Source organism: Carcharodon carcharias, chromosome 2 (genome assembly GCF_017639515.1).
Source record: "Carcharodon carcharias isolate sCarCar2 chromosome 2, sCarCar2.pri, whole genome shotgun sequence".
Classification (NCBI taxonomy): domain Eukaryota; kingdom Metazoa; phylum Chordata; class Chondrichthyes; order Lamniformes; family Lamnidae; genus Carcharodon; species Carcharodon carcharias.
In genome coordinates this window covers 50,672,205-51,247,609 of record NC_054468.1, presented here as the reverse complement: position 1 = coordinate 51,247,609, position 575,405 = coordinate 50,672,205, and the positions used below count along the sequence as shown (strand labels likewise).

At 45.9% G+C, this 575,405-nt stretch overlaps 4 protein-coding genes and 2 long non-coding RNA genes across 16 annotated transcripts; 4 read left to right on the top strand and 2 right to left on the bottom strand.

The window, feature by feature from the left end:
- Positions 1-28,163: 28,163 nt before the first annotated feature.
- On the top strand, positions 28,164-71,955 carry si:ch211-247n2.1 (calcium-activated potassium channel subunit beta-2). Its single transcript, XM_041181880.1, has 5 exons — positions 28,164-28,235; positions 55,831-55,941; positions 67,187-67,354; positions 68,733-68,928; positions 71,476-71,955. Exons 1-5 carry the CDS (start codon positions 28,183-28,185, stop codon positions 71,761-71,763), a joined length of 816 nt encoding a protein of 271 aa, XP_041037814.1. The 5' UTR covers positions 28,164-28,182; the 3' UTR covers positions 71,764-71,955.
- A 32,787-nt stretch (positions 71,956-104,742) lies between these two features.
- Positions 104,743-158,214, bottom strand: zmat3 (zinc finger, matrin-type 3). Of its 7 annotated transcripts, none has more exons than XM_041173846.1 (7): positions 157,993-158,109; positions 154,557-154,635; positions 149,879-150,228; positions 136,199-136,318; positions 127,176-127,345; positions 116,742-116,842; positions 104,743-107,863 (listed from the first exon to the last, which is right to left on the bottom strand). In XM_041173846.1, exons 3-7 carry the CDS (start codon positions 150,188-150,190, stop codon positions 107,655-107,657), a joined length of 912 nt encoding a protein of 303 aa, XP_041029780.1. In that variant the 5' UTR covers positions 150,191-150,228; positions 154,557-154,635; positions 157,993-158,109; the 3' UTR covers positions 104,743-107,654. The 7 variants fall into 7 exon arrangements, 4 of the variants coding, with proteins under 4 accessions (XP_041029780.1, XP_041029781.1, XP_041029773.1 ...); XM_041173847.1 differs by having other exon boundaries at positions 149,879-150,222; XR_005941328.1 differs by lacking the exon at positions 154,557-154,635 and adding an exon at positions 114,591-114,733 and having other exon boundaries at positions 107,767-107,863; positions 157,993-158,214.
- Positions 158,215-175,912: 17,698 nt separating this feature from the next.
- On the top strand, positions 175,913-380,200 carry LOC121292449 (mitofusin-1-like). 4 transcript variants are annotated; one of them, XM_041214405.1, is made up of 18 exons: positions 175,913-175,993; positions 179,150-179,271; positions 180,252-180,387; positions 181,342-181,504; positions 189,360-189,484; positions 189,743-189,851; positions 190,787-190,894; positions 191,130-191,283; positions 194,976-195,043; positions 211,946-212,067; positions 216,924-217,050; positions 219,272-219,376; positions 219,491-219,593; positions 224,934-225,163; positions 362,931-363,086; positions 364,358-364,554; positions 369,205-369,339; positions 377,151-380,200. In XM_041214405.1, exons 2-18 carry the CDS (start codon positions 179,157-179,159, stop codon positions 377,218-377,220), a joined length of 2,223 nt encoding a protein of 740 aa, XP_041070339.1. In that variant the 5' UTR covers positions 175,913-175,993; positions 179,150-179,156; the 3' UTR covers positions 377,221-380,200. The 4 variants fall into 4 exon arrangements, with proteins under 4 accessions (XP_041070339.1, XP_041070349.1, XP_041070358.1 ...); XM_041214415.1 differs by having other exon boundaries at positions 175,940-176,048; XM_041214424.1 differs by having other exon boundaries at positions 175,990-176,107.
- A 1,546-nt stretch (positions 380,201-381,746) lies between these two features.
- On the bottom strand, positions 381,747-460,975 carry LOC121290298 (guanine nucleotide-binding protein subunit beta-4). 2 transcript variants are annotated; one of them, XM_041210601.1, is made up of 10 exons: positions 460,898-460,975; positions 416,739-416,840; positions 406,944-406,982; positions 406,737-406,843; positions 401,943-402,006; positions 401,675-401,837; positions 399,855-399,921; positions 388,155-388,356; positions 387,026-387,242; positions 381,747-384,897 (listed from the first exon to the last, which is right to left on the bottom strand). In XM_041210601.1, the coding sequence occupies exons 2-10, from the start codon at positions 416,793-416,795 to the stop codon at positions 384,791-384,793; spliced, it is 1,023 nt and encodes a 340-aa protein (XP_041066535.1). In that variant the 5' UTR covers positions 416,796-416,840; positions 460,898-460,975; the 3' UTR covers positions 381,747-384,790. The 2 variants fall into 2 exon arrangements, with proteins under 2 accessions (XP_041066535.1, XP_041066525.1); XM_041210591.1 differs by lacking the exon at positions 460,898-460,975 and adding an exon at positions 460,456-460,718.
- LOC121290307 lies at positions 436,328-457,084 on the top strand. The gene is made up of 2 exons (XR_005945763.1): positions 436,328-436,477; positions 455,649-457,084. It is a non-coding gene; the product is annotated as an uncharacterized LOC121290307 (long non-coding RNA).
- Positions 460,976-460,989: 14 nt separating the features above from the next.
- LOC121290305 lies at positions 460,990-462,647 on the top strand. Its single transcript, XR_005945762.1, has 2 exons — positions 460,990-461,080; positions 461,318-462,647. It is a non-coding gene; the product is annotated as an uncharacterized LOC121290305 (long non-coding RNA).
- Positions 462,648-575,405: the final 112,758 nt, after the last annotated feature.

The window sequence follows — 575,405 nt, the reverse complement described above, 5'->3', positions numbered from 1 at the left end:
TGCACTTTAAATGTGGCGCCCTAGCGTGAAGAAGCAGCGAGGCGACGGGTTAATGAAAGTCTGCCCGCTATCGAAACAACATATTTCCCAAGAATGCACGATTAATGAGGCGAGGTTGGGATGATACAGCGTGAAAAGCCACCATTGCACCAGCGGGTAAAACGTTCTGCTGCACTTTGTGCAAATTTGGGACGATTCCACCCTCTGTCTTAAATCTACCTTTAACATAATGTCACTGGCTGCAAAATGTTTTCCTCTTGACCTCGCCCCTTATATTTAATTGCCAGATGTAATCCAGAGGCAATTCAATTCTGGCTGAACTTGCCCTCTATCACAGGCATTTCACTTTCCAAGTTGGCTTGGTTTACTGTTGCAGTGTTGCCAAACCTCAAATTTCTAAACATATATGTTGCGTTAAGAGTCACAAATCATCTAACATTTCTATTACAGCAAGCAATAAGCTCCAAAAATCTGCAGGTGGTTAATAGATACAGTACATATTTCATCAGGACAATATTGTTCTTTAGGCAGATCATTTCTGCAGGCTATAAATCCTAGGCATCTAAGTCCTGGCAATTTCCCACAGGGCAACAGGATGCCTCAGAAATGACTAAGAAGGTCATGTTGAAAAAAGAGCAAGCTGACACCTGGGTATTCATTTTGATGGGTTTCTCTTGACTGTGTGGGTGTAGAAAAGGTGACAAGCCAAAGGGAAGCCAAAATATCCATTAATAATGAGGTCAGTGAATTATGAAATTGTTAAAATGTAATACATATGGTGGAGAAGTAGAGCTCGGTATCAACAGTGTAAATGTAGATGCTGATCCGTAGTCTGTGGATGATATTGCTAAAGAGCAGCATGTGGATGAGGAAGAGAAAGGCATCAAGGACAATATGGTTGACCATGGCAAAAGCTACAGAAAGGCCGAGAAGACAGAATTGTGATAACACATCACAGCATTGTCACAGAGGATATAATTTATGGCTTTGGATAGAGGCCCGGAACCCCTTCCCCCAGAACCCCTTCCCCTACTCCTTCCCACCCAGAATCCATTCCCCCTGGAACAGCTTCCCCCCCTCCTCCGCCCCCCCCAGAACCCCTTCACCCATCCGGAACCCCCACCTCCAGAAATCCTCCCCCCCACCCCCACCACCCCGGAGCCCCTCCCCCCTCCAAACCCCTTCCCCCACCAGATCCCTCCCATGCCCCAAACACCTCTTCCCCTCCGGATTCCTTCACCCTTCTGGATCCCTTCCCCCACCAGAACCCCTCCTCCTCCAGAACCCACCCCCCTGGAACCTTCCCTTTGGAGCCCCTTCAACCCCCCCTTAGTCCTTCTACCCCACCACCCCACCCCCTGGACACCCCCCTCCCCCTCCGCTTAGACCCTACCCCTTCCTGACTCCCTCAGATACCCATACTCCTTCCACCACCCTAAGTCATTCCCCCTCTCAACTCCTTCCTCCAGCATCACTTCTTACTCCAGCCTTACTCCTTCCTCCTTTTAGACCCCCTCAGACACCCTCACTTCTTCCTCCAGCTTTACCCCTTCCCCTTTCCCGACTCCTCCTTCTACCCTTATTTGTTCCTCCACTCTTACTCCCACCCCTCTCCGCATTCCTTCCTCCCTGCCCGTTCTTCCCCACACTCCTTCCGCCCCCCCCCAACCCCGGACTCCCTCCCCTCTCCGCACTCCTTCCTCCCCCTCTGAACTCCTTCCCTTTCCTTACACCCACTTAGCTCCCCAGTTGCTATATTCTCCCCATTACCCCCTCCTCCCTGTACTCTCTCTCCCCCTCCCAATTTCACCACTCGACACCTTCATTCTGCTGCCACACTTAATGCCATAGCTTCATTGTACAATGCTAAAGATATGTTCATCACTGGCAGCCTTATAGGGGCTGCCTGTGCCTTTTTAAACTGGCCGCCAGGTTGTCATGGGACCCAGCGGCCAACAAGGCCCCACCCCCACTCGGCCCTTCCCGACCATTGGGGAGCCCGTTTCACGCTGGATGGGCTTTAATTGGCCCACCAGCATGGAATCGCATTCGTGGGCCAATCGCAGGCGGTCGCCCGTTTCCTGGCCAATTGCGCCCACACACCCACCTAAAAATCCTGCTCATGGTTTTAAAGAGACAGTTGGTAGTGGAGAAAAGAAACTGGGGATTACATTTGCTCCCAAGTATAGCCCTGGAGTGGTGTAGTGCTGTTTTGAGGAGATAATTGCCCATTGGTGCATAATGTATCTCACCCAGATCTGTTGATGGATGGCTAAATAAGTTGGGTACCAGGTATGCTCAAGTCTGCGCCCCTCAGAATGAGGGACTGAGGATATGGATCATATCAAGATGAAGGGGGGGCAAATGACAAGGGCATCAAAGGCAGTCATGAGGGAGTGGTTAAATAGATGGATGGAATATTATACAAAGGAAGTGGAGAAGTGAAACATGGGATATGGGAAATATAAGTGGTTAATGATGGCTTTGTCAGTCGTATGAGACAATAAAGGTAGAGAAACCACCAGAGATGGTAAGATTGCGGGGTGGCTGCCAGTATAGACTGAAATATATGAAGCTGCACAGGTTAAATGGAAGGAGAGATTTAAGGAAAATGAGGGCAGGGATTTCAGAAGAAAGAGGGCTAGGGGAGTTAAGGTGAAGACTGAAGCCATGAGGAATTCAGTACAAAGGCTGAGTGAGTAACTTGGAATGAAGAATGATGCTACAGGAATAAGAGGAGCATATCGAATTGTCTGTAAGGCTTCTCTTTTTATCCCGAGCAGAATGAAGAAATGTATGGTCAGAGGGCAAATCCCTGCTCAGTGGTATGGAAGCAGGTGATTGAGACTCAGGAGATGGCTGGGTGAATGATATCAGCAGCTTCGATTTGTCTGCACTTCAAGTAAGTCAAATTGTAAAACCCCATCACCAATTGTAAAAGACTAACTGCGTTCTGCAGTAAATGATGAAGCAACTAAACAATTTACTTTTAATTCAAAAAGTCAAAAACAAAATTCTATCTTAATAATACCATTCTGTCCCTTAAGACACATAGCAGGGAAATTAAATTTTGGCTGGGTCACAAATCATGGTAGGGGATTGGCTGCCTGTTATTCATCCTGCCCAATATTCTTTACCATTGACTTTATTCCTTTCAAAAGCACACACACACACACACACATAGGTTCATTTTTTCCTTCATCATCAAGAGATTTGTGACAATGAATAGAATGAATTAGCTGCTGTACATCATGGGATATGATGCCGAGGAACAATTCCAGTAAAGTATAACCACAAGTTAGTCATATCTTTGTAGACCAGTTTAAATGTACACATTGTATAGTGTGAAATGTAACCAGAAAAAGAGATTGAAGTGGAGTAACATTAAAATTGCATATCATAATCCACACAAGTTTTTTCCTATTACAAGTTTCATATTTGAGTCCCACTTAATGTACATGGTATTCCTTAAGAAATGTGTGCAAAGAAGTTATAAAATGTATATAACAATCAATTGCATCTCTTTGAAATGACTCCGTCTGCTTCATGTACACTGCTGAGAATTTTAACACCCAGGTGGAAAACCAGTCCAGTGAACAGCCACCCTATCTAGGAGAGGCTGCGAAAGGCCCCAGCTGATTTTAACCAGTAGGCCTCATTAACAGAGAATTCCTGCTGGATGTTATTTGTTGTTTTAATTTATAATATCAAAAGATTATATTGTCATTAAGGTGCACTAAGTATTTATTCATCTTTGCTTAAAGTTGCGCATTCACTATTTGAATAGTGTGAATAAATATGTGACTTTACATAAGTAGAACAAGTTCTAATAAAGCTGGCACCACATGAGTTGAATATCATTGCAGTATATAAATTACCAAAACACATTCCCAGGTTATAACGGCTGACTGAAATGATTGGTAATTACCTTCTGAAAGAGATGCAGGAGAGTGAGCACTGGTACATCTTGTTCTAGATGGGCACAGCATGTATAATAAAGCTGCAATAAAATTGAAGATTATGAGCTGCCTTTTCTTAGAAGTGTTGTAAATATTGCTGGTGAACCTTTCATCCCACAATCTGAATGATTAATGCACAAAAACTACATTGGATCAAGAATAAATCATGGATTAACCAGTGTGCTGCCAATTTAAAGATAAAAGACTGATTTTAAAAAGTTATCACTATTCCAAAAGTGTTGACTGTATCAGTCTTCATGTTCCGAATATATGAATGTATGATATAAAGCATTAAATATTATATAAATCAAACTTAAGACTTTATAAGTGCCTGTGCCACAGATTTGTGGCACCAAAATATATCATAGATGTTGAATACCTTATTTTAAAATAGTACTACGGTGCCCCATTTTATGAATGGCATTCTTTCCCCGTTACATATCTCTATGTATAGCAAATTTTAAAATCTGTGCAAGTTAAAAAGAAAAAGACGTTACAGGATATTCGCACCTTTCGAGTTGGTTTTAAAGTGTGCCTTTTATTAAACTGATCATTTCCTCAAGCGACGTTTTTTTACAATAAAACACCAAAGTACAGCAAACATGAATTTTAAAAAGAACAGTTTTTCATTTTCATTTATGTACTAGAGTATAAACATGAAAATGTCAGGCTTGGGACAAGTGGCAAGTAACATTCGTGCCACACAAGTGCCAGGCAGTGACTATCTCCAACAAGAGAGAATCTAACCATCGCCCCTTGTTGTTCAATGGCATTACCATCACTGAATCCCCCACTATCAACATCCTGTGGTTACCATTGATCAGAAACTGAACTGGACTAGCCATATAAATATTGTGACAAGAGCAGGTCATAGGCTGGGAATCCTGCGGTGAGTAACTCACCTCCTGACTCCCCAAAGCCTGTCCACCATCTACAAGGCACAAGTCAGGAGTGTGATGGAATACTCCCCACTTGCCTGGGTGTATGCAGCTCCCACAACACTCAAGAAGCTTGACACCGCCCAGGACAAAGCAGCCCACTTGATTGGCACCACTTCCACAAACATTCACTCCCTCCGCCACCAACGCAGCAGTGTGTACCATCTACAAGATGCACTGCAGGAATTCACCAAGGCTTCTTCAACAGCAGCTTCCAAACCCACGACCATGACCATCTGGAAGGACAAGACCAGCAGATAGATGGGAACACCACCACCTGGAAGTTCCCCTCCAAGTCACTCACCATCCTGACTTGGAAATATATTGCCATTCCTTCAATGTCGCTGGGTCAAAATCCTGGAACTCCCTCCCTAAGAGCACTGTGGGTGTACCTATACCACATGGACTGCAGCAGTTCAAGGAGGCAGCTCACCACCACCTTGTCAAGGACAACTGGGGATGGGCAATAAATGCTGGCCCAGCCAGCGCAATGCACATCCCATGAATGAATTTTAAAAATTGTTCTTTCTTATTTAGCTTCTACTTGTTTCAGTAAGTGTGATGCCCATTTAATATAGTTCGATATTGTTTTAGATTATTTGTTTGTTATGCAGAGATTATTGGGCACAAAATGGATGATAGGTTTTGCCTTGTTACAAGTTTGACCTTTGAATCTCATTTGATGTACATATTATTGTGAATTGTATGCAAGTGAAGTCTTGCAATTTAATTGCGCTTAATCATGGCCTGAATTTCATGCTCCCCCACCAGCGGTAGGCGTGGGGATCATGAAATAGGACAGATGTGCATCCCAGTTGCCTCCCACCTGCCCCAACCTCTCAAGTTTTTACGCTGGGGCAAGCGAATCCTCGAACCTGCCAGCCATCCTTGCCCCAATTGAGGCCCTTAACTGGCCACTTAAAGGCCATTTCCCACCCTGCCTCAATTTTTTAAGCTGGTAGGAGGATTTCCCGGGTGTGGGGGAAGCCCAGAAGTGACCGGATTTAGGCCTTGGGCGGGAAGTGAGGGACAGCTCTATCCGAAGCCCCCTTTTAACTTTGGGCACTCCCTCCTTAAGGTCTGGTAGCTGCTGGGCCTCCCTCCCACTGCCCCCTTCCCCCCACCTCTGCCCCAACACCTCAATCACTCAATCAACCAATATCCACCTCTCCAGGGCTTCCATATCTTCCCCGCCCTGAGATGCCGAAAACTAACCTTTCCATCCTGTCCTGGGATTTAGGCTCTGTTGTCTTCAAGAAGTTCCTCTTCTGTCCACTGCAGCTTCTGTCGCTGCAGGGACTAGACAGCTCCTGAATAAGGGGCGGAAGTCCCGCCTGCAGCCAACCGATGCTCATTCGAGTGTGAAATGGCTTTAGGAAAGGCAACCAGAGTCGGTGGGGATGTGCTCCCCGCCAACCCTTCGGATGTGCTCCCTTGCCGACTCTTTGGATGGTGGAACAGGAAACTCCACCTTCCGAAATATCCTGGCCCGTATCTGAAAAATTCTTCATGTGCAACGAATTACTTTTAAGTGCAAGACTTGTGCAGTCAAACAACTCAGCCAGATCCCATCAATAGTAATGAGAAAAATAATCGATTGGTTTTTGGTGTTTATGGTTGACAGAAGAATGTTGGCTATGACAGCAGAGCTCACTCTTATTTTAACAGCGCAAAGGATCCTTAATGTCCTTCTGAACAGAACAGGAAGTGGGCCTTATCATGACACATCTCTTTGGAGTAACAGGATCTCTGACAATTACAGGACTGTCAATTTAAATTACTAACATTCTGGAATAGTATTGAAACCCATAACTTCCGGAGTCAGGAAAACTACCAACTAAATCAAGCTGTTAGGATTCTGATAATTGTTTACTGATCTCGTTTGATCTTGTGTTTTAGCTAAAAATAAACAAAGTAAACCTTAATTTTAAAAATAAAACTCTTAAAACATTGGGTTCAATGTAGCTACTTTTGTGTTTGACTTCTATTTAAATATAGGCCCAAACCTTCTGCTCAGAGTTGGAACACCTATTTCCAAGTCTGATCAGACAATAAAAAACACACACTTACCCTCCTCCAATTTTTCTGGGAGATCTTCCAACGAAGGATCCTTCCAAACTGATTCTGTGTAGGAAACCTCAAGTGACATTAGCAAAAGGAATCCACATAGCAGATTTACCATAGAAGCCACGTTAAATGGGCACCACACTGACTGGAACATGTAGAAGCTAAATAAGAAAGAACAATTAGCTCTCAACATTTTCATGTTTATACTCTTGTACATAAAGAAAAATGAAAAACTTCTTTTTAAAATTCATGTTTGCTGTACTTTGGTGTTTTATTGTAAATTACACTGCTTGAGGAAATGATCAGTTTAATAAAAGGCACATTTTTTATGGCATTAGCTGCCATATTCTACTAAGAGTTTAAATGTCCCAAAACATCTTTAAAAAGCTACAGAGAGAAGGTAAGTGAGTAAGAAACTAGGGTGGATAAGGTGCTGGGTGGATAAGGTAAGTGGTTAAGGGGGTAGGGTGCGTAAGGGGATAGGGTGTGTGAGGGGGAACAGTAGGTAAGGGCATAAAGTGGGTAAGGGGGTAGGGTGGGTAATTATAGTTTGAGGAATCCAGTGGTCTGCTCAATGAGGATGAGGATCTAGTTGAGCCACAGTTGTTATTATAGAGTAGTTCTGCTATCGAGCATGAGTTCATAGGAGGAGTCTAGAACCAAGTGTGCAGGGGACATGTCTTCTCCCCAGCTAACCAGCCTCTCACTTGCTATACAGAGCAAATAAGATTAGAGAGATGAATGTGTGGCTCAAAGACTGTTGAGAGAAGTGGGTTCCAGTTTGTGGGGCACTGGCACCAGTACTGGGGAAAGCAGGGGCTGTACCGTTGGAACAGTCTACACCTGAATAATGCTGGGATATGTGTTCTTGAAAATTGCATAACTAGGGAAGTAGAGAGGGCTTTAAACTAAACAAGGTGGGTTGAGGGATCAAGCTTGGGTACATGTAACAAATCAAGGGGTAGATTCAAAACAGGAGGCCATAATAGTAATACAGGAAATGAGGGTCATAGGATAGCAGGAAGGGACAAAGAAATAAAACCTAAAAATACATTAATAGTCAATACTAGATATTATAAAGATATTACAAAAGCCAAAACCAGAGGCTCTATATCTGAATGCACGGAGCATTCATAACAAAGTGAATGAATTGATAGTGCACATTGAAGTAAATAAATATGATCTGATAGCTATTATGGAGATGTGGCTGCAGGATGACAAGGATCAGGTCCTGAATATTGAGGGGTATATGATATTCAAGAAGAATAGGAAGTTAGGTAAAGGTGGAGGGGTAGCAATGTTGATCAAGGATGACATTTGTGCAATTGTTAGAGATGACCTTGGTTCAGGAGATCAAGTTGTAGAATCGGTTTGGGTGGAGTTGAGGAATGGTAGGTGAAAGAAGTCACGAGTGGGAGTGGTCTACGGGCCCCCTAACAGTAACCACAGTGTAGGACGAAGCATACAAGAAGAAATATTGGGTGCTTGTGATACAGGGACAGCAATAATCATGGGTGATTTTAATTGACGCATAAACTGGAAAAATCAGACTGGCAGTAATAGCCTGGATGAAGAGTTCATAGAATGCTTTTGAGATAGTTTTTTAGAACAGCACATTCTGGGATCAACCAGTGAGCAGGTTATATTAGACTTGGTATTGTGTAACATGATAGGATTAATTAATGACCTCAGAGTAAAGGCACCTCTAGGTAGCAACAGCCACAATATGATTGAATTTTACATCCAGTATAAAAGGGAGAAGAGTGGGTCTAAGACTTGTATTTTAAACTTAAATAAGGGCAGCCATGTGGGCATGAAAACTGGGCTAGCTGAAGTTAACTGGGATACTAGGCTATGGGATAGATCAATAGAGAAGCAGTGGTAGACATTCAAGGGGATATTTCAGAATACTTAGAATAAGTATATTCCTACTATAAGGAAAAATTCTAAGGAGAGGATCTGCCATCCATGGTTAACCAAAGAAGTTAAGGAAAGCATAAAACTTAAGGAAAAAGCAAATAACTGCGCAAAGATGAGTGGCAGGTCAGGTGATTGGTCAGAATTAAAAGAACGGCAGTGAATTTCTAAATGTTTAATTAAGAGAAAGAAATTAGAGTATGAGAGGAAGCTAGAGAGCAACGTAAAAACAGACAGCAAGAGTTTCTACAGATATTTAAAAAGAAAAAAAGTTGAGTGTTGGTCCTCTAGAGAGTGAGAATGGGGAGTTAACAGTAGATAATAAGAATAAGTGGGGATGTTCACTGATGATTGCACAATGCTCAGCATCATTCATGACTCCTCATATATTGAAGCAGTCCATGTCCAAATGCAGCAGGACCTCGACAATATCCAGGTTTGGTTTGGCAAGTGGCAAGTAACATTTGTGCCACATAAGTGTCAGGGAATGACCATCTCCAACAAGAGGGAATCTAGCCATCGCCCCCCTGAATCGCCTCCCAATGCATTTACATTCTTCCTTAAATAAGGAGACCAAAATATTGCACACAATATTCAAGATGTGATCTCACCAATGCCCTGTATAACTGAAGCATAACATCCTTTTTGTTCAATTCCTCGCATAATAAAGGATAGCATTCCATTAGCCTTTTTAATTACTTGCTGTACTTGCAGACTAACTTTTTGTGACTCATGTAGTAGAACACCTAGATCACTCTGCACCTCAGAATTCTACAGCTGTTCTCCATTTAAGTAATGCTCTGCTTTTTTTACTCTTCCTGCCAAAGTGAACAGCTTTATATTTTCCTACAGTATACTCCATCTGTCAGATTTTTGCCTACTCATTCAACCCATCTATATCTGTCTGCAACCTCCTTATCTTTTCTTCACAACATACTTTCCTACCTATCTTTGTGTCATTTGCTCTAATGGATGCTTAATGGAGAGGCATAATCTTGTTACTGACACCCAACAGCCCCTCACACATCTGGACATAGTGACCTGCAACTCTATATCATGTACCCAAAGCTGCAAGGTGTGTTTACATTTTCCTTACAGGGGGTTGTATACCAGGATAATGGTTTCCTTGTTTACTCAGGAGCTTGCATTTGTCGGAAGCCTGCCAAGTTTCGGTCCTGGATGACTTTTTCATTACGGAGAAACATGATCCAGTCAGCACTGACACATCAGTTAATGACACCTTCTTCCCTCATAGACCCTGCTGGGGACTTGGGAGATGTGTACAAATAGCGCTATCAGACCATGCTAGTCCTTAACATTGTCTAGCTCATACAGGCCTGTCCTTTCCATATAGCCCAAGTCAATGAGTGCAATGTCATGCAATAAATTCTATGTCGAGTTGTGTGCTGTGCCTTTACAAAAGGATAATGTAAAGCACTACTAAGCAACCATCCAGGAGCAATGTAAGATCATCACAGGTAATGAGTCAGCTTCATCAAAATGATCACACACCTCTGACATCACACACTTATGCTCTTGCAGGCATTTGAGATTTTCCCAGGTGATCCTTACTTCCCAAGTTCAGTGTCATGCATGGGGAGACTGGGGACTAAGCATGGAAGGACATTCAGCCTTAAACACGGGGACAAATTAAATTGAATACAAAAGTAGATGTGCAGGGCACTAGCGAGACCACATTTGGAGTACTGTGTACGGTATTGGTCACCTTATTTAAGGAGGGATGTAAATGCATTGGAAGCAGTTCAGAGAAGCTTTATCAGACTAACACCTGGAATAGGAGGAAAGTTTGGACAGACTGGGCTTGTATCTGCTGGAGTTTAGAAGAGTAAGAGATAACTTGATTGAAACATATAAGATCCTGAGGAGTGTTGACAGGGTGGACGTGGAGAGGATGTTTCCTCTTGTGGAAAAAATCTAGCACTAGGGGTCACCGTTTAAAAATAAGGGGTCGCTCATTTAAAACAGAGATGAGGTAAAATATTTCCGCTCAGAACGTCGTGAGTCTTTGGAACTCTCTTCCTGAAAAGGTGGTGGAAGCAGAGACTTTGAATATTTTTAAGGCAGAGGTGGGTAGATTCTTGGTAAGCAAGGGGTGGTAGGTTATCAGGGATAGTTGGGGTGCAGATTTCAGGTTATTATCAAAACAGCCATGATCTTATTAAATGGCAGAGCGGGCTCAAAGGCTGAAGGGCCTACTCCTACTCCTTGTTTGTATGACAATCACAAGCTGCAAGGAAGCATGGAAGCCTGAGCTGTTTGACATTTGTAAAGAACATATTTTTATTTTTGGACTGTGGCTTTAAGATTGGACTGTGGTTTTAAAAACTACCATGACTGCAGTTTAAAAGAGATGTTCACTGGAGCAGGAAGAAGAAAATCTACAATGTTGCTATTATGAAACAGTGTGTGCCAGGTTGGACAAAATGGTGCTGGAAAGGAGACCTGGTTTAAGAGGGAACTGCTCAGTGACGGCGTTTTGAATGGTTCCTGGCCAAGTGACCAGGTTCTGTGTGAGGATAGTGCAGTAGATCCATTCCTAGCCTGAAAAGAGGAAATACCTGAAACCTCTCTCTCTCCTGTGTTTTATAAAACTCCAGTAATCCTGCCATAGTAGCTAGCTGGCTATTTCTCACATCACTGTGTACTGTTTTCTTTGAGAACCCCTTGTTAGGAGGAAAAAGGGAAAAATTGCCAATAGAGACATTAAAATCAAATTTCAACCAAAGAACGACAGACTGCAAGTGCTGGGAGACCACCTCATGCCAGCCACAGGAACCTGCAAGGAATTTGGAAGAAAGCAATCAAAGTCAATCCATCTAATCCTGAACTCCGGATTGGTGCTATTGAACTGTTTATCTCACCCTTAGAAATCCATGTTATGTGTGTGTGTGTTGATGTATAGGGGTTTAGAAGGGGTAGAATTTAAATTATGAAGTTAAAAATTAGCAGTGCATATTTCTTTCTTTTGCCACTGGTTGCAGCCAATTTGTTGAATAAACGGTTATTTACTCGTTAAGTTTAAAAACCTGGTGCTCATATTCTTCTAAACTAACTTAAACAGTTAAGTAGATTTGGGCAATTTGGTGGTCTGATTTAACTTTTCACATTTGTCTCTGCTCGCGGAGCAGTGGGGCTTGATATTACAGCGCACGATCCCCGGTGAGTCATGACACACTTGATACTACTTTTTCCAAATACTCACTCTCACAAAGTAAACACATTGCAAGCTATGCATTGGGAAACAAAGGTATCTTTAGGTGTGACAACTAATTTTGCCATCTACAAAAATCAGAGATCAGTGCAACAACTGCAGGGTAATAAAGCTGAAGAGTAATTCTCCCACGCCCAAATTATGTCTGCCTGGGATTTAAGGGTGACAGGTGTATTGGCAAGCCATCATGGTCTCATATAGGAACATAGGAGAAGGCCATTCAGCCCATCAAGCCTGCTCTGCCATTCAATACGATCATGGCTGATCGAACTTCCATGCACTTCCATGCCTTTTATCCACACTACCCGATGAACTTTTATGTTATTGTTAATCAGAAATCTGTCAATCTCTACCTTAAACATATTCAATGACTGAGCTTCCACAGCCCTCTGGGGTAGAGAATTCCAAAGATTCACAACCTTCTGAGTAAATAAATTTCTCCTTATCTGAGTCCTAAGTGGCTTCCCTCTTATTTTGAAATTCCCCTGATTCTAGACTCCCCAACCAAGGGAAACGTCTTACCTGCATATACGCTGTATATTCCTTTAAGTATTTTGTAGATTTCAATGCGATCACCTCTCATTCTTCGAAACTCTACAGAATACAGGCCCACTTTGCCCAATCTCTCTTCATAAGACAGTCCCGCCATCCCTGGAACAAGTCTGGTGAACCTTCGTTGCACTCCCTATATGGCAATAAAACCTTTCTGAGGTAAGGGGGCCAAAACTGCACACAGTACTCCAGGTGCGGTCTAACCAAGCTTCTGTACAATTGAAGCAAGACTTCACTACTCCTGTACTCAAATCCTCTTGCAATAAAGGCTAACATTCCATTAGCCTTCCTAATTGCTAGCTGCACTTGCATGTTAGCTTTCAGTGATTTATGGACAAGGACACCCCGGTCCCTTTGTACATCTACACTTTCTAATCTCTTCCCATTTAGGAAATACTCTGCACATCTGTTCCTCCTAGCAAAATGGATAACCTCACATTTTTCTACATTATATTCCATCTGCCATGTTCTTGCCCACTCACTAAGTCTTTCCAAATCCTCCTGTCGCCACTTTATATCTTCCTCAAAACATACATTGCTGCCTAGCTTTGTATCATCCACGAACTTGGAAATATTACATTTGATCCCCACATCCAAATCATTAATATAAATTGTGAACAGCTGGGGCCCAAGTACTGATCTGGTGGTACCCCACTAGTCACAGCCTGCCAACGTGAGAATGATCCATTTATCCCCACTGTCTGTTAGCCAATCCTTAATCCATGCCAGTATATTGCCTCCACTCCCATGTGCTTTTATTTTGCTAATCAACCTCCTGTGGGGGACTTCATCAAAAGCCTTCTGAAAATCCAAGTATACTACATCCATTGGCTCTTTGTTGGTAACATCCTCAAAAAACTCCAACAAGTTCTTCAAACATGATTTCCCATTTGCAAATCCATGCCGACTATGCCCATTCGGATCATAATTTTTCAAGTATCCATTTATCATATTCTTCATAATAGATTCTAGCATTTTCTCTAGTACTGATGTTAGGCTAACAGGTTTATAGTTCCCTGTTTTCTCTCTCCCTCCCTTCTTAAATAGTGGGGTGACATTTGCTACCTTCCAATCTTCAGGAACTATTCCAGAATCTATAGAATTTTGGAAGATGATCAGCAATGCAGCCACTATCTCTATAGCAAACTCTTTCAACACTCCAGGATGCAAAATATCAGGTTCCAGGGACTTATCGGCTTTCAGTCCCGTTAATTCCTCCAAGGCAACCTTCTTACTTATACTAATTTCCCTCAACTCTTCATTCTCCCTAGTCCCTTGGGTCTCTAAATCTGGGAGATTTCCTGTATCTTCCTCAGTGAAAACAGACACAAAGTAATCATTTAGCACCTCTGACATTTCTCTATTCCCCATTATGGATTCTCCTGACTCTGCCTGTAATGGAGCCAGATTTGCCTTAGCCAAGCGCTTCCTTTTTACATACATGTAGAAATTTTTACAGTCCATTTTTATGTTTTTGCTAGATTGAATTCATATTCTATTCTCCCTTTCTTTACCAATTTCTTGGCCTTCCTTTGCTGTATTCTAAAAACCTCCCAATCCTCAGGTTTACTATTTCTGGCAACTTTATAAGCCTTTCTTTTTAATCTTATACAATCCTTAACTTCCTTTATCAGCCACGGTTGACAGACATTTTTTGGGTTTTTGCACCTTGAAAGAATGAATAGACGCTGTAAGCTATGCAATAGTTCTTTGAAGACTATCCATTGCCTATGTACAGTCATACCTTTTAATGTATTTTCTGAATCTACCTCAGTCAATTTGTTCCTCATGCCTTCATAATTTCCTTTATTCAACTTTAATACTCTTGCTTCAGAGTGAACTAACTCACTTTCAACCATAATGTAAAATTCTATCATATTGCAGTCATTCATCCTTAAAGGTTCCTTTACAACAAAATTATTAATTAGTCCTTTTTGATTGTATAATACTAGATCTAAAATACTTGGCTCCTCAACATTCTGCTCTAGAAAACCATCCCTAACACACTTAGAAATTCGTCTTCTACAGCATTAGTGCTCAATTGGTTTACCCAGTCTATATGAAGTTTGAAGTCACCTATAACTACTGTATTGCCCATGCTACATACTTCCCTCATCTCCTGATTAATACCATTTCCCACATTACCACTACTGTTTGGTGGCCTATATTTAACTCCAGCCAATGTCTGCTGCCTTTGCTGCTTCATAGCTCCACCAAAACAGATTCCACATATTGTTCTTCTGACATCCCTTACTAATGCACTGATCCCATCCCTTATTAGCAGCGCAACGCCACCTTCTTTCCCTTCTTGTCCTTCCTAAACATCGAATATCCTTGAATAAAAACAGAAACAGAAATACCTGGAAAAACTCAGCAGGTCTGGCAGCATTGGCAGAGGAGAGCACAGCTGATGTTTCGAGTCCTCATGACCCTTCAACAGATCAGTTTCTGTTTCTGTTTTTGTTTTGGATTTCCAGCATCCACAGTTTTTTGCTGAATATCCTTGTATATTCAGTTCCTAGTCTTGGTCACCATGCAGCCATATTTTCGTAATGGTAATTATATCAATTATCCATTTACTTCTACTTGTGCCTTTATCTATCTTATTGTGAATGCTGCACACATTCAGGTAGATTGCCCTTTTTGACATCATTCCGTGTTCAAAGCATACTCAATGCTCTGCTTTGTTTCTCGTGGCTTCTAGTCTCACTATTACTTCTTGTTACCAACTTTACTTCCTTCCAATTTGGGCCACCCCTCAGTTTCCCATCCCGACAAGCTATTTCAAACCCATCCCAACAGCACTGGCAAATATCCCTGTGAGTATATCAGTCCCAGTCCTATTAATATTTAACCCATCCAGCTTGTACAGGTCCCAGCTGCCCCAGATCTGGCCCCGATGCCTAGAAATCGGATGCCCTCCCTCCTATACCAGTTCTCCAGCCGCATATTTAATCAATCTATCCTCCTATTCCTATGCTCACTAGCACGTGGCACTGGGAATAATCCTGAGATTACTGCTCTTGAGATCCTGCTTTTTAATTTCCTCCCTAACTCCCTGAAATCTGCTTTCAGGAGCTCATCCCTCATCCCTCCTCCTACCTATGTCGTTGGTACCAATGTGGACCACAACTTCTGGCTGATCCCTCTCCCCCCGAAGGATGTCCTGCAGCCGCTCAGTGACATCCTTGCCCCTGGCACTGGGGAAGCAATATACCATCCTGGTGTCACAGTTACTGCTGCAGAAATACCAGTTTAGTCCGCTGACTATGGAATCCCCTATCAGTATTGCTCTTCCATCTTACTTTCTACCCATCTACCCATCCCGCCCCCAACTCCATACAGCTGAGCCACATGTGGTGCCACAGGCTTGGCTCTGGCTGCACTCCCCTGAGGAACCATCGCCCTCATCAGCATCCAAAGAAAAACAATTAGCAAGCAGGACAGACTCAGGGTACTCCTGCACTACCTGCCTGGTTCTCTTGGACTGCCTGGTGGTCACCCATTCCTTCTCTGGCTGTACGATTCTGACATGCAGTGTGGCCACCTCCCTAAACATGATATCCACGTAATCCTCTACCTTGTGGATGCACAACAGTGATTCCAGCAGCCGCTCAGGTTCCGAAACCCAGAGCTTAAGCTTATGCAGCTGATGACTTCCTACAGATGTATTTGTCTGGGACACATGGTGTGTTCACAACTTCACACATATTATGTACGTATGCTGATGTCACAGATGTGGAAGCACAGGCTACTCATTGTGCTGAGAATCAATGCAACTGAAGTTCCAGATGGGAGTTCTTTGATGATGGCAGTGGGGGGTACATGGTTGATCCCTGAGTGCACATGGAACGTTGCATCACTTGAATATCCATTGAATCCAAAAGATTTGGAGAAGGAATGAAGCAGAATATATTTACAAAGTGCAAAGCATATACAATGAGTGAACACCTGTGCCACCAGTGTGCATTTAATACTTTTTAATTTTTCTAACCCTTATATCTAGGTGCAGCCTGCTGACTGCTTTGCTCTGTTGTCTACGGTGAGTTTGGCAGGTGTTCTCTGGAGGCCCAAAGCCTTAGGGGCCCCAGCCTGCTAAGGTCTCTTGCTTGGTGGCAGTGTGCCTCCTCAGTCTGACCTGCTGGGTCACTGACAGAGGGGAGTTGGAGCAGCAGGGTATCTTTGGAGTGTCCTGGGTGGATGTCCCCCAGGAGTCTGGCTGGCGCTCCTCCTCCCTCTGGGTACCCGATGGCCCTTCCCTGACTCATTGGTGAGAAGGGGCACATGGAGGAAGGTCAAGGTGCCCCATCCCTCTCTTGCCTGGCCACTGCTGGAACGCATCCATGGCTAGAGTGATGGAGTGAGCGTCCAAGTTCAAATCTGGCAGAAACTGTGTTCTGCTGGACCTGGGGCTCCAGAGCCACCACAGTTCCCATAGTGACTTTGATGCATTCGCATGCCGGAGGCATGACATCAGAGAGAACGTAGACGGGCTCCTCCATCGTTCGACCCATTCTGCTGACAGCCTCTGACAATGCTGCCTGTTGTTCCTCTGCAGCTCTATGCATCTCCAACATTTGTCCTAGGGCTAATTGCAGAGTCTCATCATCAGACTCTGACTCAGCAGGGGCCTGGTCTCCAGCAATGCGTGAGTTTGCAATGAGTAGAAGTTTGACTTAAAAACAAAAAACTGCCGATGCGGGAAATCCAAAACAAAATCAGAAATACCTGGAAAAACTCAGCAGGTCTGGCAGCATCGGCAGAGAAGAGCACAGTTGACGTTTCGAGTCCTCATGACTCTTCAACAGAACTAAGTAAAAATGGGAGAGAGGTGAAATATAAGCTGGTTTGAGGTGGTGGGGGGGGTGGGTGGTGTTTGTAGGGACAAGCAAGCAGTGATAGGTGGAGATAACCAAAAGATGTCACAGACAAAAGAACAAAGGGGTGTTGAAGGTGGTGCTATTATCTAAAAGAATGTGCTAATTAAGAATGGAGAGCAGGACAAGCAAGGTAGAGATAGCTCTAGTGGGGGTGGGGTGAAATAAGACTAAAAGGGCATAAAAGGTATAGATTTTAAAATAATGGAAATAGGTGGGAAAAGAAAAATCTATATAAATTATTGGAAAAAACAAAAGGAGGGGGTAGAAACGGAAAGGGGGTGGGGGTGGAGGAGGGAATTCAAGATCTAAAGTTGTTGCACTCAATATTCAGTCCGGAAGGCTGTAAAGTGCCTAGTCGGAAGGTGAGGTGCTGTTCCTCCAGTATGCGTTGAGCTTCACTGGAACAGTGCAGCAAGCCAAGGACAGATATGTGGGTAAGAGAGCAGGGTGGAGTGTTAAAATGGCAAGCGACAGGGAGGTCTGGGTTATGCTTGCGGACAGACCGAAGGTGTTCTGACCACCCCCCCAGCACCCCCCTTCCACCCCCCACCTTAAACCAGCTTATATTTCGCCCCTCTCTTATTTTTACTTAGTTCTGTTGAAGGGTCATGAGGACTTGAAACGTCAACTGTGCTATTCTCCGCCGATGCTGCCAGACTTGCTGAGATTTTCCAGATATTTCTGTTTTTGTTTTAGAAGTTTGACTTACTCTGGTGGAGCGCAACAGGCCATTCATCCATTTCCTACACTGCAGGGTCATCCTTATTTGGACCCCATGGGTGCTCACCTCCCTGGTGATCTCCTCCCAGGCTGCGTGGTCGGACAGGAGCGCTCCTCCTCCCATCCCTCAGAAAGAGGACTTCCCACCTTTCCTTGATGGTTTGGAGGAGAATCTCCAGGGAGGCATCACTGGACCGTGAGGCAGAAGGCTGCTGTCTTCTCCTGGGCATTTTTTTAATAGAATCTGGAGGTCCTGGCCCGAAGTGAGTGAATGGCTGTCTGGGTGCCATTTAAATATGGCATCTGGATGTTGGAGCTTATGAGTTGACAGTCAGGCTGGCAACTTCCTGCCCGCCCCACCACAAAGGTTTGACGTGCTCCTCGCAGATGCATAATTAATGAGCTGAACATGGCAAGATCTTGCATCTTCAGTCGCCCCACTTTCCAGCGGGGGTCACTCCAATTTCCACTCCAGCCACCAGACTTAGACTCCAGATCGGAAGATTTTGCCCCACATTGCAACATTGATATAAAGTAGTTTTAGTTCACACCGAAACTACGGTTGTGGAGCTAAATTTTCTGAGGCCTCTGCTGACAGCAGATCCTTGCACACGTCAACTGGCAGAAAGTTACAGGCAGCATGCTTGCGATTAAACCTACAAATTTCCTGTTGCATGTGAAGCCCTGTTAGCAGCATGGAGTCTCAGAATATTTCTCCCAATGGTTAAATACAGCCTCAATCCAAATTCAAGACCCAATATCAAACCTGTAGTCCCAGGGAAATGTGGTTACTGTTGATCTTTGACCCCACAGTTTTAATGTTGACATGAGTACACTGTAAATGTGTATATACCCAGCTCAAAGCTAAAATCTTGAAGCTAAGTGCAAGAACTATAAATTCCTTTGACCTTTGATTGTTCTTAATTTACCCATGCATGCAAGTATAATTCTTTTGAACTTGTGGCCCATCCAAAATGTAGAGCTAAGGTACATTAAGCTTGGAGTGCATCCCTTATACATGATTTAGTTCTCCATGTTAATATGAGTTTTGTTTTACAATTCGGTCCTGGGAGAATAGGTCTACATTCTACACAACAGAGCTGGAGCTGAATTGTTTACAATAGAACTTGGCACATGGTTGTTTTGATGGGGGTCCTGTTTTCTGTCCAGATATTAATCTCTTGCTTGAAGGCATTTTTGAACAAATAGCCTACTGCTGATCCAGCAGTAATTAGATTAAATGTCAATGTAACATGTATATGGCCAATACGTTTGTGATATCACCATGAAGGCAATTTTACAGTATTCAGAGGGTTAGGAATTGGAAGCATAACAATTGGTAAAATTTCAAGTGTTATGGCTGGAACAGGATTCCGGTTGAATCAGGCATGTTCGATCTGGAATCAGTTCAAGTAATCAAACATCACATTATAAAAAATAAATTTACTGGGGGCATAATATGGTTCTCAGTAATATACCCAATATGCACATCATTTAAAATGGTCAAAGCTATAACGTAAATCATCATTTTGTCATCATATTGCAAGTTCTAATAAAATGTTAGCGGGGGCAAACTTAATCCCATTGCCTAGAGGAAACCAGGCAGGAGAGCAGATAAAAGGGATTGGGTGGAATAGCCTCTGCATTCTGTTCAGCTGGAATTTTTACATGCCTGATTTATCAGCAGTATGAGGTGCACACCTGGGTCAGGGGGAGATTCATATATTCATTCCATCAGGGACCCAGTGCAATCTTAAGCATCAAGTCAGCAAGAAACCTACAGCGACCACCCCAGTGGCAAGGCAAATGACCAAAAAGACCATCCCAGGAATGCTTCCCCGGGCACCAGAAGGAATGTATAGGCCTCCCCTCGCCCTGTCCACATTGCCATCTGACCACCCTAGAATGCCTGTCTGCGCACTTTGCATTTATTTCCTGTTGACTTCTTAGTTGTTTTGTTATGGCTGTTAAAATTGTCTGGGCTTCCCACTGCGACTGCTGATCACTCGCCGGAACGTTCCCTCCAAGGAGTTAAAGCTGCCCCCCAGCGTCACAAATGCAATTACTTAACTTCAAAGGAGTTCCTTCTGCACATTTAGTGTATTGTTTTTGCTGAGAGTCAGAAGAACCTGCTTAGAATTTCAATTTGAATATTTGCATTTAAACAGGGTTTATACTCAGGTGACTTGTTTAGGATGACAAACTGCCTTTTAAATACAACCACTACTGTTACCAATTGGGAATATAAGAACAGTAATGGCGAACAGAGAATTCTATTATTGGCTTCTTCTGCCAGTCATGAGATGCGGAGGAGTGGCCTTGGAGATACCCTCTGATTACTCTTCCTGCAGGGGAATGCCTGACCTCTGCCCAACAACTCTCTAGTTAGCTTGGCTGAGATTAAGAGCTCACTATATGTAGGAAATCACAGATGTAAAATCATATACAGTACTGCCATTTAGTGCCCCATAATATTTGATCAGACAGGTTCTGCTGGTTGCAGTGCAAGACAGTAGGTTCTGTACTCTCTGGTTATACATCAGTGTTCATCATTAAACTAAATGAGCCTTGTGTTTATTTCCAGCAGATGTGCAGCCTGTTTGGATAACTTCACTGCCTAGCAGTGAAAAACGTAGAAAAAGTATCTTTGAGCAAATGCCCGACTGTGTTCTTTCATTTCATTTGATTTAAATTCACTCCCCAAAAATGTTGTAGCTAAAGAAGCTCAGTCTCCATGAAAAAATGTTTGGTCAATCATATCATTGTTGAAGAGGAAAGACCAGATGACACAGATTTTCTTTTTCCACTTCGCATGGGATAGCTTGTATTGATGTCATAACATTGAACCTTTGGAAATCAGTGAGAAAAGGTTTGCCAAGGTTTTCCTTCTTATTACTACTGTCAAAATACTTCCACCAGAATGTTGCAATGGCTTATATAGCCATACAGTTAAATAGCTTGCGTAAATGGCATTTTCATAAATCAAAGTTTGTTAGCATATGTGAAAATATCAAATGAGAATTTTGCATGCAAATGGTTCTTCGTTAATGTCCTGGCTGGTGTAAGATTTGACCAAGAGGCTTTTTGAACTTCTGCCTATTGCTTGCTGACTCAGCCATTTTACATAACTGCTGATGTTCAGTGAATAGGAACGATGTTTTTGTAGTATGATTCTACTCCATCAATGTTCAAATGGTATGTGATCAACGCAGAACAATAATGCAAGTCTATACCAGTTTCACTGGGAGGCTGCCATGGCACCTTTATGCAAGATTCCTCCACGCCTCCCCACTTAATCCATTCATCCGGGAAGGTCAGGCAATAGCTGCTAGGAGACAATGCATATCCCCTACTTACATATCTAATAACTTCCTCACCCCCAACCTCTGCAACCTTGCCTTGATTCAACACCACAAGTGCAATTATAGCCAATGGACAGCCATGAACATCATTGGCATTTTGAAGCAAAGATTCAAGTGCCTGACAGCTCTGGGGGCTCCATATAATATATAAGTCCAGACAAAATGGGCTGCATCTATGCAATTTGCTTCCTTCTGCACAACCTAGCAAGGCACAGCGACAAGAAGATGTATTGTCAGACCAGGAAGAATTGAATTAAGGTGAAGGAGAACCACATAAAGAAGGGGTCACAGAACGAATTGCACCTAGAGAGGTCAAGGAGCAGTTGATAGGTCAGTGCTTTCAGTGATCTGCTGAATCCCTTACTTGTTAAACAATAAAAAGCCCTCTGCATTAACAATTAGTGTTCTCTGTCACACTGTCTTAATTCTGCATTTAGGACTCCAGAGGTGAGATGAGAATGACTGCCCTTGACATCAAGGCAGCATTTGCCCAAGTGTGGCATTGAGAGCCCAAGCAAAACTGGAGTCAGTAGGAATCGGGGGTAAAAATCTCTGCTAATTGGAGTCATGCCTAGCACAAAGGAAGATGGTTGCAGTTGTTTGTGGTCAATCATCTCAGTTCCAGGGTATCACTACAGGAGTTCCTCAGGGTAGTGTCCTAGGCACAACCATCTTCAGCTGCTTCATCAATGACCTTCCTTCCATCATGAGGTCAGAAATGGGGATGTTCACTGATGATTGCACAATGTTCAGCACCAGTCACGGCTCCTCAGACACTGAAGAGTCCATGTCCAAATGTAGCAAGACCTGGACAATTGGCAGCTTGGGTTGACAAGTGGCAAGTAACAACATTCAAGCCACACAAGTGCCAGCCAATGACCGTCTCCAACAAGAAAGAATCTAACCATCGCCCCTTGACATTCAATGGCATTACCGTCAATGAATCCCCCACTATCAACATCCTGGGAATAACCATTAATCAGAAACTGAACTGGACTAGCCATATAAATACTATGGCTACAAGAGCAGGTCAGAGACTAGGAATCCTGTGATGAGTAACTTACCTCCTGACTCCACAGAGCCTGTCTACCATCTACAAGGCACAAGTCAGGAGTGTGATGGCATACTCTTCACTTGCCTGGATGAGTGCAGCTCCAACAACACCCAAGAAGCTTGGCACCATCCAGGACAAAGCAACCTGTTTGATTGGTACCCCATCCACAAACATTCACTCCCCCCACCACCGACACAAGGTGACAACAATGTGTACCATCTACAACATGCACTACAGAAACTCAACAGGCCTCTTTAGACAGCACCTTCCAAACCCATGACCACTACCATCTAGAAGGACGAGGGCAGCAGATAGATGGGAACACCCCCATCTGCAATTTCCCCTCTAAGCCACTCACTGTTGTTTGTGTTCACAAACACTGCCTGGCTTGCTAGCAATTCTAGCATTCATTTTTCTTGAATGAATGTTTATTAACTCTATTATGAGGTGAACCTCTGAGGCTGTATTACTCCTGAGCTGCCAGGGCAGTCTGGCCCAGCTGACTTTCTGGCACCAGGGTTGGTATGGGCTGAGGGGATATAAAGGGAACAGATATTTTGACTTCCCGAGATCAACTCACATTGTTCCCATAGCACCAGTGCCAGTCTTTTAAGATTGCAACTAATTATGTCCATTGATCCACAGGAGCACTCTGTAGAAGATGAGTGAGCACTTGAAAGCTTGGATCCATAAATCTGTCCAAGGTGGACATCCATCTCTCCAAGGGGGAGCTCAGAACATGCATGACAGCCATTTGAGTTTCTACTAAAGCTGCAAAGGCTGAAACATTGGCTCCTGTTGTGAGGATCTGGCTGCAGCATCTCTAAAGGTGGCTACGCTCTCCAAAATGTACAGCAGAATGCTAATGTCCTGGGAGCTGACATTGCAGAGCCTGGAAGTGTACTCCTCCACACTTTCAATTATGCTGGTGAAGTTCTTTGTCAGGCCTCCCATACCTGATGTAACTGCAAGTAATTGCCTCCATGTTTCTGGGCCCCTGAAATCTGCATCTTTGTCCTTAACAGAGTTAAGAGAGAACCTCACCTCTATTGAGATATCACCACAGCTATCCATGCCACCAATACCCACTGCTGCAGGGTGCTTTCTCATGTGTAGACATTTCAATCTCTCTAATCCATCCTCTCACCTAGTCAAGGGCCAATCTCTGTGCTGGTGCTTAGGAGTGGTGCAGCATTTGACAGTGCCTTCTCAGAAGGATTTTCAGCATCTCAGACCCCTTCATCTTTGGGCTGTGGTTTCTGACAGGGATCTAGAATAAAGAGAAAAGGAACAAGGTGATTGCTCTGAGAGAGTAGCCAATAGCAGATGGTGGCATCACAATGCAGCTTGATGCAGTCAAACTGTCTTATAGTGAGTTTTTCTGTGGTTCATGAAAGGATGGAAGCAATGGTCATTGAGCAACATAACGAAGATGACTAAGACTGGGGAGGGCCAGTAACCTCAGGAACCTGTCTGAGCTGGAGCAGCAAGCAGTGGAAATCAGCAGCCCCTCCAGAAGTGTTAGAAGATTTGCGGGTTGGGGGCTTATCTGAACAGGATCTGAGGTTACTTGGCCCTCCCCAAACTTAGTCATCTCCCTAATGTTGTTCAAAAGTTATTAATGTCTTCTATAAAGGAGAATACAATGTTCAGGGTATCTGCTTGTTGTGCACATGCTATGTAGATTGAAAAGACAGTTGGGGAGATCAAAATGAAAATGATTAACAAAAGTAAGGATTTTAGCATGAAAAAGACACATAGATATGGACTGGTACATTCCTGGGAGGCAAATGTCAAAATAAAATGCTAAGACTAAATGATCAGTAAAGGGTAAATGACAAAAGATTGTCACATTGAATTTTCACTAGCCAGAGATGCTTTGCTCAAATAAATAACATGAAGCGTTTAACTTTAGCCTGGTGGCTGTCATCAAGATTAATGCCAAGAATGATTTTCTAGTTCTTTCTAATCACATGGGAAAAGCACAAACTTGCACCAAATTTCGCAGCAAATGAAGTGTGCCTTTCTCATCTGTGTTACAGGGATTTAGTTAGAACTGGTGACCAACACTTAAAGAAGCCAAATCTTCCTTAGAATGTTTTGCATAAAACAATATGTATTATAACATGAAAAAATTCTCAAAGCAAAAGTAAAACACAGCTATAAGTTATTACTGTCATTGAAAAAAAAATGCAAGGTGGACTTTAAAGAAGACTGAATATTGAATCACCACCCTTTTGGAGGGTAAAAACATGTATAAACACCCTATTCCTGTGCAATCAATGATACTCAAGGTTCTGTCCAGGCATTTTCCCTACTTTAAATTACTATTAAAATCTGGCAAGCAATGTTTCTGCATTGGCAATGAGCAGCCAGCAACTGGAGAGAAAAGAAGGATGCAAATCCTGCATTTCTATATGTAACATGTTGGCCTTTGTATTACCATTATGAAATGAAGGAGCATGTGCAGGGTCATCATTTCCTTAACTTTAGGAAAATATTGTAGTGTGAAAAAATTATTTTAGTCCTATATAAAACTTTAACATAATAAATTAAATGTAGCTTTAATGGTCATCTATTCAGGCAGGAAATGTCCTGTTCAGATGCTCAGGTAACATACCATGGTATTTCATGTATATTGCTATTTAATGTTGTACAATTTTCAAAATTAGCATTTGATGCAAGGTCAATGAGCTAAAAAGACAGGGAGGGAGCAGGGGCCAGTTTTGTGAGCGGGAAGCATAGGAGAACAGGCATCCTACAGGTTCTGCCAAATTGATCGACAGGTCCTGATTACTACTTTTGAAATTCTTTTCCTGGCTGCAGCCAGCTAGATTGGTAGGCTGGCTGTCAACCAAGTAGGTCTGCAGCCACAGGCTGTATCTGGGGAGATTAGTTGAGGGACAGAAGACTGGGCAAGAGGGGAGAACATTATGGAGGTTTTGAGGACACGGGGAGGGAGGTGGAGTTCATTAGCTAGGAAGAGATTGTAGGCATGGATAACATTGGATCACTGGCAGGGGATGGAGTTCAATTGCTGAGGTGATTAACCAGTTTGTTTGATGGTCTGAGTGGAGCACTCCTGCACCTCTTGATCCACAAGCAGTGCTGTGAAGACACTTACCTATTCCACTCAGCTGTCATCGATTCCCTTTAGCTGCCACATTTCCTAGGGCCTGGAAAACCAGGATAGCCAGTTTTAAAGCTGGAATAGAGTAAAAAATCTGAGGCACACAATCTCACTAAAATATTTAAATGAGTGATTCGCTTCCTGCAAGTGGGTTGGTGGGCTGCCCATTCCATCACCAACGGTCAATCCTGCCTCTGTTAAAACTTGAAGTAGGCAGATTCAAGTCAGATTGGGTTGGGGTTTGATTTTTGACTTTTGTCTCCTTAATGTCAGAATTGCCATCATAAAGGCAGGAGTCTCATGAATATATGTTAATCAGGGTCAGATGGTACAATTATGATCTCAGATGCCATCGTTATCAATGCCCACCTGATCCAGTCAGTTCCTGCTCCCACCCATCAACCTGGCAATGGGAGGCAGCTATTTTCAGCTTCTATAAAGGAATTCTCAGCTACAGTCAGGGTAAAATAGTTGCAGGTTTTGCAAACCTTCTTACTGTAGTTGTTGCTGAGTTTTGACTTTTAAGGGTTTCCACAGTTAATGGCCTTGGCACTCTGGGCGGAGCAAAACTTTTGGCCACACCACAAGAATGCTGTTTCTTCTCACTCCCACTGCTTCTGTCCCCCACTTTTGAGGTACCGTTGCAGATCCTTCTGACTTAGTCAGCCTACCCTATTTCTCACCTCCAGTTCAACAAATTGCATGTCGGGGAGCATGTTTTGAGCAGGCAGCTTGCCAATCATGTTACTATGAATAAATACACAAAAGCAAAATTGTTCAGGTCCCCTTGCTGAGTCTTTCAGGCTGGTGCCATGCAGCTCTGTCCACTGCCAGCCCAATTTATGCCCCATCCTAAGTAAAAAAGAATATTTCTAAAGCTGGCACCACATGTAGTGATTAGAGTATACCTTCCCCTTTGTTTTCTTAAAGGAATGCTCATTTTAAATTTTTGACCAATTAACACCATATTTCTTTCAAGCCATGGGTTATGATTGTTAGCATCAAAAAAATTGTTTTTCAGTAAAATTGTACAACTATCGCTACTTGATTAAACATATGAAGAAAATATCCTGAGGACTTCTTAATGGCACAGGTTTATCACCTGGCACACAACTAATTTTGTTTATTTGTGGTATGTCACAATTACCTTCCCTGGACACTTACATTGCGGTAACATTTATATTTTATGGAAACGGAGACACCTACTGGAGTTAACTAGGACACATTGGTTTCAAATAAACAGTTACAATGTAATGTAGCCCGACAAAATGCCAAGCGCACATTCATTATATTGATTCAATTGATGCGGTAGTAATTACTGAGTTCACAAGACTAATGTCTTATCGATATTGTATTCCACAACTAATATTATTTACGAAGTAGTGACCTCAGATGGATTCTATCTGAAAATCATTATGCAAATGCATTGCCGTCTCAAGCAGTGAGCCAAGATTTCAGTATTTGGACAGGTGGATTAACGTTAATGGGCTAGTAACCCAGAGACCTGCACTAATAATTCAGTGAACGTGAGCTCAAATCCCAGCATGGAAATTTGAAAATCAAATTCCATTTAAAAATTTACAAGTGAAAAGCTTGTATCAGTAAAAAAAAAAATGATCATGTTAAACTGCTGGATTGCTGCAAAATCCCAACTTCCCTTTAGGGAAGGAAACCTGCTGTCCTTACCCCCAGACATGGCTCCAGTCCCACACCAATGTGGTTGACTCTTAACTAGCCTTTAAAATGGCCTAGCAAGCCACTCATATCTATCAAATCACTATAAAGAATAAGATGAGGGAGAGGACCATCACTGTCTTCTGAGGGCCTTCTTCACCAGCCTTGTAGTGATGCCTACATCCCAAGAATGTATTAAAAGACATTTATACTGATCCTGCTAGGCTACCAATCATACACAATGTCCTGCCATGGCACTGTTCTGTCCGTATGTGTTGTGAAGCAGAGCAGTCACACACCGAAGCAGCATTGTAAATTAATCATCTAAGATAATACTTCATTCAAGCAAAAAGGAAGGCCTGTATGCAATTTAATTTATGATAACTGGAAACTCAGCAATAAATTAACAAACTATTCTTTTATCCTTTGTAAATTTGAGGGATATTAATGTAAACGTTTTTTTGCTGTGGTGGAGGGGGTGGTGGTGGAGAAGCATGGTCACTCAATGTAGCCATAATATAACGGGTGTTGAAAATAGTTTGATGATAACTACACCGAAGCAGATCGTTAACAGCTGCACTAAGAAAACTTCCTGCTTTTGTTTCAGCTTGGAATGATGCCCGAATGCCCACCCTTCCTTTCTTTGGTATCAAGATTTTTAGAGCAGCAAAGTCAAAACCAGAGGCAAACCCCTAACATGCTGAGAGATGAAACAAATTTCTTTCTCATGGAGCCGCAAAAAAAGCTAGGGTAAGTTTCAACTTTATTTTAATTCCAGGAATAACCTTCTCCTGAGGTACGTTTGTGGGTTTCTAATCTTTTTGTGGATAACTGAAATAAACTTCTAAGTTCTGATAGATTTAGAGCCAGGTTCCAACCGTCTGAACTGACAGGAAGTCACATAAACCTGTGTTTTGGTTGATTATCCTGTTGGAGGATGTGGAGAAACACAAGTGAAAAGCCTCAAGAGATGAAAATATGCTCCGCTGAGAAAAGTCAAGTACTAAGTTAAAGTTGTATCTCATTTACTTTCAATGATGCTTACCATTTAATGTAAAAAATGTAGCTGTCTATTGAATGTTCATTATTTCACTGTTCAGTAGAATTACTTGGAAAATATTGGGTTAGAATTTGTAAATTGAGCTTTACTAACACCTGACAAATAAATCATTCATTTAACAACTTTTACAACATATTCTCAAATGCTGTAACAAACAGAATTGTAGGTATTTTCAAAGCATTCCTCTTGTTTCATAATACAAGATGGTTTTGAATGTAAAACATGCCTGAGGAACCAGCACAGAATTAAAATAAAATATTTTTCTCCCTGCATTCAATGCCACAAAACATGAGGCTGAATTTTCTGGCTGGCAGTGGGGGTGGGGTGGGTGGGTTGGAGTGGGAGCGGGTGCAGGCAGGTGCAGACCCAATCGCCACCCGCAATCTGGTCCGTGCCGCCATTTTTTGTGGGCGGGCCAATTAAAGTCCGCCCAGCGTACTTCACGACTCATGTGCATAGTGGGCGTGCTCAGCCCTCCAGGTCCAATGGCGACCCGGCAGCCTGTATGAAGGAAAGGCTGCTCACAATGGCTGGGCGAAGGGCTCTGCAGAGGGACAATAGAGGTGACCCAAGTCCCATCGGGGCAGGCCAGGTCAAAGGGTAGGCCATCAGGGCAGGCCAGGCTAGAGGATAGGGCGGGGGGCCCGTGTGCCCCTCATTTTTCTGATGACTGCCTTGCCACGCTCCTCGAGGAGGTGGCAGCATAGCAAGAGGTGCTGGTTCCCCAGGACAGGAGGAGCAGGCCCCCCTCACATGGCGAAACATGCCTGGGAGGAGATGGCAGAGCTGGTGAGCTCCCGCGACTTGGTGCTGCACACCTGGATCCAGTGCGCAAGCGCTTCAATGACTTATTGCGCTCTGGAAGGGTGAGGACAATGTTGGCATTGGTCACTTTACCCAGCAGGTCAGCTTTCCCCCATGCTGCCCCCACCCCAACCAAGTCTGAGCGTAGTGACTGCATTGAATCATTGGCGGCATGTGTCCTTTGCTGGGTGGGCCAGCAGGTATTGCCCATGCCAAGGTCAGCCTGAGAGGGCGGTGATGAGATGGGTTCTGCCCCCGCAACATGTGGTACACTGAGACTCACATGACTGTTTTGGGGGCAACCTGGAGGAGCTGCACCAGGCACTGTGCCTGAGTCAGGGTGATGACATGCTGGGAGGGGAGCTTCAAGGTGGCATGGCACTGAACCACCCGCTGCCCTTTGCGCTCCATGTGCTTGCGCCTCCTTGCTATGGAACAATATACAGGGTGGTGCCTAATGAGATGTAGGCAGCATATGGCCAAGATGGGGTTTGGGGTGGGGGGGGAGGCCTAGCACCTTTGTGTGAGTGTTTGGCAGCAGTGGGGTGAGGAAGCACTGGAGCCCTGCATTGTACCACTCTGGTTGGGGTGGGCCTTGTGCAAAGAGAATCCATGTACAATTTGCACACATCAAGCCTCTTCTCCCATTTTCAGGAGAAGAATGCTCATAATGCTGAAGAGCGTGTGAGGAATAGTGGCAGCCAGGTGCAGTTAGCCATTCTCAGCCAGTTTGAGCAGGAGACCCTGGATTTGGAGAGGGGCCATGTGCCCAGGTCCACTGGTGTCAGTGAGGCTGGGATGCCACGGTCAGGTATGTTTGCCCAGCAGTGAGGTCAGCATTGTTCTCCCAACAGCCATGGCAGTGCTGAATGTTCAGTGATTGAAGTTTGCAACATGGCTTGACCATTGCTTATGGAAGGATGAGCGCATAATGATCCGGGGGACAGGGATGCACATTGACATTGTCTCCACGTTAACTGATCCAATGCCCTTGTTCTTCCTTTCAGCATCAGCAGAGCAGGAGGAAGACCAGCAGATGCCCCCTCTCACACCTGAGGGCCCTAAAGTCTCACCAGCATCACACCATCTCTGCCAGGCAGGCACCAGCGTAGATACGAGCACCTTGGTGGGAATTAGAATATCACCTAGTGTCCCAGGGCACAGCGGTGAGGGCACGTCACAGTCGCTGGAGCAGCTGGCAGAGACAGAGTTCCCATGGTGCCAGCAGTCGGAGGACTGCAGGGGACCAGGCACATGCTCAGTCGGTGCCTGATGATGTGCCTCTGGAGTCGTCCTAGATGCAGCAGGGGCAGGAAATGCAGCCGGGTGTGCGGGAGCATCTATGGGAGATACATGAGGCTATGCTTGGCCTGGTCTCCGTAGTGGAGGAGTCTACGCAGACGATTGCTGAAGCAATGAGCCACATGTCCGAGCGCCATGCGTCCTCCATGGAGGGAGTGGCGACTCTCGTGGAGAGGGTCCTCCAGGAGACCCATCAGGGCTTCCTGGGGATGCGCACTGACCAGCAAGCCCTCACATCGGCATTGACCTCAGCTGGTCAGTGTCAGTGTGGGAGATGGTCTGGGCATCAAGTTTCCCAGCTCGGTGCCCATCCATCCACGGTGAACTGGGAGGTCCAAAGCAACCTCACAACGGTGCTGCAGCTGCCTGTCGTCTCTGCATGCTCCTCTCAGGGCGCTCCAGATGATGACGGCAGCTCCTCCACCCCTCTGCCAGTGACCGTAGCATCTGATAAGCCTCCGACGACTGGGGAGATGCCAGCTGTGGAACTGGCCACTCTCTCCCAGGCGGGGCCAGCACAGGCTCCACGGGCCAGAGGATGACCGCCAAGGTCATCGAGGCCAATAGGACAGCAGAGTCAGTAGGCTGTCTCAGGTGCCAGGGCCAGTGAGGGGGCAGCACCAAGACATAGCACACAGAAATGTAAACATAAAGCATCTTAGGCACACCACGGCTTATCACTGGTGCTTTTGTGTTGGCCCGGGATGAGCTCTTTATGATTTACTTTGAATTGAAACACCATTGTCATTTTTTTGGCTTAAGTTTCTTTGCTTATATTAAATTCAGACATGTGACCATGGCTGAGGGTGCCTCTTTTCTCCTGCATGTGTATGGTTTACAAAAATGTTATGAGTGCTTTGTGGGACATTCAGCTTTATTAACAAGGCCCTTAGTTACTGTTCCTAACCTGGCAGATTTGGCACTTAGGTATTGAGTATAGAGCTTATTGCCCAGGCTTGTCTTGGTGGTCCATCTGTGGTGTGCTAGCTGAAGGTTCATTAGATTAAAGCCTCCCGGGTGTCCCTGCCTCCCTGGAGTATGCCCAGGTCTGTGTCTACCCCCTCAGCATTTCCTTGTGCGTGCTAATCCTCGAACTCTCTGCCGGACTCATCGTGTTCAGCCACAGCCACTGCTTCGACATCTTCATCGTCCACTGAGCCCCCCTTTCCAGCGCAAGGTTGTGCAGAGCGCAGCATGCAACCACTATCATCGAGACATGATCTGGGGGCTACTGGAGTGCACCCCCTGAGCAGTCCAGGCATCGGAAGCGCATCTTGAGAAGACCGATGGCTCTTTCCACCACAGCCCTTGTGGAGGCGTGGCTCCTATTGTACTGCTGCTCAGCTTGGGTTCTTGGATGGCAGAGAGATGTCGTAAGCCACCTTCTGAGGGGATAGCCCTTGTCACCCAACAGCCATCCATCCAGCCGGGCTGGAGCATTGAAGAGAGACTGGGAGTGTCTGAGGATGTAGGTGTTGTGGGAGCTGCCTGGGTACCTTGTACAGCCTTGTAGAATCTGCATCCTGTGATCACACACTATCTGCACGTTCATGGAGTGGAAGCCCTTTCTGTTGACGAAGGCACCGGGCTCACCTGCTGGCGCCTTGATGGCCACATGTGTACAGTTTATTGCACCTTGGACACGGGGGAAGCCAGAAATGGCCGCGAAGCCTCTGGCTCGCTGTGCCTGACTTGCCAGGTCCCAACGGAAATGCATGAAGGTCAATGCACACCTGAACAGAACGTCATTAACCTGCTTGACACAAGTGTGGACAGCTGATTGGGAGACAATGCAAAGATCACCCACCAAGCCCTAGAAGGAGCCAGAGGCATAGAAGTTGAGGGTAGCTGTGACCTTTAGAGCCACTGGCATGGGGCACCTCCCCACAGATTTCATGGAGATCTCAGACCCAATCATCTGACAGATATAGTTGACTGTCTCCCTTGAGAGATGGAGTTTCCTTCGGCACTGCACCTCAGACATATTGAGATAGCTGCTTCACCGCAAGTATACCCTGGCAGCAGGATAGTGGCATCTTCTGCAACCCCTTCTGCCTTAGACTACCTATTGGTCTACACCCATTGTGCCTGCACCTGTCCTCCCAAAGGTGGCTCCTCTAGGGGCTGAATGTGCACTCCTGGCCTCCTTCCCCTTCTAGCCCTCCATTCCTCCTCAGAGGAGGTGCCTCCAGTGGACAGTTCAGCTTCCATTCCCAGGCTAAGGGAAGGCTTCCTGAAACCTGCAGGCCCAGAAAAGATTCCTCACTGCAGAGTACTGACCTGAAGGCTAAGAGTCCAGACAAAGTAGCTGGAATGCGTTTTGAAGTATTGCAGATTACACAGGCAAGTTTCAATAACTTTGAAAAATCAATACCTGAGAGAGCACACTCGCGACCCCATGAGCCCTCTTATCCCACCCGTGGAGGACATGAGGTTTATAAAAATGTGTCCTACCCGCCTGCCCACTGCGCCCTTGCGGCGACCCGAAATTACATGTGCGCCGAAAAATTGGCATTGATTGGTGAGTCAAGGGCCTTAAGTGGCCTATTAATTAATAGCGGGTGCGCAGCGGATATCATCATGCACCCACCTAACGAAATATTGCAATGGCGCATGGTGATGTTGGGAAGCTCACCCGACGTCACCACATCATTTTACCCGCGGATGTGCGGGGCCCTCTCCTGCACGCCAGCGGAAAAATTCTGCCCATGATTACATAGGATATACAGCACAGCATCAGGCTATTCAGTCCCACCTATCCATTATGGCACTTATGCTCCACTTGAAACTCCTCCCATCTTTCCTCATCTAAATCTATCATCGTAACAATTTATTCCCTTCTACCTCCGATGCTTGTCTAGCTTTCCCTTTAATGCATTTATGTTATTCGCTTCAACCACTCCCTGTCGTAGCAAGTTCCACATTCTCACCTTTCTTTGGTAAATAAGTTTCTTCTGAATTCCCTACTGGATTTGTTTGTAACTATCTTATGTTGACAGCCTCTCATTATACACTTCCCCACAAGAGGAAACATTCTCTCAACATTCACTTTATCAAAACATTTTATAACTTTAAAGACCTCTTCAAAGACCAGTCTTTTTTAACAAGAGAAAAGAGACCTACTTTGTGAATCCTGTCCTGATATGTATACCCAGGCATTTCTGGTATCAGCCTTGTAAACCTTCTTTGTACCCTCTTAAGGGCCTCTATACCCTTTTTTGCAATATGGTGACCAGAGCTGTACACTGTACTCTAAGCATGGTCTAACCAAAGTTTGATACAGGTTTAGCATAGTGTAATGACTTGACATAGTGGATAGGTTTCAACAAAAAAATAGATACATTTTATTACAGAGAGCTTTCCAGGTGCTACATGCTTGAATCAAGTCCTCGACAAGAAACCCTGCCCCCTGGATTACCCACGCTTAGGGCTCATTGGTTGGAGCCTCCAAGAACAAACACATGACCCCTGATAGAGGCTATACCTTCAGTTACTAAATTTCCTCCCCTTCAGTTCTTTTTACAGTTTCTATTTACAGAGAACACTTGAATATTTGACAACGTGTACATATATACAACTCAGGTGATTAAGGATTAAGTCTCTGAGGTGTTTTCTTTATTCAGTTAGAGCGCGTAGCTCAACCGCTTGAGGTTCTTCCACAGCATCAGCATGATCAGGAACTGCAGCACCAGATACATCATCAGAAAGTGGCAGTTCAGGGTTTGGCAACTCTACAGAGACATGGGGCATGTCTATTCTAGGTCAATTAGTCACCTCACAGATTAATGGTTCAATGCTAATCACAGGCAGAACAGCTGGCTGTTGGAATGTCTCTCTCCTCTGAAGGTGGTCCACATGTTTCAAACAATTTGATCTTCTACTTCCACCTGGAAGGACAAGGGACCAGTTTTGAAACAATTGTTCCAGGAACCCAACAAGATCCATTTTCAAAATTCCACCCGAAAACTGTGTCTCCTACAGTGAATTTGCGAGTTTTGCTATGAATATCATGATTCAACTTTTGTTTACCCTGATTCTTCTCTACTTTCCCCTCTACATTTGGAAACACCAGACTTAACCTTGTATTTAAGTGGTGTTTCATCAATACTTCAGACGGCGTTGAACCTGTTGTTGAATGAGGTATTGTACAATAACTGAGAAGAAAATGGGAAAGTCGAATTTCTAAAGTACCTTCTGATAACCTCTTCATTCAAGAATTGAAAATTTGCACAGCTCTTTCAGCTAAACCAATTGATGAGGGATAACATGGCGCTGTTGTAATATGTCTGATTCCATTTAAACTCATGAATCTCTGAAACTCTCTACTGGTAAAGACTGTATTGTAATCAGAAACAATGACTTCCGATAGGCCATGTATACTAAAACAATGAGGCAACTTTTCGAAAATTGCGCTCAATGTCGGTGACCTGACTTCATTCACATCCATCCATTTAGAATGTACATCTATGATCAAGAAAAACATGATACCTAAGAATGGTCCTACCGGGAGCTGAAACAGGCAACTTCTGTTGCGCTTGACCACGTCTTCAATGTCACTGTCAATGCCTGTCCACCAAACATAGCTTGAGGCAAGCATTTTCATCTTTGATAAGCCTGGATGCGCACTGTGAAACTGTCAAGAGTGGTTCTCTTCTTTGTGAAAGGACGACAACTCTTGATCCTCACAACAAGATTCCATCCTGACAACCTAACTCTATTTTTTGGGCATGGAATGGTCTTATCTCTTCAGATACTGGTGAATTTGACCACCCTTGCAATACAAGTTCTCGGACTTTTGACAAAATTGGATCTCTCTTCATCCAACTTTTAATTTGCTTCACATACACAGGCGAAGAATCCAAGAAATTCAGCACAAGCACAACTTCTTGTGGCATTGGACCATGTACAATGCTATCTGGTAACGGGAGATGACTGAGTGCATCCGTATTTGCAATATGCAAGCCAGGACAGTGCATAGGGGTGTACTCATACTCAGAGGGTATCAAAGCCCAATGTTGAATTCTTGCTGATACTATTGGCAGGATGGCCTTATCTTCACTGAATAAACCATTAATGGTTTATGGTCTGACACAATGGTGAAATGTCATCCATGCAGATACTTGTGTAATTTCTTCCCTCCGAATATCCGATAAACCTTCCTTCTCTAGTTGGGAATAACCCTTCTCAGCTGTTGAGAGGGTTCTTGAGACATAGCCAACTGGCATTTCTGATCTGATTCTTGTCTTTTCTTTTCCTGTTTGCCACAGAGTTTTGTCTGGTCGTTCATTTTGATTTCACAGTCGGACAAATTTATCTCTGGTGAAATCTTAACTTGGTTCAGTTCAGTAGTTGAGCTACCCATGGCTTCATTATCCACTCGCCTCTTGGAACATTCTATGACTTTTCCTTCTTATGCCTCTTTTGTTTCATTCAGCTGATTATTCAGCTCTTCAGTCTCTTTCTTGTATCTGTTGGTTTCTTCCTGGAACATTGAACATTGTTGAGTTATCTCTGCCAACTGTTTCTTCAGTTTATTCAGAGTGGCACAAAATCATTTTGTTTCTCTTCATGATTTTTTAGAGGAACCAACTCTGACCTGAGGGATCCTTGCAACATGTGAAGGTCCTTCAATTCTCCTAACTCATCCCGAAATATTGTCCTATTTCCTTAGCAGTTCAGGAACTCCTCCTGTTCTCAAATGCAATATTTCAGACCAGCTGAGCTTGATTTTTTGTAACCAGTCTCGGCCCAGAAGACTAGGTCCTTCACCTGTCACTATGATCAATGGAAGCTGGGCTGTCTGTTGCCTATAGCACACAGGTACTGTGGTGATGCCCTTTACCTTTATTTAAATAAGAACAAGCAGTTGAGGGGACATGAACTCAGGATTATCATTAGGTAATTAAAGCGAAAAGTTGGAGGAAATGTTTTCACATAGAGGGTTATTAGAGCATGGAAGCCATAATGGCAGACACTTAAAATCTAAATAAAGCATTGTATGAGGATTTGAAAGTGATGAATTTTGAGGATATGGAGAAAAGACAGGAGGGGATTGTGTTAGAGATAATGGGGTTGAAATTGGCCTACTTCTGTGCAGTAATGCGAATGGAATTTCCAAGGCTCCAAGGAATTTCCTAATCTATTTTAAGAACTTCAGCAAAGAATAACACAGTTTAATTCTGCTTTAAAAAAGAATTCTTACAACATGGAGATGCGTTTCATGAAAATAGAGCTCAAACATACCTTAGACAGAAACAATTTTTTAACATGTAATAGAAAGGAAACTGCAATTGGCTGAAACAGAATGATGTTGTCTTTGTTTTTGGGAGCAAACAATTCGTAAGGCTTTCTAGAGGCAGCCATTAATTTTGTGGAAGGCAGCAGCTCTTATTTTTGCTGCTGTTGCTGGATCAGAAAAGAACCGTGTTAGTTTATTTGGCCAGTGCTACATAGACATCATGTACTGCTCATATTAGTCAGTAAGAATAGATTCTGTTGTAGCAAATGTCAGGTCAAGGAGCTCCAACAAGGTTTTTGTCATTTAACAATTCATTAGAGATTAAGAAGATTCTGAGAAAAAAACTACAAAGACTTTGAAATGTTAAATAATTTTGGACCTCCTGAATGCTAAATTCTCAGAGAAGCTGATTCCTTCCAAGAGTGAACCATCACAGGACTCATGCTCATCATGCGCCAGCATAGATATTTACACTTCAATTGGGCCAATTAGAGAAATAGCTGGGATTTCACTTGGTGATGTACACTTCACAAGTGAGCAAGAGCAAGTGGTGATGCCAGGTACAGTTATGGAGAGTTCACTGTGGAGGGTACATCCTTCTCGAGCTCTGCTTGACCAGACACAGGTGCCACACTCCAGGAATAGAAGAAAGGATAATCATTTTGTATGTTCAAGGTGCAGCAGAGAATTTGTGATATATTAGCAGGCCTTCCATGCACTTTGTCCATGATTGGAGGAACCTAGCTCAAGAATGGATGGGTTAATGAAGCAGAGCAATGTGAGGATGTCCTAGTTAATGTAGGGCTGTGAATTGCCATGTACGCAGTTGTGACATCCTGCACCCGTGGGAAGTCAGCCAACTCTGGAAACCTGAACGTCCCCTCATACTGGCTTCATCATAAACGACAGTTCTGGCAACCAAATCATCAGGCACCTATCTTATGCAATTATTTGCAGCTGACTGGAACATACTGAATATATCTCTGATAGTGTTCTGGAAGGATCCAAAGATAAAAAGAGGGTGGTGGTCAGTGTCACATTATTGGGAATGGTGGTCACCAGTTCCAGCTGGGAGCAGATCTTCCTCTATGAGGCTGCAGATATCTGCCATTATCTAATGTGACCACCATAGCCTGCAGAACCACAGTTCTTCCAAGAGGTAAAGGGAGCTGAGCCTTTGCCTGTAAATCTTGTTAAGTAGATAGTAACTCTTGTCAGCTCAACTCCTTTGTTGCTGTCCACTGCTGACCACCTGCAGGTTTCTCCTCAGAAGGCTGTTGCTGCTGTTGATAGCCACCTAGTTCCTTGTCCGAGGTCCAAGCTAAGGAAGCCTCTTTGCAACCCGTCCATGATTTTAAATCTCAATATCTTCAAAACACAGGAATTAACTTCTTAATACAAGTACTTTTTCAACAAACTGCTTCCCTGCGGTAGGCAAAAAAAACCAGCAGTGAACAATATGAGTGTTTATTGGTGTTGTTGTGCCTGACTTTTATAGAGCCCCATGAATTTCCATCCTCTTCTTGCCTTGGTTTGAGTGGTGAGTTTCAGGAAACTCATCCATGCACCATTAAATTTAAGTGTTGCTTAAAATATCATGCACTGATTTAAATAGTTAAATTGCTAACCTGCCTCTCTAGAAGGGGGTACACATGCACAGTTGACTTCACCTGCCAGATGTTGGCACACTGAAGCCTTCTTTTGGACATGCTGCCATTTTCAACAAATTTAACCTTCTAACTGCACAAAAATCCATGTGCTCTTCAAGGTTGAAATTCCTACTATTAGGCTTCATCTTCATTGAGTCAGAGGGATTCGAAAGCAAGAGGATCACAAGTAGGTGAGCTACATAGTTTTGTTGGGCCTTGTTCAGCTATTTAACTTACATCTAATTTTTGGTCTCAGGAGCAAGTGAGTGTTCTGTCTGTCCTCTTATACCAATGAGATGTTTATGGGGAAGTTCCTGGGCAACGCAAGAATTCCACTTTGGCTGCCTAATAAGACCTGATCTGAACTCTAACTAGCCAAAGATTGGCATGCATTCCACTGTGGTCTAGGGAAAGCCCCCAAAAGTCAGAGACAAAGATAATTGATACTGGGTGGCATCAATTCTGAATCTCAATTTTCACAATGTCAGTTGCATCAATTAGTCACTGAAAGAAATGATTTGGAGGCACTGGATGGTGTGGATTTGGAAAGCAAGAGCTCATTGTTAAGTTTTCGATTGCTGTTTTGAAGCCAGCTTCTTATTCACCAGAGGAATAAGAAGTTGTTCTTATAAAGATCAAAGATTGTTAAGTGCGCCTTAAATGAACATAAGTGCAGGGGCTGAATTTTGCCATCGGCGAGCAGGGGGCGGGGCCCACTCGCCGATGCGTAAAATGATGCGGGATGACATTGGGGGGAACCCCTGACATCATCCTGCCCCATTTAAATTTTCAGGAAGGCGGGGGCACAGCAAAATCAACTGCAGGCCCGCCGACCTGTCAATGGCCAATTGAGGCCATTGACACGATCATTGAAACAATTAAAGGACCAAAGGTAGGCAGGCCAGGAGCCCCGGTGGGAATTAGAAAAAACATGAAACTTCATCCACTGGCGGGATGAGGTTTCATGTCGGGATTTTAAAAGTTCAATAAAGTTTTAGTGTAATTTATGGACATGTCCCATCTCATGTGACATTGTCACATGAGGGGGACATGTTAAGGATTTTTTTTTCTATTTTTAACGATTTTAAAACTGTCAGTGATCTCCCTGAGGCAGCACTTAGCCTCAGGGAGATGTGTGCTCTTTCGTGCGCATGCGTGAAAGAGCGTACTCTAGCTTTTGGGGAATCCCCCCCCCCCACCACCTCCTGTCCGCACAGGAAATGCATAGCGCTTCCCAGCTTACGTCACGCTGGGTAGGCCTTAATTGGCCCGCCCACGTAAAATGGCGGCAGGGCCCACTTCTCCGGCAGGGATCGGCTCCCCGCCCTCTGGAGATTGGGTCGGGCCTGCCCGCCCGCCAAGCAGGCAGAAAGTTCTGCCCTAGGAGTTTTCTCTGTGGTTCTCCCAATTACTCTGGCAGAAAACCTTTTTCTGGCAGACAGAGTTGGGCCAGATTTTCACCAAGTCATGGAGACTCCATGGACCTTCAAAAATGGCGGGTGGGACCCAGATTCAGAAGTCCTGCCCCCATTTCTGACAGATCCCATGTTCTCCAGTAGGGGAAAGGGGGCAGAACACATGACGGAAACCCAAACTCAGCAGTGCTCAGTGTTGAATTCAAACAGACCCCATTTTTGCTGCAGCAAGGGCCTTAACCTGCAGTGTGGGAGTCATAAATTTTTAGAGTGGATATAAATGCTCATGATGGGCAGATAAAGTCTGTAGAACTGTCAAGCTGTGGAGTTATTGGAATCCTAAGCCCTTTAAATATTAAAAAATAGGCTGCCTGTGTTAGTGAGGATTGAAAAAATTTGTTCTAGCAGTTACAATAGATACTTGTTGACATTTCTCAAAGGGCTACCATTATGTCATTATTAATGCTTGGCTGCTTTCCACATGCTACAATTATGTCAGTGGGTGGGGGCACTGGTCCTAAGTACACAGTTTGGTTGACAGCTCAAAGAGGTTATTATGGGATAAGTTGTCTTTGATGTGGGGTTATGAATACAAGCCTGCTTGTTTTTATAAGGAATTAAGTATTTGAGGGTATTTATATTTTTGAATTGTCTTTCATAAATGGGAATTTTTTTTAAATAAAGGCTGTAATAGATATTTAGGCCTTTATTTTATTTCTCAACATGGCTCCTGAGGTCTGTCATGGTGGATACTGGTGAGTTAGCATGGGGACGTAAGGGCAAAGTGTGGTGGGTGGAGACATGGGTTGGCATTAGGGCATGAAGGTGGTATGGGGAGTGAGTGGGGAGATGATGAGGTGTGAGGGGCAAGGACTACACGCCCTAAAATTTAAAGAAACAACCTGGATGGAATCCTATAGAACCAAGGTGGGCCTTTTAAACAGACTGCCTCGGCATTTGGCAGCCTGTGTGGCCACCTCTGACCTGCACACACCACCCCCGCACACACTGTACAAAAATTGGGTTTGACAGGGCACTTCCTCCCAAGGCCGGTGTGGCAAGCCAGGAAATTCCAACTTTTGCTACCTGCCATGGGAGTGAAAATCCGGCCCATAAATGGTTTCCAAAGTTATTGTGGCTCATCGGGAGAATTCTAAAGGAAATTCCCAGCCAGAATTTAACACTCCTGCCATTTTGCAGTAAGGTCCAGAATTAACTGATCTATATTTTGATTGCTTAATACTTTAAAAACATAGATTTAGATCTTTGCTTTAAGGGGCCCTTCTCTGTTTTAAGTAGGAATGCATCACTTGTATCCTAATTTGCCATGTAATCAGGAAGGCAGCCTGTCAATCATATTAAGGTGAGATTTGGGGGTTAAAATGGCTCTGGCCTCATGGCGAAAATGTCATGGGGGTTTGCTGCTTACCCTGCATGTCTGATTCACGTCTCGAGTTAAAACTGAGGTGAAGAACCTGTGAGCCATCCACCAAGCAGAAGTGACACACAGAATGCACCTTGACGTAGGAAAATGCCAAGATGTATGGATCCCCTTTCTGTATGCCTAACCACCATCCACTCCAAACTTCCAGAATTGAAATGATCCCTGCTCCATCTAACCATGTCTTCCTGAACCCACTCCAACTTCGTGCCTGAGACCCCTCTTCCCCAATCTATGAAAGCTTTCTCACATTGCTAATAAATAACCACACCCAAATCTGACTAACTATTAACTTTTATAGGACTTACAATGAATGAATATATCTATAAATTTTCTCTAATCCACAGTTGCATGTACCTCCATTGTATTATACCATGGTTTGAGAAAGCAGGTCATTCTTGCACGGCTCAAAAAAACGTAAATTAAAACATTTTGCCAACTGTTTAATGGCTCAATTTCCATCTTTATTAGTGGGGGAGAAGCAATCAGATGCAAAAGAATTCAGTTCACATATAGGCATATCCTTATGCAAAGTTCAAATGTTAAGTTCTAGCTCTAATATTAATGACAAACAGCACACTGAACTGATGCAGCTTCTCTCAGAGGGTAGGCCAACATTATTGCTAGGACATAAATACTCGCCCATCATGTTTCAGTCTATATTATTTCACAGAAGCACAGTAACCCTTGGGGCAGGTTTAGATGTTTGCTGTAGATGCAAAAGAGATATCAGTATTAGAGTTTATTTCCATCATTAAGAGTGTATCTACTCAGAAGCAGATCTAAATAAAACCTGTTTTTAAATTATCATCATGATTGATTACCAGAAATATTTTTCATTATGTTTTAATGCCTCTATTGTCAGTAAATAAGTTTGCAATTTAGAAAGAGTGCTTTATCTCCCCAGGGGCAAATACTATTTGTCTTAAACATTAAATACATGTATGTATGCAACACGCACATTTCATACAGAATATATGTTCCTGCAAGTCTTCTACCTGTCTGTTGATAATGTAAGTACATTTCTTTTTGATTAATTTTCAATAACTGTGCTGGATAGTTTTCACAATCACTCATTTATAAAATCTAATGATGTGGTAGCGTATTTTAGAAAATATAATTTCTTAAGAAACTATACAAACAAAAAAGTATTTTTAAATTTTAATTGTGCTTTTTCAAGGTAGCCTTGTTGAATGAAAAACTGCAGTGTTTTCTCGTCTTCTACTCAAACCACATAGGCTTTCAAGAAAATCTGCAAAAAAAAATCCTTAACTGATGAAAAATGTAGCACTAAAGGCAAAAGTAATGTCTTAGGAATATATTTCAGGAACTTAAAAACAAAATAGACAGAGGTAAACCAACCCAAATGGAACCAGGCTAATGGAAACAACAATTATAGATACCTAGAGGAACATGTTTTCCAGTTTCCAAAAGATGCAGATCTCCAGCAGCAACAGTTTCCTCCAGGCAGCATCAGAGAAGAAAAAGAGACTCACATTTATATAGCACCTTCCATGACCTAAGCATATCCCAAAGCACTTTACAGACAATGATGTACCTTTGAAGTTTAGACACTGTAGTAATGGAGGAAACACTGCAGCTAATTTCCACACAGCAAACTCCCAAAGTGATAACTATCTAATATTCTCTTTTAGTGATGTTGATTAAGGAATAAATATTGACCAACACTGGAGATAACTCCCCTGCTCTTCAAAATACTGCCACAGGATCTTTTATGTCCACCTGAGATAGAAAACAGGGCCTCAAGTCACATATGCCTATATGTGAACTGAAAGACAGCATATTGATATCAATAATTCTTTTAACTGCATTGGACTTTTAAATTAAAATTTCAACCTTAGCATCACTGCATTTAAGATTAGGGCAATAGAGTCTTCTTTGACCAACAGCACAGGGGAAAAAAACGTGTGTGTGATGAATATGTTTTAACTACAGAAATTACAAAACTGAAGGAAGTCATTCAGCCAGTTGCAGATAAGTCAGTTCTTTGCTGAAGCAATCCAAAACTAATTCCACTTCTCTGCTCCATCCCCAAAGTCCAGCATTTTCCTTTGATTTATATTTTTAAAATCTTTACCAAGGAAAATCTGCCCAAAGCATAGAGAAAGAGGAGTTAGTTGAGACTTGAATGGGCTAAAAATTGATTAAGAGGAAGTATTAGATAGGCTGGCTGTACTTAAAAAAAAATGATAGATAACTAGGAGCGGATGAGATGCCTCTGAGGATATAGAGGGAAGAAAAGTGGAAATTGTGGAGGCACTGGCCATAATCTTCCAATCCTCCTTAGATACAGGGTAGAGGCAGAGAATTGGGAAATTGCAAATGTTACACCTTCTCCCACTTTTGGCTTCTTCCAATTTACCCAGTGTCGCCACAATGTTGGTTATCAGCCTTCTCCACCCCCTCCTTTCAGTCACCCATTTCTCTTCCAATCCCACTGTGTTTAAGTCTCTTGTCACCACATCCTCCCATCTGGTCTTAGGCTTTCATCCTCTCTTTGTGGCAGACCCATCTCCATTGCTCACCTCACCATATTTCCTTTCTCTCTCTCTCCACAACAGATGACCATACCATTTCACTGTCTTCTTGGCTACTTTTTTCGATGCTCACACAAACTTCACTGACCCCCTGAGGTACTGGTTCCTGATTTTGTCCTTTCTTGTTAGTCCACACATCCACCTCAGCATCCACATCTCATTGGTCTCCAGTGATTGTTCCTCTCTTTGTGATGTTGCCCAACTTTCTGCATTATATAACAAGGCCGGTCTCACAACTATCTTGGAGGTTCTTCCTTTCAATTTCAGTGATAATTTTCTATCACGTAACACGCCCCTGCATTTCTTCCAATTACTCCAAGAACTAGTCTGTTGCTTAATTTCCATTTCTACATTTCCATCTTCTGCCACCATTGACCGCAGAGACTTGAAACTATTCAATTTCTCCACGTCTTCACCTGACCTCCAAACAATGCTGTGCATGGATCTGACCTTCCTCACCCTTAACCTCCAGGGATTCCCAAGTCCCAGGAAACACAGCAGGGATTAATTATTTACAACCTGTTAAAATGGAGGGATGCCACCATTTAAAAGATTTCAGTGATTGACTGGCCTCTTGCACAGATTTGTCACCCACACAACCAACCAACCCCCTTTTAAATTGGGTGGGTGTGTTGGAGGGGGTGGGCGGATTTGTGATTGGGTTTGAAATGTCAAAACTTTTTACCTCCCACCTGACCCAAACCCACCCATTCTTGGTGTTTAAAATTACTCCCAATATCATACAATTTATTTTCCATTGTGCATCTAATCTTGTAGGTTTTGTTTCTAATTTAATGGATTCTCACTGGCTCTGCTTGTAAATTTATCTTGCATTTAAATTGAATGGTAACTTTAACTTTTGCTTTGAAATCGAATATGACTGTGCTTTTCTGGCATGGTTTTATGCAAATAGAATTTAGAATACAAGATGTACAAAATGCATTTATGATTATATTCCCATCTATGCTTTAGATTATAGGCTATGGAAAACATTTTGGTCTGATGGGCTTACGATATGGCTCGTGCAGGAAGCCTTTGCACCAGATGTTTTATAAATCAAATTAATTAATTACATCATCAGCTATTAATGGCGGCAACAGCTTTCAAGTTTATTATTGGGTTGTACCAAGATATATCATTAATTGTAGTCAACATCAGCTGTCCCTTCATTCAAGAATGATGCCTACTCAGGGTCGTGGGTTTTAATGCTGCCGCACTTCAAGGAGAACGTCAGTATGTCTCTGAAGAGTTTTCTTTGTCTTCTCCTGGAATGTTGGTCATTTGAGAGTTCAGAAAACAGGACCTGACAGGGAAGATGGTTTTAAGCCATCTGGACACAGTGTCCAGCCTATCATAGTTGATTTGTAAGACCTCTCCCTGAATTCTAGTGGAGCCATCATCAAGAAGGATTGTTCAACAGTCCTCCCCATTGAATCTGGAGGATGCACTCTCCTTGAAGTGCGGCAGCATTAAAATTAATGACTGGGAGGAACTTGCTACCAATTTTTCAGAACGGCAACAACTTGTCCATCAAGCTGCAGCAGGCTTTGAGTCACAACATCTTAATGATGAGGCAGAGCGGTGGCAGGGAAGGAAAGAAAAGGAAGCAAATTCTGCACTTGGACACCACTACCTCATGGAACATCCTGTTCCATATGCCCAAAGATACGTGGGTCAAGAATTGACCTGCTCAGTCATACTTGAGACCTATGGCAGAAACCCATGACCCTGAGTAGACATCATTCTTGAATGAAGGGACAGCTGATGGAATTTCTGTAGCACTCTATATCGCTGATACATACTTCATGGGCTCACACAGAAGGATGGTGATGACATTGCTCTGTAACTAAGATTTTCAGAGGTCTTTGTTGTCAAACACCTACTTCCATAGTTTGTAGAAGGCTGAACTGACGCAGCTGATCTGATGTTGGATCTCCTTGTCGATGGTGGCCTTTTAAGATAGGTGACTGCCAAAATGTGGGAAGTGCTCACCATATTCCAGAGTCTTTCCTTCAACATATATGGGAATGGATATTTTTGGCTGACCAGGTGTGGGTTAATATTGAGTTTTGTTTTGATAATATTTAAGGACATGCCCAGTTTCTTGTGTGCAGAATTGAAGAGATCGAGAGTAGCTTACAAATCTGGTGCAGAGTGGGCAACGACACTACAGTCATCTGTAAACTGTAGATCATGTAAGTCTAAGGTGGTCAGTGTAGTTTTGGCATGGAGGCAACTGACACCAGAGAGTAGTTGACCTATGATGAGCTGAACAGCCACTGTCAGGCAGTTTTAAATTGTATGGGGGCTATATTACACAGCTTTGCTTGACCCCAGTCTGGATTTTGAAGGTGTTTTTTACAGATCTCCCACTCAAGACAGTTGCAGTCATGTCATCATTAATCAATTGCAGGATTGTGATGAATATTCCAAATCTTTGATGCATTATCCACAGAGCCTCATGATTTATTGAGTCAAATGATTTGGTCAGATCAATGATTGAAGAGTTCTTGGTGTTGTTCTTGACATTTTTCTTGGATTTAACTGACATAAAAGACCATGTTGGAGGTTCCTCTGGAAGGTCTAAAGCCACACTCTGTCTCTGGGAGGATTTCCTCAGCTACAGGAAGTAAGTGATTCAGGAGAATTTTGTCAGGATTTTCCCTGCTATGGACATGAGGGAACTACCTCAATTGTTTCCTCAGCACGATTTATCTCCCTTCTTGAAGATAGTTATAATCGTCTCATTCCTGAAGTCAGGCAAGGAGGGGGTGGGGGGTGGAATTATTTCTCCTCCCACATCCATAGGATGAGTGCATGGAATTATGTGAACAAAGGTCCGCCAGCTTTGAGGACCTCAGCTGGAATGCTATCAGGGCTGCAGGCTGTGTTGTTTCTCATTCATTTGATTGCTTAATCCAGCTCTCCCATCAATCATGGTTCACCCATGGGTTCTACCAGAGGTTGGTGTGGGATTGTAGTATTACAACACAGAGCTATGGAGAGAGAGAGAGAGAGAACACACTATATCTCACTTTCTTTTCTGAGCTGCACTCAGGATAGGGCAAAAGAGGCAGCAGCTGCTGCATCTGCATGAAATAGAGCATGTCAGATAGGGTAATGTCAGATTGTAGCTACCTAATTTTATTGGTCACTTGTTAATGAAGTAGCACCAGGCCATAGTAAGGCATTTTTTAGGTTTTCTCTTTGCATTCTCTCTGCAGATGTGTGTCACTTTCTTTTGTCCTGGTAATTGTATAAAACAGCAGTTTCTACACTCTCACTTCCAAATACGTGACTTAAATTAGAGCCTTTCTCCATTAACCAGCTAAATGTCAAACCTGAATGACACATCACATTTCACAATCAAACGATCAGCACAGAGCCATGCACATTAGTTCAGTCACTACCATTTGTATGATGTGATATATCAACAGCTGCTGTTGTTGCCATTACTATTGCAGTGCTAGGTCACATAGAATCTGAAGGTATTATTTTATTCCGTTTGCCATAACTGAGACCTAACTAAATGTTAGACATTTATTTTGTGTCACCAACATTGATATAAATTTATGATTAATAATTACAGGTTATTCACCAGATACAGGAACAGGCATATAAATACACAAATGAAACAGTGTAAAAGCAAGTCAAATTTTAACAAACTTAACTGTAAGAAAGTTGTAATCTATTTAAATACATTCATACTTGTTAGTTCTATTTTTAGTTTTCCTTTTCTTATTAATGTTGGCCCACTAAACAGAAGACACAATCTAAACAAATTATTGGTTGTTTGATATGAATTCAACTTAGAGGTAATTTTTGAACAGGCCTGTGTCATATTAAGAAAACAAATACATTCATTTTTCCACCTTACTAAGTGCAAACATTATTTTTGTTTGCAAATGTTATCAATTGCTATGGGTATTAGTAATATATGCAAGTATAGATTACAGCTGATTCAATAAACATTCAGCCCTCTCCTACCTGCGTAGGCAGCTCTCAGTTAGACAGAACAATGAGGCACCCCACATACACCTGCCGTTGAGCAGACCTAGGTAAAGACACAACTAGGGTTAAAAGAACTTGTGCCACACAATGTCACCAAGTGAACACAGTGGTAACAAACTCTGGACACTCAACCAACAGCCTAGAATTTACTCAAAATGAGTTACAATGCTGTTGCCCCTTTAGAAAAATAGTGCACCTGCTAGACCTCTTGCCCCTTGGTGTAGTCATTGTTATTAAGTAGCTGAACTACCTGAAAAAGACAATTTAGCCTGTACTCCTCAGCAAACTGGATAATAACCAGGTAAGAAAGGACTAATGCTCTATTTCATTTTCTAATTACTCAGCCCCACAAAATACCCAATCTCTGCTCTCCCATTTGAAGAGAAATCATTAAATTTTCATTGGCCATTTTCATCTCACTACCACCCTGTTTGCACTTGTAAATGGGTCAGCAGTGGAATGAAAATTAGGGAGGAAAGTTTGCTGACATCCCACTGAAAGTTCATCTATTGCCACTTTTGGACAGACTTCAGCTTAATTGACCAGCATTTCTGACAAGGCTAGGCAAAGTTGTAATTTTATTATTTAAATAGAATTTTACTGATATCATTAAGAAACCCAGTACCATTTTCATGTCAATCAGTGCTGTCATCGCTATGTGCTCAGTCTGTCCACAAGCCATGGGTACTGAAGGTTGGGAGGAAGTTATTTCTGCATTGTTTAAAATTATCTATAACTGCAGTCAGAGAAAACTGAAAACAGGTCTGGTACTTATTCTTTTTTTCTTCAGTTTCTTGAGAGTTTTGACTTGTTATATCTTCCATAAATGAATCTTCTTTGCAGCTATGGGTATGTATGAAATTTCCCTCCACTTATATCTATTTATCAGCTTAAACACCAATGCTTTCAATCATCCCCTTCTGCTACATACCCAGGATGAGTGCTTGTCTTGTTGAATTTCCCATCCTCCCAAAGGCCGAACTGCCTGTAAGCAGCATTAGAGGCTGCAGGAACTTGCTTGTTCTTTATATTGGGCCCTGAGCATCAAAATTCATATGGAATGAAGTTATTGGACAGGTGGAATGGATACCCCATCCAGCAGCCACTTGACCAGCATTCCACACCAAAATCAATCCCAGTGTCTCATGTTAGTTTATGAAGCAACCCAATATCTGACAATAGCCACGAACAGTGTGCTCTGAAAACCTTTGACTTGAGTCTGATACAAGGGGAGGTGCAGTAACTGTAGCCTATGCAAGACTTTTACTATTCTATAGTTGTAACATTACAAATAAAATGTGGGAAAAAATTTATGAAATAAGTATGTGTCTGTGATCTTAATCATTATGATTCAGAAAAATTCTACAATTTAGTCATCTATTTTCATGGATATTACAGCCCAGATCTTCCAGTCTCCAAATCATTGGAGGCCATACGTACCCAGTTGCCTGTGAAGTTTGAACTTCCGATGGGCAGATCCCCCGCTCCACAGGACCTACAAAAAAGTCTCCAACTCTGAGTTAGAGTCAGAGACTTTGGACGGCTCTGATTTACTTACCTGAGTAGTTATCCGGGATTTGTTAGACATAAAAATCCTAATCTAACTCCTGGGTAAATTATATAACTTAGCCCCCCCAAATTTCCCCTAGACCCCCTGACCCAACCTGACTAGCCCCCACCATCTGACTCCCCCACCAACACCCCCTTGATCTCCCTGACCCCCCCACAACTAGCCCAACCACTTGACTCTCCCAGCTTCCCCCGATGCCCTGACTCCATCCAACCTTCCCCCACCCTCCATCTACCCTCCTGACCCCCGGCTCCCCCTGACACAACCTGACCAGCCCCCACAATCCGACTGACCACGGTGACCCCCTAACCTGACTAGCCCCCACCACTCAACTCCCCCTGACCCCGCCCATCTGCCCTCTATCTACTCCCCCTCAACCCCGTCCTCACCATCCTACCCAGCTGTCACCCAACCTTCTTACCCACTTAGATCACTGTTACAGAGTTGAAATCCAGGCAACTTTTCTTGGTGGAAACATTAAACTTTATTTACAAGACAGCAACAGCAACGAGTGCATCTAATTCCAAAAGAAAAGAAGAATTCACTCCTAGTGGTTCCCCACGCTGCAAACTGATTGGTTTACACAGATCATGTGATATTATAACAAGATTATTCTTAAAGCTACAGTCCTAAGTTTATCAAAACTATAATTATTACATTCCTCCCCCTTTAACTTTTCTGTACCATTTGTATTTACAAGGATATTTATCTCATGACATTACAATATTTACACAGGTCATGAAATTATAAACTCAGTCTCAGTTGGTTTCCTGATTCGTGTGGAACATTGAAGCTCCGCGACTTCCGAATCTTTGGCAGGAACCACAGTGTCTGGAACCGTAATAACATCAGATACCTCAATAGGCACAGGTATTTCAGTATTTTCCACTCCGACAGAGACATTGGGCATGTCTATCCTTGGTTGAACAACTTCAACAGGAACCACAGGTTCAACAATGGTTACAGGTGGAACATCATTTTGTTTGGGCATCTCCCTTCTTCTTAAATGATCCACATGCTTATAGGTGATCCAGCCCTCCACTTCTACATGGTATGACAATGGTCCAGTCACAGAGCCTACTTTACCAGGTAACCACTTCGGTCCTCCACCGAAATACCTTACCTACCTTCTCCAACAGTAAATTTTCGCTCACGACTAAGCAAATCATGAGTCGCTTTTTGGTTCCCTTGACTTATCTCCATCTTCCCCTCCAAATTGGGAAGTATCAGGCTTAGCCTTGTCCGAAGACAGCGCCTCATCAGTAACTCTGCAAGTGTTGCACCTTTAGTAGTGTGGGGGATTGTTCTGTAATGAAATAGGAAATGAACAAGTTTAGTTTACAACTATTCACCTGTTAACTTTTTCATTCCTGGCTTAAAAGTTTGTACTGCTCTTTCCGCCAGTCCATTAAATGATAGATGGTATGGTGCAGTCTTCACATGGCTGATACCATTTAAGCCAACAAGTCTTTGAGATTCAGCACTAGCAAATGCAGCACCATTATCTGAGATTACTTCTGGCAATCCATGGCTAGAAAAGCTTTGGCGTAACTTTTCTATAGCAGCACCCGACGTCGGCAACTTTACCTCATATATGTCTAACGGCTTGAAATGAGCATCTATAATCGGTAGAAACATGGTTCCAAGAAAAGGACCAATGTCATCTATGTGCAATCTCACCCAGGGCCTACCAGGCCACTCCCATGGGTATAATGGGGCTCCACCGGCAACTTATGGTGTTGTTGGCATTGTATACAGCGTTTAACCATCTTTTCAATATTGCCATCCATTCCCAGCCACCAAAGATAACTTTGCGCGATCATCTTCATTCTTGAGATTCCCAGATGGGCACTGTGTAACTTCACTAAGAGCGGTTCCCTTCCTTGTGAAGGAACTACTATTTGCGCACCCCATAACAGGATTCCATCTTGACTGCTCATTTTGTGTCTTCAGTTGAAAAATGGCTTCAATTCATCAGGGACTGGTTCCTGGGATCATCCAAGTAACACTCCCTGTCTGTCACTCGAGACAGGACTGCATCCCAATTCATACAGTTTCTTATCTGCCTGGCACAGACTGGTGAGGAATCCAAGAAATTCATTGCTAATACGAGCTCTTGGGGGATTGGGACATGGTCATTGTTCTCTTGCAAAGGAAGGCGACTTTGGGCATCGGCATTTGCTGAATGAATCCCTGGTCTATGCACAGAAGTATATTCATATGCCACTAAAATTAGGGCCCATCTTTGAACTAGTGCAGAAGCTATGGGAGGGATAGCCTTTTCTTCGCCAAGCAAACCCAAGAGTGGTTTATGGTCAGATACTCTCATGAAGTATCACCCATGCATGTATTGGTGGAATATTTTTTAACACCAAAAATAATCAACAGACCTTCTTTTTCAATTTGAGAATATCCTTTTCTGGCCGTGGTAAATGTCCTGGATACATAGCCTTTCGGCCTCCTTGCACCATCGTCCATCTTGTGAGATAGTACCGCTCGCACTCCATAAGGGGACGCATCGCAGGTTAGCACCAATTCCTTTGTCGGGTCATAGTGTACCAACAAATTTGAAGAGCACAAGAGCTGTTTGACTTTCATGATGGCTTCTTCCTGGGGTGACTTCCAAGCAGCGAATGTAAAGGGGTTGGGACCATTGATAAGTTTGGTAGAAACTAGCCATAATAATTTACCATCCCTAAAAATGATTTACGTTCAGAGACGTTATTAAATGCAGGTGCCTCTCTGGTTGCTTTAACCTTCTCTTCAACAGGGTGCAACCCTTGGCCATCTACCCGGTGGCCCAAATAAATTACTTCATTAGCCTGAAAGGTACATTTTTCCTTCTTTAGGTGCTCTCCTGCTTCTAAAAATCGTTTCAGGACTCCAGATTAGTTAAATGTTCCATTTCCGTGAATCCAGTTATTAATACATTATATAGGTAGACCACAACTTGAGGTAGTCCTTGTAGCAAGCTCTCCATTGTCCACTGGAAAATGGACAAGGCTAAAGAAACACTGAAGAGTAGGCATGTGTATTGATATAACCCTTTGTGGGTGCTTATGGTCACAAATTCTCTGGAGGCATCATCCAGCACCAGATGCTGATATGCGTGACTCAAGCTTTGTATACATTGTCCCTCATGCTAGTTTGGCATAGAGGTCTTCAATCTTGGGAACAGGGTACCTGTCCAGTTTGGCTGCTTTGTTGACCATTAACTTCTAGTCCCCACAGATCCTGACAGTCTGATCCAGTTTTAGGATAGGGACTATAAGTGCTGCCCACTCTCAGAACTGAACCACTTTTACTCAGCCTCTCTAGCCGGTTCAACCTAGTCTCAACCTTCTCTCTCACAACATATGGCACCGGTCTTGCTTCCAAGAAGCAAGGAGTTGCTTCTGAGTCCATGTAAATCTTGGCCTGTAGGCCTTTGATTTTTCCCAGTTCTTCCTGGAAGACACTGTCATTTTTTTAGCAGCTCTGGTAGTCGTCCTACTCGCAACTGGAAGATTTCGGATCAGTTTAATTTAATCTCTTTCAACCAATCACAATCTAGAAGGCTTGGTCCTTCACCTTCTGCCACCATCACTGGTAGTTGTGCTGTTTGCTGTCTATAATAAAGATACACTGGTAATACCCTTTACCTGGATTCCTTCACCTGTATATGTTTTCAACTTGGCAGAAGTTGGTTCCAAATTTAATTGTTGAGCACCCTTATTTAAATATCTGAAAGTGTGCTCCCCTACTACAGTGGAAGAAGCACCAGTGTATATTTCCATTGTTAAGGGTTTTCCATTCACCTGTAAAGTGACAGTAATTGGCTCTGTCTTCCCAACTTTCATGCTGAATAAGGAATAAATGTAAGAATTGGTTGTTTTTGGTTCTTCCACATTTTATACTTCATTTGACTTTGTTTGTTGCCTGGAAGCCTGTTTTAATCTCACTTTGCAATGTTTCAATATGTGTTCCCTTTTGTGACAAAGATAGCACTCTACCTCTTTAAATCAGCAATCATTAGGAGTATGATTATTTCCAAGTCAATAACAATTAGTTTTTGAATTTGCTATGCTGTTTCCTCCAAATTTTCGGTTAGCGGGGGCTGTTTCCTGCTTCGTGGCAGAGTCCCAGCTTTTCGCACTCCTTTCGGCTGGCTGTTCCTGCCCAACTAGGAAAACAAAGCCATTTTGTGCACCTTGAATTGCTTGTGAATCCCTTACAGCGCTTTCCATCAAGCACTATTTCTGACGCTTTCTTAAAATCAAGACCAACTTCAGCCCGCAATCTTCACTGAATAGCATCATTTTGCGTGCCACAGGCCAAACGGTCCCTGAGCATATCATTCAGGGTTTCATCAAAATCAGAATATTCCATTAGTTGTTTTAATTTCAACACATAGGTAGCAATGGTTTTCCCTCAGGTTTCTATTCCATGAATTGAACCTTTGCATTACGACTGAGGGTTTGGGTTGAAAATGTCCCTTAATGGTCCACTAATTCACTGAAGGTCTTCAAATCAGGGCACTGGGGGCCATCAAGCTTCGAATCAAACTGTAGGTCTTGCTCCCACAAATACTTAGGAGAATTGCTCTCCTCTTTTCTTCCCCATTGATTTTGTTGGCTTGAAAGTAGAACACAAGACATTCTATATATCGAGACCAGTTCTCTGTGGCTGGCTCAATGGGACTGATTCTGCCAAACGGGTTGCATCTCATATGAGTATATCTTCCTTTTTTAAAAATTATCTTAGATACTCACAATTGCTGGGCAAGGGACAGCACCATATCTGATTTATCCTCATCGCCAGTTTGTTACAGAGTTGATTTTCCAGGCAACTTTTCTTGGTGAAAACATTGAGCTTTATTTACAAAACAGCAACAGTAGCTACATATGTGAATCTAACTCTATAACTAAAGAAGAATTCTCTCCTAGAGGTTTCCCATGCTGCAAACCTATGGGTTTACACAAATCATGTGATCTTACAACACAGGGTTATTCTTAAAGCTACAGTCCTACATTTATCAAAACTATAATTACAACACTCACCCTGTCTACCTCTTGCACACCTACACAGTCACCCATACACTAACTCACTGAGAAGTTTTGGGACATTTTAACTCCTACCAGAATACAGTAGCTAGTGCAGTAAAAAGGGAGCGTGGTTTCTGCATGGATTCTCTCTGCTGCATCCTCTAAGGTTCCCTGCATTGAGTTCTGCATGATCCTCTATTGGAAGATTTGTCTGAAAAATAAGGGGAAGACAAGTGGGTAGCTTTTTGTCTGATCAGGATCTAAAACAGGGGTTCCAACCCTGATCGGAAGATATAAATCTATTTTTTTTATCTGATCGCAGTGCCCCAGTGTAATGATTTTTTCTAAAATATGCACCCTAATGTGGGCCGGTTAGCTCAAATGGCTAGTGTCTGGTTCAGAATAACACCAACAATGTGGGTTGTACTCCCATTCTGACCCATCCCTGCCTGTGAGAGTGGAAGACAATGGAAAACCACCACTGACAAAAGCTACCAAGAAAACAGCTCAGGATGAAGTATCAGCAGACAATTAACAAAAGTGCTTTCAGGCAGAACGCATATGAATAAACTGCTTAATATCATGTTCATTGGATTGACCCTCATGTTACAAACATCAAATGCAACTAACCCCAGTGACATTGCTTGCTATCAAAAAGGAGGCACTGGGACAATGTACTGCACCATGATGTCATTTGTTAATTAGGTTGTCACGCTCATGTCCCTTGCTGAAAAATGTAAGGAAGGAGGTTCCTGAACTATTACAGAATTACATTCATACCGTCACAGTTCTGGTTTTAATCTAGAAACTTCCGAGAAACCTAGTGATTTCCTGTCTCCAATTCTTTGTTTTCCCACTGGTCCCCATCTGGTAAGCCAGAGCTCTTAATCAACAGAGAAGCTTAAGCACAAAGTTTACTTTCCACATGAGCTATGATTTGTTGCATAGAAGCACCTGTGTGCCTCATCACGTTGCTATGGCTTCCTCAGTCAGGACCAACCAGAGAACTTGTGCAGGATGGGGCTTTAAGTCATATTGAAACTGCAGTTTTATTAAAGTAATCTAGTTCCTAAGGAACATATTGCATCAAATAATCAAAAACAAACCAACCTCGCTTGAAAAATAGAACCCATTAAGGAAAAAGATTATGAGAATTTGCCAACGAGCACTGCTATTACATGACTTGAGTCCCTCAACTGCAGGGAGACTGTAAAACTCTTGAGTTTTTTAACTAGTCTGTTCTAATGGATTTGAGGAATTTTCCCTTTAATAGGTCCCTTCGACGCAATGTGATTTCTTCCTCTTCTGTGAGATGTACCAGTGGTGTTTCAGCGCCTACGATGTTTTTGTGGTCCAGGCCACAACACAGAGAGCAACAAGGGAGGTAAGATCTAATTACTGTCTTTCCTCCTTTCTGGAACAAAAGTAGTAAATATGTTTGTGACCCAGCAGGCATTTAGGGGAATGGGAGCTCAACAAATATAAAACTTTTCAAACATTTATCTCTATCGTGAAGTTTTACCAGTTTAGTGATATTTTTACACTAAATGTGAATTTTCACTTCCAGCGGATTCCGCAAATTATATCTTTCTACCTGAAAGCTTCTGTCACCCACCTTCGATCAGTTCAAGAGGTTTACAAATATATGTCTATACTGTTTAAAGCTGCAGGGACTGATAGTTATAAACTTTGAGCAGAATTTTTGATCCGAGGTTGATGAGTACGCAAACCTGAATTTAAGTGCGGCGTGCCGGCTCCCATGGATTTTTTTTTTTGCAAAGGCGTCAGGAACTATGTGCCAGCAAGGCACCCAAACGCTGCGCCTCCATACTTAACTATGGAACTGAGGCCATCAATAGCCACTTAAAAGACCGGAAAGCGATTTTTGATTGCAGGCACTAGGATCATGTGCTTGGGTAGGGGACTGCAGCCCAGCAAGAGTCATGGAGACAGGTCCATTTTACATCCATTCAAAGGGAAATGGCTCAGAGAGCTGTTCAGCAGTGAGTGTGCAAAGGTAGCAGAGAGGAAGCTGTAGACACTGGAGCACTTGGAGTTGGAGGAGTGACCCTACAGTAACCTGGTGGCGGGGTCCAGGCAGCTGTGACATTGCTTCTAGAGGCAAGGAAGGCCAAAATGTGGAGATGTGGCTGAGCTGCGTAGATTTAGGACGAGCAGCAATGAGGAGTAATTGCTCACACATCAAGAGCTGTGAATGGCACTGAAGCACGCCGAGTTGATGGACGAGGGAGGGAAGAAATGGGATACACTCCAATCGGATATTTCAACAACAAATTATTTTTCTGAATTGAACAAAGGATCAATGTGACTGAAGGAAAACCTATCGAGGCAGATGGTAGCAGAGTTGGGTGTGCTGGTGGAGGGCCATATTGGCACATCTTGCCAGTAGCTGTCAGTGACCATGACACAGAACTTCTGGATCTTTCTCAAGGGCAGTAGCTGACCTCACTGGTATCCCTCAGTCTGCTGTCAATTACAGCTTACAGGAGATGATGGATGCTCTATTGCAGGAGGTATCAAGTTACACTGAGTTCACCACCAGTGGGACTACACAGGCATCATTGGACTCCCTCAGGAGTTGTTGACTACATCCATGAGGCCATCAAGGCACTGACTGGCAAAGCAGCCAGGGCATTCATTGATAGGAAGGGATTCCATTCTCAAGTTTCAACTAATGTGCAACCACCAAAATAATTTTCTCCAGATCTATACACTGTATTTGGCAATTACCATGACTCCTTCACCCTTGGGCAATGGCAGGTGCAGCAGCTGCTCATGTCACTTGAGACACTACATGGATAGCTGCTTGGGATAAGGGCAATCCATTGAAGAGATCACTGCTCACAACCATATGCAACCCTTTGATGGAGGCACAGAAGTGCTACAACTGCTGCTATCTCAGTACAAGGGCCACAACTGAGTAGGCCATTGAACTGCTCAAGATGCAGTCCTAGTACCTTGACCAGTCAGGGAGCACCCTCCAGTGTAGAGATCCAGTTCAGGCCTCAAGACATCAATTAGGATGGAAAGGACGTTCAAGCACTTTTCTCCTGATAGGTCCTCATCCTGAAAGATGAGTGGCTCGTGGCCTCATCTTTCTGTGGTAGAGGGTGTGAATCCACCATGCAGATGAATCCTGGAGGCAATACTGGTCCCCATATTGACTGAAAGACCAGTCTTGAACTAACACACTCATATTCATCTATTCCACACTCTCAATTTGTCTGCCTTTAATCCATCAATTGTGAGATTACACAAGCCTGGCTAAAATCATGATTCTCTTCATTGAAGTACATTGGTTAACTTAAACATATCAAAAGCATAAGAAGTGTCACCCTAATGAACCAAACCCTAGGATTACCAGCATGGAGAGATCTGATCTCAGCTGCTCCTACAGGGTGCTACCCATGAGACTGAGGACAAGGGAGTAGATGAGACTGAGATGCCTGTGGCACTTGGCCTTGATGTTGGGTTGGAAGACTCATTAGGTTGCCCCACCTGCAACAATGAAGCGGCAGGTGTTGCTTCAGGGCCTTCCTGCATTGTTGCCTCAGAGGGACCAAGGGGGACATCAGATGATGTAGGTTCCTTTGAGGGGTGTGTCTCTCACCTGCCTCAGCCCTTTCATGGTCATCTTTAACATCAGAGCAGACAGACAACCAGCTGGGGCACACCTGGCATTCATGCCATATATCATTGCACCATCAGTGCCACTGACTAGTCAAGGTGACATAAAGTGGCATTCAGTGTCTGGCAGTCATTGTGTTGTTCCTGCATCCACTCAATTCAATATTGCATATAGCTCTCCAGGAGGTTGACCACTCTTTCTATGGCTGAACTCATGTGCTCATAATCCTGAGACATTGTCATGGATAGACTCCTCTCTTCTCTGCCCATGACTCCGTACAGCCTTGGGGAAACTCCTACATTTGGGCACACATCTTCTCCTACTGCTCTAGGAAGAAATGCCTTGTGTATGACAGCCATGGCTTGACATTCCTGTTCATCTGAGCACAGCTGTGTCTGTCCTCCATCCTCCAAGGGAAAACTGCCTACAGTTGCCACTGCCTCACTCACCACTTCCAAGATGTGTCCCTCACCATGTGCCACCAGTTCCATGATCGCTTAAAGTCCTAATAAAATGTGTGTGGCTGGCCTGGTGGAGAGTGTACTTGACGGTGCATGCTTGCTTGTATCTTCCTCCTCTGTAGATGACACCTATGCTGTTGCTCTGGCATGTGTTGCCTCCCCCTCCACATCTGCCCTGTGGGTGACATGAGAACGTGGCTATGTGACATTGCCCCTGTCATTATGTGCTTCTGCAGAACTGAAGCAGACCCCTAGAGCTACTGCTTTGACATGAAGAAACCAGGGAGGAAGAATTTGTCACCTGAAAATGTTCAGATCTTTTCCCCTGTCTTGGATGGACACCCCTCTTGCCATCGCCCATTCCCATGTATGAACATATGAATTAGAAGTAGGAATAGGCCATTCAACCTTTTGAGCCTGCTCTGCCATTTGATAAGATCATGGGTGATCTGATTGTGGCTTCAAATCTACTTTCTGTCCACCCGTTATACACTTTGACTCCCTTGTCAATGAAGAGTCTATCTAACTCAATCTTAAAAATATTCAATGACCCAACCTTCACTGCTCTCTGGGGAAGAGAATTCCGCAGACTAACGACCCTCTGAGAGAAAATATTTCTCCTCATCTGTCTTAAATGAGAATCTCTTTATTTTTAATGTGTTCCTTTGTTTTATTTCCTCCCACAAGAGGAAATATCCTTTCAGCATCCGTCCTGTCAACTCACCACAGGATCTTGTATGTTTCAATAAGATAACCTCTCATTCTTCTAAACTCCAATGAATACAGGCCCAACCGTTCCTCATAAGACAACCCCTTCATCTCTAAAATCAGTCGCGTGAACATACCCTGCACTTTTTCCAGTGCAATTATATCCTTTCTTAAATAAGGAGACCATAACTGTGCACAGTACCCAGATGTAGTCTCACCAATACTGTGTACAGTTGTAGCAAAACTCCATTACTTTTATATCCCATTCCCCTTCAATAAATGACAACATTCCATTTGTCTTCCTAATCACTTGTACCTGCATACTAACTTTTGTGATTCATGTACCAGGATGTCCAGATCCTCTATGCAATCTCTCTCCATTTAAATAATATGCTGCTTTTCAATTTTTCCTGCCAAAGTAGACAAGTTCACATTTTCCCACGTTATATTCCATCTGTCAATTTTTTGCCCACTCACTTAACCTATCCATATCCCTTTGCCCACTCACTTAACCTATCTATGTCCCTTTGTAGCCTCCTTATGTCTTCTTCACAACTTACTCTCCAAACTATCTTTGTGTTATCAACATATTTAGCAAAAATACATCTGGTCCCTTTCTCCAAGTCATTGATATAAATTGTAAACAGTTGAAGCCCCAGCACTGATCCCTGTGGCACTCGATTTGTTACATCATGCCAAACTGAAAACAGCTCATTTGTATCCATAATGTTTCCTGTTAACTGACCAGTCCTCTATCCATTCTAATTTGTTACCCCTAAACCATGAGCTCTTATTTTGTGTAGCAACCTTTGATGTGGCACCTTGTCAAATGTCTTGTTTAACCCAAGTACGCCGCACTATGAGTTCCCCTTTATCCACATTGCTTGTTACTACTTCAAAGGATTCTAATAAATTAGTCAGACATGACTTCCTTTTCACAGTGCAACATTGACTCTGCCTGTTTGTATTAAGATGTTCTAAGTGCCCTGCTATAACCTCCTTAATAATATATTCCAGTATTTTTCCTATGACAGATGTCAGGCTAACTGGCCTGTCATTTCCTGCTTTCCACTTCCCTCCTTTCTTACATAGAGGTGTTATATTTTCTATTTTCCAATCTGATGGGATCTTTCCAGAATCTAGAGAATTTTGGAACATTAAAACCAACACATCTATTATCTCAGCAACCACTTCTTTTAAGGCCCTAGGATGAAGTCCATCAGGACCAGGGGACTTGTCAGCCTTTAGCTCTAATAATTTTCTCAGTACCTTTTCCCAGCTGATTGTAATTTTAAGTTCCTTTCTCCCTTTTACCTTTTGATTTACAATTATTTCTGGGATATTGTTTGTGTCTTCTACAGTGAAGACTGACACAAAGGGCCGAATTTTACATCCCAAAAACAGGACTGTTCTGGTTCCCCAGGAGCGTGATATCTGAAGTGGTTACGTCGGGTCAAGAACCCAATATCATCCCGCCAGTCAACAATGATACAGGTGGATTCCGAAATTGGGATTCTGCACAGTCATTTTGAAATGACTAATTATTGATAGTTAAAGCTTATTAACAGTCAAATCAAGTGCAATAATATATCCCCAATGCCATAATACATTGCCTGCATGTGAAACACATTAGTTGGGAACCTCATTTTTTTGTTGTTGGAAAGGGGTGAATATACAGGCTGGAGGTGGACCTATGCCTGTCATTAGCTGGAGGCTGTTTCATAGGCAAATCTTTGAAGTGCATGAATCCCTGGATGGTATTAGGGGTATTGCTCATCACAGCGTTTGTAAACTGTTTGACATTGTAATCTAACATTGCTTCAGCATTGCTGCTGAGTACAAATAGGCATAGTTTATTCTCTTGGAGATATCTCCTCCAGTGAAGAGGAGGAGGAGAAGGAAGAGGGCAGCTGAACAGGGAAGTGGATGAAGGAGGCCAGCCTGCTGAGGAGAAATGGGCTGCTGAGGGCAGGCACAGAGATGCAGGTGGAGGCCATACCCTGCCAATCAAGTGTACAGTGTCAGAATGACATACCTGCAAATGACTGAGACACAGTGCCTGTGGAGACTTCACCTTTCATGAGCCATGAATGACATCTTTGTGTGACATGCTAGCCCCAGGCATCACATTCACCTATGGCATTGAAAGTCACAGTGGCACTAAATTTTTTCACGTGAGGATCATTTCAGGCTGCCTGTGGAAACCTGAGCATAATGCAGCCTGCAGCGCAGTACTCACTTCCCTTCTGTATGCTGACACAGCCCTGGCAGCAACTGCCCCTTTCTCCCCTGCCCTGGCTGGCCACTAATTGGCCTGTCTTTTGAAATGTGTCTGGCATTGATATGACACGGGTTTGGGGCCCTGACATCAGGTCCATTTCCAGGTCAACAAATGTTCAGGCCTTTATGTCAGGAATTCTCAAATTATGAAGTAGGTAAATTTAATTTGATAAATTACACTATAACCTCTCAAATTCGGGACTCAAATCTGGAAACACCAGTTGTCCGGAATTTCCTTGGCGCGCACATGTAATTCCAGGACTGGTCACATGTGGCGCTCCACCGGTATGGCCCTAGTGGTTGTTAATGGTAAATCTCCCGAGTTTCCCCAGACAACCCTTTAATGGTCTTTGTCAAGTGCAAGTGCCTCTAACGTATAACAAGCAGGAGAAGTGGGGATAAAGAGGATGCTATCAAAGATGTATGTTTCAAGGGAGTTCTTAAGGGACATGTAAAAAGATTAGTTTTTATTAATGAATTGATTGGTTACGTGTGTTCTGATTGGAATAAAAGAAACTCTAAATTTACATTGGGACCTGATTGTTTCAATAATTTGGAAAGACAAAAACTGTTAGCCAGAAATTCTGGTCGTAAAAGTAATAATTTGGGTGAGCCGGTGGGCGGAAAATCATTAGACATCGCACTTGTTGTTTAACTGGTTCTCTGTGGATATTTCCGACTTAATATGGTTCCATTGGGCAGCCAAATTCAAGTGAGCGTCTGAGTGAAAAGAGATGTACACAGGATTAAGTTTGCCTTGAGCTTAAAGGAGTCCTCAAATTTCACTCTCAGCCATTCCTCCGATGCTCTGATTCTCAAAGGGACTCAATGGCTTGACATCTAGGTGCTTCCTCCTGTTTTAGTTTGGCAGTTTCAAGAGTGCATACATTGATTCCCAAATACCAAATACTGCAGACTGTTATTTATGTGAGTAAATGTGCATACATAAATATGTTTGGAGGATTTGTTGTTTGAATTGTCATTAAGATGCCAGTGTGACAAGAGGTTCATTTGTCAATGTGACAAGGGTTGTCAGCTTGAAAATATGCCCTTCTGTAATATTGCTACACATTGTAAGCATTCAAAGAACCTTATTATTGTATGTGTTTATTTTCATACCTGTCTGAACAGCAGATGAAACTTTGGTGTACAACCTGACCTGAAAGATGGCATCCCTGTCAATGCAGCCTTTAGCACCTTTAATGCTAAACAGAATTGTTAACCTGGGTTATGTGCTCAAAATCATATTATAGTTTGAATTACAAACTTCTAATTCAGAGACAGAAGTATTACCACTGAACCAAACTCCCATTGATGCTCTGTTTTGATAAATAGCTGTAGGAGAAAAATAAAATTCCTGACGGTTGTGTGAATTCCCACAAAACCTGCTATGAGAGATGGAAATTTCAGCAATTACAATTTGCCAATTACATAGATGTTTTAAGTGAGAACAACAATAGAATTAATTTGTCAAGATCTCTCCCACAATAGTTTCCACTAGTCATAACTAGTATTATGTACCAACTGCACCAGTACCAACATTTTCTTATTGGTAGTAACATGAAAAGATGGCACTTTCGGTTTTGTAAAATCTCTTGTTCTGCAAGAGTTTTCCTTAATGATCTTTCTCACGCACTGGTGCTGCAACCTTGGCAGAAGCTTAGTGAAACAGGGTTTCTGTGACAGGAGAAAAGCTAAGGAAATTTACCCCCCTATTTTATAAAAGACAGAAACCAATTAGTCTTATTTCAGTCTTTATCTTGAAAAAATAAATCCCCAGCTGCACAATTTAGTCCATTGAGGGAAATGGATCTACAAAGGAAATCAGAGAGGGTGGTCATCCATTACGTTGCAAGCGCTGGACACGCATGAGATTTTTTTTAATTGGTTTTAAATGGGGATAATGTGCTTAACTTCCTCTGGTGTATTAGTGACCATGACACAACAGACATTCCCCCGGGCAAGAACTTTCATTTAATAGGAAATAATGCATCCAATAAGAATATGCTGGAATCATTGTCAATTTCTAACATAAATGTGGAAGTTTACTTACCTGATTTCTGCAAGCAACTATTTTTCCACTCTACATATACAATAAACAAATGAAAATGGCATCCACTGTAGATGTATTGCAGAAATTGCATCACTTGTGAAATAAATTAATAACAACTTAAGGTGTTGCCAGGCTTATAAGCCAGAACACCCATCAAAGCAACGTTTCAAAAGTAACTAAAGGACATGAAGACTGTAGAAGTAAAGCAATGACTTGCAGTGCTTCATTTAGCAAAATATTGTTTTTTCTAATTAAAAAATAGAGCTGCAGTGTGGCACATCATGAGCCAAATGAGTAAACATCCAAGGGAGCAGAAAAAGGTGTGACCACAAAGTTTAATACTCAGCATTGTATTCAGGAGTTGTTAGTTTAGTTCCCTGGCTTTTTGTAATAGAGGTAAAAAGTTATACAATACATCATATTAAAAATGTAATGTTATATTTGTGTACTTTATTCTGTCCGTTAGTTAATGATGCATAAATATAAATTTTGCTCATGGTAAAATGTTTTACTCATTGTGAATGGTCTAACTGATTCCTGATTAGTCTGCATCTTCCCTTCCCTAAAATAATTAACTGAAATAGCTAAACAAATTATTTTCTGCCTGAATAAACTTGGGACAAAGTATGTACATGGTAGATAAAATGTAATGTAGGCAAATGTAACATGCTGCTTATATGACACACACTCCATGAATGGTGGTGATAAATGTGAAGGATGAAACTAAAAGAAACCTTGGGGTCTTGGACTCAGTGCTAACCACATCCAAGTAATGCGGACCAGCAATTAACATTGCTAATAGGATATTGAATTGTACATCCAAGATGGTAGAATATAAATTAGAGAAGGTACAGTTGAAACTATACAGTTCTCTGGTCAGACCTCACCTTGAACATTGTGTCTATCTGGTCAGCGTGAAACGTTGGGGACATTCAAACGCTGGAGTCAGTGCATAGAAGTTCCATATGGTCAATTCCCAGTATCAGGAATCTGACCTATAGGGAGAGGTTGGATAGACAATTTGGTCTTTTCAGCTTGGAAAGGAGATGTCTGAGAGGTTTTGTTTTCATATGGCTGGGGAAGTGTTTGATGTTGAGGTTAACAATCCATTCAATAGTTTCAGCTGATGTGGTATAAATGGTTGCACGAGAAATAATCTCTGAGGGCAGGTGTTTAGTATATGACCAACGGTCTGACTTGGATGTCCACTATCTCATTTTGAGCTGTTCCTCATGTTCCAATTGTGGAGCAAGAGGCCACATCTTCCCTGGCCTGTCCCCACGCGGTTGAGGATTGTCCAGATTTTCTGTGGAAGGTTCAAACCTGAGACTTCTCTACTCAGGTCAGTAAACAGCTTGCAGTTGGTGATCTTTGCAATCAGCCAGAAAGTGTGCCATCGAGAGGTGGGCAACCATCAGTTTGTGGAATGTGAAGTGTGTTCCAATAGGGACTATGGGATTTTGGATGGGTGCATCGTTTTTTTTTTTAAAGTCCTTTAAAATCTGTGTGAGCTGTCAGCCAGTGGTGTTCTTTTGAGGAGGTGTTTTCCTTGCGGACACCAGGAGTTTGTGTGTTAACACAGGAAGCCACTCGAGATGTGTTGATCTCAATGTTCCATCAATAATCCTCATGATCTCCTGGAGGTGGATATCTTCTGCATTTGTGTGGTGGCTCCTAAGCCAGGTTAAGCTGCAGTGCTCTGCTGTTGGGTAGACCAGGTTGAGTGAAGCAGTGCGAAATGTGTTGACTTTGTTGCCCTAGGTGGTACCTGCCAGTTTTCGTATGAGATTCACTCCCAAGTCGAGAGTGAACTTGGCTGCAGTGTTCTGGAGGTGTTGCCAGTAGGTCAATGTATGGTCAAGAACAATGCTAGGGTATTTTGGAGTGATCGTCTACAGAACTGGACATGAGGTTTGTCCCTGGCCTTTGAATTGCTCAGGTGGAAGGCTGAAGCAACAATCTTGGGAGTGTTTGGTCAAAGTCTCCATTTTCTGAAGTAGACTTCCAGGAACATAGATCTTCAGTGAGTGTCTTCTCAATGTCCTGAAGTTCTTTTGCCTGGAAAGTGAGGGCCAAGCTAGCAGCATATACGGAGAGCTGTGACTTTTTGGGAGGGAGATCACTGGTATATATGTTAAGTGCTGAGAAGGGAACTGAGAGCTGATCTTATATAAGTGTATTAGATTGATAAAGTTATAGAAAAAGGTAACCCAGAACATTACTTTAAATGAACCCTATGGGAGTAGGAAAAGGGATCACAAGTTTAAACCAGTAAAAGGTCATTTTTGGACCGATATTTGGTCACTCTATGTTTGAAGAATTTCCTATGTGTGGAATAAGTTTCCAGTTAGAGCAGTGGAGGCAAATCAACTGATGTTATTGGTGGGAAGTGTTAGCATCTAGCTGTATGGATGAATTTGAATGAACCTAATGGGCTTTTCATCTAATTATCTTGTGAATGAATTAGGGTTTTGGCAGAACAGGGAGAGGTAGGAGTAGAATATAGGTTGATGTTACAGCAATGAGGAAGATGGCTGTGGTAGCAAACAGATGCAGGGAGGGAAGTTCAGCTTGGGGTCAGGCAGCTGAGCCCTAATACAACAGCTTTGCACACCAATGGGCTAAGCTTGAGTTGGCAGATAAGAAGGCAGACGAAATCAAACTAAAGATATGTATGTGCTAGTGTCATCTGGAGACAATGGTTGAAAAATATTCTTGAATATTAATCTGAAAGTATTATTTTCCGATTTACCATCAACTTTCCACTTTATCTGTTTATATTGACAGTGATGTAACTAGTTGCAGGCATACAGAATCAGAGTTGCAGAATTCTTACTGCACAGAAGGAGGCCATTCGGCCCATCGTGTCTGTGCCGGCTCTCGGTAGGAGCAATTTACCGATCATCTATTTATATAATAAATCTACAATTTACCATCCAATCTACCAGATAATGCTCAACATGTATCTACAATATGTATAAGCTTTCCAGGCATGAAACATTATATAAGGAGGCCACAAAATAAGGAAAGAACTATTTGGCATATTTCAGACAACAATTGGTGGGGTGGGGGTGAGGAGGGGTCATCAGCCACCCTTCCTTCCTTTGTCCCTTCAGAACTGGCACCACCCACCAACTGTACCTTGTGTTCTTTTCCCCCTGACAGCAGTCTGAGATGAGTCTTCCTGGCACATCTGAACTATTTAAATTAGGTAACCTTCCCTTCATGCTGCATATTTTGGTGAATCCTGGCACTTGTGCCAGGATTGATGTGGGCCCCTGTTTATTTGATCTCCTCCTGTGTTTCTCTAATTTTGTTACTGTTTAATCTTTTTCAGTTGTGAGCCAATATTCTGGACTTGCCATTTTACACCTGTGACTCAACAGCTAATAATACAAGTGTACAGAAATCTGCAATAGCCCCAAACTTTTAATCAAAGAATAAATGAGCATTACTAACATGTTTGTTTGCATTTCAGAAGCTATAAAAAAATAACAGCGTGTGATGCTCTGGACAAATGGAAAGCAGCTTCTCCCCTGACAGCAGGAGAGAACAGGGCCATATATCTGGGTCTGGGAATGGTGGGGTGTTCAATAGTGATTGCCTTCCTTTTGGGAACAAAACTGGTCCAATCCCACAATGAGAGGTACTGGAGAAAAACTTATTTTTTGATAGATCTGTTTATTGATTTATAGTCTTAGAACTAATAAAATAGTTCTCCAATTTTTGAATCAAATTAGCTAAATTATTATGTATGCTTTAACTACATTTAGGTAACTAAATTACAATGTTGAATTGAGTCTAAATAGGTTGAATTTCCTCCAAATTTATAGCATGGTTTACATTACAAATGCTTAAGTGAAGATGAAACAGACAGTATACTTTGTCGCTATGCAGGGATAGGCATAAAATACTCAGGAAAAACAGTCCTGTATATGATATGTCCCATTTCTGAAGTACTATAAAGTGAGAATCTTGCTTGGTAAAATGACATATTAAATTCCATGGTATTTCCACTCAATTCTGGGCTATGTTCTCCCAGAAAAAAGGATGGAGAATATCAGTATCTCTAAACATCCTATTAATGTAGGTCCTTGGTTTACCACAAGGTGACAAAAATGAAGGACTTGATATTTCTCTCACACCCCTGCCAGCTACACTTGTGAAAGTTTCTGGTATGAACCTGCTCAGGAAATTTAGGTGTGAACTTCAGCTAAGTCTGAGTTTCAGACTTGAGACTTAAAGTTCAGTGTCTAATTCTTATCATTTACAAAATATGCAATGACAGTTCTTTCAAAAAAACCATTGAAAATTCCAACTATGACTATTTAGTTCCTTATGAATCAATACAATGGACTAATAATCGAGAGACCTAGAGTAATGCTCTGGGGAACTCTGATTTGAATCCTGCTATGGCTGATGGTGGAATTTGAATTCAATGAAAATCTGGAATTAAAAGTCTAATGATGACAATGAAACCATTGCTGATTGTTGTAAAAGCCCATCTGGTTCACTAATGTTCTTAAGGGAAGGAAATCTGCCTTCCTTTGCTGGTCTGGCCTACATGTGACTCCATCCACACAATATGCTTAACTCTTAACTGCCCTCTGAAATGGCTGAGCAAGCCACTCAGTTTACAACCTACACCACATGGACTGCAGCGGTTCAAGAAGGCAGCTCACTACCACCCTCTCAAGGGCAACTCGGGATGGGCAATAAATGTTGGCCCAGCCAGTGAAGCCCACATCCTGTGAATGAATAAAAAATAAATACATCCTAAGAATCATCAAGTAAACGTTTATTTTTACACGTTTACAATTTAGATATCTATTAGGAATTAATGGTGTTGGATATCAGTTACAAAACTGAAATTCATATTGTGGAAGTGATGGAATGAATTTAGGTTTATTTACAAAATGTATTATCAGAACAATAATGCAGCTTTTAAATCTGTTCACTCACAATCAAGTAACTAAAGAAACAAAGACAATACTCTAAAATACAGCTTTCATTGTGTTACTTAGTGTTTGGACTGCGGAATCAAAATGCACTATCCTTGAAGCCAGAGTTACAAACTGCAAAAACTGCGTGCACAGCTGTCTGTCAGATTGTCAGAAGCCTTCACTGTATCCTTGCGTACAGATATATGTTAATTTATCCTCTTCAGGGTTGAGGGTTCTGCTACACCACTCGGAAGAAAGTGTACGCATCAATCCTGAGGTAGGAAACAGTGCTACAGGGTCTCATTGTCTTGATAGTTATAATGAGCCAACCAAATGTATTGGGGAGGTGGATGGTGGTATTGCAGGGAAAAGGTCATGGCAATATGTGAAGATCAAATCAGGGCAAAATGCTGTGTTATGATGTATGTACATAGCTTATTTGCTGGATGTTAAGATGCATTTTTCTCCTTTTATTAATATGCTTAAAAGGGTTAAATAATATGAAATTGTTGAACTTCATGCCTCCTGCAAATATTAGAAAGTTCCTGACCACTAATCTTAACGCTTGGAAAATCATGTAGGATATTCATCTGAATTTCAAAGATACAGACTTTCAATGTGCAAGGCACATCATCAGAAACAAAGTTTAGAAAGTCACCCCAATATTGTATATGAGGGAGAAAAAAAAGTAAAAATATAGCTTAATGTTTGGATCCAGGCATGTTTTCCATAATTTAAGTTCACGAAACGTAGCATAGAACCAACTAAGGATACAACAATATTCTAACACACTATTGGTAATCTAAGGTTATGTTTTGCCAACAGAATATATGTAAGGCATTTTGTGCCTGCTGTCTGCTCTATTTCCTAAAGCCTTATTTATAAGTGTAAATTGGAATCCTCTGTCTGTTACAAGACCCTGATGCAATTTTTATGGATCAACAGGCAGGCCATTCATTAAGCACAACCAGTCCTTTAATGTCTGGCATATAAAATCTTTACCAGTAGTCTTTAAAGGAGCCACTGCAGCCAGTTTAAGAACAGACAAAATATTTTTCTATCTTTCTTGATGGACCAGGAAGAAATCAGGCAGGGTGTATAATGGGCAGCCAATCTTTTGGCTAGCAGTTTTCTGCTGTCATCCAAAATGACAATTGTTGCATGCTCATATAGGTCTAATATAGTCTTACTGATTCTGATGTGTTTCCCCACAACCTGTATAAAATGCATCTTCTCTCCAACGTCTGATGTTGATCTTTTTGCCAGCAAGAATTCGTGTTTCTTTTAGGTTCAGTGCTCTGCTAGAGAAGGCATTTGAATAATTTCTGAAATTGCTTGGATCAATCTTTAATAGTAACATTATTATTATGCCACAGGCATTCAAGAGCATTATTCAGAGATAGAAAATTCAAATCTTAAAAATGAATGGCAGCAAAATTGCTTTGGTAAAAATTGTACAAGGGATACAAACAAAGCATGCTTGGCAAAATGGCTATTTTGGTGTCCAAAGGTTTAACTGGAATTGTCAGATGTGATAAATTTTTAGACCGCCCATTTGTCAGCTATAAATTGGGAGGCCAGCAGTTGAAAATTGAGGAAGAACACCTCAATTACCTTTTGGATGCTGAAGACTTGTCTGATGCAATTTTCAGGTGGACATGTGCACAGGCAAACAGTATATTTCTGGTGAGATGCTGTTTGTGTCTATTTAGAGTGCCATGTATTATTGGACAACATTTGTAATTCAAAAGTACAATTGTGCAGAGCCTGTATCTGGCATTGAGAGTGTTAATCTATGGTGGCCACTCCATAAAAGAACTCCAAAATGGTTTTTTTTTTGTGTGGACCAAGTAGTCTGGTTCCATAAATATTGCAGTCCTTTGTACTGTTGGACTGCTTTCCTGCTTTATTTTTTTCATTAATTAAACATAAGCATCAGTTGTAACTATTACAAGCTCATGTTACACAATCCAACATGAGTACTTAGTCAAATCAGTCAATACAATTCCATCTATATGATTCTTTATTATTGAGTTCACAATTCACTACAAGAACTCAGTGCCAAATTTTAGTCTGACTACAGCAAATAGCGGTTTTCCATAAATATTTATATACCAATTCTACCTTTTTGACGTCTACATTGCATGCATTCTCAAACAAAACTGTAATAAATTACAAGACACACAATGCAGACTTCAGATAACATGGAGTCAAGAAGATACACATGTTCATTAGCCTCTCCCAGGATTCTGTTATCATGGTTATATGGTCCACCCAAGCACAATGACTATTAATCTAGGCACAGTGACCAAATCAACATGTGTTGGAAGCTTAAGACATGGCTGAATGATTTTTCAATTTTTTCAGTTTCTCATCCTTTTACAAAGCATCCCTGTTGAGCAGAATTGAAAGCTGTTTTAACCTATTGTGTGATGATCCCACAAATATGGAGGCACATTGAAATATATGGATAGTGTGAACCTGTATTCCCACACCTTGCCACTCTGTTCTTGCACACTTTTCCCCAACTCCCTGCCCCCCCCCCCCCCCACACACACAATTGGTTAGCTGCAGCAGAGCATTCATTTTGCATCCATAGCTCACCGACTACATTCAGCTGAGGTCCAAAACTGAAATGGTTCAGGCCTTCCAACATCAGGTTTGGGCAAGTACAAGGCAACTTTACCAACTTTACATTCATTTCAGAATTTCTTCAATTATGTATGGTGTTCTAAACTATCTTAACTTTGCTGCTCTGAATCATCATGTTGAGTGCTCTAAACTTACAGGATAAAAATGAATCATCTTTATTTTTCTTTTTCAGTGTTTCTGTGCTGCAAAGTGTAATAAGAATCATTCAGAAACTGAAATGCTAATAGCTTCTCTAACAGAAAACAGCACACAATACCAGTCTATCTCTTTTCCTTGTTATTATGACCCAGAAGGACGACAAAAGAATGTTCTCTTGACAAGGTTTGATTTGTCTAAAGCTTTGTTACATTCATTTTTATGGCCTATTTGTACATTTGTTGGTGGAATTGTAATTGTTATCATGGTGAAGCTGACACAGTCCCTGTCTCTGCTCAAGGAACGGTTGCGGGTAAAGAAATAACAAGAATGGAAAAGAAAATCCAGTTTTCACCAATGTTCCTTATGAATTGACATCTTATGTCAAAACGCTACTAGAAAATGATTACTTACCTCTGTTACACATTTTCATATAAAGTTTTAGAACGTCTGTCAACTAAATATGTAACATGCACTCTTGAGTATCTCCGTAATTAAACAATGACTTAGCAATGTGTTACTAATAATTTGCACATGGATTACTATAATTATAAATTCTGATTAGCCAAAATAAGAGGTGTTAATGCATGATAAACAGTCACTTTCTTAGAATGAGTTAGCAGATGAAAGCAGTGCCTGCAAACACTTACATAATTATTGGCGTTAACATTTATCCCACCTGTTTACTCATGATTTTCATGGTGTTTTCTGCAACTTTCATGTGGGAATAGAAGATTTTTTAAATATATTTTGAAATAATGTACCGTCAACCCATTTTTTTTCCAAGGCTGTGATGGGAAGTATATTTTTATTTGAATAACTCCTTAATATAAATCAGCTGGAGTGACGTGAAAATGGAGTGAGACTACAGGTGGGAGGGAGCAACAAGATGCAAACCACTTGGATGTATAATGGCAACCTAGTTTAAACAGCAGAGGTGTCATGTTTTAAAAAAAGAATTCTACTTCTGTCGAGGGTAAAATTATAAGGTAGAAATTTTACCTTTTTAAAAAGAAAAATGGGGTGCCAATCAAGCTAACTGCTTTGTTCTGGACGGCATTGTGGGTCTGAGTGCTATTGCTGCTGCACTCATCTAATCAAGTGGGCAGTATTCCACCACACTCCTGACATACGAGTGGAAAAGCTATGGGGAGTCATGTGGTGAGCCACTCAACTCAGAATACCCAGCACAGATCTACTGTAATGGCCAAGTATTTATGTGCCTGGTGCAGCTGGGTTTCTGGTCAATTGTGACCACCCCCCCTGCTGTCGTGCCGCCCCCGCCCCCGCACCCCCCCCCCCCCCGCCCCCAAGGATGTTAATGATGGGGCATTCTGCTATGGTAATGCTATTGAATGTCACAGGAGGTGATTGGACACTCTCTTGTTAGAGATAGTCATTATCTGACACTTGTGTGATGCAAATGCCACTTGTCACTTATCCATTTATCAGGCAAAGCCTAGGTGTTATCCAGGTCTTGCTGTATACAAACACGGACAGCTCCATTATTTGAGGAATTGTGAATGGAACTGAAAACTGTGCAGAGTTATCAACAAGCATCCCCACTTCTGACCTTATGTTGGAGGGAAGATGAAGCAGCTGAAGACTGTTGGGCCTAAGACGCTGCCCTGAGGAACTCCTGCAACAATGTTCTGGAGTGGAGGTGATTGGCCTCCAACAGCCACAACCATGCCAAAAGCAATGCAAATTAATTTATATTCCCGTAAATTTAAGGTCATCAAATAAATGAAAGGAGAGGTTAGGAGAATTATTTTATTTTTATACAAAGGGTTGCTAGGATATAGAATATTCTACTGGAAAGCAGAATCACAAATTTAAAAAAAGACTTGGATTTATTTATATCATGCTTTTCACGATCACCATATATCTGAAAGTGCTTTACAGTTAATGAAGTACTTTTGAAGTGTAGTCTCTGTTGTAGGAAACTTTTAAAAACTGACAGAGGTTTAATATCCGGAAAAGACAAAATGTAAAAAGGGCAGGAAAATGGGCCTAAGTGAATAGCTCTCGCAGATATATGATGGGCTGTAAAATTCTATGGGCCAGGATTTGCTGGAGATGAGGAATTCACTGTGTGCCCAGTTAGACATTTTCCTGCAACCTTTTGCTCAAAGTGCAAGCTGATAATGTTGTGCCAAGGGTAACAGGGTATCTGGGATCAATAAAGGGAGAAAAATAGATTTGACTGAGGGAAAACTGTCAGGAAAAATAAGAAAAACTTTTTAAATTTAAAATCTGACATTTTTAATATCTCCAACAACTATTCATTACTTGAAGGAATGAGACTCTATACTTATAATTGTTCACTTTCTAGGCTAAATAGATTAATTGGACGTTATTAGCAATTGTAATACAGTTAAAAGGGTACAAAACTCTATTTTGAAAGCAAAAAAAACTGTAGATGCTGGAAATCGGAAATAAAAACAAAAAATGCTGGAAATACTCAGTTCAGACAGCATCTGTGCATAGTAAAACAGTTAACATTGCACCTCGAGATAACCATTCGTCAGAATTATTTACTAGACTTAACCGTGTGGTGAGTTTAATAGTCAATTAATGTGCAAGTATGGTATGATTTTCATGAAAATCACAGAACAGTTAAACAGGAAATGCTATTTTCAGGAAGCTAATAGCAAAAGGTGCAAATTGCCCATCAATTTGTGGGAATTTGCAATTCACATGATATCATTTGCTCACCATGAGTAAGAAGCCAGTTTGCATGTTAACAATAGTGTGTATCATTCACATGCTGTTATTTTTCAGTAAGTTCCAGCCCTTTGATTCAGTGCTCCTACATCTAAAAATTTCTAAATAACATTTTGTGTCAATTAGCTTCTGAAGACTTGTAATTGGTGATTATTTTGCAAAGCATTGGAACTCTATCATTATCCTCAGATGAGAACGCAGCTATTTTACATTTGTTTTATTCTGTTATTGGCAAAACAATTGCTAATGTTTGCATTTGTTTTTAGTTTTATTAAGTTTTCTCTAGATATACATGCGCTTTCATTTTGAGCACAATAAGAAAGGTTAACTTGTGTGTCAAAGGTCAGGTGACACTGACACCAAAGCAGCTGTCCATTTATTTTAGTTATGCAAAATCTGACATCAAGTTAATGCCACACAAAACCTTGCCCTCCAAATTATGTTCAAGATTGCTATTTGTCAGTTTAACATCTTCAGGATTGGAGATGGGTTTTAAGGAGTGAGTGTAGTCTTTCTGTTGCTAATAACTTTTCAGCCTCCATTAACCTATTAGGCCTTTGGGTCTTACATCAACATTCCTGGTTTGCAGCATACTTGAATTTAAAGAAAACCTATAGCTGAATACCCTGAGAAAGGGAAGTACTTTCATTGTAAAGCACTACTTATAAAAAGAGCAGTATAAGGTTTCTTCCTTGGGATGGATTCTATTTGGTCAGATCCTAATTCAGTTTTATATAGGGCAATGTTGGATTTCCTGATCAGAAAGTACTTGTCTGGAAGAAGTATTTAACTGGCCCACCCAGTTACTTATTGAATGACCAGCGTTTTCTTGCCCTTGAATGCTAATTTTGACCCTTGGATGCAATTTTAGTTTGGGAGGTATAAGTGACCAGGGATTGTGCTATTCCATTGTTCTATTCAAATGTACTTTGAGAGAATGTTTAAGGAGCAGTGCATATGTTAATTTTCCTGTATTCCCAGCAACTAAGGGCAATAGTTTGTCCTGTAACGTATGCTGCTTCTGCAGCTTGAGATCTGGGAAATGAGCTCTGACTAGTCTAAAGAAAACCCATGGGAGTGAAAATTGGGAGAGATGTATGGGTGACTAATCCTGTATCATCCATTTAACACTATTGCCCAAAGTCTAATTAACCCGCATGGAGGCCTGACCCACTATCAGCTGCAAGTGAAATGGATAAAAATGGGGGATAATTGGATCAGAGTACATGGATATAATTTGGTCCAAACATTTCAGTCATTTATTTTTATTGAAGAGATCATTTTATTTAGTTATTTATAGCTTAATAGCAAAGCTTACAGTGATTTGGGAATCAGAAAAGTATTTTATTACTTATAAGTTGTCTATGGATGAGAGAATCTACTGTAATAAAAGATGAGAGACTGAGAAATATTGATGTTCAGAAGGATCTTGTACACAAATCACAAAGTTAATTTGCAGGTACAGCAAATAATTAGGAAAGCAAATGGTATGTTAGCTTTCATTACAAAGGGATTGGAGCATAAGAGTAAAGAAGTCTTACTGCAATTGTATAGAGCCTTGGTGAGACAACCCCTGGAGTACTGTGTACAGATTTGGTCTCTTTAAGGAAGGATATACTAGCCTTAGAGGGAGTGCAGCAAAGGTTCATTTCCTATCTTGACACCGTTCTCTCTCCCCTTCTCCAGTCTCTTCCCACCTACATCAGTGATTCCTCTGATGCCCTACATCATATCAACAATGTCCAGTTCCCTGGCCCTAACCACCTCCTCTTCACTATGGATGTCCAACCCCTCTACACCTCCATCCCTCACCAGGATGGTCTTAGGGTTCTCCCCTTGTTCCTTGAACAGAGGCCTGAACAATCCCCATCCATGACCATTCTCCTCCGCCTGGCTGAACTTGTTCTCTCACTGAACGATTTCTCCTTTATAACAGCAAAAAACTGCGGATGCTGGAAATCCAAAACAAAAACAAAAATACCTGGAAAAACTCAGAAGGTCTGACTGCAACTTGTCTCACTTCCTCCAAATAAATGGTGCGGCTATGGGTACCCACATGGGCCCCAGTTATGCCTCTCTCTTTATGGGGTATGTGGAACATTCCTTGTTCCAGTCCTACTCAGGCCCCTCCCACAATTCTTTTCTCAGTACATTGATGTTTCGGTGACGATTCATGCTCTCGTCTGGACCTGGAAAAATTTCAGTTTTGCTTCCAATTTCCACCCCTCCATCACCTTCACATGATCCATCTCTGACAATTCCCTTCCCTTCCTTGACCTCTCTGTCTTAATTTCCAGTGATATTCACTACAAGCCCACCGACTCCCATAGCTACCTCAACTACAGCTCCTCATTCCCTGCCTCCTGTAAAGACTCCATCCCATGCTCTCAGTTCCTTCGTCTCCGTCACATATGTTCCGATGATGCCACTTTCCAAAACGGCGCTTCTAACATGTATTCCTTCTTCCTTAACCGAGGTTTCCCATCCACTGTGTTTGACTTGGCCCTCAACCGTGTCTGGCCCATCTCCCCACCTCTGCCCTCACACCTTCCTCTCCCTCCCAGAACCATGATAGGGTCCCCCTTGTCCTCACTTTTCACCCCACCAGCCTCCACATTCAAAGGATCACTTTCCGCTATTTCCACCAACTCCAGCATGCTGCCACCAGTAAACACATCTTCCCTTCACCACCCACCCCCCCCGCCCCACCCCCATTGGCATTCCGTAGGGACCGTTCCCTCCGGAACACCCTGGTACACTCCTCCATCACCCCAAACACCTCAATTCCCTCCCACAGCACTTTCCCATGCAACCACAGAAGGTGCAACACCTGTCCCTTCACCTCCTCCCTCCTCACCGTCCAAGGGCTCAAACACTCCTTTCAAGTGAAGCACCTCCTTCAATTTGGTCTACTGCATCCGCTGCTGCCAATGTGGTCACTTCTACATTGGAGAGACCAAATGCAGACTGGGTGACCACTTTGCAGAACACCTTTGGTCTGTCCACAAGCACAACCCAGACCTTCCTGTTGTTTGCCATTTCAACACCCCATCCTGCTCTCATGCTCGCATGTCCATTCTTGGCCTGCTGCAATGTTCCAGTGAAGCCCAACACAAACTGGAGGAACAGCACCTCATCTTCCGATTAGGCACTTTACAGCCTTCTGGAATTAACATTGAGTTCAACAACTTCAGACCATGAACTCTCTCCTCCATCCTCACCCCCTTTATATCCCCTTTTTTCAATATTCATTCTCATTTCTTAATTTTTATTTTTTCATTTTTATTTTTTATCCACTTATTTTTATTTCTATTTTTATTTAACTTGTATTCATTGTTTTATCCTATTTTCAAGCTTTTTTCCCACTGCCATGCTCTGCCCCCACCCCACCCCCACTAAGGCCATCTGTCACTTGTTCATGTTGTTCTTTCCAGAGTGCTTACCCTTGTCCTGCTATTATCACATTCTGCTCTCTGATCTTAATGCCATCTCTAGCACTTCCTTTAGCCAGTATCACCACCATTAATGCCCTTTTGTCCTTTTGTCCATGACATCTATGGCAATCTCTCCTTTGCTTCCACCTATCACTGGCCTTCTATCCAGCTTCACCCACTCCACCCCCATTAAACAGTATAAATTTCATTTCATTTTACTTCTCTTTAGCTCTGAAGAAGAGTCATACGGACTCGAAACATTAACTTTTTTTTCTGCACAGGTGCTGTTAGATCTGCTGAGTTTTTCCAGCATTTTCTGTTTTTGTTAAAGGTTCACTAGTCTGATTCCTGGGATGAAGGATTGTCCTATGAGGAGTGACTGAGGAGACTAGGTGGATATTCCCTAGAGTTTAGAAAAATGAAAGATGGCCTCATTAAAACATAAAATTCTTAAGGGGTTTAACAGGGCAGATATTGAGAGGACATTTCCCCTGGCTGGGGAGTCTAGAACTAGCGGTCACAGTCTCAGAATAAGGATCAGCCACTTAGGAGTGAGATGAGGATAAATTACTTCATTCAAGGGTTGTGAAACTTTGGAATTCTCAGCTGGACAGAGCTGTGGATGCTCAGTCATCGAGTATATTCAAGTCAGAGAACAACAGATGTTGGATTCAAATGGAATCAAGAAATATGGGAATAGTGCAGGAATAGTGAATGGAACAAAGTGAATAGAACAGCCATAATTTTATTGAATGGCGGTGCAGGCTCAAAGGGCTGAGTGACTTATTCCTGCTCTTACTTCTTATGTTCATGTAAAAATACATTTTATGCTATTTCCCTGACTACCTTGAAAGCTGAGAATAGATAAGGAAATGCTATGCAAGATAAACCAATTGAAGGCAGGTGGCTGGTATTTAGCAGTTCTGGGTAAGAGGAGTTGTCACTCTAGTGAAGGTAAACTTGAGGTGTGGCTTAACTTGGCATTGAATGTGAAAATTAGATCATTAGTAAATTCTTGAGGGTAGATTTGAACCGCAGAAAGCTGGTGGAATTGGACAGTAATTTCATGTGGGAGTTTGAATCGGAAACTCAATAGATTTTAACTGCCAGAATTCAACAAAATGTTGGAGGTAAGTTTGGTAAATTTTGGTGCAAAGTAGCAGCTGACAGGTAAAAGCTACCAGAAACAAGGTATGTTAGAAAAGGTCTTACATAGATCCTGTGTCTGGAAAACCCAAAGCAGTAAATTCCTGAAGAGCACTCCTGCTATACCAGGCCCCACTGAGGAGAGTTGCACCATTTTAGCTGCATCCCCACTGCAAGATTTCTGGATTCGGGCCCACAGATAATAAATTGACAGTTGGCTATTAGTATGTAATTTTAAGATCGTTTATTAAGAAACAACAGTTTAGGTATGATACATTAACTAATTAGACAGGAAAAAAGTATATGACCGTAGCAGTTTGTGATAACAGCATTCCATGCTCTAATCGAAGTGTTGGGAAACGCTTCCCTTGATCTCTCCATCTTCCCCCCCCTCCACCCCTCCTCTGGTCTATCTTCTATCTGAAGAAGGCAGCAACCCAACGAGCACTGCCACTCCAGCAGCCCCTCACCATATGACACCAATCTATATACCTTTTTTTGACAGTGGGTAAGCTACCAGCCCCCCATTCATCTATCTAACTCTTCTGACCAATGGATACAGGACAGGTACTCAATACGTCAGGGTGGTTACCATCCCCCCCCTTGAGTGTCACACTGCTCAAAGTCAGCTTTTTAGTTTACATCTTGCAAGGGCCATATCTTGGTCTTTTCTAAACTCTTGGGGGATAATGGGGTGCACAGAATGCCATGTAACAACTCTGGAATTTGAAAAAAGCAGCCTGAACTAAGTAACCTTGCTGCTTCCGAAGACTGTTCAGAGGTCAAAGTGTTTTGAAAGAGAGGCAATCAATGCTGCTTAGAAAATCCTGTAAAGTGTAGAAAATACCCGCTAATTAAAGATCCCAATTTCTTATACCACAATCAGGCAGAATTAACATTATCCTGCTGTTACCTGTAGACAGTGAAAGAGGGGCCAGGTACAAGCCTGACAGTCTAGGTTCTCAGGTTGGGGAAGGAAGGAGGAATCTATGTCTAGTAGAATTGATTTGACTGTCATTTCTGCAAACATTGAATTTGGTGTTTTGTGATTGGTTCTTATTTCATAATTATACAATTTTGGAAGAACTTTGGGGAAACATACCAAAGTACATATGAATATATCAATTAGGAGCAGGAGCTGAGCCTGCTCTGTTATTCAATAAGATCATGGCTGATCTGATTTCAATCTGACCTCCACATTCCCATCTACCCCCGATAACCTTTCACCCCCTTGCTTTTCAAGAATCCATCTACCTCTGCCTTAAAAATATTCATGAACTCTGCATCCACCACCTTAGGAAGAGAACTCAAAAGACCCTCTAAGAGAAAAAACTTCTCATCTCTGCTCTAAATGGGCGACTCCTTATTTTTAAACAGTAATCCCTTGTATTAGATTCTCCAACAAGAGGAAACATCCTCTCCACATCGACCCTGTGAAGACCCTTCGGGATCTTAATGTTTCAATCAAGTCACCCCGTACTCTTCTAAACTCCAGCAGATACAAGCCTAGGCTGTCCAACCTTTCTTCTCCAACCTTTCCTCAGAAGACAACCTGCCCATTCCAGGTATTAGTTTAGTAAACCTTCTCTGAACCACTTCCAACTCATTTACATCCTTCCTTAAGTAAGGAGACCGATGCTGTACGCAGCACTCCAGATGTCTCACCAATGCTCTGTATTTTTTTATATATTTATGGGATGTGGGCATCGCTGGCTAGGCCAGCATTTATTGGGCATCCTTAATTGCCCTTGAGGATGTGTTGGTGAGCTGCCTCCTTGAATTGCTGCAGTCCCTGTGGTATAGGTAGACCCACAGTGCTGTTAGCGAGGGATTTTGATCCAGTGATAGTGAAGAAAAGGCACTATGTTTCCAAGTCAGGATAGTGAGTGGTTTGGAGGGGAACTTTAGGTGGTGGTGTTCCCATGTAACTGCTGTGCTTGTCTTTCTAGATGGTAGCAGTCACAGGTTTGGAAGGTGCTGCGTAAGGAGCCTTGGTGAGTTTCTGCAGTGCCTCTTGTAGATGATACACACTGCTACTATTGTTCGTCGGTGGTGGAGAGAGAGTGTGTTTTTGGAAGGGGTGCCAATCAAGCGAATTGACATCAAGCTGATGTCAAGCTTCTTGAATGTTGCTGGAGCTACACTTATCCAGGCAAATGGAGAGTATTTCATCACAATCCTGACTTGTGTCTTGTGAATGGTGGACAGGCTTTGGGAAGTCGGGAGGTGAGTTACCTCGCCACAGGATTCCTAGCTTCTGACCTGCTCTTGTGACTACAGTATTTATAAGACTAGTCCAGTTCAGTTTCTGGTTATTGGTAACTCCTTGGATGCTTATAGTGGGGGATTCAGTGGTGGTAATGTGAAGGGGTGATGGTTAGACTCTCTTGTTGGAGATGGTCATTGCCTGGCATTTGTGTGGTGCGAATGTTACTTGCCACTTGTCAGCCTAAGCCTGGATATTGTCCAATTCTTGCTACATTTGGACATGGATTGCTTCAGTATCTGAGGAGTCGCAAGTAGTGCGAACACCCACACTTCTGACCTTAATGGAAGAAAGGTCATTGATGAAGCAGCTGAAGATGTTTGGGGCTAGGACACTACCCTGAGGAATTCCTGTAGTAATGTCCTGGAACTGAGATGATTGACCTCCAACAACCACAACCATCTTCCTTTGAGCTAAGTATAACTCCAAACAGTGGAGAGTTTTCCCCCTGATTCCCATTGACTCCAGTTTTGTTAAAGCTCCTTGATGCCACATTTGGTCAAATGCTGCCTTGATGTCAAGGGTAATCGCTTTCACCTCACCCCTGGAGTTCAGCTCTTTTGTCCATGTTTGAACCAAGGCTGTAATGAGGTCAGAAGCTGCATGACCCTGGCAGAACCCAAATGAGCATCTGTAAACAGGTTATTGCTAAGCAAGTGCCACTTGATAACACTGTTGATGACCCCTTCCATCACTTTACTGATGATCACGAGTAGATTGATGGGGCAGTAATTGGCCAGGTTGGATTTGTCCTGCTTTTTGTGTACAGGATGTACCTGGGCAATTTTCCACATTGCCGGGTAGATGCCAGTGTTGTAGCTGTATTGTAGCTTGGCTAGGGGCACAGCAAGTTCTGGAGCACAAGTCTAAAGTACTATTGCTGGAATTTTCAGGGCCCACAGCCTTTGCAGTATTCAATGCCTTTAGCTGTCTCTTGATATCACTTGGTGTGAATCAACTTGGCTGAAGATTGGCACCTGTTATGCTGGGGTCCACTGGAGGAGACCAAGATGGATCATCCACTTGGCACTTCTGGCTGAAGATTGTTGTGAATGCTTCAGCCTTATCTTTTGCACTGCTGTGCTGGGCTCTTCCATCATTGAGGATAGGAATATTTGTGGAACCTCCTGTTCCAGTGAATTGTTTAATTGTCCACCACCATTCACGACTGGATGTGGCAGACCTGTTTGAAAGCTATCCCATTGAGCACATTTCCCACATCAGTCTTTGAGGCATGTATTCATCTCACCCAGCATCCAAATTATGCACCCAGAATCCAAGTGATGACAAATTGTCTCTTCCTCCAGGGTTGCATTGTCAATGCTGTGCACTGATCAAATGCAATTGCCTCTGCATTAAAAGGTGTTGGCCCCTCGAGCCTGCTCTGTCATTCAATAAAGTCATGGCTGTTCTACTTCATCCACACCTGCCTGCACTATTCCCATATCTCTTGATTCCTTTGATATCCAAAGATCTGTTGCTCTCTAAATTGAACATACTCAGTGACTGAATACCCACCATTCTCTCTGGTGGAGAATTCCAAAGGCTCATAACTCTTTAAAAAAAGAAATTGATGAGGACTTAGATGACGAGAAATTTCTTCAAAGTAGGAAAGCTGCACAGCTCATAACAGGTTGGGGGAGAAAGAAATGAATTATTTTTTATGGCTCTTAACATCATTAATAGCACATGCTATTATTAAAGGTAATGGTGTTTTCATGGTTTGATAATTGATAGTTAGATTAATAGTACACTACATATCACAAACACATTTCTAAATGGTACAGTTGAACATAAGAGTTCAGAAGGCATTGATTCATTGAAATTGGCTGGAGACAAAGAGCTAGAAATTCATCTACATAGTGGAGACCTAGTGCTGCTTCCTGAGGTGCAGTGCAATCCTTCCATGTTTCCGAAGACCTTGAATCGATGCTATCCTGCATCACTGAATTGGCTGCTGTAACACCAGGATCCCAAAATAAAGCAACACATGCAGGCAGCCTCTTAAATGTTTAATCTACAAACAACAAGCACAATGTTGCTGAATGGGTCCTTTGTATTTATCATTGTCCTGGCACCCAAATTGAAAGTAAGGTAACCTTTTAGAAATTTTTCTATTACAAAGTTTCTGGAAGTGTTTTAGTGAGTTCCTGGATTTGCCAGTTGTGTGTTGGTGGGGTGTGGGGTGCAGACTGTAAACAGTATGGGAGCAGCAATTGCTGTGCCTCTGGGTCTGCACGATGACCGGGAGATATAGCAGAAGCTGCAGAGAGAGGCTTCAAGCACTATGACATGCCCTTTGCCAAGTTGGAGCCAGATTTCTCCATGCTCATTGACAGAGACAGGAGGTTGTCTGACAGGCCAGCCAATGCACCCAGCATCGCTCTCCTGTATTTTGCTCCATTGAGGTCCTTATCCAAGTGCTCTGCAGCAAAACTCATCTGCAACTTTGCCCTCCAGTGATCTGACAAATGCACCATTCTTTAACCCTGGTCTGGCTGCAGGCCACTGGAACACCAATGACTCACCACATGCTGATCCCAATTCAACACAGCAGTGCCAATAGCTGAGCTGGTGGCTGCATATGTCAGATCAAATGATGGAGTTTCTTCATTATTGTTATGCTGTTGGGCGGGCTGGGCAATTCTTGGGTGCCTGAAAGCTGGAAATTAGGAGGGGAAGGGTAGTGTGAGGGAAGGATGGGGTGGAAAATAAGAGGTCCATTGTCACATCAGCAACTTGTTCATCGAGCCAGATAGTAGGATGAGGATGTGCTGCGAGTTGAGAAAGGGCATAAAGCAGAAACATGCCATTAATCTCATTGTTATCTGGCCCTGCCACAGCTCTATTCATGAGACAGACAGAATGTTAGTGACTATATAGCACTGTTTGGTTGATGCCCCTATGTGTCCAGAGATCAGTGGATCAAAAATAGGCCTGTTTAGTCACATGAAAACTCATGGCAGAAACTTGTGTCCCTGAGTAGATGTAATCCTCAAATCGAGAGACAACAGACAACGATGGGTGATGTGCCTCCCCTAGGTGCATAGATGGAGGTATGTGGAGTCAGCAAGAGATGAGTGGGAGCGTGGAAGCATTGTGTAAGGTCAGAATGTTACGCTTGAGTCCTGAATGTAAAGGAATGCTGCTGATGAGTGGTGGTAGTGTTGTAGTGCATTGAGCAATGAAAGAGACTGGTATGATGGAAAGATGCATTCACTGACTTGACCATCTGTGAGATTTCTTGTGACACTTATCCAGACTCCAGAACTTGACCTCCTTGGCTACCTTCTCCCACTCGCTTCTGAGGGTAGTTCTTGAGGGCCTCTCGGCTCACCACAGAAACATGGCACCTTTCCTCCTGTCCACCTTCACCAATGATGTCTTCAGTGCCTCACCGTCACTCTGAAACCTTCTCTGTGCCCAGGTGTTCAGATTTCTGTATTGTAAATTACAGCAATATTATTCAGTGCAGCTTGCCTTTAAAAGGGATAGTCTGCTTTTAAGAAGAGCAAGCTGGCTAGGCCACATGGTCTGCAAACAATGCTGCCTGTGCCCTGTGCTGAGTATAGAAACTACAGGCAGCGTGGGTTTGGAAACAGCCCAGGCCTCACTCGGTAACACATTACAATCATGCAGATGAGGTCGATGCACCGTATTTGTGTGTTGCCCACCTTGACTTGATTTTGAGATCTCCACACCCAAAAAAAGAGCTTTCCAATTTCTATTTCAAATCTAATGTATGATATATCTGAGACTTACTGGCAAAAGTCTCAAATATTAACCAATTTCTTGAATGTGGCATCAAAACCATCAGATGCAATCACATGAACAATTGCTGCCTATATTTATGTGGAAGTAATTTGATCTGGAAAGCACCCTAATGATGCACATTGTTTATAAATCATGTATGATGTTCATTTTATTCTTTTTCTACCGTTATCATTGAGTTGTGTGAATGCAGCATTAAACTTTACTGCCACTCCACTGTTTGACAATCGTTGGTTTTGACAAAAAGCAGCTAATCTGAGGGTAATTGCATATTTTCAGAATCCTAGATTAATTGTCCATGTGATGGGATTTGTATTACTTAATACTGTTTGAAAAGATGTTGCCTCTCCAAATAAGTAAGCACCTCGTTCCTGTACTCCATCAAATATGTCAGGTTGATTCATGTGTTTGCAGTGAGAAAGACCAAAGAAAATTTTGGGCAGGCAATCTCACTATTTTTCTTTTTTTTAAAGCTTTTGCCCTGATCATTTTTATATTGACTATTTTGTCACAAGCAAAGAACAAAAATAGGATTCCTGAACACTAGCATGATGTAGCTCTCCAAATATTTTCTTTTTTAAAAAAAAATTACGAACTTAGTCGCCAGCTTCCCTGGCATTTTACTAGGTTTGTAAGCAGAGGGGCGAATGATTTAAATGATGTGACAGGCTCATTTTATCATTGATCACGAAGGCTTTAATGATTTATTTCTTTGTTTTAAACTGAAACCTCTGTGCAAAAAACAAACCTGGAGTGGATTATACTTCTGTGAGTATTGCATTTTTGCAGGATGATATTCTAGTCATCGAAAAGAAAACTCTGGACTTCCACCTTAAGGATCAAGTGCTTCTGGCTGCTATGTGGGCTGATTTTGTTTGAAAACTCTTAACACTGTTGTCCTGGGTTAATTTGAACTGCACATCTCTAAAGTTACCTGTTTCAGACTGCAAAAGCCACATCAACACAACAAAGGCTGACAGTATGATCCTTACACTCAGTCACACACCAGATAGCTTAATCAAATGGGAAAATGTCACAACATTTCAAAAATAGATTAGTCTGCCTGAAGGTATTGGTGGAATATCTGGGGAATCACAATATTTTTCCATTCAGTTAGACTTTTTGGATCTCTGCTGCTGTCATAACCCTCTTTGTTTCTGGGTACATAGTCAAATTCATAAAGTAGAAAGAAACAGTTAGTTTTGGTATGTCATAATGTAGCATTTTCCAGTGAATATATAATCCAAATTTAATCGCAATAGAAAAAAGACAACTTTTCAAGAACTGCTGGTAAGCCTACAGAATGTGTAGAAATTAACTGGAAGTTAATACTGCAGTAGTGAACAGCATTTGTAGTTCTTTATGTAGTTTATTGAATGCTCTAATTATTCAGAGTCTGAAGTTCTGACTATATTAAGGGGATTTGGAATGTAATTTTTCTTATGGCAGGATTTTATCTTGGCCTCTTAACTGAGTTATTACATTTTACAAAACCCACAGTTTAACAGCCATAAAAACAAAACTATTGGCATGTGTTTAGCCTATAAATGAGGCAAGCTACTTTTCACCCCGCTGACTGAAGTCAAGTGTGCAATAAATGAGGCCAAATCTAGAATACTAAATCCAATTTTCATTTACATTCTTTTACTAGCTGAAATGGTTACTTTTTTTTGTTAAACATTTGCTCCTATTCCTTCTATCAATTTGTTTTACTTCCTACCTCCTTTCCTGAAGGTATTGATTCATTGTTAGGGTATGGTCCGAAGGATGCCAGCTATTATCCAGTATTTTGCAGAAGAGGGCATACTTCCTACATGACCTTTGACAGTGATTGTCAGTAGAACCTAAATAGGCATCGCAGTTAAGCCTGATGCTCTGCTTATTTGAAATATGTACATGTGTACTTCAACCACAGATCACTGGATACTAATCAGGAGCCTTTGCTATTACTTTACAGGACACTAAACAGGAAGTACAATAGAAAGATTAAAATACCTAATGAAAAGTGTGTTCAGAGTTAAAATTTGGAAAGACTTTTGAAATGGGAGGAGAGGGATAACATTAATCGGAAGCATGTATGAGCAGATCAGTTAAAGCTGAAGCAGAAGAATTAGAACTAATGCCCTGTACGTTACTGAAATAAAAAGTGTTTTTTTAAAAAGATTCAAGATCATGCACGAAGCGATGCTTGTTCATATGTGAAAGCTAGCCTGTGCAGGTGTCAAAGAACACAAATAGACCCAGGATGCTTACACAGTAGCCAATGTATTGTAGATAAGGGTCAAGAAATACCTCAGTTCTAAGAGATTATTGGGCACCTGTAGCAGGATTACCTTAAAATAAAAATGTCAGATGAAACATACTCTGACTTGTATAAGCTAATGCTGCTGGTTGCAAATAGCCTGGCCACAGAGTTTCCTTATTTATGCGGGTATGGGTATTATGTTAGGGAGAAGGAGCATCACACTGCTATACTGTAATACTCCAGACTTTTGGAATCCTGCCATTGTAACATTGCATATTTCTGTCACATTGCCACAGAAAACAAAATAAGATTGCTTGCTGGAGCAAATTAGACACTAGTCACTTGCTTTACACACCTGTGAACAATTGCATACTTTATGCTGCTGATAATCTCTGAAATAGTACAGGAATGTAAAAGCTAAGGGTGTTTGAGACTTTGACAGCCACCATCAAAGCTGTGCCTGAATCTGAATTTGGTTGGATAATACAACATAATCCTGTCACCATCTACCTTGTAAATCTCAGCCTCCATAGACATTCCTCCTCGGACAATCAGACACGTGATCTTCTTGTCTGTAGCTTCTGATGTGGGGATCACAGTAAGCAGGTGCAGACCAGTGGGGATCACAGTAAGTGGGTGTTGACCAGTTCTGATGCAGCCTAACCCATCTGGGAATACCTCCATTAGCTTTTTTTCAAAAAGCTTCGTAAAGGAAAGTCCATTCTGGTGCTTTTGGAAAACAAAGCCAATAGCATAAAAATTGCCACAAAGGCTCATGAAAACCCAAGTATTAACAGAAAAATAATAGCAAGAAAAATAGTGCAAAATTGTTCTGAAAATTGTTTACTTAATCTTATTATTGGACTTCTTAATAAAATGTATTTATTCGGATGACTCCATAACAACTATAAAACCTATCTTCTATTAATAGGTAGAATTGCAGATTGAACGCTCACCATTACATAAGAAAGAAAAAAACTTGCATTTATGCAGTATCTTTTATGATGTCCCAAAGTGTTTTACAGCTAATGAAGTGAAATGTAGTCACTGTTGTAATGTAGGAAATGTGAGTTAATTTACATACAGCATGGTCCCACAAACAGCAATGCGTTAATAACTAAATAACCTGTTTTATTGATGTTAGTTGAAGGATAAATATTGACCAGGACACTAGGGTTCACTGCTCTGCTCCTCTTTAAACAGTGTCATGGAATCTTTTACATCTACTTGAGAGGGAAGATGGATCTTCATTTAAGTTATCATCCAAAAGACAGTGCTTCCTCAGTGCTGCACTGAAGTGTCAACCTATATTATGTACTCAAGTCTCTGGAATTCCATTTAAACCCACAACCTTTTGACTCAGAGGTATAAGTGCTACCACTGAGCCATGGTTGATACTTGCAATTTATTTAAATATCAAAATGAAGATCCCGTTGCACCACTAAACCTGACACCAGAAATGTGCTGAATGCACAAAATGAGCAAGAATCAGTCAAATATCAGGTATTAACATTTGAAAAATCAACTTTAATGTCTCCACTAAACTGCTGCTCTGAGCTTTCTCATCGCTTCCACCACAACTTCTTACAAGGCATTCCTGTATTTTAATAACAAATCACTCGAGCAACCACACCCCCACAAAAAAGAAAAACAACAAAAAAACTAGCATTTAACCAAAACTGCTTTTATCCCTCAGAAAAATTCAACCTGCAAAGAAATCTTTAGAGTATAAAATCTACATTCACGCTATTACATTGCATTTGTTGCCATAGAAAATGTATTACAGAAGTAAAAATGGTGTTTGACTCTTTATAGTGCCAAGGAAAGAGATACCATATAATTTTGTGCATGTTTATTCATTCCGAAACAATAAGTTTTCTGTAAGATTGCTTTCTACAATGGTGCAAAAGCTGCACTCCATCAAGTGCTTCCTTCTAGTTTGTAGACTGTGATCTATGTGATTCTTTAGCTGAATATGTTAATTTTATTGTTACATAATCAAAACATATTTTCTAGTCAAAATTTTCACAAACTTATTTTGTTGACTTGTTTCAAAAATTGTCAGGGGCATTTTAACTGCATAGGCGGTTATCAAAACAAACAATTTGTAAAACCCATTTTGGCAGCAGTAACTCCAAAGGAGAACACATCTCTATTCAGGAAGACAGAGACCCATACTAGTTTGTCATTCATGTGAGACAATGTTGTCATCATGGAGTTACTTGGCAAGAATGTTCTTTGTCTGCTGCTGCTCATGGTAACTCTCCTGGAACGTAACCAAGAGCTCCCAGTGCACAGCTGTCTAGAAACTTCCTGACTGTGTGAAGGACACAAACTATCCCATTGTTAAATTTAACGGCAATACTTTCATATTGGATTGCAACTCTAGTTGCAGTATCATTTGAAAACCCCATATACAAACCCAAGGAAAGGGAAGGATATAAAAGCTTGTTTTAGATAAAATATTTTTCTGCGGTGCACTGGAAATGATTTGCTTCTAAATCAGGAGTAATAACATCACTAACTGGCCTGACACCCTTTTAAGAAACATTGGAATTCTCCAAAAATCAAAATTAAAACCATTTGCATTAATAGTCAAGAAATTGCAGAGAGGAAATGGATACTGAGTTGTACCAGAAGAGAAATGAAAGTTGGCGGAATAGATAAGCTTTGAGGAAGCTTCTAAAGTTGGAGAGAAATAGAAAGGCAAAACACTTTGGACCGGGAGTTCCAAGGATAATGCTGAAATAGCTGAAGGTTTGGCCACTGGTGATGGGGTAGGGAGAAGATGCATGAGAGCTGAAGTTGAGGTCTTAAAGGTGCATGGAAGATGGAGCTTGAGAAATTTTGAAAGGTAGGGTAGGGAAAAGCCATGGAAAGACCCATATTAAAATTAATTTGAAGTATTGGGACTCAAGGGAGGCAATGGAAATAATAAGGACAATATAATGGACAGACAAAATTCAATACAGGAGAGCTTAAAAATCATCTATGACTTTGAGCCCTCTTTGGTAATCTGTGACTCCCGGACCAAAATATTACAACATACTAGCTTCTGAAGGGGTTTGACAGGATGGAAACAGTTTTTTTTCCACTTCCTGGCTTGGGAATCTAGAATACGGGGCACAGTCTCAGGATAAGGGACAATTAGGCAGCAGAGATTTTCACAAATTGTATAAGAGAACTTTGTGGGTTGGGGAGGGTATAGATTAAGTAGAACCTGGATCTGACAATTTATGGATAAGTATTGGAAGTATTAGGGATAAAGTGAGGGCAGAGCCAATATTATGGAGATGGAAGTAAGTAATTTTGGTGATGTATAGGAAGTGCGATTTGAAATTTAATTTGGGGTCAAATGATGAAATTGTTTAAGAACGGAACAGAAGAAATAGGAGCAAGAGTAGACCATAAGGCCCCTGGAACCTGTTTCTCCATTCAATGCAAATATGGCTGATCTGCTTCAAAGTCACTTTCCTGCCTGCGGTCCATACCATATTCCCTGAGAGACCAAAACTATATCAATCTCAGCCTTGAATATATTCAATAGTGGAGCACCTACAACTCTCTGGGGTAGAGAATTTCAAAGATTCACAACCATCTGGGTGAAGTAACTTCTCAATCTCAGTCCTAAATAATTGCCCCTAATCCTGAGACTGTGCCCTGTGTTCTAGATTCCCCAGCCAGGAAGGGGAAAATCAAACTTTCTGTTTCTACCCTGTCAAACCCCTTCAGAATCTAGTATGTTGTAATATTTTGGTCTGGGAGTCACAGATTAGCCAAAAAAGAGCTCTAAGTCATAGATGATTTTAAAGCAGTTTATTAATAAGCAACAGTTTAGAAAAGATACATACCTAATTAGGCAGAAAAGACATATGACCTGCAACAGGTGAGAACAGTTTCCAGGTCCCAGATCATGTAAAATGATGGGGGAAGCAGGGGGTTGCAGATCTCCATGGCTATTGGCAGCAGAGACTTCATTACAGTTTATTGGTATTGGATCAGACAAAAGGATGGGTAAAGCTGATCTCCACGGCTGGAAGTGGCATGGCACTCTCCTGTTTTCTTCAGCCTTCTTGAGCTAGCCAAAGTGTTAGGCTGAAGCCAACATGGATCACTTTGAAAAGCTGTCCTCTGTCAAAAGTGTTCTTGAACTAACCAAGTTGTTAGGCTGGAGCTAGCATTGGTCCACCTCAAGGAGCTCTCTTCCATGCAAAATGATTTTTCCCTCTTGAGAGTCTGTTTATATAACTTATTTCTGGGAGACTTATGTCAATCATTTATTCAATTGTCCATTGGCAAGGGACAGATATTCAAGATAATCCTTCCTACTTCCATCGGAAGCCCATGAAGTCATCTTGTGGCTCATTGCTTGCTAGGATGCTCTGTTTAACCTTCAGACAGTTGGTTTACATATGGGTAATGAGGTTACTACATCCCCCCCACCCAGACAGCCTACTTGCCTGTAGACCAGTTGAGGCCTTTTAAGTGATTATAAAAATAGAAGATGCTAGAAACATTCAGCATCTGTGGAGAGAAACAGAGTCCACATTCTGATGAAGGGCCATCAACCTGAAGCATTAATTTTTTCTCTCCACAGATGCTGTCTGGCGTGCTGAGTGTTTACCAGCATTGCTGTTTTTATTTCAGATTTGCAGAATCTAGAGTATTTTGCTTTTGTGTGAGGCCCTTAAGTGGTCAATTAAGGTCACCTTCCAGTGGCGCTGCTGGTCCTGAAGAATTTCCAGCCCTCCAATTGACCAGCAACTCTTGGGGCAGGGCCTTGGACCTTAAAGGGGCAGAAGCCTTGACATTTTTTTTATTAATTCGTAGGATGTGGACGTCACTGGCTAGGCCAGCATTTATTGCCCTTGAGAATGTAGTGAGTTGCCTTCTTAAACCACTGCTAACTTTATGTTCCTAGTACAAGTACACCCAAGCCTCTCTGAACATTAATATTTAAAGTTTCAAAATTTTTAGAATCTGATTTAGCTTGTTTGATACAACAATACAAATTTTAACAGTAAACTTTAACACAGTTAATATCAGAATGAGTAAAGAATCTAATTTAATTTCAGGGCTCTAATAATGGTTACAACACTTGAGCTTTCTTTTCACAATTTCCAACATCATTGAACCCTAGGATTAAATTGAAGTGCTATAATTATTAGTTGGTGGTACTCTCAGAGAAGAGAAGATATGATAGCTGTGTTCAAAATCATGAGGGGCCATAACAGAGTAGATGGGGAGAAATTGTTCCCATAGGTGGAAGGGTCGAGAACCACGGGACCTTGACTGGCAAAAGAATCAAAGGTGACATGAGAAACATTTTTACCCAGTGACTGGTTAAGGTCTGAAATGCCCTGCCTGCAAGTGTGGTGGAGGCAGATTCAATCGGAGCTTTCAAAAAGGAATTAGATAATTATCTGAAGACAAAAGATTTTCAGGGCTTTGGGAAAAGGGTGGGGTATGGGACTAGCTGAGTTGCTGTGACATAGAGCTGGCACGGATATGATGGACCAAATGGCTTCCTGTGTTGTAACCATTCTATGATTCTGAATTCTGTGTAAGCAGTAACAAAGTAAAAAGTAAATCAGACAATATAGATTTAGGACTGTTTTCATTTGATGATATTAAAACAAGACTGTGCCAGCGTAAGATTTTAAAGATGGGTTGTAATTCATACACAATGGGAAACATACAACTGGGGGGGAGGGGGGGGGCGGGGTGGAGTTTTGGTTAGTTTTAAAAGATATTGTTGTCCAATAGTGCCCCCTTTTGTGAATCTGACAAATTGCAACAGTTCTAACAAAGAGATAAAAACAAAAAAATGCGGATGCTGGAAATTCAAAACAAAAACAGAATTACCTGAAAAAACTCAGCAGGTCTGGCAGCATCGGCGGAGAAGAAAAGAGTTGACGTTTCGAGTCCTCATGACCCTTCAGCAGAACTGAATGAATCTAAGGAGAGGGGTGAAATATACGCTGGTTTAAGGTTGGGGGGGGTGGGGGGAGAAGTGAGGGGGGGTGTGTGGTGTGGTTGTAGGGACAAGCAAGCAGTGATAGGAGCAGATAATCAAAAAATGTCACAGACAAAAGAACATAGGTGTTGAAGTTGGTCATATCTAAACGAATGTGCTAATTAAGAATGGATGGTAGGGCACTCAAGGTACAGCTCTAGTGGGGGTGGGGTGGAAAGGCTAGCAAGGCATAAAAGATTTAAAAATAATGGAAATAGGTGGGAAAAGAAAAATCTATATAAATTATTGGAAAAAACATAAGGAAGGGGGAAGAAACAGAAAGGGGGTGGGGATGGAGGAGGGAGGTCAAGATCTAAAGTTGTTGAATTCAATATTCAGTCCAGAATGCTGTAAAGTGGCTAGTCTCCTCTCACCCATTCTAATCTGTGTCTCTCTGAACTTACTGCACTCTGTTCTCTCAGGTCCAACCCCAACATTGTCATCAAACCCGCTGACAAGGGTGGTGCTGTTGCTGTCTGGCGCACTGACCTCCACCTCGCGCAGGCTGAGCACCAACACACAGACACTTCCACCTACCTCTCCCTGGACCATGACCCCACCACTGAACATTAAGCCATTGTTTCCAGGACTGTCACTGACCTCATCTCTTCTGGAGATCTTCCTCCCACAGCTTCCAACCTGATAGTCGCCCAACCTCGGAGGGCCCGCTTCTACCTCCTACCCAAAATCCACAAACAGAACTGTCCTGGTAGACCGATCGTGTCAGCTTGCTCCTGCCCCACGGAACTCATTTCTCGTTTTCTTGACTCCCTTCTCTCTCCCCTTGTCCAGTCCCTTCCCACCTACATCCGTGATTCCTCTGACACCTTACGTCACATCAACAATTTCCAGTTCCCTGGCCCCAACCGCTTCCTCTTCACCATGGACGTCCAATCCCTCTACACCTCCATCCCCCACCAGGATGGTCTGAGGGCCCTTAGCTTCCTCCTCGAACAGAGGCCCAAACAATCCCCATCCACCACTACTCTCCTCCATCTGGCTGAACTTGTTCTCACACTGAACAAATTCTCTTTCAACTCCTCTCACTTCCTCTAAATTAAAGGTGTGGCTATGGGTACCCGCATGGGCCCCAGCTATGCCTGTCTCTTTATGGGGTATGTGGAACGTTCCTTGTTCCAGTTCTACTCCGGCCCCCTTCCACAACTCTTTCTCCAGTACATCAATGATTACTTCAGTGCTGCTTCATGCTCTCGTTGGGACTTGGAAAAATTTATTAATTTTGCTCCCAATCTCCACCCCTCCATCATTTTCATGTGGTCCATCTCTGACACTTCCCTTCCCTTCCTTGACCTCTCTGTCTCAATCTCTGGTGATAGACTGTCCACCAATATCCATTACAAGCCTACCGACTCCCACAGCTACCTCGACTACAGCTCCTCACACCCCGCTTCCTGTAAGGACTCCATCCCATTCTCTCAGTTCCTTCAACTCGGTCGCATCTGTTCTAATGATGCTAACTTCAAAAACAGTTCCTCTGACATTTCCTCCTTCTTCCTTAACCGATGTTTTCCACCCACGGTCATTGACAGGGCCCTCAATCGTGTCCGGCCTATCTCCTGAGCATCCGCCCTCACGCCTTCTCCTCCCTCCCAGAAACATGATAGGGTCCCCCTTGTCCTCACTTATCACCCCACCAGCCTCTGCATTGAAAGGATCATCCTCCGCCATTTCCGCCAACTCCAGCATGATGCCACCACCAAACACACCTTCCCTTCACCCCCCCCCGGCAGCATTCCGTAGGGATCGTTCCCTCCGGAACTCCCTGGTCCACTCCTCCATCACCCCCTACTCGTCAACCCCCACCTATGGCACCTCCCCATGCCCACGCAAAAGATGCAACACCTGCCCCTTCACTTCCTCTCTCCTCACCGTCCAAGGGCCCAAACACTCCTTTCAAGTGAAGCAGCATTTCACTTGCATTTCCCCCAACTTAGTCTACTGTATTCGTTTCTCCCAATGCGGTCTCCTCTACGTTGGAGAGACCAAACGTAAACTGGGCGACCACTTTGCAGAACTCCTGCGGTCTGTCCGCAAGAATGACCCAAACCTCCCTGTCGCTTGCCATTTTAACACTCCACCCTGCTCTCTTGCCCACATATCTGTCCTTGGCTTGCTGCATTGTTCCAGTGAAGCCCAACGCAAACTGGAGGAACAGCACCTCATCTTCGACTAGGCACTTTACAGCCTTCCGAACTGAATATTGAATTCAACAATTTTAGATCTTGACCTCCCTCCTCCATCCCCACCCCTTTTCTGTTTCTTCCCCTTTCCTTTTGTTTTTTCCAATAATTTATATAGATTTTTCTTTTCCCACCTATTTCCATTATTTTTAAATCTTTTGTGCCCCCCCCACCAGAGTTACACCTTGAGTGCCCTACCATCCATTCTTAATTAGTACATTCATTTAGATATTATCACCAGTTTCAACACCTCTGTGTTCTTTTGTTCTTTTGTCTGTGACATCTTTTGATTATCTGCACCTATCACTGCTTGCTTGCCCCTACAAGCACACCACCCCACCTCCGCTTCTCTCCCCCCACCCAACACCCCCCCCCACCTTAAACCAGCTTATATTTCACCCCTCTCCTTAAATTCACTCAGTTCTGCTGAAGGGTCATAAGGACTCGAAACGTCAACTCTTTTCTTCTCCGCCGATGCTGCCAGACCTGCTGAGTTTTTCCAGGTAATTCTGTTTTAGTTCTAACAAAGTTGGATTCACTTTGCTGCTCAGCCTTCACACTTGCACAGAAGGGAAATTCATCAGTGATAGAAAAGTGCTGCAGTTTTATTATCCAGGATGAATTTTATATACCTATATATCCTATTTCCTATGTTCCCTAAGTTCAACTGCTCTGGCACCATATTTTACAGGGACAGCTCACTGCATTCAAGTAATTCCATTAATTTCATTGCAAATTGGTATTTTCAAAGCCAAGAGCATGAGTTTGGAAAAGTTATTATCGCCTGACCACACAGTAGCTGCAAACAATATCAGCTCTGCCTGCAGCATATCCTGTTCATTTAATTTTGCATTAGATTAGTGACTTGTAAAAACAGAGCTCTCCTAATGTTTCCTACTTCTTTAATAATATTAGAAATTAAACATTTAAAAATTTAGTTGCTCAGGAACATTACAATATACAAAATTATTGGTGACTGGGATTATTGTAGCACAAAAATGAAAATTATATCAAAACATCTTCATAAATCAATAGATGGCAGTGACAAGACAGTACTGATTCCAACAGATGAAATTCACATTTGTGTACCACTTTACAAACGTACCATAAATGAACAACAAAAACTGTTCATTTAGTATCTAAAATTTTTAGTTAACTTTAAAATAAATATTTTTCTTCCCAAATTGTAGAAACTCCGATTTTGATTTTGAATCTGGTAACAGGTGAGTAGGGGTTGAGCAGCATAAGGCCCTAGTGATTTAACACCTAAGCGTCATCTGCTGTTTTCTACACTCAGCAGAGGGCTGAGAGCACATCATTCAGCCAGCTACTTATTCTTAAAGACCGTCGGCCCCTCTTAAAGGAAAGCTGCATTGAATAATATTGTTGGAATTTAAAAATTGGGAAATGGAACACCAGGGTGCAGAAAGAGTTTCAGGGTGATGGGTGTGGGCACTGGAGGATTAGTTGTGAAGGTGAATAGGAGCAGAGATGCCATGGCTCCATGAGAAGCCAGATGCCCTCTAGGACCAAAGTCAACTCCCAATTCTGAGCCCAAAGACCTGACAGTAGTGCCACAAGAAGTCTGACCTCACGCAGGATGTTACGGTCAGTGAATACGTCTTCACATGACATCTCCTACCAATCGTATCGCCAACTTGTCATGCTGCTCAATGCACCACAACCACATCACTCATCCAGCAGCTCAGGACTCGGGTTTAACATCCAGATACTCTATCCCACCCCTCAAACACCTAGCAATGCCGCCAAACTCAAACTCACCTCTCAAAGTCTCCACATAATTACAAATATTCAGCTATGACCTGCACATCACCCAAATGCAAAGCTATGCAATCATTGACATTCTTCCATCCCTCTTGCAGAACAAGATGGTATACAGTAGAAGGAAGCAGACCGCAATTGGTGGGCTACAAGGATGCTGCAAGTCAGCCCTACAAAGGAGATGGTTCTGGGCAATATGGGGGATCCAGCATCGCCGAGGACATCGAGAATGATAGTATCCTCTTCCCTTATGTTGCTCTTCAACTCCCAGTACACCAATCTGACATGATGAGCAAGCTGCTAATGATGAAATCATGGACCTCTTACTCCCCACCCTAGCACTGAGCACCACCACTGCCCTAGACTTCCGCCCCCTCCACTTCCCTGAAACCAATGTCCTCCTTCTAATTTCCTATTTACAGACACCCTAGAACTGTTGAAGATGCTCTTAAGAGTCATACGGACTCAAAACATTAACTGTTTCTCTCTCCACTGATGCTGCTAGACCTGCTGCTAGGCATTCTAAAGGGGGAGGGCAAACAGACAGAGATCGTGGTACATATTGGCACCAACAGCATAGATGCAAAGAGGGATGAGGACCTGCAAGCAGAAGTTAGGGAGCTAGGAAGCAAATTAAAAAACAGGACCTCAAAGGTAGTAATCTCTGGATTACTTCTGGTGCCACGCACTAGTGAGTATAGAAATAGGCTAATCCATATGAATGCGTGGCTGGAAAGCTGCAGGAGGGAGGGCTTTAGATTTCTGGGACATTGGGGCCATTTCTGGGGGTGATGGGACCTGCACAAGGCAGATTGGTTGCACCTGAACCAGAATGGGACCAACATCCTTGCGGGGAGGTTTACTAGTGCTGTTGAGAAGGGTTTAAACTAACTTAGCAGGGGGGTGGGATCCTGAGAGGAGGTTCAGCAGGGGGAGATGCAAAGCCAAAGTTAGAAGAGAGAGCAAGTGTGCCTGGAAAGCACAGAAATCATAGGCCAGTTAAGGCACAAGGGAGTTTGGCAAGGTTGGATGGTATTTATTTAATGCAAGGAGTCTGATAAGGCAGATAAGTTGAGGGCACAAGTTAACACGTGGAAGTATGATGCCATTCCTGTCACAGAAACATGGTTGAGAAATGGGCAGGATTGGCAGCTCAATATTCCAGGATATAGGGTCTTCAGGCGAGGCAGAGAAGGAGGTAAAAGAAGAGGGGGATATCAGAATATTGATCAAGGAATCAGTTACAGTAGTAAGGAGGGATGACATCTTAGAAGGCTCCTCAAATGAAGCCATATGGATAGAACTGAAAAACAAAAAAGGAGCAATCACATTGCTGGGAGTGTACTATAGGCTCCCAAGCAGTCAGAGAGAAATAGAAGAGCAGATATGTAGGCAAATTTCAGAGAAGTGTAAAAATAATAGGGTAGTAATAACAGGGGATTTCAACTTCCCTAACATTAACTGGGTTAGTCATAGTGTGAAAGGTTTACAGGGAGCGGAATTATTAAAATGCATTCAGGGGAGCTTTTTAAACCAGTATGTAGAAGGTCCTACAAGAGAGGGGGCGGTCCTGGACTTAATTTTAGGGAATGAAGCCAGGCAAGTGGTAGAGGTATCAGTGGGGGAGCATTTTGCAGATTGTGATCATAACTCCGTTAGATTCAAGGTTGTTATGGAAAAGGACAAGGATGAGCCAGAAATCAGAGTTTTAAATTGGGGGAAGGCCAATTTTAATAAGATCAGATATGATTTGGCCAGAGTGGACTGGGAGCAGCTACTTTTAGGTAAATCTGCGTCAGAGCAGAGGGACTCATTCAAGAAGGAAATAGGGAGAGTACAGGGCCAACATATTCCAGTAAAGATAAAGGGTGGGACCAACAAATCCAGAGAACCCTGGATGTCAAGGGATATACAGGATTGGATAAAGAGAGAAAGGGAGGCTTATAGCAGATACTGAGGGCTCAAAACAGCGGAAGCCCTAGAGGAGTATAGAATGTGTAGGGGGGAACTTAAAAAGGTAATTAGGAGAGCAAAAAGGGGGCATAAAAAAACATTGGCAGGTAAAATAAAGGAAAATCCAAAGTTATTTTACAAGTACATTAAGAGTAAGAGGATAACTAGGGAAAGAGTAGGGTCCATTAAGGACCATAGTGGTAATTTGCTTATTGAGCCAGAAGATGTAGGTAGTGTTCTAAATGAATACTTTGTGTCGGTGTTCACAAGTGAGAGGGACGAAGTGGGTATGGAAATCGGGCAGAAGGACTGTGATTTAATTAAAGAAATTAGCATAGAAAGGGAGGAGTTTCTATGTGGTCTGGCAGGCTTAAAAGTAGATAAATCCCCAGGCCCGGATGAAATGTATCCCAGGCTGTTGAGTGAGGCAAGGGAGGATATAGCAGGGGCGCTGGCAATAATTTTCAATACCTCTCTGGCCACAGGAGAGGTGCCAGAGGACTGGAGGATAGCTAAAGTGGTACCGTTATTTAAGAAGGGAGGAAGGAATAAACCAGAGAACTACAGGCCAGTCAGTCTAACCTCAGTGGTGGGGAAACTATTGGAAGCAATTCTGAGGGACAGAATTAATCTACATTTGGATAGGCAGGGATCAATCAAGGACAGTCAGCATGGTTTTGTTCAGGGGAGGTCATGTCTGACTAATTTGATTGAATTTTTTGAAGAGGTGACCAGGTGTGTAGATGAGGGCAATGCATTTGACATAGCCTATGTGGATTTCAGATAGGCTTTTGATAAGGTCCCGCATGAGAGACTGATAACGAAGGTGAGAACCCATGGGACCCAAGGCAATTTGGCAAATTGGATCCAGAATTGGCTGAGTGGCAGGAAGCAAAGGGTGATGGTCGAAGGGTGTTTTTGTGACTGGATGCCTGTGTCCAGTGGGGTTTCACAGGGATCAGTGTTGGGTACCTTGATGTTTGTGGTATATATAAACAATTTAGACTTGAATGTAGGAGGTTGATCAGTAAGTTCGCGGATGCCACAAAAATTGGTGGAGTGGTAAATAGTGAGGAGGATGGCCTTAGATTACGGGAGGATATAGACAGGCTGGTCAGATGGGCTGATCAGTGGCAAATGGAATTTAATCCGGATAAGTGTGAGGTGATGCACTTGGACAGGACAAACAAGGCATGGGAACACAGGATGAATGGTAGGACCCTGGGAAGCACCGAGGATCAGAGGGACCTTGGTGTGCATGTCCACTGGTCCCTTAAGGTAGCAGGACAGGTAGATGAGGTGGTTAAGACGACATATGGGATACTTGCCTCTATTAGCCAAGGCATAGAATATAAGAGCAGGGAGGTTATGCTGGAACTGTATAAAATGCTGGTTAGGCCACAGCTAGAGTATTGGGTGCAGTTCTGGAATCCGCATTTTGGAAGGATGTGATTGCACTAGAGATAGCGCAGAGGAGGTTTACCAGGATGTTGCCTGGACTGGAGAGTTTTAGTTATGAGGAGAGATTGGATAAACTGGGGTTATTTTCCTTGGAGCAGGGGAGATTGAGGGGGGACATGATTGAGGTGTATAAAATTATGAGGGGCATAGATAGGGTAAACAGGAAGGAACTTTTCCCCTTGGTGGAGGGATCAATAACCAAGGGGCATAGATTTAAGGTAAGGGGCAGGAGGTTTAGAGGAGATGTGAGGAAGAATTTTTTCACCCAGAGGGTGGTGGGAATCTGGAACTCACTGCCTGAAGGGGTGGTAGAGGCAGAAACCCTCAACACTTTAGATAAAAACAAAAAACTGCCGATGCTGGAAATCCAAAACAAAACCAGAAACAGAAATACCTGGAAAAACTCAGCAGGTCTGGCAGCATCGGCGGAGAAGAGTACAGTTAACGTTTCGAGTCCTCATGACTCTTCAACAGAACTAAGTAAAAATAGAAGAGGGGTAAAATATAAGCTGGTTTAAGGTGGGGTGGGGGGAGAGAAGGGGGGGTGGTGGTGGTTGTTGGGACAAGCAAGCAGTGATAGGAGCAGATAACCAAAAGGTGTCACAGACAAAAGAACAAAGAGGTGTTGAAGGTGGTGATATTATCTAAGAGAATGTGCTAATTAAGAGTGGATAGCAGGACAAGCAAGGTACAGATAGCTCTAGTGGGGGTGGGGCGAAATAAGACTAAAAGGGCATAAAAGGTATAGATTTAAAAATAATGGAAATAGGTGGGAAAAGAAAAATCTATATAAATTATTGAAAAAAACAAAAAGGAGGGGGAAGAAACGGAAAGGGGGTGGGGATGGAGGAGGGAGTTCAAGATCTAAAATTGTTGAACTCAATGTTCAGTCCGGAAGGCTGTAAAGTGCCTGGTCGGAAGATGAGGTGCTGTTCCTCCAGCTTGCGTTGAGCTTCACTGGAACAATGCAGCAAGCCAAGGACAGACATGTGGGCAAGAGAGCAGGGTGGAGTGTTAAAATGGCAAGCGACAGGGAGGTCTAGGTGATTGCTTGTGGACAGACCGAAGGTGTTCTGCAAAGCGGTTACCTAGACTGCGTTTGGTCTCTCCAATGTAGAGGAAACCGCATTGGGAGCAACGAATGCAGTAGACTAAGTTGAAGGAAGTGCAAGTGAAATGCTGCTTCACTTGAAAGGAGTGTTTGGGCCCTTGGACAGTGAGGAGGCAGGAAGTGAAGGGGCAGGTGTTGCATATCTTGCGTTTGCATGGGGAGAGGAGGGGGTTGGGGAGTAGGGGATGATGGCGGAGTGGACCAGGGTGACATGGAGGGAACAATCCCTACAGAATGCTGCTGGGATGGGGAGGGGGTGGGGGCGTTGGCGGTTGGGGGGGGGGGGGTGGCGGTGAAGGGAAGATGTGTTTGGTGGTGGCATCATGCTGGAGTTGGCAGAAATGGCGGAGGATGATCCTTTGAATGTGGAGGCTGGTGGGGTGATAAGTGAGGACAAGGGGGACCCTATCATGTTTCTGGGAGGGAGGAGAAGGCGTGAGGGCGGATGCGCGGGAGATGGGCCGGACACGGTTGAGGGCCCTGTCAACTACTGTGGGTGGTAAACCTCGGTTAAGGAAGGAGGAGGACATGTCAGAGGAACTGTTTTTGAAAGTAGCATCATCAGAACAGATGCGACGGAGTTGAAGGAACTGAGAGAATGGGACGGAGTCCTTACAGGAAGCGGGGTGTGAGGAGCTGTAGTCGAGGTAGCTGTGGGAGTCGGTAGGCTTGTAATGGATATTGGTGGACAGTCTATCACCAGAAATTGAGACAGAGAGGTCAAGGAAGGGAAGGGAAGTGTCAGCGATGGACCATGTGAAAATGATGGAGGGGTGGAGATTGGAAGCAAAATTAATAAATTTTTCCAGGTCCCGATGAGAGCATGAAACAGCACCGAAGTAATCATTGATGTACTGGAGAAAGAGTTGTGGGAGGGGGCCGGAGGAGGACTACAACAAGGAACGTTCCACATACCCCATAAAGAGACAGGCATAGCTGGGGCCCATGCGGGTACCCATAGCCACACCTTTTATTTGGCAGAAGTGAGAGGAGTTAAAGGAGAAATTGTTCAGTGTGAGAACAAGTTCAGCCAGACAGAGGAAAGTAGTGATGGATGGGGATTGTTCAGGCCTCTGTTCGAGGAAGAAGCAGAGAGGTATTTCTGTTTCTGCCCTCAAAACTTTTAAGTAGTATATGGATGTGCACTTGTGATGCCATGGCATACAAGGTTATGAGCCTAGTCCTGGGAAGTGGGACAGACAGATTTTTAATTCATAATGGATTGAAAGATTCTGGGGAGAGGATGGGAAATTAGAGTCGAGGCCAACATGAGATTAGCCATGATCGTATTGAATGGCGGGGTAGGTTCGAGGGGCTGAATTGCCTACTCCTGCTCCTAGTTCTTATGAATAATTAGGTACTTGTTTGACTGGCACAGGCTCGATGGGCCGAAGTGCCTTTTTCTGTGCTGTAGCCCTCTGACCTGCTAAGCTTTTCCAGCATTGTGGTTTTTTTTTCAGATTTCCGGTATCTGCAGTATTTTACAGCAGCCCACATAGGGAGAGAGCAATAACAGAGCAGTGTTGAAGAAGCCCTATCATTTAATCAGACAATTGAAGTCATCAGCTCAGAAAAGCATACACTAGCTGCTACTAGCTGGTTGGGATCAGCACATGGTCTGTTGTCATGGCAAGAGCAGGCTGCAGCCAGATCAAGTGAGGTGAGGGGAAGGGATTACGAGCTCAGTGGGGGGTTAGTTTGCAGAAAAGTCCTACTGCAAAGGACTCAGATGAGGACCTCAATGGGACAACATACACGAGACTGCTAATGGACCTGCACACCAAAGTGTTTGGTGCATTGGTTGGCCTGCCAAACACACTCCTGTCACTGTCCAGGAGCATGGAGGAGTCCAGCTCCAAGGTGGCAGAGAGCATGTGCAGATGGCAGAGAGCATGTCCAGAGTTTGCTCTCTCCATTCTTTGTTCTATCTCTTTGTTGTGCTGCAGACCCAGAGACACAGCCATTGGTGCCCAATACCTTTTGTAGTCCTTATGTGGATAATTCACCTAATCCTCTGTTCTCCCTGAGATTGCAGAAATGCTGTGGCAAATCCAGGAATTTACCAAAACACCTCCAAAAACACTCCAGAGTGCTCCCACTTTACAAAAGCAAAATATTTTAAAAATTATTTCACTTCCAAGATGCATGCCTAGTCCTTTAAATAAGGGTAGAACAGGGCTCATCTTGCAGCTGATTGCTTATTGTTTGCAGAGCTATAGAAGCCTGGTAGCATTTATCTTGGCATATAGTGCCATCACAAAAACAGAATTACCTGGAAAAACTCAGCAGGTCTGGCAGCATTGGCGGAGAAGAAAAGAGTTGACGTTTCGAGTCCTCATGACCCTTCAACAGAACTAGGTGAATCCAAGGAAGGGGTGAAATATAAGCTGGTACATAAGCTAGTGCCATCAGCCAGTTCCAGCACAGGCGCTCCCACCATGCACCAGAAACCTAAGGAGTGCTCTCCTGTTGTCATGCAGCCCAACCAGCTGCTGGAACCTCAGGATACCACATTTGGACTAGACAGGTCCAGACAACAATTCCAGTGGAGTGAATTTGATGCTTCTGAGATTTAAGACTCTATAAGTTATGAGGAAAAGCTCATGGAACTAAACTTATTACCATAAATGTTGAAGGATGATATGGTCATGGTCTTCAAAATGTCAACAGTAACATGCTGTAAACACAATCTTATTTATCTTGGATTGAGTGCAGAACTTGAGGATATAAGTAGGTGAACATAAGATTGCCTTAAGATTATCAGATTTCTCCCTTTCCCCAAGGAATAGATATGTGAAACAGACTTCAAGCAAAATTTGTTGAGGCTATGCCAATAATTTCTTTAAAAAGGAACTGAATACAGGCTGAAAATGGTATTAGCATTGGAGGCTGTAGGGATAATTTTTGACTGGATTGATCAAATAGTCCATCAGTTGTGATTATTCCTCTGCAGATGGGATTAAGGAGAGGATGTAATATCTATGGAATATAGTTAGCCTGGGTTGAATAACGAAGTGTAAGAATGGATATAGATTCTGGATTTTTGCTTCTTCTCTTAGAGAAGGAAGCTCTTATGCATTAATTTAAAGAAAAATGATTAATGACCACTCACAATTACCTTTCAGTTTTGTTATTAAACAGATTATTCTGACATTAGTACAAAACACAGCCACAAATAAAAACTTTTAAAAAATCAAGAAATTATTTTATTCCATAAATTTAAATTTCATAGAAGCATATCTGTGAAATAAAAGAAATTCAAAAGTACGCTCAGGCAATTCATTCTTATAAAAGCAAAATACTGCAAATGCTGGAAATCTGAAATAAAAACAGGAAATCCTGTAAACACTCAAGTGAATCAGGTAGTATGTGTACAGAGAGCAACATAATTTAAGTTTCAGGTCAATGACCTTTCATTAGAACTGGAAAATGTTAAAGATCTAACAGGTTTTAAGCAAATACAGAGGCAATGTGGAGGTGTGGGGAGAAGAGGTAAGGTCTCTGATACAGTAGAAGGCTGCAGAGATTAAATTACAAAAGGGATGATGATGCGAGACAAAAGAAAATGGTAATAGAACAAGTAAGAAAAAATATAGGTCTAGAGGTGTAAATGGGAAATAGCAGAGTATTTGCTAACAACGGTCATCCAAAAAAATGGGTGTTGGGGTTATATTATGAAATTGTTGAATTTCTAAGTACTAAGTCCAGAAGGCTGTGAAGTGTTTAACTGAAAAATGAGGTGCTATTCCTCAAACTTTGTTAAGCCTTATTGGAACAGTGTAGGAGGCCAGGGGCAGAGAATTAAAATGCCAGGTGACTGGAAGCTCAGGGTCACGCTTATGGACTGAACAGAAGTGTTCTGCTAAGTCATCACCCAGTCTGGGTTTGTTCTTGCTCATGCCAAGGAGATGGCATGGTGCGCAATGAATGCAGTATAGTAAATTGAAAGTACAAGTAATTTGCTGTCTTACCTGGACAGAATATTTGAACACTTGGAAGGGAGGATGTAAAAGTGCAGATATTGCATCTCCTGCACTTGCATGGAAAGGTGCCATTGGGAAGGGGAAAGGGCTGTTGCGTGTGATTGAGGAGTGAGTCAGGGTGTTAAATCTTTAACTTTTTCCAGTTTTGATGGAAGGTCATTGATCTTAAATGTTAATTCTGTTTCTTTGTCCACAGCTGCTGCCTGATCTGAGTATTTCCAGCATTTTCTGTTTGTATTCATCCTTGGTGAGTTCAGTCTCTTATTTCTGCGATTTAACATGGTAATAAATTATGAAAAAAATCGTGAAATATACATATTTGATAAATCAAAAAGCCAGTGGCTATTAAATTTATTTTACATCCATTCTATGTGAAATTTTGCAACTGCTGTTGAACTGAAATTGTTAATGAGACAGAATACTCAAAGAAAGACCTGAAGTGAATCCATATTTGAAATGGAAATTTTAGCCTATTAAGATTTCAAATAAATACAATCATGTAGTGGACATAGTTTGAACCATAAATTTATAAATGCACTTTTTTAATATCAACATCTTTTACGTAAGCCTAAAAGACTCAATTTGATTATCCTTTAAAATGTAGACATTGAAACATCTTTCACGTTAAATCCAGTGCAGAGAAAAATATAACAATGATAGAAAAATTCAGCACAATTTTATCTGTGAAAATATTATAAAAGATAAATTATAATTTGATAAAGAGCATTCATTCATAAAGGCTAGCATTTATTAAAAGGTCCTATGGCAATTGTTTTTAAATGTACTTGGCAGCCACTGACAAGGGACATAGGGGTCATAGAATATAAAATAAGTAGCATGGAGTTCATGAAAATAACTATTTTCCACCACTAAAATAGAAAAATTTGCAGCATATCCTACGCAAATGCAGCCTTTAACTCATTGTTAGTTATCTTGGCTGTACTAGGTTTATTTTCCATTTTGTAAATCACAAACTTACCTCTGCTCACTCCAAGCTCTGACACTCAAGCTCAGTCAGTCTCGGGTTGTAAAGGATTTTATCCATCAAATGCTGAAATTTGAACTGACCAGCTTGCAAAAGGATAGCATATATAACTTTTCCATAATTTTGATCTTTACTATTTTTTAAAATTACACTTTAGTGGATTATTTTCATAAGAGTTGGTACAGTGAAACCAGTCTTTAAAAGGAGGATATCACCATTAGGATCCTTTTTTTAAAAAAAATCAAGTTTCAAGATTCACAAGAACAACATTAACATCCTATAATTTTTCTGATGTTGACTGTGAAACAGTGCATGCATGCTGATGATGCCATTAGTGGCTAAATACTGAGCCCTATATATTTATATATATCTATATATATATATTTAATTAATATATATGTATAATTGTAAACATAAGCCCAGGGATGCTTCAATTTTGTTAATTTAGCAACATCACATCATCAAGCTGATCAACTCTTCAACAATGGTGTCATTTACATATTTTTTAAACAAAAATCTCAGGAGGCAGAACAAACAGTATTAACAAATTATTGTACTTTTTGTATCTGATTATTTTTTCTATAGGGAGCCTGATGGTGAAACTCTCTACACAAAGGTCATTCAACAATAAATGAATGATTCAGAGTTGAACATTTATTAGTATATCACCTTCTGGATCAATTTCAGATGACCATTATAGACTGTGAATCAAAAAAAGTTGAATATTAAAGAGACTAATTAGAATTACATTAAAATTCCACAAGAGTTGAACATTTTGTTAGAAAATATTGTGTGAGAAAAACAAATATTAAACCAATTAAATGCTTCCAAATCATCTGCAAAAGCAACATGTGACCAGTTACACAAACATCCCTTTAAAGGACAAATTTTAGCAACAAACTGAAATTTCCTATACACACAAAGTAACATTAAATTAAACATTAAATTAAAATATTAAGAGAATACAAAGTACATTTTGACATTAAACGATTAACTTCTGTACAATTTTAAAAAACAATGGATTCTATGATTTTTTTCTTTAAGTCTTCAAACTTTCTATACAGAAATTGTGAATGTATCATTAACAATTATAACCATTCTCTTGTAGTTTCAAGATGCACTTATTTCCGAGGCTTCATGCATAGCCAAGATTTTCCATCTCATTACGGTACCGCTGCTCTGACACCTTGCTCTTATGCAATTTGCTTTCAAGGTGAAGACGAAATTCTTGTTCTTCAATGGCACCAATATTGCACATTGAACAGTAGAACTGTCCACTTGGTGTTACACACATTGCTAGGTCACGTGGAATCCGCTGACGGGAACGTGGATTAAAGTAAGGACCTATATAATGATAAGCTAACATAAATTGATCTTGAACAAGATAATTGTATTCTCTGATATTTATGCCATCCAAATAATTATTTATTCTTGTAAGATGTACTGAAGGAAAAAAGATTTCTCATACAAAATGTACTGGGTGTTCCTTTGCCACAGTTTCACTACAACGTTGTTCTGCTGAAACTTTCTGATTTCCTCTTTAATTTATCATCAGATTATCAGGTTTCAAGAGTAGGACTTTTAGACCCTATCAGATCAGGAACAGAGATAGACAGGGTCCGAAAATACCAGGACCACCTGGCATGCCAGTATCTCAACTCCATTCTTGATGAGCGAACAGCTAATTAGACTCTTTAAGAGCCTTGTTTAAGGTAAGTTAAGGCAGGGACTGGGATTTTCCAGTCGTCCTCCAGTTTCCCAATGCAAAAGGGGAGAGTTTAACTGCCTAGAGGTCGGCAAGTAGCAGCAGGACAGGATGCCAGGTAGGCCTACAGGGCCTTGCTGCCTGGCTGGTGGGGTGTAGTCAAAGGCTGCCCTACAAAGGAATTTCCATCCCTGCCCCCACACTGTTGGTCTCGATGCTCTCTCTCTCTCTTTTTATTTACATTTTTTAAAAAGTGGTTGGCAGGTCACCTTCCTGTTGAAGTGCCCTCTCGGTTACTTATCACTCATTGCAGCTGGGTGCTCCTCTGAAGCTGAAAGGCATCTGATTGCCTGGCCACTTGCCCAGATCCTCCCCTCTTCGAGAACCTGCCTGCCCACCACCCTTAATTGGCCAGGTAACCTGTCTTCATGCCAAATAAGGAGCGCCCTAGTTAAAATCGAAACACATGACAGCTAGGAGCAAGTTTGGGATTCAGAAACAAACTCAAGTCCTGTTTCTTGCCCCCAAAGTGAAAATTCAGCCATAAATATTTTGTTTCCATCTCCCTCTGTCTTTCAGAAATAGGTACTGAGCTTTGTCTCTTTATAGTAATCCCTCCATTCTCTTGAAATTATCTTGCATATTTCTGCCAGCTGGGTACAAATTCTTTCTATGACTTGCCGCTCCTGTTGAGGTCAGCTTTTCTCACCCTCTTCTCTTTTTAGGTTTCCCTTTCAACAAGTTATCGGTCTCTATAAAGATCATAACAACAAATAGCTGCTTTCTATTTCATGATTTCTTAATTTAGTCAAAAGAATTGTTGTATTATTGTCCATCAGTTTATGAACCTTATGTTTATAGTAACAATTTATCTAGTGGTCCCTATAAAGCCACATGTATCAGTACAATTCTATAATATAAAACATTATTGAATGGCCTCTCAGCTCCCAATAATGGCAATCTAATCAAAAAAATTGCACCTAATCGTTTGTGGAATTCAAGAATTATATGTATTCAGGATGCAGATCAAAATGTGGATGAGACCTTTGACTTACAGGGAAAATTAATGGTGTTTTTCAAAGTATAACTCTTTGTGCATCTTGGATTACATTACAATACTGGTAGTTTACCATTAGAAAACAGAACTGTAAACACTTGAAGTTGCAGAAATGCCCTAATACATGCTCCTGCAATTGATAAGGTACATACTGAAAGCAGGAAGAACAATTAAAGCTTTCTTACAGATCCAATTTTAAATACAGAAATGAGAAAACAGAAATGATCAGAGTTCATTCCTGTAGTATTTAACTCTTCTATCTAATTGTATTTTGAACAACCCCATGTTTTTACTTCTGTTACCCTGTTTGGTGTTGTTTACCATATCCATACAATTTAGTATCTTACACTCATAATCCTAATCCAGAGAGTGGTTAGAATGTGGAACTCAAGGAGTAGTTGAGGCGAATAGCACAAATACATTCACGGGGGAGTTAGATAAGCACATAATGGAGAAAGGAACAGGAGGATATGTTGATGGGGTTAAATGAAGAGGAATGGGAGGATGTTTGTGTGGAATATAAACACCATCAAGGACCTGTTGGATCAAATGGCCTTTCTCTGCGCTGCAAATACTTGATAATACATAATGTGGTAAGGTCCCTCCATCAACTTTCCTTCTAGAATTATATGGTTTGAGATTCTTTAATCTGTCCTTTTTCCCTTTACAGCTATATTCAAACTTGTTATTTGTTACCACATTCCTTATTACAAGTTTATTTATGTAGTGATATGATGCAGTAACCAAAATTGAATACATGTTCAAGTTGGGCCTTTGTGACATGTCTGCTATTATTCCCAAATTTGCATCTATGAGGAGAATTTTCAGCTCAGCAAGCAGGGGCGGGGCTGCACGCCAAGACGTAAAATGACGTGGGGTGACAGCGGGCGTGCATCCCGACATCACCGCGCGTCATTTAGATTTTCAGTTCAGCGGGCGCACAGCCAACTCACCTGCGCGCCTAGCAAACTGTCAAAGGCATGTTACGGCCATTAATTAACTAATTAAGGCTATTGAGAAAGCTGCCCGTCCAACCATAAGGTCGGTAGGCAGACAAAGAGCCCAGGCGGCCTTCGCATTTTTCATGGAACCTCATCCACAGGCAGGATGAGGTTTCAAGAAGGGTTTATAAATTAAATGAATGTTCTCATTAAAGTTCATTGACATGTCCCAACTCATGTGAGGGAACATGTCTTAAATTGTTCTTTTTATATATTAAAATTTTTAAACCTTAAAACTTATCTCCCTGAGGCACCTCTGTTGTGCACATGCGTGAAAGAGTGTACTCCCAACTCAGGGAACCCCTGCCCGCACAGGGGGCGCACAGCATTTCCGGGCGTGTCACGCTGGACTGGCCTTAACTGGCCCACCCATGTAAAATGGCATTGTGGACCCGATCGGAAAATTCTCTCCTATGGGCTGTAACTTCTGAGCTCCCCAGCAGCAGATTGGGCAGGGGGAGGGTACCTCAAATATGTGTTGGGGAATCCTCTGTCATGAAATTATAATAATTTTCATAATATTTTCCTGGTTTATTGTAAAGTAGATTTATGGGGGTAAATATAGTTGGATCTGTCTGTGTGTGATTTAATTACATGTGGGGTAAAGTAGACTGCAAGGTTAAATCATCAAAAGAAGCTAGGTGCTTGACATGCTAATGAGTAAACAAGGATGCTGGCTTAGCATGTAAGGTGTGAAGGGAATTTGCATTTTTAGATAAATGAAGGGAGATTTGGATTCCAAAGGATCTCAGTCTGTTCACAACTAGCCAGATAAGCAAGGCTAAGGAATGTGTTTATTTTCCCCAAAGATTACTGACACTATGTAGTGACAACATGAAAGTTTTTATACAGTGAGGGCGATTCAGTTTTAAAGACATACGGAACAATAGAATTTACATATTAAAAGGAGATAAACATATATAAAGGAGAATGAAAGGCTATGTGTCAGGAGAAGGCCATGTAAAATCTAACAGGAGTGTGTGAAATAGCCTTAATGAAGCCTCCAACATTTATGCAGAACTCTGCTGTCTTACGAAACTGAAGCTGGAGAAAAACCATTTGGAATTCCACTGTCCAGGGTATTGTGTTAACTTGCTGAATTTGTTTTAAGTCTAAAATCTATTTTGGACAGTTGCCTAAAGGGGGTATAACTGGGGGTCAGGTTAATTAGGAATTTTAGGAGTTATTATAGTAGTAATTGTAGTCTTATGTATGGGCTTGACATTTTATTTTCTTAATAAGTATTTTAATTCAAATTTATAAAATCTCTAAAGGTCTTGGTGGACTTGTAACTTCTGAATTTAGTGCATGCATCTTGTAATAAACACAAATTGCAAAACTGTTGTGATAGCGTTACCAAATTTCCCTTGTGAATTTGTTCTGCCTGGCACACATCATCTGCCGTGTCATGACACCTCTCAGAGCTCCACAGGTAAGCATTTGCACGGCAATTGCCTAGAAATGCTCTGCAATTGCCCTGCACTGTGAACCATCTGAAAATGTGATTTAAAACGCAGACTTTGGATGGACCCAACAGGGTTACACCAATAGCTACTCAGAAAAAGTTAGAAGAATTAGAACCTCTTCTAATTTCTGGGTAACCATTGTAAAGACCCAGACCAATACCTCCACAGGACTCCCCCAACACCCCTGACCCCCCAGGGGACCCCCCAACCCCCCCCCACTCCTACAGCATTCCCCACCCCCGACCCTCCCCCATAGGACTCCCCCCACCCGCAAGGGATTCTTCATCGCCCCCCCACCCCCGCCTCACACCCAGTGGAAGCAACTCTCACCCCCTGACCTGACCTGACCCCTCCTGCTCAACCCAACCCCCACCCCGCTTGACCCAACCCTCACCCAAGAGGCCCAACCCAAACCCCCCTGACCTGACTCCCCTCCCTAACCCCTACCCACCCAATATCCAGGCTCCCCCCCCAACCTCCCTGAATCTGATTTTCCCCATCCACCACCCCCCATCCACACCCAACCTCTGATGTCCCATACCCCCCAAATCCTATCCACTTACCTTAGGCACTTACTTCTCCCTAGCCTGTCAATTTCAATCAGACCTTTAAATTTACCTGGTTTACGGCAGCTAGTGCTGTAAAAAAAAGGGGGCATGTCCTCCTTCAATTCAACTCTGCTGGACTGCGGAGTGAGCTCTGCTGCCTGGATCTCACCTGGCCTAAGCCGGAAGGTTGGGCGACTCAGGCACAGATAAATTTGGCGTAGGTAAGTGGGTACTGAGTGGCAATCCAAAGTTACGGTCCATTATCCTTGTGACAATTCAATTCTATTTGTTGTTTGCCTTTTTTTTTATTATACACAAAACCTTAAAGTTAATACAATTTTCCACAAGTCTGCCAAGTTGCATAGCCAATCCATGTCTTTTTGCAAATCTTTTGCTGAGTCTTTTGTTTCTATTGCCTCCCTACTTTATCATCACCAAATTGCATTAGGTTACAGTTCGTTTCAGTATCCTGATCATTTAAATAGATTTACCTAAGTAAATGAGACGTACTGGCACAGAAAAGTTTCTAACTGAAACAAATAACAGTATATTTTGAATCTCTGTAGCTCATGTGAAAAATTCAAATGTCATAGATATGTACTCATTTTCCATGGTATCGGACACCTTGCATAAGGTCACAAATAACTCCACAAACTTGCAATAAAGTTCTAATTCCAAGCATCATGTCAATTGCAAACAACTGTAAATTATATTTACTTTGCATGAGCTTTAAATTTTCTTATCAATGACCATGATCTTCAAAAATATCCTAACAAACTTTTACCATCTGGCATCAATGGTCTAAATCTGACTGAGGGCCAAATCTTCTGGTCTGCAGATATTCGGAAACCGGATGTACGACTGAAGATGTGCATTGGGACCTGTAGAAGTCGTGAAGTGCAGACCTATGTGGGAATTGCCTGGGAAGTTTGAACTCTGATGGGCAATTCCTCTGCTCCCTGGGATCCACCACAAATGTTTCTGACTCGGATTTAGAATTGGAGATCTCACACAGTTCCACAGAACTTACCTGAATAGTTACGTAGGAAAAGTTAGATTGATTAAAACTTAGTCTAACACCTGGGTGACTCCATAACTGACCCCCCAATCATCCTCCCCAACCACCACCTGACTACCCACCTGAATAACCCCTGACCCAACTACCTACCTCCAACTGCCTTTCCCCTGCCCCCCCGACCTGAATATTACCCCTCCCCTACCTCCGGACTGATCCTACCCTCAACCAGATTACCCCCCCACAACCACGTCACGCGATCAACCCCCGGCTACCCAACAACCCTCCGGCCCGACCCAAATACCCCAACCGCCCTCCCAACCCGAATACTCACTCACTACCCACCTCACCCGCTTACCCTACCCATTCACCCATCTACCCCATTCACTCATTGAGGTGCTCACTCATCCATCCACTAATATTCAAAGACTGGACTTAGCCTTAAGTGCCATAAAAAGGTGGTGATGGGGTTGTGGGGGGGAGTGGGGGGTGGTTGTCCAGTCTTCCCCTGAATCTGCTCCGAGGGAGTTCCCCTAGGGGCGCTGCACTGCACATTTCTGTGAAAGCCAGGATCAGAACTCAAGTCAGGGGAATTTTCAAGGGCAAAGGAAATCTGATCATCGTTGCTGCTGCTCGGAAGATCCGGGCCAATATGTCCACAAGTTATTCCAATGCAGCAATTTGACACAAACTGATTACAATATTAATTATGGGTTGACTAATGGGATAAGGTAAAGCCACTCCATGATATTAAATTGAAGTAACTACAATGACAAAATGAAGGAACAAAATCCATAAGAACTACCAATGAGAAAATTTACATTTTGAAGGAGAAACTAAATAAGTACAAGGAGGAGGAAGGAATAGAAGGTGTGCTAACAGAGTTAGATACAGAGGGATGGGGGGTGGGGGCTCATGTGGAGCATAAACACAGGCCTGTTGGTTCTCATGGCCTGTTTCATTTATATATTCCTATAATTCTGGTAAAATAATCAGATCTTGTGTAATTTTATCAGAAGCATAGAATAAATTCCTCTCCCTAATAAGAACTGGCACAAATTAGTCAATGTTTATTTAAGACTACTATCCTTAATAGTAAGAAGATAAAATAGGAGTGTTCCAGATCCAATCAATGCCATATGCTGAATTAGCTAATCTTACCTCGGGCAGCAGTGGATCATTAGAATTAGTTAGTATGACCTGGCCTTGGGAGATTGGGGGAGAAATGTAGGAAAAAAAGCCTTAATTCCTGCTCTTGATTGTTATCAAGTCACCTTACCCTATGGAAATGGTTTCTTGGTCGGTATCAGATGACAGCAAAATTGGGCTCCCCATCCCCATGGTTAGAAAACTTGCAGACATCCACTGTCCAGGTTCATATGAAAAATATCTACTTGTGTGAGGTCCTACAGTTGCCAGTATCTATGGAACCACACAATCACATCAGCCATTACTTTGGAAAGAGAGCAAGAAAAAAGGTGAGAAAATGGGACAGTTAAAAAAGAGGGATTTAAAAGAAGCGTATTTTTAAAATGTAATTTTGCTGATCCCTAATTTCACCCCATCGTTGGGGGGTTGTGCAGGGGTGGGCGGGAGCGAGCGTAAACCCGATTGGCATCCCCAAACGGGTGCGCGCTGCCATTTTACGTGGGCAGGTCAATTATGACCCACCCAGCGTGACGCTCTCCCAGAAGCGCTGAGTGCTCCCTGTGCAGGCGGGGGTGAATTCCCTGAGCGCAGAAATCTCTGTGCTGTGCCTCAGGGAGATTTGTTTAAGTTTAAAATTTCTAAATAAAGGATTTGAAAACTTTTAAAACATGTCTCCTCATGTGACAGTGTCACATGAGCTGGGACATATCAAAGATTTTTTAAAATTTTTAAACACTTAATGAAACCTCATCTCTGCCCATGGATGAGGTTCCATGAAAAATGCGAAGGCCACCTGGGCTCTTCACCTGCCCGCCAACCTTAAGGCTCATTTAATTGTTTAAATTAGTTTTTAAACAGGCCTCAATAGGCCTTTGACAGTTCGGAGGGCAGGCAGCCGAGGCGGCTGCGCGCCCGCCAAGCTGAAAATCTAAATGATGTGCGGTGACGTCGGGACACCTGCCCGAATTCACCGCGCATCATTTTACGCGTTGCCAAGTAGGCCCCGCCCCCACTCACCAACCGTACAATTCAGATTTTGAAGACAGAGGGCAGAACTTTGCCCTTGGTGGGAGAGCGGGCCCCACCGGCTTGGCAGCGGGTGGGCAGCTGACCCCCACCGCCAAAACAGGGCCTGCCGCCATTTTGAGTGGGCGGCCTGCCTGACAGGAAGCGGTGGGGGGGGGGGGGGGGTGGAGAGATTCCCCATCTGTCAAAGTGCACTCTTTCACGCATGCGCGTGAAAAAGCTCACTGATCCCTGAGACAAAGTGCCGTTTCAGGGAGTTTATTGACAAGTAACAAAAGTCAAAAAATGGAGAAATATTAAAATTATTTACATGTCCCCCTCATGTGATAATGTCACACGAGATGGGACATGTTAATAAGAAACACAAAGTTTATTAAATTTTTAAAAAACGGACATGAAACTTCGTCCCACTAGTGGACGAAGTTTCATTAATAATCTGGAGCCCGCTGGGGCTCCTGGCCTGCCCGCCAGCCTTAAGGTTGGATGGGCAGGGTCTTTAACAAGGTTAATTAGCCAGTCAATGGCCTTAATTGGCCATTGACAGGTCGGCGGGCGGACAACTGATTTTGCTGTCCGCCCGCCTTCCTGAAGATTTAAATGGACCGGGATGACGTCAGGGGTTCATCCCGATGCCATCCAGCATCACTCTCCCCTCGGCGAGCGGGCCCTGCCCGCAAATCGCCAAGGGAAAAATCCTGGCCAGAGTGTTTTACAATCCATTATTTCTCGCTGAACTTTCTGTCCACTCCTAGAGCAGTGATATAGACAGCCAGTCTACAAAATGGGATTCAAGTAGTAATTCAATTTTCATATTTGCAACTAACATTTAAAAAGAAACAAAATGTTAATAATTCTGCCACTGACAATACCAAATTAAAATGTACAGCCTTGTGAACTGAATAATGCAAGTGTTAGATGTTTGCCACGTCTCTATGGTAGCACTCTTGCCTCCAAGTCAGAAAGTAAAAGGTTAAAATCTTAATCCAGAGATTTGAGCACATAATCTCGGCTAACACTTCAGTGCAGTTTAAGGGAATACTGTCAGAGGTGTTGTGCCGCCTTTCAGGCAAAACATTAAACTAAGCACCCCTCTACCTTCTCAAGTGGATGTAAAAGATGTCATGTCACTATTTGAACAAAAGGATGGAAGTTCTTTTGGTGTCCTGGCCAACAGTACTAAAAACATTTGTCTTACTGCTGTACATTTCTATATTGCAACTATATAACATGTTTGCAAACACAAAATAGTAGATACCTAGTGTATTTTGAACTCCATATAGATTGCGACGATTTGGCACAATTTTAAATTCATTCCCTTCTTTCCTTTGTCTTCTCTTTGTGAGCTCTGTTGCTGCTCTGCAAAATTAAGATACTTTGTTATTCAAATATATAACAATTTTACAATTTGTTTAAATGTTTTATAGTAATCCTCTTGCTAAATATTTTAATCACAAAATAACAAATGCAAAGCAATAGGCTTTACTCTGTTGCTACTAACAAGAACAGTTTACAATTTTAGAAATTTGACAGCACTATTTTCTACTATTCCTTCAGATGAAGAAAAATATAAAAATTGCAAATACAAATGCTCAATCCAGACAATCGTTTAACGTGTACAAACTGGAAAGGTGCTAAATTTGAGAGTTTCTGCAAAACATTTATAATTGGAGAGAATTCATAATGGCATGCCTCTTTTGAATACCATCACTTCAAAATAAAACTAGTAATCCATCCAACCCAAGCGAGTTGATGATAGAAAGAAGAGCCACTATTATACACATCACCAGGCTTTTCTGGCCAAACCATAAACCAAATAAAAGACTATTATTACGTTTGTTACCTTCTTCCTTTATCCCCAAGCCCTATAAACCAGATATAAGAATATTATTACGTTTGTTACCTTCTTCCTTTATCCCCAATCCCCTTACTACAGGTCAGGAAATCCTGGGTTTGTTAGTGAATATCAGCAAGTTATTTGGCCACAGGTTTTTCAGAGTAAAGTGTGATCCTGTTCCCATCTGATTTCTACAAAGCATGGATCACTGATCAACAGTTAAAAGCAAGAACCCTGACTGATTTTTCCCTCACTTGAGCGTGCCCAGCCTGTGATCAGTTAAAGCAGAAGAAGAATCAAACCTGGGACCTTCCTTATGACTGGCATAGCCATTGGATAAGATCTCATGGCACTGAAAGGATTACTGTCTTTTACTGACAAATTTTCTGGGCCTTGAAATTATGCTATAGGATACTAAGACACAAACACGTTTGTCTAAAAATTCACTCTCCATAATTTTAGCAGAGGTGTGAACCCATGAGAAGCATGGATTGTACTACTCCAGACACGTGAGCACAAAAAGCTAGGCTAACACTCCAGTGTAGTGCTGAGGGAGTGTTGCACTGTCAAAGGTGCCATCTTTCAGATTATAATTTATACCGAGGCCCCGTATGCCCTTCTCAGCAGATATAAAAGATCCCATTGCACTATTTTGAAGAACGGCAGAGTTAGTCATGATGTCCTAGATAATATTATCCCTAACAGAGTATCTAGTGTGGAGGTTGTTTTAAATTTAATCAAAGCTGTATGGCTGATTTAACACCAGATGCCTTGTTTGAATGACATTGTATTAGCATTTGAAACGTTTCCTAATCAGGTGATTCCAGCCCCATGGATTTTGCAGTTTGTTTAGGAGGAGTGACTCCATTATATTTTTCTAAATTCTACATTTAAAAACAATCTGTGGCAAAGTTGATCTTATTGATAAATCTTATGGAGAACTTGCATTTATGTTGTTCTGTTAGTCTCACAACTAGCAATGTCTGCTTAAATCAGTTTTCTGGTAACGTTGATTAAGTGTTAGATGCTGGGCAGTTTATTCAGAGAGCACCCATGCCTCGGGGTCCTTTATGGTCAGCTGAAAAGATGGGCCTCTGCTTAATATCCTATCTGAAAGATGATGTTTCCAAAATATGCACCATTCCTTCAGTGTTGTAATGAAGTGTCAGTCTTGATTATGTGCTCAAGTCCTGGAGAGGGACTTCAACCCCCAAATTTCTGACACAGAAGCTAGAATGCTACCACTGAGCCAAGCTGAGATCATAAATTTTGTTTAAGCAGTTAGATAATTGACAAAATCATGAAATGATTTTTTCTGATGCAACTTAAAAGCACAACCTTAAATGTAATTAATAAGTTCCTCTGATATGGAGCAAAAATTCATAAAGTAGCTGCTCAGCAACATTTACATTATAGTGCAATATCTTTCTCATTTCCCATCATCATTCATGTGTATCTGTTGTGTGTGTTAAAAGGTATAAAAGTTATGCACCTATACTTGCAAAGTCTAAAAAAAAAATGACTCAACGTTTACATTTCCTGTGTGTTTTTACCCTGCTAAGTTAATTCTGTACTAATTTGTAACTAATTTACAATTGATTTTAATCACCATTTTCAAATTAATAAGAAGTGCTTTCATTGCAGAATGGCAGTTCAGTGTGGGAGACTACAAAGCACATTAAAATCTGAAGGTGGGAGACCATCTCCAGGGAGCTGATTTAGAAATATTGTAGCTATACTGAGTATAATACAACTTCAGTCTTAGAATACCAATCAGAGTAACTGAAGTTTTGATGACATGATTTTACACACTAGATTACTGCAAAATTTTCATCTGATATTTGAATCTATTACAAATCAGCAAAACTCATCTTATTCTAACAGTAAGATCAACAAGCTATGACTTAAAATGCTACTACTATGGAATGGTTATTGAAATGTAAGTCTTTGTAAGAATCAATATGGATACGTTAGTAAAAATGAATGATAACCGATGTACTTTTTAGCAAGGCGACAAGTAGCAAAAAAACCCATTTTATTGTTTTATACCTTCAAGTTGCTGAACATAAATATAAAGTAAGATTAGTTACCTTTGATATGGTCCTCCTTATTCTTCAAATGTAGTTTATCCACCATGTACCTTAGGATATGCCTATTTTTTTCTGGGAGAGGGGGCAAAAATCAATAGACCAGTGCCCCTTGGAGGGGTTTTATACTCATTGAAACTATAACAGAGTTAACTAATTTCCCTCAATTCTCAAAAACAAAAAACGCCTGCCCACAGACCAGTCCTCAGCTCTTTGAGATTGAATTGAAGACATTGTTACTTGGAGAAGAAAACAATAACAAAGTTAAATAACAATAAATGCACTTGAAATAAGAATTAGAAATTGTAGAGGAGGATATGTGCAATATATATCTAAGATAAATTACATTCAAAGAATGAGGAACATCATATAGAAGGTAGGTTTGGTCTTACTTTCTTCCTTATGTTTTTCCTTCACATACCTTATATCCTCAGCCTAACCATCTTAAGCTGCTTCATCAATGGCTTCCCCTCTATCACAATGTCACCATGTTCATTCAATTCCATTCGCAAATCCTCTGAAATGAAGCAGCCAGCCTACAGTATAATCCCAAACAATATCCAGGTTTGGCCTGACAAATGCAGGCAATACATATCACAAAAATACCAGAAATTATCATCTTCAATAATAAAGTCCAGCCATCTCCCCATGACATACAGCAGCAGCAAAAGTGTAGCTGAATTCCTGCATGATCAATATGTTAAGCATTGCTCAGAAGTTAAATAATCTAGTATTTCAGCACAGTAGCTACAAGAGAAGAGCAGAAACTGGTTTACTGCTTTTACTCCTTGACCTGTCAAAGCCTCTCCACTATCTTTCAAGACTCCAAATGAGGAGTATGATAGAATACCCACCATTTGCCTGGATGAGTGGAGCAGCAGCCACATGCAATAAACACAACAATTCAGAAGAGAACAGCCTACCTGATCAACTCCCCCTGCCATTGATATGGTTGCAGTATGTGCTCCATAACTCGCTAAGCTTACTTTGACAGCACCTCCCAACCTTGCAACTTCTACCACCAAGCAGCAATGTCATGGGAACATTATCACCAGAAAATTCCCCTCCAAATCACAAGGTATGTTGGCTTGGCTACATATCAAGATAAAAACATAGGAAATAGAAGCAGGAATAGACTAGTCAGCCCTTCAAGCCTGCTCAGTCATTTGATAGATCATGGTTGATCCCCTATCTCTTAACACCCAAACATTTATCAACCACTGTCTTGAATGTATTCAATGAGCACCTGCAGCTCTGGGGTAGGGAGTTCAGAAGATTCACAACCCTTTCGAGTGATCTCAGTTCTAAATGGTCAAACCCTTACTCTGAGACTATGACCCCCTAGTTCTAGACTTTCCAATCAAGGAGAACATCCGCCCAGCATCCATTCTCCAAATCCCTTAAGCAGTGTTTGTTTTCAATTTCTCCTTAATTCTAGAGAATGTAGGCTTACTCTACTCAATCTCTCCTCATAAGTCAATTCTCTCAATTTGGTAATGTTCCTTCATTGTTGTTGGGTCAACTCCTGAAATTCCCTAATTAACGCCCTCATACAAACAAATGGCTAAAAAAAAAACACCATCCACAAAAGGCAGATATAGGATAGGCAATAAATGTAGCCCTACCAGCATTGACCAACATCACAACAACTAAAATAACCCTAGGAATTGGAGACAGAGTTACTTTGATTTGAGGTTAAGGTTGTCTTATGAACCAATTCACAAGAGAGTAGCTTTGGGTAAAAGTTCATACAGGGTAGTATCTATTAAGGCAATAATAGCAATCAAATGTATTTGCTCAAAAACAGAATCTAAAGCATCACGTTAATTCATGAGGATAGTTGTGTTAGGAATTCACCTTTTTAGTCATAAAGATGAACATTCCGCAGTCCTTAGCTTTATGAAGTGGTAATCTGAAGTTTTATTATCAGAAACTAGCAATTATCTTGCTTCATAATTTAATCTGATAAAATGTAAAAGCAGTATGTATGTTTACACAAAAATGCCTTCAAACATTGGTGATATTACCAGCTTTGAGGCTTGGATGAAATAAATATTGCAAATATATTTTGTTTAAGGATAATATATGACTGTAAAATACTACAACATGAAATAAATGTTATCCATTTGGAGCCGAATGTTTTGAAGGTATTTTCTACATTAAACGCGACAGGGAATACCTCTATTTGACAGTTTGTTTCTCTTAGCAACTAAATCATCTGTGCCAGATCATGGAAAGTGATAGGTTTAACTGATATTCTAAGACAGAGTCCAATTTATGAAGAATTAGGTAGAAAATGGAAGTTCTTGGTTGCTGGCCATTCAAAGCTGTAACAGGAATTGTTTGTGAAAAGCATAAAATTTTATATTATGCAGGAATTGTATAACGTTCTTTGAGAAGCTCACAATACTTGTTGTCTGTGAAGTTTAAGAACCAATCACACCAAAGACACAAGTAGCACAGTTTAGCACCTAGACAGGCCTGAAATTCATCTTTTAAGTCTTATGGAAAAGAAGCTGATCCTCAACTCTGATGTAAACAATGGCTCAAAACTATTGATAAAAATTTTTTCCACAAATACTAAGACACCAATCATCGTGATAGAAATATTGATTAGATCAGGAAACACATCTATGATTTGAAAAAAAGATGAAGCAGAAGCTGGCCTTCCACTGAAAGGTGTGTAAACTTTTTCTTACAATACTCCTGCATCTCTTCAAACTGCATCCCAAAGAGGAGTTTCACGTCACAGGGGAAATCTGTGAAAACTTATGGGAGGTTGATAATTACAATACTTCTAAGTTTGAGACGTACAGATAGAAATATATCGTGGGCAGTTGCACAAAACTAGCAGCGTGTTAGTAATGCAGCAGTACTCAGACAGGGCTGAACATTCAGACAGAGACCGGCATTTCGACCAGGGTTGGGGGGGGAGGATAATAAACACACAGGGGCAAAGGAGCAGGAAGGCATTGAAAAGGGTCGGGAGGGGAAGCAGGAACACGGTGAGGGGGGGGGGGGGGGGGGGGGGGGCAAAGGCATGGGAAGGTATTTTAAGGTGTTGAGGGAGGGGGCAACATGGGGGTGTCAAAGGGGCAGGAAGGCATTGCAAGGGGTTGGTGGGAGGGAAAACACACAGCGGGCAAAGGGGAAGGAAGGCTTTGCAAGGTGTTCAGAGGGAGAAGGGGGAATGATGGAAGTCAGAGAGGCAGGAAGGCTTCGCAAGAGAGTGGAAGAGAAGGAGGAATGACAGCAAGCAGAACGGAGACTGAGGGGTGGAAAGCTGGAGCCCGACAAGGGAAACTGAAATACTGACAAACAAGGGGGTGAATGGGGGACCACATGTATGAATGGGAGAGGGTGCATTCAGACTCCAGGATAAGAAAAGGGGGGTTTGTGTTAGTGTGATACGAGGGATGGGTTTCACAGAGAGTCACGCGGCGGGGCGGGAGGGGTGGGGTAGCAGTGTTGGGAAGGGAGACTGTAGTGTTCAGTCAGGAGGGCAATGGGGAACTCATTATAAGTCAAAGACCTTGGTCTGGGGCTAGCAGGTCGGAGACACTCCATGTATTCGGTCAGGAGACAGCAAGTAAAGACACTCCTTGGGCTCACAGTCAGGAGTCAGAGAGTAGAGACACTCCTTGAGCTCTGTGGGCTTCAGTCAAGAGTAAGAGAATTGAGACAGTCATGGGATGCAGCAGACCATGCTACAGGGCTATGCATGCATGTTGTACTCCCACTCCAGGGTGGGCCACAGGCTGTGTGCTCAGTTGGAATAATGCACAGCTTGGTGAGCATGGCGTTTTCACAGTCGCTGTCTATGGGCTTGTCTGTCTCTATACTGGGCTGCAGATGGGAAGGGAATGGTTATGGAGGCATCTGCAGCCAGTAATTGGGGAAAATTTAATAAAAGGGGCGTGGGAGGGATATGTGAAGCTTTCCTGGCTTAACATCACAGTTGTTTCAATTCAACATTAACGCATAGGAATGTGAAATTTGGGAATGCAGGCAACCTGGAGACACAGTTGTTGCATATATAACATCCCATTAATGGAAGACTTTCATATGCTTTCCAGAATTGGCATTCATATCAGGGAAAAGGGCATCCAGTCATTAATCATTTAGCCATTTGATAAGGTGCCACATCAAAGGTTATTGTGGAAAATAAAAGCTCATAGTGTAGGGGGTAACAGATTAGAAAGGATAGAAGATTGGCTGGCTGGCAGAAAACAGAGAGTATGCATAAATGGGTGATTGGCAGGATGTGATGAGTGCTGTGCTGGGGCCTCAACTTTTTACAATTTATATCAATGACTTAGAAGGGGAGAGTGAAGGCATGGTAGCTAAATTTGCAGATGACAAAAGGTTAGGGAAGTATGTTGTGAAGAGGACATAAGGAGGTTGCAGACGGATATAGATAGTTTGAGTGAGTGGGCAAAAATCTGGCAGATGGAGTATAATGTAGGAAATGTGAAGTTGTTCACTTTGGCAAGAAGAATGAAAAAGCAGAGTATTACTTAAACAGAGAACGATTACAGAATTCCAAGGTGCAAAGGGATCTAGGTGCTCTAGTGCATGAGTCACAAAAAGTTAGTTTGCAGGTACAGCAAGTAATTAAGGCGGCTAATGGAATGCTATCCTTTATTATGAGAGGAATTGAACATAAAAATAAGGACGTTATGCTTGAGTTATACAGGGTATTGGTGACACCACAGCTCGAATACCATGCGCAGTTTTGGTCTCCCTATTTAAGGAAGGATGTAAATGCGTTGGAGATGGTTCAGGGGAAGTTCACTAGATTGATAACTGGAATGAGAAGGTGGAGAAAGCAGGGTCGTTGAATATTTTTAAGGTGCAGGTAGATAGATTGTTGTTAGGCAAAGGAATCAAAAGTCATCGGGGGCAGAAGGGGGTGTGGATTTCGAAACACAAACAGACCAGCCATAATCTTATTGAATGGCGGAGCAGACTCAAGGGGCCATGGCCTACTTTCGCTCCTAGCGTTTGCTTGTATGAGCAGTTTATTGTTAATTAGAACACCAGATCTGAGATTGGAGCACTGAGCTAGGTCAGGTCGCACATGTCATTCAAACCTTCTCCAGCCATTATGGGCTTCAGGTGCTAAGTCTCAGGAATGGCATCTTGGTCATCTCGAAGTGTCTGTTGCAGCCTCAGATACAAGGCTGCAACAGTGACAAGGCTAGTAGGGCTGAAGCCATTATAGATCATTACAGTTGCTATTGGTTCACGACTGTGAGCTTCACTATGTTCACCCATTAATCTATTTAATCTATCTTTTCAGATGGACCCAGGGCTCAAAGCTGCCTTTTTGAGGGTTCTAATACTATGGAGGAGGAGAAGAAGGGACAGGTGACGCTGAGCGCATCTTCAGTAGGCCCCACCTGAGGTCCAGGGTGCAAGGGAGCCACAGTAAGAACATGAGGATGAGGAGGATAAACCTAGACCACAGAGGGACTCGCTAGACCAAGGGTATGCCAGAGAATACTCTCCTATTTATAGATGATTGAGAGACAATGCTGTGCATGGCTGTGCTTGCTCTGAGCTCTGGTAGATCACATCTGCCACATTCTTTGTGCGGAACTAATGCCCCATGGAGTGAAAGACTGTCACCTGGCAGTGGCTTTGCCTGCAGGTCATTCCAGGTATCCACAAGAGACCTGTGCAACACATAGCTGCATCAAGGTCACAGATGCCCTCTACAGCAAGGCACATCACTATGTGAAGTTTACACTTGATGAAGATAGCCAGGCTGCGAGATTCAATGGCTTTGCAGCTATCTCAGCTTCCCACGAGCACAGGGTGCAATCGACTGTACCCATATGGCTTTAAGGGCTCCATAGCAGCAGTCCCTAATAGTTAGTCAACCTTAAAGGTTTTCATTTCATCACTGTTCAAGTGGTGTACGATCATCGAAAGCACATAATGCACATTTGTGCCAAGTATCCTGGGAGGTGCCATGACTCATACATCTTGAATCACTCCCAGGTGCCTCAGATATTCCAAGGGCCTGAGCATCTACATGGATGGCTGGTTGAGGATATGAAATGCTGGCTCATGAAACCCCTGCGTCGACCTCAAATGTTTCGGAGGAGAGGTACAATGCAGCTCACAGTTCCACACAGTCCCTAATCGAGCAGACAATTGGCATTCTGAAGATGCACTTTGATATTTGGACCGCTCGGGTGGTGCACTGTAGTACACTCCAGATAGGATATCCCACATCATCATGGTGTGTTTCACCCTTCACAACCTGGCGCCTCTCTGGGTCTGGGATCTTTCCCGTCTGTTGTGGGTCAGCTTACCCTGGCTGAAGACAAAAGAAAGGAATGTGAGAAGGGATGGAGCTGAGGTTGGGTAACATGCATGCTCCCTGTGTGTGGTGAGCCCTCCCCAGAAGGGGCTGAGGATGGAGTGTAAGCAGCATGTAGATGTGATGTTAGTGATGTGAAAGTTTCCATGAGACAATCAGTGATGACATGTATCCCCCGCTAATGATTGTGAGATCTCTGAAGAGAGTAGCCTTTTGAGTACATGATGCAATGATGAGAGTTTGATATTGGAGAGAGTTGAAAGATGACTTACCCTGGCGGAGTGGATGAGACCATTCATTCTCTTACTGCACTGGATGGCGTTTCAGGTGCCAGCCGCACTGACCTCCCAGGCCGGAGAGCTGTGCTTCTTGGATCTGTCCCTTGGGTACAGCGGATCCCTAGGCTCCTGCATTCGTCATATTAAGGCCTTGGGGCAGAAGTGGGGTGCAGCCTTCTTGTGGGTTGGAGCCTTCTTTCTCTGGTCGCCAGGTATCTCGACATGTCTCCTGAAGACAGCTGGGATGGAGAGAGAAATGTGTGTGCTCGGGCGGCGTTTAAATATGACACCCGGACCTTCAACGGCATCAGATATTGGCGGGGCGGACAAAACAGCTCCTGACCAACCAAGTGATTCGGAGAGATACTTGTCTGTGCATAGTTAATGAGCTTCCAAGAGCTGAATCAGATGCGATTTCCCACTATTCCAACCAGCGGTTAACATGCCGTGGAACCCACTCGCCACCACAAAGTTTGAAAAAAAGAAAATTCTGCCCAAGATCTCCCAATGAATGAAAAATTATTCAGCCTTTCTCTGTCTTCAGACAGAATGATCCACTACTGCACATTGAAAATCCCCTAGTATGGGGAAAATATCAGCATATTTTTCATGTGAAAGGTTCCATTGAAAATATCTGAGATAAGAACTGAACCAAAGTTTAAAAAGTTGGAACTGGCTAATAACAAAGCAGAGAATACTTCACAAAAGCCTTGCCTACTGAGAGGGTAAAAAAACCTCTGATGCTGCTTCCAGAAATAAGAAAAAAAACCATTGCTGTGGAACGACTTTCTGTGCAATGTGCACACATTGCTGGGGTGGCGGGGAGGGGGGGTTGCAGGTGGAAATAAAAATTTCAAAACTCCCAAGAGGGCACTGTTCCAATGATTGACTGCTGGCTGGATGATAGGCCTGTCCTAAGGTAGGTAGAGGATGAACGCATGAGGAAGAATCACCTTTGTCTGTAGACAGTAAAAGAAACAACTGATATTTAGATGCCTATCATTAAAACAAAATTTATTTCGGTTTCTATGTTTAAAGGGGAAATATCTAATTACTTTGTTCAAAATTATGATGGTACAATAACAGAAAGTACATGTTGTACAAAAACATAACACATTGAAAATCCTGTTATAGAATTCTTAGTTGTTAGCATACATACGAAAGTGAATTGGATTTCTGGGCCTCTGCTAGTCGCAGTCTCTTGGCATGGTTCTTTCCTTGATAATGTGCCTGTGCCACAGCCGGGGAGCTAAAAGAGGCATCACAGAGTTTGCAGTAATCATTTGCTGTAGCCATTATCACACGACCTGCTGTCTTGGGGGACCCTGACTGAATGGAAAGTAACATTCATCAATAATTCACAAACATAAAGGAGGCAAATGATGAATGTTAAGTCTGCAGAGAGATCCTGTAAATAAAAGAAAAACCACAATAACAGTTATTTCTTATTCTCACATTTCTTAGGTAGCAAAGACCAAAAGAGGCAACATTCACTATTTCTAGTTGTTAAAAATTTGCAATGTTTGCAGAATTAGATACTGTTGGTGCAATTACAATATCACTTTTGTATCAATATGCAACCACTTCTGATAAGAAAAATATACAATTCTATCATACCATGTGAAATATAACTCCAGTGTAGTGTCAGGTCCAAGTTAAAAAGTGTACCAATGGGCTCGCTGGGGCAAGGTTAGATTAATTCCTCCTGCTTTATGAATGTGTATTTAGTTCACCTTTTATTTTGAATGTTCTATTTTGTATAGAAACATTGTAATCATGTTATAGCATGTTAAAATAATGTTATATTGGATACAAAGCTGGGTCTACCCAACAGAACAGCCACCACTGGCAGAACACTCTGAACCTTAAAAAAGAGTGCAGGATTTCTGAATGTGGCTTTTGACAAGATTTTGAACAATGAGCTGCAGTGCACTATCTCCCAGCTTGATATCACAGGTAAGCTAAATTGATAGAGGTTTTGCCCAATGACAGGAGATCTGAAAAGTTCAATTATCAATCCACTCTTGCTCTTCATTTTTGCAAATAATGTTCCACCACCAAAACAAAGAACTGGAGCTTTCCCATAATTTTCTGGTGGCAGAGCCATTTGGATATCTTCTATTAGTTTGAATATTGCATCAGAAAAGCTTCAGAGATACATGGCTGATTTGGAGGAATGGACCTGGAAGGTGAATTCCCAGAAAGTCATAGGGGTCTACAGCACAGAAAAAAGGTCCTTCGGCCCATCGAGTTTGCACCAGTCAAACAAGTACCTAACTATTCTAATCCCATTTTCCAACACTAGACCCTTAGCCTTGTATGCCATGGCATCGCAAGTGTACATCCATATAATTCTTAAAAGTTTTGAGGGTTTCTGCCTCTACCAGCCCTTCAGACAGTGAGTTTCAGATTCCCACCACCCTCTGGGTGAAAAAATGCTTCCCCAAAACCCCTCTAAATCTCCTGCCCCTTACCTTAAATCTATGCCCCTGGTTATCAATCCCTCCACCAAAGGGAAAAGTTCCTTCCTGTCTACCCTATCTATGCCCCTCATAATTTTATACACCTCAATCATGTCCCCCCCTCAATCACCTCTGCTCCAGGGAAAATAACCCCAGTCTATCCTCTCTCTCCTCATAATTAAAACTCTCCAGTCCAGGCAACATCCTGGTAAATCTCCTCTGCGTACTCTCTAGTGCAATCACATCCTTCCTATAATGCGGATTCCAGAGCTGCACACAATACACTAGCTGTGGCCTCCTATTCTATGCCTTGGCTAAGAAAGGCAAGTATTCCATATGCCTTTTTAACCACCTTATCTACCTGTCCCGCTACCTTAAGGGACCGGTGGACATGTACACCAAGATCCCTTTGATCCTTGGTGCTTCCCAGGGTCCTACCATTCACCGTGTATTTCTGTGCCTTGTTTGTCCTGCCCAGGTGTATCACCTCACACTTATCCAGATTAAATTCCATTTGCCACTGATCAGCCTATCCGACCAGCCCATCTATATGCTCCTGTAATCTAAGGCTATCCTCCTCACTATTTACCACCCCACCAATTTTCGTATCATCCACAAACTTACTGAACCTCCTACATTCAAGTCTAACTCATTTATATATACCACAAACAGCAAGGGACCCAACACCATTCCTTATGGAACCCCACTAGACACAGGCATCCAGTCACAAAAACACCCCTCGACCATTGCCCTCTGCTTCCTGCAACTCAGTCAATTCTGGATCCAATTTGCCAAATTGCTTTGGATCCCATGGGGTCTTACCTTCGTTATCAGTCTCCCATGCAGGACCTTATCAAAAGCCTTTCTGAAGTCCACATAGGCTACGTCAAATGCATGGCCCTCATCTACACACCTGGTCACCTCTTCAAAAAATTCAATCAAATTGGTCAAACATGACCTCCCCTTAACAAAACATGCTGACTGTCCTTGATTAATCCCTGCCTCACCAAGTGTAGATTAATTCCATTCCTCAGAATTGCTTCCAATAGTTTCCCCACCACTGAGGTTAGACTGACGGGTCTGTAGTTCCCTGGCTTATCCCTTGCTCCCTTCTTGAATAACGGTACCACATTGGCTGTCCTCCTGTCCTCTGGCACCTCTCCTGCGGCTGGAGAGGTATTGAAAATTATTGCCAGCGCCCCTGCTATCTCCTCCCTTGCCTCAGTCAACAGCCTGGCATACATTTCATCCGGGCCTGGAGATTTACCTACTTTTAAGCCTGCCAGACCACTTAGAACCTCCTCCCTTTCTATGCTAATTTCTTTAATTATAACACAGTCCTTCTGCCTGTTTTCCATGCCCACGTCGTCCCTCTCACTTGTGAATACCAACACCCTACCTACATCTTCCGGCTCCACACACAAATTACCACTATGGTCCTTAATGGTCCCTACTCTTACCTGTTTTTTCATGCCTCCTTTTTGCTCTCCTAATTTCCTTTTTAAGTTCCCCCCTACACATTTTATACTCCTCCTTCTGCTGTTTTGAGCCCTCGCTATCTGCCATAAGCCTCCCTTTTTCTCTTTATCCAATCCTGTATATCCCTCAAAGTAGCTGCTCCCAGTCCATTCTGGCTAAATCATATCTGATCTTATTAAAATCGGCCTTCCCCCAATTTAGAACTCTGATTTCTGACCCATCCTTGTCCTTTTCCATAACAACCTTGAGTCTAACAGAGTTATGATCACAATCAGTAAAATGCTCCCCCACTGATACCTCTACCACTTGCCCGGCTTCATTCCCTAAAATTAAGTCTGGGGCCGCCCCCTCTCTTGCAGGACCTTCTACATACTGGTTTAAAAAGCTCTCCTGAATGCATTTTAATAATTCCGCTCCCTCTAAACCTATCACACTATGACTAACCCAGTTAATGTTGGGGAAGTTGAAATCCCCCATTATAACTACCCTATTATTTTTACACTTCTCTGAAATTTGCCTACATATCTGCTCTTCTATTTCTCTCAGATTGTATGGGGGCCTAAAGTACACTACTAGCAATGTGACTGCTCCTTTTTTGTTTGTCAGTTCTACCCATAGGCTTCATTTGAGGAGCCTTTTAAAATGTTATCCCTCCTTACTGCTGCAATTGATTCCTTGATCAATATTGCAGTACCCCCTCCTCTTTTACCTCCTTCCCTGTCTTGAAGACCCGATATCCTGGAATATTGACTGTTTCAGAAAATTACAGTATGTGCCATTTTCTAAAGAAAGTAAGTCAAAGGAACAGATGTAAGGATGAATTGATGTCAAACCCAGCAGACAACAAAAGGGCCACAACTTTTGAATCTTAAATAGGCCTCCACCTACTTTTTAGTAGGACTCTCACCGAGGGTCTACATCACCATTGTAAATTTACTGCTGCTGAAAACAAAGGCTTGGAGCCAGGATCTCAATTTGTAGGATTTTTCCCCCTTTCCTCACCCTATCCTGTCTAACGAAAGTGGGTGGGGTGGGAGAGGTTAGAATTGAGGTCAGCATAACAAGTAATTGAGGTTTGTCAAAATTCCTTTGTCAGGAAAGAAAGGTAGAAAAACCAAATTGATATAAAATTGAATTAAAGCTTAATTCAGCATATAATCCAGGTGAACACTTAAGTACAGGAGGGTTTTTTTTGGATCAGACATTAAAATAAAGTCCCATCTAAAACTTGCAAGAGCCAATGAACTTCTTTTCTCAAGTGTAGGAAGTTCATCCAACGTCCTGGCCAACATTCATATTAATCAACACCAGCATAAGCTTAGCTATATGTCTTATTGCTGTTTCTGGGATCTCATTCATTCATTTACAAAGCAAGACTGATCTCCCTTCAAAAGTACTTTGAACCAAGGCCTGTTTATTCGCATGAGAAGGGAGTTACTGTATCCCAGTGTCCTAAACAGTATTTATCACTTAACACATCAAGAAAACAAGAAATTGGAATACTTTTCTTCTGGTAATAACCCTGACATTTTTTAACGTACTGGAAGTCAGACTGTAATTGGATTAAGAGTTAGAATGACAGCAAGGGTCTAAAGTCAACAGTAAGAAGTAGTTTTGATATGTTAATGAACCAAGAGGAACTTCAATCAATTAAAGCAATAACAGGAATAGTTTGAATTGATAAAAACAAAAAAACTGCGGATGCTGGAAATCCAAAACAAAAACAGAATTACCTGGAAAAACTCAGCAGGTCTGGCAGCATCGGCGGAGAAGAAAAGAGTTGACGTTTTGAGTCCTCATGACCCTTCGACAGAACTAGTTCTGTCGAAGGGTCATGAGGACTCGAAACGTCAACTCTTTTCTTCTCCGCCGATGCTGCCAGACCTGCTGAGTTTTTCCAGGTAATTCTGTTTTTGTTATAGTTTGAATTGAGTTGTTTTAGTTCAAAGGGGGATATATGCAGGTTGTAAAAAGGTGTAACAAAGTGATGTAAAGATAGGGTAAGTTTGTTTTTACAAGTCTAAGAGCTAAAGTAAAGAATGATTTAATAAATTCTGGGAAGAAAGCATTTCTGAAGTGACTGGTTGAAATGATAGAGAGATCAAAGGGAAGGAACGCATTTAAGGAAATACTGAAACATATGTGAGGCGGTAGCTGCTTAGATCTCCCAGAAGACAGCAAGGTAGCTGGTCGGAACTCTCTGAAGACAGTGTGAACAAGGCCAGACCTGAAGACCCAGGTGTGTCAGCTTCGGAGCACACCCCAAGAGAAAAAGGCACTGTGTGGTAAAAAAATTACTGGAATTCTATAGACTTTGAAATCTATAAGGGTAGTTGTTGAACAGAAAAGGGAAAGGTTAGCTCTGAGGTTAGTTAAGTTAAGATTTGTGGAACTGTTTTAAAGTACTGTTTACTGTGTGATGCCATTCCTGCGTTTAAATATAATTGTTTTTTTTTCCTTTATTCTTTTAATAAATGTTTATTTTACTATAAAACCATCACAAGTAGTCAGGGAAATCATTTCCTGATTTCAAAACCACTCCTCATACTATACAAATTGCAAAAATCGTTTCCCTCTGGGATTTGAGCAGCTCGGCATTTACCATCTGCTGTGCTGTAACACTTAACATAATCAAGATGAATTAACTGGCAATTTACCTCATTTGCTGTTTGTGGGATGTTGATATGTGCTAATTACTGCCATATTTGCCTAAATTACATGAATGCATTGATTTAGCATCAAAGAAAATCTATTGCCTTAATGCATTGTGTCCCAAAGACAGGAAAGGCTTTTATGACGAATAGCTCATGGTTCATGTTACTATTTTAGAGGCAATGTTTAGTTCTGGGAAGATTAAAGTTTAACTGTAAAAAAATGAGATAAATGCAACCAAAGCAGCTTGGAGTCTATTACATGTAAAAATTTGGGTCCACGTTAACTTAAAGGGTTAACAGTTAGAAAGGTAAGACACTAAAACAGCAGTTGGGCTTACTTAGCTGGAGGCATGATGTCTACACTGCCTGCAAAAAAGTGCAGTCCAGAGAGATGTTATGGGAGTTGGAGCTAAACTAGCTTAAAAGCATTCAGTGAACAATGAAAGACAATGTTGTTCTGGAGATGGGTAGAGCTTAAGACAGTTCTCTGGTTTCAATTTAGCTGAGTGTTCGGAAGCAGAGGAAAGAAGCTGTACCAAAAGGGTGCTGGCTATTGACGGCCCCAGGCAGTTAGGGCTCATAAAATCCCCGGGGCCCACTCAGTGCAACTAAGAATGCAGTTAGGACCACACATAGTTTACAGCACACAGAAAAATAGTGGGAGCTGTTCAGTGCAGCTGAGGCTCAGGAAAAGTCCTGGGGAGCTGAGATGGCAGCAGAAGGTTGCTGGTTCCGTGCTGGAGACAGTTAAGGCTCAAAGAAGGCCTGGTAGACAATCATAGCTGGTGCAGCCGGGAGACTGACGTGCGAAGAAACCTGGAGCAGTGCCAGTTTAGTGAAGCTAGTGGTCTGCAAAAGAGTTGGAATTGAGACTGTAGTAAGAGGCAGGGGTGCCGCTTTGTGAATCCCATGGAACACAGTCTCAGAAGAAGAGATTGAACCATCAAGAGGTGAGCAGTTGTTGAGGCAGTCCGAGTCATAGCAGTTTTCAAGGGAATTCAGAAGCTAGATCTTTGAAAGTGAAGAACTGAAATTTCTCATTTTTGTGATTCACAGTGGTCCTTGACATCAGGTTAGGTTGCTGAGAAATCCCTGGGATCTGTCTTGGTTGCATTTGCCATTTAATGCGTGGTGTGTTTGACCACAGTTTGCCTGTTAATTCATATTTAACTCATGTTAATTATGAATGTTACAGTATAAGATAGGCATTGTAGATTGTTTTACTTTGCTGATTTTGTATAGTAACGTTTATTTTGTTTGATTAAAACTGAAATCTTGTGGTTTTATTCTCTTAGTTGGTAACTGGGATTTCAAACTTTGTCTACTTTAAACAAAAAGTTACTGGTCGTTAACCAGATGATAACACATTAGAAATGCAAGTTCATTCATTTTTTAAAAATATCACAAGATATATTCTACAACCCAGTTTGCTCAATGCAGATTAGTGACGATTGCCTAAGCTTTTGTCAATAAATAAAACAAACAACTTCCAGACGGATGACTGCCCTTGGTCTTGTCTGCGTAGGACTCTAAAGATCTATAAACACCGCCAGAAAAAAAAATTAACAAGAATTCGTGTGGTGGCTGTAAAGTTTTGACACCATTCCTGCGATTCCTAATAGACACTCTGAGGTATAAATTTTACACATGATCGAAGGACTGCCCCTCCTATCCAAATGTCAAACCATGCAAAATGGATCTACCATCACATTGTGAAGCTTGTTAACACTGCAAAGCCAAATGCATAGCAGTCTATCTGAAAAGTTAAAAATGCATTAAGAAATCATGGTTTTGAATGTATGGACAATTTCTAAAAATGAGTTAGAAATATTCCATAATGTTACTAGCAGATGCACTAACTATTTACGTTTCCATATGACTCTCAAAAACCTTGGGCAGCCATTGATATGTATTTTCCAGAGGTGATTGACAGACTGTATTGGTTGTCAAGTTGATTGTCAGTATGTCAGACAATACTGAGCAAGTTCATATTGAGCAAACAGTTCCAACAACACCAATATATTTGTGAAGTTGACTTATAGGAGTTGGAAGTAAATTGTTTCCTCAAATCTTTACAAAATCCTCTAGTCTATACATACTCTTCCCAATTTGTCATAGCAATTTTTTTTAAAGAATTTGTGCTCTTTGAGCTCTGGTGTGAAACCTCTTCTGCTCTGAACTGAACTGGGCTTTCCATTAAAATATTGTGCACATTGGCAGGGCAGGCAACTTTAGGTGCCATGCTGGGAAATGCTGAAGCACTGGTTGGTGTATCTATAAGTATCTCCAGAATCTCTTCCATCTCCTCCTTAGAGATGTTTCCTTCATAAAGAATCTCTGTCAGCTTCATTTTGTGATTCATAGGGAAAACTGAAATTAAGCTAGGCGCACCCTGTGTGACTAAGAATCTCTTCAACATCCAGCCCCCATATCTTGCTGCAAGAGCTTTGCAATTGCTATAAAGTTGTCCTGATGTACGACATTAATCTGCACCACTTTATTATCATTAATAAGCCACACCTTTTGTGTAAAGTGCTTGCTGGAATACTGTCAAGGCTGGATTCTTTCATGGGGCCAAAAAGATCCTACTGAGGTTGAACAACCCGCATGCTCAGCAGAAAGTATTTGTGAGGAATCCACAACAAGTTATGCAGCTATGTGAATGCTATGTCAATGTAACTGAGTTAAGTGATGAATTTTCCCAACAGATTTAGTTAGGGCAGAGCAATATCTCTGTGTATGAAAGTCCATAAGATTCAGGCAGTTCTTACTCCATGCAAGGCTCCCAAGTCTTACATTTTACCTCATCTTTTTTATTGTTACATGCTTCTTGAGTGGATGATACAATAGCAATATTTAACTATCAGCCTCTGTCCACTGGTAACACACTTGCCTCCGAATCGGAAGTCATGAGTTCGAACCCCACTCCAGAGATTTGACTACATGATCTATGTTGATGCTTCACTGTGCTATTGAAGAAGTATGTACTGCACTGCTAAAGGTACTGTTTATCAGCTGAGACATTAAGTTGAACTCCATTCTGTCCTCTGGTGTAAAAAATCCCATGGTGCTTTGAAAAGTTGAAGTTTGCAACCAATATCACTAAAAACAGATTATCAAGTTTCTTCATGAAACCCCAATTTTAAATCCAATGCAAGAATACAAAAAAGTGATCTCAGCCCCTCTAATTAGATAATACTTTTAAGTTAGCGGTTTGTCTTGAGGTGTAAACCAGATTAATACAAGATACAGGTAAATGGCTGCTTTGTATTTGTTGCTGATCACACTAATCAGAAACTTATCTGTACATGTCGAATAATGTAACACCTACTGCTACATTGGCTCTCCAGCACTTTGGGATGTCCTGAGTACATGAACAGTGCTATATGTAAGTTCTTCCTTTTCTAAGTTGCAGTTTGTACTGGGAAATTGACTACACAATCACAGTTTTATTGCATACAGTTAAAATTCAATTATAGTGGTGACAAGTGAATTTTACAGCTTTGCAGGAAACAAATAATAACTATAATTTTCAGTCATTTTTCCAGATCTAGATGTTCTCTACTATTAGCATATATTTACATTACCTGGGATGCCGGTGGATGAAGTTGTGTGCCTGGCTGATCTACAAAATGAGTCGCTTTGGGAGCAGCCACACACTGATGCCCAGCATAATAATTTCGAAGTTTCTTTGAGTGGTTTTTACCCTAAGAAAAACAAATTTTAATAAATTATTCGGGTAGAGAGAACATGGGAACACAGCATAATAAACTTATGGATTGTGATACTATACTCACAAAAATATTTTCACCTGTATATAACAAAACATGATTGGTATCTCACACAAGAAACAAATATTGTGTTGTCTCTGTCATCTTTGCCTGCTTTCCTGTAGCTCTTAGGCCTATGCCAACTTTCCACAGACACTTTCTCCATATTTTCATATTCTCCTTATGCTTATCTCAAATTGTCTCCAAAATTAATTTCAAAAAGACAAATTAAAAGAGGCTATGAAAACATGTCTTATATCATTAGAACAAAGTAATTGTCAGGTTGATGTTTGTTGTAACTGCTGAGTTCAGATAAAAGGCTAACTGTGTTTCTCTCTCCACAGATGTTGCCTGACCTGCTGAGTGTTTTCAGAATTTTCTGTTTTTATTATTAATATACAGTATAATTTGCTTACGTGAAAATGCCAGCAGGGTAATTTTCATCACAAAATATCAGAAACTAAGGTGCATGCCACACATGATTTATAGTTATAAAGCACATCAACAATTCTGATATGCATTTCCGCTGGGTTAGGCTTCCTGCTTGCAGCACAAAGTCAGATCACGGCCTCTTGTATTTCTCCCAATCACCAATCACACCAATCACAATTTTTTACTCAGCAGGAGTACCACTGCTGTGGAAATCCTCATTGGTAGTCAATTAATTTCTAAGTGAGAAACAAGATAAAGGTAACATAAAATAAATAAAAAGGAATTGATAAAATTAGAAATCTTTAACAACCATTTTGAACCTGGCAATGGCATCTAGGTATTTTTCAGGTTGCTATGCAACAGAATGTGTAGCTGATGACAGGGAAACTACCTGTCCTCTTTCATGTAAATTCAGACAGAAGCTATCAGGATTTGCATTCTATAGCTTTTTCACTAGGCTTGTTTAGGAAGCTCTCCACTATTTAAGAATGCAAACTCTGACCTCCTTCCATGCTGACAGTTTTGCTATTGAGAACAAACTCTGGTATTGCAATTCAAAATATTTACTTTATTTTTACAGTAGCATTTCAACTAACCATGCATTTGTGGCACAATAGAAATAATGTAAGATTCTTCAGCAATGAAGTGATTTAAGATTTTCAAATGTAGAGATAAACAAAGCTTTTGCAACTGTGAATCCACATTTGCAACTAATAGTAATGTGAATTGTTGCACATTGCAAAGAATGTTTATTTTTAGCATATTAAAAGTTTATAATTTGCATATACTTCAAGTATAAAATTGCATTTTCATATTTATAACAGAAATCTATCTGACCTAGTCATGCTATAACTAATAAGCAATGATGACATAATAACTGCTCAGTCATAACTGCAGAGCAACTCCTATGCCTTAGCCAACTCTATTCTGCTTCCTGGAGGTTTTCTATGTAACTATAAGCCAGTCAAGTGAGGAATTGCACCAAAGGCAAAGTCAAGTCTGCAAGTACAGTCTTTGGTTGCAATGGGGAAAGCAAGGAAGTAGAGGTGGTAACGAAAAGGGCAGCAGGTAGGGTAGAGGGCCTGATATATGGGCATCGCTAGTAAGGCCAGCATTTATTGTCCACCCCTAATTGCCTTGAAAAGATGTTGGTGAGCCACCTTCTTGAACCACTGCATTTCATGTGGTGTAGGTACTGTTAGGGAAAGAGTTCCAGGATTTTGACCCAGTGACAGTGAAGAAATAACAATATATTTCTAAGTCAGGGTGGTGTGTGAGCCTGCTACCCTTGCCCTTCTAGGTGGCAGTAGTCGCAGTTTTGGAAGGGGTTGTTGAAGGAATGTCACCAAGTTGCTGCAGTGCATACTGTAGATGGTACAAACTGCTGGTGGTGAAGGCCGCAAGTGTTTAGAGTAGTCAATAGTCTCCCAATCAAGCAGGCTACTTTGCCCTAGACAGTGTCGAGCTTCTTAGGTGTTGTTGGAGCTGCATTCATTCAGGGATATAGGGAGTATTCCAACACACTCCTGACTTGTTGATGGTGGACAGGCTTTGAGGATTTAGGAGGTGAATTACTACAGAATTCCCAGCCTCTGATCTTTTTTACCTTCTGTATGGCTTATCCAGATAAGTTTTTGGTCCACGTTAGCACCAAGAAGTTGATGATTTTAATAATCTTCCTCTCATTCCACACTCTTATCTCCTCGCCCATCTAATCAATTCTCTCCTTTCCCCTACCTTCTCTTCCGGTCCTCCTCATTAACTGACCTTTCGTTCTCCTGTCCTTGCTTTCATTTCTCCCATTCTGGTCCTCTCCTCTGATAAACCTCTTATCCTTCACTCCTCCCCTACCATTCCTCTCACAGTCTCTCCTTACCTTTTTCTAAACCTTTTGCCAATTCTCTATATCCTTTAATCTTCTCACCCACCGCTCCATAAAAAAATGGATGCGCAAGTATTTCAAAGATTACCTAGCCAGCAAGGTTGGGGACAGGGGACAGTGGGGTTAAGGTCAAGTGAAAATTTTATACAGTTGCAGAAAGGGCCAATACACCTGACCATATATGTGAAACTGTTGCTCATTATTTTGGACTCTGGGTGGTTGAAATGTTGCTCTATAAAGTGTTATGAGCAGGACGCAAGAGAACTACTACAATCCTTGTTCCCTTCTACACTGTCCATAATCAGTTAGCTTTTGAGAGGCAGATGTGTGTGTTTTTTTAACCCAAATTTGTAGTCATTTTGAATAACCAGTGATGGTCAGGCACAGCATGCTGTGCAGGGGGCAGTCAGAGTGCTGCAGAGGTTGGTCTGGAGCCAGTGGGGGGGTTCAAGGATTCGTATTGGGAAGCAGATGGCACAGTCACAGTCAGCGGAGGCACCTTCATCTGGTAAAGTGGGAGCTGGTATTGAAAGGTCTCATGGGATGGGGTGGCGGGAAGATCCTGGAGTCACGGTATATGTGGCCTCGAGAAGAGGAGGGATCAAGTTGACATAAGGCATTGGGACATCAACAGAAAAGGTTTCCGAGGCAGCCTTGGTATCTGGAAGAGACGTAACCCAGTCAGTATCAACACTTCATTTAAGGATAACTTAATAACCTTGTAAATTCTAAAGACCACTCAGGGGATGTGCAGGAACTTCACTCTTATCCATTTACAGGCCTCCACATTTTCATTCTAGCAGAGTGCAATATGTATGAGGAAGCCTAAGGCACTGATGGCACTATGACGTTCATAAATGGGGATGAGGGACAGACCGTGCTGTAGGCACCTATGCTTGTCAAGGGATGTGGTGGAGCATATCTGCCAGATCCTCTGTGTGGATCTCACTTCACATAGACTGGAAGACCATCCAATGCCGGTCACGCTAAAGGTAACTGCCGCTCTCAACTTTTTGTCAGCAGATCATTCCAGGGCTCCACTGGAGTCCTCTGTGGAATATCGCAAACGTGCACTTATAAATGCATCAGGGAAGTGACATTTTCAATAAGGCACATAATTACATCCAGTTCTCCATGGATGAAGCTAGCCAGGCTACCAGAGCAGTGGGTTTCGCACATATCTCTGGCTTCCCACAAGTGCAAGACTCCATCCACTGTTCACATGGACTTAAGAGTTCCCTGGCAGCAGTATGATTTATCAATAGAAAAGGATACTCTCTCAACGTGCAGCTGATCTGTGATCACCAAAAGCAGATAATGCAGGTTTGTGCAAGGTACCCTGGGAACGTGCATTGAATCACTCACAGGTGCCATAGATCTTTGAGGGCCCTCACTGTATTCAGGCTTGGCTCATCGGTGATAAGGGGTACCTCCAAAAGACGTGGCTAATGACGTCTGTTCAGCGGCCACAGAGTGCATCTGAGGACAGATACAATGTGGCACATTCTGCAACATGGTCCTTAGTTGAGCAGGGCACTAGCATGTTGAAGATGCATTTCAGGTGTCTGGACTGATCAGGCCGCACTCTCCAGTACTCTCCACAGAGGGTGTCCTGCATCATCGTTGTCTGCTGTGCCCAAACACAACCTGGTGCTGCAAAGGGGGGGATAAGCTGCCATATGGAGAGATGGAAGAGCTGCACATCTCCTCGGATGAGAAGGATGCAGAAAGGGGTGAAATCCAAGACGGTGAGGATAATGACGCCCCACAGGAAGAGCCCGTTGTATGGGCACAACACGGAAGATGTGCCCGAGAGATCTTCAAAGCGACAAGGTTCCAGGGCGATTAATGTTAAGACTAGCTACCATATGAGTGCATTTCTCCTGTCTCTTCGATGCAGTGTAGACATTAAGACCTTCATTGTAATCCTCAACATCTCAATGAAGGACATCAATCTTAGAATGAAGAGTCACAATCATGCGTAACGATGGCCTCATCTTTGGAAGGCTAAGCACCCCATGGAGCACGTGGCCATTCTGTAATTGGATAAGAACTCAAACTACGCTCAATCTGAAGCAAGTCAAGATGGCGCTGTCCTTGAAATGTTGGCACAATGCTTGAAAAGATCCATGTCGATTGCCCCATGAGACCTAGCAGAGGGATCCCTTCAGGGGGAAGGTGATGGCATTGTGGTATTGTCGCTGGACTAGACCCAGGGTACTACTTTCAGCACCCAGGTTTGAATCCCGCCACGGCAGATGGCGGAATTGAAATTCAATAAAAACCTGGAATTGAAAGTCTAATTATGAAAAACCATTTTTGTAAAAACCCATCTGGTTCACTAATGTCCTTTAGGGAAGGAAACCTGCCTTCTACAGTAATGTGATTGACTCGTAAATGAGCAATCCACTCAGTTGTATCAAACCGCTACAAAGCCTCAAAAAAGGAATGAAACCGGACGGACCACCCAACATCACTCTAAGTCCTGTCCCACTGGCAGTACAGACCTAGCAGAGGTGGCGGGGCACAGTGGGAACAGTCGGGAGCGAGTTGCCCTGGGAGTCCTCAACATCGATTTCAGACCCCATGAAGTCTCATGGCATCAGGTCAAACATGGGCAAGGAAACCTCCTGCTGATTACCATGTACCACCCTCCCTCAGCTGATAAATCAGTGCTCCTCCATGTTGAACACCACTTGGAGGAAGCACTGAGGGTGGCAAGGGCACAGAATGTACTTTGGGTGGGGGTCTTCAATGTCGATCACTAAGAATGGTTTGGTATCACCACTACTGACCGAGCTGGCCAGGTGCTAAGGGTTATAGCTGCTAGACTGGGTCTGCGGCAGGTCATGGGAGAGACAAGAAAGAAAAGCATAGTTGACCTCATCCTCACCAACGTGCCTGCCACAGATGCATTAGTCCATGACAGTATCAGTAAGAGCGACCACCGAACAAGTCATTGTGGAGACGAAGTCCCTTTGAGGATGCCCTCCTTCGTGTAGTGTGGCTCTACCACCGTGTTGAATGGGATAGATTTCAAACAGATCTAGCAACTCAAGACTATCCATGAGGTGCTATGGGCCATCAGCAGCAACAGAATTGTATTCGAACACAATCTGCAACCTCTTGGCCCGGTATATTCCCCACTCGACCATTACCATCAACCCAGAGGATCAACCCCACTTCAATGAAGCGAGCAAACGGGCATGCCAGGAGCAGCACCAGGCACACCTAAAAATGAGGTGTCGACAACCTGGTGAAGCTATAACACAGGACTACTTGCGTGCCAAATAGCATAAGCAGCAAGTGATACATCGAGCTAAATGATCCTAAAACCAAAGGATCAGATCTGCAGTCCTGTCAAATCCAGTCATGGTGGTGGACAATTAGACTCACTGGAGGAGGAGGAGGCTCCACAAATATCCCCATCCTCAATGATGACGGAGCCCAGCACATCAGTGCAAAAGATAAGGCTGAGCCATTTGCTACGATCTTTAGCCAGAAGTGCTGAGTGGGTGATCCATCTTGGCCTCCTCCAGAGGTCTCCAGCATCACAGATGCCAATCTTCAGCCAATTCGATTCACTCCAAGGAATGGCTGAAAGCACTGGATACTGCAAAGGCTATGGGCCCTGACAATGTTCCAGCAATAGTACTAAAGACTTGAGCTCCAGAATTTGCTGCGCCCCTAGCCAAGCTCTGCCAGTACAGCTACAACACTTGCAATTACATAGCTATGTGGAAAGTTGCCCAGGTGTATCCTGTACACAAAAAGCGGGACAAATCCAACCCGGCCAATTACCACCCAATCATCTAACCTCGATCATCAGTAAAGTGATGGAAGGGGTCATCAACAGGGCTATAAAGTGACACTTGCTTAGCAATGACCTGCTCACTGACATCCAATTTGGGTTCCGCCAAGGCCACTCGCCTCCTGATCCCATTGCAGTCTTGGTTCAAACACGGACAAAAGAACTGAACTCCCGAGGTGAGGTGAGAATGATTGCCCTTGACATCAAGGCCGCATTTGACCAAGTGTGGCATCAAGGAGCCCCAGCAAAACGGGAATCACTGGGTAAACTCTCCACTGGTTGGAGCCATACCTAGCACAAAGGAAAATGGTTGTGGTCGTTGGAGGTCAGTCATCTCAGTTCCAGGACATCGCTGAAGGAGTTCCTCAGGGTAGTGTCCTCGGCCCAACCATCTTCAGCTGCTTCATCAATGACCTTCCTTCCATCCTAAGGTCAGAAGTGGGGATGTCCGCTGATGATTACACGATGTTCAGCAACATTTGCAATTCCTCAGATATTTAAGCAGTCCATGCCCAAATGCAGCAAGACCTAGACAATATCCAGTATTGGACTGATAAGTGGCAAGTAACATTCGGACCACACAAATCCATCTCCAACAAGAGAGAATCTAACCATAGCCCCTTGACATTCAATGGCATCACCTTCATTGATTCCCTCACTATAAACATCCTGACCAGAAACTGAACAGGAATAGCCATGTAATTACTGTGGCTACATGAGCAGGTCAGAGGCTAGGAATCCTGCGACCGAGTAACTCATCTCCTGACTCCCAAAACCTGTCCACTATCTACAAGGCACTAGTCAGAAGTGTGATGGAATACTGCCCACTTGCCTGGATGAGTGCAGCTCCCACAACACTCAAGAAGCTTGACATTGTCCAGGACAACAGAGCCCGCTTGATTGGCACCACATCCACAAACATTCATTCACTCCACCACCGACACACAGTAGCAGCAGTGTGCACCATCTACAAGGTGCACGGCAGGAATTCACCAAGGCTCCTTAGACAGCACCTTCCAAACCCACGACCACTACCATCTAGATGGACAAGGGCTGCAGATATGTGGGAACACCATCACCTGCTGTTCAATTCACTCACCATCCTGACTTGGAAATATATTGCCCCTCCTTCACTCTCGCTGGGTCAAAATCCTGGAACTCCCCCCACTAACAGCACTGTGGATTAACTACACCACATGGACTGCAGCAGTTCAAGAAGGCAGCTCATCACCACCATCTCAAGTGCAACTAAGGATAGGCAATAAATGCTGGCCCAGCCAGTGAAGTCCACATCCCATGAATTAGTAAAAAAACCAGCCATGTTAGTTAGCCCTTCAGTTGAGATCTAGCATCCTCACATGTAATAGGCCGGAAGCATAAGGCTAAGCACACTCCTATAACATCACAGACTCATTGCAGTCTAGGAGAAATGTCAAAAATCAACAAGTCCAACCTACTTCCATTGCTCTGCATCATGTAGGCGGAGAGTGGGAATTAATAAAGGAGTAATGTTCAGCCATAAACACGGTAACGAGCTAACACTCCAGGCAGACATGAAAGACTAAGATTCCCAACAATTAGTTCAACTGTAACCCCAACCTGAAAGTCATTACATGGAGCCCATTGAAAAGTGCACTTCGTTGGAATGACTCCAACGCAGGTCGCAAAAAATACCTACTACACATAGAAAAAACTCTTGTGCAGCTGGATCAAATTAATCAATAACTTTCCCAGAATTACACCCATGAGGTCATATTATGTGATCCTCTGAAACAAGGCTCACATATACATGGTCCAACCACTGTGTTCATATAGGAACCGGCTTTGTTCATGTTGCTTATGTGGACATAAAGGTACTGCCTGAGCTGAGCTTGAGTGAGACAACATAGAACTGATGGACACGATGGGAGATAATTATGGTGGGTGGGGGGCATCCGTAACCCTTAAAAGATTGTGGCACACTGCATCACATGGAAGAGCCATTCAGTAACTGAGACTTTGATGGAAAGAAGAAAAATATATTTACAAAAGCGCAAAGTATATACAATGATTGAACACCCTTTTCACCATGGTGCTTTCAGAACTTCTTAATTTTTCTTACCCTACTGCTACATCTATGTGCAGTCCTGACATCCACGGTAGAGGTGGAAGCAGTCTATTGACTGCTATGTCCTGTTGACTGAGATGACCTTGGTTGGCGTCCTGTGGAGGTTAGAGGCCTGGAGGGCCCCAGCCTGATCAGGGTCTCCTGCTCTGGGTCAGGTGCAGCCTCCTCAGCCTGATGTGCTGGAGTGGATGGGGTCACAGGCAGAAGGGATTTGAAGCAGCTGGACACCCTTGGGAGCATCCTGGGTGGATGTACCCCGGGGTGTCTGGCTGACGCTGCTCCTTCATGTGGGTGCCTGAGAGCCCCTCCCTCACTACTTGAGAAGAAGGGGCACCTGCAGGGAAGTTGAAATGCTCTAGCCCCTCTCGCCTAGCCATTGGTGGAATGCAATCATGGCTGAAGTGATGGGTGAGAGTCCAAGCAAAAATCCGGCACAAACTGCTGGACCTGGGTCTCCAAGGCAGCCACCACCCTTCCAATAGCGACCTCAATGTACTCTCATGCCAGAGCCACACCATCAGACAAATCTGCTGACCGGCCTCTGAGATCCCTGACTGATGTTCCCCTGCCTATCTTTGCAGCTCCAACATTTCTCTAAGGGCCAATTCCAGAGGCACATCATCGGACGCAGAAGGGCATGGTCTCCAAAAATCCTCTGAGTGTCAAGAGATCTTGGCTGTCACTGCCTCTGCCTACTATGGACACATGACCATGAGGTGCTCACCAGAAGGTCCCAAGCATCACAGATACCAATCTTTAGCCAATTTGATATGCTCCACGTGACATCAAGAAATGGCTGAAGGCACTGGATACTGCAAAGGCTCTGGACCCTGACAACATTCCGGCAATAGTACTGACGACTTGTACTCCAGAACTTGCCACGCCCCTAGCCAAGCTAACCCAGTACAGCTGCAACACTGGCATCTACCTGGCAATGTGGAAAATTGCCAGCTAAGTCCTGTACACCAAAAGCAGGACAAATCCAACCTGGCCAGTTACCACCCCATCAGTCTACTCTCGATCAGCAGCAAAGTGATGGAAGGGGTCATCAACGGTGCTATCAAGTGGCACTTGCTTAGCAATAATCTGTTCACTGACACCCAGTTTGGGTTCCACCAGAATCATTCAGCTTATGACCTCATTACAGTCTTAGTTCAAACATGGACAAAAAGCTGAACTCCAGAGATGAGGGGAGAATGACTGCCCTTGACATCAAAGCAGCATCTGACCAAGGGTGGCATCGACAAACCCTAGCAAAACTGGAGTCACTGGGAATCAGGGCAAAAACTTTCCACTGGTTGAAGTCTTACCTAGCACAAAGGAAGATGAGTGTGGTTGTTGGAGATCAATCATCTCAGTTCCAGGACATTACTGCAGGAGTTCCTCAGGATAGTGACCTCAGCCCAACCATGTTCAGCTGCTTCATCAATGATCATCATTCCATCATAAGATCAGAAGTGGGGATGTTCGCTGATAATTGCACAATGTTCAGCACCATTTGTGACTCCTCAGATACTGAAGCAGCCCATTTACAAATGCAGAAAGACCTGGACAATATCCAGGCTTGGGCTAGCAAGTGGCAAGTAACAACTGAGCCACACAAGTGCAATGCAATGACCATCTCCAACATGAGAGAATCTAACCATAGCCCCTTGACGTTCAATGGCATCACTATCACTGAATCCCCCAATATAAACAACCTGGGGATTACTGTTGATCAGAAACTGAACTGGACCAGCCATATAAATACTGTGGCTACAAGAGCAGGTCAGAGGCTAGGAATCCTGCGACAAATAACTCACCTCCTGACTCCCCAAAGCCTGTCCACCATTTACAAGGCACAAGTCAGGAGTGTGATGGAATACTCTCTGCTTGCCTGGTTGAGTGCAGCTTCAACAGCACTCGAGAAGCTTGACACCATCCAGGTCAAAGCAGCCTGCTTGATTGGCACTACATCCATAAAGATTTACTCCCTCCACCACCAACGCACAGTAGCAGCAGTGTGTACCATCTACAAGATGCACTGCAGGAACTCACCAAGGATCCTTGGACAGTACCTTCTAAACCCATAACTGTTACCATCTAGAAGGACAAGGGCAGCAGGCGCAAGCAAACCACCTGGAAGTTCCCCACCAAGCCACTCACTATCCTGACTTGGAAATACATCACCGTTCCTTCACTGTCACTGGATCAAAATCCTGGAACTCCATCCCTAAGAGCACTGTGGGTGTACCTACACCACTTGGACTGCAGTGGTTCAAGAAGGCAGCACACTGCCGCCTTCTCAAGGGCAATTGGGGATGGACAATAAATGCTGGCTTAGCCAGCAATGCCCACATCCTGTTGTTGAATAAAGAAGTGACCCTGAGCCTATGCTAGAACTAGGACCCACCAAGGTGTGTGTATCTGCTGGTGGAGGGTGCAGGTGAACAGTGATAGGTCTTCTTCAGATGCTTCCTCATCCAAGGTGCTCTGAGGCCTAGGGCTGATGTGCAGGCTTGGGCTCTCCCTCCACCTTTTTTTGCTGGTGACTGGAATAAAGAAGACAGATAATTAGTAATCGCCCACGTGTGGCTACCACATGGACCCTACTGGCTTGTTGGGGGCCACCGATTTCACTTTCCGCATAGGAACAGTCTCTGTCTCACCAGGCAGTTCTGCCACCTACTCCTCATGGGGGGATGCCTCATGGCATCTCCCCTCTAGATATCAAACTCTCCCTTTTATTGTGGGAGATTTTGTCCTGCAAAAAGACAGATGGATTAACTGTAAGCACCGCGGATGAAAGAGAAGATCAGAAACATGCATGCTTGCTGTGTGTGCTGAGTCCTACCCAGTAAGGGATGAAGATGTCATTTGTGCAGGATTTTACATAAGACGGTGATGTTTAAGTGGCTGCCACACAATCAGTGCTAATGTCCCTTCTGCTGGTAGTGTATGAGATTCATTTGGACTGTAGCCCTTAGAATGCCTGATGCCCTTATATGAGTGAGAGAGTTTGGAGTGAGGAAAAGGTTGCCTTACTCTGGTGGAGCAGATGAGATCATTCATCTTCTTCCCGCACTACAAGGCAGTCTCTGGGGTTCCACATGCGCTGACTTCCCTGGGAACCTCCTCCCAGGCAGGCATGGTCAGTTTCATGGATGTCTGGCTCCCATCTGTCAGAAAGAGGGCTTCCAACCAGTTCTCAACAGCCTGGAGGGGACTCTCCAGGTGCGTGTCGCTGAACTTTGGGGCAGATGGTTTGGATCTTCTGGCCACCATTTCCAATAGGTTCCCAACACACCTGGCCTGTAGAGAGTGAATGTGTGTGTGTGTGTGTGTGTGGGTGCTATTTAATTATAGCACTGGGACCTTTGAATCAATGAAGTGACAGCGGGGCAGACGACTCTCTGCTTGCCCTGCCACAGGATTCAATGAGCTCCTCGTTGAAGTATAAATAATTAGCTGAAAAGCAGACGATTTGGTGTAATAACCTGCCCCACCGCCTAGCGGAATTCATGCTGACTTTCCCGCCCACCACCGTGCTTGGTCTGCAGAACAGAATATTTCACCCATAGGTGCAGCTGAGTTTCTGGAGAAGCAGGACAACTCGAAGAGCAACTCCCTGATTTCCACATTTAACTGTGCATGTGTAGTTGTCAGGAGTTGCTGTCTTATTTACACTTCAATAACAATGAATACTGTTAGCTTCACCGTTAATTCTACAACATATTCTGACCCAATATAAAGTCAAAATATTATAAAAATAAGGGCAGAATGTTTGACTTACAAAACAATAACTGAATTATATATGCCTCCCTAGTCCAACAAGCTGGATTTTCGCAGAGTCCAGGGGACTTCAAACATAGTGGATGGAACCAAATTCCTGGATATATGTCCCCATTCACACATCCTCAATTTTTGCTAGACTGGGAGAAAAACTGACAATCAAGCAATGTTTTCCCTTGTGTGCACCTGTTTCAACAGACTAATGGAGGTCTCGGCTCTCAGTCAAGCCTCATTATGCATTATGCACTACTTGATGGACAGCATTTCCTCTTAGATCTATTTTGTCAATGCTTAATGCTAATTTACACAAGATAAAAAGGTGTCAAGTACTTGTTGTTTCTGCTATTGATATGTTAAAGACCTGGTTGACTGACACTTTTATAGGTTGTAGTAACAGCAGGCTTTTTAAAAAAAGTTATGAATGGCCTTTTTAAAGCTTTTCCACACATGCCACTGGTACAGAGTGTATTCTGGGTGAATGGGATTAGAAATGCTATGAGTTGGCATGGAGGGTATGAAGGCCTTTGGAGATGGGTGGAGGGGCATGGGTTGGCAAGGAGGGTTTATGGGGTCATTGGGGGTACGGGGGGACATGAGTTGTCATGAAGCGTATGAGGGGCCATTGTCATAGGTGGGGGCATGGGTTGGCATGGATGGGGTATGGGGAGTGAGGGGATGTGAGGGGTGAGGGCTACAGAGCTTAATATTGAATAAATAACTGAGACAAAGTCAGAGAACCGAGGCAGGTCTTTCAGCCAGCCAGCATTCCAGAATAACAATCACACCTTTCATGGCACTTTTCCCCCAAGGCAGGTTTGCCAAGTCGGGAAATTTCCCAACTCCTGCCACACACCTCTAACACGAAAATCCAGCCTAATATCTCCACCTCTAGCCTCATTTGACCTGAAGATAACACTTGTGTATGACATGGGAGATCAACTTATTGATATATAAATTCAGTCCTAGCATTTAACATGCGTACTACCTGCACAACCGCAAGAAATTCACTCCAAGGTTAATGCAACTAGCACACTTGAAGAATAGTTCAAAACACAGCTTGGTATTTTGGTATCCGTGTTCACATATGCTTGGATATCAGGCAAGACTTCATTCACAGTGCCTTGACTGGATTACAATTTTTTTTTTAAGAACTAATGAAGATTTTCCAGTAAAAATGCAAATCAACATTGCTGGAAGTAATTTTTAATCTCAAAGCCTTAATATGTCAAGAAAGGTAGCTATGCAAAAACAATAACTTGCAACAGGCTGGATGGATGGTATTCACAGTTCAAGATTAGAAATTAAATCTAGATTTTCCAACTGGTGTTATTTTAGTATTGCCATTCATCCATTTATTTTAAACAAATAATAGTAATCAGAAAGTTTAGGCTTAGCATTCTATTTTTTCAAACAAATACAACTTTAGTTAGTTATTTCTACAGTGATTCAACATCTCACATAAACATAAACACTCTTCCTTGCTGGCCCACTCACCTGGTAATGTGCCTGTGCTTGCTGTGTTGAATTCAAGGATACATTGCACAATTTACAAAGTAGTGGCCTACAGAGATCTGCTAAAACGGGATCTTGGTCTGCATCAAAGGATGGTACTTTTTCTTGAGGTAGCAGAACAAGCTCTGACTGAGATGGTTTAAACATCTGTGCAGGTAACAACTGGGAGGCTGGTGGCATCATTGCAGATGAGGTAGACTGAAGATTCTGGGGTTGCTTTAAGAGCAGAGGTTCAATAGCAAGAGGCTGCAGTGTCTGGGATAGGGTTGTGTGGCGATATGGCTGTTGGCACATTGTTGATCCAGAAGCAGACTTTATCTTTGTTTCTGTGGCTAAGCAAAAGAGTAAAATTAAATTTTTATATTATGTGTTTGCACACACTTCCTGTCTGATGAAAGGTTATTACCCTGAAAAGTGAACTGTTTCCCTCTCCATAAATGCTGTGTAACCTGCAGAGTGTTTCAAGCGTTTTCTGTTCTGATTTTGGATTTCCAGTATTTTGATTTTGCACATTCTCGCTGCATCACTTAACTTTCTGTTGTCAACTTCATAAATAACACGTACGAATTTATAATGTATAACGTACAATTTTCCGTCACTCTGACTGCCCACTCTCCAGTGGGCTATATAGAAGCTTTCTAGGCTATATGCCAGCCTAGCCACCACCCCGACATTTTGATCTGAGATCCTATTAAACAGCACATTAAAGTTTGTATTTTTTTACTTTTCAGATTACCTTTTTTATCTTGCAAAGCCTTTTACGTCTTTATCTCTTACACCTGGATTATTTAGAAATTACAAGTTTTGAGTTCTCTTCAGGTTCTCCTGCTACAGCTCACTATGGCCGCCATTCTCGTCGGAGTAAGAAGCCAATTCATTTTCTTTGCAGAAAGCACCCCAATACATAAATTTTAAAGATGATCCGTTAATATCCAAATACCTGGTGACAATTAATATTTTGAAGGCCTCTGTTCCCGAGTCTTTCCTATGGTACAATATTACTCCCCCAGCTTTCACATGTGCTATAGCAACATCTGTCAACTTTACAGACAGTTTTGCACTGCAAAATCCAGCACTCACTCTCTTAACTCTGCAACAGCTTCCTCTCTGAGCATGTTTTCCACTTCTGCACCTCCACCCCCACACTTACCACCTCCATAACCATTTTTCGAGACCCTATCTCCTCAAGGATTTCCACTTTTGAAGCAATCAACCCCCGTCTAGCAATATTTTCTTTTGGTAATCCCAAGCCACCGACTGTCATTTCCATAAGACCATCCTCTATACTCTTCCATAAAGTACCCTGAGAATTTGCACGGATTGATATTTACCTTGAAATCATGAATTGACTAGAACTTCCCCTAGAGCTGTACATTTTGGTGTTAAAAACCCGAGAAAAAAATCATACCTTGTTGAATGAGGTGTAACTGGAATTTTAATGGCATTATAATTTCATAATTACTGCTAAATAGCTTTACCGACCCTGAAAAGCTAATTTTATGTTTCTGGAATATTAAATTTCTCTACAATGATTAATGTTTTACATATTTAGAAATTTAATTTTTTGGGTTTTTTTTTAAAGTCTTTCTTTTAGCTTCTATCTTAATACAATAATAATTTTTCTGATGGCAAAATAAATGTAAGTAAAAGTGAAGGATTTTAAATGCTTTTAACTTTCTGGTTTGTTGTGTGGATTTCAACTTGATTGATTACCTACATGCTTGCTGACATCACTGCAGCTGTATCCCTTTAATGCCAGAGTTAAACTACCATGGGAAAAGGAGAAATTCCCACCAGATTGATCCGTAAGATCCTTGTGGAAAGCTTTCTTCAAGGTCAGCAGCAAGCACCGTTCTTTCGCCGTTGGCAGCAAAATCCAGGCCTATATATTCAAAAACCTTTTTCTGCAATTAGCAGCAACACCAATGAGTATATTATTGCTGTTGTGATGGTGCAAAACACTAAAAACTGGAGCAAGTGTATTCTTGCTAATGAAATGCTACATAACAATGTATTTTTGTTCACTGAAAAGTATCTTCAGACAAACCTGTTTCAGTTAGGGAGGAGCAGTGACTGAATCAAGCCTGGAGGCCAGAATTTGAGAATGAAAGGGCCTGTAGAATGTACAGACGTTAGATTTTTTTCCGTATAAGAGTAATCAAAACTGATATTAAGGTTCCTGAGAGAGTATATATAGTGATATATGGGAGAAAAGCTTCCTTAGTTCAGGAATTGGGCATTATAGAATTCAAGACGGAGATGTAATGACCCTGTAGTTTTGTCACATTGTGGGCCCAAGACTACATTTTAGACACTTACAAGTCCCAGGTCACAGCACCTGTCTTAGACTGCTATGACTGTCTGCTCAGAGTGTCTCAGGTCTGCAGCAAACCTGTTGAGGCCTGGGGATAGAGCATAACTCCCATTATTGCTGTGCCTCCTACACAGGACATGATACTAAGAGTTTTGCCATGGGAAATGTGGAGTTTTTGTGCTTTAGATATAGCCAATATAGATATACTGTTCTTTTTTTCAGTATGTTTGAACTGGTTTCTTTCTTCTGGGCAACTTACCCCACTAACACTTAGGGATATTATTTTAATGTTGGTCAAATTAGAATTTTATTCCATAATTCTCCAGACCCATCATTCTCTTTAATTTTGCAAGCTAGGCCTTCAAGTGACTTGCTGGATCACCTCTGCAAGCACAAGTTCAGCAATCCTAACTGTCATGTAAAAGATTTATTCCCCTTCCCTTCTCAGTAGTTACAGTGCTTTGTGACAGAGGGGTACAGGTTAGATAAAAAATCCCTTAGAAAATTAAGCAGTGGGTTATAGTTGAAGCTGAACGGCCTGACCTTCCTTCCCATCCAATTCAGCTTGCGAGCTAAATACTCAAGCTTCATGAAATGGCTGATATACAGTGCCAGATTCTCTAACTGCCTACATACACTTGTTGCCAACTTTTCATTACCATTCACTACTTGTGATGGGCAGGGTCCTGATTTCAGATATAAATCTATGTAATAATCAAAGATTACAACACCTGGAAGACAGAGGTCACAGTTCCTGTACATCATAGGGAAAGAATTCTGGGGAGACCATCTTTAAGTTTGGAGGCTAAACATTTATCCACAAAAAGATTCTTCGGGGTAGTTGTGTTATCATGGTGGTGTGCTGAAATCCAGGCTAGGGTTCTTACACTGGGGGCACTATTATTATCTAATTTGTGCTATGGTTCATCTTCAGCTTAAAGGAGGGGGTGATTTTGTTTTATCTGGGTTTTTGTCCATGGAGTTGTTGTCAACATGGAATTGGGTATGAGGTATACTTCAGGCAGTGTAGTTCTTTTGCCTTTGGAGATAGCGGCCTCAGTAACAAAGGTCAGTCCTTATTCAGGGTTTTGAGCTTAGCAGAATATAGCAATCATTCAAGCTGCAAACAGCTGTTTTTATGACATTAACAGCCTCGTGCATCCATTGGAGCTTAAGGGAAATGAGAACAAAAATTGATAGTCAGTGCCTATGGAAGTGTAGCTGTCTCTTAACTTATGCCTTAGCTCTGATAACCCTTTTAGATTGGTAGTGTGAATTCTCGCAATGTTTTAAGGGCATTTTGATTCCAAGGATGAGCATCCTGTGGACTGTCCAGAATGAGGGCAGACCATTTGCCAAGGAGTAGGATAGATTTCAGGGTGCTCTAGATGAAAAGGGATAAATCTCTTTTTCTCCAAGCCTTCAGGAATGAAGAGACAGATATTTCTGTGGTGTCCTTGACTGCCATGATCATTTATATCTATAGTTGCCTCCTGTTATTTGTTCAGTAAGTAGATCACCTGTGTTCTTATTTCAGTAAGGTTTTTGCTTCCTTTCCCTGGCTAGTTTCCAGCATGTGTAGATAGTGCTCCATCTGACTGTTTGCAATATTGGCAGCAAAGATTTCTGCAAATACTGCATTAAAGAGGTCTAATCTGACTTTGTACAACATCTCTGCATCACACAGTGCATTCTGCTTCAGTCCTGTCTCGGATCCTGAGGATACAGCATACCTCCTCAAGGAGGTGGCAGGATGGATTTCCAATAGCATCTCCTCTGAATCTTTGATGCAAGGTGCAATGCACAAATACATTGGTTATCATCCTATTGCATACAATTCTATACATTCAGGAATTGCCGTTAACCATGTTTTGGAAAGACTTGAGTCTGCATATCGTATGGTTTCCATGGGTACTGTATCTCGAAGTTGGAACTGCTGGGAGATAAAGGAGGGAACTCTATTTGCTACTGGAGGAAGGAGACCAGTGGAATAAATGGAGTCATTTAAGTAGACAGCTCAGCAGGCTGGGTCAAGATGAGGAGAGAGAAAGCAATTCTCCAACTGTATCTCTTACTAAAGGCAAGTGGAGAGGTTGCAACATATATTTGACAATGGGTCAATGAACCGCGGTGGTGGATGAAGGATCAGCTTTTTTGGATGTATTCTTTAGTATCAGTGTAGCGGTTTAGTTCGCTATAAAACATGTTGCTACAATCTTTATGACAACACTAGGAATAGTGCACCAAGAATTAAAGTAGCATTCTGAAGTAATAGTGTTTGTTTTCAGTTTATACTGAAATGTATGCACAAGAAAATGTGAGGGACTGCAACTAATCTGAATGTACCTGATTTGACTATTTCCTATTTCCCGAGGTGTACAGCCTTCAACAATGTTTTATCCTCCAGAATCCATGTGGAATTTGTCTGTTAAAGAAAATAAATTATTTCTATTATTACTGTATAGAAAAACTACAATTCCCAAAGTTTGCCACGCTGTTATAGCAACATGTGTGCGGGAATTTTGAAAACTGAGAATAGTGAAACAGTATTATTTGACATCCCATAAATAAAATCAAATGTGGCAAAAACCCAACTGGTTCATTAGTGTCCTTCAAAGAGGGGAATCTGAAACTTCTGCTAGATCTGACCTACAAGTGACTCCAGTCTAACAATATGTGGCTGACTCTTAATGCCCTCTAAAACACTGTACTACCTTCTCATAGCAAATAGGCATGGGCAATCAACATTTTTAGTGGCAATGCCCATCTGCCTCCTCCCTTTCTCTTTCGACTTTTCCATATTACATGGGGTCACCACAATGCTGGTTGATCACCCTTCATAAATGTTTTTTGGATTTGGTGTGTGATTTTACAACTGGATGCCCTTCCCATCTCTCACCCTCCCCATTTATCTGGGCTGGGGACTAGCACCATTACCCACAGGCTTGTCTGCATCAGTGGCTGGATTGCAAAATCTATCTGCCTATTACACTGTAATAGTAATCAATCTGCCATTAGTTGCACTGTGGTGAGTTGCCCAGGTCGGACCACAATTTCCCCAATCCCCTCCCCCAGCTGCTAAGTTTTAATTGAGTAATTTCTGCCAAGTTTAATTTAATTCAGGTTTCACGCTTTTTTAAAAGATAAATTATTGTTTCTGCTTTAATCATTGCAACCATTTTATTCAATTCATTGCTATCTGTTTTTAATTAATAGTCATTGTTGTTGGTTTTTGTTTAATTAACTCCTCCAACGCTGATGGGAAACATGGCTATCTCCACATTGTGGTGGTGTATTACAGTTCTCTCAGGGAGTCGGAGTTGCTGTGGCAACGTGCACTTTTTACATGCATGCTGCAGTCTGCATTTATGGATAGTGGTGGTAGAGGTTCCAACATTCTTTCCATCACAAGGCTGACCAGGAAGCCCTCCCACTCTTACCACCTGCCACTGGCATGTGTTGGAAGGATTTACAGGTTGATACTCAACAGGCTTGCCCATGTTATGAACACACCTTCCTTGGCCATCAAGTCCTGGAGTGGGACTTCAACCTGTAACCTCTGGCTTAGATGTGGGGTACTACACACTGTGCCTTAAGATCTCCCCTCCTCCACATTGTACTGCTTGCCAAAAGGCCCAGCCAGCTCTATAACCGTTTATTTAATTACTGACCTGGTATTTTTTATATGGGTGTGTCTCTTCTACTATTTATTTCATTTCTGGCTTATTTACTCAACTCTGTGGCTGATGGGTTCGACTTTGTAATTTTTAAAAAGTTCTATGGTTATTAGCTTCCTATGTGATTTATTTCATTCACTCATTTTGGTATAATTTTACCTAGATATTATTTATTTAACTCCAACGGCACCTGTTGGTCTGTCAAGCTCTCACACTATTTAACTAACCGCATTGTTCTAAAACAATGGGCCGACTCTTTTGTTGAATGGCAATCACCATTCAATTGCCACTTCGCTCCTATATTCCTACCTGAGACTGAAGCTCCACATTTCTCACCCAAACATCTGCCCGGGCTTGCTGAGAAATGTGGAGCATAGCTGCTCCTGGAGACCTTCAGTGTAGTGAAGGAGCGTCAGGGAAATAAAACCAAGTCCCCTTTTTATAACAGCAGCTGCTATATACCGAAAAGTTTAAATGTCCCTTTTTAAAAGCCACTTTGAAAACCTAGGAGAGAATGTGTAAGGTGACGAGGTAAGATGGGTCAGTTAGGGGGGGGTGGGGGGGAGCTGGTGTGACGACTATCACTTTAAGATCAGTTCAACTGTGTAGGGGTCACATGATTTGTTTGACCAATGTGTGGCTGGCGTGGGGGAATAAATTCTAGGGAGGGGTTTCCGAAAAAAAAAAATGGTTATATGAGGGGCTGGCTGGAGACAAGCAGCCACGGAAGCCCTCATGTAAATATTAGGTATGGTTACCCAGGAGTTGGAACAAGTTTTAATGCTTATAACTTTTCCTGGGTAACTATTCTGTTAAGTGAGTCAGAACCAGCCAATTTTAAGTCAGAGTTTCGGAGAGTTCCAGACACAGGGTAATTGCACAAAAGAAGGTGAAAATTCCTGAGTGATTCCCATGTAGTCTTTGCATGGGGACTTCCGAGGGGTCCACCAGCGCATCTTTTGGGGTACCTCCAGGGTACAATCCACTGGAGAATGGAAGATCTGGGCCAACATCTTTTAATTCACCTCAATAAAGGCATGTATATTAAAACTGGCATTTATATAAAAATTCTTTTGAATGGCATCCATTTCAGTGAGTGTCACAATTTTCTCTCATCATCCTCTGACAAACCGTGAACAGGGACATCAGCTAAGCTAGTGTGTGTGTATATATATATATATAAATAAAGATATCATTTAATTTCAGGAAGAAACATTACCTAGGAAAGGTGACAAAGAATCATATAATCTATCCTTGGCATTTCTAAAGTTATTATTTGAAAAGAAAAAAATGACATATTAGAAAAGCCGTAGAAACGGATAAACTGTGATGTATTTTCCAATCCCCAGAGTCACCGTAGGCAACCTCCCAATTTTCATTAGAATACTCTCATTGGAAACAAGTGAGACCTTATTTTGTGACTCAGATTCAATGTGCAGGTAACTAACTCTGGTGCAATGGAGCAACAAAACAAAAATCAAGAACAAAAATACCTGGAAAAACTCAGCAGGTCTGGCAGCATCTGTGGAGAGGAATACAGTTAACGTTTCGAGACCGCACGAATCGAAACGTTAACTGTGCTCCTCTCCACAGATGCTGCCAGATCTGCTGAGTTTTTCCAGGTATTTTTGTTTTTGTTTTGGATTTCCAGCATCCGCAGTTTTTTTGCTTTTATAAAACAAAAATCAATCTCATCGTTCAAGCAACAGTGCTTTCAATGTCAATGTCAAAGTCCCTTGTTTCTATACATCAAAAACGAATGCAATCAAATTACTTTCCCAAGTAGTTATAGTTAACGGGAAAGCTTTGACAATAATACAGTATCATTTTATTCTAAAAAAATATGCTCTACATTTTATTGTATTTTCTAAGGAACCCTTGGATATGGTCCATTAATCTTATCTGCTGCAAATTTTTATACACAAATATTTCTGCAGCAAGCTTGTAATTTCTGCATTTATTTTGCTGAAAGCCTTCAGTGCCTTGCACTGATCGCCATTTTCCCCTGTACCGTGCCCTCTAAGAAATTATTTACAGCTTCCAACAAACAGACCAGAAGTGCCGGGTCAAACCCTGTTCCCCCACACTTGAACAAGCTCTCTTACCGCAAACAGACAGTGGCGGATGAAGGAGCCGAGATAGACGGTCGTAGCCAGGTTCTGGCGGATTGATGAGGCAAGGATGGCGCTGCCGTTTGCACCTGGCACCGCGCGGGGCTGCCAGGAGGATGCTGGGAAGAGCGCGCGGGCACCGTCCACATTCCATTCCTTTCAAAGCGATTGTCCTTCCTCAAGGCGTCTAAGCGCGACGGGGACTCCAACTAACGGCACCAGCGCGGGCGAGGGAGGTGGGAAAGGGGTTATAGAGATTGGAGAAAAGGGAGAGGGGTTGAGGGAGAAAGGGGAGAGGGGTTGGAGGGGTGAGAAATAGGGGTTGGCTGAGAGGGGGATTGGGAGGTATTGAGGGTATGGGGGATGGGAGGGATTTAGGTTGGGGGGGTGGATTGGGGGAGGGGGGGGTGGGGAGGATGGTGGGGGGGGGGAGAGGGGGGTGGTTCATGGGGGGGGAAGGGGGATGGATCATGGGGGGGAGGAGGATGGTTCATGGGGGGGGAGGGGGATGGATCGGGTGGGGGGGAAGGGGGATGGATCACGGGGGGAAGGGGGATGGATCGCAGGGGGGAAGGGGGATGGATCGGGGGGAAGGGGGATGGATCGAGGGGGGAATGGGGATGGATGGGGGGGGAAAGGGGATGGATCGGTGGGGGAAGGGGGATAGATCAGGGGGGAAGGGGGATGGATCGGTGGGGGGGAAGGGGATGGATCGGTGGGGGGGGAAGGGGGATGGATCGGGGGGGGAAGGGGGATGGATTGGGGGGCGAAGGGGGATGGATCGGGGGGGCGAAGGGGGATGGATGGGGGGGAAAGGGTGATGGATCGGGGGGGAGGGGTGATGGATCGGGGGGAGTGGGGTTGGATCGGGGTAGGGGGGAGAGAGGGGGTGGAATGGGGGGGAGAGAGGGGGGTGGATTGGGGGGTGAGAGAGAGGGGGATGGATTGGGGGGGAGAGAGAGGGGGTGGATTGGGGGGGAGAGAGAGGGGGTGGATTGGGGGGGTGAGAGGGTGTGGATTGGGGGGGAGGGGGTGATGGATTGGTGGGGAGGGGGTGATGGATTGGGGGGAAGGGGGGATGGATTGGGGGGAAGGGGGGATGAATTGGGGGGGTGGATTGGGGTGGATGGATTGGGGGGAGGGGGGGATGGATTGGGGGGAGGGGTGGTTGGATTGGTGGGAGAGGGGGGGTTGGATTGGGGGGGAGGAGGGGGAATGGATGGGGCAGGGATTGGGGGGATGGATGGGGGAGGGATTGGGGGGATGGATGGAGTAGGGGCTGGGGGAATTGGGAGAGAGTGGGGAGGAATTGGGGGTGTGGGGAGAGGAATTGGGGAAGAGGGGTTGGGGAGGGGGAGGGGTTAAATTGGGAGGGGGGGGAATTGGGAGGGGGGAGGGAGGAATTGGGGGTGTGGGAAGAGGGATTGGGGGAGGGGGAGATAGGTTGGGGAGGGGGGATTGGGGGAGATAGGTTGGGGAGGGGGGATTGGGGGAGAGAGGTTGGGGAGGGGGGATTGGGGGAGAGAGGTTGGGGAGGGGGGATTGGGGGAGAGAGGTTGGGGAGGGGGGATTGGGGGAGAGAGGTTGGGGAGGGGGGATTAGGGGAGAGGGGTTGGGGAGTGAGGGATTGGGGGAGGGGTGGAATTGGGAGAGAGGGGGAGGAATTGGGGGTGTAGGGGGAGAGGGGTTGGGGAGGGAGGGATTGGGGGAGGTGGAGAGGGGTTGGGGAGGGGGAATTGGGGGAGAGGGGATATGGGGGTTTGGGGGGAATTGGGGTTGGGGAGAGGAGGGGTTGTTAGGGGGAGAAGAGGTGTTGTCGGGGGTGGGAGAAGAGGGGTTGGGAAGTGGGGGAGGAGAGGGAGGGGTTGTTGGTGGGGATAAGAATTGTCGGGGGCGGGGGGTAGAGGAGAAAGGTTGTCTGCCAGGTCGGGGCGGGGAATAGGGATTGTCTGAGGAAGAAGGTGGATTTTTATGACAATCAACAGTGGTTCTTCATGATCATTTTACCAAGACTAGTTTTTAATTCCAGATTTATTATTTGAATTTAAATTCCATGGGACTTGAACCCATGCCCCCAGAGCATTAGCCTGGGCCTCTGGTTTATTAGTCTGGTAACATTACCATTATGCCTCCCCTTGAAAGTATTTTAATGTGGATTTGAAACCTATACCTAGTTCTCAGTACTAGCTAAACAATGTGCTTAATTAAAATTAATGAAAACAAATTGGTATCTAAATTTATATTACTGAACTGAATATCTGTGTTTTGAAAATTAGGCTTTGATATTGAGCAAATAAATGCAAAACCACTGGAAACAAATGGAGCCCCATCTTGTTTTGAGGAAAAGATTAGTTATGAAAGTTTCTATTTATGTAAAGAAATGCATTAACACTAGATGAATTAAATGTTTCTGTGACATGGTTCAAAATTCTGTTTCTATTTTTCCCATAAGTAGGACCCAAATATAATCTGTTTTAAAATGTGTTTTGTGCAAAAGCATAGTGGTTAGCTGCTTCAGTTGAGTTCCCTACTGAGTTGTCAATCCTGTACAGGGTAGCAATGAAGAAGTATGGAAAAGGAAATGGTGGATCCTGTCGGATGGCTTCCAGAGCTGACTGTCAAAATCATTTGGCAGAATGCCTCATCGCCAGAACTTTCCATCAAGCACCAACACATAGCTTGGCTGGTGGTGAGAAAGGCCTCCCTGTCAGATCCTTCCTACGGGCCAGGACTCCTCTGGGAGTTGCCCTCGAGGTGGCTGTGGTGGGGAAGAGACCGTTGTTCACCTCCTTGTGGAATGTGCCTTTGCAAAGGAGGTCTGCATAGAGATGCAGTGATTTTTGTCGTAGACACAGGACTCTGTGCTCTACAGGCTGCTCCCAGGGACACACACCGAGACAAACATCAACCGCAGCTGGAGGATCATCATTCCATGAAAGACACTTTGGTCTGTCCGAAACTTGTTGGTTTTCCAGCGCTAAAAGTTGTCCCCGACCGAGTGTTGCAGCTGGTACATTCCAAGATCTAGGACCACGTGCTGAGGGATGCACTAAAGCTTGGGACAGCTGCTGCAAAGGTGCAATGGGGAAAAGTCACTGTCTAAGACCTTTCAGCCATAGTGCACTGCAGGGCTGGGAATTGTATAGACTCCCTCAGGCTGTATGCCTCACATTGAATGTATGCAATGAATATTACAAGCATCACAATTGAATTGAAGTACCTCAGAGTGCCACATGATCTATGTAGGTAACTTAAATACCATTGCACTTTCTGACGGTCTGTAATGACCATTTTGAAATGTTTGTAATGTTCATCTGTTGTATTGACGCACTTCAGGGTGTGACATGATCTATGTGGAAAACTTGAATATGATTGCACTTTTTGTGATGGCCATTTTGAAATGTTTTGTAATGTTCTTTCAGATATTTTATGAATAAAGTATATTTTTCCAAAAAAAAGCAGTGAAGAGGTATTGGTATTTTAAATGCAAGGTTGGGCATTGCTCTAGAGTTCCCAGACAAGGCTCATTTTTAGCAATGTCCAGTCATTCAGCAGGCATTGTAATTGTGTTGGAATTTAATTTTTCTTTATCTCTGCAAGTCTTTGAAGGAAAGTTTTAAAAAAAAACAAAACCAGAAGAGGGCAGGACTGCAACAAAAAGCTTATGAGAGAGAAATAACTTCTGCAATGTTGGCAGACAAATGCAAGAAAAATCTATATTTTCATGCTAAGCAAGAATACCCTCAACTGGACTAGTGTACATCTGTACTTTTGTAATGGTACATGAATATAAGTTGACCCAATTGTATCATGACTGTTATACTTCAATGTCAGTATGTGTATTTTCCTTTTTTAAAAATAAATCTATATGGAATAATAAAGCTTATGGAGCAAGTAAATTTCAACCTGAATACAAAAGTAAATTACTGCAAATGCTGGAAATCTGAGATAAAAACAAAATACTAAGCACATCATACAACACCTGTGAAGAGAGAAACAGAGTTAACGTTTCAGGTCGACAACATTTCATCAGCACTCAAGTTTCTGGTTCTCCCACCACCACCCCAGCTCTCTGCCTACTTCCCCCGATAAGCACCTGCATTCCGGCACTCAGTTCAGGCCTCACTCTGGGTCTCTTTTCCTCTCTTAGCCACCCTCACTCATATGGGGAAGGAGGGTGAGTGATTGAGGGCACCCAGGTTCAGCAGGCTCATCAAGATGACATTTCTTCGGACGATTTTCTGCTAAGGCTCAGCTTTCCGTACCTGCTGTCCACAGCTAAACTGAGGGCTCCTCCATTTGGCTCTGGTACCTCTTTCACTCCATTGACCTTGTCCTGATTTTCCATATTCACCAGCTTTCAATAACACTGGTTGTGCAAAGTCAGCAGCAGTGTAGGTTGCTGGCCAGCTGCTTTAATGTCAATGCCTTTCTTTAAGAAGCTTTGTCAGTCTGCAAATATGCACCAGTATTGGGGATCCAATACTCTGGTCTCAACTACACCCCCACTATTTCTTCTGTCTTTGTGTACAGTTCAACACGTGGAAATTCTCCATATATTGTCAGTGATGGTTGCCTGTGTAATTTCATTTTGCACAAAAAAAGTTCAGAAATGGAATAATGAACATGCGTGCACCTGAATTCAATTCTCATTTTGGAAATGGATATTTTTCCAGACTGTGAAATATGTGCTTGGAATATTGCAGATTAAACACCAATCCCATTCTCATAAACATAGGGCTGGCAACATAAATTCACATCACACTGCCCAAAAGTCACATTTAAATCAGAGGTAGGTGTATACATCTATAGCATCAGAGTGCCAGTGTGGCCCTACTAGTGAACCAGGAAAAGAAAGGGGCATGTTCGACTTCCGCCAGTCAGTCCACAGTCCAAGTTAGTTGCTCCCAATAAATCACATCCAACCATAGCCTAAGTTGGCTGCCAAAATTGGGCCAAATGATTTCTGGTTGGATTTCCTGGTTGTTCTGGTTAACAGCCCCCTGCCCACCCCCCAGTGCATACCAGTTATTCCAGTTACATATGGTTGCAGTTTTCGACTGGTTTCAACATAATCTGAAGCTGTTAATCAGATGGCTTAAGGGAGAAACTGAAACCACTGAGCCATGTATATACCTACAATAGATCAGAATTTGGAATGGTTTGCTATGGGTTTAGCTTTTGTTCAAAATGATTTTGCATTAAGTTCTGTTGAAAAGTTATACTACAACATTAACCTGTTTTATTCCTTTACAGATGCTGACAGACCTGCTCCCTATTTCCTCCACTTTATATTTGTAAACCTGCTTATTTTGGTTGCCAGTTATATTTTGTATTTTTAATCAATATAGTCAGAATAATCTATGGAATGTTTCAGTGGAGATTTTATTAACAGGTTTATCCTCTCAGGATCATTAAAATTTCAGCTATGTAGGTCCACCTCCTGTTTGATTATGATTTAACAACGCATGATTTGTTTACAAGCTGGCGTGCTAGTTATTGTTTTACCACATTCTTTCTTGGAATAAATGATCAGATAATGTCAAGTTGTTAGTGAAGGGTTTACATAAAGAGATTGAATACTGAAATTCCAGATGATTGAGTCCTAACACTAAATTACTGAAATATTTTTAATCCATCAATATTTGTTTATCCCTTTATATTAGTTATGATATTACACATTTCATTCAATTTTGCGCAACAGCAACAATGAGTAAATCTCTGTGAACAGCACTTTTTACACTGTCAAACAAAATTTCAATAAATCACAACACTAGGTATCTAACAATGCAGTAGGGAATTTTAAGTGCAATACCTACTTGTGGATTAAAAGTAAATGTTATTTCAATGTTTATGATTTAACAATAAACCAAAGAAATTGTTTAAGAGCTGTAACTGTTTTGTCTTTGGAGCATTAATGTTTTTATTTTTGTCTCTTATAGATAGTAAGCAATTTGTATATGCAATTAAAATCCTTAAGAGAAGTGCTTTTGTTTCAGTACAATAGATAACATAAGACAAACTTCAGTAACCTCTTAGTTATGAGTTTCTCTGCCAACTTCTCTCAAATTTACAGGTTATTAAAAGTCTATTTCAGAATAATCGCATTGGAATGTTACTGAAGTCATACAAGATAATTTTGTTACAGAGAAACTTGTTGAATAAGTGAATGAAAATTGTGAAACCCAGCATGCCATGAACAATATGGATCCCATTCCAACACTTTGATCAATATAATATATTCAAATTAATACAACTAATGAACGATGCTTAATTTCTCTAAGAGTCATGGTTTATAGTATTGTGATACATTTGGAATTGAATCAAACAACACTGATACCACTGAAGATTAGAAATACAGTGCTTGAAGTATCATTAGCTTGGATAGAAGAAAAATAAATTCAAGCATACTTTTGATGTATTCTTGCAAATGCCCTTGATTGAATGGACTTGAAGATCATTGTCTTCAGTTCTCATATACACTGCTGAGTATATAAACATTTATTTATTCTATTAAATATGATAGGGCATGTAAAAAGGCAGTACATTAATCATGGGTGACTTTAATCTTCAGTAGGCTGGGAAAATCAAATTGGCAGAGGTAGCCATGAGCAAGGATTCATTGAATGTATTCGGGACAGTTTCCTAGAACAATATGTTGTGGATCCAACTAGGGATCAGGTTATTTTGGATCTGGTAATGTGTAATAAGGTACATTTAATAAATGATCTCAGAGTAAAAGATCCCCTAGGAAACAGTGACCCTAACATGGTAAAATTTAGCATTCAGTTTGAGATTGAGAAACTTGGGTCAGAAACAATTATGCTAAACTCAAATAAGGGTAATTACAAAGGAATGCGGGCAGAGTTGGCTGAAGTGGACTGGGAAAGGAGTTTAGCAGAAAAGACGGTTGATGAACAATGGCAGACGTTTAAGAAAATAGTTCATGACTCACAACAAAGATATATCCCAGTGAAGAAGAAGGATCCTATGAAAGGGATAAAGCAGCCATGGTTAACCAAGGAAGTTAAGGATAACATCAAATTGAAAGAAAAAACATACAATGTGGCAAAGATTAGTGGTAAGCTAGAGAATTGTGAAAGTTTTAAAAAAGCAACAAAAGATGACCAAAAAAAGAATAAAGCGGGAGAAAATAAACTTTCAGGGTAAACAAGCAAGGAATATAAAATTGAACAGTAAGAGTTTCTTTAAATATATAGAAGGGGAGAGAGAGGCCAAAGTGAACATAGGCCCCTTAGAGAATGAGGCTGGGGAAATAATAATGAGGAAGGGGAAATGGCAGAGGAGTTAAATAAATACTTTTCACCAGTCTTCATGGTAGAAAACACCAATAGAGTTCCAAAAATACTAAAAAATCAAGGGGCAAAAGAGGGGGAGGAAATAAATGCAATAACTATCACTGGAGAAAAAGTACAAGGGAAACTAACGGGCTAAAGGCCAATAAGTCCCCGGATCAGAGGGGTTGCATCCTAAGATATTAAAGGAAGTAGCTACAGAGATAGTGGATGCACAGGTAGTAATCTTCCAAGAATCCTTAGATTCTAGAAAAGTCCCAGGGGATTGGAAAACTGCCAATATAACACCCTTATTCAAAAAGGGAGGGAGACAAAAAACAGGTAACTATAGGCCAGTTAGCTTAACATCTGTCATTGGGAAAATGTTGGAGTCTATTATAAAGGATGTAATAGCAGAGCATTTAGAAATACATAATATAATCAAGCAGAGTCAGCATGGCTTCATGAAAGGGAAATCATGCCTGACAAATTTATTGGAATTCTTTGAGGAGGTAACAGCAGGATAGATAAAGTGGGACCAGTAGATGTAATATATTTGGATTTCCAAAAGGCATTAGATAAGGTACCGCATAAAAGGCTACTTAATAAGATAAGAGTCCATGGTTTTGGGGGTAGTATATTAGCATGGATAGAGGTTAACTAATAGAAGACAGAGAGTTGGGATACCGGGGGACATTTTCAGGACGGCAACCAGTAACAAGTGGAGTGCCACTTGGATCAGTGCTGGGGCCACAATTATTTATTAATATATATCAATGACTTGGATGAGGGAAGTGAATGTACTATTGCCAAGTTTGCAGATTACACAAAAATAGGTGAGAAGGCAAATGAACAGGATGATTCAGAGTCTCCAGAGGGATATAGACAGGCTAAGTGAGTGGGTGAAAACTTGGCAAATGGAATACAATATGGGAAGGTATATAAGGTTATGCACTTTGGAAGGAAGAATAGAGGAGCTGGATATTAGTTAAATGAAGAAAGACTTCAGAAAACTGCAACACAGAGGGATTTGGGGGTCCTCGTGCATGAATCACAAAAATTTAGCATACAAGTTCAGCAGGTAATAGAGAAGGCAAATGGAATGTTGCCCTTTATTTGAAGGGGAATGGTGTGTAAAAATAGGGAAGTCTTGCTAAAACTATACAAGGCACTAGATAGGCCACACCTAGAATACTGTGAGCAGTTTTGGTCTCCTTATCTAAGGAAAGGTACACTGGCATTGGAGGCAGTCCAGAGAAGGTTCATTAGGTTGAGCCTGGGTATGGAGGGATTTCCTTATGAGCAGAGGTTGAGTAGGTTGGGCCTGTATTTATTGGAGTTTAGAAGAATGAGAGGCGACCTTATTGAAACATATAAGATTCTTAGGGGGTTTGACAGGGTAGATGCTGAGATGTTTTCCCTTGTGGGAGAGTCTAGGACCAGAGGGCATAATCTCAGTGTAAGGGGTCCCCCATTTAAGGTAGAAATAAGGAGGAATTTCTTCTCTCAGACAATAGGCAATCTGTGAAATTCTATACCGCAGAGGGCTGTAGAGGCTGGATCATTAAATATATTCAAGGCTGAGATAGATATTTAATCAGTAAGGGAATCAAGGGTTATGGGAAAAAGGCAGGAAAGTGGAATTGAGGATTATCAGATCAGCCATGATCTCATTGAATGGTGGAGCAGACTCGATGGGCTGAATTGCCTACTTCTGCTCCTATGTCTTATGGTCTTATGGAAATAGGAACATTTATTTAGCTCATGCACTGTAGCATCTTCTTTGGTAATATAAAGTTTTAAATAGGTTCCTCAAATATTTCCACATCTGGCTTGCAATTGTTTGAAGCCCATTTAGCATTATAAAATATGTAATTTTCTTATCATAATGGAGAAATTTGGCATTCAGCTAATATCAAATTACTTTTTCAGGGCCAGTGAGGCTGCTTAACAGTAATAATGAACTTATTACACTGCTTAAAAACCCAGAAACATCTCATTCAACAAGGTGTAACTTTCCCAAGGGTTTTTTTTTATAGCGAAAGTAATAGAATTACTGAGGAGGCATAGAATCACTGACAGCACTATATATATTTAGCATTCTCTGACTTAAATAAAATGAAGAAATAATTTGGTTTTTGCATCAATGCAGTTAACTCTTATTTTGTTGCTTTTAAAATAATTGGCCCAGGTTTTATATTAGCAATTATGTCAAAAATGATCAATGTTCACCATCATTGCTCCTCTGAAACTGACAGGAACTTCTGTAGTCCACATATGTCAGCAAAATGCAGAAATCTATATAGTGCTGTCAGTGATTCTATGCCTCTTCAGTGATTCTATTACTTTTGCTGTAAAAAAAACCCTTGGGAAAGTTACACCTTGTTGAATTAGATGTTTCTGGGTTTTTAAGCAGTGTAATAAGTTCATAATTACTACTAAGCAGCCTCACAGGCCCTGAAAAAGTAATTTGATATTAGCTGAATGCCAAATTTCTCCATTATGATAAGAAAATTACATATTTTAAAATATTGTTTATAGAGATTGTTTATGATACTTTAGCTTCTACCTTTATCCCATTTGTACATTCTAATCATTTATTTTGCTATCTGTAAATGTTTAAATTAAAATTGAAGGGATTCAATGGTTTTTACTTCTTTGTTTGCTGTCTGTGAGAATACTTCAATGTGAATAGCCATATACCCTGCTTGATGACATAATTGCTGCCGGAATCCAGGAGACCATCTTGATTTGATTCAACAATGGGATAGGCAAAACCCATGCCACAGAGTTTGCTAGATTTGCCTGTAATGAGTTGTCAAATTCTTTGTGCTTCTGTCATTCTTAAATTGCAATTTTGTTGCATAGATCTGTGATATGGCACTTGTTATTATATAAAAAATATAAACATCTAGAATTTTGTTACTTTTAATTTGACCATGTTACAAGGCTAGTGAAGAAAATAGACTCTTCAATTTTTTGATTTACAAATGCAATTGAACTAGAGGATATGGAGGAACGCTAAATGAGAATTCAACAAATAGAGAAAATGATGTTCAAAATTTGTTGATCAGATATTCTTTACCTTTGCATTCATACCAATGGAATATATAATTTTCAGTTTACAGTGATATTTCCATGTCTGCTTCATATTTCTTAAAATAATTTCTACTGACCTTCCGCAACTCCAATTTCCCATGTCCTGTTCTCCATATTCCTTAATTGCCTGAGATATCAGAATTCTATCTATATCAGCCTTGAATATGCTCAACTATGGAGCATTTGCAACTTTATAGGTTAGAAATTCCAAAGACTTACAACTGTCTGAGTAAAGAAATTTCTCCGCATCTCAGCCCTAAATAATGGACCCCTTATACTGAACCCCTTATCACCTATGCAAAACATATTGCTTCTCACAAGTCTGCTGAGACCAGGACAAACCTCCAACCCTATGAACTATGGGTACACTGCCACTATCTCCTCAGCCCTTCTGCTCTTCTAATTATTTCCTTCCCATTCTCCAGTAATCCCAGCTTTGATACTTTGTAACCTTTAATACGACTATTTTGTTAATTTAAAATTCTTCTATCTTCTAGGACCCCAATCTTCCTCCCACTCTTCCTCTTTACCCCTCCATTATACTTCCTATGATTACAAAAAAGTCATATTGTGCTACCTGTATCATATCAGGTTATTAGGCTGAAAGTGGTAGTGTTTAAATTTCCTATCTGCTTATGCTTAACTTTCACTTGTTCCTGATTCCAAGATTTGTATCTCCAAGCTAGGAAATGAAAACATTCATCATGGATTAACCTAATTTAACCTGTCCTTTTATATAAAGCTCTTTTGAGTGTTTTGCTTTTATACCTGGCATTATTTATATTGTTCCTGCAACAATTGCAAAACAACTAACAGCACTGTTGTGGTATAAGTGTTCTTCAAATTTGTCAGCCTTATCAACTCCTGTAAATGGAGCTGATATTCTTGGATTACATTTGGAAAAATCAATTAGGTTAAATACCCAGCCACTTTTTAAAGAAACCTGCAGGCACAAAGGCACATCTATGTGTCCATTGTAGCATTCTTAATGTATTTTTGTTTCTAAAAGACAAGCTAAATGCTTCCACCAGTCATCACTGTCTGCCCTATATCTGCGAGCATGCTTCTGTTACATGTTAAGAAAGAGTTAAGATTTAATATATACTGCAGCTCTAGGTTGTGATGTGAATGTGATGTTATATCAGCAATTAGTGAAAAATGGCCAACACCTAATGTTACGTGACAGCTCCTCAATATTTCAATGTAAAACTTGAACTTAGACATGACACCATTAGCCATCCAAAACATTCCCTGATGGCCAGAACCTGTTAGATATAGACTCTGCTTGTTACAGAAACACATAGCTCCAATGGGAAAAGCTTTAAACTCAAAAGTGCCTAAATCCTTTCCAATCACTGTGGAGGTTAACAGATACACCCATACTCTTTGGATGCAGCTACTTTCCTCCCCCAGTCTGGGGGCCATTATCAGCCACCATTGCTACCTTGGCTGGCTAATCCACCATTCTTCCACATGCTTCTCTCCAGCCAGTCAACCTTGCTACTTTTGCAGTATATTTTTGGAGATGATTATGGACCACTCCTGCAGCCACCCACCTTCATCCCAATGTGCAAGTTACTCTCAGGGCCCATTCATGGGCTGCTCCCACTATCCTTGGGCTGGCCAATTTAGGACTGGTTCTGCTATTTAACATATGTGGTCTCTGATTCTGTTCTCTTGTGTCCTATTTAATTTATTGGGTGTGATATTTGTGCCAGTAGTTCTTATATATTTGTGTGGGGAAACATTTATCTTTCTATATTGGTGTGTCTTTGAGCAAGTATTATGAATGCAGGGAGGTGGGGATGATGACAAGATCCCATGACATCTGTTGGCACGAGACCTGAGACATTTTAGCTCCCAAATCTCATTAACATTTGAAGAGCACCTATCTTTGTGATCTGCAGAATTGGACAGTCGGCCTACTTGACAACCTAAGCAGAAATGAGACAAACAGAACACAAGTCACCAACCCATTGTATAATTCTGACAGTGCCATCTAATTTTGACTGTATAGTTTTCAGCCTCAGACTGACAGCACAGTATCACTACAATCTAAAGCATTTTGATTTGAACCTTTCAATCTAGTCAACTAGGGACACTGTAGAAAAGTATTGAACTGGATCTACAGCTTCCTGTGTCTCATTTTTTAAGAACCACAATTACTTTGATCCGTCTTTGGGACACTTCCTTGACTAAGCGTTTAGTTATACTTCTTTGGTTTTGTATCCATTTCCTTGATTATGCTACTGTGGAGTGGCTTAGGACATTTGTCTCTTTTTAAAAAAAAACACATTTCTCTCTTGAAACCTTATCCCTTAAATCCCAATTATTTCTGGAATTGCATGCTGCTTCCATTGTAGGTGCTTCACGTGTTTTGATTCTGAAATATTATGAAGGAAACTTCACCTTTTGCAAAACTCCCCATACCTCCTGAGAGGAGTTGTTGGGATGCGAAAGGTGGGTTTAGCCAGCTCTCACCTGCTCAAGTGATAACCTTGGCCACCCTTTCAAAATTTTCTACCTTTGTTCCCCAGTGCCACTCTCCAGCCTTCCCTCCACCTTTGCCTACACTTCTTGCACTTTCTCCTCCCTCATCTCCATTTCACCCTTCTTACTCCATGTATTGGTATTTCCTCTTCCCCTCTCCCCCAACCCCCCAACCCCCAATTCCCCAACACCTGCCTCCCCTGGCTGCGTCCAATTAACTAATACTCTAACCCTGCTCAACCTGAATAAAGCAGTCTCCTTATGTAACATCCTGTGCAGTCAACTGACTACGTAACAAAAATGCTGTCTCCAGCGCAACATTTAATTTCAAAATTCATTGAAAAATCCTGTGTCAGGGTCTGGCTGTGGTAAAATCTATTTTAAAAGTATGAACATTTACTTATAACACCTGCTATACATGAAGCTGGTGCTCTGTTTCGCATGTATAACATTAAATGACCTGTCATGGAAATTTTAGCTTCAAACCTATTAATGGAATTGTACAGGAATGCGCTTGCCTTTAGTATAGTCTTATGATTGAAAAGTGAATGCATTGTAAGTGCTACTGATTCATTAAAATTATCTAAATGCAATCTGAATAAGACTGTCTTTTCAAGATAAAAGCAAAAAACTGCAGATGCTGGAAATCCAAAACAAAAACAAAAATGCTGCCAGACCTGCTGAGTTTTTCCAGGTATTTTTGTTTTTGTTTTGTCTTTTCAAGTCACTTTTGAGTGCAGCCGATCAGAGTATTCATACATTCTAAGAAAGAGGTACACCTCCAGTGACTGACTTTAAACTCTTTTGCAGGGTCCCATGTACATCCAGTTCCCAATCAAAGAAATTCTTTCTCTCTCCCACCAACAGCCCCCCCCACCTCCCCCCTGCCCTGGCAGTGTATCATGCTGAAGGATAAATTTCCTGGTTGGACTCTTCAGCACTTCAGCCATGTCGTTGTATGGGTCTCATCCCAACCCACTGCGCTGTCAATTGACTTGCCACAACCATCCTCGCTTAGCATCTGTAGCCAGTAACATTTTGACTTTGTATCAGATACTTCCTCTTGCACATAGCCTCGATCTTGCATGAAAAAATACAGACGATTACTAAGTGGTAGCAATAAGGGGGAAAGCAGCTAGGAAGTCATTTTCAAGATTCTCTCATCCTTTACATATATTAGCTCTGACAAAGAAATTTTAATGTGTATAATAAAGCCTGTTTATTATCCCCAACTATTCACTTGAAGACTACACTTGGTCTTGGTTTTCCGTGTGCAATGACACAGGAAATTGATTAGTAATGTATAAAATGCCATGAATATTTTGTAGTAAATTACAAGTCTTTCAACAAATGTTTACCTATGGAAATGATGTATTAATAACTGCATTTTAGACTCAATGGCCATATTTCAATTGCTGTCCCTCACTGCTGAGACTATTAAGCAGCACAACGCTCCCACCCTACCCCGCCCCCATTACTCCCCTTTTCTGCCCCACTGAAACCTCGCCTGTAGCACCTATGTTTTATTGTGACCTAGAAATACAAAACAGCACGGTTCATCAGCTAGAGCTACGCCCTGAGCTATGAAGCTTATATCAGGCAATAGAACTTACACTGTAATTCCAGAAGTAAACTATTCAGGGTAAGATTTTTAATGTCTGTGGGCGCTTCCTGTCAATGTTTTACTATTATAAATACTTTAGTCTACATTTATAATGGAAACTGACTATGTAAATTTGTCACACCATAATTACACCTCCCACCAGTGCCAGTGCTTCAGTATCACCACTGGTGGCAGGGTGCAATTACAGTGTGACAAATTTCTACAGCCAGTTTCTATTATAAATGTAGAAATAGGAGTATAGGATAGAAATATATAAAAGTGGGGACTAAATTACAAGTGTGTGCCCTAGTTCAAATATCCCCAACTATTCACTTGAAGACTACACTTGGTCTTGGCTTTCCATGTGCGATGCCACAGGTGATTTTTAAAAATTCGTTCATGGGATGCGGATATTGCTGGTGAGGCCAGCATTTAATGCCCATCCCTATTTGTGCTTGAGAAGGTAGTGGTGTGTTGTTTTCTTGAACCACTGCAGTCCATGTGTTGTAGTGCTTTTAGGAAGGGAGTTCCAGGATTTTGACCCAGTGATAGTGAAGGGATGACGATATAGTTCCAAGTAAGAATGGCGTGGTAGTGTTCCCATGCACTTGCTGCCCTTGTCCTTCTAGGTGGCGGGGTCGCTGGTTTGGAAGGAGCCATCAAAGGAACTTTGGTGACTCGCTGCAGTGAATCTTGTGATGCTCACTGCTGTCACTGTGTGTCAGTGGTGGAGGGAGTGAATTTTGAAGTTATTCACAGGATATGGGCTTCGCTGGCTGGGCCATATTTATTGTCCATCCCAAGTTGCCCTTGAGAAGGTGGTGGTGAGCTGCCTTCTTGAACCGCTACAGTCCATGTGATGTAGGTACACCCACAGTCCTGTTAGGGAGGGAGTTCCAGGATTTTGACCCAGCGACAGTGAATGAATGGCGATATATTTCCAAGTTAGGTGTTGGATGGGATGCCAATTAAGTGGCTGTGTTGTCCTGGATGGTGTCAAGCTTCTTGAGTGTTGTTGGAGCTGCACTCATCCAGGTAAGTGGAGAGTATTCCATCACACTCCTGACTTGTAGATGGTGAACAGGCTTTAGGGAGTCAGGAAGTGAGTTACTGATTGCTGGATTCCTAGCCTCTGACCTGCCCTTGTAGTCACAGTACTTATATGAATGGTCCAGTTCAATTTCTGGTCAATGGTAACCCCAGAATGTTGATAGTGGGGATTCAGCAATGGTATTGCCATTGAATGTCAAGGGCAGATGGTTGGATTCGCTCTTGATGAAGATGGTCATTGCCTGGCACTTGTGGATGAATGTTACTTGCCACTTATCAGTCCAAGCCTGAATATTGTCCAGGTCTTGCTACATATCGACACAGACTGCTTCAGTATCTGAGGAGTTGCGAATGGTGCTGAACATTGTGCAGTCATCTGCGAACATCCCCACTTCTGACCTTATTATGGAGGGAAGATCATTGATGAAACAGCTGAAGATGGTGGGGCCTAGCATACTACGCTGAGGAACTTCTGCAGCGATCTCCCAGGACTGAGTTGATTTACTTCCAACAACCACAATCATCTTCCTTTGTGCTAGGTGTGACTCCAAGCAGAGGAGAGTTTTTCCTGATTCCCATTGACTCCAGTTTTGCTAGGGCCCCTGCCACACTCAGTCAGATGCTGCCTAGTTGTCAGGGGCCATCACTCTCACCTCACCTCTGGAGTTTACCTCTGGAGTTCAGCTCTTTTGTTCATGTTTGGACCAAGGTTGTAATGAGGTCAGGAGCTGAAAGGATCTGGAGAAACTGAGCATCAGTGAGCAGGTTAATGCTGCTCGATAGCACTGTTGACGACCGCTTCCATCACTTTTAAGATGATTGAGAGTAGACTGATGGGGCAGTAATTAAGAATGGATTAGTAATGAATATTTTGAATATTGAATACCACAAATATTTTGTAGTAAATTACAAGTCTTTCAACAAATGTTTAGCCAATGGAAATCATGTGCAGCATAAAACATGATAATTTCACGTTGCATTTACTATTACTGATGATATAAACTCCATCATCCAATGAAAACAGGGCACTGAATCCATGGCATTATGACATTCCTATATGACATAAATTCATCACTTTGAAAAATTACTCATCTTAAAGTCACACTAAGAATTACAGACAATGACTAAATAAATGGTAGCAGTAAGAGAGGAAGCAGGTAGGATGTCATTTTCAAGGCTGTTATCCTGTATGTATAGTAGCTATGACAAAGAAGATTTGCTGCATTTGATAAAGCCTGCCTACGTGTGAAATTCATAAATCTGCCTTTTGGACTTGATGCTCATTTGACTGCATTCACAAGGGGAAATCTGCGCAGCTACTGCACTCAACCTGCCACAGCTCACGCCAAGGACTTGCGTGCCATTACCTTCCAAGTTTTGGAAATGGGAGTAGCTTTCAGGGTGTCAGTGTATGGGTTTCTTTCCAACCTGAATGAATGAAAAAAAAGGAATGAAAGGCTTAACATATGAGGAACGTTTGACGAATCTGGGTCTATACTTGATGGAGTTCAGAAGGATGAAGGGGGATCTGATTGAAACTTACAAAATACTGAAAGGCCTGGATAGAGTGGACATGGGGAAGATGTTTCCATTAGTAGGAGAGACTAGGGCCCGAGGACGTAGCCTCAGAGTAAAGGGAAGACCTTTTAGAACAGAGATGAGGAGAAACTTCTTTAGCCAGAGAGTGGTGAATCTATGGAATTCATTGCCACAGAAGGCTGTGGAGGCCATGTCATTGAGTGTATTTAGGACTGAGATAGATAGGTTCTTGATTGGTAAGGGGATCAAAGGTTATGGGGAGAATGGGGTTGAGAAACTTATCAGCCATGATTGAATGGTGGAGCAGATTTGATGGGCCGAATGGCCTAATTTCTGCTTCTATGTCTTATGGTCTTATAATCTCTTGCAGGGGCAGGAAGAATACTGAGCATTAAATGGGGGAAGTCACAAAAGTGTCATCGTGCCAAACTGTTACATCAATTCCCTTTGGGATGTCCTGCGGACACACCACAGAAAATGCAAGTTTAATTTTTGAAGCTGTCTTAGTTTTTGCTAGTTGTCCAGATTGGTACACATGGATAAATAAACTTCAGTGCTTTCTCCTGAAGGCCCAGACTTGGTATTTTCTACCTAACAAAACGAGGATGGGAAGCCTCTTCCGCAAACATAAAAATATTTCAAACTATTAAGTAATTATTTATCTGGATATGTCTCATCCTCTTGGATCGATAGCTTGAGGGCACACGCCGCGCTTGCGCACAAACGAGCTGAACTCGGGGAGGTTGATGAAGGTAGGTGCGCGCGGCCCGACGGAACTCGGGGCGGTTGGTGAGGTTGGGTGCGCGCGGCGGTGCGACTGGAGCATGCGCAGGTGGTCGGTGACGTTGGGTGCGCGCTGCGGGTGGCTGGAGCATGCGCGGGCGGTGATCAGGCTGCTCGAGCGACGCCGGCTGTGAAGGTACCGGTTGCGGGGTATTGAGGGTTGCCGCTGAGCTGAGGGTCTTACGATAGCAGTGAGCCATTTGTTCCTCGGATCTGCTGTGTGTCTGTCGGCTGCTTTAACTGACTGGCCGTAAGAGAGTTGTGTACAGTTCGGGCCTCAATCAGGCCTCGCGATGAAACAATTCGTTAGTGAAAGCAAAAGAACTATCGGGAGAGTCAAGAGCACTATAATCAGGCAGGGAACATTATTGGGCCGTAACTTCCGAGTTCCCAGCGTCTGATTTGGGGGAACTTGAAAGGTAAGGGTTTGCACGGGAATTGTCCAGAAGTGCAAACTTCCTCTGGGCAATTGACCTGATCTGGGCACCATCTGAAATTGCGATTTAAATCGCAAACTTCGGATGGCTCCGCCCAGGTTACACAAATAGTTACTCAGAAAAAGTTAGAAGAATTAAAACTCTCCTAACTTCTGTAAAGACACAGACTGCCCAGGGGTCTCCCGCTACCACTCCCGCCACATGGTGTCCCCCCACCTGCACCCAACTCATCATGGGATTCCCCTTGATCCCATCCCCCCAACTCAGAAGACCATCCCCAGACGCGACCTCCCTCCCCAGACCCGATCTCCCCTTCTGACCCCCACACCCCTCCCGACCCCACCTCCTCCCCCCCAAGACCTGACCACCCCCCCGCCCAGACCCGACCTCTACCCCCCCCAAAAGACTCGGCCCCCCCCCCCCAGACTCGGCTCCCCACCCCCCAGACTCGGCCTCCCCCCCCCCGACCCGACTCCCCAGACCCGACCTCCCCAGACCAGACCTCCCCACCCCCCTCAGACCCAACCTCCCCAGACCCGACCTCCCCACCCCCCTCAGACCCAACCTCCCCTGCTCCCCCCAGACCCGACCTCCCCCTCCACACCCCTGAACTCCTATCCACTTACTTTAGACACTTAGCTTCTCCCTAACCTGTCAATTTCAAACGGACCTTTAAACTTACCTGGTTTACAGCAGCTAGTTATGACCCACTGTACAAATGAAATTTGTTTTCATACTCTTCCTAGTGCTTTATTAACCTGACAGCTGAAGTTATTGAAAGTAAAGGTGAGGAGTGATTTCTCTGCTGTGGATTAGTTGTGGAAGCTGGATCCTTTGCAGTTACTGATATAAAACTAGTGATGTGTTTTGTGTTGTCAGTGCCAGTGGACATGCCAGCGACACTGCCAGCAAACCACTCCCTGGCTCCTGGGCAAATGTCAATCATCCTCATATTGGTCTTGGGTCCCCAGAACTTTCACCCACTCTGACCATTGGGGTTAATGGTCCCTCACAGTTCAATCGCACATCACGGATCAGAAGCCAATTAAAAGTGAAATTAAAAACTTGAGATTTGTTGAATGTGTGCTCAGTAAACTGTGGGCTTCAGTTTGATGCAGTCCAACTTTGGTTGACAGGACAAATGCTGCTTTCTGTAAACTGGCAAATGGATTTGAATTCTCAACAGTCAGAGGGTTCATTTCCTTTTTAATGTATTCTATTTTATTACAATTTGGTCCAAACACTCGTTACTGTCAACTATAAAGGACCAATTTTTGAGAATAAATTAGCGATCTTCAGTGATGTGTGTTGTAAATATTTAAATTGTTGAGGCTTAAACAATATAAACCTAAGTATTTTGTTTAAAGTGCCTGTACATTATAATTAAGGCTATGGGGAATTGAGATAAGTATACCACTCTCCCACATTATTATGTGCAAGAAGAACTGAAAAGGAGGATATTCAGAGCATTAAACATGCCCATGTTCTTTAATAAGAGTCATCTGACTAGCCCCACTCCCTTGCTCTTTCCCCATAAGCCAGGGAATTGTTACTTTTTAAAGTTCCCTTTTCAAAGTTATCACTGAATCTGCTTCCACTTCCCAGGAGGGCATTTGAGATCATCCTAACACATTGTATAATAAAAAAAATCTGCATCACCAGATGGTTACCGACCCTCCTGCCAGTAGAAACAGTTTCTTATTTTCTCTATCAAAGGCAAACTGGAATTAATGATTGGAGGCAAAACTGTAATGGAGCAATGGTCTGTCTTTAAATGGGAGGCAGTTTGGGCACAGTCAAGGTACATTTCCACCAGGGGGAAAGGTAGGGCTAGACCCTATTACTCTGCTAGAGGGGTAAGCTTATAAAGATGTAAACGACATCCATTTCCCTTCAATGGTTCCTTTTTGAAATGGACCTTAACAGTCCCAGATGTGAGATGGGGCTACCTGCAGGAATAATGAATTTCAATGTCTGCAAGACCCCTGGTTTCTTGATTATAACATGTTCTTACAATAGCATGAGAGATTCCACAAGGATGAGAGTGAAACTTTTTTGTCCTTGTAACTGCTGTTGGAGATTTCCAGAACAAATGGCCAATTTTGAGTCATGTGACCTGAGGCAGCTATCTTTTGGTTCAGTAAAAGTCCATTTTAAAATAAGCAAAGAAAGGATTAAGTTTGTCATACACAGCTTTTGATTTCTTTCATGTCTTATTGACATGTCAACCATCTATTGTTCTCCATTCTTTGTACATTTGAAAAACGTATTTGACTCTTTTTTTCAACTGATATAACCTACTCTAACAGTGTTCTAGCTATGGCGCAGTTGCCAGCACTCTCGCCTCTGAGTAACAAGCTTCTGGTTTCAAGTTCTACTCCAGGGCTTGAGCACAAATATTAAGGCTGGCATTCCAGTGCAGTACTTAGGGAGCACTGTACTGTCTTTTGGGTGAGACATTAAACTGGTTTCCCATCTGCATGCTTGATAACTGATGTCTCATCCTTCCTTCCCTCCCTCCTTCCCTTAGTTTCCCCCTGTTTTATTTTCCAAAAAAAGCTTTTTCTAATCCTTTCTGCTGAAACCTACCTCAAAAATATTGGTCTCTGGCAGACCATTGGCTCATAAAACCAAATTTTGTTTTTAGTGAATTGGGAAATCTGATGGTTTTGACCAGGTTAATGATTGATTCACATTTAATAAAGTATCAAAGCTGAATTTGCTATTTACTACAGGGCAAATCTTACCTGTAGCAGCTGTCAAATTGGACCTGGATAACCTTGAAGATAAAAATGGATTTTGTAAAATTGTTTAAATGTTGTTCCTTTAGTAACTCTCATGAGTTTTCTATACAGTTGAACCATGGCAGACATCAGTTCATCTCCATTGAAGCACTTTGTACAGGCTAAAAAGAAGATTAACTCAATCTTTGATCAGCTGTTGGAATATGTCAATGAAGGGGCAAGCTTTATTAAAGGTGGGTCATCAATTACCAGTATTTTTGTAGATGTTAATAGTTGACAGTGCATTATAGAAAATAACAGATGGTGAGCCACAGATCTTGGGCACAATAACCTACAATTATTTTTTGTTTGTTACACTTTGAATTGTCTATTGTCTATTTAGCAGTAGAGAATAATAAATATGTTTTGTTTATATAATGTATGTTCCAATATTTTCGTGACCATCACCACTAATTCACTTGCAGCCACCAATTCCATTCCTCCCCCGCCATTGTTTCAGGCTGAATTAAACTGTTCTGAACCTTGGCGTCCTATTTGGCTGAGTTGAGAGTTGGGTTTTTGTCCCCATATCCCCTCCAATCAGCAAATTTGCCTACCTGAACCTCTATAATATTGTTTATCTCTACCTCAACCCACCTGCTTCTGAAACCCTCATCAATGATTTTGTTGCCACCAGACTCAACTATTCCAATGGCCAGCCTCCCACCTTCCATAAAATTAATCTCATCCAAAAGTCTGCTGTCCGTTTCCTAACTTGCACCAAGTCTTGTTTATCCATCACTTCTGTGCTCACTGACCTACATTGGTTCTTGGCCTATCAACACCTCATCCTTGCGTCAAACCCTGCATGACATCCCTCCTCCCTACCTTTGCAATATCTTCCAGCCCTACAATCCTCAAGAAGAACTCTGTTCCACCAATTTTGGTCTCTTGTTCATCACTGACTCCCTTCACCCTACCATTGGTGGTCCTGTTTTCTGCTGTTTCTCTCAATAAACCTCTCCACCTCTCTTTCTTCTTTTGAGATACTTTTTAAAACCTACTTCTTTGATCAAGCTCTAGGTCACCTGTCCTAATGTCTTCCTTGGCTTGATGTCACTTTTTTTCAGATAGTACTTTTATGAAGCACCTTGGGACATTTTACTACAGTTAAAGATGATTTATAAATGCAAGTTGTTTTTGTTAAATATCTCCATGACGATTTGAATCTTAGAATCCCATCAAAATGAAGGATTGGAGAAAATAGCAACCCAGCAGCAGTTGGCAGAAATAGAAATGTTTGCAACTAAAGTGGCTGGAATCAGTGAGGTGCTGGCACGTAGACACATGAAAGTGGCCTTTTTTGGGAGGTGAGATACAAAATATATTATGAATCATAATTTACAGATTCATTGCTGGGTACAAAGAGGAAGGTCATATTTTCTGATTGAATAAATATGCACCTCCAAGGAGCAACAAATCATTCCTTTAATTGAGAAACCTTGTTGAAAGTGTACGATGGTACCAGAATTCTGAAAAGTAGCTGCGCAGAGTGGATAAATCAAGAATTAATGGTTAGCTTCTGACTTGCTTGGGATTTTACAAACTTTTTAAGTTTGTAAGAGGAAGAAAAGACTTGCAAAAAATATTGAGTTTCATAGTTTTTGGCCAAGGGGAAAAGTGAATCAGAATGGAGATGCAGTGATAATCTTGATTTCAACACTCAAATGGGAGAAGAGCATGTAAGACACAATGTTTGAAACTCAAGAGAAACAGAAAAAAAGTTATGACACATTGCAAAAGATTTGAGGGTGAAGATTAGAAAAGGTACCTACCACCTATCAAAAAGCAAACTTGTTTCTTATATCTTGTTCAGCAGTGCAAGAGGCGTGAGAAGAATTTTCCTAGATACAAGAATGGTATTGAAATATTTGTTGGCCTTGGCACATGAACACTAGCTTTGAAGAAGTGAAAGCAACAATGTTAACAGTAATTTCCCCACTGATGTACCTAAAGAAAATCGAAAGGGGAAATAGAGAGAGAAAATTATGGCTTTGATGATCTTAAACCTTAGATGCCAGGCAGGATGTAATATTAACATCAGATCTTTTAGCAGTTACTTTATTTTCTTATAGTTTTGAGCCATTGACCCTACTTTCTATAAGTAGTTTTGAATTCCCCAGTCACCATTACCCATTCTTGTATAATAAATGACATAAATGAGTTGTTGATCTTTGAGGTTCTGTTTTCTTTATTCAGATAGGAGTTTTCTGGGTTACCGGGAAACCATTTTTTGAAATTATTCCACTTTGAATTTGTCACAGAACAAGTAATGGGAAGAGTACTGTAATCAATGCTATGCTATGGGACAAGGTACTGCCCAGTGGCATTGGACACACAACCAACTGCTTCCTCAGCGTTGAAGGAACAGATGGGGACAAAGCCTATTTGATGACTGAGGACTCTGATGAAAAGAAGAATGTGAAAGTAAGGACATGTTTGTTTAGAAATACATGGTACTGGAAATATGGGTATTAAGGTTGTTTGCAATTAAGTCAAAACTTGTTTAAAAATTGAATTTTCAAATAATGCAGTTTTTTTTAAGATAAGCCTTGTGAATGTGCTATTGACTTAACAGTTTCTTCAATTCAACATATCCACCTACATCCTCAAGTGGAAAATGGTTATTTGGGTGCAGTATCGGGGTTGCCAGTAACCATGGAATTGCACCTCAGCACACATTAAAGCATTTGTAGAGGAATAGAAAAACTCAGTTCCTATATTCTCTCAAACCCATTCTTACCCCTTTCCCTGTCACCACCCCGTGGAATGTGGTTGCTATCTTCACCTGATATGTCAACTGTACTTGACTATTCCCAAACCTCAATCCTATGCTCTCCTACTGGCTCTGGCTTCAGCTTCAATGCCACTGCCTCCTAGCTTGAGTCTCTAGTCTCTTATTTTCACTCTTACTTATTGGTATCCCAACAATCTTTAGATAGCCTGTCCTGCCTGATGCATATTATCACCTAACCCAGTGCGCATTGACAGCTGTCCTATTGTAAACCCTGGGCATTTAAAAAAGAGGGTAGACATTGAGTACAGAAATTAGAGGACTAAACAGAGACATTGACAAATATGCATAAGAGTGGAAAGGTACAACAAATGAGACTAGAACAGGGAGTCACAGAAAAGAAAAATCAGAAAAATAGAGGCAGTTAACGTGTCTAAGCTATAAAGAGAAAGAAATGTGCAAAACAAAGAGCAACACAAAGAAGTTTGGTAGAATCATGAGATAATTATAGCATGAGATCAACTACAACATCTTATATTTTCAAACTTTTATAATGTTTAAAATTTCCACAGGAAATCAGATATGTATAGGGGAAATGGATCCTCAGCCAGAAGGGAGATATTAGGAAGGATAACAGAAACTTTGGTTGAAGAAAAAGATTTTGAGAAGGTTTTTAAATGTGAAGGTGTTTAGTTGAAGAATTCCAGAGAGCAGAATCCAAGGACTAAAGGCTATACCATCAATTGAAAGGCAAAGGAAGGAGGTATATGCAAAAGACTGCAGCCAGAGAAAAAGTATGTTTGCAAGGAATATGGAGGAACTTAAAGATAAAGATTATAAGGTGAATACACAGGGGAACAGGCAGATAGTTTAGGTCAATGATGGCAAGGATGGTGGACAAGCGGATAATGTGGACAAGATACGTGCATCAGAGTTTTTGACTAGTTGACTTTTGTTAAGATTGGAAGGTCAGCAAGAGAATGTTAGAATAGTGGAACCTGATGGGAGCAAAGGTATTTACAAGATATCAGTAGCAGAAAGAAGGAAAGACTTGCATAAATACAGCACGTTTCACAGTTACCGGACCTCTCAATGCACTTTACAGCCAATGAAGTACTTTTGAAGTGTAGTCACTGTTGTAATGTATGCAGCCAATTTCACACAGCATGCTCCCTCAAACAGTGCCATTATAATGACCAGATAATCTGTTTTTGTGGAGCCCACTGGGGATAAATATTGGCCAGGACACTGGAGATAACTCCCCTGCTCTTCTTCGAAATAGTGCCATGAAATCTTTTACCAGAGAGGGCAGTTTAATGTCTCATCTGAAAGACGGCACCTCCAACAGTGCAGCACTCCCTCAGTACTGTGCTGGAGTGTCAGCCTTGATTTTTATACCCTGGAGTGGGACTTGAACTCACAATCTTCTGACTCAGGAAAGTGTGCTACCAACTGAACAATGGCTAACATACAAAAGGCTAAGATAGGGGTGGAAGTGGACAGTACTATGAAGGTGAAAGCAAGCAATCTTGGTGATAGAATGAATATAGTGTTTCTAGCTCAATTCCGGAATGAATAGGGCACTAAGATTGCAAACATCTTGAGACGGTGACCAGGGTGGACCAGGAATCTGTATTATGGGAGTTCTTTGGTCTCCCAGCTTTGAACTGGTAGTAATTAGCTCTTAATTAGTTAGCATAAGACTTGTTCAAGGCTATATGTTGAAGCAGTCTTGACAGCACAGTGGCATCTATTGGATTGAGAAAAAGTGGTGGAGAAGAAAGTTGCTGTTCTTGGCATCCAGGTGAAAGTTGGCCCTGTGCCTGTGAATAGCGTTCTGATAGGCAGCATGTAGCTGAGGACCTGACCAATGTAGATCCTAGGGGGAGCTCAAGCTGGCAGTGTGTAGGAAGAATGAAAGGCTATTGCTGGAGATGCACTGACTACATTTAGATACATAAGACCAGAATTATACTAGGGTAGTCTCACAGAGCTGTATGAAGGAAGGGTAGTGTTGGAGGATAATGGCATAACGTATAACAATGGAGAAGTTGAGAATGGATAATGCATTCCTGTTAAAACATTAAAAATGCTGTCTTTGGTTAAAGCTGATGCATTTTGAGGAAAAACCAATCCAGACTGGGGTGTTTCAGGGAAATGAGAATGAAGCTGGCAAGTGACAATGTGTTGAGACCTCTGGGAAGAAAAGGACATTGGAGATGTAGTAGTTAAAAACAGAAGGGGCCAGGATTTTGTTTTGAGGGCAGGCAGTGATTTTGAAGGAGAGAGGTAGGTTGGCTGGCTATGTGCAATCATGCGGCAGCCAGCCAATTAGCAATACACATCGAGGCGTCTGGCCAGTTGTGTAGCAGAGGTGGGCAGGAAGTTGCTATCCCCAGTGTTATCTCGCAATGGTTGAAGGCCTGGGTGTCACATTTAAACAGCACCATGACAAGCATCCACTCCCTACAAGCCAGCAGCATTCTTCTGCCTGTCTGAGAGAAGGATTTTGAACTTGAACTACTGCCACCCCCTCCCAAACTGCCACACTCGGATCTCTGGAGCAGCAAGCGATCACTCTGCACCCTCTCTGTCACCTTCCCCCCTCACCCTCGACCTTCCCTCCATCCTCCTGGACGGGTTACCCCTGATTTCCTAGGAGGAGTATTTGCTAGAGTGGTTGGGGAGGGTTTAAACTAAAATGGCACGGAGGGTGGGAACCTATGCAAGGAGTCAGAGGAGGGGAAATCAAGGTCAAGAACACAAGACAGAAAGTGGAATAAGAAAAGTGATAGGCAGAGAAATCAAAGGCAAGACAAGAGTCAAACAGGGCCTCAGTGAAAAATAGTGGGAATGGGACAAGTAATGTTAAAAAGACAAGCCCTAAGGCTTTGTGCCTTAACGAGAGGAGCATTTGCAATAAAGTGGATGAATTAACCGCACAAATCGATGTAAGCAGGTATGATATAGTCGGGATTATGGAGACATGGCTGCAGGGTGACCAGGGATGGGAACTGAACATCCAGGGGTATTCAGTATTTAGGAAGGACATGCAAAAAGGAAAAGGTGGTGAAGTTGCATTGCTGGTTAAAGAGGAAATTAACGCAATAGTGGGGAAAGATATTAGTTCTGACGATGTGGAATCTGTATGGGTAGAGCTGAGAAACACTGAGGGGCAAAAAACGTTAGTGGGGTTTGTATATAGAACTGCAGTGGTGATGTTGGGAATGGCATTAAACAGGAAATTAGAGACACATGCAATAAAGGAACATCTGTAATTATGGGTGACTTAAATCTGCTTATAGATTGGGCAAATCAAATTAGTAACATTATCATAGAACCATAGAAAAGTTACAGCACAGAAGGAGGCCATTTGGCCCATCTTGTCCATGCCTGCCCGAGGAAACCCAGGTGCCCTTTCTAATCCCACCTTCCTGCACCCGGCCCATAGCCCTGCAGCTTACAGCGCTTTTGATGCAGATCCAAGAGAGGAGAATTCCTGGAGTGTATACTGGATGGTTTTCTGGACCAATACATTGGGGAACCAACTAGAGAACAGGCCATCCTAGACTGGATATTGTGTAATGAGAAAGGAATAATTGGCAGTCTAGTTGCGCCTTGGGGATGAGCGACCATAATATGATAGAATTCTTCATCAAGATAGAGAGCGACGTAGTTGATTCTGAGACTAGGGTCCTGAATCTTAATAAAGGAAACTACGAACGTATGAGGTGCGAGTTGGCTATGATGGATTGGGAAACGTTACTTAAAGGAATGACAGTGGATAGGCAATGGGAAACGTTCAAAGAACGCATGTGTGAATTGCAACAATTGTTTGTTTATTGTCTGGTGCAAAAGTAAAATAAGGAAGGTGGCCAAACCATGCCTTATAAGGGAAATTAGAGATATTATTAGATCCAAGGAAGAGGCATGCAAATTGGCCAGAAAAAACAACCGACCTGAAGATTGGGAGCAGTTTAGAATTCAGCAAAGGAGAACCAAGGGATTGATTAAGAAGGGGAAAATAGAGTGCGAGAGTAAGCTTGCAGGGAACATAAAAACTGACTGTAAAAGTTTCAATAGGTATGTGAAGAGAAAAAGATTGGTGAAGACAAATGTAGGTCCCTTACAGTTAGAAACGGGAATTTATAATGGGGAACAAAGAAATGGCTGACCAACTAAATACATACTTTGGTTCTGTCTTCACATAGGAAGACACAAATAACATACCAGAAATGTTGGGAAACACAGGGTTTAGTGAGAGGGAGGAACTGAAAGAAATCAGCATTAGTAGGGAAATGGTGTTGGAGAAATTGATGGGATTGAAAGCAGATAAATCCCCAGGGCCTGACAACCTATATCCCAGAGTACTTAAAGAAGTGGCCCTAGAAATAGTGGATGCATTGGTGGTCATCTTCCAAGATTCTATAGACTCTGGAACAGATTGGAGAGTAGCTAATGTAAGCCCTCTATTTAAAAAGGGAGGTAGAGAGAAAAATTATAGACCAGTCAGCCTGACATCGGTAGTGAGAAAAATTCTAGAGACCATTATAAAAGATTTAGTAGCTGAGCACATGGAAAACTGTGGCAGAATTGGACAGAGTCAGCATGGATTTACGAAAGGGAAATCATGTTTGATAAATCTACTGGAATTTTTCGAGGATGTAACTAGTATAGTTGACGAGGGGGAGCCAGTGGATGTGGTTTATTTGGACTTGTAGAAGGCTTTTGACAAAGGCCCACATAAGAGATTAGCATGTAACATTAAAGCGCATGGGATTGGGGTTAGTGTATTGAGATGGATAGAAAACTGGTTGGCAGACAGGAAACAAAGAGTAGGAATAAACGGATATTTTTCTGAACGGCAGGCAGTGACTAGTGGGGTACCACAGGGATCGGTGCTGGGACCCCAGTTATTCACAATATATATTAATGATTTAGATGAGGGAACTAAATGTAATATCTCCAAATTTACAGATGACACAAAGCTAGGTGGGAGGATGAGCTGTGAGGAGGTTGCAGAGATGCTTCAGTGTGATTTGGACAAGCTGAGTGAGTGGGAAAATGCATGGCAGGTGCAGTATGATGTGGATAAATGTGAGGTTATCCATTTTGGTAGCAAAAACAGGAAGGCAGATTATTATCTGAATGACTATAAATTGAGAGAGGGGAATGTACAACAAGACCTGGGTGTCCTTGTACACCAGCTGCTGAAGGTAAGCATGCAGGTGCAGCAGGCAAATGGTACGTTGGCCTTCATAGTGAGAGGATTCAAGTGCAGGAGCAGGGATGTCTTGCTGCGATTATACAGGACCTTGGTGAGACCACACCTGGAATATTGTGTGCAGTTTTGGTCTCCTTAAGTGAGGAAGGATGTTCTTGCTATAGAGGGAGTGCAGCGAAGGTTTACCCCAGGATGGCGGGACTGACATATGAGGAGAGATTGAGTCGGTTAGGATTATATTCACTGGAGTTCAGAAGAATGAGGGGGGATCTCATAGAAACCTATAAAATTCTAACAGGACTGGACAGGGTAGTTGCTGATAGTGGGGGAGTCCAGAAGTGGGGGTCACAGTCTGAAGATACGGGGTAGACCATTTAGGACTGAGATGAGGAGAAATTTCTTCACCCAGAGAGTGGTGAGCCTGTAGAATTCGCTATCACAGAAAGTAGTTGAGGCCAAAACATTGTGTGTTTTCAAGAAGGAGTTAGATATAGCTCTTGGGGCGAAAGGGATCAAAGGATATGGGAAGAAAGCAGGACCAGGCTATTGAGTTGGATAATCAGCCATGATAATGAATGGCAGAGCAGGCTCTAAGGGCTGAATGGCCGACTCCTCCGATTTTCTATGTTTCTATCACCCTAGCCTTGCCCTCTGTGAACCTCAACCCATGCACTATCACCCTTGATCAACTGTCTGTCAACCCAGGCACCTTGGACCTGTCCCCATCACCCTCAATCTGTCAACTGTCATCCTCAACCTTCCCTCTATCACCCTTGACCTGCCCTTGGTTACCGTCATATCTGCCAGCCTCACCATTGACCTGCCTTCAATCATCCTTGTTCTCTCTATCATGCTTGATCTGTCTTCGGTAGACATTGACTACCCCTCTGTCGTTCAGCTCTCCAGCCCAACAAAGTTCCCTATACAAGAAAAGCAGCTCCTACTCACTCCAAGTCCCCTAGGAAGACTACTTCGTCTGCTGCACACCACCTTTACCAGTCATGAATTTAAATGTACATTTTTCTCATTTGCTGCCGACTTAATTGCAAAGGTACAATTTAACCTGGCGACCATGTGTTTTAATGAGTATGCATGGCATGCTGATGGATTAAAAATAGGTTCACACTACTTGTCATCGGGAACCACGATCCACCTTTAATCTGCTACCAATTTACTTCTCAACTTTCTCTGACTTTTCACCGCACAATTAGGTGCTCCTGCTTGTCTCATCTCCTGTTCCCAGGAGCTTCACTAGATTCTGACTGATGTAGAGATTCCCAGGATTCTTACAGCCAATTACGCACCATTTTTGCCTTTCTGACTTGAATGAGGGAAAAAAGATTGTACCTATATAGAAATGGCAGGGATAAGAGAGTCTCTTTATTTTTCTGGCATTAAGGTCATTGAAAAAAGGTAAAGGGGAAATTAAATGTGACAGTGACATACCAGAGGTAAGGGTATTAAAACTTAAAAGGAAGGTGTAGGAGAGAACAATCATTGATGGAGGGTATGGGACATGGCTGATAAGGGAAATGAAAAATTAGTCAGAGCAAGATTTATGGGAGATTGCAATCATGAGTGCAGAACATAAATGGGAGGAGGAGTAGGCCATTTGGCCCCTCAAGCCTGCCCCACCATTCAGTAAGATCATGGTTGATGTGCCCCAGGCCTTAACTTCTTTCATGCCAGCTCTGCATAGCCCTCAACTCCCTGATATTTCAAAAATCTATCATCCTCCTCTTTAAATACTTTCAGAGAATTCCAGATATTCACTACCCTCTGAGGGAAGAAATTAATTTGCATCTCAGTTTTAAGAGAAGACTTAATGATGAGGTGGTCTCAAATATAGGTAGGGGAGTTTGTATGAGAAGGAAAATTGAGCGGGGGCAAGAGGGCAGTGAATTTGAAAGAAAGTTGAGGTGGAGTTTGAAATCACCAAGGATCAAGAATCATTTGGTGCACAGGCGAAGGGAGACCACCTTTGGCATACAACTTTGTGATGCCTTAAATTACAGGTAGAATCCGGAATTGTATATGTATGTGCATTTGTATATATTGTCTAGATTTTACTACTCCTTTACAACCCTTTAAGAAATGCAGTGGGTTGTGAATATGTTGGCTAGTATTGATAACAGAGGAGAAAATCTAGGTATTTGCATCCTCTTGAAGGGCTGGTTTATGTGTGGAAATATTAATATGATGCAATCTGTTGGTTGAAGTGTTTTTTCATCTTAATTTCTGTCTGATCCTTTTCTCTATTAATACAACATTTATTGAAAATGCTATGGTACAATGTGTAATAATGTATACTTCTGTGTTTTTAGACAGTGAACCAACTGGCACATGCTCTGCATCAGAATGAATACTTAGATGCGGGTTGTCTAGTCCGTGTTTTTTGGCCAAAATCGAAATGTGCTCTTCTTCGAGATGACTTGGTGTTAATGGACAGGTCTGATGTAACCCAGAATAATTTGAAATTGATGTATTTATAAATTATTAATTAACAATATTGGCTTTAGGTACAATTTTTTGTTGCAACTGGGTAGAAGCAAAAACACTTAACATTGTTTGAAAAATTCACGTAGTGTTGGGCATATGCTTTATTGTGTCCATTGTGTTTATTTTTAAAAATTGATAAGTTGACATTAAAAAATATTCATATGTCAGATACTTTTGATCCAAGTCTAACTGATGTTCCTCTCTATAGCCCTGGCACTGATGTCACCACAGAGCTGGATAGTTGGATTGACAAGTTTTGTCTGGATGCTGATGTGTTTGTGTTGGTAGCAAATTCAGAATCAACACTTATGCAAACTGTAAGTGTGTATTTTTTTTAAAAGTTAATTGCATTTTAAAGGTCATTTCCTTTCTAATTATTTCCACCACTGTTTCCATCCCAAGTGCTACTTACAGGGAACTTTCATGTAAATCTCTGAATTAAAGTAATTTAGCGATTGTTGTAAATTGTAATATATGGTAGCTGTGTACTAGTTATATAAATAAAACTCTAAGTTAAACTGGATACTACAACAAACACAGAATTTATGTACCAAACTGTTTTGATATCAATTTAGCAACCTTATACTGCCCCTAGCTATTTTTTTTTGTTCATGGGATGTAGGCATTGCTGATAAGGCCAATATTCATTAGTCATTCCTAATTGCCCTTGAGAAGGTTGTGGTGAGCCACCTTTGTTGTGCAGTCCACATGGTGTAGGTACACCCACAGTGCTCTCTCTTATGGTTGATACAACTGAGTGGCTTGCAAGGCCATTTCAGAGAGCAGTTAGAGTCAACCACATTGCTGGGGATCTGGAGTCACATTTAGGCGAGACCAGGTAAGGATGGCAGATTTCTTCCACTGAAGGACATTAGTGAGCCCCTTGGGTTTTTACAAAATCCAGTAGTTTCATCATCACTATTATTGAGACTAGCATTATATTGCAGACGTTTATTAATTGTATGAATTTAAATTCCCCAACTGCCATGGTGAATATTGAACTTGTTTTTCTGGAGCATTAAACTAGGCCTTTTGATTACTGGTTCAGTTACTATGCTACTGACTCCCTTTTAGACATTAGTTTTAAATAATGCCTGTATTCAAACATTCATAAAATAATGTCAGTTTATTCATTAGCTGAGCACAGCTTAACATCAAACCTGTTATTTGAGATTGTTTTCAAAAGTGGATTCTGAAATTTTAATGGACATTTATATGTATGCATATTTCTTAATATTAATTCCACTTTCAGGAGAAACAATTTTTTCATAAGGTTAATGAGCGACTTTCCAAACCTAATATTTTTATCCTGAATAATCGTTGGGATGCTTCTGCTTCTGAGCCAGAATACATGGATGAAGTAAGTTACTGTTGTACACTGTAATTATAGCTTCTTTCAGAGCTGAAAAATTATTTTGTCTAAAAATAACACATCACTGGCTTAATTAGTCCTTCATTTTTTGAATAGTTTATAAAATATAATTACTTATGTCAAATTATGTAAGCATATTATGTTGTCATTTTGTATATTTACTGCTGTGATATTTCTGTTGATCTTGCCCAGAGTGTAAATCCATATCACCTTCACAATTCAGGTACGTCAACAACATACTGACCGCTGTGTTAGTTTCCTTGTGGATGAGCTTGGAGTAGTAGATTATGCACAGGCTGAGAATCGCATATTTTTTGTTTCTGCTAAGGAGGCTGTTAATGCCAGAATTCACAAAGCACAAGGAATGCCAGAAGGTGGTAAGTGTGGTTGTATTCTTGATTGCATAAACATTAGAGATGCCTTGCATGTAAATAAAACTTGGATGTTGTTTTGCTTCTCTATCTTTCCTTCTCTTTGTATTAAAGGCAAATTTCCGAGATATGCTTTTTCTAACTTTTACGACATAGGTTTAAAACTGGGGCCCCAGGACCCTGGGCAATGATGCCGTAGCGGTTATTAAACTGTTACTGATCTCTCATCAGATTCCCGTATTTGTTGGCATGCTATCTTATTTTTATTACTGTGTAGCTAAAAATGTTTTCTGCAGTGATGGGACTCTATTGCTTTTGAGTGGTTATCACTGCATTTTGGTAGTTACGATAGATGCATACAGGAAAATGCCAGCTTTTGCAGAGGGTTCCTTAGTACATGTCATTGGGTAGCTGAAACAGAAAAGTTTGAATAAACAGAAATAGCTGGAAAAACTCAGCAGGTCTGACAGCATCTGCGGAGAGGAACACAGTTAACATTTCGAGTCCGTACGACTCTTCATCAGAACTAAGGAAATATAGAAATGTGGTGAAATATAAGCTGGTTGAGGGGGGTGGGACAGGCAGAGCTGGGTAGAGGGCCAGTGATAGGTGGAGGCAAAGAAGAGATTACCAAAGGTGTCATAGACAAAAGGAAAAAGGGGTGTTGACGGTGGTGATATTATCTAGGGAATGTGCTAATGGTGACATTAAGGGTAGAAAGCAGGACAAGCAAGTGACAGATAGCCCTAGTGGGGGTGGGGTGAGGGGAAGGGTTGTAAATGGGCTAAAAAGGTGGAGATAAAATGATAGATCGAAATAAATTAAAAAATACGTGGGAAAAGAAAAATATATTTAAAAAATTATAACTTATCGGAAAGGGCGTGGGGATGGAGGAGAGAGTTCATGATCTGTAGTTGTTGAACTCAATGTTAAGTCCAGAAGGCTGTAAAGTGCCTAGTTGGAGGATGAGGTGCTGTTCCTCCAGTTTGCATTGAGCTTCACTGGAACATTACAGCAGGCCAAGGACAGACATGTGGGCTTGAGAGCAAGATGGTGTGTTGAAATGGCAAGCAACAGGGAGGCCTGGGTCATGCTTGCGGACCGACCGAAGGTGTTCCGCAAAGCGGTCACCCAGTCTGCGTTTGGCCTCTCCAATGTAGGGGAGACCGCATTGGGATCAGCGAATGCAGTAGACTATAAATTGAGGGAAGTGCAAGTGAAATGCTGCTTCACTTGAAAGGAGTGTTTGCGCCCTTGGATGGTGAGGAGGGGGGAAGTAAAGGGGCAGGTGTTACACCTTCTGCGGTTGCATGGGAAGGTGCTGTGGGAGGGGGTTGAGATGTAGGGGGTGATGGAGGAGTGGACCAGGGTGTCCCGGAGGGAATGATCCCTGCGGAATGCTGCCGGGGGGGCGGTGAAGGGAAGATGTTTTTGGTGGTGGCATCATGCTGGAGTTGGTGGAAATTGCGGAGGATGATCCTTTGAATGCGGAGGCTGGTGGGGTGATAAGTGAGGACAAGGGGACCCTATCATGGTTCTGGGAGGAAGAGGAAGGTGCAAGGGCGGATGCACGGGAGATGGGCCGGACATGGTTGAGGGCCCTGTCAACCACCGTGGGTGGAAAACCTTGGAACATTCCTTGTTCCAGTCCTACTCAGGCCCCCTCCCACAACTTTTTTCTCTGATACGTCGATGACAGCTTCAGTGCCGCTTCATGCTCTCGTCTGGATCTGGAAAAATTTATTAATTTTGCTTCCAATTTCCAACCCTCCATCATTTTCACGTGGTCCATCACCGACACTTCCCTCCCCTTCCTTGACCTATCTCATTTTCTGGTGATACACTATCCACCAATATTCATTACAAGCCTACTGACTCCCACAGCTACCTCGACTACAGCTCCTCACATCCCACTTCCCCTAAGGACTCCATCCCATTCTCTCAGTTCCTTCGCTTCAGTCGCATCTGTTCTGATGATGCCACTTTCCAAAACAGTTCCTCTGACATGTCTTCCTTCTTCCTTAACCGGGGTTTCCACCCACGGTGGTTGACAGGGCCCTTAGCCGCGTCTAGCCCATCTCGGGTGCATCCTCCCCCACACCTTCCTCTCCCTCCCAGAATCATGATAGGGTCCTCCTTGTCTACACTTATCACCCCACCAGCCTCCGCATTCAAAGGATCATCCTCCGCCATTTCCGCCAACTCCAGCATGATGCCATCACCCACACATCTTCCCTTCACCCTGCCTGATGGCATTCCACAGGGATCATTCCCTCCGTGACACCCTGGTCCACTCTTCCATCACCCCCTACATCACAGCCCCCTCCCACGGCACCTCCACATGCAACCGCAGAAGGTGTAACACCTGCCCCTTTACTTCCCCCCTCCTCACCATCCAAGGACCCAAACACTCCTTTCAAGTGAAGCAGCACTTCACTTGCACTTCCCTCAATTTAGTCTACTGCATTCGCTGATCCCAATGCGGTCTCCCCTACATTGGAGAGACCAAATGCAGACTGGGTGACCGCTTTGCAGAACGCCTTCGGTCTGTCCGCAAGCATGACCCAGACCTCCCTGTCGCTTGCCATTTCAACACACCATCCTGCTCTCAAGCCCACATGTCTGTCCTTGGCCTGCTGTAATGTTCCAGTGATGCTCAATGCAAACTGGAGGAACAGCACCTCAGCTTCCAACTAGGCACTCTACAGCCTTCTGGACTTAGCATTGCGTTCAACAACTTCAGATCATGAACGCTCTCCTCCATCCCCAACCCCTTTCCGACCCCCCTTTTTCCAATAATTTATGATTTTTTAAATACATTTTTCTTTTCTCAACTATTTTTAAATTTATTTCAATCTATTGTTTTATCTCCACCTTTTTAGCCCATTTCCATCCCTTCCCCCCACCCCACTCCCACTAGGGCCATCTGTCACTTGCTTGTCCTGCTTTCTACCCTTAATGTCACCATTAGCACATTCCCTAGATAATATCACCACCGTCAACACCCCTTTTTCCTTTTGTCTATGACATCTTTGGTAATCTCTTCTTTGCCTCCACCTATCACTGGCCCTCCATCCAGCTCTGCTTGTCCCACCCCCCTCAACCAGCTTATATTTCACCACATTTCTATATTTCTTTAGTTCTGATGAAGAGTCATAAGGACTCGAAACATTAACTGTTCCTCTCCACAGATGCTGTCAGACCTGCTGAGTTTTTCCAGCTATTTTCGTTTTTGTTTCAAATTTCCAGCATCTGCAGTATTTTGCTTTTATATTAAGTGAAAAAACAGTGCTTTATGGTTAACAAACCTCCTAACATCTGTTTGGTATAGATATTTATACGCCACAAAATGAGTCTTTCCTTATGATTCTGATGTGACATGAGGTGTTTTTCCCACATGCTAAAGACAGTAGATAAATTCAAGTTGTTGGAGTTTCTGTTGTTCATTGTAGTAGTTGTAGTATGTTGAAATTGCATTCACTGATAGCATATCTGAGTCTCTTTTCAGGAAATGCCCTTGCATGACAAATTAATGCAATCAATGTCTGTAGATCATTCTCATTTTAGCACTACCTGACATAATATAAAGCAGCTACTTGGATAATTATATGTTTTTGATTTATTTTAATGCTTTCCTATATACTTATGATGATGTATTTAAAAGCTGTTTTATGCTGTTTTTGCATTATGATTTACAGGTGGCGCACTAGCAGATGGATTCCAGGCTAGGCTTTTTGAATTTCAGAATTTTGAGCGGCAATTTGAGGTACATGACAGCCATCATTTATTATTGCCCTATACAGTTAATAGTTTTTATGTTGCAGCTCTTTGTGCTTTGTTCCCAAAATGTCATAGAGAAATTTGTACCCCAGCAAAAAAAAACATATCCATAGATTCATGTAAATTTCCTATTTGAAGGTGTGTTTGCAGAAGGCTTTCTACATATTTATTTTGTAACATCTTATACAGTAGACACACATTTATTGATTAACATTGCAGCCCTTCAAGCTTTAGTCGTGCTTAGTTCGTAAAGAAAGCATTGCTTCCTCAAAAAGCTTGGCTTATGGTTCAGACTTGTGGTAAAATGAATATTGTAACCTGATTTTTGTGGCATTATAGGTAAAGTTTGATTTTGAATAGAGGTAACAAAAAATTGAGTTGTTTTTGTAAAGAAAGCAGTTTAATTCCCATTTGCACACCATAATATGCCAGCAGAAAGACATAAATTGTGGCAGGGACAGCAGTTGAAAACTTTCTGTACTTGTGGCAACTGCCCTCCAAATGCAGGACCCATAATGCTTTGCTGCCAGCAGTGTGTGTTCTTGCATATTACTATTTTCAGTTTGCATGGGAAGGGCAGTAACCATTTGGTTTTTACAGAACTCACCAAATATTCTTTCTAATAACTTAAATAGGAGGTTCCGTTACCAGTGTACAGATTTTTCTTTTCTCTGCTCATCCTAAGTGATACTAGCCATCCTGCCACTAAAGACACAAATTTACCTCATGCGCCTTGTGACGAAATGAAGCTTCCATTAGTTTTTTGATTAACTTTGCACCTGTGGTACCATCATTTGAAAACAAGCAGTTTCCGCACTTATGCTGATGCCACCCAGCTTTATCTCACTGCCATCTTTCTTGACCCTTCTATTGTCTCTAAGTTGACATGCTGCTCACCCAGCATCCAGTACTGTTGAGCAGAAATTTCCTCCAATTAAAGTTGGCAAGACTGAAACCATTATCTTTATTCCCTGCTACTAACTCCATCCCCTAGCCATTGACTTCATCTTTCTGCTTGCAACAGCCTGAGATTGTTCCTTAGATGAGCTACTGACCACACATCTGTACCATCACCAAGACTGCCTAATTCTGCCTCCATAAAGTCATCTGAGTTCAGCCCATCTCAGTGCCTCTGCTGAAACCTCGAGGCTTGGCAATTTAATGCATGCCCAGCTGGCCTTAGACATTCTACCCTTTAAACTTGAGGCCATCCTAAACTAACAAGCACCAAAATCTGTTCACCCTTCATTCCTATGTTCACTGATCTAGATTGAATCCCAGTTAAGCAATGCCTTGATTTAAAAAATGCTCATCCTTGTTTTCAAATACTTTCATTGCTTCACTGCTCCCTGACTCTGTGATCTCTTCTAGCCCCACAACTCTAAGATTTCTGTACCCCTCTAATTCTGGCCTCCTGAACATCCACAATTTTAATTACTCCACCTTTATTGGTTGTGGCTTGGCTCTAAACTTTGAGCCTCCATTAAAGGAAGAAGAGAAGAACCTTCAAATTATCCTTTTGGGTGGAGATGTAAAGAAATTGGGCATCCATGACAAAGATGAGATAATAAGGGCTGGAAACTGTTGAAGCGATGGAGAATATTGGAAGAGTCACAGACATAGGTGCGAAGAGACTGGATGTGGGGAGAAGAAAATAGTCGGGATAGGAAGAAATCAGTTCAGTGTGGCAGGAACAGGCTGAAAAAATGGGTCTAACAGGGTAATCCTATTTGTGGATCTTGGGAGAGAGATGGAAATGGGCTGTATGGGGTTGAGGGACTATGAGGCTGGAGGCTATGAAGGGAAGATCTCCAGAGAAGATCAGTGACAGCCTTGGAAATGATGGTTTGATGTTCAGGGGTCATGGTCCATGGAGAGGTGGGAGGAAGTGTCAGAGAGTTCACATTTTGCCTCTAATAGGTAGAGGTCAGTATGCCAAACAATAACAACATTACTCATGTCAGTAGGTTTGACAACAAGGCTAGGATTGGACTGAAGAGATTGGAGTGCTGCAAGTTCAGACGAAAATGGGTTAGGGTGAGTAAGGGGAGCAGAGACATTGAGATGGTTGATGTCATGCCAGCAGTTCTCAGTGAAAAGATCTAGAGAAAGAAAGGAGCCAGAGTGAGAGGCCCTGGTGGAGGAGGAATTCTGAAGATGGATGAAAAGGTCCACCATGCAGGGTGAAGAAGTGGGCAATGAAAGAAGCTTCAGTGTCATGCCAAGCTTAACATTCATTGAGGCAGGGACTTAAAGGGATGAAGGTGAAGATGTATATCAGGATGCATCATGAAATTACACAGGCTTGGCTAAGTTGCAGATATAAATTTATAAAAGAGCTTGTGGTTTAAAAAAAAAACTATGACTATGAACTTTTGGCCAGAAAGCTAATGACAAGCCTGTGGGTCAGTCCATGATAAAGCTAAAGGAATGTGACCTTTTGGGTCAGGATAAAATAAGTTGATGAATGGTCTATGTATTATCCTGTAATAAACTAGATTGCTTAACCTCAGGGTCAAGCTGAGATATGCAGATGACTTGGCACAGCAGCAAAATTGTTTTTATTCATTCACAGGATGTGGGCTTCACTGGCTGGGCAAGCATTTATTGCTCATCCCTAGTTGCCCTTGAGAAGTGTCGGTGAGCTGCCTTCTTGAACTGCTGCAGACCATGTGGTGTAGGTACACCCACTGTGCTGACAGGAAGGGAGTTCCAGGGTTTTGACCCAGCAACAGTGAAGGAACAGAAATATATCTTCAAGTCAGGATGTTGAGTGACTTGGAAGGGAACTTCCAGGTTGTGATATTCCCATCTATCTGCTACCCTTGTACTTCTAGATGATAGTGGTTGTAGGTTTGGAAGGTGCTGTCTAAGGAGCCTTGGTGAATTGCTGCAATGTGTCTTGCAGATGGTACACTGTTGCTACTGTGTGTGGGTGGTGGAGGGTGTGATTGGTTGTGGTGCTAATCAAGCAGGCTGCTTTGTCTTGGGTAGTGTCAAGCTTCTTGAGTGTTGCGAGAGCTGCGCTCATCCAGGCAAGTGGGGATTATTCCATCACACTCCTGACGAGTGCCTTGTCGATGGTGGACAGGCTTTGGGAGTTAAGAAGTTAGTTACTCATCGCAGGATTCCTAGCCTCTGACCTGTTCTTGTAGCCACAGTTTTTATTTGGCTATTCCAGTTCTGTTTCTGGTCAATGGTAACCCCCAGGGTGTTGATAGTGGGGGATTCAGTGTTGGTAATGCCATTGAACATCATGGGGCGATGGTTAGATTCTCTCTTGTTGGAAATGGTCATTACCTGGCACTTGTATGGCATGAATGTTACTTGCCACGTGTTAGCCCAAGCCTGCATATTGTATAGGCCTTGCTGCATTTGGACATGGACTGCTTCAGTATCTGAGGAGTTGCAAATGGTGCTGAACATCGTGCAATCATCAGTGAACATCCCCACTTCTGACCTTATGATGGAAGCAAAGTCATTGATGAAGCAGCTGAAGATGGTTAGGCTGAGGACACGACCCTGAGGAATTCCTTCATTGATGTCCTGGAGCTGAGGTGACTGACCTCCAACAACCACAACTATGTTCCTTTGTGCTAGGTATGACACAGCCAGAGGAGAGTTTTCTCCCTGATTCTCAATGACACCAGTTTTGCTAGAGCTCCTTGATGACGTGCCAGGTCAAATGCAGCCTTGATGTCAAGGGCAGCCACTCTCACCTCGCCTCAGGAGTTCAGCTCTTTTGTCTATGTTTGATAGCACAGTTGATGACGCCTTCCAATACTTTAATGATCGAGAGTAGAAGATAGGGCAGTAATTGGCTGGGTTGGATTTGTCCTGCTTTTTGTGTACAGGACATATCTGGGCAATTTTCCACATAGCCAGGTAGATGCCAGTGTTGTAGATATACTGGAATAGCTTGACTAGGGGTGCGGCAAGTCCTGGAGCACAAGTCTTCAGTACTATTGCCGGAATATCATTAGGACCCATGGCCTTTGCACTATCCAGTGCCTTCAGCTGTTCCTTGATATCACGTGGAGTGAATGGAATTGGTTGAAGACTGGCACCTGTGATGCTGGGGACCCCCGGGGGAGGCAAGGATCATCCACTTGGCACTTCTGGCTGAAGATTGTAGCAAATGCTTCACCTTATCTTTTGCACTGATGTGCTGGGTTCTTCTGTCATTGAGGATGGGGATATTTGTGGAGCCACCTCCTAGTGAGTCATTCAGTTGTCCACCGCAATTAACGACTAGATGTGGCAGTACTGCAGAGCTTAGATCTAATCCATTGGTTGTGGGATTGCATAGCTCTGTCAATCACTTGCTGCTTATGCTGTTTGCAAGTAGTCCTATGTTTTTTGCTTCACCAAGTTGACACCTCATTTTTAGGTGTGCCTAGTGCTGCTCCTGGCATGCTCTCCTGCACCCTTCATTGAACCAGGGTTGCTCCCCTGGCTTGATGGTAATGGTAGAGTGGGGGATATGCCAGGCCATAAGGTTACAGATTGTGTTCGAATGCAATTCTGCTGCTGCTAATGGCCCATAGCGCCTCATGCATAGCCTTGAGTTGCTAGATCTGTTTGAAATCTATCCCATTTAGCACGGTGTAAGTGCCACACAACACGACGGAGGGTACCCTCAATGTGAAGGCAGGACTTGGTCTCCACAACGACTGTGCAGTGGTGACTCCTACCAATACTGTCATGTACAGATGCATCTGCGGCAGGCAGGTTGGTGAGGATGAGGTCAAGTATGTTTTTCCCTCTTGTTGTTTCCCTTACGACCTGCTGCAGACCCAGTCTAGCAGCTATGCCCTTTAGGACACGGGCAGCTCAGTCAGTAGTGATATTACTGAGCCACCCTTGGTGATGGACATCAAAGTCCCCCACCCAGACTACATTCTGCGCCCGTGCCACCCTCAGCGTTTCTTCCAAGTGATGTTCAACATGGAGGAGCACTGATTCATCAATTGAGGGTGGGTGGTATGTGGTAATCAACAGAAGGTTTCCTTGCCCATGTTTGACTTGATGCCGTGAGACTTTGTGGGGTCTGGAGTCAATATTGAGGACTCCCGGGGCAACTCCCTCCCGACTGATGTGTAATGAGGCAGATTTGATAAGGGAGCTTAAGATGAAGGAATCCTTAGGAGAAAGTGGCCATAATATGATAGAATTTACCCTGCAATTTGAGAGGAAAAAGCTGGAATCAGATATAACGGTATTACAGTTGAATAAAGGCAACTTTAGAGGCATGAGGGAGGAGCTGGCCAGAATTGACTGGGAGATGAGCCTAGCAGGAAAGACAGTGGAACAGCAATGGCAGGAGTTTCTGGGAGTATTTCGGGAGACACAGCAAAAATTTATCCCTAGGAAGAAGAAGCATACTAAAGGGAGGACGAGGCAACCATGGCTGACAAGGGAAGTGAGGGACAGCATAAAAGCTAAAGAGAAATCATACAATGCGGCGAAGAGCAGTGGGAAACCAGAGGTTTGGGAAGCCTACAAAGACCAACAGAGGACAACTAAAAAAGAAATAAGGAGGGAGAAGATTAAATATGAGGGTAAGCTAGCCAGTAATATAAAAAAAAGATTGCAAGAGTTTTCTTTAGATATATAAAGGGTAAGAGAGAGGCAAAAGTGGGCATTGGGCTGTTGGAAAATGACGCTGGAGAAGTAGTAGTGGGGAACAAAGAAATGGTGGAGGAACTGAATAGGTACTTTGCGTCGGTCTTCACGGTGGAAGACACGAGTAACATCCCCAAAGTTCAAAAGAGTCGGGGGGCAGAGGTGAGCATGGTGGCCATTACCAAGGAGAAGGTGCTAGGAAAACTGAAAGGTCTGAAGGTGGAAAAACCACGTGGACCAGATAGATAACATCCCAGAGTTCTGAAGGAGATAGCTGAAGAGATAGTGGAGGCTTTAGTGGTGATCTTTCAAGAGTCACTGGAGTCAGGGAGGGTCCCAGAGGACTAGAAAATCGCTAATGTAACCTCTCTGTTTAAGAAGGGAGTGAGGCAAAAGGTGGGAAATTACAGGCTGATTAGCCTGACCTAGGTCGTTGGTAAGATTTTAGAGTCCATTATTAAGGATGAGATTTCAGAATACTTGGAAGTGCATGGTAAAATAGGGCAAAGTCAGCATGGTTTCATCAAGGAGAGGTCATGCCTGACAAATCTGTTAGAATTCTTTGAAGAGGTAACGAGTAGGTTAGACAAAGGAGAGCCAATGGATGTTATCCACTTGGACTTCCAGAAGGCCTTTGACAAGGTGCCGCACAGGAGGCTGCTCAGTAAGATAAGAGCCCATGGTGTTAGAGGCAAAGTACTAGCACGGATAGAAGATTGGCTGTCTGGCAGGAGGCAGAGAGTGGGGACAGGGGTCTCCTCTCAGGATGGCGGCTGGTGACTAGTGGAGTTCTCCAGGGGTCAGTGTTGGGAGCACAACTTTTCACTTTATACATTAATGATTTAGATGAAGGAACTGAGGGCATCCTGGCTAAGTTTGCAGATGATACAAAGATAGGTGGAGGCACAGGTAGTATTGAGGAGGTGGGGAGGCCGGAAAGGATTTGGACAGGTTAGGAGAATGGGCAAAGAAATGGCAGATGGAATACAATGTGGGGAAGTATGAGGTCATGCACTTTGGTAGGAAGAATAGAGGCATAGACTATTTTCTAAATGGGGAGAGAATTCAGAAATCTGGAGTGCAAAGGGACTTGGGAGTCCTAGTCCAGGATTCTCTTAAGGTTAACTTGCAGGTTGAGTCGGTGGTTAGGAAGGCAAATGCAATGTTGGCATTTATTTCGAGAGGCCTAGAATATAAAAGCAGGGATGTGCTGCTTAGGCTTTATAAGGCTGTGGTCAGACCATATTTAGAATATTGTGAGCAATTTTGGGCCCGGTATCTCAGGAAGGATGTGCTGGCCCTGGAGAGGGTCCAGAGGAGGTTCACGAGCACGATCCCAGGAATGAAAGGCTTAACATATGAGGAACGTTTGAGGACTCTGGGTCTATACGCGATGGAGTTTAGAAGGATGAGTGGGGATCTGATTGAAACTTACAGAATACTGAAAGGCCTGGATAGAGTGGACGTGGGGAAGATATTTCATTAGTAGGAGAGACTAGGACCCAAGGGCACAGCCTCAGAGTAAAGGGAAGAACTTTTAGAACAGAGATGAGGAGAAACTTCTTTAACCAGAGAATGGTGAATCTTTGGAATTCATTGCCACAGAAGGCTGTGGAGACCAGGTCATTGAGTGTTTTTAAGACCGAGATGGATAGGTTCTTGATTGGTAAGGGGATCAAAGGTTACGGGGAGAAGGCGGGAGAATGGGGTTGAGAAACGTATCAGCCATGATTGAATGGTGGAGCAGACTCGATGGGCCAAATGGCCTAATTTCTGCTCCTATCTCTAATGGTCTTATGGACTGTATACCACTGTGCCGCCGCCTCTGCTGGGTCTGTCCTGCTTTTGGGATAGGACCTACCCAGAGGTGGTGATGCTGGTGTCTGGGACATTATCTGTATGGTATGATTCCGTGAGGATGACTATGTTGGGTTGTTTTTGCAGGGTCGACAGGGCTGATCGACAGGGCTGATCGACAGGGCATTGTCGTTTCCAGTGCCTAAGTGGTCAATGCTGGGTGGTCCGCCCTTCATTCCTTTTTTGAGACTTTGTAGTGGTGTGAAAGCTTTGCTAGACCATTTCAGAGGGCAGTTAAGAGTCAACCACATTGCTGTGGGGTGGAGTCATATGTAGGCCAGACTGGATAAGGACGGCCGATTTCCTTTCTTAAAGGACATTAGTGACCAGATGGGATTTTACAACAATTGACAATGGTTTCATAGTCATCATTAGACTTTTAATTTCAGATTTTTATTGAATTCCAATTCTACCATTTGCCATGGCGGGATTGTAACCCAGGTCCCCAGAGCATTACCCTGGTTCTCTGGATTACTAGTCCAGCAACAATATCACTATGTCATCACCTCCCCAGAGTATCAGGACAGATGAGCAAAGATCATGTTTGAAATAAACTGTGAACATTGTGCTAAAGGTCAGATCATTCCGTGATTGCTTTACAAATTCCTCCGTAACTGCGGAGTGATGAACCGGACATTCTGTGTTAATGTAAACTCATTTGTAATTAAGAATGTAATGAATTAGACGTACAAGATGAGAACATTGTGAGTTAATGGTGAGATATCCCAAAGATGGTACATATAACTGACAGAAACTGTGTGCCTTCAAATTGTCTTTTTGAGCATTCTGAAAGGACATGTTCCCCTGTGTGCACATCTGTACTAAATAAAAAACTGCTGCTTGAATCTACCTACAGTCGAATCTTGTCCAGTGTCTCTTAGATATTCCACAACAAAGGTGAGGCCTTTGCTAAGGACCGATCATTCAGGGCCAGTTGGAAGGTATGAATACACAGCAGGAGTGAGATTTGAAAAGGGACTGGGTTAAGAGGAAAGTGAAGGGGAAGAAGGTTCCTTACGGCCTTTGATACGCATGAATCGTTGAAGCTTGTAATCCTTCATACTTGTAAGGAAGAAAAAAGGTATTACCTTGGACTTCTTGTTAAACTGTTTCTGCATTGTCTTGCCCACTCAATTATTTATGTCCTTTTGCAAGTTTTTATAATCTGCGCAATTCACCGTGCCTCTTGGCTTTGTATCATCTGCAAATTTTAAAAGAAGTGTGCAAAGCTGATACCCAGCAGTGGTTCTTGGAGGATATTACAGCTTATACTTTTCCAACTATTCATTTACCCTGGTTTTGGATTTTAGCAGTTGTCCCATTACTGATAAACTCACTGACCTCATATCTAGTTGGCTCATGTCTCCCTTTTTTTAAAGCAGTGATGGTGGTGCCATTGAAAGTTAGGGTTGTCCCTTCACTTGTTGGAGCTAAGCACTGCCCGAGACGTCTGAGAGACAATTGTTACATGCTACTTGTCAGTCCAAACCTGGATATTTTTCAGATCCTGACTAGAACTGTTTCATGGTTGGTGGAGCTATGAAAGGAGTTGGATATAGTAGAATTTCTCAGTGACTGGCTCCACCCCTGACTTTACGATGAGAAGCTGAATGATGAAGCCACTGAAGATGGTTGGACTAAGCATATTTTGCTGAAGAACTTCTGCAATGATTTCCTGGAGCTGTGATTATCTAATCAAGGTGTTTAAAATGATAAACTGATTTGATATGGTAGATAAAGAAAGAGAAACTACTTTCTCTGCTGGGGAAACCAGAACAAGGGAATTCTAATATTAGAATCAGCCCGTTCAGGAGGGAAATTGGAAAGCACCTCTTCTTCATATACAGGACTAATTGAAACTTTCAGAATCGATAGATTTTTGTTGAATAAGGTTATCAAGATATGGAGCAAAGATAGGTAAATGAGATTGAGGTACAAATTAGCCATGATCTATTTGAATGTCAGAACAGGCTGAAGGAGTTGCATGGCTCACTCCTGTTCTTGTGCTCCTATTGACTTCTCACAACCATAGTAATCGCACCCTGTATGTTAAGTATGGCTCAGTCACTGGAGGGTCCCTGTTTTGTTCACTACTCTCCCTTCCCCATGTCCTCTACTCCATTTATCTTCGGGATCGTTAAATGCGCAAATTGGAGTCCTAGGACGGTTGTAGGGCACCAATTACAACTTTATGTATGAAGCTCACTAACTTGAAGGGACCATTGGAGGCTGGTCACAAAATGGCACAGGAATTTTTTGTTTTTGTGGGACCAAGAGCAATGTTACCTCAATTTTTTTTGTTCTGGGTCGGTTACAAACTCCTGAGTACTACTACTCTGCCCATGGCCAGCTTACATTTTAAAAGTCAGAAAACTAGCATAAAATTGTGAATAGCTATTTATTTCAATACAAGAGTCCTTCCAGGTTGCTGTGGGCTGCGCACAGTCTGTGGAGCAAATATTGTTCCCCTCCCACTGGCCCCATTCTCTCTCTCCTCAAAGGTCCCATTTAATCTCCACCTCTCACTGGTCCCACAATCCACCTCACTTCTAACGGATCACATACATCCAGCACGTCGCAATCTACCTCTCATCTCACTGATCCCATTCTCATTCTGCTCTCATTAGCCCTATTCTACTTCTCTTCACATATTCCACTCTCCCCCTTCTTTCAAGTCCCATTTCCCTTTCTACCTCTCATCACATTCCATTCTACCTCTCACCTCACGTTCTCCCCCTCAATTCACATCCCTTTCCCCCTCTTTCCTTATTGGTCCCATTTTCTCTTCACATGCCCCATTTACCTCTCATAATACATCATATACCTGGACTGTTAAGCTCCCCTTTGCCAGTACAAGGTCTTGTGCTTTTAGGACGGTAGATGGTGCACACAGCTTGAAGGTCTAGGCTTGAACCACGAACAGCCTTAAAAATCTATTCATATGTCAAACAGTAAAATAAAACTTAAATAATCTGGTTTCTAGGCTGTTATATATGGCTCATCCAATGCTGAAGGTAGTTGTTCATTGGCCATGCCCCATAAAGATCAGTAATCCAATCTACATCATAAATCTGCCTGAGAGAAAGCATTGAGGTCAAATCCATGAATCAACTTCATCCTATATTGTGTTTGTTAATCTGGCCATGATGCACCATACCCACTAGGTTTATGACCTTAAGTTGCTGTGGGTGTGGGCCTTCATGCACCATTCGACTCCAGGTTGAGTCCCGGGCCATGGAGAGCTGCTGAATGGGGAGCACTCCTGAGTCTAGCTCTAATCCAGGGCTGTGTCACTTTCATCTGGCTCAGCCCCTCCCCTCAGACTGACTGGCTAGCAGAGAATTTTCCCAAGTCTCTCCCCCTTTCAGAATTCCTGTTTGATGAATCCAGAGAGCTCTCAGCTTCTGAAGCTCCATCTTTCCCAGGACTCAGACCTCGCCTGATGGCTTACTTCCCAACCTTGTGCACTGCTCACTTCCTGATACATCTCCCTCACTGGAGCTCAGTGTTCCTCCAATCTCAAATTTCGTCTCCCCTGTACCTATTGCTCCTTTGGCCACCAATTCCCTTTGTCCTACACTCGCTGCTCCTCCACTCTCAGTTATGTGTTTTCCCGTTCTCTCTGTAGCTACACACGCTTTTGCGAGTTGTGGTTTGATCTCATTCCCACTCCTCCCTCCTCGCTGGAACTCATTGTTGTGAGTGGCCTGTTTATTTCAATGCATGGTACATTCTAGATTGCTGTGTAACTGCACAGGTACGCACCTTAAAGGGAACATTTGGCTCCGAGTACTCAGAGCAGATACCTCTGCCCTCCCATTTGCTCCTCCTCACCGGTAAGTTGTAACTTAACATAGTATTACTTACTTAAGTTCACTACCAACATCCCTTGGGCTCTGTGTAACTGGATGGGAGTTCGTGATTGTTAGTGAAAGTGACACAAGTGATCGCTTGTTCAGGCTGCTTGCAGATTGTTCTAGACGTTCAAAAATGTTAATTATAGTGCTGGCACCAAAATAGCCCTTCACACAGCTTTTGAATTGCTACGTTCTATGTGTGATAAGCTTGAATATATTGCTAATGACTGATTAATTAGAGGGTACAAGCATGACGAGAGGAGGAAGATATCAGCCCTAAGCTTTAGGATAGGGATGGATCATGGTTCTGGCTTCACCTTCTCCTACTCCCTCATTGTTCGCTTCACCAGTTATGCCTAGAGTAGCTTTCTCAATTTGTTGGCTTGCATTTTGAGCACCCATCTGCGATTGGGACTCGGTTCCATTTATCATGTAGCATCTTGTCTTACAAGCAGCAGAGTAGTCTTGAGGTGTAAGTTTAAGTGTATGCAGTGATTGGCATATCCATAGCCTGTAATCTCTACCCTTTGTGTCAATAAATGAACTTGAATTATGCGGAAAGATTTGTGGAAAGAAGTTGTAAGATTGATGAATACTTTGGATGAGTAGTAGGGAATAAGTAATAGATTATGCGGAGGTGCTTTGTGAAACAAATACTTGAGATTGGAAGCTGCCTACGTTTTTAGTTAGGCAGCTTTTTTCAGGTTTGCAGTTTTCTTGTGTACTTGGATCCAGTGCAGGTATCAATGCCGGCCATATCAGTTACATTCTGCCAGGCTTGCTACACCAGTCATTTCTGTGGTGGATTCTTTTCAGCAACAGAGGACGACTATCCCTCCCTCGCTTCTTCTAAAAGCAGTTTAGCATAATATCATTAAATCTGATGGTATGCAGGTGAGAAACCTTGGTTTGGATTTTCCTCTCAGTGGCAAAGCTAATGCTTGTTCACTGCTAACCTCACAGAAAAATCCTTACATTGTTTGTAGGCTGCCGCAGGAACTTGTTTTCCTGGCTGCAGCATGACTCTAGTGGTGAACTTGGCCAAAGCTGAGCAGCGAGGCATTTTCTCAGTGAAGTCACGCCCCCATTGGCATCATTGAAAGAGATCACGCCGCTCGAGGTCAAGTAGTCACTGTTAGGTTGGTATTCTATATTGATTTTAAATAGTTTTGTACTTTTTAAAGCTTTAAATACTTTTAATCGTCTTTAAATGGGGAGGGGAAACGGGAGAATCATGAACATTTTTATTGCTAGTTATATCAGGTTAGTGCAGCTAAGCTTTCATCTGCTCTGCCTGTTTGCTGACTTATGTCCATGCTTATGAGTCCTAATTTTTTGCATGTAAAATTCATGCACGTTATGAGCAAATAAGCCAAAGCCTCGCACTGATGGTCCCTACCACTATAAGAATAGGAACGGGAAGACTATCAACGTGGGCTGGCACACTGCAACTTCAGAATTTCAATGTAAATGAGCTTACCAGAAGTTGCTGTGCAATTGTGTCCCCAGTAATGGTGAACTTCTCAGCGTTCACTACTATTGAGAAAGGAAAATCTGAGCCCTTGTTATCCATAAATTTTCAGGTGAAAGCCCCTTTCTAATTTCCTGTGAGAATATTGCAGTTTAAAAGGTTGCTGGGCTATTTAAATTTTTCCCAGCTGTTGAATTTGTGAAATTGCACTGTTAGGCAGCAGGTATATAAATACAATATAAGCAAATTCCAAATATCAGGACTAAACAGCCATTCCGTATTAGTCACTTGCAATTATACTGTTTACTGACTCACGCAAGAAAATTTCTGGGCTATGATGCTAAAGGATGTTTCTATAGTTACCTTAAAAATAAAACATTCACAGTTAATGTTGTGCATGCATGTTTGCAACAATGTTGTAAACCTCTTCAGTCAACAATAGACTCTGACTTTCATCTTCTGTTTGTAATATTTGGAGCAGAATATTTGTCCAGAATGGTGCTCAGAAAATTCTTCCTTGAAATCTGTTAAATATGACCAAATGTAGAGCTTGAAATGGAATATATTATCTTCAACCTTAATTCTTTTGTTATTTTTAAATTATCTGCAATGTTAACATGTTGATTAGCATCTTGCCTAACCATATCTCAGTTTCTCTTTGAGAAGCTTCTTCTCTCCTACAGCTGTACCTTAACGTTTCCTAATGTGTGTTTTATTAATAGTCAACCTTTTGTGTTCATTGCTGATGTCTAGACCTGCTTCGGCGAGGCGCTCTTACAAATGCTATTTTACTTTACTAACACATTCTTTTCTGTTATCATATTCCTGTTTACTCCCTTTTTCAAACTTATTATTTTATCTATTTCAACTTTTGAATAAAGACAAGTATATTTGGCATGCACTGGATTCACCACCCCGCCCAACCCCTGCCTTCCATGTCCTTTACACTTAGGTGATGAATAGCAAAGACCTGTTTGTGTTTTGCTAGGAAAGCAAATTTTGGATATGCGATAGTACATATTGTATTCTGTGCTGCTTAAACCAGGATAGATAGAAAGGCATGTTTCTTATTGCCTTGGTTCAGTTCTCTGATTTATTCATTAATAAGTGTAAACATAAATTATGCTTGGGTTACTAGCATAGAAATGCTTAATGCATTCACTTGCAATTCTTTGCTATTTTCACAAAAGAGATAACCCATTTAAAATAAAATATAACAAAAAGTTAAAATTAATGCATTAAGTATTTTGTATGCTGGTATCCCATGATTTTTTTTATTAATTGGAAGAAAATCAGTTGTAAAATTTGCATAATCTTGATGCACAGAGCAGTCACAGGAAGAGTTGGCATTGATATAACAAATGTAAAGTTGGGTTATGTAATTTGAAAATATCCATATCCTGTCCAAAGTTAGATACATATATTAATTTTACTCATTACCAAACTATACAGGTTGACCTTAGCAGAATATTCTGATAGTTTAAATTGTTTAGAGCTTGGAGGTATTGAACATGAAGGAAATAAATAATGGAAAAGCAACTGAAAATGCTAAAAAGCTGAAATAAAACAGCAAATGCTGGAAATACAAGCTCTGGTCAGTCAGCATCTATTAATAGAAAAAGAGAGTTAATATTTTGGGTGTAAACCTTTCTGAGAATACAAGTGGATTTAAGAGCACAGCCCAGTAGACACCATCCACAAAAGCAGTTTTTGAGTCAGTATTTTCTAATATATCATTTAGAGTCATTTGCAGCACGGAAGGAGGCCATTTAATCCATCGAGTCGTCACCGGCTCTCCATTGAGTAATCCAGTCAACCCCATTCATGTGCTCTATCCCTGTAGCCCTGCAAGTTTACTCTCCAAGTCCCATCCCATTTCCTTTTGAAAGCATTGAGCATCTCTGCTTCCAACACCCTCATGGGCAGTGTGTTTCAGGTCATTGTCACTTGCTACATAAAAGTTCTTCCTCACATTCTCCCTGTATCTCTTGCCCAAAACCATAAACCTGTCCCCTAGTTCTTGAAACATCAGCCAGTGGGTGTTTAACAGGATTCAAGCTGGTCATTGGAGTCAGAACTAAGACAGAGCCTTTCCTTGCTGAGAGAGCTTATTGACTTTGTCCAGTGTCAACACTCCTCACCCACAACCAGTTTCCCAGCTATCCCCTATTTATGTGTTCAAATATCCATCACCTGTTTCTCTTAAAAATGTAGTTGACATTAACAATGGGAACATTTCTTTCTTGCCTACCTTATCCAACCCTGTTATAATCTCGTATACCCTTTTAGCAAGAGTAACAATAAGATGCCTGGTCGCGGTAAAACCAGAGGGAAAGGCCAAGATTCTCTCTTCCAGAGCCAGCCTCCAGTTTCCTGTCAGCCATATCCACCGGCTGCTGTGTAAGGGTCATTATGCCGAACATGTCGGAGCTGGAGCCCCTGTCTACCTGGCCACTGCCCTTGAGTCCTTGACAGCCGAGATCCTCGGGCTGGCCAGCAATGTGGCCCAGGACAACAAGACCAGCATAATCCCTGCCACCTGCAGCTTGCCCCCCGCAATGACGAAGAGCTTAACAAGCTGCTGGGAGGGGTCACCTGAGCCTATGGTGGGGCCCTGCCCAACATCCAGGCTGTGCTGCTACCCAAGAAAACCGACCACTCCAGCAAGGTTTACGCCTGAAGGGGCGAGATCACAATAAGATCTATCAAATCTCCCCTTCAAGGCGAACAATCCTAACTTCTACAACTTAACATTGTAGTAAAAATCCTGCATCCCTGGAATCATTCTAGTAAATCTCCTCCACTTTCTTAAGGACCCTTGTAATCTTGCTAAAATGTGGTGACCAGAGCTAGATGCATCACTCTAGCTGTGGCCTAACTGACATTTTATAAAGATTCAGCATTACTTTTCTGCTTTTGTATTCAATGCCTTGATTTATAAAGCCCAAGATCCCATATACTTTGCTAACCACTCTCTCAGTACATCCTTCCACCTTCAGAAATCTATGCAAGTGCGCCCCCAGATCTCCATGCCTGCCCACTCTTTACAGTTGTGCCATTCAGTCAATATTGTCTCCCTATCGCTTCTGTCAAAATGCATCACCTCACACTTCTTTATTAAATTCTATCTACACTTTCTGCCCATTTTTGCTAGCCTATCTATGTCCTGTTGCAATTGATTTAATTGTGATTATTTTTGAAAAGCAGCTGCCATGAGATTGAGGTACATTGGGAGGAGGGGTTGCAGTAAGGCAGGGAGAGAGGAATCGGTAGTTCAAAGGGAATAAGATAATCCAGTATCCTCACAAGAAAATTAAAGTGCAAGTGAATGGTTAAACTTGCCTTCATAATGCACTTGGAAAAAAAAAGATGGTGGTCAGCGGCTCTGAAATTTTACTGAGACAGACAATGAGGATGCTTTTAGACTGTGCACAAAGCCGCCCACTGGTCAGATTCTATAATTACAGCATGACATGTTTACATTGGTAATTATTAAAAATATTAAATTTTGAAATAGAAAATTATAATGGGGACGTGTGACAAATGCTTGAAAACAAAGTATGTATGCAGATAGAAAATAAGTGTTAGATTTTTGACATTGATTTTCTAAACATTTTTTCAAAAGTTGTGACAAATGTTGCCAGATTTTCAAGTGTTCTTTCACACAAGGCCTCTTTTACTCCATCTGTGTTTGTACAAAACAGACCTTTACATGTAAAAATAGTTTAATCATTGACTTACATAGTCCATGATTAAAGCCTTACATAGCCTTACATTGTTGATGTCCATATATGCAGTGGAAACTAAAATATATTTTACATTATTTTATACGTGTATAATTTTCTTCTCATAAATTAACACATTACTGTGAATAGAAATCCTTAATTCAAGACACTGCCTTGCTGCTGTTTTTGTATTTTTTATTCAATGTGAATTTTATTTTATACTTGTGTCCTTTTGAAGTTTCCGCACATTTCTTTAGAACCAGCAGCAAGCCTGTATCTGACCATACTTTTATATTTGTCCAATGTAAACAATGTAAAGTTCACAGTAATGTGTTCCTGCTTGGGCCTCGCAGGAGTGTATCTCGCAGTCAGCAGTGAAAACAAAATTTGAACAACACACTGTCAGAGCTAAACAGATCATAGACACTGTGAAAAAAATCATGGACTCCATCAATGTGGTTGCAGCAGAAAAAAGGTAAGAGAAACCCTCAGTTGCTTGATTCACATACAAGACAACAGTTCGTGAAGTTGAACCTTTGAATAAAGTGTAAGCTTTGTAGTTACCTATGGCTTCAAGTAGATATGTGGAAGTGATGGTTAAGGTGGGATATGATTCTCTTAAACTTTATAACTGTACTTAAATGTTACTAGACTAGAGTCATACAGAGGATTCTGTTGTAACAACAAAACCCTCCTGTTTGTTCTCTAGACAAAATGAGAACAATTTCCCTATCCTTCCACCAACCTCATAAAATTGTTACAGCACAGAAGGAGGCCATTCAGCCCATCGTGTCTGTGCCGGCATTTCAAATGAGCGATTCCCCCACCACCTCCCCATAATTCTCCATATTCTTCCTTTTCAGATAATAATCTAATTCCTCCTGAATGCCTTGCTTGAACCTGCCTCCAACATGCTATCAGGCATTGCATTCCAGATCTTAACCACATGCTGCGTGAAAAAGTTTCTCCTCATGTCTTCATTGCTTCTTTTATGAATTACCTTAAATCTGTGCCCCCTCATTCTCGATCCTTCTATCGGTGGGAACAGTTTATCCCTATCTACCCTGTCCAGACCCCTCATGATTTTGAGTACCTCTATTAAATCTCCTCTCAATCTAGCAGTGCCTCCTTTCTCATTGGACTGGAAACATACTGCTGAAGAAAATTTTCCAGAACCCACTGTAGGAACTCTTGTCCCTCCCTGTCCTTTACACTACTACTATCCTAATCTATATTTGGATAAAGTCCCCCATTATATTTACTCTATAATTCTTGCACCTCTCTGTAATTTACTTGCAAATTCGTTCCTCTATGTTTTTCTTATTCATGGGATGTAGGTGTTGCTGGCTAGGTCACCATTTATTGCCTATCCCTAATTGCCTTTGTGACAGTGGCGGTGAGCTATATTCTTGAACCGCTGCATCCATGTGGTGTAGGTACAGTGCTGTTAGGGTGGGAGTTCTAAGATTTTGACCCAGCGACAGTGAAGGAGCGGCGATATATTGCCAAGTCAGGATGGTGAGTGGCTTGGAGGGGAACTTGCAGGTGATAGTGTTCCCATGTGCCTGCTGCCCTTTGTCCTTCTAGATGGTAGCAGTTCTGGGTTTGGAAGGTGCTGTTTAAGGAGCCTTGATGAATTCCTGCAGTGCATCTTGTAGATATTACACACTGCTGCAGCTATGTGTCGGTGGTGGAGACAGTGAATGTTTATGGATGGGTGCTAATCAAGGAGCTGCTTTGTCCTGAATGACATCAAGCTTCTTGAGTGTTGCACTCATCCAGGCAAGTGGAGAGTATTCCATCGCACTCTTGACTTGTACATTGTGAATGGTGGACAGGCTTTGGGGAGTCAGGAGTTGAGTTACTCACCGCAGGATTTCTAGCCTCATGACCTGTTCGTGTAGCCACAGTATTTATATGGCTAGTCCAGTTCAGTTTCTGGTCAATGGTAACCCCCAGGATGTTGATAGTGGGGGATGCAGGGTGACAATGTCATAGAAAGTCATGAAAATGAAATATCTTTCTCCCTAGTTGGTGGCCTTTAGGCATTGTATTTGCACCTTTTTTTGTTCCTTAGCTCTAGCCAAATAGTTTCTGTCCTTGACACCTCTCCAGCACTGCAATGATCTCCTTAATCAATACAGCCATCCCTCTCCTTTTTTCATCCTTCCCTACCTTTGCTGAACATCTTGTATCCAGATATATTTAATACCCAGTCCTGCCCTTCATGAGCTAGGTGTCTGTTTTAGCCACAACAATATGTTTCCACATGGCAATCTGCACCTGTAACTCACCCTCCATATTATCCACACATCATGCAGTAACCCTGATTTAGACTTTATTACTTTCTCCCTTGCTCTGAACCAAACTAATAACTTAGTTTTTCTAAACTATCTATCTCTCCTAGTACTCTGTGCTCTGTGATATTCCTCTCTGATATTACCTCCTGGTTCCCACACCCCTGTCAAGTCAGTTTAAACCCTCCCCAATAGCATCAGCAAATCGCCCTGCAAGGAACTCAGTACCAGCTCTGTTTAGGTACGCCCATTTGGCCTGTACAGGCTCCATCTCCAGAGCCAGTACCAGTGTCCCAGAATCTACAGCCTGCCTTCTTGCATCATCTTTTCAGCCACACACTTATCTGCCTTATCCTCCTATTTTTTAACCTAATTGGAGAGTAGTCCGGTGATTACTACTTTTGAGCTCCTACTTGCTAATTTTCTACCTAGCTCCATAAATCCTGACCGCAGGACCACGTGCCTTTCTCCCTATGTCGTTGGTACCAATGTATACTACAACTGCAGGGTGTTCACCACCCCCTCCCCCACTTACCTCTCAACAGAGTGCTCTGCAGCCATTCAAATACATCCTTGAACCTGGCATCAGGGAGGCAACACACCCTCCTGGATTCACATCTGTGGCAGTAGAAACACCTTTCTATCCTTATAATTATTGAATCTCCCATCACTTTTGCTGTTCCAGTCTTCTGTCTGCCCCCTGTATAGCTGAACCACACATGGTGCAATGGATTTGGCTGTGGCTGCACTCCCCAGATGAACCATCATTCTCATGTGTATTCAGAACTGAACACTGGTTGGTGAGTGGGATGCACTCAAGGAACTCTTGCACTACCTGGTAGTTATATTGACTATCTGGTGGTCACACATTCCCTCTCTCCCTGCATACTTTTAAGCTGTGGGGTGACCACATCGATAAGCTTACTATCCACCTCACAGATGCTCTGCAGTGACACCGATTGCTGCTCAAAACTCCAAAACCAAGCTGCTGCAACTAACGACCCTTATTGCACAAGTGTTTATCCAGGATGCGGGAAGCATCCTGGAGTTCCCACATCATACAAGATGTGCATTCTAGAGGTTGGAGCAGGCCTGCTATTCCTTTAACTGTTGGTTAATAAACTTTGCTCCTGCCAGCAAACCTCGCTACTGCCAGTAAACCCTACTATTGCTATTGAACCTTACTATTAATAAACCTTACCAATACTAATAAACCTTACTACTATTAATAAACCTACTGATACTAGTAAACCTTACTTAAAAAAAAATATAATAAGACTCACCAGCTACTCACTTCCCTTCTATTTTGTACCTCCCTCACTCAAGAAAATTTTGAATAGTATTCAGTAAAAACGGACTCTGCCTAGTTGACGTGAACTAGGTATCTCTGGGCTCCAGTTGTTACTGTGACCTAACTTTTTCCCTAGCACAAGCATGCTCCTTTGAATAAGAATATTCCCGGAATTAGGCATTAAAACTGCATTGCTGCAGCAGGACTGTAAAGTTTGCAGCTGCAATAATGGCCAACATCTTTGAACCCCTCTGGCTGCTTCCTAAGAATAATAGTTCACAGCCCAGCTTAGGTAGTCCTGAAAAATAATTTTTACAAAAAGCTTCGGAGGTGAAATTTTGATCTCCTCTGGTCTCCCAATCATCAAGTATTGGACACACCTTCTAATTCCTACATTCTTTGGGTTCTAGCATTTGCATCTCAGCCAGGAAAATGATGAGGGATGCATTCTAACATCAGTTGCCTGTTTAAGGCAGAGCTCTGTGCCCATTCCTTGGGGAATAACCCAGAAGTGCATGTGAAACATGAAGGATATGGAGACCTGGCATAAAGATAAAATGGCTTGTCTCTTCTTTCATTGCTTTGTGCCTGGTAAATCAACATCCTCCAGGTATGGAATAGAGGAAAATTCACCCCGAAAATTCGGCAACAGAGAGCATTCAGGAGTATTGTATATATGCTAGTTTCACTTCTTTCTCAATTGTTATATTTAATGTATTTATCATTCATGCCTTTGGTACCTCAGGACTTGACTATTCCAAAATACTCCTGGCTAGCCTCCCATCTTCCACCTTATGCAATTTTGTGATCATCCAAAACTCTGATGCCTGTATCTTATTTCACACCAAGTCCCTTTCCACTCTCACCCCTTTGTTCACTGATCTGTATTGTCTTGTGGTCCAGCAAAGCCTCAACTTCAAAAATTCTCAACCTTGTTTTCAAACACCCTCCCTGTCTTGGTAACTCCCTCCAGCTGTACAAGCTCTTGAGATCTCTGTGCCCCTCCAATTCCAGCATCTTGCTGATCCCTGATTTTAATTGCTTCACCATGGGCGGATGCTTTAAGCTGTCTTGGTTGTGAGCTTTTCAATTCCCTCTAACTTTCTGCTTCTTTTGCCTCCTTTAAGGTGGTCTTTAAAGCCTACCTCTTTGACTAAGCTTTTGGTCATCTCTCCTGATATTTCTTTCTGTGTCTGTGTTAAATATTAATTAGTGTGCTAAAGAAATGCTTTGGGATGTTTTGCTATATTAAAGATGCTATATCAAAGCACATTTTTGTTATATTGTAGATTATGTGGTCGACCCAACTGTGTCTTACATTCCTTTCCACAATATAGAGAATGACTTCTTCGAGGAGATCATCTTTAGTTGTTGACATTGTGTGCATGATGAAAGCTTTTTCTCAAGTGATTATTGCATCTTTTTTAGTTGTTCATGGAGAATGCTAGATTAAGTATGGTTTTCCTCATTCTTTACATACAAACTGTATAATCTTCCATCGTGGCCATAATCAAGTAGGGGCACTGTCCCTTTCATTTTACATCTTGGCTTAAGGACCCTACCTGATTATGGCAATGATGGAAGATTATACAGCGTGTATGTAAAGAATGAAGAAAACCATACTTAATTTAACGCTCTCCTTTGTGGGTAGTTTTTAATAATCTATGAAAGAAACCATATAAATTAAGTACCTGTGCTGAAAATATCAACATTGGATTAAAACCTGCTATTTCTGATCTCAAGAGTCTTTTCCTTGGAAGAACGAGAGGATAATCTAGATCGGTTGGAGTTTGTGCGAAGTCAGCTAACCTTGCTAACAGAGGACTGCAAGAAAAACATTAAACTGGTAACGGAAGAAGTAGAAGCCAAGGTGAGGATTGTAGCCCATTCCAAATAAAAGTTGCTTACCTTTAACAGTTTTCAGTTTACTGTTGGCCAAAACGTAAAATTTGTGTGTGTAAAAATTTAGAAAGATTACCAACTTGAAACATTAACTCACCACAGATGCCACCAGACCTGCTGAGTATTTCCAGCATTTTCATTTTATTATAACGTTTGTGTGACTTGTTTTATTTTTCATTTGCAGCATAGTGATAAGTCAAGTAATCAAATGAGGGATATTAATGTTCTTTAAAAGAATTTTATCTTGTGTAGGATGACTTTCTCTCATGGGATTTCACATGATCTACTCTCGGATGTTTTTCTCTCATTGTTTATTGGTTACATTCATGCTGCTTTCATTTGATAAAATGTTCTGTTAGTGCAATGCCTGATTCCTGCTTATGGGCTTTTATAGTTATTTTCAATTTTCTGCCAATTCCTGATTTCTGAGAGAGAACAGGGCTGTTCGTGGTACTTGTATTAGTCATATTCCTTACAGGCTCTGAGGGCTGTGTAATCCATCATCTTCCCAAAGGAAACAAAGAAAATGAATTTTCCAGTGCTACAGGATTGCAACCCAAGCCTTGCTGTTGGTCCTTTATTCCTGCTAACTAGCACGTTTGACCTCGGGTGAAGTACTAAAACTTAAGGAACATGAACTAGAGATCCATTTATCCACCAGAGATCTATTTATCCAAACAAAAATGATTACAATGTAATTAGTTTGTGCTCTTTTATGGTTCAAAGTTTTGCAATTACAACAAATGTTGCGTAGAAAGACAGTAGTGAAATACATAGACAAATGAGGGATTAATTCCTGACTCTTTGTGTTGACATAGTACTGATGTCTGTAGAGCCTTGTCTGTTCTGCTGAGTACCTTAGAGTATTGGAATGCCACAGTGGATGACTTCAGAGTATATTTGTGAGTGAATCCCTTTATTGAGGGACAGCCTAATTCATTTCTGGCAGATTAAAAGTCTTTAAACTTTTCAAAACAAAAGGTTACCAAGATTTTGCTGCTGGAATTCATTGTCATAACATTGATTATCCTCAGTTAGAAAGTTTCTTCAGAACTTGAATTAATTTTGTCTGAATTTTCATAACTTCAGGCAAAAGCAACAACTGTAATTCTGGTAACAAAAAGGAGGCCTAGATCAAAGGAAAATGAAGTTATCCTCCATAAGAGGAGATTTGGGTTGCCATGCCAACTTTTTGTTAGTAGCTCTGTTGCTAGGTTCAAGCTAGCCTCTCTCTGGGGATTTGATCACATAAACAAGGGCTGACATTCATTGCATGACTGAAGGATACTTGGTTGGATCTGTTGGCTTCAGATAAGTCATGAACCTGTCATTTATAGTAGTTCAGGTGAACATTCAAAAGTCAGTGACACTGACCAGTTTCCTAACCAAAATTCTTCTCTCAAATTAGGAGCACCAAAAATAGATTAATTAGTCAGCCATCTCATCGCTGTTTGTGATTTTACTGATTACCAAGTTTGCTCACATATGAACTCATTGCAAATGGGGTGCTTTGGGACATTGGTTACATACTGTGTAAATGCAAGTCTTATTCTTTTAGCCATTTTGATTTTTTAGCATGATTTATTCATCATTTTATTTGATTTTATTTTTTAACTTTCTTTCGTAGATTACCTCATAAGACACCCTGGCCCCAAGGCATCCATTTGATGGAATGGCTCCGAGAATTGCAGTCTAATTACAGAACATTTTTTTACCTTCATTATGGTTACCTTCCTTTAACTCATGGGTTAATTTATTTTCTTTAATATTAGACTTATCCACCCACAGACACATTGTATGCACCCTCACACATGTGTTTTGCTGTCTCCCCTGTGGCTCCTTTAGCTGGGACAGTGATATCAACCACTAAAACAAAACATATTGTTGTCAATAACCCAACGTTTCAATATCCTAATTTCCCTTGGTGCATTGAGGTAACTTAATCTCTCTTTGTTCACAGACATTGTGTCTGCTTAAATCAGTTCTGCATTGTATATTTGAAATGAATTGGACAAATTATCTGTACAGCATTCTACAGTTGGAATTTTATCTGCGTAAGAAGCCATTTGTGTTCTTTGCATTGTGAATTAGGATTCTGATATTAATTATTGCTAGAAATACTATCAGATATTGTGACTGAGATTTTGTTGCAGGTAATTAATTTTTTCATCCTAAAATTGGCATTTCAGGTTTCTGCTGCAATGACTGATGAAATCTGCCGCCTTTCTACGCTGGTTGATGAATTTCATGGAGACTTCCATTCTTCTCCTCCAGTCTTAAAGTTTTATAAAAACGTGAGGAAAAAAATCCCTTTTATTTAGCGTTTTGATGGAAGAGAAAACCCATTCAGCAACACTTGTATAGCTTGTTGACATCTCAAACTTTTAATATATTACATCTCTATATAGAATCTACATAAGCACATTGAAGAAGGACTAGGGAGGAACTTGGCTGAACGTTGTTCCAGTGCAGTCCATGCCTCATTGCAGACAGCGCAACATCAAATGATAGGTTAGTCAAGACTTGATTGAGTTAAGTTTTTGAATTCTAAAGTGGGAAGTGTGTTGTCAGTTTTGAAACTGAGGCCTACCCAGCTGATTAGCAAATACCTCCCCCATTAAGGCATGTCACTAACATTTTAGGGAAGCAGGAGTCCAATCCCAACCAAAATTGAAGAGTTAACCAAAATAAAAGACTATTGTGGGGCATGGGATAATTGTTTGTAAGCAGTGCAGACTAGTATTTCAGGGTCCAGACTGGAAACCTGGACATGTCATCAGGCCCAAAGTGGCAATTCTACACATTCTGGAGTTAGGAAATTCAGACTTAACAAAACCCAGAGCAAATACATCTGGCCTTTTTTTTGCATGCAGTCATTAAGATCTGCTGAGCAAATCAAATGTTGTAATGGTCTCTTGCCATTAAAGAACACTACTTAAGTGATAAGACAATGGCTCACATTTTGCAGTATGCAGCAAATGAGTAGTACTCACTTTTTATTATTCTCACACTTATCGATGGAATTTCTCTGCGTGTTTACACTGTGATTTGTGGTTAACAGTCAAAACAGTGCAGCACCCTGGGGATCCGGGACCTGTGTGAACAGGGAAAGCAGCAATGTGCCTCGTGAAGCAATCAAGTTGAAGAATCCTTATTGAGGCACACAGAACCCAAACTGGGAAGCATATATTAGGATATTTAATTCAGTGTTAAATCATGTGCAGAAAATAAAATAGGAAAAGAAATATGGGATTAAGAGAGACATAGAAGAGTCAGAAAAAGTTAGAATTTCTTTAACTTATTACACTTTTCAACAATAATAGAAATCTGAAGAAGTAAAAGACTTCACACTTGTAACAGTAAATCTTCAATGCTAGAGAGGTTGATTAGCAGAAATTAAGACTTTTCACGCTGTTAAAAATCCACTTACACTTGAATGGACAAGCCCTAACTTTTGAGGGCATGTTTAGTGGTTATCTGGTAAGTAAGTACCACAACCTCACACCCTTCATGTGTTTAAATGCGGAATCTCCTGGCAAGAGACTTATCTGGAAGCTTATGGAGGAGCAGGACAACTCGGATAGCAACTTCCTGATTTCTACATTTAACTGCATGGATAGCAGAATATACTGTCCAGTTTAGTCCTTAATAATGGCGAGTGCTGATACTGTCATTTATTCTTATTGTAAATTCCGAGCCATCTAGTATTGGATCCTTGCAAAATCAAATGGACCTATACAAAATAAACCTGTTATTTGTAAAATATTCTGTATTGTAGTACTGGGCCATTATTTTGTTAGTTATTTTCCATTACATTAGATTTAGATATTTGCAGTGCTGGAGAAAGAGGATATCCCAGAGGGTTCAAGGGCGGAATCAATTTGGCTAGAGCTAAGGGACAGAAAGGGTGCAATTACATTGCCCAGTATAGTCTATAGACCGCCATCTAGTGGGAAGGATATAGAGAAACAAATTTGTAGGGAAATTACAGAGAGACACAAACATTACAGAGTAGTTATAATGGGGGACTTTAATTACCCGAATATAGACTGGGACAGTGGTAGTGTAAAGGGCAGAGAGGGGCAAGTGTTCCTAGATGATGTTGAGGAGAATTTTTTACAGCTGTATGTGTCCAGTCCAACAAGAAAAGGACGCACTGTTGGACCCGGTTCTTGGAAATGAGGCGGGCCAAGTAAATTGTCAGTGGGGCAACATTTAGGAGACAGTGATCATTGTATCGTAAGGTTTAGAATGATGGTAGAAAAGGATAATAGGCAATCCAGAGTGACAATAAATAACTGGGGAGAGCCAACTTAATTGGGGCAAGAACGGAGCTAGGCCGGATAGACTGGAATAAAAGGTTGGTGGGAGCATTCCCTAGATTCGGGAGGTGCCAGAGGACTGGAGAATTGCAAACATTAAGCCCTTGTTCAACAAAGGTGTTGTAAGGATAAGCGCAGCAATTACAGAGCAGTCCGTTTAACTTCACTGGTGTGGAAGCTTCTAGAAACAATTGTTTGGGATAGAATTAGTAGTCACATGGAAAAATGGGGTTGATTAGGAAGAGCCAGCATGAATTTCTAAAGTGGAAGTCATGGTTAACTAACTTGCTGGAGTTTTTTGAAGAGGTGACAGAGGGTTGATGAGGGTAATACTGTTGATGTGGCGTACATGGACTTACAAAAGGCATTTGATACAGTGCCACACAATAGACTTGTGAGAAAGCTATAGCTCATGGAATAAAATGGACAGTAGCTATGTGGATACAAAATTGGCTGAGGAATAGGAAGCAGAGAGTAATGGTCAATGGATATTTTTTGGGCTGGAGGAAGGTTTATAGTGGAGTTCCCCAGCGGTTGGTATTGGGATCCTTGCTTTTCCTAATATATATTAATGATCTAGATCTTGATGTGCAGGGAGCAATTTCAAAGTTTGCGGATAGTACGAAACTTGGAAGCATTGTAAACTGCGAGGAGATAGTGCAGAACTTCAAAAGGACATGGACAAGTTGGTGGAAGTAGGCAGATAGGTGGCAGATGAAGTTCAATGCAGAGAAGTGTGAGGTGATGCATTTTGGCAGGAAGAACATGGAGAGAGACCTGGGTGTATATGCGCATAGACCATTGAAGGTGCCAGGACAGGTGGAGAGAGCAGTTAATAAAGCATACAGTATCCTGGGCTTTATTAATAGTGGCATAGAGTACAAGAGCAAGGAGGGTATGCTGAGCTTATATAAGACACTAGTTGGACCTCAGCTGGACTATTGTGTACCATTCTGGAAGCCACACTATAGGAAGAGTGCAGAAGAGGTTTACAAAAATTGTTCCAGTGATGAGAAACTTCAGTTATGAGGATAGATCGGAAAGGTTGGGACTGTTCTCCTTGGAGAGGAGAAGGCTAAGAGGAGATTTGATAAAGGTGTTCAAATCATGAGGGGGTTGGACAGAGTAGATAGGGAGAAACTGTTCCTGATCGTAAAAGGGTCAAGAATGAGAGGACATGGAGTTAAAGTGGTTTGCAAATGAAGCAAATGTGATGTGAGAAAAAACATTTTCACACAGTGAATGGTTTGTGTCTGGAATGCACTGCCTGGAAGTGTGGTGGAGGTAGGTTCAGTCAAGGCATTCAAGAGGGCATTAGATGATTATTTGAATAGAAACAATGTGCAAGGGTATGGGGAAAGGGCAGGCGAATGGCACTAAGTCATAATGCTCATTTAGAGACCCAGTGCAGACATGATGAGCCGAATGGGCGCCTCCTGCACCATAACAATTCTGTGATTTATTGCACTGGCATTTTCAGTCATTACAACAACAACCAACTTTAAGAAAAGAAGTTGATATGCCTAGTAATTTGTTTTTGAAAAGCTTGGATACCAAGATTTGTTGTTCCATAGATTTTGTGAAGAAAATAAGTAGGGAGAGGAAAAGGGTGAACGTATTTTGGGGCAAATGAAGCATTCATTCATGCACTCATTTGTTAATACTGCCCCTGTGGTTACAGAGATTCTTGCTTACAATTATGTATATTTTTTAGGATCATCAGATTTAGCCTTTGATATATAGGTAATGTGATATGTATTAATGAGAGTGAGCCGTTCCATTAACTGCACAGCATAAGTTGAGAATGTGATGGAATACTTTCCACTTGCTTGGGTGGATGTTGTTTCAACAAAAGTCAAGAAGCTCAACTCCATCTAGAAAAAAGGCTTGACCCTTCATCTGTTAGGTTAAATATCTACTGGCGTACCATATTTAAAGTAGATACTATCTACAGGATACACCGCAGCAATGTGGCATGACCTCTTTGGCAGCACCTCCCAAACCCATGATCTCCATCACCTAGAAGGACAAAGGGAGCAGGTGCATGAAAACAACATCACTTCCAAGTTCCCCTCCAAGTCACACATCATCCTGAGCCAGATAAACATTGCTGTTCCTTCTTCATTGCTGGGTCCAATTCCTGGACTTCCCAACAACTAATAGCTTTGTGGGAGCACCTTCACCACAGTGACTGCAGTAGTCATCCCACCACCACCATCTAAAGGGCAATTAGGGTTTCTCACTAAATATTGACCTAGTTGGAGATGGCCATATCCTGAAATTTTAAAAAAAATTGTGCTAATTAATTACAATTTAAATATACTCTTTCAAGTCTGAAGCTGTTCTATGTGATGATGCAAACCAAACAAAAAGCTATTTAAAGAAAGACCTTGCCACATCCTCAGGGTGAATCACAATGCTTAGTGGTCAATGATTTAATTTTGAAGTGTAATCAGTGTTATTGAACAAATATGGCAGCTAATTTATACACAGGTCCCAAAGGTGCACCCCCCCCCCCCCGCTACTTCAGTGTGTAGAACACTGTCAGCAGACTCCGCTTGGTGCCCTCCTGATCATTTATTCTCCTCTGATGATCACTCCTCTCTCTGACGATCAGCTGCTCTCCCTCCTGATTACTGCTTGGCCCCCCCCCAGAAGTAGTTTGAGTACTGCAGCAACAATGTAAGTTATCTTCGTTTTCATATTCCATCCCTTTGCTAATTTGACATTGAGCCAATTTTAATTGCAACTAAACACTGTGCTGATCCATTGTAACCCTTGGTTCTTTTTCTCAGTCAATATATTGTATCACTTAACACATCCTCCTATCTTGTTCCTTTGTTATTGTGCTAATTATTTTTATCTTTATTCACATTTAGCAGATGGCAGATGCAATTGAATGGTTACCTAAAAGATTTAATGCCATCTGATTCTGAGTGAGCTGCTCCCTTTTATTTCCTCTGCCTCCTATTTTGGCATCACCTATAACTGTTGCATATGAATATATGGAACCAGAAAAATCTTTGTGGTTTATATTGTGATTCTATGATAGTTGTGAAATAGGCTATTTTAAAGGCACCTTAAATTTTGGTTCTTCACATAGAAGAAGGAAGGAAGGAGAGAGATCTATTTAAGAAGGTTGTTAAATATCCTTGGAGAGGAGAAGGCTAAGAGGAGATTTGTTAGAGGTGTTCAAATCATGAGGGGGCTGGACAGAGTAGATAGGGAGAAACTGTTCCTTATCCTAAAAGGGTCAAGAATGAGAGGACATGGAGTTAAAGTGGTTTGCAAAAGAAGCAAATGTGATGTGAGAAAAAACATTTTCACACAGTGAATGGTTTGTGTCTGGAATGCACTGCCTGGAAGTGTGGTGGAGGCAGTGCAAATAAAGTGTATAGTTTGCAAATCCTTGGTGAACAACATTAACACACGTAGCAAACATCACACTGTGACACTAATGTAATTTTTTTGTTTAATTTAGTGCTTAATTTAGGCACAGTACCTTAATCAGATTCTATGTATTTTCCAGGGAATCTCAAGCCTTTGCTTCCATTAAATGTTCAGAATCAGGTCAATGCGCTGCTACCATACCATAAGTTTGACCTCAGCTATGACCTGAATTGTGATAAGATATGTGCAGATTTCCAAGAAAATGTTGAATTCCATTTCTCACTTGGTTGGACTTCACTGGTCAATCGTTTTCTGGGACCCAAAAATGCCCGAAGGGCTCTACTGGGACTTGGAGACCCAACTTTTCAGGTACACTAAACTGCTGCTCATACATTGTAAATGTAATATATTTTTTAATAACCTTCCGAATAGCCCATTCGCAGTTTAATTTCTTAGAGTTAATTTGGGAGTGATTTCAAATAGCAGTTAATTTTTAAAAATGCCTAATGAGCATAATGTTACATTTTGGAATCCAAAGGAAGTATGTTTTGAGGGTGTATAATCTCTGTACTTACTCAACTTTTATTTCTGTTTTCCCCTCTTTCAAGTTTTCCTTGGCTGTGCACCAACTGTAACCTGGACAAACATGAGCAAGTAGCTGCTCCCTTGCATTCAGCTATGCATTTCTTGGAAAACTAATTGCCCATTAGTAATTTACACTCCTGTTGACTAAGGTCTTTGTACTTCGGCTCTAAATTTAACAAAGCAACTGAAACCAAGGCAACATTATCCATGTAATTAAAAGCTTTGTATCTAATGCACATCAATAACTTGTCATTTCTCAAAGATGCCCCAGCTGAAAGTGTAATGCAGTTGGAGGGAAACAAATGTGATTGGTTCAAATGAATAGTCTATTAAATTACCGATCAGATACTTGATTGAATGTGAACAAGTCAAAAGAAATTTAATTCACTAGGCAGATAGCAGAAGTTACCAGTGAGGTATGAATGAATTGCTTTCACAAACCAGCCACCATATAATATCTAATCAAATCATTTTTTAAAGTGTTCCCAGTTTCTTTTGATGACCATTGTTACCAAAGCTTGCTGACTATACATCTAAAATGTAATAGTTTCTGAGAAAAACATTGAAAACTGAAATTGTGCAGGGGCTTGGGACTTAGGTTCTGCTCCTTTGTACCTTCATGACTTACTCTGGCTACATATTTCTGTTACATGGCCTTACTCACTCCAAAGACCTGTGCGCTTGAAAACCCATTTGAGATCTCTGCAAATATGAAGTCGGTCAGCAGTTTGTTGGCATCCTGGCACTGACTGCTCCTTCCTTAGAGTCTACATTGGTTTGATTTTGTTGCATTTTGAGAATTGGCATGTTCAGTAATCTGTCCTGGAGTTTAGTCAAAAATAGTTTGAAAGATTTTTAAAAATTTGTTTATGGGATGTGGGCTTTGTTGGCCAGGCCAGCATTTATTACCCATCCCTAATTGTCCTAGTTCAGAAAGCATTTAAGAGTCATCCACATTGACGTTGGTCTGGAGTCACATGTAGGGCAGACCAGGTAAGGGCGGCAGATTTCCTTCCCTAAAAGACATTAGATTAGGAACCAGTTCAATGATGTTTGCCGTTAGACTTTTTATATGGTAGCTCTTACATTGAAAATTCATGGGAGAGATGTTGTAGTAGTAATACAAAGAAAAGAAAGAAAGCTAAGGGTCAGTAAGGGGCACATGAGAAAGGAGACTATGCCTGAGTGAGACTGAGACCGAATGAGTAGAGAATTAGGTTCACATGAAAATTCGGTGCATGGGGGAAAGAGGGGCTTTAAGTAATGTTTATTTCAACTCATAAAGCGTGTAAAGTATTAGTCGGATTTATCAGTGCTAGTAAGGTTTATCAATAGGTATAAGGTTTACTAAATTAATGCCAAGTAAAAATCACATAAATAAACCAAAGTAAAATAAAGTTAACATAAGTGAAGTTAAGACATGTCAGGACAGCTCGGTCGTATGGAATATATGTCCTGTAGTATGTAGGAAGTTTGTGGATGCCACCATTGAACTGGACGACCACGTGTAGGAAATGTCACCAGCTGTAGAAACTTGAGCTCTGGTTTCAGAATTCGAGCAGAGGCGGGAGTCACTGTGGCGCATCCACGAGGCTGAGAGCTATGTGGATAGCACGTTTAAAGAGGTGGTCACACCTCAGGTTAGGAGCGGGAAGGCAGAAAGGGAATTGGTGACAACCAGGCAGTCCAAGAGAACCAGGCAGGTAGTGCAGGAGTCCCCTTAAGTCCCACTCATTAATTGGCCTTCCATTTTGGATACTGGTAAGGGCTTTGGTTCCTCGGAGGAGTGCAGTCAAAGTCAAGTTTGTGGCACGCTAGGCGGCTCAGCTGTAAAAGAGGAGAGGAAGAAAAGAGGAAGAGCTGTAATGATAGGGGACTTGTTAGTTAGAGGAGGCAGGCATTTCTGTGGCCATAGATGCGACTCCAGGATGGTATGTTGCCTTCCTGGTCTCAGGATAAAGTATGTCATGGAGTGGCTGCAGGACATTTTTCTTGGAGAGGATGAACAGCCAGAGGTCGTGGTCCATCTTGGTACCAACAACTAAAGTAGGAAGGGGATGAGGTGTTGAAAGCAGATTTCAGGGAGCGAGGATGGAGATTGAAAAGCAGAACCTCTAAAGCAGTAATCTCAGAATTATTTTCAGTCCCATGTGCTAGTGAGCATAGAAAAAGGAGAATTCAGCGATTGAACATGTGGCTGGAGGACTGGTGTAGGAGGGAGGGCATCTGACTTCTGAGGCATTTGGAGTGGTTCTCGGGCAGGTGGACCTGTGCAAGATGGGCGGGCTGCATCTTAGCAGGACCAGGACTAATGCCCTTACAGGGAGTTTCGCTAGTGCTGTTGGGGAGGTTTTAAACTAGATTGGCAGAGGGATGGGAACATGAGAGGGAGCTCAGATTGAGGAAAGCAAAACTGGTAAAAGGAAGTAGTAAAGTAAAAAGCAAAAATAGAAGACAGGTGAAGCATAGTCAAACATCAAATAGGATCGGAATAGAGAATATTGTTAAAAAAGGAGTATTAAAGGCACTCTATCTGAATGCACGTAGCATTCACAAAAACGTTGATGTTTTGAATGCACAAGTTGAGGTAAATGGGCATGATTTAATTTCCATTACAGAGATGTGGCTACAGGGTGACCAAGATTGGGAGCTGAATATCCAAGGATATTTGGCATGTGGGAGGGAAAGGCAAAAATGAAAGGAAGTGGGGTAACACTCAATAAGGGATGAGATCAGAACGTTAGTAAGGGAGGATCTTGGATCGAAGGATCAAGATGTAGAATCAGTTTGAGTGGAGCTAATAAACAGCAAGGGACAGCAAACATTGGTGGGAGTTGTTTATAGGCCACTGAGCTGTTGTGGTAATGTTGGGCATGGTATAAATCAGAAAATTAGAGACACATGCAACATGGGTAATACAGCAATAATGGGTGACTTCAATTTACACACAGGCTGGGTTAACCAAATCAGCACTAATGCTATGGAGGAGGAATTCCTGGAGTGTGAATGAGATGGGTTTCTTGAGCAGTATGTTGAGCCAACTAGGGCTTGGGTTATTTTGGATTTAGTGATATGTAATGAGATATGGCTAATTAATAACCTTGCTGTAAAGAAGCCTTTGGGAAACAGTATGATGGAATTTTACATTAAGTTTGAATGTGATATAGTTCATCCTGAAACTAGGGTCTTAAATCTGAAGAAAGGAAATTATGAAGGTATGAGGGGCAAGTTAGCTATGCCAGATTGGGAAAATACACTCAAAGATCTTATGGTAGACAGGCAGTGGCTAGTATTTAAGGTCAACAATTGATATTCGTTCCTCTAAGGCACCAACACCCAAACGGAAAGGTAAATCAACCGTGGTTAACGAAAGAAGTTAAAGAATGCATTAGATCAAAGGAAGTGGCTTATAAGGAAATCAGAAATACAGATTTCTACTTTTTAGGATTTTACATTAAACAATAAAAATTGTTCAAATACAAAAAGTATAATGTATTTTAAACCTTTATCTTCAGTCATTATCATACTCAATTTTCCAAAATAACAGACTCTCAAATTGGTCCAGGGTGTGCTGTAGCAGAGCACGTTAAGTTTGCCTTTGCACATCGATGTTTTAAGTTTTTTGCATGGCAAGTTGCTGTTCCAGTGTGAGCCTAAAATGCTGCAGTGAGGGAAAAGGGGCATTTGGGCCAAAGTGAACAGGGCAATTAACACTGTTTCTCCTTAAGCAATCAGATTGAAGAATTGTGAAATAAGCAACTCCGGGATTGAAAGAAATGTAGATTAAAGTGGGTGAATTCAATGTCAAATCAGGTATAGAAAGAGAAATAAAGAGATCAAAAGAAAGGAAAGGTACATATTTTTAAATTCTACATTTTTAAAATCTCCAACAATTAATCCTTGAAGGAATGAGGTGCCACACTTGTAATAGTTGATTGGTAGCAATTAATACTTATCACATTGTTAAAAGAGCATTTATACTTAAAATGACAAGACTTAACTTTCAGTGGCGAAGTTAGTGTCTATATACTGTTTTGTGCTCTGCTACAGCACGTTCAGGACCAATTTGTGAGTCTGTTATTTTGGAAAATTGAGTACGATAATGACTGAAACTAAAGGTTTAAAAAACATTACACTTTTTGTATTTGAACAATTTTTATTGTTTAATGTAAAGTCCTAAAAAGTAGAAATCTGTATTCTTCAAGGGATGCAGTGCAGGATGGCAGCACTGTAATCTCTTTTAATTGATGAAATTCTGGATATTTTAGACACACATAAATAGGTTCTATTTTTTAAATGTCAAAATAGATAGATTGATGAGAGCTTGGTGACTGTACATGCTGAAACTAGGGTCAGGAATTTAAGAGTCAAAGACTTGAGGTCACAGTATAACGTGAGCTTAAAGAGGTAATATATCAGTTTGCGGAGAATAAGTTTAAGGTTGCTTGATGGTTTCAAGGGCACAGCAAAATGTCTTTTTTTCTATGTCTTCCTGACATAGATCCTAACACCATAATGTACTCTTAAATTAATTTTCATTTTGAAGGGGATGAAAGGTTGAGATGGGTGCTAAATTAATTCTTCAGCTTCTTTGGAGGCTCTGATTGTCAAATTTCAGTGAATTTGCTTCTTCAGCTTAACTAGAGGACTGTTCCTTTGCTATGAAAGAGCTAGTTTGTTGCATTATATAGATTTTTCTGATTGACACAAATGTAAAGTGGCTATAAACATCTAGGATTTGTACCATCTGCCTAAGACATCAAGTTTTCTTTTGTTAATTATGCATGAATTGTTGATCTTATGTGGTATTTTTCACATTAGTCAAGAACCTGAAATGCAGTTTGTGGTGTTACCGCAGTTCTGCTGCAAGTGGTGATTCTGCTTAACAATGATGTCTGAACACTAGTAAAAGAACAATTACAAATCATCATCAAGTTTTAGTATAGTTCACTCTAGATTTTATGCAGGTTTTAGAGTTTTTTATAGATTTGATGTTTTAAAATGTAACCAGTTTCACTTACAAATCATTGTGTCAATAGTAGGGCAACGTTCTAAAATATTTTATAGAAAAAAATAATCTCCCAGAATGGAAAATAAGCATGTAACAGTATTTATCCTTGTTGAGCTATCGCTGTCAGTCCATTTGGCTACTAAGCCTATGACTGTGCTATTGTGCTTCGGTTTGTCCCATCAATCATATGCAAATAGAGAACCAGGAATTGAAACCCACAGTACTCCACTAATTTCAACCGCTAAACTTACGTGCATTAGTTGCCATAAAAAACGATACTGATGCAGCCATGTGAAGATTGATATATTTCACCCTTGAAAATTGTCAGGAGCACAGGCATTGCTGTACACATTTTTGCATTTTCCAAATGTATGCTGCAATAACGTGTAGTGACCAGAGGAGTGGCTTACGAGCCATTTCAGCTCACTCACAAATCAACTGATTTCTGGATGCCTTTGCAAAGAACACAGAAATTATGCTAAAGATAAGTTGTACTTAACTTACAAAAATATGACAGAAAATTCCACAACTAAATCCTTTTTCTGATGCCTTCACTTTCCTTCATGCAGTGATTTTGACCAGATTCTGGTTGCAGTATTTTTCTACCCCCCGCCCCCAACCCCATTTTGTAAACTTGGAAACTGGCCCTAAGTTTTAGTTTCCATGTTCCACCTCTAGAACACACAAGTTGAGTGAAGACAATCGTAGGCCCCTTACAGACTGAAACGGGAGAGTTTATAATAGAGAACAAGGAAATAGCAGAGTAGTTAAACAACAACTTTAGTCCTGCCTTCTCGAAGGAAGACACAAATAACTTCCCAGAAATACTAGGGAACCATGGGTCTAGTGAGAAGGAGGAATTCAAGGAAAATAGTATTGCTAAAACAATAATGCTGCAGAAATTCATGGGACTGAAAGGTGATAAATCCCCAGGACCCAATAATCTATATCCCAGGGTACTAAAGGAGCAGGCCATGGAAAAGTTGGTTGTCATCTTCCAAAATTCTGTAGATTCTGGAACAGTCCCAGCAGATTGGAGGGTGGCAATTATAACCCCAGTATTTAAAGAAAGGAGCAAGGGAGAAAACAGCACATTAGACCAGTCAGCCTAACAGTAGTAGGGAAAATGCTAAAGTCTATTATAAAGGATATGATAACAGGACACTTTGAAAATATCAACAGGATTAGACAAAATCGACATGGATTAAAGAAAGGGAAATCATGTTTGCCAAACCTATTGGAGTTTTATGAGGATGTAACTAGCAGAATATATAAGGTAAAACCAGTGGATGTGGTGTATTTGGATGTTCAGAAACCTTTTGATAAAGTTCCACATAAGAGGTTAGTGTGTAAAATTAAAGCACATGGGATTGGGGGTAATATATTGGCATGGATTGAGAATTAATTAGAGAACAGGAAACAGAGTAGGAATAAATGGATCTTTTTTGGAGTGGCAGGCAGTGACTAGTGGGCTACCACAGGGATCAGTGCTTGGGCCCCAGCTGTTCACTATAGAAAAAGATTTGGGTGAGAGAATCAAATATAGTATTTCCAAGTTTGCTGAAGACATGAAACTTGGTGGGAATGTGAGTGGTGAAGAGGGTGTTAAGAGGCTTCAAAGTGATTTAGACAGGTGGAGTGAGTGGGCAAATACATGGCAGATGCAGTACAACGTGGATAATGGTGAAGTTATCCACTTTGATAGGAAAAGTAGAATGGCAGGGTATTATTTAAATGATAGATTGGGAAATGTTGATGTACAAAGGGACCTGGGTGTCCTTGTACACCAATCACTGTAAGCAAGCATGCAGGTGCAGCGAGCAGTTAAGACAAATGCTATGTTGGCCTTCATTGCAAGAGGACTTGAGTACAGGAGCAAGATGTCTTACTGCAACTATACAGGGCCATGTTGAGACCACATCTGGAGTATTACGTGCAATTTTGGTCTCCTTACCTAAGAAAGGATATACTTCCATAGAAAGAATGCAGCAAAGGTGCACCAGCCTAATTCCTGGGATGGCTCGATTGTCATATGAGGAGAGATTGGCCAACTAGGCCTGTATTCACTGGAGTTTAGAAGAATGAGAGATCTCATTGAAACATATAAAATTCTGACAGGGATAGACAGATTGGTTGCAGGGATGATGTTTCCTCTGGCTGGATGGTCTAGAACAAGGGGTCACAGTTTCAGGATACAGCATAGACCATTTAGGACTGAGATGAGGAGAACCTTCTTCACTCAGTGTGGTGAACCTGTGGAATTCTCTACCACAGAAGGCTGTGGAGGCCAAGTCACTGAATTTGTTTAAGAAGGAAATAGATAGACTTCTGGACTCTAAAGGCATCAAGGGGTATGGGGAGAGTATGGGAGTACGGCATTGAAATAGAGGATCAGCCATGATCATATTGAATGACGGAACAGGCTTGAAGGGCTGAATGATATACTCCTGCTCCTATTTTCTATGTTTCCACATTCACAATATGTGTCCTTCTGCACTAATGATCCCTGAAGCACCTTTCCATGCTTCACATTGGCATTAATCACCCTGCTAAAAATGACATTTGACTGCTTACCTCATGGGAAGACTAACAGGGGAGGCGATGGCTTGGTGGTATTGTCGCTAGTCATACATCGACCCAGGATAATGCTTTGGGGCCCCGAGTTCGAATCCCACCACAGCAGATGGTGGAATAAAAAATCAATAAAAATTTGGAATGACTTGGATTGTTGTAAAAATCCACCTGGTTCACTAATGCCCTTTAGAGAAGGAAATTTGCCGTCCTTACCTGGTCTGGCCTACATGTGGTTGACTCTTAAATCCCCTCTGAAATGACCTAGCAAGCCACTCAGTTGTATCAAACCACTACAAAGTCACAAAAAAGGAATGAAATCAGATGGACCACCCGGCATTGACCTAGGAAATGACAACAGCAATCTCAGCCCTGTCGACCCTACAAAGTCCTTCTTATTAACACCTGGAGGCTTGTGCCAAAACTGGGAGAGCAGTCCCACAGACTAGTCAAGCAACAGCCTGACATAGTCATCCTCATGGAATCATATCTTACAGATAATGTCCCAGACATCACCATCATCATCCCTGGGTATGTCCTGTCCCATCAGCAGGAAAGACCCAGCAGAGGTGGCGGCAGCACAATGAAATACAACAGGAGGGACTTGCCCTGGGAGTCCTCAACATCGACTCTGGGTCCAATGAAGTCTCATGGCATCAGGTCAAACATGGGCAAGGAAACTTCCTGCTGATTACCACTTACCGCCCTCCCTCAGCTGATGAATCAGTGTGCCCCCATGTTGAGCATCACTTGGAGGAAGCATTGAGGGTGGCAAGGGCGCAGAACGTACTCTGGGTGGGGGACTTCAAAGTCCATCACTAAGAATAGCTTGGTAGCACAACTACTAATTGAGCTGGTCGGGTCCTAAATGGAATAGTTGTAAGCAGGTGATGAGGGAACCAACAAGAGGGAAAAACATACTTGACCTCATCCTCACCACCCTGCCTGAGATGCATCTGTCCATGACAGTATTGGCAGGAGTGACCACCGCACAGTCGTTGTGTTGTGTGGCACTGCCACCGTGCTAAATGGGATAGATTTCAAGCAGATCTAACAACTCAAGACTGGGCATCCATGTGGGCCATCAGCAGCAGCAGAATTGTACCCAAACACAATCTGTAACCTGATGGCCTGGCATATCCCCCATCCTATCATCTCCAATAAGCCAGGGGATGAACTCTGGTTCAATGAAGAGTGCAGGAGGGCATGCCAGGAGCAGCACCAGGCATACCTAAAACTGAGGTGTCAACCTGGTGAAGCTATAACACAGGATTACTTCCATGCCAAACAGCATAAACAGCAAGTGTTAATCAGATCTAAGCTCTGAAGTCCTGCCACATCCAGTCGTGAATGGTGGTGGACAATTAAACAACTCTCTGGTGGAGGAGGCTCCACAAACATCCTCATCCTCAATGATGGAGGAACCCAGCACATCAGTGCAAAAGATAAAGCTCTGAAGCATTTGCTACAATCTTTAGCCAGAAGTGCCGAGTGGATGATCCAACTCAGCCTCCTCTGGAGGTCCCCAGCATCACAGATGCCAGTCTTCAGCCAATTCAGTTCAGTCCACGTGATATTAAGAAATGGCTGAAGGTACTGGATAATGCAAAGGTTATGGGCCCTGACAATATTCTGGCAGTAGCATTGAAGACTTGGGCTCCAGAACTTGCCACGCCCCTAGCCAAGCTGTTCCAGTACAGCTACAACATTGGCATCTATCCGGCTATGTGGAAAATAGCCCAGGTATGTCCTGTACACAAAAAGCAGGACAAATCCAACCCGACCTTTTACCGCCCCATCAGCCTACTGTCGATAATCAGTAAAGTAATGAAAGCGGTCATCGACAGTGCAATCAAGCGGCACTTGATTAGCAATAACCTGCTCACTGACACCCAGTTTGGATTCTGCCAGGGGCACTCAGCTTCATTACAGCCTTGGTTCAAACATGGACAAAGGAGCTGAATTCCCAATTTGATGTGAGAGCGATTGCCCTTGACATCAAAGCTGCGTTTGACCGAGTGTCATCAAGGAGCCCGAACAAAACTGGAGTCAATAGGAATCAAGGAGAAAGCTCTCCGCTGGTTGGAGTCATACCTAGCACAAAGGAAGATGGTTGTGGATGTTGGAAGTCAGTCATCTCAGCTCCAGGACATCACTGCAGGAGTTCCTCAGGGTATTGTCCTCGACCCAACCATCTTCAGCTATTTCATCAATGATCTTCCTTCCACCATAAGGTCAGAAGTGGGGATGTTCGCTGCTGTTGCACAATGTTCAGCACCATTCGTGACTCTTCAGGTACTGAAGCAGTTCATGTCCAAATGCAGCAAGACCTGGACAATAGCCAGACTGGGCCAGACCAGTGGCAAGTAACATTCGTGCCACACAAGTGTCAGGCAATGACCACCTCCAACAAGAGAGAATCCAATGGCATTATCATCACTGAATCCCCCGCTATCAACATCCGGAAACCTGACCAGAAACTGAACCGGACTAGCCATATAAATACAGTGGCTACAAGAGCAAGTCAGAGGCTAGGAATTGTGCGGTGAGTAACTCACCTTCTCACTCACCAAAGTCTGTCAACCATCTTCAAGGCACAAATCAGGATTGTGATGAAGTACTCACCACTTGCCTGAATGAGTGCAGCTCCCACAACACTCAAGAAGTTTGACACCGTTCAGGACAAAGCAGCCCGCTTGATTGGCACCACTTCAATAAACATTCACTCCCTCCACCACTGATGCACTGTAGCAGCAGTGTGTACCATCTATAAGATGCACTGCAGGAATTCACCAAGGATCCTTCGACAGCACCTTCCAAACCCATGACCACTACCACCAGAAAGACAAGGGCAGCAGATAGATGGGAACACCACCGCCTGGAAGTTCCCCTCCAAGTCACTCATCATCCTAACTTGAAAATGTATCGCTGTTCCTTCACTGTTGCTGGCTCAAAATCCTGGAACTCCCTTCCTAACTGCACTGTGGGTGTACCTACACCACATGGTCCGCAGCAGTTCAAGAAGGCAGCTCACCACCACCTCAAGGGCAACTAGGGATGGGCAATAAATGTTGGCCAAGCCAGCAAAGCCCACATCCCGTGAATGAATTAAAAAAATAACCAGCTTAATGAACACCATCTCACATAGGCAATAAAACTACAAGCAGCTCAAATGTGCAGGTGTTTAGTTATGTGAGCATCAACAAAATCTCAACCTGAAGAGTGGGGTTGGGACAATGTAATTGCTTTTTATTTATTTATTCACAGGATATGGGCATCGATGGCTTGTCCAGCATTTATTGCTCGTCCCTAATTGCACTTGAGGTGGTGATAGCAAGCTGCCTTCTTGAACCGCTGTAGTCCATGTAGTGTAGGTACACCCACAGTGCTTTTAAGAAGGGAGTTCCAAGATTTTGACCCAGCTACAGTGAAGCAATAGCAATATTGTTCCAAGTCAGGATCATGTGTGGCATGAAGGGGAACTTGCAGGTGATTGTGTTCCCTTGCACCTGCTGCCTTTGCCCTTCTTGGTGGTAGAGGTCACATGTTCGGAAGGTGCTGTCAAAGGAGCTTTGGTGAGTTACTTCAGTTCATTTTGTCAATGGTGCACACTGCCACTACTGTGCATCGGTGGTCGAGGAATGAACGTTTAATTTGCGGCCTTGATTTCAAGAGTAGTCACACTCACCTCACCTCTGGAGTTCAGCCCTTTTGTCCATGCTTGGACCAAAGCTGTAACCCAGTAATTCTTTGCTTTAAGTTGCTCAGCATAATGTTTTAATGTTGTTAATTCTTTAGGGACTGTTTTTCCAATTTGTGTCACCATTTTCACTTTTACATTGTTTCCACTCTGGCACTCTTCCCCCCAAGCTGCACTGTGGGCCAGCCACTGCCATGTTCTAATGACAGAGCTGCTGCCACCGTTACCCTTCTTTGAGCGGGAGAGGAGCAAGAGAAAGAGTCAGAGGGGGCGAGGAGAGAAAGAAAGAGTCAGAGGGGGCGAGGAGAGAGAGAGAAAGAGTCAGAGGGGGCGAGGAGAGGGAGAAAGAGTCACAGGGGGCGAGGAGAGAGAGAAAGAGTCAGAGGGGGCGAGGAGAGGGATAAAGAGTCAGAGGGGGGCGAGGAGAGGGAGAAAGAGTCAGAGGGGGGCGAGGAGAGGGAGAAAGAGTCAGAGGAGGAGAGGGAGAAAGAGTCAGAGGAGGAGAGGGAGAAAGAGTCAGAGGGGGCGAGGAGAGGGAGAAAGAGTCAGAGGAGGCGAGGAGAAGGAGAAAGAGTCAGAGGGGGTGAGGAAAGGGAGAAAAAATCAGAGGGGGCGAGGGGAGGGAGAAAGAGTCAGTCAGAGGGAGCGAGGAGAGGGAGAAACAGTCAGTCAGAGGGAATGAGGAGAGGGAGAAAGAGTCAGAGGGAGCGAGGAGAGGGAGAAAGAGTCAGGGGGGCGAGGAGAGGGAGAACGAGTCAGAGGCGGCGAGGAGAGGGAGAAAGAGTGAGAGGGGGCGAAGAGAGGGAGAAAGAGTGAGAGGGGGCGAGGAGAGGGATAAAGAGTCAGAGGGGGCGAGGGGAGGGAGAAACTGTCAGTCAGAGGGAGCGAGGAGAGGGAGAAAGACTCAGTCAGAGGGAGCGAGGAGAGGGAGAAAGTGTCAGTCAGAGGGAGCGAGGAGAGGGAGAAAGAGTCAGAGAGGGCGAGGAGAAGGAGAAAGAGTCAGAGAGGGCGAGGAGAGGGGGAAAAAGTCAGAGGGGGGGCGAGGAGAGCGAGAACGAGTCGGGGGCAAGGAAAGCGAGAACGAGTCAGAGGGGGCGAGGAGAACGAGAACGATTCAGAGGGGGCAAGGAGAGGGAGAACGAGTCAGGCGGCGAGGAGAGTGGGCAAGAGTCAGAGGGGGTCGGGAGAGGGAGAATGAGTCAGAGGGGGCGAGGAGAGGGAGAAAGAGTCAGAGGGGGCGAGGAGAGGGAGAAAGAGAGGGGGCGAGGAGAGGGAGAAAGAGAGGGGGCGAGGAGAGGGAGAAAGAGTGAGGGGGCGAGGAGAGGGAGAAAGAGTCGGGGGAGGAGAGGGAAAAAGTCGGGGGCGAGGAGAGCGAGAGAGTGTGAGGGGGCGAGGAGAGGGAGAAAGAGTCAGTCAGAGGGGCGAGGGGAGGGAGAAAGAGTCAGTCAGAGGGGGCGAGCGGAGGGAGAAAGAGTCAGGGAGCGAGGAGAGGGAGAAAGAGTCAGTCAGAGGGGCGAGGGGAGGGAGAAAGAGTCAGAGGGGGCGAGGAGAGGGAGAAAGAGTCAGAGGGGGCGAGGAGAGGGAGAAATGGTCAGAGGGGGCAAGGAGAGGGAGAAAGAGTCAGGGGGGTGAGGAGAGGGAGAAAGTCGGTCAGAGGGGGCGAGGAGAGGGAGAAAGAGTCAGTCAGAGGGGGCGAGGAGAGGGAGAAAGAGTCAGTCAGAGGGGGCGAGGAGAGGGAGAAAGTCAGTCAGAGGGGGCGAGGAGAGGTAAAAGTCAGTCAGAGGGGGCGAGGAGAGGGAGAAAGAGTCAGTCAGAGGGCGAGGAGAGGGAGAAAGTCAGAGGGGGCAAGGAGAGGGAGAAAGAGTCAGTCAGAGGGGGCGAGGAGAGGGAGAAAGAGTCAGTCAGAGGGTGCGAGGAGAGGGAGAACGAGTCAGAGGGGGCACGAGTAAGAGGGGGCGAGGAGAGGGAGAATGAGTCAGGGGGTCGAGGAGAGGGAGCACGAGTCAGATGGGTCGAGGAGAGGGAGCACGAGTCAGATGGGGCGAGGAGAGGGAGAACGAGTCAGAGGGGCGAGGAGAGGGAGAAAGAGTGAGAGGGGGCGAAGAGAGGGAGAAAGAGTGAGAGGGGGCGAGGAGAGGGATAAAGAGTCAGTCAGAGGGGGCGGGGAGAGGGATAAAGAGTCAGTCAGAGGGAGCGAGGAGAGGGAGAAAGTGTCAGTCAGAGGGAGCGAGGAGAGGGAGAAAGACTCAGAGGGGGCGAGGAGAAGGAGAAAGAGTCAGAGAGGGCGAGGAGAGGGGGAAAGAGTCAGAGGGGGCGAGGAGAGCGAGAACGAGTCAGAGGGGGCGAGGAGAGCGAGAACGAGTCAGAGGGGGCGAGGAGAGCGAGAACGAGTCAGAGGGGGCGAGGAGAGCGAGAACGAGTCAGAGGGGGCGAGGAGAACGAGAACGATTCTGAGGGGGCGAGGAGAGGGAGAACGAGTCAGGCGGCGAGGAGAGTGGCAAAGAGTCAGAGGGTGTGGGGAGAGGGGGAATGAGTCAAGGGGGCGAGGAGAGGGAGAAATAGTCAGAGGGGGCGAGGAGAGGGAGAAAGATAGGGGGCGAGGAGAGGGAGAAAGAGTCAGAGGGGGCGAGGAGAGGGAGAAAGAGTCAGAGGAGAGGGAGAAAGAGTCGGGGGCGAGGAGAGGGAGAGAGTGTGAGGGGGCGAGGAGAGGGAGAAAGAGTCAGTCAGAGAGGCGAGGGGAGGGAGAAAGAGTCAGTCAGAGGGGGCGAGCGGAGGGAGAAAGAGTCAGCGGGGGCGAGCGGAGGGAGAAAGAGTCAGAGGGAGCGAGGAGAGGGAGAAAGAGTCAGTCAGAGGGGCGAGGGGAGGGAGAAAGAGTCAGAGGGGGCGAGGAGAGGGAGAAAGAGTCAGAGGGGGCGAGGAGAGGGAGAAAAAGTCAGAGGGGGCGAGGAGAGGGAGAAAGGGTCAGAGGGGGCGAGGAGAGGGAGAAAGTCGGTCAGAGGGGGCGAGGAGAGGGAGAAAGTCAGTCAGAGGGGGCGAGGAGAGGGAGAAAGTCAGTCAGAGGGGGCGAGGAGAGGGAGAAAGAGTCAGTCAGAGGGGGCGAGGAGAGGGAGAAAGAGTCAGTCAGAGGGGGCGAGGAGAGGGAGAAAGAGTCAGAGGGGGCGAGGAGAGGGAGAAAGTCGGTCAGAGGGGACGAGGAGAGGGAGAAAGAGTCAGTCAGAGGGGGCGAGGAGAGGGAGAAAGAGTCAGTCAGAGGGGGCGAGGAAAGGGAGAAAGAGTCCGTCAGAGGGGGCGAGGAGAGGGAGAAAGTCAGAGGGGGCGAGGAGAGGGAGAAAGAGTCAGAGGGGGCGAGGAGAGGGAGAAAGAGTCAGAGGGGGCGAGGAGAGTGAGAAAGAGTCAGAGGGGGCGAGGAGAGGGAGAAAGAGTCAGAGGGGGCGAGGAGAGGGAGAAAGAGTCAGAGGGGGCGAGGAGAGGGAGAAAGAGTCAGAGGGGGCGAGGAGAGGGAGAAAGAGTCAGAGGGTTCGAGGAGAGGGAGAAAGAGTCAGTCAGAGGGGGCGAGGAAAGGGAGAATGAGTCAGTCAGAGGGGGCGAGGAAAGGGAGAAAGAGTCAGAGGGAGCGAGGAAAGGGAGAAAGAGTCAGTCAGAGGGGGCGAGGAGAGGGAGAAAGAGTCAGTCAGAGGGGGCGAGGAGAGGGAGAAAGAGTCAGTCAGAGGGTGCGAGGAGAGGGAGAACGAGTCAGAGGGGGCACGAGTAAGAGGGGGCGAGGAGAGGGAGAATGAGTCAGGGGGTCGAGGAGAGGGAGCACGAGTCAGATGGGTCGAGGAGAGGGAGCACGAGTCAGATGGGGCGAGGAGAGGGAGAACGAGTCAGAGGGGCGAGGAGAGGGAGAAAGAGTGAGAGGGGGCGAAGAGAGGGAGAAAGAGTGAGAGGGGGCGAGGAGAGGGATAAAGAGTCAGTCAGAGGGGGCGAGGAGAGGGATAAAGAGTCAGTCAGAGGGGGCGAGGAGAGGGATGAAGAGTCAGTCGGAGGGAGCGAGGAGAGGAAGAAAGTGTCAGTCAGAGGGAGCGAGGAGAGGGAGAAAGACTCAGAGGGGGCGAGGAGAAGGAGAAAGAGTCAGAGAGGGCGAGGAGAGGGGGAAAGAGTCAGAGGGGGCGAGGAGAGTGAGAACGAGTCAGGGGGCGAGGAGAACGAGAACGAGTCAGAGGGGGCGAGGAGAGCGAGAACGATTCTGAGGGGGCGAGGAGAGGGAGAACGAGTCAGGCGGCGAGGAGAGTGGCAAAGAGTCAGAGGGTGTGGGGAGAGGGGGAATGAGTCAAGGGGGCGAGGAGAGGGAGAAAGAGTCAGAGGGGGCGAGGAGAGGGAGAAAGAGTCAGAGGGGGCGAGGAGAGGGAGAAAGAGTCAGTCAGAGGGGGCGAGGAGAGGGAGAAAGAGTCAGAGGGGGCGAGGAGAGGGAGAAAGAGTCAGTCAGAGGGGGCGAGGAGAGGGAGAAAGAGTCAGTCAGAGGGGGCGAGGAAAGGGAGAATGAGTCAGTCTGAGGGGGCGAGGAAAGGGAGAAAGAGTCAGTCAGAGGGGGCGAGCAGAGGGAGAAAGAGTCAGAGGGTTCGAGGAGAGGGAGAAAGAGTCAGTCAGAGGGGGCGAGGAAAGGGAGAATGAGTCAGTCAGAGGGGGCGAGGAAAGGGAGAAAGAGTCAGAGGGAGCGAGGAGAGGGAGAAAGAGTCCGTCAGAGGGGGCGAGGAGAGGGAGAAAGAGTCAGTCAGAGGGGGCGAGGAGAGGGAGAAAGAGTCAGTCAGAGGGAGCGAGGAGAGGGAGAAAGAGTCAGTCAGAGGGGGCGAGGAGAGGGAGAAAGAGTCAGTCAGAGGGGGCGAGGAAAGGGAGAAAGAGTCAGTCAGAGGGGGCGTGGAGAGGGAGAAAGAGTCAGTCAGAGGGGGCGAGGAGAGGGAGAAAGAGTCAGTCAGAGGGGGCGAGAAGAGGGAGAAAGAGTCAGTCAGAGGGGGCGAGGAGAGGGAGAAAGAGTCAGTCAGAGGGGGCGAGGAGAGGGAGAAAGAGTCAGTCAGAGGGGGCGAGGAGAGGGTGAAAGAGTCAGTCAGAGGGGGCGAGGAGAGGGAGAAAGAGTCAGTCAGAGGGGGCGAGGAGAGGGAGAAAGAGTCAGTCAGAGGGGGCGAGGAGAGGGAGAAAGAGTCAGTCAGAGGGGGCGAGGAGAGGGAGAAAGAGTCAGTCAGAGGGGGCGAGGAGAGGGAGAAAGAGTCAGTCAGAGGGGGCGAGGAGAGGGAGAAAGAGTCAGTCAGAGGGGGCGAGGAGAGGTACAAGAGTCAGAGGGGGCGAGGAAAGGGAGAAAGAGTCAGTCAGAGGGGGCGAGGAGAGGGAGACAGTCAGAGGGGGCGAGGAGAGGGAGAAAGTCAGAGGGGGCGAGGAGAGGGAGAAAGAGTCAGAGGGGGCGAGGAGAGGGAGAAAGAGTCAGAGGGGGCGAGGAGAGGGAGAAAGAGTCAGAGGGGGCGAGGAGAGGGAGAAAGAGTCAGAGGGGGCGAGGAGAGGGAGAAAGAGTCAGTCAGAGGGGCGAGGGGAGGGAGAAAGAGTCAGTCAGAGGGGCGAGGGGAGGGAGAAAGAGTCAGTCAGAGGGGGCGAGCGGAGGGAGAAAGAGTCAGGGAGCGAGGAGAGGGAGAAAGAGTCAGTCAGAGGGGCGAGGGGAGGGAGAAAGAGTCAGAGGGGGCGAGGAGAGGGAGAAAGAGTCAGAGGGGGCGAGGAGAGGGAGAAATGGTCAGAGGGGGCAAGGAGAGGGAGAAAGAGTCAGGGGGGTGAGGAGAGGGAGAAAGTCGGTCAGAGGGGGCGAGGAGAGGGAGAAAGAGTCAGTCAGAGGGGGCGAGGAGAGGGAGAAAGAGTCAGTCAGAGGGGGCGAGGAGAGGGAGAAAGAGTCAGTCAGAGGGGGCGAGGAGAGGGAGAAAGAGTCAGTCAGAGGGGGCGAGGAGAGGGAGAAAGAGTCAGTCAGAGGGGGCGAGGAGAGGGAGAAAGTCAGTCAGAGGGGGCGAGGAGAGGTAAAAGTCAGTCAGAGGGGGCGAGGAGAGGGAGAAAGAGTCAGTCAGAGGGCGAGGAGAGGGAGAAAGTCAGAGGGGGCAAGGAGAGGGAGAAAGAGTCAGTCAGAGGGGGCGAGGAGAGGGAGAAAGAGTCAGTCAGAGGGTGCGAGGAGAGGGAGAACGAGTCAGAGGGGGCACGAGTAAGAGGGGGCGAGGAGAGGGAGAATGAGTCAGGGGGTCGAGGAGAGGGAGCACGAGTCAGATGGGTCGAGGAGAGGGAGCACGAGTCAGATGGGGCGAGGAGAGGGAGAACGAGTCAGAGGGGCGAGGAGAGGGAGAAAGAGTGAGAGGGGGCGAAGAGAGGGAGAAAGAGTGAGAGGGGGCGAGGAGAGGGATAAAGAGTCAGTCAGAGGGGGCGGGGAGAGGGATAAAGAGTCAGTCAGAGGGAGCGAGGAGAGGGAGAAAGTGTCAGTCAGAGGGAGCGAGGAGAGGGAGAAAGACTCAGAGGGGGCGAGGAGAAGGAGAAAGAGTCAGAGAGGGCGAGGAGAGGGGGAAAGAGTCAGAGGGGGCGAGGAGAGCGAGAACGAGTCAGAGGGGGCGAGGAGAGCGAGAACGAGTCAGAGGGGGCGAGGAGAGCGAGAACGAGTCAGAGGGGGCGAGGAGAACGAGAACGATTCTGAGGGGGCGAGGAGAGGGAGAACGAGTCAGGCGGCGAGGAGAGTGGCAAAGAGTCAGAGGGTGTGGGGAGAGGGGGAATGAGTCAAGGGGGCGAGGAGAGGGAGAAATAGTCAGAGGGGGCGAGGAGAGGGAGAAAGATAGGGGGCGAGGAGAGGGAGAAAGAGTCAGAGGGGGCGAGGAGAGGGAGAAAGAATCAGAGGAGAGGGAGAAAGAGTCGGGGGCGAGGAGAGGGAGAGAGTGTGAGGGGGCGAGGAGAGGGAGAAAGAGTCAGTCAGAGAGGCGAGGGGAGGGAGAAAGAGTCAGTCAGAGGGGGCGAGCGGAGGGAGAAAGAGTCAGCGGGGGCGAGCGGAGGGAGAAAGAGTCAGAGGGAGCGAGGAGAGGGAGAAAGAGTCAGTCAGAGGGGCGAGGGGAGGGAGAAAGAGTCAGAGGGGGCGAGGAGAGGGAGAAAGAGTCAGAGGGGGCGAGGAGAGGGAGAAAAAGTCAGAGGGGGCGAGGAGAGGGAGAAAGGGTCAGAGGGGGCGAGGAGAGGGAGAAAGTCGGTCAGAGGGGGCGAGGAGAGGGAGAAAGTCAGTCAGAGGGGGCGAGGAGAGGGAGAAAGTCAGTCAGAGGGGGCGAGGAGAGGGAGAAAGAGTCAGTCAGAGGGGGCGAGGAGAGGGAGAAAGAGTCAGTCAGAGGGGGCGAGGAGAGGGAGAAAGAGTCAGAGGGGGCGAGGAGAGGGAGAAAGTCGGTCAGAGGGGACGAGGAGAGGGAGAATGAGTCAGTCAGGGGGCGAGGAGAGGGAGAAAGAGTCAGTCAGAGGGGGCGAGGAAAGGGAGAAAGAGTCCGTCAGAGGGGGCGAGGAGAGGGAGAAAGTCAGAGGGGGCGAGGAGAGGGAGAAAGAGTCAGAGGGGGCGAGGAGAGTGAGAAAGCGTCAGAGGGGGCGAGGAGAGTGAGAAAGAGTCAGAGGGGGCGAGGAGAGGGAGAAAGAGTCAGAGGGGGCGAGGAGAGGGAGAAAGAGTCAGAGGGGGCGAGGAGAGGGAGAAAGAGTCAGAGGGGGCGAGGAGAGGGAGAAAGAGTCAGAGGGTTCGAGGAGAGGGAGAAAGAGTCAGTCAGAGGGGGCGAGGAGAGGGAGAAAGAGTCATTCAGAGGGGGCGAGGAAAGGGAGAAAGAGTCCGTCAGAGGGGGCGAGGAGAGGGAGAAAGTCAGAGGGGGCGAGGAGAGGGAGAAAGAGTCAGAGGGGGCGAGGAGAGTGAGAAAGAGTCAGAGGGGGCGAGGAGAGGGAGAAAGAGTCAGAGGGGGCGAGGAGAGGGAGAAAGAGTCAGAGGGGGCGAGGAGAGGGATAAAGAGTCAGTCAGAGGGGGCGAGGAGAGGGATAAAGAGTCAGTCAGAGGGGGCGAGGAGAGGGAGAAAGAGTCATTCAGAGGGGGCGAGGAAAGGGAGAAAGAGTCCGTCAGAGGGGGCGAGGAGAGGGAGAAAGTCAGAGGGGGCGAGGAGAGGGAGAAAGAGTCAGAGGGGGCGAGGAGAGTGAGAAAGAGTCAGAGGGGGCGAGGAGAGGGAGAAAGAGTCAGAGGGGGCGAGGAGAGGGAGAAAGAGTCAGAGGGGGCGAGGAGAGGGAGAAAGAGTCAGAGGGGGCGAGGAGAGGGAGAAAGAGTCAGAGGGGGCGAGGAGAGGGAGAAAGAGTCAGAGGGTTCGAGGAGAGGGAGAAAGAGTCAGTCAGAGGGGGCGAGGAAAGGGAGAAAGAGTCAGAGGGAGCGAGGAAAGGGAGAAAGAGTCAGTCAGAGGGGGCGAGGAAAGGGAGAAAGAGTCAGTCAGAGGGGGCGAGGAAAGGGAGAAAGAGTCAGTCAGAGGGGGCGAGGAGAGGGAGAAAGAGTCAGTCAGAGGGGGCGAGGAGAGGGAGAAAGAGTCAGTCAGAGGGTGCGAGGAGAGGGAGAACGAGTCAGAGGGGGCACGAGTAAGAGGGGGCGAGGAGAGGGAGAATGAGTCAGGGGGTCGAGGAGAGGGAGCACGAGTCAGATGGGTCGAGGAGAGGGAGCACGAGTCAGATGGGGCGAGGAGAGGGAGAACGAGTCAGAGGGGCGAGGAGAGGGAGAAAGAGTGAGAGGGGGCGAAGAGAGGGAGAAAGAGTGAGAGGGGGCGAGGAGAGGGATAAAGAGTCAGTCAGAGGGGGCGAGGAGAGGGATAAAGAGTCAGTCAGAGGGGGCGAGGAGAGGGATAAAGAGTCAGTCGGAGGGAGCGAGGAGAGGAAGAAAGTGTCAGACAGAGGGAGCGAGGAGAGGGAGAAAGACTCAGAGGGGGCGAGGAGAAGGAGAAAGAGTCAGAGAGGGCGAGGAGAGGGGGAAAGAGTCAGAGGGGGCGAGGAGAGTGAGAACGAGTCAGGGGGCGAGGAGAACGAGAACGAGTCAGAGGGGGCGAGGAGAGCGAGAACGAGTCAGAGGGGGCGAGGAGAACGAGAACGATTCTGAGGGGGCGAGGAGAGGGAGAACGAGTCAGGCGGCGAGGAGAGTGGCAAAGAGTCAGAGGGTGTGGGGAGAGGGGGAATGAGTCAAGGGGGCGAGGAGAGGGAGAAATAGTCAGAGGGGGCGAGGAGAGGGAGAAAGATAGGGGGCGAGGAGAGGGAGAAAGAGTCAGTGGGGGCGAGGAGAGGGAGAAAGAGTCAGAGGAGAGGGAGAAAGAGTCGGGGGCGAGGAGAGGGAGAGAGTGTGAGGGGGCGAGGAGAGGGAGAAAGAGTCAGTCAGAGAGGCGAGGGGAGGGAGAAAGAGTCAGTCAGAGGGGGCGAGCGGAGGGAGAAAGAGTCAGCGGGGGCGAGCGGAGGGAGAAAGAGTCAGAGGGAGCGAGGAGAGGGAGAAAGAGTCAGTCAGAGGGGCGAGGAGAGGGAGAAAGAGTCAGAGGGGGCGAGGAGAGGGAGAAAGAGTCAGAGGGGGCGAGGAGAGGGAGAAAGAGTCAGAGGGGGCGAGGAGAGGGAGAAAAAGTCAGAGGGGGCGAGGAGAGGGAGAAAGGGTCAGAGGGGGCGAGGAGAGGGAGAAAGTCGGTCAGAGGGGGCGAGGAGAGGGAGAAAGTCAGTCAGAGGGGGCGAGGAGAGGGAGAAAGTCAGTCAGAAGGGGCGAGGAGAGGGAGAAAGAGTCAGTCAGAGGGGCGAGGAGAGGGAGAAAGAGTCAGTCAGAGGGGGCGAGGAGAGGGAGAAAGAGTCAGAGGGGTCGAGGAGAGGGAGAAAGAGTCAGAGGGGGCGAGGAGAGGGAGAAAGTCGGTCAGAGGGGACGAGGAGAGGGAGAAAGAGTCAGAGGGGGCGAGGAGAGGGAGAAAGTCGGTCAGAGGGGACGAGGAGAGGGAGAAAGAGTCAGTCAGAGGGGGCGAGGAGAGGGAGAAAGAGTCAGTCAGAGGGGGCGAGGAAAGGGAGAAAGAGTCAGTCAGAGGGGGTGAGGAGTGGGAGAAAGTCAGAGGGCGCGAGGAGAGGGAGAAAGAGTCAGAGGAGGCGAGGAGAGGGAGAAAGAGTCAGAGGGGGCGAGGAGAGGGAGAAAGAGTCAGAGGGGGCGAGGAGAGGGAGAAAGAGTCAGAGGGGGCGAGGAGAGGGAGAAAGAGTCAGAGGGGGCGAGGAGAGGGAGAAAGAGTCAGAGGGGGCGAGGAGAGGGAGAAAGAGTCAGAGGGGGCGAGGAGAGGGAGAAAGAGTCAGTCAGAGGGGGCGAGGAGAGGGAGAAAGAGTCAGAGGGGGCGAGGAGAGGGAGAAAGAGTCAGTCAGAGGGGGCGAGGAGAGGGAGAAAGAGTCAGTCAGAGGAGGCGAGGAAAGGGAGAATGAGTCAGTCTGAGGGGGCGAGGAAAGGGAGAAAGAGTCAGTCAGAGGGGGCGAGCAGAGGGAGAAAGAGTCAGAGGGTTCGAGGAGAGGGAGAAAGAGTCAGTCAGAGGGGGCGAGGAAAGGGAGAATGAGTCAGTCAGAGGGGGCGAGGAAAGGGAGAAAGAGTCAGAGGGAGCGAGGAGAGGGAGAAAGAGTCCGTCAGAGGGGGCGAGGAGAGGGAGAAAGAGTCAGTCAGAGGGGGCGAGGAGAGGGAGAAAGAGTCAGTCAGAGGGAGCGAGGAGAGGGAGAAAGAGTCAGTCAGAGGGGGCGAGGAGAGGGAGAAAGAGTCAGTCAGAGGGGGCGAGGAAAGGGAGAAAGAGTCAGTCAGAGGGGGCGTGGAGAGGGAGAAAGAGTCAGTCAGAGGGGGCGAGGAGAGGGAGAAAGAGTCAGTCAGAGGGGGCGAGAAGAGGGAGAAAGAGTCAGTCAGAGGGGGCGAGGAGAGGGAGAAAGAGTCAGTCAGAGGGGGCGAGGAGAGGGAGAAAGAGTCAGTCAGAGGGGGCGAGGAGAGGGAGAAAGAGTCAGTCAGAGGGGGCGAGGAGAGGGAGAAAGAGTCAGTCAGAGGGGGCGAGGAGAGGGAGAAAGAGTCAGTCAGAGGGGGCGAGGAGAGGGAGAAAGAGTCAGTCCGAGGGGGCGAGGAGAGGGGGAAAGAGTCAGTCAGAGGGGGGCGAGGAGAGGGAGAAAGAGTCAGTCAGAGGGGGCGAGGAGAGGGAGAAAGAGTCAGTCAGAGGGGGCGAGGAGAGGGAGAAAGAGTCAGTCAGAGGGGGCGAGGAGAGGGAGAAAGAGTCAGTCAGAGGGGGCGAGGAGAGGTACAAGAGTCAGAGGGGGCGAGGAAAGGGAGAAAGAGTCAGTCAGAGGGGGCGAGGAGAGGGAGACAGTCAGAGGGGGCGAGGAGAGGGAGAAAGTCAGAGGGGGCGAGGAGAGGGAGAAAGAGTCAGAGGGGGCGAGGAGAGGGAGAAAGAGTCAGAGGGGGCGAGGACAGGGAGAAAGAGTCAGAGGGGGCGAGGAGAGGGAGAAAGAGTCAGAGGAAGCGAGGAGAGGGAGAAAGAGTCAGAGGGGGCGAGGAGAGGGAGAAAGAGTCAGAGGGGGCGAGGAGAGGGAGAAAGAGTCAGAGGGGGCGAGGAGAGGGAGAAAGAGTCAGAGGGGGCGAGGAGAGGGAGAAAGAGTCAGAGGGGGCGAGGAGAGGGAGAAAGAGTCAGAGGGGGCGAGGAGAGGGAGAAAGAGTCAGAGGGGGCGAGGAGAGGGAGGAAGAGTCAGAGGGGGCGAGGAGAGGGAGAAAAGGTCGGGGGAGGAGAGGGAGAGAGTGTGAGGGGGCGAGGAGAGAGAGAAAGAGTCAGTCAGAGGGGCGAGGGGAGGGATAAAGAGTCAGTCAGAGGGGGCGAGCGGAGGGAGAAAGAGTCAGAGGGAGCGAGGAGAGGGAGAAAGAGTCAGTCAGAGGGGCGAGGGGAGGGAGAAAGTCAGAGGGGGCGATGAGACGGAGAAAGAGTCAGAGGGGGCGAGGAGAGGGAGAAATGGTCAGAGGGGGCAAGGAGAGGGAGAAAGAGTCAGGGGGGTGAGCAGAGGGAGCAAGTCGGTCAGAGGGGGCGAGGAGAGGGAGAAAGAGTCAGTCAGAGGAGGCGAGGAGAGGGAGAAAGAGTCAGAGGGGGCGAGGAGAGGGAGAAAGAGTCAGACGGGGCAAGGAGAGGGAGAAAGAATCAGAGGGGGCGAGGAGAGGGAGAAAGAGTCAGAGGGGGCGAGGAGAGGGAGAAAGAGTCAGGCAGAGGGGTCGAGGAGAGGGAGAAAGAGTCAGGCAGAGGGGTCGAGGAGAGGGAGAAAGAGTCAGTCAGAGGGGGCGAGGAGAGGGAGAAAGTGTCAGTCAGAGGGGGCGAGGAGAGGGAGAAAGAGTAAGTCAGAGGGGGCGAGGAGAGGGAGAAAGAGTCAGAGGGGGCGAGGAGAGGGAGAAAGAGACAGTCAGAGGGGGCGAGGAGAGGGAGAAAGAGACAGTCAGAGGGGGCGAGGAGAGGGAGAAAGAGTCAGTCAGAGGGGGCGAGGAGAGGGAGAAAGAGTCAGTCAGAGGGGGCGAGGAGAGGGAGAAAGAGTCAGTCAGAGGGGGCGAGGAGAGGGAGAAAGAGTCAGTCAGAGGGGGCGAGGAGAGGGAGAAAGAGTCAGTCAGAGGGGGCGAGGAGAGGGAGAAAGAGTCAGAGGGGGCGAGGAGAGGGAGAAAGAGTCAGAGGGGGCGAGGAGAGGGAGAAAGAGTCAGAGGGGGCGAGGAGAGGGAGAAAGAGTCAGAGGGGGCGAGGAGAGGGAGAAAGAGTCAGAGGGGGCGAGGAGAGGGAGAAAGAGTCAGAGGGGGCGAGGAGAGGGAGAAAGAGTCAGAGGGGGCGAGGAGAGGGAGAAAGAGTCAGAGGGGGCGAGGAGAGGGAGAAAGAGTCAGAGGGGGCGAGGAGAGGGAGAAAGAGTCAGAGGGGGCGAGGAGAGGGAGAAAGAGTCAGAGGGGGCGAGGAGAGGGAGAAAGAGTCAGAGGGGGCGAGGAGAGGGAGAAAGAGTCAGAGGGGGCGAGGAGAGGGAGAAAGAGTCAGAGGGGGCGAGGAGAGGGAGAAAGAGTCAGAGGGGGCGAGGAGAGGGAGAAAGAGTCAGAGGGGGCGAGGAGAGGGAGAAAGAGTCAGAGGGGGCGAGGAGAGGGAGAAAGAGTCAGAGGGGGCGAGGAGAGGGAGAAAGAGTCAGAGGGGGCGAGGAGAGGGAGAAAGAGTCAGAGGGGGCGAGGAGAGTGGGAAAGAGGGGGCGAGGAGAGGGAGATAGAGTCAGTCAGAGGGTGCGAGGAGAGGGAGATAGAGTCAGTCAGAGGGGGCGAGGAGAGGGAGAAAGAGTCAGTCAGAGGGGGCGAGGAGAGGGAGAAGGAGTCAGTCAGAGGGGGCCAGGAGAGGGAGAAAGAGTCAGTCAGAGGGGGCGAGGGGAAGGAGAAAGAGTCAGTCAGAGGGGTCGAGGGGAGGGAGAAAGAGTCAGAGGGGGCGAGGAGAGGGAGAAAGTCGGTCAGAGGGGGCGAGGAGAGGGAGAAAGAGTCAGAGGGGGCGAGGAGAGGGAGAAAGAGTCAGAGGGGGCGAGGAGAGGGAGAAAGAGTCAGAGGGGGCGAGGAGAGGGAGAAAGAGTCAGAGGGGGCGAGGAGAGGGAGAAAGTGTCAGAGGGGGCGAGGAGAGGGTCAGAGAGTCAGAGGGGGCGAGGAGAGTGAGAAAGAGTCAGAGGGGGCGAGGAGAGTGAGAAAGAGTCAGAGGGGGCGAGGAGAGAGAGAAAGAGTCAGAGGGGGCGAGGAGGGAGAAAGAGTCAGAGGGGGCGAGGAGAGGGACAAAGAGTCAGAGGGGGCGAGGAGAGGGAGAAAGAATCAGAGGGGGCGAGGAGAGGGAGAAAGAATCAGAGGGGGCGAGGAGAGGGAGAAAGAGTCAGAGGAGGCGAGGAGAGGGAGAAGGAGTGAGGGGGCGAGGAGTGGGAGAAAGAGTCAGTCATAGGGGCGAGGGGAGGGAGAAAGAGTCAGTCAGAGGGGGCGAGGAGAGGGAGCGAGTGTGAGCGGGAGCGAGCAGAGGGAGAAAGAGTCAGAGAGGGTGAGGAGAGGGAGAAAGTCGGTCAGAGGGGGCGAGGAGAGGGAGAAAGAATCAGAGAGGGCAAGGAGAGGGAGAACGAGTCAGGTGGCGAGGAGAGTGGGACAGAGTCAGAGGGGTTGGGGAGAGGGGGAATGAGTCAGAGGGGCGAGGAGAGGGAGAAAGTCAGTGGGGGCGAGGAGAGGGAGAAAGAGAGGGGGCGAGGAGAGCGAGAAAGAGTCAGAGGGGGCGAGGAGAGGGAGAAAGAGTCAGAGGGGGCGAGGAGAGGGAGAAAGAGTCAGAGGGGGCAAGGAGAGGGAGAAAGAATCAAAGGGGGCGAGGAGAGGGAGAAAGAGTCAGAGTGGTCGAGCAGAGGGACAAAGAGTCAGAGGGGGCGAGGAGAGGGGGAAAGAGTCAGAGGGGGCGAGGAGAGGGAGATAGAGTCAGTCATAGGGTGCGAGGAGAGGGAGATAGAGTCAGTCAGAGGGGGCGAGGAGAGGGTGAAAGAGTCAGTCAGAGGGGGCGAGGAGAGGGTGAAAGAGTCAGTCAGAGGGGGCGTGGAGAGGGTGAAAGAGTCAGTCAGAGGGGGCGAGGAGACGGAGAAAGAGTCAGTCAGAGGGGGCGTGGAGAGGGAGAAAGAGTCAGTCAGAGGGGGCGAGGGGAGGGAGAAAGAGTCAGTCAGAGGGGGCGAGGGGAGGGAGAAAGAGTCAGAGGGGGCGAGGAGAGGGAGAAAGAGTCAGAGGGGGCGAGGAGAGGGAGAAAGAGTCAGAGGGGGCGAGGAGAGGGAGAAAGAGTCAGAGGGGGCGAGGAGAGGGAGAAAGAGTCAGAGGGGGCGAGGAGAGGGAGAAAGAGTCAGTCAGAGGTGGCGAGGAGAGAGAGAAAGAGTCAGTCAGAAGGGGCGAGGCGAGGGAGAAAGAGTCAGAGGGGGCGAGGAGAGGGAGAAAGAGTCAGCGGGCGCGAGGAGAGGGAGAAACAGTCAGAGGGGGCGAGGAGAGGGGAAAATAGTCAGATGAGGCGAGGAGAGGGAGAAAGAGTGAGGGGGCGAGGAGAGGGAGAAAGAGTCAGTCAGAGGGGCGAGGGGAGGGAGAAAGTGTCAGTCAGAGGGGGCGAGGAGAAGGAGAGATTGTGAGAGGGAGCGAGGAGAGGGAGAAAGAGTCAGAGGGGTGAGGAGAGGGAGAAAGTCGGTCAGAGGGGGCGAGGAGAGGGAGAAAGAATCAGAGGGGGTGAGGAGAGGGAGAAAGTCGGTCAGAGGGGGCGAGCAGAGGGAGAACGAGTCAGAGGGGGCACGAGTAAGAGGGGGCGAGGAGAGCGAGAATGAGTCAGGGGGTCGAGGAGAGGGAGCACGAGTCAGATGGGTCGAGGAGAGGGAGCACGAGTCAGATGGGGCGAGGAGAGGGAGAACGAGTCAGAGGGGCGAGGAGAGGGAGAAAGAGTGAGAGGGGGCGAAGAGAGGGAGAAAGAGTGAGAGGGGGCGAGGAGAGGGATAAAGAGTCAGTCAGAGGGGGCGAGGAGAGGGATAAAGAGTCAGTCAGAGGGGGCGAGGAGAGGGATAAAGAGTCAGTCGGAGGGAGCGAGGAGAGGAAGAAAGTGTCAGTCAGAGGGAGCGAGGAGAGGGAGAAAGACTCAGAGGGGGCGAGGAGAAGGAGAAAGAGTCAGAGAGGGCGAGGAGAGGGGGGAAAGAGTCAGAGGGGGCGAGGAGAGTGAGAACGAGTCAGGGGGCGAGGAGAACGAGAACGAGTCAGAGGGGGCGAGGAGAGCGAGAACGAGTCAGAGGGGGCGAGGAGAACGAGAACGATTCTGAGGGGGCGAGGAGAGGGAGAACGAGTCAGGCGGCGAGGAGAGTGGCAAAGAGTCAGAGGGTGTGGGGAGAGGGGGAATGAGTCAAGGGGGCGAGGAGAGGGAGAAATAGTCAGAGGGGGCGAGGAGAGGGAGAAAGATAGGGGGCGAGGAGAGGGAGAAAGAGTCAGAGGGGGCGAGGAGAGGGAGAAAGAGTCAGAGGAGAGGGAGAAAGAGTCGGGGGCGAGGAGAGGGAGAGAGTGTGAGGGGGCGAGGAGAGGGAGAAAGAGTCAGTCAGAGAGGCGAGGGGAGGGAGAAAGAGTCAGTCAGAGGGGGCGAGCGGAGGGAGAAAGAGTCAGCGGGGGCGAGCGGAGGGAGAAAGAGTCAGAGGGAGCGAGGAGAGGGAGAAAGAGTCAGTCAGAGGGGCGAGGAGAGGGAGAAAGAGTCAGAGGGGGCGAGGAGAGGGAGAAAGAGTCAGAGGGGGCGAGGAGAGGGAGAAAGAGTCAGAGGGGGCGAGGAGAGGGAGAAAAAGTCAGAGGGGGCGAGGAGAGGGAGAAAGGGTCAGAGGGGGCGAGGAGAGGGAGAAAGTCGGTCAGAGGGGGCGAGGAGAGGGAGAAAGTCAGTCAGAGGGGGCGAGGAGAGGGAGAAAGTCAGTCAGAAGGGGCGAGGAGAGGGAGAAAGAGTCAGTCAGAGGGGGCGAGGAGAGGGAGAAAGAGTCAGTCAGAGGGGGCGAGGAGAGGGAGAAAGAGTCAGAGGGGTCGAGGAGAGGGAGAAAGAGTCAGAGGGGGCGAGGAGAGGGAGAAAGTCGGTCAGAGGGGACGAGGAGAGGGAGAAAGAGTCAGAGGGGGCGAGGAGAGGGAGAAAGTCGGTCAGAGGGGACGAGGAGAGGGAGAAAGAGTCAGTCAGAGGGGGCGAGGAGAGGGAGAAAGAGTCAGTCAGAGGGGGCGAAGAAAGGGAGAAAGAGTCCGTCAGAGGGGGCGAGGAGAGGGAGAAAGTCAGAGGGGGCGAGGAGAGGGAGAAAGAGTCAGAGGGGGCGAGGAGAGGGAGAAAGAGTCAGAGGGGGCGAGGAGAGGGAGAAAGAGTCAGAGGGGGCGAGGAGAGTGAGAAAGAGTCAGAGGGGGCGAGGAGAGGGAGAAAGAGTCAGAGGGGGCGAGGAGAGGGAGAAAGACTCAGAGGGGGCGAGGAGAGGGAGAAAGAGTCAGTGGGGGCGAGGAGAGGGAGAAAGAGTCAGAGGGGGCGAGGAGAGGGAGAAAGAGTCAGTCAGAGGGGGCGAGGAGAGGGAGAAAGAGTCAGAGGGGGCGAGGAGAGGGAGAAAGAGTCAGTCAGAGGGGGCGAGGAGAGGGAGAAAGAGTCAGTCAGAGGAGGCGAGGAAAGGGAGAATGAGTCAGTCTGAGGGGGCGAGGAAAGGGAGAAAGAGTCAGTCAGAGGGGGCGAGCAGAGGGAGAAAGAGTCAGAGGGTTCGAGGAGAGGGAGAAAGAGTCAGTCAGAGGGGGCGAGGAAAGGGAGAATGAGTCAGTCAGAGGGGGCGAGGAAAGGGAGAAAGAGTCAGAGGGAGCGAGGAGAGGGAGAAAGAGTCCGTCAGAGGGGGCGAGGAGAGGGAGAAAGAGTCAGTCAGAGGGGGCGAGGAGAGGGAGAAAGAGTCAGTCAGAGGGGGCGAGGAGAGGGAGAAAGAGTCAGTCAGAGGGGGCGAGGAAAGGGAGAAAGAGTCAGTCAGAGGGGGCGTGGAGAGGGAGAAAGAGTCAGTCAGAGGGGGCGAGGAGAGGGAGAAAGAGTCAGTCAGAGGGGGCGAGAAGAGGGAGAAAGAGTCAGTCAGAGGGGGCGAGGAGAGGGAGAAAGAGTCAGTCAGAGGGGGCGAGGAGAGGGAGAAAGAGTCAGTCAGAGGGGGCGAGGAGAGGGAGAAAGAATCAGTCAGAGGGGGCGAGGAGAGGGAGAAAGAGTCAGTCAGAGGGGGCGAGGAGAGGGAGAAAGAGTCAGTCAGAGGGGGCGAGGAGAGGGAGAAAGAGTCAGTCAGAGGGGGCGAGGAGAGGGAGAAAGAGTCAGTCAGAGGGGGCGAGGAGAGGGAGAAAGAGTCAGTCAGAGGGGGCGAGGAGAGGGAGAAAGAGTCAGTCAGAGGGGGCGAGGAGAGGGAGAAAGAGTCAGTCAGAGGGGGCGAGGAGAGGTACAAGAGTCAGAGGGGGCGAGGAAAGGGAGAAAGAGTCAGTCAGAGGGGGCGAGGAGAGGGAGACAGTCAGAGGGGGCGAGGAGAGGGAGAAAGTCAGAGGGGGCGAGGAGAGGGAGAAAGAGTCAGAGGGGGCGAGGAGAGGGAGAAAGAGTCAGAGGGGGCGAGGAGAGGGAGAAAGAGTCAGAGGGGGCGAGGAGAGGGAGAAAGAGTCAGAGGGGGCGAGGAGAGGGAGAAAGAGTCAGAGGGGGCGAGGAGAGGGAGAAAGAGTCAGGGGGGCGAGGAGAGGGAGAAAGAGTCAGAGGGGGCGAGGAGAGGGAGAAAGAGTCAGAGGGGGCGAGGAGAGGGAGAAAGAGTCAGAGGGGGCGAGGAGAGGGAGAAAAGGTCGGGGGAGGAGAGGGAGAGAGTGTGAGGGGGCGAGGAGAGAGAGAAAGAGTCAGTCAGAGGGGCGAGGGGAGGGATAAAGAGTCAGTCAGAGGGGGCGAGCGGAGGGAGAAAGAGTCAGAGGGAGCGAGGAGAGGGAGAAAGAGTCAGTCAGAGGGGCGAGGGGAGGGAGAAAGTCAGAGGGGGCGATGAGAGGGAGAAAGAGTCAGAGGGGGCGAGGAGAGGGAGAAATGGTCAGAGGGGGCAAGTAGAGGGAGAAAGAGTCAGGGGGGTGAGCAGAGGGAGCAAGTCGGTCAGAGGGGGCGAGGAGAGGGAGAAAGAGTCAGTCAGAGGAGGCGAGGAGAGGGAGAAAGAGTCAGAGGGGGCGAGGAGAGGGAGAAAGAGTCAGACGGGGCAAGGAGAGGGAGAAAGAATCAGAGGGGGCGAGGAGAGGGAGAAAGAGTCAGAGGGGGCGAGGAGAGGGAGAAAGAGTCAGGCAGAGGGGTCGAGGAGAGGGAGAAAGAGTCAGTCAGAGGGGGCGAGGAGAGGGAGAAAGTGTCAGTCAGAGGGGGCGAGGAGAGGGAGAAAGAGTAAGTCAGAGGGGGCGAGGAGAGGGAGAAAGAGTCAGAGGGGGCGAGGAGAGGGAGAAAGAGACAGTCAGAGGGGGCGAGGAGAGGGAGAAAGAGACAGTCAGAGGGGGCGAGGAGAGGGAGAAAGAGTCAGTCAGAGGGGGCGAGGAGAGGGAGAAAGAGTCAGTCAGAGGGGGCGAGGAGAGGGAGAAAGAGTCAGTCAGAGGGGGCGAGGAGAGGGAGAAAGAGTCAGAGGGGGCGAGGAGAGGGAGAAAGAGTCAGAGGGGGCGAGGAGAGGGAGAAAGAGTCAGAGGGGGCGAGGAGAGGGAGAAAGAGTCAGAGGGGGAGAGGAGAGGGAGAAAGAGTCAGAGGGGGCGAGGAGAGGGAGAAAGAGTCAGAGGGGGCGAGGAGATGGAGAAAGAGTCAGAGGGGGCGAGGAGAGCGAGAAAGAGTCAGAGGGGGCGAGGAGAGGGAGAAAGAGTCAGAGGGGGCGAGGAGAGGGAGAAAGAGTCAGAGGGGGCGAGGAGAGGGAGAAAGAGTCAGAGGGGGCGAGGAGAGGGAGAAAGAGTCAGAGGGGGCGAGGAGAGGGAGAAAGAGTCAGAGGGGGCGAGGAGAGGGAGAAAGAGTCAGAGGGGGCGAGGAGAGGGAGAAAGAGTCAGAGGGGGCGAGGAGAGGGAGAAAGAGTCAGAGGGGGCGAGGAGAGGGAGAAAGAGTCAGAGGGGGCGAGGAGAGTGGGAAAGAGGGGGCGAGGAGAGGGAGATAGAGTCAGTCAGAGGGTGCGAGGAGAGGGAGATAGAGTCAGTCAGAGGGGGCGAGGAGAGGGAGAAAGAGTCAGTCAGAGGGGGCGAGGAGAGGGAGAAGGAGTCAGTCAGAGGGGGCCAGGAGAGGGAGAAAGAGTCAGTCAGAGGGGGCGAGGGGAAGGAGAAAGAGTCAGTCAGAGGGGTCGAGGGGAGGGAGAAAGAGTCAGAGGGGGCGAGGAGAGGGCGAAAGTCGGTCAGAGGGGGCGAGGAGAGGGAGAAAGAGTCAGGGGGGCGAGGAGAGGGAGAAATTGTCAGAGGGGGCGAGGAGAGGGAGAAAGAGTCAGAGGGGGCGAGGAGAGGGAGAAAGAGTCAGAGGGGGCGAGGAGAGGGAGAAAGTGTCAGAGGGGGCGAGGAGAGGGTCAGAGAGTCAGAGGGGGCGAGGAGAGTGAGAAAGAGTCAGAGGGGGCGAGGAGAGTGAGAAAGAGTCAGAGGGGGCGAGGAGAGAGAGAAAGAGTCAGAGGGGGCGAGGAGGGAGAAAGAGTCAGAGGGGGCGAGGAGAGGGACAAAGAGTCAGAGGGGGCGAGGAGAGGGAGAAAGAATCAGAGGGGGCGAGGAGAGGGAGAAAGAATCAGAAGGGGCGAGGAGAGGGAGAAAGAGTCAGAGGAGGCGAGGAGAGGGAGAAGGAGTGAGGGGGCGAGGAGTGGGAGAAAGAGTCAGTCATAGGGGCGAGGGGAGGGAGAAAGAGTCAGTCAGAGGGGGCGAGGAGAGGGAGCGAGTGTGAGCGGGAGCGAGGAGAGGGAGAAAGAGTCAGAGAGGGTGAGGAGAGGGAGAAAGTCGGTCAGAGGGGGCGAGGAGAGGGAGAAAGAATCAGAGAGGGCAAGGAGAGGGAGAACGAGTCAGGTGGCGAGGAGAGTGGGACAGAGTCAGAGGGGTTGGGGAGAGGGGGAATGAGTCAGAGGGGCGAGGAGAGGGAGAAAGTCAGTGGGGGCGAGGAGAGGGAGAAAGAGAGGGGGCGAGGAGAGCGAGAAAGAGTCAGAGGGGGCGAGGAGAGGGAGAAAGAGTCAGAGGGGGCGAGGAGAGGGAGAAAGAGTCAGAGGGGGCAAGGAGAGGGAGAAAGAATCAAAGGGGGCGAGGAGAGGGAGAAAGAGTCAGAGTGGTCGAGCAGAGGGACAAAGAGTCAGAGGGGGCGAGGAGAGGGGGAAAGAGTCAGAGGGGGCGAGGAGAGGGAGATAGAGTCAGTCATAGGGTGCGAGGAGAGGGAGATAGAGTCAGTCAGAGGGGGCGAGGAGAGGGTGAAAGAGTCAGTCAGAGGGGGCGAGGAGAGGGTGAAAGAGTCAGTCAGAGGGGGCGAGGAGAGGGTGAAAGAGTCAGTCAGAGGGGGCGAGGAGACGGAGAAAGAGTCAGTCAGAGGGGGCGTGGAGAGGGAGAAAGAGTCAGTCAGAGGGGGCGAGGGGAGGGAGAAAGAGTCAGTCAGAGGGGGCGAGGGGAGGGAGAAAGAGTCAGAGGGGGCGAGGAGAGGGAGAAAGAGTCAGAGGGGGCGAGGAGAGGGAGAAAGAGTCAGAGGGGGCGAGGAGAGGGAGAAAGAGTCAGAGGGGGCGAGGAGAGGGAGAAAGAGTCAGTCAGAGGTGGCGAGGAGAGAGAGAAAGAGTCAGTCAGAAGGGGCGAGGAGAGGGAGAAAGAGTCAGAGGGGGCGAGGAGAGGGAGAAAGAGTCAGCGGGCGCGAGGAGAGGGAGAAACAGTCAGAGGGGGCGAGGAGAGGGGAAAATAGTCAGATGAGGCGAGGAGAGGGAGAAAGAGTGAGGGGGCGAGGAGAGGGAGAAAGAGTCAGTCAGAGGGGCGAGGGGAGGGAGAAAGTGTCAGTCAGAGGGGGCGAGGAGAAGGAGAGATTGTGAGAGGGAGCGAGGAGAGGGAGAAAGAGTCAGAGGGGGTGAGGAGAGGGAGAAAGTCGGTCAGAGGGGGCGAGGAGAGGGAGAAAGAATCAGAGGGGGTGAGGAGAGGGAGAAAGTCGGTCAGAGGGGGCGAGCAGAGGGAGAAAGAGTCGGTCAGAGGGGGCGAGGAGATGGAGAAAGAATCAGAGGGGGCGAGGAGAGGGAGAAAGTGTCAGAGGGGGCGAGGAGAGGGAGAAAGTCGGTCAGAGGGGGCGAGGAGAGGGAGAAAGAGTCAGTCAGAGCGGCGAGGGGAGGGAGAAATAGTCAGTCAGAGGGGGCGAGGAGAGGTAAAAGAGTCAGTCAGAGGGGGCGAGGAGAGGTAAAAGAGTCAGTCAGAGGGGGCGAGGAAAGGGAGAAAGAGTCAGTCAGAGGGGGCGAGGAAAGGGAGAAAGAGTCAGTCAGAGAGGGCGAGGAGAGAGGGAGAAAGAGTCTGAGGGGGCGAGGAGAGGGATAAAGAGTCAGAGGGGGGCGAGGAGAGGGAGAAAGAGTCAGAGGAGGAGAGGGAGAAAGTCAGAGGGGGCGAGGAGTGGGAGAAAGAGTCAGAGGAGGCGAGGAGAAGGAGAAAGAGTCAGAGGGGGTGAGGAAAGGGAGAAAGAATCAGAGGGGGCGAGGGGAGGGAGAAAGAGTCAGTCAGAGGGAATGAGGAGAGGGAGAAAGAGTCAGAGGGAATGAGGAGAGGGAGAAAGAGTCAGAGGGAGCGAGGAGAGGGAGAAAGAGTCAGGGGAGCGAGGAGAGGGAGAACGAGTCAGAGGGGGCACGAGTCAGAGGGGGCGAGGAGAGGGAGAATGAGTCAGGGGGGCGAGGAGAGGGAGCACGAGTCAGATGGGGCGAGGAGAGGGAGAACAAGTCAGAGGGGGCGAGGAGAGGGAGAACGAGTCAGAGGCGGCGAGGAGAGTGAGAAAGAGTGAGAGGGGGCGAAGAGAGTGAGAAAGAGTGAGAGGGGGCGAGGAGAGGGATAAAGAGTCAGTCAGAGGGGGCGAGGGGAGGGAGAAAGTGTCAGTCAGAGGGAGCGAGGAGAGGGAGAAAGAGTCAGAGAGGGCGAGGAGAAGGAGAAAGAGTCAGAGAGGGCGAGGAGAGGGGGAAAGAGTCAGAGGGGGTGAGGAGAGCGAGAACGAGTCACGGGGCGAGGAGAGCGGGAACGAGTCACGGGGCGAGGAGAGCGAGAACGAGTCAGGGGGCGAGGAGAGCGAGAACGAGTCAGAGGGGGCGAGGAGAACGAGAACGATTCAGAGGGAGCCAGGAGAGGGAGAACGAGTCAGGCGGCGAGGAGAGTGGGAAAGAGTCAGAGGGGGTGGGGAGAGGGGGAATGAGTCAGAGGGGGCGAGGAGATGGAGAAAGATTCAGAGGGGGTGAGGAGATGGAGAAAGAGTCAGAGGAGAGGGAGAAAGAGTCGGGGGCGAGGAGAGGGAGAGAGTGTGAGGGGGCGAGGAGAGGGAGAAAGAGTCAGTCAGAGGGGCGAGGGGAGGGAGAAAGAGTCAGTCAGAGGGGGCGAACGGAGGGAGAAAGAGTCAGAGGGAGCGAGGAGACGGAGAAAGAGTCAGTCAGAGGGGCGAGGGCAGGGAGAAAGAGTCAGAGGGGGCGAGGAGAGGGAGAAAGAGTCAGAGGGGGCGAGGAGAGGGAGAAAGAGTCAGAGGGGGCGAGGAGAGGGAGAAAGGGTCAGAGGGGGCGAGGAAAGGGAGAAAGAGTCAGAGGGGGCGAGGAGAGGGAGAAAGAGTCAGAGGGGGTGAGGAGAGGGAGAAAGTCGGTCAGAGGGGGCGAGGAGAGGGAGAAAGAGTCAGTCAGAGGGGGCGAGGAGAGGGAGAAAGAGTCAGTCAGAGGGGGCGAGGAGAGGGAGAAAGAGTCAGTCAGAGGGGGCGAGGAGAGGGAGAAAGAGTCAGTCAGAGGGGGCGAGGAGAGGGAGAAAGAGTCAGTCAGAGGGGGCGAGGAGAGGGAGAAAGAGTCAGTCAGAGGGGGCGAGGAGAGGGAGAAAGAGTCAGTCAGAGGGGGCGAGGAGAGGGAGAAAGAGTCAGTCAGAGGGGGCGAGGAGAGGGAGAAAGAGTCAGTCAGAGGGGGCGAGGAGAGGGAGAAAGAGTCAGTCAGAGGGGGCGAGGAGAGGGAGAAAGAGTCAGTCAGAGGGGGCGAGGAGAGGGAGAAAGAGTCAGTCAGAGGGGGCGAGGAGAGGGAGAAAGAGTCAGAGGGGGCGAGGAGAGGGAGAAAGAGTCAGAGGGGGCGAGGAGAGGGAGAAAGAGTCAGAGGGGGCGAGGAGAGGGAGAAAGAGTCAGAGGGGGCGAGGAGAGGGAGAAAGAGTCAGAGGGGGGCGAGGAGAGGGAGAAAGAGTCAGAGGGGGCGAGGAGAGGGAGAAAGTGTCAGAGGGGGCGAGGAGAGGGGGAAAGAGTCAGAGGGGGCGAGGAGAGGGAGAAAGAGGTCAGAGGGGGCGAGGAGAGGGAGAAAGAGTCAGAGGGGGCGAGGAGAGGGAGAAAGAGTCAGAGGGGGCGAGGAGAGGGAGAAAGAGTCAGAGGGGGCGAGGAGAGGGAGAAAGAGTCAGAGGGGGCGAGGAGAGGCAGAAAGAGTCAGAGGGGGCGAGGAGAGGGAGAAAGAGTCAGAGGGGCGAGGAGAGGGAGAAAGAGTCAGTGGGGGCGAGGAGAGGGAGAAAGAGTCAGAGGGGGCGAGGAGTGGGAGAAAGAGTCAGAGGGGGCGAGGAGAGGGAGAAAGAGTCAGGGGGGCGAGGAGAGGGAGAAAGAGTCAGAGGGGGCGAGGAGAGGGAGAAAGAGTCAGAGGGGGCGAGGAGAGGGAGAAATAGTCAGAGGGGGCGAGGAGAGGGAGAAATAGTCAGAGGGGGCGAGGAGAGGGAGAAATAGTCAGAGGGGGCGAGGAGAGGGAGAAAGAGTCAGAGGGGGCGAGGAGAGGGAGAAAGACTCAGGGGGCGAGGAGAGGGAGAAAGAGTCAGAGGGGGCGAGGAGAGGGAGAAAGTTGGTCAGAGGGGGCGAGTAGAGGGAGAAAGAGTCTGAGGGGGCGAGGAGAGGGAGAAAGAGTCAGAGGGGGCGAGGAGAGGGAGAAAGAGTCAGTCAGAGGGGGCTAGGAGAGGGAGAAAGAGTCAGTCAGAGGGGGCGAGGAAAGGGAGAAAGAGTCAGTCAGAGGGGGCGAGGGGAGGGAGAAAGAGTCAGAGGAGGAGAGGGAGAAAGAGTCAGAGGAGGAGAGGGAGAAAGAGTCAGAGGAGGAGAGGGAGAAAGAGTCAGAGGGGGCGAGGAGAGGGAGAAAGAGTCAGAGGAGGCGAGGAGAAGGAGAAAGAGTCAGAGGGGGTGAGGAAAGGGAGAAAGAATCAGAGGGAATGAGGAGAGGGAGAAAGAGTCAGGGAATGAGGAGAGGGAGAAAGAGTCAGAGGGAGCGAGGAGAGTGAGAAAGAGTCAGGGGGGCGAGGAGAGGGAGAACGAGTCAGAGGGGGCACGAGTCAGAGGGGGCGAGGAGAGGGAGAATGAGTCAGGGGGGGCGAGGAGAGGGAGCACGAGTCAGATGGGGCGAGGAGAGGGAGAACGAGTCAGAGGGGCGAGGAGAGGGAGAACGAGTCAGAGGGGCGAGGAGAGGGAGAACGAGTCAGAGGCGGCGAGGAGAGGGAGAAAGAGTGAGAGGGGGCGAAGAGAGGGAGAAAGAGTGAGAGGGGGCGAGGAGAGGGATAAAGAGTCAGTCAGAGGGGGCGATGGGAGAGAGAAAGTGTCAGTCAGAGGGAGCGAGGAGAGGGAGAAAGAGTCAGTCAGAGGGAGCGAGGAGAGGGAGAAAGTGTCAGTCAGAGGGAGCGAGGAGAGGGAGAAAGACTCAGAGGGGGCGCGGAGAAGGAGAAAGAGTCAGAGAGGGCGAGGAGAGGGGGAAAGAGTCAGAGGGGGCGAGGAGAGCGAGAACGAGTCAGGGGGCGAGGAGAGCGAGAACGAGTCAGAGGGGGCGAGGAGAGCGAGAACGAGTCAGAGGGGGCGAGGAGAACGAGAACGATTCAGAGGGGGCGAGGAGAGGGAGAACGAGTCAGGCGGCGAGGAGAGTGGCAAAGAGTCAGAGGGGGTGGGGAGAAGGGGAATGAGTCAAGGGGGCGAGGAGAGGGAGAAATAGTCAGAGGGGGCGAGGAGAGGGAGAAAGAGAGGGGGCGAGGAGAGGGAGAAAGAGTCAGAGGGGGCGAGGAGAGGGAGAAAGAATCAGAGGAGAGGGAGAAAGAGTCGGGGGCGAGGAGAGGGAGAGAGTGTGAGGGGGCGAGGAGAGGGAGAAAGAGTCAGTCAGAGGGGGCGAGGAGAGGGAGAAAGGGTCAGAGGGGGCGAGGAGAGGGAGAAAGAGTCAGAGGGGGCGAGGAGAGTGAGAAAGTCAGTCAGAGGGGGCGAGGAGAGGGAGAAAGAATCAGTCAGAGGGGGCGAGGAGAGGGAGAAAGAGTCAGTCAGAGGGGGCGAGGAGAGGGAGAAAGAGTCAGTCGGAGGGGGCGAGGAGAGGGAGAAAGAGTCAGTCAGAGGGGGCGAGGAGAGGGAGAAAGAGTCAGTCAGAGGGGGCGAGGAGAGGGAGAAAGAGTCAGTCAGAGGGGGCGAGGAGAGGGAGAAAGAGTCAGTCAGAGGGGGCGAGGAGAGGGAGAAAGAGTCAGAGGGGGCGAGGAAAGGGAGAAAGAGTCAGTCAGAGGGGATGAGGAGTGGGAGAAAGTCAGAGGGGGCGAGAAGAGGGAGAAAGTCAGAGGGGGCGAGGAGCGGGAGAAAGAGTCAGAGGGGGCGAGGAGAGGGAGAAAGTCAGAGGGGGCGAGGAGAGGGAGAAAGAGTCAGAGGGGGCGAGGAGAGGGAGAAATAGTCAGAGGGGGCGAGGAGAGGGAGAAATAGTCAGAGGGGGCGAGGAGAGGGAGAAATAGTCAGAGGGGGGCGAGGAGAGGGAGAAATAGTCAGAGGGGGCGAGGAGAGGGAGAAATAGTCAGAGGGGGCGAGGAGGGGGAGAAAGTCAGTCAGAGGGGGCGAGGAGAGGGTGAAAGAGTCAGAGGGGGCGAGGAGAGGGTGAAAGAGTCAGAGGGGGCGAGGAGAGGGTGAAAGATTCAGAGGGGGCGAGGAGAGGGAGAAAGAGTCAGAGGGGGCGAGGAGAGGGAGAAAGAGTCAGAGGGGGCGAGGAGAGGGAGAAAGAGTCAGGGGGGGCGAGGAGAGGGAGAAAGAGTCAGTCAGAGGGGGCGAGGAGAGGGAGAAAGAGTCAGAGAGGGGGCGAGGAAAGGGAGATAGAGTCAGTCAGAGGGGGCGAGGAAAGGGAGAAAGAGTCAGTCAGAGGGGGCGAGGAGAGGGAGAAAGAGTCAGAGGGGGCGAGGAGAGGGAGAAAGAGTCAGAGGGGGCGAGGAGAGGGGGAAAGAGGCAGAGGGGGCGAGGAGAGTGGGAAAGAGGGTGCGAGGAGAGGGAGATAGAGTCAGTCAGGGTGCGAGGAGAGGGAGATGGAGTCAGTCAGAGGGGGCGAGGAGAGGGAGAAATTGTCAGAGGGGGCGAGAAGAGGGAGAAAGAGTCACTCAAAGGGGGCGAGGAGAGGGAGAAAGAGTCTGTAAGAGGGGGCGAGGAGAGGGAGAAAGAGTCAATCAGAGGGGGCGAGGAGAGGGAGAAAGAGTCAGTCAGAGTGGGCGAGGAGAGGGAGAAAGAGTCAGAGGGGGCGAGGAGAGGGAGAAAGAGTCAGTCAGAGCGGGCGAGGAGAGGGAGAAAGAGTCAGTCAGAGGGGGCGAGGAGAGGGAGAAAGAGTCAGAGGGGGTGAGGACAGGGAGAAAGAGTCAGTCAGAGGGGGCGAGGAGAGGGAGAAATTCAGTCAGAGGGGGCGAGGAGAGGGAGAAAGAGTCAGTCAGAGGGGGCGAGGAGAGGGAGAAAGAGTCAGTCAGAGGGGGCGAGGAGAGGGAGAAAGAGTCAGAGGGGGCGAGGAGAGGGAGAAAGAGTCAGAGGGGGCGAGGAGAGGGAGAAAGTGACAGTCAGAGGGGGCGAGGAGAGGGAGAAGAGTCAGTCAGAGGGGGGCGAGGAGAGGGAGAAAGAGTCAGTCAGAGGGGGCGAGGAGAGGGAGAAAGAGTCAGAGGGGGGCGAGGAAAGCGAGAAGAGAAGGTGCAGAGGGGGCGAGGAGAGGGAGAATGAGTCAGAGGGGGCGAGGAGAGGGAGAAAGAGTCAGAGGGGGCGAGAAAAGTGGGAAAGAGAAGGTGCGAGGGGAGGGAGATAGAGTGAGTCAGAGGGTGCGAGGAGAGGGAGAAAGAGTCATTCAGAGGGGGCGAGGAGAGGGAGAAAGAGTCAGAGGGGGCGAGGAGAGGGAGAAAGAGTCAGTCAGAGGGGGCGAGGAGAGGGTGAAAGTCAGTCAGAGGGGGCGAGGAGAGGGAGAAAGAGTCAGTCAGAGGGGGCGAGGAGAGGGAGAACGAGTCAGAGGGGGCGAGGAGAGGGAGAACGAGTCAGAGGGGGCGAGGAGAGGGGGAAAGAGAGGGTGCGAGGAGAGGGAGATAGAGTCAGTCAGAGGGTGCGAGGAGAGGGAGATAGAGTCAGTCAGAGGGTGCGAGAAGAGGGAGATGGTGTCAGTCAGAGGGGGCGATGAGAGGGAGAAAGAGTCATTCAGAGGGGGCGAGGAGAGGGAGAAAGAGTTAGTCAGAGGGGGCGAGGAGAGGGAGAAAGAGACAATCTGAGGGGGCGAGGAGAGGGAGAAAGAGTCAGAGGGGGTGAGGAGAGGTGGAAAGAGTCAGAGGGGGCGAGGAGAGTGGGAAAGAGAAGGTGCGAGGAGAGGGAGATATACTCAGTCAGAGGGTGCGAGGAGAGGGAGATAGAGTCAGTCAGAGGGGGCGAGGAGATGGAGAAAGAGTCATTCAGAGGGGGCGAGGAGAGGGAGAAAGATTCAGTCAGAGGGGGCGAGGAGAGGGAGAAAGCGTCAGTCAGCGGGGGCGAGGAGAGGGAGATTGAGTCAGTCAAAGGGGGCGAGGAGAGGGAGATAGAGTCAGAGGGGGCGAGGAGAGGGAGAAAGTGTCAGAGGGGGCGAGGAGAGGGAGAAAGTGTCAGAGGGGGCGAGGAGAGGGAGAAAGAGTCAGAGGGGGCGAGGAGAGGGAGAAAGAGTCAGAGGGGGCGAGGACAGGGAGAAAGACTCAGTCAGAGGGGGCGAGGACAGGGAGAAAGACTCAGTCAGAGGGGGCGAGGAGAGGGAGAAAGAGTCAGAGAGGGGGTGAGGAAAGGGAGAAAGAGTCAGTCAGAGGGGCCGAGGAAAGGGAGAACGAGTCAGAGGGGGCGAGGAGAGGGAGAAAGAGTCATTCAGAGGGGGCGAGGAGAGGGAGAAAGAGTCAGTCAGAGGGGGCGAGGAGAGGGAGAAAGAGTCAGTCAGAGGGGGCGAGGAGAGGGAGAAAGTCAGTCAGAGGGGGCGAGGAGAGGGAGAAAGAGTCAGTCAGAGGGGCCGAGGAGAGGGAGAAAGTCAGTCAGAGGGGGCGAGGAAAGGGAGAAAGATTCAATCAGAGGGGGCGAGGAGAGGGAGAAAGAGTCAGAGGGGGCGAGGAGAGGGGGAAAGAGTCAGAGGAGGCGAGGAGAGTGGGAAAGAGAAGGTGCGAGGGGAGGGAGAAAGTCAGTCAGAGGGGGAGAGGAGAGGGAGATAGAGTCAGTCAAAGGGGGCGAGGTTAGGGAGATAGAGTCAGTCAGGGGGGCGAGAAGAGGGAGAAAGAGTCAGTCAGGGGGGCGAGAAGAGGGAGAAAGAGTCAGTCAGAGGGGGCGAGGAGAGGGAGAACGAGTCAGAGGGGGCGAAGAGAGGGAGAACGAGTCAGAGGGGGCGAGCAGAGGGAGAACGAGTGAGAGCGGGCGAGGAGAGTGGGAAAGAGAGGGTGCGAGGAGAGGGAGATAGAGTCAGTCAGAGGGTGCGAGGATAGGGAGATAGAGTCAGACAGAGGGTGCGAGTAGAGGGAGATAGAGTCAGTCAGAGGGGGCGAGGAGAGGGAGAAAGAGTGATTCAGAGGGGGCGAGGAGAGGGAGAAAGAGTTAGTCAGAGGGGGCGAGGAGAGGGAGAAAGAGTAAGTCAGAGGGGGCGATGAAAGGGAGAAAGAGACAATCTGAGGGGGGGAGGAGAGGGAGAAAGAGTCAGAGGGGGCGAGGAGAGGGAGAAAGAGTCAGTCAGAGGGGGCGAGGAGAGGGAGAAAGAGTCAGTCAGAGGGGGTGAGGAGAGGGAGAAAGAGTCAGTCAGAGGGGGTGAGGAGAGGGAGAAAGAGTCAGTCAGAGGGGGTGAGGAGAGGGAGAAAGAGTCAGTCAGAGGGGGTGAGGAGAGGGAGAAAGAGTCAGTCAGAGGGGTTGAGGAGAGGGAGAATGAGTCAGAGGGGGCGAGGAGAGGGAGAGAGTCAGTCAGAGGGGGCGAGGAGAGGGAGAAAGAGTCAGTCAGAGGGGGCGAGGAGAGGGAGAAAGAGTCAGTCAGAGGGGGCGAGGAAAGGGAGAAAGTGTCAATCAGAGGGGGCGAGGAGAGGGAGAAAGAGTCAGAGGGGGCGAGGAGAGGGAGAAAGAGTCAGAGGGGGCGAGGAGAGGGAGAACGAGTCAGAGGGGGCGAGGAGAGGGAGAAAGAGTCAGAGGGGGCGAGGAGAGGGAGAAAGAGCCAGAGGGGGCGAGGAGAGGGAGAACGAGTCAGAGGGGGCGAGGAGAGGGAGAAAGAGTCAGAGGGGGCGAGGAGATGGAGAAAGTGTCAGTCAGAGGGGGCGAGGAAAGGGAGAAAGAGTCAGTCAGAGGGGGCGAGGACAGGGTGAAAGAGTCAGTCAGAGGGGGCGAGGAAAGGGAGAAAGAGTCAATCAGAGGGGGCGAGGAGAGGGAGAAAGAGTCAGAGGGGGCGAGGAGAGGGAGAAAGAGTCAATCAGAGGGGGCGAGGAGAGGGAGAAAGAGTCAGTCAGAGGGGGCGAGGAGAGGGAGAAAGAGTCAGTCAGAGGGGGCGAGGAAAGGGAGAAAGAGTCAGTCAGAAGGGGCGAGGAGAGGGAAAAAGTCAAAGGGGGTCGAGGAGAGGGGGAAAGAGTGTGCGAGGAGAGGGAGATAGAGTCAGTCAGAGGGTGCGAGGAGAGGGAGATAGAGTTAGTCAGAGGGGGCGAGGAGAGGGGGAAAGAGTCAGTCAGTGGCGGCGAGGAGAGGGAGAAAAGTCAGAGGGGGCGAGGAGAGGGAGAAAGAGTAAGAGGGGGCGAGGAGAGGGAGAAAGAGTAAGAGGGGGCGAGGAGAGGGTGAAAGAGTCAGTCAGAGGGGGCGAGGAGAGGGAGAAAGAGTCAGAGGGGGCGAGGAGAGTGAGAAAGGGTCAGAGGGGGCGAGGAGAGGGAGAAAGAGTCAGAGGGGGCGAGGAGAGGGAGAAAGTCAGTCAGAGTGGGCGAGGAGAGGGAGAAAGAGTCAGTCAGAGGGGGCGAGGAGAGGGAGAAAGAGTCAGTCAGAGGAGGCGAGGAGAGGGAGAAAGTAGTCAGAGGGGGCGAGGAGAGGGAGAAAGAGTCAGAGGGGGCGAGGAGAGGGAGAAGAGTCAGTCAGAGGGGGCGAGGAGAGGGAGAAAGTCAGGCAGAGGGGGCGAGGAGAGGGAGAAAGAGTCAGTCAGAGGGGGCGAGGAGAGGCAGAAAGTCAAGGGGGAGAGGAGAGGGAGATAGAGTCAGTAGGGGCGAGGTTAGGGAGATAGAGTCAGCAGGGGGCGAGGAGAGGGAGAAAGAGTCAGAGGGGGCGAGGAGAGGGAGAAATAGTCAGTCAGAGGGGGCGAGGAGAGGGAGAAAGAGTCAGTCAGAGGGGGCGAGGAGAGGGAGAACGAGTCAGAGGGGGCGAGGAGAGGGGAGAACGAGTCAGAGGGGGGCGAGGAGAGTGGGAAAGAGAGGGTGCGAGGAGAGGGAGATAGAGTCAGTCAGAGGGTGCGAGGAGAGGGAGATGGAGTCAGTCAGAGGGTGCGAGGAGAGGGAGATGGAGTCAGTCAGAGGGGGCGAGGAGAGGGAGAAAGAGTCAGTCAGAGGGGGCGAGGAGAGGGAGAAAGAGTCAGTCAGTGGGGGCGAGGAGAGGGAGATGGAGTCAGTCAGAGGGGGCGAGGAGAGGGAGAAATTGTCAGAGGGGCGAGAAGAGGGAGAAAGAGTCACTCAAAGGGGGCGAGGAGAGGGAGAAAGAGTCTGTAAGAGGGGGCGAGGAGAGGGAGAAAGAGTCAATCAGAGGGGGCGAGGAGAGGGAGAAAGAGTCAGTCAGAGTGGGCGAGGAGAGGGAGAAAGAGTCAGAGGGGGCGAGGAGAGGGAGAAAGAGTCAGTCAGAGCGGGCGAGGAGAGGGAGAAAGAGTCAGTCAGAGGGCGCGAGGAGAGGGAGAAAGAGGTCAGAGGGGGTGAGGACAGGGAGAAAGAGTCAGTCAGAGGGGGCGAGGAGAGGGAGAAATTCAGTCAGAGGGGGCGAGGAGAGGGAGAAAGAGTCAGTCAGTGGGGGCGAGGAGAGGGAGAAAGAGTCAGTCAGAGGGGGCGAGGAGAGGGAGAAAGAGTCAGAGGGGGCGAGGAGAGGGAGAAAGAGTCAGAGGGGGGCGAGGAGAGGGAGAAAGAGTCAGAGGGGGCGAGGAGAGGGAGAAAGTGACAGTCAGAGGGGGCGAGGAGAGGGAGAAAGAGTCAGTCAGAGGGGGCGAGGAGAGGGAGAAAGAGTCAGAGGGGGCGAGGAGAGGGGGAAAGAGTCAGAGGGGGCGAGAAAAGTGGGAAAGAGTAGGTGCGAGGGGAGGGAGATAGAGTGAGTCAGAGGGTGCGAGGAGAGGGAGAAAGAGTCATTCAGAGGGGGCGAGGAGAGGGAGAAAGAGTCAGTCAGAGGGGGCGAGGAGAGGGAGAAAGAGTCAGTCAGAGGGGGCGAGGAGAGGGTGAAAGTCAGTCAGAGGGGGCGAGGAGAGGGAGAAAGAGTCAGTCAGAGGGGGAGAGGGAGATAGAGTCAGTCAAATGGGGCGAGGTTAGGGAGATAGAGTCAGTCAGGGGGGCGAGAAGAGGGAGAAAGAGTCAGTCAGAGGGGGCGAGGAGAGGGAGAACGAGTCAGAGGGGGCGCGGAGAGGGAGAACGAGTCAGAGGGGGCGAGGAGAGGGGGAAAGAGAGGGTGCGAGGAGAGGGAGATAGAGTCAGTCAGAGGGTGCGAGGAGAGGGAGATAGAGTCAGTCAGAGGGTGCGAGAAGAGGGAGATGGAGTCAGTCAGAGGGGGCGATGAGAGGGAGAAAGAGTCATTCAGAGGGGGCGAGGAGAGGGAGAAAGAGTCAGTCAGAGGGGGCGAGGAGAGGGAGAAAGAGTCAGTCAGAGGGGGCGAGGAGAGGGAGAAAGAGTCAGTCAGAGGGGGCGAGGAGAGGGAGAAAGAGTCAGAGGGGGCGAGGAGAGGGAGAAAGAGTCAGTCAGAGGGGGCGAGGAGAGTGGGAAAGAGAGGGTGCGAGGAGAGGGAGATAGAGTCAGTCAGAGGGTGCGAGGAGAGGGAGATAGAGTCAGTCAGAGGGTGCGAGGAGAGGGAGATGGAGTCAGTCAGAGGGGGCGAGGAGAGGGAGAAAGAGTCAGTCAGAGGGGGCGAGGAGAGGGAGAAAGAGTCAGTCAGTGGGGGCGAGGAGAGGGAGAAAGAGTCAGTCAGAGGGGACGAGGAGAGGGTGAAAGAGTCAGTCAGAGGGGGCGAGGAAACGGAGAAAGAGTCAGTCAGAGGGGGCGAGGAGAGGGAGAAAGAGTCAGAGGGGGCGAGGAGAGGGAGAAAGAGTCAGTCAGTGGGGGCGAGGAGAGGGAGAAAGAGTCAGTCAGAGGGGACGAGGAGAGGGTGAAAGAGTCAGTCAGAGGGGGCGAGGAAACGGAGAAAGAGTCAGTCAGAGGGTCGAGGAGAGGGAGAAAGAGTCAGAGGGGGCGAGGAGAGGGAGAAAGAGTCAGAGGGGGCGAGGAGAGGGTGAAAGAGTCAGAGGGGGCGAGGAGAGTGAGAAAGAGTCAGAGGGGGCGAGGAGAGGGAGAAAGAGTCAGAGGGGGCGAGGAGAGGGAGAAAGAGTCATGTCAGAGGGGGCGAGGCAAGGGAGAAAGAGTCAGAGGGGGCGAGGAGAGGGAGAAAGAGTCATGTCAGAGGGGGCGAGGAGAGGGAGAAAGAGTCAGAGGGGGCGAGGAGAGGGAGAAAGAGTCAGAGGGGGCGAGGTGAGGGAGAAAGAGTCAGAGGGGGCGAGGAGAGGGAGAAAGAGTCAGAGGGGGCGAGGAGAGGGAGAAAGAGTCAGAGGGGGCGAGGAGAGGGAGAAAGAGTCAGCAGGGGGGCGAGAAGAGGGAGAAAGAGTCAGTCAGGGGGGCGAGGAGAGGGAGAAAGAGTCAGTCAGAGGGGGCGAGGAGAGGGAGAACGAGTCAGAGGGGGCGAAGAGAGGGAGAACGAGTCAGAGGGGGGCGAGCAGAGGGAGAACGAGTGAGAGCGGGCGAGGAGAGTGGGAAAGAGAGGGTGCGAGGAGAGGGAGATAGAGTCAGTCAGAGGGTGCGAGGATAGGGAGATAGAGTCAGACAGAGGGTGCGAGTAGAGGGAGATAGAGTCAGTCAGAGGGGGCGAGGAGAGGGAGAAAGAGTGATTCAGAGGGGGGCGAGGAGAGGGAGAAAGAGTTAGTCAGAGGGGGGGGCAGGAGAGGGAGAAAGAGTAAGTCAGAGGGGCGATGAAAGGGAGAAAGAGACAATCTGAGGGGGGAGGAGAGGGAGAAAGAGTCAGAGGGGGGCGAGGAGAGGGAGAAAGAGTCAGTCAGAGGGGGCGAGGAGAGGGAGAAAGAGTCAGTCAGAGGGGTGAGGAGAGGAGAAAGAGTCAGTCAGAGGGGGTGAGGAGAGGGAGAAAGAGTCAGTCAGAGGGGGTGAGGAGAGGGAGAAAGAGTCAGTCAGAGGGGGTGAGGAGAGGGAGAAAGAGTCAGTCAGAGGGGTTGAGAGGGAGATGAGCAGAGGGCGAGAGAGGAGAGAGTCAGTCAGAGGGGGCGAGGAGAGGGAGAAAGAGTCAGTCAGAGGGGGCGAGGAGAGGGAGAAAGTGTCAGTCAGAGGGGGCGAGGAAAGGGAGAAAGTGTCAATCAGAGGGGGCGAGGAGAGGGAGAAAGAGTCAGAGGGGGCGAGGAGAGGGAGAAAGAGTCAGAGGGGGCGAGGAGAGGGAGAACGAGTCAGAGGGGGCGAGGAGAGGGAGAAAGAGTCAGAGGGGGCGAGGAGAGGGAGAAAGAGTCAATCAGAGGGGGCGAGGAGAGGGAGAAAGAGTCAGTCAGAGGGGGCGAGGAGAGGGAGAAAGAGTCAGTCAGAGGGGGCGAGGAAGGGGAGAAAGAGTCAGTCAGAAGGGGGCGAGGAGAGGGAAAAAAGTCAAAGGGGGTCGAGGAGAGGGGGAAAGAGTGTGCGAGGAGAGGGAGATAGAGTCAGTCAGAGGGTGCGAGGAGAGGGAGATAGAGTTAGTCAGAGGGGGCGAGGAGAGGGGGAAAGAGTCAGTCAGTGGCGGCGAGGAGAGGGAGAAAAGTCAGAGGGGGGCGAGGAGAGGGAGAAAGAGTAAGAGGGGGGCGAGGAGAGGGAGAAAGAGTAAGAGGGGGCGAGGAGAGGGTGAAAGAGTCAGTCAGAGGGGGCGAGGAGAGGGAGAAAGAGTCAGAGGGGGCGAGGAGAGTGAGAAAGGGTCAGAGGGGGGGAGGAGAGGGAGAAAGAGTCAGAGGGGGCGAGGAGAGGGAGAAAGTCAGTCAGAGGGGGCGAGGAGAGGGAGAAAGAGTCAGTCAGAGGGGGCGAGGAGAGGGAGAAAAAGTCAGTCAGAGGGGGCGAGGAGAGGGAGAAAGAGTCAGTCAGAGGGGGCGAGGAGAGGGAGAAAGAGTCAGTCAGAGGGGGCGAGGAGAGGGAGAAAGAGTCAGAGGGGGCGAGGAAAGGGAGAAAGAGTCAGTCAGAGGGGGCGAGGAGTGGGAGAAAGTCAGGGGGCGAGGAAAGGGAGAAAGAGTCAGAGGGGGCGAGGAGAGGGAGAAAGTCAGAGGGGGCGAGGAGAGGGAGAAATAGTCAGAGGGGGCGAGGAGAGGGAGAAATAGTCAGAGGGGGCGAGGAGAGGGAGAAAGAGTCAGAGGGGGCGAGGAGAGGGAGAAAGAGTCAGAGGTGGCGAGGAGAGGGAGAAAGAGTCAGAGGGGGCGAGGAGATGGAGAAAGAGTCAGAGGGGGCGAGGAGAGGGAGAAAGAGTCAGAGGGGGCGAGGAAAGGGAGAAATAGTCAGAGGGGGCGAAGAGAGGGAGAAAGAGTCAGAGGGGGCGAGGAGAGTGAGAAGGTCAGTCAGAGGGGGCGAGGAGAGGGAGAAAGTCAGGCAGAGGGGTCGAGGAGAGGGAGAAAGTCAGTCAGAGGGGGCGAGGAGAGGCAGAAAGTCAGTCAAAGGGGGAGAGGAGAGGGAGATAGAGTCAGTCGAAGGGGGCGAGGTTAGGGAGATAGAGTCAGTCAGGGGGGCGAGGAGAGGGAGAACGAGTCAGTCAGAGGGGGCGAGGAGAGGGAGAAATAGTCAGTCAGAGGGGGCGAGGAGAGGGAGAAAGAGTCAGTCAGAGGGGGCGAGGAGAGGGAGAACGAGTCAGAGGGGGCGAGGAGAGGGAGTACGAGTCAGAGGGGGCGAGGAGAGTGGGAAAGAGAGGGTGCGAGGAGAGGGAGATAGAGTCAGTCAGAGGGTGCGAGGAGAGGGAGAAAGAGTCAGAGGGGGCGAGGAGAGGGAGAAAGAGTCAGAGGGGGCGAGGAGAGGGAGAAAGAGTCAGAGGGGGCGAGGAGAGGGAGAAAGAGTCAGAGGGGGGCGAGGAGAGGGAGAAAGAGTCAGAGGGGGCGCGGAGAGCGAGAAAGAGTCAGTCAGATGGGGCGAGGAAAGGGAGAAAGAGTCAGTCAGAGGGTCGAGGAGAGGGAGAAAGAGTCAGTCAGAGGGGGCGAGGAGAGGGAGAAAGAGTCAGTCAGAGGGGGCGAGGAGAGGGAGAAAGAGTCAGTCAGAGGGGGCGAGGAGAGGGAGAAAGAGTCAGTCAGAGGGGGCGAGGAGAGGGAGAAAGAGTCAGTCAGAGGGGGCGAGGAGAGGGAGAAAGAGTCAGTCAGAGGGGGCGAGGAGAGGGAGAAAGAGTCAGTCAGAGGGGGCGAGGAGAGGGAGAAAGAGTCAGTCAGAGGGGGCGAGGAGAGGGAGAAAGAGTCAGTCAGAGGGGGCGAGGAGAGGGAGAAAGAGTCAGTCAGAGGGGGCGAGGAGAGGGAGAAAGAGTCAGTCAGAGGGGGCGAGGAGAGGGAGAAAGAGTCAGTCAGGGGGGCGAGGAGAGGGAGAAAGTGTCAGTCAGAGGGGGCGAGGAGAGGGAGAAAGAGTCAGTCAGAGGGGGCGAGGAGAGGGAGAAAGAGTCAGAGGGGGTGAGGAGAGGGAGAAAGTCGTCAGAGGGGGCGAGGAGAGGGAGAAAGAGTCAGTCAGAGGGGGCGATGAGAGGGAGAAAGAGTCAGTCAGAGGGGGCGAGGAGAGGGAGAAAGAGTCAGTCAGAGGGGGCGAGGAGAGGGAGAAAGAGTCAGTCAGAGGAGGCGAGGAGAGGGAGAAAGAGTCAGTCAGAGGGGGCGAGGAGAGGGAGAAAGTGTCAGTCAGAGGAGGCGAGGAGAGGGAGAAAGAGTCAGTCAGAGGGGGCGAGGAGAGGGAGAAAGTGTCAGTCAGAGGGGGCGAGGAGAGGGAGAAAGAGTCAGTCAGAGGGGGCGAGGAGAGGGAGAAAGAATCAGTCAGAGGGAGCGAGGAGAGGGAGAAAGAGTCAGTCAGAGGAGGCGAGGAGAGGGAGAAAGAGTCAGTCAGAGGGGGCGAGGAGAGGGAGAAAGAGTCAGTCAGAGGGGGCGAGGAGAGGGAGAAAGAGTCAGAGGGGGCGAGGAAAGCGAGAAAGAGTCAGTCAGAGGGGGCGAGGAGAGGGAGAAAGTCAGAGGGGGCGAGGAGAGGGAGAAAGAGTCAGAGGGGGCGCGGAGAGGGAGAAAGAGTCAGAGGGGGCGAGGAGAGGGAGAAAGAGTCAGAGGGGGCGAGGAGAGGGTGAAAGAGTCAGAGGGGGCGAGGAAAGCGAGAAAGAGTCAGTCAGAGGGGGCGAGGAGAGGGAGAAAGTCAGAGGGGGCGCGGAGAGGGAGAAAGAGTCAGAGGGGGCGCGGAGAGGGAGAAAGAGTCAGAGGGGGCGAGGAGAGGGAGAAAGAGTCAGAGGGGGCGAGGAGAGGGTGAAAGAGTCAGAGGGGGCGAGGAGAGGGAGAAAGTGTCAGAGGGGGCGGGGAGAGGGAGAAAGAGTCAGAGGGGGCGAGGAGAGGGAGAAAGAGTCAGAGGGGGCGAGGAGAGGGAGAAAGAGTCATTCAGAGGGGGCGAGGAGAGGGAGAAAGAGTTAGTCAGAGGGGGCGAGGAGAGGGAGAAAGAGTAAGTCAGAGGGGGCGATGAAAGGGAGAAAGAGCCAATCTGAGGGGGCGAGGAGAGGGAGAAAGAGTCAGAGGGGGCGAGGACAGGGGGATAGAGTCAGAGGGGGCGAGGAGAGTGGGAAAGAGAAGGTGCGAGGAGAGGGAGATATACTCAGTCAGAGGGTGCGAGGAGAGGGAGATAGAGTCAGTCAGAGGGGGCGAGGAGATGGAGAAAGAGTCATTCAGAGGGGGCGAGGAGAGGGAGAAAGAGTCAGTCAGCGGGGGCGAGGAGAGGGAGATAGAGTCAGTCAAATGGGGTGAGGAGAGGGAGATAGAGTCAGTCAGAGGGGTCGAGAAGAGGGAGAAAGAGTCAGTCAGAGGGTGCGAGGAGAGGGAGAACTAGTCAGAGGGGGCGAAGAGAGGGAGAACGAGTCAGAGGCGGCGAGGAGAGTGGGAAAGAGAGGGTGCGAGGAGAGGGAGATAGAGTCAGTCAGAGGGTCGAGGAGAGGGAGAAAGAGTCAGTCAGCGGGGGCGAGGAGAGGGAGATAGAGTCAGTCAAATGGGGCGAGGAGAGGGAGATAGAGTCAGTCAGAGGGGTCGAGAAGAGGGAGAAAGAGTCAGTCAGAGGGTGCGAGGAGAGGGAGAACTAGTCAGAGGGGGCGAAGAGAGGGAGAACGAGTCAGAGGCGGCGAGGAGAGTGGGAAAGAGAGGGTGCGAGGAGAGGGAGATAGAGTCAGTCAGAGGGGGCGAGGAGAGGGAGAAAGAGTCAGAGGGGGCGAGGAGAGGGAGAAAGAATCAGTCAGAGGGGGCGAGGAGAGGGAGAAAGAGTCAGTCAGAGGGGGTGAGGAGAGGGAGAATGAGTCAGTAAGAGGGGGTGAGGAGAGGGAGAATGAGTCAGTCAGAGGGTGCGAGGAGAGGGAGAAAGAGTCAGTCAGAGGGTGCGAGGAGAGGGAGAAAGAGTCAGTCAGAGGGTGCGAGGAGAGGGAGAAAGAGTCAGTCAGAGGGGGCGAGGAGAGGGAGAAAGAGTCAATCAGAGGGGGCGAGGAGAGGGAGAAAGAGTCAGTCAGAGGAGGCGAGGAGAGGGAGAAAGAGTCACTCAGAGGGCGCGAGGAAAGGGGGAAAGAGTCAGTCAGAGGGGGCGAGGAGAGGGAGAAATAGTCAGTCAGTGGCGGCGAGGAGAGGGAGAAAGAGTCAGAGGGGGCGAGGAGAGGGAGAAAGAGTAAGAGGGGGCGAGGAGAGGGAGAAAGAGTAAGAGGGGGCGAGGAGAGGGAGAAAGAGTCAGAGGGGGCGAGGAGAGGGAGAAAGAGTCAGTCAGAGGGGGCGAGGAGAGGGAGAAAGAGTCAGAGGGGGCGAGGAGAGGGAGAAAGGGTCAGAGGGGGCGAGGAGAGGGAGAAACAGTCAGAGGGGGCGAGGAGAGGGAGAAAGTCAGTCAGAGGGGGCGAGGAGAGGGAGAAAGAGTCAGTCAGAGGGGGCGAGGAGAGGGAGAAAGAGTCTGTCAGAGGGGGCGAGGAGAGGGAGAAAGAGTCAGTCAGAGGGGGCGAGGAGAGGGAGATAGAGTCAGTCAAATGGGGCGAGGAGAGGGAGATAGAGTCAGTCAGAGGGGTCGAGAAGAGGGAGAAAGAGTCAGTCAGAGGGTGCGAGGAGAGGGAGAACTAGTCAGAGGGGGCGAAGAGAGGGAGAACGAGTCAGAGGCGGCGAGGAGAGTGGGAAAGAGAGGGTGCGAGGAGAGGGAGATAGAGTCAGTCAGAGGGTCGAGGTGAGGGAGAAAGAGTCAGTCAGAGGGGGCGAGGAGAGGGAGAAAGAGTCAGAGGGGGCGAGGAGAGGGAGAAAGAATCAGTCAGAGGGGGCGAGGAGAGGGAGAAAGAGTCAGTCAGAGGGGGTGAGGAGAGGGAGAATGAGTCAGTAAGAGGGGGTGAGGAGAGGGAGAATGAGTCAGTCAGAGGGTGCGAGGAGAGGGAGAAAGAGTCAGTCAGAGGGTGCGAGGAGAGGGAGAAAGAGTCAGTCAGAGGGTGCGAGGAGAGGGAGAAAGAGTCAGTCAGAGGGTGCGAGGAGAGGGAGAAAGAGTCAGTCAGAGGGGGCGAGGAGAGGGAGAAAGAGTCAATCAGAGGGGGCGAGGAGAGGGAGAAAGAGTCAGTCAGAGGGGGCGAGGAGAGGGAGAAAGAGTCACTCAGAGGGGGCGAGGAAAGGGGGAAAGAGTCAGTCAGAGGGGGCGAGGAGAGGGAGAAATAGTCAGTCAGTGGCGGCGAGGAGAGGGAGAAAGAGTCAGAGGGGGCGAGGAGAGGGAGAAAGAGTAAGAGGGGGCGAGGAGAGGGAGAAAGAGTAAGAGGGGGCGAGGAGAGGGAGAAAGAGTAAGAGGGGGCGAGGAGAGGGAGAAAGAGTCAGAGGGGCGAGGAGAGGGAGAAAGAGTCAGTCAGAGGGGGGCGAGGAGAGGGAGAAAGAGTCAGAGGGGGGCGAGGAGAGGGAGAAAGGGTCAGAGGGGGCGAGGAGAGGGAGAAACAGTCAGAGGGGGGCGAGGAGAGGGAGAAAGTCAGTCAGAGAGGGCGAGGAGAGGGAGAAAGAGTCAGTCAGAGGGGGCGAGGAGAGGGAGAAAGAGTCTGTCAGAGGGGGCGAGGAGAGGGAGAAAGAGTCAGTCAGAGGGGGCGAGGAGAGGGAGAAAGAGTCAGTCAGAGGGGGCGAGGAGAGGGAGAAAGAGTCAGTCAGAGGGGGCGAGGAGAGGGAGAAAGAGTCAGAGGGGGCGAGGAAAGGGAGAAAGAGTCAGTCAGAGGGGGCGAGGAGAGGGAGAAAGAGTCAGTCAGTGGCGGCGAGGAGAGGGAGAAAGAGTCAGAGGGGGCGAGGAAAGGGAGAAAGAGTCAGTCAGAGGGGGCGAGGAGAGGGAGAAAGAGTCAGTCAGTGGCGGCGAGGAGAGGGAGAAAGAGTCAGAGGGGGCGAGGAGAGGGAGAAAGAGTAAGAGGGGGCGAGGAGAGGGAGAAAGAGTAAGAGGGGGCGAGGAGAGGGAGAAAGAGTCAGAGGGGGCGAGGAGAGGGAGAAAGAGTCAGTCAGAGGGGGCGAGGAGAGGGAGAAAGAGTCAGAGGGGGTGAGGAGAGGGAGAAAGGGTCAGAGGGGGCGAGGAGAGGGAGAAAGAGTCAGACGGGGCGAGGAGAGGGAGAAAGTCAGTCAGAGGGGGCGAGGAGAGGGAGAAAGAGTCAGTCAGAGGGGGCGAGGAGAGGGAGAAAGAGTCAGTCAGAGGGGGCGAGGAGAGGGAGAAAGAGTCAGTCAGAGGGGGCGAGGAGAGGGCGAAAGAGTCAGTCAGAGGGGGCGAGGAGAGGGAGAAAGAGTCAGTCAGAGGGGGCGAGGAGAGGGAGAAAGAGTCAGTCAGAGGGGGCGAGGAGAGGGAGAAAGAGTCAGAGGGGGCGAGGAGAGGGAGAAGGAGTCAGTCAGAGGGGGCGAGGAGAGGGAGAAAGTCAGAGGGGGCGAGGAAAGGGAGAAAGAGTCAGTCAGAGGGGGTGAGGAGTGGGAGAAAGTCAGAGGGGGCGAGGAGAGGGAGAAAGAGTCAGAGGGGGCGAGGAGAGGGAGAATGAGTCGGGGGAGTGGAGAGGGAGAAAGAGTCAGAGGGGGCGAGGAGAGGGAGAAAGAGTCAGAGGGGGCTAGGAGAGGGAGAAAGAGTCAGAGGGGGAGAGGAGAGGGAGATAGAGTCAGAGGTGGCGAGGAGAGGGAGAAAGAATCAGAGGTGGCGAGGAGAGGGAGAAAGAGTCAGAGGTGGCGAGTAGAGGGAGAAAGAGTCAGAGGTGGCGAGGAGAGGGAGAAAGAGTCAGAGGGGGCGAGGAGAGGGAGAAAGAGTCAGAGGGGGCGAGGAGAGGGAGAAAGAGTCAGAGGGGGCGAGGAGAGGGAGAAAGAGTCAGAGGGGGCGAGGAGAGGGAGAAAGAGTCAGAGGGGGCGAGGAGAGTGAGAAGGTCAGTCAGAGGGGGCGAGGAGAGGGAGAAAGTCAGTCAGAGGGGGCGAGGAGAGGGAGAAAGTTAGTCAGAGGGGGCGAGGAGAGGGAGAAAGAGTCAGTCGGAAGGGGCGAGGAGAGGGAGAAAGTCAAAAGGGGCGAGGAGAGGGGGAAAGAGCGTGCGAGGAGAGGGAGATGGAGTCAGTCAGAGGGTGCGAGGAGAGGGAGATAGAGTTAGTCAGAGGGGGCGAGGAGAGGGAGAAAGAGTCAGTCAGTGGCGGCGAGGAGAGGGAGAAAGAGTCAGAGGGGGCGAGGAGAGGGAGAAAGAGTAAGAGGGGGCGAGGAGAGGGAGAAAGAGTCAGAGGGGGCGAGGAGAGGGAGAAAGAGTCAGTCAGAGGGGGTGAGGAGAGGGAGAAAGAGTCTGAGGGGGCGAGGAGAGGGAGAAAGGGTCAGAGGGGGCGAGGAGAGGGAGAAAGAGTCAAAGGGGGCGAGGAGAGGGAGAAAGTCTGTCAGAGGGGGCGAGGAGAGGGAGAAAGTCAGTCAGAGGGGGCGAGGAGAGGGAGAAAGAGTCAGTTAGAGGGGGCGAGGAGAGGGAGAAAGAGTCAGTCAGAGGTGGCGAGGAGAGGGAGAAAGAGTCAGTCAGAGGGGGCGAGGAGAGGGAGAAAGAGTCAGTCAGAGGGGGCGAGGAGAGGGAGAAAGAGTCAGAGGGGGCGAGGAGAGGGAGAAAGAGTCAGAGGGGGCGAGGAGAGGGAGAAAGAGTCAGAGGGGGCGAGGAGAGGGAGAAAGAGTCAGAGGGGGCGAGGAGAGGGAGAAAGAGTCAGAGGGGGCGAGGAGAGGGAGAAAGAGTCAGAGGGGGCGAGGAGAGGGAGAAAGAGTCAGAGGGGGCGAGGAGAGGGAGAAAGAGTCAGAGGGGGCGAGGAGAGTGAGAAAGAGTCATGTCAGAGGGGGCGAGGAGAGTGAGAAAGAGTCATGTCAGAGGGGGCGAGGAGAGGGAGAAAGAGTCAGAGGGGGCGAGGAGATGGAGAAAGAGTCAGAGGGGGCGAGGAGAGGGAGAAAGAGTCAGAGAGGGCGAGGAGAGTGAGAAAGAGTCAGAGGGGGCGAGGAGAGGGAGAAAGAGTCAGAGGGGGCGAGGAGAGGGAGAAAGAGTCAGAGGGGGCGAGGAGAGGGAGAAAGCGTCAAGAGGGGGCGAGGAGAGGGAGAAAGGGTCAGAGGGGGGCGAGGAGAGGGAGAAAGAGTCAGTCAGAGGGGGCGAGGAGAGGGAGAAAGAGTCAGTCAGAGGGGGCGAGGAGAGGGAGAAAGAGTCAGTCAGAGGGGGCGAGGAGAGGGAGAAAGAGTCAGAGGGGGTGAGGAGAGGGAGAAAGGGTCAGAGGGGGCGAGGAGAGGGAGAAAGGGTCAGTGGGGGCGAGGAGAGGGAGAAAGTCAGTCAGAGGGGGCGAGGAGAGGGAGAAAGAGTCAGTCTGAGGGGGCGAGGAGAGGGAGAAAGAGTCAGTCTGAGGGGGCGAGGAGAGGGAGAAAGAGTCAGTCAGAGGGGGCGAGGAGAGGGAGAAAGAGTCAGTCAGAGGGGGCGAGGATAGGGAGAAACAGTCAGTCAGAGGGGGCGAGGAGAGGGAGAAAGTCAGTCAGAGGGGGCGAGGAGAGGGAGAAAGAGTCAGTCAGAGGGGGCGAGGAGAGGGAGAAAGTCAGTCAGAGGGGGCGAGGAGAGGGAGAAAGAGTCAGAGGGGGCGAGGAGAGGGGGAAAGATTCAGAGGGGGCGAGGAGAGTGGGAAAGAGAAGGTGCGAGGGGAGGGAAAAAGTCAGTCAGAGGGGGAGAGGTGAGGGAGATAGAGTCAGTCAAAGGGGGCGAGGTTAGGGAGATAGAGTCAGTCAGGGGGGGCGAGAAGAGGGAGAAAGAGTCAGTCAGAGGGGGCGAGGAGAGGGAGAACGAGTCAGAGGGGGCGAAGAGATGGAGAACGAGTCAGAGGGGGCGAGGAGAGGGAGAACGAGTCAGAGCGGGCGAGGAGAGTGGGAAAGAGAGGGTGCGAGGAGAGGGAGATAGAGTCAGTCAGAGGGTGCGAGGAGAGGGAGATAGAGTCAGTCAGAGGGGGCGAGGAGAGGGAGAAAGTGTGATTCAGAGGGGGCGAGGAGAGGGAGAAAGAGTTAGTCAGAGGGGGCGAGGAGAGGGAGAAAGAGTAAGTCAGAGGGGGCGATGAAAGGGAGAAAGAGACAATCTGAGGGGGCGAGGAGAGGGAGAAAGAGTCAGAGGGGGCGAGGAGAGGGGGAAAGAGTCAGAGGGGGCGAGGAGAGTGGGAAAGAGAGGGTGCGAGGAGAGGGAGATAGAGTCAGTCAGAGGGGGCGAGGAGATGGAGAAAGAGTCATTCAGCGGGGGCGAGGAGAGGGAGATAGAGTCAGTCAAAGGGGGCCAGGAGAGGGAGATAGAATCAGTCAGAGGGGTCGAGAAGAGGGAGAAAGAGTCAGTCAGAGGGTGCGAGGAGAGGTAGAACAAGTCAGAGGGGGCGAGGAGAGTGGGAAAGTGAGGGTGCGAGGAGAGGGAGATAGAGTCAGTCAGAGGGTGCGAGGAGAGGGAGATAATGTCAGATGGGGCGAGCAGAGGGAGATAGAGTCAGTCAGAGGGGGCGAGAAGAGGGAGAAAGAGTCAGTCAGAGGGGGCGAGGAGAGGGAGAAAGAGTCAGAGGGGGCGAGGAGAGGGAGAAAGGGTCAGAGGGGGCGAGGAGAGGGAGCAAGAGTCAGAGGGGGTGAGCAGAGTGAGAAGGTCAGTCAGAGGGGGCGAGGAGAGGGAGAAAGTGTCAGTCAGAGGGGGCGAGGAGAGGGAGAAAGTGTCAGTCAGAGGGGGCGAGGAGAGGGAGAAAGTGTCAGTCAGAGGGGGCGAGGAGAGGGAGAAAGAGTCAGTCAGAAGGGGCGAGGAGAGGGAGAAAGAGTCAGTCAGAGGGGGCGAGGAGAGGGAGAAAGAGTCAGTCAGAGGGGGCGAGGAGAGGGAGAAAGAGTCAGTCAGAGGGGGCAAGGAGAGGGAGAAAGAGTCAGTCAGAGGGGGCGACGAGAGGGAGAAAGAGTCAGTCAGAGGGGGCGAGGAGAGGGAGAAAGAGTCAGTCAGAGGGGGCGCCGAGAGGGAGAAAGAGTCAGTCAGATGGGGCGAGGAAAGGGAGAAAGAGTCAGTCAGAGGGTCGAGGAGAGGGAGAAAGAGTCAGTCAGAGGGGGCGAGGAGAGTTAAAAGAGTCAGTCAGGGGGGCGCGGAGAAGGAGAAAGAGTCAGAGGGGGCGAGGAGAGGCAGAAAGACTCAGAGGGGGCGTGGAGAGGGTGAAAGAGTCGGGGCGCGGAGAGGGAGAAAGAGGGTGCGAGGAGAGGGAGATAGAGTCAGTCAGAGGGGGCGAGGAGAGGGAGAAAGTGTCAGTCAGAGGGGGCGAGGAGATGGAGAAAGAGTCATTCAGAGGGGTCGAGGAGAGGGAGAAAGAGTCAGTCAGAGGGTGCGAGGAGAGGGAGAACAAGTCAGAGGGGGCGAGGAGAGGAAGAAAGAGTCAGAGGGGGCGAGGAGAGGGAGAAAGAGTCAGAGGGGGCGAGGAGAGGGAGAAAGAGTCAGAGAGGGGGCGAGGAAAGGGAGAAAGTGTCAGTCAGAGGGGGCGAGGAAAGGGTTAAAGAGTCAGTCAGAGTGGGCGAGGAGAGGGAGAAAGAGTCAGAGGGGGCGAGGAGAGGGGGAAAGAGAGGGGGCGAGGAGAGTGGCAAAGAGGGTGCGAGGAGAGGGAGATAGAGTCAGTCAGGGTGCGAGGAGAGGGAGATAGAGTCAGTCAGAGGGGGCGAGGAGATGGAGAAAGTGTCAGTCAGGGGGCGAGGAGAGGGAGAAAGAGTCAGTCAGAGGTGGCGAGGAGAGGGAGAAAGAGTCAGTCAGAGGGGGCGAGGGGAGGGAGAAAGAGTCAGTCAGAGGGGGTGAGGAGAGGGAGATAGAGTCAATCAGAGGGGGCGAGGAGAGGGAGAAAGAGTCAGTCAGAGGGGGCGAGGAGAGGGAGAAAGAGTCAGAGGGCCCGAGGAGAGGGAGAAAGAATCAGTCAGAGGGGGCGAGGAAAGAGTCAGTCAGAGGGGACGAGGAGAGGGAGAAAGAGTCAGTCAGAGGGGTCGAGGAGAGGGAGAAAGAGTCAGTCAGAGGGGGCGAGGAGAGGGAGAAAGAGTCAGTCAGAGGGGGCGAGGAGAGGGAGAAAGAGTCAGAGGGGGCGAGGAGAGGGAGAAAGAGTCAGAGGGGGCGAGGAGAGGGAGAAAGAGTCAGAGGGGGCGAGGAGAGGGAGAAAGAGTCAGAGGGGGCGAAGAGAGGGAGAAAGAGTCAGAGGGGGCGAGGCGAGGGAGACAGTGTCAGAGGGGGCGAGGAGAGGGAGAAACAGTCAGAGTGGGCGAGGAGAGGGAGAAACAGTCAGAGTGGGCGAGGAGAGGGAGAAAGAGTCGGGGCGAGGAGAGGGAGAAAGAGACAGAGGGGGCGAGGAGAGGGAGAAAGAGTCAGTCAGAGGGGGCGTGGAGAGGGAGAAAGAGTCAGTCAGAGGGGGCGAGGAGAGGGAGAAAGAGTCAGTCAGAGGGGGCGAGGAGAGGGAGAAAGAGTCAGTCAGAGGGGGCGAGGAGAGGGAGAAAGAGTCAGTCAGCGGGGGCGAGGAAAGGGAGAAAGAGTCAGTCAGAGGGGGCGAGGAGAGGGAGAAAGTCAGAGGGTGCGAGGACAGGGGGAAAGAGTCAGCGGGGGCGAGGAGAGGGAGTAAGAGTCAGAGGGGGCGAGGAGAGGTAGAAAGAGTCAGAGAGGGCGAGGAGAGGGAGAAAGAGTCAGAGAGGGGGCGAGGAGAGGGAGAAAGAATCAGTCAGAGGGGGCGAGGAAAGAGTCAGTCAGAGGGGACGAGGAGAGGGAGAAAGAGTCAGTCAGAGGGGTCGAGGAGAGGGAGAAAGAGTCAGTCAGAGGGGGCGAGGAGAGGGAGAAAGAGTCAGTCAGAGGGGGCGAGGAGAGGGAGAAAGAGTCAGAGGGGGCGAGGAGAGGGAGAAAGAGTCAGAGGGGGCGAGGAGAGGGAGAAACAGTCAGAGGGGGCGAGGAGAGGGAGAAACAGAGGGGGCGAGGAGAGGGAGAAAGAGTCGGGGCGAGGAGAGGGAGAAAGAGTCAGAGGGGGCGAGGAGAGGGAGAAAGAGTCAGTCAGAGGGGGCGTGGAGAGGGAGAAAGAGTCAGCCAGAGGGGGCGAGGAAAGGGAGAAAGAGTCAGTCAGAGGGGGCGAGGAGAGGGAGAAAGTCAGAGGTAGTGAGGACAGGGGGAAAGTGTCAGAGGGGGCGAGGAGAGTGGGAAAGAGGGTGCGAAGAGAGGGAGATATATTCAGTCAGAGGGTGCGAGTCGAGGGAGATAGAGTCAGTCAGACGGGGCGAGGAGCGGGAGAAAGAGTCAGTCAGAGGGGGCGAGGAGAGGGAGAAAGAGTCAGAGGGGGCGAGGAGAGGGAGAAAGAGTCAGTCAGAGGGGGCGAGGAGAGGGAGAAAGAGTCAGTCAGAGGGGGCGAGGAGAGGGAGAAAGAGTCAGTCAGAGGGGGCGAGGAGAGGGAGAGAGTCAGTCAGAGGGGGCGAGGAGAGGGAGAAAGAGTCAGTCAGAGGGGGCGAGGAGAGGGAGAAAGAGTCAATCAGAGGGGGCGAGGAGAGGGAGAAAGAGTCAGAGGGGGTGAGGAGAGGGAGAAAGAGTCAGAGGGGGCGAGGAGAGGGAGAACAAGTCAGAGGGGGCGAGTAGAGGGAGAAAGAGTCAGAGGGGGCGAGGAGAGGGAGAAAGAGTTAGTCAGAGGGGGCGAGGAGAGGGAGAAAGAGTCAGAGGGGTCGAGGAGAGTGGGAAAGAGAAGGTGCGAGGGGAGGGAGATAGAGTTAGTCAGAGGGTGCGAGGAGAGGGAGATAGAGTCAGTCAGAGGGGGCGAGGAGAGGGTGAAAGAGTCATTCCGAGGGGGCGAGGAGAGGGAGAAAGAGTCAGAGGGGGCGAGGAGAGGGAGAAAGAGTCAGTCAGAGGGCGCGAGGAGAGGGAGAAAGTCAGTCAGAGGGGGCGAGGAGAGGGAGAAAGAGTCAGTCAGAGGGGGCGAAGAGAGGGAGAAAGAGTCAGTCAGAGGGGGCGAGGAGAGGGAGAAAGAGTCAGAGGGGGCGAGGAGAGGGAGAAAGAGTCAGAGAGGGCGAGGAGAGGGAGAAAGAGTCAGAGGGGGCGAGGAGAGGGAGAAAGAGTCAGTCAGAGGGGGTGAGGAGAGGGAGAAAGAGTCAGTCAGAGGGGGTGAGGAGAGGGAGAGAGTCAGTCAGAGGGGGCGAGGAGAGGGAGAAAGAGTCAGTCAGAGGGGCGAGGAGAGGGAGAAAGAGTCAGTCAGAGGGGGCGAGGAGAGGGAGAAAGAGTCAGTCAGAGGGGGCGACGAAAGGGAGAAAGAGTCAAGCAGATGGGGCGAGGAGAGGGAGAAAGTCAGAGGGGGCGAGGAGAGGGAGAACGAGTCAGAGGGGGCGAGGAGAGGGAGAACGAGTCAGAGGGGGCGAGGAGAGGGAGAACGAGTCAGAGGGGGCGAGGAGAGGGAGAACGAGTCAGAGGGGGCGAGGAGAGGGAGAAAGAGTCAGAGGGGGCGTGGAGAGGGGGAAAGAGTCAGAGGGGGCGTGGAGAGTGGGAAAGAGAAGGTGCGAGGGGAGGGAGATATAGTCAGTCAGAGGGTGCGAGGAGAGGGATATAGAGTCTGTCAGAGGGGGCGAGGAGAGGGAGAAAGACTCATTCCGAGGGGGCGAGGAGAGGGAGAAAGAGTCAGAGGGGGCGAGGAGAGGGAGAACGAGTCAGAGTGGGCGAGGAGAGTGGGAAAGAGAGTGTGCGAGGAGAGGGAGAAAGAGTTAGTCAGAGGGGCGAGGAGAGGGAGAAAGTCAGTCAGAGGGGGCGAGGAAAGGGAGAAAGAGTCAATCAGAGGGGGCGAGGAGAGGGTGAAAGAGTCAGAGGGGGCGAGGATAGGGGGAAAGAGTCAGAGGGGGCGAGGAGAGTGGGAAAGAGAAGGTGCGAGGAGCGGGAGATAGACTCAGTCAGAGGGTGCGAGGAGGGAGCTAGAGTCAGTCAGAGGGGGCGAGGAGAGGGAGAAAGAGTCATTCAGAGGGGGCGAGGAGTGGGAGAAAGAGTCAGTCAGAGGGGGCGAGGAGAGGGAGAAAGTCAGTCAGAGGGGGCGAGGAGAGGGAGAAAGTGTCAGTCAGAGGGGGCGAGGAGAGGGAGAAAGAGTCAGTCAGAGGGGGCGAGGAGAGGGAGTAAGAGTCAGAGGGGGCGAGGAGAGGGAGTAAGAGTCAGAGGGGGCGAGGAGAGGTAGAAAGAGTCAGAGAGGGCGAGGAGAGGGAGAAAGAGTCAGAGAGGGGGCGAGGAAAGGGAGAAAGTGTCAGTCAGAGGGGGCGAGGAAAGGGAGAAAGAGTCAGTCAGAGTGGGCGAGGAGAGGGAGAAAGAGTCAGAGGGGGCGAGGAGAGGGGGAAAGAGAGGGGGCGAGGAGAGTGGCAAAGAGGGTGCGAGGAGAGGGAGATAGAGTCAGTCAGGGTGCGAGGAGAGGGAGATAGAGTCAGTCAGAGGGGGCGAGGAGATGTAGAAAGTGTCAGTCAGGGGGCGAGGAGAGGGAGAAAGAGTCAGTCAGAGGTGGCGAGGAGAGGGAGAAAGAGTCAGTCAGAGGGGGCGAGGGGAGGGAGATAGAGTCAGTCAGAGGGGGCGAGGAGAGGGTGAAAGAGTCATTCCGAGGGGGCGAGGAGAGGGAGAAAGTCAGTCAGAGGGGGCGAGGAGAGGGAGAAAGAGTCAGTCAGAGGGGGCGAAGAGAGGGAGAAAGAGTCAGTCAGAGGGGGCGAGGAGAGGGAGAAAGAGTCAGAGGGGGCGAGGAGAGGGAGAAAGAGTCAGAGAGGGCGAGGAGAGGGAGAAAGAGTCAGAGGGGGCGAGGAGAGGGAGAAAGAGTCAGTCAGAGGGGGTGAGGAGAGGGAGAAAGAGTCAGTCAGAGGGGGTGAGGAGAGGGAGAGAGTCAGTCAGAGGGGGCGAGGAGAGGGAGAAAGAGTCAGTCAGAGGGGGCGAGGAGAGGGAGAAAGAGTCAGTCAGAGGGGGCGACGAAAGGGAGAAAGAGTCAAGCAGATGGGGCGAGGAGAGGGAGAAAGTCAGAGGGGGCGAGGAGAGGGAGAACGAGTCAGAGCAGGCGAGGAGAGGGAGAACGAGTCAGAGGGGGCGAGGAGAGGGAGAACGAGTCAGAGGGGGCGAGGAGAGGGAGAACGAGTCAGAGGGGGCGAGGAGAGGGAGAAAGAGTCAGAGGGGGCGTGGAGAGGGGGAAAGAGTCAGAGGGGGCGTGGAGAGTGGGAAAGAGAACGTGCGAGGGGAGGGAGATATAGTCAGTCAGAGGGTGCGAGGAGAGGGATATAGAGTCTGTCAGAGGGGGCGAGGAGAGGGAGAAAGACTCATTCCGAGGGGGCGAGGAGAGGGAGAAAGAGTCAGAGGGGGCGAGGAGAGGGAGAACGAGTCAGAGTGGGAGAGGAGAGTGGGAAAGAGAGTGTGCGAGGAGAGGGAGAAAGAGTTAGTCAGAGGGGCGAGGAGAGGGAGAAAGTCAGTCAGAGGGGGCGAGGAAAGGGAGAAAGAGTCAATCAGAGGGGGCGAGGAGAGGGTGAAAGAGTCAGAGGGGGCGAGGAGAGGGGGAAAGAGTCAGAGGGGGCGAGGAGAGTGGGAAAGAGAAGGTGCGAGGAGCGGGAGATAGACTCAGTCAGAGGGTGCGAGGAGGGAGCTAGAGTCATTCAGAGGGGGCGAGGAGAGGGAGAAAGAGTCATTCAGAGGGGGCGAGGAGTGGGAGAAAGAGTCAGTCAGAGGGGGCGAGGAGAGGGAGAAAGTCAGTCAGAGGGGGCGAGGAGAGGGAGAGAGTCAGTCAGAGGGGGCGAGGAGAGGGAGAAAGAGTCAGTCAGAGGGTCGAGGAGAGGGAGTAAGAGTCAGAGGGGGCGAGGAGAGGGAGTAAGAGTCAGAGGGGGCGAGGAGAGGGAGAAAGAGTCAGAGAGGGCGAGGAGAGGGAGAAAGAGTCAGAGAGGGGGCGAGGAAAGGGAGAAAGTGTCAGTCAGAGGGGGCGAGGAAAGGGAGAAAGAGTCAGTCAGAGTGGGCGAGGAGAGGGAGAAAGAGTCAGAGGGGGCGAGGAGAGGGGGAAAGAGAGGGGGCGAGGAGAGTGGCAAAGAGGGTGCGAGGAGAGGGAGATAGAGTCAGTCAGGGTGCGAGGAGAGGGAGATAGAGTCAGTCAGAGGGGGCGAGGAGATGGAGAAAGTGTCAGTCAGGGGGCGAGGAGAGGGAGAAAGAGTCAGTCAGAGGTGGCGAGGAGAGGGAGAAAGAGTCAGTCAGAGGGGGCGAGGGGAGGGAGAAAGAGTCAGTCAGAGGGGGCGAGGGGAGGGAGAAAGAGTCAGTCAGAGGGGGCGAGGAGAGGGAGAAAGAATCAGAGGGGGCGAGGAGAGGGAGAAAGAGTCAGAGGGGGCGAGGAGAGGGAGAAAGAGTCAGAGGGGGCGAGGAGAGGGAGAAAGAGTCAGAGGGGGCCAGGAGAGGGAGATAGAGTCAGAGGGGGCGAGCAGAGGGAGAAAGAGTCAGAGGGGGCGAGGAGAGGGATAAAGAGTCAGAGGGGGTCAGGAGAGGGAGAAAGAGTCAGAGGGGGCGAGGAGAGGGAGAAAGAGTCAGGGGGGCGAGGAGAGGGAGAAAGAGTCAGAGGGGGCGAGGAGAGGGAGAAAGAGTCAGTCAGAGGGGGCGAGGAGAGGGAGATAGAGTCAGTCAGAGGGGGCGAGGAGAGGGAGAAAGAGTCAGTCAGAGGGGGCGAGGAGAGGGAGAAAGAGTCAGAGGGCCCGAGGAGAGGGAGAAAGAATCAGTCAGAGGGGGCGAGGAAAGAGTCAGTCAGAGGGGACGAGGAGAGGGAGAAAGAGTCAGTCAGAGGGGTCGAGGAGAGGGAGAAAGAGTCAGTCAGAGGGGCGAGGAGAGGGAGAAAGAGTCAGAGGGGGCGAGGAGAGGGAGAAAGAGTCAGAGGGGGCGAGGAGAGGGAGAAAGAGTCAGAGGGGGCGAGGAGAGGGAGAAAGAGTCAGAGGGGGCGAGGAGAGGGAGAAAGAGTCAGAGGGGGCGAGGAGAGGGAGAAAGAGTCAGAGGGGGCGAGGAGAGGGAGAAACAGAGGGGGCGAGGAGAGGGAGAAAGAGTCGGGGCGAGGAGAGGGAGAAAGAGTCAGAGGGGGCGAGGAGAGGGAGAAAGAGTCAGTCAGAGGGGTCGAGGAGAGGGAGAAAGAGTCAGTCAGAGGGGCGAGGAGAGGGAGAAAGAGTCAGAGGGGGCGAGGAGAGGGAGAAAGAGTCAGAGGGGGCGAGGAGAGGGAGAAAGAGTCAGAGGGGGCGAGGAGAGGGAGAAAGAGTCAGAGGGGGCGAGGAGAGGGAGAAAGAGTCAGAGGGGGCGAGGAGAGGGAGAAAGAGTCAGAGGGGGCGAGGAGAGGGAGAAACAGAGGGGGCGAGGAGAGGGAGAAAGAGTCGGGGCGAGGGAGAGGGAGAAAGAGTCAGAGGGGGCGAGGAGAGGGAGAAAGAGTCAGTCAGAGGGTGCGTGGAGAGGGAGAAAGAGTCAGCCAGAGGGGCCGAGGAGAGGGAGAAAGAGACAGTCAGAGGGGGAGAGGAGAGGGAGAAAGAGTCAGTCAGAGGGGGCGAGGAAAGGGAGAAAGAGTCAGTCAGAGGGGGCGAGGAGAGGGAGAAAGTCAGAGGGGGTGAGGACAGGGGGAAAGAGTCAGAGGGGGCGAGGAGAGTGGGAAAGAGGGTGCGAAGAGAGGGAGATATATTCAGTCAGAGGGTGCGAGTCGAGGGAGATAGAGTCAGTCAGACGGGGCGAGGAGCGGGAGAAAGAGTCAGTCAGAGGGGGCGAGGAGAGGGAGAAAGAGTCAGAGGGGGCGAGGAGAGGGAGAAAGAGTCAGTCAGAGGGGGCGAGGAGAGGGAGAAAGAGTCAGTCAGAGGGGGCGAGGAGAGGGAGAAAGAGTCAGTCAGAGGGGGCGAGGAGAGGGAGAGAGTCAGTCAGAGGGGGCGAGGAGAGGGAGAAAGTGTCAGTCAGAGGGGGCGAGGAGAGGGAGAAAGTGTCAATCAGAGGGGGCGAGGAGAGGGAGAAAGAGTCAGAGGGGGTGAGGAGAGGGAGAAAGAGTCAGAGGGGGTGAGGAGAGGGAGAAAGAGTCAGAGGGGGCGAGGAGAGGGAGAACAAGTCAGAGGGGGCGAGTAGAGGGAGAAAGAGTCAGAGGGGGCGAGGAGAGGGAGAAAGAGTTAGTCAGAGGGGGCGAGGAGAGGGAGAAAGTGTTAATCAGAGGGGGCGAGGAGAGGGAGAAAGTGTTAGTCAGAGGGGGCGAGGAGAGTGAGAAAGAGTCAGTCAGAGGGGGCGAGGAGAGGGAGAAAGAGTCAGTCAGAGGAGGCGAGGAGAGGGAGAAAGAGTCAGTCAGAGGTGGCGAGGAGAGGGAGAAAGAGTCAGTCAGAGGGGGCGAGGAAAGGGAGAAAGAGTCAATCAGAGGGGGCGAGGAGAGGGAGAAAGAGTCAGTCAGAGGGGGCGAGGAGAGGGAGAAAGAGTCAGAGGGGGCGAGGAGAGGGAGAAAGAGTCAGAGGGGGCGAGGAGAGGGAGAAAGAGTCAGAGGGGGCGAGGAAAGGGAGAAAGTGTCAGTCAGAGGGGGCGAGGAAAGGGAGAAAGAGTCAGTCAGAGTGGGCGAGGAGAGGGAGAAAGAGTCAGAGGGGGCGAGGAGAGGGGGAAAGAGAGGGGGCGAGGAGAGTGGGAAAGAGGGTGCGAGGAGAGGGAGATAAAGTCAGTCAGGGTGTGAGGAGAGGAGATAGAGTCAGTCAGAGGGGGCGAGGAGATGGAGAAAGTGTCAGTCAGGGGGCGAGGAGAGGGAGAAAGAGTCAGTCAGAGGGGGCGAGGGGAGGGAGAAAGAGTCAGTCAGAGGGGGCGAAGGGAGGGAGAAAGAGTCAGTCAGAGGGGGCGAGGAGAGGGAGAAAGAATCAGAGGGGGCGAGGAGAGGGAGAAAGAGTCAGAGGGGGCGAGGAGAGGGAGAAAGAGTCAGAGGGGGCCAGGAGTGGGAGAAAGAGTCAGAGCGGGCGAGCAGAGGGAGAAAGAGTCAGAGGGGGCGAGGAGAGGGAGAAAGAATCAGAGGGGGCCAGGAGAGGGAGAAAGAGTCAGAGGGGGCGAGGAGAGGGAGAAAGAGTCAGAGGGGGCGAGGAGAGGGAGAAAGAGTCAGAGGGGGTGAGGAGAGGGAGATAGAGTCAATCAGAGGGGGCGAGGAGAGGGAGAAAGAGTCAGTCAGAGGGGGCGAGGAGAGGGAGAAAGAGTCAGAGGGCCCGAGGAGAGGGAGAAAGAATCAGTCAGAGGTGGCGAGGAAAGAGTCAGTCAGAGGGGACGAGGAGAGGAGAAAGAGTCAGTCAGAGGGGTCGAGGAGAGGGAGAAAGAGTCAGTCAGAGGGGGCGAGGAGAGGGAGAAAGAGTCAGTCAGAGGGGGCGAGGAGAGGGAGAAAGAGTCAGAGGGGGCGAGGAGAGGGAGAACGAGTCAGAGTGGGCGAGGAGAGGGAGAAAGAGTCAGAGGGGGCGAGGAGAGGGAGAAAGATTCAGAGGGGGCGAGGAGAGGGAGAAAGAGTCAGAGGGGGCGAGGCGAGGGAGACAGTGTCAGAGGGGGCGAGGAGAGTGAGAAACAGTCAGAGTGGGCGAGGAGAGGGAGAAAGAGTCGGGGCGAGGAGAGGGAGAAAGAGACAGAGGGGGCGAGGAGAGGGAGAAAGAGTCAGTCAGAGGGGGCGAAGAGAGGGAGAAAGAGTCAGTCAGAGGGGGCGAGGAGAGGGAGAAAGAGTCAGAGGGGGCGAGGAGAGGGAGAAAGAGTCAGTCAGAGGGGGCGAGGAGAGGGAGAAAGAGTCAGTCAGAGGGGGCGAGGAGAGGGAGAAAGAGTCAGTCAGAGGGGGCGAGGAGAGGGAGAGAGTCAGTCAGAGGGGGCGAGGAGAGGGAGAAAGAGTCAGTCAGAGGGGGCGAGGAGAGGGAGAAAGAGTCAATCAGAGGGGGCGAGGAGAGGGAGAAAGAATCAGAGGGGGTGAGGAGAGGGAGAAAGAGTCAGAGGGGGCGAGGAGAGGGAGAACAAGTCAGAGGGGGCGAGTAGAGGGAGAAAGAGTCAGAGGGGGCGAGGAGAGGGAGAAAGAGTTAGTCAGAGGGGGCGAGGAGAGGGAGAAAGTGTTAGTCAGAGGGGGCGAGGAGAGGGAGAAAGTGTTAGTCAGAGGGGGCGAGGAGAGTGAGAAAGAGTCAGTCAGAGGGGGCGAGGAGAGGGAGAAAGAGTCAGTCAGAGGTGGCGAGGAGAGGGAGAAAGAGTCAGTCAGAGGGGGCGAGGAAAGGGAGAAAGAGTCAGTCAGAGGGGGCGAGGAGAGGGAGAAAGAGTCAGAGGGGTCGAGGAGAGTGGGAAAGAGAAGGTGCGAGGGGAGGGAGATAGAGTTAGTCAGAGGGTGCGAGGAGAGGGAGATAGAGTCAGTCAGAGGGGGCGAGGAGAGGGTGAAAGAGTCATTCCGAGGGGGCGAGGAGAGGGAGAAAGAGTCAGAGGGGGCGAGGAGAGGGAGAAAGAGTCAGTCAGAGGGCGCGAGGAGAGGGAGAAAGTCAGTCAGAGGGGGCGAGGAGAGGGAGAAAGAGTCAGTCAGAGGGGGCGAGGAGAGGGAGAAAGAGTCAGTCAGAGGGGGCGAGGAGAGGGAGAAAGAGTCAGAGGGGGCGAGGAGAGGGAGAAAGAGTCAGAGAGGGCGAGGAGAGGGAGAAAGAGTCAGAGGGGGCGAGGAGAGGGAGAAAGAGTCAGTCAGAGGGGGTGAGGAGAGGGAGAAAGAGTCAGTCAGAGGGGGTGAGGAGAGGGAGAGAGTCAGTCAGAGGGGGCGAGGAGAGGGAGAAAGAGTCAGTCAGAGGGGGCGAGGAGAGGGAGAAAGAGTCAGTCAGAGGGGGCGACGAAAGGGAGAAAGAGTCAAGCAGATGGGGCGAGGAGAGGGAGAAAGTCAGAGGGGGCGAGGAGAGGGAGAACGAGTCAGAGAGGGTGAGGAGAGGGAGAACGAGTCAGAGGGGGCGAGGAGAGGGAGAACGAGTCAGAGGGGGCGAGGAGAGGGAGAACGAGTCAGAGGGGGCGAGGAGAGGGAGAAAGAGTCAGAGGGGGCGTGGAGAGGGGGAAAGAGTCAGAGGGGGCGTGGAGAGTGGGAAAGAGAAGGTGCGAGGGGAGGGAGATATAGTCAGTCAGAGGGTGCGAGGAGAGGGATATAGAGTCTGTCAGAGGGGGCGAGGAGAGGGAGAAAGAGTCATTCCGAGGGGGCGAGGAGAGGGAGAAAGAGTCAGAGGGGGGCGAGGAGAGGGAGAACGAGTCAGAGTGGGCGAGGAGAGTGGGAAAGTGAGTGTGCGAGGAGAGGAGAAAGAGTTAGTCAGAGGGGCGAGGAGAGGGAGAAAGTCAGTCAGAGGGGGCGAGGAAAGGGAGAAAGAGTCAATCAGAGGGGGCGAGGAGAGGGTTGAAAGAGTCAGAGGGGGCGAGGAGAGGGGGAAAGAGTCAGAGGGGGCGAGGAGAGTGGGAAAGAGAAGGTGCGAGGAGCGGGAGATAGACTCAGTCAGAGGGTGCGAGGAGGGAGCTAGAGTCAGTCAGAGGGGGCGAGGAGAGGGAGAAAGAGTCATTCAGAGGGGGCGAGGAGTGGGAGAAAGAGTCAGTCAGAGGGGGCGAGGAGAGGGAGAAAGTCAGTCAGAGGGGGCGAGGAGAGGGAGAAAGTGTCAGTCAGAGGGGGCGAGGAGAGGGAGAAAGAGTCAGTCAGAGGGGGCGAGGAGAGGGAGTAAGAGTCAGAGGGGGGCGAGGAGAGGGAGTAAGAGTCAGAGGGGGCGAGGAGAGGTAGAAAGAGTCAGAGAGGGCGAGGAGAGGGAGAAAGAGTCAGAGAGGGGGCGAGGAAAGGGAGAAAGTGTCAGTCAGAGGGGGCGAGGAAAGGGAGAAAGAGTCAGTCAGAGTGGGCGAGGAGAGGGAGAAAGAGTCAGAGGGGGGCGAGGAGAGGGGGAAAGAGAGGGGGCGAGGAGAGTGGCAAAGAGGGTGCGAGGAGAGGGAGATAGAGTCAGTCAGGGTGCGAGGAGAGGGAGATAGAGTCAGTCAGAGGGGGCGAGGAGATGGAGAAAGTGTCAGTCAGGGGGCGAGGAGAGGGAGAAAGAGTCAGTCAGAGGTGGCGAGGAGAGGGAGAAAGAGTCAGTCAGAGGGGGCGAGGGGAGGGAGAAAGAGTCAGTCAGAGGGGGCGAGGGAGGGAGAAAGAGTCAGTCAGAGGGGGCGAGGAGAGGGAGAAAGAATCAGAGGGGGCGAGGAGAGGGAGAAAGAGTCAGAGGGGGCGAGGAGAGGGAGAAAGAGTCAGAGGGGGCGAGGAGAGGGAGAAAGAGTCAGAGGGGGCCAGGAGAGGGAGATAGAGTCAGAGGGGGCGAGCAGAGGGAGAAAGAGTCAGAGGGGGCGAGGAGAGGGATAAAGAGTCAGAGGGGGTCAGGAGAGGGAGAAAGAGTCAGAGGGGGCGAGGAGAGGGAGAAAGAGTCAGAGGGGGCGAGGAGAGGGAGAAAGAGTCAGAGGGGGCGAGGAGAGGGAGAAAGAGTCAGTCAGAGGGGGCGAGGAGAGGGAGATAGAGTCAGTCAGAGGGGGCGAGGAGAGGGAGAAAGAGTCAGTCAGAGGGGGCGAGGAGAGGGAGAAAGAGTCAGAGGGCCCGAGGAGAGGGAGAAAGAATCAGTCAGAGGGGGCGAGGAAAGAGTCAGTCAGAGGGGACGAGGAGAGGGAGAAAGAGTCAGTCAGAGGGGTCGAGGAGAGGGAGAAAGAGTCAGTCAGAGGGGGCGAGGAGAGGGAGAAAGAGTCAGAGGGGGCGAGGAGAGGGAGAAAGAGTCAGAGGGGGCGAGGAGAGGGAGAAAGAGTCAGAGGGGGCGAGGAGAGGGAGAAAGAGTCAGAGGGGGCGAGGAGAGGGAGAAAGAGTCAGAGGGGGCGAGGAGAGGGAGAAAGAGTCAGAGGGGGCGAGGAGAGGGAGAAAGAGTCAGAGGGGGCGAGGAGAGGGAGAAAGAGTCAGAGGGGGCGAGGAGAGGGAGAATCAGAGGGGGCGAGGAGAGGGAGAAAGAGTCGGGGCGAGGAGAGGGAGAAAGAGTCAGAGGGGGCGAGGAGAGGGAGAAAGAGTCAGTCAGAGGGTGCGTGGAGAGGGAGAAAGAGTCAGCCAGAGGGGGCGAGGAGAGGGAGAAAGAGACAGTCAGAGGGGGAGAGGAGAGGGAGAAAGAGTCAGTCAGAGGGGGCGAGGAAAGGGAGAAAGAGTCAGTCAGAGGGGGCGAGGAGAGGGAGAAAGTCAGAGGGGGTGAGGACAGGGGGAAAGAGTCAGAGGGGGCGAGGAGAGTGGGAAAGAGGGTGCGAAGAGAGGGAGATATATTCAGTCAGAGGGTGCGAGTCGAGGGAGATAGAGTCAGTCAGACGGGGCGAGGAGCGGGAGAAAGAGTCAGTCAGAGGGGGCGAGGAGAGGGAGAAAGAGTCAGAGGGGGCGAGGAGAGGGAGAAAGAGTCAGAGGGGGCGAGGAGAGGGAGAAAGAGTCAGAGGGGGCGAGGAGAGGGAGAAACAGTCAGAGGGGGCGAGGAGAGGGAGAAACAGAGGGGGCGAGGAGAAGGAGAAAGAGTCGGGGCGAGGAGAGGGAGAAAGAGTCAGAGGGGGCGAGGAGAGGGAGAAAGAGTCAGTCAGAGGGGGCGAGGAGAGGGGGAAAGAGACAGTCAGAGGGGGCGAGGAGAGGGAGAAAGAGACAGTCAGATGGGGAGAGGAGAGGGAGAAAGAGTCAGTCAGAGGGGGCGAGGAAAGGGAGAAAGAGTCAGTCAGAGGGGCGAGGAGAGGGAGAAAGTCAGAGGGGGTGAGGACAGGGGGAAAGAGTCAGAGGGGGCGAGGAGAGTGGGAAAGAGGGTGCGAAGAGAGGGAGATATATTCAGTCAGAGGGTGCGAGTCGAGGGAGATAGAGTCAGTCAGACGGGGCGAGGAGCGGGAGAAAGAGTCAGTCAGAGGGGGCGAGGAGAGGGAGAAAGAGTCAGAGGGGGCGAGGAGAGGGAGAAAGAGTCAGTCAGAGGGGGCGAGGAGAGGGAGAAAGAGTCAGTCAGAGGGGGCGAGGAGAGGGAGAAAGAGTCAGTCAGAGGGGTCGAGGAGAGGGAGAGAGTCAGTCAGAGGGGGCGAGGAGAGGGAGAAAGTGTCAGTCAGAGGGGGCGAGGAGAGGGAGAAAGTGTCAATCAGAGGGGGCGAGGAGAGGGAGAAAGAGTCAGAGGGGGTGAGGAGAGGGAGAAAGAGTCAGAGGGGGTGAGGAGAGGGAGAAAGAGTCAGAGGGGGCGAGGAGAGGGAGAACAAGTCAGAGGGGGCGAGTAGAGGGAGAAAGAGTCAGAGGGGGCGAGGAGAGGGAGAAAGAGTTAGTCAGAGGGGGCGAGGAGAGGGAGAAAGTGTTAATCAGAGGGGGCGAGGAGAGGGAGAAAGTGTTAGTCAGAGGGGCGAGGAGAGTGAGAAAGAGTCAGTCAGAGGGGGCGAGGAGAGGGAGAAAGAGTCAGTCAGAGGAGGCGAGGAGAGGGAGAAAGAGTCAGTCAGAGGTGGCGAGGAGAGGGAGAAAGAGTCAGTCAGAGGGGGCGAGGAAAGGGAGAAAGAGTCAATCAGAGGGGGCGAGGAGAGGGAGAAAGAGTCAGTCAGAGGGGGCGAGGAGAGGGAGAAAGAGTCAGAGGGGGCGAGGAGAGGGAGAAAGAGTCAGAGGGGGCGAGGAGAGGGAGAAAGAGTCAGAGGGGGCGAGGAAAGGGAGAAAGTGTCAGTCAGAGGGGGCGAGGAAAGGAGAAAGAGTCAGTCAGAGTGGGCGAGGAGAGGGAGAAAGAGTCAGAGGGGGCGAGGAGAGGGGGAAAGAGAGGGGGCGAGGAGAGTGGGAAAGAGGGTGCGAGGAGAGGGAGATAAAGTCAGTCAGGGTGTGAGGAGAGGGAGATAGAGTCAGTCAGAGGGGGCGAGGAGATGGAGAAAGTGTCAGTCAGGGGGCGAGGAGAGGGAGAAAGAGTCAGTCAGAGGGGGCGAGGGGAGGGAGAAAGAGTCAGTCAGAGGGGGCGAAGGGAGGGAGAAAGAGTCAGTCAGAGGGGGCGAGGAGAGGGAGAAAGAATCAGAGGGGGCGAGGAGAGGGAGAAAGAGTCAGAGGGGGCGAGGAGAGGGAGAAAGAGTCAGAGGGGGCCAGGAGTGGGAGAAAGAGTCAGAGCGGGCGAGCAGAGGGAGAAAGAGTCAGAGGGGGCGAGGAGAGGGAGAAAGAATCAGAGGGGGCCAGGAGAGGGAGAAAGAGTCAGAGGGGGCGAGGAGAGGGAGAAAGAGTCAGAGGGGGTGAGGAGAGGGAGATAGAGTCAATCAGAGGGGGCGAGGAGAGGGAGAAAGAGTCAGTCAGAGGGGGCGAGGAGAGGGAGAAAGAGTCAGAGGGCCCGAGGAGAGGGAGAAAGAATCAGTCAGAGGGGGCGAGGAAAGAGTCAGTCAGAGGGGACGAGGAGAGGGAGAAAGAGTCAGTCAGAGGGGTCGAGGAGAGGGAGAAAGAGTCAGTCAGAGGGGGCGAGGAGAGGGAGAAAGAGTCGGGGCGAGGAGAGGGAGAAAGAGTCAGAGGGGGCGAGGAGAGGGAGAAAGAGTCAGAGTGGGCGAGGAGAGGGAGAAAGAGTCAGAGGGGGCGAGGAGAGGGAGAAAGAGTCAGAGGGGGCGAGGAGAGGGAGAAAGAGTCAGAGGGGGCGAGGCGAGGGAGACAGTGTCAGAGGGGGCGAGGAGAGTGAGAAACAGTCAGAGTGGGCGAGGAGAGGGAGAAAGAGTCGGGGCGAGGAGAGGGAGAAAGAGACAGAGGGGGCGAGGAGAGGGAGAAAGAGTCAGTCAGAGGGGGCGTGGAGAGGGAGAAAGAGTCAGTCAGAGGGGGCGAGGAGAGGGAGAAAGAGTCAGTCAGAGGGGGCGAGGAGAGGGAGAAAGAGTCAGTCAGCGGGGGCGAGGAAAGGGAGAAAGAGTCAGTCAGAGGGGGCGAGGAGAGGGAGAAAGTCAGAGGGGGCGAGGACAGGGGGAAAGAGTCAGAGGGGGCGAGGAGAGTGGGAAAGAGGGTGCGAAGAGCGGGAGATAGAGTCAGTCAGAGGGTGCGAGGAGAGGGAGATAGAGTCAGTCAGAGGGGGCGAGGAGAGGGCGAAAGAGTCAGTCAGAGGGGGCGAGGAGAGGGAGAAAGATTCAGAGGGGGCGAGGAGAGGGAGAAAGAGTCAGTCAGAGGGGGCGAGGAGAGGGAGAAAGAGTCAGTCAGAGGGGGTGAGGAGAGGGAGAAAGAGTCAGTCAGAGGGGGCGAGGGGAGGGAGAAAGAGTCAGTCAGAGGGGGCGAGGAGAGGGAGAAAGAGTCAGAGGGCCCGAGGAGAGGGAGAAAGAATCAGTCAGAGGGGGCGAGGAAAGAGTCAGTCAGAGGGGACGAGGAGAGGGAGAAAGAGTCAGTCAGAGGGGTCGAGGAGAGGGAGAAAGAGTCAGTCTGAGGGGGCGAGGAGAGGGAGAAAGAGTCAGTCAGATGGGGCGAGGAGAGGGAGAAAGAGTCAGTCAGAGGGGGCGAGGGGAGGGAGAAAGAGTCAGTCAGAGGGGGCGAAGAGAGGGAGAAAGAATCAGAGGGGGTGAGGAGAGGGAGAAAGAGTCAGAGGGGGCAAGGAGAGGGAGAAAGAGTCAGAGGGGGCCAGGAGAGGGAGAAAGTCAGAGGGGGCGAGCAGAGGGAGAAAGTGTCAGAGGGGGCGAGCAGAGGGAGAAAGAGTCAGAGGGGGCGAGCAGAGGGAGAAAGAGTCAGAGGGGGCCAGGGGAGGGAGAAAGAGTCAGAGGGGGCGAGGAGAGGGAGAAAGAGTCAGAGGGGGCGAGGAGAGGGAGAAAGAGTCAGAGGGGGCGAGGAGAGGGAGAAAGAATCAGTCAGAGGGGGCGAGGAAAGAGTCAGTCAGAGGGGACGAGGAGAGGGAGAAAGAGTCAGTCAGAGGGGTCGAGGAGAGGGAGAAAGAGTCAGTCAGAGGGGGCGAGGAGAGGGAGAAAGAGTCAGTCAGAGGGAGCGAGTAGAGGGAGAAAGAGTCAGTCAGAGGGGGCGAGGGGAGGGAGAAAGAGTCAGAGGGGGCGAGGAGAAGGAGAAAGAGTCAGAGGGGGCGAGGAGAGGGAGAAAGAGTCAGAGGGGGCGAGGAGAGGGAGAAAGAGTCAGAGGGGGCGAGGAGAGGGAGAAAGAGTCAGAGGGGGCGAGGAGAGGGAGAAAGAGACAGAGGGGGCGAGGAGAGGGAGAAAGAGTCAGAGGGGGCCAGGAGAGGGAGAAAGAGTCAGAGGGGGCGAGGAGAGGGAGAAAGAGTCAGAGGGGGGCGAGGAGAGGGAGAAAGAGTCAGTCAGAGGGGGCGAGGAGAGGGAGAAAGAGTCAGTCAGAGGGGGCGAGGAGAGGGAGAAAGAGTCAGTCAGAGGGGGCGAGGAAAGGGAGAAAGAGTCAGTCAGACGGGGCGAGGAGAGGGAGAAAGTCAGAGGGGGCGAGGACAGGGGCAAGAGTCAGAGGGGGCGAGGAGAGTGGGAAAGAGGGTGCGAAGAGAGGGAGGTAGAGTCAGTCAGAGGGTGCGAGGAGAGGGAGATAGAGTCAGTCAGAGGGGGCGAGGAGAGGGCGAAAGAGTCAGTCAGAGGGGGCGAGGAGAGGGAGAAAGATTCAGAGGGGGCGAGGAGAGGGAGAAAGAGTCAGTCAGAGGGGGCGAGGAGAGGGAGAAAGAGTCAGTCAGAGGGGGTGAGGAGAGGGAGAAAGAGTCAGTCAGAGGGGGTGAGGAGAGGGAGAATGAGTCAGTCAGAGGGGGCGAGGAGAGGGAGAGAGTCAGTCAGAGGGGGCGAGGAGAGGGAGAAAGAGTCAGTCAGAGGGTGCGACGAAAGGGAGAAAGAGTCAAGCAGAGGGGGCGAGGAGAGGGAGAAAGAGTCAGAGGGGGCGAGGAGAGGGAGAAAGAGTCAGAGGGGGCGAGGAGAGGGGAGAAAGAGTCAGAGGGGGGCGTGGAGAGGGGGAAAGAGTCAGAGGGGGCGTGGAGAGTGGGAAAGAGAAGGTGCGAGGGGAGGGAGATAGAGTCAGTCAGAGGGTGCGAGGAGAGGGATATAGAGTCAGTCAGAGGGGGCGAGGAGAGGGAGAAAGAGTCATTCCGAGGGGGCGAGGAGAGGGAGAAAGTCAGTCAGAGGGGGCGAGGAGAGGGAGAAAGAATCAGTCAGAGGGGGCGAGGAGAGGGAGAAAGAGTCAGTCAGAGGGGGCGAGGAGAGGGAGAAAGAGTCAGTCAGAGGGGGCGAGGAGAGGGAGAAAGAGTCAGAGGGGGCGAGGAGAGTGAGAAAGAGTCAGAGGGGGCGAGGGGAGGGAGAAAGAGTCAGAGGGGTCGAGGAGATGGAGAAAGAGTCAGAGGGGTCGAGGAGAGGGAGAAAGAGTCGGGGCGCGGAGAGGGAGAAAGAGTCAGTCAGATGGGGCGAGGAAAGGGAGAAAGAGTCAGTCAGAGGGTCGAGGAGAGGGAGAAAGTCAGAGGGGGCGAGGAGAGGGAGAAAGAGTCAGAGGGGGCGAGGAGAGGGAGAAAGACTCAGAGGGGGCGAGGAGAGGGAGAAAGAGTCAGAGGGGGCGAGGAGAGGGAGAAAGAGTCAGAGGGGGCGAGGAGAGGGAGAAAGAGTCGGGGCGCGGAGAGGGAGAAAGACGGTGCGAGGAGAGGGAGATAGAGTCAGTCAGGGTGGGAGGAGAGGGAGATAGAGTCAGTCAGGGTGGGAGGAGAGGGAGATAGAGTCAGTCAGAGGGGGCGAGGAGAGGGAGTAAGTGTCAGTCAGAGGGGGGGAGGAGATGGAGAAAGAGTCATTCAGAGGGGGCGAGGAGAGGGAGAAAGAGTCAGTCAGAGGGGGCGAGGAGAGGGAGAAAGAGTCAGTCAGAGGGGGCGAGGAGAGGGAGAAAGAGTCAGTCAGAGGGGGCGAGGTGAGGGAGAAAGTCAGTCAGAGGGGGCGAGGGGAGGGAGAAAGAGACAAGTCAGCCGGGGCGAGGAGAGGGAGATAGAGTCAGTCAAAGGGGGCGAGGAGAGGGAGATAGAGTCAGTCAGAGGGGGCGAGAAGAGGGAGAAAGAGTCAGTCAGAGGGTGCGAGGAGAGGGAGAACAAGTCAGAGGGGGCGAGGAGAGGGAGAACGAGTCAGAGGGGGCGAGGAGAGTGGGAAAGAGAGGGTGCGAGGAGAGGGAGATAGAGTCAGTCAGAGGGTGCGAGGAGAGGGAGATAATGTCAGTCAGACGGGGCGAGCAGAGGGAGATAGAGTCAGTCAGAGGGGGCGAGAAGAGGGAGAAAGAGTCAGTCAGAGGGGGCGAGGAGAGGGAGAAAGAGTCAGAGGGGGCGAGGAGAGGGAGAAAGAGTCAGTCAGAGGGGGCGAGGAGCGGGAGAAAGAGTCAGAGGGGGTGAGGAGAGGGAGAAAGTCAGTCAGAGGGGGCGAGGAGAGGGAGAAAGAGTCAGTCAGAGGGGGCGAGGAGAGGGAGAAAGAGTCAGTCAGAGGGGGCAAGGAGAGGGAGAAAGAGTCAGTCAGAGGGGGCGAGGAGAGGGAGAACGAGTCAGTCAGAGGGGGCGAGGAGAGGGAGAAAGAGTCAGTCAGAGGGGGCGAGGAGAGGGAGAAAGAGTCAATCAGAGGGGGCGAGGAGAGGGAGAAAGAGTCAGTCAGAGGGCGCGAGGAGAGGGAGAAAGAGTCAGAGTGGGTGAGGAGAGGGAGAAAGTCGGTCAGAGGGGGCGAGGAGAGGGAGAAAGAGTCAGTCAGAGGGGGCGAGGAGAGGGAGAAAGAGTCAGTCAGAGGGGGCGAGGAGAGGGAGAAAGAGTCAGTCAGAGGGGGCGAGGAGAGGGAGAAAGAGTCAGTCAGAGGGGGCGAGGAGAGGGAGAAAGAGTCAGTCAGAGGGGGCGAGGAAAGGGAGAAAGAGTCAGTCAGAGGGGGCGAGGAGAGGGAGACAGTCAGAGGGGGCGAGGACAGGGGGAAAGAGTCAGAGGGGGCGAGGAGAGTAGGAAAGAGGGTGCGAAGAGAGGGAGATGGAGTCAGTCAGAGGGTGCGAGGAGAGGGAGATAGAGTCAGTCAGAGGGGGCGAGGAGAGGGCGAAAGAGTCAGTCAGAGGGGGCGAGGAGAGGGCGAAAGAGTCAGAGGGGGCGACGAGAGGGAGAAAGAGTCGGGGGGGCGAGGAGAGGGGGAAAGAGTCAGAGGGGGCGAGGAGAGTGGGAAAGAGGGTGCGAAGAGAGGGAGATGGAGTCAGTCAGAGGGTGCGAGGAGAGGGAGATAGAGTCAGTCAGAGGGGGCGAGGAGAGGGCGAAAGAGTCAGTCAGAGGGGGCGAGGAGAGGGCGAAAGAGTCAGAGGGGGCGAGGAGAGGGAGAAAGAGTCAGTCAGAGGGGGCGAGGAGAGGGAGAAAGAGTCAGTCAGAGGGGGCGAGGAGAGGGAGAAAGAGTCAGTCAGAGGGGGCGAGGAGAGGGAGAAAGAGTCAGTCAGAGGGGGTGAGGAAAGGGAGAATGAGTCAGTCAGAGGGGGCGAGGAGAGGGAGAAAGAGTCAGTCAGAGGGGGCGAGGAGAGGGAGAAAGAGTCAGTCAGAGGGGGCGAGGAGAGGGAGAAAGAGTCAGTCAGAGGGGGCGACGAAAGGGAGAAAGAGTCAAGCAGAGGGGGCGAGGAGAGGGAGAAAGAGTCAGAGGGGGCGAGGAGAGGGAGAAAGAGTCAGAGGGGTCGAGGAGAGGGAGAAAGAGTCAGAGGGGTCGAGGAGAGGGAGAAAGAGTCAGAAGGGTCGAGGAGAGGGAGAAAGAGTCAGAGGGGGCGAGGAGAGGGAGAAAGAGTCAGAGGGGGCGAGGAGAGGGAGAAACATTCAGAGGGGGCGAGGAGAGGGAGAAAGAGTCGGGGCGAGGAGAGGGAAAAAGAGTCAGAGGGGGCGAGGAGAGGGAGAAAGAGTCAGTCAGAGGGGGCGTGGAGAGGGAGAAAGAGTCAGTCAGAGGGGGCGAGGAGAGGGAGAAAGAGTCAGTCAGAGGGGGCGAGGAGAGGGAGAAAGAGTCAGTCAGAGGGGGCGAGGAAAGGGAGAAAGAGTCAGTCAGAGCGGGCGAGGAGAGGGAGAAAGTCAGAGGGGGCGAGGACAGGGGGAAAGAGTCAGAGGGGGCGAGGAGAGTGGGAAAGAGGGTGCGAAGAGAGGGAGATAGAGTCAGTCAGAGGGTGCGAGGAGAGGGAGATAGAGTCAGTCAGAGGGGGCGAGGAGAGGGCGAAAGAGTCAGTCAGAGGGGGCGAGGAGAGGGAGAAAGAGTCAGAGGGGGCGAGGAGAGGGAGAAAGAGTCAGTCAGAGGGGGCGAGGAGAGGGACAAAGAGTCAGTCAGAGGGGGTGAGGAGAGGGAGAAAGAGTCAGTCAGAGGGGGTGAGGAGAGGGAGCAAGAGTCAGTCAGAGGGGGTGAGGAGAGGGAGAGAGTCAGTCAGAGGGGGCGAGGAGAGGGAGAAAGAGTCAGTCAGAGGGGGCGAGGAGAGGGAGAAAGAGTCAGTCAGAGGGGGCGACGAAAGGGAGAAAGAGTCAAGCAGAGGGGGCGAGGAGAGGGAGAAAGTCAGAGGGGGCGAGGAGAGGGAGAAAGAGTCAGAGGGGGCGAGGAGAGGGAGAAAGAGTCAGAGGGGGCGTGGAGAGGGGGAAAGAGTCAGAGGGGGCGTGGAGAGTGGGAAAGAGAAGGTGCGAGGGGAGGGATATAGAGTCAAAAAGAGGGTGCGAGGAGAGGGATATAGAGTCAGTCAGAGGGGGCGAGAAGAGGGAGAAAGAGTCATTCCGAGGGGGCGAGGAGAGGGAGAAAGTCAGTCAGAGGGGGCGAGGAGAGGGAGAAAGTCAGTCAGAGGGGGCGAGGAAAGGGAGAAAGAATCAGTCAGAGGGGGCGAGGAGAGGGAGAAAGAGTCAGTCAGAGGGGGTGAGGAAAGGGAGAAAGAGTCAATCAGAGGGGGCGAGGAGAGGGAGAAAGTGTCAGAGGGGGCGAGGAGAGGGAGAACGAGTCAGAGGGGGCGAGGAGAGTGGGAAAGAGAGTGTGCGAGGAGAGGGAGATAGAGTCAGTCAGAGGGTGCGAGGAGAGGCAGATAGTCAGTCAGAGGGGGCGAGGAGAGGGAGAAAGAGTCACTCAGAGGGGGCGAGGAGAGGTAGAAAGAGTTAGTCAGAGGGGCGAGGAGAGGGAGAAAGAATCAGTCAGAGGGGGCGAGGAAAGGGAGAAAGAGTCAATCCGAGGGGGCGAGGAGAGGGTGAAAGCGTCAGAGGGGGCGAGGAGAGGGGGAAAGAGTTAGAGGGGGCGAGGAGAGTGGGAAAGAGAAGGTGCGAGGAGCGGGAGATAGACTCAGTCAGAGGGTGCGAGGAGGGAGCTAGAGTCAGTCAGAGGGGGCGAGGAGAGGGAGAAAGTCATTCAGAGGGGGCGAGGAGAGGGAGAAAGAGTCAGTCAGAGGGGGCGAGGAGAGGGAGAAAGAGTCAGTCAGAGGGGGCGAGGAGAGGGAGAAAGAGTCAGTCAGAGGGGGCGAGGAGAGGGAGAAATAGTCAGTCAGAGGGAGCGAGGAGAGGGAGATAGAGTCAGTCAGAGGGGGCGAGAAGAGGGAGAAAGAGTCAGTTAGAGGGGGCGAGGAGAGGGAGAAAGAGTCAGTCAGAAGGGGCGAGAAGCGGGAGAAAGAGTCAGTCAGAGGGTGCGAGAAGAGGGAGAAAGAGTCAGTCAGAGGGGGCGAGGAGAGGGAGAACGAGTCAGAGGGGGCGAGGAGAGTGGGAAAGAGAGGGTGCGAGGAGAGGGAGATAGAGTCAGTCAGAGGGTGCAAGGAGAGGGAGATAATGTCAGTCAGACGGGGCGAGGAGAGGGAGATAGAGTCAGTCAGAGGGGGCGAGAAGAGGGAGAAAGAGTCAGTCAGAGGGGGCGAGGAGAGCGAGAGCGAGTCAGAGGGGGCAAGTAGAGGGAGAACGAGTCAGAGGGGGCGAGGAGATGGAGAAAGTGTCAGTCAGGGGGCGAGGAGAGGGAGAAAGAGTCAGTCAGAGGTGGCGAGGAGAGGGAGAAAGAGTCAGTCAGAGGGGGCGAGGGGAGGGAGAAAGAGTCAGTCAGAGGGGGCGAGGGGAGGGAGAAAGAGTCAGTCAGAGGGGGCGTGGAGAGGGAGAAAGAATCAGGGGGCGAGGAGAGGGAGAAAGAGTCAGAGGGGGCGAGGAGAGGGAGAAAGAGTCAGAGGGGGCAAGGAGAGGGAGAAAGAGTCAGAGGGGGCGAGCAGAGGGAGAAAGAGTCAGAGGGGGCGAGGAGAGGGAGAAAGAGTCAGAGGGGGCCAGGAGAGGGAGAAAGAGTCAGAGGGGGCGAGGAGAGGGAGAAAGAGTCAGTCAGAGGGGGCGAGGAGAGGGAGAAAGAGTCAGTCAGAGGGGGCGAGGAGAGGGAGAAAGAGTCAGTCAGAGGGGTCGAGGAGAGGGAGAAAGAGTCAGTCAGAGGGGGCGAGGAGAGGGAGAAAGAGTCACTCAGAGGGGGCGAGGAGAGGTAGAAAGAGTTAGTCAGAGGGGCGAGGAGAGGGAGAAAGAATCAGTCAGAGGGGGCGAGGAAAGGGAGAAAGAGTCAATCCGAGGGGGCGAGGAGAGGGTGAAAGCGTCAGAGGGGGCGAGGAGAGGGGGAAAGAGTTAGAGGGGGCGAGGAGAGTGGGAAAGAGAAGGTGCGAGGAGCGGGAGATAGACTCAGTCAGAGGGTGCGAGGAGGGAGCTAGAGTCAGTCAGAGGGGGCGAGGAGAGGGAGAAAGTCATTCAGAGGGGGCGAGGAGAGGGAGAAAGAGTCAGTCAGAGGGGGCGAGGAGAGGGAGAAAGAGTCAGTCAGAGGGGGCGAGGAGAGGGAGAAAGAGTCAGTCAGAGGGGGCGAGGAGAGGGAGAAATAGTCAGTCAGAGGGAGCGAGGAGAGGGAGATAGAGTCAGTCAGAGGGGGCGAGAAGAGGGAGAAAGAGTCAGTTAGAGGGGGCGAGGAGAGGGAGAAAGAGTCAGTCAGAAGGGGCGAGAAGAGGGAGAAAGAGTCAGTCAGAGGGGGCGAGGAGAGGGAGAACGAGTCAGAGGGGGCGAGGAGAGTGGGAAAGAGAGGGTGCGAGGAGAGGGAGATAGAGTCAGTCAGAGGGTGCAAGGAGAGGGAGATAATGTCAGTCAGACGGGGCGAGGAGAGGGAGATAGAGTCAGTCAGAGGGGGCGAGAAGAGGGAGAAAGAGTCAGTCAGAGGGGGCGAGGAGAGCGAGAGCGAGTCAGAGGGGGCAAGTAGAGGGAGAACGAGTCAGAGGGGGCGAGGAGATGGAGAAAGTGTCAGTCAGGGGCGAGGAGAGGGAGAAAGAGTCAGTCAGAGGTGGCGAGGAGAGGGAGAAAGAGTCAGTCAGAGGGGGCGAGGGGAGGGAGAAAGAGTCAGTCAGAGGGGGCGAGGGGAGGGAGAAAGAGTCAGTCAGAGGGGGCGTGGAGAGGGAGAAAGAATCAGAGGGGCGAGGAGAGGGAGAAAGAGTCAGAGGGGGCGAAGGAGAGGGAGAAAGAGTCAGAGGGGGCCAGGAGAGGGAGAAAGAGTCAGAGGGGGCGAGCAGAGGGAGAAAGAGTCAGAGGGGGCGAGGAGAGGGAGAAAGAGTCAGAGGGGGCAGGAGAGGGAGAAAGAGTCAGAGGGGGCGAGGAGAGGGAGAAAGAGTCAGTCAGAGGGGGCGAGGAGAGGGAGAAAGAGTCAGTCAGATGGGGCGAGGAGAGGGAGAAAGAGTCAGTCAGAGGGGTCGAGGAGAGGGAGAAAGAGTCAGTCAGAGGGGGCGAGGAGAGGGAGAAAGAGTCAGTCAGAGGGGGCGAGGAGAGGGAGAAAGAGTCAGTCAGAGGGGGCGAGGAGAGGGAGAAAGAGTCAGTCAGAGGGGGCGAGGAGAGGGAGAAAGAGTCAGAGGGGGCGAGGAGAGGGAGAAAGAGTCAGAGGGGGCGAGGAGAGGGAGAAAGAGTCAGAGGGGGCGAGGAGAGGGAGAAAGAGTCAGAGGGGGCGAGGAGAGGGAGAAAGAGTCAGAGGGGGCGAGGAGAGGGAGAAAGAGTCAGAGGGGGCGAGGAGAGGGAGAAAGAGTCAGAGGGGGCGAGGAGAGGGAGAAAGAGTCAGAGGGGGCGAGGAGAGGGAGAAAGCGTCAGAGGGGGCGAGGAGAGGGAGAAAGAGTCAGAGGGGGCGAGGAGAGGGAGAAAGAGTCAGAGGGGGCGAGGAGAGGGAGAACGAGTCAGAGGGGGCGAGGAGAGGGAGAAAGAGTCAGAGGGGGCGTGGAGAGGGGGAAAGAGTCAGAGGGGGCGTGGAGAGTGGGAAAGAGAAGGTGCGAGGGGAGGGAGATAGAGTCAGTCAGAGGGGGCGAGGAGAGGGAGAAAGAGTCATTCCGAGGGGGCGAGGAGAGGGAGAAAGTCAGTCAGAGGGGGCGAGGAGAGGGAGAAAGAATCAGTCAGAGGGGGCGAGGAGAGGGAGAAAGAGTCAGTCAGAGGGGGCGAGGAGAGGGAGAAAGAGTCAGAGGGGGCGAGGAGAGGGAGAAAGAGTCAGAGGGGGCGAGGAGAGGGAGAAAGAGTCAGAGGGGGCGAGGAGAGGGAGAAAGAGTCGGAGGGGTCGAGGAGAGGGAGAAAGAGTCAGAGGGGGCGAGGAGATGGAGAAAGAGTCAGAGGGGGCGAGGAGAGGGAGAAACAGTCAGGGGGGGCGAGGAGAGGGAGAAACAGTCAGGGGGGGCGAGGAGAGGGAGAAACAGTCAGGGGGGGCGAGGAGAGGGAGAAACAGTCAGGGGGGGCGAGGAGAGGGAGAAACAGTCAGAGGGGGCGAGGAGAGGGAGAAAGAGTCAGTCAGAGGGGGCGAGGAGAGGGAGAAAGAGTCAGTCAGAGGGGGCGTGGAGAGGGAGAAAGAGTCAGAGGGGGCGAGGAGAGGGAGAAAGAGTCAGAGGGGGCGAGGAGAGGGAGAAAGAGTCAGAGGGGGCGAAGAGAGGGAGAAAGAGTCAGAGGGGGCGAGGAGAGGGAGAAAGAGTCAGAGGGGGCGAGGAGAGGGAGAAAGAGTCAGAGGGGGCGAGGAGAGGGAGAAAGAGTCAGTGGGGGCGAGGAGAGGGAGAAAGAGTCAGAGGGGGCGAGGAGAGGGAGAAAGAGTCAGAGGGGGCGAGGAGAGGGAGAACGAGTCAGAGGGGGCGAGGAGAGGGAGAAAGAGTCAGAGGGGGCGTGGAGAGGGGGAAAGAGTCAGAGGGGGCGTGGAGAGTGGGAAAGAGAAGGTGCGAGGGAGGGGGGAGATAGAGTCAGTCAGAGGGGGCGAGGAGAGGGAGAAAGAGTCATTCCGAGGGGGCGAGGAGAGGGAGAAAGTCAGTCAGAGGGGGCGAGGAGAGGGATAAAGAATCAGTCAGAGGGGGCGAGGAGAGGGAGAAAGAGTCAGTCAGAGGGGGCGAGGAGAGGGAGAAAGAGTCAGAGGGGGCGAGGAGAGGGAGAAAGAGTCAGAGGGGGCGAGGAGAGGGATAAAGAGTCAGAGGGGTCGAGGAGAGGGAGAAAGAGTCGGAGGGGTCGAGGAGAGGGAGAAAGAGTCAGAGGGGGCGAGGAGATGGAGAAAGAGTCAGAGGGGGCGAGGAGAGGGAGAAACAGTCAGGGGGGGCGAGGAGAGGGAGAAACAGTCAGGGGGGGCGAGGAGAGGGAGAAACAGTCAGGGGGGGCGAGGAGAGGGAGAAACAGTCAGGGGGGGCGAGGAGAGGGAGAAACAGTCAGGGGGGGCGAGGAGAGGGAGAAACAGTCAGAGGGGGCGAGGAGAGGGAGAAACAGTCAGAGGGGGTGAGGAGAGGTAGAAAGAGTCGGGGCGAGGAGAGGGAGAAAGAGTCAGAGGGTTCGAGGAGAGGGAGAAAGAGTCAGTCAGAGGGGGCGTGGAGAGGGAGAAAGAGTCAGTCAGAGGGGGCGAGGAGAGGGAGAAAGGGTCAGTCAGAGGGGGCGAGGAGAGGGAGAAAGAGTCAGTCAGAGGGGGCGAGGAAAGGGAGAAAGAGTCAGTCAGACGGGGCGAGGAGAGGGAGAAAGTCAGAGGGGGCGAGGACAGGGGGAAAGAGTCAGAGGGGGCGAGGAGACTGGGAAAGAGGGTGCGAAGAGAGGGAGATAGAGTCAGTCAGAGGGTGCGAGGAGAGGGAGATAGAGTCAGTCAGAGGGGGCGAGGAGAGGGCGAAAGAGTCAGTCAGAGGGGGCGAGGAGAGGGAGAAAGATTCAGAGGGGGCGAGGAGAGGGAGAAAGAGTCAGTCAGAGGGGGCGAGGAGAGGGAGAAAGAGGCAGTCAGAGGGGGTGAGGAGAGGGAGAAAGAGTCAGTCAGAGGGGGTGAGGAGAGGGAGAATGAGTCAGTCAGAGGGGGCGAGCAGAGGGAGAGAGTCAGTCAGAGGGGGCGAGGAGAGGGAGAAAGAGTCAGTCAGAGGGGGCGACGAAAGGGAGAAAGAGTCAAGCAGAGGGGACGAGGAGAGGGAGAAAGAGTCAGAGGGTGCGAGGAGAGGGAGAAAGAGTCAGTCAGCGGGGGCGAGGAGAGGGAGAAAGAGTCAGAGGGCCCGAGGAGAGGGAGAAAGAATCAGTCAGAGGGGGCGAGGAAAGAGTCAGTCAGAGGGAACGAGGAGAGGGAGAAAGAGTCAGTCAGAGGGTCGAGGCGAGGGAGAAAGAGTCAGTCAGAGGGGGCGAGGAGAGGGAGAAAGAGTCAGTCAGAGGGGGCGAGGAGAGGGAGAAAAGAGTCAGTCAGAGGGGGCGAGGAGAGGGAGAAAGAGTCAGTCAGAGGGGGCGAGGAGAGGGAGAAAGAGTCAGAGGGGGCGAGGAGAGGGAGAAAGAGTCAGAGGGGGCGAGGAGAGGGAGAAAGAGTCAGAGGGGGCGAGGAGAGGGAGAAAGAGTCAGAGGGGGCGAGGAGAGGGAGAAAGAGTCAGAGGGGGCGAGGAGAGGGAGAAAGAGTCAGAGGGGGCGAGGAGAGGGAGAAAGAGTCAGAGGGGGCGAGGAGAGGGAGAAAGAGTCAGAGGGGGCGAGGAGAGGGAGAAAGAGTCAGAGGGGGCGAGGAGAGGGAGAACGAGTCAGAGGGGGCGAGGAGAGGGAGAAGAGTCAGAGGGGGCGTGGAGAGGGGGAAAGAGTCAGAGGGGGCGTGGAGAGTGGGAAAGAGAAGGTGCGAGGGGAGGGAGATAGAGTCAGTCAGAGGGGCGAGGAGAGGGAGATAGAGTCAGTCCGAGGGGGCGAGGAGAGGGAGAAAAGTCATTCAGAGGGGGCGAGGAGAGGGAGAAAGATCAGGCAGAGGGGGCGAGGAGAGGGAGAAAGAGTCAGTCAGAGGGGGCGAGGAGAGGAGAAAGAGTCAGTAGAGGGGCGAGGAGAGGGAGAAAGAGTCAGAGGGGGCGAGGAGAGGGAGAAAGAGTCAGAGGGGTCGAGGAGAGGGAGAAGAGTCGGAGGGGGCGAGGAGAGGGAGAAAGAGCAGTCAGAGGGGGCGAGGAGAGGGAGATCAGTCAGATGGGGCGAGGTGAGGGAGAAAGAGTCAGAGGGGGCGACGAAGAGGGAGAAAGATTGAAGGCAGAGGGGGCGAGGAGAGGGAGAAAGAGTCAGAGGGGGCGAGGAGAGGGAGAAAGTCAGTCAGAGGGGGCGAGGAGAGGGAGAAAGAATCAGTCAGAGGGGGGCGAGGAGAGGGAGAAAGAGTCAGTCAGAGGGGGCGAGGAGAGGGAGAAAGAGTCAGAGGGGGCGAGGGGGAGGGAGAAAGAGTCAGAGGGGGCGAGGAGAGGGAGAAAGAGTCGAGAGTGGGCGAGGAGAGGAGAAGAGTCAGAGGGGCGAGGAGAGGGAGGAGAAGAGTCAGAGGGGTCGAGGAGAGGGAGAAAGAGTCCAGAGGGGTCGAGGAGAGGGAGAAAGAGTCAGAGGGGCGAGGAGAGGGAGAAAGAGTCAGGGGGGGGCGAGGAGAGGGGAAAGAGTCAGAGGGGGCGAGGAGACTGGGAAGACGGTGCGAAGAGAGGGAGATAGAGTCAGTCAGAGGGTGCGAGGAGAGGGAGATAGAGTCAGTCAGAGGGGGCGAGGAGAGGGAGAAAGATTCAGAGGGGGCGAGGAGAGGGAGAAAGAGTCAGTCAGAGGGGGCGAGGAGAGGGAGAAAGAGGCAGTCAGAGGGGGTGAGGAGAGGGAGAAAGAGTCAGTCAGAGGGGGTGAGGAGAGGGAGAATGAGTCAGTCAGAGGGGGCGAGCAGAGGGAGAGAGTCAGTCAGAGGGAGCGAGGAGAGGGAGAAAGAGTCAGTCAGAGGGGGCGACGAAAGGGAGAAAGAGTCAAGCAGAGGGGACGAGGAGAGGGAGAAAGAGTCAGAGGGTGCGAGGAGAGGGAGAAAGAGTCAGTCAGAGGGGGCGAGGAGAGGGAGATAGAGTCAATCAGAGGGGGTGAGGAGAGGGAGAAAGAGTCAGTCAGCGGGGGCGAGGAGAGGGAGAAAGAGTCAGAGGGCCCGACGAGAGGGAGAAAGAATCAGTCAGAGGGGGCGAGGAAAGAGTCAGTCAGAGGGGACGAGGAGAGGGAGAAAGAGTCAGTCAGAGGGGTCGAGGAGAGGGAGAAAGAGTCAGTCAGAGGGGGCGAGGAGAGGGAGAAAGAGTCAGTCAGAGGGGGCGAGGAGAGGGAGAAAGAGTCAGTCAGAGGGGGCGAGGAGAGGGAGAAAGAGTCAGAGGGGGCGAGGAGAGGGAGATAGAGTCAGTCAGAGGGTCGAGGAGAGGGAGAAAGAGTCAGTCAGAGGGGGCGAGGAGAGGGAGAAAGAGTCAGAGGGGGCGAGGAGAGGGAGAAAGAGTCAGAGGGGGCGAGGAGAGGGAGAAAGAGTCAGAGGGGGCCAGAGAGGGAGAAAGAGTCAGAGGGGGCGAGGAGAGGGAGAAAGAGTCAGAGGGGGCGAGGAGAGGGAGAAAGAGTCAGAGGGGGCGAGGAGAGGGAGAAAGAGTCAGAGGGGGCGAGGAGAGGGAGAAAGAGTCAGAGGGGGCGAGGAGAGGGAGAACGAGTCAGAGGGGGCGAGGAGAGGGAGAAAGAGTCAGAGGGGGCGAGGAGAGGGAGAAAGAGTCAGAGGGGGTGAGGAGACGTAGAAAGAGTCGGGGCGAGGAGAGGGAGAAAGAGTCAGAGGGTTCGAGGAGAGGGAGAAAGAGTCAGTCAGAGGGGGCGTGGAGAGGGAGAAAGAGTCAGTCAGAGGGGGCGAGGAGAGGGAGAAAGAGTCAGTCAGAGGGGGCGAGGAGAGGGAGAAAGAGTCAGTCAGAGGGGGCGAGGAAAGGGAGAAAGAGTCAGTCAGACGGGGCGAGGAGAGGGAGAAAGTCAGAGGGGGCGATGACAGGGGGAAAGAGTCAGAGGGGGCGAGGAGACTGGGAAAGAGGGTGCGAAGAGAGGGAGATAGAGTCAGTCAGAGGGTGCGAGGAGAGGGAGATAGAGTCAGTCAGAGGGGGCGAGGAGAGGGCGAAAGAGTCAGTCAGAGGGGGCGAGGAGAGGGAGAAAGATTCAGAGGGGGCGAGGACAGGGAGAAAGAGTCAGTCAGATGGGGCGAGGAGAGGGAGAAAGAGTCAGTCAGAGGGGGTGAGGAGAGGGAGAAAGAGTCAGTCAGAGGGGGTGAGGAGAGGGAGAATGAGTCAGTCAGAGGGGGCGAGCAGAGGGAGAGAGTCAGTCAGAGGGAGCGAGGAGAGGGAGAAAGAGTCAGTCAGAGGGGGCGACGAAAGGGAGAAAGAGTCAAGCAGAGGGGGCGAGGAGAGGGAGAAAGAGTCAGAGGGTGCGAGGAGAGGGAGAAAGAGTCAGTCAGAGGGGGCGAGGAGAGGGAGATAGAGTCAATCAGAGGGGCCGAGGAGAGGGAGAAAGAGTCAGTCAGCGGGGGCGAGGAGAGGGAGAAAGAGTCAGAGGGCCCGAGGAGAGGGAGAAAGAGTCAGTCAGAGGGGGCGAGGAGAGGGAGAAAGAGTCAGTCAGAGGGGGCGAGGAGAGGGAGAAAGAGTCAGTCAGAGGGGGGCGAGGAGAGGGAGAAAGAGTCAGTCAGAGGGGGCGAGGAGAGGGAGAAAGAGTCAGTCAGAGGGGGCGAGGAGAGGGAGAAAGTGTCAGAGGGGGCGAGGAGAGGGAGAAAGAGTCAGAGGGGGCGAGGAGAGGGAGAAAGAGTCAGAGGGGGCGAGGAGAGGGAGAAAGAGTCAGAGGGGGGCGAGGAGAGGGAGAAAGAGTCAGAGGGGGCGAGGAGAGGGAGAAAGAGTCAGAGGGGGCGAGGAGAGGGAGAACGAGTCAGAGGGGGCGAGGAGAGGGAGAACGAGTCAGAGGGGGCGAGGAGAGGGAGAAAGAGTCAGAGGGGGCGTGGAGAGGGGGAAAGAGTCAGAGGGGGCGTGGAGAGTGGGAAAGAGAAGGTGCGAGTGGAGGGAGATAGAGTCAGTCAGAGGGTGCGAGGAGAGGGATATAGAGTCAGTCAGAGGGGGCGAGGAGAGCGAGAAAGAGTCATTCCGAGGGGGCGAGGAGAGGGAGAAAGTCAGTCAGAGGGGGCGAGGAGAGGGAGAAAAAATCAGTCAGAGGGGGCGAGGAGAGGGAGAAAGAGTCAGTCAGAGGGGGCGAGGAGAGGGAGAAAGAGTCAGAAGGGGCGAGGAGAGGGAGAAAGAGTCAGAGGGGGCGAGGAGAGGGAGAAAGAGTCAGAGGGGTCGAGGAGAGGGAGAAAGAGTCGGAGGGGTCGAGGAGAGGGAGAAAGAGTCAGAGGGGGCGAGGAGATGGAGAAAGAGTCAGGGGGGGCGAGGAGAGGGAGAAAGAGTCAGGGGGGGGCGAGGAGAGGGAGAAGAACAGTCAGAGGGGGGCGAGGAGAGGGAGAAACAGTCAGAGGGGGTGAGGAGAGGTAGAAAGAGTCGGGGCGAGGAGAGGGAGAAAGAGTCAGAGGGGGCGAGGAGAGGGAGAAAGAGTCAGTCAGAGGGGGCGTGGAGAGGGAGAAAGAGTCAGTCAGAGGGGGCGAGGACAGGGAGAAAGAGTCAGTCAGAGGGGGCGAGGAGAGGGAGAAAGAGTCAGTCAGAGGGGGCGAGGAGAGGGAGAAAGAGTCAGTCAGAGGGGGCGAGGAAAGGGAGAAAGAGTCAGTCAGACGGGGCGAGGAGAGGGAGAAAGAGTCAGAGGGGGCGAGGAGAGGGAGAAAGAGTCAGAGGGGGCGAGGAGAGGGAGAAAGAGTCAGAGGGGGCGAGGAGAGGGAGAAAGAGTCAGAGGGGGCGAGGAGAGGGAGAAAGAGTCAGAGGGGGCGAGGAGAGGGAGAAAGAGTCAGAGGGGGCGAGGAGAGGGAGAAAGAGTCAGAGGGGGCGAGGAGAGGGAGAACGAGTCAGAGGGGGCGAGGAGAGGGAGAAAGAGTCAGAGGGGGCGTGGAGAGGGGGAAAGAGTCAGAGGGGGCGTGGAGAGTGGGAAAGAGAAGGTGCGAGTGGAGGGAGATAGAGTCAGTCAGAGGGTGCGAGGAGAGGGCTATAGAGTCAGTCAGAGGGGGCGAGGAGAGGGAGAAAGAGTCATTCCGAGGGGGCGAGGAGAGGGAGAAAGTCAGTCAGAGGAGGCGAGGAGAGGGAGAAAGAATCAGTCAGAGGGGGCGAGGAGAGGGAGAAAGAGTCAGTCAGAGGGGGCGAGGAGAGGGAGAAAGAGTCAGAGGGGCGAGGAGAGGGAGAAAGAGTCAGAGGGGGCGAGGAGAGGGAGAAAGAGTCAGAGGGGGCGAGGAGAGGGAGAAAGAGTCAGAGGGGTCGAGGAGAGGGAGAAAGAGTCGGAGGGGTCGAGGAGAGGGAGAAAGAGTCAGAGGGGTCGAGGAGAGGGAGAGTCAGAGGGGGCGAGGAGATGGAGAAAGAGTCAGGGGGGGCGAGGAGAGGGAGAAACAGTCAGGGGGGGCGAGGAGAGGGAGAAACAGTCAGAGGGGGCGAGGAGAGGGAGAAACAGTCAGAGGGGGTGAGGAGAGGTAGAAAGAGTCGGGGCGAGGAGAGGGAGAAAGAGTCAGAGGGGGCGAGGAGAGGGAGAAAGAGTCAGTCAGAGGGGGCGTGGAGAGGGAGAAAGAGTCAGTCAGAGGGGGCGAGGAGAGGGAGAAAGAGTCAGTCAGAGGGGGCGAGGAAAGGGAGAAAGAGTCAGTCAGACGGGGCGAGGAGAGGGAGAAAGTCAGAGGGGGCGAGGACAGGGGGAAAGAGTCAGAGGGGGCGAGGAGAGTGGGAAAGAGGGTGCGAAGAGAGGGAGATAGAGTCAGTCAGAGGGTGCGAGGAGAGGGAGATAGAGTCAGTCAGAGGGGGCGAGGAGAGGGCGAAAGAGTCAGTCAGAGGGGGCGAGGAGAGGGAGAAAGATTCAGAGGGGGCGAGGAGAGGGAGAAAGAGTCAGTCAGAGGGGGCGAGGAGAGGGAGAAAGAGTCAGTCAGAGGGGGTGAGGAGAGGGAGAAAGAGTCAGTCAGAGGGGGTGAGGAGAGGGAGAATGAGTCAGTCAGAGGGGGCGAGCAGAGGGAGAGAGTCAGTCAGAGGGGGCGAGGAGAGGGAGAAAGAGTCAGTCAGAGGGGACGAGGAGAGGGAGAAAGAGTCAGAGGGGGCGAGGAGAGGGAGAAAGAGTCAGAGGGGGCGAGGAGAGGGAGAACGAGTCAGAGGGGGCGAGGAGAGGGAGAAAGAGTCAGAAGGGGCGTGGAGAGGGGGAAAGAGTCAGAGGGGGCGTGGAGAGTGGGAAAGAGAAGGTGCGAGGGGAGGGAGATAGAGTCAGTCAGAGGGTGCGAGGAGAGGGATATAGAGTCAGTCAGAGGGGGCGAGGAGAGGGAGAAAGAGTCATTCCGAGGGGGCGAGGAGAGGGAGAAAGAGTCAGAGGGGGCGATGAGAGGGAGAAAGTCAGTCAGAGGGGGCGAGGAGAGGGAGAAAGAATCAGTCAGAGGGGGCGAGGAGAGGGAGAAAGAGTCAGTCAGAGGGGGCGAGGAGAGGGTGAAAGAGTCAGGGGGGCGAGGAGAGGGAGAAAGAGTCAGAGGGGGCGAGGAGAGGGAGAAAGAGTCAGAGGGGTCGAGGAGAGGGAGAAAGAGTCAGAGGGGTCGAGGAGAGGGAGAAAGAGTCAGAAGAGTCGAGGAGCGGGAGAAAGAGTCAGAGGGGGCGAGGAGAGGGAGAAACAGTCAGAGGGGTCGATGAGAGGGAGAAACAGTCAGAGGGGGCGAGGAGAGGGAGAAAGAGTCGGGGCGAGGAGAGGGAGAAAGAGTCAGAGGTGGCGAGGAGAGGGAGAAAGAGTCAGTCAGAGGGGGCGTGGAGAGGGAGAAATAGTCAGTCAGAGGGGGCGAGGAGAGGGAGAAAGAGTCAGTCAGAGGGGGCGAGGAGAGGGAGAAAGAGTCAGTCAGAGGGGGCGAGGAAAGGGAGAAAGAGTCAGTCAGAGCGGGCGAGGAGAGGGAGAAAGTCAGAGGGGGCGAGGACAGGGGGAAAGAGTCAGAGGGGGCGAGGAGAGTGGGAAAGAGGGTGCGAAGAGAGGGAGATAGAGTCAGTCAGAGGGTGCGAGGAGAGGGAGATAGAGTCAGTCAGAGGGGGCGAGGAGAGGGCGAAAGAGTCAGTCAGAGGGGGCGAGGAGAGGGAGAAAGAGTCAGTCAGAGGGGGCGAGGAGAGGGAGAAAGAGTCAGTCAGAGGGGGTGAGGAGAGGGAGAAAGAGTCAGTCAGAGGGGGTGAGGAGAGGGAGAGAGTCAGTCAGAGGGGGCGAGGAGAGGGAGAAAGAGTCAGTCAGAGGGGGCGAGGAGAGGGAGAAAGAGTCAAGCAGAGGGGGCGAGGAGAGGGAGAAAGTCAGAGGGGGCGAGGAGAGGGAGATAGAGTCAGTCAGAGGGGGCGAGAAGAGGGAGAAAGAGTCAGTCAGAGGGGGCGAGGAGAGCGAGAGCGAGTCAGAGGGGGCAAGTAGAGGGAGAACGAGTCAGAGGGGGCGAGGAGATGGAGAAAGTTTCAGTCAGGGGGCGAGGAGAGGGAGATACAGTCAGTCAGAGGGTGCGAGGAGAGGGAGATAATGTCAGTCAGACGGGGCGAGGAGAGGGAGATAGAGTCAGTCAGAGGGGGCGAGAAGAGGGAGAAGGAGTCAGTCAGAGGGGGCGAGGAGAGGGAGAAAGAGTCAGAGGGGGCGAGGAGAGGGAGAAAGGGTCAGAGGGGGTGAGGAGAGGGAGAAAGTCAGTCAGAGGGGGCGAGGAGAGGGAGAAAGAGTCAGTCAGAGGGGGCGAGGAGAGGGAGAAAGAGTCAGTCAGAGGGGGCAAGGAGAGGGAGAATGAGTCAGTCAGAGGGGGCGAGGAGAGGGAGAACGAGTCAGTCAGAGGGGGCGAGGAGAGGGAGAAAGAGTCAGTCAGAGGGGGCGAGGAGAGGGAGAAAGAGTCAGTCAGAGGGGGCGAGGAGAGGGAGAAAGAGTCAGTCAGAGGGGGCGAGGAGAGGGAGAAAGAGTCAGAGTGGGTGAGGAGAGGGAGAAAGTCGGTCAGAGGGGGCGAGGAGAGGGAGAAAGAGTCAGTCAGAGGGGGCGAGGAGAGGGAGAAAGAGTCAGTCAGAGGGGGGCGAGGAGAGGGAGAAAGAGTCAGTCAGAGGGGGCGAGGAGAGGGAGAAAGAGTCAGTCAGAGGGGGCGAGGAGAGGGAGAAAGAGTCAGTCAGAGGGGGCGAGGAAAGGGAGAAAGAGTCAGTCAGAGGGGGCGAGGAGAGGGAGAAAGTCAGAGGGGGCGAGGACAGGGGGAAAGATTCAGAGGGGGCGAGGTGAGTGGGAAAGAGGGTGCGAAGAGAGGGAGATGGAGTCAGTCAGAGGGTGCGAGGAGAGGGAGATAGAGTCAGTCAGAGGGGGCGAGGAGAGGGCGAAAGAGTCAGTCAGAGGGGGCGAGGAGAGGGAGAAAGAGTCAGAGGGGGCGAGGAGAGGGAGAAAGAATCAGTCAGAGGGGGCGAGGAGAGGGAGAAAGAGTCAGTCAGAGGGGGCGAGGAGAGGGAGAAAGAGTCAGTCAGAGGGGGTGAGGAGAGGGAGAATGAGTCAGTCAGAGGGGGCGAGGAGAGGGAGAGAGTCAGTCAGAGCGGCCAAGGAGAGGGAGAAAGAGTCAGTCAGAGGGGGCGACGAAAGGGAGAAAGAGTCAAGCAGAGGGGGCGAGGAGAGGGAGAAAGAGTCAGAGGGGGCGAGGAGAGGGAGAAAGAGTCAGAGGGGGCGAGGAGAGGGAGAAAGAGTCAGAGGGGGCGAGGAGAGGGAGAAAGAGTCAGTCAGAGGGGGCGAGGAGAGGGAGATAGAGTCAGTCAGAGGGGGCGAGGAGAGGGAGAAAGAGTCAGTCAGAGGGGGCGAGGAGAGGGAGAAAGAGTCAGTCACAGGGGGCGAGGAGAGGGAGAAAGAGTCAGTCAGAGGGGGCGAGGAGAGGGAGAAAGAGTCAGAGGGGGCGAGGAGAGGGAGAAAGAGTCAGAGGGGGCGAGGAGAGGGAGAAAGAGTTAGAGGGGGCGAGGAGAGGGAGAAAGAGTCAGAGGGGGCGAGGAGAGGGAGAAAGAGTCAGAGGGGGCGAGGAGAGGGAGAAAGAGTCAGAGGGGGCGAGGAGAGGGAGAAAGATTCAGAGGGGGTGAGGAGAGGGAGAAAGAGTCAGAGGGGGCGAGGAGAGGGAGAAAGTGTCAGAGGGAGCGAGGAGAGGGAGAAACAGTCAGAGTGGGCGAGGAGAGGGAGAAACAGAGGGGGCGAGGAGAGGGAGAAAGAGTCGGGGCGAGGAGAGGGAGAAAGAGACAGAGGGGGCGAGGAGAGGGACAAAGAGTCAGTCAGGGGGGCGTGGAGAGGGAGAAAGAGTCAGTCAGAGGGGGCGAGGAGAGGGAGAAAGAGTCAGTCAGAGGGGGCCAGGAGAGGGAGAAAGAGTCAGTCTGAGGGGGCGAGGAAAGGGAGAAAGAGTCAGTCAGAGGGGGCGAGGAGAGGGAGAAAGTCAGAGGGGGCGAGGACAGGGGGAAAGAGTCAGAGGGGGCGAGGAGAGTGGGAAAGAGGGTGCGAAGGGTGGGAGATTGAGTCAGTCAGAGGGTGCGAGGAGAGGGAGATAGAGTCAGTCAGAGGGGGCGAGGAGAGGGCGAAAGAGTCAGTCAGAGGGGGCGAGGAGAGGGAGAAAGATTCAGAGGGGGCGAGGAGAGGGAGAAAGATTCAGAGGGGGCGAGGAGAGGGAGAAAGAGTCAGTCAGAGGGGGCGAGGAGAGGGAGAAAGAGTCAGTCAGAGGGGGTGAGGAGAGGGAGAAAGAGTCAGTCAGAGGGGGTGAGGAGAGGGAGAATGAGTCAGTCAGAGGGGGCGAGGAGAGGGAGAGAGTCAGTCAGAGGGGGCGAGGAGAGGGAGAAAGAGTCAGTCAGATGGGGCGAGGTGAGGGAGAAAGAGTCAGAGGGGGCGACGAAAGGGAGAAAGAGTCAAGCAGAGGGGGCGAGGAGAGGGAGAAAGAGTCAGAGGGGGCGAGGAGAGGGAGAAAGTCAGTCAGAGGGGGCGAGGAGAGGGAGAAAGAAACAGTCAGAGGGGGCGAGGAGAGGGAGAAAGAGTCAGTCAGACGGGGCGAGGAGAGGGAGAAAGAGTCAGAGGGGGCCAGGAGAGGGAGAAAGTCAGAGGGGGCGAGCAGAGGGAGAAAGAGTCAGAGGGGGCGAGCAGAGGGAGAAAGAGTCAGAGGGGGCGAGCAGAGGGAGAAAGAGTCAGTGGGGGCTAGGAGAGGGAGAAAGAGTCAGAGGGGGCGAGGTGAGGGAGAAAGAGTCAGAGGGGGCGAGGAGAGGGAGAAAGAATCAGTCAGAGGGGGCGAGGAAAGAGTCAGTCAGAGGGGACGAGGAGAGGGAGAAAGAGTCAGTCAGAGGGGTCGAGGAGAGGGAGAAAGTCAGTCAGAGGGGGCGAGGAGAGGGAGAAAGAATCAGTCAGAGGGGGCGAGGAGAGGGAGAAAGAGTCAGTCAGACGGGGCGAGGAGAGGGAGAAAGAGTCAGAGGGGGCCAGGAGAGGGAGAAAGTCAGAGGGGGCGAGCAGAGGGAGAAAGAGTCAGAGGGGGCGAGCAGAGGGAGAAAGAGTCAGAGGGGGCGAGCAGAGGGAGAAAGAGTCAGTGGGGGCTAGGAGAGGGAGAAAGAGTCAGAGGGGGCGAGGTGAGGGAGAAAGAGTCAGAGGGGGCGAGGAGAGGGAGAAAGAATCAGTCAGAGGGGGCGAGGAAAGAGTCAGTCAGAGGGGACGAGGAGAGGGAGAAAGAGTCAGTCAGAGGGGTCGAGGAGAGGGAGAAAGAGTCAGTCAGAGGGGGCGAGGAGAGGGAGAAAGAGTCAGTCAGAGGGGGCGAGGAGAGGGAGAAAGAGTCAGAGGGGGCGAGGAGAGGGAGAAAGAGTCAGAGGGGGCGAGGAGAGGGAGAAAGAGTCAGAGGGGGCGAGGAGAGGGAGAAAGAGTCAGAGGGGGCGAGGAGAGGGAGAAAGAGTCAGAGGGGGCCAGGAGAGGGAGAAAGAGTCAGAGGGGGCGAGGAGAGGGAGAAAGAGTCAGAGGGGGTGAGGAGAGGGAGAAACTGAGGGGGGTAGGAGAGGGAGAAAGAGTCAGTCAGAGGGGGCGTGGAGAGGGAGAAAGAGTCAGTCAGAGGGGGCGAGGAGAGGGAGAAAGAGTCAGTCAGAGGGGGCGAGGAGAGGGAGAAAGAGTCAGTCAGAGGGGGCGAGGAAAGGCAGAAAGAGTCAGTCAGAGGGGGCGAGGAGAGGGAGAAAGTCAGAGGGGGCGAGGACAGGGGGAAAGAGTCAGAGGAGGCGAGGAGAGTGGGAAAGAGGGTGCGAAGAGAGGGAGATAGAGTCAGTCAGAGGGTGCGAGGAGAGGGAGATAGAGTCAGTCAGAGGGGGCGAGGAGAGGGCGAAAGAGTCAGTCAGAGGGGGCGAGGAGAGGGAGAAAGATTCAGAGGGGGCGAGGAGAGGGAGAAAGAGTCAGTCAGAGGGGGCGAGGAGAGGGAGAAAGAGTCAGTCAGAGGGGGTGAGGAGAGGGAGAAAGAGTCAGTCAGAGGGGGTGAGGAGAGGGAGAATGAGTCAGTCAGAGGGGGCGAGCAGAGGGAGAGAGTCAGTCAGAGGGGGCGAGGAGAGGGAGGAAGAGTCAGTCAGAGGGGGCGACGAAAGGGAGAAAGAGTCAAGCAGAGGGGGCGAGGAGAGGGAGAAAGAGTCAGAGGGGGCGAGGAGAGGGAGAAAGAGTCAGAGGGTGCGAGGAGAGGGATATAGAGTCAGTCAGAGGGGGCGAGGAGAGGGAGAAAGAGTCATTCCGAGGGGGCGAGGAGAGGGAGAAAGTCAGTCAGAGGGGGCGAGGAGAGGGAGAAAGAATCAGTCAGAGGGGGCGAGGAGAGGGAGAAAGAGTCAGTCAGAGGGGGCGAGGAGAGGGAGAAAGAGTCAGAGGGGGCGAGGAGAGGGAGAAAGAGTCAGAGTAGGCGAGGAGAGGGAGAAAGAGTCAGAGGGGGCGAGGAGAGGGAGAAAGAGTCAGAGGGGGCGAGGAGAGGGAGAAAGAGTCAGAGGGGGCGAGGAGAGGGAGAAAGAGTCAGAGGGGGCGAGGAGAGGGAGAAAGAGTCAGAGGGGTCGAGGAGAGGGAGAAAGAGTCGGGGCGCGGAGAGGGAGAAAGAGTCAGTCAGATGGGGCGAGGAAAGGGAGAAAGAGTCAGTCAGAGGGTCGAGGAGAGGGAGAAAGTCAGAGGGGGCGAGGAGAGGGAGAAAGAGTCAGAGGGGGCGACGAGAGGGAGAAAGACTCAGAGGGGGCATGGAGAGGGAGAAAGAGTCAGAGGGGGCGAGGAGAGGGAGAAAGAGTCAGAGGGGGCGAGGAGAGGGAGAAAGAGTCGGGGCGCGGAGAGGGAGAAAGACGGTGCGAGGAGAGGGAGATAGAGTCAGTCAGGGTGGGAGGAGAGGGAGATAGAGTCAGTCAGAGGGGGCGAGGAGAGGGAGTAAGTGTCAGTCAGAGGGGGGGAGGAGATGGAGAAAGAGTCATTCAGAGGGGGCGAGGAGAGGGAGAAAGAGTCAGTCAGAGGGGGCGTGGAGAGGGAGAAAGAGTCAGTCAGAGGGGGCGAGGAGAGTGGGAAAGAGAGGGTGCGAGGAGAGGGAGATACAGTCAGTCAGAGGGTGCGAGGAGAGGGAGATAATGTCAGTCAGACGGGGCGAGGAGAGGGAGATAGAGTCAGTCAGAGGGGGCGAGAAGAGGGAGAAAGAGTCAGTCAGAGGGGGCGAGGAGAGGGAGAAAGAGTCAGAGGGGGCGAGGAGAGGGAGAAAGGGTCAGAGGGGGCGAGGAGAGGGAGAAAGAGTCAGAGGGGGTGAGGAGAGGGAGAAAGTCAGTCAGAGGGGGCGAGGAGAGGGAGAAAGAGTCAGTCAGAGGGGGCGAGGAGAGGGAGAAAGAGTCAGTCAGAGGGGGCAAGGAGAGGGAGAAAGAGTCAGTCAGAGGGGGCAAGGAGAGGGAGAATGAGTCAGTCAGAGGGGGCGAGGAGAGGGAGAACGAGTCAGTCAGAGGGGGCGAGGAGAGGGAGAAAGAGTCAGTCAGAGGGGGCGAGGAGAGGGAGAAAGAGTCAGAGGGGGCGAGGAGAGGGAGAAAGAGTCAGAGGGGGCGAGGAGAGGGAGAAAGAGTCAGTCAGAGGGGGCGAGGAGAGGGAGAGAGTCAGTCAGAGGGGGCGAGGAGAGGGAGAAAGAGTCAGTCAGAGGGGGCGACGAAAGGGAGAAAGAGTCAAGCAGAGGGGGCGAGGAGAGGGAGAAAGAGTCAGAGGGGGCGAGGAGAGGGAGAAAGAGTCAGAGGGGGCGAGGAGAGGGAGAAAGAGTCAGAGGGGGCGAGGAGAGGGAGAAAGAGTCAGAGGGCCCGAGGAGAGGGAGAAAGAATCAGTCAGGGGGCGAGGAAAGAGTCAGTCAGAGGGGACGAGGAGAGGGAGAAAGAGTCAGTCAGAGGGGGCGAGGAGAGGGAGAAAGAGTCAGTCACAGGGGGCGAGGAGAGGGAGAAAGAGTCAGTCAGAGGGGGCGAGGAGAGGGAGAAAGAGTCAGAGGGGGCGAGGAGAGGGAGAAAGAGTCAGAGGGGGCGAGGAGAGGGAGAAAGAGTCAGAGGGGGCGAGGAGAGGGAGAAAGAGTCAGAGGGGGCGAGGAGAGGGAGAAAGAGTCAGAGGGGGCGAGGAGAGGGAGAAAGAGTCAGAGGGGGTGAGGAGAGGGAGAAAGAGTCAGAGGGGGCGAGGAGAGGGAGAAAGTGTCAGAGGGAGCGAGGAGAGGGAGAAACAGTCAGAGTGGGCGAGGAGAGGGAGAAACAGAGGGGGCGAGGAGAGGGAGAAACAGAGGGGGCGAGGAGAGGGAGAAAGAGTCGGGGCGAGGAGAGGGAGAAAGAGTCAGGGCGAGGAGAGGGAGAAAGAGACAGAGGGGGCGAGGAGAGGGAGAAAGAGTCAGTCAGAGGGAGCGTGGAGAGGGAGAAAGAGTCAGTCAGAGGGGGCGAGGAGAGGGAGAAAGAGTCAGTCAGAGGGGGCGAGGAGAGGGAGAAAGAGTCAGTCTGAGGGGGCGAGGAAAGGGTTAAAGAGTCAGTCAGAGGGGGCGAGGAGAGGGAGAAAGTCAGAGGGGGCGAGGACAGGGGGAAAGAGTCAGAGGGGGCGAGGAGAGTGGGAAAGAGGGTGCGAAGGGTGGGAGATTGAGTCAGTCAGAGGGTGCGAGGAGAGGGAGATAGAGTCAGTCAGAGGGGGCGAGGAGAGGGCGAAAGAGTCAGTCAGAGGGGGCGAGGAGAGGGAGAAAGATTCAGAGGGGGCGAGGAGAGGGAGAAATATTCAGAGGGGGTGAGGAGAGGGAGAAAGAGTCAGTCAGAGGGGGCGAGGAGAGGGAGAAAGAGTCAGTCAGAGGGGGTGAGGAGAGGGAGAAAGAGTCAGTCAGAGGGGGTGAGGAGAGGGAGAATGAGTCAGTCAGAGAGGGCGAGGAGAGGGAGAGAGTCAGTCAGAGGGGGCGAGGAGAGGGAGAAAGAGTCAGTCAGATGGGGCGAGGTGAGGGAGAAAGAGTCAGAGGGGGCGACGAAAGGGAGAAAGAGTCAAGCAGAGGGGGCGAGGAGAGGGAGAAAGAGTCAGAGGGGGCGAGGAGAGGGTGAAAGTCAGTCAGAGGGGGCGAGGAGAGGGAGAAAGAATCAGTCAGAGGGGGCGAGGAGAGCGAGAAAGAGTCAGTCAGAGGGGGCGAGGAGAGGGAGAAAGAGTCAGAGGGGGCGAGGAGAGGGAGAAAGAGTCAGAGGGGGCGAGGAGAGGGAGAAAGAGTCAGAGGGGGCGAGGAGAGGGAGAAAGAGTCAGAGGGGTCGAGGAGAGGGAGAAAGAGTCAGAGGGGGCGAGGAGAGGGAGAAAGAGTCAGGGGGGGCGAGGAGAGGGAGAAACAGTCAGAGGGGCGAGGAGAGGGAGAAACAGTCAGAGGGGGCGAGGAGAGGGAGAAACAGTCAGAGGGGGCGAGGAGAGGGAGAAACAGTGGGGGTGAGGAGAGGTAGAAAGAGTCGTGGCGAGGAGAGGGAGAAAGAGTCAGAGGGGGCGAGGAGAGGGAGAAAGAATTGGGGCGCGGAGAGCGAGAAAGAGTCAGTCAGAGGGGGCGAGGAGAGGGAGAACGAGTCAGAGGGGGCGAGGAGAGTGGGAAAGAGAGGGTGCGAGGGGAGGGAGATAGAGTCAGTCAGAGGGTGCGAGGAGAGGGAGATAATGTCAGTCAGACGGGGCGAGGAGAGGGAGATAGAGTCAGTCAGAGGGGGGCGAGAAGAGGGAGAAAGAGTCAGTCAGAGGGGGCGAGGAGAGCGAGAGCGAGTCAGAGGGGGCTAGTAGAGGGAGAACGAGTCAGAGGGGGCGAGGAGATGGAGAAAGTGTCAGTCAGGGGGGCGAGGAGAGGGAGAAAGAGTCAGTCAGAGGTGGCGAGGAGAGGGAGAAAGAGTCAGTCAGAGGGGGCGAGGGGAGGGAGAAAGAGTCAGTCAGAGGGGGCGAGGGGAGGGAGAAAGAGTCAGTCAGAGGGGTCGAGGAGAGGGAGAAAGAGTCAGAGGGGGCGAGGAGAGGGAGAAAGAGTCAGAGGGGGCGAGGAGAGGGAGAAAGAGTCAGAGGGGGCGAGGAGAGGGAGAAAGAGTCGGGGCGCGGAGAGGGAGAAAGAGTCAGTCAGATGGGGCGAGGAAAGGGAGAAAGAGTCAGTCAGAGGGTCGAGGAGAGGGAGAAAGTCAGAGGGGGCGAGGAGAGGGAGAAAGAGTCAGAGGGGGCGAGGAGAGGGAGAAAGACTCAGAGGGGGCGTGGAGAGGGTGAAAGAGTCAGAGGGGGCGAGGAGAGGGAGAAAGAGTCAGAGGGGGCGAGGAGAGGGAGAAAGAGTCGGGGCGCGGAGAGGGAGAAAGAGGGTGCAAGGAGAGGGAGATAGAGTCAGTCAGGGTGGGAGGAGAGGGAGATAGAGTCAGTCAGAGGGGGCGAGGAGAGGGAGTAAGTGTCAGTCAGAGGGGGCGAGGAGATGGAGAAAGAGTCATTCAGAGGGGGCGAGGAGAGGGAGAAAGAGTCATTCAGAGGGGGCGAGGAGAGGGAGAAAGAGTCAGTCAGAGGGGGCGAGGAGAGGGAGAAAGAGTCAGTCAGAGGGGGCGAGGTGAGGGAGAAAGAGTCAGTCAGAGGGGGCGACGAAAGGGAGAAAGAGTCAAGCAGAGGGGGCGAGGAGAGGGAGAAAGAGTCAGAGGGGACGAGGAGAGGGAGAAAGAGTCAGAGGGGGCGAGGAGAGGGAGAAAGAGTCAGAGGGGGCGAGGAGAGGGAGAACGAGTCAGAGGGGGCGAGGAGAGGGAGAAAGAGTCAGAAGGGGCGTGGAGAGGGGGAAAGAGTCAGAGGGGGCGTGGAGAGTGGGAAAGAGAAGGTGCGAGGGGAGGGAGATAGAGTCAGTCAGAGGGTGCGAGGAGAGGGATATAGAGTCAGTCAGAGGGGGCGAGGAGAGGGAGAAAGAGTCATTCCGAGGGGGCGAGGAGAGGGAGAAAGAGTCAGTCAGAGGGGGCGAGGAGAGGGTGAAAGAGTCAGAGGGGGCGAGGAGAGGGAGAAAGAGTCAGAGGGGTCGAGGAGAGGGAGAAAGAGTCAGTCAGAGGGGGCGAGGAGAGGGTGAAAGAGTCAGGGGGGCGAGGAGAGGGAGAAAGAGTCAGAGGGGGCGAGGAGAGGGAGAAAGAGTCAGAGGGGGCGAGGAGAGGGAGAAAGAGTCAGTCAGAGGGGGCGTGGAGAGGGAGAAAGAGTCAGTCAGAGGGGGCGAGGAGAGTGGGAAAGAGAGGGTGCGAGGAGAGGGAGATACAGTCAGTCAGAGGGTGCGAGGAGAGGGAGATAATGTCAGTCAGACGGGGCGAGGAGAGGGAGATAGAGTCAGTCAGAGGGGGCGAGAAGAGGGAGAAAGTGTCAGTCAGAGGGGGCGAGGAGAGGGAGAAAGAGTCAGAGGGGGCGAGGAGAGGGAGAAAGGGTCAGAGGGGGCGAGGAGAGGGAGAAAGGGTCAGAGGGGGCGAGGAGAGGGAGAAAGAGTCAGAGGGGGTGAGGAGAGGGAGAAAGTCAGTCAGAGGGGGCGAGGAGAGGGAGAAAGAGTCAGTCAGAGGGGGCGAGGAGAGGGAGAAAGAGTCAGTCAGAGGGGGCAAGGAGAGGGAGAATGAGTCAGTCAGAGGGGGCGAGGAGAGGGAGAACGAGTCAGTCAGAGGGGGCGAGGAGAGGGAGAAAGAGTCAGTCAGAGGGGGCGAGGAGAGGGAGAAAGAGTCAGTCAGAGGGGGCGAGGAGAGGGAGAAAGAGTCAGAGTGGGTGAGGAGAGGGAGAAAGTCGGTCAGAGGGGGCGAGGAGAGGGAGAAAGAGTCAATCAGAGGGGCGAGGAGAGGGAGAAAGAGTCAGTCAGAGGGGGCGAGGAGAGGGAGAAAGAGTCAGTCAGAGGGGGCGAGGAGAGGGAGAAAGAGTCAGTCAGAGGGGGCGAGGATAGGGAGAAAGAGTCAGTCAGAGGGGGCGAGGAGAGGGAGAAAGCGTCAGTCAGAGGGGGCGAGGAAAGGGAGAAAGAGTCAGTCAGAGGGGGCGAGGAGAGGGAGAAAGTCAGAGGGGGCGAGGACAGGGGGAACGAGTCAGAGGGGGCGAGGAGAGTGGGAAAGAGGGTGCGAAGAGAGGGAGATGGAGTCAGTCAGAGGGTGCGAGGAGAGGGAGATAGAGTCAGTCAGAGGGGGCGAGGAGAGGGAGAAAGAGTCAGAGGGGGCGAGGAGATGGAGAAAGAATCAGTCAGAGGGGGCGAGGAGAGGGAGAAAGAGTCAGTCAGAGGGGGTGAGGAGAGGGAGAAAGAGTCAGAGGGGGTGAGGAGAGGGAGAATGAGTCAATCAGAGGGGGCGAGGAGAGGGAGAAAGAGTCAGTCAGAGGGGGCGACGAAAGGGAGAAAGAGTCAAGCAGAGGGGGCGAGGAGAGGGAGAAAGAGTCAGAGGGGGCGAGGAGAGGGAGAAAGAGTCAGAGGGGGGGCGAGGAGAGGGAGAACGAGTCAGAGGGGGCGAGGAGAGGGAGAAAGAGTCAGAGGGGGCGTGGAGAGGGGGAAAGAGTCAGAGGGGGCGTGGAGAGTGGAAAAGAGAAGGTGCGAGGGGAGGGAGATAGAGTCAGTCAGAGGGTGCGAGGAGAGGGATATAGAGTCAGTCAGAGGGTGCGAGGAGAGGGATATAGAGTCAGTCAGAGGGTGCGAGGAGAGGGATATAGAGTCAGTCAGAGGGGGCGAGGAGAGGGAGAAAGAGTCATTCCGAGGGGGCGAGGAGAGGGAGAAAGAGTCAGAGGGGGCGATGAGAGGGAGAAAGTCAGTCAGAGGGGGCGAGGAGAGGGAGAAAGAATCAGTCAGAGGGGGCGAGGAGAGGGAGAAAGAGTCAGTCAGAGGGGGCGAGGAGAGGGTGAAAGAGTCAGGGGGGCGAGGAGAGGGAGAAAGAGTCAGAGGGGGCGAGGAGAGGGAGAAAGAGTCAGAGGGGTCGAGGAGAGGGAGAAAGAGTCAGAGGGGTCGAGGAGAGGAAGAAAGAGTCAGAAGGGTCGAGGAGAGGGAGAAAGAGTCAGAGGGGGCGAGGAGAGGGAGAAAGAGTCAGAGGGGGCGAGGAGAGGGAGAAACAGTCAGAGGGGGCGAGGAGAGGGAGAAAGAGTCGGGGCGAGGAGACGGAAAAAGAGTCAGAGGGGGCGAGGAGAGGGAGAAAGAGTCAGTCAGAGGGGGCGTGGAGAGGGAGAAAGAGTCCGTCAGTGGGGGCGTGGAGAGGGAGAAAGAGTCCGTCAGAGGGGGCGAGGAGAGGGAGAAAGAGTCAGTCAGAGGGGGCGAGGAGAGGGAGAAAGAGTCAGTCAGAGGGGGCGAGGAAAGGGAGAAAGTCAGAGGGGGCGAGGACAGGGGGAAAGAGTCAGAGGGGGCGAGGAGAGTGGGAAAGAGGGTGTGAAGAGAGGGAGATAGAGTCAGTCAGAGGGTGCGAGGAGAGAGAGATAGAGTCAGTCAGAGGGGGCGAGGAGAGGGCGAAAGAGTCAGTCAGAGGGGGCGAGGAGAGGGAGAAAGAGTCAGAGGGGGCGAGGAGAGGGAGAAAGAGTCAGTCAGAGGGGGCGAGGAGAGGGAGAAAGAGTCAGTCAGAGGGGGTGAGGAGAGGGAGAAAGAGTCAGTCAGAGGGGGTGAGGAGAGGGAGAAAGAGTCAGTCAGAGGGGGTGAGGAGAGGGAGAGAGTCAGTCAGAGGGGGCGAGGAGAGGGAGAAAGAGTCAGTCAGAGGGGGCGACGAAAGGGAGAAAGAGTCAAGCAGAGGGGGCAAGGAGAGGGAGAAAGTCAGAGGGGGCGAGGAGAGGGAGAAAGAGTCAGAGGGGGCGAGGAGAGGGAGAAAGAGTCAGAGGGGGCGTGGAGAGGGGGAAAGAGTCAGAGGGGGCGTGGAGAGTGGGAAAGAGAAGGTGCGAGGGGAGGGATATAGAGTCAGTCAGAGGGTGCGAGGAGAGGGATATAGAGTCAGTCAGAGCGGGCGAGGAGAGGGAGAAAGAGTCATTCCGAGGGGGCGAGGAGAGGGAGAAAGAGTCAGAGGGGGCGAGGAGAGGGAGAAAGTCAGTCAGAGGGGGCGAGGAAAGGGAGAAAGAATCAGTCAGAGGGGGCGAGGAGAGGGAGAAAGAGTCAGTCAGAGGGTGCGAGGAAAGGGAGAAAGAGTCAATCAGAGGGGGCGAGGAGAGGGAGAAAGTGTCAGAGGGGGCGAGGAGAGGGATAACGAGTCAGAGGGGGCGAGGAGAGTGGGAAAGAGAGTGTGCGAGGAGAGGGAGATAGAGTCAGTCAGAGGGTGCGAGGAGAGGCAGATAGTCAGTCAGAGGGGGCGAGGAGAGGGAGAAAGAGTCACTCAGAGGGGGCGAGGAGAGGGAGAAAGAGTTAGTCAGAGGGGCGAGGAGAGGGAGAAAGAGTCAGTCAGAGGGGGCGAGGAAAGGGAGAAAGAGTCAATCAGAGGGGGCGAGGAGAGGGTGAAAGAGTCAGAGGGGGCGAGGAGAGGGGGAAAGAGTCAGAGGGGGCGAGGAGAGTGGGAAACAGAGGGTGCGAGGAGAGGGAGATAGAGTCAGTCAGAGGGTGCGAGGAGAGGGAGATAATGTCAGTCAGACGGGGCGAGGAGAGGGAGATAGAGTCTGTCAGAGGGGGCGAGAAGAGGGAGAAAGAGTCAGTCAGAGGGGACGAGGAGAGCGAGAGCGAGTCAGAGGGGGCAAGTAGAGGGAGAACGAGTCAGAGGGGGCGAGGAGATGGAGAAAGTGTCAGTCAGGGGGCGAGGAGAGGGAGAAAGAGTCAGTCAGAGGTGGGGAGGAGAGGGAGAAAGAGTCAGTCAGAGGGGGCGAGGGGAGGGAGAAAGAGTCAGTCAGAGGGGGCGAGCAGAGGGAGAAAGAGTCAGGGGGGGCGAGCAGAGGGAGAAAGAGTTAGAGGGGGCGAGCAGAGGGAGAAAGAGTCAGAGGGGGCGAGGAGAGGGAGAAAGAGTCAGAGGGGGCGAGGAGAGGGAGAAAGAGTCAGAGGGGGCGAGGAGAGGGAGAAAGAGTCAGAGGGGGCGAGGAGAGGGAGAAAGAGTCAGAGGGGGCGAGGAGAGGGAGAAAGAGTCAGTCAGAGGGGGTGAGGAGAGGGAGATAGAGTCAATCAGAGGGGGCGAGGAGAGGGAGAAAGAGTCAGTCAGAGGGGGCGAGGAGAGGGAGAAAGAGTCAGAGGGCCCGAGGAGAGGGAGAAAGAATCAGTCAGAGGGGGCGAGGAAAGAGTCAGTCAGAGGGGACGAGGAGAGGGAGAAAGAGTCAGTCAGAGGGGTCGAGGAGAGGGAGAAAGAGTCAGTCAGAGGGGGCGAGGAGAGGGAGAAAGAGTCAGTCAGAGGGGGCGAGGAGAGGGAGAAAGAGTCAGTCAGAGGGGGCGAGGAGAGGGAGAAAGAGTCAGTCAGAGGGGGCGAGGAGAGGGAGAAAGAGTCAGTCAGAGGGGGCGAGGAGAGGGAGAAAGAGTCAGTCAGAGGGGGCGAGGAGAGGGAGAAAGAGTCAGAGGGGGCGAGGAGAGGGAGAAAGAGTCAGAGGGGGCGAGGAGAGGGAGAAAGAGTCAGAGGGGGCGAGGAGAGGGAGAAAGAGTCAGAGGGGGCGAGGAGAGGGAGAAAGAGTCAGAGGGGGCGAGGATAGGGAGAAAGAGTCAGAGGGGGCGAGGAGAGGGAGAAAGAGTCAGAGGGGGCGAGGAGAGGGAGAAAGAGTCAGAGGCGGCGAGGAGAGGGAGAAAGAGTCAGAGGGGGCGAGGAGAGGGAGAACGAGTCAGAGGGGGCGAGGAGAGGGAGAACGAGTCAGAGGGGGCGAGGAGAGGGAGAAAAAGTCAGAGGGGGCGTGGAGAGGGGGAAAGAGTCAGAAGGGGCGTGGAGAGTGGGAAAGAGAAGGTGCGAGGGGAGGGAGATAGAGTCAGTCAGAGGGTGCGAGGAGAGGGATATAGAGTCAGTCAGAGGGGGCGAGGAGAGGGAGAAAGAGTCATTCCGAGGGGGCGAGGAGAGGGAGAAAGTCAGTCAGAGGGGGCGAGGAGAGGGAGAAAGAATCAGTCAGAGGGGGCGAGGAGAGGGAGAAAGAATCAGTCAGAGGGGGCGAGGAGAGGGAGAAAGAGTCAGTCAGAGGGGGCGAGGAGAGGGAGAAAGAGTCAGTCAGAGGGGGCGAGGAGAGGGAGAAAGAGTCAGAGGGGGCGAGGAGAGGGAGAAAGAGTCAGAGGGGGCGAGGAGAGGGAGAAAGAGTCAGAGGGGTCGAGGAGAGGGAGAAAGAGTCAGAGGGGTCGAGGAGAGGGAGAAAGAGTCGGAGGGGTCGAGGAGAGGGAGAAAGAGTCGGAGGGGTCGAGGAGAGGGAGAAAGAGTCAGGGGGGGCGAGGAGAGGGAGAAACAGTCAACAGTCAGAGGGGGCGAGGAGCATGAGAAACAGTCAGAGGGGGCGAGGAGAGGGAGAAAGAATCGGGGCGCGGAGAGGGAGAAAGAGTCAGTCAGATGGGGCGAGGAAAGGGAGAAAGAGTCAGTCAGAGGGTCGAGGAGAGGGAGAAAGTCAGAGGGGGCGAGGAGAGGGAGAAAGAGTCAGAGGGGGCGAGGAGAGGGAGAAAGAGTCAGAGGGGGCGTGGAGAGGGTGAAAGAGTCAGAGGGGGCGAGGAGAGGGAGAAAGAGTCAGAGGGGGCGAGGAGAGGGAGAAAGAGTCGGGGGCGCGGAGAGGGAGAAAGAGGGTGCGAGGAGAGGGAGATGGAGTCAGTCAGGGTGGGAGGAGAGGGAGATAGAGTCAGTCAGAGGGGGCGAGGAGAGGGAGTAAGTGTCAGTCAGAGGGGGCGAGGAGAGGGAGAAAGAGTCATTCAGAGGGGGCGAGGAGAGGGAGAAAGTCATTCAGAGGGGGCGAGGAGAGGGAGAAAGAGTCAGTCAGAGGGGGCGAGGAGAGGGAGAAAGAGTCAGTCAGAGGGGGCGAGGTGAGGGAGAAAGAGTCAGTCAGAGGGGGCGACGAAAGGGAGAAAGAGTCAAGCAGAGGGGGCGAGGAGAGGGAGAAAGAGTCAGAGGGGGCGAGGAGAGGGAGAAAGAGTCAGAGGGGGCGAGGAGAGGGAGAACGAGTCAGAGGGGGCGAGGAGAGGGAGAAAGAGTCAGAAGGGGCGTGGAGAGGGGGAAAGAGTCAGAGGGGGCGTGGAGAGTGGGAAAGAGAAGGTGCGAGGGGAGGGAGATAGAGTCAGTCAGAGGTTGCGAGGAGAGGGATATAGAGTCAGTCAGAGGGGGCGAGGAGAGGGAGAAAGAGTCATTCCGAGGGGGCGAGGAGAGGGAGAAAGAGTCAGAGGGGGCGATGAGAGGGAGAAAGTCAGTCAGAGGGGGCGAGGAGAGGGAGAAAGAATCAGTCAGAGGGGGCGAGGAGAGGGAGAAAGAGTCAGTCAGAGGGGGCGAGGAGAGGGTGAAAGAGTCAGGGGGGCGAGGAGAGGGAGAAAGAGTCAGAGGGGGCGAGGAGAGGGAGAAAGAGTCAGAGGGGTCGAGGAGAGGGAGAAAGAGTCAGAGGGGTCGAGGAGAGGGAGAAAGAGTCAGAGGGGTCGAGGAGAGGGAGAAAGAGTCAGAGGGGTCGAGGAGAGGGAGAAAGAGTCAGAGGGGTCGAGGAGAGGGAGAAAGAGTCAGAGGGGGCGAGGAGAGGGAGAAAGAGTCAGAGGGGGCGATGAGAGCGAGAAACAGTCAGAGGGGGCGAGGAGAGGGAGAAAGAGTCGGGGCGTTGAGAGGGAGAAAGAGTCAGAGGGGGCGAGGAGAGGGAGAAAGAGTCAGTCAGAGGGGGCGAGGAAAGGGAGAAAGATCAGTCAGAGCGGGCGAGGAGAGGGAGAAAGTCAGAGGGGGCGAGGACAGGGGGAAAGAGTCAGAGGGGGCGAGGAGAGTGGGAAAGAGGGTGTGAAGAGAGGGAGATAGAGTCAGTCAGAGGGTGCGAGGAGAGGGAGATAGAGTCAGTCAGAGGGGGCGAGGAGAGGGCGTAAGAGTCAGTCAGAGGGGGCGAGGAGAGGGAGAAAGAGTCAGAGGGGGCGAGGAGAGGGAGAATGAGTCAGTCAGAGGGGGCGAGGAGAGGGAGAAAGAGTCAGTCAGAGGGGGTGAGGAGAGGGAGAAAGAGTCAGTCAGAGGGGGTGAGGAGAGGGAGAGAGTCAGTCAGAGGGGGCGAGGAGAGGGAGAAAGAGTCAGTCAGAGGGGGCGAGGAGAGGGTGAAAGAGTCAGTCAGAGGGGGCGATGAAAGGGAGAAAGAGTCAAGCAGAGGGGGCGAGGAGAGGGAGAAAGTCAGAGGGGGCGAGGAGAGGGAGAAAGAGTCAGAGGGGGCGAGGAGAGGGAGAAAGAGTCAGAGGGGGCGAGGAGAGGGAGAACGAGTCAGAGGGGGCGAGGAGAGGGAGAAAGAGTCAGAGGGGGCGTGGAGAGGGGGAAAGAGTCAGAGGGGGCGTGGAGAGTGGGAAAGAGAAGAGGCGAGGGGAGGGAGATATAGTCAGTCAGAGGGTGCGAGGAGAGGGATATAGAGTCAGTCAGAGGGGGCGAGGAGAGGGAGAAAGAGTCATTCCGAGGGGGCGAGGAGAGGGAGAAAGAGTCAGAGGGGGCGAGGAGAGGGAGAACGAGTCAGAGTGGGCGACGAGAGTGGGAAAGAGAGTGTGCGAGGAGAGGGAGAAAGAGTTAGTCAGAGGGGCGAGGAGAGGGAGAAAGAGTCAGTCAGAGGGGGCGAGGAAAGGGAGAAAGAGTCAATCAGAGGGGGCAAGGAGAGGGTGAAAGAGTCAGAGGGGGCGAGGAGAGGGTGAAAGAGTCAGAGGGGGCGAGGAGAGGGGGAAAGAGTCAGGGGGCGAGGAGAGTGGGAAAGAGAAGGTGCGAGGAGCGGGAGATAGACTCAGTCAGAAGGTGCGAGGAGGGAGCTAGAGTCAGTCAGAGGGGGCTAGGAGAGGGAGAAAGAGTCATTCAGAGGGGGCGAGGAGAGGGAGAAAGTGTCAGTCAGAGGGGGCGAGAAGAGGGAGAAAGAGTCAGTTAGAGGGGGCGAGGAGAGGGAGAAAGAGTCAGTCAGAGGGGGCGAGAAGAGGGAGAAAGAGTCAGTCAGAGGGTGCGAGAAGAGGGAGAAAGAGTCAGTCAGAGGGGGCGAGGAGAGGGAGAACGAGTCAGAGGGGGCGAGGAGAGTGGGAAAGAGAGGGTGCGAGGAGAGGGAGATAGAGTCAGTCAGAGGGTGCGAGGAGAGGGAGATAATGTCAGTCAGAGGGGGCGAGAAGAGGGAGAAAGAGTCAGTCAGAGGGGGCGAGGAGAGCGAGAGCGAGTCAGAGGGGGCAAGTAGAGGGAGAACGAGTCAGAGGGGGCGAGGAGATGGAGAAAGTGTCAGTCAGGGGGCGAGGAGAGGGAGAAAGAGTCAGTCAGAGGTGGCGAGGAGAGGGAGAAAGAGTCAGTCAGAGGGGGCGAGGGGAGGGAGAAAGAGTCAGTCAGAGGGGGCGAGGGGAGGGAGAAAGAGTCAGTCAGAGGGGGCGAGGGGAGGGAGAAAGAATCAGAGGGGTCCAGGAGAGGGAGAAAGAGTCAGAGGGGGCGAGCAGAGGGAGAAAGAGTCAGAGGGGGCGAGCAGAGGGAGAAAGAGTCAGAGGGGACGAGGAGAGGGAGAAAGAGTCAGAGGCGGCCAGGAGAGGGAGAAAGAGTCAGAGGGGGCGAGGAGAGGGAGAAAGAGTCAGAGGGGGCGAGGAGAGGGAGAAAGAGTCATTCCGAGGGGGCGAGGAGAGGGAGAAAGAGTCAGAGGGGGCGAGGAGAGGGAGAAAGAGTCAGTCAGAGGGGGCGAGGAGAGGGAGATAGAGTCAATCAGAGGGGCGAGGAGAGGAGAAAGAATCAGTCAGAGGGGGCGAGGAAAGAGTCAGTCAGAGGGGACGAGGAGAGGGAGAAAGAGTCAGTCAGAGGGGTCGAGGAGAGGGAGAAAGAGTCAGTCAGAGGGGGCGAGGAGAGGGAGAAAGAGTCAGTCAGAGGGGGCGAGGAGAGGGAGAAAGAGTCATTCCGAGGGGGCGAGGAGAGGGAGAAAGTCAGTCAGAGGGGGCGAGGAGGGGGAGAAAGAATCAGTCAGAGGGGGCGAGGAGAGGGAGAAAGAGTCAGTCAGAGGGGGCGAGGAGAGGGAGAAAGAGTCAGAGGGGGCGAGGAGAGGGAGAAAGAGTCAGTCAGAGGGGGCGAGGAGAGGGAGAAAGAGTCAGTCAGAGGGGGCGAGGAGAGGGAGAAAGAGTCAGTCAGAGGGGGCGAGGAGAGGGAGAAAGAGTCAGTCAGAGGGGGCGAGGAGAGGGAGAAAGTCAGTTAGAGGGGGCGAGGAGAGGGAGAAAGAGTCAGTCAGAGGGGGCGAGGAGAGGGAGAAAGAGTCAGTCAGAGGGGGCGAGGAGAGGGAGAAAGAGTCAGTCAGAGGGGGCGAGGAGAGGGAGAAAGAGTCAGAGGGGGCGAGGAGAGGGAGAAAGAGTCAGAGGGGGCGAGGAGAGGGAGAAAGAGTCAGAGGGGGCGAGGAGAGGGAGAAAGAGTCAGAGGGGGCAAGGAGAGGGAGAAAGAGTCAGAGGGGGCGAGGAGAGGGAGAAAGAGTTAGTCAGAGGGGGCGAGGAGAGGGAGAAAGAGTCAGTCAGAGGGGGCGAGGAAAGGGAGAAAGAGTCAATCAGAGGGGGCGAGGAGAGGGGGAAAGAGTCAGAGGGGGCGAGGAGAGTGGGAAAGAGAAGGTGCGAGGAGCGGGAGATAGACTCAGTCAGAGGGTGCGAGGAGGGAGCTAGAGTCAGTCAGAGGGGGCGAGGAGAGGGAGAAAGAGTCATTCAGAGGGGGCGAGGAGAGGGAGAAAGAGTCAGTCAGAGGGGGCGAGAAGAGGGAGAAAGAGTCAGTTAGAGGGGGCGAGGAGAGGGAGAAAGAGTCATTCAGAGGGGGCGAGGAGAGGGAGAAAGAGTCAGTCAGAGGGGGCGAGAAGAGGGAGAAAGAGTCAGTTAGAGGGGGCGAGGAGAGGGAGAAAGAGTCAGTCAGAGGGGGCGAGAAGAGGGAGAAAGAGTCAGTCAGAGGGTGCGAGAAGAGGGAGAAAGAGTCAGTCAGAGGGGGCGAGGAGAGGGAGAACGAGTCAGAGGGGGCGAGGAGAGTGGGAAAGAGAGGGTGCGAGGAGAGGGAGATAGAGTCAGTCAGAGGGTGCGAGGAGAGGGAGATAATGTCAGTCAGACGGGGCGAGGAGAGGGAGATAGAGTCAGTCAGAGGGGGCGAGAAGAGGGAGAAAGAGTCAGTCAGAGGGGGCGAGGAGAGCGAGAGCGAGTCAGAGGGGGCAAGTAGAGGGAGAACGAGTCAGAGGGGGCGAGGAGATGGAGAAAGTTTCAGTCAGGGGGCGAGGAGAGGGAGAAAGAGTCAGTCAGAGGTGGCGAGGAGAGGGAGAAAGAGTCAGTCAGAGGGGGCGAGGGGAGGGAGAAAGAGTCAGTCAGAGGGGGCGAGGGGAGGGAGAAAGAGTCAGTCAGAGGGGGCGAGGGGAGGGAGAAAGAATCAGAGGGGGCGAGGAGAGGGAGAAAGAGTCAGAGGGGGCGAGGAGAGGGAGAAAGAGTCAGAGGGGTCCAGGAGAGGGAGAAAGAGTCAGAGGGGGCGAGGAGAGGGAGAAAGAGTCAGAGGGGGCGAGGAGAGGGAGAAAGAGTCAGAGGGGGCGAGGAGAGGGAGAAAGAGTCAGAGGGGGCGAGGAGAGGGAGAAAGAGTCAGAGGGGGCGAGTAGAGGGAGAAAGAGTCAGAGGGGGCGAGGAGAGGGAGAAAGAGTCAGAGGGGGCGAGGAGAGGGAGAAAGTGTCAGAGGGAGCGAGGGGAGGGAGAAACAGTCAGAGTGGGCGAGGAGAGGGAGAAACAGAGGGGGCGAGGAGAGGGAGAAAGAGTCGGGGCGAGGAGAGGGAGAAAGAGACAGATGGGGCGAGGAGAGGGAGAAAGAGTCAGTCAGAGGGGGCGTGGAGAGGGAGAAAGAGTCAGTCAGAGGGGGCGAGGAGAGGGAGAAAGAGTCAGTCAGAGGGGGCGAGGAGAGGGAGAAAGAGTCAGTCTGAGGGGGCGAGCAAAGGGAGAAAGAGTCAGTCAGAGGGGGCGAGGACAGGGAGAAAGTCAGAGGGAGCGAGGACAGGGGGAAAGAGTCAGAGGGGGCGAGGAGAGTGGGAAAGAGGGTGCGAAGGGAGGGAGATAGAGTCTGTCAGAGGGTGCGAGGAGAGGGAGATAGAGTCAGTCAGAGGGGGCGAGGAGACGGCGAAAGAGTCAGTCAGAGGGGGCGAGGAGAGGGAGAAAGATTCAGAGGGGGCGAGGAGAGGGAGAAAGATTCAGAGGGGGCGAGGAGAGGGAGAAAGAGTCAGTCAGAGGGGGCGAGGAGAGGGAGAAAGAGTCAGTCAGAGGGGGTGAGGAGAGGTTGAAAGAGTCAGTCAGAGGGGGTGAGGAGCGGGAGAATGAGTCAGTCAGAGGGGGCGAGGAGAGGGAGAGAGTCAGTCAGAGGGGGCGAGGAGAGGGAGAAAGAGTCAGTCCGATGGGGCGAGGTGAGGGAGAAAGAGTCAGAGGGGGCGACGAAAGGGAGAAAGAGTCAAGCAGAGGGGGCGAGGAGAGGGAGAAAGAGTCAGAGGGGGCGAGGAGAGGGAGAAAGTCAGTCAGAGGGGGCGAGGAGAGGGAGAAAGAATCAGTCAGAGGGGACGAGGAGAGGGAGAAAGAGTCAGTCAGAGGGGGCGAGGAGAGGGAGAAAGAGTCAGAGGGGGCGAGGAAAGGGAGAATGAGTCAGAGGGGGCGAGGAGAGGGAGAAAGAGTCAGAGGGGGCGAGGAGAGGGAGAAAGAGTCAGAGGGGGCGAGGAGAGGGAGAAAGTGTCAGAGGGGTCGAGGAGAGGGAGAAAGAGTCAGAGGGGGCGAGGAGAGGGAGAAAGAGTCAGGGGGGGCGAGGAGAGGGAGAAACAGTCAGGGGGGGCGAGGAGAGGGAGAAACAGTCAGAGGGGGTGAGGAGAGGTAGAAAGAGTCGTGGCGAGGAGAGGGAGAAAGAGTCAGAGGGGGCGAGGAGAGGGAGAAAGAGTCGGGGCGCGGAGAGCGAGAAAGAGTCAGTCAGATGGGGCGAGGAAAGGGAGAAAGAGTCAGTCAGAGGGTCGAGGAGAGGGAGAAAGTCAGAGGGGTCGAGGAGAGGGAGAAAGAGTCAGGGGGGGCGAGGAGAGGGAGAAAGAGTCAGGGGGGGCGAGGAGAGGGAGAAACAGTCAGAGGGGGCGAGGAGAGGGAGAAACAGTCAGAGGGGGTGAGGAGAGGTAGAAAGAGTCGTGGCGAGGAGAGGGAGAAAGAGTCAGAGGGGGCGAGGAGAGGGAGAAAGAGTCGGGGCGCGGAGAGCGAGAAAGAGTCAGTCAGATGGGGCGAGGAAAGGGAGAAAGAGTCAGTCAGAGGGTCGAGGAGAGGGAGAAAGTCAGAGGGTGCGAGGAGAGGGAGAAAGAGTCAGGGGGCGAGGAGAGGGAGAAAGACTCAGAGGGGGCGTGGAGAGGGTGAAAGAGTCAGAGGGGGCGTGGAGAGGGTGAAAGAGTCAGAGGGGGCGAGGAGAGGGAGAAAGAGTCTGAGGGGGCGAGAAGAGGGAGAAAGAGTCAGTCAGAGGGTGCGAGAAGAGGGAGAAAGAGTCAGTCAGAGGGGGCGAGGAGAGGGAGAACGAGTCAGAGGGGGCGAGGAGAGTGGGAAAGAGAGGGTGCGAGGAGAGGGAGATAGAGTCAGTCAGAGGGTGCGAGGAGAGGGAGATAATGTCAGTCAGACGGGGCGAGGAGAGGGAGATAGAGTCAGTCAGAGGGGGCGAGAATAGTGAGAAAGAGTCAGTCAGAGGGGGCGAGGAGAGCGAGAGCGAGTCAGAGGGGGCAAGTAGAGGGAGAACGAGTCAGAGGGGGCGAGGAGATGGAGAAAGTGTCAGTCAGGGGGCGAGGAGAGGGAGAAAGAGTCAGTCAGAGGTGGGGAGGAGAGGGAGAAAGAGTCAGTCAGAGGGGTCGAGGGGAGGGAGAAAGAGTCAGTCAGAGGGGGCGAGGGGAGGGAGAAAGAGTCAGTCAGAGGGGGCGAGGAGAGGGAGAAAGAATCAGAGGGGGCGAGGAGAGGGAGAAAGAGTCAGAGGGGGCGAGGAGAGGGAGAAAGAGTCGGGGCGAGGAGAGGGAGAACGAGTCAGAGGGGGCGAGGAGAGGGAGAAAGAGTCAGAGGGGGCGTGGAGAGGGGGAAAGAGTCAGAGGGGGCGTGGAGAGTGGGAAAGAGAAGGTGCGAGGGGAGGGAGATAGAGTCAGTCAGAGGGTGCGAGGAGAGGGATATAGAGTCAGTCAGAGGGGGCGAGGAGAGGGAGAAAGAGTCATTCCGAGGCGGCGAGGAGAGGGAGAAAGTCAGTCAGAGGGGGCGAGGAGAGGGAGAAAGAATCAATCAGAGGGGGCGAGGAGAGGGAGAAAGAGTCAGTCAGAGGGGGCGAGGAGAGGGAGAAAGAGTCAGAGGGGGCGAGGAGAGGGAGAAATAGTCGGGGCGAGGAGAGGGAGAACGAGTCAGAGGGGGCGAGGAGAGGGAGAAAGAGTCAGAGGGGGCATGGAGAGGGGGAAAGAGTCAAAGGGGGCGTGGAGAGTGGGAAAGAGAAGGTGCGAGGGGAGGGATATAGAGTCAGTCAGAGGGTGCGAGGAGAGGGATATAGAGTCAGTCAGAGGGGGCGAGGAGAGTGAGAAAGAGTCATTCCGAGGGGGCGAGGAGAGGGAGAAAGAGTCAGAGGGGGCGAGGAGAGGGAGAAAGTCAGTCAGAGGGGGCGAGGAAAGGGAGAAAGAATCAGTCAGAGGGGGCGAGGAGAGGGAGAAAGAGTCAGTCAGAGGGGGCGAGGAAAGCGAGAAAGAGTCAATCAGAGGGGGCGAGGAGAGGGAGAAAGTGTCAGAGGGCGCGAGGAGAGGGAGAACGAGTCAGAGGGGGCGAGGAGAGTGGGAAAGAGAGTGTGCGAGGAGAGGGAGATAGAGTCAGTCAGAGGGTGCGAGGAGAGGCAGATATTCAGTCAGAGGGGGCGAGGAGAGGGAGAAAGAGTCACTCAGAGGGGGCGAGGAGAGGGAGAAAGAGTTAGTCAGGGGCGAGGAGAGGGTCGAAAGAGTCAGTCAGAGGGGGCGAGGAAAGGGAGAAAGAGTCAATCAGAGGGGGCGAGGAGAGGGTGAAAGAGTCAGAGGGGGCGAGGAGAGGGGGAAAGAGTCAGAGGGGGCGAGGAGAGTGGGAAAGAGAAGGTGCGAGGAGCGGGAGATAGACTCAGTCAGAGGGTGCGAGGAGGGAGCTAGAGTCAGTCAGAGGGGGCGAGGAGAGGGAGAAAGTCATTCAGAGGGGCGAGGAGAGGGAGAAAGAGACAGTCAGAGGGGGCGAGGAGAGGGAGAAATAGTCAGTCAGAGGGAGCGAGGAGAGGGAGATAGAGTCAGTCAGAGGGGGCGAGGAGAGGGAGAAATAGTCAGTCAGAGGGAGCGAGGAGAGGGAGAAAGTCAGAGGGTGCGAGGAGAGGGAGAAAGAGTCAGAGGGGGCGTGGAGAGGGTGAAAGAGTCAGAGGGGGCGAGGAGAGGGAGAAAGAGTCAGAGGGGGCGAGAAGAGGGAGAAAGAGTCAGTCAGAGGGTGCGAGAAGAGGGAGAAAGAGTCAGTCAGAGGGGGCGAGGAGAGGGGAGAACGAGTCAGAGGGGGCGAGGAGAGTGGGAAAGAGAGGGTGCGAGGAGAGGGAGATAGAGTCAGTCAGAGGGTGCGAGGAGAGGGAGATAATGTCAGTCAGACGGGGCGAGGAGAGGGAGATAGAGTCAGTCAGAGGGGGCGAGAAGAGGGAGAAAGAGTCAGTCAGAGGGGGCGAGGAGAGCGAGAGCGAGTCAGAGGGGGCAAGTAGAGGGAGAACGAGTCAGAGGGGGCGAGGAGATGGAGAAAGTGTCAGTCAGGGGGCGAGGAGAGGGAGAAAGAGTCAGTCAGAGGTGGCGAGGAGAGGGAGAAAGTGTCAGTCAGAGGGGGCGAGGGGAGGGAGAAAGAGTCAGTCAGAGGGGGCGAGGGGAGGGAGAAAGAGTCAGTCAGAGGGGGCGAGGAGAGGGAGAAAGAATCAGGGGGCGAGGAGAGGGAGAAAGAGTCAGAGGGGGCGAGGAGAGGGAGAAAGAGTCAGAGGGGGCCAGGAGAGGGAGAAAGAGTCAGAGGGGGCGAGCAGAGGGAGAAAGAGTCAGAGGGGGCGAGCAGAGGGAGAAAGAGTCAGAGGGGGCGAGGAGAGGGAGAAAGAGTCAGGGGGGGCCAGGAGAGGGAGAAAGAGTCAGAGGGGGCGAGGAGATGGAGAAAGAGTCAGAGGGGGCGAGGAGAGGGATAAAGAGTCAGAGGGGGCGAGGAGAGGGAGAAAGAGTCAATCAGAGGGGGCGAGGAGAGGGAGAAAGAGTCAGTCAGAGGGGGCGAGGAGAGGGAGAAAGAGTCAGAGGGCCCGAGGAGAGGGAGAAAGAATCAGTCAGAGGGGGCGAGGAAAGAGTCAGTCAGAGGGGACGAGGAGAGGGAGAAAGAGTCAGTCAGAGGGGTCGAGGAGAGGGAGAAAGAGTCAGTCAGAGGGGGCGAGGAGAGGGAGAAAGAGTCAGTCAGAGGGGGCGAGGAGAGGGAGAAAGAGTCAGTCAGAGGGGGCGAGGAGAGGGAGAAAGAGTCAGTCAGAGGGGGGCGAGGAGAGGGAGAAAGAGTCAGTCAGAGGGGGCGAGGAGAGGGAGAAAGAGTCAGTCAGAGGGGGCGAGGAGAGGGAGAAAGAGTCAGTCAGAGGGGGCGAGGAGAGGGAGAAAGAGTCAGTCAGAGGGGGCGAGGAGAGGGAGAAAGAGTCAGAGGGGGCGAGGAGAGGGAGAAAGAGTCAGAGGGGGCGAGGAGAGGGAGAAAGAGTCAGAGGGGGCGAGGAGAGGGAGAAAGAGTCAGAGGGGGCGAGGAGAGGGAGAAAGAGTCAGAGGGGGCGAGGAGAGGGAGAAAGAGTCAGAGGGGGCGAGGAGAGGGAGAACGAGTCAGAGGGGGCGAGGAGAGGGAGAACGAGTCAGAGGGGGCGAGGAGACGGAGAAAGAGTCTGAGGGGGCGAGGAGACGGAGAAAGAGTCTGAGGGGGCGTGGAGAGGGGGAAAGAGTCAGAGGGGGCGTGGAGAGTGGGAAAGAGAAGGTGCGAGGGGAGGGAGATAGAGTCAGTCAGAGGGTGCGAGGAGAGGGATATAGAGTCAGTCAGAGGGGGCGAGGAGAGGGAGAAAGAGTCATTCCGAGGGGGGCGAGGAGAGGGAGAAAGTCAGTCAGAGGGGGCGAGGAGAGGGAGAAAGAATCAGTCAGAGGGGGCGAGGAGAGGGAGAAAGAATCAGTCAGAGGGGGCGAGGAGAGGGAGAAAGAATCAGTCAGAGGGGGCGAGGAGAGGGAGAAAGTGTCAGTCAGAGGGGGCGAGGAGAGGGAGAAAGAGTCAGTCAGAGGGGGCGAGGAGAGGGAGAAAGAGTCAGTCAGAGGGGGCGAGGAGAGGGAGAAAGAGTCAGAGGGGGCGAGGAGAGGGAGAAAGAGTCAGAGGGGGCGAGGAGAGGGAGAAAGAGTCAGAGGGGTCGAGGAGAGGGAGAAAGAGTCGGAGGGATCGAGGAGAGGGAGAAAGAGTCGGAGGGGGCGAGGAGATGGAGAAAGAGTCAGGGTGGGCGAGGAGAGGGAGAAACAGTCAGGGGGGGCGAGGAGAGGGAGAAACAGTCAGAGGGGGCGAGGAGAGGGAGAAACAGTCAGAGGGGGTGAGGAGAGGTAGAAAGAGTCGGGGCGAGGAGAGGGAGAAAGAGTCAGAGAGGGCGAGGAGAGGGAGAAAGAGTCGGGGCGCGGAGAGGGAGAAAGAGTCAGTCAGATGGGGCGAGGAAAGGGAGAAAGAGTCAGTCAGAGGGTCGAGGAGAGGGAGAAAGTCAGAGGGGGCGAGGAGAGGGAGAAAGAGTCAGAGGGGGCGAGGAGAGGGAGAAAGACTCAGAGGGGGCGTGGAGAGGGTGAAAGAGTCAGAGGGGGCGAGGAGAGGGAGAAAGAGTCAGAGGGGGCGAGGAGAGGGAGAAAGAGTCGGGGCGCGGAGAGGGAGAAAGAGGGTGCGAGGAGAGGGAGATAGAGTCAGTCAGGGTGGGAGGAGAGGGAGATAGAATCAGTCAGAGGGGGCGAGAAGAGGGAGTAAGTGTCAGTCAGAGGGGGCGAGGAGATGGAGAAAGAGTCATTCAGAGGGGGCGAGGAGACGGAGAAAGAGTCATTCAGAGGGGGCGAGGAGAGGGAGAAAGAGTTAGTCAGAGGGGGCGAGGAGAGGGAGAAAGAGTCAATCAGAGGGGGCGAGGTGAGGGAGAAAGAGTCAGTCAGAGGGGGCGACGAAAGGGAGAAAGAGTCAAGCAGAGGGGGCGAGGAGAGGGAGAAAGAGTCAGAGGGGGCGAGGAGAGGGAGAAAGAGTCAGAGGGGGCGAGGAGAGGGAGAACGAGTCAGAGGGGGCGAGGAGAGGGAGAAAGAGTCAGAGGGGGCGAGGAGAGGGAGAAAGAGTCAGAGGGGGCGAGGAGAGGGAGAACGAGTCAGAGGGGGCGAGGAGAGCGAGAGCGAGTCAGAGGGGGCAAGTAGAGGGAGAACGAGTCAGAGGGGGCGAGGAGATGGAGAAAGTGTCAGTCAGGGGGCGAGGAGAGGGAGAAAGAGTCAGTCAGGGGGCGAGGAGAGGGAGAAAGAGTCAGTCAGAGGTGGCGAGGAGAGGGAGAAAGAGTCAGTCAGAGGGGGCGAGGGGAGGGAGAAAGAGTCAGTCAGAGGGGGCGAGGGGAGGGAGAAAGAGTCAGTCAGAGGGGGCGAGGAGAGGGAGAAAGAGTCAGTCTGAGGGGGCGAGAAGAGGGAGAAAGAATCAGGGGGCGAGGAGAGGGAGAAAGAGTCAGAGGGGGCCAGGAGAGGGAGAAAGAGTCAGAGGGGGCGAGCAGAGGGAGAAAGAGTCTGAGGGGGCGAGCAGAGGGAGAAAGAGTCAGAGGGGGCGAGGAGAGGGAGAAAGAGTCAGAGGGGGCCAGGAGAGGGAGAAAGAGTCAGAGGGGGCGAGGAGATGGAGAAAGAGTCAGAGGGGGCGAGGAGAGGGATAAAGAGTCAGAGGGGGCGAGGAGAGGGAGAAAGAGTCAGTCAGAGGGGGCGAGGAGAGGGAGATAGTGTCAATCAGAGGGGGCGAGGAGAGGGAGAAAGAGTCAGAGGGCCCGAGGAGAGGGAGAAAGAATCAGTCAGAGGGGGCGAGGAAAGAGTCAGTCAGAGGGGACGAGGAGAGGGAGAAAGAGTCAGTCAGAGGGGTCGAGGAGAGGGAGAAAGAGTCAGTCAGAGGGGGCGAGGAGAGGGAGAAAGAGTCAGTCAGAGGGGGCGAGGAGAGGGAGAAAGAGTCAGTCAGAGGGGGCGAGGAGAGGGAGAAAGAGTCAGTCAGAGGGGGCGAGGAGAGGGAGAAAGAGTCAGTCAGAGGGGGCGAGGAGAGGGAGAAAGAGTCAGTCAGAGGGGGCGAGGAGAGGGAGAAAGAGTCAGTCAGAGGGGGCGAGGAGAGGGAGAAAGAGTCAGAGGGGGCGAGGAGAGGGAGAAAGAGTCAGAGGGGGCGAGGAGAGGGAGAAAGAGTCAGAGGGGGCGAGGAGAGGGAGAAAGAGTCAGAGGGGGCGAGGAGAGGGAGAAAGAGTCAGAGGGGGGCGAGGAGAGGGAGAAAGAGTCAGAGGGGGCGAGGAGAGGGAGAAAGAGTCAGAGGGGGCGAGGAGAGGGAGAACGAGTCAGAGGGGGCGAGGAGAGGGAGAACGAGTCAGAGGGGGCGAGGAGAGGGAGAACGAGTCAGAGGGGGCGAGGAGAGGGAGAACGAGTCAGAGGGGGCGAGGAGAGGGAGAAAGAGTCTGAGGGGGCGTGGAGAGGGGGAAAGAGTCAGAGGGGGCGTGGAGAGTGGGAAAGAGAAGGTGCGAGGGGAGGGAGATAGAGTCAGTCAGAGGGTGCGAGGAGAGGGATATAGAGTCAGTCAGAGGGGGCGAGGAGAGGGAGAAAGAGTCATTCCGAGGGGGCGAGGAGAGGGAGAAAGTCAGTCAGAGGGGGCGAGGAGAGGGAGAAAGAATCAGTCAGAGGGGGCGAGGAGAGGGAGAAAGAATCAGTCAGAGGGGGCGAGGAGAGGGAGAAAGAATCAGTCAGAGGGGGCGAGGAGAGGGAGAAAGTGTCAGTCAGAGGGGGCGAGGAGAGGGAGAAAGAGTCAGTCAGAGGGGGCGAGGAGAGGGAGAAAGAGTCAGTCAGAGGGGGCGAGGAGAGGGAGAAAGAGTCAGAGGGGGCGAGGAGAGGGAGAAAGAGTCAGAGGGGGCGAGGAGAGGGAGAAAGAGTCAGAGGGGTCGAGGAGAGGGAGAAAGAGTCGGAGGGATCGAGGAGAGGGAGAAAGAGTCAGAGGGGGCGAGGAGATGGAGAAAGAGTCAGGGGGGGCGAGGAGAGGGAGAAACAGTCAGGGGGGGCGAGGAGAGGGAGAAACAGTCAGAGGGGGCGAGGAGAGGGAGAAACAGTCAGAGGGGGTGAGGAGAGGTAGAAAGAGTCGGGGCGAGGAGAGGGAGAAAGAGTCAGAGGGGTCGAGGAGAGGGAGAAAGAGTCGGGGCGCGGAGAGGGAGAAAGAGTCAGTCAGATGGGGCGAGGAAAGGGAGAAAGAGTCAGTCAGAGGGTCGAGGAGAGGGAGAAAGTCAGAGGGGGCGAGGAGAGGGAGAAAGAGTCAGAGGGGGCGAGGAGAGGGAGAAAGACTCAGAGGGGGCGTGGAGAGGGTGAAAGAGTCAGAGGGGGCGAGGAGAGGGAGAAAGAGTCAGAGGGGGCGAGGAGAGGGAGAAAGAGTCGGGGCGCGGAGAGGGAGAAAGAGGGTGCGAGGAGAGGGAGATAGAGTCAGTCAGGGTGGGAGGAGAGGGAGATAGAGTCAGTCAGAGGGGGCGAGGAGAGGGAGTAAGTGTCAGTCAGAGGGGGCGAGGAGATGGAGAAAGAGTCATTCAGAGGGGGCGAGGAGAGGGAGAAAGAGTCATTCAGAGGGGGCGAGGAGAGGGAGAAAGAGTTAGTCAGAGGGGGCGAGGAGAGGGAGAAAGAGTCAATCAGAGGGGGCGAGGTGAGGGAGAAAGAGTCAGTCAGATGGGGCGACGAAAGGGAGAAAGAGTCAAGCAGAGGGGGCGAGGAGAGGGAGAAAGAGTCAGAGGGGGCGAGGAGAGGGAGAAAGAGTCAGAGGGGGCGAGGAGAGGGAGAACGAGTCAGAGGGGGCGAGGAGAGGGAGAAAGAGTCAGAAGGGGCGTGGAGAGGGGGAAAGAGTCAGAGGGGGCGTGGAGTGTGGGAAAGAGAAGGTGCGAGGGGAGGGAGATAGAGTCAGTCAGAGGGTGCGAGGAGAGGGATATAGAGTCAGTCAGAGGGGGCGAGGAGAGGGAGAAAGAGTCATTCCGAGGGGGCGAGGAGAGGGAGAAAGAGTCAGAGGGGGCGATGAGAGGGAGAAAGTCAGTCAGAGGGGGCGAGGAGAGGGAGAAAGAATCAGTCGGGGGGGCGAGGAGAGGGAGAAAGAGTCAGTCAGAGGGGGCGAGGAGAGGGTGAAAGAGTCAGGGGGGCGAGGAGAGGGAGAAAGAGTCAGAGGGGGCGAGGAGAGGGAGAAAGAGTCAGAGGGGTCGAGGAGAGGGAGAAAGAGTCAGAGGGGTCGAGGAGAGGGAGAAAGAGTCAGAGGGGGCGAGGAGAGGGAGAAAGAGTCAGAGGGGGCGATGAGAGGGAGAAACAGTCAGAGGGGGCGAGGAGAGGGAGAAAGAGTCGGGGCGAGGAGAGGGAGAAAGAGTCAGAGGGGGCGAGGAGAGGGAGAAAGAGTCAGTCAGAGGGGGCGTGGAGAGGGAGAAAGAGTCAGTCAGAGGGGGCGAGGAGAGGGAGAAAGAGTCAGTCAGAGGGGGCGAGGAGAGGGAGAAAGAGTCAGTCAGAGGGGGCGAGGAAAGGGAGAAAGATCAGTCAGAGCGGGCGAGGAGAGGGAGAAAGTCAGAGGGGGCGAGGACAGGGGGAAAGAGTCAGAGGGGGCGAGGAGAGTGGGAAAGAGGGTGCGAAGAGAGGGAGATAGAGTCAGTCAGAGGGTGCGAGGAGAGGGAGATAGAGTCAGTCAGAGGGTGCGAGGAGAGGGAGATAGAGTCAGTCAGAGGGGGCGAGGAGAGGGAGAAAGAGTCAGAGGGGGCGAGGAGAGGGAGAAAGAGTCAGAGGGGGCGAGGAGAGGGAGAAAGAGTCAGAGGGGGCGAGGAGAGGGAGAAAGAGTCAGAGGGGGCGAGGAGAGGGAGAAAGAGTCGGGGCGAGGAGAGGGAGAAAGAGTCAGAGGGGGCGAGGAGGGAGCTAGAGTCAGTCAGAGGGGGCGAGGAGAGGGAGAAAGAGTCATTCAGAGGGGGCAAGGAGAGGGAGAAAGAGTCAGTCAGAGGGGGCGAGGAGAGGGAGAAAGAGTCAGTCAGAGGGGGCGAGGAGAGGGAGAAAGAGTCAGTCAGAGGGGGCGAGGAAAGGTAGAAAGAGTCAGTCAGAGCGGGCGAGGAGAGGGAGAAAGTCAGAGCGGTCGAGGAGAGGGAGAAAGTCAGAGGGGGCGAGGCCAGGGGGAAAGAGTCAGAGGGGGCGAGGAGAGTGGGAAAGAGGGTGCGAAGAGAGGGAGATAGAGTCAGTCAGAGGGTGCGAGGGGAGGGAGATAGAGTCAGTCAGAGGGGGCGAGGAGAGGGCGAAAGAGTCAGTCAGAGGGGGCGAGGAGAGGGAGAAAGAGTCAGAGGGGGCGAGGAGAGGGAGAAAGAGTCAGAGGGGGCGAGGAGAGGGAGAAAGAGTCAGAGGGGGCGAGGAGAGGGAGAAAGAGTCAGTCAGAGGGGGCGAGGAGAGGGAGAAAGAGTCAGTCAGAGGGGGTGAGGAGAGGGAGAGAGTTAGTCAGAGGGGGCGAGGAGAGGGAGAAAGAGTCAGTCAGATGGGGCGAGGAGAGGGAGAAAGAGTCAGTCAGAGGGGGCGACGAAAGGGAGAAAGAGTCAAGCAGAGGGGGCGAGGACAGGGAGAAAGTCAGAGGGGGCGAGGAGAGGGAGAAAGAGTCAGAGGGGGCGAGGAGAGGGAGAACGAGTCAGAGGGGGTGAGGAGAGGGAGAACGAGTCAGTGGGGGCGAGGAGAGGGAGAAAGAGTCAGAGGGGGCGTGGAGAGGGGGAAAGAGTCAGAGGGGGCGTGGAGAGTGGGAAAGAGAAGGTGCGAGGGGAGGGAGATAGAGTCAGTCAGAGGGGGCGAGGAGAGGGAGAAAGAGTCATTCCGAGGGTCGAGGAGAGGTAGAAAGAGTCAGAGGGGGCGAGGAGAGGGAGAAAGTCAGTCAGAGGGGGCGAGGAAAGGGAGAAAGAATCAGTCAGAGGGGGCGAGGAGATGGAGAAAGAGTCAGTCAGAGGGGGCGAGGAAAGGGAGAAAGAGTCAATCAGAGGGGGCGAGGAGAGGGAGAAAGTGTCAGAGGGGGCGAGGAGAGGGAGAACGAGTCAGAGGGGGCGAGGAGAGTGGGAAAGAGAGTGTGCGAGGAGAGGGAGATAGAGTCAGTCAGAGGGTGCGAGGAGAGGCAGATAGTCAGTCAGAGGGGGCGAGGAGAGGGAGAAAGAGTTAGTCAGAGGGGCGAGGAGAGGGTCGAAAGAGTCAGTCAGAGGGGGCGAGGAAAGGGAGAAAGAGTCAATCAGAGGGGGCGAGGAGAGGGTGAAAGAGTCAGAGGGGGCGAGGAGAGGGGGAAAGAGTCAGAGGGGGCGAGGAGAGTGGGAAAGAGAAGGTGCGAGGAGCGGGAGATAGACTCAGTCAGAGGGTGCGAGGAGGGAGCTAGAGTCAGTCAGAGGGGGCGAGGAGAGGGAGAAAGTCATTCAGAGGGGGCGAGGAGAGGGAGAAAGAATCAGTCAGAGGGGGCGAGGAGAGGGAGAAAGAGTCAGTCAGAGGGGGCGAGGAGAGGGAGAAAGAGTCAGTCAGAGGGGGCGAGGAGAGGGAGAAATAGTCAGTCAGAGGGAGCGAGGAGAGGGAGAAAGTCAGAGGGTGCGAGGAGAGGGAGAAAGAGTCAGAGGGGGCGTGGAGAGGGTGAAAGAGTCAGAGGGGGCGAGGAGAGGGAGAAAGAGTCAGAGGGGGCGAGAAGAGGGAGAAAGAGTCAGTCAGAGGGTGCGAGAAGAGGGAGAAAGAGTCAGTCAGAGGGGGCGAGGAGAGGGAGAACGAGTCAGAGGGGGCGAGGAGAGTGGGAAAGAGAGGGTGCGAGGAGAGGGAGATAGAGTCAGTCAGAGGGTGCGAGGAGAGGGAGATAATGTCAGTCAGACGGGGCGAGGAGAGGGAGATAGAGTCAGTCAGAGGGGGCGAGAAGAGGGAGAAAGAGTCAGTCAGAGGGGGCGAGGAGAGCGAGAGCGAGTCAGAGGGGGCAAGTAGAGGGAGAACGAGTCAGAGGGGGCGAGGAGATGGAGAAAGTGTCAGTCAGGGGGCGAGGAGAGGGAGAAAGAGTCAGTCAGAGGTGGCGAGGAGAGGGAGAAAGAGTCAGTCAGAGGGGGCGAGGGGAGGGAGAAAGAGTCAGTCAGAGGGGGCGAGGGGAGGGAGAAAGAGTCAGTCAGAGGGGGCGAGGAGAGGGAGAAAGAATCAGGGGGCGAGGAGAGGGAGAAAGAGTCAGAGGGGGCGAGGAGAGGGAGAAAGAGTCAGAGGGGGCCAGGAGAGGGAGAAAGAGTCAGAGGGGGCGAGCAGAGGGAGAAAGAGTCAGAGGGGGCGAGCAGAGGGAGAAAGAGTCAGAGGGGGCGAGGAGAGGGAGAAAGAGTCAGAGGGGGCCAGGAGAGGGAGAAAGAGTCAGAGGGGGCGAGGAGATGGAGAAAGAGTCAGAGGGGGCGAGGAGAGGGATAAAGAGTCAGAGGGGGCGAGGAGAGGGAGAAAGAGTCAGTCAGAGGGGGCGAGGAGAGGGAGATAGTGTCAATCAGAGGGGGCGAGGAGAGGGAGAAAGAGTCAGTCAGAGGGGGCGAGGAGAGGGAGAAAGAGTCAGTCAGAGGGGGCGAGGAGAGGGAGAAAGAGTCAGTCAGAGGGGGCGAGGAGAGGGAGAAAGAGTCAGTCAGAGGGGGCGAGGAGAGGGAGAAAGAGTCAGTCAGAGGGGGCGAGGAGAGGGAGAAAGAGTCAGTCAGAGGGGGCGAGGAGAGGGAGAAAGAGTCAGTCAGAGGGGGCGAGGAGAGGGAGAAAGAGTCAGTCAGAGGGGGCGAGGAGAGGGAGAAAGAGTCAGAGGGGGCGAGGAGAGGGAGAAAGAGTCAGAGGGGGCGAGGAGAGGGAGAAAGAGTCAGAGGGGGCGAGGAGAGGGAGAAAGAGTCAGAGGGGGCGAGGAGAGGGAGAAAGAGTCAGAGGGGGCGAGGAGAGGGAGAAAGAGTCAGAGGGGGCGAGGAGAGGGAGAAAGAGTCAGAGGGGGCGAGGAGAGGGAGAAAGAGTCAGAGGGGGCGAGGAGAGGGAGAACGAGTCAGAGGGGGCGAGGAGAGGGAGAAAGAGTCAATCAGAGGGGGCGAGGTGAGGGAGAAAGAGTCAGTCAGAGGGGGCGACGAAAGGGAGAAAGAGTCAAGCAGAGGGGGCGAAGAGAGGGAGAAAGAGTCAGAGGGGGCGAGGAGAGGGAGAAAGAGTCAGAGGGGGCGAGGAGAGGGAGAACGAGTCAGAGGGGGCGAGGAGAGGGAGAAAGAGTCAGAAGGGGCGTGGAGAGGGGGAAAGAGTCAGAGGGGGCGTGGAGTGTGGGAAAGAGAAGGTGCGAGGGGAGGGAGATAGAGTCAGTCAGAGGGTGCGAGGAGAGGGATATAGAGTCAGTCAGAGGGGGCGAGGAGAGGGAGAAAGAGTCATTCCGAGGGGGCGAGGAGAGGGAGAAAGAGTCAGAGGGGGCGATGAGAGGGAGAAAGTCAGTCAGAGGGGGCGAGGAGAGGGAGAAAGAATCAGTCGGGGGGGGCGAGGAGAGGGAGAAAGAGTCAGTCAGAGGGGGCGAGGAGAGGGTGAAAGAGTCAGGGGGGCGAGGAGAGGGAGAAAGAGTCAGAGGGGGCGAGGAGAGGGAGAAAGAGTCAGAGGGGTCAAGGAGAGGGAGAAAGAGTCAGAGGGGTCGAGGAGAGGGAGAAAGAGTCAGAGGGGGCGAGGAGAGGGAGAAAGAGTCAGAGGGGGCGATGAGAGGGAGAAACAGTCAGAGGGGGCGAGGAGAGGGAGAAAGAGTCGGGGCGAGGAGAGGGAGAAAGAGTCAGAGGGGGCGAGGAGAGGGAGAAAGAGTCAGTCAGAGGGGGCGTGGAGAGGGAGAAAGAGTCAGTCAGAGGGGGCGAGGAGAGGGAGAAAGAGTCAGTCAGAGGGGGCGAGGAGAGGGAGAAAGATCAGTCAGAGCGGGCGAGGAGAGGGAGAAAGTCAGAGGGGGCGAGGACAGGGGGAAAGAGTCAGAGGGGGCGAGGAGAGTGGGAAAGAGGGTGCGAAGAGAGGGAGATAGAGTCAGTCAGAGGGTGCGAGGAGAGGGAGATAGAGTCAGTCAGAGGGTGCGAGGAGAGGGAGATAGAGTCAGTCAGAGGGGGCGAGGAGAGGGAGAAAGAGTCAGAGGGGGCGAGGAGAGGGAGAAAGAGTCAGAGGGGGCGAGGAGAGGGAGAAAGAGTCAGAGGGGGCGAGGAGAGGGAGAAAGAGTCAGAGGGGGCGAGGAGAGGGAGAAAGAGTCGGGGCGAGGAGAGGGAGAAAGAGTCAGAGGGGGCGAGGAGGGAGCTAGAGTCAGTCAGAGGGGGCGAGGAGAGGGAGAAAGAGTCATTCAGAGGGGGCGAGGAGAGGGAGAAAGAGTCAGTCAGAGGGGGCGAGGAGAGGGAGAAAGAGTCAGTCAGAGGGGGCGAGGAGAGGGAGAAAGAGTCAGTCAGAGGGGGCGAGGAAAGGTAGAAAGAGTCAGTCAGAGCGGGCGAGGAGAGGGAGAAAGTCAGAGCGGGCGAGGAGAGGGAGAATGTCAGAGGGGGCGAGGCCAGGGGGAAAGAGTCAGAGGGGGCGAGGAGAGTGGGAAAGAGGGTGCGAAGAGAGGGAGATAGAGTCAGTCAGAGGGTGCGAGGGGAGGGAGATAGAGTCAGTCAGAGGGGGCGAGGAGAGGGCGAAAGAGTCAGTCAGAGGGGGCGAGGAGAGGGAGAAAGAGTCAGAGGGGGCGAGGAGAGGGAGAAAGAGTCAGAGGGGGCGAGGAGAGGGAGAAAGAGTCAGTCAGAGGGGGCGAGGAGAGGGAGAAAGAGTCAGTCAGAGGGGGTGAGGAGAGGGAGAGAGTTAGTCAGAGGGGGCGAGGAGAGGGAGAAAGAGTCAGTCAGATGGGGCGAGGAGAGGGAGAAAGAGTCAGTCAGAGGGGGCGACGAAAGGGAGAAAGAGTCAAGCAGAGGGGGCGAGGACAGGGAGAAAGTCAGAGGGGGCGAGGAGAGGGAGAAAGAGTCAGAGGTGGCGAGGAGAGGGAGAACGAGTCAGAGGGGGTGAGGAGAGGGAGAACGAGTCAGTGGGGGCGAGGAGAGGGAGAAAGAGTCAGAGGGGGCGTGGAGAGGGGGAAAGAGTCAGAGGGGGCGTGGAGAGTGGGAAAGAGAAGGTGCGAGGGGAGGGAGATAGAGTCAGTCAGAGGGGGCGAGGAGAGGGAGAAAGAGTCATTCCGAGGGGGCGAGGAGAGGGAGAAAGAGTCAGAGGGGGCGAGGAGAGGGAGAAAGTCAGTCAGAGGGGGCGTGGAGAGGGGGAAAGAGTCAGAGGGGTTTGGAGAGTGGAAAAGAGAAGGTGCGAGGGGAGGGAGATAGAGTCAGTCAGAGGGTGCGAGGAGAGGGATATAGAGTCAGTCAGAGGGGGCGAGGAGAGGGAGAAAGAGTCATTCCGAGGGGGCGAGGAGAGGGAGAAAGAGTCAGAGGGGGTGATGAGAGGGAGAAAGTCAGTCAGAGGGGGCGAGGAGAGGGAGAAAGAATCAGTCAGGGGGGCGAGGAGAGGGAGAAAGAGTCAGTCAGAGGGTGCGAGGAGAGGGTGAAAGAGTCAGGGGGGCGACGAGAGGGAGAAAGAGTCAGAGGGGGCGAGGAGAGGGAGAAAGAGTCAGAGGGGTCGAGGAGAGGGAGAAAGAGTCAGAGGGGTCGAGGAGAGGGAGAAAGAGTCAGAAGGGTCGAGGAGAGGGAGAAAGAGTCAGAGGGGGCGATGAGAGGGAGAAACAGTCAGAGGGGGCGAGGAGAGGGAGAAAGAGTCGGGGCGAGGAGAGGGAAAAAGAGTCAGAGGGTGCGAGGAGAGGGAGAAAGAGTCAGTCAGAGGGGGCGTGGAGAGGGAGAAAGAGTCAGTCAGAGGGGGCGAGGAGAGGGAGAAAGAGTCAGTCAGAGGGGGCGAGGAGAGGGAGAAAGAGTCAGTCAGAGGGGGCGAGGAAAGGGAGAAAGATCAGTCAGAGCGGGCGAGGAGAGGGAGAAAGTCAGAGGGGGCGAGGACAGGGGGAAAGAGTCAGAGGGGGCGAGGAGAGTGGGAAAGAGGGTGCGAAGAGAGGGAGATAGAGTCAGTCAGAGGGTGCGAGGAGAGGGAGATAGAGTCAGTCAGAGGGGGCGAGGAGAGGGAGAAAGAGTCAGAGGGGGCGAGGAGAGGGAGAAAGAGTCAGAGGGGGCGAGGAGAGGGAGAAAGAGTCAGAGGGGGCGAGGAGAGGGAGAAAGAGTCAGAGGGGGCGAGGAGAGGGAGAAAGAGTCGGGGCGAGGAGGGAGCTAGAGTCAGTCAGAGGGGGCGAGGAGAGGGAGAAAGAGTCATTCAGAGGGGGCAAGGAGAGGGAGAAAGAGTCAGTCAGAGGGGGCGAGGAGAGGGAGAAAGAGTCAGTCAGAGGGGGCGAGGAGAGGGAGAAAGAGTCAGTCAGAGGGGGCGAGGAAAGGTAGAAAGAGTCAGTCAGAGCGGGCGAGGAGAGGGAGAAAGTCAGAGCGGTCGAGGAGAGGGAGAAAGTCAGAGGGGGCGAGGCCAGGGGGAAAGAGTCAGAGGGGGCGAGGAGAGTGGGAAAGAGGGTGCGAAGAGAGGGAGATAGAGTCAGTCAGAGGGTGCGAGGGGAGGGAGATAGAGTCAGTCAGAGGGGGCGAGGAGAGGGCGAAAGAGTCAGTCAGAGGGGGCGAGGAGAGGGAGAAAGAGTCAGAGGGGGCGAGGAGAGGGAGAAAGAGTCAGAGGGGGCGAGGAGAGGGAGAAAGAGTCAGAGGGGGCGAGGAGAGGGAGAAAGAGTCAGTCAGAGGGGGCGAGGAGAGGGAGAAAGAGTCAGTCAGAGGGGGTGAGGAGAGGGAGAGAGTTAGTCAGAGGGGGCGAGGAGAGGGAGAAAGAGTCAGTCAGATGGGGCGAGGAGAGGGAGAAAGAGTCAGTCAGAGGGGGCGACGAAAGGGAGAAAGAGTCAAGCAGAGGGGGCGAGGACAGGGAGAAAGTCAGAGGGGGCGAGGAGAGGGAGAAAGAGTCAGAGGGGGCGAGGAGAGGGAGAACGAGTCAGAGGGGGTGAGGAGAGGGAGAACGAGTCAGTGGGGGCGAGGAGAGGGAGAAAGAGTCAGAGGGGGCGTGGAGAGGGGGAAAGAGTCAGAGGGGGCGTGGAGAGTGGGAAAGAGAAGGTGCGAGGGGAGGGAGATAGAGTCAGTCAGAGGGGGCGAGGAGAGGGAGAAAGAGTCATTCCGAGGGGGCGAGGAGAGGTAGAAAGAGTCAGAGGGGGCGAGGAGAGGGAGAAAGTCAGTCAGAGGGGGCGAGGAAAGGGAGAAAGAATCAGTCAGAGGGGGCGAGGAGATGGAGAAAGAGTCAGTCAGAGGGGGCGAGGAAAGGGAGAAAGAGTCAATCAGAGGGGGCGAGGAGAGGGAGAAAGTGTCAGAGGGGGCGAGGAGAGGGAGAACGAGTCAGAGGGGGCGAGGAGAGTGGGAAAGAGAGTGTGCGAGGAGAGGGAGATAGAGTCAGTCAGAGGGTGCGAGGAGAGGCAGATAGTCAGTCAGAGGGGGCGAGGAGAGGGAGAAAGAGTTAGTCAGAGGGGCGAGGAGAGGGTCGAAAGAGTCAGTCAGAGGGGGCGAGGAAAGGGAGAAAGAGTCAATCAGAGGGGGCGAGGAGAGGGTGAAAGAGTCAGAGGGGGCGAGGAGAGGGGGAAAGAGTCAGAGGGGGCGAGGAGAGTGGGAAAGAGAAGGTGCGAGGAGCGGGAGATAGACTCAGTCAGAGGGTGCGAGGAGGGAGCTAGAGTCAGTCAGAGGGGGCGAGGAGAGGGAGAAAGTCATTCAGAGGGGGCGAGGAGAGGGAGAAAGAATCAGTCAGAGGGGGCGAGGAGAGGGAGAAAGAGTCAGTCAGAGGGGGCGAGGAGAGGGAGAAAGAGTCAGTCAGAGGGGGCGAGGAGAGGGAGAAATAGTCAGTCAGAGGGAGCGAGGAGAGGGAGAAAGTCAGAGGGTGCGAGGAGAGGGAGAAAGAGTCAGAGGGGGCGTGGAGAGGGTGAAAGAGTCAGAGGGGGCGAGGAGAGGGAGAAAGAGTCAGAGGGGGCGAGAAGAGGGAGAAAGAGTCAGTCAGAGGGTGCGAGAAGAGGGAGAAAGAGTCAGTCAGAGGGGGCGAGGAGAGGGAGAACGAGTCAGAGGGGGCGAGGAGAGTGGGAAAGAGAGGGTGCGAGGAGAGGGAGATAGAGTCAGTCAGAGGGTGCGAGGAGAGGGAGATAATGTCAGTCAGACGGGGCGAGGAGAGGGAGATAGAGTCAGTCAGAGGGGGCGAGAAGAGGGAGAAAGAGTCAGTCAGAGGGGGCGAGGAGAGCGAGAGCGAGTCAGAGGGGGCAAGTAGAGGGAGAACGAGTCAGAGGGGGCGAGGAGATGGAGAAAGTGTCAGTCAGGGGGCGAGGAGAGGGAGAAAGAGTCAGTCAGAGGTGGCGAGGAGAGGGAGAAAGAGTCAGTCAGAGGGGGCGAGGGGAGGGAGAAAGAGTCAGTCAGAGGGGGCGAGGGGAGGGAGAAAGAGTCAGTCAGAGGGGGCGAGGAGAGGGAGAAAGAATCAGGGGGCGAGGAGAGGGAGAAAGAGTCAGAGGGGGCGAGGAGAGGGAGAAAGAGTCAGAGGGGGCCAGGAGAGGGAGAAAGAGTCAGAGGGGGCGAGCAGAGGGAGAAAGAGTCAGAGGGGGCGAGCAGAGGGAGAAAGAGTCAGAGGGGGCGAGGAGAGGGAGAAAGAGTCAGAGGGGGCGAGGAGATGGAGAAAGAGTCAGAGGGGGCGAGGAGAGGGATAAAGAGTCAGAGGGGGCGAGGAGAGGGAGAAAGAGTCAGTCAGAGGGGGCGAGGAGAGGGAGATAGTGTCAATCAGAGGGGGCGAGGAGAGGGAGAAAGAGTCAGTCAGAGGGGGCGAGGAGAGGGAGAAAGAGTCAGTCAGAGGGGGCGAGGAGAGGGAGAAAGAGTCAGTCAGAGGGGGCGAGGAGAGGGAGAAAGAGTCAGTCAGAGGGGGCGAGGAGAGGGAGAAAGAGTCAGTCAGAGGGGGCGAGGAGAGGGAGAAAGAGTCAGTCAGAGGGGGCGAGGAGAGGGAGAAAGAGTCAGTCAGAGGGGGCGAGGAGAGGGAGAAAGAGTCAGTCAGAGGGGGCGAGGAGAGGGAGAAAGAGTCAGAGGGGGCGAGGAGAGGGAGAAAGAGTCAGAGGGGGCGAGGAGAGGGAGAAAGAGTCAGAGGGGGCGAGGAGAGGGAGAAAGAGTCAGAGGGGGCGAGGAGAGGGAGAAAGAGTCAGAGGGGGCGAGGAGAGGGAGAAAGAGTCAGAGGGGGCGAGGAGAGGGAGAAAGAGTCAGAGGGGGCGAGGAGAGGGAGAAAGAGTCAGAGGGGGCGAGGAGAGGGAGAACGAGTCAGAGGGGGCGAGGAGAGGGAGAAAGAGTCAATCAGAGGGGGCGAGGTGAGGGAGAAAGAGTCAGTCAGAGGGGGCGACGAAAGGGAGAAAGAGTCAAGCAGAGGGGGCGAGGAGAGGGAGAAAGAGTCAGAGGGGGCGAGGAGAGGGAGAAAGAGTCAGAGGGGGCGAGGAGAGGGAGAACGAGTCAGAGGGGGCGAGGAGAGGGAGAAAGAGTCAGAAGGGGCGTGGAGAGGGGGAAAGAGTCAGAGGGGGCGTGGATTGTGGGAAAGAGAAGGTGCGAGGGGAGGGAGATAGAGTCAGTCAGAGGGTGCGAGGAGAGGGATATAGAGTCAGTCAGAGGGGGCGAGGAGAGGGAGAAAGAGTCATTCCGAGGGGGCGAGGAGAGGGAGAAAGAGTCAGAGGGGGCGATGAGAGGGAGAAAGTCAGTCAGAGGGGGCGAGGAGAGGGAGAAAGAATCAGTCGGGGGGGCGAGGAGAGGGAGAAAGAGTCAGTCAGAGGGGGCGAGGAGAGGGTGAAAGAGTCAGGGGGGCGAGGAGAGGGAGAAAGAGTCAGAGGGGGCGAGGAGAGGGAGAAAGAGTCAGAGGGGTCAAGGAGAGGGAGAAAGAGTCAGAGGGGTCGAGGAGAGGGAGAAAGAGTCAGAGGGGGCGAGGAGAGGGAGAAAGAGTCAGAGGGGGCGATGAGAGGGAGAAACAGTCAGAGGGGGCGAGGAGAGGGAGAAAGAGTCGGGGCGAGGAGAGGGAGAAAGAGTCAGAGGGGGCGAGGAGAGGGAGAAAGAGTCAGTCAGAGGGGGCGTGGAGAGGGAGAAAGAGTCAGTCAGAGGGGGCGAGGAGAGGGAGAAAGAGTCAGTCAGAGGGGGGCGAGGAGAGGGAGAAAGATCAGTCAGAGCGGGCGAGGAGAGGGAGAAAGTCAGAGGGGGCGAGGACAGGGGGAAAGAGTCAGAGGGGGCGAGGAGAGTGGGAAAGAGGGTGCGAAGAGAGGGAGATAGAGTCAGTCAGAGGGTGCGAGGAGAGGGAGATAGAGTCAGTCAGAGGGGGCGAGGAGAGGGAGAAAGAGTCAGAGGGGGCGAGGAGAGGGAGAAAGAGTCAGAGGGGGCGAGGAGAGGGAGAAAGAGTCAGAGGGGGCGAGGAGAGGGAGAAAGAGTCAGAGGGGGCGAGGAGAGGGAGAAAGAGTCGGGGCGAGGAGAGGGAGAAAGAGTCAGAGGGGGCGAGGAGGGAGCTAGAGTCAGTCAGAGGGGGCGAGGAGAGGGAGAAAGAGTCATTCAGAGGGGGCGAGGAGAGGGAGAAAGAGTCAGTCAGAGGGGGCGAGGAGAGGGAGAAAGAGTCAGTCAGAGGGGGCGAGGAGAGGGAGAAAGAGTCAGTCAGAGGGGGCGAGGAAAGGTAGAAAGAGTCAGTCAGAGCGGGCGAGGAGAGGGAGAAAGTCAGAGCGGGCGAGGAGAGGGAGAATGTCAGAGGGGGCGAGGCCAGGGGGAAAGAGTCAGAGGGGGCGAGGAGAGTGGGAAAGAGGGTGCGAAGAGAGGGAGATAGAGTCAGTCAGAGGGTGCGAGGGGAGGGAGATAGAGTCAGTCAGAGGGGGCGAGGAGAGGGCGAAAGAGTCAGTCAGAGGGGGCGAGGAGAGGGAGAAAGAGTCAGAGGGGGCGAGGAGAGGGAGAAAGAGTCAGAGGGGGCGAGGAGAGGGAGAAAGAGTCAGTCAGAGGGGGCGAGGAGAGGGAGAAAGAGTCAGTCAGAGGGGGGTGAGGAGAGGGAGAGAGTTAGTCAGAGGGGGCGAGGAGAGGGAGAAAGAGTCAGTCAGATGGGGCGAGGAGAGGGAGAAAGAGTCAGTCAGAGGGGGCGACGAAAGGGAGAAAGAGTCAAGCAGAGGGGGGCGAGGACAGGGAGAAAGTCAGAGGGGGCGAGGAGAGGGAGAAAGAGTCAGAGGTGGCGAGGAGAGGGAGAACGAGTCAGAGGGGGTGAGGAGAGGGAGAACGAGTCAGTGGGGGCGAGGAGAGGGAGAAAGAGTCAGAGGGGGCGTGGAGAGGGGGAAAGAGTCAGAGGGGGCGTGGAGAGTGGGAAAGAGAAGGTGCGAGGGGAGGGAGATAGAGTCAGTCAGAGGGGGCGAGGAGAGGGAGAAAGAGTCATTCCGAGGGGGCGAGGAGAGGGAGAAAGAGTCAGAGGGGGCGAGGAGAGGGAGAAAGTCAGTCAGAGGGGGCGAGGAAAGGGAGAAAGAATCAGTCAGAGGGGGCGAGGAGATGGAGAAAGAGTCAGTCAGAGGGGGCGAGGAAAGGGAGAAAGAGTCAATCAGAGGGGGCGAGGAGAGGGAGAAAGTGTCAGAGGGGGCGAGGAGAGGGAGAACGAGTCAGAGGGGGCGAGGAGAGTGGGAAAGAGAGTGTGCGAGGAGAGGGAGATAGAGTCAGTCAGAGGGTGCGAGGAGAGGCAGATAGTCAGTCAGAGGGGGCGAGGAGAGGGAGAAAGAGTTAGTCAGAGGGGCGAGGAGAGGGTCGAAAGAGTCAGTCAGAGGGGGCGAGGAAAGGGAGAAAGAGTCAATCAGAGGGGGCGAGGAGAGGGTGAAAGAGTCAGAGGGGGCGAGGAGAGGGGGAAAGAGACAGAGGGGGCGAGGAGAGTGGGAAAGAGAAGGTGCGAGGAGCGGGAGATAGACTCAGTCAGAGGGTGCGAGGAGGGAGCTAGAGTCAGTCAGAGGGGGCGAGGAGAGGGAGAAAGTCATTCAGAGGGGGCGAGGAGAGGGAGAAAGAATCAGTCAGAGGGGGCGAGGAGAGGGAGAAAGAGTCAGTCAGAGGGGGCGAGGAGAGGGAGAAAGAGTCAGTCAGAGGGGGCGAGGAGAGGGAGAAATAGTCAGTCAGAGGGAGCGAGGAGAGGGAGAAAGTCAGAGGGTGCGAGGAGAGGGAGAAAGAGTCAGAGGGGGCGTGGAGAGGCTGAAAGAGTCAGAGGGGGCGAGGAGAGGGAGAAAGAGTCAGAGGGGGCGAGAAGAGGGTGAAAGAGTCAGTCAGAGGGTGCGAGAAGAGGGAGAAAGAGTCAGTCAGAGGGGGCGAGGAGAGGGAGAACGAGTCAGAGGGGGCGAGGAGAGTGGGAAAGAGAGGGTGCGAGGAGAGGGAGATAGAGTCAGTCAGAGGGTGCGAGGAGAGGGAGATAATGTCAGTCAGACGGGGCGAGGAGAGGGAGATAGAGTCAGTCAGAGGGGGCGAGAAGAGGGAGAAAGAGTCAGTCAGAGGGGGCGAGGAGAGCGAGAGCGAGTCAGAGGGGGCAAGTAGAGGGAGAACGAGTCAGAGGGGGCGAGGAGATGGAGAAAGTGTCAGTCAGGGGGCGAGGAGAGGGAGAAAGAGTCAGTCAGAGGTGGCGAGGAGAGGGAGAAAGAGTCAGTCAGAGGGGGCGAGGGGAGGGAGAAAGAGTCAGTCAGAGGGGGCGAGGGGAGGGAGAAAGAGTCAGTCAGAGGGGGCGAGGAGAGGGAGAAAGAATCAGGGGGCGAGGAGAGGGAGAAAGAGTCAGAGGGGGCGAGGAGAGGGAGAAAGAGTCAGAGGGGGCCAGGAGAGGGAGAAAGAGTCAGAGGGGGCGAGCAGAGGGAGAAAGAGTCAGAGGGGGCGAGCAGAGGGAGAAAGAGTCAGAGGGGGCGAGGAGAGGGAGAAAGAGTCAGAGGGGGCCAGGAGAGGGAGAAAGAGTCAGAGGGGGCGAGGAGATGGAGAAAGAGTCAGAGGGGGCGAGGAGAGGGATAAAGAGTCAGAGGGGGCGAGGAGAGGGAGAAAGAGTCAGTCAGAGGGGGCGAGGAGAGGGAGATAGTGTCAATCAGAGGGGGCGAGGAGAGGGAGAAAGAGTCAGTCAGAGGGGGCGAGGAGAGGGAGAAAGATTCAGTCAGAGGGGGCGAGGAGAGGGAGAAAGAGTCAGTCAGAGGGGGCGAGGAGAGGGAGAAAGAGTCAGTCAGAGGGGGCGAGGAGAGGGAGAAAGAGTCAGTCAGAGGGGGCGAGGAGAGGGAGAAAGAGTCAGTCAGAGGGGGCGAGGAGAGGGAGAAAGAGTCAGTCAGAGGGGGCGAGGAGAGGGAGAAAGAGTCAGTCAGAGGGGGCGAGGAGAGGGAGAAAGAGTCAGTCAGAGGGGGCGAGGAGAGGGAGAAAGAGTCAGTCAGAGGGGGCGAGGAGAGGGAGAAAGAGTCAGAGGGGGCGAGGAGAGGGAGAAAGAGTCAGAGGGGGCGAGGAGAGGGAGAACGAGTCAGAGGGGGCGAGGAGAGGGAGAACGAGTCAGAGGGGGCGAGGAGAGGGAGAACGAGTCAGTGGGGGCGAGGAGAGGGAGAAAGAGTCAGAGGGGGCGTGGAGAGGGGGAAAGAGTCAGAGGGGGCGTGGAGAGTGGGAAAGAGAAGGTGCGAGGGGAGGGAGATAGAGTCAGTCAGAGGGGGCGAGGAGAGGGAGAAAGAGTCATTCCGAGGCGGCGAGGAGAGGGAGAAAGAGTCAGAGGGGGCGAGGAGAGGGAGAAAGTCAGTCAGAGGGGGCGAGGAAAGGGAGAAAGAATCAGTCAGAGGGGGCGAGGAGATGGAGAAAGAGTCAGTCAGAGGGGGCGAGGAAAGGGAGAAAGAGTCAATCAGAGGGGGCGAGGAGAGGGAGAAAGTGTCAGAGGGGGCGAGGAGAGGGAGAACGAGTCAGAGGGGGCGAGGAGAGTGGGAAAGAGAGTGTGCGAGGAGAGGGAGATAGAGTCAGTCAGAGGGTGCGAGGAGAGGCAGATAATCAGTCAGAGGGGGCGAGGAGAGGGAGAAAGAGTTAGTCAGAGGGGCGAGGAGAGGGAGAAAGAGTCAGTCAGAGGGGGCGAGGAAAGGGAGAAAGAGTCAATCAGAGGGGGCGAGGATAGGGTGAAAGAGTCAGAGGGGGCGAGGAGAGGGGGAAAGAGTCAGAGGGGGCGAGGAGAGTGGGAAAGAGAAGGTGCGAGGAGCGGGAGATAGACTCAGTCAGAGGGTGCGAGGAGGGAGCTAGAGTCAGTCAGAGGGGGCGAGGAGAGGGAGAAAGAGTCATTCAGAGGGGGCGAGGAGAGGGAGAAAGAGTCAGTCAGAGGGGGCGAGGAGAGGGAGAAAGAGTCAGTCAGAGGGGGCGAGGAGAGGGAGAAAGAGTCAGTCAGAGGGGGCGAGGAGAGGGAGAAATAGTCAGTCAGAGGGAGCGAGGAGAGGGAGATAGAGTCAGTCAGAGGGGGCGAGAAGAGGGAGAAAGAGTCAGTTAGAGGGGGCGAGGAGAGGGAGAAAGAGTCAGTCAGAGGGGGCGAGAAGAGGGAGAAAGAGTCAGTCAGAGGGTGCGAGAAGAGGGAGAAAGAGTCAGTCAGAGGGGGCGAGGAGAAGGAGAACGAGTCAGAGGGGGCGAGGAGAGTGGGAAAGAGAGGGTGCGAGGAGAGGGAGATAGAGTCAGTCAGAGGGTGCGAGGAGAGGGAGATAATGTCAGTCAGACGGGGCGAGGAGAGGGAGATAGAGTCAGTCAGAGGGGGCGAGAAGAGGGAGAAAGAGTCAGTCAGAGGGGGCGAGGATAGCGAGAGCGAGTCAGAGGGGGCAAGTAGAGGGAGAACGAGTCAGAGGGGACGAGGACAGGGTGAACGCGTCAGAGGAGGCCGAGGAGAGGGAGAACGCGTCACGGGCCGAGGAGAGGGAGAACGCGTCAGTGGGGGCGAGGAGGGGGAGAACGAGTCAGAGGGGGTTGAGGAGAGATGATGAGCCAGATGGGGTGGGAGAGAGGGCAGATGATGATAAGGGAAAACAAGCAGAAAATTGGACTAAGTTTAAGTAGTGTTGTCAGTGAGACAGAAGCTGTGCTTTTGAAGACTTTTTTGGGTGATTTTGTGTTATCGAATTTGAATTTATACAATATTTCTGTTTTATTCTGTGATTTATTTCATTTTGTATGTTATTCCAGCTAAAAATGCACTGTGCTGCCCATGTATGGTGCAATATTTCAACTTACACATTGGTTTTTCCAGGCAAGAAATGTCTGAAGGAGCCTAACTCTGGCTATGACATTGATTCCAGTAGGAACCCATGATTCACTTAAAGTTGTTTCATTTAAAGTCACAATTTTCAGGAACGCAATCATAATTTTAAGTGAGGACTTATTGTACCTAAAAATGACAGAACTGGGTACATTTAAATGGTGAAAAGCTAGCAACAGTAAAGGTTCAAAGAGACTTTAGGTCTATTTAAATGGCATGAACAGGTAGAGAAAGTGGTCAAAAAGCCTAATAGAATGCTGCCGTTTATATCTCAAGAACTAGATTACAGCGGGTATAAGTTATGTTTCGGCTATATAAAGCTTTGGTTAGACAACACCTAGAATATTGTGAGCAGCTCTGGGAAAGGAGAGAGTTTTAGGAAGGATATATTGGCCTTGGAGGGAATGCTATATAGGTTTACCAGAATGATGTAGACTCTTCCATCTAAATTACAAGGAGTTACACAAACTGATTTGATTTGATTGATGTTTTCAAGATATGGTGAACTGATAGTGAGAAACACTGCTTAGGAAGGTTAGGATTGGGGCTGTGGGGCATAATCTAAAAAGTTAGAGCCAGACCATTCAGGAGTAAAATTGGGAAACACTTATATACACAAAGGTTTTAGAAATTTGGAACTCTATTCCACAAGCATCATTTCATACAAAAACAAAAAATGCTGGAAAAACTCAGCAGGTCTAACAGTATCTGTGGAGAGAAAAAAAACAATTAGCGTTTCGAGTCCTTATGACTCTTCAGTCTGAAGCAAAAACAGAAAATGCTGGAAAAGCTCAGCAGGTCTAACGGCATCTGTGGAGAGAAAAAAAAACCAGACTTAACATTTCGAGTCCTTATGACTCATCGCTGAAAGTGAAGATCCTACAAGATCAATTGTTAATTTTAAATCTGAGATTGATAGATATGTTTCAATGGTATTGAAGGATATGGGGCAAAAGTGGGTGTATGGAATTAGGTCGCATATCAGCCATGTTCCAAAGCTATGGGGAAAAGGCAGGGGAGTGAAACTAGCTGAGTAGCTCTTACGGCCAGTATAGACACAACAGGCCAAATGGCTGCCTTTTGTGCTGTAAGCAATCTATGAATCATTGAATAGCAGTGGAACAGTCTCAAGGAGCTAAATGGTTTTTTTATTTGTTCATGGGTATTGGCATTGCTGGCTATGCCAGCATTTATTGCCCACCCCTAATTGCCCCTGTTCAGAGGGCAATGAAGAGTCAACCATATTGGTGTCGGCCTGGAGTCACATGTAGGCCAGACCAGGTAAGGAAGGCAGATTTCCTTCCCTAAAGGATATTAGTGAACCAGATGGATTGAATGCTGTTTTTAGGAATTATAGGAACTCCTGTTCCTGTAATTAATCATTTTTGCACTTAATATACAATGAAAATTTACACACTTGCATATTCTCATACCATAGATTCCTCGACCTATACTGACAACACCAACTATGACAAATGTACCTGCACTTGATCAAGAAAACATGGCACAAGAAGAACTGATGATCTCCCTAGTTACTGGATTAGCTTCTCTGACATCACGGACTTCAATGGGTGTTGTCATTATTGGAGGAGTGGCAAGTATTTTTTTGAAGAGTTCCTGAAATTAAACTAGTTTCACAGATTAGAACCAAACTACAATGATGGGCATAGGCATGATAAGCTGAATGGCCTCCTTCTGTGCTGTACCATTCTACCACATGACTTGTACCAGTAATTATTATTCCAATTTCTTTTCACAATCTGTCTTGGCACACCTTAAATTTATAACTAGTTTGCTTCTTCATAAAATCATAGAAAATATGAAAATTGAGCCTGCTGCATGATTTAATAAAATTATGACAATATGGCTGATCTGATTGAGGTCTTAACTCCACTTCCCTGCCTGCCCCCACCCCCCAACCTCGCCACTATAACCCCTCACACCTCACTCCTTTGTTGATCAAAACTCTGCCTGACTCAGCGCTGAATATATTCAATGACCCAGCATCCATTGCTTTCTGTGGAAGAGAATTCCAAAGACTAATGACCTTCTGAGAAAATAAATTCCTCCTCATCTCCATCTTAAATGGGAGACCCCTTAATTTTAAACTCTGTTCCCAGTTCTAGATTCTCCACCAGGGGAAACATCCTCTGAGCATCCATCCACACTATCAAGCCTCCTCAGAATCATGTATGTTTCAATAAGATCACCTCCCATTCTTCTAAACTCTGATGAATGTAGGCTCAACCTTTCCTCATTGGACAAGACCATTACACCCATATTACCTTCAAGAGAGTTGGGCATTGGGTGGTTGAGCTGTATATACTAACAAAGCAACAAGATGCTCAAGAGATGCACTGTAGTGATGTGGGAATAGTCACACTAGCTAACTTTTACGATTTGTAAGACTTTCCCTCGAGGAAATCTCTGAGGGTATCTTGCAAGACTAGGATTGAAATAAAAATCAGTTTGAGTGCTGAGATTGGTCTGATGCTTTTTTTCCCCAATTGTGGCTAATCGTGATGAACATTTTCTCTTTTATTGCTGTAATATTTAAGTTTAGGAATATTATGGTTGCAGCTACCTTATATATTTGTCTCCATTTACACTGTAACCGTCCAAGAAAGGTTTTGCCGGCGATTGAAGGAGGTGAATAATTGAAAGAGCAGCAGAAATGTTTAATTAAGAATTAAGCTATTATGAAAAAACATGGGGTTTACCCTAAACTTTTACCCTATATAGACAGACAAAATCCAAATCTCTCCCTGTCAATTCTGGGTGAAAGTGCATATTACCAGGTTTACTGTAGTTTTTATATAAATAGTGTGATTTTAAATTAACGTTTTCTCATGATTCTCACCGTAGATTTTCAGAGCTGTGGGCTGGAGAATTATAGCTATTGCACTAAGCCTCTACAGTATATTGTACATGTATGAACGTTTAACATGGACAACAAAGGCAAAGGAAAGAGCTTTCAAACGCCAGTTTGTGGACTATGCTACAGAGAAATTGCAGATGGTTGTTAGTTTTACAAGTGCAAATTGTAGCCATCAGGTTCATCAGTAAGTACCTTTCATCATTGCCTTACATTGTTTCGGGTTGGAGAGGAATTTCCCAAAGTTTTTTCTTCTCCCAGAAGGTTACTTTGCTGCTGGTGGGTGGGAGCTTTGGGGATCATGATGTCTGAAAGCAACATGAGTGTGTAATGGGCTTAATGAGCCAGGTGGTCTTTTCCTGTCCATCATTTTTGTACGTTCGATGGTTCTTTTGGGTCATTTTCCCAAATCTAAATTTTAAGTAAAACACTGAGACTTGTGTTTTAACTTAGAAAAACTTTTTTCAGGGCCTTTTTTTGAACACATGGCCTTGAGGCAAGTTTTAATTGATCAATTGGCACCTAAATTACTAGTGGGTATATGTTATTTTAAATTTTTTTTGCAAATAAATGTTCCCATTTCATCCAGCCTGAATTGGCAACCCTGAAGCAGGCATGTAAGGGTTGAGAAGTTGCAAAAGTGGTGAGGCTGTGAAAGGATTTAAAGACAAGGATGAAAATTTTGAAGTCAGTGCCTTAAGTGATGGCAGCCTTTGGAAGTAGGCAAGAATTCAAGTCATAGATGTTTAAGACTTTGTGTGGGACTGGATGCATTCTGACTAAGTTGGAGTTTAAGTAAGGTGTAGCTCACCTGCTGGCAAACATAGCATTGAGACATATTTAGTTTGGAGACGGCAGAAGTGTGGATGAGGGTTTCAGCTCAGTCAAACAGGCTACCAAAGATATACACCATCAGCTTGAGTTGGCATCCAAGAAGGTAGGTAGGATTAGGAGGCATGGGGAGAAATTTTCTGCTTTGGGAGACCATATAAGCGATGACTTTGCCCTTGCTGATATTTAGTTGGTTGATGCTGGAAGGTTAATCCAAAAGCACTGGAATCAGGATGTGGTGAAGCGCTAAATCTGGGAATTGGTGTATGTGTGAAACTGTCCCCATGCTTAAGGATAATGTCACCAAGGATATAGCCCAGGTGAGAAATAAAAGGGGGCTAAAGATGGGATCTTGTTGTTCACCAGAGATGGCAATATGGGTATGTGCGGAAGGAGCGGGGAGAAGAGAGGCCGCCAAATACAACAGTGGCAACCAGTTTGAGCCTTCTGCCTGCTATTAGAGTACAGCAGCCAGAATATCTCCAAGCCCCAAAATTGTATGAGTCCTGCAGGAAAAGGAATGCCACCTAACTGTTGGCCCTATATCATTTTGCTGCATAGCTCACACCCTCCAACCTGAGGAGAGTCCTGTTGCAAGATTCACTGCTAGCTTTTTTGGATAACATTGGAAGTAGATGCCCTGGCAAACACAGGAAGTTGAGGAAAAGCAAAGTACACCTCCTGCCTCATTACCATTATCTGTGGCTATTACAAGCACAGCCCATGTTTTACTCTTTGTAGAAACCTGGGAGATCCCAGGACCACACAGAATGCAAAGACTTGACAAAGAGTCTGTGCCTCCTTTTCTCCATCTTGCCTGGGAATGAACATTTTCTGGATGTTGAGAGAGCAATATTGGGACCCATATCTTCAATAAATGACAAGGGCACACCTTTTCTTTTCACAGGTGCCACCACACGTACAATTGTTCCTGATGCCTTTCCAGTTGGCGGCAGGAGCATCAGTGAAGTTTAAATGCTGTCAAATTTTGATGTTAAAGCCGGGAGAATTATAATTGACAAGAGGACTGGGGGGGTGGGGGAGGACAGTGGTGACAAAAGATTTGGGTAATGTTAGCCAGGGACAGGGCAGTGTGTTTAGGATTAAAGCTGTGAGGACTCTGATATTTAAAATATAAAATTTTTAATATATGTCTAAAATATGAGTGCTGCCTCCTTAAGAAGGCTGTTACCCAAGTTGGAAAGGCTTTGTGTAGGGAGTACCTATACAGCCAGCTAGCTGGCTTGGTAGATAATGGGACTCTTAATCCCAGGATCATGATTTTGAGTCCTGTATTGGGTGATTATTTTATTAAATATTCTAAGAATTTTTTATTTCTCTTAAATTTTTAACAGGTTGCTGGGGAATAAGTATCTACCTGTCAGTTCAAGGCATCTTGTATTTACTACTGGAGTAACTATTTGAAAAACAGTATTGTTTTACTTGATAATTTGTGAGCCTTTTGTTAAATAAAATCCTCTGTCATAAATAAAGCTCCAAAGTAAGGTCCATCTTAATAGTAAAGGAGAAGGTTATGAGACACCAACTTGAAAAAAATGCATAATTCAGCGACAGAAAGCAGAGCTGCACTTAAAAGCATCTCTCAGTCACAGGCTGACACTGCATCTGTGCATGTGCAGGAAGTGCTCCCCCTAGTATTACAGTACAAATAAATGCAGCCTTTGCTCTCAAACCAGAGGCCTCTTAAAAAGGAACGCACTTCTAAGCCACATGGCTACAAGAGGACAAAGTAGTTTGCCTGCTTCTAGCCCATCATCACTGTAGCTTCTGATTTGTGGCTAAGGTACATTAGCAACAGCTTCATGAGTATACCGTACTAATATTTCCCCACCAGCACTGAACAAGGTCAGCAGCTTTAAGCTAAAGGGACAGATCTACTTCTTGAATAAACTGCCTATAATTAGAAGTTGAGACCCTTTGCAAGGACAACAACAACTGCATTTATGTAGCACCTTTAACAAAGGATGTCCCAAGCTTCACAGGAGCATTATTCAACAAATTTGACACTGAGCCACACAAAGAGATAATAGGACAGGTGAGGTCAGAGGTAGTTTTTGGGAACATCTGAAAGAGAGGATAGAGAGGGAGCTCCAGACCTTTGGGCTACGTAACCTCTACCACCGAGAAGGACAAGGGCAGCAGATGCATGGCAACACCACCACCTGCATGTTCCTCTCCAAGTCACTCATCATCCTGATTTGGAACTATATTGCCATTCCTTCACCTCTAACAGCACTGACGTTATTCCTACAACACATGTGTTGCAACGATTCAAGAAGGCAGCACACTACCACTTTCTCAAGGGCAGTTGGGGGTGGGCAATAAATGCTGGTCTAGCCCGTGACACCCACATCCCATGAACGAATAAAAGAATTAAAGGCACAGCTGCCTGTAGTGTAGCATCGTGGATGCACAAGAGGCCAGAACTGATGCATTCAAATTTTCCTCATTTTTAAAAAGGAATTCTATAATATAGACCAAAAACAGTGATTAAGCAAAAGGTGAAAAGTAAATGAAGATAGTCACTTGTTAGCGGTCCTTATAAAACTCAAGAAGGGAGAGTCATATGTATTTTGGCTGTAAAATTGTTGAATCACCAGTTAGCCATGAGATATTGTGGACTGCAAAGAAGGAATGTGCATATTGGAACTTCAGTGGTTTTGTATGTGCTTGTAAAATAGGAAATGTCAACATATTGATCTTGCCGAATTATTTTTTAGAACATGATGCAGTTAGTTAAACTCCAACAGTTTTTTTTTATTTGTTCATGGGATATGGGTGTCGCTGGCAATGTATGCATTAATTACCCTTCCCTAATTGCCCTTGAGAAAATGATGGTGAGCCTCCTTGAGCGGCTGCAGTCCGTTTGGTGTAGGTACTTCTACAATGCTGTTAGGAAGGGAATGCCAGAATTTTGACCCATTGACAGGGAGGAACGGACTTCCATTTCCAAGTCAGCATGGTGTGCGACTTGAAGGTGTGCCTGCTGCCCTTGTTCTTGTAAATGGTGGAGGCCATGGAGTTGGAAGGTACTGTCAGTAAAACCTCAGTGAATTGCTGCAGTGCATCTAGTAGATGGTACACAATGCAGGTATGATGCTCCAGTGGTGGAGGGAGTGAAGGTTTAAAGTGGTAGATGGGGTGCCAATCAAACGGGGCTGTTTGTCTTGGACGGTGCTGAGTTTCTTGAGTGTCAGATCTGCACTCATTGAGGCAAGTAGGGAATATCCTGTCACTCTCCTCACCTGAGCCTTGTAGATGGAAAGGCTTTGGGAATACATGAGATTAGTTTCTGACCTGCTCTTGTAGCCACAGTATTTATTTATGTGCCTGGGCCAGTTATGTTTCTGGTCAATAGTAATCCTTCAGGTGTCAATGATGGGGAATTCAGTGCCATTGAATGTCAAGAGGAGGTGGTTAGACTCTCTTCTTGGAGGTGAATGCATTGATGATTGGAGTTTAATGAAGATTAACTGACTGGAGTGCTAATTTTTGAAAAGAAATTCAGCCAACAGTAAGCAAACATTTCCCTAAAATTACCTCTCTTTTTGTTGATATATTAAACCAATGTCCCATTCGTCTGCTGAGTTGGCGAGAGGAGTTCACCCAATATTCTGGCCAACATTTATCCCTCAATCAACAGCAATAAACACAGATTAACTGGTCATTTTTCTCATTGCAGTTGTGGGACCTTGTTCAAATTGGTTGCTGTATTTGCATACATTACAATGGTGACTGCATTTTAAAAAGCAAAGAATTCAATGGCTGTGAAGCACATTGAGACCTCTTGAGGACCTGCAAAACAATAAGTGCAAGTGCAAGTTTGGCATAATGTATTATGCCAGCCAGACTGAGCAGTTGGCAAAAATAATATTTTGTGGACAAAATAAATAATACATTTGCCGTATATATCTTAACAACAGTTTTTTTTTGAGCAGGTGGATGAAATTATGTTTGTCCTTTTTGGCTTTGTTCTTACTCTCAGGGAAATGACCAGTACCTTTGCACGACTATGCCAGCAGGTAGATGTTACTGAGAAAAACTTAGAAGAAGCAGTCTCCAGCCTTAACAAAAAGATCGAACTCCTAGAGTCCACACAAAACCGATCAAAGCGGTTAAGGTGATACCTTTTTGATATTTTCCTTGTACTTTTTAATTTCTGAAATGATTATATAGATAAACAAATTTTAACACACGCAGGTTGAACTCTTTATGGCAATTCTTTAACCATGTCTTTAGCACCAAATGATTACAGTGTTCCTGTTTTGCTAAAGGCCAAACTGACCCAGAAAAGGCAGGAAAAGCCCTCAAAAAACCTGTGATAAATCCCAGATAACAAATGGTTGATCCTAATTAAAATGGAATGGCAGTTCCAGTAAAAAGCGCAAACATTATTAGAATAAAGGCTAGCTTAATTTGCTTTCTAGTGAAAATCACGTGGTTCACATGCACGCGAAAATGTGGTAGCTAGCGCCACATTTGCCTCCAACTCTTGCATGGGCCTGCATCATACTGCCTATTATTTTTTCTCTCCTGTATCTGCTACTCATCTTAGACCTTTCAGCACCAAAATGAGACACAGTCCACTATTATTCCAAAAATGTAGGTCAGATTAACAGATCTTCTGTATTTTTAATACATTCTGTTTTCATATTGAACCGATCTGAGATTTTGCCTTTTTCTAGTTCCTAGAAATTTAGAAAGGACAACTGATAAATCTTCAGTGAAATATCAGCTCTCCAATTATTGTTGTTGGGGCAAGCATTGAAAAACAAAATGACAATCAGTGTATTTTTAATTCATTCCCAGGATGTGGATGTTGCTGGCAAGACCAGCATATGTTGCCCTTCACTAATTGCCCTGGAGAAGGTGGGGGTGAGCCATTTCCTTGAACTGCTGCAGTCCATGTGGTATACATTCTAAGTACAACCACAGTGCTGTAAAGAGGGCTTTAGACCCAGCGACAGTAGAGGAATGGCAATTAAATTCCAAGTCAGTATGGTGTGTGGTTTGGAGGGGAACTTGCAGGTGGTGGTGTACCCAACAGCTGCTGCCCTTGTCCTTCTAGTTGGCAGAGGTCATGGGGTAGGAAAGTGCTGTCAAAGGAAGCTTGATGAATTGCTGCAGTGCATCTTGTAGTTGGTACACCCCGCTGCTACTGTGCGGCAGTGGTGGAGGGAGTGAATATTTAAGGTGGTGGATGGGGTGTCATTCAAGTGCACTGCTTTGTTCTGGATAGTGTTGAGCTTCTTGAGTGTTGTTGGAGCCGCCCTCATCCAGGCAAGTGGAGAGTATTCCACCACACTCCTGACTTGCGCCTTGTAGACAGTAGACAGGTATTGGGGAAGTGAGTTACTCACTGCAGATTTCCCAGCCTCTGACCTGCTCTGTTAGTCACATTATTTTTGTTGCTTTTTGCAGCTCATTTTCTGGTCAATGGTAAACCCCAGGATGTTGATAGTGGGGGATTTGGCAATGGTAATGTCATTGAATGTCAAGGGAAGACGGTTAGATTCTCTCTTGTTGGAGATGGTCATTGCACGGCACTTGTGTGACATGAAAGTTACTTGCCACTTAACAGCCCAAGCCTGAATGTTGTCCAGGTCTTGCTGCATATGGACTGCTCCAGTATCTGAGGATGGTGCTGAACATTGTGAAATCATCAGTGAACTTCTGACCTTATAATGGAGGGAAGGTCATTGATGAAGTAGCTGAAGATGGTTGGGCTGAGGACAGTACCCTGAGAAACTCTTGCAGCGATGTCCTGGGAGTGAGATGATTGAACTTCAACAACCACAATCATCTTCCTTTGTGCTAGGTATGACTCCAGCCAGTGGAGGATTCCCCCCAGTTCCCATTGACTTCAGTTTTGCTAGGGCTCCTCACTCTTACCTCACCCCTGGGGTTCAGCTCTTTTCTTCATGTTTGGACCAAGTCTGTAATGAGGTCAGGAGTTGCGTGGCCCTGGTGGAACCCAAATTGAGCATCAGTGAGCAGGTTATTGCTGAGTAAGTGCCACTTGATAGCACTGTTGTCAACACCTTCCACCAGTTTGATGATGATCAAGAGTAGACTGATGGGGCAGTAATTGGCCAGGTTGGATTTGTCCTGCTTTTTGTGCACAGGACTTATCTGGGCAATTTTCCATATTGTTGGGTTGATGCCAGTGTTGCAGCTGTACTGGAACAACTTAGCTAGGGTCATGGCTAGTTTTGGAGCTTAAGCCTTCAGTACTACTGCTGGTGTGTTGTCAGGGCCCATTGCCTTTGCCACATCTAGTTCCTTCAACTGTTTATTGATATCACATGGAGTAAATCAAATTGACAGACCTCCGGAGGAGGTCGAGTTGGATCATCTGCTTGGCACTTCTGGCTGAAAATGGTTGCTTCTGCCATTTCTTTTGCACTGATGTGCTGGGCTCCCCCATCATTGAGATGGGAATATTTATGGAGCTTTCTCCTCCGGTTAGTTGTTTAATTGTCCACCAACATTCATGACTGGATGTGGCAGGACTGCAGATCTTAGATCTGATCTGTTGGTTGTAGGATCGCTTAGCTCTGTCTATTACATGCTGCTTCTGCTGTTTGGCACGCAGGTAGTCCTGTGTTGTAACTTCACTAAGTTGACACCTTATTTTTATGTGTGCCTGGTGCTGCTGTCCTGAACTTTTAATTGAACCAATGTTGTTAGCCGATCAAGAGAAGAAAACACGCTGTAGGTTGGGAAGTACCATGGACCAATTATATGCTCCCTAGATCATAGTGGTAGAAAATAAAGAAGTTAAGAGCAAACTGGCAGAAGTACAAATTACAACTTTATACCCAGAGTACGTGCTTTAGCTAGGCTGCGATCATACAATACTCCAGCCAACGCTGACCCATGTTTTGCACTGCATCAAAACAAAAGTATTCATAAGTTGTCATCATCTGTCAAAGACTTTTACAAAAGCAATATCATAATCGCAATTGCTGACACTCACTGTTACATAAAATCTCATTACCAAAACATGACACTGGAACTTGACCCATTTGCCTCACATTCACTGAAATCTGCACTATATGTAAGATGAGAGTTCACAACAAAAGCAAAGCCTAAGAAATTCTGCTAACAACTTGTCAAAATTGCTGAGTACTCAATGGCACCAGTCATTGCTAAAACCTTGACTGTGTTGAACAATACCAACAAGAACGCATATTGGTTATCTGAGGAACCACAAATGTTGCCTGGAGTTTTCAGTGTTGAGTATCATCCAAACCAACTGTAAATTAACCCAGTCCAGCTCAGGCAGTACCAATTGATCTGGCAAGACAAGTTTTCCCTTGTATTGGGATTTCTCAAGTTAAAAACCTGCTGTTCTCTTTGAGAAGGCGTTGTTGAACCTCTTTTAATAAGACTAATGATAATGCAAAAAAAACTTCATAAGGAGCTTGGGACAATAACTCTGGTCCCCCTCTGGGAAGTAAGTAACCTATCATTAACTGCATAGACGTGGTCCTCATTTACAGTGCTAGAGCCTCCCTCTCAGGCATCCATGTAATTCCTCTTAAAGTTGCAAAAATGAAACCTTAACCAATATGCCTTGGAGTTTCAAAGCACTTTGTCCAATCTACTGATAGTAGTCTTTATGGACTTTTCAGAGTCATGAATCTCTATCTAGCAAAGTAAATCAAACCGCACCCAATGGAGAACCAAGACTCTGAAATGTTCTTCCCATTAGTCCACAGGCAATTAGGAATACGTCTAGGCAGGACATTTTTTAGACCAGCACACTGAATTTGAAGGTATTTAATGCTAGAGTTGCTCAAAATCTTAGCATACTTGCTCCAAGGTTAACTACTGCAGGAATCCCCTTCCTCCTGAATCTCTCACAAATCACAAGAAATTTTCATCTGGTTCATTGTGCTCCTATCCTTGTAAAGTCTATGCACTGGGGTCTTGGCCTAACAACATAAACTAGTTGTACAAATTCCAGAATAGACTGAATGCACAAGATCCTGAAAGATTTTCCAGAACTTTTGTACAGTATCCAAAGTGCTATCTTCATTCTTCAAAGTATACGTATCCTCCACAACACCACGATTTTATTTCTGGGGAATGGGGTGATTAAATCGGTTTTCATTTAGTTTCATGTAAACATGATCTGGCAGTATGGCAGAGGTCTGTAGGCTTGTTTACAACATGGAAGCAGGAGATCGCGTTCAGCACACCTTGACGACAATGTCAACACAACATTTTCATGTATATGCAAAGCGTATCAATTTTCTTAAAGCCAGTGAAACTTAATGGATATTCAAAAGAATGAGGACTGTATCATCTAGGTAATTATCTGCTCAATGCATTGAAGCTTCCTCCTCTTTTGACTGGACACAGCTACTTTCCTATAAAATTACACCCCTATCTTCACAACTGGTATTATTACCCATCCTTTGTTAGTGTCCTTTTCCATAGCCTCCCAAGCTTCCCAACCCAAGGATTATGATCTGTTTATTCAAATAAGATTGAGTACATTCATCAAGCATGAACTATTTTGTTTTTAAAAATGAATTGTAATTGTCAAACTTCATTTACCCAATATTATTCCTTCACTTCTATGTAAACTCATATACCATATTTGCTATAAATCATAAGCTACAAATCTTACAAAGGTTGTGGCGATTACAGATGGTGTTACTTTGGATTAACGTGTATCCAATATATGAATTTTAGAATCTTCTTATTTGGAACATTTTAATCTGAAAATTGCCTTGGCGACTTAAGCACTGATTCTTATTTGTCATGCACCAAGATGGAACTTTACTGGAAATCGGAAAGTAACATGGGCCAGGATTTTACTTATGGCAGGCGGTCTGGGCAGGAGCAGACGTGGGTGGGTGCGGAGCCAATTGCTGCCTGTGATCGGCTGCATGCCGCCATTTTATATGGGTGGGCCTTAATTGGTATAATGCACTGCCGGTAGCGCTCAGCGCTACCTGTGTGGGAGGGGAGAGGAGGGAATGGGGCCTGCACTCTTTCGCGCACATGCATGTGAAAGAGCGCAGCAATCTCCCTGAGGCATGGAGCTGCCACGGGGAGATTGAATAGATTATAAAGCCTTTTAATAAATGAAGAAAAAAATTGTTTAAACATGTCCCCTCATGTGACAGTATCACGTGAGTTGGGATATGTTTGTGAAGTTGGGAAAACTTATTTAATTGTTTTATAAAAGTTTCAGGAAACCTCATCCTGCCTGTGGATGTTTCCTGAAAAACGCGAAGGCCGCTTCGAGTTTTCGCCTGCCCGCCAACCTTAAGGTTGGACGGGCAGCATTCTTAAATACTTTAATTACATTCTTAATGGCCTTAATAGGCTGTTGACATTTCAGCGGGCTTGCAGCTGCCTGCAGTGTGCGCCCGCTGAACGAAATATCTATGCACGTCCGATGTCATTGCACGTTATTTTATGTGTCGGCTTGTCGGGCCCGCCCCCGCGTGCTGACCGGAAGATTCAGCCCATAGAAAAAATAAAAGCAGGAGTAGGTCATTCGGCCCTTCGAGCCTGCTCCACCGTTCGATATGATCATGGCTGATTCTGTATCTCAATGCCATACTCCCACTCTCTCCCCGTACCCCTTGATGCCTTTAGAGTCTAGAAACCTATTTCCTTCTTAAATATATTAGTGACTTGACCTCCACAGCCATCTGTGGTAGAGAATTCCACAGGTTCACCACCCTCTGAGTGAAGAAGTTTCTCCTAAACTCAGTCCTAAATGGTTTACCCCATATCCTGAGACTGTGACCTCTTGTTCTAGATCCCCAGCCAAAAGAAATATTATCCCTGCATCCAATCTGTCCAGGCCTGTCAGCATTTTATGTTTCAATGAGATCCCCTCTTATTCTTCTAAACTTCAGTGAATATAGGCCTAGTCGGCCCAATCTCTCCTCATACGATAATTCTGTCAGGAATCAGCCTGGTGAACCTTTGCTGCACTCCCTCTATGGCAAGTATATCCTTTCTTCGGGAAGGAGACCAAAACTGCAGACAATACTCCAGGTTGGGTCTCAGCCAGGCCCTGTACAGTTGCAGTAAGACACCCTTGCTCCTGTACTCAAGCCCACTCGCAATGAAGGCAAGCATATAATTTGCCCCCTTAACTGCTTGCTGCACCTGCATGCTTGTTTTCAGTGATTGGTGTACAAGGACACCCAGGTCCCTTTGTACACCAACATTTCCCAATCTATCATCAATTAAATAATACACTACCATTCTGTTTTCCTACCATAGTGGATAACTTCACACTTATCCATGTTATATTGCATTTGCCATGTATTTGCCCACTCACTCAACTTGTCTAAATCACCTTGAAGCCTCTTAATGTCCTCCTCAACACTCACATCCCCATCTAGTTTTGTGTCATCAGAAAACTTGGAAATACTACATTTGGTACCCTCATCCAAATCATTGATATACATAGTGAATAGCTGGGGCCCAAGCACTGATCCCTGCGGTCGTTATGGTACAGAGGATGGTAAATGCTGAGCTGCTCAAATCCCAGAGAGAAACTTGAAACAGCTGCCACAACTGTGTTGCAATTTGTATTTTTTTTTTCGAGATGCATGCCTTAAATCCAGTAGTAATAAGCTTACTGATCTTAGAGGTTTTTTTTACAAAACTAAATTAAACATTTAAAAGTAGAAAAGATTTTAAACACACACACAGGTCTGCAGATTACGACTATAATAACTTCTAACTCCCCTAATTAATCTCCCAGTTACATCTCCGTTAACGCAACAGTAAAACAAAGAAATAGATTTCAACAGACCCAGGCATAGCATACAATACCCTGGACAGTGATATTCACAGTGAGTTTTCTTAGCTTCAGTTCCTGTAGACAGCAGCTTGATGCTTGGAGGCTTTTCACATTTGTGTTAGATCTTAGAATTCCTTCTTCCTCATCTCCTTTATACAGGTTTCTCCCTTTTTAAAGTAAATTCCATTGTTCCAATGTTTTTGCAACTTTACTTTTTCCTTAATATCAATCTTTCACAGTATTCATATTATCAGTACCCTTTGGGAAAAATAAATACACTGTTTGACTTAGCTTCATATGGCCAGGTGTAATATCCCGTGTTTATGTATTTAGTATTTCAAACCTATTTTCCCTTCTAATACCCCAAAAGCTCCAGACTAGCTGTCTCTAATTCAATTAAAACCCCCACACATACATCCACACAGAGAAACTAATCCAAACCATGACAGCGATACCCCACTAGTTACTGCCTGCCATTCCAAAAAGGACTCATTTATTCTTACTCTTTGTTTCCAGTCCACTAACCAATTCTTAATCCAGCTAATATATTACCCCCAATCCCATGTGCTTTAATTTTGCACACGAACCTCTTAAGTGGGACTTCATCAAAAGCTTTCTAAAAATCCAAAATACACCACATCCACTGGTTCTCCCTTATCTATTCTAGTTGTGTCCTCAAAAAAACTCCAGTAGGCTTGTCAAACATGATTTCTCTCTTCCAATGTTCAGAGAGGTTCTGCTGTAATTTTCTAGCATTGAGCAAAAGTGTGGATGATTTAAATTTACCACTGGCAGCTGTTTTCAGCTGTGAAGAAATTCTCTCCCTAAATCTCTTCTCCTCTCCAACTCTCTTTCCTCCTTAAAGATGCACCTTAAAATCTACCTTTGACCAACTTTTTGGTTATCTGCCCTAAGATCTGGCATCAGATTTTGCATAATAACACTCCAGTGAAGCACCTTGGGATGTTTTATTATGATAAAGGCACTATATAATTGTTATTGTTGTAGAATAACAAAAATTAATGCAGACAATTTGCAAGTATTTTTATTTAACAAGGTGCCAGTGGATTGTATTATAAACTTGATTGGTATATAATGGAAATAGTTTTTAACTTGTACTTATTTTCAGTACATTTTTCTTGCAGAAACAAAGCAACGTGGCTGGAAAATGAACTGGACATATTTACAAAGCAGTACTTGCAGACGAACCAGTGAAAACCTGCTAACCTTTTTTAGAACCTACATTTGTCCCATAACCTTTCTGATGGGAATTGACACCAATGCTGCCATAGTGCTGTGTAAAAAAAAAATACAAACTTCCAGTCTCTTTTATATACAATAATGGTTTTCAGGGATCCCTTTTCTCAACCCTTCAGAAATCTAACCAGGTATGCATAAAGATGCATAGCATTCATCTAAATTCAAGTAGGATCACTTGAAAACTAGTCATTGCTGAGTGGAGTTATCTGTATCTTGATGGATGTATTTTGAGATGTTGAAAACTTTAATATTCAGCATCATAATTTAGCAGAGCATGCAAATATTGCTGTTAGAAATAATGAAGAGTATGTCATTGATGAGCATTGTTTGAGATCAAATTGTGAATCTGACAATTATTTCATTGGTTAGGAAGTGCATTCCTTACCACCTTGGGTCTTTTAAGAAAGAAAATTAGAAATATCAATAATTTATTCAGTATCAGATAAAATGGAAATTTTCTGTTCATTAACTAGACACAAAATTAATGTGTCGGTGAGCTGTATGGACATCGACCATTGTGGATGTATTACCTAGTCAAAATGCAGTAAGCCTTTAGTCACAAAAAATCTAAGCTATGTGAATCCTTAAATGAAATTCCCGCTTATGCATATTTACATGTAATTACTTTATCATGATTTTACTGATCAGCTCTTTCCCCTCTACATAAATTAGTAGTCATATTGATAGGATTCACTTCCATTAAACTGTGTCCCTATAGAAAATGTTAACACACATAAATTGATGTTGCTGAAAAAAGTAACATGTTGCCAAAGCTTTTTGTCTTGCACTCATCGGGACAAATGCAAAAATGCTAAATTTCAAATGATCACATCATTTTTTACTAGAGGAAAAAAGACCATTGGTTGGCAAGTTGACTCTGATTGGCCAAGGTGTTACCATGGAGAAAGGGGGAAACTAAAAGCTTCCCAAACTCTCAGGTAATTCAAAAAAGACACAAGGCTTGAACATATTTCTTTTATTTGCAGAGAATGGGTCCCTGCATATGAATGTATGTCACTTCTAGCAAGCGTAAATGAGCCACATTGAGCAATTATCTTAAATTGGTTGTTATTGTAGCGATTAAAGTACTCAGGACTGTTCATCAAGTGCTGCCCAATCACGGAATTATATTGAACAGTTGACATTTTGTTTGGGTTTTGCAAGCATGGGCTGGTTGAGTTCATTTTGTACTCTGCCTAGCCAACGGAACATGCTGGCATAGTACAGACTATGCTCAACCAGCCTGCTTTCAAAACCCAAAACAGAGTGTTTACTGTTCCATGTCATTCCGCGATTGGGCAGTATTGAGTGCGCTAATAGCTATACTGACAACCAATTTAAGATAATCAGTCAAGCTCAAAATGTGGCTCATTTATGCTTGCTAGAAGCAACATGCATTCATATGCAGCGACCTGTTCTTTGCAAACGTAAGAAATACGCTCAAACCATATGCATTTTTTTGAACTATCTTTGAATTTGGAGAGATCTATAGTTCCCTCTTGCTGCTCCATGGCAATGCCTTGGCCAATCAGCATCCCATTTTTTCCTGTAGTGTAATTTGTTGCGATCATTTGAAATTTGGCATTCTTGTTTATCCTGATGAGTGCAAGATGTAAAGCTTCAGCAATGTGTCTTTCATTTCAGGAATAAATTCATGTACAAGCCTAAAGCAAGCAAAGGTTGTGCGAATCGGGCTTCAGCTAATTAATCATGTAACTAATGACTGGATATAATTGCAGAAGTCAAAGTCATAGAGGAAGCAAAGCAGTAAGGAGTAAAATTGGCTATTGTGTGAGGGGTTCCCAAGGGTGCTGCAACTGTCTTGTCCTAATTTTTAAGTACACTAATACAATTTGTATGTGAGATCAAAAGAAAATTTAATTATCAAGCTACACTGGAAGCAGTTGCTATGTATTTGCAAACTACATTCAGTAATACTACCTCAGGCCTGAAGTATTACTTGCATCAAGAGCCCTCCATTGAAACTTCAGAAGATATTCAGCTAGCCTAAAACTGGACTTGACAACAGACCTGTGGCTGTTATCATAACCTAAATTTCATATCAGGCTTTATCACTCGATTGCAAGTTAGGTTCCGTCATTATTAGATTAGCGAAAGCAACATTTTGATGTGACTTTTTAAGTAATTTAGTGATGTCCTTTAAAAGTTCAATTCCTAATGACTTTTTTTTATTAGCATCACCATCAGAATGAATGTGAATAATACAGTACCGGCAGACTAGTTGCTTTAGAATTGATGTGTGCAAAGATTCAGACCAGTTTACTGGACATACCAAAGAATAAAATTAAAGATAATAACTGCACTGAGTTATAGGTTCCAACTATTTAAATTTAGGATAATGGTTAACTTTGTGTTGTATGGCTAGTTAAATTGTCATAATTTTATCTAGCACACATCTTAAGTTTATTTTCAAAAGACCTGTTTGCATCTATGAAGAAAGTCACTAAATCAATTCCATGAGATGTTCTAATCAGCAAATATCCCTGACCAAACTAAACTGATCTGTGCCAGTAATTTCCATGGGTGTTACTCCATCAGAAACCATATTAATGGCTTGTTATATGATTGCATAACCACCTGCTACATTGTGAAAATTCTGATTTATGAACTGTAAATCCTAAAGCTTCCATCTTTATTTACACAATATATCTCACCCTTGAAAAATGGCTTACCAATATTTGAGTTTCAAATTGATTTTCATTAAATGGGAGGGGGGTTGGATGATACTTTGTGTTTGTATATAGCTGATTTTTGGTGTTCAATGACTTTTTGTAACTTTATGGAGGTTTCTCCAAATTTCTTGTATATGTTCCCCTTTAATAGATTCATCAGATGTGAAAGACAAACCAAGTTTACATTCTTTGAGTATGTATACTTGTAGCTGCTGTGCAATTTGGTAATAAATTATTTGAGTTACATTGCCTTAGTTTATCATTAAAGGCCTGCATTAAAAATGAAGGGCAGTAGTGGAGTGCAACCTTTTCACATGTACCATCTTAGGATATGGTGTGTTGTGATTTTCAAATTAAGGACTGATTCCAGGAAACGGAACACAATGATCTCAAATAATTGTAGCTAGGATAGTGGAAGGGATATCAAATGATAAGGAGAAAAAAGTATGTCATTTGCAGGAGATGGGATAAGAATAGGAGAGACACGAACATGTGAATTAGGAGCAGGAGTAGGCCACTTAGCCCCTTGAGTCTGCTCTTGCATTCAGATCAGCCATGATCTTATGGAACTTCAAACCCTCACCCTTGCCTACCCCCAATAACTTTTCTCCCCCTTGTTAATCGAGAATCTATCTAGCTCTGCCTTAAAAATATTCAGACACTCAAAGGATTGAGAGTCTATGATAGGCTGATCCCATACATTTGTATAACATAGTCTTTGCCACCCTATGCATGGCAGTTTGATCTATAATTGAATTTCAATTATGCAACTAAAAGCAAGCATGTTGACTAGATTCAATTAGGATTTTTTTTGCTCAAATTTTAATTGTGCTCTGGTATTAAAAGCCATTCAGAACTGAAATGTAACTGTTAAATTGTAGGTCAAGTAAACAAGTTAGCTTAAAAAAAGGTGGATTGCACCTACTCTTGAGATGATTGAACATTGTGGAGACATGAAAAGGATAGAGGTTAGAGCACTTTATGTGCAAATTTAACAAGTCTGAATAGCATTTTCCTTGTACGATCTATCTTTTACAAAGTGGGAATATCGTACGAAGTGTTTAGTGGGTGCAAACTCAATTTTGCAGCACAGTAGCACTTTGGGAAAGTGTAGATGACACAGAATACAGTATAAAAATACAAACTTAGCTAAATATTGCTATTCCCATGAGCTTGTTCAGTACAGTTGAACTAGATTGACCATGGCACACGCATGTTATATGGTGGTGTACATGATTTGTATATTAACCTATTTGCTACTTATTTTTTGGTTGAACATTTCAGCTAGAACCCTTTAATTCTTCTGGAAGATTCCACTAAAAGGAAGACTCATGTCAAAACACTCCATTTTATAGGAACAAAATAGTCTGAGCAAAGTTAAAATGGCATTTCTCACCTGCAAAAAAAAAAGTTGCATCTCCATCAGTGGTAGGCTACTACAGTGATACCTCCCCATTAGCAGAATCTCCAAAAGCTATCCAAATTTCAGAAACCATGTAAGGCTAAGGATACAGATTACTCCATATGCCAAGGCTTTGAGGTAGGGAAACTCAAGCTGGTTTCAAGTTGTACTGTCTGCAGTTTTCTATGGAAATATCTTCTTGGCTTCAGATTCCTTGTGTCCTATTTTAACTGCAGTTAGGAGTCCTGTTTGCATTTTGTGGAAATTGAAGGAACAGCACGTAAAAGGTTGGAGTTGACATACTTAGACTAAATTGTTGTATATCTTAAGTACCATATCTGCACAGGACCCTTCATTTCAGTAAAAGAAAAATGCCATTTACTAGCCTTGGTTAAAAGCATCTTTATTGGTTACAATCAATTTATCGCAACATTAGTTTCACTGAGCCACTGTACAGATACAAAGAAAGTTAATGTGAAAACAGACTATAAACAAAGATACAGCAAGTGAAGATCATTTCATATTTTATACAATAGCACAATAGGAGAAAACACATGGCACGAATTGTTGGTTTATTGGCTGAATAAAACTTACTTTTATTTTGATACAAAATCTAAAGGCAGTTCAGTATTACAAAATTGGTGTTAATACTGTAACCAGAGAAAAAGTTGAAACACCAGCTATGTAAAGTTCTGTATTGTACAGGCTGAATAACTGGTTTTGCACTTCTCAGACCAATGATTTTAATACTGAATTTGACAGCAAATTACACAAAACTGCATGTATATTCTGCATATTATTTTACACTGTAGATATCCACTCTGGAAGGCTCAAGGCATTTCTTTTGTTGGTCTGCTTTAGAGTACAACTGATCACATCTGAAATGTACCTTTTATCCTGAATCTTCAGACCACTCTATCCTTGAAGCAATACATTTGAGAAAATAATTTAAGTTTATGTATTGCATTCAAGTTGTAAGTGCACATCTTCACTTCCGAGGTGGATATCTAAAATGGGCAACACCCAAGTTTTTCAGCATTTATGTTAAACCGACTCAAATTTAACAACATCGTCAAATCAAGCTCCATTTTCGCCATTCACTGCAGGGCATATGAAAGCCATGTGCATGACCAGCATACCCCAGACAGGTTAAGCCAAGCAATCTTCAGTACAATTTGCTAGACTACACAATTCAAAAATCAAAAGGCATGACACAGGCTACTTAAGCCATTAATGTTGGTGCTAAACTTGGACTACAATGTACATACGTACTCATTAGAATTAAGTAATTATTTGTTTTAAAGTATGGCTGATAATTTTAAAGGTTAAAAGCATATGTGAAAAGCTCCAGGTCAAAAAATATACACCTAAAGCTGGAGTTCTATACTTAAAACTAATTATGGCACATTGATTTTAAATGAAGGCTTTGCAAAGTTCAAAAAGTTTAAATCAGATGCTTAATGTTTTGTTGAAATTAATTACATAGCAAGCTCATTTTACTCCATACATTACCTGGAAGAGGTAAATGTATTTGTATAAAATATTTCTCAGGTCTGTTCAGATGGAAGCTATTTCAGGGTTTACTGGATTGAAAGATATCCAAATAAATAAGTCCAAAGGCAATCAAGATTTTAAAAGTACACCTGCAAAAGATAATACTGGCCTGACTTTAAGGAACTGCACACATTACTGATGAATATTCTTCTTTTAAAAAAAAAAGCTTTTTCTCCAAAGCCTCTATTCTGGGGGAGAGCTGGCTACCTCAGCCTAAATTTGCTTGTAGTGTTTGTTGGTCCCAAAGCTTTAAAACTGACTTCTAATCAATGCACTTTGCTACTAGATACTTGTGTTATTGGCACATCAATGTAAACAAAGCTAAAAACTAGATTTATGTGGTTTATGAGGCACACATACACCCAAGACTAGTCAACAATTTGGAGGGTTGAGTCATGACACTCAAGTCATACTAAATCAACAAGACCTTTATGCAATTCAATACTTTTCTAGTCGCAAATGGTCTTAAAGTAAAACCAAAATGAATTTCAATAAATCACCATGTAAACTATGCACTTTATATTCAGTTGTAATTGCTCATGCTTCCAAATGTTGGTAATTTATTTTTTCACTTCAAAAAAATCCAACTATTTCCCACATAAATTGTCATGTTGGGCATGTTAGAAAAGGCCATTTATTACATTATGTAATCAAATTTCAGGTTTAAAAAATGCACACGCTCAGTTTGATACTTAGGGAGAAAAAAATATTTTTCCCTACTTATCCTGAATGTTAATCACAAGCAAAACTCTAATAGGCCAGCAGCTAAATTCACTATCAAGTCAAAATAATCAAGAAGGCACCAGCTTCAATTGCACATTGTTTCTGTTAGATCTGATTTTTTTTTGGGTGGCAGCTGATTATTTGTAGGGAAGGAATGCAGAAAACGTGTTCCACTCCTGATCATGAATGTGTGGTTCCTGCTGGAAAGTGCATATGTAGATGCTAATTGAGATCATTGGATGAATTATGATGTCCCCCAGTTATATGGTCCATCACAGTCCAGGTACATGCAAAAACACTTGAGCAAGATGCTGCCAGCACCTGTGACCCTTTATAAATGTCACCACCATTAGCAGAGAATGGGGGTTGGGAGAAAGCAGGGGAGAGACTTGGGTATACAGAAACACAAGATAGGCATTGCCTGTCCTGGGTGCAAATCATTAGATAAGTGTTACCATAAAAGACTGATGTACATGCATTTTCTTGTAAAATGTGCACCAGCATTTTGTTTCACATGATTGGCTCTGCTTCTGTACATCTGTGTATGGTTAAACAGTGCATATGCATTCACAAAACAAAGCACACAGATGGAATGTTTTCTATAATTAAAAAAAAAACCGCTGCAAAAAAAAACGCACGTGTGCACATATACGACCAAAGTTAAATTTTTCACAATAAGTTAATTCACAAAAAAAATCTCAACAGCAACCAATTTATCCATCACTAAGTTCAGAGTGTGACTTCTGATAAATACAGGCTAGAAACTTAGTTTTAAAAATGCATTTTTTACATAGACAAATGTTACATAATAGCTGCTGTAATGTGTACATTCCTTATGTACAAAACAACAGATTAGCAGATTTAAAATGAGCAAAAACCCTCCAAACAATTCAGCCATTAGAACTAAACAATGGTTAGTTGAAATATTTTCTAGTCACCATGGTTACATGTGCTAGCCCCTTTTAAAATTAACAGTTGTCAGGGTTTTTTTCCTCGTAGATTTGCCTACTTTACAGAAGCCTTGTTATACAATTGTATTCAACGATAGAAAAATGTCACCTGCAAATACTAAGTAAAAAGAATGTTATTTCATTGCTGTTGACTGCAGCTTAGGCAACCCAGTCTCAATGAATGATATTCAGGTGACATTTCTTCAATTCCAGATTTTCAGGAAACTGTCCCATGATCCTGTTGCTACAGCCATTCCATCATCAGTGATACCTAAACAACTGACACGATTGTCATGTCCAGGAAGCACTCCTGAAGGAAAGATGAAAGAAAAAATATACATAGATGAGACAAAGCAATTTCCACTTGAAAGTTTGGCAACTAAATCTTCACAGTGTTAAAAGCATTACAGCTAATTAACCCCACCCATCCTTTTACTAATACAATAATTACTTTGGATCTGCTAGCAATTATTTTCAAACCTAATTTATTCGTGTTAGCCACCCATAGTGGAAATTGTTAGATGATACACCTTGGGCATATTTAATCATTAACACTCAAGATGCGGAAAACATTGACAACCCTTAAATTGCTGACTTTGAAGTGTTTACATATGTAACCAAGAGTACTCAGAAAACATTTGAAACTAACCACTGTATAAGTTTTAATGGCTCAATTTTTTGGAGGGATCTGCTAACTATTGCCCATTTCTAGTTGCTCAAGGTGGTGATGGACCTTCCAGAACACCTCAGTCGTTGAGGTGACAAATTCCAAGATTTTGACCCAGCAACCTAAACTGAATGTGTTGAGGTTATTGGCATACTAATCCTCCTTTTGTGATGAATAATGAAGTGCTTCAGTTAAAATACCTCTTGTGCCCTTACTTCCCTCTTTATTGCAGTATCAAACATGGAAGAGTACTGACTTTTAAGTTGGAAGCTGGTAATCAGGTTTACTTGGACCCCGTTGAGTCTCAAGACCAGAGTCAACCAACCGTAAGGCCACAGTGCCATCCCCTCGCCCCCGTGAATCTAGCCTGCACCACCTGCAGGGCGCAGCCAAAAAAGGTCAGAGAGTCTGGAATTTTTTGCTGAGACACGACTCAAGGTACAACTATGTCTAGTTGTTGCTTGACTAATCTGTGGGCTAACTCTTCCAACAAAGACACCAGACGAGAAGACTTTGCTGTTTTATATAGCCCAGTCCTATGTTATTAAGTTGTCTTTTGAGGAAAGTTTGGACATGTTAAGCTTGTATCCATTGGAGTTTAGAAGAGTTAAGAGGTGACTTGATTGAAACCTTTAAGATCCTGAGAGGTCTTGACAGACTGAATGTGGAGAGGATGTTTTCACTTGTGGGAGAATCTAGAACTAAGGGGTCGCACAATTAAAACAGATGAGAATTTTTTTCTAGGAAGATTGCAAATCTTTGGAACTCTCTGCTTCCACTGTCTTTTGAGAAAGAGTCTTTAAACAAGGGAATGAAAGGTTATCAGGGGTAGGCAGGTATGTGGAGTGGAGGTTACATTCAGATCAGCCATGATCTTATTGAATGGCGGAGCAGGCTCGAGGGGCTGAGTGGCCCACTCCTGCTCCTAATTCACATGTTCGGAAATACATATAAAAGCATTTCCCACTGCAAGTTTACAAGTTGGCAATTAGAAACAAATAAAAGTCATTCCAAGCAAAGTTACAATTTTGTATTGATGCTTCCTTCGGGAGCAGATATCAGGAGTATCAATCTTCAGGACTGTGCATCGGTTAATGCCCACAAACACTAGTTTAGGCTTGTCTGCGGTAAGATATTCATAAACAGAGTTGCAAAGCTAGATAAGCTATAGGAAAGAACCCAAGAAAACAAGGAGATAAATGGGAACAAATTGTGTCAATGACAGAAGTAACAACTGCAAAGGTGCTGTGGTGCACAAGGCCGCTTCTCCAGTTTAGCATAGGGACATTTCAACTCTCAACCACAAGTAGTATCAACATAAAACAGATCGTTCATTGCTCATGTCAGATAAGTACTCCATGTAAATGTTACTCTGATCATTTATTGTCTGTAATCAGCCTGTTGATTTATAATTGTCCTCATTAACAAGATCATTAAAGCACTCTTTGTAAGATTGGATAAACACAACAGGTGGCAAATGCAAGTTGTCATTGCCCAGCTCTGATGAAAGATCACTGACAACAACTTGCATTTATATAGCATCTTTAACGTAACAAAGCATCCCAGACAGGAGAAGCTGTTCTGTAGCAGTAAAATATAGAAAACAATCTGCCGACAATCCCATCTTAAGGGCTAAAATATTTAACAATATCAGTCATCGAAGCCAAGCACCAACTCATAGATCAATTCTATTTTAGCACATAAAATCATGCTTGTGGCTTAGCTTACATAATAAATTCTTCTAAAGAAAAACATGCATAGTTTTACTGACCTGCACGATCGCCCTTCAACGAGTCCCAAACATTGCAATTAAAGTCATCATACCCTGCAAGCAGGAGGCGCCCACTTTTGGAAAATGCAACTGATGTAATCCCACAGATAATGTTATCATGGGAATACATCATCAGCTCCTGATCTGCTCGGAGGTCAAACAATCTACAAGTGGCATCATCTGACCCAGTGGCAAATGCATTTCCATTAGGGAAGAACTGTCAATTGAAACAGAACACAATATCTATAGCTTGCCAAACTGTAACTACGTTAAATAGAATAGTTACAAAAGTACATATAAAATTACATCTGATAGTAGAATAATGTAACTGTCAATTATAAATCAATTCGTTTTTATTATTAAACTATGTAGAATCATAAATCATAGAAAGGTAACAGAACAGAAGGCAGCCATTTGACTTGTGTCCATGCCAGCTCTCTGCAACGGCAACCTAACTAGTCCCAATCCCACCTTTTCCCTATAGCCCAGCAATTTTTTTCTCTTCAGGTCTTATCCAATTCCCTTTTGAAAACCATAATTGATTGTATGCCTCCAGCACACACACACAGGCAGTGCATTCTAGATCCTAAACACTCACTGCCTAAAACAGCTTTTCATGTCACTGTTGATTCTTTTGCCATTCATCTCAAATTAGTTTCCTCTGGTTCTTAACCCTTCCACCAATGGGAATAGTTTTTCCCTAACTATTCTGTCCAGACCCCTCATGGTTTTAAACACCTCTATCAAATCTCCCAAATCTCAATCTTCTCTTTGCCAATGAGAACAGCCTCAGCTTCTCCAATGTAGTCCCTCATCCCTGGAACATTCTTGTAAATTTATTTCCATACCCTCGCTAAGGTCTTTACTTCCTTCCTAAAGTGTGGTGCTCAGAATTGAACACAATACTCCAATTGAGGCTATGTATACAATTTAGGGCATGCACACCTTGGTTTTGGTTTAAAACTATCAATAACATATCAAGTGGAAGTCAGCTTATACTTGACTTCACATAAACAAAAATTACTTCTATTTCAAGAAATTATTCAATAGGCATAAACTTCGTCATGTATCCATTACCACCAGAAATTCTACCCTTTTATCTCATTGAGATAACCAGCAGTATACTTACACAAACTGCATTAATATCAGACACATGTCCAGTGAATGACTGTCTGCACATTCCGTCTCTAATATCCCAGAGTTTGGCAGAAGCATCACAAGCACCAGAAACAAAAATTCTCATGTCAGGACTAAGAGTGAGACTCATGACGTCCCCAGTATGTCCTGTAAACATGGTAGTTTGATGGCCTGTTTCAATGTCCCATAATGCACTGTAAATACAAAAATGCACATTCATGCTTTCACAAGTACTATAAAATGGAGAAATTATTTTCACAGGGGCAAGTTTTCTATACAATAAAATCATTGGTTTAACAAATGTGTGGGGGTGGAGAGGAAAAAAAATCAGGAATATTATTCTAGGTTGCTCCCATAGACGTCTTAAAAGATTTTTGAGTGGAGTGTTGGCTGCCTAGCTCTAAAGATGTATCTTTCCCTAGTTTCTCTCAGATAGCCTCTCATGCCCTCTCTGAGCTTAGCCTGTTCATGAAGTCCAATTCCCATGCCCGGCACCCTATTACCAATAAATTGCTCAGCATCCAACATCTCTTTCAGGCCTCCATATTAGCCGATATAGTAAACGGTTCTCTCCTGGGTACCACCATTCCACTCCTCCAAATCACATCCTTGGCTTCTCTATCCCTGCAAACTACTGGCCCATGTCCAACCTTCCTTGCCTTCTCTTTGCTCCTCTTCCCCCCCACCCCCCCTGCCCTGTCACAAAGTCTGTTGCTAGCAGTTCTATCCCCCTCCCCAGCCACTGTCTCAGGCTGAACCAGACTGTTTGCAGCCTCAGCATCTGATTTGATCCGCTCCATCAGAAAGATCCTCTATTTCCACCTATCCAACAGTGACCATCTCCACTCCTCTATTGCTGAAACCCTCATCCATGCTTTTTGTAGCTCTAGAATTGGTTATTCTAATGCGTTCCTGTCAGCTGTCATCTTTCTCCAAATCTTTTGATTCCTGCACTTGAGGCTAAAGCAAAACTCTGGGCAGAAACTCCATTTCCATCTGATCCAGATCAATAAGTTTCTTCAGGCAATCTATTAATATGGTTTCTTTCAAAACTAACAGCTAATTTTCCTTCTGTTTATTAACGTCATCTTCCACCTTCCACGAAGTGAGCTTTTCCAAAGCCCTGCTGCCCTTATCCTAATCCGCAACATGTCCTGCTCCTCTACTGCCCCTGTCCTTGCTGAACTACACTGGGTCTCGGTCACAAATGCTTTCATTTTAAAATTCTCATTCTCATGTTCAAATCCCCCCATGGCCTCACCTCTCCCTATCTCTGTTATCTTTCTCCAGTCATACAGCCCTGCAAGAACTGCATCCCTCTAATTGCGCTCTCTCTACTCCCCAACACTGATGGTTGTGCCTTCTGTGTCAAGGCCTGCAAAGTCTGGAATTCTCTCACTAAATCTCTTCACCTCTTCTTAAAACTAACTCTTCATCAGGGAATAATAAAGACTAGCCATTCTTTCAACTGGTATCATGGAAGCACTTAGTGGTTCCCCACTCCCCTTATCATATACATAATGCCTGTTTTGATGAACTGAAAGACAAATTTTTGCAATAGAACTATTTTTGGATCACAACTTCAAACAAAGGCCCTAGTAATTTGGTTGAGTTGACAAAGCAATAGAAATCAATACACAAAATTCCCCAAATTAAATTACTACTACAGAATTAAGTAGCTTAAAAATGTACCAGTAAGCATTTACAGGATATCACACTTCACATTTTCCCTTGTTGAATAATCTGGATAAAAAGGGTTTTCGTGCATGAGAATATTGTGGGAGGTCACAGAGGTATAAATACAGTGCAGATGCAGCTAGTGCAGCAATCTGGCAGCGTAGGAAGCAGCAAGCAATGCAGACATCCTTTGGGAGTGTGGCATTCAGCAACTAGGTTTTCAGTACTGCACACAGAGTGATGAAACCTCAAAAGTAGTCCAGTCTGGAGGATGTCACTGTGGGGTAAAGAGCAGCATTAGGGTGCACAGTGAAGTGCAAAATGCAGTCGTTATAAGGGATTCAAAAGTCAGAGCGGCTGATATGCGGTTCTGCAACCAGTGAGGTAAGAGGAGAACCACATAGTGTGTTTCCTTCTGTGTGTCAGAGAAAAGGGCATCACTGGGTGGACACAGAACCCAGAGTGGGGAAGGGCAGCCAAATGTTGTGGTCCATGTGAGAACTAATGACATAGGAGGGAGAAGGGTTGAGGTCCTTCAGGGTCAGTTTCAGGATCTAAGAAGGAAGTTACAAAGTAGGACCTCAAAAAAAGTTAGTAACCTCTGATTTGCTTTCAGTGCTGTGCTAGTGAGTATCAAAATAATTAAGAAAGATAAGCTAATGCGTGGCTGAAGAATTGGTGCAGGAGTGAGCACTTCAGCTTCCTGGAGCACTAGGGCCAGTTCTGGATCTGGAGATGCCTGTTCAAGCCGGATGGGTTATATTGGTGGGGACCAATGTCCTCACAGAGCAACTAACTAGTACTATGGGAGAGGGTTTATACTAATTTGGCAGGGGATGGGTACCAGGATGAAACATTATACAAGGTCCTAAATAGGAACAGAACTAGGTCATTTTTAGCCTCTCAAGTCTCCTCTACCATTCAATATGATCATGGCTGATCTGATCATGTTCTCAACTCCACTTTCCTGCCTGTCCCCCAGCTCCCACTACGACCTTTGAAATATTAGGGGAGAGAAAAGGTGCACAGAGGAATGGGACTAAAGTAAATAACAGTTTCGAAATCGAAGGGATCAGACAGGAAGGAAAAGAGTGGCTAAGATGGCTTTAAACTGCTTGTACATAAACACACAGAGTGTGATAAATAAGGTTAGTGAACTGCACGAATGAGTCACGATATTGCGGCTCAAAGGAGAAAATGGAAACAAAATTTCCAGTTATAAAAGTATTCAGGAAATACGGGGGATGTCAAATATCCAAATATAGGCTGGAATTCTAACAGTTGTAAAAGTCAAAGGGGTGGAGGATGAACCCAGATACTTAAAGTGAATTTTCTTTATCAATGTCCTTCCAGCCTAGAGGAAGGAAACAGTGTTGGCATCCTAGCTGATCTTTCCCTTTACTAGCCCAATGAGCAGTCAGGTAGGTCATTTATTAATACGCTTTGAAAGGGAAATAATAGTGACAAATTTTTTTTTGTTTTGTGGGTGCAACCAGCAGGGTAGATAAGGAAGAACCAATGGATGCAGTATAATTGGATTTTTAAAAGGATATTCAACAATATGTCAAACAGTGGTTGTTATACTATTAGATTATATATTATATAACATCATTACAGGAAGGACATAACTGCTCTGGACAGAGCATGGAGGAGATTTACAAGAATGTTATCAGGGCTTGAAAATTGCAGCTATGAAGAAAGATAGGCTAAGGTTGTTTCCTTAGAACAGAGGAGGCTGAGGGGTGTCTTAATTGAGGTGTACAGAATTATGAGGGGCCTAGATAGGGTAGACAGGAAAGATCCGTTTTCCCTAGCTGAGGGGGTCAGTCACTACGGGGCATAGATTTATGGTGATTGATAGAAGGGTTAGAGGGAACATGAGGAAAAACTTCTCCGCCCAGAGGGTGGTAGGCACCTGGAATTCACTGCCTAAATTTGAAGCTGAAACGCTCAACTCATTTAAAAGTTACCTGGATATGCAACTGAAGTGCTGTAACTAGGTGCTGGGAAGTGGGATTACAAAAGGAGTGGCTAGCGTTTTTCTCTTTTTATGGCCGGCAAAGACACAATGGGCTGAATGGCCTCTTTCTGCACCGTAACTTTTCTATGGTTCTATTACAGCTCATGGGATCACCTTCTCAAGGGCAATTAGAGATGGGCAAAAAATGCTGTCCTAGCCAGCAATGCCCACATCCCATGAATGAATAAATAAGAAAGTGGGAGTATTCTCAAGATTGTTGGATGCAACTAATGGGGTGCTTGCTGCAAAGATCAGTGCTTGGACGTCAGCTATAACAAACTGCATTTATGTCTTAAATCAGGAGACCAAGCGTAATTTATCCAAATTTACTGACAATATAAAGCAAGGTGAGAAAACAAGATTTGAAGGGGATACAAAGAAGCTGCAAAGTGACATAGACTGAATAAGGGATTACACTGCAGTACATAGAATGTACTACAAAGCAACAGGCCATTCAGCCCAACTAATTTGTGTTGGTATTTATACTACGGACAAGTCTTCTCCCCATTCCATCTACCTCACCTCAGCCTTTCTGCATAATTTCTATCCCATTTTCTTCAAGAGCTCACGTGGTTTTCTTCAAGAGCTCACGTGGTTTTCTTCAAGAGCTCACGTGGTTTTCTTCAAGAGCTCACGTGGTTTTCTTCAAGAGCTCACGTGGTTTTCTTCAAGAGCTCACGTGGTTTTCTTCAAGAGCTCACGTGGTTTTCTTCAAGAGCTCACGTGGTTTTCTTCAAGAGCTCACGTGGTTTTCTTCAAGAGCTCACGTGGTTTTCTTCAAGAGCTCACGTGGTTTTCTTCAAGAGCTCACGTGGTTTTCTTCAAGAGCTCACGTGGTTTTCTTCAAGAGCTCACGTGGTTTTCTTCAAGAGCTCACGTGGTTTTCTTCAAGAGCTCACGTGGTTTTCTTCAAGAGCTCACGTGGTTTTCTTCAAGAGCTCACGTGGTTTTCTTCAAGAGCTCACGTGGTTTTCTTCAAGAGCTCACGTGGTTTTCTTCAAGAGCTCACGTGGTTTTCTTCAAGAGCTCACGTGGTTTTCTTCAAGAGCTCACGTGGTTTTCTTCAAGAGCTCACGTGGTTTTCTTCAAGAGCTCACGTGGTTTTCTTCAAGAGCTCACGTGGTTTTCTTCAAGAGCTCACGTGGTTTTCTTCAAGAGCTCACGTGGTTTTCTTCAAGAGCTCACGTGGTTTTCTTCAAGAGCTCACGTGGTTTTCTTCAAGAGCTCACGTGGTTTTCTTCAAGAGCTCACGTGGTTTTCTTCAAGAGCTCACGTGGTTTTCTTCAAGAGCTCACGTGGTTTTCTTCAAGAGCTCACGTGGTTTTCTTCAAGAGCTCACGTGGTTTTCTTCAAGAGCTCACGTGGTTTTCTTCAAGAGCTCACGTGGTTTTCTTCAAGAGCTCACGTGGTTTTCTTCAAGAGCTCACGTGGTTTTCTTCAAGAGCTCACGTGGTTTTCTTCAAGAGCTCACGTGGTTTTCTTCAAGAGCTCACGTGGTTTTCTTCAAGAGCTCACGTGGTTTTCTTCAAGAGCTCACGTGGTTTTCTTCAAGAGCTCACGTGGTTTTCTTCAAGAGCTCACGTGGTTTTCTTCAAGAGCTCACGTGGTTTTCTTCAAGAGCTCACGTGGTTTTCTTCAAGAGCTCACGTGGTTTTCTTCAAGAGCTCACGTGGTTTTCTTCAAGAGCTCACGTGGTTTTCTTCAAGAGCTCACGTGGTTTTCTTCAAGAGCTCACGTGGTTTTCTTCAAGAGCTCACGTGGTTTTCTTCAAGAGCTCACGTGGTTTTCTTCAAGAGCTCACGTGGTTTTCTTCAAGAGCTCACGTGGTTTTCTTCAAGAGCTCACGTGGTTTTCTTCAAGAGCTCACGTGGTTTTCTTCAAGAGCTCACGTGGTTTTCTTCATGAGCTCACGTGGTTTTCTTCATGAGCTCACGTGGTTTTCTTCATGAGCTCACGTGGTTTTCTTCATGAGCTCACGTGGTTTTCTTCATGAGCTCACGTGGTTTTCTTCATGAGCTCACGTGGTTTTCTTCATGAGCTCACGTGGTTTTCTTCATGAGCTCACGTGGTTTTCTTCATGAGCTCACGTGGTTTTCTTCATGAGCTCACGTGGTTTTCTTCATGAGCTCACGTGGTTTTCTTCATGAGCTCACGTGGTTTTCTTCATGAGCTCACGTGGTTTTCTTCATGAGCTCACGTGGTTTTCTTCATGAGCTCACGTGGTTTTCTTCATGAGCTCACGTGGTTTTCTTCATGAGCTCACGTGGTTTTCTTCATGAGCTCACGTGGTTTTCTTCATGAGCTCACGTGGTTTTCTTCATGAGCTCACGTGGTTTTCTTCATGAGCTCACGTGGTTTTCTTCATGAGCTCACGTGGTTTTCTTCATGAGCTCACGTGGTTTTCTTCATGAGCTCACGTGGTTTTCTTCATGAGCTCACGTGGTTTTCTTCTGGAAGAAGTTAAGCTATTTATTGCAGCCACTTCTTATGACTGGTGAGAAGGTGGGATATGGAATATAATGTTGGACAGTGCAAAAGTATCACTTTGTTAGAAAAAGCAGAATTTAAAAAAAGATGTGAGATTAGCAAATGTTCGTATGAGGGAGGTTTGGGTATCCTTGTACACAAATCACAGAATGTTAACATGCAGACACAGCAAACATTCAGGGAGGCAAACTGTATGTTCGTCTTTATCACCAAGGGGCTCAGAGTACAAGAGTAAGGTAGTCAAGCTGTAATTTAAGGGAACGGTAACATACTGGTTGTTACTGGAACTAGTAATTCAGAGGGCTGGACCAATGATCCAGAGACAAGAGTTCAAAATCCAACAAGGCAGCTGAGGAATTTGAATTCAATTAATAAATAAATCTGGAATAAAAACTAGGATCAGTAATGGTGTCCGTGCAACTACCAGATTGTTGCAAGAACAGCTCTTGCCAGCTAATGTCCTTTAGGGAAAGAAATCTGCTGTCCTTACTGGTCTAGCCTATGTGTGACTCCAGACCCACTGCAATGTGCTTGACCCTTAACTGCTACACCATTTCAAAGGCAAGTTAAGAGCAAGTAGGGATGGGGCAAGAAGTGCTGGCCTTGGCAGTGAAACATACATCTGGTGAATGATTTTTTAAAAATCTATATGATATATTATATAGAAATAATATAGATATAGTTATAGGAAGAACCTCCCATAGAGGAGGTTCAGCAAAGGTCCTGGAATGAGAAGACTGAACTACAAGGATACATTGAGTAGAAACGTGCCTATATTCTCTGGAGTTTAGGGGAATGTGGAATTATCTCATTGAAAAGAATAACTCTTAAGAGGGTTTTGACAGGGTACATGCTGAGAGTTTGATCCCCTCGTTGGAGAGTTGAAAATTAGGGGGTGTAGTCTCAGGATAATAAATCGGTGATTTAGAGGAGGAGAAATTTCTTCACTTTGAGGGTTAAGAGTCTTTGGAATACTCTACCCAGACTGGTTGAGAACATCCATGACTGAGAATGATAAGATTCTTGGGAACCAAGGGATATGGAGATAGGATGGGAAAGTTAAATTGACGTAAGCATTAACCCATGATCTTTTTAAACAAAGCAGCAAGCTCAAGAGCTGCATGGCCTACTCCTGTTCCTATTATGTATGTTCTTTTTGTGAATGGTGGGGCAAGCAAAACGTTTTCAGTGGGAGAGCATTTGGGGAACAGTGATCATAATAGGTTTAGAACAATTATAGAAAGGGACAAAGAATCATGAAACTTAAAAATAATAAACTGGAGGAGGGCAAATTTCAAAGAGCTGAATAGGGATTGGGCCCAGGTGTATTGAAAAATTGATTGGCAGAACAGTAATTGAACACTGGGAGGCCTTCAAAGAGCAGAAGATTCAGGTAGAGAGTAGGCACATTCTCACAAGGGTGATAGAAGAGCATCCAAAGCCAGAGCTCCCTGGCTGACAAAAGATTAAAATAACAGAAAAAGGAGATTTATAACAAATCTGTGTTTCATAATACTGGTGGGAACTAAGCTGAATATAAAGTACAGAGGAGATTAAAAAAGGGAATAAGAGGGGAAAATAGTATGAGAATAGATTAATGGTTAACATTGAAGAGAACTCGAAAGTCTTTTACAAATATTATAAATATTAAAATAGTTGTCAAAGGAAGGGTGGGACTGATTAAGGACCAAAAAGGCAAAGATCTTTTGGAGGCACTAAATGAGAGAAGAGGATGCTGCCAAAGTAGTAGTTAAGGAGGAGGTAGTAGCAATATTGGATAAAATTGAAACAGATCAAGAGGAGCTATTTAAAAGATGGCAGTATCCAAACTAGACATTTCACCCAGTCCAGATGGGATGCATCCTCAGTTACTGAGGGAAGTAATGAAGAATTTGTTTAGGGTTTTGGCCCAATCTTCTAATTCTCCGAGTATGTAGGTGCTGCCATAGGACTCAAGGATTGCAAATGTTACATTGCTGTTTAAGTAGACAAACCCAGAAATTACACCCAATTAGCTAGGCCAAAATAAACTGGCACTTGGAAAAGTATGGGTGCTTAAATTAGTCAGCATGGATTTGTTAAAGGCTAATCATGTTCAACTTACTTTTTTAACCAGGAAGTTAACCAGGATGATGTAGCTGATGTTTTGTATGTGCTTTCAAAAGTTGATAAAGATCAGACATGTTACCAAAATAAAAGCCTTTGGGATTAAAGGTATAGTGCTGCATGGATACAAAATTAGCAAAGGGACAGAATGCACATTGCAGTGGTGAACAATTGATTTTCAGGCTTGAAGGAAGTATACAGTGGTGTTCCCCAGCATTTGTCATTAGGTCCACTGCTCTTCATATATATATATATATATATATATATATATATTTTTTTTTTTAAATGTTTTAATTAGAAAAATAATAAACAATGAGGAAGATAGTAAAAGACTTGAGAAGGACATAGCCTGATGAAATGGGCAGACACATGGCAGATGAAATATTACAGAGAAATCTGAAGTGATACATTTTATTAGGAAGAATAATGAGAGACAATGTAAATTAAATGGTACAATTTTAAAAGGGAGTTCAAGAACCTGGGTGCTTATGTGCACAAAGCTCCGAAGGTGGCAGGACATGTTGAGAAGGCTGTTAAAAAGACAAGCGGGATCCTTGACTTTATGAATAGTGAAATAGGGTACAAAAGCATGGAGGTTATGTTAAATCTTTATAAAACACTCGAAGAATTTTGATAGAGTAAATAAGGACCAGGAAACATCAAGATTGGTTTGACGAGAATGACCAGGCAATCCAGGAGCTACTAAATCGCAAGTGCAAGACATTCCCGAACTGGAAGCGCCACCAAAATTTGAAGGAAAGAAAGCAGATCTACAGACAAATGAAGGCCAAGGTCCAACAGAAAAACCAGTGAACTAAAGAATGGATGGTGGGTAGAGAGAGCGCAGGAAATACAGCAACTCGCGAAACCCACAACATGTGTGGATTCTTCAGTGCAGACAAGACTATTTATAGCCCAGCATCCAAGGACCTACTCCACTGAGAGCTAAGAATGGAGTGGTGCTCATCAAAGGACAGAGACGCAGTCAACACTCATTGGAAGAAGCACAATGAGCTCAACCAAGACTCAGCTTCCAACATGAATGCCCCTGACCACATCACACAGCATCCGCCACCATCTCAGCACAATCCCAGCCTGACATGAGGTTGAGATGGCCATTCGAAAGCTAAAAGCAAACAAGGCTGCCGGAGCAGATGGAATCCCTGCCAAAATACTAAAATAGTGGAAAAGTACTCTTGACACAAATACATGACCTCATTTTCCTCATCTGGAAAGGAGAGCATGCCAGGGCATCTCCAAGAAGCCATAACTGTGACCATCTTCAAAAAAAGGAGACAAGATTGACTGCAATAACTATCAAGGAATATCTCTGCTGCACATCACAGGGAAGGTCATTACAAGAGTCTTCCTCAATCGCCTTTTCCTTGTGGCAAAAGAGCTCCTACTGGAATTACAATGCAGATTCCATCAACAGGCACAGTGGTCATGATCTTCACAGCAAGACAAGTCCGAGAAAAATGCAAGGAGCAGCAGCAATCTCTATTCATGGCCGCCTTTGATCTCACAAAGGCCTTCAACTCCATCAACTGGGAGGGACTGTGAATTGTCCTTCTCAAATTTGCTTGCCCACAGAAATTCATCACCATCCATCGCCTGCTGTAGGATGACATGCAAGCTATGATCCTTACCAACAGATCTGCCACAGACCCAAACCAAGTCCAAACTGGGGTTAAGCAAGGCCGTGACATTGCACCAAAGGTCATTTCTATCTTCCTCGCCACAACACTCCACCCCATCTCCATAAAACTCTGCCAGAATGGAGCTACTCAACAGGACAAGTGGGAACTCAGCCTATGACGCCTCCATTCCAGAACCAAGATCACTCCAACCTCTGTCATCGAACTGCTGTACACTGAGGACACTTGCGTATTTGCACAGAGGCTGAGTCCTAAACTATCGTTCATGTATTCATGGAGGCATATGAGAGAAAGGGACTTAGGTTAAACATCCGGAAGACAAAGGTCCTCTACCAGCCTGCTCCTGCTGCGCAACACTACTCCCCAACTATCAAGATCCATGGTGAACCACTGGACAAAGATGATAATTTCTCATACCATGGAAGCCTCCTCTCAGTGAGGGCAGACCTCAACGATAAAACATCGCCTCTAGTGTGCCAGCGCAGCCTTTGGCTGTCTGAAAAAGAGTGTTTGATGACAAAGACCTCAAACCTGGCACCAAGCTCATGGTCTACAGGGCTTCAGTGCTACCTGTCCCCTCCTGTACGCACCAGATACATGGACAACGTACAGCAGACACCTTAAGTTCCGGGAGAAATATCACCAGTGATGCCTTTGCAAAATCCTGCAAATTCAATTGCAGAATAGGCGCTCCAATAGTGTCCTCTCTCAGGCCAACATCTCCAGTATCGAAGTACTGGTTATGATTAATCAGCTACATTGGGCAAGCCACATCATCTGCATGCCTGACACAAGATTCCCAAAACAAGCTCTCTACGTCGAGCTTTGTCACGGCAAGTGATTACCAGTGTCCAATAGATGGATATCCATTTACAGATTCAGGCAGCAGAAGACATAGAGAATCTTAACTGTTTTATTGTTAAACTATAGTTCGGTACAAATATCAGTTTCCACTCTTCCCTTCTGGATCCTTTTCCTGTCCAGAAACTAGGTTTCTTTCCGCCCCCGCCCCCGCCCCCGCCCCAGCCCCAGCCCCAAACAGGGGGAAAAACCTAGCTCTTAAGTACAGGCTTCAATGAGCATCACCTGCTCTCAATTCACTCTGAGGCTTGTCCTGGTTTGCTCTTAAAGGGATCTGCATTTCTAACACTGTCAACCAGGAGGGCAAAGGAAATGTTTCTTGGATGTCCTCAAAGCCTCCCTGAAAAAATGCAACATCCCCACTGATTTGTGGGAATCTCTTGCTCGAGACCACCCAAACTGGTGAAGAAGCATCCGTGAAGGTGCAAACCATTTCGAAAGTTTCCGACCAGCCCAGGTGGAGGACAAGCACAAACAGTGGAAAATATGTATCGAAATCCAAGCATCCTATCCACCTTTCTCATCAAACACTACCTGCCCAACCTGTGTGCACAGATCCAGCATTGGACTTAGTCACCTCAGGACCCACCTCCGAGTGGAAGAAAGTCATCCCCCATCCTGAAGAAGAAACCACTTCCAGAGGAAAAAGGGTAGTAACCAAATGACACAGATTTAAGGTAATTTGCAAAAGAACCAGATGGGAGATGAGGGAAAAAATTACATGGTGAATTTTTAATGATATGGATGTATGCCTTGAAAGGGTGGTGAAGCAGACTCAATTGTAACTTTCAAAAGTGAAATGAATAAACACTTGGGAGGGAAAATATTTACTGAGCTATGGAGAAAGAGCACAGGCTATGATACTATGGGCTTTCCAACTTACCAACTCGTATCTCCTGAGCTTGTAACAATTTGGTTGTCATCCAGGAAACGACAACATGATAAGTAGCCTGTAAAGAAAAATAAAACACAAACGTTAACGGCTAAAATAAAAGCAAAATACTGCAGATGCTGGAAATCTGAAATAAAAACAGGAAGTGCTGGAAAAACTTAAAAATAGTAATGCGGACTTGAAATATTAACTCTGTTTCTCTCTCCACAGATGCTACCAGACCTGCTCAGTTTTTCCAGCATTTCCTGTTTTTATTACAAACATTAAGGCATTCTTTCAATATCAACATTAGCGTAATTGGTTCTAAAATGTCTGCAATCAAGTCCAAAATTCAATTTAATACAAGTTTTCATGCAGAGCTTCTCATTCCATCAGGTCTGACCTTTCCAACATAGCATATAAATTACATAAGAAAAGTTGGAAGCTGAGGGCAACAAATAATCACAAGTAGTTTCCAAAAAGATAAAGCTCAAATATGCAACCTCCAGAAATAAAATCAAGCCATAAACTGAATACCATTTTAACGGTTTTCATTAATTAATTTTAACTAACTGCAGTCCACAGATGACATTCTCAGTTCCAAAAGAATTAGACAGAGGGGAAATGGTAGCATAGTGGTAATATCACGGGACTGGTAATCCAGAGGCCCAGGCTCCAGGGACATGGGCTCAAATCTCACCATGACAGCTGGTGGATTTTAAAAATTGGAATTGGAAAGTTAGTCTCAGTAAATTGTTGTAAAAACCTATCAGGTTCAATAATGGCCTTCAGGGAAGGAAATCTGCCATCCTTCTGGGTCCAGACCCACAGCAATGCCCTTTGAAATGCCTCAGCATGTCACTTAGTTCAAAAGCGATTAGGAATAGACAACAAATGCTGGCCTTAGCCAGTGATACATCCCATGAAACAATAAAAAAAAACCATAGCACGTGTCATCTACAATGGTTAATCAACACATCATTAGCTGCTTTTAATTAGTCAATTTCATATTTCTCCTGCTCTTGCAAAAAAAAATTGTCACCTCGCTAAAGAACCTCATTTTCATAACTCATATCTTCTGGTCTCACAATCCAAGAAACACAGACACATTTACTTTGTTCAATTGCCTCAAATCTTTGCTCCAGTGGGACCAAAATTTACACCAAATATCACCTGAAGTCATCTTCATCATTCTTCTCTAAATCCTTTTCAATGAGTTAATGCTCTTGTAACTTTGTAAAAGTGCATCATGTTCCAGCAATATTCTAAATGTGAGGTTGCTAATGAGTCATGCAAGGTTTAAGTATCTAACAAATCAAATTAATCCAGATATCAGATTAGCCTTTACAGCTTTATATTGAAAATTGCTGATGAGTGACTAGTTTCTGAAATTCCACGAAAAAGATACACAACAGCACATGCAAGTATAAGTTGGGTGTTTAATGATCAGATAGTACTTTTTTGTTCCCTTTTCCTCCTTTCTTGAAGGCATTGATGCTTTGCTTTGCTGTTAGTTTCACAAGAGCACTACCCAGAGAGTTGGTTCAATCTTGGTATCATAACTCAGTCAGATCACATTCTTATTCAACATGCACACTTTGAAGGGAGAATCATTAAATATGGAGCAAAGAGTTGAACCTTGACCAGTCTTCCTTTTCCAAGCAGAGGCAGTAATTAGGCCAACTATAATATCTCTATTACTGCCTCAGCTACATCAAAACTAGGACCTTCATGGTTAGTATACCTTACCTACAATACCACTTTAACCAACTGAGCTATTGGGGAATTACTGAGATCAACATTTCTCATCACTTACTCCAATATTACCATACCTGTGTGACCCGGTAGTTCCCTGCTCACACGAACATTGCCCTCTCTTGTTTTCAAGCTGTATATTGAACAGATGTTGTCCAGCCCACCACAAGCAACATAGTTTCCAGATGGAGCGTATGCACAAGTCATAACCCATGATGATCGCAAAGGGATAGCATGCATCTGTAGGAAAGGCAAGAAAATATCAAATGGTTACTAGGTTTACACAAATCTAGATGTAAAATTTGGAACATTGTTTTAAAACAGTAAAAGTAATTATGTTCTTACCTTGTTTGTTGTATAACTGTCCCAGATGATTAACTTTCCATCTTGAGATGCACTGACTAAAAGTCTGCAAGTAAAAAAAAATTCTGCATTGAAGGAAGTCAAGGCCATGGATAGCATAAAGAAGAAATTTTACACAAACAAGAACAAAGCTCAGAGACACTAGTTATGAGAAGAGATTGGAGAAATTGATACGCCATCCCAACGTGCCCCCAAACCCCAATCAGAACAACAAAAGAGACTTGATAAATGTTCAAAATTGAGGGGCCAATGATAAAGTAAATTGAGAAAACACTACTTCATTAGTTGGTGGTTTGGTAACTAGAGAGCATAAATTTAAGAGGCTAAAGAGAGTGGTCAAAACATACATATTTTTTAAATAAACAAAGAGGACTTTTAGAATATGGAATAGTGGGGGCAAGGGATCAAATATGGGAAGATGTGATATATCAAAGAGTAGAGAGAAATTAAGAGGGGAAAATAGTAATATGGGAAATGAGGGTCAGAGAATGGCAAGAAAGGACAGAGAAGCAGGACTAGATGTCACAAAGGTAACAAAAAGACAAATCTAAAGGCTCTGTATCTTTATCTGCATTCAGATAAAGTAAATGAATTGATAGCACATACTGAAGTAACTAAATAAGATCTGATAGCCATTACAGAGATGTGGCTGCAGGATGACAAGGATTGGGTCCTGAATATTGAGGGGTATATGACCTTCAAGAAGAATGGAAAGCTAGGTAAAGGTGGAGGGGGAGCACTGTTAATCAAGGATGGCATTTGTGCAATAGTTAAAGATGCCTTGGTTCAGGAGATCAGGAAGTAGAATCAGTTTGGGTGGAGATGAGGAATAGTAAGGGGGAGGGGGGGGGGGGGGGGGGGGGGGGGTGAAGTCACTGGTGGAAATGGTCTACAGGCCGCACAATGTAAGACAAAGAATACAAGAAAAAATATTGGGTGCTTGTGATAAAGGGATGGCAATTATCATAGGTGACATTAATCTAAATATAAACTGGAAAAATCAGATTGGCATGGATGGGGAGTTCACAGAATGCTTTCAAGATAGTTTTTTTTAGAGCAGCACATTCTGGAACCAACTAGATAGCAGGTTATTATTAGACTTGGTGTTGTGTAATGTGACAGGATTAATTAATGACCTCAGGGTAAAGACACACCTAGGTAGCAGCGACAACGGTATCAGTGGGAAAAGAGTGGGTCTAAGACTAATGTTTTAAACTTAAATAAGGGCAACTATGTGGGCATGAAGACTGAGCCAGCTGAAGTTAACTGGGACAAAAACAAAAACAGAATTACCTGGAAAAACTCAGCAGGTCTGGCAGCATCGGCGGAGAAGAAAAGAGTTGACGTTTCGAGTCCTCATGACCCAAGGGTCATGAGGACTCGAAACGTCAACTCTTTTCTTCTCCGCCGATGCTGCCAGACCTGCTGAGTTTTTCCAGGTAATTCTGTTTTTGTTTTTGTTTTGGATTTCCAGCATCCGCAGTTTTTTTGTTTTTATCTCTGAAGTTAACTGGGATGCTAGGCTAGGGAATCAATAGAGAAGCAGTGGTAGACATTCAAGGGAATATTTCAGAATATGCAGAATAAGTATATTCCTGCTATCAAAAAAAAATTCTGATGGGAGGACCCACCATTTGTGGTTCACTAAAGAAGTTAGTGAAAGCATCAACCTTAAGGAAAAAGCATAACTGCGCAAAGATGAGTGGTCAGAATATAAAGAACAGCAGAGAATGACAAAAATGTAAATCAAGAGAAATAAATTAGAATGAGAGGAAGCTAGTTAGAAATGTAACAACAGATAGCAAGCATTTCTACAGGTATTTAAACATGAAACGAGTAAGTAAAGTTAGTTTTGGTCCTTAATAGTGACAATGGGGAACTAATAGATAATAAGGAAATGGCAGATGAAATGAACAAATATTTTGCTTCTGTCTTCATAATAGAGGATACAAAAAAAAACTTTCTAGTAATATCTGTAAATCAGGAGATGGGAGAGAGAGGAACTTGGTGAAATTACAATCAGTAGGAAGGGGGTACAGAGCAAACTGATGAGGCTCCAGGCTGACAAGTCTCCACATGGACTTCAGCCCAGAGTCTTAGAAGAGGTGGCTAATGAGGCAGTTAATTTAATTAATTATTTGGTGTTAGTTTTCCAAAATCCTAAATTCTAGGAAGGTTCCATCAGACTGGAAAGTAGCAACTATAAGCCCTCTATTCAAGAAGGAAGCGCGGCAGAAAATAGGAAATTATTGGCCAGTTAGCTTGACATCTCTCTTGGGGAAGGTGTTAGAATCAACCAGTATGGAGTTTATAACTGGGCACTTAGAAAAACTTGAGGTAATCGGGAAGAATCAGCATGATTTTGTGAAAGGGAAATCATGTTTAACCAATTTATTAGAATTCTTTGAAAGAGTAATGTGCTGTGGACTAAGGGAGCCAAAGGGACAAAAGGAGTAAATGTACTATACTTAGATTTCTAGAAGGCTTTTGATAAGGTGCCACATCAAAGATTACTGCGGAAAATAAAAGCTCATGGTGTGGGGGTAACATATTGGCATAGATAGAGGATTGGCTGGCTGACAGAAAACAGAGTATGCATAAATGGGTCTTTGTCTGATTGGCAGGACATGACAAGTGGAGTCCCACAGGGGTCTGGATTGGGGCCTCAACTTTTTACAATTTACTTCAATGACTTAGATGAGGGGAGGGAAGGCATGGTAGCTAAATTTGCAGACGACATAAAGATAGGTAGAAAAGTATGTTGTGAAGAAGATATAAGGAGTTTGCAGACAGATATAGATAGGTTGAATGAGTGGGCAAAAATCTGGCAGGTGGAGTATAATGTGGGGAAATGTGAAGGTGTTCACTTTGGCAGAAAGAATAAAAAAGCAGAGTATTACACTTAAATGTCGATTGACTGCAGAATTCCGAGGTGCAGAGGGATCTAGGTGTTCTCGTGCATGAGTCACAAAAAGTTAGTATGCAGGTACAGCATGTAATCAGGAAGGCTAATGGAATGCCATCCTTTATTACCAGAAGAAATGAACATAAAAGTAAGGATGTTATTCTTCAGTCATACAGAGCATTGGTGAGGCCTCATCTCGAATACGGTGTTCAGTTTTGGTCTCCTTAATTAAGGAAGGATGTAAATGCGTTGGAGGTGGTTCAGAGGAGGATTACTAGATTGATACCTGGAATGACTGGGCTGTCTTATGAGGATAGGTTGAACAGGCTAGGCTTGTTTCCACTGGAGTTGAGAAGAGTGAGTGGTGACTTGATTGAAGTATATAAGATCCTGAAAAGGTATTCACAGGTGACCTAGAAAGGATGTTTCTTCTTGTGGGAGAATCCAGAACTAGGGGGGCAGGGTTTTAAAATTAGGGGTTGCCCTTGTAGGACAGAGGAGGAGGAGAAATCTTTTCTCTCAGAGGGTTGTGCGACTTTGGAGCTCTGCCTCCGAAGGCAGTGGAAGCGGGGTCACTGAATATTTTCAAGGCAGAAGTAGATAGATTCTTAATGGGCAAGGGAATCAATGATTATCAGGGGGTAGATGGGAATGTAGAACTCAAAACACAAACAGATCAGCCATGATCTTATTGAATGGCAGAGCAGTCTTGAGGGGCTAAATGGCCTACTTCTGCTACTATTTCCTATGTTTGTATGACATAATGTATCAGGAACAGCAAAGAATGGAACCAGGTGAATAACTTCTGGAAAGAAATTGGGCACAAATTTGGAAAAAGTAAAAGGGGAAATGGTGTACAGTTAGTTAATAACCCTCAGAGTATCAGTTGCAGAGTGGACTGACCTGTATTCTTATTAAAAATTCTAACATGATAAACCTACACCATTAAATTCTTGTTCCTGTCAAAATGTTTACCAACTTGAACACTTAATTGACTATATTCCATGTCAGATGAGATTATACTGCAAACCTGAAAACCAGAGATTAACAGCATCAACTAAAAATGATCCTGATTGATCTACATCAAAATGAGCATTAAACCATTAATTTATTCCTATCCCAATATCTAGTGACTTAATGATGCCAGGATAGTGCTTTTCTAAATATGCAGGTTGTTAATAAGGACTGTTTTGAGCCATGGACTGCGCTTCTGTTTATTCTTTCATGCAATGTGGCCATCTGACAAGGCCAGCATTTGTTGCCCATCGTTAATTGCACTTGATCTGAGTGGCTTGTTAGGCTATTTCGGTGGGCAGTTAAGAATCAACAACCTTGCTGTGGGTCTGGAGTCACATATAAGCCAGGCCAGACCTCATAAGGGGAGATTTCCTTCCCTAAAGAACATTAGTGGGCAAGATGGGTTTTTACTGACTACAGTTTCATTTCTGAGACTAGCTTGTCACCACTGACCAATACAATGTCCATTTGGGATAATCTGTTATGACCATAATCTAATTTTTACAATCCATGGCAAAATTGTGTTGCAAACGCTATAATTTCAAGACTGAGCCATATCGGTAAATACGCCATCACAATAATTTCTCCAAACATTATAACTGCAAGGAATCAATAGATTAGCTCTACATATCAAACTTCAAAAGCACCAAAGCCAAGGAAGGCCTCTAGATATCAGCTATCAAAATCAAAAGAAAGGAATGCCATTAGAATTGAATGGCTTCTAGCTGAATGCAGATTAAAAATTGCTGATGGCACACTGCAAAGATCACAATGAATACAGTAAATGTGAGTTATAATTGTAAGTTACTGTGCTAACTGATCATAAAGTCATGTGTCAATATTCAAACACTGACCTGGAGTCTGATCCCCAGTGCATGGCGTAGATTTTAGCCAAATGTCCCCTCAATGTACGTCTTGTGCGCATTTGGATTCGACCGACTGAATCCAATCCAGCTGTGATCTGGAAAAAAAGATTTAGTTAGCTGTACTTCTATGAAACTAGAAAAGAACATAAAGGTAAAATACGTGTGTTTTGTCCATTTTCCATGAAATGTGTTTACCTGGGCTAGGGTGGAATCACCACATGCTTTTCTTGCATCCTGCAATGACAAGCAAAATTCGACTTACTACATAGTTAACACAAGTAATAAATCTAATACCAGTACTTAAGATGCCATTCAATGTCATTAGGCTTATTTTTAATAGTGATGTCTTTGTCTTTCAACTGTCCTCATTCCGAGGGTTGGCCTCACTATGAACAATCTTTCTCCATGATTTCTACTCTCCAGTGCCCCTCTGCCTGTCCCATTGAGAGGCCAGTCCACATCATGATATCCATCCATGCCATCTTGGGTCTTCTCTTGTGCATGTTTTCCAGGTGTTTTACCCTGCATTACCTCTTTTTCTAAACACTCCTCTCCTGTTCGCATCACTTCTTCAAAATATGAGAGCTACCTTGACATTACTGTTTCAAACAAGTTCCTCGTAACACCTTAATAGTGATAACACCATGCTAATAAAATAACCTTCCTGGATTAGATAATTCATACATTCAACATCACCTTGCAAACCCACAACCTCTACCACCTAGAAAGACAAGGGCAGCAGGTGCATGGGAAACACCAACTGCTTGTTTCGCTCCAAGCCACATGCTATCCTGACTTGGAACTATACCGCCATTCATTCACTGCTGCTGGGTCAATATCTTGTGAATCCCTCCCCAATAGCACTGTGGGTGTACCTACACAGCATGGACCGCAGCAATTCAAAAAGGTGGCTTACCACTGTCTTCTCAAGGGCAATTAGGGATGGGCAACAAATGCTGATCTAGCCAACAACAGCCACATCCCGTGAAAAAATATATTTTAAAAAACTGACAGTCAAGGTTTAATTTTCATAGACTGCATGCCTGTGGTCAAAAATCAGTGCAAGTCTGCTGCTGTCTCTGATGTCACTCTGGGCCTCCTACTTCCTATCGTTGGTCCCCTTTTAAATGCCACAACACTGTGTGGTCGAATCTCTTACAAGATCAAGAGCTCCCGCCAGAGCAAGCAGCAATATTCAAAATCATGGCAGCAACAGAAAATAGGAATTGTGGAGCTGCATTATGCAGGAAACCAAAGGACTATTTGGCAAGAATGGAGTGTGTGGGGATGTGTATGAGTGGGGCAAAGAGGAGGAAGTTAATTAGAAGAAAGGACTTCTAGACTTAGAGAACCTCTGATGGTAAGGAGGGGAAGGCTTAGAGAACCTCTGATGGTAAGGAGGGGGAGAAAGAACCCAAAAAGATCACAGCGATAGAGCAGAGAGATGGAAGCAGAATAAAAGAATCCAAAAGCTGTATCGGTAGGGACAAACCTGCTGCCCCAATCCCAGCCCCATGCAGAACTTGGATGGTAGGACAACAGTGGCATTGAAAAAGATCAATTACCATCAGTGATGGTAATGCCACTGAACAACAAGGGACGATGGTTAGATTCTCTCTTGTTGGAGATGGTCATTGCCTGACACTTGTGTGGTACGAATGATACTTGCCAATTGCCAGCCCACACCTGGATATTGTCCAAGCCTTGCTGCATTTGGACATGGACTGCTTCAGTATCTGAGGAGTCATGAATGGTGAACATTGTGCAATCATCAGCAAACATCCCCACTTCTGACCTTATGATGGAAGGTAGGTCATTGATGAAGCAGCTGAATAGCCGGGTAGATGCCAGTGTTGTAGCTGTTCTGGAACACAAGTCTTCAGTATTACTGCCGGAATATTGTCAGGGCCCATAGCCTTTGTAGTATCCAGTGCATTCACCTGTTGCTTGATATCATGTGGAGTGAATCGAATTGGCTGAAGACTGGCATCTGTGATGCTGGGGACCTCCAGAGGAGGCCAAGATGGATCATCCACTCAGCACTTCTGGCTGAAGATTGTAGCAAGTGCTTCTGCCTTATCATTTGCATTGATGTGTTGGGCTCCTCCATCATTGAGAATGGGGATATTTGTGAAGCCTCCTCCTCCAGTGAGTGGCTAATTGTCCACTACCATTCACGACTGGATGTGGCAGGACTTCAGTGCATAGATCTGATCTGTTGATTGTGGGATCACTTAGCCCTGTCTATCACTTGCTGGTTATGCTGTTTGACACACAGGTAGCCCTGTGTTATAGCTTCACCAGGTTGACACCTCATTTTTAGGTATGCCAGGTGCTGCTCCTGACATGCCAACCTGCAATCTTCATTGAACCAGGGTTGATCCCCTGGCTTGATGGTAATGGTAGAGTGGGGGATATGCCGGACCATGAGGTTACATTTTTTTTTTTTGAGTACAATTCTGCTGCTGCTGATGGGCCACAGCGCTACATGGATGCCCAGCCTCGAGTTGCTAGATCTGTTCAAAACCTATCCCATTTAGCACAGTGGTAGTGCCACACAATATAATGGAGGGTATCCTCAACATGAAGCTGGGACTTTGTCTCCACAATGATTGTGCGGTGGTCACTCCTACCGAGATATGGACAGATGCATCTGCAGCAGGCAGGGTGGCGAGGATGAAGTCAAGTGCATTTTTCCTTCTTGTAGGTTCCCTCACGACCTGCCGCAGGCCCAGTGTAGCAGCTATGTCCTTTAGGACTTGGCCAGCTCAGTCAGTAGTTGTGCTATGGAGCCATTCTAGGTGGTGGCCATTGAAGCCTCCCACCCAGAGCACACTCTGCGCCTTTGCTACCCTCAGTGCTTCCTCCAAGTGGTGTTCAATAGGAGGAGCACTGATTCATCAGCTGAGGGAGGGCGGAACGTGGTAATCAGCAGGTGGTTTCCTTGCCCATGTTTGATGCCATGAGATTTCATGGGGTCCAGAGTCGATGTTGAGGACTCCCAGGCCAACTCCCTCCCAACTGTATACCACTGTGCCAACACCTCTGCGGATGGTGACGGTGGTGTTTGGAATATTACTGTAAAGTATGATTCCATGAGGATGACTAGCCTGTGAGACAGCTCTCCCAATTTTGGCACTAGCCCCCAGATGTTAGTAAGGAGGACGTTGCCGTTTCTGGTGCCTAGGTTGATGCCAGATGGTCCGTCTGGTTTCATTCCTTTTTTGTGACTTTGTAGCGGTTTGTTCCAACTGAGTGACTTGATGAATTTCAGAAGGCATTTAAGAGTCAACCACATTGCTGTGGGTCTGGAGTCACATGTAGGCCAGACCATAAGCCCCACATATTTCCTTCCCTAAAGGACACTAGTGAACCAGATGGGCTTTTACAATAATTGACAACGGTTTCGTGGTCATCATTAGACTTTTAATTCCAGATTTTTATTGAATTCAAATTCCACCATCTGCTATGGCAGGTTTCGAACCCAGGTCCCCAGAGCATCTCTGGATCACTAGTCCGGCAACAATACCACTACACCATCGCATCCCCCCAATGACATTACCATCACTGAATCCCCCACTATCAACATCCTGGGGATTACCATTGACCAGAAACTGAACTGGACTAGCCATATAAATACTGTGGCTACAAGGGCAGGTCAGAGGCTAGGAATTGTGCAACGAGTAACTCACCTCCTGACTCCCCTAAGCCTGTCCACCATCTACAAGGCACAAGTCAGAAGTGTGATAGAATACTCCCCACTTGCCTGGATGAGTGCAGCTCCCACAACACTCAAGAAGCTTGACACCATCCAGGGCAAAGCAGCCTGCTTGATTGGCACCACATCCACAAATATTCACTCCCTCCACCACCAACCCACAGTAGCAGCAGTGTGTACCATCTACAAAATGTACTGCAGGAATTCACCAAGGCTCTTTCAACAGCACCTCCCAAACCCATGACCACTACCATCTAGAAGGAGAAGGGCAGCAGATAGATGGGAACACCACCACGTATAAGTTTCCCTTCAAGTCACTCATCATCCTGATTTGAAAATGTATTGCCATTCATTCCTTCACTGTTGCTAGGTCAAAATCCTGGAACTCCCTAACAGCACTGGGGATGTACCCACACCACATGGACCGCAGCAGTTCAAGAAGGCAGCTCATCACCACCTTCTCAAGGGCAACTAGGAATGGGCAATAAATACTGGCCCAGCCAGCAAAGCCTACATCCCATGAATGAATTTTAAAAAATGTAGATGAGGGCTATGCAACTAAAGGATAAATAAAGTACCTTCACTCCTCTTATTCCCCTTCAAGCTTTCATGCATTCATTGTTTTTCACCCCTCCAATATAAAGGTATAATAAGTACACTATTTCTTCCCAACAGCCCCCCATCAGCATTCTGTCAGGACCATTCCCTCTGTGACACCACTCCTTCATCACCCCTAACTCCTCATCCTCTTCCCACGACACCTTCCAATGCAATTGCAGAAGGTGCAACACCTGCCCCTTTACTTTCTCCCTCATCACCGTCTAAGGCCCTAAGCACTCCTTTTAGGTGGAGCAGTGCTTCACTTGCGCCTTGTTCAATTTGGCCTACTGTATTCATTGCTCCCAAAGCAGTCTCCTCTACGGTGGGGAGACCAAACGCAGACTGGACGACCACTTTGCGCAATACCTTCTCTCAGTCTGCAAGTATGACCCAGACCTTCCTGTCGCTTGCCATTTCAACACACCATCCTGCTCTCATGCCCACATGTCCATCCTTAGCCTGCTGCAATGTTCTACTGAAACCCAACACAAACTGGAAGAACAGTACTTTATCTTCCAATTAGGCACTTTACAGCCTTCTGGACTTTAAGTTCAACAACTTCAGACCAAGAACTCTCTCCTCCATCTTTACTGCCTTTTTTAATCCAATTGTTTTTATTAATGTTAAATAAAAATTGATTCATTTTTCTATCCTTTTCCCCAACACCCCGCACCCCCTCCACAGGGCCAGCTGTCACTGGTTTCTACGTTGTGCTTTCACAGAGCACTGATCCTTGTTCTGCTGTTAACACATTCTGCTCTTAACTTTATGCTACTACCAGCACCTCCTTTAGTCTTTACCACTACTGTTAACACTCCTTTTGTCTTGTATCCATGACATCTTTGTCAATCTCTCCTTAGCTCCCACCTATCCCTGACTTCCTATCTTGCTCCACCCCCTTTTTAGTAGAAAATCCATCACATTTCTACTTCTCTTTAGCTCAGAAGAGTCATACAGACTCAAAACATTAACTCTGCTTCTCTCTGCACAGATGCTGCCAGACCTGCTGAGTTTTTCCGGAATTTTGTTTTTATTTTATACTATTTGTAAAATAAGTTACAACCGTTGTTTCAACATAAAAAGCAGTGCTTTTGATAAACAGTTAAGTTGCAAGATTTAAGAAACCTGCCTAAAATTATTTACATGTTTGTGCAGTCGAAAAATTGTTGCTTTCTATCATGATAGGTTTAATGCAATCTGTAATCGAAATTTTGGTTACTTCATTCATTCTTACATTAGTCCCTTTGCTGAAATTTTTTTTAAACAAATCTCAATTCTACTGTCTAGTTTTTGTTTCTTTGTCAGTCATATTCCCGTATGTTTAATTCTCTTGCTTTCTGCAAATACTTTCAGTCAATTCTGCATTTGCTTTTCTTTTAGTGGAAGATAAGCAGCAGATGAGGCATGATCTCAAGTAACCCAGAAATAGATGGCTGCCGATTCAAAGTGCTGGCAGTAACTGTTGCCCAAAATGAACAAACAGCACTGACAGAGGAGGGCAGGCATGCAGGAAAAAAAGGGAAGGAAAGAGGGACCATGAGAGATTTAAAATATAATGATTTTATATTTGAGGTGTAGATGAAGTGGGTGCTAATGTAGGTCAGTGAGCACATGGGTGATGAGTTAGGAAACGGAAAGAGTTTTGCAATAGTTCAAGTTTATCACAGTTTGGAAGATGGGAGGTCAGCCAGGAGAGCCTGGAATAATTGAGTCTAGAAGTAACGAAATAATGGGTGAAGGTTTCAGCATATGGGCTGATGGGGATAGACAATATTACAGAGATGAAGAAGGCAGTCTTCAAGATAGAGGAAATATGGGGCAAGAATTCAGGGGCAAATAGAATGCTGAGGTGGCCAAGTCATCAGGGACGGGGATCAAGTCAGTGACCATTTAGAGGAGTTTGTGGCAGACATCGGTTCACTTTTCCCGGTACTTAATTCAAGTCAATTGCAGATTACTTCTGATTAACATCTCATTCATTGGTTATATTCCACTAAAAGAAAAGCAAATGCAGAATTAACCCAGAAGTAGTGGAAAGGTCAGGAGAGGCAGAGTTAGGTGTGGAACCTGATTTTTTTTTTTAAATAGTGTCACCGATGGCAGCACATCAATAAGAAACAGGCAGCAAACATGGGCATATCATCTCTAGACATATAATCATTTCATCTCAGTGAACATGGGCAGATACTTATGGGGCTACAGACTTAGTGGTGCCAGGACATTGAAATCAACACAACTGGTTATAATTTGAATCAGTTTAACAGTCAAATGTTTAGCTATTAATTAGGCAAGTATAAACTGTTTCTGAACATTTTAACTTTTGAAATTGATGAGAAAATTGTTTTTCGGTGATCAAGTGATTTTGTACGCTCTCATCACAACCAAGAAAGACAACACTGAGAAAATACTGGGACTTGGGAGCAGGCCAAATGAGTTTCCATGCAATTCAGACATAGACAGATAGATGTAAGCCCTATTTCACAACTGTTGACTCTAGACAGGTGGCTTGCTTTACTGTTAATGAAGCAGCCAATACCAGCAGGACCTAGGCTGACAAATAGCAGGTAACAATCACATCTTATAAATATCAAGTGATGACCATCGCCTACAAGAAAAAGGTAGGCTTGGCCTAAATAGCCAAGTGGTTATGGTACTGGGTTTGTAACCCTAAGATCAAGAGTTCAAATCTCACAATGGCAAAACTATGAAACAATGTAACTTCATCTGAAACAGATGGAAACAGGTTTACTCAAAAGAGTATCAAGAGTTCAAATCTCACAATGGTAAAATCATGAAACAATGTAATTTCATCTGAAAAAACAGATGGAAATGTGTTTGTGGGCTTGGCCTAAATAGCCAAGTGGTTATGGTACTGGGTTTGTAACCCTGAGATCAAGAGTTCAAATCTCACAATGGCAAACTGTGAAACATGTAACTTCATCTGAAACAGATGGAAACAGGTTTGTACTCGAAAGAGTATCAAGAGTTCAAATCTCACAATGGTAAACTATGAAACAATGTAACTTCATCTGAAACAGATGGAAACGTGTTTATTTAGGGCTTGGCCTAAATAGCCAAGTGGTTATGGTACTGGGCTTATAACCCCAAGCTCAAGAGTTCAAATCTCACAATAGCAAACTATGAAACAATGTAACTTCATCTGAATAGGAACAGATGGAAACGTGTTTGTACTCAAAAGAGTTACAAGTTGTTAAAGCTTGGCCTAAATAGCCAAGTGGTTATGGTACTGGGTTTGTAACCCTGAGATCGAGAGTTCAAATCTCACAATGGCAAACTATGAAACAATGTAACTTCATCTGAAACAGATGGAAACAGGTTTGTACTCGAAAGAGTTACAAGAAAAAGGTAGGCTTGGCCTAAATAGCCAAGTGGTTATGGTACTGGGCTTGCAACCCCAAGATCAAGAGTTCAAATCTCACAATGGCAAACTATGAAACAATATAACTTCATCTGAAACAGATGGAAACAGGTTTACTCAAAAGAGTATCAAGAGTTCAAATCTCACAATGGCAAACTATGAAACAATGTAATTTCATCTGAATAGGAACAGATGGAAAAAAAAACGTGTTTGCTTGGCCTAAATAGCCAAGTGGTTATGGTACTGGGTTTGTAACCCCAAGAGCAAGAGTTCAAATCTCACAATGGCAAACAATGAAACAATGTAACTTCATCTGAAACAGATGGAAATGGGTTTGTACTCGAAAGAGTTACAAGAAAAAGGTCCAGATGTCCCCCCAGCTTCAAAAGCAGAATCAAGACCTCCATTTACAACATTTTAAAGGACACCACCAACCAAAATCTTAATTGGACCTGCCACATCGACATAACTTTAACAGCATTTACACAGGTCTGTTAATCTTAATTAAAATAAATCACTTTCCATTCAACCAAATTAAATTAGCTAATCTCAGCCAGAATGGCAGCAAGATTCCCTCTGTTCTTATGGGTGGGTGCCCTAGATCATGATATGCCAAGAATCCTGCATCTCATCAGCAACCTTCACTGGAAGTTTAAATAAAGGATGCTGCACCAGCAGAGGGTTGGGCTCAGTTCAGAGGATTTCCAAAGCAGTAACCATGGTTAAGTACCCTTGGTTGTTGTCTATGGAATTATATCTCAATATGAGTGGCTGTCTTAAGGGAAGACACAGAAATAAAATTGGAGTGGAAGGATTGAAAATCATGTGCTTTTTAAAAAAAACATTAAACTTTTGAGGGCAAGGGATATTGGGTGTGATAGAAGTTTAGTTTTTCAAGGAATTTGGAACACTAAATTATACTCATGAACAATTTCATTCAGAAACATCATGTAACTTCAAATTTAACAAACTATAATAATAAATAATGGGACTTTGATCTTTCTTCAGTCACAAGTGACATTTTAACTTAGGTTCATTTCTTCTGTAAGTAACAAGCAGAGTGAATAAAGATTAACCAGTAGATGTAGTGTATTTGGATTTCCAAAAGGCATTCAATAAGGTGCCACATAAAGGTTACTACATAAGATAAGAGCTTATGGTGTTGGGTGTGATATATTCACAAGGATAGAGGGCTGGCTAGTTAACAGGAAACAGACAGTCAGGATAAATGGGTCATTTTTAGATTGGCAAACTATAAGCAGCGGAGTGTCCCACAGATCATTGTTAGAGCCTCAACTATTTACAATCTATATTAATGACTTGGATGAAGGGACTGAGAATATTGTAGCCAAATTTGCAGGCAATACAAGATTGGTAGGAAAGTAAGCTGTGATGAGGATGCAAAGAGTCTACAAAAGGATATAGGTAGGGTAAGTGAGTGGACAAAAAATTGGCCGATAGAGCATAATGTGTGAAAATGTGAAGCTGTCCATTTTGGCAAGAAGAATAGAAAAGCAGAATGTTATTTATGGTATTGAAGAAAGACTGCAGAATGCTGTGGTACAGATGGACCTGGCTGTCCTTTTACATGGATCACAAAAAGTCAGCAATCAGCTACAGCAAATAATCAGGAAGGCAAATGGAACATTGGCCTTTATTGCAAGGCACAGAGTATAAAAGTAGCGAAGTCTTGCTACAGCTGGACAGTGATTTGTTGAAACCACAACTGGAGTACTGTGTACAGTTTTGGTCACCTTTCTGAGGGAGGGACATACCTGCGCTGAAGGCAGTTCAGAGAAGAATCACTAGGCTGACTCTTAGGATGAAGGGATTTGTCGTACGAGGAAAAGTTGAGCAGGTTGGGCCCATACTCAATGGAGTTTAGAAGGAGAGGTGAGCTTATTGAAACATGAGAGATTCTGAGGGGCCTTGACAGGATAAATGCTGAGAGGATGTTTCCCCTCATGAGGTGAATCTAGAACTAGGGGGACACAGTAACAAAATTAAGGGGTCTCCCTCTCAGAGGGTTATTAGTGTTTGGACTGCTCTTCCCCAGTGAGAGGTGAAGGTTGGGTCATTAAATATATTTAAGGCTCAGTTGGACAGATTTTTCATTGACAAGAGAGTCGAGAGTTAAGAGGGCAGGCAGAAAAGTGGAGTTAAGGCCAAAATCAAAATAGCTACGATCTTATTGAATGGTGCAGCAGGCTTGAGAGGCCATATGGCCTCCTCTGCTATTACTTCTTATGCCCTTAATTGAATTTAAGAATGCAAAGTTGATGGAGAATCTTACCCTAATTTGATTCCGCAATTGTTCTGCTTCTTGCCGTAACTGTTCCAGTTCACTCATTGTCCTGGCTTGATATCAAGATGTCCACACTATCACGAAAGAGATCTATAATGCAAAACAACTTTAGTCAGCACTATTCAAATTCATTCAGCTATCACAAAAAGGGTTACATTCTGCGCACTATGATCTATTACAATGCAATAATGCTTCTGAGGATATTGTTAGAACAAACATGTTAACACTTATGAAGGTTCACTCCTCACCCCACAGTAGAAAGGCTGCTTCTCATCACAACTACATTTAAAAATATATAGATTTTCAATATAGCTTCATCTTCAAATCAGAAATCAAAGTACTAAGGAATTCACTTTTTTGCGCCACTGACAAGCACCAAGTTGATGAAAATTACAACTATCCTTACAGTACCAACAATACAGTACATCAAACAAAGTCCTTAAGAAAAGCACATTATCCTACAAACACATTGGATTACATACGATATACAGGACAGAAATGGTCATATGGCCCAACCATCCCATGCCAGTCTTTATGTTCCATTCAAGACCACTCTCATCTTTCCTCATCAAAATCTACATCGTAACCATAGATTCCTTTCTCCCTCATATGTTCGTCTAGTTTCCCCTTAAATGCATTTGTTTCAACCACTCCCTGCGGTAATGAGTCCCACATTCTCACCACTCTTTGGGTAAAGAAGTTTCTTCTGAGTTCCTTATTGGATTTCTTAATGACTGTCTTATATTGACATCCTTTCCTTATGCTCTTCCTCAAGTTGAACCATTCTGTAGCCATTCTATCAAATTTCATATTTTTATAATTTGAAAAGGTCTTTATTAGCTCACTCCTCAGCCCTTTTTTACCATGAGGAGAGACACACAACTTGTTCATTCTTTCCTGATATGTATACCCACACATTTCTGATATAATTCTTGCAAATATTCTCTGCACCATCTCCAGTGCCACTATATTCTTTTTTATAAGGCGGCCACAAACACACAATACTCTAAGGGTCATCTAACGAAGGTTGGATATAGCTTTTGAAAAACTTCCTTACTTGCCAATTCTATCCCTCCAGAAGTAAAGTTTAGAACTTTGTTTGCTTTTTTTTAATGGTCTTACTAATCTGTGGCACAATTTTTAGTGATTGTGTATTTGTACTCCGAGATCCCTTTGTTCCTCTACTCCACCTAAACTCACATTTTCCAAGCAATAAATGACCTCCCTATCCTTTCTATCAAAATGTACTACCTCACATTTATCTATGTTGAACTTCATTTGCCAAGTATTTTCCCATTCTGTAAGCTTAATATCCTCCTGTTATTTGTTGCAATCCTCCTCAATATTGACTATGCTCCCAATTTGCTATCATCTGCAAATTTAAAAATTGTGTTGATTCCAAAGTCCAAATCCTTCATATAAATTGTGAAGTGGTCCCAGCACTGATCCTTGTGGAACACCACTTCCCACCTTTAGTCACTCTGAATAGTTACCCTTTACTCCCACTTTCCGCTTCCTGTCTTGAAGCCTGTTAGCAATCCATTCTGCTACTTGTCTCCAAACTCCACATTCTCTACCTTATTCATTTGTCTATTACAGTGCAGCTTAACACAGGCCATTTGAAAATTCAGATAAATTACATTTACTGCATTTCCATTGTCTACACCCTTACCTTCTCAAAAAATTTAACAAGTTTGGTCAAGCAAGGATTTCCCTTTCAAAATCCATGCTGACTATTAATTATTATATTTGTTTCTAGATGTTTTTCTATTCTCTGTTTTAGTATGGATTCCATTATTTTTCCTATCAATGATGTTAAGCTGACTGGTCTATAATTCTCTGGGTATGCTATAACCCACTTCTTAAATTTAGGAATTAAGTTAGCTATCCCGCCAATCCTCCGGCACTACACCTTTTTCTAACGAATCATTAAATATGTGTAGTACTACCTCTGCTATTTCTTCCCTAGATTCTTTTAAAATGCATGGGTGCCATCTATCTGGATCAAGGGCTTTATCCTTTGAGTTTGATTAGTTTATTCGACACGTTCCATTTTTATTATTTTAAATGCATTTATCTCATTACTCTTCAGTTCAATGTTGTCTATCTGGTAAATGGAGAGATGGTGGCAATAATGGTAATGTCACTGAATTAGTATTCAGAAGGCCAGGCTAGTGCCCTTGAGGTCATGGTTTCAAATCCCACCATGGAAGCTGGTGAAATTTAAATGTGATCAACTACTAAATCTGGACTTGAAATGTAGTGTCAGTAATGGTCCCATGAAACTATCAATTGCTGAAAAAAAAAAACCATCTGGTTCACTAATATCCCTTTAGGGAAGGAAATCTGCCATCCTTACCTGGTTGGTCCACAAGTGACTCCAAATCCACAGCATTGTGGTTGACTCTTAATTGCTCTCTGAAATGGCCCAGCAAATCACTAAGTTCAGGGTAATTAGGGATGGGCAACAAATGCTAGCCTTGCCAGCAATGCCTACATCCTATGAAAAGAATGAAGAAAAATACCAAAGCAAAGTAATATTTCCACCATTTTTGTTACCTGTAGTATTATTCTATCTTTTCCTTAATGGTCCTAATCCCATTTCAGCCTTATTTTTAATTGATGTGCCTATAAAATATTTCCCTATTTTGCTTCACGTTCCTTGATAATTTAATTTCACAGTTCTTCTGTCTTCCTAATGGTGTTCTTCTTCTACTTCTCTCCTAATCTCTTCATATTCTCTTTTGTCATGCACTCCCCTGCTCTCTATGCACCTAATGTATCCATTTTTCCTAACCTGCAATTGTTCCCTATGTCTTTATTAATTCATGGAGTCCCACTAGTGTTTAGCTTGTTCTTCCCTTTAAGCAGAGTATATTTTTCCTGCACTCTTGTTGAATAGTTTTTAAATGTTTCCCATTGTTGTTCTACATCTCTTGTTCTAAAATATTGTTCTCATTACATTTTTCCAAGTTATATTCTTAGTCCCCCAAAATCAGCTTTTCGCCAAATACTCTGTATTTTGTTATACTTATGTCTTTTGCTATCATATTAAAGTGTATTATATTGAGGTCACTATTGCCATGATATTCCCCTACTTTTACTTCTCTAGTTTTGCTCTGGTTGATTCCCCACTACTAATATCAATAGTGAACCTTGCCTTGTTTTCACATATTGGGTTAGAAAGCAGTCCAGTGCACATTGTAGGAACTCCATTCCCTTATCCCCATAACCTACGTTTTCTGTCCAATTAATATTGAGGTAGTTGAAAATACTCATGATTATAACTTGATGTCTATCATTCAATTTCATAATTTGTCTGCATATCTCTTCCTCCACCTCCCTTCCACTATTAGATGGTCTGTAGGCTCTACCTTTTATCTCTACCCATACGGATTCCATTTTTTCTTGCTGATAGCCATGTCCCTTTTTCTACTGCCACTATTATCTCAAGTAAGTACAGCTTCTCCACCTTTTTCCAAATATGTCTACCCTGCAAGTGTTTAATTCCCAGTCCTGATTTTTCAGTAGCTACATCTCAGGAATTCTTATGTCCAATTCCTTCTAACGCATGGATTGCCTCCAGCTCCCCTATTTAATTAGACAAGGTTTGCACTGCTCAACAGATGTTTTAACTAATTTTAACAGGATTTCCTCTCACTTTATGTTTAACTATCTTTTTAGATTCCTGTTCTATAATTCTATTTATTTCCTTGTCATTGCTGGCCTTCCTGACTTTATCCTTTCCAGTGTTCTCCTGCCCTGTTTTGTTTTTATTAAGTCAGGTTACATTTCGTGTAGCTCCCTCCCCCGTCTCACTAATTTAAAGTCTTTGCCACCTCTCCATTTACCCTTACTGCTAGGACACAGGTCACATCCCAGTTCAGATGGAGCCCATCCCATCAGTTCCGCTCCTTCCTATCCCAGAACTGGTACCAGTTTCCCATGAAAATGAGCTCCTCATTCCCACATCAGCCCTTTAGCCACATATTAATTCTTCTGATCCATCTGCACCTATGCCAATTTGCATGTAGCTAGGGAAATAATCCAGACATTATTACCCTCAAGGTGCTGCTTTTTAGAATGTGACTCCTGACATTCCTTCAGCAGAGCCTCCTCGCTGTTTCTACCCATGTCATTTGTTCCAACATGGGACACAACAATTGGACTTAGCCCTTCTTATCCAAGTTCCTCTCTAACTACTGAGATATCTCTCATCTCGACATCAAGTAGGCAACACATCCGTTGGGAGTCTCAATCTTGGCTGCAGAGGAGACTATCCAGAGAGTCACCCATTACTACAACATATCTATTTTTGCTCTCATGCCTCCACCTCCAACCACCACTTAGGAAGCCTTCTGAGCCACAGTGTCTTGGTCTACAGTATGGCTGTCCTCCCCTATCTTTCCCTTTACCCTCACAGGTGGTGAGTATATCGTATCTGTTGGACAGTACCAGTGTCTGCAGGACCTCTTTCTAAATTTCCCCTAAATCTCCGCTACCCAGTTCCATGGAAGTCACATCCTCATTTTCCTGAATCAGTGTCTTCCTTTGCAGTGTGACTGTCTTCTGGATAAAGTTGTCCAGAAATTCCCTCCCTCCCTTATGTGTCAGAGTCACTCCAAATCACACTCCAGATCAATGACTCTGAAGGAGAGAGATTGGAGATGAAGACATTTCCTGCAGACATGTTTGCTTGGGACAGTTTCACCATCCACAATCTCCTAGATTCTGTAGTCCAAGCACAATACATGCTGTGTCACATCTTATAACTATATAAGTGCAGCTGATAATTTCAGGAACTAAGTGATTTTTTAAATAAAATGGCAATTCAGTAGTATTTCAGATTTTCTTCATCTGTAGTCTTCTGAAGTTCAACAATGAGAAGATAGTTCAATACAGCATTTTAAGGATTTATACTGTAGTAAAATTGATGTTCTAAGTTGGCTGCAAGAAATTTGCAACAAAGTATGGATATTTGAATGCAATACTCATTCCTGAGCCTTTAGATGTTGCAAATTCTGAAGATTTTAAACCACCAAAACACATTGAATGAACATTTTGATTTAGGAGATCTTCACTATTACATTTAAAGACAGAATTAGCATACTTCCAATTCACAATTAGAGCTGAAATGCCTGTTCCTGTGACTAGTATTAAACAAGGACACCCTTGCAAACAAAAACTTGTATAACTAATTCAGAATCCAGATGTAGTCAATTATATTTTTTGATTAGTAATTTAAAAAGTGAGTAATAGACATTGTCGAGCAACTGATCTCAATATTCATTTTCACCCCAAACACTTGCGTACATCAACATGAAAATTTTAAGCTTGAGGCACTGTTGGACCAAGAGGCAAAGATGACCAGCAAGCACAGGGATGATGGGTGGGTGAATAGAACTTGGTCTGAGTAAAGAGATGGGCAGCAGAGCTTTGGATGAACTCAAGTTTGCAGGAGTAGAAAGTGAATATCCAGTCAGCAGTGCATTGGAATAATCAAGTCTAGAGGTGGCAAAGGCATGAATGATGGTTTCAGAAGCAGATGAACTGAAGCAGGGACGAAGTTACAAAAGTGGAAATAGGCGGTCTTAGTAATGGTGCAATTATGTGGTCGGAAGCTAATCTTAGGGTCAAATATGACACCAAAGTTGCAACAGTCTAATTTAGCCTCAGGTTGTTGCTGAGAGAGGGATGGAATCAGTAGCGAAGGAACAGATTGGTGACAGAAGACAATTGGCGTTAATGTGCCTGATAATTAATTGGAGGAAATTTCTGCTCACCCAGTACCTGATGTTAGATAAACAGACTGATAATTTAGCAACAGTGGATGAGTCAAGAGACTCATTGCATATACATGAAAACAATACTGATGTTGCTAAGAGGCAGCATGCAGATGAGAAGTCGGAGGGAACCAAGCATTGATTGTTGGGGTATAAAAGTAACAGAGCAGAAAGAGAAGCCATTGCAAGTGATACTCTTGCTACAATTAGATAGATACAATTGGAACCAGGATTCAATGGGAATAGTTTCTCCTTACTTACTGTATCAAATTATTTTAAAGCTTTATGCACCTCAATCAGATAACCCCGCTTCTATACTTTAGCAAACAAGCCAAGTTTATACAATCTGGCTTTATAGCTTAAATATCTAAACCCCGGTATTCTGGTAATCTGGGCTGCACCTTCTTAAAGTTAGCTGAAGTACTCTCACCTGAATCAAAAGGCTATGGATTCAAGTAGCACTTCTGAGACTTGAGCATTAAATCTAAGCTGATACTTCAGTGCATACTGAAAGAATGGTGCAGTCTCAGAAGTAATAGTCCTTCAGATGAAACATTAAACCAACATCCTATCTGCATCCTTAGATGGGCATAAAAGATCTGATGGCTACTTTGAATCCGAGCAAGGGAGTTTCTCCCTTGGCTAATATTTATCCTTCAACCACCATTAGGAAAATATATTATATGGTCATCACATAGAGGGGTGCGATTTTTCTATGTGCTTTAGACGACACGTTTCCTACTTTACAAAAGTACACCTCACAAGTACTTCATCTGTTTAAGGAGATGACTCACCACCACCTTCTCAAGCGCAATCAGGGATGTGCAACAAATGCTGGCCTTGCCAGCAATGCTCACATCCCAGGTTTGAGTATCCTGAAGGCACTACATAAATGCAAGGCCATTATATCCTTCCTGAGGTCCATCACCAACACTGAGTACAATACACCAGATGGTGTCCTACTGAAGCTCTGTACAAGTGAAGTAAAAACTGAAGTAAAACTCATCTTTGTGTTCCAGCCTCAAGACAAAGGGCAACATTCCATTAGCCTCTTCGATAACTTTTTCTATCCATCAACTACTTTTGCAATTTGCGCATCTTACCCAAGTATCTTTGTTTCTCACTATTAAAGTATCCTGATTTACCTTTATCCAGTATTCAAACTGGATGGCCTCACCCTTCCCCATAATGAACAATAGCTGCCAAAGTTTGCCTATCGACTTAACAAGTCTGTGTCTCTCTGTAACATCCTGCTTCTATCTACATAATTTACTGTGCCCGGTAATTCAGTATCATCTAAATGTGCATACAACACTCTATTCCTTAATCCATGTCATTGCTTACGTGGTGAAAAAGCTGAAGCCCCAGTACAAATCTTTGGGAGCACCATTTGCCATATTTCACCCGATTACATTCCCTTTATCGCCAGTCTGTATCTTACCTCCTATGTTTTGGTTTCTGTACTTGTTTTTGTAAGTTTGGAATGAACAGTAGTGTCATTTGGGAACCTTACAGGCTGATTACAGATGGAGTTAACGTCTGATATAGATCAGTGGGGAGGTAACTATGAAGAATTGAATATCAGGGAGGTAAAGGAGAGCAGTGAAGAATACAAAAGGATTTTGAGGCCAGAGCTCCTAGTTTCTAGAGGATTATGAAGAAAATTAGAGATAGAAATCAGACAGATTGAGGTTACTCACATTTCAACAAAGATGCTGATCAGTTGCAAAGCTGGCATGTAGTAACGCTACTGTCCTGATCCACAACCCTAAACAATGTGGCATCTAATGCTCAGCAAAATGGGAAATCAAGGCAACTTCATTGACATCTGTTGGGTCACAAACAGTTGCCAATGCATAATGACTTTCCAAACTTATCCAACCTCTCAGGTAGACCAAGATGATACAATAACAGAAAAGAGAGAGGTAAAGGAGGGCTTCCTGTTGTTTGCTCAATATTTATCCTTCAACCAACATCACTAAAATAGATTATCTGGTTATTATCGTGTTATTATTTGTGGACTTGCCTATGCACATATTGGTTGCCATGTTTCCCACATTACAACAGTAACAACACTTAAAGTACTTAATTGGCTGCAAAGTACTTTAGGATGCCTTGAGGTCTTGTAAGAATTGAATTTACACAACAGTCTTTCTTTTTATCCCACAACACAACATCCTAATCAAGGAAGCATTTGTGACATTGTTTTTTTTAAACCTACCTTCAAATTCAAGCTATTTTTGTTTTTGTTTCAAATTCAGAACCCTTTGAGCATAATGTGCCTGAACAAAGACCGTGTTGCACTACTGAAACTGTACAAGAAATCTCACAACATAGATATTGCAGGCTTAAACATCTGATGCTGCTCATCGAGCCCATTGTGAACAGTCAACCCCAGGTGAACTTTACTTTAAGTCACAAAAGCTGGAGCCTCTTCTGTTAACTAGGCGCTGCTCAACATCCACCAGCACAGTTGGGTCATTTTGGTCAACAAATGCCATTGCCAGTTACCTACTGCAGTAAAATAGAGTAGAAAGTATGATAAATATATTCGTCAAGATGCATGAATCAATACCTCTGCTAGCCTTCGCACATACTTCATAACTCAGTTCTGTTGAAGAATAAGGAACTTGGTACTGCAGCCACAAGCAACATATATCCTGAGCTTTTGAAGAACTTTGGTCCACAAGCCTTTAGTTGGCTATTATTTTTCTTCATTTGTGCGGTCTTTCAAGATCGAATTCCAGCAGCAGTATACCATGAAAAGGTCACTGACACACTCAAGCCAAACAGGGCCCCATAGTTAGTGGCAAGCTGCCAACCAAGTCTTTCAAGTGCTTGCCTCAAGATGCCTGAGCAACTGATCCTCAGTACTGTACACATGTTCAGTAGTCAATGCTTCACTGAGCTCAGGTCCTGCTGGTTTCTACAGTGGCTGCAGTACTTCGGGACCAAATACTCAGTATAACTATCTTCATTGAAAAAAGCTGTCAGAAAAACCACAAGACTTGTGCTGCCTTCCATGAGCAAAAATCACTTTTGACACCATCTGGCATATTGGACTTCCAGCAAAAAGAGTCCTGCCTAATTAGCCACCTGCTTGTTTAAACTGTTAACATTTCAGAGCACACATGACCAACAGCATCAGCTCACCCAGGTACCAAATCAATGGCCTCCTTCGGGTTCTAGTTCCAGCAATTAAACATCAATTTTCACATAAATAATCAGCCTGTGACCCGATTGCAGAACTTCATATACAGTGATGTCAGTGCCTTTCTGGATGCTCACTAATGACAAAATTATGACAGAATTTTCAACCAAGTACCATGAGGACTGTCTTCAGTCTTTCATTTGCACACTGCTCATCCTATGATCCTAAATGACCAAGTTCTTAAACACAATGCTTACTCTATTTACGTCGACATCACTCTTTAACAGTCGCTGACATATAAAAGCCATTGACTGAAAACTATCGAGTAAGTCAAATGCCAAAATAACTCAATTGCCAAGCTTGCCAGATCTGCCTTGGGGATAAACACTCATCTGTTGTCACACTCTCCCATTAAGTTGAGGAATATTCTACACTCATTTGGACTCAATCACCTCACTAAAACTGGTGGGTGTATACTCAATTCTATACTACTTTACACCTTATTCCCCTGCCCAACCACCACCACCCCCCACCACCCGCCCCCCCACCCCCCCCACCCCCCCCCCCCCCCCACACACACACACACACACACACACACACAAACCATCACCACCACCTTTTGATCTTAAATCTTGTAACCTTAAATGCATGAGATTTAGAGCATATAACAGGATTTTTTTTAAAAAAAGGAGGCTGAGGATATGGAGTTCGATGACTGAAGCAGAGACCATGCAAACATTTAATAGGTTAGATCATGTTTTTATAACCTCCCCCAGTGCTTCAGCCCTGAGATCTCAGCACTCCTCCAAATATGCCCTCTTGAGCATCATTGTAACATTGTTGGCTGTGCCTTCAGCAGCAGCAGCCTAGGCCCTAAGCTTGGAAATCACTCCTTAAACTCCTCCTTAAAGTCTATCCTTTGACCAAGACTTTGGTCACCTGTCCTAATATGTCACATGGCTCAATGTCAAACTTTGTCTGATAATGCTCCTGTGAAGCACTTTATTTCTTTAAAAGGTGCTATATAAATGCAATAAAACAGAATGGGTTGGAAAAGCTCAGCTGGTCTGGCAGCACCAGTGGAGAGAGAAACAGAGTTCACATAGAATCCACCATAACTCTTCAAAATTCAATTTTGAAGAAGTCATATTGGACTCAGAACGTTCACTCTGTTTCTCTATCCGTAGATGCTGCCAGCCCTGCTGAGTTTTTCCAGCACTTTCCATTTTTATTTCAGATCTCCAGCAGCCAGAGCATTTTGCTTTTATCTTACTATATAAATGCAAGTAGTTGTTGTTGTTGAAAGGCAGATAAAGAGATATGAATAGAGTGAGGACACAAGATTAGGACTACTGCTCACAACAAGAACAAACACCAAACCAGACTGGTTGGGCCAAAGGGCCTGTTCAGTGCTGTAATGTCTAGGTAAATTACTAATCACAATCATATTTTATGAAGCTAGAACAGAAGCATTAAAGTAAACTGCTTGTTGAAAGTCTTACTCTAAACAAGCATTTAACTATGCAATTATTTTAACACATTTATGAAAGGCATAATCCTCGGTTAACCCCTTAAGGAACTTTTTGCTATAATAAAAATTTTTGCTATAATAACAAATTTCAAGTTGTTAAACACAGGAGTACTAAAGGGTCTTTCCTTCATCAGCATTTCTCAAAAAGGTCAAAAATGCTTTAAAGCTACAAAATGCTGTGCATTCCAAAAACATGATCCAAAAAGGGATGGGCTTAGGTTAAAAAAAAGACCCGGAGGTTTACAGGTACCACTACTGACAAGAAACAAAATACACATTCAGTTCCACAACACAGTTTAAAAAGGGCAACTGTTCAAATAAGCCCAAACCAAAATCAAATGCTGACATGAAGTTTCTCTAGTCCCACCACACAACAAATGAACCATTCTGCAGTTTTACTACATCTGGCCCTTCAATAATAAAATTAATCTGCACATGCTAAGTTCAGTATCATTCCTATATACACAAAATTGCAAATCCACTTTTAGTTAGTGCTTACTACTAGAAACATTGGAAGCAAATTCAGTGAATTTGATGGACAGTATTCCTTTGCATATAAAACATTTTACTTGCTTGATACAAGAATATGAATATGCTGATGCATTTTGGGAGCTCAAAATCTGCAGTGGGCTGAAGGAATGGTCATGCAATAATCCAAACTGACACTAAATGCTGGTTTCTGGGAGGAAAGAAAAAGGGAGCAAGATTTGGTAACTCAACAACAGCTATATAAACTCATTAGGTGACACACTTACCGGAGTCCAAAGGTTAAGAGTTCAAGTCCCAAACTGACGTAAAAGATCCCTGGCCACTATTTCAAAGAAGAGCAGAGTAGTCATCCCCAGAGTCCTAGTCAACATTTATCTCTCAATCAACATCAGTAAAACAGATAAGATGGTTAGCTCTATTTGTGAGAGCTTACTGTGCACAAATTAGCTGCATAATCTACATTACAACAGCGACTGCACTTCTAAAGTATATTATTGGCTATAAAGTGCTTTGGGATGTCCTGAGTTCGTGAAAGACACTTTATAAATGCAGGTTTGTTTATCTGTCTTCCTCGATGTAATACAAAATGGGGTTGGTTGATTGAAGTTCATTAAAACAGTCCAGGATCAAGAAATCGCCATGTGGAATTAGAGAAATAGATTACCAAGATATTCCAATTAAACACAAGTCCAACTACAAGATGGGTATTCCAAGCTTCCAGTCAGGATCATTAGTTTAGGTGTAAAATTCAGTTGTAGGGAATACCCATGGATTGCGTGGTAAGGAGGAAGGAGGAGAGCACTTAGAGGATCATTGTCAAATTGTGGGCTTTGAAAAACATATTTTTGTGAACGTAGAAAAGAACAGCTAAGTTCTCAGGAGACCACTGAAATCATTCTGTAGGAAGCTTTCTTTAGCACACAGCAGTAGCAGGTCCTCTCTCACCTGACAATAACTGCCCAGGACATAGAATGAAGTGACACCAATGCCACTTCCATCACTCTGCACAGAAGGACAAAGTCATGAAACAGTTCAATAACTTTCACTCAATAGTCATGATACAAGAACTATCATGGCTTTCCAATAATGATTTATATGAAGCATGTTTAGTAGTTACAATTATCGCTAGCTCACACACAATCAGAAATCTTAAAGAGTTAACGCCCATGAAGCTGCAGTGCATCTTTCTGGACCAGAACAGCAATACGGTGCGGGAGACAGAGCTTCAACGATAATCTTGCAATGTAACAATTAAAACACTCGAAACATCTATGAACCCTCAATACCTAGTTTACACGTGTAGGAGAAGGAAACCATGCAAGATTACAGAATTTTTAGGAATAAGGACCTATTGATAAGTATCCACCCAAAGTCTTGCTACGACTGTATAGGGCTTTGGTGAGACCACACCTGGAATAGTGTGCGCAATTTTGGTCCCCATATTTAAGGAAGGATACATTTACATTGGAGGCAGTACAGTGACGTTTCACTAGATTGGTCCCTAGGATGAGAGGGTTATCTTGTGGGGCTGAGTAAATTGGGTCATGTTCTCTGGAGTTTAGAAGAATGAGAGGTGATCTCATTGAACCATGCAAAATTCTGAAGGGGCTTGACAGGTTAGATACTGAGAAGTTATTTCCACTAGCTGAGGAATCTAGAACATGCAAACACAGCCTTTGGATAAGGAGCCAATCATTTAGGACTGAGATGAAGAGAAAGTTCTTCACTCAAAGGGTTGTGAATCTTTGAAATTCTCTACCCCAGAAGTTGTGCATGCGCCATCAGTGAATATATTTAAGGATGATAGAGACAAATGTTTGGTCTCTCAGGGAATCAAGGGATATGAGGAGCAGGTGGCAATGTGAAATTGAAGCTCAAGATCAGCCATAATCATGTTGAATGGTGGAGCAGGTTCAATGGGCCATATGGTATTCTCCTGCTCTTATTTCTTGTGTTCGAAGTGTCAGGCAATTCCCATACCAAAATCTCAATTGTAAAATCTGAATAGATGCAAGTATGTGGAAATCTAGCAGAATGGGTGTCTTTCAATTTGAGAGCACCCACTTTATGCCCAAAAATTGGGCATGCCCAATTAAAAATCTCACATTTCAATTAATGATGCAATACTTTTAATTTTCACTCACCTAGATATAAAATGGGGAAAATGGATAATCTAATAAAGTGCTATTTAATGCAAGCAATATCTTATTTTGTGACCAAATTTACTATCTTTGCTCAAAGAATCTAAACATTCAATTGATTTACCCCTAAAAAATACTATTTTTTCATTCTGGGTTAGCATGTTTTATTCCCTTCCCCCAATTTTGTCATCTGAAATGACAGACTGTGAGTTGCACTTCCAAGCACACCAGTACCAATGGACAACACATGCATGTCAACAGACTACAAGAATGTGGGGCCATCATAGACAATCCCAAACCAGTCTTCAAAATAGACATGGAAGTGGAGTCAGTATACATGGGTTAGAGCAGCAATTATTTTCACTGAGTCATTGATACCAATTGTGATGCCCCAACTGCTGCTCTGGCTGGATTATGAAAATATGCTTTTGCTTTACACTGAGCCTCAATTTGGGAAGAATCAATATAGGATGCAGCAAAAAAAAGACCAAGGGCAAAAGAAATTGAGGTTTTGAGGCTTTTGCGGGTCAAGTAAAAAGATTCTGTGGTGCGACAGAAAGTACTGTCCCAAAGTCTTGATTGGCATTCTGCCCTCAACTGATACCACCAGAAAAGATGACCTGGTTATATGCCTCATTTACTGTTTATAGGACATTACTGTGCATAAATTAGCTGAGGCATGTGCCAAGTGGCTACTGTTCAAATAAAAAGTGTTTACTTCTTCAATCTAATGTAACCTATTAATAGATTGTATCATGATGGATGCAGGCTCCAAATTAAATATTTTAGGGGAGAAGGTTGAAAAATCATTAGAATACATATTTTTCAAAACACCTATCCAGATTACCAATTAGGAAAAAAACTATAATCACCTTTGAACTTTTATAACCTTTTATATTCATAATTTGAGATTTTGGGACATACCAAACAAGCTAGTCCTGAGAGGAGAGGAATTATATATCAATTCAGAATTACTATTTTCCTTTTGGTGGCTGACACCAAGCAGAGTCATGTAAAGCAGGGTTAAAGGGCAGGGAATAATTGGACCAGAGAAATTTAGTTCCCATTTCAAAGTCAAAGTCTCATATTTTTTCATATGTCCACTAGTTGTGCCTACATTCATAATGCATACTGAGTATGTAAATACATTACATTGCCAGTGGTGGTGTTGCAGCATCTTCAGACCCTTCAGTCAGCGGCAGGACAGCAAATCACAGAATCTTAACAGCACAGGAGGAGGCCATTCAGCCCATCATGTCTGCACCAGCTCTACAAATGAGCATTATGGCTTAGTGCCATTGCCCTGCCTTTTTCCCATATCCTTACACGTTGTTTCTATTCAAATAATCATCTAATGTCCTCTTGAATGCCTCGATTGAACCCTGAACCCTGCCTCCACCACACTTCCAGGCAGTGTGCTCCAGATCCGAACCACTCGTTGTATGAACAAGTTTTTTCTCACATCACACGTGCTTCTTTTGCAAGTCACTTTAAATCTGTGCCCTCTTGTTCTTAATCCTTTTAAGAGTGGGAACAGCTTCTCTGTATCTACTCTGTCCAGCCCCCTCATGATCTTGAGCATCTCTGTCAAATCTCCTCTCAGCCTTCTAACATAACTTTGGGTAGTTGTCCAGACAGCTAGATAATGGGGCACTTAAAGCGCAGGGTAACTAGTTAGTTTGTACACATAATATTTTGTGTTGTGCAAGAGATAAAATACTATAATTATTTAATTTCAATTTCACAACTTGCCATTATGGGATTGGAAATTATGACCAGGCCTATACCATACTTACTCTAAAATGCTGTACAAAGGAATTTTTAGATTATGGATTGTTAAGGATGCAAAAATCTGCCAAAGCCATTTTTCAATTTTATTTATCACTAAAAATAGCTTTAAATAGGACGGTTCTATAAGATCATATCCTAGAATTTTTGAACATCCTCAATATATAATAGAGGCAGATGCAAGGGGAAAGTAAATTAAACATTGCCAAAACTCCAGAAGATTTATTTTTGATAAATGCAACATTAGGCACCAACCCCAATGTATGCTTCCAAGATTAAATCTACACACGTTTCCAAAATCTATTCTTTTTGAGGGGTAAGAAAAGTTGTGAAAAATTGTGGAAACCAGCCAGAACATTATTCATCAGAATTCATAAATGATCTATGATCAATTAGTTTCCCTCGGACAAACAGGAAGCTGGATTGAGTGCAACCTGACTTGTTGAGCTTGAATGGTGATTGTTGCAATGTCACTCTGGAAAAGTTTTGAAACTAGGTATCTTTACTGCAGTTCAATTATAAAAACAGGAAGCTATAAACCGCACCTCTTTGCAATAGGTTGTATGTAGTGTAACCAGGGAGCAATAACCTTTCTATACTGCAGGACTTAGGGCCTTGAATCAGGCTGTAAGTGCAATATAAAGGCTGCCAAATTCTAAGCTTTATTATATTATGCATCATCTTCATGCAAGTGCCCTTAATACCACAGACTTGCATAGCAGCAAAAGAAAATTAAACCAATGTAGTGAAACCTTTAAAATTTGCTACACTGCTTATTCTGACCTCAACAGTAACATGATCTGTATAAAATGGCTTCACAAAACTATTGTACAAGCCAAAAAAGTCAACCCGCTGATTTACATCAGATTTTCGATTTTCAAAACAGCCTTCCGCAGTGTCAGTTAGAAAACTAAAAGCAAGTACTGTCATGTTTCAATGTAATCACAACTATCACACTGTCTTACATTACTACACTTGACACTCATTAACAGCAATTACTGTGATAACAATATAAATAGAATGTTTATATCACCACTGGGATGCCCTAGGAAGAGCTTGGCAAACTGTAGAAGTTAAACCATTATAAAGTTTTGCCTGAATTGTAGAACTTAAAGTTGATTTAAAACCATTACAACATTAAATTTCAAAAAAGTCAGACATTCTTATAATACCCATCATAATGCCAGTCATCAGACTTTTGTAACCTGGGCAACATTTTGAAAAACAATACTAGAGGTTTCCTATCCTTAATGTCAAGTTTTGCACATGACACAGCAATAAGGCATATGGGCCACATTTACAAACATATACCCAAAGCTTCATTCTTGGAGCAATGCAGCTTATGCAGTACCTTATCGGATTTTGCTCATCCAATGTATCTTGGCAAATTCTTAATGTAATCAAATTAGTCAGATAAGACATACATTTTCCAAGCCATGCTGGATGTCCCTGACATGCCCCTTTATTGTATCCCTAATGATTCCGTCAAGCAACCTACGCATTCTAACATCAGATTGGAACTATATTAATCATCTCCTTGCAGTCTGAGGACACACAACCCAGATGTTTTGGGAGGACTAGCTTTCTTTTGGCATGCACAAGAAAAAAACATTGAACCACTAGCCCAAAAATAAAGCTGCCAGTGAAAGATTCTAAATCAAAGGCAGATTCATAATGCACAATGCCAATTTACATCCAATAGAATCGCAAACTGCACTAAGTAATCATACCAGGATTACTTAGCACAAATTTGTCCAAATGCAGTTGTCCAAGTAGGTGAAGCTTTTCAACCACATTAATCCTGTCCACCTGAAACCCACGCCGTCTCTGCTGCTCCTCAGTTGCCACTGTTAGTGTCTTTACTAGAATGTTCTGGAAGCAACACGAAGCATCTTCATAAGGTAATCAACCTGAAATGTTAAGTCTGTTTCTCTCGCCACAGATGCTGCTAGACCTGCTGTGTGTTTCTATCATTTTCTGTTGTTATTTCAGATTTCCAGCACCAGCAGTATTTTGCTTTTGTATTTTAATTTGCTCATTTTCTACTCTGACATAGCCAATTTAGCGATTTATGCTTCAAAAAGCCAGTGAAGTTTAGAATTATGAATGTCAATTTTCCAAACCTTCTGATGTTATTGCTTAGCCTGCTGGCTTGTCTGGAGAAGAGGAAAAAATGATGTATTCCAACAGTAAATTTCTCAACTGCAGATGCATCCAACATTACAGTCATGTGGCTCCATGCCAAATTTTAGTATGATAGCGCTCCAGTGAAACACCTAGGGCAATTTTTAATCTATTAAAGGCACTATTTAAATTTAAGGCTCAATAGATATTGAAATGTTCAATTACCAACTGAGCTTAACGACTATGCATATTCTACTAAACTGTCAATAGTTTTCCCAAGACTTTAAGAGATGTACATCTCTCCAAGTAATACTGAGAGCCACTGAATAAAACCACAAGACATACTTCCTTCTTTAATCGCACCATAGTAGCCCTGCAGTTGCCTCATTAAATTCTCCAGATTTCAGGAAACAGCTAACAGAGAAAGTTGATGAAGCAAACACAATGGATGTTGTCATAGACAAAGTACCAAAAAAAAGGCTGCTTATCAAAACTGAGGTTCATGGGAATAGGAGGAATGGTGTCAACTAGGACTAAAAAAATTGGCTTAAGGACAGAAAACAGCAAGTCATGGTAAATGGTTGTTTTTCCAGATTGGAGAATGGTATACAGTGGTGTTCCCCAAGTGTCAGAGCCAGGACCACTTTTTTTTTAAATAAATGACTCGATATTGGAATACAGAGTAAAATTCCAAAGTTTGTCAATTATGCCAAATTTGTTGGTATGGCAAACAATGATGGACATAACAGCACAATTCTAAAATGTGCCACAGGACAGGATCTTGGGGTTCAGGTGGCAGTACATATTGATAGCAGTTAGCAAAGTATATGGGATCTTGGGATTCACAGATAAGAGTATTAAGTACAAAAGCAGGGAAGTTATGCTGAATCTTTATAAAGCTCTGCTTAGGCCACAATTAGAGTACTGTATCCAGTTCTGGCACCACTTTCGGAAGGATGGGGAGACCTTGAGGGGGTTCAGAGGAGATTTACCAGAACGGTTCCAAGGATTTTGCTTACAAGATTAGGTTGGAGAAGCTGGGGTTGTTCTCCTTGGAAAAAGGAGATTCAGGGGAGGTTTGAAAGAGGTGTATGGCAGGTTTAGGTGAGGCAGGCCAAAAAAAAAAATCAGACTAGCTGATGGTGCAAGAACCAAGATAGGCAAAAAAAGCTGTTTGCATTAGGTAATGGTGCAAGTACTAGGGGGACACAGATTTTAAGGTTTTGGGAAAGAAATGCAGGGGGATGTGGGAGAGTGCTTTTACATAGCAAGTTTTAATGAACTAGAACTTGCTGCTTAGGACACAAGTGGAAACAGATCATTAATTATTTAAAAAGGAAATTAGATGAGGATTTGAAAGAAATAAACTTGCAGGGCAATGGGGATAGAGTGGGGGAATGAGGCTGACTGAATTGCTCGACAGAAAGCCCACATGGATTCAATGGACCAAATGGCCTCGTCCGGCGCCATAATGACTGTGTGACCCTAATTGTGCCATACTGGTCTAGTCACTTTGTCAGGCAGAATATAAAAATAAGTTCCCAAAGTTGCAAGCATCCTAGAAACAAGTTGTAACTCAACAATGGATTGCCTAGAAATTCAACTAATAGGTCACTTTCACAAATTAGCCCTAAATAGTTTTAGAATGCTAAAGAAATCATAGACTGCACCAGCACAGAAGGAAAGCATTCTGCCCATTGTGACTCACTTTTTTTAAGGTCGGCGCCACCTTGGAAATTTTGCTGATTTAACACTACATTAGTCACTGTTGACAATTACACTATTACTGTTTAATGCTGGATCAATCATGCAACCCCACAGATAGTATCAATGTAATAGAAAGTAAATCAGACACAATATCAAGGGCAAGTATAAGGACCTCTAATTGCTATGTTCTCTTCAGCTCTTTGCTGTTAAAGGCTTAGCTTTTTGGGCAATTATAAATGGCCTATGGGTAATCCTTCGGTCACTCCTTATTTATGAAGTGAGTAACAATGGAAGAGGCAATAATCAAGAACACTGGTTTGACCTACATACAATTAAGCTTAATATTACTGCAGCTGCACCTAACCAGATGAGTCACTTCAACCTTGTAGATGGGGGTGAAAGGTACAGAGGGCAAAAACTGAGCTACTCGCAGAGCATCAGCCTTTGGCATGATCTAGTAATCATAGTGTTAATACACCTAATCCTAATCAATGCAAGAAATTAGCAGTCGCACCAAAGGTTAGATGAAGATGGTTGAATATGTTCTTGCTGGAAACTATCATTGTTGAGAGCTTACGACACAAATGTTGCCTGCCATTTGTCAGTCAAAGCCTGGATATCCCAATAACTTGCTGTAGGCTGCTATCTGAGGTGCTGAGGAAACGATAGTGGGGCTGTTGGCTGACAGTTCTATCAATTTGAAGATAGAGCACTGAGGAAGCAGCCAAAGATGGTAGGGTCAAGAACACTGCCCTGAGTGTGTGATATCCAGCCTCTGGCAATCACATCTTTCTGTTTGTCAAGAATGACATCAGCCACAAGATAGCTTGCCCACTGACTAGAGGTTCATATGCCAGAATCAGTCAAGTGTTGCCTTGACGTAAAGGACAGCTACCTTCACCTTTTCTCTGGCATTCAGCTCTTTTAACAATTACTGGATCGAGGCTGTACCTTTGTCATGAGCTGAATAACCTTGGAGGAACTAGAACCAAGAATCTGCAAGGAGATTACAGGTGAGTATGTGTTGTTTGATGATACATACTTCACTTTGCTAATGATTAGGAGGAGGCTGATCAGCCAAATCTAACCCGGTCAATTAACAACCTGCCTTTTGTAGACATGGCATTATCTGCATGGTCAGGTAGATTTCAGTGTCATATCTATATTAAGTAACATGGCTAATGTGCAGTGCAGCTGGGAAGTTATTAGAACTCAGACTGTGTTCATCATAAAATCACAGAAAGGTTACTGCAAGAGCAACTCTGCTAGTGCCATTCCCTTGGCTTTTCTCAGGTGCCCTGCAATTTTCTTCCCTTCAGTTAATGATCCAAATCTCTTTTGAAAGGGACAATTGAATCAGCCTCCACCATATTCTCAGGCAGTGCATGCTGGATCTTAACCACTCACTGTGTAAGCAACTTTTCCCTCATGACATTGTTGTTCCTTTTGTCAATGACATTAAATCAGTGTCCTCTGGCTCTTGATCCTTTCACTAACTGGAACTGTTTCTCCCCATCTACTCTGTTCAGATCCTTCAGGATTCTGAACACCTCTATCTAATCTCCTCTTAACCTTCGCTTCTCCAAGGAGAAAAGTCTCAACTTCTCCAATCTATCCATGTAACTGAAGTTTCTTATCCCTGAAACTACTCTCGTGAATGTTTTCTCCATCCTCTCTAATGTCTTCAAACCTCAGCTTTTTTATGTGATGAATACAATTAGCTAGATTTTAACATCTTGTTTTGCAGCAGTTGTTTTACAAAAATCAGTAAGAGTCAAACACATATCCTGGGACTGAAGTTACGCATAGACCAGAAGGATAATAGTGGCTATCATTATACCACCATTTTATTAAATTTAATTATACAACTTACCAGAGTGACATTTGATCTCTCAACTTTTTAAAATTTGTTCATGGGATGTGGGTGTCGTTGGTTAGGCCAACATTTATTGCCCATCCCTAATTGCCTTCAAGGAGATGATGGTGAGCCATCTTCTCGAGCCACTGCAGTCCACAGCGTTGTTAGGAAGGGAGTTCCAGGAGTTGACCCGGCAACAGTGAAGGGATGGCAATATAGCTCTCAGTCAGGATGGTGTGTGACTTGGAGGATAACTTGCAGGTGGTGGTGTTCCCAAGCATCTGCTACCCTTGTCCTTTTAGATAGATGGGGTTGCGGGTTTGCAAGGTGCTATCGAAAGAGCCTTGGTATCAATGTGCATCGGTGGTGGACGGAGTGAATGGTTATTGTGGTGGATGGAGTGCCAATCAAACAGACAGCTTTGTCCTTGATAATGGTGTCGAGCTTCTTGAGTGTTGTTGGGAGCTGCACTCATCCAGGCATGTGGAGAGTATTCCATCACACTCCTGACTTATGCCTTGTAGATGGAGGACAGATTTTCGGGAGTCAGGAGATGAGTTACTCTCCACAGAATTCCTAGCCTCTGACCTGCTCTTGTAGCCACAGTATTTCTGTGGCTAGTCCAGTTCAGTTTCTGGTCAATGGTAATCCCCAGGATGTTGATAGTGGGGGATTCAGCAGTGATAATTCCATTTAATGTCTAGGGAAGATAGTTGGATTCTCTCTTATTGGAGATTTTTTTTGGCTTGATGACAGCATCCTAAGGCCGTCACTTTCGGCCCTGAAAAGTGCCCAATCTACCTCAGATTACCCTGGAAGGGCACAATCTCTCAAAAATTTGAGCAACAGGTGAAGTTAGCTGTTTCACACTGCTATAATGCAGTAGTAACACGAGTGGTTTTCGTTACAAACAAGATGCTGCTGTCAGGCCATAAAGGCATTCTGTTGATCACACAAACAAGAAATGTGGTATTTGAATTTCAGTGCCAGTGTGATGCTAGGAATGTAGGTCATAAGTCCAAAAGGCTGGCGGATCGTATCAAGCAGCATGTCCCTTCCACAGTTCGCAACAGGCAAGGTACAGACTGTACCCAACCAGCCCATGCTTCCAAAATTCAAAACAGTGTTCAACATTAGATGTGATCCATGATTGGACAACATTTGCTAAACAATCCTCAGTATGCTAAGAATTACATTGACAACCAATTTAAGATTGTCAGTCGGGCTTGCAGTGTAGTGCATTTGCATGCATTGGAATCTACATATATTAATACACAAGGCCCTGTTCTTTACAGACACATCATGCCTATTTCAGCTAAACAAAATAAATGACAACCATTTGCTGGTTCATTCCTCAGGGCAATGCCTTGACCAGAGTCAAACTGCCTGGTTTAAATTTCAAACAATGCTCGGCAGTTAACTGTCAGTCACCATCAATTGATGCATCCTTCATGGCAACATCTCTACCAATCAGAATCCACTTGTCAATCAATTAGTACTCTCTCCTCAGACAATATAAATTGTTGCTCCCTTTATATTTGGTATTCTTGGGAATTGTCCTGATAAGTGCAAGACAAAAAGCTTCAACAAAGAATGTCTCTTTTTTCAGCAATACTCAAGACATTATGTATTGACTTTAAAAGGTACAATTTCCCAGTACTATCTCCATGATTAAAAATATTTAAACAAGATTCAGTGAAACTCAACAGAATATGGTACATGCAGATGAGGAGTTCAATATTATGGTAACAAAGACAAAGTGATTTGGCAAAATGAAATTCTATGCTTGAATCACATGGGTATTTACATAAAATCAACTGTATAAACTGGCTTTGATAACTCAAATATGGAGATGACTACTAGCAGGGGTAAGACGTGGAGACAAAATAAACAACTTGCACCACATGGCACAGTAGAGGATTAAACGCGACTTGACAGTTACATCCACTTACACAATTGGGAAAGTTGGAACAAAAGCAAAACGCAGTCGATGCTAGGAATCTGAAACAAACAAAATGCTAAAAATATTAGAACTCTTCTGATGAAAGGTCATCAACCTGAAATGTTAACTTTAACTTCTCTCTCCATAGATGTTGCCAGACTTGCTGAGTATTTCAAGTGTTTTCTATTTTTAATTGGCAAAGTTCAGAAGTTGTTGGGGGTCGGAGGTTGGTGAAGAGGAAAGGCGAGGATGGGATTTATACATGCACACAGTAAATGCAAAACTCCCATTACGAAAATCGAAGGATGAGAGAGACAGGGCTCCCCTGACTGCTCCATTAGTTAATAGAGTGAGTATTTGGCATTACGTTCCAAGGTAAATATCAGCCAGGGCCAGGGCAGCAGACAAGAGCAAGGATAAATCCTCTTTAGAATATAAGTTTTCAAAACAAGCCCCAGATACCAGAGAAAAACAAGAGGGTCTCAGGGGTCTGATTTCAGTCAAACTGGGGATACTGTAAGTTAAGAGAAATGTCTTGAATTCTATAACGTACATTTTTTCAGTATTTGTTTATGCTCCAGTATGTTACTTCCTTTGCTGTAAATGAACCGAAAATATTTTCTGAAATGACAGTGCTGTTTACCCTTGGGAAGCCAATGTGTGTTTAACAAGATGAGAGAATTATTTCCAAATATGAAACTATTTTGTATTCCCACAAGAGTGTGTGTGGGTGTTTTTCATTATAGAAGGAAATTAGGTATATAATATCTAGATTTTTGTTCTTTGCAGGCCATTCAATATAAGCAGATATCATGCTTCCAGGCACTACCAGTATTGTTCAGCATTACTGCCAAAAACGATCAAAATGGATTAAGTGATGTTTGAATACATAGAATTCAATTCAATAGTCAGGCAAAATACCAAATTTAGATTCAGAATGTTTTATGCCACTGAACATACATTCAAGTAATTTCCTGGAATCATTAGAATTTGAACCAGCATGCATGAGCTCTGCTGCTAGGCCAAATAATATATATGTACATACAAATTAGGAGTAGGCCACTCGGCCCCTCAAGCCTGCTTCGCCATTCAATAAAATCATAGCTTATCTGATTGTAACCTGCACTCCACATTCCTGCCTACCCCCTACGTGATAATATAATAATATACAAGTGATCATTGCTAAACTAATGCCAAAGGCTTACTTTGTCCATTTAGTTGGCTATGACAACCATAAATCAGCAATAAGCTTAGCAGCAATATAGTCACACATTTTGCCAAAACCATGCCTTGTTAACCCACTATTGAATTTTATTTAGGTATTACGGGAAACAACAGCTATCTTCACTAATCCTGAATCAAAAGCATTCTAAACCTCATGTGAATCATACTTGCTTACGTGAATATAAAAATAGATTGTGCATGTGAATCTTAGTGCTAGTGACAAACAGCATATTGTATAATTTACATTCAGCTTTCTGCACTTAGGCATAGGGTAACATAGCAGTTATGTTACTGGACCAGTAATCCAGAGGCCTGGATTAATGATCCCAAGACATGAGTTCAAAACCCACAATGCCAGCTGAGGGTGTTAAAAATGGTACTATTAGAAATGATTACCATGAAACTACCAGGATGTCATAAAGCCCATCTAGTTCACTAATGTCTTCTAACAAACAATATTTGCCATCCTTATCCAGTCTGGGCTGTATGTGACACCATATCCACAGCAACGTGGCTAATTAACTGCCCTCTACAATGTCCAAGCAAGCCATTCCTTTCTAGCTCAAGGGCAATAAATGCTGGATTTGCCAGCAACTTAAACAATACTTTACTTGAATGAAATGCCAATACCTAAAATTGTTAACTGTTTTCAAAAAAATGTCCATTTATAAAATGTTTTTAAAAATCTAAAAACCACAGATCAGGAAAGGAGGCAGGTCCTGAATCCACCCCAGTCAAAAAAGGGGTCAAACCCCATGCTGTTGGCACTAATCCAATCCACACCAGCTGTCCAGCCACTTATACATGCATGATGCAGCCTGGAGCTATGGATAGTGATGTTCGAGGCTCCAATTTTTTCCCATCACATGGCGGGCCAGGAATCTCTCCTGCCCTTACCACCTGCCATTGGTAAATCTTGGAAGGATTTACAAGTCAACCTGTTTGGCCACATTATGAACAGACCTTTCTTGGCCATCAAATCCTGGAATGAGAATTGAACCTGGAGCTTCTGGCTCAGAGGCAGGGATGCTACCCACTGCATCACAAGACTTCTTCCCAATCTATCTGTAAATGAAAATATTACCCACACTCAAATAAATCAATCACTTTTACTAAACTATGTTAACATTTTAAGTTTTTTTTAATCTAAGGGAAGGAAGATAGCAAGTTTGAAAATCTTGGTCAATCAGCATACTGCAGCAGCCAAATAGGATGATTTTTCAGCACTTCTACCACACCCTCCCCATCCCCTCCGCCACCCACCTACAGAAGATAAATTATACTTAACGTACGCCACTTTCCCAAGGTACAGACGGCACTACGCGTATGGATTAAGTGTTTGCTGCAGGGAAAGTGCATACTGATTAAGGATGCTGAAATACTGCTAACCGACCATTCTTGCATCTAATTTGTTTTGCATACAGTCCCAATACCTCAAAAACATTTCAAAGTAAAAAGATTAACCTCCACAGATTCATAAAAAAAAAAATCAGGTCTCAAATACATGAGAAAATATTCAACAGAAGCAGGAGTTATTCCTTAACTGAGTTACCAGAATGAAGTTGACAAAAACTAATGAATACTAGCAAAAATCCTGAAATATATTTTTTCAATCACGAATGACATATCCTGTGGGCTGAAACAATTCTGGCCAAGAATATTAACCTTTCACAAATCAAGCTATATCATTGCTAAAACTGTTAGTTAATCACAGTTTGCCTCAATTATAGAAGTTTTCATTCATTTTGGTGATTGTTATGCTCATTGCAGAGGTTATGGAAACTAAAACAACGTTTCAAGCTCTGATGTTCAATACTTTATTTTCAAACACCATATGAACATTCTATTTTCAAAATAAAATATATAATTATTTCATTTTAATTAATAATGAATCTCATTCCGTATGCCCTTATTGCTACCACTTCCCAGCCATCCAACCACCAATGGTGAGAGATGTAGAAATAGGCAAGTTAAAAAGCTCTCGGTAATGTAAAAAACAAAAAAACTGCGGATGCTGGAAATCCAAAACAAAAACAGAATTACCTGGAAAAACTCAGCAGGTCTGGCAGCATCGGCGGAGAAGAAAAGAGTTGACGTTGAGTCCTCATGACCCTTCGACAGAAGGGTCATGAGGACTCGAAACGTCAACTCTTTTCTTCTCCGCCGATGCTGCCAGACCTGCTGAGTTTTTCCAGGTAATTCTGTTTTTGTCTCGGTAATGTAAGGCAGTTGGGGGATGGGTGGTAATGTGAGATTCTGGGTCACATAAAGTGTTTGGGCTAGGTAGGGCAGAGAAGGTGGATGGGGCGGAGCGGGGCAAAGAGCTGTCTTTAAAAAAAGGAAAACTCTAAACTAGGGCTCATGTAAACATAGTGATAAATGTTTAATGGGGACTAATATTCAACAGAAAGCAATCGAAAAGAGAAAGATCAGCTAAAGCATTATGGACTGAAGTATCTGGGTAGCTTTAGTTTTTTTTAAAAACGTGGATGGTCTGATGGTTTGTTGGATCAAATGATGGTTGCTTGTAGCTAATGTCAAATTGAGTTCCAGGATCACAAGGGTATGAGTTTTTCTATATAATTCCATGTAATATCAGAAATAACACCAACTTGAATGAGATGGATACAATAATATTAAATATGACTAAAACCCAGATTAACATTAATTTTTTTAGATAGAGATTAATGCCAATTAATATGAATTGTTTGATAGTCCCAATTATTGTATTTATTAGACTGCATAATGCATCAAAACATATGAGTATGAATGATAATTTTAAGTTCAACAAATACAACATCATAAAATTGTTGAGTTTTACATTCATTAAAGAAAATATTGAAATTCAGCCAAATTTATGTTGGAGCAATGCCAAAAACCAGTCTATTAAATTTCAAATGTCAACTATGCTGTATATTGATACTCGTAAAATTCACACCAAAGTTTATTATATATATTCAGTTTCTCAAAATTCAGATTCGGTTTACATGAATGCCTGGATCAGCCAACAGCCTGCTTGATGCATTTTTTTTAAAAAAGGTCACACTGATATTTAGTCTGACTACATAAAATCATGAAAAAAGGCTTTTCAATAATTACTTCAGGATTACTATAATTTGGCCAGGTAGACCAAATACCAAAGTTGTGCAAGCAAATCAAAGCAAGCTCACTTACAAGTATAATGACAGAAATAACATGAAAAACGTTAGACTCATTTACAGACCATTTGACATCCCTTCAACTCTCAGCTCTGTATAATTGTAATGTAGTTTTTTGGTACTAATTCACATATTGTGCATTGCCTTGGCCACTTACCAGAAGCAAAAAGCACTTTACATTCACTTCCCAATTACAGGGTTTACAATTTCTAAAAAGCAGCAATGTCCTTCTAACTTTATTAAAGTGGCAATCTACATAACCTGCACTCACTGACATTACACTGAGAAAAGATCAGCTTGTGATTATTAGCATCAATTAAACAGTACTCCATTTTCAAGATCTGAAATCCCAAATGAACCTTTTTCTATGTTCTTTATATCCGTTCTTCAGTGGTATGATAAAAACATTGGGGCTCTTTAAAAATCTTTATTCGTTGGCTACAAGGTATCAGACCTGGGTTTAAATAAACTTGACATTTCATTATCTACAGTGATAAGTTCCTGAGGGTTGCAGTGGGCTCTCAAATTTAGTTGACTGCTTTTTAAAAATTACTTAATTAAGCACTAAAATAGCAATGATGTACAACATAATCTAGTTATTTGCGATGAATTAGTTGATGAGAAAACTGTTTGCAACACAAATAACTTCACTATTGTTGAGCCAGAAGCAATTTAGAATTTAGAAAAACGGTGAATGCATTAAATCCGCATTAAAACCACAATTAAAAGATTTGAGAAGTGCTGTATCTTTGGGCTGGATTTTAAGTGCAAAATTTAGTTGTATGTCATCATCTGTTTAAAAAACAGGAAAATGCAACCTGAATGCATTCATTACAGTTTCACACTTCAGATTTAACATATTCTATATATACCAGGCAAGTTAAATTAAGTACATTTAATGCAACAGCGGTGTTACTAGATTTTGATAACTATCACATCCAAAATATATTACAAATGAGTAGGCATTAGTACAGCAACCGAGATGTACGAAGTAATTAAACAATACTCTGTGCTAAGTATCTCCGTATAGTTAGCTAGAGAAACAAACAAATTTGCCGCCTGCAGAAGCACTTTAGCGTAGTACTACTGTTAGAAATGCACATACATTGATCATTTAGGAAAGAATTTTCACATGTGATAAAATTTAAATTTTGTTTAATGGAAAAGCACCAGTCAATGCACTCATTCCAGTCTTCAGGTTGACCAAGCATTTATATGAATAACCACAATGCACACTAATTTATGATGTACACTGTCAGCATTCCTGGAATCTTTCACCTAATTTGATTTCACTTAATTTCCACTTTCCAACCCACTCTGCATATTGTGTTCTTGACCCGAGAAGTCAAATACTAAATCGTGTGAAACCAAATATTACTCAAAAGTCTTAATGACCTTTCTCCAGAGTAATTGTCATGATTTTCTTTCATACTGTCACCCCTAAAAAGCCCTTTATTTCTTAGACACGAAACATTACTTTTTAACAGTGTCAGGTCAGTAAAAACTAGGAGAAAGCTATAAGATGCAAAGAACGCATTTTAGACAAAATAGAAGAATTGACCAGACATTTGGTATGTCAGAGGCGGGCTGAATGTAACTAAGCGTTCTGGTAGGATGAGAAATGGATATCTTCATTTTACTAAAGGGAGTAACAAACAGTATTCATCTGGAATTATTCCATTCACATATCGGGTCAACATTAGGGCAGAATTTCAGATGCTGATCTAGCAAACTGCAATTATAGAATCAGAATGATTATAGCTCAGGAGGCAGCCATTTGGCCCATTATATCCATTGTGGCTCTCTGCAGAACTAACTCAGCTAATTCCACTAGCCAACCGTTTTCCCATAGCCCTGCAATTTTATTCCATTCAAATAATATTCCAATTCCCTTTTGAAAGCCATGATTGAATCTGCCTCCACCAGCCCTTGACCAGTGCATTCCAAACACTAACCACTCATTGCATAAAAAAGATTTCATGTCACTTTTGGTTCTTTTGTTAATCACTTTAGATCTGTTCCCTCTGGTTCTTGAACCTTCCACCTATGGGAACAGCTTCTATCTATTCTGATTTTCAATACCTCTATCAAATCTCCTCTCAACTTTTTCTTCTTCAAAGAGAAGAGCACCAGCTTCTCCAATCTATCCATAAGGCTGAATTCTCTCATCCTTGGAACCATCCTCAAATTTTTTTATGCACCTTCTCCGCTGCCCTCAACCTTCCTAAAGTGTGGTGTCCAGAACTGGACATGAAATTCCAGATGAGGCCAAACCAGTGCTTTAAAGGTTCATCATAACTTCCTTGCTTCAGTACTCCATACCTCCAGTGTGCTTTACTAAATGCCCTACCACCTTCAAAGATCTGTACACAAATACCCCCAGATCTCTCTTTTCCTGCACTTCCTTTAGAATGCTCCGGTCACGGGTTCAAATCCCACCATGGCAGCTGGTGGAATTTAAATAAATCTGGAACATAAAGCCAGTCTCAGTAATGGCAACTATGTCAACTACAATCGATTGTTATAAAAACCTATCCGGTTTACTAATGTCCCTTTAAGGAGAGAAATCTTCCATCCTTACCTGGTCTGGCCTACATGCGACTCCAGGTCCACAGCTTGTGGTTGACTCTAAACTGCTCTCTGAAATGGCCCAGCAAGCCACTCAATTCAAGGGCAATTAAGGATGGGGAACAAATGCTGGCCTCGAAACAACGCCCACATCCCATGAAAGAATTAAGAAGAAAAAATGTACTAGTTTATATTGCCTCTTCCTATTCTTTCTAACAAAATGTATCACTTCACAGTTGTCTGCATTAGATTTCATATTCCACCTGTTCACCCATTCCTCCAGCCTGTGTATGTCCTTTTAAAGTCAATCACTATCCTCCTTACAATTTATAATAGTTCCAAGCTTTGCATCAGTTGTAAATTTTGAAATTGTGCCCTGTACACCCAAGTCTAAGTCATTACCGTAAGTCAAGAAATTCAGGTGGTCCTAGCGCCGACTCTAGGGGAACCACACTGTATGCCTCCCTTCAGTGAAAGAAAAACATTCACCACTAATCTGTTACCTGTCATTCAAACAACATCACATCACGCTGCCAATGGCCTTTTTATTCCATGGGCTTCAACTTTGTTGGCAACATTATTTGCCACTTTATAAAATGCATTTCGGAAATCCATATACACATCAATCAGACTACCCTCACCAACCCTTTGTTACCTCATCAAAGATACTGAATCAAGTTGGTAGAACGTGATTTGCCTTTAACAAATCCATGCTGACTTTCCTTAATAAACCCACACTTGTCCAAATGACGGTTAATTTTATCCCAGGTTATTGCCTGCAAAAGCCTTCTTACCACCTAGGTTAAAATGATAGGCCTGTAGTTGCTGGGTTTATCTGTTCATCCTTTGTTGAACAGGATTGTGACATTTGCAATCCTCCAATTCTGACACCACCCCTCGTATCCAAGGAGAATTGGAAAATTATAGTCAGGAAGCTCTACAAAATGTCCTCCCTTACCTCCCTCAGCATCCTTGGATGCATCCACTGGTTGAAGTCATACCTAGGACAAAGGAAAATGGTTGTGGTTGCTGGAGGCCAATAATCTCAGGCCCCAGGACATTGCTGCCTCAGGGTTGTGTCCTAGGCTCAACCATCTACAGCTGCAATTACCTTACCCATCATAAGATCAGAAATTGTGATGTTTGCTGATGATTGTACAACGTTCAGCACCATCTGCGACTCCTCAGATACTGAAGTAGTCCTTGTCCGTATGTAACAAGACCTGGACAGCATTCAGGCTTGGGCTGAGAAGTGGCAAGTAACATTCCCACCAGAAAGTGCCAGGCAATGATCATCTCCAACAGGAAAGGATGATTCTAATTGACTGCAACAGGACATAAATAGACTAGCAGAATGGACAGGCAAGTGGCAAAAGGAATTTAATAGAGAAGTGTGAGGTGATGCATTTTGGCAGAAGAGATATGGAAAAGCAATATAGACTTAATGGCATGGTCCTAAAGAGTGTGCAGGAACAGAGGGAACTGGGGATGGATATGCACAGGCCTTTGAAGGTGGCAGAATATATTGAGAGAGCAGTTCGCAAAGCATGTGGGATCTTGGACTCATACATGGAGGCATTGAATACAAAAAGCAGGGAAGTCATGCTGAACATTTACAGATTAGGCCACAACTACAGGACTGTGTCCAGTTCTGGTCACCACACTTCAGGATAGATGTGATTGAGAGGGTGCAGGAGGTTTAACAGAATGATAATTCAGGCTCAGAGACAGAAGCTCCATATTTGAGCCCACTGCAGGATTTGACGGCTAAAGAAGGTGTGTACCTTGTGCAGCTAACAGGTTGAGAATCAACCTGCAAATTCTTCAAACACATGCCAACGGCAGACAGTAAGAGAGGGAGAGATTCTGGTCAGCCATATGATGGAACTTCTATCACTTTCCATAGTTCCAGATTACAACATTCATGTAAAAAAAATACATGTTGTCACAGCATCTTGGACTCCCCAAGTGAACTGGAACATTCCAATACCACAATCGCAAGTTTGGATAAGGTAGGCAAGGAAGAACTGTTCCTATTAGCAAATGGTACAAGAAGTAGGAACAAAGATTTAAGGTTTTGGGCGAAAGACACAAAGTGAACATGAGGGAGAACTTTTTCATATAGCGACTGGTAATGACCTGGAACTTGCTGCCCACTCAGGTGGCGGAAGCAGAGATATCAATGATTTCAGAAGAAAATTTAAGGAACTAAACTTGCAGGGCTACAGGGATAGAGCAGGGGAATGGGACTGACTGGATTATTCCAAGAAGAACCTGCACACACTCAACAGGCTGAATAACCTCCTTCTGCATCCTAAATGACTATGGCAGCAACGCAATTGATCTGGCGTACTTGGACTGCCAAAAGGCATTTGATTATGCACTACATAGCAGGCTTGTGACCAAAGTTAGAGCTCATAGAATAAAAGGGTTAGTAGCAGCATGGATATGAAGTTGGCTGAGTAACAGGAAACAGGCAGAAGTGGTGGTCAGTTGCTTTTTGGATTGGGGGAAGGTTTATTGTGAGGTTCCCCTGGGATCAATGTCAGGACCCCGAAGTTTCTTGATATATATTAATGACCTAGATCTGGGTAAACAGGGCACACTTTCAAAATTTGCAGACAATACAAAACTTATGAATTGCGAGGTGGTTAGTGTTAAACCTCAAAAGGAGATAGGCTGGAGGAATGGGCAGACAAGTGACAAATGAAATTTAATTCAGAGAATTGTGAAGTGATTCAATTTGTTAGGAAGAATGAGGGCAGACGATATAAAATAAAGGATACAATTCTCAAGGAGCAGAGAGATCTGGGTGCAGATGTGCAAACTCATTGATAGTGGCAGTGCAGGTTGAGAGAGCGGTTAATAAAGCATACAGGATCCTGGCCTTTAAAATAGGGGTGTAGGGTATAGAAACAAAGAAGTTATGATAAAACTGCATAAAACACTAATTCAACCTCAACTGGAGTATTACATTCAGTTCTGGGCACCACACTTTAGGAAGGATGTGAAAGCATTAGAGAGGATGCAGAGAAGATTCACGAGAATGGTTCTAAGCATGTGGGACTTCAGTTATATGGATAGATTGGAGGAGCTAGGGTTATTCTCCTTGGAGAATGTTGAAAAAAGATTTGATAATGTTCAAGATCATGTAGGATCTGCACAGAATAGATAGGGAGAAACTGTTCCTATTGGCAGGAGAGTCAAGAACCAGAGGACACAGATTTATGGTGACTGGCAAAAGAACCAGAGGCAACATGAGGAAAGACTTTTTAAAACCCAGTGACCATCTAGGATCTCGAATGCATAACCTAAGGGTGTGGTGAAGGGAAATTCAAAAGAGAATTGGGTCATTATCTGAAGAGAAAACGTGCAGGGTCACATAGCTAAGGCATAGGTATGGGACTAGCTAAGTTGCTTGTGTGGAGTGCCGGGATAGACAACGGGCCAAATGGCTTCCTTCTGTGCTGTATTAATTCTATGACTTCATAGCTTTGGCATTTTCTTCATTAGTAAAGACAGATGTTAAGTAGTCATTTAGGGCCTCAGCCAAGTTCTCTGCCTTCAGGTGTAAATCCCCTCTTTGGTCCCTAATTTAACCCACTACTTTTACTATTCATATACCTACACATGACTTTTGGATTCCTTTTTAAGTTAGTATGAAAAAAGACGGGCAGATATCTCTTTGCCTGTCATTTCTTTTTGTATTTCCCCGCTGAACTTTATATATTCAGCCTGGTTCTTACTTGTAATATCAACCTGACATCTGTCATATGCACCCTTTTTCTGCTTCACCTTGCACTACATCTCTTTCATCATACAGGCAGCTCTGCCTCCGGTTGCCCCTCCTTTCCCCTCACGACAATGAACCTCAACTATACCCAAACTATCTCCTCTTTAAAAGGTAGCCCATTGTTCAATAACAGCTATGCCTGCCAATCTTTCATTTCAATTTACCTGGGACAGATCAGCATGGTGTGATTTATTTTTGCTACAATTCCACATATAAACAATTTCAGTGGTACAGCATGGAGGGAAAATAAACAGCAATATTATAGGTATTTCAAACTTTAGCCTGGGACTCTGTCTTCAAACAATGATATATTCTTTACCGCAAGCATACTTACGGAAAAATAAATACTTAAAATATACTTGCATTGCAAAATTTATTGATAAAATTTCCATCTACATTTTGATAGGGGGTCAAAATGTAATTATCTTGAGACAATTGCCTTGACTTGAAGATATCACTATTTTATCCCAATGGCGCTTGAAAAATGGTTTACTCTTCTGCCTTTGTTTCAACTACTTATTTTGCAAATTTGCTGCTAGACCTGTGTGGTTCCAGCAATTTTGGTATCATTTCATATTTCCTGTTTGTTTTCCTTTCACTGACATCCATTATTGGATGCACAGAATTTACTTCAATTAAAGACAGGGAAGATCAAAGCAAGTGCCTTCAGTTGCAGCCATAAGCTCTGTCCCCCTCCCAGTCCACTTTCTGAGTGTGAGCCAGACTCTGTCCTATTTAATTCTGAGCTGAGCTTCTGACCACATATTCTCTCCAAGTAGCTTGGCCTAAATAGCCAAGTGGTTATGGTACTGGGTTTGTAACCCCAAGATCAAGAGTTCAAATCTCACAATGGCAAACTATGAAACAATATTCTCTCCAACAAGATCACTTACTTCTTCATCCATATCATCACTGTCTCTACCCTGACCCCACAACCCCTTGCCCCAGCATGCTAGCCGTTGTTTTGTTCCTCCAGCATCAACTATTCCAACTGTCTCCTGGCCAGCCTCCCACCCTCCATAAACTTCAGCTGAAGTTCACCCACAACTTTGTTTCCCCCACCTTAACTTGCACCAAGTCTCATTATCCATCACCACAATTTTCACCCATTTACATCGGCAAAGCCTCAAATTCACAACTCTGGCAGTCAAATCATATGAACATACAAAACAGGAGCAGGGGTAGGCCATTCAGCGGCCTACTCCGTCATTCAATTAGGTAATCTGTTTGTGTTTTGAATTCCATATTCCTATCTACCCCCAACAACTTTTGATTCCCTTGCCTAATAAGAATCTACCTCCCCCTTAAAAATACTCAATGACCCCACCTCCACTGCCTTCTGAGACAGTGTTCCAAAGTCGCACAACCCTCAGAAAACATTTCTCCTCATCACTTTCCTAAAAGGGCGACCCCTAATTTTAAAACAGTGCCCCCATGTTCTGGACACACCTACAAGAAGAAACTTCCTTTCCACGACCATCTTGTCAATACCGTTCAGGATCTTATATACTTCAATCAAGTCACCCCTCACTCTTCTAAACTCCAGTGGAAACAAGCCCAGTCTGTCTAGTCTTTCCTCATAGGGCAACCCACTCACTCCAAGCATCAATCTAGTAAACCTCCTCTGAACTGTCTCCAACACATTTACTTCCTTAAATAAGACGACCAAAATGCACACAATATTCAAGATGTGGTCTCACCAATGCCCTGTTTAACTGAAGCATATCACTTTTATGTTCAATTCCTCTCCTAATAAAGGATAGCATTCCATTAGCCTTCTTAATTACTTGCTGTACCTGCATACTAACCTTTTGCAACTCATGCACTAGAACACCTCTGAATTCTGCAGGCATTCTCCGTTTGACTAATGCTCTTTTTTATTCTTCCTGCCAAAGTGAACAACTTCACATTTTCCCACATTGTACTCTATCTGCCAAATTTTGCCCACTCACTCAAACTATCTATATCTGTTTGAAAGCTCCATTTGTCCTCTTTTTTTATCATTGGTTCATGGGATGTGGGCTTCGCTAGTTGGGCCAACATTTATTGCCCATCCATAGTTGCCCTTGAGCTGCCTTCTTGAACTGCTGCAGTCCATGTGGTATAGGTACACCCATAGTGCTATTAGGAAGGAAGTTCCAGGATTTTGACCCAGTGGCAGTGAAGGAACAGCAAAATATTTCCAAGTCAGGATGGTGAGTGGCTTGGAGGGGAACTTCCAGGTGGTGATATTCCCATCTATCTGCTGCCCTTGTCCTTCTTAGATGGTAGTGGTCGTGGGTTTGGAAAGTGCTGTTGAAGGAGCCTTGGTGAATTCCTGCAGTGCACCTTGTAGATGGTACATACTGCTGCCACCGTGCGTCTATCATGGAAGGAGTGAATGTTTGTGGACGTAATGCCAATCAAGCGGGCTGCTTTCTCCTGGATGGTGTCATGCTTCTTGCCTGGATAAGTGCAGCTCCCAAAATATTCAAGCGAGGAATATTCCATCACACTCCTGATTTGTGCCTTGTAGATGGTGGAGAGGCTTTGGGGAGTCAGGAGGGGAGTTACTCGTTGCACAATTCCTAGCCTCTGATCTGTACTTGTAACTATAGTATTTATATGGCTAGTCCAGTTCAGTTTCTGGTCAATAGTAACCCCCAGGATGTTGATAATGGGGGATTCAGTGATGGTAATGCCATTGAACGTCAAGGAGCAATGGTTGATTCTCTCTTGTTGGAAATGATCATTGCCTGACACTTGTGTGGTGCGAATGTTACTTGCCACTTGTCAGCCCAAGTCTGGATATTATTCAGGCTTCACACACCTTACTTTCATATCTATCTTTGTGTCATGTTCAAATTTAGCTACCATGACTTCACTCCCCTTATCCAAGTCATTGACATAAATTGTAAAAAGTTGAGGCCCCAGCAGAGACCCCTGCGGGACTCCACTTGTCACATCCTGCCAATCGGACAAAGACCCATTTATGCACACTTTGTTTTTTGCTAGCCAGCCAATCTCCCAATGCGGTCTCCTCTACATTGGAGAGACCAAACGTAAACTGGGCGACCGCTTTGCAGAACACCTGTGGTCTGTCCGCAAGAATGACCCAAACCTCCCTGTCGCTTGCCATTTTAACACTCCACCCTGCTCTCTTGCCCACATGTCTGTCCTTGGCTTGCTGCATTGTTCCAGTGAAGCCCAACGCAAACTGGAGGAACAGCACCTCATCTTCCGACTAGGCACTTTACAGCCTTCCGGACTGAATATTGAATTCAACAACTTTAGGTCTTGACCTCCCTCCTCCATCCCTACTCCCTTTCTGTTTCTTCCCCCCTTCCTTTTGTTTTTTCCAATAATTTATATAGATTTTTCTTTTCCCACCTATTTCCATTATTTTTAAATATTTTATGCCCCCCCACCCCCACTAGAGCTATACCTTGAGTGCCCCACCATCCGTTCTTAATTAGCACATTCGTTTAGATAATATCACCAACTTCAACACCTGTGTTCTTTTGTCTGTGACATCTTTTGATTATCTGCTCCTATCACTGCTTGCTTATCCCTACAACCACACACACACACACCCCCCCCCCCAATACACACACCTTAAACCAGCTTATATTTCACCCCTCTCCTTGGAATCACCTAGTTCTGTTGAAGGGTCATGAGGACTCGAAACGTCAACTCTTTTCTTCTCCGCCAATGCTGCCAGACCTGCTTAGTTTTTCCAGGTAATTCTGTTTTTGTTTTGGATTTCCAGCATCCGCAGTTTTTTGTTTTCAGCCAATCTTCGATCCATGCTAATGTGTTACCACTTAAACCATGAGTGTTTATTTTCCTCAATAATCTTTGATGTGGCACCTTATCTAATGCCTTCTGGAAATCCAACTACAGCACGTCTACAGGCTCCTCTTTATCCACAGCGCATATTACTCCTTCAAAGAACCCCAATAAATTGGTTAAACATGATTCCCCTTTCACAAAACCTTGCCAACTCTCCCCGATTACCTTGAGTTTCTTTAAGTGCCCAGCTATAACCTCCTTAATGATCGATTCTGACACCTTCCCTACTACAGACATCAAGGTAACTGGCCCATAGTTTCTGGTATTCTGCCTCCATCCTTTCTTGAATAGGGAGGTTATATTTACTACTTTCCAGTTTGATGGAACCTTTCCACAATCAAGGACATTTTGGAAAATTAACACCAATGTATCTACCACCACATTAGCCACCTCTTAAGACCCAGGATGAAGTCCATCAGGACCCGGAGACTTGTCAGCCCGCAGCTCCATTGGTTTGCTCAATACCATTTCCCTAGTGATTGCAATTTCACCAAGTTCCTTTCTCCATTCCACCTTCTGATTTACAGCTATTACTAGAATGTTTTTTGTATCCTCTATAGTGAAGACAGAAGCAAAATATTTGTTCCTTTCATCTGCCATTTCCTTATTATCTACTATTAACTCCCCATTGTCACTCTCTAGAGGACCAACACTCAATTTTCATACTCTTTTCTTTTTGAATATTTGTAGAGACTCTTGCTGTCCGTATTTACATTTCTAGCTAGCTTCCTGTCATACTTTAATTTCTTTCCCCTGATGAACATTTTAGTCATTCCCTGCTGCTCTTTATATTGACCAATCATCTGACCTGCCACTCATCTCTGCGCAGCTATATGCTTTTTCCTTAAGTTTGATGCTTTCCTTAACTTCTTTAATTAACCATGGATGATTGGGTCCTCCTTTTAGCATTTTTCCTTACAGTAGGAATATGCTTATTGAGTATTCTGAAAGCCTTCCATGGCCTCGCTCCTTCCTCGCTCTGGAACACCCACCAGCCCTGCAATCCTCCAAACTCTCTGGGCTATTCCAACTCTGGTTTCTCATGCATCCCTGATTTTCTTCATGCCACCACTGGTGGCAATGTTAGCACCCCAGTGCTGTTGTTCCCTTCCTAAAATTCTGCCTCTCCTGCTCCTTCAAAACACATCTCTTCACCAAGTTTTCAATCACCTGTTCCAATATCCATGTAGCTTGATGTTATATTTTGCTCAAGAACGTACCTGTGATGTACTTTTACTGTAGTAAGGTACTAGTGTATATACATATGCCAATACTTATAGCTTAGTCTTCCTATGGTTCATAATATTTAGTGCTTCACAGTATAATTAATTATTTTTCTTTTAAAACATCTGAGTACATAAGCAATTAATTTATTGTGCATAATGCAGTCATATTATCAAAATAAATAAAATTTTGATTGTAAAAACTTGTCTGATCTTTGTAGAAGTGTTCTTTATTATAACCTTTTTTGACATTGTTAAAAACCTGTTAAAAAAGCAAGTGATCGAACTTGTAGCAATATAACTTGCACAATGGACATGTTTGTGCAGTGATGCCAATTTTTTTGTTGTAATAAGTTATGTTCTTCGATGCAACATAATAATGTATGACATAACAACACTTTGACTTTGCAAAATTGTGATTGAACCCTTATGCTTACTTCAGGATTGGTTTATTAAAGCTGTGTTTTGGTTTAATGATGCAAGATATTTGAATAGGAAATGTACAGTGAAGAGTTGGTTAATTTGTAAGAGACTTTATATTGCTATTTATCTAATTAATGTACATGTCACAATTTTATTTGTCTTAGGCTGTTACTTTGTTCACACTTTCCCTCCATGTTGCACACTTCCCATGTGAGGCTAGCAGAGCAGGATGCCTTCTCCAAGACCACATCTACTCTTCCCTACTGAAGTGGAGTTACATGACTTCTTGTAAAAATTAAAAATCAGAAGTGATAGAGGAGAAAGCAAGTGCTGAACTGCATCTGTGCTGTAGCACCTCTGCCAATTATAATGCTACTACACTATGCTCATCAAGTAGTACATCCTGCATTAGCATTTCTGGTGCAAAGAAGGAAAGAAGACAACAAAACTCAAGGTCTTTTTTAAAAATTATGGCAAATTGTTGACCAGACAAGTTAGCAACACCAACTTCACTATGGCCAGCCCAAGGAAGCTGTCGTTAAAACTGTGGGACTAACCCTGTTACTTTTACCAAAGTGGTTGAGACTGCAGAAAGGAATCTTTCTTTTTACATTCATCTGACTTTTTTTGTTCTAACAAATTTACATAGCACCTTTTATTTCCTCAGCACACCCCAAAGCATTTCAAAGCCAATTAAGTGTGACCACCCATGTTTTGTCGGCAAATGTTGTAGCCAATTTAAATACAGCAGAGTCCCACAAACAGCAAATGAGATAAATGGCAAGCTGAATTTATTTTTGGGATCTTGTTTTGTCCAGCATTCATATCTCAACCATCAAGAGGACACTTTGTTCTTCCTCAAAGCATTGTGGGATTAATTTTCCCTATTTGAACTGCAACATACCCTTTCGTGTGGTGTAAGCCAGATATGTGTATTGGAATGGGGAGTGAACTCATAACCTTCTGACTCAGAGGCAAAGTGCAGTCATTGAGCCAAGCCAACATTTCAATATTGGTTAAGGTCAGGTCATACCAAGTATTTGAACCCTTGCACTAAACTCTTCTGAGAACAGCTTATCCCCCCCTCCATAATGCATTGAGATTGTAACCACAAATACTAAGCCATAAAGCACATTGGAAAAGGTCTTTCTTACATCTATGGAAACCACTGGATGGCTCTATCCCTTGTTGTAAAGTTTGCAACCACATTCGTGGTACAGTAGCAACTAAATTATTCCACTATAAAAGCAACCTGATGCAAGACTATGGTGTACAAAATGCCTGTTATCTCAAGGTTTCCTATTCGAGTATTAAACTGGAATTACAATCAACATGTTGCAAAAGTGGATTGCTGTACTGGATGTCAAGAATTTACACGGATGGCATCATTTTTCATCCACGATTGCAAGAATTCATCTACTTTCTGATTCAGCTGCAGTTTTTAATGAATGTGATCTTATGACAAACATTTTAAATATCATGTAAATATGAAAGTCTAAACACTAATTTAGTCTGTAAAAGGTAGGAAAAGGCATTTGTTCCCCTTTTTTCATCCACTTGAAAGGCTTCATGGTGAAGCATAATAAAATATCTAACTATATGAAGTGTATTTGATTTTTCAGTTCTGTTGCCTACAGCAAAGTCCAAAAAGTCTGATTGTTACTAAAATGTAACATGCTACACAACCTATCCACTGTTTGTTCTATTGTCTAACAATGATCAACAAGCAAATCCACTCTGACTAATGATTTAGCAAGACTAGTCAACTTCATGGCCATAACAAATAACTACATACTCAACTGACAACATACTCAATCTTACTGAAATGTAACACTATTATTGGATCTAAAAGTTTATAATTTGGAGTTAAATCATAGGTATTGGTATAAAAGGACAATAATCTATTGTTTTCCATTCTTGTACTTTTAAAAATAAGTTAACAAGAAAATAACCATTGTAATTACATCTATGACAAAATACCTATACAATCCTAATTCAGATATATTCTCCCTTTCCTCTATCCTAGTTTATGCTGTTCACAGGTACCAGCAGTCCTGTCAAGGCCTCATCCAATGAGCCAATCCTCTAGTCCAGACACCGTTATCAAGTCATTTGAAATTAGACAACAGCACAGTGAAGTCCAATGGAGTCCTTAACTAGTATACACACACGTACACACACACACTCGCGCACACACACACTCGCGCACACACACACTCGCGCACACACACACTCGCGCACACACACACTCGCGCACACACACACTCGCGCACACACACACTCGCGCACACACACACTCGCGCACACACACACTCGCGCGCACACACACTCGCGCGCACACACACTCGCGCGCACACACACTCGCGCGCACACACACTCGCGCGCACACACACTCGCGCGCACACACACTCGCGCGCACACACACTCGCGCGCACACACACTCGCGCGCACACACACTCGCGCGCACACACACTCGCGCGCACACACACTCGCGCGCACACACACTCGCGCGCACACACACTCGCGCGCACACACACTCGCGCGCACACACACTCGCGCGCACACACACTCGCGCGCACACACACTCGCGCGCACACACACTCGCGCGCACACACACTCGCGCGCACACACACACTCGCGCGCACACACACACTCGCGCGCACACACACACTCGCGCGCGCACACACACTCGCGCGCACACACACACTCGCGCACACACACACACTCGCGCACACACACACTCGCGCACACACACACTCGCGCACACACACACTCGCGCACACACACACACTCGCGCACACACACACACTCGCGCACACACACACACTCGCGCACACACACACACTCGCGCACACACACACACTCGCGCACACACACACTCGCGCACACACACACTCGCGCACACACACACTCGCGCGCACACACACTCGCGCGCACACACACTCGCACACACTCGCGTACACTCGCGTACACACAGAAGTGACAGGGCAGCAAAAGCAGAGACTCTGACCAGGTTTCCCTCCCTAGCCCAATTTATAAATCCAATTGTAGATGCTGAGCTGCTGCCTAAACTGAGATCAGCTAACACACACATACACAGAAGGGATTGAACAATAGACTGCCCAAATCACAGAAGCACTATTATATACTGGCTTTAGCAGCTGAATCTTTTGGGAAAGCCTCTATTTCAGATCTTTATCTAATACTGGGTGGATTAAAGTAAAATTATTTCATTTTGTCTTTAAACATTTTACATGGAGACTGTAAAAAAGATTACTGCAAGATACTTGAAATGTATTGAATCCAGCTCTACAAAAATGCTTTTCAGCACACAGAGATTGTTCCTATACCAGCTTTGTTATACTACATGATTACAAGATGCCTTAGATTTGGGCCCCTACAAAAACATAGCAGAATCTCTTGTAGAAAATATATTTTCAAATTATTCACATCATTATCTTAATATTGTTTCTACAATATTTTTCACTGTGAATTTTGACAGTCTTGTCCAATTATTTTAAAATACATTTTTAAACAAAATTAATGAAATATATAATGCACTATTCTTACAAGACAGCACCACAAGAGAATCAGATGACCAGACAATTAACTATCAATCTTGCATTCAGAAATGTGCTTAAGCTTGCTAATATTTTTAATAAATGTATCCAGAGGGAGTTGAGGAGCCAAACTGCTTTTATCTGGAGACAGTGCGGAGCACTACAAGAGGTACCTGCAATTGATTATAAAACATACATACATTCATCTTCTGCTTCAGCAAGTAAAATAAGTTCCATTTGTAATTTGTCATAGCTCATTAGCAAAAGCATCTGAAACTTCAGCAGTGATGCTTAAGTCCAAAATTCATAACCTACTGTTTTTCTATACACATTCTAAACATTTAGGTATGTTTGAGGCAGTAATGTATCAAGGAAATCCAACCTGCATTAGATAATAAACCTAAGCTTTGTTCTTGCCGTTAAACAAATGTCAACCCCAAAATATATTACTACCTTTGATACATTTTAGGCTGTGGGGCATAGGCATACAGTGCCTGTTATTTATCAAGAGCACAATTTTTAAAAAAAGTAGCACTGCAATTAAAATGGCACAATAAGGTCAAATCATACTATCCCATCATCTACTCGAGTATTATGAATTATAACAAAAATATGGAGTATTTAAAGGACATACATCTTTGTCTACAGTAGTTAATCATCTGAACCCCCACTGATGTGGTACCCACAACATTCTACTACAGTATTGCTTATTTTTATGGCAGATTACAGATACTAAGTATTCCTGATAGACAATAGCATAACTAGTAATTGTCTATAAAGGCAGGCCCTATATTAAATTAAAGCGATATATAAAACTTTATTTTTTTTTTAAAATGTAACTAAATATGGAAAAAGACTTGGATTGTTATTGGTAAGAAAATTACAAAATAGAGTTACTTCGAAGAGTAGGCAATACCGATTTCCTATCCTGTTGTTATGCCTCCAATGCACACATCTTGCGTTAGTCTATACCGGTTAAAACTACATGCCCGATATGCTAGAGTCAAGATCTCTAAAGAGTCACACGGACTCGAAACGTTAATTCTGTTTCTGTCTTCACAGATGCTGCCAGACCTGCTGAGTTTTTCCAGCATTTACTGTTTTTATTTCAGATTTCCAGCATCAGCATTTCACTTTCATTTTATTCTAAAGCCAAACTGTCTAATTATCTGTCCAACCGTGTTCTCAATTTACTCGATTTCTCTTCCCAAAATGATCCTAATTTCACAATTGCTATTTTAATTATAACTGGAAACGTCCAGAAAGACATGGTTGAGGTTTTTAATCATTTTACTGAATTATTTCCTCCCAATACCGAACGCCCATGACACAGGAGCGCGGGCACAGGACTGGGGAGCCGGGGGCGTGGGGACGGGGACGGGGACGGGGACGGGGCCGGGCAGTATCTGACCTGACAAGCGGCGGCCGCTACTCCGGCCCCTCCACACTCGCCCTTGTCGTATCGGGATTTCCTGTCGCTCTTTCCTCGATGTCCTCCTCAGTCTCCGAGCATGGCCTCGGCCTTTGGCTGTTGCACGATGAAGGTCTCAGGTGGTGGCGGCGACAGCAGCAGTCCCGGTGCCAGTAGACAGCCGTGATGGCCCTCTCTCGATGCCGGGTACTCACTCAGTCCCTGTCTCAGAGAACTCAGGGCCGCCGCTCTCTCTCTCTCTCCCTCCGACCACACCCAGAACCCGGCACCCAGGCAACAGCGACCTACCACAGCCGGAGAAAGGAGGGGGGGGGGGAGGTGAGTGGCCAGCCCACCCAACACAAACACCACTCAACTACAGCCCCAACCAAAAAGCCATGCAGCACTCAACGACAATAATTCCTTTTTAAATTGAACAAACCTTCACTCTTGTTCACAAATTATTCCAAATCTTTCCAAACTCCGCAATACTCAGTCCTCCCGCCGCCGCCCCCCCCCCCCGGAAGTGTTCCGGCCCTAAAGCAACTCAATAACAGATTGAAGGAGGGACAGGCAGATTCATATAAAAAGAACAGCGGTTAAAAGTCAAAGTAGGAATGGTAATGTAAGTATTTAAAATTTATTACAACATATTTGTGTATTTTTCATGGTTCCTAATGATTATGAATGCAATCCCAGGTAAAGGCGGGAGGGTTTGACTATCAGCAGGAAATGAAAGGGAGTTGAGATTTAAAACAGGAAACCAATTCTTTGATATTTTAAACCGGTGAGACTAATATTCGATATTTACTTTAGACGTTAACTTTTTTTTTTGCTTGAAACTGCTATTGTGGCAAAACAGATGGATTCCCTTGGACATTGAAGCTTCCAGATGATTGGCGGTTGCCATGGGGAGAGAGGCATTGACGTGATAGCTGTGGGCGGGTCCTGCAGCACCCGACTGCTTTAACCCCAGAGACAGCGGCACCACAGCAGCACCAAATATCTCGTTGGTGCGTGGTACACAGCCCACCACAATTATTGCCGTCCTCGTTCAGAGACAGATATATTCCTCACATTTTTTTCAATCACTGTGGAGGAGCCAGGCTTCAAATCTTCACAAGGAAAGCTCCCTGAATTCAGCTGGAGGGTTCAAGGCCACCGGACCACTACGTATATCCGCGGTGCATCAATTCACGCTTACCTTATAAGAATGATTTTCCTTAATTTGCCCTTAACATGTTCATGTTTGTCGGACTGTAATGCTAATACATTATTTAAACAGCAGAGATGAAAGAAGTGCGAAGGTTGGGGGTCTTAAGTAAAAGCAATGTTGGAAATACACAGCATTCAAGTCAGGCAGAATCTAAAAAGATAGAAAGGTTAATATTTCAGGCAGATCTCAAATATGCTGACAGGCTTGCTGTATATTTCCAGCCTAATGGCATATCATTTCTCTATTATAACAATACCTGTCGAATTATTAAGATTAAATAAAATGCTTTGGCAGCGAATACCTAATTTGTGAGTACATTGATACATGCGATGTTTCCAATAGTGTGTCCTTTGTATTAGTAAAACGCCAGTTGGGATTCCGTGCAGCTGTGTCTATTGTCAAGTTTATCAAATTCCATCCGCTTGCAGTAAGCTATTTCGTTCCCGGTATGATCCCTGGTGACACGGAAAACATTGCTGGACTGCAGATTGCGTTATATTTGGAATTTTGGTAAAAGGTCCCTCCTAAAACAACCAGTCTTTGTCACATACTAACTAACCTGCTATGTTTCTATATACCATTTTCTGTTTTTGTTTCAGATTTCTATGAATCGCATTTCTCAGTATTTTTTTCTACCGGAGATTTCGTCTTTTTAATGGGTACTTCCCCTCCTTGACCTAAATTCATAAAATAATTTGACAATTATTATCATTTGTTGCTTGGAGTTTACACGTTATTCCCATTTTTCGACCTGTTTTGAAAAGATGTTCCTGAAATTAATCAAACCTGTGACAAACTGTTGTCTTTCGCGATGCATCATTTTTCCAAGTATACCTTTCAATTTTGTTTGAGTTAAAAATTAAACTGGGAAGATCATTTTGTAGCAAATTAGAAAGAGGAATACGGCATTCAGTTGAGTATTTTGATTGCTGTTGTACAACCACTCAGAAATCCTCAATAAACAATTGTTTTTCAATGCATGTTCACTACATTTAGTTTCGTGGATAGCACGTTTTTAGACGTGGTCACCCCACAGCTTACGGAAGTACAAACAGAGAGGGAATGGGTGACCATCAGTCAGAAGAAAGGTGTCAAGCAGGTAGTCAGGAAATCCCCAGGGTGCATCTTGCTTGAGAACCATTTTTCTGTATTGGAAAATAGTGAGAGTGACAGTTCCTCTGGGGAGTGCATGCTCATGGCACTGTGAATGGCTCAGCTGAACAGGGGGAGGAAAATGAGGGGAAGAGCAGGGGAACCCTGGACGTCCAGAGATATACAGGATTGGATAAAAAGATAAAGGGAGGCTTATGGCAGATACCGAGGACTCAAAACAGCGGAAGCGCTGGAGGAGTATAGAATGTGTGTGTGTGTGTGTGTGTGTGTGTGGTGGGGGGGGGACTTAAAAAGGAAATTAGGAGAGCAAAAAGGGAGCATGAATAAACATTGGCAGGTAAAATAAAGGAAAATCCAAAGTTATTTTACAAGTACATTAAGAGTAACAGGATAACTAAGGAAAGAGTAGGGCCCATTAAGGACCATGGTGGTAATTTGTGTGTGGAACCGGAAGACGTAGGTAGGGTTCTAAATGAATGTTTGTGTCGGTGTTCACAAGTGAGAGGGACGACGTGGGCATGGAAATCAGACAGAAGGACTGTGATATAATTAAAGAAATTAGCATAGAAAGGGAGGAGGTTCTAAGTGGTCTGGCAGGCTTAAAAGTAGCTAAATCTCCAGGCCCGGATGAAATGCATCCCAGGCTGTTGAGTGAGGCAAGGGAAGAGATAGTAGGGGCGCTGGCAATAATTTTCAATACCTCTGTGGTCACAGGAGAGGTGCCAGAGAACTGGAGGACAGCCAATGTGGTACTGTTATTCAAGAAGGGAGGAAGGGATAAACCAGGGAACTACAGGTCAGTCAGTCTAACCGCAATGATGGGGAAACTATTGGAAGCAATTCTGAGGGACAGAATTAATCAACACTTGGAGAGGCAGGGATTAGTCAAGGACAATCAACATGGTTTTGTTCAGGGAAGGTCATGTCTAACTAATTTGATTGAATTTTTCGAGAGGTGTATAGATGAGGGCAATGCATTTGACCTAGTCTACTTCGACTTCAGAAACGCTTTTGATAAGGTCCCACAGTGGAGACTGATAACAAAGGTAAGAGCCCATTTGATCCAAGGCAATTTGACAAATTGAATCAAGAATTGGCTGAGTGGCAGGAAGCAGAGGGTGATGTTTGAGGGTTGTTATTGTGACTGGATGCTTGTGTCTAGTGGGGTTCCACAAGGATCAGTGTTGGGTCCCTTGCTGTTTGTAGTATATATAAACTATTTAGACTTGAATTTAGGAGGGTTGGTCAGTAAGTTCGTGGATGACACGAAAATTGGTGGGGTGGTAAATAGTGAGGAAGATAACCTTAGATTAGAGGAGGATATAGATGGGCTGGTCAAATGGGCTGATCAGTGGTAAATGGAATTTAATCTGGATAAGTGTGAGGTGATGCATTTGGGCAGGACAAACAAGGCACGGGAATACATCATGAATGGTAGGACCCTGGGAAGTACCGAGGATCAGAGGGACCTTGGTGTCCATGCCTACCAGTCCCTTAAGGTAGCGGGACAGGTAGATAAGGTGGTTAAGAAAGCATATGGGATACTTGCTTTTATTAGCCGAGGCATAGAATGTAAGAGCAGGGAGGTTATGCTGGAACTGTATAAAACATTGGTAAGGCCACAGCTAGAGTATTGTGTGCAGTTCTGGAATCCACATTATAGGAAGGATGTGATTGCACTGGAGAGAGTGCAGAGGAGATTTACCAGGATGCTACCTGGGCTGGAGAGTTTAGTTATGAGGAGAGATTGGATAGACTGGGGTTATTTTCTCTGGAGCAGAGGAGATTGAGGGGACATTGAGGTGTATAAAATTATGAGGGGCATAGATAGGGTAGACAGGAAGGAACATTTCCCCTTGGTGGAGGGATCAATAACCAGGGGTCACAGATTTAAGGTAAGGGGCAGGAGGTTTAGAGGGGATGTGAGGAAGAATTTTTTCACCCAGAGGATGGTGGGAATCTGAAACTCACTGCCTGAAAGGGTGGTAGAGGCAGAAACCCTCATAACATTTAAGAGGTGTTTAGATGTGCAGTTGTGATGTAATGGCATTCAAGGCTATGGGCCTAGTGCTGGAAAATGGGATTAGAATAGTTAGGTACTTGTTTGACCAGCACAGACTCAAAGGGCTGAAGGGCCTTTTTCTGTGCTGTAGGCATCTATGACTCTAGTCAAGGCAGTGTAAGTACACAATTCAGTTGTTATGTTGGCCAGAACGTATGTGCTTCATGGAGCACATTTGTTCATTTGTGTATGTGGGCTTTCAATTATAGAACATAGTTTCTATCCTGTCGATGCTCATTCATTAATCCAACACGCTGTGCTAAATACAATACAAATTTGATTCCACAAGACAGGTTCAGATTGGACCAAATCACTAACTGTCCCTTCGCCTCGTCACAGTGGTATCCAGTACCTAGGGGCCTGACCCAAACACCCGTACTAACAACAACTTCCAGGTGTTGATCACTTTCAATGTAAAGAAATACTTCTTGACATTTACCTTAGAATGCCCCCCATAACTCTCAACCAACCTGTCCTGATAGTCTGACGTATCTGTTATTTCAGGTTACTATATCTTATTATGTTTCTTATATAACTTCTTAAGGTCCCTCTGAGACATGTATTTGGGACTCGAGAGCTCTAGCTTTTTGTGCCTGTCTTTAGAGCTCTTCGTCTGACACCAGTAGTTATTTCTTTCGTCTGTAATCCCTTTAGAGTTGAATGGTCCATTAATGTTGCAGTATTTACATGAAATATTGAAGATGCAGTCTAACCAGGAAACTGAACAGTTTCAGCAAAACCTTCGAAGACTTGACCTTAATTAAGGCGACAATATAATGTAGCGTTCTATTAATCTGATGTAGATCCATCTCATAAAGTGTCAGTGCCACACACCTTAAACCAGCTTATATTTCACCCCTTTCTTGGATTCATTCAGTTCTGTCGAAGGGTCATGAGGACTCGAAACGTCAACTCTTTTCTTCTCCGCCGATGCTGCCAGACCTGCTGAATTTTTCCAGGTAATTCTGTTTTTGCTTTGGATTTCCTGCATCCGCAGTTTTTTTGTTTTTATTTTTGCACTTATATGGTAGTAGTCCTGCTTAAAATAGATTTTGAACCAAATAGTAATTCCTGAAAAAATGGAACAATGAGAAATGAAAATGGCTCATGAACAGATATAAAATAACATGTTAATTATTTTGGCAACTTTGTTGTACATTTTTTAAAAAATATATGAAAGAGACAGGAACTGAAAAGTTTATTAACTTCTGCAACATGAATTAAGTACTGGATAGGAAGAAGTAAATCCAGGATCAACTATGGGATTGAATTGACTAATAAGGGACAAAACAAATGAAATACTTGCATTTGTATGTCACTTCTGTTTTTGCAATGTTAATTGAAGGATGAATATTGGCCAGGACACTTGGAATAGCTGCCCTGTTCTTATTCGAAATAGTACCATGGGTTCTTTTATATCCACTTGAGCAGACAGATGGGAGCTCGATTTAACATCTCATCTGAAAGATGGCACCTCCAAAAGTGCAGTACTCACTCAGTACTACACTGGAGTGTCAGACTTGAATTTTGTGCTCAAGCCTTGGAGTGACACTTGAACGAGGGACCTTGTGATTCAGATGGGAGTGTGCTACCAGCTGATCCATTGCTGACAGAAAAAGAAAGAAGAAAAGGGAAATGAAAAATATCTGACTAATGGAAAAAGTCAGGCATCAACAGCAATGGAATCACTGGAAACCTCCGAAGTATCATAAAGTAGAGAGGAATCAATAAATGATAGCCAAAATATAACAAAGAAAATATCAACATAAAAATGGAAAATAATTAATAAGTACTGATATGGTGCTGCTGTGTTACAGTTCACTCAGGGATTCCAAGTTGCAGTGGCAACATGCAATTATACATGCATGTTGTAGTCCGGAACTATGGATAGTGATGGTACAGGTTCCAACTTTCTTTCCATCACATGGCTGATGAGGAATCTCTCCCACTCTTACCAACTGCCATTGGTGTATGTTGAAGGTTTTGTAGGTTGTTACTGAATCTGTTTGGCTGCATTATAAACACCTTCCTTGGCCATCAAGTCCTAGGGTGCAACTTGAATCCAGAGCTTCTGGCTCAGAGGCATGGACGCTGCCCACTAAGCCACAAGACCTCCCAAGTACAGATACAGCCTGGATAAATCAGAGAAAAATAAGAAAATATTAAAGTAACAATAAAGATTCAAGAAAATTAAGAATATGAGCCTAGGATGATTCAGTTGGAAATTTCAAGATCGGCAGATCAAAAAATAAGCAATATTGGATTCTACACCTATTACTCACTCCACCTGACTTTCCTATTCATTGGAGAAGCAAGTCATTCTATTCTTTGCTGGATTATTTGCAGAAACGTTTGCAAAGAGAAGAACGCTGCCTCTCCTTTTGGCTGCTGCAGAAATATGCAATTTCCTTACATTAAGTAATCAAACCCTGCAGTCACAGGCACTTTTGATGCTGGGAACTTGCTGACATTTTGCATATCTAGAAATATATACAGGGTCAGCATACTAAAGGCCAGCCAAATGGTCTTCTCATACTTCTATATTTCTGATTAAGCTTGTATACAATCAGAAAGTCTAGGCTCGTCTCGTCATCGTCAGCTGTCCCACAATACGAGGATGACATCTGCTCCGGGTTGCGAGTTTCTGCCACGAGCCTTCATATGACTGAACAGACTGATTCTCGATTCACAGATCTTTGGGCACATGGGGCAGGATGTCCCATGAGGTAGTGGGATCTGGAGTATGGGGATTTATTTCCTTTTCTTTCTTTCTCTGCCCGCTGCTCTGCCTCATCATTAAGACATTTTGACTCAAAGCGTGATGCAGCTTGGGTAATGAGTTGTCATCATTTTGAATGATTGGTAACAAGCTCCTCTCAGTCTTTAATGTCAAAGCTGTTGTGCTTCAAGGAGAGCTTCATAGCACCTTTGAAGAGTTTCCTTTGTCCTCCCCGTGAACTTTGGCCATTTGATAGTTGAGAAATGGGTCCTCCCATTGAATCAGAAGGATGGGCCATAGGCACTGCAAATGGAATTTCTCTAGCACTTGGCTAATACTGCTGTTCAAGACGTGAAAGAAAGATATAGACTACTTAGTCTAATTTTGGTAATGGGCAAATTCCGAAGATCCATAATCTAAGTTCTAATTAATAAACGTTTAGAGACGCTTGGGTAAACAGGTGTAGCTCATGCAAATTTGTTAAAGACATATTGTATTTTGAAGATCTAATTAATTTGATAGTTAAAGGGAATGCAGTAAAAATGATACATTTGAATTTTCTGAAGGCATTCAATAAGATACCTCAAGGAGGCTTGTTACAAACAGTCAGGCATCTGGAACAATAAAGGATATAGTAACATTGGATAGAAAATTGATTGGTAGACAGAAAACAAATAGTGAGGATAAATGCGTGTTGCTCATTCTAGGGAAAGATTGGAAATAGTGTATTCCGAGGGTCAGTGCTGGACCTACTTTTATTCTCAGTTTCTGTAAACATTTGGCATATGGAGCATATTCTCAAAATTTGTTGACACCACAAAAGTACTTTTGGCAAATAGTGAGTAGGATTATGAAAGACTGCAAAAGAAAATAGAAAGCTTAGTAGGATGAGCTGACAGTCGAGAGGCACAATTTAGTATGGATGTGTATGAGGTGATGCATTTTTGGAGGAAAAACAAAGAAGGGCATATACAGTTCATGGAATAATATTGAAGGGTTTGGATAAACAGAAATACATAGGAGTTCAAACACATTTACTTGAATGTGAGTCCAGGTAGATAAAGCCATAAAGAAAACCAATTAGAATTTTAGATTTTATAAATTGGTATCTGGAATTTAAGAGTGTTGAACAAAACTTGCATTATATAGTGATTTTAATATAGAAAAACTTTGCATGGTGCTTTATGAGATCTTAAAATGGACGCTTACCCAAAGAAGATGTTAGCAGGGGGTGAACCAAAGCTTACTAAACTAGATTTAAGAAGAATTTTGGAGGGGGCGAGCAAGTTAGAGAGATGGAAAGCTTTAGAGAGGGAGTTCTGGAGCATATGGACCTAGCAGTGAAAATATACAACTGTCATTGTTGGTGCAAAAGGAAGCGATGCAGAAGAGGCCAGAGGGTGAGGAATTGAGAGTTTTGGACAGGTTTGTAGGCTGGAGGAGGTTACAAGGATAGGGAGTGGTATGACCAAGAAAGATCTTAAATATGAGAATTTTATATTGGAGGCATTGTGGCATTGGATTTAGAAGCAGGGCAGGTACCAATTTAGAATAGCAAAGATAGGAGATGTGGGTGAACAGGACTTGGGTTTTGTATTGGTTACAGAGCATGGAGAATGGGATGCCAGTCAGGAGAGCATAGGGATAGTGACAACAATCTGCATTTATATCGTGCCTTTAATGGAATAAAACATCCCAAGGTGCTACATGGGAGCATTGTAAAACAAAAACGTCAAGTCTTGAGCTGATAAAGACATGGAGAAGAAGATTAGCAACTACCAACTTTGGTAAGGTTGGAAACAGGAAATGTTTATGGAGGTGGAAGTAACTGATCTCTATGATAGAAAGGATGTGGAAGTTCAGGTCAGGGTCAATTAAGACACCAAGGTGGTCAACATGTCTCATTCAACCTAAGAAATTTGAGTTCATACGGAAGGTATTGTTTAGGGAAGACAATTAAATTAGAGGAGAGAAACGCATTGCCAGTTTGCCTGCATCTGCAAAGATGTCACCAGCGGTTTCTCTGGACGCTAGAAAACCTACCTGGGAATGAGTATAACCTGCCTTTTCTGGGTCTGTGCCAGCATGGAAGCATATGCCAGGCTATGCTATCTGTTGCAGCTACCTACAGCATAGAGTGTAAGGCCTCTTAGTCAAGTCCCATTTCAGGATTTGAGCACAAAAATCAAGACTGAAACTCCAGTGCAGTACTGTGGGAGTTGCTAGACTTTGGATGAGACATTAAACTGAGGTGCTGTCTGCCCTCTTGGGTGAATATAAAAGATCCCATGCCACTATTTTGAAGAAGAGGAAGTGAGTTATCTCTGGTGTCTTGGTCAATATTTATCCCTCAATCCATATCACAAAAACAGATTATCTGGTCAATATCACATTGCTGTTTGTGGGAGCTTTCTGTGTGCAAATTGGTTGCCATGTTTCCTACATTACAACAGTGACTACACTTCAAAAGTACTTCATTGGCTGTAAAGCACTTTGGAATTTTCTTTGATCATGAAATATGCTATACAAATGCAAGTCTTTCTTTTTATAACAGTCAATTGTGGCAGGAGGAGAAAAGGATGATAAGTGGGAGGAAAATGACTTTGGAACTTGAAGGGCTGAGAAGTGGGTAAGGCAGGAATAGGGAGCAGGGACAGGCAAGTAAAAGGACACATCGTGAGAAAGCTCGAACCTTTACAGTCTTTAGGTATTTGATGCTACAATGACACCTAGCTTTGCAATAGGAACTGGAAGAATACAATTCGAGGTATGTATAATAAGCAGATAAGTTTAAGAATGTCAGAAGGGCATGGCAGACAATCATGGTGAAAATAGAATGCTGGGGAACCATGACAGGAAACTATTTAGGAAGCATTATTAAAGGAAGTGTGCCTAATAACGCCATTTCAGTCCTTTATTTTTTGATGGTTGCCATGTTGGATGTTGACTTTTAGAACAGACTATATAATTTTTACCTGATGACATCTGCACTGCATAGGGTTAATGACTATGATATAGGTTGATTCGTGGGAAACAACACTGTCACTATGTATTATACACAAATGCATCTTTTTTTTCTTGCATGTCATCAGAATTTGTTTTAAATTAAACAGGGAAAACTTGAAGCTTTTGAAACTTTGTATATGGACTAGTTTTGTAGATAGAGTAATTATACACTTATATTTTACTATACTAATTTTACTTGTAACTTTTCATAATTTTAGAAAATGAATTTTACATATCATAACTGTGAAAATGAATGTAACATATAATATTATATATAAAAAGTATTGTTGTACTAATTTATTATAAGCATCACCAGAGGGCAATTCTTTCATTCAGTTTTTCTGATCAATTATAGATATTTTTGTGCAGCAGAAGATTTTTCTTTCAGTGTATGGTTCATTTTTAGCTACAGGGGCTGTTGGAATCATGAAAGACAAGTTCAACATTATAACTGACAACATATTAGATACAAATGCATTTTTTTGCTGACAAAATTCTCAAAATCCTGGAATGCCCTTCCTAACAGCACTGTGGGTGTACAAAGAAAAGTACAGCACAGGAACAGGCCCTTCGGCCCTCCAAGCCTGCGCCGATCATATCGCCTGTCAACTAAAAAATTTTGCACTTCCAGGGTCCATATCCCTCTATTCCCATCCTATTCATGTATTTGTCAAGCTGCCTCTTAAACATCACCGTTGTACCTGCTTCTACCACCTCCTCTGGCAGCAAAATCCAGACACTCACTACCCTCTGCATAAAAAAACTTGCCCCGCACATCTCCTCTATAGTTTTCTCCTCTCACTTTAAATCTACATCCCCTAGTAATTGACTCTTCCACCCTGGGAAAAAGCTTCTGACTATCTACTCTGTCCATGCCACTCATAATTTTATAAACTTCTATCAAGTTGCCCCTCAATCTCCGTCGCTCTAGTGAGAACAATCCAAGTTTCTCCACCCTCTCCTCATAGCTAATAACCTCCAGACCAGGCAGCATCCTGGTAAACCTCCACTGCACCCTCTCCAATGGCTCCATATCTTTCTGATAATGTGGTGAGCAGAATTGCATGCAATATTCCAAGTGTGGCCCAACCAAGCTTCTATACAGCTACAGCATGACTTCCCAGCTTTTATACTCAATACCCCTACCAATGAAGGCAAGCATCCCATATGCCTTCCTGACTACCTTATCCACCTGCGTTGCCACTTTCAGTGACCTGTGGACCTGTACACCCAGATCCCTCTGCCCGTCAATGGACTTAAGGGTTCTGCCATTTACTGTATAATTCCTGCTTGTATTAGACCTTCCAAAATGCATTACCTCGCATTTGTTCGGATTAAACTCCATCTGCCATTTCTCTGCCCAAGTCTCCAATCGATCTATATCCCGTTGTATCCTTTGACAATCCTCTTCACTATCTGCAACTCCTCCAACCTTAGTATCATGTGCAAACTTACTAATTAGCCTAGTTACATTTTCCTCCAAATCATTTATGTATACTACAAACAGCAAAGGTCCCAGCACTGATCCCTGCAGAACTCCACTAGTCTCAGCTCTCCGTTCAGAAAAGCACCCTTCCACTGCTACCCTCTGTCTTCAATGACCAAACCAATTCTGTATCCATCTTGCCAGCTCACCTCTGATCCCATGAGACTTTACCTTTTGTATCAGTCTGCCATGAGGGACATTGTCAAAGGCCTTACTGAAATCCATGTATATAACATCCACTGCCCTTTCACTGTCGATCATCTTTGTCACTTCCTCGAAAAACCCGATCAAGTTAGTGAGACACGACCTCCCCTTCACAAAACCATGCTGCCTCTCACTAATACACCCATTTGCTTCCAAATGGTAGTAAATCCTGTCACGAAGAATCTTCTCCAATAATTTCCCTACCATTGATGTAAGGCTCACCGGCCTGTAATTTCCTGATTTATCCCTGCTACCCTTCTTAAACAATGGAACAACATTGGCCATTCTCCAGTCCTCTGGGACCTCACCTGTAGCCAGTGAAGATTTCTGTCAAGGCCCCAGCAATCTCCTCCCTTGCCTCCCTCAGTACTCTGGGGTAGATCCCATCTGGCCCACGGGACTTATCCACCTTAATATTCTTCAAGATGCCTAACACCTCCTCTTTTTTGATCTCAACATGATCCAGGCTATCTACACACTCTTCCCTAGACAAATCGACCGCTAAGTCCTTCTCTTTGGTGAATACTGATGAGAAGTATTCATTTAGTATCTCTCCCATTTCTTCTGGCTCCACACACAGATTCCTACCTCTGTCCCTGAGTGGGCCTATCCTTTCCCTGGCTACCCTCTTGCTTTTTACATACATATAAAAGGCCTTGGGATTTTCCTTAATCCTGGTTGCCAGAGACTTTTCATGACCCCTTTTAGTCTTCCTGATTCCTTGCTTAAGTTTCTTACTACTTTCTTTATATTCTCCACGGGCTTCATCTGTTCCCAGCCTTCTAGCCCTTAAGAATGCTTCCCTTTTCTCTTTGACTAATCTCGCAATATCCTTCATTATCCAAGGTTCCTGAAACTTGCCATGCTTATCCTTCATCCTAGCAGGAACATGCCGATCCTGAATTCTTATCAACTGACGTTTGAAAGCCCCCCCACATGTCAGTTGTTGATTTGCCCTCAAACATCTGCCTCCAGTCTAGATTCCTCAGTTCCTGCCTAATGTTGTTATAATTAGCCTTCCCCCAATTAAGCACCTTAACCCGAGGACTCCTGTTATCCTTATCCACCAGTACCTTGAAATTTACTGAATTATGGTCACTTCCCGAATTGCTCCCCTGCTGAAACTTCGACCTTTGGGTTCATTCCCTAATACCAGGTCCAGTATTGCCCCTTCCCTAGTTGGACTATCTACATATTGTCTCAGGAAGCCCTCCTGGATGCACCTTACAAATTCTGCACCATCCAAACCCCTAGCACTAAGTGATTCCCAGTCAATATAGGGAAAGTTAAAATCACCCACCACAACAACCCTATTGCTTTTACATCTTTCCAAAATCTGCCTACATAACTGCTCCTCAATCTCCCGCCAGCAATTGGGAGGCCTATAGTAAACCCCCAACACTGTCACTGCACCCTTCCTATTCTGGAGCTCTACCCATATTGCCTCGCTGCATGAGCCCACCGAGGTGTCCTCCTGTCGTACAGCTGTGATATTCCCCTTAACCAGCAGTGAAACTTCCCCACCTCTTCTACACTCCACTCTATCCTGCCTGAAACATCTAAATCCTGGAATGTTTATCTGCCAATCCTGTCCATCCTTTAACCAAGTCTCTGTAATAGCAATAACATCATAGTCCCAAGTACTAATCCATCTGCCTTGCCAGTTATACTTCTCGCATTGAAACAAATGCATTTCAGATCCTCAGTCCCACTGTGTTCAGTAATTTCTCCCTGCCTGCCCTTCCTCTTAGTCCCACTGGCCATATTCACTGGTTCCCAGTCATTTATTTCACCTACTGACCTATTGCTCTGGTTCCCATCCCCTTGCCATTCTAGTTTAAACCCTACACGACATGGACTGCAGCAGTTCAAGAAGGCAGCTCACCACCACCTTCTCATGAACAACTAAATGCTGGCCCAGCCAGCAAAGCCCACATCCTGTGAATGAATTTTTAAAATCACTTTGGCAAGCATGGTAATTACAATGTCAATATTATAATTTTTTGCAATCTATATGGTACAGCATGCCTTTTCACAATTGCTTACAAATAAATTTAAAAAAACCAAAACTATAGCCATTTAAATTCTATCATTTTTATTCATATTTTGAAGTAATGTAGACTACAGATATGAAAAAAGAGAAAATGGATGTTTAGTAAATCTTTAGCTTCGCACACATGTGTTCTGTGGCATTTTTGTTAAGATAATTGGACTAGAGATTACTTAATTTTATTAATTGTTCTCAAATATAACTCTGAGAGGAAGCTCTAGTTTAAAAAGGATCAGGCAAGATGAAGAAAAAGCCCAATCATAATTCTAGGTATCTACAATCTCAATGCATGATTTAATCTTAGATTACGTTCCAACCAAGATGAAGTTTAGCATTTAGATTGTAGCAGAGTGGTGAGTGGTGTGAGCGGTATGTTTGCAGATGCATCTTCAAACCAAATCTGCTAAATTCAACAATAATCACTGCCAGCCTCACATTAGGTAATACTAGGTGAGATTTTAACTCACTCAAAAACCCATTTTTAAAAATTCATTCACGGGATGTGGGCTTTGTTGTTTGGGCCAGCACTTATTGCCTATCCCTAGTTGCCCTTGAGAAGATGGTGGTGATCTGCCGTCTTGAACCGCTGCATTCCATGTAGTAGGTACACCGACAGTGCTGTTAGGAAAGGAGTTCCAGGATTTTGACCTAGCGACAATGAAGAAACAGTATATATATTTCCAAGTCAGGATGGTGAGTGACTTGGAGGGGATCTTCCAGGTGGTGGTGTTCCCATCTATCTGCTGCCCTTGTCCATCTAGATGGTAGTGGTCGTGGGTTTGGAAGGTGATGTTGAAAGAGCCTTGGTGAATTACTGCAGTGCATCTTGTAGATGGTACACACTGCTGCTACTGTGCGTCGGTGGTGGAGGGAGTGAATGTTTGTGGATGTGGTGCCAATCAAGCAAGCTGCTTTGCCCTGGATGGTGTCAAGCTTCTTGAGTGTTGTGGGAGCTGCATTCATCCAGGCAAGTGGGGAGTATTCTATCACACTTCTGATTTGTGCCTTGTAGATGGTGGACAGGCTTAGGGGAGTCAGGAGGTGAGTTACTCGTTGCACAATTCCTAGCCTCTGACCTGCCTTTGTAGCCACAGTATTTATATGACTAGTCCAGTTCAGTTTCTGGTCAATGATAATTCCCAGGATGTTGATAGTGGGGGATTCAGTGACGGTAATGCCATTGAACATCAAGGGATGATGGTTGGATTCTCTCTTGTTGGAGATGGTCATTGCCTGACACTTGTGTGGCATGAATGTTACTTGCCACTTGTCAGCCTAAGCCTGTAAATTGTCCAGATCTTGCTGCATTTGGACATGGACTGCTTCAGTATCTGAGAGGTCGCGAATGGTGCTGAACATTGTTCAATCATCAGTGAACATCCCTACCTCTGATCTAATGATGGAAGGAAGGTCATTGATAAAGCAGCTGAAGATGGCTGGGCTGAGGACACTACCCTGAGGAACACCTGCAGTGATGTCCTGGAGCTGAGATGACTGACCTCTAACAACCACAACCAGCAGAGGGTTTTCTCCCTGATTCCCATTGACTCCAGTTTTGCTAGGGTTCCTTGATGCCACACTCGGTCAAATGAGGCCTTGATGTCAAGGGCAGTCACTCTCACTTGCACAAAGTCAAAATCAGGCCCACATGTTTTTTGGGCCATTGCCTTGCTTTTTGGAGGAATTATTTTACAGCTTTCGAAAACAATTCTTTTTGCTGAATGATAAGTTAGCATTAAGTTATCTTGGCATACTCCACATGCATGGACATCTGATTTAGGTCTATCTACTGAGAGGATAATAAGCTTTGGCATTTGAAATAGGCAAACCTGGAATCACAAATAACAGACCCAACAACATGGGAAGGTCCTGTCCATAAAAAGTAGGACAAATCCAATCCAGTCAATTACTGCCCCGTGACTACTCTCAATCATCAATGAAGTGATGGACTATGTCATCAAGTGGCCCTTATCTACCTATAACCTGCCTACCAATGCTCATTTTGAATTCTCCAGGACCACTTGGCTCCAGACATCAATTACAGCCTTGGTCCAAATGTGGCCAAAAGAGCTGAATTTCAGAAATGAAGTGAAATTTCCTGCTCTTGATGTCAAGATAGCACTTGATCAAGAGCGGGATCAAGGAACCCTTGTAAAATTGAAGTCAGTGGGCATCGGGTGAAAGCTTTCCAATGGCTGGAGTCATACTGGCACAAAGTAAGATGGTTGTGGTTGTTGGAGGCCAATCACCTCAGCTCCAGGACATCACTGCAGCAGTTTATGAGGGTAGAGTTTCAACCCCAACCATTTTCAGATGCTTTATCAATGACCTTCCATCCTTCATAAAATCAGAAGTTCACAATGTTCAGCACCATTTGCGACCCCTCAGATAGTGAAGCAGTCTGTGACCGCATGCAGCAAGACCTGGACAACATTCAGGCTTGGGTTGACAAATTACAAGTAACATTTACAACACATGAGTGATAGGCAATTACCATCTCAAACAAGAGAAAGTCCAACTACCTCCTCTTGACATTCATCACTGAATGCCCCACCATCAGTATCCTGGGGTTACCATTGACCAGAAACTTAAAAGACCAGCCATATAAATAATATGGCTACAAAGAGCAGTAGTCATAGGCAGGCTATTCTGTGGTAAGTAACTCACCTCCTAAATGCCCAAAGCCTCACTGTCATCTACAAATCATAAATCAGGAGTTTAATGGAATGCTCCCCACTTGCCTGGATAAGCGCAGCTCCAACAACATTCAAGAAGCTTGATACCATCCAGCACAAAGCAGCCCATTTGAATGACATCCCATTCACCATCTTAAATATTCACTCCCTCCACCATCAGCACACTGTAACTGCAGCATGCACCATATACAAGATGTATTGCAACAACTTGTCAAGGCTTCTTCGACTGCACCTTCCAAACCTGTGACCTCTACTTCTGAGAAGGACAAGGGCAGGAGGCACATTGGAATACTATTACCTGTAAAACCCCTCCAAGTCACATACTATCCTGAGTTGAAAACATTTCACCATTTCTTCATAGTCATTGGGTCAAAATCCTGAACTCCCTACATAATTGCACTGTGGGAGTACCCACATACCATGGACTCCAGCGGTACAAGAAGGCAACTCAGGGACTCTTAGGGATGGGTGATAAATACTGGCCTTTCCAGTGATGTCCCCATTCCACAAGTGAATAAAAGGAAGAAACATTGATCAGGAGGCTAATAATTGAGTTTGACTGCAGTGGCATTGGGTCATTGCTCCATGGTTGCAGTGTATAACTGCCTTAATTGACCACCTTAAGGTGGGGTCACCTAATTTAAATACATTTCTGATACTTCCATTGCAAAGACCATGACAATTTTGGTGCATGCAGGGGTCTTAGGAAATAGAAAATAGGAGCAGTATGCCATTCAGCCTGTTGAGCCTTCTCTGCCATTCAAACAGATCATGGCTGATCATCTACCTCTATGCCATTTTTCCCCACTATCCCTATATCCTTAATGTTATAAGTATCCAGAAATCTATCAATTTCTGTGTTGAACATGCTCAACGATTGAGCTTCCACAGCCATCTGGGGTAGATAGAGAATCCCAAATTTTACCTGAGTGAAGAAATTCCTCTTCATCTTAGTCTTAAATGGCCTGCAGTGTTCCCTGGTTCTAGATTCACCAGCCAGGGCAAACACCCTATCCACACCTAGCCTGTCATGCCCTGTAAGAATTTTGTAAGTTTCAATGAGATCATCCCTCATTCTTTGAAACTCCAGAGAATACAGGCCCTGTTTCCTCAATCTCTCCTCATAAGACAATCCTGCTATCCCAAAGATTAGCCTGGTGGACCTCCGTTACAATCCTTCAATGGCAAGTGCATCCTTCCTTAGGTAGGAAACCAAAACTGTCCTCAATACTCCAGGTGAGGTCTCACCAAGGCTTTATACAAATGCAGCAGGACATCACTACTGCTGTACTCAAATCTCCTTGCGATGAAGGCCAATATACCATCTGCCTTCCTAATTACTTGCTGCACCTGCATGCCGGCTTTTAGTGACTCATGAACAAGGACACCCAGGTCCCTTTGGACATCAACACTTACCAACCTCTCACCATTTCAGAAATAGTCTGCCTTTCTGTTTTTCCTATCAAATTGGATAATTGGATCACACTTACTCACATTATATTCTATCTGCCATGTTCTTACCCATTCACTTAGCCTGTACAAATCCCCTTGAAGCCTCCTTGCACCCTCCTCACAACTCACATTCCTTTGGAAATATTATGTTTGGTTCCCAGGTAATTTGGCCAACCCTGGTAACCTGGCACCAGCAGCCTGCAGAAGCCAAACAGCACCATTTCAAGCTGCTGCTTTTGAGCTTCTTGTGCAAGAGACAAGGGTCACACTGCAGTCCACAGTATGATCAGGGCAGCATAAATGGAGGCAACAGACAGCGTTAATGTGCTCTGAACTTGGGAGCAGGTGAGAGATAAGTGTGCTGGGCTACCCAAGTTTGACATGATAAGTATAAAAAAATCATGTATAATTTTAAAAATGTCGCCTTACAATCATCTTAATAGCACCTCAATGCATCAAAGATTATATTGTCAGCCTTTATGTTCTAATTGGTGAATATATTTACCCAAGAGGAGAACCATAGGACATGTCCAAAAAAGACTTTCCATAAATATAAGCAGTGCTCAGGAAATGCTGATTTATCTAACTGAAAATTATTAAGATTTAAACTAAAGGTTATTTACTTTACAAAAAGTCATTAAAAACATTTAAATCTTTTCCAAAAGCTTTAAACTTGTTTTGCTCAGGATCAAGTCTCTGTGTAACCATCTAATTTGGTTAGAATCAGATTTTAAATTGAACTGTCATTCATACAAAACTTGTAACAGGACCTCAAAGGGTCACATCATCTTCCACAGGAGCTAGTTTACACTGTATTGTGCTGAAACTAACATTTTAAATTTGAAAGAGCTTTATTTGTTACTGAAACTAGGACTATCAGTGATATTTTGTTGTTGTCTCTAAAGGCATGCCTGCAGGGCTGGGTCAGATATTGAATGTGGGATGTGGGTTGTAAAAAAACAATCTGATTCATTTGGTGCTTAAGACAAGTTTGAATCATTAGCTAGCTGGAACACCAATGTGTTCTTAGGAAGGCTTTATTATCTGCGAACTTATATACTCTTCATAAATTGCACAGTCACAAAATTGTTGCATCATGAATTTAATCACATTGTGGGGAAACGTTAACTTGCCAGGGGTGGCGCATGTTGATGAGTGTGGGAAGTTAAAACATCAAAAAATGCCAGCGTGTCGGGATACCAACAAGAACCTTGAGCACATTCATGAGCTCATGGGAAACTCTTGTGTGTCAGGCGTGTTAGTCTTGTGTGACTAACATAGGCTAACAGCCACTTAAATGCATCTCTAACTATGAATTCTGGCTTTCTAATAAGCAGCAAGAGGAGCAGCAGCAGCAACACTAACAGCAGCAGCCACAGCTGCCTTCTGCTCAGCCAACTGCTGCTCCACAGGATTCCACAGAGTTCAAGATCACAGTGGGTGATACCCCTAGCATAGGGTATACAGCAATAGATGAGCTTTCTGGACATGGTTGAACACCAGTGCCTTAGGAGGCTCAGAATTTTACATCAGGTTGTTACTGACATTTGCAGCCTTCTGGAAGAGGATGTCCTTCCTACCAGACCAGGTGGGCACACATTGTCAGCGGTGGTAAAGGTCATCACAGCACTTAATTTCTTCTAGCTTCTTCCAGGGATCTTTAGGTGACATCTTTAGAATCTTACAATCTGCTGTGCATACGTGCTTCTCCCAGGTGATGGATTCCACGCTCTCCAGGGCAGCCACTTACATCCACTTTGCTACAGATAAAGCTAGTAAAAATTGTCAGAGGGGTGGGTGGTGACAGGGGGGTTTGAATTTGGTTTAGATCTGGATTCTCACAGCTACAGGGAGTCATAGACTGCACACATGTGGCAATCAAGGCACCCTCAGATCAACTAGCAGTATTCATCAATCAAAAGGGATTCCACTCGATTAATGTTCAGTTGGTATGTGATCACTGAAAAATTGTCATGCATGTGTGTGCAAGATACCCAGGATCAAACCATGATGCCTTCATTCTGTGTCATTTAAGTCTCCCACATATATTTGCACCTTGCAGCAGAATAAGAGGTTGGTTCCTTGGAGATGAGGGCTACCCTCTAAGGACATTGCTAAAGTTGCATGTGAAGACTCCTACCACTGATACCCAGGAAAGATACAACGGAAGCCACAGAAGACAAGAGTTGTCACTGAACAAGCCATCGGGATGCTGAAGATACAACCAAGGTGTCTGGACATTTCTGGGGGAAGCCTTTCAGCATGTACCAGAAAGGGTGTCCAGAATCAATTGTGGTCTGCTGCTCCTCGCACAACATAGTGCAAATGATAGGACCAGAGCTCTAGGAGGAGGAAGGGGATGATTGCTCTGCATCTTCAGAGGAGGAATAGAAGAAGCAACAGAAGGGGCAGGTAGAGGAGGAAGAAGAGGAGAAGGAGCTTGATGTGGTCAGCATACCTGCAGTTACTCACTTAGCTGTCAGGGATGCCCAGGACAAACCACGTGCACTTCAGATAATCTGAGTGCAGCCACTTGGCACCCCAATGAAGAACACACTCTGCACCCTCCCATCCCCCAGCAAGAAGTGAACAATCCATCCCTATTAATGCTTGTCTTCTACTCTTATACCACTTTCTTCAAGACTGAAAGCCACTTGGTAGGAATAGGGTGTTACGATTACCTTAGAGATTGATAACTTAAAAAAAGATTTGATTCCCAATGAGCAGTTTAAAGCAATTAGACGAAAAGTTTTAAGACTTTTACTGTAACAAACAAGCTAAATTTAAGATAGACTAAATATTACTTAATAGGCAACTAATACTCTAAACTACAGAAAAGATAACCCTTATTAATGTCTTAACATGACCAATAACCCTACGCTGCATATATAAGTTACAGGACGATCTCCACAGAATTGCAGCCTTTACAGGAAGGATGTTCCTACTGGCTGATGGGGGTCTCAGAATAAGAGGCAGGCCATTTAGAACTAAAATGAAGAAGAATTTCTTCACTCAGAAGGTAATGAATCTTTGCAATTCTCTATCCCACAGGGCTATGGAGGCTCAATCATTGAGTATATTCAAGACAGAGATCAATAGATTTCTAGATATTAAAGATATCAGGTAATATGAGGATTGTCTGGGAAAATGACATTGAGGTAGAAGATCAGCTATGATCTACTTGAATGGCAGAGCAGGCTTGAGGGGCTGAATGGCTACTCTTGCCTCTATTTCTTAGGTTCATATGCATAGGAAACAGCCCAAAGTCACTCCCAATTTTCAATGCGGTAATTTCTCCCCATTTCGCTCAGTCAAAACATTCAGCCCTTTCCTTCAATCTTCTGAGAATTCCTGAACTGACTTCCAGCAATAAGGCCTAATCTGGTAATTCCTTCTTCCAGTCTTGACAGAGCAAATCTTCCAGTTTCCTTAGATCCCTAAAGATTCCTTCTCTTTGACCGGAGGACAAGATTCCACCAGCATTCTGTTGACTAAAGGGTTAAGATCAGAAGCATACATGATGCTGATGCAAGAATGATGTTGGATCATGAGTGAGAAGTAAGCGAGAGATATGGAAGAGGAGAAGCTCCAATCTCATGTAGAAATCCAAATGTGTAACTACTTTCTGTAATAGAGAGTAATGGGCTTGGGAAACTACAGTCTTGAGCAGCATACTTTGGGACAATAAACAATTCCCCAAACCCCTATCTGGACCCCAACCACACAACAAAAAGCATTTGCCTAGTGCTAAACAGAGAGCAACCTTTTCCCTGCTGATTTCAATGGTTGCTGCTTTTCTGTCTGTCTGTCTCTCTTTTGCCCTGTGTCTGGGTTTTTTTAAAAATTCAGCTGCCAGGGAAGCTGTAAGTCTGCACAAGGCAAAAACAGCTGCCTATCTCTTTGTGTTCAGGTGTGAAATATGGCAAATGAGATTCAGTAAATCTTAACCTGGGCCCCCTGTCCACATGGCAAAGATGCAAGACCTCATGGCACTTATGATGGGGATCAACTCCACCATCTCTCTCCAATTATCTCCCCGTCAGGAGGGCAAGGTTGGGAGGGAGTGGGCACGGGCGTGCACGCAGCCATTTTATGTGGGTGGGCCAATTAAGGCCCGCTCAGCATGATGTACACCCAGAAGTGCTGAGCGCTCCCTAAGTGGCTGGGGGGCTGGTGGGGGGGTTGGGGGGGTGGGGGGGTGGGGGGGGGAGATTGCCTGAGTCGGGGCCTCAGGAAGATTAGTTTAAGATCAAAAAAATTTAATAAAGGAAAAATAAATTTTAAGACGTCCCCTCGTGAAGCTGTCATGAGCTGGGACATGTCTATTAATTTTATTAAAATTTTTTACAAGACTTAAAAAACCTTCATGAAACTTCATCCTTAAGGTTGGACGGACAGCTCAGTTTATTGATTTAATTTATAGTTTACTGGCCTAAATAGGCCTTTGACAGTTTGGCAAGCTTGCAGCCGACTTGGATGTTCACCCACCGAACTGAAAGTCTGAATGATGTGCGGTGACTTCGGACTGCACACCCGACATCACTGCGTGTCATTTTGCGCCTTGGCGAGCAGGGGTAGGGCTCGCTCACCGAGCCAAAGATTTGGCCCATGTAATACCTTTGGAAATGACATTTTCTGCTACTGCTCTAGAATTGTCCTTCTTCTTCAATAGCTCTTAGGCCCACCATCTGTGTCCAGCTGAACAGAGCTTGTCTTGCGCCCTCTGACAGGAACCAGGGAGGATATCCTAACACCTGTGTCATCCCAATGTGCTTTCCCAGTTCAATACTACGTGGCACATTTTCAATGTCCTCTGAAGTGACCTAAGACGAAGCCCAATGGTTTTAAAGTAAAATTAAAACAAACAAGGAGGGAAACTGGGCAATAATATTAAACAAACTGTAGTTTAATTTTAAACATTGCTCTGTGATGCTGTTTACAAGTAAAATCTATGATAAGCAGAGACACTGAACCAAATTTTGCTGTAGAGATAACAGTGAGGCTAAAAGAGGTCACTATTATTAAAGTATAAATCAGGTGGCAAGTTCTGGCAACTTCATGTACGCAGTCAAACTTGGAAAGCAGGAAGTTGCTGTCTGAGTTGATCTGCTTCCTCAGAAGCTGCGCTACACCAATATCTTGCCACTGAAATATATTTGAATGGGGTGAATTTGCTGTAATCACTCTTTCTCTCTCTCTCTCTCTCTCTCTCTATATATATATATATATATATATATATATATATCCACCATACCCATTAGATAAAGACAGAGCTTATCCATTCCATTTTAAGCACATTTTTAAACTAAAATCTAACAATCACTCTGGCACTGAAAATTAACTTTTACAAGTGTGGAGTCTCATTCCTACAGATTTTAATCATTCTAAATATAAAAAATGTTAAACAAAAATTTTATTTTTACTGTTTCAATCTGTCTAATTTATCTCTCTCTCTCTCTTAATCCCATCTTTCTGCCCCTCTCTTTTTTACATTCTATATCTGACATGATATTGAATTAAATATTCTAACTGACACTCCTGGTACATACTCTGTGCTGCTCACTAATGATTCTTCAGTCTGATTGATCAGGAGATGTACCGTCACTTGTCCTATCTAAACAGGCCTCAGACGTTCTATGGTCCAACATCCAAGTGTACTTGCATTGAACAAGTACTGCCATTCATTTGCCACTGAGAGCAAAATCTGGTCCATTGTGTCACATTTATGTCTATGGTGAGCTACAGTCTGTCAATTAATAATATATGACCAAATAGCACCATCCTCAGTCCCTAGCCTTGTGGTAGTGTTAGCTATGTTATCACAAATGTTCTGAAATAAGGGATTATTAGTTAATGCATCTTTATTATTGACTTCATCTGTGATGATTCAGGCCATTATAAGCTAAATTACACCTCACTCGGTTTTGTTTTGCATTCTGGTTGTAATACTGGTTTTCTTTCATGAAGGTTAACAACATTTGCCCTGCATTATGTGAGGCGGTTCAAAGTCCAAAGGTGAGTTATTAATCTTACAAACCCTAGCAGTGAATGGTAGATTCCAGACTAATTTTCTGCTGTGCATACATTAGAAAAAGGGCAATGTAGGATTAAAAATTTGAATGATACACCTTGCCTTATATAAATTAGGATTTCAGATACAATATTTATTACATATTTATGGGGTTTATCATTTTACAAATCTTTTAAAATAATTCTCACCTTTTCCTTATTCTGATTTGTAATCATTGTTAGCAATCGTTTTCAGAAAAAAAAGTTTTGAGGATACTGTATGATGGAAACTGTATGCATATTTTTAAAGGTGCAAAGGTCATATGGAAATACTTAATTTATTGAACAATTTATGCTCATTTTTTTCAAGTTTAAGTTGCTCAGGCATTTTCTGCTCTTTTTATATGGATTGTATCGATTCAAATGTTAGCCCTTCGCACAAAAAAATAAGGTTTTATATTAAACAGCTTTTCTAAACAATAAAATTTGTAGGGGAAACAAACCTTAATGATTGTTGGACACTGGTCACTCACCCAAGCAATGCAAAGGAAGCCTTCAGTTCTATTTGATGTGGCACATTATACATTAGAAACTGATAACACGTTTAGTTTCAGATTGTAAAAAATTGGGAAAATCTTAAATGCAATGTCAAGTGTTTAATTTTTGGGGAATAATAACATCTTAATTTACAAAATGTGAAATCATAGTGGCTGTGTTCTTATTTCCAGATATTTACAGAAATTTAAAAATGATGCAATTAGCACCAGTTTCTTCATTTACTTTGTAACATTATCAGTATTTATCTTATGTATTGAAAAGGAATAGCTCAGTTTAATCTTGAACACATAAAATGTCTCCTACAGTACATTTTCCTGTATCCCTTTCATGACTCAATCTATTTTTAGCTACTACTTAACACTGAGGGAGTGTAACATCACAGAATGGTGTCCTTATGTAGCTCTATATGATGAATTCACCTCACGTGGATGGATTAGAATACTTAGTATCACAAGATGTCCTTGATAAAGAATTTAACATTCTATATATAGTTATGCTTACTTTAAATCATTCTAAATAAGTATACAGCCACTATGATTTTAAGTTTTGTAAATTAAAACATTATTTCCCCCAAATTAAATACTTGACATTGCATTTCAGATTGTTTCAAATTATTACAATCTAAAATATTTAATTACTATACCTAAATATACTACTTTTCATTATGTATAGATTTTGTAAGAATAAGAAAGAATAATTGCAAGTATTATGAAATCAGAAATTCCAATGATGCTAAAGGGGTAAGAGGAACCTGCGAGAAGCTACTAAACATCCTTTGAATGCAATAAGCTCACTGGCTGGTATCCTGTTTTTCAAATAACATACATGATTAATATGCTTTTGAGCACTCTGTTCTATTTTTGAACTATATTTTTATTGGTGATGTTTAATAATGATGTTTGACAGCTCACATTATGTCTTTGATGTGTGAAGCTGTTCACAAAAAAGGGTGTAAAAGTTTTATCATATTGACAAAGAGAATAAAATAACCCGTTTGCTTAGTGCTAGCTAGGAATTACCACAGTTGTGTCAATAATCAATTGATGGTTGAATGCAGGAAAGAACATAATTTACAAATTAAACTGTATTTTTATGCAAGTCAATTAATAAAAAAATATTGAGGCTATATTTACATTGTAGATAAGATTCATAACAGCAGTGGAAATGTAAAAGATCTTGCATGTGGCAGTGCTTAGGGGTGGTATGTGTTACTTGAGTTTTCTGGCTGCAGACCTTCTCTGATGTCAGAGGAAGGTCTGTACAACGCAACAATGTGAAAACCACCTTGCTGGCCTGAATTGGTGGGTTGAACTCTTCACCGATCCTCAATGCAAATATAATGGTAGTCAATGTGACCCAGCTTTGCCACCTTTTACCTGGTTACCTTAGTTATCAGCAACAATTTTTCTCCATAGTGCCTTTGCAAATCCATTTTGTAAGATTACTTCCCAAGAAATTAGTGCTGCCTGGATGTAGAGGGCTGTCTTTTAAGGCATGGTTGTCTCCAGAGGCAGCACTGTAATATAAACAATATATAAATGTAATACATTGTTCGGTTGGGACTCAATGTATTACTGTATTCTCCAATACTTTAATATTTAGAGAATTATTAAGCACATTTTAATGTAGTGAAAGGCATCACAGTTGGGTACTAGGTTATTGGAATCCATCATGATTTCACAAGCTGATCAACTGTGTATCTGACGTGAACCAAAAGCTATATCACATGTTTATGAGTTGTCAATCCAACAACATGGCATTTCTGTTTACCTTCTGAAAGTGCATGTTCTCTGCACAATGGCAAACATTACTGACCTAGATTCAGAGGGATTAGGTGCTAGTCAACAGAGCCATGTTTAGGGACACCCCTCCCACCCCCCACAACTGTGCCGTGCCCCCCCCCCCCCCCCCCCCCCCCCCCCCCCGCAACCTACAAATAGGCATAGTGGTACTGCTGGAATTTAATTACTGTTGTTAAGACTGAGTGCTTAATGATGCAAAACACTGGTAAGCTTCCTGCTGTTTGTCCAATAGGAATCATTTAACCAGTGGGCTTGCAGAGTTATCTGACCAAGTCTGCCACAATGGGTTAACTAAATACTTTGCTTATCTGTCACCTTGCAGCAGACATCGTCCTTACTGACTCCCAAGTTGTTTCTTAGATTTGAGCCATGAAACGGTGAGGAAGCTATTTCACCATTGGAAGAGAAAGGAAATTAGAAGGCAATTCACTGTAGTCTGTTGTCACATACTTTCTTTGGGTGATTCAAGATGGCATTAATAGAGTGCAAGGTGTAGCAAGATTTAAAAGGATGAGGGAAAGAAGTTAATTTATACAATGTCACAAAATTGAGCACAAGGAGAAAATTTTAATTAATATCTGCCAATTGTGTCAGCTCTTTCAATGCTGCATTTCATTTATATGAAAATTCATTCAGTTTTCAAAAAGGCACATTATAGCTAATGACTGATTGATTGATTAATTGACCTTATATGTATGTATCAAAGACTTTCAAGAAATAAGAATACATTTAATTTGTTTTGAAGATGTAGATGCGACAATAAAATTTCCACAACACTTGAATGCCTTGGAATTGCAATTGCCCAAATCCAATTTCCACATAAAACACTCATTTCTAATGTCAATCTAGAAAATCCTCAGAGATTCACACATGCTTGTCTGCCCAATCCCCTTTCACTCCTTGTTGCTATTTTTAGAAAGCTTTTTGTTACCAGTCAGGAGATGAATGATGATCCTGTGCACTTCCCAAAAGCGAACACTGTGACGTCAATCAATATTCCTGCACCAAGATTAGAAGAAATCCATGCAATATTTCTGAAATTAAGTCAGGGCTATCTTATAAGCACAAAGATGACTGGAAGGTTGTTTTCCATAAAGCAGCAGATCATAGAATAGGGAGTTTCACATAGTCACAATTAACATGATACCTAGTCATGCTCTTTTATTTATTCATTCTGGTTCATTAAACATTGATTTACAGGTGAACTAACAGATCACTAACTCTTTAAATTAATTTGTTTCTCTTACTAAAATTACCTAGTTATGTTTGACTTTGCAGATATAGACAAAAAAAGTAAAGATAAGGATTTACTCTAAAAATGTATATTAACACTATTCATGCAGGAAATATATAATTCACAGGAAGCTTAACTTATGATGCCTTTTGAAAAGAAACTTTTTAAATCAAGTATGGCAAAGTATTAGCTACAAAAAGAAAAAAAATGAAGGTGGAAATATTAAAATGAAGGAAGCATCTTAATGACACAGAACAATTTATTTCCGTGATTTGCATGACAGCTAATGTCAACTCCACCACCAAATAAACAGAACACTAGCATGTATAAGAAAATGTATGCTTTACATGATTTCTATACATTTTGATGCCTCATGCTGCTGCCTTCTGGCTTGTCAGATGCAACCAGATCATGCATTCTAAGTACCTGCTTCATGTTACTTGTGATCATGCAATGCATCAATGTAGCCATGCACAATTATTTTGTTTAATTTTTCATTTATAGCATTATAGTTTTAGGTAGGAGAGCTTTTTGAGACTTCAAAGCTTTGTGCCATGGTTTGTGGTAATTCAAACTAAGGCTTCCACACAGAATTAATTTAATTGCTTATTGGTGTGTGATGCAGTTTGAGAAAAGTTATTATTTATGATATTTTATTTGTTAACTTTCAATTTTTCTTCTGCTTGCATGAATTTCTCAAGGTAAGTTGATATTTGTCAACTATTTTCAGGTTTATTGTGCAAGCGGTCTATACACAAGGGATGCCTGATGTAAGGGCTATTTATACCCTACAGTGTTGCTGCTGGTGCAAAGAGAATATCAGGAGAAGAAATGGTTTTACCCCATGCTGAGCTGAAGCAGGAAAATAAATGACTGTTGCCAGCAGTGCTACTCAATAGTTTTTTTTCTGGCTGTCCAGACTGCACATAAAGATCAACAAAGCAGTTTTACGCTTTCTGGTTTGTAGAGAAATTCTCAGCCATTGGTGAAGGACTGTAGCCAGAAATAAAGGTTTTCTCTGTGCAGTCATATTGTGCCATTATAGAAGCTACTGGGTTTATCGCATAATATGAACTGAGTGAAGTTCACTCAAGGAACTGTCATCGTTGTCATTGTCAGTTCCTTGATTTGAGGATAACATCTACTCAGGGTTGAGGGTATCTGCCAAGGGTCTTCATGTGACTGAATAGGCCGATTCTTGATCCACAGATCATTGGATACATGGGGCAGGATGTTTCACGAGGTAGTGGGATCCAGAGTGTAAGATTTAGTTCCTTTGCTGCCACCGCACTGCCTCATCATCAAGACAAAGCATGAGGTAGCTTGAAGGACAAGTTTCCACCATCCTGAGTGATTGGTAGTAAGTTCTTCCCAGTTATTAATGTCAATGCTTCAAGGAGAGTTTCAGAGTGTCTTTGAAGTGTTTTCTTTGTCCTGCCCCAGAATATTGACCATTTGAGAGTTGAGAAAACAGGACCTGGCGGGAAAGATGGTTTTCGACTATCTGGACACAGTGTCCAGCCCATCAAAGTTAATTTTGCTTGAATGCTTGTGGATCTGGCATCAAGAAGGAAGATGGGTTTGTTCGATAGTCCTCCAATTGAATATGGAGAATGTAGCAGAGACATTGCTGCTGGGATTTCTTTAGTGCTCTTACGTGTCATTGATACACAGTCCAGGTTTCACTGTAGTATAGGAATGTGGTGACAACAACTGCTCTGTACACTAGGACTTTTGTTGACTTGCAGAGGTCTTTGTTGTCAAACATTTGTTGCCAGTTTGTAGAAGGCTGAATTGGCACAGCTCATCTGGAGCTGGATCTGCTCATCAATGGGAGGTGGCTGCTAAGGTATGTAAAGTGCTCAACATATTTCAGAGCCTCTCCTCCAACATATATGGGAGGTGGAATATTTGGCTGATCAGATATGGTTTGATACATGAGTTTTGTTTTGGTAACATTCAAGGACAAACCGAGTTTCTTGTATAGACAATTGAAGAGATTGAGCCAGATTGTGGCTTGCAAATCTGATGCAGAGTGGACAAAAACACTGCAGTCATCTGCAAACTTTAGATCAAGTATGTCTATGGTGGTCAGTTTAGTTTTGGCATGGAGGCTACTGAGGTTAAAGAGTTTTCCATCTACATGGTATTTAGTAATGATATCAGAATGAAGTTGATCTTTGATGAGGTGAATAGCCCCTATCAGGTGGATGGTAAAAAATACGGGGACTTTCACACAGCCTTGCTTGACACTGGTCTGGATTTTGAAGGCATCTGTTTCAGATCTCCCATTCAATACAGTTGCAGTCATATCATCAAGAAGCAATTGCAGGATTGTGATGAAGTTTCTTGAATACCCAAATCTTTGGAGCACGATCCACAGAGCCTCACAATTTATTGAGTCAAATGTTTTGGCCAAATTGATGGATGCAATGAAGAATTCCTGGTGTTGTTCTTGACATTTTTCCTGAATTTATCTGGCAACAAACACCATGTTGAAGGTTCCTTTGTAAAGTCCAAAGTCACAGTCTGTCTCTGGGAAGATTTCCTCAGCCACAGGAAGTAGGTGATTCAGTAAAATGAGTGTCAGGATTTTTGCTGCTATGGACAAGAGGGAAATACCTTGATGGCTTTCACAGTATGATTTATCTCCCTTCATGAATATAGTTACAAATGTCGCATTCCTGAAGTCAGGGAGGAATTTTTTTTCCTCTCAAATCCATAGGATGAATGCGTGGAGTTTTGATGTGAGCAAAAGTCCACCAGCTTTGAAGACCTCAGCTGGAATACCATCAGGGTTGCAGGCTTTCTCCAGACACAGGGAACCACAGCATATTATAAAACCACTTAAAATAGCTACATTATGCAAATACACCTAGCACTGCTTGTCAGTCTAAGTATGTACTAAAGACATAGTGGTGTCATTTTCTGGTATTTTCTAATCATGATCATTTATATCAATATTCTCAAAATTATGCAAGAGCAAAGTTGTTCCAAAACAGTTTTCTCATGCAATCCTTTGATATATTTTCATAAAATAAATATCAATTTGATGTAAAGATGTCACTTCAAAATACAACATGGGAAACTGATGCAAGCATTTTGTTGTGGATTTGCAAAAATTGTATCCTTTTTATTAATATATTGAACCTAAAAAGCTGCCAGAAATTTTAGGCTAGGAATTTCCAATCCTGTCCGCAGCAGGAATCGTCACTGGTGGGGTGGAAAATTTAACGGACGAGCCAAAGGTCCATTGACTTTGGGAGCCATGGGACTGGAAAAACCCAGCCAGTGTTTATCAGGTGTAATTATTTGTGTTTTTATGCAATGTCATAGTTAATTAATAATGTGTTAGTTGCCTGGCAATTAATGAATGTTACACTACAGTTTGAAATCAGGAACTGTTTACAGTAATGTAGAGCTCGCAGACCATGTCATACTAACCAGCTTCAAATCACTTCTTGGCCAAGCAAAACAGAGTTCCGTATAAGCAGAGATAAAAACAAAAAACAAAAAACTGCGGATGCTGGAAATACAAAACAAAAACAGAATTACCTGGAAAAACTCAGCAAGTCTGGCAGCATCGGCGGAGAAGAAAAGAGTTGACGTTTCGAGTCCTCATGACCCTTCGACAGAACTTGGCGAATCCCAGGAAGGGGTGAAATATAAGCTGGTTTAAGGTGGTGGGGGGATGGGGTTGGGTGGGGGGAGAGAAGTGGAGGGGGGTGGTGTGGTTTTAGGCAAAAGCAATGATAGAAGCAGATCATCAAAAGATGTCACAGACAGCAGAACAAAAGAACACATAGGTGTCGAAGTTGGTGATATTATCTAAACGAATGTGCTAATTAAGAATGGATGGTAGGGCACTCAAGGTATAGCTCTAGTGGGGGTGGGGGGAGCATAAAAGATTTAAAAATATTTAAAAATAATGGAAATAGGTGGGAAAAAGAAAAATCTATATAATTTATTGGAAAAAAAACAAAAGGAAGGGGGAAGAAACAGAAAGGTGGGGTGGGGATGGAGGGAGGAGGTCAAGACCTAAAGTTGTTGAATTCAATATTCAGTCCGGAAGGCTGTAAAGTGCCTAGTCGGAAGATGAGGTGTTGTTCCTCCAGTTTGCGTTGGGCTTCACTGGAACAATGCAGCAAGCCAAGGACAGACATGTGGGCAAGAGAGCAGGGTGGAGTGTTGAAATGGCAAGTGACAGGGAGGTTTGGGTCATTCTTGCAGAGAGACCGCAGGTGTTCTGCAAAGCAGTCGCCCAGTTTACGTTTGGTCTCTCCAATGTAGAGGAGACCGCATTGGGAGCAACAAATGCAGTAGACTAAGTTGGGGGAAATGCAAGTGAAATGTTGCTTCACTTGAAAGGAGTGTTTGGGCCCTTGGACGGTGAGGAGAGTGAAAGTGAAGGGGCAGGTGTTACATCTTTTGCGGGGGCATGGGGTGGTGCCATAGGTGGGGGTTGGGGAGTAGGGGGTGATGGAGGACTGGACCAGGGTGGACTTGAAACATCAACTCTTTTCTTCCCCGCCGATGCTGCCAGACTTGCTGAGTTTTTCCAGGTAATTCTGTTTTTGTTCCATATAAGCAGACCTGCTCAACTGGATAAGTGTCTTTCTAGTTAAAAAAAAATAAGTTTATAACATTCCCAGGTCATCAAAACTGCCAACTTTTCAAAGTTTACTTAATACCTATTGCAGTTATAATTAAGAATAAACAATATGACTACTGCCTACAGTATGACTACAATAAAGCTACTGCCATAAACTGTTATTCTTCAATGCCTCTCCTTCATTGTCCAATTCCCCGGGACAGTGCTTACCTGTTCCCATTATTGCCTTTCCAATATAGCCGAAGCTTCAAGGGCAAAGAATTCTCTTTCCATCTTTGGACCACCACTTTGACACCCTTAGAAATCCACTTTTGGCCTGCTCCTCATGCTCAATTATATCTTGCGCTTTCATACCAAAGTCTGCAGCCATGGACTCAGCTCCATATGTTCACTAATGACACCCAGCTCTATCTCTCCATCACTTCTTAACCCCTCCACAAGCTCTGTGTCATCAGAGTATCAAAATTCCACTGTCTGAAGTTGGATTGTTTGCACCCAGTACGTTCTTTTCAATCTAAGTTGAGCTTCAATATATAGGGAGGGGGTTTAAACCAAAAAATTGATATATTTGGTCAGGGCCGCTGGAAGGTTAACATCTGAATCCCGGCCCTAAACTGCCTCCAATCCGCACATTTCTGCTTTTAATGGAGGCAGATTGACAATTTAATTATTATATTGAGATGGTGGGCGGAATCATTGCAGAATTGCACTAAGATGTTTTACCCACCAGCCACAATGGCGTGTTTTCACACCGTATCGTCTGCTTCCTGCCTCATTAATTACGTGGCCACAGGAAACACGCCGTCTCGCTGGTAGGCAGCCTCTGAATTGCCCACCATGCCATTACCTCACGAATTCCTCACTCCAGGTGCCATATCTAAACTGCAACCACTCACACAGTTCTCAATGCTTGCAGCCCAGGACTGCTCCAGTGTCGGAGATGTCACATGCACAATGGAGTTAAATCTCAACAGCCTGTGGGTGCACATTACCATACAACCACCACCCCACACCTGGCACATTGCCCCTCACCCCAAAAATCTCCCCCATGCTCTCCATTACAGACTCCCTGACTTACACCTTCATAACATCATCTAACTCTTCCTCACCTCAAGCCTTCATACATGCCTTTCTCACCTCCAGACTCAAATGTTCTCTAGGCATGTCTCCCATCCTCCTTCATATCCTTCCCATATCCTTCATTTCATCCCAAACTCTGCATATCCTCTTATGTGCCAAGTTCCATTGAGTCACTGGCACCTGATCCCCTAAAATCTCATCCATGGTCTTTTCCTGACCTACCTCTGAAATCTCCTACACGTCTATAACCACCTTGTAAGTTCCCCACTGTTAAGACTCTGGCCTCTATTGGATTGTCCTTTCCTTTGCTCCACCATTGGTGAACCTGTTTTTAGCTGCTCAGGCCTGTCTCTCTATTAATACCATTGTACCATCTTTTCTACTTAAGAACCTGTTTAATTTCCATTTATTTGGAAAGCTTTTGGTGATCACTCCTAACTTGTCCTTCTTTTGTTCATCTCTGTGATGTATCTTAGGAAATGGTAAAGTAGTAGATATAAATACAAATTGTCGCTGTTGATGCAGTTTTAGTGTGCTGTTGTAGTTGTTAAATTGGTCAAAGCAGTTGGCCAATTTTATGCCAGGTTTATAATAAACAGTTTATGTTAACATGAAGCCAAAACTAGCTTGCATTGATGCATACTATGTACTATAATCCAACTCTGATTTCTCTATCTTCAGCCTCCTATACTGCTCTAATGAAGCCTGACCGAAGCTCGAGGAACAGCACCTCATCTTTTGATTAGTCACTTTACAGCATTCCAGACTCAATACTGAGTTCAACAATTTTAGATCATAATCACTGCCCTCGATTTTTCCAGCAGCAACTGCTGGGGATGATTCCACTGTTGCCATTTACAGTTTCATTATCGCTCATTTTTGCCTTGTCCCTTTTGCCATTTAATCTGTCCTGCCTTTTCAGACATTCCCTTTAGTTCTTTCCTCCCCATCCCCCCACCACTGTCCCTTCCCCCAACCTCCTGAAGTTTGACTCTATAATTGCTTAAAACCTGTTACATCTCTAATTTTTGCCAGTTCTGAAGAAAAGTCACCAACCAAAACTCTACATTCTATACACAGTTGCTGACCTGCTGAGCATTTCCAGCAATTTCTGTTCTTATTTTAGATTTTCAGCATCCACAGTATTTTGCTCTTATTTTACATTCTAATGATAAATGAATTTCACTGTTTTGTTCAGAGAATCAATTTATAAGCAAGGCATAACAAGTGAAAAAGCGTGCAATTTTGATCAAACTATAAAAAATATGAAGACAGTGCAAATTACAAAAAAATTGCAAAATAATACATAAGTGAAGATATGGTATTAGTTTAGTTCAGTTTGAAAGGAAACTGTAAGTCTTGAATCTTTCTCAATGATTGTGAATTAAAACATAATTTTAGTATCTTATATCAAGTGCTCAAGCTTTTTCTGAGTCAAGTAAATATATGGAGCCATGTGAGTCATATATAGATTTTGAATTGATATTGGGCAGAATTTTCCCTGCCCATTGGTGTCGGGCATCATGACAAGCGTGAGTGGACAATATGGCGGGAAGGTCAAAAGTCAGTTTCATGACATTGTGAAATCAGTTTGCAATCATCCGCTCCGCCCATCAATGGCAGGCCGCGTTACCCGCTGCCCCACATTGGGAACTTCATTTTGATACATCTGCATATCATTGTAAGCGCAGCTTGCCAGAACCATCATCCCATACCAAATCTACCTCCCACATCGGTGGGAAAATACGCCAATGCAGAACATGTCTTGCCAAGTGTGACGTGCAGAAGTTGGGAATTACCGTCAGGGCCTTGCATCGCAGACATCTGAGGAGCAGAAGATGCTGGAGCCTGACAGCAATGGGACCCTGGAGGAATGTGCATCACATGCTGGGTGGATTTATATGGACATGGCTCTGCCATGAAGCAGTTCGTGGGAGGTGGAAGGGCACCATTGAGGAAAGTGGAAGGTTGCAGTTAAGGGTCTGCTTTAGGACATCAGTGTCTAGGCCATGGGCTACTACGGATGATCGTCGAGGGGGTAGAGAGGAAGGTGTAGGTTGGACTGAGAGAGGAAGGTGTACCCGGGAGGTGGAAGACAAAGGTCTAGGTTTGACTGGGAGAGGAGGTGTGAGGTTGGGAAGAGGGAAAATGATGATGTTGGGGGGTGAGGTTGGGAGTGGGGGAGGGAATATGGGGAGGAGTGTGTAAGGAGAGAAAATGGCAATGGGAAGGTAGGTGTAAGGGGGAAGGAAGCTGTAATGGAAGGAATTCGGGTGGGAATGAGTTTGAAGGGGGGGTGATGGACTTCAGGTGGAGGAAGGAGTTCGGGGAGGCAGGACTGAGGAGGGAGGAAGGAGTCCAGGGGGAAGAGGGAGTCTGGGAGGGAGGATGGAGTAAGGGGGGGGTAGAAAGGAGTAAGAGTGGAGGATGTCCAGGTGAATGTGCAAGGGAGGGGTCTGTGGAGTCGATGACTGGCTCCTGGGAAGCAAAATGAGGGTGGGTGTGGTAGGAGGGAATGTGAGAATGAGAGAGGGCAGAGTGAACCAGTAGGGTGGGAGGGTGTGGGTGCGATAGAGGGGACGGTGAGGGTGGTTGGTGGGGACTCGGAGACAAACACCGACCCTGGGGGTGGGAAGGAAGAGATCGGGGATGTCAATCTGGATGTGGGTGGGATTTTTAGGAAGGTAGGGAACATGGCATGTTTATCTGGACTTCCCCGAGAGAAAAGGGTTCTAGCTGGTAGGTGATGGAGGGAAGGTGGAAGGTGATGCTGAGGAGGTTGACAGTGATGGGGGAAAGGAAATGGCTGACTGGGGGAGGGGAAAGGGTGGGGGAGCTGAAGACAAATTTTACTAGCACCATGCTTCTAAAATCTAAAGTGAAAGGAGACTTGTGTTGGGTGGGAACAAGTGTGGCATGGGAGTGTGATCATTGGGTGGGTGAAGATATGGGTCAGCTCAGATGTTCACCTGAAAGAGAACTCCAGCAGGCAACATTGAAAATGCTCAGGGCATTGAGATGAGTATGATGGGGGAAGGATCTGCATGCGTGGGAGAATGTCTGCTCGAGGCTCTACAAGGCCCTGCGACACATACATTTCTCCCACCGAAATCACTCGTGGGCTGGCTGCGTGCAACTGAACTGCAATTGGAGGGTGTAGGGGTGGGATCCAGAGGGAGGACTCGCGAAGCCTGTCAACGGAGCTGAAAGACAACATTACACATTATTCTGTGAAAGTGAATATATTTTCAGATTATAAACTGACAAAATGTGTTCACCTGTCCAACCACTTGTGATCAGAATTTCTTAGCTTTTCTATGCCTAACACTTTTAGGTGCTGCCCTGACATCTGCAGCAAGGTTGCGCTGACAGAGGATGAGGTTGAGGGTGTCACAGGCAAAGGGGACTCGGAGGGAGAGGATAGCCTCTGAGATTCCTGAGTTGATGACCCAGGGGTGTCCAGCTGCCACTCCTCCTCCCTTTGGGTGCCCGAAGGCCCCGGCCTGACACTTTCAGGGGAAGGAGCACCTGGAGGGATGTCAAGGTGCCTCGTTTCCCTCTTGCATTGCCACTGCAGGAACTCACCCATGGCTACTGCAATGGAGTGGAGGATGCACGCATCTCCATATTCTGCTGGATCAGAGCCTGCATAGCATCCACCATCCATCCCATGGAGATCTCCATGCTTGCATATGTGGGCACCACTTCATCAGGGAGCAGGTGGAGACTCTGTTCTGACTCGCATGCCACTCTGTTGAGGGCTTCCAACAGCTCAGCATGATGTTCCCTCGCCTTCTGCTGACTCTCCAAGATGAGTTAGAAGGTCAAATCCAAAGGCTCCGTCATCTGCCTCAGACCTCACAGATGCCTCTTTCCCAGCAGTTCTCCGAGTGCAGGGGAGCTTGGCTGAAAATGCTTTCTCCTGCTGTGGACAGGTGTCTATGCAACTGTGTACCTGAGCCTGCTCTAGATCTAGGTCCCACTGCGACATGCATCTCTGTGCTGGTGGAAGGTGTGGTTAAGCGCTGTGGTAGGTCTTCCAAGCTGCTTATTTCCAGTTCTTCAATGGAGGAGGTGTGCTCTTGGCTGGAGGTGAGGACCTGGATGAAGCTGAGGGACTGGCTGGCTGAGGGTGTCGGTTGCTTGGCAGAGTTCCCTGTGAATTAAAATAGAGATAATTAACACATGGCAGCAGAGTCAAAAGCAGTAAGACAGCACTCACAGTTGTGTTGAGAGAGGTAATGATGTGGTGCAGGATCTTCACATAGGTGTTCGCCGTTGACTTCACCGTTGCCACAGGCACAGTCAATGTCCTCACCAGTCAGCACGATGGCATACTCCTCAAGTGAGGTGAGGGGCCTAATGTGGGCCACTCCACCCCCGGCCTGGAACCTCCCTGCTGTTGTAAGCCAGCTTCTCCTGCATGAAAACAGAGGGAGAGAATATGAGCAGGACACATGTCATTGCATGGAATGTTTGTGTGGTGAGTGGAGCCATGGATGGGATGAGAACACAGGCTCAAGAGGATATGAGACTGATGGAGATGTGAGGATGTATGTGAGAGTTAATGGTGTTGTCCCTTGAGGTGTGAGACCCCTGTGGATGTGTGATGGGTTTGTGAGTGTGTGAGTTGAGAGTCGTGAGAAGAGTGAATTATCCTGACTGAACTACTGAGAGCATTCATCCCTTTTCGGCACTGGGTGGCTGTCGTCTTTTGCAGGGCGACGGCACTGAGCACCGCTGCCACCACCTCCAATGTTGGATTGGTGACCTTGCTTGCTGACCTTTGGCCAAAGTGGGTTAGAGGACTTCACAGTGGGTCTCCAATGTGTCCAGTAGGTGCTCAAGGGAGGCGTCACTAAATCTGGGGGCAGCACATTTCCCCTCTTTAGCAGCAATGACTTTGCAGCAGCTTCCTATTCTTTGAAGAGTGCTAGCTCTTTGCTGGGGCTCGGGTGGGGTTGGCTGGGCTACAATGGTGCTGCAGGTAGAGTATAGACTAATCGATGCTCCTTTCAGGAGAAGAGGGGCTATAACAACATAGAGAGGTCAAGGACAGATGGAGACCCCCCGAAACCTCCTAATTGTGATGAGGTTTGAACTGGATGCTTTGGAGCTGGAGAGCTGCCACCCACCTTGGTCAGCTGGTTGTGGAGAGGTGGGTCTCTGACAAGAGTAAGAGTGCAGTGCACAGGGGTGAGAGTGTCAGATTGTGCAAACATTCTTCTGTAGCTCTCCATTGATGGAAGACTCAAAACAGGAGTCCCTATTGATCATTGAAAGATGATGACATCGTGATGCAGATCTCCATTGTCTCACCAGCCTGGCATGCACAGTGACAGTGTGATGACTTAAACTAATGACATGTCGTTGTTCTCCCTTAGATTTGCCAGCATGCACTCATGTGCAACACCCTGAAGAACCAACCTTGATGCCAGTGGATCACCAGGCTTCAGATGCACCTGCATCACACCTGCTCTCTGAACTAGGTACCAGCACAGATACCAGCTAGAATGTTGGTGCACATTGGTGAGGGCATTTCACACTTGCTTGAGAAGCAGGCAGAGGCAAAGAATGCCCAGGGTGCTGGCAGTCGGAGGACTGCTGGAGACTAGGTCAATGCGGAGTCAAAGGCAGATGATGAGTCTCTGGAGCCGTTCATTAGGTGGCAGATGCTGGGTGTCCAGTTGAATAAGCAGGAGGATCTGGCAGACATCCATGAGAGAATGCATGCCATGGTTTCTGTTGTGGAGGACTCCATGTGGAGCATAAACACTGCGTTGACCCTCATGGCCGAGCACACTGCCTCTTCCATTGATAGAGTGGCGACTCAAGGACAGGCTGCTCCAGGGACAGAATCAGGGTTCCTGGGGTTGTGCTTAGACCTGCAAGCCCTCACACAGGCAATGACTTCAGGTGGTGAGTGCCAGTGTGGGAGATGGATGAGCACCCAGTATCCCAGCTAGGTCCCCGTCCATCAATGGCCAGCAGGGAGGTCCAGACCGATCTCACGTTGGTGCGCGACCTGCTTGTCATCTCTGCGGGCTCCTCTCGGGGTGCTCTGGATAATGGCAAAGCTCCTCCACACTCTGCTAGTGACTGTGGTATCTGATGAGGCCTCAGTGACTGAGGAGATGCCAACCATAGCACTGGCTGCTCCCTCCCAGGCAGGGCCAGCACAGGCTCCACTGGGCAGAGGATGATCGCCAAGGTCATCAAGGTCAACAAGACAGCAGAGTCAGCAGGCTGTCAACAATGTCAGTGCCAGCGAGGGGGTGGGGGTCGGTGGGGGGTGGAGACACCAAGATGCAGCACTCATAAACGTAAGTTTACGGCACCATGAGCTCAAAAGAGGCATGTTTTCATTAAATATTTACTGCTGTGTGCATTAACACCAGATATGATAATGTTTATTTGTTTTGAGTGTCAAAATTATATAGATTTTGCTTTTGTCTTAATGACCTAAGTATGCTTCACCTTTTTTTGGTGCAGGGTATGCCAATATCTAATGTTGGATGTGAGTGGCTCTAAGCTTTATTGCACAGGCACTGAATGGACTTTGGATTCAAATGACAGGGTCATTTCAGACATCCAGGATGGAGGTGGCAGCCCTGGCATGAGGCGGAAGCAGATCTTTGGCAGCCGAGCTGCAGGAGTGTTGGATCAAGGTGTCCCCAGTGTCCCTGCCTCCCTGAAGGATACAAAGATCTGCCTCTACGCCCTCAGCGTTCTCCTCACTGTGCTCCTCTTCTGACTCACTATTGGATTTATTCTCAGTAGCTAGTGGAGCTGCCTCAAGATCCTTTTCCTTCAGTGGGTCCCCCCTTGCCAGTGCCAGATTATGGAGAGCGCAGTATGCAACCACTATCAGTAACATCCACTCTGGGGGGTATTGTAGTGCTCATCCTGAATTGTCCAGCCATCGGAAGCGCATCTTCAGAAGACCTATGGTCCTCTCTATCACCGGCCTTGTGGAGGCATGACTCCTATTATAACATTGGAGGGGTGTCATAATTCACCTTTTCAATGGATAGCCCTTGTCATCCAGCTGCCATCCACCCAGTTGGGCTGGAGCACTGAATAGCTTTGGCACCTGGGAGTGTCTAAGGATATAAGCTTCATGCCAGGGTACCCTTGCACAGACTTGCAGAATCTTCATCTTGTTGTCATAAACTATCTGGACGTTCCTTGAAAAGAATCCCTTCCTGTTGTTGAAGGCACCGGGCTGACCCACTGACACCTTGATGGCCACACATGTGCAGTCGATTGCACCCTGGATGTAGGGGAACCCAGCAATCGCTGAAAATCCTCTGGCTCGCTTAGCCTGGCTGGCCTCATTCAAATGGAAATGAATAAATGTTATCCGCCTGAACAGAGCTCCTGTCACCAACTTGGCGCAACTGTGGACAGCTGATTGGGACACTCCACAAAGATCCCCCACTGACCCCTGGAAAGAAACAGAGGCATAGAAGTTGAGGGCCACAATGACCTTCAGAGCCACAGGCATGGGGTATCCATTCACATAGTTGGAGGTGGTCTCAGGCCCAATTATATGACAAATGGAGGTCAGTCTCCCTGGAGAGCAGAAGCCGCCTTCGGCATTGCACCTTGGACATATTGAAGTAGCTGTATCTCTGCCAGTAAACCCTGGCAGCAGGATAGTGGCATCTCCTGCGGCACCTTATGCCTTGGACTACCTGCTGGCCCTGTGCCCCTTGTGCCTGCACCTCTCCTCCCACAGGTCGCTCCCTTGGAAGCTGCTTTGGGACACCTGACCTCCTCTCCCTTCTGCCCCTCTCTTCCTCCTCAGAGGAGGTGCCTCCAGTCGAGAGCACAATCCCCATTACCAGGGTTACAGAAGGCTGTCTGATACCTGAAGGTCCACATGGTCAAAATTCTCTGGGGGCCTTGGAGACATCAATGAGTCTTGAAATGAAGCTTAGAATTGCTTAGACTGAAGCTCAGAACAGAGATGAAGTCTCAAATAAGCAACCGGCAGCAAACTATCTCCTAAGCTCCTCACTGCTCACAATGGCAATGCTGCTGATAATTTTTATCCTGCCCTTGGATGAGGTTTTACAAAAAGTGGGCTGCCCGCCTGCCCGTTTTGCCCATGCAGCGAACACAAAATTGCATGGGTAGCATAAAATCGGGATCAATTGCCTTTTTAATTACCTTAAGTGGCCTTTTAATTGATGGCAGATGCTGCTCTGACACCCGCGCTGCCCGCCAACCTGAAGATTGCCCGCTTGCGGGATGACGTCGGGACACTCGCCCGACGTCATCTCACACTATTTCACACCCAGTCAGGTCAGGCGCCCACCTGCCCATGAGACATAAAGTGCCTCTGGAATTGTAAGTTGACCTTTTCTGAATTGTGACTGTATGGATTGCACTGCAGACATGCCCTGACATGTTGCTCCTGGAATTTCAAGGTCAAGGTCCACTTGAAAAAGGACTACTGAAAGGAGGATATTAAAAATGCTAAGTGTTAGATTTTCATCAACTGTAATCCTATCAAGACAAAGGCGAACTGCTAGCCAGCCAGGATATTTAACCAAAAGACACTCAAACCCCCTCTGGAGGATGAAAGAACCACATCGCCTGTTGTTTCTATTATCTTGAAATGTGTCAAAAGTTTCTGAGATGAAACATCAAAATATGATTACTTCTTCTACAGCAATAACTACAACAGACATGGTAATTGAATTCCTTTGGTATTTACAGCGAACAGGTCTAAGAACTAGGTTTGCCAAGCAGAAGCAGAAACTACTAATGGAGCAGTAAGGAATGTCTCTCTCTCCCCTTGGGATTAAGAGCAGCACCCGGTTCAAGAAATCAACACACCCAAGATCCGCTGACGAATCAAGATCTTGTGAGAATTGCAACATATTCTACATCTACCTGTTCCAAGAAACCAAATAATTTAAATCAACCGCAGTGTTTAACACTCTGCACCTCAAGGACAAGGAAAGGACTACTAACCGCATATTCTTTTAACTTTTATTTGGGCTGTAACTTTGCTTACTTCTGATACCCATGTGTTTGTAACGTCGCATTTTTTATTATTTTCCTTGGATTTAGGGGCTAATAAACTTCCTCTTTCTTTGACAAGAAAACCTCATTCAATTGGCTCCTTACTGTTCACTGCAAAGATAGTAAAAAATACATTTGGATTCAGAAAAGAAAGCCAAAAACCTTTGTGACCAACCAAAGAGGCTAAATAAAGGGTAGTTAGTTCACTCCTCCTCTGCTGGTCGTAACACAATCTATTTCAGCCATAGAATTATTTGGTATGTACATAATATTATTGATGTGTATCAAATGGCTGACATATATTACGCGATCCCCATTGAGACTGACAACTTTTAAAAAGAGATATGAATTTCCCAATGCAAAGAAATCAAACAAGGTGTCATATTTTAAGACCTATACTGTAATAAACAAGCTAAAATCAACTTCGACTAAACATTACTCAGTAGGCAACTATTACACTGAACTACAGAAAATGTATTCCCAATAGCTTCTTAACACAACCATGCCATATTCATACATCACACTGCACTCTCAGCAGAAATGTAGTCTTGTGTATGAAGTCCCAAGCTCCTCTTGGCTTTAACAGAATCTCCTCTCTCTGCCCTATCAGAGTGAATCTTCCAATGCCCTATTAAAAGGTCCTTTCCCTCAATCTTCTGAGCATGACTGAATGGACTTCTAGTAGCAAACTATCCTTTGGCGACTCGTTGGTCTTTATTTCTCTACAATCCATGTTTCTTCAAACCCAGAGTCCATCCTCACCAGCACTCTGCTTGGTAGTTAACCCAAAAGCAATTCTTTTCTTTTTCCAGGCATAGCACCACCTGTTGTAGGTCTTCTTTCCCAAATCGCTCTGTCTGACTGACTCAGAGTCTGTATGCAGCCAGACCAGCTGCCTCAACCTTTGTGTCCAGGTGTTAAAATTTGCCCCTGATTTTCATTAAGTTTCAATTTGAGTTTCTGTCTCCATAACAAGCAGGTCACATGGGTTTTGTCTCTGGCCAGATTTAGAATGAGGCTACATGGGCTTGCTTCCAGGCAGGTTTCAAAGGAGGTCACATCTCCCTCTCTAAACTCCTCCATTTTAAGTTGAATTAAAGGTTGAAAACATAGCTATCTCATAAAACCCAGTGTTTGTAACACATGTAATGCAAAGCCCTGAAGGAATACACATACCTAGTTCTACCTACTGAAAGATTTAGGGCATGAGATTCAGATCTATAATATCACTGGAGGTGGCACTACAAAGGCTGAACACCCTCTAGGGGGTGTGCACTGTGAGTCAACCGCTTCCAATGCGGTCTGCATGGCATGGCAGGTTGAGAAAGCCTTCACCTGGTTGTCACCTCCATGTGCAGAAGCTGAGCTCGTCCTCGTTACACATCCCTACCAGCTGATGTGATACCCAACAGCCAAGTTTGAACCACATAGGTCCATTCAGTGAACTTGCACATCACTAACCATTGAACAAGTGTAAGTTGCACTTAAAGGGCCAGGTTTCAACTTAGAGGTAAGGTGATTTTGAACAAATTCTGCTATTACAAAGTCTCTGGAAGTACTGTAGAGTATTTTTAGATTATTGTGATGAATGCCTGGATTTCACGGGTAGTTTTGCTACATCCTTACAGGCAGAGTAGAAGATTTCTCCTTTCTTCAGCGTAAATGTACCAATCACTACACTAGGATCGGTAAAACAATAATGTGGATTCTTTATTTGAAGATAAGACTATATACAAATGCTAACTAGAAGGCTAAGTATAGTACATCTGATCTCTACCTGACTGCTTGCAAGTAATAGGACTAATAGACCACATTCTGTTGAGGTATGTAATGATGGGCAGTTGTGTAAGATATTCACCCTTAAAGGTGTATGCACATCATATCACAACGTCCCCCTTCTTTCGAAAGTAAAGGTTTACCTTGAAAAAATCAAATTATTTACATGGCAGCAAAACAAAATAACATTGTGTCTAAATGTCAAGGGGCTAAGAGCTCATTCTATATTTTTAATATATATATATATTATCATCCTGGCTAATCAATAAAATTATTTTTTAAAACTTGGACAAAGGCTTTAAACTGACTGAAGCCATGACTGAATATGAATATCACGAAAGGAATTTCTGGCCTTCCAAACAGCTGTAACCTTGTTATCTCTAAAGATGTACTAATGCTCCTGTGACTGCAGACACCAAATCCCTCGGAGTTGTACAAAGACCAATTAGGTTTCTAAGTCCAGGCTCTGGCCAATGGAGATGATCCATCTGCAAGGACAAAGGACCCTGAAACCTCTTTTTAAAATTATTAATAGTTGAAACATTAGCCATCTCAATAATCTAGGCAAGGGATATATGTCCTTTGTCCAGCCAAGGTGGAGAAATGGGAATCATGTCATATGACACCTCCCCAAGCTGCTAGAACCTGTAATATTGCCTTGTGGAGCTGAAAAAATGCAGACTACATTTTTCCATCTAGCAGGCAACCGCAGAAAAATGTCTCTGTCCAGGTTTTTGAATACCTGGCTCCCCACCTACTCTGTTTTCTACTGGAGTGTTGAACTTTTGTATCAGCGCCTACAAGGCTAAATCATCTCTACGTGCCTATCCTATCGTGTAAGTTATTGCTACCGGAAAAGTGGATTATCCAGCATCTGTCTTCAACCTGCTGACTCTGTGAAAGAATACATCATCGGACTTTGATTCTGGACTTTGACCTCACATGAAACAATGATTCTTATTTTGTCTGTGGTCTTTGCCCTGTACCTCTTTCTGTTTTCTATCCCACCTTTATTGTATGAATGAAAATGAGGCCACACTGCCCTCCTCCTCTCATGTTTTAATGTGCAGAAATAAATTTACCCCTACTTAGTTCATCCTATCTTGAGTTTGCTGTAAAGGTAATTAATAGAGAATTGAGGAGTTGGGAAAATATGCTACCACATATAAAGGGGGAAATCAAAATCAAAAACACCTTTCTGCTTACAGTCGGGTGCTGAAAGGAGAAATCAGGGCTGTTTAAATTAAACCCCCTCCTGTCCATAACAGTACTTTAACACAGTAATAAATTTACAAGTCCATGAAATATATTGGCAGTTTGCTGATCTGTCTAGCTTTAGTTATGACAATCTTTGCTGAAGGCTGCTGTATGTTTTCAGAATGCTGGTTAGGGTTGCTTTGTTTGTGATGCTTCTTAGGCCATGTTCTAGTCACAAAAGGGCTACTTGATGTTTCTGGTTGTGGTATTGTTCTGATTTGGCATCTGTTATCATGCCATTTGGTGTGCATACTTGATATGATCTTGGCTCTGGATATATGCTGATGATTTTTGCTGATATGCCATCAATTGGGTGTTGTACTTGAACTTTCTGTCCCATATTCAGGCTGGATAATTTGTTATCCGCATACCAGTTGTGGACATCTTTCACCTTCCTCTGTTTTTCGAGTAATGCATCATGAGGAAGTCATGGCCTTGATAATACCATGGATGGCATGAACAGGTCCTTGCACAATGTTAGGTCCTCAATCACTGGACCCATGGTGTCCACAATATAAAACATTTGGGGTGACCATGGTGAGTTGGTGTAGTGACATTTGAATGTAATGGATCCCGGGGATGGAACCTGTGAGCTATTGTACGTGATGAGTTTGGCAATGGTTGGTTGAATCACCGTTTGCCACTTTTATGAGTGCTTACATTTCAGTGTGGGAAGTGAAAGGATGTTTGCACCTGCACCAGTATCCAGTTTTGCATATCGGTTATGCTGACCCTGCATTTGTAGACATAGAACCTGGATGATGGCAAAAGCTCCTGTTGATACCACTGAGTCAATACATTCTTTGATGTTCACCATGCTGAATGTCTGGTTACTTGGTGTGTCGATGGTCTGATCAGCCTCATCATCTGATTGTATAGCTTGGCTTGACATTGCATGGATCTTGTCCTGATGCCGTTTGGTATGTGCTCTTGGTCGATTGGAATGCTGTACAAGTCTGGCCTCTATGTCTTTTCGTGACATCACACCACTTGTTTTGGCCTTTCTGCATTGGCGCTACCAGGGTCCTCTGGTGTCACATACCTTGCAAACATTGTTTAAAGCTGGGCATTTTCTGGATGCATGTATGAGGCCATACTACCTGCATTGCCTATTGTGCCAATGGTGGATGAATTATGCATAGCCTGTAGACTCTGTCTGCCTATTAGTATGGTTTTGTTCTTGCATCTGCTTTATAGTGCCTCCACAGTGCAACTTTTGGGTTGATCCAAGATGTCTTTTTGGAACACTCCCATTGGGATAGATGCTATCATGTGCTCAATTATTCTGTCAGCTAGCTCAGCTTCCGTGAAGTCACAATCATGCCCCTTGTCTCTACATCTAATTATGAATTGATTAATGATCCCTATCGGTTGTTGCCTGAAGGGCATGTTTTCTGAAGTTGGGCATCACTTATAGCGGATCTATGAGTGTTGATCATATCTTTTCTGTATTTTTAAAGTGGTCGTTGGACAGACTGGACATGTTCTGTCTATGGAGGCCTTCATTGCCAATGGCAATTTTAATTTTAATGGCTTATTTATCTGGTTTGGAGATATTGAGGTCCAGAAAACACAGCTTACGTGTTGTCGGAACAAAGTAAATTCAGATAGGAGATCCATTGCCTTCCAACTGAGTATTTTGTGGTCATCTTTTAGCTTTTCTGCCCAGGATTTTAAATGTTATCTGGAACTTTTGACAGCTATCAAGTTTTATCCTGCTTTTTTAGCGTTAATTTAGTTCTGAGTTATAGTACCTTTCATTGTCACTGCCTTAGCTTGCCATAGGTTATTGCTTGACTGCAATGGTAGTGCTGTTGAGCTCTTTCTGAATTTTCCTGGGTTTGGCCTTAAGCTCCGCTGATGAAGCAGTGATTTCGGTGGGAAAATGGCTGCAGGATATTAAAAATGAAAGCAAACTGCAAAATGATTTTTTCTAGGCTTTCTCTGGCTGTCACTGGATGGATTGTTCTTCTCCGCTCAGTCTGCAGTAATTTACTTCTCCAGAAGCTCTTTTGTCTGTAAGTTCTGTTTACAGTGAGACCCTCCAGACTCTGCTATTTAATTCCTGTTCCTGCTTAACCTTCACAGCAGTTAGACATTTACAAGTTTAGCACTCCTTAATTTGAATAATCTTACTGGGACCCGATGCCTGCTGGTTGGAGAGCAGTGTGATCCCAGAATGGAGCTTTAGTGTGTAAAATTCATACAGAGCTGCAGAATCACATACACACAGTGAGTTTTTCTGGTTGTTTCATGTTCATACCAGTTCTTTTCTTTTGCTGGACATGGAAGGTTTGAAAGCATGTATATTTTGCAGTCAAATCTCCAAAAACCGTGCTGCCACCCTGCCACCATGTTATGTTCTTCTGTTCAACAAAAATGTACCAATCATACACAAGGATCGATGAAACAAATATATGGGTTCTTTATTTGATGATAAGACTATATACAGATAATGTTAACTAGAAGGCTAAGTATAGTACATCTGATCTCTACCCTGCTGCTTGCAGACTGCCTACAAGTCATGGGACTAATACATCACATCCTGTTGATGTATGTAATAATTGACAATAGTTTAAGATATTCATCCTTAAAGATATGTGCACATCATATCACAACATTGGTGACCTGTCCACACAAAGGCTACAACAGACATGGAAGCTGTGGTGGCAGTCACCCTGGGTCTGTGGGATGACAAGAAGATGGAGCAAAGATTGCATGAAGGGCAAGCTCTGCACAATACCCTCAGCCAACTGGAGCTGGTCTCCTCCAAATCACGACCCCTGTGTCCAAAGAAAAAATGGTGTGAATCAATTTTTAGCCCTTACTGAAACAACGATATCCATCTGAGGCCCTTGATTTCAATTTCCATTTTCAGTAGGTCTGCCAATTTCTGAAGTAGTCTCAGGTCAAAACGTTCAATCAGCTCACATTCCTGAAAGAACTCCATTTTCTTTCCAGTGCACAAGCCTCCAAAAACATAGTACACTAATAATATTTAAATAAAATCTACATAGTGCCTGTATGTTGAAATTCTAAATTGTATGTCTTTTTTTAAACAAATATTTTTTTAGCAAAATGAAAACACATCAGATTAAAGGGACAGTAGTAGCATGAATACAAAATTGGCTAAGGGGCAGGAAGTAGAGAGTAGTGGTGGGTGGTTCTTTTTCAGACAGTATGAAAATATACAGTTGTGTTCCCCAGGGGTTAATATTAGGATCACTGCTTTTTTGATATATATGAATGACTTTGAATTGCGTATACAGTGCACAGTTTCAAAGTTTGTGGATGACATGAAAATCAGAAATGTAGTAAACAGTTAGAAAGAAAGTAACAAACTTTGGGAGGATACAGACAGACTGGGGAAATGGGTAGGAATACGGCAGGTGAAAATTAATGTAGAGAAGTTTGCAGTGAAACATTCTGGTAGGTAGAATGAGATGAGTGAGATAATTATAAACGACATGGTACAATTTTTCAAAAGGGTGCAGGAACATTGAGACCTCTGGGTGTATTTACACAAATTTTTGAAGGTGGAAGAACAAGTTGCGAAGGATATTAAGGTAGCATATGGGATTTTTGGCTTTATTAATAGAGGAACAGAATACAAAAACAGGGAAATACACCTAAACTTTTATAAAACACTGGTTAGTCCTCAGCTGGTGTATTGTGTTTATTTCTGGGCAACAGACTTCAGGAAGGATATGAAGGCTTCAGAGAGGGTGTAGAAGGGCCCTACACTGGAGAGACCAAACGTAAACTGGGCGACTGCTTTGCAGAACACCTGCGGTCTGTCCGCAAGAATGACCCAAACCTCCCTGTCGCTTGCCATTTTAACACTCCACCCTGCTCTCTTGCTCACATGTCTGTCCTTGGCTTGCTGCATTGTTCCAGTGAAGCCCAACGCAAACTGGAGGAACAACACCTCATCTTCCGACTAGGCACTTTACAGCCTTCCGGACTGAATATTGAATTCAACAACTTTAGGTCTTGACCTCCCTCCTCCATCCCCACCTCCTTTCTGTTTCTTCCCCCTTCCTTTTGTTTTTTCCAATAAATTATATAGATTTTTCTTTTCCCACCTATTTCCATTATTTTTAAATATTTTTAAATCTTTTATGCTCCCCCCACCCCCACTAGAGCTATACCTTGAGTGCCCTACCATCCATTCTTAATTAGCACATTCGTTTAGATAATATCACCAACTTTAACACCTACGTGTTCTTTTGTTCCGTTGTCTGTGACATCTTTTGATGATCTGCTTCTATCACTGCTTGTTTGTCCCTACAACCACACCAACCCCTCCACTTCTCTCCCCCCACCCAACACCCCCCTCCCCCCCAACACACCTTAAACCAGCTTATATTTCACCCCTTTCTTGGATTCACTCAAATTCTGTCGAAGGGTCATGAGGACTCAAAACGTCAACTCTTTTCTTCTCCGCCGATGCTGCCAGACTTGCTGAGTTTTTCCAGGTAATTCTGTTTTTGTGTTGTAGAAGGGCTTTACTGGAATGGTACCAGGGATGAGACACTTCAGTTATGTAGAGAGTGGAGAAGCTAGGTTTGTTCCCCTTAGAGCAGAGAGGTTAAGAGGAGATTTGATAGAGGCCTTCAAGATCATGAACAGTTTTGATCGAGGAAATAAGAAGAAATTAGGCGCAAAATTCATTTGCATAGCACTGCTTCTAGTGGTGCACCACAGGCCCGCTTACAGATCTGTAGCATGGGAAGCATCACTGGCCACAGCCTGTGCATTGTGAGTCAACTAGATTCACACATGGAGGTGCATCCCTTACATGTAAACAAAGATGCTGAATTTGCGTAATCATGATGTCACTGATGTCAACGGTCTGATGCATTGCAAGAATATGTTGGATTTCTTCCCAATGCTACTCAGCCCCCTGAAGTGTGCAGAGGATGCTAGCAGAGAAATGAGTTCAAGTTACATGGAAGCTGCTTAGGGCCATGCCACTATCAGGGAAGTGAGGCCAGTAAGATGATTGTAGTGTCTTATTCATTTTGTTTCCAATGGGTGTGACCAAAAATGAATTTCACACCCACTGTTTCCAGTGGCAAAAAGATCAGTAACCAGAGAACACAGGTTTAAGGTGAGATCAGCAAAAAAAACATGGTGACATGATAAATCATTTTTTTTACACAGTGAGTCGTTGTGATCTGGAATACATTGCCTGAAAATGTGGTGGAAGCAGGCTCAATAGTAACTTTCAAAAAGAATTGGATGAAAAACTTTACAGGACAATGGAGAAAACATGGGAGTGGGAATAATTGGATGGCTCTATAAAGAGCAGGCACAAGCATGACAGGTGAAATGGCCTTGATCCGTGTTGTATCTGTCATGTTAGGATTTGTAAGGGTTAATGTGTGGGACTGTAAATAGCATCTCCCATAATGATGATGTAAGAGAACACTATGAGAGGAGTGGGAGAATGTTCATGGCTTCAGCAGTGTAACATCTAGTCATGGATAGCTGTACATAGTTCATTTGTTTAAAATAAACCAGTTGATGTTTGAACATTCCAAAGTCTCAGTAATCATTCCAAAGCTGGACTAACCAACATACAACAGTGTCATTCGATGATTCTATGATCAATTTCTAAAAAGCTAATATTGTGACATGATTGTAAGGTGCAACTGTATTGGCACATTCTTGTATCCTCTCATTATTTATCACAAGCCCTGGGGAAGAGACTGGGGAAGAACTCATTTTAAATATGAAGATAAATGCAAAAAAACTGCGGATGCTGGAAATCCAAAACAAAAACAAAAATACCTGGAAAAACTCAGTAGGTCTGGCAGCATCTGCAGAGAGGGTTACAGTTAACATTTTGAATCCGAATGACTCTTCATCAGAACTAAGGAAAAATAGAAAAGAGGTGAAATATAAGCTGGTTTAAGGGGAGTGTGGGACAGGTAGAGCTGGATAGAGGGCCAGTGATAGGTGGAGATTGCCAAAAGATGTCATAGACAAAAGGAGAAAGAGGTGTTGATAGTGGTGATATTAGCTAAGGAATGTGCTAATGGTGACATTAAGGGTAGAAAACAGTGCTCGTCCTGCTTTCTACCCTTAATGTCACCATTAGCACATTCCTTAGCTAATATCACCACCATCAACACCCCTTTGTCCTTTTGTCTATGGCATCTTTGGCAATCTCTTCTTTGCCTCCACCTATCACTGATCCTCTATCCAGCTCCCTTGTACGAGAGAAGACTGAATCTACTTAATCAAGAAAATCATTAATCAAATTATGCATATCTTTGACGCAGTAGATTTTTGCACATGTATTACTCTTTAAAAAAATGTGAAATATGTTTAACTTGGAATTTATAGCAACAATTTAACATTTCTCAAAATATTCACAAAATTTCTAACACACCAATCTGTTTTTAATAGAAGGATAGATGATTTATATAATTACATACTTTTTAAACCTAGCTGGGCTATATTTAATACAACTTTATTATCATATATATGTAGATATATAGATAAATTTACACCAAAATGACAGTTTCACATAGAAATATAGAGAATTGAAAATTTTCAGTTTGGTATTTGTCAACAAATTGAAGCACTTGGTGCTGGTAATCCCAGCTGTACATTCAGAGACAGTTGTTACCATTGTTCTCACAAATGAAAGAACATTAAGTACAGTTCAATTTGCTGCATCAGAATTTACTGGCTTAATGTGTGCATTCCAAGCTCGAAAAAATAATACCTATTTAAATGTCATTGCTCCAATTTTCACTGCTGTTGTGTGTCATTGATGGGGATTGATGAATTACGTCCATATTAACGAATAAATAAGCGCAGACAAGTAGTGGAACAGCACAACAACTGACCCCCTCCTTAATTCCAGGCCAAATGCACGTGCTACTTAGTACATAAATTGGATGGGAGGAGAGTTACCCTGCTTGATACTCCACAGCACCCTTAGGAACCCCATGGAAATTCTACCTTTGCTGTGTGATCCAATTTATGCACCAATGAAAATATTGTGTTGTGTCTGCATTTTTCCATCGAGAAATGGACACTTGACAAACAGTACGTTTCAGATGGGGTGTCTCCACATGGCGCGTCTTTGCTGATGGCTGATGAGGCCAATCCTTGAGAGGCAGGTTCTGCCACAGTGCTGCACATGAAGCTACCGAGTGTCGTTGTGGGTTGTTGCTTTCGGTGGTGGCGTCTTTTGACAAGCTGCTGTGACCACTGGTCATCATGGTGGTGCATGCCAGTCCACAGCTAGTGATTCCCAGGTGCGATAGTCGATGTTTTGGGCCTTCATGTCACGCTTGCAAGCACCCTTGAAGCAGAGCTTTGAACACCTTACTGATTGTCTGGCTCTGGTATTGCACCATAAAGAAAGTCCTTGGGTATGCAACTGTCTTCCATCCTGCAGACGTGCCCAAGCCAAAGAAGCCGCTTCTGTTTGATGAGTGCTAACAAACTTGGGAGCTCTGCCTTTCAGGGGACTGCCATGTTTATGCTTTTGTCTTCCCTAGATATTCTGGCAATGAAAATAAAGACAAAACAACATAATAAACCAAAAAAAAACTTTCAGACTAATTCTGAAAAGTCTTATACAACTTTAAGAAACTAATGCTGAACTAGTGCCATGCCGAACCAATCAGACAACATAATCCAGCTTTTTTCTGAATGAGCTGTACCATGGCGGGGGAAGGTACCCATCAAATAATGTGAATTCTGCAAGGCATCGATTTGCATAGGATTCACAGGTGGCAACATTGCATCATTTCATAAAACATCTTCAATTGCAAAATATATGCACTGTGAATTGGATGCTCAGACTTTTTTTTATTCATTCACGGAATGTGGGCTTCGCTGGCTGGGCCAGCATTTACTGCCCATCCATAGATGCCCTTGAGAAAGTGATGGTCAACTGCCTTCTTGAACCGCTGAAGTCCATGTAGTGTAGGAACACCCACAGTGCTGTTAGGAAGGGAGTTCCAAGATTTTGAGCCAGCGACAGTGAAGGAACGGCAATACATTTCCAAGTCAGGATGGTGAGTGATTTTGATGGGAAGCTCCAGGTGGTGGTGTTCCCATCTATCTGCTGCCCTTGCCCTTTTAGATGGTAGTGGTTGTGGGTTTGGAAGGTGCTGCCTAAGGAACCTTGGTGAATTCCTGCAGTCCATCTTGTAGATGGTACACATGGCTGCTACTGTGCATCAGTGGTGGAGGGAGTGAACGTTGTGGATGTGGTGCAAATCAAGTGGACTGCTTTGTCCTGGACAGTGTCCAGTTTCTTCAGTATTGTTGGAGCTGCACTCATCGAGGCAAGTATTCCATCACATTCCTGACTTGTGCCTTGTGGATGCTGGACAGGCTTTGGGGAGTCAGGAGGTGAGATCCTCGTCGCACGATTCCCAGCCTCTGACCTGCTCTTGTAGCCACAGTATTTATATGGCTAGTCCAGTTCAGTTTCTGGTCAATGGTAACCCTCAGGATATTTATAGTGGGGGATTCAGTGATGGTAATGCCATTGAACATCAAGGGGCGATGGTTGGATTCTCTCTTATTGCAGATGGTCATTGCCTGATGCTTGTGTGGTGCGCATGTTACTTGCCACTTGTCCGCCCAAGCCTGGATATTGTCCAGGTCTTGCTGAATTTGGACATGGACTGCTTCATTATCTGAGGAGTTGCGAATGGTGCTGAACATTATGCAATCATCAGCGAAAATCCTCACTTTCGACCTTATGATGGAAGGAAGGTCACTGATGAAGCAGCAGAAGATGGTTGAGCCTAGGGCACTACCCTGAGGAACCCCTGCAGTGATATCCTGGAGCTGAGGTGACTGATCTCCAACAACCACAGCCAGATTCCTTTGTGCTAAGTATGACTCCAACCAGTAGAGAGCTTTCCTCCTGATTCCCATTGACTCCAGTTTTGCTAGGGCTCCTTGATGCCACACCCAGTCAAATGCTGCCTTGATGTCAAGGGCAGTCACTCTCACCTCATCTTGAGAGTTCAGCTCTTTTGTCCATGTCTGAACCAAGGCTATAATGAGGTCAGGAGCTGAGTGGCCCTGGCGGAACCCAAATTGGCATCAATGGTTATTGCTAAGCAAGTGCCGCTTGATAGCACTGTTGATGACCCCTTCCATTACTTTACTGATGATTGAGAGTAAACTGATGGGATGGTAGTTGGCTGGGTTGGATTTGTCCTGCTTTTTGTATACAGGACATACCTGGGCAATTTTCCACATAGCCGGGTAGATGCCAGTATTGAGGCTGTACTGGAACAGCTTGGCTAGGGGCGCGGCAAGTTCTGGAGCACAAGTCTTCAGTACAATTGCCGGAATATTGTCAGGGACCATAGCCTTTGCAGTATCCAATGCCTCACTCTTCCAGTGAGTTGTTTAATTGTCCACCACCATCCACGACTGGATATGGCAGAACTGCAGAGCTTAGATCTGATCTGTTAGTTATGGGTTTGCTTAGCTCTGTCTATCACTTGCTGTTTGGCATGCAAGTAGTCCTGTGTTACAGCTTCACCAGGTTGACACCTCATTTTCAGGTGTGCTTGGTGCTGCTCCTGGCATGCCCTCCTGCACTCTTCATTGAGCCAGGGTTGATCCCCTGGCTTGATGATAATGGTAGGGTGGGGATATGCCGGGCCATGAGGTTACAGATTGTGTTCGAGTACAATTCTGCTGGTGCTGGTGCCCACAGTGCCTCATGGATGCCCAGCCTTGAGTTGCTAGATCTGTTCAAATTCTATCCCATTTAGTCACCCAACACGATGGAGGGTATTTTCAATGTGAAAGCGTGACTTCGTCTCCACAATGACTGTGTGGCGGTCACTTCTACATGGACAGATGCATCTGCGGCAGGCAGATTGGTAAGGATGAGGTCAAGTATGTTTTTCCCTCTTGTTGGTTCCCTCACCACCTGTCACAGACCCAGTCTAGCAGCTATGTCATTTAGGACTCGGCCAGCTGGGTCAGTAGTGGTGCTACTGAGCCACTCTTGGTGATGGACATTGAAGTCCCCCACCCAGAGTACATTCTGCACCCTTGCCACCCTCAGTGCTTCCTCCAAGTGATGTTCAAAATGGAGGAGCACTGATTCATCAGGTGAGGGAGGGCGGTACATGGTAATCAGCAAGAGGTTTCCTTGCCCATATTTGACCTGATGCCATGAGACTTCATGGGGTCCGGAGTCGATGTTGAGGACTCCCAGGGCAACCCCCTCCCAATTGCATACCGCTGTGCTGCCACCTCTGCTGGGTCTGTCCTGCCAGTGATTTAGGACATACCCAGGGATGGTGATGGTGGAGTCTGGGACATTATCTGCAGGTATGTGGATGGTATTCTGTGAGGATGACTATGTCAGTCTGTTGCTTGACTAAACTGTGAGACAGCTCTCCCAATTTTGGCACTTGCCCCCAGATGTTAGTAAGAAGGACTTTGCAGTGTTGCCATTGTAGTTTCTGGTGCCTAGGTTGATGCCGGGTTGTCTGTCCGGTTTCATTCCTTTTTTGTGACTTTGTAGCTGTTTGTTAGGTGGCTTGCTAGGCCATTTCAGGGGGCATTTAAGAATGAACCACATTGCTGTGGGTCTGGGGGTCTGGAGTCACATGTAGGCCAGACCAGGTAAGGATGGCAGATTTCCATGAGTAGGTTTTTACAACAATTTACAATGGTTTCATGGTCATCATTAGACTTTTAATTCCAGATTTTTATTGGATTCAAATTCCACCAACTACCGTGGCGGGATTTGAACCCAGGTCCCCAGAGCATTACCCTGAGTCCAGCCATTACCATTACTATGCCATTGCCTCTCCCACACCAGATTCACACCAGAGCGTCACAGTAACTTGGGACTGCAACATTTGTCTTTGGGTTTACGATCACATAATGTTAAATCAGTATTGCTTCTAGTTTGGGTCACTGAGACACGAGAGATATGCGAGCTCTGGAATCCGTTGAGGGAAACATATGATTGATCTCTAATATCATATGACTGCAGTATAAAGAAAGGCAAAGCTGTGCTTTCTAGTTTGAAAAGAAGTGACTGACAAGTGATTTTATACAAGCTATAAGGATATACAGATAATAAGTGCGATAGGAAAGGTAAATCCAGAACAATACTTCAAACAAAACTATGAGAGTTGGACAAAGCAGCTCAGGTTCAAACTAATAAATGGCAAATCTAAACTGATGTTAGATTAAGATCAGATGGACATTGTGGTGCAGCACTAATATCACTGGACTAGTATCCAGAAGCCCAGGCTAATACTCTGGGGACATGGATCCAAATCCCACCGTGGCAGCTGGAGGAATTTAAATTCAATCAATAAATTTGGACTTATAAATCTAACCTCAGTAAAAATGATCATCAGTGATTGCTGTAAAAGCCCTAATTCTGGTTCCCTAATTCTGCCTGTAGTATAAGGGTATCTGGCATAGCAAGAGGAACAGTACCACCCACAGTGCGATGTAAAGAGACACATGGCCTGAGACTAGAGTTAGTGTGGATTGGACAGGGAACTGGGTAGAAGCAAGCATGAAGTTAGCTCATAGCTTAGGTTATTCGCTGTATGCATATACGTAGTTATGTGTTATCACAAAACACTTAATATTCAACCTTACAATGCTCTTTGTGTGATACTAAACACATAATGGGAACACCCAGGACTTCAGAGAAGCTGGAGCAGAAATTCAAAAGCTGGAAAATTAAAGGAGCAGCATTCTGACCTGACTGAAAGCACCGGAAGTGAAGACACAGAGGGAGATTGCCTGAAAGAAGCTCCAGTGCAGAATTGGAAGCAGAAAGGCAGAAGAAAAAAACCCACTGTGCGGGTGAGGATTCCACAATATCTCATGGAGTTCCCACAGAGAGCAGAGTCAAAGGACCTAGCAGGGGTGAGCAAGAAATTCAGTTTTAAGCCAGGACTAGTTTAAAAAGCTTCAGTGATGTAAAAAGGTCAGAGCAGCCCGTTTCCGAAATCACTGCAGGTTCAGAATTGGTGCTATTCCACCTGGTGGCTGAGCTTGTTGTTTAAAAAAATGTAAAAGATTTAAAGATCTCAGCCAAAGCCGGGAATTGATTGTAAGATGCCTGAAAATCCTTTGCTTTCACAGGGAAGTCCCAGAATAGTTGATTGAGTAAATTGTTGCACAAAATAAAGACAAAGAGGTTGGGACCTCCATTGCTGAGGGAGCCTGCCAAAATGCGACAAGCGCAGGAAGACTCTTTGAAAAAACAGTTACGGTGGCACTATCTTTAAAACCTGCATTTAAAGCTGTACTCATCTGAACTTTAAAGCAACTGTGGACAACAAACCAATATTACCAGATCAATTTAGACTGATCCAAGGGCCAGACCAAACACAAAATTGGGGACTTTGGTGGAAAAGATTCTTAAAATACATGATAGCTTTAGGATTAGATAAAAAGACAGAAGTTGAACAAGCGAATATACTGCTTTATTCAGTAGGCCCAATAGCTAATGATATTATTGCGAGTCAAGGAATAAATGAATCCTCAGATAAATGTGATGAAGTTCTAAATTCATTCAATACATATTTTAATTTAAGAAGCAACAAAATTTTAGAAAGCACAAGATTCAACAAATGTGTCCAACAGCCTGGAGAACTGGTTGACTCTTATATAAATAAATTATGCAGATTAGCTGAATGCTGCGATTCAGAACTCATAAGGGACAGATTTGTTGCTGGAGTGGCTGACGATGCCCTTTCAGACATACTGCAGGCTAAGGAAGATCTGACTCTAGAAAAGGCCATCCAAATAGACAGATAGTCTGAAAGCTGCCAACAGCACTGAACTATTTTACGTGGCAAAAGCAAGCCATGGTCCAGCTAGTAAGGCAGCAAAGGGGCAGAGAAACTTTGGCCAAGTAAGGCAATACCAAAGCTGACCACAAGAAGGCGGGTGACCACATCAGTGCTATGGAACCAAATGACCTCACAGATGAGAGCAATGTTCGGCAATCTCAGTGCAGTGTTTCAACTGCAACTGCCTGGTACACTTCAGAAAGCTATGCAAAGCTAAAACACTTAGACAGGCTGAGGATCCCAAGACAATCCATGAGATTGAGGTACACACCAGGAAGAGACCCAACGGTGCTTCTTGGGTGAGGTCAAGGATCCTGTATCCTCTTTCTGGAATGCAGACATCGCAGTAAACAGTCACCTCACCAATTTCAAATTGGTCATGGGAGCCAATGTTACCGTCCTCTCGGATAAGGAGCTGTGGCTGAAAGACCTCTGACAAGCCACTCTATGGACCTGGAGGAATCTGACTTCTGGTCATGGGCATGATCCTAGAACCACTAAGGTATGGTGACAATCAAATATTCAATGTCATGTACGTCACTTGAAACCAATCTTTTTCTCTCTTGAGCAGGGATGCCAGTGTTGCCCTTAACCTTCTTAAAACACCAGAAGAAACTTCTTTAGCCAGAGAGTGGTGAATCTATGGAATTTATTGCCACAGAAGACTGTGGAGGCCAGGTCATTGAGTGCATTTAAGACCAAGATAGATAGGTTCTTGATTGGTAAGGGCATCAAAGGTTACGGGGAGAACGCGAGAGAATGGGGTTGAGAAACCTATCAGCCATGATTGAATGGCAGAGCAGACTTGATGGGCTGAATGGCCTAATTTCTGCTCCCATGTCTTATGGTCTAAGACATCAAGACAACCTCTACAGTCAACTACATGGAATTGCAAGTTCCCAAGAGGACCACCAGTAAAGAGACTTTGACTGGGACTTAGCTCTGAATTGTCTTCACTCTTCACAAAGTGGGTGTGTCCAGTTTCTTTGCAGAAAGCAGAAGCTCCTCTTTGGTTAGACCAGCCAAACCTTCAGAACTTACTGTACCTCGAGTGGAAGACACACAGGAAAATGACCAGCAATAGAAGAATAAGCCCCAACCCCAGACTCCAATGATTGCTGTCGCACTACCTGTAAACATCACAGTATAGACACTGCAACCTCCAGCCAAAGTGCAAAGCTGCAAGATGATGCTGGAGCAAGGAACTAGCGACCATCAACTCGGCAAAGCACACCTCAGTGAGGCACAGAAACACAAGGAAGAACACATTGTCATGAGAAAAGCCAGATTGCAAGGTGAGACCACTGAGGAGGGACATCCAAATGACAGGGAGAAACACCTTCAACTCCCCAAAAAAATCACAGTGGACCACACAGAAAAAGAAAAACTGGATTCGTACCACAAACGAATGGACTGAACACTCTCTCTGGAAAGGACAGGACAAGCTAGTGGTCCCCAAGCAGAGCAGATGGGGAGTTGACAAAGAGAAGTTTAACTCCAAGGATTGGAAAAAGCATTTCAGAAGACAACCAAGTGCCAGAACCACAGACTACAACTCAAACTCTGAATCAACAAAGGTTGCCCAAATCAATAGCGCCTACTACTCCTCCACATGTGACCAAGAAGTGATCTTGAAAGATTGTCAAGCCTCCAGACTGCCTGAATTTAAAATGTCAGAGACTTGATGTTGGCGGGGGGGGGGGGGGGGGGGGGGCTATGGTAATGATGATTATATTGTAAATACATTGGGTAAAGACTTGAGGGAGTTGTAGTGTAAGGGTAACTGGCACAGCAAGGGTTGATGTGCGTCTGGGAAACATGCAGCCCACAGTGTGATGTAAAGAGACACATGACCTGAGACTGGAATCAGTTGTGGACTGGACAAAGATCTGTGTTGAAACAAGCATGGCATTAGCTCATAGCTAGGGCTATACTCTGTATATATGTACATAGTTACATGTTATTAATAAATACTTACTGTTCAACTGTACAAGGCTCAGAATCTCTTTGTGAGACCTATTGAACATATAACATGATATAGCTACATGTGACTCCAGACCCACAGCAATGTGGTTGACTCTTAAATGTCCTCTGAAATGGTCAAGCAAACCACTCAGTTCAAGCACAATTACAGATGGGCAACAAGTGCTGGCCTTGTCAGTGATGCCCACATCCCAAGAAAAAAGAGAAAGATATTCTTCACACAAAAATTATTCAAATATGGAAAGGACTTCTGAGTAGACTATTGTTGGCCAAACTCTGGAATCATTTTTTAAAACAGTTTGCTATAATGGAGGGACTGTAGGATCTTTCTGGGTGGATGAAATAAGATCCAAATGCCCTACCTTATATCTTGGCATTAGCACGTACATAAATCACAACATTAAGCACAATTCAATTCACCATGGTTACAAAGTTTATTGAGTAAATTGACGCACTGGATCCTGCTGTCAAGTTAATATTAATTCCTTACTTTGAATCCATTTTTGTTAATCTCATTGAGGAGTGAATTATGACAGCACTGACAAGGCTCCAACCTCACATTTCATAGGGTATTTCTTCCCTGGGCACAGAGCACAAAAACACAAATCTACTCTATAACCAAATGAAAGCTATTTAAAGCAACTTAAAGCCCATAAGGAGTTGAGGTTAATTCACTTCTGGGCCTTTCTTTGATGGATGGTATCAGCAAAGATGCAATCATGGTTGGTGCACTTTGGTAAAGCTCTAAAAATTATGATCCACAGTCACATGAGTAATGCTCCACATCTTTATAATGTGACATCCCTACAGCTGCTAATATGGAAGTGATGAACTATAGGTCACACAGTTTGTGTGCCACTTGGTAGCTACACCATTGTACTAATACAATTTAACAATAGTAAAATAATAATGAAATCCAACCCACCATGGGGTACACATTTAACAAAGTGAATAATTACTCTTTGCCCTGATGATAAAAAACACATAATTCTTCATGAACTTGTTTAAGCAATGTGACTTAATAATTAAACAAAGAATGCCTTCAACTTCATACAATGCATTAACCTGCATCTAGGCAAAAAATGCTGAATTCTGGATAAATGCTTTTTAAACAAAAACAGAATTTCAAGACTTTTATTTAGCTGGATGAAAGTGTATTAGTCACTAACATTGCCAAAATATAAAATATTTGATAAATGCAAGATAATTCTAACATTTTAAAATCATAATTCAAGTTACCTTTTATGGACTGCAATACAAAATAATTTTAATAGCATTAAAATGGATAAGCAATAAGAGCCCGTCACATCAGGAGAAGTTCCTTAATTATCATTATCTTGGATATCCAAATATTCGTTGGACAAGCACCAAGATCAATATAAATAAGAAATTATTGCTCTTCAAAATAAATATTGTTCTGATAATGTTGGACACATGAAGCTCATTATTATCAGTTTCCAATATTCAAGGTAATCAGTGAGTTTCACAGTCCATCTTTTTATTATTTTCCTTTAAGCAACTTGCTTTGTGCAAAAAATAGAACTGTGGCTTTTGATTCCACATAAAGCAGCAGCTTATTCTATAAATAACTTCAGATCGCAGAACAGGTACCCTGCCTGCATTCAAACTGTCTGCTTTCCACCAGATAACCTTTGCTCATCTCTGATAAATCTACTGAGTGCACAGCGACACATTTTCCACCACAGGAATCATTAATCACAGAGTTAACATAAAAGGGATGAGAACCTTGACTGCATTCTCTTTCATGCTCTCTTCAGGTCTTGAAAACATAGTGTTGTGCTATGATACTTAAAAGGACAATTTTCTGCCACAGAGTTAAGCATTGGCTGTGTACATTTCCCCTTTGCACTAGGCTCCCAATTTCAACCGTGCCACTAGAAAGATGCCAAATGGAATCCAACACCTTCCCTCTCTGAAGGGTAGGGAAAATCAGTGTATAGGTGAACTCAACCACTCACTCTCATTACCATCTACAGTGAGATATAGAGTAGCCTGGGTTGGGTGGGTGTAGGGGGAAATCAAAAGAGCAAATCATTTGCTGAGGAATGGTGCACACCCAGATGGAGTTGAAGCAAGAGGAATAGAAAATAAAATATATATATAAAGGAAAGTAACTAGGAACAAACATTCAAATGACAGTAGTGTTTAAAAAATTGCACCACATATAACAAGATATGGTTGATTCTATTCTACGATTAATTTTACGAAAAATACATTCTATTTTAGTTTAATTTTCTGTTATGGTTTTTCATGCCATGCTACAATTGTGAAGAGATATTTTAAAATGTGAACAAGACAACTTATTATCAGCAATACAATAATCTCATAAAAATATAATGAATTTTAAAGACATTAAGCCAAATAAGGCAAAAATCTGTACTATTCTTTCCACCAGGCACATCTCCAGGGTGATTGGTTGTCTCCATGGTAACTCTTGCAAAGCACCATGACGTCAAGAAGGTAAGAAAAATACCACTGAGAGTGTGGAACAGTGTGCCTGTTAGAATGTAAAATACATTATGGATATTTCCCAGAAATTGTGGTCAGCATCTAAAATAATAATCTCAAATATCTATATTTTATGCTGAGGTGTTGAAAAAAAGTTATAATACATGATGTAACCCCTAATCTCATCAGGTTTTATACGTTCGATCTGCTTATTTTCTGCAATGTTTGGAAAAAACAAAATATAATGGGAATGCAATCTCTTTACCACCCCATCATTATTTGACTGTGACTTTAGACAACTTAAAATTCTGTATAGTATTTAAATCTCCTCTCTTTTGGTAGGATTAAATATTTCTCTATGCATTTAAAAGATGATCTAATGTAAGTCTTCAAATCTATGAGATTTATTGCATAACAGTTTAAGAAATTATATTTTCTAAGACTCATTTTTTCCCTCTACATTTATAAGCCCATAATCAATGACAAAATGACACACAATGCCATATGTGCACATGATATTAATTTGACACAGTATGTACTAATTTACATATCCTGTGCTTACTTTGGAAGCAGTTTTAACCATACCCTGGAGTTATACACAAAGACAGCTGGATAGATTTCAGTTTGCTGTTTTGTACAAATTGCTATCTTAGGAACAAAAAAAGTGACTTTGATACTAAAGAAGGAACTTGCATTTTTATAGTGTCTTAGGATGTCCCCAAGTGCTTTATAACCAGTGTTGTCACTGTTGTAACACAGAAAATGCGACAGACAATTTGCAGGGTTCCACAAACAGCAATGTGGTAATGACTAGATAATCTACTGTAGTGTTGTTTGAAAGATAATTATTGGCAATGGCACTGGGGAGATCTTCCTTGCTCTACTTCGAAATAATGCTATGGGATCTTTTACACCCACCTGAGAAGGCAGTTTACTCACCCAAAAGATGACACCTCCGACAATGCAGCAGATTCAGTACTGCACGAGAGTGACAGCCCAGATTTTGTGCTAATGTCTCGAGAGTAGACTTGAAACCCAAAACATGGAATGCTATCTCTGAGCCACAGTTGACCACAGCTGACACTAGGGCCTAAAGGTGAGAAGGATGGCAAGAATATTCAGAACTAAATTCACATCTGTGTCTGCATTCATGGATGGCTATGTGGGAAGAGGACCATGACATTGGCAGCCCTGTGATAAGCAGAGCAGAAGGGAATGAGCAGACCAACCTGCTATAGTGAACGTATTTTTAAAAATTTGCTGCAGGGCAGATAAAAAATATAAATTTAAAATTGGTACACCATTTGGGCCACTGAATGAAATAAGAATGACATCAGGAACAGGTAGGAGAAATAGGGGAAGGGAGCAGAACAGATAAAGGCCGAAGGTAGCCTTGGTAAGGCAGATAAACAAAATCTGGAGAGAAGACTGAATTAATATTTTTGAAAAGGCTTTAAAAATTTTACAGGTGAAATTACTTACCTGTGAGAAAGTATCAGTTTGGAAAAATCATGAACGTGTCGGTGCTGAGAGTAGAGAAGACCCAAGACGTTAAAGATGTTTAAATTAATATTTCAAAAGAAATAGCATACACTGGGCAGAATTTTAACCATGGTGTGCTGGTCCTGACAACAGAACAGGAAGTGGACACCACTTCCTCTCTCTTGCTTTTTGCTGGTTCCCATGTGATTACATATCAAATTTAAAGTGCCAGGGTGTGCACAGGAGACGCATGCGATCACATGGTGGGGATGCTTTTCAGTGGTGAAACCTGACGTCAACTGATAATGAAGCAGGTGGACAAACAGGGAGGTTCTTCATCATAGTCACAATTAACTTCTTGCCCAACTCCGCTTCCACTAACGTAAGACTTATTGAGAGCACAAAGTTGGAACAGGTGTTTTTCAAATGTGCATGTCACTTGTAAATATTTCACATTACACTAGATTCACTTTATTCATGTGTGCATCATCATTATTTGTTGAGACCAGCTTAGTCAGAGAGCAAAATGTATTGGCAAGTTTCATGGTTGCCACACATTGATGGTTACAGGGGAGTTAGGGACATTTCTTTATTGTAGATGAAACGACAATATGTTTCTGCGTTTACTCTTTATTGAATGTTCACGTTAGTGTCCAATGTTGTACTTGCCACTCTGTAGGACATGGCTGAACTTGTAGGCTCATCTGGCCCTCCCTTTTATGCATCGTACAGGACATTGTCCGAGATCACTCTCAGCAGGGATAACTGAAATGTTATAGGTGAACCCAAAGCCCTGTAGGAATTTGCCAGCCAACACCATGAGATATGGACCCACATATGGACAGTACTGACACCGTCCTTTTGGCACCTCATTTTTTTTACCTTCACTGACTGTTCCCACCATCTCCAGGACACTAAGTCCTTCCCTCTTCCACTCCTCCATGCTCCCAATCTCACTCCACACGACACCACCCACTTTTGATTCACCCTTGCTAGTCCCGAGCCTCTGTACAAGCTGCCATTCTCTTGTTCCCCCTTCCTGGTGCCGCAGAATCCAACAAGAAAAAAGGCTTATCTTAGACACAACTGCACAAAGCCGATTGTTGCATGTCATCTTCAAATGAATGTGAACTGGGCGCCACAAGATTCCATGCAAGTGGTGCCGGCCAACCTGGAGTGATCCGGAGCTCTTGAGGACAAGACTTCCTCCCACTGAGGGGCAGAAGTCTGACCCTCAGTTTGTTAAGGCTGCTCCCAGCATGATGTCACTGCATGACAGCCTTATTTAAAGTTAGTTGGTTTGGAAACAACCTTCTGAGCTGGTGGGGGGGCGGGGAGTGGTGGTGGGTGAGGGGGGTTGGGGGAGGGGGGAGTGGTGGGGGTGCTGTGTGAGTAGTTCCCATCCACCATAAAATGTAGCCCTTAATCTCTGGATCACAAGCTGCCATCAGGAAATTGAAATTTTGGCTTATGCTGAATTCAGTCACCCCACATGCCATGCTTAAAATCCCTAAAGGGGGATTTAGTGTCACTGTGTGTGACACTAAAGGGAGGATTTTAACTTCTTATACCCATTAAAACCAGATAGACTGGGGTTTAAAATCCAAGTGATATATTTAAATGCTTAGTTTCTGCTCTGAATATTGTGATACCTGTGTGACTGAGAGAGGAGCCTCTTGAATGTTTGTTAATCGAGATCCTATAACTTAGGTAGAATCCCAAATAGGCTACTGGGTGAAGTGCCCACTGTGGTCCCTTTATACAAAATGCTGGACACTGTGTTCAAACCTTACTTTTGTGGAGCAAGCAGGGGCAGGGGTGCCCTTCTGAACCTCACAACGATAGTTTGGGCTGCTACTACCCTGGACATTCCCCACATTCCTGAAATCCCTCCCAAATCCCTGCCCTCATGACTTAACTTACTGCAAGTCCAGACAACCTCTGGGTCAGTCAATATTGTAGCACGTAAACCCAATGAACTGTCTCTGGAGGCCTATTTTTGCCAGGAGGTTGCCAGTTCTATGGGTCAAAAACCTGGAGTTCCCTTCCTAACAGTACTATGGGTGTACCTACATCACATGAAGAACTGTGGTGCTTCAAGAAAGTGGCTCACTAACACTTTTTTAAGGGCAATTAGGGATGGGTAACAAACGCTGGCCTTGCCAGCAATGCTCACATCCCAAGACCAAATAAAAAAACACAAGGCCCAGCAGTCAATGGACTGGACCTCTCACTGTAAATCTCAATGTGATGTCCATGTTATTCATCAGCAAGTTGCTCAGGAGTTAAAACTTCCCCTTTGATGTGGATCAACCTGTGACAGTGCTACAATTATCATAGGGATTGATAACTTTTAAAAAGATATCTGAATTCCCAAATAACTGACTGAAAGGATCGCACAAGATTTCAAGTTTTAAGGCTTCAACTGTAACAAGCGAACTAAAAACATCAACTAAATGCTATTAGTAGGCAACTAATAGTCTAAACTACAGAAAAGATAACTCTTCTTTAACTTTTTAACATGACTGCAAACTCCATGCCACATTTATACTTCACTGCCCACAATCTGCAGAATTGTAGTTTTTCCAGGAAGCAGACCAACATCACTCTTAGCTTCCAAAGGGTTGGCTTCTCCCCATTTCACCAAATCACAAAGTCAAGTAACCAACTGAAGGCACATCTCTCAGTTTCTGGAGAAGTCCTGAACCGAGTACCGGCAGTAAGGCGCACTCCGCTGATTCTTGCCCCCACCCTGCTCCCACCCCGGCCACATCCAAGTCAAACCTTCTGGATTCCTTAGGTTGCCATGGGATGTGCCTCTTTGACCAGAGACCATCTTTCCTCGCATATTTCTGCTTGGTAACTCACTGAAAACTCGCAGCCTTATTCTCTCTGTTGACCACACCAGCAGTAACTCTTTCTCACAGAGACCTCCTTCTCTCTCTCTTTTCTGCTCACATCCTCGGAGAAAGAAAGTCCAACCACAATCAGCACAGCTGCTCTTGCCTTTGTTTTCAGATGTGAACGTTTTACACTTAGCTCCCAGTATGTCTCACCCTGGGTCTCCCTGTCCCCATAGTAATTCAGACAGCCAGGCATTGTTGTCAGGCAGCATTTAAAGCAGATCACATAATTCTCTTCACATACCTCGTTTTACCTTGAATTAAAGAGACGGTCCCAAAATATAACCATCTTATAAAATATCGCATTCATAACAACAGGTAAGATGTGACACCCTTAATAGTAAAGTCATTTTATGGTGCTACAACAGACATAATAGGTATTACAGGTACTAACATGGGTTTTCTTATAACAGCATTCAGAACATTTTCAATGAAACACAGGCCCCGTGAACAGTATTTATATATATTTATTATAGATGTAACAGTGATATGGGAAGTGAAGTTATTTTTTGAAGTAGTGTGTGAGGCATATAAATTTATCTATGTAATTGATTATTTTTAAATGTCTGGTTCAAATTTCCTAGGAACCTATCAAATGGAATGCATCCAAATGGCACCACCTTATATTTCACAATATTCTGTCCGAATCCATCAGTGACCAAGTGCATTTCTCAGTACCTTCCACACCCTGAGTACCTCTGAGCAATATTGTAATTTCTCACCCACTATAATAATGTCAATGGAGATATTTGCTAGTATAATTTAACGGTCCATAGTTCTCGCTTAGTTCTGTTTTTTAGACACTACTAACATGACCTCACAGGTGAGATTGTGGAAGAATTGCTCTTAGGTCTATACTAGTACTGTGAATTACGGCTTAATTTTAAAATTTTTTTTGAAAAATATACTTTATTCATAAAATATCTGGAAGAACATTCCAAACCATTTCAAAATCACCATCACATAAGTACAATCAGATTCAACTTTTACACATGTATCACAAGGTGCATCAATACAATCAATGAATATTACAATAATTTCAATATGGTCAATGCAGACAATCAGACAATGGTATTGGAGTTATCAACATACATCATGTTGCACTCTGAGGTGCTTCAATACAATTATAATACAATTAGTATTCAATGCATACATTCATTTTGAGCTCTACAGCCCAAGGGGCTTCAACAGTTCCCAGCCCTTCAGTGCACTGTGGCAGAAAGGTCTTAAACAGTGACCTTTCCCCATTGCGCCTTTGCGGCGGCTGTCCCAAGCTTTAGTGCGTCCCTCAACGCATAATCCTGGACTTTGGAATGTGCCAGTCTGCAACACCCGGTCGGGGACAACTCTTTGTGCTGGAAGACCAACAAGTTTTGGGCAGACCAAAGAGCGTCTTTCACCGAGTTGATGATCCTCCAGCTGCAGTTGATGTTTGTCTTGGTATGTGTCCCTAGGAACAGTCCGTAGAGCACAGAGTCCTGTGTCACAGAACTGCTTGGGGTGAACCTTGACAGAAACCACTGCACCTCTCTCCAGATCTTCTTTGCAAAGGCACAATGCACAAGGAGATGAACAACGGTCTCGTCCCCACCACAGCCACCTCGATGGCAACGTGCAGAGGGGGTGAGACTCCTGGCATGTTGGAAGGACCTGTCGGGTAGAGCCTTTCTCACCACTAGCCAAGCTATGTCTTGGTGCTTGTTGGAAAGTTCTAATGATGAGGCATTCTGCCAAATGACTTTGACAGTCTGCTCGGGGAACCATCCCACAGGATCCACCCTCTCCTTTTCCTGCAGGGCCTCTCATACATTACTTGCTGACCACTGCCTGATGGACTTGTGGTCAAAGGTGTTTCTCTGCATAAATTTTTCCACGAGGGACAGGTGGTACGGCACGATCCAACTACTTGGAGCATTCCGCGGCAGCATGGCCTGACCCGTGAATTACTGCTTAATTGCATGAGGACAAACAGAGCTACTTTGCCATATGACTTTCTGTTTTTCCTACTGGAGAAGTATGTGCCTTTCATTAATCTTCTTTGTTAGTCTATCATGAATTATATAGAATCAATAGTACAGAAAGAGGCTATTCATCCCAACTGGTCTATATTGGTGTTTATGCTCCACATAAGCCACTTCTCACCCATTTTCACCTAATTCTATCAGCATGCCCTTCTATTCCTTTCTCTCTCATCTGGTTATTCTAGCTTCCTTTAACTTAAATGCATCTATGTTACTTGCCTCAACTACTCCATGTGGGAGTGCATTCCCCATTCTAGTCACTTTTTGGTAAATAGGTTTCTCCTGAATTCCTAATTGGATTTATTAGTGACTATTGTATATTTTTGGCTCCTGAATTTTGGACTTCACACAAGAGGAAATATGCTCTACAGGTTTACTCTGTCAAACCCCTTCAAATTTTAAAGGCCTCTATTAGGTTGTACCTCAGCCTTTTCTTTTCTAGGATAAAGAGCCCCAGCCTATTCAGCCTTACCTAATAAATATATTCTCTCAGTTCTAGTATCTTGCAAATCTTTCTAGAGCTTCTATATTCCTTTATTAATATGGAGGGCAGAACTGTGCACAGTATTCCAAGTGTGGTCTAACTGTTCAACATAAGTTTACCATAACTTACCTGCTTTTCATTTCTATCCCTCTAGAAGTGAACCTCAGTGTTTTGCTTCGTTTTTTATAACCTGTGTTGCTACCTTTAATGATTTGTTTACCTACAATGCTGGATCCCTTTAAACCTATACAGTGACAATTGGACTTTTTAAAAATTAATTGAGTAAAGATTGAAAGATCCATCCATCAATGGGTTGGAACAATATTGAAAAGTTGGTGACAGGTAAGTGCATTGGAACATTTCTGCAATTACAGCAAGGAATGAATTTGCATAGCCATATAGTAAAAAATGAAATAAGCGCCAGTGGAGTAGAAATGAGTAGCCCTGATCCCTGCACTCCTATGTGAGAAATCGCAGGAATATTTCACACATCGAAATGAACTGGGTGTAGATCAAGACTGTCTCCTATGAGGTTTAAGAGTAATTATTCCACCTAAGTTTAGGGAGCGATTGTTAGAGAAACTTCATCAAGAGCACACAGGAGATATTGAAGAGTTGGTGAAAAATTGTGAAGTGTGTCTCAGAATGAGAAATGATCAAATCAAGGTTCCTTGCATTCCATGGTCAAACACAAGAAACCCATGGCAATGAGTACATGTCAATTTCTTTGAAGTGGCAGGGAAAGTGTACCTTGATTTGGTTGATAGCTGTAGCAAGTGGATAAATGTTAAGTCTATGCCCAATACCACAAGTGCCAAAACTACTGAGGTTTTGAGAAGTTGGTTTTCAATTTATGGGTTGCCTGAGGTATTGTCAGATAATGGTCCACAGCTTATGCCTGATGTATCATGACTCATCTTCACTTTGCCTTGCTTTTCTCTTAACTTTGCTCTTTGTGTCAGGCTTAAGCAAACTAAATCTTGTCCTTGGAACTTGTTTAAACGCTAACTGATAAGGTCAGCAATCTGTTGTAGACTGTGGGGTTATTCTGTATGAAACAGAAAATTATCTAGCCCGTGTCAAAGAGAAACATGAAAATTACTGCCTAGCTGGTCACCTAGAAGTAGCAATTACTTTTGCAAAGACCACTTCAAAATCTGTACACTGTACACTAAATACATTCAGTTCTAGTATCTTGCAAATCTTTCTAGTGCTTCTATATTCCTTTATTAATATGGAGAGCAGAACGGTGCACAGTATTCCAAGTGTGGTTTAACTGTTCGATATAAGTTTACCATAACTTACCTGCTTTTCAGTTCTATCCTTCTAGAAATGAACCTCAGTGTTTTGCTTCCTTTTTTATGGCCTTAGTTTTAAATATTTCTGAATAAGAATGGAGTTAAATACACTCCAATAACACCACATCACCGAGGTGATACAGAAAGAAGTGCACAGATTTTGAAGTGGTCTTTGCAAAAGTAATTGCTACTTCTAGGTGACCAGCTAGGCAGTAATTTTCATGTTTCTTTTTGACATGGGCTAGATAATTTTCTGTTTCACACAGAATAACCCCACAGTCTACAACAGATTGTTGACCTTATGAGTTAGCGTTTAAACAAGTTCCAAGGACAAGATTTAGTTTGCTTAAGCCTGACACAAAGAGCAAAGTTAAGAGAAAAGCAAGGCAAAGTGAAGATGAGTCATGATACATCAGACATGAAACTTGAGAGTTCAGTGCATGGTGAAAAACCAACAGGATAAGAAGTGTGTGATTGTAATTGTTGTAAAGGAGCTAGGTGCATTCACATATCTAGTGAAGATTGCATAGTGACTCCGTCATGTAGGTCATTTGCTTGAAAGAGGAAATCTGATAAAAGGAGGGCATAAACCTGCTATAGTCCAAATTCCCCCTACAGCTGAAAGTATAAGTTGGTAAGAAAGTGAAATTCACAAAGAAACAGAAAGTTTCCAGTACCACAGAATCCACCAGTGAAGCAAAGTGAGTCAGGGTCTTTAAGACAAATCAATCAATGTCACAGTCGCAGTGGAGTTAGTGATCAAAGTCGAAGTTTAGGCTTGAAACACTCAAGAGATGGTGAAAGAGCAGAATCAAGTTAATGGAAATGGAAGAAGATACCTAGACCAATGGAAAGTCTGTAAGAAGGAACAAGAAAAAAGTTGTTCTTTTCATTACTTCTTGTCAAATGATAATTTTTTTGTTAAACACATATTGGTGTTAAGGAAAAACATTTTTTAAAAATGTATCTTGCTCTGGTAATATTGGTCTTTTATATGTTTTTGCTCTGATTACAGTAAAAATATTCAACCCAAACTGTTAAATTTCAGGCTTTGTTAATATTTGTTTAGTCATATTGTATTCTGGCAAATTATGTACATATACTGTTTGACCTTTTAATGCATAAACTTTTAACTGGGGAGGGAGTGTAGTATATTGCAAGAAATGATCATATTGTTATATTGCACCCCCCCCCCCCCCCCGCTTCCTCTGTTAGGGAGGTGAAAGAAAAGTTAGTTCAACAATGCCTGCAGCTGAGCATGTTAGTCTTAGTTCAACACACAACAAAGTTCATTTGGGAAGACACCGAACACATTGAGAGACTTTGACGGGAACATACAGAGGGCAAAGCTGAGGTGTCTGAGAGACCATACAAACCTCCAAACAACTCATCCACCCGACCTTTCAAACACCATCTGCCTCACTTGTGAGAGTCTGCAAGTCATGCATTGGACTTATCAATGCATCTCAGAATCCATTAAACTGGACTGGAAGCAAGTCATCCTTGATCCTGAGGGACTGCCTAAAAAGAAGAAAAACTACTGGTGTAACACTAAATTTGCATTCTTGATTTTTAATGAAGTTTAATCTTGGCTAAATATTACCGTTTTCTGGTGATCATTTCACTGTTTTCATTATTTAAAGGTGAACATATTTACATTTTACCATTTCAGCTTAATTTTGGAATTCATCTTTGAGGAATATCATCAGCTTTAACCATTAAATTAAAAGAGTTCATAAACATTATATAAAGGTTTTTTTGCCTCTACTAAGGCAAAACCCTTTGTAAAGTATGGAATGTTTATTGTTAGAATGAACTAACCAGCCTTTTACATTTCCTCTGAAATCCTTGGCCTTTGCACAGCAAACAATGGCAGCTTTGATGTTTGTTCACAGCAGCAGCTAGATTAACATACAATTTGCATCCAGCGCAGCAGAAGCCATGCACCACAGGAAGCCAACATATTCAAAAACAAATTCTTCCCCCAGTGCTGTAGAAAAATATATGAAATCAAAGCACTGTTACAAAAACATTATATCACTGCATGTGAATTCAAAGGACACAGGGACTCTTTCAGTATTCTGTCTCTATTACAGACTTGCCCCCTCCTGGCAAAAGTTAAGCGATTCATTTGAAACAAATACAGCAATTCACAGCTTCACTATTTCACTTGACAACATTTAAATCAGAATTGTAATGTGACTATATTTGATTACCATTATAATTTCTCATTTATTCTCGTCATTTCATTGATGAGCTATTCATAACTTTCTCTTGATGATTCTGGAAACAATTTGCTAAAACATTACTTAAATCTTATACGCAAAGATAATATTATATTACATATCAATAACTATGATATTGTAAACGAGAGAGCTGACCAATTCTTTTGCCGCTTTCACACCAGCTTAAGAGGCATACAATCTTTCTTCTTTTCTTTCATGAAAATTAACCTCTGATACTTTACCCAGGTAGGCAAAGTATATGTAAACACATAGTGCAAATCTGGGATGATTCCGCCCTAAGTGTAGTAGTGGATGGGGAAAAAGGACGATGTACCTGCTGGTCGCAATGGCAGGTTTTCACATCATTACATCCCATTCCAGCCTCAATAATTATGTATTCCTGGGAAACACACCGGGGCGCTGGCAGGGCATCCTCTGATTCACCTGCTCCGCCGTCACCTCCAGTCTTCAGTAAACTGGGTGCCATATTTAAATGCTGCGCCAGCAAAGAGCTAACACTCTTCAAGGAAGAGGAAGCTGCTATGAACTGATGGCTGCCAAAAGGAGGAAACGTGCTGCCCCAGATTTACCAATACCTCCCCTGGAGTGCCTACTGGATGCAGTGGAGGTTCGCCCCAATATCCTCTACCCCTGCTCTGGGTGAAGGGTAACAAGCAAGGTCACCAATCCAGCATGGGAGGCGATGGCAGTGGTGGTTGGCGCCAACACCCTGCAAAAGAGGACGGCCACCCTGTGCAGGAAGATGAATGGTCTCATCTGTTCTGCCAGGGTAAATCACTCTTCTCATCACTCTTAACTCATCACACATCCACATGGATCTCACGCCTCAAGGAACAACACCACTAACTCTCACACCCTCACATCTCCATCAGGCTCATAACCTCTCGAGCTCACGTCTTCATCCTGTCCATGGCTCCGCTCACTACACAATCATTCCATGCAGTGCCATGCATCCTACTCACACTGTCTCCACCTGTTTTCATGCAGGAGAAGCTGACTCACATCACACCCAGACCAAGGGTGGAGTGGCCCACATCAGGCCCCACATTTATTTTGAAGACCATGCCATCATGTTGACTGGCGAGGGTGTAGACCATGCTTATGGGGTTAGTGGTGAACACCTTTGTGAGGATCCTGCACCACATCATCCCTCTCTCTATGCAAATGTGAGTGCTCTCTCTCCTGCTTTTGACTCTGGCACCATGCACCAATTATCTCTACTTTGGTTCACAGGGAACTCTGCCGAGTAACCGACATCCTCAGGCAGCCAGTCCCTCAATTCCATCCATTGGTCTGCACCTCCAGCCAAGAAGACACCTCCTACATTGAAGAGCTGGAAATAAGCAGCCTGGAAGACCTGTTAGCAGCGTCACAACACTTACCCACACCCTCCACCAGTGCAGAGACACACACCTCAGTGGGACCTAGATCTAGGGCAGGCTTGGGTACACAATATTGTGGTCACCGCATGGACATGTGTCCGCAGCACGTCGGAGGAATATTCGGCTGAGCTCCCTGGCACTTGGAGGACTGCTAAGGAGGAGGCATCTGTAAGGTCCAAGTCAGGTGATGTGCCTCTGGATTCGGTCTTCCATCTCATCGTGGAGAGTCAACGAAGGCAGGGGAACATCACGCAGGGATATTGGAAGCCCTCAACAGAGTGGCATGCGAGTCAGAGGAGTGGGTCTGCCTGCTCTCTGATGAAGTTGTTCCCAAATGTGGGTCTGCATGGACATCTCCATAGGAAGAATGGTGGATGTCTTGGAGACCCTGGTCCAGCAGAACGCAGAGATGCGAACAGGCCTGCATTCTATCACGGCAACAATGGCTCAGTTCCTGCAGTGGCAACACGTGTGGGAAACAGGGCATCTCCACATCCCTCCAGGTACTCCTTCCCCTCAAGGAGTCAGGCCAAAAGGACACCTCCTCCATTGAAGAGCTTGAAATAAGCAACCTGGAAGACCCGTCACAGCTCTCACACACAGCCTCAACCAGCACAGAGACACACACCTCAGTGGGGCCTAGATCTAGAGCAGGCTTGGGTACACAATCTGTGGTCACCACACGGATACATGTCGGCAGCAGGTGGAGGCACCCGAAGGAGGGGATGAATGGCAGCTGGACACTCCTGGAATCTCAGAGGTTGTCCTCTCCCTCCAAGTCAGCTTTGCCTGCAACCCCTTCAACCTTGTCCTCTGTCATTGCACAGAGAGCAACTGGCCCATACGAGGACAGCCAAAGCAAGTCAGGACCTTCAAGGCCTCGGCTCTACAGAGGACCCACGCCAAAGTTGTCAGAGGCAACAGGCCTACCATTGCAGAGGCTGTCTCCACCCCTGCTGCAGATGTCAGGGCAGCAACTTGTAGAAGTAGTAGGCCTAGAAAAATTACAAATTTCTGGTTGCATGGGTGAACATATTTTGTCACTTTATAATCTGAAAATATATTCACTTTCACTGAATAATGTGTAATGGTGTCTTTCAGCTTCATTGACAGGCTTTGCAAGTCCTCCCACTGCATCCCCTCCACTCCCGCACTAGCATTTCAGCTGCACACAGCCAGTCCTCGAGTGATTCTGAAGGGAATGGTGTGTGTGTGTGGCAGGCCTTTCAGAGCCTTATACTAGCATTCTCCTACGCAAGTGGGGCCTTCCTCCATCACACTCATCTCAATATCCCAAGCATTTTCAATGCTGCCTGCTGGGATTCTCTTTCAGTTGCCTATTTGAGCTGACCTGCATCTCCGCCCACCCACAATTGCACTCCCATCTGTGCCCACACAACATGAGGCTCCTTTCACTTTAGATTTTACAAGATGGTTCTTGTAAAGTATGTCTTCAGCTTCCCTCCGTTCTTTCCCCTCCCCCAGTCACCCATGTCCTTTCCCCCATCACTGTTGACCACCCCGGCATCACCTTCCACCTCCCCACCATCACCTACCAGCCAGAACTCTTTTCTTTCCGGGATGTCCAGGTGAACGTGCACATTCCCTACTTTCCCGAGAATCCCTATCCATCCACATTGACTGCGCCAACCTCCTCCTTCCCACCCCCAGGGTCTATGTCTGCCTCTGAGTTCTCACCAATCCTCCTTGCCGTCCCTTCTACCGCTACTGTCACGCCCTCACCTTCCCACCCGACTGGCTCAGTCTGCCCTCTCATTTTAACCGTTCCCTCCTGCCACGTCCACCCTCATTTCACTCCCCAAGAGGTAGTCATCGAATCCACAGACTCCTCCTTGCACATTCACCTGGACATCCCCCTCCCCTCCCTTACTCTTTCCTCCACCCTTATTTCTTCCTCCACCCTTACTCCCTCCTCCACCCTAACCCTTCTCCCCCAGGACTCCTTCCTCCAACCTTATTCCTTCCTCCCCTACTAACTCCCTCCTCTCCCTGAACTCCTCCCCCTTCGAACTCCTTCCTCCCCTGAAGTCCTTCCCCCCTCCAAATTCCTTCCCCCCTCATTCCCTGACACCTACCTCCTCATTTGCCGCATTCTCTCTATTACACCCTCCCCCCCACACTGTCCTCCCTCCCAACCTCACCCCCTCTGAGACCTTCATTCCCTCCTCCCAACCTCACCCCCCCCCGACACATTCATTCCCCCCTCCCGACCTCATCCCCCAACACCTTAGTTCCTATCCTCCCAAACTCAGCCCAAATGACACCATAATTCTCCCCTCACCCCCAACACATACCCCCCCCCCCCCCCCCCCCCACCCCCCAACCCCTGTACATCTTCCTCTCCCAGTCAAACATAGACCTACCTCTCCCATGACCTCAATGATCATCTGTAGCAGTTATGGCCCAGACACTGATGCCCCAAAGCAGACCCCAGACATTAATGGTGACCTTCTACTTCCGTGAGTTGCTTCGTGGCAGAGCCATGTCCATCAGAATCCACCCAGCATACAATGCATGTGTTACTCCAGGGTCCAGTAGCTCTAGAGCTCCAGCATCTTCTGCTCCTTGGATATCCGCAATGTGAGCAAGGCGCTAATGGTAAGTTCCGATTTCTGCACGTCACCGTTGGCAAGATGTGTAAGGGTCCGGCGTGTCTTCCTGCCGATGTGGGCAGTAAATTTGATGTGGGTGAGTGTATTTTGGCGAGCAAGGCTTATAATTAGATGCAGAAGAATTAAAACAACGTCCCCGACATGCGGTGGAGGGAAAGGTGGCCAGCCATTGACGGGCGGAGCGGACGATCGCAAACTAGTTTCATGCCATCAAGGAACTGATTTTTTTGCCTTCCTGCCATATTGTCTGCTCACGCCGGCCATGATGCCCAATGCCAGTGAGGACAGGGCATTGGAAAGCTATTTGATTAGGGTGGGGTCACAATCAAACTTAATTCTGATCTTGTGTAATTGCCAGATAGCAATCAGAAATTGGAAACCTGGTAGACTATTTTTCTTCCTAGCCTGGCTATTGCTGATGCAGCAAACATATGTTCATTATTTATTTATTGTCTAAGAAGCAAATTCAAAAACTTGCAGTTTTTTGAAATATTAACTCAGCTTTGAAAATTAGGCAAAGGTTTCTTTTCAGTAGTCCAAATAAATTCTGACTCTTTTAATAAAAATAATTTGACAGCATTTTTCTCCAGCATGCAAAGTTGTACATGGTCAAGGGAAATTTTTTTTAAATGTTTGCATTTTTACTATTCTTAACTTTCTAAAATGAAGTATGATAATGGATGTCTTGTAAAAAGGGAAATGCGGTTTCTCACATGCTGCAATTCCAAAGGGTTACCACCACAATGATTTTAATGAAAGTTGAGCTGAAAATTAAGAATGTCACTTTCAAAAGTGAATTATTTGGGATCTGTTTTATGAGACTAGGGGCAGAATTTTCCATTATGGAGACTAAGCGTGGTGTTGGGCAGGCTAATCGGTGTGTTTCCACTGGGTGGCGGGGCGGATTCTTGCGCCCGATTGCACACTTGGAACCTCATTTAGTATGCATCGGTGAGCTGCTCTACGAGTCATATGGCAGGGTGGGCACTGATTCATCTGCCCCACTGGTACCTTGTGGGGTCAAAGGTCCTGGCACCATACGTAGATGCCACCCAGCACACATATTCACTCTCTGCAGCCCAGCTGTGTGTGTCAAGTCACCAAGATAGCCCCCTGGAGAAAGAAGCCTTGTGCGCCAAGATTCAGTCACAACTCTCTGGTGGTTCTACAGAACGCCACCTGCAAATGCCATGATGTCCAATTCCCAAGGGATGGAACAAGGAGGTGCACAACTCTCATCTTGGCAGCCTGGGAGGACATTGCCATTGGAGGTCAGTGCCATTGAGACCCAAAAAAGAAATGCCCTTCAGTGCAGCAAGAGGATGAATGATCTAATCTGCTCCACAAGCTTAAGTCAACCTTCTGCTCACATTCCCAAATAGTCATCAAGCACTCTAAGATTACACTCTACAAGGATCTCACACACTATTAGCAGAGAGGACATCAGCAGTTAATACCTCACACACACTTTAACATCACCACTATCTCCTGCACAAACCACATCGTTAGCCCTTAGTGGGGAAGGCTCAGCACACCACACAACGGACATGCATGCTTCCCAACCTCTGCTCCATCTCTTCTCATCACATTCCATCCATCTGTCTTCATGCAGGCCAAGCAGGAGGGGGAGATCCCAGACAGGCGGAGATACAGTCGAAATCCAAGAACTCAATACCTTCGAGGAGGAGGCAGCCGAGTTGGCAGGAGAGGACAGGGATTGCTCCTGTGGTGAAGACGAAATCGGCCTCCCTGAGCAACCTAGTACAGATGAGCCCTCCATTAGTCGATCACATCCTGACATTCACAGTGAGTGGACATGTCGTGCTGCATTCTGTCTCCTCATGAAATAAATCTATCTTCTTTCTCTTACAGGCACCAGCTGGCAGGACACATGTCCAGCCAGCCCATCAGCTCCAGCCCACCTCAGATGAGGATGACGAGAATCCATTTGATGATGACCTCTAACACTGTTCACCTACACCCTCCAACAGTACAGAGACACACATCTTTGTGAGTCTTAGATCTAGATTAGGCTCGGGATCACTATCTGGAGAGCACCTCACTGACATGTCTCCACAGCAGCAGGAGGCAGTAACAGCCCAGGTCTCTGGCACTTGGAGGACTGCTGGAGAACAGGTGCCTGCTGAGTCTGAACCAGATGATGAACCTCTGGAAATGGCCATTGCACACATGCTGGAGATGCAAAGACAGGCAGCGGAACAACGAGTTAGAAGTCCAAGGGACACCATCCATGGTTAACTAGAAAGGTTAAAGATAGTTCAAGCTTAAAGAAAAAGCATATAATTGTGCAAAGACAGGTGGCAGGTCAGAAGATTGGACAGAATATAAGGAACAGCAAAGAGTGACTAAAAGTCTAACAAGGAGGGAAAAATTAAAGTATGAGAGAATGCTAGCCAGAAATATAAAAAACAGATAGTAGGAGTTTTTATAAATATTTTAAAAAGAAAAGAGTTAACAAAGTGAGCATTGGTCCAATAAAAAGTAAGTCTGGAGAATTGATAATAGAAAACAAGGAGATGACTGATGAATTGAACAGGTATTTTGCATTAGTTTTCACTATAGAGGGTGCAAGTAACATCCTAGGAGCAGCTAAAAACCAGGAAATGGAAGTGGGGAAGGAAGTCAGGAAAATTAGTCACCAGAGAAGTGGTACTGAGTAAACAGTTGGAGCTGCAGGCTGACAAGAGCCTGGGTCCTGATGGACTTCATCCTAGTGTCTTAAAAGAAGTGTCTAGTGAAATAGCTGATGCATTGGTTTTAATTTTCCAAAACTCCCTAGATTCAGGGAAGGTTCCAGTAGATTAGAAGGAAGATGTATCAAGCCACATCCTGAAAGTGAATGTAAATTGAGATTTGATCCTTTAAGCCTTGCAACACACCATAGAATTATGTGTGCTCATGTGTCTTGGAGGGTTAAATCTAATATTGTGTCATCAACACTGAGCTGGGTTCATTGTGAGTGTGAAAGCACATGTCCTGGAGCCATTATGGTTTCTATAACCACGTGCAAATCTCTGTGGCCGCTGAAAATGTCTGCGTCAGGTGGCAACAATGCACAATATGCAGTTAATGCAGTGTGCTTGCTGGTGTGCTGCCTTTCACCCTGCACACCAACGATATGCAACTTTGAGTGCTGACCTTTCCAATAATGAGGCCCTCATCACTTGAGGGTTACAGGCCCAAGGCCGAATGCTGACTTTGCTTGCAATGTCACTGTTTGTAAAGGACTTTCCGATCACTTAGCATGCTGCTAAGGGACAGGAGAAATGCACTTGTGTCTGCTTGCATGGACCTTACTCCTGCTGGAACCTTGTGGCGATCAGTTTGTTACAAGCACATCTCCCACTTTGTGCTGCTGCGATGGCATCCTCATGTGGAAGCTAACCATCATCCCCTTCTCAGGTTCCTGCCCTTCCAAATCCTCCTCATATGAGGAAATCTCTGCCTCCTCCATGTCTCCCTGTGGCAAATGATCTCACCTTCGAAACGCCAGGTTGTGCAGGGCACAACAGACCACAATGATGCAGGGCACCTACTCTGGAGAGTATTGCACAGCCCCACCAAAATGGTCCAAACACTGGAAACGCATCTTCAGGATGTCAATGGTTTGTTTAATGATGGACCTTGTCACAGAATGTGCCATGTTATATCTCTCCTTAGAGGAACTCTGAGGGTGATGATGGGGGTCATGAGCCATCTCTTCAGCAGGTACCCCTCATCAACCAGCAGCCAACCCTGTTAGTACCACAGCCCTTTGAAGATCTGTGGCACCTGGGAATGATTCAGGATGTAGAAGTCACGAGAACTCCCAGGGTACCTGGCACAAACATGCATGATTTGCTTCTATGATCACAGACCAGCTAAATGTTAATGATTGGAAACCTTTCCTGTTACTGAAGATCAGGAGTTGCTGCCAGGGAGCTCTTAAAGTGACATGTGTGCAACCGATCAATCCCTGCACTCTTGGAAAGCTGGAGATCCTGTAGATCTGGCAGCCTGGCTAGCTTCATCCATTGTGAATTGTATATAATGAAGAAGAGTCATATGCATTCAAAACGTTAACTCTGCTTCTCTCTCCACAGATGCTGTCAGATCTACTGAGCTTTTCCAGAATTTTCTGTTTTTATTGTAAATAATGATGTGCCTTAGTGTATAGGGTATTCGTCACCTCCTTTTTACATTTATGCGTTGAGGACTGAGAGATGCCGTAAAAATCCCCAGTGGATCTCTGGAATGAGCTGTTTGCAAAAAACATTGAGTGTGGCAGTGACCTTCTGGGGCACTGGCAGAGGATGGTCTCCCAGTTCATGCGGCATCAGGTCCTCCCAAAGAATGTGGCAGATATAAGCCACGACATTTCTTGACAAACATAGATGCCTGCTGCACTCATCTCCAAATAGGAGAGGTGTCTTCGGTGTACTTTTGGTCATGCCAGTCACCTTGGTGGGATGGGTCTGACCTCATCAGCCTGTGGGTTTTCCTGAAGCACCCCGGACCATGCATTTCAGGCCTAAGCTGTGCTGGATGTCGCCAGGTGCTCCTTCTCCCCCTCAATCTGAATGCTGCCATCAAGAAGGCAGCACTGACTGCAGCCTCCATTCTGCAATTCTGCTTCTTCCTCTGGACAGATAGATGGAAAGCATGAATATAGCTTACCCTGCAAATATAGACCTCCCATTCCAAGCCAGAAATCCAGTGTCATGCTTTTGGACTACGCTTGCGCTACCTTTCCCAGTTCCACCCTTGGAGCTGAGGCACCCCCTCGCTGACTTTAGGTGTTTAAGAAGCCACCCAACAACTTGACATCTCAATCCCACATAAGATGGAAGAAGCTTGAGTACAGCTATGTAGTTTGAGCTTTACTGAAGGCACTCATATGCTGCCTAATTCGGATTTGAGATTACCCCTACTTTGCATTTTTGGAATGATTGGAAGCCTTGTGCTCTGTGATTCATGTCAAATGGATAATGCATTTTTCAGGATTTGATGGAGCTTCTTACAAGCAGTGCTTCCTTAATGCTTGGCTGCCTCTTCTCAAGTTCCTCTGACGGTTGAATGCTCAATGAAACCACCTCTCACGTGACCGCAATGCCTAATGTAGTATCACGTGAAAGCACACCATGAGTTACTGGTTCTGATGCCTTAACCTTTCAAAAAAGTCTTCATGAGTTCTCTCAGCTGAGCCTTCATCTCCATGTTGAAATTTTAATAAATTTGATGATGTCCCTTGGAAGGGATCTAGAGTTCAGCCATGGACTTCTCCCACACTGCCTCAGGTCCCTTCTGTGGTGATTTTTTTCTAGTTTCATTTTTAAACTGTGTCATTAATTCGGGGTCTCAACATGGTGGGGCCGCAATTCTATTTCGGGACCATCTTCATCCCTCCTCCTGTCACCGTTCATGTACCTCTGATCCTCCTGGAATCTCACGATGAGCAGGCAGACCTCCCTCAGGTCACTCTCCAGCCTCTCCAGTAACCCTGGAACATAGAGTGATTGTTGTGGACATTCCTGCCCTCCCCCTGATCTCAACACTGTAGAGGTCCCCATGCCCCATGTGGATCTCACTCCTCCCCATTTGGATGCCATCAGCACAGTCACCTACAGAGACCACAGCCCCTGCACGAGGTCTTCAATTACCTCCCCATTTACAGGCTGCAGATACCTCCCCTGACCATGACTATTCCATCTGCAGACCAGTGCCGAGCCAGTCGCCCCCAGGACTACTGTGTGTGAGGCACTGACCACGCCCTGCACACCATACTGTGCATGAGCCTCAGTGAACAAACAGGCCTTCCCTCGTGTTGGTAGAGTGCAGCCCTGCCTACCAATCCCACCAGTCTCATCTGGGAGAGCAGCTTTGACAGCGGAGAAGATTCTGAGCGGCAGTGAAAGGTGACAGCAGTGCTGTTACGGTGAGCTTACAATGTTCTACGCACTTTGAAGTCATGAGTGAAGTGAAGGTGAGCCGGTGCATGCCACTTATATCTGGTCAAGAATCAGACCAGTCTAATTTCCCGCTGGCGTGGCACTTAATTAGGAGGGAGAACGTGATTCCAGTGAGTTGCATTTTTAATGAACATTCATGGTATATTAATGCATGCAAATAGGGTTCCCAACATGGATCAATGGGAAAGTCGACCCGCCGTTAGGCCACCATGAAAGTGCGGAGGGGAAAATTACGACTTTATTTACGGCTGGTGGAAATCTGACTTTTGGCCTCACCCTGAATTTTTTGCTCCCATCTGCACAATACCTGCCGTTGGCAGGAACAGAAAATTCCACCCTAGGTCATTGTTGTAAACCATAAATAGTATCTTGTTTAACTTCTATGAATACATTTCAGTGGGGGAAAATTTCCATGGGTGTTAGAACATGAGAACATAAAAAGTAGGAGTAGGAGTAGGCTTTAAGGCCCCTTGAGCCTATTCTGCCATTTAATACAATAATGGCTGATTTGATCTTGGCCTCAACTCCACTCTTCTTTCTGACTCCATGGTCTGGTCGGGATGACTTGGGAGCTCTTTAAAAATGGTGGGTAGATCCCGATTCTGGGATTTCCGACCCCATTCCTCGACTGTCTGATTTTCAGGAGTGCCTTTAAAGGGTGTGGGCTGGTTCCTATCATAAGCCTGCACCTGGCACTCCTGACCTGGCTGGTTTAATTACAGGGATAGGCATATCCTATACCGCCACAATTCCACAATTTTCAGGGAGTTGGGCCAAGTTTTTAATGAGTTGTGATTCATGGCCCTTCAGAGGAGTCATGACCCCTAGTCTACATGAGGGGACTACATGAAGTCCACCTCAAGCTCCTCTGCCATTCCACCCACCCATCCACTATGGCCCCTCATGCCTCACATTGTCAAGGTATGGGATTTCCATGCTCATTGACACACTATATACTGTATAAAACAAATGAACCATGTAATGACAGCAGGATGTGTAAAAAGAAAGGCTAATAAAAGTATTTCATTCATAACTTTCTACTATGTTGAAAAAAGTAATTTCACTTAGAAGGCAATAAAAGTGTCAATCATCCAGACCCTGTAAAGTATCAATAATACAAACCACAAACTCTTGAAACCACTTAACATTGTGTGAATAAACATGGTGAAATTGACAGTAGAGATCAGAGAGCCTGAGCTGCAAATCAAGCAATGTTTTCTCTGGGGCGCTGCTGTTTCAACAAGCGCAATGGATGTCTGGGCTCTCATACAAGTTAGGAGGGCCTTCGTGTTTTTATTTTAACTGGGACAAAGTCCCACAGCACCAAGGGGCGCCTTTCCTTGGCAACCGGCAGCCCCTGTGGCTGCCTCCAAACGTTTTCCAGGGTTACTGGCCCAACTCCAATCCGCACCTGCAGCAGGCAATGAAGATCTTGCCTTTGCAGGCACTTTCTCCCGAGGTGGATAGGCCAAGCTTGGAATCTTCCCAACTCCCACTACCTCCCTCGAGGATGAAAATCCTGTCCCATAACCCTTTACCTCCCTATCGTTCAAGAATTTGTCTATCTCAGCCTTGAAAATATTCAATTCAGCTTCCACAGCCGTCTAGGATAGAGAATTCCAAGGATTAACAGCCCTTTGAGAGAAGAAACACTTTGTAATTTCCATCTTAAATGGGTGATCCCTTATTTTGAAACTTTGCCCCATAGTTCTAGATCCCACATGAGGAGAAATATCCTCTTAGCATCTACTCTGTCAAACTACCTCAGAATATTATGGGCAGGATTTTACGTCAGCGAGCAGGGGTGGGGTCCGCTCGTCGACACGTAAAATGATGCGCGGTGACGTTGGGTGGGAGCTCCTGACGTCACTGCGCCCCATTTAAATTTTCAGGAAGGTGGGGGCGCAGCGAAATCAGCTGCATAACTGCCGACCTGTCAATGGCCAATTCAGGCCATTGACAGAGGCAATTAAGTAATTAAAGGGCCTGCCTGTCCAACCTTAAGGTTGGCGAGCAGGCCAGGAGCCCCAGAGTGAATTAGAAAAAGCATGAACCTCATCCACCGCTGGATGAGGTTTCATGTAGGGTTTTAAAAATTTTAATAAAGTTTTTGTGAAAATTATGCACATGTCCCAACTCACATGAGGGGACATTGTCACATGGACATGTTAGGGAAATTTTATTTCTCTATTTTTAGGTTTTTGATATTTAGAGCTGATATCCCTGAGGTTGCACTTAGCCTCAGGAAGATGAATGCGTTTTTTCGTGCGCATGCGCAAAAAAGCGCACTTTCGATTTTGGGATTTCCCCCCCACCTGCCCACACAGGGAGCTCATAGCGCTTTTGTGCGGATATCACGCTGGGTGGGCCTTAATTGGCTCACCCACATAACATCGCGCTGATCAGAAGAGTGCCTGTGCGTGCCCGCCATTCAACTTCCACCTCCGACGGGGGGAATAGTCAGCCCTATATGTTTCATGTTTCTTGTTCTACTAAACTCCATTGAGTATAGACCTAACTTGCTTAACCTTTCCCCATAAGACAACCCTTTCATCCCAGGAATCAGCCTCCCCCTTAATGAAGGGGACCAAAAACAGGCTTTCCTACTCTTGTACCCCATTCCCCTTGATGTAAAGGCCAACATTTCATTTGCCTTCAAACATTTTCCAGGGTTGCTGGCTCGACTCCAGCCTGCACCTGCCCCCAGGCAATGAAGATCTCTTCCTTTGCAGGCACTTTCTCCTGAGGTGCGAAAGCCAAGCCTGGAATCTTCCTGACTCCCACTATCTACCTCAAGGATCAAACTCCTGGCCCATAACCGTTGACTTCCCTGTAATTCAAGAATCTGTTTATCTCAGGCTTGAATAATTACTTGCTTTACCTGCATGCTAACTTTTTGTGTTTCCTGTATGGGGGCACCCAGATCCCTCTGTACCACAGCGTTTTGTATCTCTCTCCACTTAAATAATATTTTGCTTTTCTATTCTCCCTACAAAAGTGGATAACCGCAATTTTTCCCAAATTATACTCCATCTGCCAACTTTTTGTCCACTCACTTAACCTATCAATATTCCTTTGCTGTACCTTGGGGAAAAGATCAGCTATAAGCCTGTAGAAATGCTGCAAATGGTTGTTTTTAGCTATTTACCTTGTGTCACTGCAGGCTCTGCTGATCTTCCATCAGCCAACCAACTACAGAAAAGAAACTTTATCTAGTTTCTCCACAAATTTAACCATGGAACCAGCTGCAGTGCCTCATCTGGTGACTAATGTTTCTTCCAAAGCAATTATTGCTGCTCCCAGGTAAGTGGAATCAATAAATTTAAACCTCTTTTTATTGTGCAAATAAATTAATAAAAGGAATTTGAGTTACACTATTAGAGGCATGGCATACTGTTCAAACATTTGTGTTGTTTAAGTATATCTAGTCTGGTCACCAAATTGTAGGAAGGATATTCACAAATAGTTCACAAAAGCGGACAATCTCTGATAAATAGCAACCAACAATTAAGAAATAGTCCTAAATATAGACAAGTGACTAAGCTGAGTGGCAAATGTGCTTGTTGTAACTTAATCTGCAGGTATATCAATATATCATTTATTTACATGGCAGGGAACAACTGAAGTGTATAAAAATGCATTTTTCAAAGGGATAGACCTAGAAATTTATGAATGGAAATGAAAGCATCAAAGATTTATTTCTTAGTGGGACCTTGAAACTACCCGAGAAATTTTGATCTTATCTGTGGACTCATTGAAAAAAATTTAAGGCACCGAAAGTGCTCCAGGCTGTAAATCACACTGATTTATTCAGCAAATGTTGACATGACCAGGGAAAACTCAACTGTCATTATGAACTGGCATGTATGTTATATTTTTAAATTCATTCATGGGATGTGGGCATCACTGGTAAATTTGGTAAGGCTAGCATTTATTGCCCATCTCCATTTGAAAGCGGTTTGAGCCATCTTCTGGAACTGCTGCAGTTCTTATGGTGAAGGTGTTCCTGCAGTGCAGTTACATAGGGAGTTCCAGAATTTTGTCCCAGCAAGGGTAAAGGAATGGTAATATATTTCCAAGTCAGGGTGACTTGAAGGGGAACTTGGAGGTGGTGTGCCCTTGTGCTTGCTGTCATTGTCTTTCTAGGTGGAGGAGGTCTCAGGTTTGATGATGCTGTTAAAAAAGTCTTGGCGAGTTGATTTAGTGCATCTTGTGGATAGTACACATTGCTGCCACTGTGCACTGGTAATAGAAAGAGTGAATGTTTATGATGGCCTTTAGAATGATACAGAACTAAGCAACGACTACTGCTTGTATCAAAAATGAAGAAACGTTAAGGAACTTGTTTACTTGGGAAAGGCTGAGAGGTGGATGTTATCTAAATAAACTTTTCAAGATTAAATGTAGGAAATTGACAGAAATTGATCCAAGCACACTTTTCACCATGGTAAAGGGTTTTTAAATAATGTGAGAACCCCCCCCAAGAAATTAAACCCTCATTTTTAAAAAAAATTCTTCAGAAGGTTACAAATATACCTTCTGTTAGCTTTTTCTCTTAAGAGTTAATTCACAGCAAAACACCACCATAGAGACAATGGACCAATCCCCAACCAAACACCCCTATGGAGACAATGGACCAGGCTGCTCAGGAGCTGGAGAGACTGTGCTCTTAAGTGGCCCTCTTGCTACTCCCTTATAACACTTCAAACTGCAAACGTTGTCACAACAACAGGAAACTGTACCTGAGTGAGAGCTACCTACTGTTTCACCAGCTAACTGCAGACATATTGAACAGTTTAAAGAAGACCTTTTAAAAAAAAAGAAAAGAAACTGATCAAAAAATGGCTGCCACCAGTCATCTGATCTGATACTATAAAGTTGATCACTTCTCGGAAAGTCTGTATGAATTGCACTGCAGACCTCTCACATGAAATTTCACACTTAAGTATCAAGGTCCACTTCAAAAAGGGACACTCTTGAAAAGAAGGCATTACAGATGCAAAGTGCTGGACTTTGCTCAGGTATTCATTAGACATTCAAATCCCCTGTGGAGGACAAAATGACCCCCATCTCCTGTTGATTTATATCTTGAAATGTGCCAAAGGTTTCAGAGATGGAAAGATCAGAAAATGCGATTACTTGGTCTACAACAATGAGTGCAAGAGATGCTAATCAAATTCCCTTCCGGAATGTACAGAGAGGACTTTTAAAACTGGTTCTGCCAAGCAGAGAAAGACAGAACAAGCAGGAGATGAAAGACACATGACAGTCATCTAAAACACTGCTGGAAAAGAGCAGGAAAGATCTCTCTCTGTGGAAGCAAAAAGGGTGTCTTCAACAAATTGCAAAATTGAACAAAGCCAACTCTAGAATTCTATGGGAAACCACCTAACTTCAAACAGCCACAACGTTCAACAACCTATGCCTCAAAGACAAGCAAAGGACTTAATCGTATATTCTTTTAACTTTTTATGGACTCTAACTTTCTTACTCTTGATATCCGTTTATGTGTATGTGTGTTATCACTTCTTTATTATTTTTTCTCAGATTTAGTAACTAATAAACTTCCCCTTTCTTTGACTCAAGAAAATCCAGTTTAATTGGCTCCTATTTTAAAAAAATAAATACATTTGGATTGGAAAATGCATTTACGGGGAAAATAAATTTTAAAATCTTTGCTGCAACCAATCGAGGGGGCTGAATAAAAGGGGAGCCAGCTCAATCCTCCTCACTCGGTGTTAACAAAATTGGGGGCTCGTTTCCAAGATTTATCCCCACAGACTAATGAAAGAATTAGATTGGGCAAAGTAAATTGTTCCTTTGAAAACAATTTAAAAACTGCAAAAATGTTTTCTTGAGTCTAATAATAAAGTGTAAAAATGTCACATTTGATGCCAGTGCTTTTCTAGAAAAGAGGGAAGTTACTTATGAGGATTTAGAAGTTCTGTCCCTCAAAGAGTGACGGCTAGGCATTTAGAATTAGTGTTTCACCTGAAAGCTGTAATATGTATGAGTTAAAACACATGGCCAAAGAATTAGGTTGCGAACCTAGGACAAAAGTAAGAAAAGAAATAGAAATGGCCAAAATACAGCTCGAACAGAGATGAAAAGATTTAGAACCCTAAGCATTAGAAAAAAAAAGAGAGGAAGCTTCCCATAGACGATAGCTAGAGAGAGAGAGCGAGAGAGAGGAAAGAGAAAGGGATAGAGAGAAAGTTTTTCAAAGAAGACTATGTGAACTGGAAAGGGAAATAAAGGCCGCCAGGCAGGCAGCAATGCTGGCTGATGATTGTGAGCTGATCCACAAACCCTCATCCCAAAGAAAACCCTTCCCTAGTCACCCTCAAACAACTGAAAAGGATAGAAGGTGTGAGAGTGATAGGAAACATGGGAGAGAAGGGACAGCTGGAAATGCAAGGGGCCCTCCTCAGACCAGAAATGATGGTGCTGAGAAGAAAAGTGAGACCAAGAAGCCTGTGTATTTTAACTGCCAACAGATAGGACATGTCAGTGCTGAATAGGACACCTCCATGCTGACTGCTGGAGGTTACAGAAAAAACCCGTGGGATTTGTCAGTGCGCATAAACGCACCGCTTAGTGTGTGGGTAAGTTTAAATAAATCCCTGAGAGTTTCAAGGATTTTGTATCAGAAGGAAGAGTGCCCATATTCCCCAGGGTGAGGCGAAAAAGCCTACAGTGATATTGAGGGATACAGGAGCCGCCAAGCTCTACTGCTGGGAAAAGGCATGACGTTTCCATCAGAAAGTGAAGTAAGTACCAAGGTGTTGGTAAAGGGTTTTGAAGGAGGGTACATGTCCATCCCCTTATACTGGGTGCAACTGGAGTGCAAACTTCTTTCAGGATCGGTGACCATGGGAGTCGCCCCCAGTTTGCCTGTGGATGGTGTCGAAAACGAAGACGTGGTGGGATCAAAAGGAATAGCAGCTCCAGTGACCTCAGAGGAGCTGAGTGAGGTCAAGGGAGACAGAATAGCTGCAAGAGAACTTGCCTGGCATTTTCCCTGACTGTGTGGTACCACAGTTTATGCCAGACAAGCTCTGTCAATGGAGGCTGATGTGGCATTGCAGACAGATGACTCTACTGTCTGTTTATCTGAAATCATTTTCAGGAGTCTAGAAGACCCGTAGGAGGTAATAATAGATCTTCCTTGGTTGCAGTTCAGCAAGCTGACCTGTTGTTAAAAAAATTAGCTCAGATTGCTCAAACTGAGGCAGAGGTAATCACTAAGCGCTACTACATTAAAAATAAGGTGCTAATAAGGAAATGGAGACCCCCTCACAGACCTTTAAATGAGGAGTGGAAGGTGATCCAGTGGAAAGGCAGCAGTGCCACCGAGGTACCATGGGAAAATATTATGGCTAGCACATGAAATTCAAGAGCTGGGCATGTGGGTATACGAAAAACGCAAGCCGCATCAGCCAACATTTTTACTGGCCACATTCCCACAAGGATGTAACAAGATTCCCCCTGTTCATTCTTTGTTTTAGACAAATATGACATGTCATCACACTCTCAACACCCTCCTCCCCTTCCAGGCAACATCAACAATAATGAGGAACACAAGTGGACAGTTATGAATTTATGAGCCAGCAGGAAAATCTCCCTAACATTTTCATTGGAAGATAATTGGAGTAGTGAACAAGGCTAAAAAGGAAGGCCTTTGCTTAATGCTGATGCTGAAAATCCTCAACTGCAAATGCTTCTCCCTGCTTTTTGAGGTAAAGATTAATATCATGAGATATTGCAGTATTCTAATGGTTATATTATTATAGCATAAGACGGATTGTTATGACTTTTAAGTATTATGGTTATATTTAACTTAACCAAATTGTGATTAATTTTGGAAGTTCTTCATTGCAACTTATGGGGGTGTCTGGATCTTGGGGAGGGGATCCAGAATGAGGGAGGGTCTTTGGATGGAGAGGCTTGATACCGAGGGTCATTGAATGATAGGGGCAGGGGGTTGTCTGATGGCAGGGAGAAGGTAGCTTGGTTGGCTGGGAGAAAGCACCCCTGCTCCTCCTGACCCACCAGCACTGCTTTAAAGGCACTCACCTTCTCCCTGAAGCTGCCCTTGCTTCCCTTTAGCAGCCATCTTTCCAGAGGCCTGCAAAACCCAGTAATCAGGATTAAACCCTAAAACCTGGTTAATGTGAGTCTACCAGCATCATAATATTTAAATGGTCAACCCCACACCTACGAGCAGGCTGACTGATTTCCTCTTTGCCTTTTTATTTCAGATCTTCAGCATCCGCGGTATTTTGCTTTCATTTATGCCTCCTTTGCCACCACTGTTAATCCCATAGTGTGCAGATTGGATGCAGGTTAGCATTAGGTTTGAGATTTTTAAAATGCTTAAATTCCAACCGACTCCAAACCACCAGATTTTGATGGATAAAATTATCCTCATTCAGACTAGAAGAGCTAGCATGCCATCTGGTGTATAAAAAATTCCATTATCTCTTCCTTTTCCCAAAGAAAGCTATTACATTCCACAACATAACGGGAAGGATGTTTAATTGCCGGGACTGGAAAGAGAAGCAGGCAGGCAGGCACTAAAAATTGCACTCCCGGTCGGCATGCCATTTCTCCAATTCCATTCCGCCACAAGTAGTGAGTAGCCAACTGCAGTAATGAAATAAAAACAAAAAAACTGCGGATGCTGGAAATCCAAAACAAAAACAGAATTACCTGGAAAAACTCAGCAGGTCTGGCAGCATCGGCGGAGAAGAAAAGAGTTGACGTTTCGAGTCCTCATGACCCTTCGACAGAACTTGAGATCGAGTCCAAGAAAAAGTTGAAATATAAGCTGGTTTAAGGTGTGTGGGGGGGGGGGAGAGAGAGAGAGAGAGAGAGAAGTGGAGGGGGTTGGTGTGGTGGGGGTTGGTCCCTACCTTGTTTGTCCCTACAACCACACCAACCCCTTCCACTTCTCTCTCTCTCTCCCCCCCCCCCCCCCCCCCACCCCTACCCCCCCCCCCCCCCCCCCCCCCCCCCCCCAAAACACACACCTTAAACCAGCTTATATTTCAACCCTTTCTTGGACTCGAACTCAAGTTCTGTCGAAGGGTCATGAGGACTCGAAATGTCAGCTCTTTTCTTCTCCGCCGATGCTGCCAGACCTGCTGAGTTTTTCCAGGTAATTCTGTTTTTGTTTTGCAGTAATGAAAGGCCGATTGAAAAAGGTGGCGGGGACAGTTTAGCTGCCTGAAGGTGGCCTCCATTGACAGTTTGAGGTGGGATGGGGAGGGGTGGGGCAGCTCTCCAGACTGGTGTAAAGGCGCTCCCTGCCTGCCTGGCTTCAGAAGCAGCTGCAGGCTGCCCTGTAGAGGGGCTCCTTCCCCTTCCCCACCCCCACCCCAGCCAGCCACAGTGGTGGCCTGCTGCTGAGAGGATTTTTTATTTTTAATTTGAAAAAGTTGGAGAGGACATCTCCATTTTGGGACACCCACTCCCTCACTTAATGCCATGGCATCCTAATGCTGTTTTCAAGCCCTCCAGTTTTGAGAGCCTGCCAAGGATGGTGAGCCCACCTTGGGGATAATCACAGTTGAGTAAATATTTCCCACACTATTCAGGCTTCTGAACCACATTTGAGTTTGACGATGGGGAAACCTGCACGAAAGTCCTGCCTAACAAGTTTATTTGTTGTTTTACCAAGAGTGTGCCTGTCACAAATTGGATTTTTATTTTGTATGTAATACAAGATAATTACAGATAAGAAATCAATTGGGCTTATCTTTATTCATCGGACCAGAGTGATCCTGAAACATAATTGTTTCTTAAATGATCTCAGGGTTTTCACATGCATTACTCTGTTTAGAATTCAGTTGCATATATAGTTTGTGTGAAAAAATTTCTGCTTTCAGTCCTAAGTTTACCTTTTACTGGTTTAGTTCTGTGTCCCTTGGTCATGCTCTTGCAATTTAATTTGAAGTACTGTTTTGGATTTACCTTTTCTATTCCCTTACCTATCTTATGTAACCTAATCATCTGTCAAATGTTTCCTTTCCAGTATAAAAAGAACTAACCTTTCTCTAATTTTTCCTCAAAATTTTGACCTTTAACACTAGGGGGTTATCCTTACACTGTCTCCAACAATTAAATGTCTCTTCTTCCTTTGCAAAAAGGGCTGGATGTAATATTAAAGGTACAGTTTGACCAGAGTATTATAAAATTTGATTGCTACTTCCCCTCACTTATATTCAATGCTATTAATTAAGTAGTTTAGCATTCTATTGGTTATCTTGACTTGATTGCTTTGCACTGAGTTTCTGAATTCACAAACTGTAGTAGTCACAACACTGAATTCTAGGAAACCCACACAATACCACCTCCCAATTATGACATAACTCCTCGAATAAGAATTATTTGCTGCATACTCTACAGGCTGTTTCTTATCGATTCCCAAGATTTAGCCTGAATCTCCACAGCTTTGAGTGTAATTTATAACTTTTTGCTGAGAAGAGGGATGTGTTGCCAAAGCTTTTCAGCTTGCACTCCTCCAGACAAATGCAAGGATCCCAAATTTCAAACAATCACAACAGTCTATACTTCAGGAGAAACAGAGTGCTGACTGGTTGGCAAGTCGATTCTGGTTGACTGCATTGTTGCCATGGAAAAATTCTTGCGTTTGTCCTGATGAGTGCAAGATGAAAAGCTTTAAAAAGCTTTGGCAATATTTCTCTTATTTCAGTAATATTCAAGTTTTGTACTAGGAGTGATTGTTTGTAATAGCTTCTTGTGTTGACAGTGCAATATCCCATTTCTTCCTGTCATCTATCTGGCAGGTCTTAGACAACAGTATAGAGGAGACTCTAACTCTAATAAGCTGACAAAAGGCTGTCAGGTCCTTTGAGAAAAGTAAAACTCCCAGAAGTAACAGTATACCGGCCAGGTTGTATTCAACTCAATGGAACTGTGTTGGTCCAGACTGACTGGAAGTGTACATGAGTATGCTTCAGGCTTACAGCAAGTCATAATCCATGAGAAAAGGCTACAACTACAAGCCAAAGAGCGCGAGGTAGGAAATCAGAAATTGGCAGTCCATTTCACTGCTTAATATGAGCCACAAAATTCTGTCCGAGATCATTATCAATTGAGTCAAATCTGTCCTGGAGTTTTTTGTTATTTGTTCACGGGATGTGGGCATCACTGCCAAGGCCAGCATTTATTGCCCATCTCTAACTGGCCTTGAAAAGGTGGTGGTGAGCTGCCTTCTTGAACTGCTGCAGTCCATGTGGTGTAGGTACACCCACAGTGCCATTAGGAAAGGAGTTCCAAGATCTTGCCCCAGCGACAATGAAGATGGTATATGGGGTGCCAATCAAGTGGGCTGCTTTATCCTGGATGGTGTCGAGCTGCTTGAGCATTGTTGGAACTGCACTCATCCAGGCAAGTGGAGAATATTCCATTACACTCCTGACTTGTGCCTTATAGATGGTGGACAGGCTTTGGGGCATTAGGAGGTTAGTTACTCTCTGCATAATTCCCAGCCTCTGACCTGCTTTTGTAGCCATAGTTGGTGATCCACTGTGATCAGATCTGCACTGTATCCTGTCGGAGGATCTCTGATAGTCTTGCGCTACTCAGGGATATAATCGCCTATCTGCAGGATAGGGTGGTTGGACAATTGGCTCCTCGGCTTGGACCAGGAGAAGGCTTTTTACAGAATATCATACATGTACATGATCAGCAGTGCTCTCCAAAGTGAGACTTGGGGAGGGAATCAATAATTGGATCTAACTGCTCTACACAAACATCAATAGTGCAGTTTCAATTAACGGGTAGGAATTGGAAAATTTTCTGATCAAATCTGAAGTCAGGCAAGGCTGTCCTCTCTCCTCTGTTTTGTTTGTGCATTGTATTGACCCTGCTATGAGTCTCCCAGGAAGGAGGTGAGCATAAGAGACATGATGATTCTAGATAGCAGAGGCATTCAGGTCAAAGACTCCCTATACATGGATGATGTTGACATCTTTTGCTCAGATCTGCTGTTGGTTTTCAGGCTGATGAGCATCTGTGACCAGTTCGAACTGGCCTACGGAGCCAAAATAAATCGTGACGAGAGCAAGGCTATGTTCTTTGGGAAATGGACCAGCTGATCTTTTGTCCCCTTCATTGTCAGGTTAGACTACCTGAAGGTGTTGTGAATGTGGTTCAAAGACGCTGAGGCATGTACCAAGAACTGGAAGGAGCCTATAGCCAAGGTCAGAAGGAAACTGGGCATTTTGGAGCAATGCTCTCACTCCATTATGGGCAACAACCTGGTCATCAGGTACAAAGTTCTCTCGGTGTTACTGTGCATGGTGGAGTTCTGGCCCATATCCTGCTCCTGCACTACGGCTATTTCCCAATTTTATCTGGAGATTGAAAATAGAAAATGGGAGGGGTGGAGGCGGAAAACATACCCAACAGTGTTCTTATCTTGATGGCCAGCTTTGTGTGCAGCCAAATCAAGCTGCACATATACACTTGATACGCAAACACCAAGTGCCACTACGTGCTGATGTTCTATCTATCCCTGGTCTTGTGATGTCCCTGGTCTTGTGAAGTCAGATTGCCACAGAATGCTCCATTAAGTTGGACCATGTCAAACCACTAACCCTTGTGGAAGGGTTTGTGCCTTTGACCACAAGTCTATCAGGTAGAAAAAGGAATGGTGATTTATTTTTAATATATTCTTTCACAGGGTGTAGGTGTTGCTGGCTAATTGCCCTTAAGAAGGTAGTAGTGAGCTGCCTCCTTGAAGAACTGCAGGCCATGCAAAACAGATTCACCCACAGTGCTGTTAGGATTTTGACCCAGTGACAGTGAAGGAATGACAATATAGTTCAAAGTCAGGACGGTGTGTGCTTGAAGGGGAACTTGCAGCTGGTGGTGTTCTCATGCATCTGCTGCCCTTGTACTTCAAGGTGGTAGAGGTCGTGGGTTTGGAAGGTGCTATCGAAGGAGCCTTGGAGAAGTGCTGCAGTGTATCTTGTAAATGGTAAACACTGTGGCCACTGTACATAGGTGGTGGAGAGAGTGAAATATTTAAGATGGAGTGTCATTCAAATGTTCTGATCTTGTCCGATGGTTTCCAAGCAGATTATCAAAGTCAGTTAACGTAACACCTCATTGCCAGAACTTTGATACAAGCTTCAAGACATAGTTTGGCTGGTGGTGAGAAGGGCCCTCACTATCAGATGTTTTCATGCACATTTGGAGTCTCAGTGCCACCACATGCTGTTCTTGAGGAAGCTATGGCAGAAAGATTCTGTTGTCTACCTCTTTCTGGAATGTCCCTTTGCAAAGAACATCTGGAAAGAGATGCAGTGATTTTTCTTCGTGGTTCTTCCATAATGCAGAATTCTGTGCTCTGTAGGCTCTACTCAGGCACTTACACTGAGACAAACATGAACTGCTGCTGGAAGACCATCAACTTACTGAAAGACACTCTTTGGTCTTCCCAAAACTTGTTGATCTTCCAGCGAAAGGAGCTGTTCAATCGAGTGTTGCAGACTAGCACATTCCAAGGTCCAGGAATATGTGCTGAGGGATGCATTAAAGCTTGGGCTGCAGTCACAAAGACTGAATGGGGAAAGGCCACTGTGTGGGGCTCTCCTGCGATAGTACACCAAGGGGTTGGAGCCTGGATAAAACCTCTTGCGCCCTGTCCACCAGAGAAGGTTTTAAATGAAATATCAATGTAAATAGTAAATATGGCTTGTAATTGTAAATGCAGTGAGGTATCTCAGAGTGCCATGTGTTCTGTTGAAAGAAATTAGTGTGTACTGCAAGTAATGTAATGTCATACTGGGACTGTTTGTAACATACTTATACAAATTTTATGAATAAAATAAACTTTTTGAAAAAATAACTTTGTGTGGACCTTTGTAATTTGGCCATTGACTCCCATGGCTTCCAGCTACTTTTCATGACAGCTAATTTTACTTTGGATTCTTAGTTGCCATCAAGGTAGACAATGCTCTACTTGTTCAGGTTGGATTCAGATCTCAATGGTAAAGTCATAGATTTCTTGCCTCGGTCACCTAATATAATTTTTTTATGATCTCAAGAAGGATATACATCTTCTCCTTGTTCATGGTCATTTGGCAATATATTGATTTGAAACATAATTAGGGATATTTTTTATTTTTGTAGTGTTGAATGCAAATTTTCTGGTTTAAAGTATAGTTCAAACTTTGTAATATTCCAAAATGAATTACAAACTCTATTGTCATGCATATATATCCAGGATGCCACATCGCTGAATATTGCACTACAGTCTATGTGCAGAACCATCATTGTATCATTCTGCCACACAAAGGGAGAAATGAGAAAAATACACTCGATGGAAGCTCCAGTATCTGTGTCAAAAAGTGTGATTATTTCAGACTTCTGGGAGCCACAAGACATAACAGTATAGTTTCTCAAATCTTTATCAACATCTTGTATGGGGCTTAAAAAATGGAGATTGTATTTATGTGAAACAAAAACAAAAATAGCTGGAAAAACTCAGCAGGTCTGACAGCATCGGCGGAGAGGAATACAGTTAGCATTTCGAGTCTGTATGACTCGTCATCAGAACTAAGGAAAAATAGAAATGAGGTGAAATATAAGCTGGTTGAGGGGGTAGAGCTGGATAGAGGGCCAGTGATCGGTGGAGGCAGAGAAGAGATTGCCAAAGATGTCATAGACAAAAGGACAAAGGAATCTTAGTTTTTAATTGACTGCGACTTCTCTTCCAGGAATGCCTACCTTGAAGAAGTACTGCTTTTCTGTCCGACAGGATTTCCACTTGTCTCTTTTGCCCTGTTCACCTTCATTACTTTTCATTTCTCTCCTGGTGTTTGACAAGGTGTTTACCAAAACTCGCTTTTACAGCCATATTTCCTTTCTCAGTGACTGTCTCCGTCTCCGACTTACCCCTCATGGATTCCAACTGAAGTTCCATCCCTTATGTTTTGAACCCACCCAGGATTACTGGTATCTCCGGAACATACAACGCTCCTCGGACTGCTGTTCTCACCGCATCCTGAGATCCACACTCAGTGCCATGCACCGCCATATGAACACGCTCAACCTCTCCCTCCAGCAACACCGACTCACCCTATCTATAAGCTGTCCTTGCCCCCAGTTTAATTTTATTCTTCGTCTCATCCAACGCCTCAACAAGAAACTTTGTCTCTTTCTTTCAGCTGCAAAGGAACACAAGCTCCAACAGCTCATCGACACCAACACCTATCCAGGACCCTCCACCCTTGCCTGTCCCTCTATCCCCAACCCGTCTTCCAATTCCAGCCCAGGCCATGTATTCATCATACCCCCTGACCTTCCCCACTCTAATGCTGAACGTTCAGTGCTCAGCAAAGGACTCAATTTCATACCCTTGTGCCCTCACCTCAATGAATTTCGGGCTCGGCACGATGCTGAACTCTTCTTCCAACACATTCGTCTCCATGCCCACTTCTTTGGGCAGGAGTCCTCTCCCCGTTCAATGGATCCTTTTAGCTGCCTCCAATCTTCTTCTTCCACCTGGACCCCTCCCTCTGGATTCTTATCTGCTTTTGATCTTTTCATTGAGAACTGTTGGCATGACATCAGTTGTCTCAATTTCTCTGCTCCTCTCACCTACTCTAACCTGTCTCTTTCTGAACTTGCCGCACTCCGTTCTTTCAGGTCCAACCCTGACGTTGTCATCAAGCCTGCTGACAAGGGTGGTGCTGTTGTTGTCTGGTGCACTGACCTCTACCTCACGGAGGCTGAGCGTCAACTTGCAGACATTTCCTCCTACCTCTCCCTGGACCATGACCCCACCACTGAACATCAAGCCATTGTTTCCAGGACTGTCACTGACCTCATCTCCTCTGGAGATCTTCCCTCCACAGCTTCCAACCTCATGGTCTCCCAACCTCGGATGGGCCGCTTCTACCTCCTACCCAAAATCCACAAACAGGACTGTCTCGGCAGATCGATCGTGTCAGCCTGTTCCTGCCCCACGGAACTCATTTCTTGCTATCTTGACTCCATTCTCTCTCCCATTGTCCAGTCTCTTCCCATCTACGTCCGTGATTCCTCTGACGCCCTACATCATATCAACAATTTCCAGTTCCCTGGCCCCAACTGCCTCCTCTTCACCATGGTCGTCCAGTCCCTCTACACCTCCATCCCCCACCGGGATGGTCTGAGGACTCTCTGCTTCTTCTTCGAACAGAGGCCCAAACAATCCACATCCACCACCAATCTCCTCTGTCTGGCTGAACTTGTTCTCTCATTGAACAATTTCTCCTTTAACTCATCTCACTTCCTCCAAATAAAAGGTGTGGCTTTGGGTACCCGCATGGGCCCCAGTTATGCCTGTCTCTTTATGGGGTATGTGGTTCTTTCCTTGTTCCAGTCTTACTCAGGCCCCCTCCCGCAACTCTTTCTCTGGTATATTGATGACTGCTTCAGTGCTGCTTCAGGCTCTTGTCTGGACCTGGAAAAATTTATTAATTTTACTTCCAATTTCCACCCTCCATCATTTTCACACTGATACTTCCCTTCCCTTCCTTGACCTCTCTGTCTCAATTTCTGGTGATAGACTGTCCACCAATATTCATTACAAGCCTACCAACTCCCACAGCTACCTCGACGACAGCTCCTCACACCCCGCTTCCTGTAAGGACTCCATCCCATTCTCTCAGTTCCTTCGCCTCCATCGCATCTGTTCTGATGATGCCACTTTCCAAAACAGTTCCTCTGACATGTCTTCCTTCTTCCTTAACCGAGGATTTCCACCCACGGTGGTTGCCAGGGCCCTCAACCGTGTCCGGCCCATCTCCCATGCATCCGCCCTCACGCCTTTCTCTCCCTCCCAGAACCATGATAGGGTCCCCCTTGATCTCACTTATCACCCCACCAGCCTCCGCATTCAAAGGATCATCCTCCGCCATTTCCGCCAACTCTAGCATGATGCCACAACCAAACACATCTTCTCTTCACCCCCCCCGGTGGCATTCCATAGCGACTTTTCCCTCCGGGACACCCTGGTCCACTCCTCCATCACCCCCTACACATCAACCCCCTCCCAAGGCTCCTTCCCATGCAACCGCAGAAGGTGCAACACCTGCCCCTTTACATCCCCCCTCCTCACCGTCCAAGGGCCCAAACACTCCTTTCAAGTGAAGAAGCACTTCACTTGCACTTCCCTCAATTTAGTCTACTGCATTCGCTGTTCCCAATGTGGTCTCCTCTACATTGGAGAGACCAAACACAGACTGGGTGACTGCTTTGCGGAAAACCTTTAGTCTGTCCGCAAACATGACCCAAACCTCCCTGTCACTTGCCATTTCAACACACCACCCTGGTCTCATGCCCACATGTCCGTCCTTGGCCTGCTGCAATTTTCCAGTGAAGCTCAACGCAAACTGGAGGAACAACACCTCATCTTCCAATTAGGCACTTTGCAGCCCTCAGGACTTAACATTGAGTTCAACAATTTCAGATCATGAATTCTCCCCTCCACCCCACCCCCTTTCCGATCACTCTTTTTCCAATAACTGATAATTTTTAAAATATATATATATTTTTAATATATTTTTCTTTTTCCAACTATTTCTATTATATTTAAATTTATTTCCATCCATTGTTCTATCTCCACCTTTTAGCTTATTTCGATTCCCCCCCCCAACTAAGGTTATCTGTCACTTGCCCGCACTGCTTTCTATCCTTAATGTCACCATTAGCATATTCCTTAGCTAATATCACCACCGTCAATGCCCCTTTGTCCTTTTGTCTATGACATCTTTGGCAATCTCTTCTTTGCCTCCATCTATCACTGGCCCTCTATCCAGCTCTACCTGTCCCACCCCCCTCAACCAGCTTATATTTCACCTATTTTCTATTGTTCCTTAGTTCTGATGAAGAGTCATATGGACTCGAAAACGTTAACTGTATTCCTCTCCGCAGATGCTGTCAGGCCTGTTGAGTTTTTCCAGCTATTTTTGTTTTTGTTTCAGATTTCCAGCATTTGCACTGTATTTATGTGAATTAGTTTGAAGACTCATTTCCATAGCAATTTGTTTCAGTTCAAAAATATAAAAACAAAAAAACTGCGGATGATGGAAATTCAAAACAAAAACAGAATTACCTGGAAAAACTCAGCAGGTCTGGCAGCATCGGCGGAGAAGAAAAGAGTTGACGTTTTGAGTCCTCATGACCCTTCGACAGAACTTGAGTTCGAGTCCAAGAAAGAATTGAAATATAAGCTGAATTATATATTTCAACTCTTTCTTGGACTTGAACTCAAGTTCTGTCGAAGGGTCATGAGGACTTGAAACGTCAACTCTTTTCTTCTCCGCCAATGCTGCCAGACCTGCTGAGTTTTTCCAGGTTATTCTGTTTTTGTTTTGTTTCAGTTCAAGTTAGATATGCAACTGATTAAAAGAAAATTGTGTGTTCCCCAGATATCTTTTCCGGGTTCTCAACTTTTCAACATATTTATTCATGATTTTGTTAAGAAATAGAAAGCTGTTATATATATATACAATTTTCAGATGGCACTAACTTAGAAGGGATAGTTAGTGCAGGTGTTTGTCGAAAGTTGCAAAGGAGTAGATTGAGTGTATAAATCTATGACAAATGGAAATCAATGTGGGAAAGTATGATGTCATCCACTTTGGAACTAAGAAAGGTAAATCAGAGTACTTTCTAATTGGTGAGAAAATAGGTACTCTAGAGGAGCAAAAGGATTTGAAAGTTCAAGTACCCAATTAATTAAAGTTACTGGACAGGTACAAAAGGTAATCAAAAAGGCTAAGGGAATGTTAGCCTTTAACTCAAAAGGGCAGGAATACAAATGGGAGGGAATGCTACAGTTGTATAGAGCCTTGGTCAAATGCTATTTGGAGAATAATGCATAAGGTTTTGGGCATTGTTGCTCCGGAAGGATACACTGGCCTTGTGCATGAAAACATCTGATAGTGAGGGCCCTTCTGACCACCAACCAAACTACGCCTTGAAGCTTGACTGACTTTGATAATCTGCTAGGGAACCATCGGACAAGGGGATGCACCACAAACTCACCAGAATGACACCTCGTCGTAGAGAGTTAAATTATGAGAACACATTGCATATACTTGTAAAATCACAGAAGTGAGGGGTGATCTGTTTGGGATCATTAAACTCTTAAAAGGATTTGATAGGTGTGGTAACTGTATGGCCCCTCCTGTTGTCTATCAGGGGCCACGTGATGTTCTGTTACGACTCCGACCAGTGAGCCCTAAGCGCAGGCAATCTGAAGGCTGAGACCTCCTGACGAGAGTCATGGTCAAGCATGTAGCACCTGAAAAGCTCTCCGGAATAAAGTTTAGCTGTTTCTTGTTGAAACCCGTGTGCTCCATCGAGTCATTAATTTGGCAACCAGGGTAAAATTAACTTCGACTCTGCGCTTCACTCTGTTACTGTGAGTACATTGAATTTTAAGAGAAAAAAAGGCTACTCACTAGTCATGTCACTGTTCAGCAGAATCGATCCATATGATGTGACTATGGAAGACTGGAGCCAGTATGTAGAGCGCCTAGGATTTTATTTCGCAGAGAATGAAATTACCACACAGGAAAAGCAGAAAGCCATCCTCTTGAGTGAATGTGGCAGTAAAACAGACAACCTCATTCTCAATCTGAAGGTCCTGAGCACGCCCAATTCTAAGTCCTATAATGAATTAGTGGACCTTGTGAAAACACACTTTTAGCTGAAGCCATCTATAATAATGCAATGTTTTAAATTTAATTCCAGAGTCAGGGCTCCAGGAGAGTCCATCACAACCTATGCAGTGAAGCTCAAGCAGTTAACAGAACACTGCAACTTTGGGCACACATTAAATGATATGCTGCGGGACCAATTAGTTTGTGGAGTTAAGGATGACGCCATACAGTGCTGTTTACTTGCCAAGGTCGACATCAACTTTAAGCATGCCTAGAAATCTCCCTCACTATGAGTAGTGGTGCAAGATACTCGCAGGCTTTGCAACACATAAAACATAGCACCATACTTCATGTTGTGCAGGAACTTACTGCCCACCTTGGTGCAAAAACCAGACCATTGCATCGAAGCGAGATGCAATGTCTACTGTGAGCAATTTGAAAAGGTTTAATAGAAACACTTCGGCAGTGACTCCAATATTAAGTTGTTATAGGTGTGGAGGTGACCACAGAGCGGACACCTGTAAATTTAAGGAGGCAGAATGTCATTACTGCCATAAGAATGGTCACGTGGTAAGTCAATGCTGGGCAAAGCTGAAGCAGCCGCAAAACAGCAAACCAACATGATTGAATTAAAGAATACAACAGAGACTGAAGCTGCCGACACCAACATTTATTCCCTGTATAATGTAACTGCTGTGAAAACTGAACCTATCACTTTGACAATCCAAGTTAATGAGAAGCCACTAATAAAGGAGGTGAATATCGGTGCCTCAACTACGGTGGTGGGAGAGCACATTTTCAGGTAACTTAATGAAAGTAGACAGTCAATAAACCTGGAGTAAACAACCGCTAAATTAAGGGCGTACATGGGAGAATCTATTCAGGTAAAAGGCATTGCCAGAGTACCAGTTTCTTACAAATAACAGACAGCCCAGCTGCCTGTACTAATTGTGAAAGGAGAAGGACCCGATCTTTTAGGCCGAGACTGGCTACAGAAGATCAAGCTCGACTGGTCTGAGATATTTCACCTAAAATCGGATGGAGTTCCAGAACTTGTCCCTTGTCTCCAGGGAGCAGACTCAGAGGGAGGAGCACTGGAGCGATGAGTATAAATCTAGCTTACCTCAGGGATTCGTGGCCTTGTCTCCAGGGAGCAGACTCGGAGGGAGGAGCACCGGAGCGGTGACCTCGGCGCACAGAGTAACTGAAGCCAAAACTTAAAAAGTGACATCACAGGAAAGCTGTGACCTGATTGGTTGGGAGGAAATCTGCACTAAATTTGAAAAGAAAACACTGCAAAGATAATTAATAAATTAATTAAGTAGAGATGGCTGGGCAGGTGATGTGCTGTAGCTGTATGATGTGAGAGCTGGCAGATTCCATTGCAAGCCACAGTGACCACATCTGCAGCAAGTGTTGGTTGCTGGAGGAACTCCGGCTCAGAATTGATGAGCTGGAGTTCAAGCTCCGGACGCTGCAGCACATCCGGGAGGGGGAGAATTACCTGAATGCTTTGTATCAGGAGGTGGTCACATCCGGTAGATTAAGTACCTCAAATTCAGTCAGTGGTCAGGGTCAGCAAAGTGTGACTGCAAGTGAGGCAGGTAGAGGGATCCTGTGTTCAGAAACAGAGGAGCCTCAGCTCTTGACCTTGTCCAACAAGTATGAGGTACTTGCTCCCTGTGTGGATGAGGAACAGGGCTGTAGAGAGGATGAGCCAGCATCGTGGCACAGGAGGCCACTCAAGAGGGGGGAGCAAAAAGACAAGTGGTAGTTGGAGGGGATTCTATAATTAGGGGAATTGATAGCATCCTTTGTAAGCAGGATTGAGAGTCCCGCATGGTATGTTGCCTGCCCGGTGCCAGGGTGAAGGACATCTCTGACCGGCTTGAAAGGATATTGGAGAGGGAGGGGGAGGATCCAGTTGTTGTGGTCCACGTCGGGACAAATAACATAGGTAAGACTAGGAAAGAGGACCTGTTTGGGGATTATCAGGAACTAGGAACTAAATTAAAGAACAGGTCCTCAAGGGTTATAATCTCCGGATTACTATGCAAGAATAAGGGAAGTAAACACGTGGCTAAAGGAGTGGTGTGAGAAAAAGGGGTTCCATTTCGTGGGGCATTGGCATCAGTATTGGAACAGGAGGGATCTGTACCGTTGGGACGGTCTCCACCTGAACCGATCTGGGACCAATGTTCTAGAGGAAAGGGTAAATAGAGTGGTCAACAAGACTTTAAACTAGAAAGTTGGGTGGAAGGGAAGGGTAAAACTCCAAGAAGTATGATTAATGGGAAACAAAGCAGCAGGTTAGCATGTGGGGGGGTGGATTCAACTTCATGGAAAATTATGAAAAAACTGAAAAGAAAGGAGAGCCCAGGAGAGGCTATTAAAGTCTCCAGAACACAAAATAGGACAGCGTGTTTGGAAAGGGCTAGGAATCTAACTTCAAGCACATCAGATAAAGGGACGACAATGAGAAGGGGGACGGGAAATACAGGACTGAAGGTGTTGTATCTGAATGCACACAGTAAATGAAATAAGGTAAATGAGCTTGTGGCGCAGATTGACATTGGCAGGAATGATGTGGTGGGCATCACGGAGACATGGCTGCAAGGGGGTCAGGACTGGGAGCTAGATATCCAAGAATATACATCCTATCAAAAAGATAGGCAGGTTGGCAGAGGGGGGTGGGGTTGCTTTGTTCATAAGAAATGAAATTAAATCGATAGCAAGAAACGACATAGAGTCAGATGATGTAGAATCCGTGTGGGTAGAGTTGAGGAACCGCAAAGGTAAAAAAACCATAATGGGAGTTAGGTACAGGCCTTCGAACAGTAGTCAGGATGTGGGGCACAAGATATACCAGGAGATAGAAAAGGCGTGTAAAAAAGGCAAGGTTACAGTGATCGGGGGGATTTCAATATGCAGGTAGACTGGGAAAATCAGGTTGGTAGTGGATCCCAAGAAAAGGAATTTGTGGAATGTCTACAAGATGGTTTTTTGGAGCAGCTTGTGGTGGAGTCCACTAGGGAACAGGCAATTCTAGATTTAGTGATGTGTAATGAGGCAGATTTGATAAGGGAGCTTAAGGTGAAGGAACCCTTAGGAGGAAGTGACCATAATATGATAGAATTTACCCTGCAATTTGAGAGGAAAAAGCTGGAATTAGATGTAATGGTATTACGGTTGAATAAAGGCAACTACAGAGGCATGAGGGAGGAGCTGGCCAGAATTGACTGGGAGATGAGCCTAGCAGGAAAGACAGTAGAATAGCAATGGCAGGAGTTTCTGGGAGTAATTTGGGAGACACAGCAAAAACTCACCCCTAGGAAGAAGAAGCATACTAAAGGGAGGACGAGGCAACCATGGCTGACAAGGGAAGTGAGGGACAGCATAAAAGCTAAAGAGAAACCATACAATGCGGCGAAGAGCAGTGGGAAGCCAGGAGATTGGGAAGCCTACAAAGACCAATAGAGGACAACTAAAAAAGAAATAAGGAGGGAGAAGATTAAATATGAGGGTAAACTAGCCTGTAATATAAAGGAAGATTGCAAGAGAATTTTTAGCTATATAAAAGGTAAGAGAGAAGGAAAAGTGGACATTGGGCCACTGGAAAATGACGCTGGAGAAGTAGTAGTGGGGAACAAAGAAATGGCAGAGGAACTGAATAGGTACTTTGCGTCAGTCTTCACGGCAGAAGACATGAGTAGCATCCCCAAAGTTCAAGGGAGTCGGGGGGCAGAGTGGGTATGGTGGCCATTACCAAGGAGAAGGTGCTAGGAAAACTGAAGGGTCTGAAGGTGGATAAATCACCTGGACCAGATGGATTACACCCCAGAATTCTGAAGGAGATAGCTGAAGAGATAGTGGAGGCATTAGTGGTGATCTTTCAGGAATCACTAGAGTCACGGAGGGTCCCACAGGACTGGAAAATTGCTAATGTAACCTCCCTGTTTAAGAAAGGAGTGAGGCAAAAGACGGGAAATTACAGGCCGATTAGCCTGACCCCGGTCGTTGGTAAGATTTTAAAGTCCATTATTAAGGATGAGTTTTCAGAATACTTGGAAGTGCATGGTAAAATAGGGCAAAGTCAGCATGATTTCATCAGGGGGAGGTCATGCCTGACAAATCTGTTAGAATTCTTTGAAAAGGTAACGAGTAGGTTAGACAAAGGAGAGCCAATGGATGTTATCTATTTGGACTTCCAGAAGGCCTTTGACAAGGTGCCACACAGGAGGCTGCTCAGTAAGATAAGAGCCCATGATGTTAGAGGCAAGGTACTAGGATGTTGTCAGAGACCCTACGATGCATGTTATGACGTGTCTTCATTTTATATCGACAACCATTTTTAAGATGTGTACTTGCATGCTTTGTTTTTTTTATTAAATTGCATAGACTAACATTAAAAAATTAAGAAATAATTGTAGGGGAAACATTTTATCAACATCTACTAACATATATTAAAAGCCTAAAAGTATCACCGCACCTGTCTAAGAACAGTAAAAGGGACTGCTTAGTCCATGGACATTCTAAAATATGCTAGCGTGGATAGAAGATTGGCTGTCTGACAGGTGGCAGAGAGTGGGGATAAGGGGGTCCTTCTCAGGATGGCAGCCGGTGACTAGTGGAGTTCCGCAAGGGTCAGTGTTGGGACCACAACTTTTCACTTTATACATTAATGATCTAGATGAAGGAACTGAGGGCATACTGGCTAAGTTTGCAGATGATACAAAGATAGGTGGAGGGACAGGTAGTATTGAGGAGGCGGGGAGGCTGCAGAAGGATTTAGACAGGTTAGGAGAATGGATAAAGAAGTGGCAGATGGAAAACAATGTGGGGAAGTGTGAGGTCATGCACTTTGGTAGGAAAAATAGAGGCATAGACTATTTTCTAAATGGGGAGAGAATTCAGAAATCTGGAGTGCAAAGGGACTTGGGAGTCCTAGTCCAGGATTCTCTTAAGGTTAACTTGCAGGTTGAGTCAGTAGTTAGGAAGGCAAATGCAATGTTGGCATATATTTCGAGAGGACTAGAATATAAAAGTAGGGATATGCTGCTGAGGCTTTATAAGGCTCTGGTCAGACCACATTTAGAATATTGTGAGCAATTTTGGGCCCCGTATCTTAGGAAGGATGTGCTGGCCCTGGAGAGGGTCCAGAGGAGGTTCATGAGAATGATCCCAGGAATGAAAGGCTTAACATATGAGGAACATTTGAGGACTCTGGGTCTATATTCGATGGAGTTTAGAAGGATGAGGGGGGATTTGATTGAAACTTACAGAATACTGAAAGGCCTGGATAGAGTGGACGTGGGGAAGATGTTTCCATTAGTAGGAGAGACTAGGACCCGAGGGCACAGCCTCAGAGTAAAGGGAAGACCTTTTAGAACAGAGATAAGGAGAAACTTCTTTAGCCAGAGAGTGGTGAATCTACGGAATTCATTGCCACAGAAGGCTGTGGAGGCCAGGTCATTGAGTGTATTTAAGACCGAGATAGACAGGTTCTTGATTGGTAAGGGGATCAAAAGTTATGGGGAGAGGGCGGGAGAATGGAGTTCAGAAACTTATCAGCCATGATTGAATGGCGGAGCAGGTTTGATGGGCCGAATGGTCTAATTTCTGCTCCTATGTCTTATGGTCTTATGGTCTAAATTCTCACAAAATAAAACGTGGTTTTTCAGGATGAACTAGAGAAGTTAAAAGGTATGCAGGCCAAGATACATGTGGAGCCACAGGCAACACCTCGCTTCTTTAAGGCAAGACCTGTGCCTTACACATTGAAAGAAATGGTTGACGAGGAGCTGTGCCAGTTAGAAAAGCTGGGCATTATCCAACTTCTTCAATTCTCGGAATGGGCTGCGCCCATAGTTCCAATGATTAAGCCCAACCATACCGTACATTTCTGTGGAGACTATAAATTGACCGTGAATAAGGCAGCCCAAATTAGATTAGTACCCTATCCCAAGGATAGATGACTTATATGCCAAGCTGGCTGCAGGCAAGTCCTATACAAATTTTGATACATGCCACAATTACCAGCAACTAGAGCTTCATTGCACACCAAGGGAGTATGTAACCATTAATACACTCAAGGGTCTCAATCAGTTCGCCCATCTACCATTCAGGGTCTTGTCGGCATGTGCTGTCTTCCAGAGAACAATGGAGAGCCTTTTGCAAGGATTCCCACAAGTAATTGTATATCTAGGTGATGTCCTCATCACGGGATTAACTGAGAGAGACACTTGACCAACCTGGAGGAAGTGCTAAGTAGGTACATGGAAGCTGGCGTATAGTTCAAGAATGGAAAGTGCACATTTCAGGCACCAGAAGTGACTTTTCTAGGCCACAGGGTCAATGCCATGGAACTGCACCCAGTAGAAGACAAAGTTCAGGCAATAAAATATGCACCATCACCATCCAATGCAACAGAACACAAGTCCTTCCTGGGTATGATCATAGCTGCTTCTTATCAAATCTATCAACTATGTTGGCACGCAACAGGAAGAAGCCTTCGTGAAAGCAAAGGAATTGTTGCATTAATCATGTCTATTGGTACACCAGTTATGATGTGGCAGAAGATGTGTACCAGGTGGGCCAAATCCCTGAGGGAAACTTGGTTGTGTTATCACAATGGTTTTACAATTTGTATTTATTACAAGATGCATGGACTGAATTCAGAAGTAATAAGTCTACCAAGACCTTCAGAGACTTAAAAAAATTAAATTAAAATATTTATTAACAAAATATAAAAGATTTCAAGCACATACATAAGACTACAATTACTACTATAATAACTTCTAAAATTTCCTAATTAACTCTACCCCCAGTTACATTCCTTTAAAGGCAATGGTCCAAAAATAGATTTTAGATTTTAAACCGATCCACAATACACTGGACAGTGGAATTCAAAATAGCTTTTCCCCAACTTCAGCTTTGTAGGACAGCAGACTTTTGCGTAAATGCTGGAGGCTTCATTAAGGCTATTTCACACACTCCTGTTAGATCTTACATGGCCTTCTCCTGACACATAGCCTTTCATTCTCCTTTATATATGTTTCTCTCTTGTTAATATATAAATTCTATTGTTCCATATGTCTATGAAACTATATCTCCCTCATAATATAAAAACTTTCATGGTGCCAATATTGCCAGCAACTTCTGGGAAAAATAAATACATTCCTTAGCCTTGCTTATCTGGCTAGTTGTAAGCAGACTGAGATCCCTTTGAAATCCAAATATCCTTTCTTTAATCTAAAAATGCAAATTCCCGTCACATCTTACATGCTAAGTCAGCATCCATGTTTATTCATTAGCATGTGAAGCATCTAGCTTCTTTTGATGATTTAAACTTGCAGTCTACTTGACTCCAAACGTAATTAAATCACACACAGATAGACCCAACTATACTCACCCCGATAAACCTACTTCGCAATAAATCAGAAAAATATTATGAAAATTATTATACTTTCATGATAACTATGTTGAAAGAATTCATATTAACATGTGAAGCCTCCCTATGGAGTAACAGCTGTGTTCTCCCATAAAATGGAAAATGGGTCTGAAAGCCCATTGGCTATGTCTCGAGAACCCTCTCCACAGCTGAGAAGCGTTAGTCCCAGGTAGAAAATGAAGGTTTAACCTGTGGTATTCCAGGTGAAGAAATTCCACCAGCACCTGCACGGTCGCCATTTCACCATTGTGTCTTACCATAAACCATTAATGGATTTATTCAGAGAGGACAAGGCCATCCCACTAATAGCATCAGCAATGATGTCCTCTGACATTACCTGCGTATGAGTATACTTTTATGTACTGCTCTGGCCTACACTTTACAAATGCAGATGCACTCAGTTGTCTCCCGTTGCCAGACTGTATTGTGTATACACACGTTCAGCAGGAATTAGCGCTATTAGTGAATTTCTTAGACTCTTTGCCTGTGTGTGCAAAACAAATTACAAATTGGACAAACAGAGATCCAACATTATCGAAAGTCAGAAATTTTGTCTTAACAGGATGGCCAAACTTGCCTGTATCTGAAGAATTGAGACCATTCCATGTCAGACAGACGGAATTGAGCTGCCAAGGTGGGATTTTGTTGTGGGGGTCAAGAGTGGTGGTCCCACCACAAGGCAGAGAGCTGCTCTTGACAGAACTCCATAGTGCCCATCTGGGCATATCAAAAATGAAAATGCTTGCGCAAAGCTATTTATGGTGGCCAAATATTGATGGAGATATTGAAAACTTGGTAAAGCACTGTCTCCACTGTCAGCAACAACAGAAGTTGCCTGTTCTGGCTCCTCTGCATCCGTGGGAGTGGCCTGGTTGACCCTGAGTTCGATTACATATCGATTACATTCTTGGGTACTGTATAAAATGCTGGTTAGGGTACAGCTATTTTATTGCGTGCAGTTCTGGAATCCGCATTATAGGAAGGATGTGATTTCACTAGAGAGAGTGCAGAGGACATCTACCAGGATGTTACCTGGGCTGGAAAGTTTTAGTTATGAGGAGAGATTGAATAGACTGGGGTTATTTTCCCTGGAGCAGAGGAAATTGAGGGGGGACATGATTGAGCTGTATAAAATTATGAGGGGCATAGATAGGGTAGACAGGAAGAAACTTTTCCCCTTGGTGGAGAGATCAATAACCAGGGGTCATAGATTTAAGATAAGGGGCAGGAGATTTAGAGGGGAAGTGAGGAAGAATTTTTTTCACCCAGAGGGTGGTGGGAATCTGGAACTCACTACCAGAAAGGATGGTAGAGGAAGAAACCCTCATAACATTTAAGAAGTATTTGGATACGCAATTGTGATGCCATGGCATACAAAGCTATGGGCCTAGTGCTGGAAAATGAGATTAGAATAGTCGTTTTACCCACCTCCAATATTCTCCCTCCACCTGGATCCCTCCCTCTGGATTCTTACCTTCTCTTGATCTTTTCATTGAGAACTGTCGGCGCGACATTAGTCGTCTCAATTTCTCTGCTCCTCTCACCCATTCTAATCTCTCTCTCTCTGAACTTACTGCATTCCGTTCTCTCAGGTCCAACCCTAACATTGTCATCAAGCCTGCTGACAAGGGTGGTGCTGTTGTTGTCTGGTGCACTGACCTCTACCTCGCGGAGGCTGAGTGTCAACTCGCAGACACTTCCTCCTACCTCTCCCTGGACCATGACCCCACCACTGAACATCAAGCTATTGTTTCCAGGACTGTCACTGACCTCATCTCCTCTGGAGATCTTCCTCCCACAGCTTCCAACCTGATAGTCGCCTAACCTCGGACGGCCCGCTTCCATCTCCTACCCAAAATCCACAAACAGGACTGTCTCGGCAGACCAATTGTGTCAGCCTGTTCCTGCCCCATGGAACTCATTTCTCATTATCTTGACTCCCTTCTCTCTCCCCTTGTCCAGTCCCTTCCCACCTACATCCGTGATTCCTCTGACACCTTACGTCACATCAACAATTTCCAGTTCCCTGGCCCCAACCGCCTCCTCTTCACCATGGACGTCCAATCCCTCTACATCTCCATCCCCCACCAGGATGGTCTGAGGGCTTTCAGCTTCTTCCTCGAACAGAGGCCCAAACAATCCCCATCCACCACTACTCTCATCCGTCTGGCTGAACTTGTTCTCACACTGAACAATTTCTCCTTTAACTCCTCTCACTTCCTCCAAATAAAAGGTGTGGCTATGGGTACCCACATGAGCCCCAGCTATGCCTGTCTCTTTATGGGGTATGTGGAACATTCCTTGTTCCTGTCCTACTCTGGCCCCTTCCCACAACTCTTTCTCCGGTATATCGATGATTACTTCGGTGCTGCTTCATGCTCTTGTCTGGACCTGGAAAAATTTATTAATTTTGCTTCCAATCTCCACCCCTCCATCATTTTCACATGGTCCATCTCTGACACTTCCCTTCCCTTCCCCGACCTTTCTGTATCAATTTCTGGTGATAGACTGTCCATCAATATCCATTATAAGCCTACCGACTCCCACAGCTACCTCGACTACAGCTCCTCACACCCCACTTCCTGTAAGGACTCCATCCCATTCTCTCAGTTCCTTCGCCTCCGTTGCATCTGTTCTGATGATGCTACCTTCAAAAACAGTTCCTCTGACATGTCCTCCTTCTTCCTTAACCGAGGTTTTCCACCCACGGTCGTTGACAGGGTTCTCAACTGTGTTTGGCCCATAACAAAAACAAAAACAGAATTACCTGGAAAAACTCAGCAGGTCTGGCAGCATCGGCGGAGAAGAAAAGAGTTGACGTTTCGAGTCCTCATGACCCTTCAGGGACCCTGAAGGGTCATGAGGACTCGAAACGTCAACTCTTTTCTTCTCCGCCGATGCTGCCAGACCTGCTGAGTTTTTCCAGGTAATTCTGTTTTTGTTTTTGTTTTGGATTTCCAGCATCCGCAGTTTTTTTGTTTTTATCTCTGTGTTTGGCCCATCTCCTGCGCATCTGACCTCACGCCTTTTCCTCCCTCCCAGAAACATGATAGGGTCCCCCTTGTCCTCACTTATCACCCCACCAGCCTCCGCATTCAAAGGACCATCCTCCGCCATTTCCGCCAACTCCAGCATGCTGCCACCACCAAACACATCTTCCCTTTAGCCCACCTGGTGGCATTCCATAGGGATCGTTCCCTCCGGGACACCCTGGTCCACTCCTCCATCACCCTCTACTCCTCAACCTCCACCTACGGCACCTCCCCTTGCATACGCAAAAGATGCAACACCTGCCCCTTCACGTCCTCTCTCCTCACCGTCCAAGGGCCCAAACACTCCTTTCAAGTGAAGCAGTATTTCACTTGCATTTCCCCCAACTTAGTCTACTGCATTCATTGCTCCCAATGCAGTTTCCTCTACATTGGAGAGACCAAACACAGACTGGGCGACAGGTTTGCAGAACACTTCGGTCTGTCCGCAAGAATGACCCAGACCTCCCTGTCGCTTGCCATTTTAACACTCCACCCTGCTCTCTTGCCCACATGTCTGTCCTTGGCTTGCTGCATTGTTCCAGTGAAGCCCAACGCAAACAGGAGGAACAACACCTCATCTTCTGACTAGGCACTTTACAGCCTTCCGGACTGAATATTGAATTCAACAACTTTAGATCTTGGACTCCCTCCTCCATCCCCACCCTCTTTCCGTTTCTTCCCCCTCCCTTTTGTTTTTTCCAATAATTTACATAGATTTTTCTTTTCCCATCTATTTCCACTATTTTTAAATCTATACCTTTTATGCCCTTTCAGTCTTATTTCACCCCACCCCCACAAGAGCTGTACCTTGTGTGTCCTGCCATCCATTCTTAATTAGCACATTCTTTTAGATAATATCACCACCTTCAACACCTCCTTGTTCTTTTGTCTGTGACATCTTTTGATTATCTGCTCCTATCACTGCTTGCTTGTCCTTACAACCAACCCCACCAACTTCTCTCCCCCCCCACCCCCCACACCCCCCACCTTAAACCAGCTTATATTTCACCCCTCTCCTATTTTTACTCAGTTCTGTTGAAGGGTCATGAGGACTCAAAACGTCAACTTTGTTCTTCTCCACCGATGCTGCCAGACCTGCTGAGTTTTTCCAGGTAATTCTGTTTTTGTTTTGGATTTCTAGCATCCGCAGTTTTTTGTTTTTATATTATTATTATTATTAGAATAGTTAGCTACTTGTTTGACTGGCGCACACTTGATGGGCCAAAGGGCCTTTTTCTGTGACCTCCATAACTCTATGGTACCATGTTCTTGTTAATTGTAGATGCACTTTGCAAATGGATGGATGTATATGAAGTTAAGTCACCAACATCAAACGCAACTATACAGAAGCTATGTCACAGTTTCAGCATACATGGCCTACCTGAAATTGCTTCAAATAATGGCAGCACTTTTACCAACACAGAGTTTCAGAAATTTATGGATCTGAATGGAATCAGACATATTAAAACAACCCCTTACTATCCCTCATCAAATGGCCTAGCTGAAAGGGCAGTACAAACTTCCAAGCCTGGTATGAAAAAGCTATCAGAAGGCACTCTGGAATCTCAACTTTCCCGCTTTCTTTTCGAACACCACCAATTCTGACCATGGATTCAACACTGTCTGAATTATTGATGAAGTGCCGCTTATGTACACAGTTACACCTAGCGTTTCCAAATTTAGAGGGAAGGTAGTGC

Bases quoted from the DNA above. Each gene is read 5' to 3' on its own strand.
- zmat3 (XM_041173839.1), bottom strand. From the start codon at position 158,152: ATGGAATGTGGACGGTGCCCGCGCGCTCTTCCCAGCATCCTCCTGGCA. The intron at 150,229-157,992 runs GTAAGAGAGCTT...TCTTTTGCTTAG, and splicing joins TCCGCCACTGTCTGTTTGCG to CCACAGAAACAAAGATAAAG. The intron at 127,346-136,198 runs GTAATGTAAATA...CTTTCCATTCAG, and splicing joins TTCATCCACCGGCATCCCAG to TCAGGGTCCCCCAAGACAGC.
- LOC121290298 (XM_041210601.1), bottom strand. From the start codon at position 416,795: ATGAGTGAACTGGAACAGTTACGGCAAGAAGCAGAACAATTGCGGAAT. The intron at 406,844-406,943 runs GTAAACACATTT...CTTTTTTTCCAG, and splicing joins GTGATTCCACCCTAGCCCAG to ATCACAGCTGGATTGGATTC. The intron at 399,922-401,674 runs GTATGGTAATAT...TTTTCTTTACAG, and splicing joins GGAACTACCGGGTCACACAG to GCTACTTATCATGTTGTCGT.
- LOC121292449 (XM_041214405.1), top strand. From the start codon at position 179,157: ATGGCAGACATCAGTTCATCTCCATTGAAGCACTTTGTACAGGCTAAA. The intron at 181,505-189,359 runs GTAAGGACATGT...CTGTGTTTTTAG, and splicing joins ATGAAAAGAAGAATGTGAAA to ACAGTGAACCAACTGGCACA. The intron at 212,068-216,923 runs GTAAGAGAAACC...TCTGATCTCAAG, and splicing joins GTGGTTGCAGCAGAAAAAAG to AGTCTTTTCCTTGGAAGAAC.
- si:ch211-247n2.1 (XM_041181880.1), top strand. From the start codon at position 28,183: ATGCTGAGAGATGAAACAAATTTCTTTCTCATGGAGCCGCAAAAAAAG. The intron at 28,236-55,830 runs GTAAGTTTCAAC...TCCCTTTAATAG, and splicing joins GAGCCGCAAAAAAAGCTAGG to GTCCCTTCGACGCAATGTGA. The intron at 67,355-68,732 runs GTACTGGAGAAA...TGTGTTACTTAG, and splicing joins GTCCAATCCCACAATGAGAG to TGTTTGGACTGCGGAATCAA.